The sequence below is a fragment of the Aphelocoma coerulescens genome, chromosome 1 (assembly GCF_041296385.1).
Source record: "Aphelocoma coerulescens isolate FSJ_1873_10779 chromosome 1, UR_Acoe_1.0, whole genome shotgun sequence".
In the NCBI taxonomy this organism is placed as follows: Eukaryota; Metazoa; Chordata; class Aves; order Passeriformes; family Corvidae; genus Aphelocoma; species Aphelocoma coerulescens.
The window spans coordinates 43,405,388-43,982,103 of NC_091013.1; the positions used below are offsets into that span (position 1 = coordinate 43,405,388).

The window sequence follows — 576,716 nt, forward strand, 5'->3', positions numbered from 1 at the left end:
GCCTTCACTCCTTTTTCTGGGTCATTTCCTATAGAAAGCTTCTTTTGCCATTTGTTATTGTATTATTACTACCAATGCAATCCAAAGCCAGTGGAACACTCATTAGAGATATTCCAATATTTGAACCATTTTTTTTCAAGAAATTCTCAGTTTTTTGATGCTTTTCTTAGGCCTATGGACCAAGGCAATGTAGTTCATGGGTGGTTTCATCCCATCCATCTACAAAATCTTTTAAACCTTTGAATTTCTTTTTAAGACAGTGTGTATCTTCATCATTATTAGGACACGGCTGCATAATTTACCTTTACTTTTGAAATAAACATTTCTCCAGAGTTTTGACCCTTTCTTCAGGGAAATATTCCCCTGACACCTTTCAGAGATAAATTGTCTAAATGAACTTTTTAATAACTTTTTACACAGTATCTAATTGCGGACTAGCCTAGCAGGCAGCCTCAGCAGGTGCATTTCTATCAAAATAATTTCACTGCATTTTCTATATAATTGAATTGACTGAGTTCTGCTGCATCATGATTTTTTCTCTCATTACAATGACAGCTGTGATATATTGCAAGTTAGTTCTTGAGCAGACGAAAAAAGTGAGAAGAAAAAAATATACATTTCAACCATAATTTTTCAAACCAAGCATCTAAGGGAGGAAAAAAAAATCAAGCAACAAATCCTTAACCCCAAGATAGCTAGTAAATAATCTGAATGGTAAATATTTTTGTTCCAGAAGAACCTAGATTACTTTTGGAACATTCACCATATTAAGAGTAAAAAAATTCTTTTAACATTAATATGCACCCTCAAAATAATATTCCTTGTGGTAGAAGAAAAAAAAAATACTTATACCTTAGCTTCAGTTTCTTAGTAGTGAAACTAGCTCTGAAGTTCTGCCTGGTGGTGTAAGTAAGGTTTTCTTTCACTTTTCTCACCAGGAACACCAATTTCAGAACATTCAATAAATATAAGCAGAAACTATTATATTAATAATCTGAGTGTCATATTGTAACTGCAATTTGCAGCCATTTAGAAAGTGCCCTAAGAATAAATTACTCTTTTAAAAAGGGAGCATATTCACTAAAACAAAAAAAAACTAAAATTACTCTGTGTCTACATCTGTTTTCAAAAAAGTACAAGGAGTAATTTACAGTCATTGAGAATACTGACCACAGAATTAAAAGTAGCTTTTATACTCCACTGTGATGAAGTATATTCAATTTTCTAATAGTAAGAAATAAAATTCCTTGAATATGACTTATTTTACCTCCATAATTGTGACTTGTTAGTCTGAATATTACTTTCTCTTTGCATTTCTAAGCATATGTGGCACAACACATAAAGAGTTAATAAAATTATTGGGGTGTTGAATAATTAATTACTTTCTCATTACTAGTTCTCAAAGATTTCACCTATTTCATCTGAACTGAGAAATTGCTATTGTTCAAAGCATCTTTTTAATGCTTGTTGGAAGAAGCATTTATGTTATTATCTTATACCCCCTCAAAACATGTTGCCTCTGTCAAAACCTTTTAGATACATTGAACTCCAATTTTTCACTATTCATTGCAGTACTTTTGAGAAACAGAAAGAATGATGAAATTAGATGCTTAAGGGAAAAATTCAGTTGTGGCAGAAAGACAGGCCCAAGGAAGATAAAGGTAAATTAGTTGTGCTCATCTTAGGTAATGCCTTTCACTGCACGTGGCAGAGTGTGTAGTGTGTGTGCTTCTTTTATAGTCCTTCATCTGAATAACATGCAGACCATATGTGCTTCTCAGTGGTCAACAGCCTATTCCCAGCTCTAAAGTGCTCGCCTTTGCCTCTAGTGTCAGCTAAAGGTTCAGGCATAAGATGGTAGAAGGCAAGAGAAAGCTCTCAGGAAATAAAAAATGCATACTTGTAGGAGATTGTTGCCCCAAGGGTAATTCCTCAGATTTACTGCATGTTCACTGCACAGACAGAATTTTTTCAGGGAAGATGACAGCAGGAATAGACTTCAACATTTAGCCTATAGCACTGCCTTTAGTGGCAAAGTCCATTCCAGGCTCGAGAATGGACTAAGCCCTTGATCTCCATTGCCTCAGATAAAAGTTTATAAACCTGCCTTATACCTAGACAAAAACACCTTTTGAGAAGTCAGGAGAATCCAAAACCTCCATTTGGGTTGGCACATATTGCAGAAGTCTTGTGAGAAGTCTGTGTACTTCTGGACCAGCAGAAGGAGAAGAAAACTGAATCTCAGTATGGATTAAACACCATAATTACAGCAGCTGGACCATGACAAAACTGTCTGTAGGTGAGTTAGGTCAGGAGATCCCCAGAACCCAGTTCAGCTGCCCACATGCAGACATTATATGACCTGATTAGCTTGGGACAAATGAATAAAGGCCCTACATTTAGTTACTTCATTGTGAATGACTACAATCTGGAGCTTTACTTGGGGCACAGCTCAGTTAATCACGTGACCGATCACTGATCTTTCTTTCATAAAACATGAATTCTGGCTACTCTTCCTTGGAATTTGTTGAAAAGAAAATTGGAATATTATAGAAAAGAGGAAGGAAGGAAGGAACAATAAAGGAAATACACTAAGAATAGCATTTTCAAAGATTTTAGGAATTATTTCTTCAAGTAAGTATTCATTTATTTCCAAGCATTTATGAAGTGTTTTCACAGATTTGTGGAAGGCCATTGCATAGGAAGCAGGGCACATTTTACAGGCATCATCGTTCATCTTTCACAGACATAAAAAACTTATAAAAGTTGTCAATCAATGCTTACTCTAGCATAACTTTAATGCACTCATGAACTGGAAAAATGCATTTAAGTGATAACACAAATCTGATTTAATAAAATTATGGCACAAACCTTAACATAATACCTAAAATTACTATAATCACATAAAATATAGACTAATTCAAAATCTCTATTATTTACTGCTGGACAGGTTATTAATGTAACAGCTAATTAGCTATGAGAATCTGAAGTTTTTCTGCTATGTGCTGGTATTGCTGAATTTTGTAAAGGAAAATATTGTTCTTTCTTTTTGTCCTTGTCAATAACACTCTTGCTTCTCTACTTCTAGGCTGTTGCAACACAGGAATTGTTATAATCTCAGTGAATGATCAGAAAAAATTTGGGTTCATTCATATCAATTTCTTAGCACTTCATGTTGAATAATCTCAATTAAAAAGAAATATTTATTTAAAGGTAGGCTTTTTTACTTCTAGTATCCCAGCACCTAATTTTGACACTTAGATAATAAAGACATTGTCTGAAATTTATCTGCTTGTATCAAATCATCTTGTAGCATATTACCTCCAAACCTGCTTTATCATTTACCACTTCTCCCCAAAGTATTTACATAGTAGCAGTCCTATTCCAGATAGGTCTATACCTATGTGTCATGCATTTTCCTGTTCCATATATTATGAGGACTTTGAGAGTTGAAAAATCACTGTAAAATAGCAATTCCATTTTACATGAAAATCTGACTTCACTTAAAAGTTTTGCCTGTCCTGAAAATAACTCCAGAACTAAGGAAATGAAAGGATTAAGGGAACTGATGCACCTCTAAGGGACCTAGTTATCATGACCTTAAATTGGAAAGGCGTTTATGTAAAATTAAGTGGAGTTGGGTCAAAGAGGGCACTTCTCAGATAGTATGTGGTTCATCTGATCCACAACAAAGGTGTTTAACATGCTTTTGTGCACTGCATTGGGGAGCTTTTGGATGAACAAGACTCTATTTGGTTTGCATGGCCAGCCTTTAGCAGTGGAGGGAATACAGAGGTGGTTTCTGTGAGAAGTTGCCAGAAGCTTCCTCCATGTCTGGCAGAGCCAATCCCTGGCAGCTCCAAAGACGGATGTACTGCTGACCAAGGCTGGGCCAATCAGAAATGATGGTAACACCTCTATGATACCATATTTAAGAAGAAGGAAAAAAAAATTGCACAGTCGTAATTGTGGCCTAAGAAGAATGGGATGAGAACATGTGAGAGGAACAGCTCTGCAGACACTCAGGTCAGTAGAGAAAGGGCAGGAGGTTCTCCAGGCGCCAGAGCTAAGATTCCCCTGCAGACCATTAACAGGCAGCTTTGCCTCTGCAGCCCATCGAGGTCCATGGGGATGCAGAGATCCGCCTGTAGCCCATGGAAGAGACCCACATGACAGAAGGTGGATGCCTGAGAGGAGGCTGTGACCCTGTGGGAGGCCTGTGCTGGAGCAGGGTCCTGGCACGGGGCCCACAGACCCATGGAGAGAGGAGCCCCACTGGAGCAGGTTTCTGGTGGAACTTGTGACCCTGTGGGGGACCCACACTGGAGCAGGCTGTTCCTGATTCCACCCCATGGAAGAGTGACCCACATTGCAGCAGTTTGGACAGGACTGTTGCCTGTACAATGGACTCATGTTGCAGCAGTTCACAGAGGTTGCTCCTGAGATGGACTCATGTTGGAGAAATTCACAGAGAACTGTCTCATGTGGGAGGGTTGCCACAGTGGAGCAGGGGAACAACTCCTCTCCCTGAGCAGTGGGAGAAGCCTCAGGTGATGAACTGACTGTAACCCCCATTCCCGGTGTCTCTGCGCCATTGGGGAAGGAAGTAGAGCTGGGAAGAAGGAAGGGGTGGAGGGAAGGTGTTTTCAAGGTTTATTTTACTTCTCATTATCATGCTCTGATTTTGTTAGTAATAAATTCAATTAATACCTCTAATTTTAGCCTGATTTGCCCATGATGGTTTTTGGTGAGTGACCTCTCTCTGTCCTTATCTCAGCTGATGAACCCTTCATTATATTTTATCTCCCCTGTCCAGCTGCTTAGGGGAGTGATAGAGTGGCTTTGGTGGGTATCTGGCCTCCAGCCAGGGCCAAGACACTACAAAGACAAAGAAGTCATCGTGGGAACAGAAACAAAACCATTGCTTTTCCATCTCCCATGAGAATAGTTACATTATCCAGCAGAACTACCAGGACTTCTGTTCCTTGATTTCAGTTTTGCCCCTTGCACGTGATTGCCAGCTGTGCAAAGGCAGGGCTTTAACAGAAAGACATCATGTGCCTGTGTAGTCTGTAACCTGAGAACTGTCAGACTCTCATGAGGATGGAAGTTTAAAGCCCCTCGGGACAGGAATGAAAAGCTCCAGTTATTCCAGTCCTGAAGTTCTACTTCACCACTCAGATAAAAACTTTTTGTTGAGAAAATTTTGGCATGTCAGCATACACTATAATGTCTCCTAAAATGCAAATTATGTCATAAAAAATGAGATGCTGATGAAACTCCCTGAGTGAAGATAGGAACAAGTTGATCTATGTGACCCTATCAATGTATCTTAAAAGCTGATGTGCCATTTCTTTTCACATTTTGCCACAGACCAGATGTGCTTTGATATGCAACATGTTTGAACAGCTAATTAATATTTTAAAGTGTCATTCTGGCATAATCTGTATAAACACACATTTGGAATTCACAACATCCTGTCAAATACAATTTTTAAAAATCGTATTCAGTAAAATGGTTATGAATGCCTATATGGGTTGCATATGATGCAAATATTTCTGAATTTATTGAAGAAATCACAATTTCTTTTTCTGTCATTTTTGCTATTTCTTCCTTCAGAAAATGAGATTCACCTTCAAACATTTAAATGTAGGGAAAACATATTTCCAATTAACAGCCTTTTGAAAAATATTCATTACATCTATTTTCTTTAAAGTAATAAGTTTCTTCTTCAAAGTCAGAAGACAATAAAAACTTCCTTAGAATATTTTCAATATTTTAGTTTAAATACAAATTTTAAGATTAACCCAGCTATCTCTAATTGAAGAAAAGAAATGCAGTAATTATATAGTTTTCCAAAAAAGAAAAACAAAATGATATCTTCACTTCCAAAATAGTACCTAGTTTTAAAAAGTATTTAATATTTATGTAATTATGTTTCCAGTAAACTATATCTAAATAAAGAATTTGTAAACTTACAATCCCAGTGGTACTATTTTCTTAAAAAGTGTTTGTCAGTAGTGTTCTATCTACCAATTTTATTAATATTTACTTGGCAATTAATTTCAATTTCATTTTATTTTCGTGTTGGCACAAAAATCAAACCATTTCAATGAAATATTTCAAATATTTCGTTACAGACAAAATTTCCAAATCAGAGCCTTTCAGCAGCCATACAATTCCAAATTAGCAGCCTTTAATTGTAGCTGGAGCTATAACAGTACAGAGTATGAAGGGATGGCTTCCTCTGAATGGAATGATTTCCCCTGAAGCTGATATTGTTTTTATCTGAAATTGCAATAGGGTAGGCAATGCCATATTGCTCAGTGGTTGGTTGCCTTTTCTTCGGGTTTTAACTGTTTTCCTTGAGTTTTAACAGCTCACTGAGTGGAAGAATGTGGATGTTCAAAAACTCCTTCAGTTTTATAGCCAACATCTTCAGGAGCTTTTCTGCAACACTGGGTAGGGTACAGCTACAATCAAAGAAGACCAACCATAACATTTCTTTTTTAACCAATTAGCTAACATTGAATATAAGCCACTTATGGCTTTGTATCTTTTCTCAGACAGCTATATTCAATATTTCAAAAAGCAAAATAAATGTATCTGTAAATATGTGTAATTACAAATAGCTTTTCTAGCAGCAACTAAGTTGAGAAAATTTTTTTTATCCAAATTTACCTATAAGTAATAACAGTAAATTTAAAAATCAGGATGATAAAGCATCTGCTAACTTTTCATTAAATTAGGACAGTTTGTGGAGCTGCACATGTGAAAAAGTACTTTGCAATGAAGAGATCAATGGTGTGAGAAAGAAGGGGTGATCTGACTATTTTAATCCTCAATTGATCTCTTTTATTCAGGTCATGGACCGCGGCATTATAACCAAAGGAGGCACAGCTGATTAGCTTTGTAAGCCAAATATTTTCCAAATATACAAATGGCACTGAAAAATGTAAAAGGAACAGAAAATAAATATAAATCAAAGATAAGAGTAAACAATTGTATTTTAACCTACTTATCCTAATAACTTATTCTAATAATAAAACCATAACAAAACCATACTTTTCTAGAGTATTTAATGCAATGGTGATAACACACAGCACATTTTACAAAAACACTGAACAGCAAGCAGTGGTGCTTTGCATGATGACAATTAAGAGTACAAGTAATCTGCCCCACATCATACATGTAAGAATTTTAGATCTTTGCTCCCAAGTACTGGTCTAAAACTTTGTCTTCCTCATAAGATGTTAAATATGTCAGATGAAAAATTCTCTGAAATACTTATTTATGCCTATAGGTTACAAAACAGTATAGTTAATTTAAAATACAGATGTTCTCTAGTGCAGGTAATAGCTTAGATAAATAAATTATAATCAATTTTTTCAGGTAGTGAGTCTTACCGAGTCAAACTTTCCATTTTATTTTGGTTGGAGTTAGCTTTGCAATCAGATATTTCCTAAGATCTTGAAATCAAAAATGTCCCCTCCTCAGCATGACTTCATACTTTCCAAAGCTCTACTTGAAGTTGATCACCTGGTTTATAGTTCTGTGAAGCCACTGAAAGCTATTCTGTTGTGCCCTTTTCCAAGTGTATTTTAAAATCAATTTTTTCTACACAAAATATAATCCATCTAATCAAGTTTGGGTGAATCCTATATTTAATAAAGAAGTAGTTCTGTATGGCACACAATGGTTAACGTTGATTCATTAGGAATCAAGTTATGTTACCTACATGATAAAATATCAACCACAGATATTTAATTATTAATACAGCCACAGTTTAAAAGAATTTTTTAGGATGCAGTCATAGCTGCATACCAATAATATTTTAAATTAATGGGTTTTTTTATTGTTTTTTAAAATTCACAGATTACTTTTGTAAAAAGAAGCTTCATATCCCAGATCACCAAGGGCTTATTTATATGAGCTTCATAGTCTGCATTTTGTATATTTCATGTCTTTTTCAGTGAAAGGGAAAGGAAGGGAGGAAACAGCTGACCTCAATCTATGGTTTTGGTGCTTTTTAACACAATACATCAGTTCAAAAACTTCCTACAAAAAAAAAATGAGGGCATTTTTCTCCATGTAGAGAGAAAAAATAGATATATTTTTGGTACATACACACATGGACACATCCAGCCTGAATGATAAATATATTGTTATATAGATATATGGGTATATATGGATATATAGTTATATAGATATGTACCCTAAACAGCACCAGTAAAAAAATATATTTTAAGTGGCACAAGTCTATTTTCTTAGTGGCTCTAGGAACTCCAGGTACTAACTGGCTCTAAACTATATATAAATTAAAAAAAAAAAAAGTGGAATCACACCTTTTGTAGAAAAAGAAACATGATAAAGGAAGAGATGTTGACATTCAGTAGGCTCTTTTCTCTCTGAATCTGCTGTTACAGCAATGTAAATTACAGCATTAGCTCAGGAACTGTTTCAAGAGCAGAATTTCAAAGGTGATCACTTGAGTTTATTAAGGACATTTCCACTGTTCTCAGAATATGTCATTGAAACAACTTTGTGTTTTCTGTAGTAAACAGTTATGTATTGCTGGATTGCTGTGCTGAAAAGTTTCTACCTTTCATCTTTGATGCACTTGCATTTCAGAGAAACATGAACTCTATTTATTGTATGAAGTTTCTAAAGCCCTTCCCTGTGGAAGACAGATTGTACATAATCATAAGAGGCTACATCACAAAACTGGAGAAATCTTCCTTTATTCATATTCTGTTCATATTTCTGTTCATCCTGACTCCTAATGAAGTAAATGGGAATGTTGCTGCTGACTTTTTTAGGTCTTGAATTTGACTCATCAAACTTGTTTCCTCTTACCTTCAAGAAACCCAAAGCATTCTTATCCCCTTTTCTCAGACTCCGTCTTTGCTTATAGATCCTTCCCTTACAAATTGCCCCTCAAGCAGAAAGAAAACAGTGTATCTGCAAACTCATTTTGTGTTTCCATTAAGGTCTAGACCACAAGGCACTTGGTAATGTCACTGCTTGTCTGTATCAAATGTAACTCTCAGGTTCCTTCCCTCAGTTACTTACAGCCCTCAGCTAGCATTTGAGTTAAAACCTTTTTTCTTTTTTTTATGTCTAAAGTGTTCCTTTGGCTCTCTCAATTCTGATTAAAAGCTTCCTTAAGTGGAAAATATTTTTTTTATGTCATCACTTTGAAAATGCTTAATCTGAGCAACTGTGGCCATATTACATTGTAAATATCTCTGTGATAGTTCTCTGTACAGTCCATGGACAGCAACAGATATTGCTGGAGTCCAGTTCATTCTTCAATAGACGTCTGAGCTGGGTTGCATGAGTTGAGGAGTTTGTACTAGACTAGGTAATGTAAAGGTGAGGAATCACAATATACACCAAATAGTAAAGCAAGCATGTGGTTTGCTCAGTCCTGTTGCTTTAGAGCTCCTGTAGCAGTTACTTGCAAGTCTGCAGTTTACTCTGAAGCAAAGTCTTAACTATGGTTGTGTAAGTACAAAGAGGATTCTCAAAATACCTGGCGTGTGTCACATATACTAACATGACAGCATTGCTTATCACTTTACCAAGAGATGTGCAATAGGTAGGCACAGGACAGAGCTCAGTTCTCTTTTGCATCCTTACTTATCCAATACCACTGTAGCTACCTGTATTGCAAAGTCAAGTTTCATATTAAATTTCAGTTAAGTTCTTGGCCTCTAATTTCATGTTATATAAGAAAGATGAAGATCCAGGAGATGTTAGAACTGACAATTTACTGCATATATCTGGTAACTTGGAAAAGCACCTGAGTCATAGGGGCTACACTGAAAAGGAAACCATTTGTGTTCCTCTGCCACTGGACACATGATAAATGCCTGGCTTTGGCAGTTGGATAGTGTGAAGCTGAAATGACAATTAATTCAATGAACTTTCAACTCCAAAGAACATGAACCTCTTCAGCCTCTTCCAGTATAGAAGAGATTACCTCAGTTGTAAAGCAAAGAACAAATCTCCTTTTAATTTCTTGCAGTCCATGCATTCTAACTGCATTATAATATTGTGTTTTGATTTTAGAGCAACTACTCCCAATAAGCATTCCAGTTGCTATAATAAAATCCCTATTAAAAGAAGTAATAGACAAATTGACTTTGATAAAATGCAGATTGAAAGAAGATGCTGGATAAAATATAGTCTTGATATTCTTTCTTCCATTATGCGCTTTACTGCATTTTGCAATATCAATAACCTAATAATATATGAATAAATCCCTCTCTTCAGTGTACTGTTCAACTAGATAAATAAAAAAACTTGAATTTGCTTTTAAAATACTGTAAACCAGTCCTGTGACTGTTAAAAAGAAATTAATTAGAATAATCTTTATAATTGGTGTGTATTTTAAAAAAGCCAAATTTTGAAGGATAAATTCTTTCTAAATTCTACCCATTACCCACTTATTTTCACCCCTTTATTCACTGCCACTTTTCCCTTCTAATAATCCTGTAATTTTCCATATCTTTATCCTAAATACATAAACCTTTAAATACAGATTGCAATCCTGAAATTGAACTGGCCTACCTTATTCCTCTGGCATGCTCCTATGGGCCTAAATATCCACTGGCATCTGGTAACAAGTCAGCCTGCAGCACTGGAACTGAAAACGCTATGAAATCATAGTAGTGAAGATATCATTTAATGGTGTCCATATGCACAATCCACTATGCAGGTTTGCTTGTTCTTTAAACAAAACAATCACCCTATCACAGGTGGATGGAAATATGCACCAAGATTTTTGAAGCATTTAGTCCAGCAGCCTCTTCTTTTCTGGCTTTTGTGTATTTAGGTTCTGTTTTCCAGTGGTCAAGTCCTAATACACCTCATTAATTTAACCGCAATGTGCAAAAAGATTTAGTGCCATGGAAAAGAAATTCTGCTTATTTCAACTTGCATATCATATATGTTTTATTAATAGGTGAGTGGTTATTAGAACATATATACTCACCATTTAGTCAGAACATGTAAATGTATATGAATCATGAAGGGAGGAAAGGAAATAGTTCCCATTTCCACATTTTCAATATAGATAATATTTTATCAGATTTTATAAATCTAAGCCACTCCATGTTTTATTTCTTCTCAACTGTTCATATTTTCCTTGAATTAAGCTTTTATTTATATATGAACCTCATAGCAAGTTTTGTTATCTTACAAAAATAAGGGTTGCCATATGCCTTCATAAACAGAACTTTTATTTGCTTTTATTAGCTTGCTGCATCAACACAGAGCAGATTGTTTTTGAAAGATACAGTTTCATACTGCCAAAGAAGCTCCAGAAAAGAACATATCATTTCAAAACTAAAGTCTGTTTCATGAGGAGCTCTTCTTTGAATGAAGTTTGATTACATAGGGCCAACTGCAATGTCAAGACCACAATCTAGGAAATGCTGGGGCTCCATACTATCTTTTAAATATTTTTTTCAAAAAGCAGTATAACTGGGAAAACATGTTCTTTATAGTAAAAAGCATATTGGAAATTATAGTAACAAGCATACTGAACTACCTTCTCTTTATCTGTTTCCTTTTCTGTTGGTCTACACTTTTATTTGCGATGTTTTAAATACTGAGCTCAAGTCTTTTATATCCTGGAAGTTACAGAAAGTTGCTCAACACAGTATCAAAATAGCTACAAGGATACGGATTTGGAATGGATATTTCCAGCAACTAGATTAGATTTTCAATGATCTGGCATTCAGAATGCAGCAAGTCATAAAACACAGCTTCAATTCTGTTTGGATTCATAAATATTCTCACAGGTAAATAGTGATAAACTGTTAATGTCATTCAGCATTCTGAATTGATAATTCCAATTTATTTTCCAGTATACAGGGCAGTATTTTCTTATTTTTTTTTTTCTTTATTTTTTTTTTCTTTGTACAGTGTCATTTTGGTTAATAGCAGCAAAGTAATTCAAACTTGAATGAGGAAGGTAAGATACCCCTTATTATCATTCCTCATAATACATTATTGTTTACATAAATTTCTATGTTGCTGAAAAAATAATTGATTTTTTTTTTTTTTTTAAGTAATCATAAAATTAGAGTACAGGAATTATAATGCTGAAAGCTCAGGGTTAATTATATTTGTTATGCTGGCTGCACTGGTATAGAAGTACCATGAAAAATCACAAGTAATAAGTTTTAAAGATTCTCAGCACATATGAATTAAATGGATGCAAGACAATTTAACAGACTGTTCACTAAAACATCCTTACAGAAAAGGAATATTCACATCATACCATTATCATGGAGAATAAACTATACACCAGACACTGAAAATTTTAGTGTTTCCATTTAATGAAAAGATAAGAATTAGTGTACCAAATCTTCTTTAATTAAGATGAATAAATTTAAAAATCAATAATTAAAAGTAATGTAATAAACTTGAAATGTAGTGGAAAATATCTTATTCTACCCAGAGATTTTATAAATTAACATTTTCTGAACATTTAACAGAAGAGTGTTTAGGGAGTTTAAAAATGTATGTGTAACACTAAACAAAATGCTGACCTTAGTTTAAGAAGACAAAACGTTATTTTTGACTACTGAAATTAAGTGTTAGGCATTACACTATGTCAAGATTTGGGGAATAATTCAAAATTTCCATGTGTAAAATATATCTATTTTTACTGAGCCTCTAGAAGTAATATCAAGATCAATTAGGTATATAATAAATTAATGCTAATAACAAACACTTAGCATACTATTGGCACATTTTGACTTTACTAGGAAATCAGAAATCTCTAGATATATCCTAGGTGCCCCAAAAACATAGGTTTACATTCAGTGGTAATTTGAATATCTGCCCCTTACTCTTGTCTGCTTAGCTGGGTGAAGTGCCCTGCCTTCACCTGGAAAAGCTGCGTGATTGCATTGGAGAAAAATTTATTTGAATGGTTTATTTGAATGGTCGTTGTTTCAGACAAGTCAATTTCCCAGTCTTGATTTCTGCACAGCTGCACAAATGTCCATGCCAGAACAGAACTGATACAGGGGCAGGAAGAGGTAGCTGGGGTGGGACAGAGATTCACAAGATGAGAGACACCAAAAAAAGTTAATGATGAGTCACAGCTGAAATCTCATGAAAGCCCCATTAACATTGCAATAAATTAGGGTTGTTAATTTAGATATCTAAGTGAAATACATACAGACATGTAGTGACAGCATTCCTCCCCTTTCCTTCCCAAGGTATATATTTAATGTAGGTAAATAGAGTGAAAGCCAAGAAACAATCTAAAATTCTCACTGTTTGTATGAACTAAGGATTCTACTTTTAAGAAACACTCCAGAGAAATCAAAGGAATGTTGTCAGGTGTATCTACCAGCAGGACTTAAAATAAAAAAATATTTCTTTTCTTTCTCAATACCATTTTTAGAAGTGATGCCTTTTTTTCCCCTCTTTTTCAGCCTAATGATGAATCTCGTTTTACCATTTCTTTCTACAAAGTAACAAATAAGAACACAGTAACATTTTTCTCAGTTTACTGCAATGCTGCTTGGGGAACTAACCACGAACCTTGGACTTAGACCCTCACCTCATAGTCCTAGTGTGAAAATCTTCTGTGTTTTGCATGGAGATTCTCTGTTACAGAGATGCTGTTCTCTCCATGATGTTTTGAGCTTCTCCTAAGATGCAAACAGCTATATTGCCATCTTTTTTTCTAGTCCCCGTACTAATAGAAAAAGGTACCTGTATGCCAAGCAACACAAAATACATCATTTAGGGATTCAGTTTGTATTTCCAATAAAACAATAGTAACTATGCCTAATAAACAATAAAATAAAAGGGAGAGTAGCAAGGCAAAAAAGGAACAGTGTGCTCTTTCCCAATGCCATAGGTCACACTCAGTTTGCATCCAGATATTGGGAAGCTGGAGCTTGTTTAAATCTCAGCACAGAGAAAAAAACTTAGGACAGACAGAAACTTTCTTCTGACCATCTTTCTTTGGTTTCTAGGATAGTCCTTTGGTTCAGATACTCAGATGGCAGATGTAATATTGCTGTTATATATGTGGAAGTAATGTGGTGCGTACGGCAAAACTACTCTTAAATTACACATAGGAAATGTTTATTATTTTCCTGAAGGAATAAGTGTTGAGAAATTGCTCTGAAATTCTACAGTATAAAAGCTTGCAGCACAGAGTAGTAAGCTTCTACCTTCTGAGCATTTCCACAGGATCCTAGCACATTTAAGCTCATTCAAGCATACAGAACAAAAATTAAGGTTCACTTCTATTATTTCCTAACTTCCAGGTGCTTGGCTTCGAAAATCTCAATTACATTATTTTAACTTGTTTCTATATACAGTACAGTATAAAGGAAGTAACTGGATCAGGAAGGAGCTAATAACTACATTGCAATTTGTTTGTTTCTGGGCACTCGTTACATGTAAAAGTGGAAATAGTTTAATTTAATTTTCTTTTCATTACTGCATCAGGACAGCTCACCCTATTACTGAATGAATCCCATTATTAATGAAAATTTAATTGATTAGAATGAACCCTGCTATTAATGAAAAATATAATTGATTAAATAATCATGCAAGCAAGCATTATTTTCTTTAACTTATCTTCAATATGCAAATAATATTTATTTATTTATTTTATTTAGCTCCTCCCAGTAACAGTTAGAAGCCTTATTCATCTCCCCTTTACTTTAAACAAAACATGATTTTCTTATGTATCCTCACTCAGTAGAGGGAGACTAAGAAAATTCCCAGGCTGTGTGAGATCTGAAACAGAATAAACAAGAGCAATTACTGGTCTGGTTCTCTGACAGGAATTGTAATATTCACATGACTTCTGGATAGATGCTGATCCAGCACAAGTGAACCATTGAGCAAAATAAAGTCTTCACTAGACTCACATGATCAGCATGTTGGCCTCAGTTTGCTCCCTCAAGTATGTGAGTACAAGACAGGCATGTTTTCTCACATTCCAGAGAAAACAACTCCCCCAGCTAGTGTTGTTATAATGGATATTTAAATAATATCCATTATTAAATAATGGATATTCGAAGAAGGGAACCTTCTGTCCTCACCAAGAAAGATAGTACCAATGTCTGGCTACCCTATTAGCTTCCACAAACCTGAAACTGTGACACTGGGAACACAGTAGGTCAGAAGTCAGTAGGTTTTATATCAGCCACATGTTAAGTAATTCATAATTTAAAAAATAGGTCTAATTAAAGACTTTACCTACAAATCTGTCTTTCAGATCATTCGTCATCAGTTGTAACAAAACAACACTCCAGAGGCAAGTTTCGATTGAACTGAGTCTGGATGACAGCAGTCAAGCAGGTTATTTTCTGGGCCCAAGACAAGTAATTCAGAAACACTTTTTTTTCTTTTTATTTAATCCAGTTTGATCAACAAACAAGTGGGTTAATTTTATGTCTCCATGTGTTTGGGGAAGGGCTGCAGGATCCACCTGAATTCTGGATTTCCTGGGAGACAAAGCAGGAATATGCAATAATCAATCTATGGTCAATGCCAGTTATTCTTTAAAATATGGGCTACAAGTATTTATATTTTAAAACCATATGTAATTAAATAAATTTCTTCAAAAGAACACACACTATTTAATTTAAATTGTTTAATTTAATGAAAAGCTATTTTGAAGGCCCCATGGCTGAAAAATGATGAAATGGAAAAATACAGTTCATAGTAAGGAAAAAGACAGGTAAAGCCAGCATTGCTCTGCTTTAGCACTCTCTAGAAATAAAAGCACAGGACCACCTTAAACTTACTTTTTTCAGTTCTGCAGCAAAAAATTCTTGCCAAGCTCTCTTAATTTTGTAGAATGAGAAGGCCAGATTCTGAGCTCCATTCTATAATTTATCACAGGTAGTTATGCTGTTTTTCATGGTTATTTTTAACCTTCTAACTTGCTATCCTTCCAGTCTTTCTTTTCATTCTGCTGCTTTCTCTTTCACTGATGACTTCAGTTGTTATTTGTGTGAGAAAATAATGTAGTATTTGATTCGTGGCTACTAAGGCTTTGACAAGAAAGCCTCTGAAATGAGAGATTACATTATGACGGACTAGAAATTCAAGAAAAATGAAAATTAAATAGCTATTGAAAATGAAAATACCTATTGTTTCCAAATGAGTTTCCTGTTTACGAAAACTCAAAATCTCTGCTCTCTGTTTAAAATGGAAAGAGATATTAAGTTCTTTGGGGGCATCTGGGAAAATATCTCATATTGGATTAGTGCAGAACAGGAATGCATATATTGGCAAAGTCTAATTCTGCCCACCTGTCCCCTACAGCGACAGATAAATATGAGGTATGGTCCACTTGGTGTTCTTGAAGGAAATCACTGTGGTAATTTAAAAGTAATTACACATTGTACTGAGGAAAACTAGGAGCAAGGACTCAAGCCTGAAAGAAGAAGAAAGTAGATTGTCTGGTTGTTGGAATGTTAGCAGAATTAAATGAGCATTTAACACATTTGTTTCCTCCAGAAAGCCCACTGGTGAAATAGGGTCATGACTTGAGGGTATCTTCTTCTCTGTACATCATATGATGTTCAAAAACTAGAAACTTTGCTAGAAGGTGCAATTTTGTCAATTACGTATATTTGGCTTTGAAAAGGAATATAATCAACAGATCCTCTAAAATATTCTGAATGAGTATCTTCATTTCAGAAATAGTGTGGGCAAAAAATGAGAAATGCCTCTGCAACATTCATAAAATGGGAGGCTATATCTTACCTGCCTTGTCAAATGAAGACGATGAGCATTTAATGAGTAGTAAAAGTGAGAAATGCAAGTATAATTATCTTATCTTGTCTCCTGTTCTGTTCTCCTGTTTCAAATCCAACAAGTATTCCTCTAGAAAAAAATTTGTAAGTATTTCTACTCAAGTTGGACCATGCTCTGTGTGGAGAATTAGCTTTGCACTTACATGCATATTAACAGTACACCACCAGGAAACTCGTGCTACTTTGCTGAAATTTACCACATAGATTTTAAGGGTTTTAGTGTTTCACATAGGTCAGATCTGGACGGGTTGATAATCAACACATGAACTGCTTCAAATTGTGGAAATTCTTCACAGACATTTCTGTGCAAGCAGAAAAAATTCTCTTATTTTTTCACTGTTTTGGAAATGACTGAGATAATTCTTTTTCTTTCAGATTACCACGCAGAGGAAAGTAAACCTTAATCAGAGAAGTAAGATGTTTGGCCAATCAATAAGAAGGGAAGAGCAGTGATTTTTAATAGAACTTACTACAGCACCTTGATTACCTATGACTTGCAAAAGTGAAATCTACGGAGATTTGTAAATAATCAAGGTTAATAAACAGTATTCCTCCTCTTCCCACAACACATTCTGAATTAAGAGTACACATTCAAAGTAAAATTATTTTAGAAAGTTAAAAATGGCAGTCATAACTTGTTTGTATAGGACAGATTTTTAATTTTCACTAGCACCTTTCTCTGCAAATCCTTAAAATTATTTCCATGGGATTATGGTGGATTAAATTACTTTTTAGGGTAAGACTGGCAGAATTAGGTCCTAGGAGATTTCCTGTGCTATGCTGTGATCCCTGAAGAGAAGGAGTAGGAATTACACTACTAAAATTATTAAAGTCAAATGGGATTTATTATTTAATATACACTTTAAGAAACATTTCTACATTAACATGAGGACAGACAAGATGACATGGAACTACATATTGTAATTGTGTCTAATTCAACACATTCAACTTGGTCTTTGACAAAGGTATTAGTGTTTAATTTTATTTTTAAATCTGAGAAAGTATAATTATTTCTATTTCTTGAATATATTAAAATCATCAATTTAGAAAATAAACCCATTTACAGAAAGGTTGGGTTTTTTCCCTTCTTTTTTTTATTTGGGGTTTTTGGTTCCTTTTGTTGTTGGGATGGAGGGAAAGACAGGAGAATACAAAACTATGGCCCATGGGATGGGAAAAAGTATAAACTGAGAAATCATACTGTGATTTATTTCATGAAAAGAAAATATAACTCCTCATTGTACACTGAAAATGAGACATTTGAGACACTGAACAAAGTGAATTTGCTTAATACAACACATCAATTGAGAAATACCAAATGCAATACATGATACCCCATCCACTGTAAATATTATCCTTTTATCTTATATGGTTCTGCTGTACATTTTCTTACCAAAATGTTTCAGTATTCAAAAACTATTCAAAATGCTTTTTGTAAGATTTTTTTTAGAACAAATAAAGAATAGTAAGTGTGCATCAAAAGCACTCAGGAGACCTTTGAAACTATAAATACTCTACAAAATTGTCTGTCATCCTGTGTTCATTCATATAATTAGAAGACAAAAAGGGGTACCTTGCAACCCGAGATATCTGCCAATGGCAAGTCTGTGAATCCAGGTGACCCAAAGCTCCCTTATTCTTGTCTTCTCTTACTTCTCATTTATGTTACTACTTTTGTTTCGTTTTGGGGTTTTTGTTGTTGCTCTTTAAATTAGCCTATTAGTGTTTGAGGCTCTTACAGGATTAATCTACAGTAACATGCAACACTTAATATCGGTAAGAACATAAAAGTCCACATTTAAATGTGAGATGGTGTTGAATGGCAGCATTTCTGGAACCACTGTATCACTTGGTCCTGTGGTGTGACTGGAGAAGTGGAATCTGTACCTGTGAGGAGCATGGAAACTGTCATGCTTAAGGGCATGTATTTCTTCAATAAATACAATGACAGTGAAGAAGCACGAAATTGCCTAAGTAGGAAAAGTTAACATTGTATCACTTTACTTCAATTTCCTTAATTCACTTTGGACCAGCTTGTTTTTTTAAAAAAAATGAAATCACAATATTTACATCTAACTGAAGGAGATTTGTATAATAGAAATATAGAACATAATGTATGAAGTTATTTCTGCTTGCACAAAAAGAAAGGGTTCAGAAAAGACCCAAGAGTTAGTGCATCATCCAGCGGTAATATGGGTAAAATATTGCTTCTAATCACAAGAGTATGCCACCTGTTATGTGTTCAGGACCACTGTTACTGCATGCAAATCAGTCATTATCACAAAAGCACAATCTTGAGTTTGCAATTTCCTCATCACCATGTAAAAACTAGGGTTTCAAATGGACAAAAAATTGTTTTTTCAAAATGCAGACTGGATTTTCACACCTCTTTGGATCTCTGACCTTCTTTAGACACCTGTTCTTTTCTTTTTATAGCCTTTGCATTTATTTTTTATTCTCAATACTCATCATTTATGTTCTTTCTCTAGGCCTCTGTCTCTGGTTTTAATTTTACTCTGGTTGTTTCTCTTGCTTGTTTATTTTTGCATCTCCTTTCTGAGAGCTCTGCCATCCCATGTAGTATATACTGGTTGTGCTTCCTATGTTAGCTTAAGCATTGCTCAAGGCAAGTGACATGTCACATGGCTATGACAGGTTTCAGAGGTATTAGCCAGGCCTCAGGCTGTGGGAGTTCTTTCCCCAGGCAGCTCTGTTCCCAGAAGTCATTTCACCTCCTCCTGCATCTCCAAGACATGCAATTCTCTCATTCTCTCCTGAGGAACCACTTCATCACAAAAGCCTACTCTTCTTCTCCCAAGGCTGCCCAATAGATGATTCCAACATTTTTCAGTTTCCCAGTACCAAAGTGCTGAAATGGGGCAGACACAGAGGCAATGTCTTGATTCAAGCTGTTCTACTCAAGCAAATGAGAAGGAAAAATTGGCTGTATCAAAAATCTGGTAAAAGGATTTATGAAAACCATACAAGGCTGATAATCTATGATCATAGTAGCACCAACCATTCACCAATCCACCCATGTGCTTAGCTTTTTATGCAGAAAGTGTATGACTTTTTGGACCAAAACACTTTGCTCTCCTTTCTTTGGAGAAAGACATCAAACTAGGCACAGGATTATTGTTACCTTAATCTAGCTCCATCTTGCCCCCACAAAATTATTCACATTACATGTATACATATGGTGGCCCTGATTGCATCAGTAAAAGTTTGCCACACCAGTTGAAGAGGTGTTTTCAAGTTTAATTAATCTATTTTTGAAGTAACAATAGAGAGAAGAGCTGATAGTTATGCCACTGATATGTATGTATTTACTCTGAGAAAAGCTGCCAATCTTTCTGAAATCTTTTACTATGCTTTTTCTTTTGAAATTAAGTAAAGAAATTTACACCTAAAACAGTTTTGCATAGGTTAATGAACTAAAAGAAGAGCAAAGTGGCCTAAATTGTAGTTTAACATACTAATATTTCAGTAATAAAATTAAAATCCTGGCAAAGGGAAGGATGAGTAAAGGCAAAAGATATCTTTGGAGAAATAATGTAGAATTTGTGGAGAAACATCAATTTTAAAACTTGTGAGGAGAGTGACTAATCAGATTTGAATTGGTTATATCTTATGTGTACATTTTTCTACATACTTCTGTCTTTGTGTTACTTTGATAACCTCTGTCCCTGGGACTGTACATTGAAATACATACAGAGAAACAGTAAGGAAGTATTTCTTTGTATCAATCCTGTGACTGATCATAGGCATCAAAACAAGCTAACATCATCTGCCAGCAAAGATTTTTCCCAGACCTAATGGTTTCAGGAATAAAGACATGGAAAAAAAAAAAAGGACATTACTTCTGGTTTTACTTCCAAGACTGATTAATAGGGTACCCAAAATCTCCCACCCATCATGGTTCATTTTGCTCCATTTTCCTTTTCTTCCCCAACTCAAACACCTTACTGACCACACAGTTCCCTCCAGAACTGTTCTGACACTGTTCTCATTTTTCTTTCCTCTCTAATTTTAGTTTAATTTGCCTTTAGAATAACTATTTTGGATCAGTCCAAATCGATTAATATAATAATGTTCCTTAAGTTATTCAAGTTATCATGTGTAAGTTTTTTCTTATGTCCCATAAGGCAAGAATCACAGATATACATGTTGTGGTATTCTTACCAAGCAAGCAGATGTAAAGAATTCAAAGAATTCTCATTATGTAAGATAAAAATTTACTTATGGTCAAAACATACAAGAATGTTAACAATTAGGAGAAATAATTATCAGGAAAAAATAGAAGGAAGGTCATAGTTTAAACAAAGGTATTGCTGCAGTTTACGAGAGCATTAAGTTCATAGTCTTGGTCTGCAGTCCTCTGTCTGCTACCTTTACAAATGTCTTAGAAAGTCCTTTAAAGTATTTTCAGCATGAATAAAATAACTGTTAAGTTGTTCATGCTGCTGTAGTTAACATTGCATCAGCAGTTTTACTGTAGCCCTTGGTTTCACAGGTTCATAACTCTATGGTAAACATGTTCCTCAGTCTGAAGCTCAGCATAGAAAAGAGAAATCATTAGTAATTCAACTATCAGGAAAAACGTGTTCTTTCTGTTTCAGATTTTGAAAGAAAAGGAGTTCAGATAAGTACGGTAGTCTAAAAATTATTTTACAATTTGGAAATATATAAATACATTAAGATTTAGTGTGCCTGTTTATGTTTGTCCTGGTTTTGAATGAAAATAGGTTCATCATGACAGACTGATGTTATTTCAAAATTGTCAGAAGTATTTTAAATTATCCATAGTCCTCTAAACATGCCTACAACTTTGTGTCAGCAAATAATCTGCAGTGGCATTTAGCCTTTTAAAAAATGTACAAATTTTAAAAAATACCCCTTGTCCGTATGTACAAGAGGTATTTTGTCATGGTTGACCGTAACAGCTTTAAGTCCCAATCATATCTTTTGTTCAGTTAACCATTTAAAAAGGCAATAATAACACTAAAAAAGGTAGCAATAAAGATGTAATGCTTTACAGAAGGAAAAATGGCTTTTCAGAATTAATACTATTGTTTTGCCATATTGATCCTCAGAAGCTGCTGAAGCTTCATCATACGGTAGAATAACTGTACCATATACCATAACACAGATAAGAACTCAACATAAATAAAGGGAATAATTACCTTAAAAGGAGTTAAATATGGCCTTAAAGACTCAGTGAGTCCAAGGAGTGGATGCTTTAACTTCCACTTAGAAGGCTTCCATTGGGCAGGAGGAGAAGATAAAGGATCTGGTCCTATTTTGTACTCTCCTAACTCTTCTGTTGCAAAGAACACAACTTGCCAAAGCAAAATGCACAGTAACCTCTCTGTTCTGAACAGTTGCACCAGGGAGCTTCTTTCAGAGTGATACACCTTTGTCCTCTTGTTAATATGAAAGTTCAGTGAGTCTGTGGCTTTTGCTTAAACATATGCTACCACAGACCTGTGCCTGCTGCAGCATTTCCTATCAACTCCAAGGTCTTTTTCCCACAGATTAAGTCCCATATTGTGTGTGGAGGGCACTGATTTCTGTTGGGATATCATATCACAACAACAGTCATCCTCAATGAGATTTACATTGCACTGTCCCCATAGAAATATGGGGCTTCACAATTATAAACTTGCTCCTTTCATTTTATTTATGCATTGTATAAGGGCAAAGAATATTGTAAGCACCTCACAAATATTGGAGAGGGGGCATTGCTTCGAGTAATTCTTAATTTTTGGCTATTTTATAAGTTTGCATTTGAATTACAGCATTAAACTCACTGCAAAAAAAAATCACCTAAAAGAAAGGCCACAAGACTTTCTGGTATGAATAAAGATTTTAAAAAGTCACAAAATACAAAGTTAAAAAGACACTGGAGGATAAAAGTAATATTTTTGAAGTGGATCTCATTTCCTTAGCTACTAATAACATTAGATTTATAAGACTGAGAAAGGAAAAGGTAATTTAATTTTCACCATTTGTGTTGTATATTGCCAAAGGTCAGTCCCTTCACAGCACAGTATCTACCTGCATCTGATAGTATGTAAATAAATTCACAAACAATTCCACAAAAAGAAAAATAGCATTAAAAAATAATCTAATGACACAATTTGTAAGGGATAGGAGAAATGCGGCTTTGTAAAGTACTCAGCCTTGGAGTGATACAAAGCAGTCATACTGAGCATAGGGCACATCTGCACAAGGAACCAGCAGGGCTGTGTGTTTAGTATTAACCAAATAAGAGAAATTGCCAAATATTTCCTCTCAGCAGAGCTTCTACAGTAAAAGAACTACTCCAGTAAAAGAACTCTTCCATTTTCTCACAGCAGCTGGAGGTCTTCAGACAGTTTAGAAATCCTGGATTAATGATCACCACTTCACCCTAAATTATCTTCCCTGATTACAACAAATGCATTTGGGGCTGAAAAAAATCTTATTGCTGTCTGACTACTTATTAGTGTTATACTATGTAGATGATAGTACCTAAATGCAAACAAAATACTTCACTTTTTTGCTCAGTGATTAAATAGTAACCTTGAAAAGAGCAACCAAAATCTATTATCTGACCTGTGTTGTGCCTCCGATCACTGTTGAGAAGTGTCAGGGTAATCTAACATTAAATATTCCCTTCTCTACTGAAGATTTACAGCAGTCAATACAAGTACTGGAAAGCTGACAGCACAACAAGACAGTTGTGAGAACTCTTGGCAGCAGGTGCACTTGGCTACAAAATGGAAAGAATGAACACAGAGAGAGACCAATGCTGCTGGAGTGCAGCAAGAGTACGTAAGCGAGGCACAAGTACATTGAAGTGGTTCACAATATTGTTGCAAAGCATAGCTGGGTCAAGACAGAATGAGAGGCACCAGAACAGAACTAATCCTAAAAGAAGAATACAAAAGATAATGCACTGCACTAAAGAGACAACAAGCTAAAAGTCTGGTGCTCCATATTATTTCTTCACTTTTCTACAGAGCACTCATGCTTCTAGTAATAATTATACCTACTATAGGCCGCTAGTGGAAAGCATGAAGATTTCAATTCACTTGAACAGACACTTACATTAGAATCACAGAATATCCTGAGTTGGAAGGGACTCAAAAGGGTCACTGAAGTCCAGCTCCTGGACCAGCACAGAACAGCCCCGAGATTCACACCATGTGCCTGAGAGCACATGGAGTCTGTCAGGCTGGTGCTGAGACCACTTCCCCAGGGAGCCTGTTCCAGTGCCCAGCCACCCTCTGGGTGAAGAACCTTTTTCTAATATCCAACCTAAGCCTCCCCTGACACTTCATTCCCTTGGGTCCTTTCACTAGTCACCAGAGAGAAGAGATCAGTGCCTGCCCCTCCCCTTCTCCTCACGAGGAAGCTGTAGACTGTGATGAGGGTCTCCCCTCAGTCTCCTCCATGTTGAAAAAAACAGGTGTCCTCAGCCATTCCTCTTACAGCTTCCTCTCTAGACCTGTCCCTATCTTCATAGCTCTACTTTAGATGTTGTCTAATAGCTTTATATCTCTTTTATTTTTGGTGCCCCAAATTGCAAAAAGTACTCAGGGTGAGGCCACCCTAGTGCAGAGCAGAGCAGGACAATCCCCTCCCTTGCCCAGCTGGTGATGCTGTGCCTGATGTACCCCAGGACAGGGTTGGCCCTCCTGGCTGCCAGGGCACTGCTGACTCATATTCAGCTTTCCACTGACCAGGACACCCAGGTTCTTTCCATGGCTCTCTCATCCCAATCCACAGTCTGTCCATACAACCAGGGTTGCCCCATCCCAGGTGCAGAATCCCACGCTTTCTCTTGTTAAACATCATATGGATGCTGATTGCCCAGTGCTCTAATTTTTCTCTGCAGAGCCTCTCTGTCTTCAAGTAAACAGCTCCTCCCAATTTTTTGTATCATCGGCAAACTTATTTAGCATACCTTTGGGGCCTGCATCCAAGTCATTTATGAAGATGGTGAACAGAACTGACCATAAGGTGGAGCCCTATGGAACCCCACCAGTGACAAGTCACCAGTCCGATGTCACCCCATTCACTGTAACCCTTTGTGCCAGTCCTTTGAGCCAGCTGGTCACCCATCTCATGATGTGTTTATCTACTGTGGGCTGGACATTTTGTCTGGAAGGATCCTGTGAGAGCAATGAGGGCCTTTATTCAACTGACAGGATCATTGAGAAATTGTGTGTCCAGCCACAAGGTGGAGGACTGCTGTTAAGTGCTCGGGTGTTAAAAGAGCACCTATGTCAGTACCTCACTTTAAGCCACAAAACTTGAGGAAAGTGCCAAGACTTAGAAAAATACTTGGTTTATGAAAGAGTGAGTTGCACCCATCCAAAAAGAGACAATGTAGAAAACCTTTGCAAATACAATAAAGCTTCTGTCCAAAAGACCCATTCTGATTTAAACAAAGAGGCTACTTGCTGGTTACAGAGTAAAAGCTAAAGAAATCTGACTACAGTTTAACTGATACCTAGGAATGTTCTTAGTCTCCTAATCTCATAGCATTGTCTGATATTTTCTTTTTAAATAGATATTTTAATGGGAAAGTGATTTTGAAAATGAAAAATTACATATTACTGCTTTGCAAAACCTAATGCAAACATTTTTGAGATGCTTTAAGTTCATCATATTTATGTAAGTAAAGAAATAATTTCACCAGAGGCTAAGGTTTGCATTCAACAAACATTTAGTTAAAAAATACATGAAAGTAAATTAAATACTGTGGAAAAATAAACACATTTTAAGTGTTTATTTCTTTCATAGTTCAATTAGCTCATGTTATTCATAGAAGGTATGTTTCTTTCCACTGCCTCTATTGGGCATCCTGACTCTTTAAGTACGACACAGCTGTTTTCTTTGAGGAACTGTTTTAGACAGTTAAAAGTCTGCAAATAATAAACTGGTCAAATCTGTTGGACTCCCTCAGAGGTTGTAAAACATTCTTCTACATTTGTAATATTAATGCCTAATTTATCCTTACAAAGAAGCAAAGACTGTTTCCTGCTTAAGTTGGAAATCTCTTTGCAATCAATTATGTGAGTACTTTGAGTTCTGAGCAGGGACTGGCATTGTCCAGGATAAAAAATGGAACAGACTGGATTTATTAGGTTCCTGTAATAATTGTTCTTACTGGAACAGACAGAAAACATGCAAGTTTATACTGTGAGACTAGAAATGAAAAATTATACCAAAAGTATGAAGAAAATAACACACAGCCATTATTATACTACATGAAACAGTCTCAAGATATTAACAATTTTCCAACTGTTTACTTATGTTCTTAGAAATTTCCTCATGAATGTACTTGAGATGTAGCTCTCCAGTGTTGCTAAGAAAACTTACATAAACACTGAGTTCTCGAAGGACTTCTCAGATGTTAGTAATGAAAACTTGGCCAGGATCCCCACTATCAGAGTTTAGTAAAGTAAATACAAACATAGTTTTTTTTAAAAAAAAGAAGACTGAAATGTTATTTGCATAGTTATGTAGTGAACTGCAGGCAAGTTATTAGAGTCATTATTTTTAAAAAATGAGACTTTTCTTTGGTGGAAAAGCATAGGTCATTATTAGCTGTCTTAACTGAACCAGTAGGCAGTGCTTTACAAGCAGGTAGCTTTTACCAACATCAACTTTTTTGACCAAAAGTGCCAAATCAACCAAAAACAATAAGCAAAAAGTAGTCATAGTTATTGCTATGTATTGCTAACCTCATCACATATTTGGAAATTCAAATCTCACAAGTCTTTTCTAAAAAATGCATTTCTATGTTACATATCTATAATCTGTTTATCAGTCTAACTCAGCCCTTTTGCAGGTTAAGGTTTTCTTAATGCCTTTGGTTCATCAGAAATTAAAACATATTATTTCCAGTGTTTCCTATTATTTTACTATACAGTACTTGATAATCCACATAACAGTTTTCAGAAAGAATTTTGATTCCTTTCCTGAAAAGTAAATCATAAATAGGCACATATTTATCTCTGAGCATGTAGTCTATAAGAATCCTAGCTTCCATGAAGAAAACCAAAAACTTGGGCATTTAGAAATCAAGAACAGTTTGTCTAAAATCCCTAAGATATTTTTTTGAAAATCAGGTTTATGCATGAGGCTTTAATGGGAATATATTTAGATATTCTTCAGTTTTCTGAGCAATCTAGAGTCTCTCTCTTGTCATCATAGAAAAATAGCTATATATGGGAAAAATTAATCCAGGTTTTATTAATTACATAGTTTTTGATCAAGAAAACTTTATTTGGAATTATCCAACTTTCTTGATAGAATATAAAGTGAACCTAGATTACTCTAGATTTATGAACTAAACTTTACATTGAGACAAAGCCCTCTTTAAATCACTTATATCCATTGTTTGAACAAGAAAAGAAACTTTATTTCTTTCATATTTTCTCTTCTACTTGAAATGAAGATTAATTATATACAAGCTTGCTAATAATAAAATTTGGACCCTGTAGTTCAGTTATGTATTTAAGAAAAGAATTAGTAAAAATGCTGATAAATGGAAAAAAAAATCCATTTTCTCTGAGCATGAAAACTTAGGACTCCTGATAGTATGCTGCACTTCATCTTTGGAAATTATTTTTACAACACAGAGAAAAGATCTTTATATTGTAGGCATTCATGAGGGCATAGTAACTTTCAGTGGCTACACAGAGTTAAGTTCCAGAGTGATATAGCACATGGCCTTATTTATTTAGTAAGCCAATTAAAAACTGCAAGAAAATTATCTTTTCCCTGTAGCCAAAGACACAGAATAACATAGGTAGGATCTTAAGTCACTCTTTAATAATTCAGGGTTCATCATTACAAGAAAATCATGTGATAAGAATGTGTCATGCTCATGCAGAACATGTCAGAATTTTTCTTGTGGGACAAGTGACACAGAAGCTATGTAGAAAATAAAAAGAATTAATGGAAATGTCACTGGAATGGGTTTTAGATATTCTGTAGCACTTATAACTGGTGTGTATAGGTATAATTATCTGATAGTGTATATGTGGTGGGTTGACCCCAGCAATATCCAAACACCTTCCAAGCCTCCCACTCTCCCACAGGACAGAGAGGAAATAAAGGAGGGCAAGAAGGCTCAGGGTTCAAGGCAATGACAATATATGAAACTGGTTTTTTTAAACATGTCTATCCAAGTCTACATAAGTATCTAGTCAGTAAACTGACTTTTTCTTATTTCAAGTTCTAGGCAACCCACTCGTTATCAGCAGAAATGGCAGCAACTGAAAACTGGAAAAAGCATCAGTAAGACTATTATAATACAGTGGCAACAGCCAGAAAACTGGTCTAGGAAGGGTTTATTTTTATTTAATTCAGAAATTTTTTTTTTTCATGAAAAGTAGCTTTTCAAATATATTTACATTATTTTGGTTTCTTTGCAAGTTAATGGTGCTTTAAGAGCTGTATAAATATAATAAAAAATGTAACTAGTTTGTTCAAAGACAAGGATTTAGAAAAGAATCCTGACAGAGATTAAGCAGCAAATAGAAAATTCTCTGTAATAGAATATGAGACAATTATAGTACCAGTGATTGAATAACCCATTCATTTAGCCTTTTAAAGGATCGAAAGAAAGAAAAGAATTTTACAAGCTGAGAACTTTTAGATATTAAACGTAGCATATTAAATTAAGATCCTCCCTTTCAGCCTGCAAAATGCTTTATAGCAAATGCTCCATCTCATTCATATTTAAATTATATGAGTTCATGGCAACCTTAGAAAAAGTCAGAATTAATTCAGTTTCTTTCAATGTTTGCAAAACTCAGGTTATATCAAGGTCCTCAAGTCTACCAAATCTACAGATCAGCATGGATCCAAGTGACAAGAAATCTATCTATAGCAGACTTTGCAACTGAAAATACAAAATTCTTTCACTGGCCTCAGTTTGACATATACCTCTGAGTCTGCTATTACACAGTCCTTCCTTTTGGATTAGCACCTGTAGCTAATAAGACATTATGCTACACTCAAGGCAAAATGGGAGCAAATACTAAAAAAAATTACCATTTTTAAAAAAAAACTTGCAAAATTTTTTCCTAATCTGTGCCAATAGATTTAAAAATAAATCACTGAATTATAAAGTCTTGTACAAAAAGAAGAGTATTGCTTGTCACATCAAATTTCTATGATGTAATCCCCAGCACCTTATAACAGAAGAAAAAAACCTACAAATTAAAAGATAAAAATTTCCCCATTTATGTATTTTTGTTTCTAATACACAAATAAAAATATAGTTAGATTTATGTTTATTTGTAGATTTTAATGCACTTGTTTATATATTCTACAACTTCAAATAATTTAATGATTATTTGATTTTCAGTTTTATTCTGATGCAGTTCTTATATTCAATTAAAAAAACAAAGATTGAATATATTATGCTCTTCAAGTTATTATGTATAATAGGACTATTAAGTTTGAACACAGTTTTGAAAATTAAGCATGTTTCTTTTTAAATAACCTGAGTTATTTCATACCTATATAAATTTTGTATGTCCTTTCAGACTATCCATGCTCACTTAATTGTTTCATTCTAAAAATAAGTTTTCATACTTCTTGATATGGTTGTTAACAAATATGTTTTTTATCTCTGGAACTTGGTACTTAGAAAAAAATATGGTACTGGCACTGTGTACACTGAGATTTAATTCAGGACTTCAATAACTTCATGTATTTGAAGACCTTTCTCTGAGATGTGGATAGACTTTAAAAATTCTGTAAGGATGAGACCATACTGGAATACACAAAAATAAGATAAACTCAGTTACTTCCATTTTGGAGATGTCTGTTGCCCTCAAACTGATCTGTCTAATACTCTCTAGGTTTGGTGATGGACAAGAGGACTTTACCATAATAAATATGCGTGTTCAATCTGACAATTGTTAAATATTCAAGGTATTATTCCTAAATTCTGGGACAATGAAAAAGGCTTATTTACATTCACTTAATATTTATTACCAAATACATTTTGTGGAGGGTCTTCCTATATTTTAATTATGCAGCATATAGGCAGGTACAACAATGCTCTATCTTCACTTTTCAGAAATTACAGAAGTAAAATCCTGTTACTGAAGTTTACCATATGTGTCTTTAAGAATTATAAAACTATATGAAATTTATTTTATCTAATCAAATAAATTTGAAGATAAGGTGTCTTTTAGCAGTGGTTCTATTCCTTTGGATGGTCTGATTAATTAGTAGAGGCTTACTCTTCCTTCCTATGATTCCCAAATCAACATGCTTTAGAAAAATAAAAATGTCAGAATGCCAAAAGCAGAAGAGTCACCACGAATCCAAGATAAAACAAATGGGAACAGATTCAGGAGAAGTCTTTCAATTGGATTTAAGAAAAAGGGCTGGTTTTTTAAGAGTAATCTAGAATATAGGAAAGGGTGCTACAGAAAAGGAAGATATAGGAGTAAAAGTCTGGAAAACAGACCACTATTTATTAAGGATAAGACAGAGTAAGATAAGTGATGCAAGGCTTTTAAGCATTAGGTGATTTACAGAAGTTTAAAGTAGGAAATATGATTTAATACCATGGGAGTACAAGGTTGGCATGGTTTTACTGTACTTGAAATAAAACAAAGGGGTAACACAGAAAGAAGTACATTTATTTAATTTCTAGTTTGGATGTATTCATGTGTGCGTGCACAATAGTCCCTGAAGAACCAACATCGATACTGGAATTACAGGTGAGATGGCAAGATCCATAAAGTGATTTACTAGTAGAAAAAGCCTGTATTCTGACTAGAATGTTTTTCACAACATTGAAGCACTTGTATGAGTGAGTTGTTTCACATTCTGTGTTACATAAATGGCCAGAAAAAGCCCAAACAAATAAGACAATAAATAAAACAGGAAAGGCTTAGAGACCAGATAATGAAAAGTTATTGCATTCTCTAGAAAAAGCAAAGATTCCGGCTAAAAAGCCAGAATTTCTCTTCTTTGGAACCATTCCTTATTGGTAGCAGATCCACCTGGAAGATTCCTTCTTGACTTATAAAAGATGATGTGCCAGAGGAAGGATGTTTCTGAAATTAGTCAAGTTCCAAACAAGTTATAGTGTCTTGTACTTGGGAAGAGCTTACAGCCTACTCTTAAAAAGACCTGCTAAAACTCAGATGCAAAGTGATAATATGTCAAGCTCCTAAAACTCAATTATGGCTTATAAATGTCACTAAAAGAAAAGTGTGCACTGATCTGGTTAAAAAAATTCCACCACTCACTAATTTAACATCTTCTATTTCTGCTTTTTTCCTTTGTAGACATTTTATTTCAATTATTCACCAAGGAAAGATCAGCTCTTAATTTTGTAGGCAATGAATGTTAACACTTTGGAAGGGAAAATGTGAAAATCTCTACAGATATTATCAGAAAAGATAAAAATAAACCAAAAATATATTATTCAAGACTGTATTTCTTTATGTATGTTAGACAATTTCATACCACACTGCATTTGAGAGGTTTGGTTGGGTTTGGTTTTGAATAGGAAACTCACTGACTGTTCCTGTCAGTTTTTTCTCTGAAATCACTTAGTGTGGCCATAGTACTTCCTCATATCCATTTTTACCCATTCTCATTTCTAATGATCTCATCTGAATGTAGTTTTTTCTCTGATCAGTTTTCTGCTATGCGAGAGTTTAAAAGCACATAGGTATCTTCTCTTTCAATGCTAAACTGTATACTGAGCTTTGTAAAGTCCTGTGAAGAGGTGATGGATAGTAGGCTTAATATACCTCAAGCATTTTTATTTTAAGCCCTGCATACATGCATACATACACTGATGATAAGTATGATTTTATTTTCAATTGAGAAAACTGCACTAAGCTCAAATCCATTGAAAAGATCTCTTTAATGACAACACAAAGTTACAAACCATGCATCCATACCTATCAGTCTTTGAGCTTTAAAATTAATTATATATATATACATATACATATAGTAAATAGCTGTGGAAAATAAGCAAAGATCAATATATTCACTGAGGGAGTAAATAGATAAAATTTTATACAGGTGTGTGGTCTAACCCTGGCCAGCAGACACAGCCCCACACAGATGCCAGCTCACCCCTCCCCAGTGGGACAATGGAGAGAATCAGAAGGGTAAAAGTGAGAAAACTCATGGATTGAGATATAGTTTAATAGAAAGACCAAAAGCCGTGCACACACGCAAAGCAAAACAAGGAACTTATTCAACACTTCCCATGGGCGGGCAGGTGTTCAGCCATCTACAGGAAAGCAGGATTCCATTCAACAGTGGGAAGACAAACACCATCACTCTGAATGTCCCCCCCACTTCCTCCTTCCTTCCCCCTCCACAGCTTTCCTTGCTCAGCATGGCACCATCATGGTGTGCGATATCCCTTTGGTCACTTGGTGTCAGCTGTCCCAGCTGTGGCTCCTCCCAATTTCCTGTGCCTCCTCCCAACTTCCTGTGCCTCCTCAGCCTCTGGGGTGATGGGACAGTGTGAAATGCAGGAAAGGCCTTGACGCTCGATAGCCAATACATTGCTGCGTTATTAATATTGGTTTGGTCACTAATCCAAAACACAGCACCACATAAAGTACTATGAAGAAAATTAATTCTATCCCAGCCCAAAACAGCACAATAGATAACTTAATTTGGTGCACGGGAGAGCTGTTAGAAGAAAATACGCAGTTCTAGTCTGGCCCCTCAGTAGCGTCAGTCTTACTGACATCCTTAGCCAAGCTGGATAAAGGGCATCAGAAGCACAGCTTCTCACACTTCACATGTGAGACACAATTCTTTGACCTTGGTTTGCAGAGAATTAAAAGTTACAGTGTACACACATAGTTCATCCATGGGGACAGAAAGGAAAAGCAAACATGATGTGACAGACTATGTCATGTTGCTTAAGGTTATTATTGACCCTATGATGATAACCATGATACAGGAACCTTACTAGAAGCTAGAAACATTACAAGCTTTCCTTTCAATAATCAGCTAGTGAAACAGAATAATCTTTTATCTATTTTTTTCATCATTTTCTCTTACATAGTTTCATCAGACAGCATATGGCCTTAGCTGATACACATAATTTTAGAGTACAGAGAAGGCCACTCTTGTTTTCAGTCTTTGACTGCCTTCTTTTAAAAAATAATTCCTGTTCAGTGTTGATCTAGTTCATGTAAAAAAAGCACCGTCTTACTTTTATTATAAGGCATCATACCAAGTACTTCTGTGTGTTTCACTAAGCTATATAAAGTAAAAAGGATGTATGTTGTTAGTAAATGTATGCTATTGCATATATGCTGCAAAACCACTACTATAAATAGGACATTAATTCCAATGTAAATAATAAATCCAATAAATACAGTTGATTCAATTAAATCTTTAGTAGTTTATTTATTTGTATTTTTACTGGGCCTCATAATTAAAGAATCAGAGCCTGGTACTTGAAATGAATTTAGTGAAGAAATCAGTGTTTGATATTAAATGTTCTAAAAAAGATTTGATTGCTTTTTGTAAAGAAAAGTGTACTCAGACCAAACAAGCTGTTCATTCTACATACTGTATGGCTCAGGTAAATATGCATAAAAGAAAAAATCAAGATCTGATCGTTTTTACAAAACCAGTCTCCAGCCTCTGAGCAGTTTTTCATTCTTCATTGCCTCAAATAAGTATGAAAAAAGGAGCAGAAATCCATTAGCTGTTTCTTCAGTTCTTAAACTTCTTGGGAGAAAACTGGTTTCTTGTTTATACAGGTTAAGAGAAGGAAGAGAGCAGATATCTGTGTTCTATATTCACTGAATTCAACAATATGATCAATATAAAAACTTTTTATACCAATATTTACTGAAGCTGGAGATGGAGACTTTGGCTTAGGAATGGGGTTTGTTGCCCATGTATAAATGCATGGTGATACCACACTATGTAATACTCCCTTCCTCCTTTCTTGTCCTTTCTCCCACTGATTGCAAAGGTAAACCTGAGAATAGGAATAAATAAAGTAAGGGTTATGAACAGGGCTGTATTTCTCTCTGCTCCCAAAGTCTCTAGAAAGGATTAAGGCAGCTAAAGTTGTGTCAGCTGGCTCAAATGATCAGTTTCTGGATATTTTCTGCCCTTGTAAAGGCAGAGCTTCATCAGTCATGGGGTTACAGGAAGATGTCCTGTAATATATATTTTAGCATTGCTTATTGTTGTGGAGAATTTGTAAAATTTTAAATGACAAAAACAATAAAAGTGGAATAAAAGGGAACAAAATGCATTAAAATACTCAGGAGGAAATTCAAACCTGTTCAAAATCCAATTTTTGAGCTGTTAATTTTTGCAATGTATATTCAGTGAAACCTTGTTAAAGCAGCATGAGGGACTCCTTGTGCATAACATGACAGCACTGAGATTATGTCCAGAGCAAAAGAGAGCTAGTAGCTGGCTTCAGATAGATGGGTGAAACTGAAATTTTCTGTGCCAGGAACAGTCAGAGAAGACAGTAGGAAAGCAAAGGATATGTTGAGGAAAAATACTGCTATACTTCAGAAAAAGAACCAAGGGACAGAGCACTTTGAAGACAGATGTTCTGAATTATGGACAAAACAAACAAATCTGCTATTTGCTTATTACTATACTCAGGAAAATAATGAGACATGTACTTCCATTAATTACCAAAAAAAAAAAAGGTTCTTTCAGTGTCCGTTTATATTTTTTGTGAAATTGTAAACAAACCTGAAGAAAGACTCACTAAATACATAGATCACAGTAGAAATTAATCACAGATAATATAAGGAAAATTAACATATTAATGATTGCAAGCATTTTGTGATAAAAGAAGAAAAGATTGTTATTTTATGCAAGTATAGATAATTAGAGAATATTTTTTTTTAATTTTTTTAATATGAGAATGGCCATTCTTGAGATTGAGGATTACATGACCTACTAATTGGTAAATCTTCTAGCATGCTAAGTATACTATTCAATCAAATAATTTATATTTACAATTTAAAATATTGACTTAATTACTGGATTAAAAAACTGTATACAATCTAAGAACGCACTTAGAGGATATCTTTCAATGCAAAGAAAAAGTCAAAGGAAAAATGCATTCTTGTTGAAAATTGAACCTTTTAAAACAAACAGCCAAAAAAAAAGAGAAAGATCATGGTCTTAAAAAGCAGCATGGTTCCATACATAATGCCATGAGATATTGCCTCACACAACCTTAATAAAACATGCTATATGACCATACTTCAGTCCTGTATGTAAACTACTGGTTGAGCTGATTATCAAATTCAAAGTATATGAAATGAAACACTCCCAGTCACACTGCAAAATTTAACTAAAAGTACATTCATGTTCTCTTGCTTTCTGCTTTGTATTTCTATTTTAATAAAATATTAGTATGTATTGGGTTTGCATCACACCAGGGTTTGGTAGCAGGGAGCCTACAGAGGTGGCTACTGTAAGAAGCTGCCAGAAGCTTCCCCTGCTGTCTGACAGGAACAATGTGAGCTGGTCCCAAGGCAGCCAAGGCAGAGCCCATCAGTGACAGGGGTAGCACCTCTGGGATAATGTTATTTAAGAAGGATGAAAAAACCGCACTGCAATAGCAGCCAGAGAGAAGAGGGAGAATATCTGAGAGAAACAGCCCTGCAGACACCCAGGTCAGTGCAGAAGGATGGGGAGGAGGTGCTCTGTGTGCCAGAGCAGAGATTTCCCTGCAGCCCATGGTGCAGACCCTGTGACCCTGTCTGTGCTCCTCAGCCTGTGGAAGTCCATGGTGGAACAGCAGATATCCACTGGCAGCACGTAGGACCCCACACCAGAACAGATGGATACCTAAAGGAGGTGACGGTCCTGGCAGGACCTGTGGCCCCATGGATAAAAGAGCCCCTGTTGGAGAAGGTTTACTGGCAGGACTTGTGATCCCATGGGGGATCTATGCTGGAGCAGTCTGTTCCTAAAGGAATACACCCCATGGAAGGGACCCACGCATGGAAGGGAGCAGGGGAATCCTGTGAGGAGTCCTTCCTCTGAAGAGGAAGGACAGGCAGGGACACATGATGAATTGACTGCAACCCCCATTCCTGGTCCCCCTGCATTGCTGGTGAAAGGAGAGGTAGAGAAAATAAGGAATGAAGTTGAGCCCGGGAAGAAGGGGGCGGGGGGGGGGGGGGGGGGGGGGGGGGGGACATGACTATGATGTTTTGAGAGTTGGGTTCATTTCTCATTACCCTGTTCTGATTTCATTGGTACTAAATTTTAATAGTATTCCCAAGTCAAGTCCATTTTGCCCATGATGGTAATCAGTGAGGAACCTCTCACTGTCGTTATCTCAGCCTACAAAACTTTCCTCATATTTTCTTTCTCCTGTCCTGATGAGGAGAGGAATGGTGGAGTGACTTTGGTGGGCATCCGGGCACAGTCAACTCACTATATAGAGAAATTAAATTCTTTCATAAAAAGGAATATTCAGGAATGGTCCATCAAAGTGTTTAATTTTATTACTTTCAACATTTTATCACAATATTTACCAGTGATGTTTTCCAAAACAAGATGTGGGCACAGCTGTGACTAAACGCTTCATCACAAATGACTTTGGATCCATCATCCTTTTTTATAGATAAAGATGAGTTCAGTGCAGCAAAACAGGAATAAGCAGTTTATTGTTGCAACACTGATGTGCACAGTGACATAATATTCACTGGCTGTATCACTGGTCTTCAAAAATTCTCTATTGCATACTAAATGCCTCAGCCACACTGTGCTTTGTTTCATAGGTAGTTAATATTTGGTACTTCTGAATAATGCATGTGAACAGCAGTAAACATGAAACCCACAGAAAACTATGGCAGAAAATGAGTTAGTGTTTGCTAATATCAAAATTAGATTTTATGTGGGTTCTATTTCATTTCCAAATATACCTTTATTCACAGTTATTTTTAACTGAATTTAGGGTAGAATAAATCCTATTTTCCAGATAAAATTGTTGTAATTACTGGTGAAAAGACCCTACATTTGTAACAGATGGGATACACATTTTATATACTTTACCTTCTTTGACAAAAATGCACTCTGCTGGTGCATTTAATGTGCAATTTCACTTTTTAATTATACAAATATAAGTTAAAAATATAAGTGCATGTTTTAGCCTCAACTTTAGGGTGTATGTTTAGTATTCACAAAACAAAAAGAGGCAAAGACGAGATGCTGTGGAGAAGTAACGAAGAAAGTTTTGCAATGGTACTAAGCAAAACAAAAAGTCTCCAAGTGTAATTACTATATAACATTTTACTGGTGGGTCCAGTGAGAAGACTAATGTTCAGTCCATAGGACTGACCATTTGCTATTATTAGACCAATTTCATAGGTGTATTCAAGCCATTTGATTGTTTCAGCAAAAACTTTTGATAGAAGATGTTTAATCAAAAATAATAATAGGCAGATATGTGAGTTGTTGTTTTGCCTCATAGAAATCAACAGTTCGATAATCTGACACTTGACTAAATATCCTTTCTGGTTCCTCCCTACATATTTCTTGAGAAATTTGAAAGAAAGGACAGAATGCTCAGCTAGTGTTTCATGAAGATAGGTAAGAAGGCATAAATTTCAGTGTAAAAGACAGCCCCGATTTCCCCACCACCTGATGATGCTCAATGTGCCTTTCTATTACTGTCCCTGCCCGGCTCCGTGGGGCCCCGCGTGCCCCCACAGCCGCACGGGTGGGCTCAGTAATGCACTCGGTACCAAAGAGCCGAGAAGGGCATTTCCGTGCGTTCCGCCAGGAGCATTCATTGCTGCTACGCTGGCGAAGGGTGCAGAGGCAAACACCAACATGATCCCACAGCTCACAATTTTACCTGGAGGTGGGGAAAGGGCAGGACTAGGGAATGAGGGCCAATGGGGAAGCTCTGGGGGAGTGACGAGAGGTAGAGGCTGACAGCCAACCGGGAATTCAAACATAACAGAACAATGCGTCCTGGGAAAAGCCTCTTTCTCTCACCATGACTGCTAAGTCTTTGGCACCAGAAACTGTCCTACCAAGAGCTCTCTCTGTCCTTTGTGCCACAGGCTAACTGGCCACCACGCCTTTCAAAGCCACGGCACAGAGATCAGGCTTTTATTCCTACAGTAACTTCTATGTTTTGATGATAAATTCTGTTGTTTCACTAAAGAGATGATTACTATTCTATACTTCTATTAGATGAGAAGCTATTGAGTATACTGAACAAGCTGAACAGACGTGCCGGATGTGGAAACACATCACTTATGACCAGTGGACAAAGGGAAAGCAGTAAACAAGGGTGTTTGGATTTTAGAAAAGCTTTTGATATTATCTCTCACAGCGTTTCTGTGAATAAAATGTCCAGCATACAGCAAAAGATGCACACAACCTGATGGGTGAACAACTGGCTGAAGGGTCAGGCTCCAGGACTTAAAGTAAATGAGGTAACACCTCTCTGGTGACCAGTCACTAAAAGTGACATACTCTAAAAGCTAGCTGATAAACCCGCTTGACCTCAAGACATGAGGTCTCTAAATATTAACTGAAAAAAAAGAAGATATTGATAATACATGGCATAGAATTTGCATTGTGCAATGCTTGCGAGTAATATTTTTCCCACCTTTTGTAGCAGAAGACCCTGCACAACTTAAATTTCACAACAGCATTCTTCTGGTTGTCCATTTGATGACACTCACATTTGACAGTAGATTTCAGTGTCCCATTGGAAAGCTTAAGTGCACACACACTTTGCTTGCTTTCTTATGTAGGCACCCTGAGGGCAAACAATTAATTAATAGAGAGCTTGTTCAAAGCAACTGCTTTTTAAAGTGCTTCTTCCTATTGTAATTCTTTATAGATTATCAATTTGAACCTTTTGGACCATCACAGTGTAACACAGTAACCTTCCTTCCTCTTCTCCCCTGTCACCAGCAAGTAGCATAGCTGTCAGATAAAATGTTCAAATTGTTCCTAAAATAAAATAAATCAAAATAAAATAAAGCATCCTTTTAGGTAGACCTTCTGGGGAAATATTTTCTGGCTGCCCTGTTTCTTTATCACCTAGGGAAAAACCTAGTTTCTAAAGCTAGTGATGGACTGCTCACTACAAGAATTTTTAAAGTAAAAAAAAAAAAGAAAGAAAGAAAAAAAAAGAACCATGACACTGAAGTAGACAGATGATCTCAAACCTCTCTGCGATTAACTGGATACAGAACAAAATGAAATAGCAACCTAAGAAGACTATTTTTTCAAAGTGATTTATATAGTATATTAAACAGCAGGAAAATCCTTTCTAGAAAAATCCTTTGGAAAAAGAACATGTACTCATATTAGTGTCTGGTACTCCGCTGCAGCACATAAATATCCAAGGTGGCAAATACAGGACTAGGATTGCAATTAATGAAATTATGCCATAAAATAACTATTTATTTTAATTCACAATATGTAGTTGTTTTAATTTATTTATTTAAAAAATAAATAAATGTTGCAGAATCTCATTCTCTCACTGGATTAAGACCCTGTGACTTTTAGGATACTCACAGCAATACCTTCTCAGGTGCAATCTATCAGATACTGCATCTGATAATACTCATGCCCTTGTCCCCTGTCATCAGTCTTTACTGTTTGTAAGCGAGTGCTACAGTGGCATCTTCTGGCATACAGAAGAATTAATTGCCTTCTTGCTGTGACAGAACATTGCTATTTAAAAAGGTAAGTTAAGAAACAAGACTAAAGAACTGAGATAAAAAGCACCTGCTGTTCTTCAATTATTCTGTTTAGAGCAATTGAAACAGTAATGAATGGTGAGAAATTAAAATCCACTTCTTTGCTAAGTGGCCATTTGGACACAAGATTTTATGTGTGAGGCAACTGCTTCTAAGGCTATTAGTATCCTACATAATGACTTATAATTATGTCAGTTGACATAAAATGACAAATGGTAGTTAATTAGAAAAAGGAAGGAGCAATAAAAAAGGAAGAAAAAAGGCAATTGAAAATACTAGATAGCACTAACTAGAAGAGAAATAAAATCTGATTGTTCTCTTTTTAAATCCATATCTAAACATTTTCTTTTACATTTTATGACTTACATTTCTTAGAAATTGCTACACAGTAAAATAAATTAATGTTTATGGATTTGGGGATGATAAGAGTTGTTAATGAACTGAATATTACATTTGAAATTTTACTAGAAAACTACTTTATAACTTCCTAAAAATGTTACTGAGCTCATCGTTTTTAATCACAATCTCTTTAATTATATATCATATTTCCTTCTCTATGATATATTCTATGTCATTATGCATCACAAATCTTGCTCAGTGCATTCAAATAAGAAGTGAATCTTGAGAAGCAGAAGCAGCAACCTTCTCAGTCTTCTTGTAAGAGCCTTAAAAGGCACACAGGTTCTGAACACAGGTCATGAGAAGTTAAACTTTTTTCTAGAATCTATTGAATTTTTCCCTTTTTTTGTGGAACTTGTTAACACCGGTATCAATCATGGAGCCATTTTTCACAAAGAAAAGCTACTGGGATTTTGGTAGCTGGTGACTGTCTCAAAGGACATAATCCTGAATCTATCAAAATACTTGGCACAGGAACGGGAGCAGCTGAAGTCCTCAGTGTACATAAGCAGATCTACAAGCAAACACTTGGTAAAGTAGTGCAGACAGAACTGTAGAGAAACTAACAGATTTTGCCCTCTGACTGGCCAAACCACTGCATGTGTGTGCAGCAGTAGACTCTCAGCTGAGTCCACAGGACTAGCCAGACAGCTAGCTCATGACAACAGAGAGTGATTAAGCTCTGCCTGTCCCTTGGCCCTACTTCCAAAAGTGATTCCCTCTTGGAAAAGAGGACTCACCTGTGGCATCTGACACACCAGTGCCCAGTGTGCAATTGCACTGGGTTTATGTGCCCTGGCGCTGGCAGTAGGGATGGCATCTGTGAGGAGAGACTGGGATGCCCCATGTGTGACACAGGCATTTTCAGCAGGATTCAGCAGATCCTGCATAGGGCATGGCTTAGCCCCACCAGTCAGGACTGGGGTGCCTCAGGGAAAATGTATTCAGGAAAGGGCAAAATTCTACTTATCACTGAGAAGGAGGAGGTAAGGGTGGTGGAAGTGAGAGAAACTGAGAGAAACAACCTTGTGAACACGAAGGTGAGAGAAGGAGAGGGAAGAGGTGCTCCAGACACCACAGCAGAGACTCCCCTGCAGCACCTAGAGAGGAGCTGATAACCACACAGCAGCCTGTAAAGGACTCCATATTGGAACACGTGGATGTGCCCTGAAGGAAGCTGCAGCTTTTGGAGAAGATCCACACTGGAACAGGGAAGAAAATGTGGGGAGGAAAGGCAGCAGAAAGGAACTGTTACAAACTGGCTTCAATCCCCACTCCTTGTCACCCCTGCACCACTCGCTGTCAGAAGGAGGCAAAGGAGCTTGGAATGAAGCAGTGAAGTAGATTGAAAAGAAGTGGATGATGGGGGTGAAGTTGTTTGGTTTCTACCATCTGACTCTATTTTAAGTGGAAAGAAATTAACTTTCTTAAAGTTGAGTCTTTTCATTTTTGTGAGGTTAATTGGTAAGTGATCATCCTGATTTAATCTTGACACAACAAAGCTTTTGTCTTATTGCCCTTTTTATTATAATTTGTTGAGGACAGGGAGTTAGAGAACAGCTGAGTGGCTATCTGGCAACCAACCAAATCAACCCACCCCATCTATATTAATATATAGCAGAAGCACATTCAATTTGCCCTGAAGTTTTGGTCTGTATTAAACAGCCTCATTTGTGGTTCAACTGCAGTGGCTAGAAGAAATACAGCTCCAGAGGATGGGCAAAGTGGGCAGCAGAGACCACCTTCTCAGCTAAATTAATTTACAAATGATAGTCAGTACTCTTAGTTTGCCTATATTTGAGGTGTGTCTAGGTGTCTTATATGTCTAAGTCTTGGAACTATCAGAGATAAGCAAACTGTAACCTGGAAACAAACCTATTCAAGTTCCTTATTATCTTCATTTAAAGATATGAGCAAGCATTTTCAGTTATTGAATACAAAATCCCTGATGTGCACCTTTAATTAGAAAACCCTTAACAATAAATGTTTTAATAAATCTCAAGGTCTTCTGCAAGTCCCAATGTATGATCAATATCTTTGTCTGTAACTAGCTTTTGCTGAACAATTTTATTAGGAAATAACTAATAGTCTCTTCCTTTTTTTTTTTTTTTTTGCTAATGACTGTGCTTATATATGTAAGGTAACGACACAATATGTAGTAAATTATTATTTTGCAGCTATTTAGCTCATATGTAGCTCCTTCCTTTTAGAACAACTGCCATATTCTGGTTTTGCTCCCTGGCATTTCAGTGTTTTTAACAGCTAGCTGTCTCCAGTCTAGCAACTGACATATTTTCCAAATGTCACTGTTACAATTCATAAGATTTTCTTAAGACTATTGTACTTTCTACATCACTATCCGCTATGCAAGTGCACAAACTGTGTTTCTCACATCCCAAAGCTGGTCACAGGATCTACTCTTTGGCCCTGGAGATGGAGACTTACGTGTATGAGCATTTCTATTTAAGACTATGAACATTGGGAAAAAAACTGAAAATGGTGGAAGAGACACAGTAAAGGTAGTATACAAGCACATTTCTGCATTTCTCTCTTACTTCCTTCTCTATTCAGACTTTTTCTCATTCACACATCTCAATCAAACATTTTCCTCAAAAAAATCCTCTCTTCAGTAGTTTCTTATTCTTAGACATTTTATTTCATCCTATCCCTGTTCTCAAGGCTATATTTTTGCTTCTCCAGGGTAGGTCTCAGAGACACTTTGGCCCTGAATTAAAATTACATTGATTGAATCATGTCCATCGTGCTTAGGGCATTAGTGACCACAGAATCACAGAATCATAGAATCACTATGTTGGAAGAGACCTTCAAGATCACCGAGTCCAACCCATGCCCTACCACCACCTCAACTAAACCATGGCACTGATTGCCACATCCAATCTTTTTTTAAGCACATCCAGGGACAGTGACTCCACCATCTCCCCAAGCAGACAATTCCAAAACTTTATCACTCTTTCAGTAAAAAACCTCTTCCTCTTCCTGAAATCCAACCTGAATTTCCCTTGGAGCAGCTTGAGACTGTGTCCTCTTGTTCTGTCAGTTGTTGCCTGGAGAAAGAGACCAACCCCCACCTGACTACAACCACCTTTCAGGAAGTTGTAGAGAGTGATAAGGTCATCTCTGAGTCTCCTTTTGTCCAGGCTAAACACCCCCAGCTCCCTCAGTCGTTCCTCATAGTGCTTGTGTTCCAAGCCCTTCACCAGCCTTGTTGCCCTTCTCTGAACGCGCTCAAGCGCCTCAACGTCCTTCCTGAGCTCAGGGGCCCAGAACTGGACACAGCACTCGAGGTGTGGCCTCACAAGCGCTGAGTACAGGGGAAGAATGACCTCCCTGATCCTGCTGGCCACACTGCTGCTGATACAGGCCAGGATGCCATTGGCCTTCTTGGCCACCAGGGCACACTGCTGGCTCATGTTCAGCCGGCTATCGACCGGTACCCCCAGGTCTCTTTCCACCTGGGCACTGTCCAGCCACACTGTCCCCAGCCTATAACGTTGCAGGGGATTATTGTGGCCAAAATGCAGGAGTCGGCACCTGGACTTGTTAAACTTCACCTTATTGTACTCTGCCCATCTATCCAACTATTCCAGGTCTCTCTGCAGAGCTCTCCTACTTTCCATTAGATCGACACACGCTCCCAGCTTAGTGTCATCTGCAAATTTACTGATAGTAGACTCAATTCCCTCATCCATATTGTCAATAAAAATATTGAACAAAACTGGCCCCGGGACAGACCCCTGAGGCACATCACTGGTGACTGGCCACCAGCTGGATGCAGCTCCATTCACCACCACTCTCTGGGCCTGGCCATCCAGCCAGTTCCTAACCCAGCGAAGAATGCTCCTGTCCAAGCCACGTGCTGCCAGCTTTTCCAGGAGTATGCTGTGGGAGACAGTGTCAAAGGCCTTGCTGAAGTCCAAATAGACAACATCCACAGCCCTTCCTGCATCTACCAGGGGGGTCACCTGGTCATAAAAGGAGATCAGGTTGGTGCTGGCTGGGTCTGATCCCCCGACCATCCTGCAGCTGCTGTGTGATAATAAACAAAAACAAGGGTTTTGTGCCCTTTCTAGAAATCTGACCTATCTTTCCATATGATCTCTCCATGTTTGTAACAAGCCCAAATCATATGCCTGTATGAGGAATGTAGCAGCTACTCAGGAGGCCCTTAACTTCAGCTTGTGCTGTAAAAGCAGTTGCCTGGGGATGACTGCAGGCACTGTGAACTTGAGAAAGGAATCCAAATGAGAGAAAAGATCCATGTTTCAGAAACGTAATGGACTCGACATAAAAAATGCTAGTGACTACATGGTTACACAAAGGATGCTTTGATGAAGTCTGTGTCTATTAAGCTGTGGCATAACCCTCTCTTTCTGCAACTGGGTATATCACAATGAAGTGGGAGATTTACCCTTCCTTAAGCACATCAACTGGCCTTGAGAAGTGTCTGCTTAATGGGGCTCTAAGTAAGGAAAATAACTCATGTTAAACATGTCTAACCTCACTGCTACTGGCCAATATCTGGAAAAAATTGTTCTAGTTAGCCAATATTTGAAAACTCAACAACTAGAATGTATGTCCAGATTAATTTATCTAAATATAGGTATCTAGAGTATAAAATCTGAGCTAGCTTCTGCTATAGTCACTGGAAACAGAGTTCATACAGTCAAAATAAACCAGTGAGCACATACAGAAACAGACTCCTGAAATGATCTGCTAAAATGACAGTGTGTCTAAGCAACAGTTCCACCCCTCCAATTAGGTGTCTGCTCTAGTTTTTGCCTAGCAAAAAAACTTTTCATACATTTCATTCCAGAAACTTAAAATCAGTACTTGTGCCTATTATCAGACTAATTCTAGTAACGAGTCATCACATTCCTAAATCAGATTGGAATTATACCGGTACCTAACTGCTTCCCTTCAAAAGAACAAAATAAAAGGAAAGCCCACTTGCTGCCTTCCAGATACATTATTTTACAGAATACAGGTCATAACTGAGTATTTTAGAATAGTTTCACTCTTTTTTAGGGAACTTCTGATGATTTATATAAGTGTGCATATATATAAATTTACACAAGTTTTACATATTTTAAGAACTAGATCTTTCTTAGGGTTGTATGTCACTTACATATTGTTTATTGGGAAAAAAAGAGTGCTAAGTTTCTGTAACAAACAGAAATTAAGTGATTCTCTTTTATCTAAAAGTTAGCAAATGGTTTGAGCATGAATTACTGAGAAACAGATTAGTCAAGGCATTGGAGTTGTAATCATTAATAGTGGAAGACGCAAATATGAAACTAATCTAATTTAAGTCTCTGCACATGTTGCAAAGGGAACTCTCAGGAGATCACACACACTGATTTTCTAAAAGAATATAATAAAGATTGGAGATGCATGACAGGCTGAAGAGCTACCTTTGACTATAAATCACCTTTGAGTCAATCAAAGTGTGACATTTATCATGGTTACTGTCTGTTTAAGAAATAGAAAGATAACAGTCTGATATGATTCAAAACTTTGAAAAAGGACCGATTCTTTCAGAAGTAGATTTTAAAAGTGTTTTACAGTTCCTTTTTGATTCAGTGAAATAAGTCCTTTTTTATGTAATGGCTATGAAAGTTTTGGTTTGTTGTAGTTTGACATTTATTTTTGTGGTTAAAATCCGAAAGGAGAAACAGGTCAAACAGAAACCATTTGGATAACGAAACACACCATGGGATTCAAAGACATTCCCAATTCTTTTTGCACCAGTAACCATTTTCTCCATCACAGATGATGGAAAACAGGAATGATTTCTTCTCCCAGAAAACTACACCTTTCAGACAGCATGAATTCTGTTTTACAGCTCTTATTAGCTGTATTTGCAAGTACCCATCTATTTTTTATTGTAAGAAGTCAAGAGTGACACTGACAATAAGACTGTGATGTACATTGGAAGATATTTAACCCTTATCTAAAAATAAAAATCAAAATTAAATCAGAACCAGAGTGAAAGCAAAAGGACCTAACTTAGGGAAGGAATTTTCTAACTAACTTAGATATCTGTACTTGAGCTACTGAAGCTTGTCCTTTTACAATCAGTTGAAAGAAATAAGGATTGTAGGGCAAAATTCTTCTCAACAGACATGCTTAATGTAGGCCTAATAAACTGTGCCCTCATGTGTTTACTCATTTTCAGTGATACATGTCTCTTTCTTTACAGTAACTGTAAAAGAAGTCTAAATTTTTTAGCACCTGAAGAAAAATTCTGTCTCTGTGTCTATCATTATTAAAGTAGGATTGCATTCTAAGGAAAAAAAAAAGAAATACACAGTAGGCTATAGCTGTCCTCCAACATTCATGTTTAGCTTTTGGGTGGTAACAGGCAGACCTTTTACTGGAAACTTAAAGTAGCTAATCTGACCATTTTAAGGCATTGTTACTAGAATATGATAATAGTTTCAAACTACGTAGAGGTTAGTTTTATATTTTCTCTCTCTCAAAGAAATAAAACCAGTTAATTTCTACCAAGGAAAAAAAAAGGCAACTCATTTTGAGGCTTTTTGTCAGTAGAGTACAAGTAAACTGGAAGAGCAAAAGAATCATCTAAAGTGGATAATAAAAGCTATCACAGACAGTATGGGAAATGGTACATCAAGACTGAGATGCTGCTCTTCCCCTCCCACTGCCAAAAAAAACTTAAAACATGGACAGATTTAAAAAGAAAACCTCAAAATTATGAATAATTTCCTATAGAAAGATCTCCTTGGCATAATAAAACCACTCATAAGGGAAACTGGAGATGAAAGTGACTATTCAGAAGGTCTGTTCTCTTCATATCCTTAATACATTATCAAGAAACACATTTCAAAAAACATATTAAACAATAACAAATATTTATTTATTGAATTATAATCAATGAATAATCAGAAATTATTAAAATTTAATAGTGACATTGGTTCAATGAAATATTACATAAAATAAAAGGCTCCAAATTTCTGGTAACTTCAGAACTGGTGATATTATTATAAGGTAATGCCTTTAAAAATACAATTAGAATTTTGTAACTTCAACTAAACTTATTATATGGTCTCTCTGAAAAAGACAATCTCATGTGAAGTCAGTGAAATGATGCCTACTCAGAAAGAATTCAATCAGAGCTAATTTCAAACCTAACATATTACCCTTATTATTTTCCAATTAATCATACTTTGCATTGACTAGAAGTGTATTTTTACTTGGTTTTGCATGTATCAGATGCACATGAAAAAATAAATATAACCTAATATAGAGTAGAGATTTTATTGTCTTGTATTAAAAAATACATGAAGGCACAGTTATCTTTTTTAAGAGTTGTTCCCTTGATGAAATTTTCAAAGTTCTTGTCTGTTAATGGGATGAATCATAAACCTTTAAAAGTTTCTTTGGTAAAAAAAGGCTAAAAGAGATAAATTCAGGTCAGACACAAGTGAAGTGATTATTCTGGTTTTAGTCTATATGCCAGCTGAATGGCCTTAAACACAGCTGTAGAGACTTAGCCTGATTGTTATCTTCTAGTTTTTCCTACTCTATCCAAATAACTAAACAGACTTTGCACCAGAGAGAGACAGACCTATGATGGGTAAAGGTAGGAAACAATGTACTTGGGATTGTATGCTGCTTTTTGAAGGATTAGTCTTAACCAATTTTCCACTGGCTCACTTGTGGGATTGGATTGGTAAATAACACAACTTCTGTGGTATCACATAAACCATTTGCATTTATACTCACATTTTATACTGTGTTTGTGGAATGGATATGATTAACCATTTCTTGCTTAGCTAGAACTGGGATTTAGTGATGGTGCTCGATGCATTTCATAGAATTGAATGCCGGCTTTCTTTAACCTTACAAATTTATCAAGAAACAGTTTGTATTCCCCATCTCAAAATTCTGTTTATAGCTGGTGGTTTGTCTTTGAGACATGTCTGAAAGATCCTTGTAGAGGAGGAGTGGGAAATGAGGGAACACACAAAACAATCCATCCCATTTTGAAAGAGGAATTACAGCCTTGCCTTATGTAGGGCAAAAACTTCCATGTAGAAGGTGTTTTTACTCTCCACCTTTCTTAAGAGTACCATTCAGAATTAAATCTTAGAGTCCACTGTAGGAAACTTGACATATTATTCACTGTCAGCTCAATTTGAGCAAGGACTGTCTCTGTACTTGGCTTTCTGTAACTCTGTAATTGCTTCTGTGCTTTTTGGCATAAAAGTAGGTGAAATAAGGAAATGGTGTATTAGCTCTTCATTCAGTATGTAACTTGTTGATTGAAACAGCTTAAAAGTGTTTTCATATCTGGAAGACCAATCACAAGAATTCGGGTTTTTCCCCCTCTTTCTATCCAAGGAAATAGCCTGAAGAATGTCCATGCTGGTGAAAAGTTAGAAGGAAATGCCTAAATCCATGGAGAGGTGTTATTTGGAGCCTTAGTATTCTCCAGGCTGATATATTACTCTTTTATTAATCCATTACCACATAAAGTGTTTATCTCCACCAAGATACCAACTTTATTCTGATGTACAGCATATCAGTTCAGATGATACACAACCTGCATGATACCTTGAAGACACAATGCCATATTCTGTATTTCTCCGTTTATTCCAAAAAGGAGCTCTTGAAGACCTGTGGTCTTCACAGCAGAATCTGGAGCAGAGAAGGACATGCTGGACTGTATTCTCTGCGCTCAAGTTTGGAAGGCATAAAGCAGTAGGCAGGAGGGTTTTTTGGAAGTTTTTAAAAACTAGGAAGTAATAAATCAGAATTTGTTCAACAGGCAGATCCTGTACAATAGCACTTTTGTAAGAGTGGCACTGGCTAGTCTTCATTCTACTGCTGTGGAAATAAAAAAATATTCAGGACATTCTTTATCCTGATGAACAGCTATAACACCTTTTATCTTATTCATTCTCCTCAGGAAATATAAAAGAATGGATGAGAAAGCAATAAACATTAGTACTTTGCCGGAAGTTTGTTTCTTTACTGGTAACTGTGAATGCAAATATTTATACACTCATTCAATGAAATAATACATGCAGTAAAAGGCTCCAGATTTCTGGTAACTTCAGAATTAGTGGTATTATTATAAGGTAATTTCCAGCAAAATATAACCCCATATAATTAATGCAGGTCATTTGTAATAATTGCACTGCTCTGATGTGCTGTTTTAGACCAGTGAGCGTGCTCATTAAACATTATAGGACAACTTAAAACCTTTGAAGAGCAATTGTGCTTCTTTGTTTGTGTTTCGGTAGCCTCTGTCATAAAAATCTTGATGTGGATGTAACATGTTAATACAAGGCAAAAAATACACTGTTGCAAAGTATGAAGTTTTATATTATCTGACTTTATTTCTGTCTCTGTGTAAACTCCCTCAGCAAATTTTACATAACTGTTCCCCTTATTTGTTTTTCAATTAACAATCCAACCTGACAGTACAGTTTCAATCCATTACTCAGATTAAATTCATCACTCAAGAAGTAAAAATGTTGACTTATGAGAAAACATTGTGTTAAGAGAGAGAGCTGATACTCTTTAAATAGAAAAGAACCAAAAATTGAAATATCATCTTTTATTTTTTTCCAATGCATAATATCATTATGCAGGTCACACCTTTTTGCAAAATACTGCATAAGAAAGCTGTCTTGTAACTTTTCTCAGTTTTTACAAGGCATTTTAAATGGAATTATTTTGTTTTTTCTTTCACTGCTTGTATTGGTTCTGGCTGAGCTGGAGTTCTTTTTCCCATAGCAGCCCCCACAGTGCCATGCAGTTTGTTGGCACCTGACATCTAGGCAGGGTCAAGCCACCACTGTGCTTCATATTGTTATACATCCTGCAACTTTACCTGTACAAACTTCATTGACTGGTGAAGGTCTATGCTTAGGAATCCAAAAGTGGTTTTGCAATTTTTTTTTTTTTTTTTTTTTTGTGGAAATTGCTAGAACTTGTTCATCCTTTGGCTTTCTTTATGCTTCAGTAATTTGTATCTTTATGTATTTTTGTGCCAACACTTGATCACGCACACAGAAAAATCTTTGAACTTCATATGTGTTGACAATATGTATCTTCTTGCTGAAAGAAAATACTAATTCTGGAAATGCAAATTTTTTACGGGAATGAGCTAATTGCAATAAATCTTTTTCTTCAAAAGATTTTCAGCCCCACAAAAGACAAAGATAAGAGAGAAAAGAGCTCAGATTATGACAGTCTTTAGCTGAAAAGGAAGGGTGAGATTCTTCTAGTCTTCCAATTAGCAATAGCCTATGAGAATGTTGTAGTTAAAAGTGAGTGTAATATTTAGACCAAGGGTGACATTCACAGCAAGAACTTTTATTTTGCTTATTCACTTTTAATAGAATTGAGATGTTCTGAACTGAGTGAACTATGAACAGTGAAGTCATGTAGCCCTTCCAAAGACACCTGAATAACACCTCACATTAACATTCAGAATTAGGAAGAATACTCTTGTGTGTAAATAAAACCTGAAATCCTACTCAGACATAAGGGATGTCTTTCTTTACTGAGGTAACAGAATGCAGATGAGAGTTTAAAAGAATTTAACAGATGGCAAACATCATAATGGAGATTTTATTGCCAGCTTTAAGTAGTTTTGGTCCCAGAATATGTCACCAGAATCAGATTTAACAATGAGAAAGGCAACTATACTGAAGTGGGTGAAGGAGCAGAAAGAGGAGAAATTATGTTTGAGACTTGAGAACGCACTATAATGTCACACTATACATAGACTGGTTTATTTATATAGGGATCACAACATAAAGCCTTTTCCAAGCTATTTTACCTCTACAGCATAATTTGAACAAGAAAATAATAATCTACAGATTAAGAAGCCTGATAAATAAAACATTTCAGAGACTTCTTTCTTCAAAGAGGAAGAATATTAGGTGAGATAAAAATTTTAAAAAGTTAGAGACAAGGTCTGCCCATATATATCTTAAGCACAAAGACATGTCTGCATATTTGAGCCCTGAACTAGATCTCTGGCTGCAGTAAAGAAACATGTGTGTTGCATGTTAAAATGAGCAAGGAAAGACAAACTAGTGATAGAGCACTTTTCAGAGAATCAGTGGTCTTGCTAAAAGTACTATGAGAATTTTGATAGATGGTATTGAGAACCTCAGTGGAATGATATTGGGATTAGTCCTTCCTCACAGAGCTATTTGGAAACAGATTCAAATCAATATGTAGGTGATAAGTATTTGTTGTTATTACTGCTGCATTCTGCAGAGGGTTTTGAAGAGGTAATTCATTGTGATGCATGAAATAGTCCTGTGGGAGCTCCTGGGTTAGAGGAAAATAAAACCAGCAAATGAAGTGCCAAGACTTTATACTACTGTTTATTTTATACATTTAAAGTTCACTATCCTTTCTAGTATGATTTCTTTAAATAACTGCACTGATTTACCATATTTTAAAAGTACTTATGAAAGAGCAAACCAGTCAGCACAACTGTAGCGATTGGAAACATTGAATATAATGTAATAATTGACTCTTTGATAGTAAAACTAGATTTTTTCAAAATACAACTTATATTAAACACTTTTGTAATGCAAGACTATCACTTCTGAGTTACAAATACCAAAAGATATAATTGGCTTTCTAAAGCCTAAAGGCTGTCAACACACATTTGTCTTCAGCACTAAATGAAATAAATTCTATCTCTAGCACTGAGTATGGAAACAAGTAATCTTTCACTTCACAAGCTCTGTGTACACATAAAATAGGTACAAGTTTGTTTTGGAAGAAGTACATCACCTCCCTTCCTCCCTGTTCCTTCTGGCTCTGAGTATCAGACACATGTTCAAAAGGCAAGGATATGGCATGAAAAAAGAAGGTGGATTTGTCTTTAAGCTTTATTTTTATACACAGCAACATACAAAAAAGGGCTGGTTCTATATCATACTTTAATATCTTATTAAGATCGTTAAGTTGTTGCACACAGGATCATCTCCTTGTTGAAAATGTCTGCAGAAGTTACCAAAAAATGAGCCTGGGCTATGAATAGGCTGTGACTAGACTGTACTATAGAAAAAAATATGTAGCAATCCCCCTTTCTTTCCTGGTTGGTTATGAGAGAAAGAAATGTTGTCCAGAAGTAAAAGAATCCAGAAAGTTTTCTTGATAAAGGAAAATAATACCAACTGTATGACCCATAGAGAAGCTAATGCTGAGGATCAAATAAACTGTGGTCAACTTGTAGGCTTAGCTGACAGTCAGACATATTTTCAAGGAGCTGTAAGCAACATCATCACCATGAATGTAACATTTCAGTTTAAAAATGAGGAGTTGAAAATCTGACTTAGCTTTTAATTTATAGCAGTCACCCAAAGCTAAGAAAATTACACAAAATTATATATGTTGCATAAATATATGTAAAATATATATATTAAAAATATCAGCCTAAATTCTTATTATGTTTATATTTTTTTCAGTTCTAGTTCTCACATAAAATCTTAAATCTTGAGAAGATAATTTTTTTTCTTACTAAAATATATTGGTTTTCACTTTAAATTCCCCCAGTCCTACTCATATATCACAGTGAAGCAATAGAAAAATTTTTCAAGCACCTGTTTCATTTATCTTAAACATACACTTAAACATATACTTAAAGATACAAGTGATTTCGGAAAAAAAAATATGTTCTTGACCTATATTGTAACAAAAATTCTACAAAATTGAGTATTTTAACAGTTCTGTTGGATAGTCCATATCTGAGGCCCCAGAACAAAGTAGGATTTTCTGGTATATGTTAAAGACAACTTTTAAGGTGAATTCCAAATAAGAAATGCATGCCAGCATAAATGTTCAAGATTTATGCAGAAGTCAAAATATCAAACAGTATGGATTCATATTTTTGTTCTATAATATCTTAGAAAAAGTTCAAATGAAACAGAATTACATGCAAATTTCACTATCTCTAACACAGCTTACAATTCTAGCAATTTAGAAGATGTAGTATAAAGAGAATATAAATGCTGATTATAATTTTGACATTTTGAAAAGATTACACTAAATATATCAATATGAAGAAAATTCTAATGCAGCAGAAGAGAGTGAAATAAAATATACTGTTCTTGAAATTCTTTCATCATTTAATACATCCTTAATAGCTCTAGTCACATTCTAAGACTATTTTACAGTCCTTCAATACCATAGAGTGTCATTATCAAATAGATATAATATATACAGTATTCCAAAGAACATCTGGTTTTAAATGTTTGAACTCCTAGCTTCTTTTTCCAAAGTTATACCTCCAAGGGCACTCTCAGGAAGTAAGTGTCCAAACTTTTTTGGATATTGCTCAAAATCCCATCTGGACTTCTCGTAGAACTTGAAAGTGTATAGACTGTCAGTGCAAGAAGATCCTAGGCAGATTCCAAACTGACTTGTTAAGGCATGCCCTCAGTCTCATTTTTCCACCAGTTCAAAAGGAAATGGGCAACTACAGCTTCTCTACAGACACATTTTTAAATTGCCTCTTTACTGTCAAGTCAAAAAGGACCTGGGGTTCGCATCTAAGCCTGAAAACATGCATCACCCTCAAATTCAGTGAATATACATAATGTGAAATGCAAAAATGCAGTTTAGATGAAAGAATTCATCTATTGCCACCATCTCTGCCTATATTTCTACACTGGGAAGGGAAATAAGATATGCAGACAGATGTCCTGATTCAGAGAAGTAATTAGCTTACCTTGCTCATGGTTGGAGTTCTATGCCATTCAAGTGCACAAGCATGGGTTTTTTAAATGAAAATTGTTACAGATGTGTTTCAGAGAATAAATCAAACAAAAATAAAATGCAACCAAACAAACCCCCAAACTACATAAAAACAAAACAGTAAGAAAAATAGAAAGATGTATAAGAACCAGTAGTGGCATTATTCTTGAGTGCTTTAGTACATTGGTTCCAATAGTTCTCTATGAAATGCAGTTACCAGCACTAAACCTCATGTTTTGTCATAGTTCCATTAAAAATTAGTGCAGTTTCTCTTTTTAGCTGCCAAATCTCTTATGTTAATGTAATAACTCACAGGGACATGTCACTTTACACCTATTACTTTACTAAAATACTGGTTTAAGTCTATATTATGCCAAGTATATTTTAACATGTGTTATAATGGAACTGATACTCATATTGATACCATGCTCAATTGCAGGCCTATTCCTGTAAATCTTGGAAACATTCCACAGACAACTTTTCACACCTTTTCCAAGATAATTCAGTGGTATATATTAGTGTAAAATATGCCAACTCATTGTTTAAATGCATGAAGGAAACAGAATCATGGACTTACAGTCTGTAATTTTCAGGACTCTTTTGAATTCTCCACTTCCAGATCCTCCACAACCATCTTCATCATCACAATCACCACTGATTTGTTCATCTACACCACCACCACTGCCTGTTTGTTGGAGATCCCATTTGTCATATTTTGGAAATGATTTGCCCTGTAACAGCTGAAGACAAGATATAGTATGCAAGTTAGCAGTACATATGGAGAGCTTCAGTGACTACCCAGAATTTCAGGTTTGTCCCTAGTAATTACCTGATTTGAAAAGGAAATTTCAGGATCAACATAATGAGAATTCTGATTTTTTTTTTTTTTTAATTTTTTTTTCTACTCTGGCTTACAGATAGATTTAAAAGAATGGTATTTGGAGATGTATAGTTAATTTTCAATTAAAACCCCACAAAATGTCTGTTTCTTTATCACTATAAAAGAAGATCTGGTACCAATTTCTGGCCCAGAGGCCAAGTGTAATGGATAAGTACACAGAATCATAGAATAGTTTGGGTTTGAAGGGACCTTTAAAGGCCATCTAGTCCAAATTCCCCTGCAATGAGAAGGGACATCTTCAATTAGACCAGGTTGCTCAGAGCCCCATCCAACCTGATCGTGAATATTTCCAGGGCTGGGTCATCTACCACCTCACTGGAAAACCTGTTCTAGTGTCTCACCACCCTCAATACAAAAACTTCCTCCTTAAACATGGTCTAAATCACACCTCCTTCCATTTAAAATCATTGCCTTTATTTCTACCACAACAGACCCCACTAAAATGTTTGTTACCCCCTTTCTTATAGGCCCACTTAGAGCAGACAGCATCTGTGCTACTTAACAGCAGTACCTGGATCTTTTAAAGACCCATGTGGTGTCTACTGAGACTTAAGATACATTTATTATTTTATGTGAATTTTTCAGTTTGAAATATCTGAAATAGTATGTGAGCTGTGTTGCAGCTCTATATCGGTGGACCCAAAACATACTTGTCTGCTCTGGGTGTGTCATATGGAAATCTGGTAGAAGCTGAAGAAAAAAAAAATGTGTTGGGATGATATCAACTGCTTGACCAAGGAACAGCAGACCTAACTAGTACAGTCAGAGGCAGGACTAACATGGAGAGAATTATTTCCAAAGGACATCCAGGCATTGCCTTGGAGAAATAATAAAGATGACCTAAAATAAAGCAGAAGGATAGCTGATACTGGCAGCTGCCTAAGCAGTGTAAGTGATTTGGTTCCAGTAAATAAACTGGTTCTCTGTGTCCTTTTATCACTGTAGAGATGGCCAATGATATCTGCCTGGTTTATAAGAAAACAGTAGAGATCTCAAAGTTTAATACATTTCTCCACTCTGTTGAGCAGTGCTGAGCAATCACCTGAATAATGTTAATCTCTCTCATTTATCAAATGTTCAACTGCTGTCATCCAATTTTTAAATATACGAGGTACAACTGTTATACATACACAAACAGTATGCCCTCTTCCCCATTCAGATTAATTTCAGTTTATCTGTCAGATAAATATGAACATCACAGCCTCTAAAAAACCAGGTGCTTACAAATGTTAATAATTCTTATAACCTTATCTTATCCAAAACATCAGTTTGTACAGGTTTGTGCATTACGCATGCTTAAATCTAGGAAGACTTCTTTACACTGGCCAAAACCTCACTGGCTCAGATTCTTTAATTTAATAATCAGATAGTTCTTTCTTCTTGAAATAGCTACTAATTAGTCAGAAACAGACACAGTTGTTTTATACCTTCAAAAATGTGTTTGCTTTGTTGTTTAACAAGATACTGGCTTCATATTTTCAACAAATATAATGATTTTAGTTTCAGATTATGGAGTCACTTCCCAGACTGCTTAATCTGTTAAGTGCTATACAGTGCCCAACAAAAAATATTTTAATCACCACTACAACAAGATCACTCAGATAAATCTCAATGGTTCTATAAGATCCACTTGCCACTGTGTAGAACAGGAGAATGCCACTCACCATGGAATCAACAGGACCAATTTATGCTGCACTTTTAATTCAAAAGTTTTATTAGGCATTTATATGCTACCTAAAAGACAAACTACCCAGCTAAGAGGAAAAAAAGCTCATTTTTACTGCTGCTCATCTCCCTGCTCATTGTGTAATCCATGCCATACTTCTACCATAATAGTATTTATTGAAACAAAACACAGGCAGTTTAATGAACTAGACTCATAACAGCACACTTATTTTTCACCCCAAATCATATTATGACACATTCCCAGGGCCAGTTGTATGATAAGGTACTTTTTTTCCCTGAGCTCTGTGGCATAAATGTGGCATGAACTTCCAGCAAGACAGTTTTTCAAACAAAATTTTTTGCCAAAGTTTCCACAGTATACCATATACATATACACCATATATACCACATATATATCTGGTGTGTGTATATATATACATATATATACACACACATTTTTTCAGCCTGAGAACATGCATCCTCCTCTATATCTGTTTCAGTCTTAGAAATATATAGACTTAATAAGGTTTTATATTCTGTTGCTTCTTTAAATTTCAGCACAACTTAGTTGTTTCTCTTTCCTCTCTTTCTTCTTATTATGCATTATTGACTTCTGCTTAGAAATCTAAAAACACAGGTGATCCCACTTAATTGCTTTAAAGGTAGATTCAACATTGAAAAAGTGCTCTTTAACTTTTTCCAAACTTTTCACTGTACTTGAAAAAGTAGAGATTAAATAATGAGTAAGCTCATTCATTTTTTGGACTTTGTTATTCTCTTCAGTCTCCTTAATTGTACAAGAAGAAATACTGTCTCCATATAAGTTCACAAATCTCCGTGCTGGTTCTCTACTAAGCAAGGTTTGGATCTAGTATAAATTCTTTATTAAACAGAAATCCATGTAGTTCTTCAAAGATAAATTGATTCACATTACAAAGATAAAAGTTGTTTAAAAGAATTATTCTCTTGTGCTGCACTTTTTAAAAAGCTATTATTTAAGAGGAAAATAAGTACATGTTATGACTGGAAAATTTTGTTGTATATTCTTACTGGGTCTTCCAGCTGAATAAGAAGGGTTACTAGCTGTATACTATCTGCCCCTCAAAAAAATACAATGAATGTTCTTCCCGTTGTGTCACAGTCTAAAATAATCTTTTTTCTTCTTATTTTGTCCAAAGGTTTTTCCATTCTATCAAATTTTTGTCTCAAAAACTCCAAAACCCCAAACCCCATGCTTTAATCATACATTATTGTCTTTCAATTTCAATGGAAGTAGCAGCAAATATATTGGCAACAGTGTTAATTTGAATGAGATATGGCAAGGGTTAGTTCACCAGTGTTCTGAGACTGCAGTAGATACACCAGCATTCCAGATTTGCTGGTTCTCAATGTTGATGAAATTTTATTGAACTAAGACTTTGGTATCAAAAGCATGTCCTCTGCTGGTGGCATTTTATTTTCCCAGAAAGTTTGTGCGCCACTACTAGGGTACATGTGCATGGGGGAATGATTTGGGTGTAAGTCAACTGAAAGGTCCTTTGGAGTCTTCATCTTCACAGCTTCCCTACATAGCTTTGAGAAGTTTGGCCTCCCTCAGATCTTTCAGTGCTCCATTGCCCAAATACCTCTCAGGACTTTCATTGATGGCTTAGTGGAATGCTTTCTTTTACCCAAAAGCAATTCTGAACAAGGTTATAATACCAAAAAGTACCATTAATAAATTTTGTGAAATTTCACCTTTTAGAATGAAAATATTTGCATTACAGAAATTACACTGTTGTAATAAAGTACTTCCAGGGTTCTGTAAATAATATGACTCATTGCCCTGTAACATTTCAGTAAGAAAATGAACTGCTTGCAGCAGCTACAGAGACACCTATGAGGGTACTTGAAGCTTCTCAACAAATCTCAGAGTCTAAGTATAATTAGGAAGATTGTCACTAAGGATGTATGGTTATTGTACAGTCCTATAGGGCCTAGTAAACTTTCAAGATTATTTAAGACTTTTATCGATGAATCTGGAAAGTAAAATGAAAAACAAAGTGGTAATGATAAATCTTTTACTGCCACAAGAAGTGGAGAACTACTAAACAACAAAGAGAAGTGACAAACTAAGAAAATCTCATCTGGCAAGTGAGGCAATTGAGTGAATTTTAAAACACATACTATAATAAAATACAGACAAAAGTAAATTTGCAAGTCTAAATATTGTATTACATGCATATTAAAAGAAAAAATATTCTGTTCCGTAAATTAATTGTGGGTGTCCTGGGTAGCCAGAAGAATAAGAATTACCACAAGCAATGTTCTAGCCAAAGATTTTAATGGGATATCTTTGGGGACAGAAATAGGAATACTGAATCAGATTCGGGGTGTTATATTACTCCTAAATCCCATTCTCATTGCCTTTGTTCATAAAGGATGGCACAGAAGTGAATTCTATTTCAGTGATTAGAATGGCAGCAAAAAAGTGCTTTTGTTTTAACCAAGGAGCTCATCCTTTAGTGCCCTCAAAAAAACCCCTTGATCTCAAGAATTTATTTAACCAGCCTTATGAACCTTGTAAGTGCCTATACGGCAAACACAGATTTAATAGATTCAGCAGGCCAAAGTATATGAAAATAGCAAATAAATCAATTTTTTTATTTAAACATTCAAAGTGAATCATAAAAAATCTATGCTACCAGAATAATACATTTAAAAATATTCAGGTTGGTCTATATTAAAATAATTTTTCAATAATAAACAAGAATTATCAACAGTTGTGGTAAGGGTGTTTTTTGATTTTTCTTTTTTTTTTTCTGGATCAAACAGGTTTTGGTCTTAAATCATGAATTAATTCAGAGATTCAAGGACATGCTATGTATGAGCTTGAAGTAAAAAACCAAAATGGTCCCTTCTGCCTCTCAAAAATTTATTAATTCATATAAGTAAATCTGAAATGGCAAGACTGTACTCTATTTTGGTTTTTTGAGCTTGCAGGAAGTTGCAAGTGATTTAATCTCTGTTGTTGTTTAGCTCAGCAGGAACACCAGACAGTCTCACTCCCTCTCAGTGGGATGAGGGAGAGAATCAGAAAAATGGTAAAATTCATGGGTTGGGGTAAAAGACAGTGTAGTATGACATAAAAGAAATGGAAAATAATAATAGTAATGATGATAAAAGAATGTAAAAAACAAGCAATGAACAATACCATTTCTCACCACCTAGTGACTGATGACCTGAGCAGTGAGCCACCAGTCCCTGGCCAACTCTCCCCAGTTTATATGCTGAGTGTGATTTTGTAAGTTATGGGATATCTCCTGGGTCAGTTGGGGTCAGCAGTCCCATATGTGTCCCCTCCCATCTTCTTGCACACCTCCCCCCTGCTCACTGGCAGGGCAGTAAGAGAAGATGAAAAGTCCTTGACAGAGTAAGCACTGCTCAACAACAAGTAAAACATTACTGTGTTATTAGCATTATTCTCGCCCTAAATCCAAGACACAGCATAATCCCAGCTACTAGGAAGAAAATTAAATCTATCCCTGCTGAAACAAGGACAATGTCTAATGAATGATGAACACTGAAAGGCCATAAAACTTATGTTTATACTATTGAAACTGATGTGATAAATAAAATCTAGTATTCTATTCACTTATTCTACATCATATACCTTCATGGGAAACATGGATTTTCTATAAATTTTATTGTTTTGTATTTAAATAAAAACATCTTGATGCTCTATTGCAGTTCACTGTGAATTAAGCTCAGTCATAGTATTTCCTCTCTTTCATTTATGTGCACATCATAAGTACTTCTGGAGGGAATCTCAAAGGACCCCAGCAGTGAATCCAATTTAGCTAATCAAGTCAAATCCAGACTATTTCTAGAAGTATTACTACCTTGAACTCTTTCAAATGAGAGGCGTAAACTGCTAATTTTTTTCTCTCTGCTTAGCATTGCACAGAAAATACTTAGGAATACAGCATTTCCTTTGGTGATCTCTTAAGAAAAACTACTCATACACCTGTAGGCCAGAATTTCCTGCAGGGTTTCATTTCCTCAACAAAAATGTGCATTCCAAATTAGAAGTCCAGTTTATACTGGAGACTGGTATTTAGATCACTAGAATGGCAACTCATAGTCCCTCATGATAGTGCTCTGTTGGGATTTTTTTGAATAAAAAGCTTAAAAAGCTGTAGCTTTGTGTGAAGTACATCAGCTCTTTTTTTTTTTTTAATGATATTTTCAAAAAGAGAATGAGATTTCTAATCAGATATAGCCTTTATATCCTTGAGATGATACACAAAGTGCAAGCAATACATACAGTGCTATATCAAACCCACTGTTTTCTGCCTCGATCCAGGGCTACAACTCTGTTTCAAGTTTGAAAACCCATTCTTCTCCATAAAATCACCAGTAGACTGAAATTCTGATGGAACACAATATTTCTCTCCAGTCTAAGCTAACTCAGCTGAACAAAGATATACACATTCATTCTGCTTACTGAACTGAACTGCAAAAATTAGAAAGGTGGCTAAGCACCAGCACTGCACAACACAGCTCTAACCTACCTTTTGTGCTTTCTTGATATACCTTTACTAACGCAGGATCAAATCAGCTGCTGCCTGAATAGTGGAAATAAGAATCACCCCAGCTTATTATTATACAACTACTTCAAAATCCAGACATTTCTTCTCAGTAGTTATTTATGTCTCATTCAAAATCACTTAGTAAGAGAACAAAATTTTCAAAGAAAGCTAATTGCTGAATTAGGTAGCAATGACTAGCAATTTTCATTGAAGGTACAATTCCACACAGTGAGACTATGTGTTCAAGCACAAGCACACACTGAACATATTGTTCCATCCTTAGCATGCTTCCTGGCCATCACAGAGTTGAACTGACCTAACTAGCACTCTCCACAAAAATGCTTGACCCCAATTTGAGCCTCAGCATAGTCTACAGACTGTTCTGAGTAGGCAGCCTGGATATGGTTATTCTGCTGTAGGAAATAGGACACTTGCTGTTCCTGAACATTTTTATTTAATACAGTTAACAGATGCAGTTTTTTGGGATGTCTACAGTGCCAAATAAAAGAGAACTGGGCAATAAGGTACAGTGATAGATATTGAATTTCTCAGTCTTTGTAACTTACATCTGTTCCCCAACCAGTTCTCCCTAAGATAAATCGCTTATTAAGAGGGTATTTGTAAGCACATTTGTAAGGGGATGTGGAGCAGTATGTTCTCACCCTTGATCCTCTTTTTACTTAGCAATATAGATACAGCTCCTAAATGTAATTGTCCATTCACAAATACCCTTTTCCTAATTTGTTACATATTGAAATCTTGCTTAATATTTGCATTTTACATCTAACACCACCTATTCATGTTCTCACTTGAGTTCTGTCATGAGCGATTACTTTTCTTTCCAGCTGTTACTTGTTCAGAGTGAATATAGGAGCAAAAGTTTGGCTCTTATCCCTTGGTGCAATCCCTGCTGCCACAGATATGCACACTATCAACTTGATGTGTTTAAAAATATTTAGGTATTTCCATCTGTAAAAATGCATGTCTTGCTAACATTTCACTGTAGGTTTAAATCATCCTCGGAAAATTAAGTAAATGAATTAGACATTTCTAAGGTAACAAATGAGAGCAAAATTAAACTCCAGAACAATAGCATGTACTCTTATTTCTGTCTAGTAGTTGAAATAACAGAACAAAGTCACATTATATATGATTAATGTCAGAGACTAATGTTCTTTGCCCATTTCACCCATCCATGCATGTGCTTGTATTTTTTTATGCCACTGTTCTTTTCTGTTCATCTGTTCCCTTTTATTCATTTGAATATTATTGGTTATAACCCCCTCCACTTGATATTACAAATAATTTTTCAGATAATTTGAAAATAATTTTAATTTTAATCACCCTTTACCTCATCCTCATCTGAATTTTTGGACCTTTCTACCTTGACAAGGGTTGATATAGATAGATATATATGACATATATTAGACAGTTTTCTTTGTTGGTAATAGTAGACTGAAATTCTGTTTTTCCAGAACAGAATATGTGAATCACTACTAGACAGCTTAATATCAAGTGCTTTCATGAATGATTGAGGTCTAACCAAAAATAAGAAAATGGATTGACTTAAATAACATGGCATACTGTGATCAGATAAAGCTCATTTGAACAAACATAACCAGGATTGTGGGTGAGGTTGGGCTTCAGAATCATGCACCTCAGTGTAGATGCCAAAACATTTACATGTTTTTCTGTAAGTAAAATGTCTAAGGTCCTCAGTAGTAATTTGCATGTTAGAATTTTAATTCAGTTTTGTGGACATGGTTGTCTATTGCTTTTTGATATGACCTAGAGTATCTGGAGAACTACACAGTGAGAGAGGAGTGATAGAGAATTTGCAGAAGAGCTTCTCAAGCAACAGTTGGAGGCCAAGGAACACCGAGCAGCTGGAATGGTTCCAGGCATCTGAGCACATGCAATTGAACCATAATCCTAGTTAAAGCTGGGAGTTATTCAGCTGAGCAAAGGCCAGAGTCTAAACTGAGATTTATAGAAAAGAAATAATGACAAAAGAAAGTTTTCCAAGTAAATTCCTAATTCCTTTAGCCAGGCAGTGAATTTTCTGTTTGTTTGGTAACAACACAGCTCATAGCACAACTAGGTCAACTGGACAAAAGCACAGTGGAATCTCAACCATTATCTAGATGCTATAGATATAAAATTCATTGTTTCTCTGTATGTTACTTCTCTATATAAATATACTACTAGCAAGAAAAAGATCAAATTATTTCTGAGGAAAAATGCTGATTACAACTAAAGAATTAAATTTTCTCAAAGAAAGTTTCAAACCAAACATTTTCAGTATTAACAACTACAACTTGGAAAATCATATGGAGAATTAATCATAATTAAAGCCAGTTTCAATAATCTCACGATTATCATTACACAGGACAGATTTTCAAATAAAATAAGAAACCAACACATACCAAAGAAGTTGTGAAATGGGAGAGAATTCACAAAGAGATTCCTATATAGCGACGTAAGTGCACGATCATTAACTCATTATCGGGAACTGATTTCTAGTGATAATAACATCAGTCTGTTATGAGTCTGGCTGTTACTTAAAAATAAAAATCATGACATTAGCAAAACAGTAAGTGTTCAATTTTAATTTTTTAAGAAAAAGTTTATTCCATACTTCAACATGTTTGTGTTAAATTGCTACTGAAAAATAAGCTAGGAATGGGTTCTACAGCAGATTATCTATATGACATCAGTTGTTCACCTGTGTATTTCCAGTCTGTGTCAATTCTGATCTTAGGTCTACAAAAATAGAACTTCTTTTTACTTCTTTGACACAGTTTTTTACTTAAGAGTTAATAATCTGTAAACCCTTGTTTCCTCTCATTATCAGTAGAAACAGAAGTCCAAAGTTACAGCTGAAGTGAATTAAACATCATGATAGATAATGAAAATCACAGATAGGCTATTTCAGGTTTTGATTTCTTCTTATGCTTCACAGATCTGCAAGTGAAAGGGCATAATATTAAGCCATTTAGAAGCAGGACCTTCTGGAACACTTTTCACTTTATAAGAATATGCTACTTGACATTTCTTCTGGAGGGCCATTCAGAAGGCATTATAGAAAAAGCTGCACTGCAATAATCTGTGATGCCATCATGAGCAAAATTGTGAACGTATTGTTAGAGGTACATTTCTATTGCTACCCTATTGTGAGTGGATAAATTGGTGATTTATCCAGAGAACTGATTTCAGAGAATGGAATTCAGTAGACAGGCAGTGGAGGTGACCCACCAGCAGTGCTGACTGACACACTGCTTTCCCTTATTCACCAGCAGCATGATAAAGCTACTTTCATCTTTTACTTGGTGACATTTCTAGTCCTCACATCAGTGGACTCAAGTGACTGAGAAAAAGCAACAGCTGCTGTGTAAAATTCATGAAGACTAAGCTGACAGCAAGGCCAATATTGCGTATCTTCAGGAAACTAGTACGCTCCTAGAAACATTTGAAAGCAAGTTAAATACAAAAATAAAACAGAAGGAAGCCTTTACTTTTGCATTAGCCATTGCTCTGTAGATAATGCAAGTGAAAAATGTCCCATATACTTAAAAATGGAAACATTAAAAATGCATTTCCCTCTTCAGCAGCTGCATATGTACTTTTCCCTTAAATCAGAGCATTTTAAATTGATCTAGAATATGATGTGACAGTAGACACCTGTAAAATTTAACACATAACTCAATTACTGTGAAACAAAATCCTTCAGTACTCATTTATCTCATCATGGACATAGCAATGTTGCCTACAGAACAGTTTTTGTCAGGATGGATTCTCTGTGCAAAAATAATGTCATGTCCCATGTCCCCTCCCCCCCCACCCTGCAATACAGAAGATGTTATGCAGAAGCTTAATATAACTAATAACCAGGAATCTCCTTATATTAGTGAGACCAAGTATCAATTACAAAGGCATACCTCCTTATATGTGACTTTGTTTGGCCCCATCCTATAATAAGAGATTGCCACAAAACATACCACAGCAAAAACACGTATCCAGAATCTTCTGCATTATTTATCAAGTTGTTCTTAAGGTCCAATATATCCTCTTTTCATTTTCAGAATATATCCTTCAGACAGAATGCCAGTATAAACTCTAGTACATAATTTATGCCGCACTTAAGCCTTACACTGAAAGTTTTCCAGTCCCTGAGATTGTGTGCCAGCATTCTCCAGAAGGCAAGTGATTTCTCAATAAGGTTAAAACAAAGGCTTTCCTGCCACACAATTTGCCCCTTGTCCCCATTCTTGAGTTGCCATTTATTTTCGTGATTTCTGTATAACTATATTTCTCTGGTTGTATTCGTGTAGTAAGGCTGCTTTGCATAAATTGAGACTTATCATATATGAAGGGCTGTATTTTTAAATCCTCTTTGCCTCAAAACTATTCTTAAAATAGTTCCCATTGCCTAGTCTTGTCAAAATGCATCATGCCTGTTTTTCAAAATCTTCAAGAGAATTAAGGTATCCTTGAAATGTGAAAGTGGTGGAGGAGGGGACCTGTACATTACTTGAGAACAGGTTTCTCGGTGCATAAAGAAGTGCACCATTTACAATCAAAGTCTTCTCAGAAAGATTTGATAGAACAATTCTCTAGATCCCATTGGGTCTTTGTATCTGTGATAAGATTATAACTTTTCTCAGAAAATCTAGCTTCAAGTTCAAGTAGCTGCCTATGCTATTTCTCTGCAGCATTACTTATTCAGATGCAATCAAATACCATGGAGAATATTATAAAATAGAGGAAGCCTTTTTCGAAATTCCTGAGAAAGCCTGGCTCATGCATTTTGCAGCTGTAATATGTGCGCAATGGTCTAATTATAGTAATCCTAATCTATGCAGACTATGTTATTAAACGTGACATATATTTTAATTGTTGACAGATGGCTTTGAACCATGTATAAATATTTATAAAGTCACACGTATTCCTACAGCTAGCACACACAAAAGTTCCAGGTATATTAGTCTGTCTTTTCTGAATCCTTTCATATGCACATGCAAACTCAGGATTTCCATTTTAATAACTACTTTATTGTTTAGGTTATCTGAAGACATAAAAGAACCATTTTCTTTTTAAAGTGAAATGAATATTGCATAGATTACAGAAAGTTTTGATTACTGTGGAAATCAGAGTACTTTTTCATCAGTACATTGTATTGTGTTAGCCCATGTGCTCACTGTTATTAAATAATTGCCACTGTGCTGCTTATTCATAATCACCCATCTTCTCTCATCACTACAGGGGAGATATCAATAGAAACCTTAAAATCTCCAAGAACAGTGCAGAAAAACAGGATCAATCCAGCAACACCATTCATTAACACGTGAATCTTATGTAGAACTCAGAAATCTTCATTTAAATCCTGCGTAGTGAAAAAGTTGGTTATTAACAAAACACCCAAAACAAGTAGAAAATAGGCAACATTTACAAGAACTACCATATAGGAAGCACATTATCTGAGCTTTTCAGAGATGTCCAAGGGTAGGCTTAAACTAATGAATAAGGTGAAGACTGAAGGATCACACAAGTCAGAAAATCTGCTTACACATCTTTTCAGCTGTTATGGTGCGAGTCAATTCACGTAGCTTTAGAAATCTAAACTTAGGCATCTGTCTGTGCAGAAAGAGAGGCAAGTCCAGTGGGTAATTCATCTCAGCCTAAATTTATCTGTAAGATGTTTATTGAAGTCAAAAGTCAGATTCTTTGCTGCTAATGTGGTTTTGCAAAAAAACCCAACCAACCAACCAGCCACACAAAAAACCCACAACCAAACCAAGAAAAAGAAAAACTGTGCAGGTTTACTTTTTTTTTTTTCCACTGTAGGACATTTCTATTCAACTTAAACACCTGCAGGCTATTTAAGTGGTACTAGTCACCTTTTAGAGTCACTAGATCTTTTAGAGTCAAGAAAACAAAGACCCTTGTCTTTGGAAAGAAACAAGAATCTTCAAAAGTCTGAGCTCATCCTAAAATAAATCATGCAAGGATGCACGGACATATGCATTGCTGATTTTGGAAGAGCATTATATGGTGCTACATATTCCAAAGAAGGTTAATTTTTTTCCACCGAGATTCTTGCACTAAAAGCTCATTCTGGCACAAACTACTCTCCTGCAGAAAATGGAGGGAGGAGTCAGCCATTTAAAACAACAAAGTGAAAATTAGAAAACTTGGCATTTAACTTCAAAAACTGCAGCCATGAAGTGACAGGATACTAAGTCCTTTCAAGAGGGTGTGATAATTTCTTCCTTGAAAATCTGGTGAAGGGATAAATCAGCAAGAAAGGAAAGAAAATAAATGTCAGGCATTTGATGTCAGTCTTCCTACTGCCTCAAAGGTAGAGAAAAAATATTTTTAAAGTTTTGAGAGTAAATTATAAAGCTATTTGTTATATTCATTTTCCTTACAATTAGTAGAAATTTTTATGGCAAGTTTTATACATTTTTTTTAGCACAGTGACAGTAAGATTTCAATTCTTTTCATTGCATCAGAAATATTTCACACAAAGTATGCCAATAATCAAACATCAGAAATGGATGAGTCAGCATTCTAAGGCTTTTATGAAATATAAAAACATCTTAAATTCCTTTGAGCTGAGCCAGATTTATTGTATCTTATTTTCTTTTATATAGAGTATCTAATTGGGGAAATACTGAAAACTCCTATTCAATGCAGCTATACATTTTTCATTTTATTAGAAGTATGAATTTCTACCACTAAAATCTTTCATACAAAATTAAAAAAATAAACATTGTTAAAGCCAAGCATGAATATCGTATACTCTGTGTAAGGCACTTTGGGTGTTTTTCAGTTTCTCATAATCCAATTACCTATGTGCATGTCCTTACTTCTCTGGAGATAATATATGACAGGTGGAGTCTGAATTTTGTTTCAAATGCTAGTAAAATTTATATATTGTACTTAACCTGACACAGATTTCGTTATTGCAATGTGTTCATTTCTGCATGGTTTTGTAATTTAAATTTATGTAGAAATGGGAATCATTAAGAGATCAAGTATTAATGTCAAAAAATACAGAATGCCTTTGATAAAATATGAGACAAAATACATAAAAATGTTAAGTCTGAGGTTTATTTTCTAGAGTTCAGTGTTCCCATTTCTCTTTATATCTTTGAAAAATTGAATGTGTAATAAATTACAATCCTAGAAGTTGCTCAACTCAAGACTTTTACATACAATCAACTGGATATGCATAGTATAAATGTTAGTAAAATACAGTTCTGTTTATAATAACAGAGCTTCAGTCCATCACATACAATAAAATTTGATTTTTTGTTTTACTGTAGTGCTCTTTTGCATGCAGGCCTGGGCTTTACTGCTCTATAAATTGCAAAGAAAGCAGAGCAGTTCTAATGTGAGCTGGTACACTACAGTGCAGTACTGGGGGCTGCCAGCTGTTGTGCTCCAGCCCGGGAGAAAAATTAACCCCTTAATCATAGAGTCACTGAATGGTTTAGGCTGCAAGGGACCTTACAGATCAATTAGTTCCAATCCTCCTGCCATGGGCACAGACACCTTTCACCAGAGGAGATTGCTCAGAATCCTATCCAACCTGGACCTGAACACTTCCAGGGATGGAAGTTCCCCTCCACCCCAAGAGGCAAATGTCCCCAAGAGGCAAAGATTATTCCTACAGGCAGAGCCTTAGGGAAAAAGATATGGCTCAGAAATCAAGCCATATTATCAATTATATCAAGCTCGTATAATCAAGCCTCAACCCTATCTTAAAACTCTGTCAACAGAAGAAGAGAGATCACTTATTTTCTTTCATACAATAACTTATTTATTAAGGTTTTCATACAAAAAATTAGATACCCAGGCTGAAATCCACACCCTGTCCACAGTGAATCACACTCATATTTTCTTCTATTACCCTAACTTTTATACTATAGTCTACTTTCATTAAGAAAGACATGTTCTCAAGATATTCTTACCAAAAATATATCAATGAAGAATGAATTCTTAATATTTTATGGACCCAAAGTGCTAAAGAGAAATCAGAGATTTGTAACCTCTTAGTTAAAGACCTGAAAGTTATAGTAACTGAAGAATAAAGTTCTCCCTCCTCAAAGATCCTGTAGTTTTGATTTAGAGACCTTCTCTCTGGAATAAGCTGAACTAGGATTTCTCAACTTGTACTTTAATCATCAAACTATTATTTGAGGGAAAAGAAGGAAAAAAGCAGCAGCTTCTTCTCTTAGATCAATGTTTAAAGACTGTACCATTTAGAATAAGTTATTAAATTACCATCTCCACGAATTTGAAGGAGCACACAGACAGAATGGCTGGAGGGGAAACAAAATAAGCCAGACAGAGATGAGCCCCTGTCCCAGCCATCCCATAAAAGCCTCAACTGATGGACTCTGGGTTACCTGTCTTCCAGACTCTATGGAAGGATCTCCATGGATCACTTCATATACTGAAGGAGTTACTTCCTAGGAAATGTGAGACGCTTCTAGGATGAAGGGGAAGTGCATTTTGCGATTGTACAAAGCTTAATATGGGATGCTTAGAGGCAGAACCAAAGATAAGGAAAGGTAGAGATCAAGGGGTTCTGAGGAGGAGCGAGCATGGGAAAACAGAGGGGCAAAGAGATGAAAAGGGCCAGTCGATTTCAAACAGGGTCTCATCTGTACACTTAACTGGCTGTGCTCTATGTATGACCTGCACAGCCTGCCCTGTGCTCCATTTAACTCCGAGATTTATTTGGGGTGAGAGCCTACATTTTGTGTGTATAACAGTCTGAGAGTCAGCAGCTCATGTGGGGACCATAAGTCACGCCGGTCCCTCTCTCTCTGATGGAGGCACTGGATTGCACTGATATTCTGATATGATGATGTCATATGTTAGAGTGCCATAGCTGGATTGGACTAGGTCAAGTCAGGTAAGAGGTCTGGGAGCCAGGTAGTGAAGCAAACATAGGTCTGGGCTGGATACTGGAGAGGTCAGAAGGTCTATGAGTTGACTAGTGGAGGGGTCAGAAGGCCACTGGCACATTCATGTCAGTGTGTGAGGCCACCAGCGACCAGAAGATCCAAGACTGATGGGTAGATGATGAGTGCCTAGGGGTAGTAACTGAAAGGATCCCTAGTCTGTGTGTCTGGATATACGGATGGGCAAAGGGCATCTGTCCCAGAAGGAGTCAGGTTGTGAGCCTGGGGGTGGGATGGCATGCTCAAGTGCCAGCAACTGGGGACATCAAAGTTCAGTTATTGGACAAGCTAGGTGTCCAAAGGCTAGTTATTGAAGTGATATTTTGTATGTGTGTGTGCATATATATTACATATATATATATATAAAAATACATATATATATGTGTTCATATATATATAATGCATATACATACATATATGCGCATATATATATATATATATATATATATATATATGTATTTTCCATTAACAGGGTTTCATCCTGACCAGTTAGACAAGTGAACAGAATCAGGCAATCGGTGCAGTTTGTGTCTACATGAGCACTGTGTTTTCCATCTGTGTTGACATGTTGCATATAGACCTGTTGTGTGTTCATACACATTTGCATATTGGGAATATGTGCTCAGCCTTGGTACTGACTGTACCTGGGGTACTGACATGATGCTGTAGCACTTGACAAGCCCTAACATAAGGCATTTGCATTAAAGGTTTTTTAGGACACCTCACTCTCGGTCCATGTGTGTTCAGCAATCTTTGAGAATGATTGCTAAAATGGGCTTTCCAGGACAGCTGCACAGAGAGATGTCTTATTTCTGTATCTGCAATAGCAAGACTTCGTGGTTGCCATGAAGGTCTTCAGGGTAAGACAACTTCACACATGCAGAAAGCTTCATTTTGGAAATTTTTATTTAGATTCTCACCTTCAGGTTTTTGGGTTTTTAGGGTTTGTTTTTTTTTTCAGGGTTAGAGGAGGTCTATCTACTGTTTAAGGAAGATTAACAAAATCCTGAAGAATGCCTGTGATCACAGCAGATATCCCTATCTGGTCAGAAGGCTGTGCAAGTTCCACATTCTTTTAGAGCCCTTTGTATATCAGTGAATAAAAGATGGCAGCACAAAGTCAACATAATAAAAAAATGAGTATTCCCTGTGAGCCACATGAACTTTCTCCTGGCCAGACCTTCATTCCACAGAGCAATTACTTTCAATGCTTGATCTTGAAATTCAAATTCAGACAAATTTTTCCCTTTCTTTTTTTACAAATAAGCAAAGGCTCCAGGCCTGAACCTCAAGACAACATGCATATACAAATCTGTATTTATGAAAAGTTCATGCAAACTGTTAACAATTCTGTCATGTATCAAATGGTGTATGTCAGCTAGCCCCTGATATTCTTCAGTATACTTTTATTGTTTTAAACTGGTCTTGATATAAACCATCACTCTTGCTGTAGTATAGCATAAAAGAATGCTAGAGTTTTTAAAGCTTCTTTTTATTCCTTTAGAACACACTCTCACAATTGTCTTCCTACTTCATAAGCCAAATCTAGACTATGCACTATCTGGTACATATCACGAAATCAACATAAATTAGGGTTACTATCTGGCCAAATAAGATATAGAATTAATAATTTATTTGATATATCATTTTGAGAAGACCCATTACCTAATTAATTTAAATGTAAATGTCGGCAGAGTAGATTACATATGTTACACAGGTCCCAGAGACACATTTGTGTTCCAGCCTACGTTACAGCCTTACTCATCTGAAATTAACCTTTCCATAGTTCTTTTTAACCTGAAAAAATCATAGATTGCATGGTTTGTAAATGCCAATTTCCTGATTTTCTTCCCCTGACTTGCAAAAACAGGCACAATTTGGAAGAAAGTAATATCAGTTTTGCCATTTTTACTGCATTTAAACAAAAAGCCTTTACTCTCCAATTTATACTCACAGAAGACTGTGAGTATACACATGGTAAAAACACAAACAAAACACATTCAAATATTCAGCTCCAAGAGAATAATCAGAAATGTGGCAAAGAACGCAGCTTGCAGTAGCTCACCATATTTTGAGATAAAATTTATTCTCAGCAAATAAACCCATCTGCTTTCACTCTCTTGTTACTTTTATAATTTCATTGAGCCACTGTCTCTTTTACCAGATCACTTTTCTCTGATTCACAGCTTGCAAGTAGCATTAAGTCAGGACTGTCAAAATGAGGGCCAGCTATTAGAGCAGATATATTTTCTATCAGGAGAATTCAGAGCAATATGTGATCCAAGATAACATAATTTCACCTATATAGTTTGGACACTGAGGCCTAATTTTCAATAATTCAATTATTCTGTTTAGTTATTACAGTTTTAAGTGTTTTGTGATAATCAGCATAAACTAATTAGACATAAAACTATACAACATTCATTTTTAAACAATTACATTGTAAATGCTGATATTAGCAGATTATACAGCATTTTTTTGGTTGTTTCATTAAATGATTGTGAGAGAATGCTCTAAAAGCATTAACATTTGCCCACCAATACCTTCAGAGTCCATAGCAGATGTGGACTATTGAAGGAAATACACAAATTATGTATATTTTCTGTCAAGCACACTAGATAGATAAACAACCACTACTTACATTCACAAAGTTGCAGAGTGATGTCTGTAGGAACAACAAAATGTTCCTGGACATGAATGAATTAACAGAAATGGGTCTAGCATATTACCTCAGAATTGTTAATCATCATCACCACAAAAAAAAAAAAAAAAAAAAAAAAAAAAAAAAAAAAAAAAAAAAAGCCTGAAGAGAACACTAAGCTAGCAGTAAAAAAAGATATCTTAACAGCAGCCAAATATATCAATGGAATAATTATTTCAATGGACATAGTACTTCTTCAAGGCCAAAAGCTCCAATATCTGAAAGATCATATATTTTAATTTTATTCTGTTATTTCAATGCAGTTATCTATCTTTAAAATACCACCGATTTGCTTTGGTAATATCTCTGTGGCAAATTACTATCCTGCTATTCAGATTTCTCTTCCCGTAACATGAAGATTATAAAAATTAAGCCAAACATATCAGTATGACATGCTACTGGAACAAAACATATAGAGAACCTTGTCTTAACCCTTGCAAACACTGTGTTTATTCCAGGAGTCTGATTTAGTAGCAGAAAAAGCTCTTGAGAAGAAAAACAGAATAAAAAACAGCTGGCTGCATTCCTGCCAGGCACTTTCACAGTTCATAAACTCCCAAAACACAAATGAAATACATTAACATCAAGCAATTCTTAGATTTCAACAAAAATCTTTAACTTCACAGCTGAAAAATATAGCATAATCTCATTTTTCCTGAAACCAACTCACACTCTATTGAAAGTCTTTCTGCAAAACAATCAGCATGCAGAGAGATTCAATAACAGCAACAACAAAGTACAGGAGTTATTTGCTTCTTCCAGGAAATCATGGGAAGATATTAAAGACTGCAGCTTAATCCAGAACTACTGTATTTCCTTGGCTTTGAAGGCCGGCCATGTACATAAATTATTACATTTTTATATGAGGCAAAAAGAGACAGTATAGACAATGACAACATGTATAGAATACTATGAAAAGTTAGTATCTGAACACTGATACTAAGCACTTGTATTATTTCCCTTTCTAAATATAAAAAAACCCCCACACCACATATTGACAAAGCCGAATTTTAGCTGTATATTAAGTAGTCTACACACTGAGAACTCATTTTAATGCTGGCACAGATAATAAGCAGAACACTTTCAAAGATGGCCATGGAAACTATGAAATGCATTTTGCTAAAACAAATAAAACCTGAAAAATTAGTATGGACTAACAAAAAATGCTTGGAGGACCGGAAAATATGTGTTGTCTTGATGCTTAATTAACTCTTGAGTTTAGGAATTTTCTACCAAGTCAGAGTCTTGCAAAGTTTTACTTGTGCAATTTACTTGTGTTCTGAAGACCACACAAATCCATCCATACCATTTAATAAACAAGTTGTGGCCATTACTCAGTTCCCAGCCATTAGCATCCCTACTTTTCCCAGAATGCTGCAGAATATCCTCTAGAATATCCTCTAGCCTGTATCAGCTGGCAAGGGCCATGACTTCCAAAGAAGATAAAAATTTAAACTGTAGTTCGTCTAATGTGAGCACTTGAATTCTCTCCATGCAAATTCCTAGTGTGGATGCAGCCATGCAATCTAGCAGGTTGATACTTCACATGAATCCCATATTATAAAAGCAATATTGACACAGAGGTGACTGAGATGTTCGGTAGTTATCACACAGCTGTTGAAACCCAGAATTAGACTGCCCAGTTTCCAACCTCAAATTCATAGAAAAGGGGCCATGGTAAATTTGAATAGCAACTCTACTGTAAATGTTGATACTTTTTATTGCAACACTTAGCCTCACTGAGGTTCTATTCCTAAAAAAAATTAAAAGCATAAAGCTTAATACAAAACTTTTTAAAATCAATCCGGTTACAGAGGCTTGTGAATCAAACTCCAAATGTGTGAAAGAGGTGTAATCCAACAAAGTGGAAGTTTTAAGAGAAGAGCATAATTGTTTGAAATCTATCCTCTGTAAAAGGACATGAATGATTTCCTATGCAGATCTCAGACTAGAAGTAATTGTCAGAAATAAAAATCAATAAAATGAGAAGAATCATGGAGAGACATACATTACACTAAAAACACATAACAACCTCCCCAGACAGATTTAAAAATTGAGTTATGTGAAACTTTTAATGCAAAACACAAGGAAATTCCAGAGAGTTCACTTTCAAATAAGTTTGTTTTCTCTTTCAAATTCACTGTTTGGCTCCAGGTAAGCCACAGCACAATTCAGCTTGGAATTCATGATTCATATTGTTCTCAGTGAAATACTTCCCTATCAGCCATTATTGACTATAGGCATGAAGCCAAAGAAATCAGCAGAGTAGATTGTATTTTTTATTAATTTTGATCAGTGAAGCTAATGCCAGGACCTTTAATCCATCTGCTTCATTTAAAGAAAAAGTATGGACAACTGGCGATCTTGCTACTGAAAAAATTATTTAGAGGAGAAACATATGTTCCAACAGCAATTTCCCCCGAGTGCAGAGGGAAAGAGGCAAACAACAGATAAGCTCCACAGTTACTGTTCCAGAGTTCTGTATCTTCTCAATTGCATTCCAAGATATTAAGGTTTATTTTCTACTTGTCTACTGGTGCTCAAGGGGGCACAGGGGACAGAAAAAAACCCACTGTAAGCAACCAAATTGTCTTATGATGTATGCACAGTTCAAAGTGAACACACAAGGATTCATATGAATTCATCTGATCGCTCACTTAGATTCTGGATAAACATCCCGTAAACTGACCTGGCAAAAAAAAAAAAATGGTTTAGTGCAGATAAAAATTTTAAACTTAACCTCTATCTCTGCTACTTTTACTATTTCCTCATTTATCTGCACTTTAGGAATATCCAGTCACAAGGATTGTATAAGGCCCAAGGCATTAGAAGAGGGCACAGGCTGCTTGTCACGCCTGACAGAATTGTTTTCTTGCCCCATTGAGAACTGACCCATTCTGAAGCACTGCAGTATCATACGGACAACTTGTGTGTGTATCTTGCCTTGCCAGCATCTCAGCTGCAATTATTTCCCTTCCTGCCCTGTGACTAAAAAAGACCATTTCACTTGAGCTTGTGCTGAAGCCTGTCTTTTCACAGAGCACATGAAAAAGCAAACAAAGAATCTCCCAAATGATTGAAAAATTATCTGAAAGATAGATATGTCTATGACCTTGGCAATGCTTATTAGCTGAGGACAAAGAACCAAACCTTCCTGTGAGCTTCATATTGCTTTAAGCAAGCTCTGACTCTAACATAACAATTATAACAAAAGAATAACAGTTCTTTCATGGGAGTTTTTTAACTTCTGTGTCCAGACTAGCATGAGGAGGCTGTGCCAGCCCATCAGATACGTGGGGTTTATTCATTAAAAAGCAAATACATGGGACAACTTTTCTGGTTGTGGCATGTGACTGTGTGGTGGTACCTGGTGGTATAAAGCCTGAGGTCCACAGAGATCCAAGGAGCCAAATATAGGTGAATCACAGAACTACCTAAACAAAACTCTCCCTAGAGTGAAGCAATCTTGAATAATGTATTGGAAAAAGATTAGGTTTTACATACGTAAAAAATAAATTAATGAAAATAGCATTTATGCATATATTTGCTATTTACAGTTGTCACAGACAGTATAGATTATAAATCAGTACAATGCAGTACACAGCTGAGTACAAGACCAGTCATTGAGAGGCCATCTATGTGAAAGGAAGACAGCACAAATAGTTTGTGTAGAGAACATAGCTGTTACCTCTTATTTAGCAAAACTGACCTGACATGACTGCATACTCTGTTAGGGTTTACATATGACATCAAAATTCTCTTGCAGTTTCTTGTACTCAGCAGGCATCATATGCAGTGCCTAAGGAAATACATTCTTCAGAAAAGATTTCTGAAGGAAAATGAAAATGTAGTCAGAATTCTAGTTGCAAAAATTCTTGTGAAAACTGCTAAGAAATAAGGTGTTTTCAAAATTAAATCTCTCACTACAATGAAAATTGATTGGGATTGCATACTCTTGTCTGAAATACAAAGCTAGAAACACATACCTGTAGAAGTGACAGGTGGGGGGTTCTAATGGGCAACATGACCATATCAAAAGGGACAGGCAGGAATGTGTCTTCTAAGAATTGTAATACAATCATTGTGAATGCAGGCAGAGTCCAACAGAGCACAGGTTATGACCAGAATCACATTCTCCCTAAGTGGTGTCTTCTAGTGCTACTGTAAGAGCAAGAGTACCGAACTCAATGGACCACAAATTTAAATGGAAAGGACTTTTCTGGTTTTCTTAATCATTTGGCACTGAAGAAATAGCCATTTGGGAGCTGTCAATGTAACAGAATGTCCTTTACATAAGATAAATTAATATTGTATTATTTCGTGGTGAAGAAAAGAAAAATAGAAGGAACTTTAAAAGGTAGAGGAACTGCTCTGATCTATGGCTAGAATAAACATGATGCTATATTTTAATATATTTTTATGTTTTACATTTGTCAGTATAGATAGCCTGACTAACATTACATTCTGGTTTTTAGGCTGGGAATACAAACAGACTTACTATGCTGTGTTTTTCCAAGTACATACAGCATCTGATGATATAGATATCATTGAGTATAAGCACCTTACTGAGCTTCAGACATATGAATTAGAAGCTCATGGGGACACAAATACAAGGCAAACATTTGCACAGAAGTGGCTCAGTAGGAGCATTTGTATTTGAAATAGCTTTTGAGCATTTGGATTAAGAACCAAAGCTGAGGGGGAGCATGAAGACAGATTAGACCAGACACAGATGTCTTTCAGTAATGCCTTGAGATGCATAACCACAACATTTGTGAATTTACACTGGAGATTTTACCTGTTGAGAAAACTGAAAGAAAAGAGCAGGTCTTGGGAATTACATCATTTGAATACTTTGCAATTTTCTTCATATTAATTTGTCCACCTTCAGCTTTTAAACTGAAGTTTTAAAAAATAAATAAATCTTATTTTACTACACTCACAACTGCATTATCAGAGAAATGTTTTCAAGAAAACATTATTAATTTATCCCTTCAGGCACCTACGTGACACAAAAAGTCTGAATTAAATACCAGAATTAACTGGATAAAGGTTAAGTTGCTTATAATTTTTAAAAAGAGTTAGATTCACTGATATTATTCTAACAAATTTCTGACTAGTCCTAGTAAAAAAAAAAAAATCATACTTGCACATCATGATTTAACATAATGGAAAAATGAAGAAAAAAGTTCCTGCACTCCCCTGGATTGGGAGTAATGAAGGTTCATCTACTCCTTTCTGTGAACTTCTTCTGGATGATTCTGGTATTTGGCTGCATGGCCAAGCACACTTCATCTGATCTAGTAGTATATATTCTGAGACCTATTATTCCTAAGTATAACACAATTGTGCTTCAACCAGACTAAAATCTATCAAAATGGGTCAAAATATTAAAATCCTGATTTTTGGCATTCTTTGTTTTGCCATTGGTCACATACAGTAACTAACAGAACAAAACGCCATTTTGGTATAAAAGTAAAGCAGCCAGATATAAACTGTGGTAATATCTGTAAGGGATGACCAAAAATCTTTTAAAGGTATAGGATAACCTCTGATGTTAGTTGTAATAAAAATGCAGACAGAATGTGCTACTAGCATTCAGGATGATGTACTGTTTTAAGTTCAAATAGACCTTCCAAACAAGTCTACTCCTGGGTTGTGGTGCCTGAAATGCAAGACAGGAAATATGGTTATGCTTTTGTTAAAATATGTTTGGCATTTATAAATGAAAGTACTTTCACTAACGAGTATCTTGTTAATAATGTTACAGTGGTAGTTGTCAGAGGGACTAGAAATGTGACTAATGGACAGAGAAAGAGAAAACGAGAAAGAGATGAAAAGAGAAAGAGGGTGAAAGAAAGAAGGAAAGAAAGAAAAAAAGGAAGGAAAGAAAGGAGAAAGAGAGTAAAAAAGCCCCACCTGCCTTTTCCCAAAACAACACAAATGAATGGTAATCCAAATTCCACAACCAATGTTCCATTGCCTTTAATGATGCATAATGGAGTCCTCAGTCACAGAAAGACAGCCGCATTTCTGTGTAGCACCAAGAACCCATTTACACTGATGAAAGAAATAGCCACCTAAAACTAAAAGTTTTTGTGCATAATAGCTTTTTATGAAAAAGACATATGACCCAATTTCATTTTGACAGAAACCACGCAGTGAAATGGCCATCTGAGGTAAAACGCTCCCATTAAAATTCATTTGTGTCGCGAGCTCTAATTCTTAATATAACTTGGGCCATACAGAATTTTGGTACAAATGCAGTTATTAACTCATGCAGAACTTAGCATAAAAGTTCTACTTACAGCTTGAGTCCTTCACTTAAAGGAAGAAATTGCCTACCGTGACATTTGCTGTACTTAACAACATGACTGAAAGGCAAAATCTGTCCAGGCAGAAAAGGGAACGAGTCCAGAAGAAAACAGTCACTCAGTAGGGTATTTCAAAGGGTTTGATTTTAAGCAGGCTCTCTACATGCCCTTCAATAGCAAAACACCTTTCTACATGCTTAGCTTCTTGAATATTGCCATCAAAGTCAATGAGACAATTCAAGTACTTGCAGGATGAAATAAGCATTTGAACCCTTTATACTACTGAAAAATCAGCTTGAGCAATGAATAGCCTAAACGTTTTGAACCTTATTCTTGGTGAGTGTAAATTCCTACTATCCCCTGAGTTTGTTTTAACTCCACAGACTTACAGTTGTTGATGATGTAGGGGAATACAAATTGTTTGAATGCAACTTCTCGGAAGAAATGCAACCATTTAATCATTATTTTATCTCTAACAAAGTGGAAAGATAATTTAAAAAGTTATAAGTAAGGCCTTGGTTACACAGTTATTGGTGATAATATTCTGCTCATTTATAGCATACAAGGTAAATAACCTATTAAAATTTAGCTAATAGATTTTGTAAATTTCATAATATAGTAAGATCAAGAAAAACAGTTAAGCTATTCACAAATAGTCATCTTACAGGTTTTATCAAAGACTCAAAAACATTAAATATATGAAAAATGCTAAAATATGAAAATCAAATAAAAGGGATTTGAAAATGACATTATTTAAGCATTGAAATAAATTGTGTGCAGAACCACCCTAGAGAATACAATCTATTCTGAATTTATTTCTTTCTTATTTTGTGATTAAATATACTAACTGTCCTCTATGACATTTTAAAATGCTACTTTTAGAGTCATGTCATGCTTTAAATAATTCCTCTTTGAAATAATTGATTCATGAGCAGTTTATCTGATTTACTTCACTACGAGATGGCACAGAAATGTTCTGTGTCATAAGCTGTGCTAGTGGATCTGGCTAAAAGACTTAATTACTTTATGCATTGCACCTGTAGTGGCTTTCAGTAATGAGAGCCCTCTAACTTAGCTCAATAAATGAATTTGACATTTATCTTTCAATAATCACTGATTTTTAGACAACAGGAAAAGAAAAATGTTTCTGGATTTGTGTTAGTAGTTATGGTATAACAAGTTGCCTCCTAGGTATCATGAACATACACTTTGAACAGAGTCTCATTTAGTGTGATCAAACACAGAAATGAAAGCAACACCCTCATTAATGGTTTCCACAATGGGACATGTAAACTTTGAAAATTAAAAAAGATTATGATATAATAAAAAAAAGAAAAAAAAAAGGATATGTCTGTCTCATATTCTGTATTTCAGTATTCAAATTGAAAGAAAAATTAATCTGGCATCAGTTTTTAGACCATCACAAAGTGCCATATAAAACTGTCTCTAGCAAAATCAACTTCCATTGAATAAAGTAATACTTTAAATATTAACTGCATCCAAATCTGTGAATACTTAAACTTTGTATGTTTAAGAATAGAGTTAAACTCTTTCTCTTTCCCTGTTTTCATTGCATAATGCTACATAACAATTTATGACACAAATGTAGGAAACACAGAATCAGGAACTGTAACTTAGAGAAAACACACCACTTTATCCGTTCAAAACAATAAAGAACCACTGAGCATCTTGCTGGCATCAAGGTAACACTAGAATTATGCCACCAGTGACCTAAGCAGGAAAAGGATGCTGCACCCACAGAAGACCCCTCCTGGAAACTCGTTTGCATAGTTGCTTTATTAAAACCCCCTGTTGGCATCTGCCAAAACAGAATGGCAGCAGCTTTTAAATCCAAACTCTCCCACACAGAAAATGAAAGAAAAAAACCGGACAAAGTGCTTACGCCCAGTGCTGCCACCACAGTTAGGAAAGTATTCTGTTCTTTAGAAATATGGCACTATGTAAAGTGTTAAGTGAGCTGATAGAAGGTATGCAAAAAGCTTTGAGGTAGATCCATTTGTATGAAAATTGAGTTCCATAATTACCACAAATATTATCTAGATCAGGTGTGGTTTGCATGCTGAGCTAACTGTTATGGGCTTGGGTTTGTGGGTTCGGGTTTTTTGAATTATTAATCTGAAAAAAAAGGAAAGCAGCAACTGCAAAGAAAAATATTTTTTTGTTGGCTCCTCTCCTACAAGCTGAGACCAGCAAAGGAAGTAAAAAGCTGAGACCAGGAATGAACATAAAAGATGCAAATATGGCAACATATCACTTGATGCTTCCCAAAAAGGGAACCAAGTAGCAAGCAGAAGCTGGAGGCAAAGAAAGCAACAGATGGAAGTTAGTCAGAGAGGAATTACCTTGTGAAAATCATATCAGGCATGAAGAATTGATACTTCACCTGTGAGGTTTGGAAATATCAGTCACTCTGTCTCAAATCGTGCAGGCAAATTTCCACTAAAGGGATGTACCCAGTGGTGGAGCAGCTAGAGGTCAATGTAGGGAATGGAGAGACATGTACACACCATCTTGTGATACCAGTGACCAGACAATGCAGAAGTGACACATGGGAAGCTGGGCCTGAGCAATCTTGTCAGATTCCCTGCTTGACTATTTGCTGAGGAGGAGCCCTGGATAGCTCCAGGAACCAGGGCATCTGGTGTTACCATTTTGGACAGATTGCTGAGGAGCTTTTCAGGAAGACAGAGGCAAGCTGAGGGACTGTCACTCATCCCTACACTACTGATGGAGAGCACACACTCTGACATCAAAGAATGGAGAAGCAAACTCTGTGAAATGGAAGTGTTAAGCATTGGAGAATGCTCTGAGCATGTCCTCCTCTTTAAAGGAGCAACAACTAACAAGAATAAGCAGTGATAGAAAGCACTGACAAAGTTATGATTATTGAATGACAGCTACTTAAGAAGGTATTCCAATTAGGTGTTTCAGATGCTTGTTTATATGCAAAGAGTGTAGACTTTCTACATGTCATATATGCTTGTCTTTAAGAAATGGCATGATGTGCTGTCTCAGCAGTTGAACACTGTAGATCTTTACTTTTTAATCACTTTTTTTGACCTATACTTTATCAGATAAGCAAGCTGAAGAGAACAAAGCTGTTTTATTTATGTTATCTCCTCAACACAGTCTGCTGACTTTTAGGCTATATTAAGACTACGTAATGTGGGAACATTTCTGACTTCTTGGACTCAAGCATTAACACTGGCCATACTGCCTTCTATCCTTGCAGATGAAAAGGGGTGATATGTGATGTTGACATCATGCTACAGATGAAGGAAAACCTTTTTACAGCATATAAACACAGTCATTGCTTTAATTTTATTCTGCTTTAAGACTCTGAATCAATGCAGGTGATACTGCTGCTGTTTGTGCACAATAACAATACATTCAGATGGTTTCAGTGGAGCACATTTGTGCTTACAGCCTTCCACATGCCAATACTCTAGCAAGGTATATTCAGAAATTACATTGAATATATTTTTCCTTCAACAACATACATACTTCTTCCAGATATCCTGCTTGAAACTGTATACATAGTCAATTTCAGTAGAGAATAGTTTCCATATTTCATTGGCAGATTCCAAATTTAATCTTCCTGATATGTGGATTTAGTTCAGGGATGTGCCAAGAAACCATAGGATTCAGGATTTTCTTGCCATATATTACAGTTCATTTTAAACCTCAAATAATCCCTGGGATTAAAAGACTGAATTTCTGACAATATGTCTCTGATTCTACTTTTTCCTTGGGGTTCTTCAACACTGTGAAATATGGGTCAATAAAAAGGTTCATATAATCACGTTGATCACCATTTAGAAGATCATAAAGTCTAATTCTTAAGAAATCTAAAATAATTCATTATCCAGTTGCATTACTTTTCCTGTATCAAACTAAGTAGCTTTTTCTTTCTAGATTATTATTATTTTACTACCAGTATCTTCAAAGACATGGAGGAGCAGATCTGGTCTTTTAATTCACTTTAAGTATAAAACTGCCTTGTGTAACAGATAGCACTCCTGTGAATTTTAATTGATTTAGTCTGCTGTTCTACCAGAAGACTAACACCATTATACAGATACTTTGAGCAATCAATCAGCCAGTGCTCCAAGGGAGCAGAAGCTGAGCTTTGGAACCTTTCCCCAGCAGGATCACAGTTTCTGCACTTCTAAATGAAAGAAGGTTTCTTACTGCTTCCCTTGAACAAAACTTAAAAATAAAAATAAAATACAGAATACAAAATAAAAATCAAAATCCATTCCAGCTGGAGGAAACGGAGGAGAAAAAGCCAGCAGATTATTCGGTGAGGTTCTCTCACCTATTTTTGCTCTGAACAATGTAATCAATCTCTGTATTACCATATTCACTTTACATTTTCCCATTTGACTGATTTTCAGATGGAATCACTATCACATAAGAGCACTAGACAGAATTACCATGTCTTTTCTGCTAGCTACTGCATGACATTTATAGTATAATATCTGGTGTTCATTTTCTTTTTCCTTTTTACATCCTTATTTTAACTTGCCTCTGACCAGTGCCATCCCTATTCCTAATTACACTCAAGACCTTGCACATACTTGAGGATGGATTTTCATTATTTATCAGTAGTTTATCTCCTAAATGCTCATAATGTACAAGGTAGCTGCACAGTACACTGTGTATGGGAATATGCATGTTAGGAGTATAATAACACTCTTTGAAGTCTCTGCTTCATGTTGTATTCCAAATCTAACTCCTTATGGAATCTTCACTGCATTATTCTGGATTCAGGACATGAAATAGATAGGGCTACTATTACCACAGTTTTTGAGACATTTCTCTTATTTTATGAGTAACAGTTGAAATAGTTGGGCTTAGAATGGCATTTATGAAGTAACCAGCAGCTTTTACAACCATTTGGCTTATTCTGCTTTGTTAGCAAAACTGGAAACTGCAAGGATTAAATATCACCATGTCAAAAATTTCAGATGCCAAACCATGAAGCAATCAGAAAAGCTATAAAAGCAAGGCTTACTGGATTAAATAATTCTAATGCATGTTTCCAAATTTTCCTGTATATTATGAGCCTACAGTAAACACTACAGTCTTCCTATGTAACACTGGTGCTCACAGCTCTTGGTACTGCAAAGTTCAGAGCATATGAGTCCCAGACTGGTTCCTTTTCCCACACATAAGGAAAAAACAACCTTCATGCCCTGAGCTCTCTAACTGCACTAGGACCATGAACAAGCCTCCGTTTTACTGTCCCCAGCTAGGAGTATAACACCATGTCACCACCTTTTCCTACCACCCCTTCAAACTGATACCCAGCCATCCATTTAACTTCCTGCCACATCCTTGTTACTGATAGCTGTAATCATGTCTGGGAAGGTATGTAATCCCACAGCCAGAAGTCAGCACCTCCAGACTGAGATTGCTGAGTGTCAGAGATTTAGGTTTAAGAACTCCACAGAGGCAATTGTTAATCACTGATATCTCTATTATCTAAGGGATACAGCCTCCAACTAAGGTGAGCTTCTCCATATAGGCAGTGGAATCATATGGATGTATTTCCTGTAATAACATTTCAAGGCTTACACGTACTAGGAAGTTTGTCAGGTAGCCGAAGCACTAGCTTTTATAAAAGATTTATAAATCAATGATGCCATATGTTTTTGTCATTTCCTAGAACTTCATCATCTAATCAGGATACTGTTCCTAAGAATCAGGACCTGTCCCATCCAGAATACTAAAACTAATTATTTGCAAGTGTTTTTTCAGGGAAATATATTTGCACATATCAATTTTTTCCCAAGGACTGGAGAGCTTGAATTCTTTTGTCCTGGAAGAAAAAAAGAGAGATTATGTTGTTTTGTTGGCTATCTGCCAATAAACCCCTAATAATTTTTAAATTATTGAAAAAGCATTAGTGAATTCCAGACAAATTTGATAGAGGGACTGGAGTCCAGCATTTCTGTACATATAATTCTTTGGGAATCTATGACTAACTGTGATTTCAAAAAAGAAGAAGGGAAAGCTTAGTTGTGTTTGGCCATGGTTTACTAATCAGGTGGAGAATCAGCAATCTAATGTCAGAGATGTTAGGGGAAGGATGTGGAAGTATCCAGAGTGTCTGCACTACATACTAGTAATATGCCTATGATAGTATTGGGTTAGAACTGTGACTATATTATTGATTAAAAGTTTGTCTGAACCAAATAAGAAACAATCAAAATTTCTAGCCAATATAATAAACTACTGTAGTTTATTACTTCCATACCTCTAATTTTGAATTAGAAATTACAAATGTTTACCTTTTTTGTTTGCTTTAATTTTGCCATTAAATTTAGTGTTTCATAACTGTGAAACATCTAAAAACGGTGAAGTGAAAGCAAGAGTTTTATTTGAGAATGGGGAGATCTGGTTTTACAAATCCAGATAGATTACAAGGTTTTTTAAAGAATTTTGTTACTCAAAAAACTGCTAGAGTCTAGCAGGAAGAGAAATAAAAATTATTTTGAGAAGCCACAATTCAAGCAAAATGTTTTAATTTTTTTTAATTAGCAATATGCGTTGGTACTGAAATAACATTTTATCTTAAGTGAAATACAAAAGCACTCCGACTATAAAAGGTTCACAGAGCTTTATTAGGCATTGATGCCACCTACTGGAAACCAATAAAGGCAGAAACCCCAAATTTGAGCAGTGCTCAAATACCCAAAAGAAAATGAGTGAATTGCTGTCACATATAATCACTAAACACATAAGCCTGGTGTCAAACATGTGGGCAAGCTCACTGAAAGAATTAAAATCATGATACTGTGTAGGTTAGTAACTAGAGTGCTTGTAATTGCATATACCAAAACAAAGAAATCTGTCCATTCTGAACTTTGAATTCCAAGCTAAAACCCAGAAATATTAATCTTTGCTTGCAGAATTCTCAAGTTTTTAAGAGGGTTTTTTGTACAGGGGAAAAATCATACAAAATATGTGACCATAGGAGACATTTCCCTATAGCTTTTACACAAAGATAATTTCTTTGTTGAGAGTTGAAATAGACTTTCCAATCACATTTGAATGCATAACAATGTCTTTCTAACTTAAAAAAATCATGGATGTGCCAACTGTAAAATGAAGTCACCATATTACATCAAAACCAGAATAAGGAAGGTTGCTATCCTTAAGAAGAAATTAGATCAAAAATTCAAATTACCTTGCATATTATTTATTGATTTCAATGGAAGCTAGTATAGCCACCAAAAAATCTATGTTCTAAAGCAAAAATTTTAACACTACCACTCAGACAATAAATACCCTTTGTTCTTTTTTCTTCTCAAAGATAAATTTTATTCACACACACAATTCATTCTGGGCATATATGTTTTGTGTTAGTTCAGTTTCTGGACATCAAGACATTCCAGGCATCCTCACACTATATATTATATTATGATCCTATTATCACAGCCCAGTAATCAGTGCCATTCACAACCCACCTACAAATATGAGAACAATTTTTAATGACAAAGGATAAAAGTATAAATTATAATGGAAAAAAAGATCACCGAATAAGAGAGTCATAGAATCATAGAATATGCTGAGTTGGAAGGGACACATCAGAATCAACAAGGCCAATCCTGGCCCTGCACAGGACACACCGAGAGTCATACCCTGCACCTGAAAGTGTTGTGTGAATGCTTCTTGAACTCTGTCAGGCTGGTGCTGTGACCACTTCCCTGGGGAGCCTGTTCCAGTGCCCAGCCACCCTCTGGGTGAAGAGTGTTTTCCTGATATCCAGCCTAAACCTCCTCTGACTGATCCCATTTCCTTGAATCCCTTCACTGGTCATGAGACTGAAGAAGTCAGTACCTGTCCCTCCTCTTCCCTCATGAGGAAGTTGGAGACTGCAATGAGGTCTCCCATAAGTCTCCTTCAGGCTGAACAGACCAAGTGACATCAGCCAACCCTCCTATGGCTTGCCTCAAGGCCTTCACGATCCTCGTGGCCCTCCTTTGGATGCTCTCTAATAGCTTAATGCCATTTTTATATTGTGGCACCCAAACCTGACCCCAGCACTCGAAGTGAGGTCGCTCCAATGCAGAGCAGAGCAGGACAATCCCCTTCCTTGCCCAATGTCAATGCTGTGCCTGATGCCCCCCAGGACATGGTTGTCCCTCCTGGCTGCCAGGGCACTGCTCACATTCATCTTGCCATTGACCAGGACCCTCAGGTCCATTTCCACAGTGCTGCTCCAGGCCTCTGGTTCCCTGGTCTATACACACAACCTGGGCTGTCCCAGCCCAGGTGCAGAATGCAGCACCTGCCCTTGTTAAACTTCATGCAGTTGGCAACTGCCCAGCTCTCTGATTTGTTGAGGTCTCTCTGCAGGGCCTGGAGGCAGATGACAGCTTCTCCTACTTTAGTACTACTGGGAAACTTAGTATCCCTTCAAGTCCCACATCCAAGTCATTAATAAAGATGTTAAAGAGAGCTGGGCTGAGGGTGGATCCCGGCAGAACCCCACTAGTGACCGGATGCCAGTCTGATGTTACTCCATTCCCTATAAGCCTTTGTGCCTGACCCGTCAGCCAGTTTCTCACCCACTGTGTTACACCCTTATTCAGCTGAGTTCTAGATATTTTGTCCATAAGGATACTGTGAGAGACAATATCAAAAGCTTTGCTGAAGTCCAAAATTATTAGATCCACTGGATTTCCTAGATCAAGGCCATGGGTTACCCTGTCGTAGAAGCAAATCAGGTTTGACAAGCAGGAATCTCCCCTGGTAAAGCCATGCGGATCTTGGATATTCTTAAAATAAATCAATTTGATGTCATTGCTGTTTCTAAAATAATGTTTTATGGTTTTGCATATTTTTGCATACTCTTTTCAACAAAAATAAAACTTAAAAGGTCATGTTGGTTCTTAGTGTCTCAACTACTCTAATCTCCCTAAACTGTTACAGATAACATACAAATGCAATACTCCAGACAGAAATAGAAATGGCAGAAACAAGAGAGAGATTAGATAGCGTAAACTTGCTATAATAACTCAACAGAAATATAAAATTATAAACACAAAATGTAGAAAAACATTACAAGAAGAAATCCTTCATCAGATGCTAATTAAGAGTTAAATTTGTTATAATATTGCTCTAGAAATCAAAATTAAATAAGAGTACATTCACTGTATGCCAATTCCCTTTCAACCTCATACAGAGAATTCTTTTCAGACAAGACTTTATTAATTTGATACAATATATATTTCAAGAAATAAAAACCTATCCCAAAGCGAACTCTTGTTCCCTGAGTCTCATAAAATTTCAGCATTTTTGCAGTGCCATTGACAAAGGTAGCAGTAAAATTCAGGGAAAGATTTGAAAATTGATAGTATCCTGCTAAGCTGTAAGCACATTCTAGTGGTTATTGCACAGGAAAAAAGCCTTATGAAAGCCTGTACAAGACAGATATATGCTGAACCAAAAGTGTAAAAAATGAGTAAATCTGGTCCTAAAACTATGCAGGATACACTTTACAGTTACTAACTGATCTCATATATGCAGTGACAATGCATTCCTTTCAGCATAAGAGATCATGTATCAAATTTCCATAATCTCAGCATAGTTATGGCAACTTTGAAAGGGCTTTAAAGCAAGTGCAGAGCTAAAGTCCTTTTCTCTCCAATGCTGCATGTTCTGCATCAGTTCTCACTGATCTCAGCATTTTAGAAACAAGCACAGCAAAGTCCAGCCCCATGTCTCCTTGTAATATTTTTTCAAGTAATACAGATGAGTAGAGTAAGTCTGACAAAGTACAGGTATGACTGAATGTAGAGAACTTTGAGGCAGTAAGATACCTTTAATTAGGAAATCCAAGCAGAAAAATAGATCTGCAAAAGGAAAAGGGGCAGGAAAATTCAAACAAATAAAAATATGCAACTTTTGGAGTCGAAGAAAAATTGACCACTCCTTGCCCTCTAGCTGCAGACTACTACTGCGCTCAAGCCTAGACTTCACTTTCATATCCTTGACTTTTATAAACCATACATTAGACTTAATGCTAAACTCATAACAAACCTTAGCTTCTGGAACAAAATCACTACTAACATAATAAAAACAATGAAGTTAGTCAGATTTCACTGCGGAACTTAAAAATTAAACCCTGTGATAGTTAATGAGATGGCAACTACAGTGTTTCGGTAGAATGTGGACTGAGGTTCCAGACTTCTCTGAGATGAGCAGAGCACAAACAGGAAGGTGAACAGGGGAGTCCCATGAAAAGATTTGGTTTTATTGCAGTGAAAAATGAGAGAACATTTTAATGCTGAAGATTAGCCTTGCTTATTTTTCACTAAAGTGAAGATTACTGATAGGAGCTTTCACTTTCATCTTGGACTCTTTATTATTAAATATTTCAGCTTCAGTAGGTCTCTATTTGCCATAGGACCAAAATATTTTGACTGACTTCTCCTTTTCAGTCCCCAACAACATCCACAGAGGCTTGTGTCACACAACCCTGCTTTGGTGTTACTTGTATATTATTTTCACTGAGCTATGCTGTTCTGACAGCATGCAATTTCTAAGTCTAGCCTGCTGTCATTTTTTAAGACTCCTGCTCACAAGAACTAGACATATGTTCAGTTATATTTAGAGCATAATTCAACAAAATATTTAAGTGTATGTTTAAATCTATTGCTATGAGTTATGTACTTAAAAAGCTTAGAGGATATGGGGTTTAGAGTATTTCTCAGGTTTTGTACAGATGGTATTCTTCACCTTGTATGTGAAATACATGTTTTTAAAAAAATATGTATTTATCAGATCTTGTCCTTTCAGTTAGCACTGTTGAAAAGAAGCACTGTTGTGAAGAGTAAATACTAGCTGACATACTGTCAAATCACAGCCAAAACCTGGATTTTTTAATCTCTAAGAAGCCAACACACAAACACTGAATCACGATTAGCCATAAAAAGAAAGGATCTATGAATTAATTAAGTCTTGATAACTATTAATTGTATTTTACTCACATCTATAGGCAACATGATTTATCTTTAACTTTGATACATATACCAAGGAAGGAAAGAAGCTGTGTCTGGTCTCATAATCTTAACAGTTTAAACAGATTCCTATAAAAAATAATTGGAAGCATTTTTGAATTTATAGAAAACAAAATTCTTCTCACTGGCTTAATCTGATTTTAATAGAAATGGAGCTCTGGAAAAGACATAGAGAGCCAAATTCAGCAAAGGTATCTATGCCTCCAGCAGAATCAATACCAGCGTGGGTAACAGGGCTCTCTACAGTGTTCACAATAATAATGAGGCGTCTTTGATACTAAACATGGAGATATCCATTGGTAGAAGGTGCAACTCATAGAGAAAATGTGCAGAGAAAGAAAAGGAGTGTGAAATACCATCATTTTCCCAGAACTTAAGGATTCCATCACCAGGAATCAGAACCATTGTTTTGAATAAGTAACCAAAGAACCCACTCACTTTTAGGCTGTGACTGTGATACCACATCCTGTGTGTATGGTGCTCCTCAGTTTCCTGTTGGAACTGCTTTTACTGCTCAGCAAAGAATTTAATGAACAGGGTGAGTACATGAAAAGGCCACTTTGGTAGCCTAGTAATTATGACTGAGAAGACACTTGGCATGTGCACTTGCTATGTGTACTTGCTACAAAGGCTGCGTTTTTAGGCGGTGATGTTTAAAATACGGATTAATCATTCCCGAAATAAAATGCCAAGTTGAGTTTATGTTGTGGTCCTAATGACCTGCCCACATGTTAGATTTGACACCTATAATTGCATTCCAATTCATGAATGTAGGAGAGAAATTCACCTTTATTTTTTTTTACTGCTTTCAGTATTGAGCAACCTGGTCTAATGGAAGGTGTCCCTGCCCATGGGGTTGAACTAGATGACTTTAGCATCCCTTCCAACCCAAGCCACTCTATGATTCCTTGATATCGCCACTGTCATTATTATCACTGTCTTATGAATTAAACATTACTGAATTGTCCCACTAATCATAAAACTGTGGCTAAACCTGGTATGTCACAGACTTATATCCACCTTCCCCTATGTTTCCTCTGCCTATTTTCATTGAAATAAAACAAGATCTCACCTCTATCCTATCCTCTAAAACAACCCCACGGCAATTCTTCAGTTCTCCTCTGGCAGTTCCCAATTCAACAGTAATGACAGATTTTCCCTACATCTTTATCCCCTGCTTGTCATAACTTAGCAGACTTTCATCACAAAATCCTCCCTAAAATCCCCTCAGTTTCATCTAGCAGCACATTCCTCCAGTAGTATTAGCTCCCTTTCTTCCTTCGTGGTACACAGATAAATTAAGTCAAAATCATTGCAGTGTCCCACTGCTGAGTGACATCTATCCTTTTGTTAAATGTGGCTGAAGAAGGCTAAAAGGCACAGAAGTTATCAAGAGCATTGATAAACATACCACCACTGCACTAAAACTGCTTTAGTTTCGTAGGAGGCTGAAAAGATGTTCACATCTGATTAGCAAATCCATCTTACTGGAGATATCAACATTTGGATAGTCACGTTTCTCTAGGCAAAACCTATTTTGTGTTGCAAAGGTAACTGGAATCATGGTACAAATTGATTTATTCAAAATATTTTGCTGCAGTGCTGTTGGGAAAGTGCTAATCACTTTATATTGAATTAGGTCAACGATGGGCACGTATGTGTACTGTAGTAAGAAATATCTTCCTTTTAAAAATTTTTATTCCAGCAACAATCTGGTGTTTGGAACAATATTTATGTATCTTATGTACATGAATGCATGTTGGTAATGCATACCCAGTTTCTGTACTGTAGGGATGCACACTACAGGCAATTCCGTTTTAAAGCAAAGAAATTAACAGATTGGCTTCCTCTTGAAACCAAAGTGGTACTCAGACATGTTAGTCCAGTTGGTAACGATGCCTGCTGTTGAAGTTCATCTTGCAATGTGGTTTTGTGGAATTTTAAACCATGACTTTCTCTCATTTGAATAGGCAATTTCCTTATCTAGAAATAAATTACTTTTGGAGGTATTTTAGTGAAAGAAAAAAGTTTTCAAGTATTTCTCATACATAAAATATATCAGGTCCATGTGAAATGCTCAAACAGAACACTCAGCTTGTAGCAGAGGCTTTCAATTTTACCTTTTATTCTCTGTAATAGTTACAAGCCGTTTTCTCCTTCTTTTCAGTATTTGAATGGCATATTTCATTTCACACATCCATTGCTTTCTGCCCAGCACTGTAACTCATCTAAAGGAAAAAGCTTAGTATTTGAAAATGTCAGCTGCCCAGAAGATATTTAGAAGTCTGTGAATGTTAACCTTTCTAACATTTGCTTAAAGCCATCTGAAATTAATTTTCCTCTCTGCCTTCCCATATCTGAATAAGTAGAAATAACTACTCTAAGATGCCTATTTAAGCAGAAACTGATACAAGGTGTATGATCTCTGGGGAAAACAGGCCTCCTAATATATGTAAATAACTCCCATTCGCATTACCATAACTGCAGAGGAACAGATTTTCTCCCAAGATTTTTATTCAATAAATTAAATTCATGTTCACCTCTCTAAGTTCCTCTTACTTATTCTCATAAAAATATTTTTTTCTGATGTTCTGTGCACACCTTTCTCATCAGTTCACTGTACATTAAATTAAATGAATAGAGATATACAAGTAGCTTTAAATAATCTTAATGCTCAGGGTATTTTTTTTAACCATTGATTATCAATTCATCAAGTCAAGATTACTGGCAAACACATAAATCCTGAAGAAAGCTTTGAAATTATTATCATTTCAAATAAGACTACTGCTTAACCACAGAACACAACTGAACTACAGAGTAAAATGCCTCAATTTTCTGGATCATCATTAATGTGAATGTGACATTGTCTATTATATGTTTGATTGCATCCTCTCAACACAAAGTAAAATGAAACTGCAGATCTGATTAAAAATAACACATCATCTAATCATTTCAGAGAAACACAACAGAGCTAAAATTGTTTGTAAAGAAAAAATAATGATCTTAAAATGATTTATGCTTGAAGCAAGTAACTTTTGTTATTGATACAGTTTGTTCTCTATATCACAACGAGGTTTTTAAAACTCTTGTCCCAAAAATAAATAGTATTTACTTGACATTAATAGGTCCCATTCGGACAAAACAATATGATTTTACAGAGGCAAATGTGAATTTTTTTACTTTTTTTCTTCCCTTTGTGGTCTTGAGAAAAGGAAAAGTTACACTCTTTTCTGCTGATGTGTAATCAGAGGCTCCTGCAGAAAAACTACTCTGGGCCACTGTCAGAGACTGAAAATAGTTCATGCCTCAAACACTGATATAAAGTTTTGCTCATTATGAAGAAGCTACAACTGAAGAAGCTTCCCTGAAGAGAGGGACTTTGGACTGAAAATCAAACTGTTGATTAGATAAAGGGACACATTGTTCAGTCATCTCAGGCTGAGGGAAAGGTGTGCATCCACAAAAGGCCAAAGCCACCTGCCGCAACTATCCCTGGTTGAGTTTGGGGTGGGGGGAGAGCACAGCTCACAGAAGCCAGGTTTATACAGACTCCACCCAGCTGAGGGGGGAGGAGGAGGTTTTGGGTGCATGGTGCAACCTCTGGTGAGAGGCAACAAACACCCATCCTCTGATTACACAAACTGGCCCAGCTGTGGAACCCCCAACCCCACAGGGCACATCCACGGGACTTTCCCATGAGAGGCTCGGCCCCACAGGGCTGCACGGGGTGCAACAGACCCAGAGTCTGCTGTGAGAGACTGCCCCCCACCCCAGGGGGACATGGCCAGACATGCCCACCTAGCCTGAACATGTACACCCGTGGGACTCTGTGCCTTCTGGGGGACCTTCACCACCAGGAAGACCAGCTGAAGAGGATCAATGAACATCCTTGGGATGCATGGAGTGGTGATATTTTCCTTATTCTGTCCCTGACGTCCTTTCTTTCCCCCCCCAGCTATCTTCTACATCTTTCTTCCTTTTTCTCCCTCTCTCTCTCTCTCTCTCTCATATTTACCATCAAATAAAACCCTTACTATTGTCACTGGCATATGGTCTAGTTTGCACCTTAATTCAGGCAGAGGCATTTCTAAGAACCTTAAAACTGGATCATAACAGCCACATAAATGGAAAATGACCACAGCAACCAAAACCAATATTAGATAATGTGAGGCCACAGCCAAGGCTTATATGAAGCTCTACTTTTTACTTTTGAAATACTTAGCTTACTCTTTTTCTTTTTAAAATCACATCTGACGTCCATCTAGAACCCACATCATTCATTATTCATCCACAGAATTATCTTCCCAAAACATGCTAGAGCTTGATGCCTAGCACCCACATCCACTGTTCTAACACACATCCATCTCCTTAACCCATGACAGATATATATCCCAAGCCTACCCCAAGAGACAGCAGAGTTTTCCTTTTACACAGCAGAGCACTACCCTTCCTGTCAGGAATTCCCTCTATACTTGACAGGAGATTTGGCACGACGGATGTCTGTACCTACATGTGGGATCTTGTCTTGTGCTACTGTTCTGAGAAGAACATCAGTTGCAAGGCTTTAAAGTAGGAATGGCAGCATTCAAGGTCCTTCCCTAGGACCCAATACACATTCTTCAGCATTAACATCCACTTTCCAAGAAAACCTGACAAATGAGAAAATGCTCCCCACTGTTGCAAACTGTCAGATATTTTAATTCCTAATTCAATATGAACTTGGTGGTAATCAAAGTCTAAAAATTATTCTTCATTACTCCATACTTCTGTGGTTTTCATTATCACTTCCACAGCATCAGACAGCTTTGTCCAAGCTGAACTCCTCAACTCTCGTTAGGGTACATATGGACACGATCTACAACCAGATTCAAGATGTCTGGTTTCCTTCAGCATTTAGGTCTTCCAACAGAGACTTGTCTGCTTCCATCTCCTTCAAAAAACATCAGTCTCTGTGTTACTAGACTGTGAGTGTGCACTGTAAACATTACCCTCCTGCTGTTATGGGCCATATATCCGTGTCTGGATACTTGCAATTTTCAGCCACTATTGAACCCTGTGAGGCTAAAGATAGATATATGCCTTCAGGCAACTGACTCAATGCTGAAGGACTTCTAGGGACACTTTAGAAACCTGCATCCCTAAAACCATGAGGGTTATCATGGTTTATTGCACCTTGTTTTATTTCTGAAAGAAGTCTGGAGAACCACACCATATTCACAAGTTCAAAATACCTCGTTCAACTTAATAAAGACTGGAGCAACTGCTGCCATCTCCCTAATACTCAGGAAGGGAAACAAATGAAATGTCCCATGAAATATATGAATGTTGAGCCCTGAGGGCTCACACCTTCCCAGAAGACTGCCCATCCACGTAGAGAAGTATAACTGTAGGGAAAGAGATGAGCCACACAATTTTCCAGAGAAGAAAAGACAGCACAGCACAGCACATAGTATCCAAATGCAAACTGATTGGCAATAAACCATTCTAAAAGGCTAGTGTAGCTTAAAATGAAGGCACTAATTAATCTGTTGTTGACTTGCTGCAGGATCAGCCAGTCTGACTGGGAAAAAATTAAGAAGGGAAGGGGAAAGAAGGCACAACTTGCCTATCTGCAGCAGACATGATACATCAGCCTGACTGCCAAAGTAAGGTCATAGTATCTGCATGTCTGTCTTGCCTCTGGATGTCCTGTGAAACTTCATTTATATCACAGTTGTTTACAGGCTTTGGAAGGGCTTTGGCAATGATTTTACAGTCAAAGGCCAGACAAAAGTTGATATAGCATATATACTTAGCTATCCAGGATAGCAATTTTTAGAGGTTTTATTTCCTGCCCCCCTAAATTTCCATGGATTTGAATTGGAATATCTTTTCCCTTGGACATTGGCCACCAGGGCTGAGTTTCTCAGATGCCAGAAAAAAGTCATGAAGCCTGGGGAAGCATCAGAAATCACCCTGTAGAACCCAGTGCCTTGGTCCTCCCTTGACCTCAGTACTTGTTCCCTGCCAAGGCATTGTTGAGTAAAATTCTCCTCTGTGCCCACAATGTAGAAATTAAACAGCTAGTCCAGACTGAAGCAAGGGAAGAAAACGAAATTAATTGTAGGGTGAATGACTTGAGCCCCACATCAAAAAGCAAAGCAGAAAATGATCCAACTTAGTTAATTTATCCTTAAACCTTTAGTCACTTAACCTGAAAATCTACAGAAAAGATTGGTGGATAAGCCTCAACTTCAGCTAAGTCTGACCTCACAAAGTCCCTGAGATGTAAGGACTTATCAGAAGAAAAGGAAAAAAAAAAAAAAAAAAAAAAGCATCATCTTATGGAGCTTTACCTTTCCTTCTCTGCCACATTTTTTGTTCTCTCCCAACATAGCTAGCTCTTCTGAACACATTGCTAGATTTATTTTTTTAATCGAGTTTCAAATGATGCTGTCTAGGATAAATACTGTAATTCTGTTTCTGGTTATTTGCAAAGCAAATGGTGTTTAATCATTGTCAGAGATGATTTGACATGACATTTTCAAAACTGAATTATTGCATTTTTTACACTAAAACCTGACCAGTTCTAATCTCAAATATGCAAAACCCCACGATTATGCTGGTGATTATGATCACAGAGTCTACATATTGCAGTCTACTCTGCTTTATGTAATTAGCATTTATCACCCATTTCTCAGAGAAATGACATCCTCAGAAAAGAAGTTTCTCTTCAGCAAGATCCTGTATGTAACCTGTATATATGAATTCAGTAAAAGTCTTAAACAGACACAGGATATAAAAATTCATCCTGTCAAAATTGCTGAAGCTGTAGATAGCAAGGAACTGATAAATCAATTTCTTTATTCTTTACAAAGTTTACAAAACATCTGCACTGGAACCTAAACACCATTAAGAGATGTATTTTTTGCTTGTTTACATCTAGTGGCTGTAAATATATGTAGTCAAAAATCATACAGACACTATTTCAAGATAGTACTTACAGGTATACCATCATCAGTCACCTTTGCTTGAAACAAAGACATTGGCCTTTCTATGAAATGAAAACACTGAAGTTTAAAGATAGGCCTTTAAGGGACTGCTATCTGCTCTTTATAAGAGCTCTTACTGAACTAATTATATCTCTGTTATGATTACTGAACTTTTAGAACTTATTTTAGATGGGACAGTTTTGTTCTGTACTGAGCAGCTTCAAGGTTTATTGCTGTTTTTGTACAGCACTGGATGAAGTCTACAGGTTCAATTGTGTATGTGAGACCAAGTTTATTTCTTCATTTTATAACTAGTATCAGATTTCTCTGTCCTCCAAGACTCAAAATAAAAAAGGTGCAAGATAGATCTGAGCTCATGGCTTACTCCTATTAAAGAATATTTTAAAAGCCTTGGTCCCACACTGACCCTTCCTCTCTGCTTTCAGTAGTGTGTTCTACCTTTTTGTTGATTTTGCAGCTGAGTCCCAACACAAATTGATTTGATTGTATATTCAGTAAAAATCAAGAGGAAAGAAAGTGAAATTAATACAGACCCTGTAAATCTTCGTGCTGATACCAGTATCACAAGCACTGCAATCATCATCTTGCACTGCTACTAAAAAATGTCATCTTGCCTCTGACATGTCTGTGATTTTCCCAAGTTTTTTTTCCCTCATAGAGCTTGTACAGCCAGGCAGGAAGTGGAATCTGAAAATTAACTACTGCTAAAAGAAATCTGCAAAATATGTCAAGTTTGACTTGTGTTAGTTGCCTCATCCTGCTCACCACGTGGTCATGTTAACATGCCAGTGGGCGCAAAGCAACCAGCTGTGAAGGACAGGGAAGGGGAAAAACTGTCTCTTTTAGAAGCCATTTCAGTTGATAACAACTTAAAATGTGACAGGCCAATGAAAGGTGGGATAAGAGGTGCACTAGTCACAAATTTTTAAATATTAATTAGTTAGGCTACATATCCAAGAGGTGTAGTAAAATGTGGTTAGGCATCAGCACCTCATTGCAAGCCTAAGGAAGAGCCAAATACAAGTTTCAAGTGCAAAACTCTGTTCAGTCCATTGACAATTACGTGATATTTAATCATTCTGAAATCACAGTGATACTAATAAGCTCAAATGCAGTGCTTAGTTTGTTGACTAAGTAAGTAACAGAGACTGTTATGGGCAGTGGAAAACCTCTATGCTCTACTAAAAAGATATTTGAAATGATGGTGGAAGCCAAAAAAACTTTAATCCTCATTTGACTGTTGTTGCTTGAGTTTTTGAACACTGCACTTGGACAATAACAGCAGCATCAAGATATTTAGAATACTACCATCCTTCCTGCATTTTAATGATAAAATTAGATTTTACATAAAATTAGATAACTTCACGAAATTTTTTTGTTGTAAAATGTAACCCAAAAGCTCTGAAATCCCTTGCTAAACTGATTTGTTCCAGAAATTCTTACAAAGATTTTTTTCATCCACGAAACCTACAAAAATTTCAATTTTTCATCTTTCTAAGTATATCATTTTTATGATGAAATGTCTATCCACCAGCCCTTGCCTTCAAACACCTCACACTCAGCTCTCATCTGAATTCAGTGCATGATCTGCTGGACGGACCAGTCCAATGAAACAAGTCCTTAGTTAGAAACTTCTTTGAATAAGAACTGTGTACTTGTGAAACAAATTTTAAATGGAAATATATATGATAACTGAATAACAGTTTTAATGTAGGGGAGGTTTAAAAATAAAGTCAGTTTACAGTGAAAATGCTTTAAAAACGACTGAATAAAAGAACCTGGAAGAGTGTGCAGAGCTCTTTGAAATCTATTTGAGTGGACAAACTGAAATGGTCCACACAATTTTGTTAAAATTGTTAAAATTTATGGGTTTTTTTAAAAAAAATAATAAAACTAACTAGTACAAGTTTTCACCAAAACTTGCAGTATAACATAAAGCTGTATAATTTCTAATGTTTAGTTACTGCTACGAAAGACAAGCATCAGAAGATATAAGTGTGTTTCCTGAATTAACAGAGACTTTCAGTCAATTATAAGAAACCCAGTCCACTTCCAGAGGTTAGGAAATAGATTTATTGTTTTTAATGATTTAATAGTGCTACTCTCATCAGAGTTTTTGGGAAGAAAATACTTACTTCTAATATGGTATTATGTCCCATGTAGAGTGGAATGAATGCTCTGTGAGATCTCCTAACTCAGACATCGGTTGCGTGGTTGTGGACTGAGGGCATTAGAACTCAGTGATCAACATGACACCTTTCTAGCCTATATTTTCATACAGAAATAATGATCACAGTTGTATAGTCAAAGATTGAGCAAATATCATGCAGGTAACTGAAGTTTCTGTTGGTGTCAAAAAGATGCAATTTTTGTAATTTTAGGTATCAACATGGAATAGAATGGAGTTCACATATGAAAGACCTGTAATGCTTTAGATGAGTACATACAGGAGAGATTTACTTGCAAATCAGCATGGTTTAGGAATGATTGTCCACAATTCAGTGCCCCTGCTGAGACTCCAAAACCACACGATGCTTTCTCTCCCTCCCCCGTTTTGCTCTCCCCCTTCCAACTGCAGCAGGAAGGAGTTGACAATTGGAGGCACAGAAGACAAAGATCACAGGCTGAGATAAGAACAATTTACTAGAAACCACAGTGAGATAGGAAAGCAAACAGTAGCAGCAAAAATACTAATGACAGAAGGTCAAAAAAAACCCAAGGAAACAAGCAAAAAAACCCCACCAAAAACTATTCACTTAGGGGAAAAAAACCCCTGAAAGTGGACAATACTGGACAGCTTTCTCCATCATGTTTCTTGGACTGGGAGGAACCACTCCTCCATGGAAGAGAGTTCCTTTCCCTGCCCCTGTCAGTGAAGTAGATGGTATAGAATAACCTCTGTGTCCTAACAGTGCTTCCTTGGGCTACTGAAAAAATTAACCCTGTCCTGCCTGGAACCAGGACAAAAAGAAGTAAAACATCTGTTCTGACTTTCAGTTCCTGTGTAATTGAATTGGGACCCAGAAATTTTAGAAATTTGTCAAAAGAAATTAAACCAAACATCAAGAGATTACTTCCTTCCACTTCTCACTTTTTAATTCACCTTTTACCATGACAAAGTCTTAGTGTAAAAGTTTATGAAAACATTGAACCACATATCTTGCATTATCACCTCTGGAACAGCAAAAATGAGATCATAAGAGAGTGATGTTGAATTATTTAAGTTGCAACCCAGTTTCAATCTATGTTAGTATGCAAAAATTATTTTTACCAGAGACTTTGTCATAATGAAAAAAACAGTGCACACATTTCAGTGTGAATAGGCACAGCAATTAAAATATTATAACAGAATCATTGGGGAATCACAGTCTTTCTGTTGAAATGATTGCAGGTATTCATATCAGCTAAGCTTTATTTGGAAAACACTTTAATTTGATTGTGATATATGAAAGTGCGTTACAGAAGTTAACTGATACATTTACTTACAATTAAGGTCTTTATTTAAACCCTGCTAATTTAATAGGCAGATTCTCTTGCCTTCATTGAGTCTGCACAAAAGGAAATAAAGGGATATAATTGGCATTTACAGGTGTGATTACACACCTACACTTAAAAATAGGAAAATTAGGCTAAATGGTATATAGCATTTATTTTATTACTATTAGTAATGATTTTATTATTATTGTTTTAGATAAATTCTATTTTTGTAGTGCCAAACTTCGGACTAATATTACAACTTTCTTTTCAACAAGTAGGAAAAAAGAAGAAAACCTAGGGATGTACCTAGCAACTCAGGATGTGACTTTTCAGGATGAAACCTGTTACTCATAGCATAATTTGAACTAACCTCCTATAACCCATAGCCTTCAAATCTGTTCTACAATATCAGCCTATAAATATGAAAAATGTAAAATTCCTTAATCACAAAGAAGCTAAATGCAGGATGACATTACAGAGCAGCAATTGGTTTGCTGGGGGCCAGAGAGAAATGTCACAGCTAAGCTTCTGAATTTTTACTCTTGTCTCCTTACTAATTATTTTGTAATTTCTCTACAGCTCTGTGCTTTACTCTTGCAGGCTTCTTAGTGGTTTAAAGTTCAGTTTATATTACCACATGCTGGTACTCTCAATTGCCATGGGCTTCACATATGTTTTAAGAGGGAAAATAGTCAGAGACCATCATGTAGAAGGAAGTGGAGGTAAAAGCCTGCCTGTAGGATATTTCATAGGCCAAGCAGGCTCACATTCCATGTGTAAATTGGAAGAAAAATTTCAGTTATTTCTATTGTAGAATTCTCCTGCCTAGTGTCTTGATTAAATTCTGTGTTTGGAAAATCAAAGCAACAAAAAAAACAGCCACAAAAATCTCAGTTTGCTTGTTAGGTCACAAAACATTTTTTGCTTTATTTAAATGACAGCTAACAACAAATAAATCATAACAAAACATTTCCCTTAAAAACAATTTGTGCAGTGAAGCAGTCAGCTACAACAACCCCTTAGCTAAAGACAGCTGGGACCCAGCTTCAGCAGTTTTAATGAATCAGTTAGCAAATATTGTATAAAATATATTAAAGAGATATCTCAAAATTTAAAGGATTGCATTTATTTGGAGGCAAAAGCTTCATATTTATCCTTAGCTTCTAGAGAGGATCTCTAGAGAGATTTTTCCAAGTTGGTACACTAAAGAGACTATCAAAATCTTACAACACTAAAAAATGCAAAAAATACCGTGTCCAATCCACTTGCAGGAGCTTTTTGCACAAATTAAGTCTGCTTTTAAGGAAGAAATAAACATTGCATATGGGAGCTTTCAGAATCAATATAAGAAGAGATCACCAAGTACCCCTAGCAAATTTTCAAGTACAGAGGTCTTTCCAGAATAAATAGCTCTTCAAGATATTTAATTCTGTGAACACTGAAGAAATAACTAGTCCTCACAAAGAGCATGTGCCTTCTGACTAGAGAAAAAAAAGGTACTGATGTAATGCACAAAAGAGCAGATCAAAATGTTGACAGCCACTAACTGGTTTTGCCATTTTACTCTAAAATTAGTAATTTTGACAAGTTTACAAAAATTACATATTATACAGATTTTTCCAAATCAGACTATGGGCGTTTCAGTCCCATTGAATGTCAGTGGTGTGCTTTTAGGACAATTGGATTACTTTATGGAAAATCTTCCCTTGGTGTAAGTATATATCTCCTGCTATATATATTATTTTCTGCAATTCCGGAAGAATGCTTTTGGCCATCACTCTGTTCAACATGCTGCAGCTGTGGATCACCACCAAAACTGCTCTTATCTCCATTGTTTTAAAGAAAAATTAAACCTTGATCTTATGAGTAAAGAGCAGAAGTATAGTTTTATTTTAGATTTTCATGTTTTCAATTTACTGAAATCAACTGAAATGAAACTGAGACAGAGAAATACAGAGTCTTAATAAATATAAAATAAATATTTTCAGGATTTGAACTGATTATTTTCTGCAAATGAACTAAGGCATGTTGCTTTGAAGAGACCTGAAATCACCATTATCAAATCCTGAAGGTAAACAAATCTGGTAAAGGAAGTACTCCCTTCTTTCCTTCTCCATGACCAGAGAGAACAAAGTATTTTTTTTTTTTTTAATAATATTTATACAATGTGCAAGGTCCCTTTTCTGCTCTCAAAATTGGCAACTTTATTCCTTTTGGTGCAGATTTTCTTTAATGAGTTGTTGTAGTCTCTGTTAACTCAAAGACAGAATGATACCTCTACATATCTATCTCACTGAAATGTCAGTGAATCATACCAAATCTTCTAACAATGAAAGTTTTGACTTCAGGCTATTTCAGTTTTCTAGAGAGACCTCATCTACACAGCATGTTTCTTCTAGATGCCTTGACATTTAAGTAGAATTTATAGCAGAAGCCTTCTTTTTTCCTCTTAAACACCTTTTCTTTAAAGAAAAAATGTAGTAAGTAAAAAACACACTGAAGATTTGTGCATAACTGAGTGCTGTGCTTCTTTGTATTTAAATTCCAGTCTAGTAAAAAAAAAACCACAACCAACACATAATAATTTAAAAAAACCAACAAAACAAACAAATGAACAAACAACCCCCACAGGTGCACACTTATAATTACATTGGTGCCCCTTTCAAGCAGTGGCATTACCAAGGATTATTCTACAGAATCTCACTGTGTATAATAGCTATTCTTAAGAATGATAACTTACATTCTGTGTGATAAGTTTGATGATATTTTCAGGTTCCTTTAATCACAAACTCAGCTACAAGTATAATGCAGAAACTTCAAGCTACCACTTAGCACTCAGTCATTGCAATAAATGCCAAAGGTACAATGAGATGAAACAATGTAAGTCAGATTTTAAATTCAAATTTTTTTTCAAAATATTTTTTTTAAATATCAGAACTGGAACTCTCTTATGTTACAGATACAAAAATGAAATACATATTCTGCAAAAGTCCTGTCCCAAAGAGCATAAAAGGTGTGCAGTGGAAAAAAAACCCAGGAAAAATCCTCTACCATCCACATTCCAGAAATCCTGAATTTAGACCTAATGAGATTCTGTAACCAGATAAACATTACTAGAATAGGACGTGGTGGAGTACTCCTATCAGTAAGTACATGTGAAAGATCAATCATCCTCAACTAGAGGACTGATCCATAAAAAACCTTAAGGATTGGTGTACTGAATTGCATGACTTCTTCCTCATGAGGCCTTAGACTCTCAGTATAGGGCAGAGGCAGGAAATCACCCAAAACTTTCTGTGCCATAGAAATCAGCCACAAAGAAATGTTGAAGAAAGATCTAAAGTGACATCTTTCTGTGGGGTCTAGGTTCTTAAGACATGCATGTTGCAAGGATTCCTACCAGAACAGCCTGGATTTTTGTGTTTATACTGATCTAAGTTACATTTAGGGTCTTCAGGCCTTTGTCAATGTGAATTTCAACATTGGTAATTCATGTTTCCTGAATTCCAAATAAGTAATTCAAGCATTAAACCTCAACTTTTTAGTATAAAGCCTTAGCTCTGCAGATAACAGATGCACTTGATGTTGAGTCTTTGATGCTCATGATTCCTTAAAAGCTGTATAATTTTGTTCTCTTTGTATATAAGCATATATTATTGACCAAATTACCTGCCTAGAAGACAAGTATTAGTTTAGGTTTTTTCAGGCAACTCCATCATGGAAAGTTTTAAGGAAAAAAGGCCACCCTTGTATCTTGATGAGACATCTCATCAGTTCATTAATTGAATTGGGGGAGGGAAGGAAGAGAACAAAAGATTCACAAAATGGTTACATTGGTACTCTTAGTATGACCATTAACACGTCTTTTGTAAGAATCTCAGATCTATTCGTAAAGAATCAGTCAGAGCCAAAACACAGGTCTGTAGGATCACTAAGTGAATTCAGCATGATAAACAAGCCAACTATAGAAAACTTGCAGCAGACAACATGGCAAGCACAAAAACCCACAACATCCCAAAACCAAGCACACAGTGGAAGTGGCAATATCAGGTGATGGCTTGTATTTTTTAAAAAATTACCATAAAATTATAGTTTTAACAACTGCATTGTGCTGAACATGTCTTCATTAGCAATCTTTTACTAGTGGCTGTATGTTTTCTTGCTCTCCAGGGGAAAAACGAAAGAATTTTTTTTTAAATTTGCGTAAAAATACCATTTCATAAAATAAAGCAATGTTTAGGGATTACCCAAATTACTCTGTGTGCTGTTTACCTCCTTAGTTTATCTCTTCCTCTCATACTATGCTCAAATAATAACTATATCTGAATAAACAAACAAATAAACATACATTGCCCCCCCTCCAAATTTATTATTCCATAGAATTTATTATTCTTAAATGCAATTGCTGGGAATAAGTTTCCTGTGCACTTGGAAAAAAATCAAAATAAGTATGAAGAAATTATTTAACTGTGTTGCTTTTAATTAGATAGTGGCAGATCTCATTAGCAATTTTGAACTATTATTCAACTATGAAAGGGAAAAAAAATACAACCAAGAAACAAGCAGAAAAACAGTAGTGATTAATTCTTCATATTCGGAGGCAGAGCAAGTGTGTATTGCCAAGACACCAAGATTCAGCTGATTCTCTCTTTGTACCTGGAAGATAAACTGCATTTTCCTTCTTTCAGGTACAAGGATGTCTGGGCTTTTTAAAATTCAATGTTTAATCCTAAAGAAAACAATAACCTTTCTTCAAGATTTTTTTTTTTTTAATTATGGTTAAATTATGCAACTGTTCTTTGGCTAAACATGTACAGAGACAGAAGGCCACTTAGTATTATTTAGCGTTATTATTAATGGTTAAAAATTGTCTTTCTATGTGCAAGTACATTTTCTTTTCAACAATGCATACTACAATCATAAGTTATAAAAATAATTGTTAGCAAAGTCAGAAGAACAATTCATTTTTATAAAATTTAATATAGGATTTGAAGTATGTTTCACCTTTAAAATTTGGAAATACATCAATTTTCCATTTAAAAGCACAAAGACTATTATCATCGTTTGAAAAATGTATTGAAAATTGGAGTTGGTTAATTTGATTAACATAGGAAGGATATACAACTTTTAAAGTACTGCGTGTTTAAGTATATTAAGCTAAGAAATGGTGAAATAGTAAGTATTAAAATATTCAGTAGTCACATATTTCTTCAACTCTTCGTCAGCTAGTCAAGGCCAAAACATTCACTTCAAAGAATTTCAGATGTGTTGAAGATGGTGACTGAGCAGGGGAATTAAAAGTCTAATGGAAGTGTTGAAAAATATCAAGTAATAAAATAAAAGCAAGCTGCTTTTAAGTCACGTTGGGATCTATGTTAGCTTGTAACAGATAGAAAAGTGATGGTAGAGTAATTATGGATAGACTGATTCTTGAACTGAAGAAGACGAACAGGATGATAGAATTATTAGGAAATTACTAGGAAAAAATATTGTTCAAGAATTACAGAATCATGGAATGGTTGCTATTAAAAGGGAACACTGGAGTTCAAATGGTCCATTTCCCTGCTCAGGTGGATGACCTAGAATATGTTTCCCAGGACAATGTCAAGACAAAATTTTAATACCTCTGAGGATGAGAACTCTATCACCTCCTGGGTAACCTGTGCCAGTGCTCTGTCATCCTCACAGTACAAAAGCATCGCCTGATTTTAAGAGGGAAATTCCTATTTCCCCTAGATGGTGGGGGGTAAAACTAGAGAAAACTGAGAAGTTATATTCATATCATAATGGAATTTATAATCATATGGAAATTATAGGGTAAAATACAGTTTTTCCTCCCTGGATGGAATGCAGTTGGCATGTTCCATGATGATTCCCCGTACAACCATATAATAAGCATTTGCTAAGGGGAATGGAATAGAGGGCAGAGTAGAAACACCATGGCCAAGGATCTGTTGAAGTCTTTGCAGAGATGGGAACTCAAAGGTACTTTGCATCAGAGAAACCACATAGCACCTGTCAACCAGGGGACATAGGAGATGTGTTGCTGCTGAGGCAAGAGCTGTGGAGAAGTAGTTGTCCTCAGATAAACTTGGCACATTATGGCCTAGTTTTAATATTTATGGACACCTTCATCCCAAAGTTACCCACCTCCAAGGTGTGACCACTCCTCACTTTATTATTTTTGACTCTATCTTTAAAAGCGAAGCAAGAGAATTTTACACCAATCACTAACAAAGGTATGCATGACTAGAGTCATTCAAGCTCCACCTAAAAACAAAAGAAATAATATAAAAGTGGGGGGAAAGTTAGGGGAGACTCCACCATAAGTGCTGGGATCAGTCAATGGGCTAAACCTGTCCTCTCCCCCACAGGGACACCTATTGACACCATACTCTGTGCATACTGAGTACTTTTATTGGTAATTAGAGCTTGTCTGCCTATTGCTTTGAATATGTCTTTGCAATCAGATGTCATCACCAACAATCCTCAAACCTTAACCTATCACAGTTTTATAATAATAAAGAGTGTTATTCTGTAGACTTTTAGTGTGAGTCCTTCAAGGGTGCTGGCAGTCACCGGGGTGGGTGATATACTTGAATAAAGTGGGAAGACGTGCTGAGGGGTCATGAAGTGATATGTGAGGTAGTGTGTGTCCCCAGGTCGAACAGCCCTCTGATCCTGAAGGACTGTGCAGTGAAGGAACTCTGGCAGACTGGTTGTACACAAGGCCCTTGGCTTTCCTGGAGACCTGACACACAAATTGAATACTAAGGGTCAAGGAAATTTCCCCACACTAAGGGATGAGGATATCCCCCCTTTTTCACATAACAACCCTGAATTCTTTTCCTGGCTATCTGCTTTTCATATGGCCTTCTCTCAGCATGCACTGGTGTACGGGGCTATTCCTTGCCAGGTAAAGGAATATGTCTTTCACTTTGTTAGGGCTATGTCACTCTGTTTTTCCAGACTGTTGATATCTTCCTGAATGGCAGTACAAACACAGCATAAAACCTGAGATTGTCATTTAGCTGGATAGAAAAAAATGACCAAGACAGAAAGAAAATGTGCCATTGGCATAAAGAGTATTCATTGGAGTCTACAGAGCACAAATTTTTCTGTTTATTTCTGTGGATTACAACTACTCAAATACAATAAAATTGAGTTTTGGCCTTATCATCTTGTACACATTGTGTTTGATTTTATATGATGGTTTTCTAGTGTTAATAAGTTTGGCAAATGTTAATCCTTCAGACTAAAAGTCTACAAACTGCAATCAATATTGCCAATGTAAATGATAAAAAAATGCCCAATATCAATCACAGTAAGTCTTACAAATCATCAGATATTTTAAAATTTAAATCATGAATACTTACCTGCCTTCTAATTTCCAATTTTTCTGTCAAACAGTTTTGCAGGTTCTTCACTGATAAAGAAAATGGTATACTTTGTACAACATCACACCTTCTCCTGGCCTTTCTTTAGGCTTCCTGTCTTCCCACAGCTGGGGATGTTCTCATTTCCCATTGTAAAAATGACAGCTTGGTGTGTAAGGGCAGAAAAAAGGAAGCTGGCAAGGAAAGAACATAATGTGTCTGGATCATTTTTTATAAGATGGAAAAATGGAAAAGAACCATACTGCTCCATCTCAGCACTTTGACTTCATACTTTTTGTCAAAAAACCTGCATGGTTCCTAAAAGATGAGTTTCACTCCATAGGTTATCTGCTCTTTTCTATGAAGTGAGATTAAAAAAAAAAGATGGTTCAAAGAGTGTTTACCTCTTGACAGATTAGAGGCCTTGTTCAGATTTCTAAGATCTGCTGTGATTTGATGACTGAAGTAATTTGAGGCCCTGATAATTTCTGAGTACAGACTGCCCTGAGTGAAAAGGGAGTGAGAGCATGTGTGACCTTTGTTTCACCTGATACAAGGCATCTGTTCTCAGTCCTGCACTGTTCTTGCAACCACTCAGCTGCACCTTCCTTTTCTCACACTACTGTTGTGTGAAGCAGAGACCTGCTTCCCCTCTGTAAATCTCAACTCAAAACAGGATTCCTCTCTATAACTATTCCCCTCTATTCCTTTCACTCGCTCATTAACTTTGAAATTATTTAGGGAAACTCAAGTCTTATAAGCATATGGAGAGGGCCTACCATCTATTTCTGTCTCATACGTAGCTCACTGCATGAGAGGCTAAATGTAGGCATAGAGAATGCAACGTTGTTAATCTCAGGTGGTTTCAAAGAAATGGCAATGGAGCTGGTTTTGTTTTCTTTTTCAAACATAACTATGCTGCAAAGCAACAAGTAAGGTATACAAGCAGGTGAATTTGTGCCACCTTCTTATATGTTTATTGAGGACATATATAATTTGTCTGAAAGTCTCATCCCATTCCTTGAAACAAACAGAATGTGCTTTGGAGATGTATCAAATGCTGTTTGCTATCATTTACCTCAGCTGCTGAGGACTATTATAATGTATCAAATCCAGGAAGTTGTGACAGACATTGTTAATGAGAAAGGAACACAATACTGAAAAATACTCATATGGAGGGCAGAGGGAGAGTTCATGCTAGACTTGGTTACATTAAGCTCTGAACTGTCCTGTAGAAAAAAATCACAAAAGAAGCTGCAAAAGGCTCTACATGAGATCCTTTCATCCTTTAGACCTGAGGTGAAGAAAGAGCTCAAGCACCCCTTACTCAAGAGTGGTTAGGAAACACACTGACAAATCTCCATCAGATACACAGATGTCAAGCAAAACTGGTAGGGAAACCAAATTACTTGGCACTGGGTTATTTGGCTCTGCAGGGATATAACAAAAAAACCCACTGAGCAGTGATGGTATATTTTCCTCTTTTTTAACCAAATAAGAACTTGATATTATAACAATTTGATATCATAATCTGATTATGATATCCAAAAGAAAAAAGCAGCTGTGTCTAAGGAAGGTTTGGGAACAGTAAGACTCCACGTTGTAAAGTATCCATTGAACAACGTGCAGTGATCAATCAGCAGAACATAAATTTGCTCCTAGCCTTTGATTCCTAGTATTTTGCCTCAATATACCTTCAGGTAGCATGTCATCTCTGAGAATGTGGGAAACAGGCATTGTTCAAGCCACATCTCTGACTACTTTTTTGAAAGAAAACATCACCACTGTACCTTAGCACCTAAATCCAGTGTTCGGCATGTGCAACATAATAACCTTTCCAGTAGGCAGACTAATCTCCTAAAGTATGCCAAGATCCTTTTGAAGACCGTTTTCTAAGTCAAACCCAACTCATTTTAAAAAATTCAAACCAGAAATTTAATTTTTTTCCATTTTCTATATCTGATTTCAGTATTTCAAGTCTTCGTCCAGATTCAGTATCAGGACAGTCCCCCACTGCACCTAATTTATATTTTTGAAAAGTACTGGTGCAATGTTATAAATTTACCCTCTTCTTTCAATACAAAAATATGCTTGTAATATAATTCTCTTTTTTTCCACTCACAACTTCAGGGTTCCCACCCTCATCATATTCACTACATGTTTCTGAAGGCTATCTTTAAACTCACTAACACCCATGATTTACATTAATTTCTTCTTTTTGTTCTTTTCATATATTTATACACACAATTCTGCACTTGTACTCACATATAGAGCATTTGAACTCAAACTCCAAAATGCTGTATATAATAGTCATGCCACCAGAGCACAAAACAAAATAGTAAACAATTCTCTGTCATTTTGTGGCTTGGGTGATTGCCAGTGCTATATGGCAATCCTCAAGTTCATATAGTTCATATATATTTGATCATCTTAAAAGTTTTATTTTATTTCTTATTGGCTGAATCAGATTATTTTTTTAGATGGATAAGCTTTCTTACCTGAAAACTTGTAATTTCTTGTCACATACTACAGTTTTCGTAAATTAAAATACATATATCTTTTCTTGATCAATTTTCATTTCACAACTTTGACTTGTGTTGCAGCATCTGAAGTTATAAAGCTAATCTGCGAAAGTGCTGTACTTCCATGCTGAAAATGCATCTCATGTTTTTCTGTTGATTAAAAAAGCATATGACAAATACAAAAGAAAAAAAAAAATTGTCCACGACCTTCCAACACTCAAAGAAGAAAGATGTAACTGTTTTAATCAACAGAAAAAAACCCACGCTTTTCTGGATGATTCAATGAGTGAAAGTAAACAGAGGAGATTTATTTTCACTGGAAGCAAGGGTGAGGAATGACAGCTGGGCTACGCACTCACATATATATCCACCTAACCAACATGCACCTATTTCAGACGCTGGTTGCTTTTCTCTTGGTCAGGTGTATATGCTTTTTTTTTGCAGGTGAAGGAAACCATGGGGGAGATGTTTAATTGAACTCTGGTGTGGAGAATAGACAGAGAAAGCTTCCAGCTTTCACTTACCAATTACACAAAATCCTCAGGGATCTTTAACTGGTAGACATTTGGAGGAAATTAAATGCTAATGTGCAGTTGTACTTTTTACACGCACAGACATCAAATGTATAAAGACACCAACTTCTCTTCTGTTGCAGCAAATTCATAATAAATGCACAAGGTATAAGGTTAAATCTTATGAAGTAAGGTAAGAATTCAATATGAAATCATGCACTTGCAATATAACATAAGCCTAGACATTTTCAGCCTTAAACCGTTTAAATAAATGCCAAACACTTTTTTTTTTTTTAATGTGCAAAATATGGCACTACTGTAGAATTAGAGAAGGTCCTTGTTGAATAGTGCAATGTGAAATATGCCCAGGAGAATACAGCAAATGATGTTTTGGGATGGCATTAAAGCTCTTATGCATAAGCTTTCAATACCTCTATCTAGAGAAGAAAAATGTTTTAAATGTTTCCTACTTAAGACTTCAGCAACTCAGGAAAAAGAGTATGTACAAGTAATGGCACAGGGTGAGTGCTGATCACAGTGGACTCATGAAAGCTCACGTTCTTACTCTTCTTTTTTGTAGATTATGACAAATGTGTGCATGTGTATAAAGAACAAATTAGGATATTACGTTTGTTTTGTTACTGCCCTAAACTATCAGAAAGATGGTGTCTTTAGGAGAGAGCAGTGTGTAAACACTCAACAGGAAATAATTATTTGGAAAAATGATCTGAGAAAACATTGGATGACCACATAAATGGAGTTTTAGAAACCAGTCAGCAGCTAAATATATAAAGAGTTGTTGAATTATATCAAACATATGCTTTAAAAATACGAGGGAAAACAATGGAATTTAAAAGGGAGAAGTTGATTTTGTGGGTTTAGATGTCTGCAAAGAACAAAAAATCCAGCTGTTTCCTTAGAAACCTAGTATTGGGTTCTAGCTGAACACCTTGCTGAATTGTTCCTTAAGCTTAAGGGGTACTTGAAAATGGGATTTGTGTGACCTAAATGTCATCTATACCTGAAAAAGGCTCATTTTGTAATAGCTATTGTAAAGACAACTTGGATGACTAATGTTTAAGTTTTTAATGCTAACTGGGATGAATTATGTACCAAGTTCTTACCAACACTAATGATGGACATTACTGCATTGCTTGACGCAGTCAACGTTAAGTTAGGCTTAATCAAAAGTGTTTGTGGGTGATCTTTAATTGATGCTATAAGATGTAAGAGATGACAGCAAAACAGATAGACTATAAGTTTGAGCCTAGTAGAAAAGATGGACAGAAATGGGATTTGTTTGGAACTGCAAATATATATACCACACAAAATTTATGGCAATTTTAACTAGCTAGTCTTCAACAGGTTCTCATACAGCTAGCTTCAAGTCAGTATACACAGCTATATGGTTTCACCTACAGAGCTGATTCAACAACTCCCATTCAGGGTGCATATCTTCCCTACTTACATTTCTTACCTATACATCCTGTACTTTGTAGATCTACCATCTCTAACCTGAAATTTCCAGAAGCCATATGGATAAAGGTTAGCTGTTTTGATGTTGAAGTACTTTTTGAATCAAATCTTTTGCAAGTATAAAAAAATCAAAATAGAAACTTAGAGTAGAGGCCGTGTCAGAATACTGAAACAGTCTGGTAAAATGATAATTGTGTGGAAAAAAAGTTCCAATAAATGGAACTGTAAAAGAACAAACAACCCTCAAACACAAAAAAACCTACAAAAAACTCCAAACAAACCCCCAAAATAGTAATAATGATTATAAATCTCTGCACTTGCAATGTGTGTCCATACTGGTATACAAAAACCTAAACTTTGGTTAACTTTGTCTTTTTCTTCTGATCTACAGGAATGTGAGGATCATGGTATGATTTTGCTTTAATAAAGCACAAATAGATTCGGATTCTAATACGTTTTGTATATTTTGCCTGTAATGGAGTAGAGAGAATGTATTAATTCAATCTTTCTATGTTCAGAATTCTTAAAACTATAATGAAGAGGAGCAATTCATTTCAGAAAAGCCAAAAAAATTCTGGTTTAAAACTTCAAAAAGATGGAGTAGTTTTACTTTTAAAAAATCTTCAGGTAATGTGTTTAATTTTGAAAATATTATAAATATTTTAACTTGTATCATTTGTATTTCTTAAATTATTTTTTCTTAAGATTTTGATAAAATGATCAAATATGTTGCCCAGATGAGCTTATAAAATTGTTTTTACCTCAGTAATCCCTAAAGCATATTAAACACAGAAAAATTCTTACTGTGTTTAAAGCATATTTTTCTCAGCCTCAAAGGTAACTTATCAAAGTATGCAAATACCTGATGGGGATGAGTAAAAAAGATGCTGCCAGACATTTCTTGGTACCACCCAGTGACAGATGAGGGGCAATAAGCACAAAGTGAAATTCAGTAACTTCCATCTAAGTATAAGAAAAAAAAATTTAATAGTGACAGTGATCAATGGCTGGAGGAGGTTGCCCAGAAAGGTTTGGAGTACCCATCCTTGTAGATATTTTAAATCCAACTAGACAAAGTTCTGGGCAACCTGTTCTGCTAGCTCTGTTTTGAGCAGGCATGTCAGACTAGATGATTCCAGTAACTCCTTCCAACCTCAGCTACTTGTCATTCTTTGAATAAAAAGGCAATAAAGCAATTAAAGTGTTAATGCAGATATTTAAATGAAAACAACAAACAAAACCCCAAAGCAACAAATTACAATCAAGACATATTCTACAGCTGAAAAGAGTTTCTTAACACAGATGATCAGACTAAACACTGTCTCAGTGGAGCACTTTTCATTGAATCAGAGCAGAACCAAATACAGACCCAGTTTTTCATTTCTGTGCCTACTGTGCTGTTCCGAAAGAAGACTTTATATGCATTGGAAGAATGAGGACTGTACTGACTGTGGCACACACAGAGAGAGAGAGAATTACAACACTTTTGCTAGACTGGCCAAAAATTGTCTTTGCCTTGGTGACGGCATATCTTTTATTCCAGCCTCCCACTCCTGCTGTTGCCAGGCTCAGTTTCTAGCAGTGCCTAGAAACGGCACCCTCAAGGCAGTCATTGTTCTTTTTGGTCTTGTTTACTAATAAAACATTCCATTTATGGAAGTGCTTGGGTTTTTTTTGGGAGGGGAGGGGGTGGCAGGATAGATTCAGAATTTAGTATTAAAATGCACTAGGAAAGCATTTCTTGGTGTTAGCACTATATATGTTAGCAAAAATAAAGCAATTTTTTTTTTAAATGTAGATGACATGGAAAACAGTATGCAAAAATCAAAGCACACACACTGAGAAAGCAAACTGCAAAGCACACTTTTTTTTACCTTGTATTAACACAAAGGACCATTTTCCTTACCAACTGCAATACTGAAGGGCAATGCCCCTTCACTGTCTTTCAAGTTAATACTTCTGATAATGGTTTCAATAAACCAAGTTAGTAGCAAGACTGAATGCATTTTAATGGTTTTTTTAATAATACTCTTGATGTTGTCTGCAAATTACATCTTCCTCTGCATTAGGCTAAGCTCTAACTTCCTCCTGTCAGGTAGTTTTAAAATACTAGACCGCTTTAATAAAATTAGAAGACTGACATTACTTTAATATCTAACCCTACTATGTAATGAGAATACTGCAGACTATCTTTAATGCTCTTTATGTAATTAGCTCTTCCACAATTATGAACTTGAAAAAAGTATCCATTTGAAGAACATCTGTGGGATTCCAAAAATCCAGAAGAAAAAAGAAAAGCTTGGTAAGTTTATTTGATGCCAGTGTCTTTTTGTTCACAGAAAGATACTTGCTTTCTTAAAAGTTTACAAACTTCCCTCCCTCCCCTATATACAAAATATTTAATACTTTAATTACTGTAATTCTTGAGCAGTTATTCTTGCAAAATCATGCTGAATTGTGTCTTCATGGAAGCTAAGATGCCAGCCAGATGGCTGGAAGTTATCCAAGGGCTTAGCAGAATACAGACAAGATTTATGAAAAACTATTGCCCATAGTACAATGCTCATTCTTGTGAAATGTCAGTGAGCTAACTGGTTTATATCAGAAAAGTGAAATTCTTGTTGCCAGTCATAGCATATATCAGTTATAGTTACAGCCATGTACTGACATCCATCATCATTCATTTTCTGGTCAGGTGTATATGCATTTCCTTTTGTTTAGGGATCTTACTTTCCACTGTAGAAAAGTCTAAAAAAAATAAATGCTGAGGTATCATGAATTTTTGGTAATTTATGTACAGTCTAATTACTTTCCAGGAACTTATGATACCAACTTGTTGCAAACCTAGCTGTACAGGGTACAAAGAGTATTCTCAAGACCTTCCCATTCCAGGAGTTTCTGTTTCATGAAGTACTCAAAAAAAAAAATCTAGGACTCAAGACATAGAGAAGCTTTGTGAATTATTTTTTAACTGCTAGCTCTGAAAAGAATACACACTTCTCTGGACAAAAGAATTAGTATTTATGACTGTAGAAGCACAGTCACTTTCTTGAGTTTGCATGCCAGAGTATGCAAAGATGAGTAATTCTATTGAAATGCATGTCATTCAAATGCAGATAGGCTAAACGCACCTTTTCATCTTTGCAAGTTGCAATGTGTTTGGAAACCAGAGGATTAAATAATAACTTTGCCTACATATCCCCACAGGAGACCTCCACAGAGGCTGAGTTGTCTCTTAGAAGAAAGAAATGATCATTTCTCTTTCTTGACTTGAAAGACAGGGTAAGCATTATCTCCAGGGCAAACTTACAACCCATAAATATGGTTCCCTAGGCTGTGAGAAAGACTAGACTGAAACCACAGTACTGTCAGTGTACATATTCTGCTCTAGGTAGTTTGAGGCACTTTAGTCTCTGTGCTGCATATAATAGATCTTATTCTGAAGCACCTAAGTATTCACAGGATATATATTTTGCTTAAGGTCCAATGACATAAAATTTAGGAGTTGCAGCATCAGCTCAGAATTCCCCTTCCAAGCCACAAGGAAATTAATCTTTGCTTTCAAAATCCTTGGTTTGATTCATTTGAATGGCCTGTTTCATTTGAATCAAACTCAGCATTTTCTATCTTCAGGAAAATATCCCAGTCACAAAGTCACTGAGCTCTCTTTCCTTTATGTTTTGTGTTCCCTTCCTCATCTGGAAGGGAGATGTTGATTTTCATGTTGGCTATGTAAATTATTAAACTTCTGGGTGGCAGAACTTTTTCTACCTTTCTGATCCAATGCATGTGTTTGGAATGGATATAATACATTTACTGACATAGTTGCTCATCATTCCTTGCTCTCAAAATTCCTATTGGAACAAGATCCTCAAAAAAATGAATCTAAATAAATTTATTGAGAAAATAAATTTGTATACCTAAACAAATTTATAGACTAAAAATGTCACCCTGGATCTATCTATGATAATTTTGTTAATGTATAAGTTTTGAGGACTCAAGTAACTTTGCATGCTATTAGCTGCCAATATTAGTATTAGGAAGAAAGCTATTACCAACTCTGATTTTGGGAACTAGACTATAGCTTCTTACAGGACTTTGCACAGTGCTTTGCTAACAGCTTTACGCAGAGATCTTGGAACAAAACTGCAGAGATTTGCTGTTCACTTCAGGAAAAAAAAAAATGCTCCTCTCAGTCTTTAGAACTGCAAGCAGAACTGGCTCTGACAGAAGAAGATGAACTATGGCTGAAGAAGGGATAAGGGGAAACACAGTGAGCAGATTTTACTTGTGGTGCCGACTGAGCAGAAGTATCGCAGAGAGGCTTTATTAGAGTGGCCCTGCACAGTCGTTGTGCTGTTATGACTGGGGCTAACAGTTGGAATTTATGGATATAGTTGAAGTAACCTGTGGATTCAGCAAAATATACTGACATGGAAAAAAATCCTGCACTAGCTTGTTCTGTACATATATATCTATCTATATATAAAAATAACATTTTAATTGCTTCAAATTAAAATACTGTTTCACGTTTATCTAAACTACACTAGAAGGAGTGTAAAGGATAAAAAGAATACTTCAAGGAAATTGTATTTTTCAGCATCTTGGCCAAACTAGCCATCAGCTATTATATGTCCATATCTCTCTTGTACTGGGGAGCCCAGAACTGGACACAGGACTCCAGGGGTGGCCTCACTTCTGAGTAGAGGGAAAGAATCACATCCTTTGACCTGCTGATAACACTCATCCTTATACGGCCCAGGATACTACTGGATACCAGGCTACCTGCTTTGCAATAAGGACACATTGCTGGCTTATATTCAATTTGATGTCCACCAGGACACACAGGTCCTATTCTACCAGGCTGCTTTCCACAAGTACTATGCCTGGAGTTGCTTCTCTTCAAGTGTAGATCATTGCACTTCTCCTTCCTGAACTGTATGAGATTCCTCACAGTCCATATTTCCAGCTTAATCTCTGACCTCAAGAATAAAAACAAACTGTAGTATCAATAGACATAGAGAGATAAAAAAAATGGGCAATAGGAAATTTTCCATATTGATATCTGTCTTTGGTAGCTCTGGTATCACTCATTGCAGAACATTTTGATCTCAGGTATATATATAGACCTAATGACTACCTTTGTTTTCACTAACTACAGTGAAAAATGTCTTAATTTTTTGGTCTTGTTGGCTTTCTATGTATTCTCTTTTGTAATCTTATGAAAATAAAGTTGGAAATAAAATCACATCCTTCCAATTCACTGTAAAAAAAATAGTCCTTTTTAACTGATTTATTTCTTGACACTAGTGAAGACAATATAGCACATTTCTATGACTTTCTCTCCTTGTCTAGGCTTTCACTTCTATATTTACTCTGTCCTACAGCAATCTCTGGAACTAAAGACTGTTTTGCAATTAATAAAATAATTTTTTTGCAGGTCAGTACTGTCTTGTGAACTGCTCCCAATATTCTTTCTATATAATGTGCTGGTCCATGTTCTTGATGATTTTTTTCTTGGTGTTGTTAGAATAAGTTCTTTTACAAAATATATCTAAAAAGGCATAAAACAGTAGTGTTGTTGAGTCCAGTGGTTTGAGCTCAAGTATCTAAACTAAATGTCGTGTACTACTTAAGAAGTTCCACGGTACCCAAGACATACAAATAGAGATGAAAGCTATGACATGGGAAGAAAATGCGGCTTGCAACCTATTGTAGGATGAGGAGATGGAAACCAGCAGAAAATCTCAGCTGAAACAGGATGTTTTATACTAAGTTAATCAGATCAATCCCAATGGAAGACATCACTGTGCAGAATGTAAGACTTAATTTACAAGAAAATACATCAAAAGTTATTTCCTCTCTGTTTTATACCCACTGCTATTTCTGGCCTTTCTCATTTTCCCTCTCTGCTAATGTGCTTCACATTGTCCAAAATGCAGTTGGTAATATTAAAAAAAATATTTTAAGTTCTTCACTTGTCCTGTCCATTTCCCATTTTTTTTGCTAGCCTGCCTAAAATTGCTTTGTTCTCCATCATTTATGACACAACTATGATTTAACCAGAAAAAATAACAACCTAATTCTTGCACAATATAATGCTCTCTGGTTATTGTACTAATAATATAACAAATATGCCTGGTATTTTACTTGTTAAAAATAATACAGTTAACCAAATTGCAGGAATACATCACTAATCAATGGATAAACACTCAAATACAGCTATAATAACAGCGTCTGCTGTTTTTAACAGCTAGAACTTCTGGTGATTTCTCAAACTCTCCTGCTAGGCTTCCCTGTATTTCACATTATGCACAAAGGGCTACCATGACTAGACCCTGAATTTTTTTTCTTTTACTTTTTCCTAATCAGAAATATTGGAAAATCAAATAAATTAAATTAAATCATAACTTTAAAATCTATGATACGTGTCTACTTACTACATTGACTTTAAATTTTCTTGCATATAAAAATATACGCTTGTGCATTTATACAGAATGACCTCATTGTGTTACATGACAGTTAAATCCCAAAAAATTCTTTCAATATTTTCAGAAGTTTCACATAAGAATATTTTAACAGTATTTTTCAGAAAAATGAGCAAATCAAAAACCGACAGTAAGATTATGATATGTGTTATCACAACTGAGTAGAAACCTTCTGTTTACATTTGTCCTTCTTTTTCTTATGGAGACAAGTGCTATTTGGAGTAATTCATTTTATCAACTCGCATTAAAACTGTGTGCAGACTGTTACTTGGGAATATACACATTTGTCTATATTGGAAATACAATTTATCATTGGTTATGAGATAATGATTGATTTTTGTTTATAGTTTACTATTGATGGTATACACTTTCCACAGCCACAACAATTTAAAATTTAATAAGTAATAATAACGTTTGATTTTATCTTACCTGTTTCTACAAAACTTATCAGGGCATTTAAACTGAAAAGTATAAAAATGTGGAATAATGATAGCTGAGTAGACAGGAAAAGATTAATTGCTACTGTGCTCTTTAAACACATGCTTTTTAACACTGATCCTACATCCAGCTATTCCGTAGGGTCCTTTGGCCTATGAGTTACCCATGCATTCCAATACTCTGCCTTTGTGGAAGCCTGGTAAGAGATTTCAAACTATCAATAGAAACAAATTCTTCTTCTCCAGGATTTCTGTAGGGAAAACATGACCAGAGAAATGTGCAATGAACACTCTTACAGAGGCTGCATTCTGTTCAGTCTTAATGACACCAATATATATCACCAATGGAAAAATGAAGAAGCTGACAGCCATGTGTACACATTGTCAACTGGGAAATACAAGAAATTGCTAAAGGAAACTAAACGTATTCATGAAATTTCTGAGGCCAATATTAAAGTTAATATTGTACACTACAATGGAAACAAAATATTCTAACACAAATATTTGACTTGAATTTGACACAGATGGCAAATTCATCAATCAGACATAATACAGCATGTCAAAACAGTAAAAGAATATTTCTGTGTTTGGAGCAAAGCCAGGTGAAATATCCCACTGTAAGTGAAAAGAAAATACTTTCTATCACATCAGTAAACAAAATTATTTTAGATGACATCTGATAAATATTTTAAATGTACTTTAGACCCTATTTTTAAAATAATAAAATTTGGGGTTTGAATTTTACTATGTTGCAAACTGAAAGTCTGTAGTAGACAAGACAAGAATATATATGCAAGCTAATCAAACTAACTTGCAGGGAAGAAATTGAAATTATGGATCAAAGACCAGTCTGGATGACTGGTGTTGATACTTCAATAAATAGTATAGTGTAAGGGCTGGGGAATTTGGACCAGCTAATGTTCTCCCCAGAATTTTGAAATTGAAATTGGTGGATCGAGGTAAGTATAGGTCTGTTAGTTTCACATCAATTTCATTTAAAAAAAAAACCCCAAGCAATGCACATCCAACCAAAAAAACCCAACCAAACCCAAGAAAAATGTATATGTGATAAGATCGGATGACAGTGAAATCATTGCCAATTTAGCACAGCTTATATATATATAAATATATATGTGTTTTCAGACAAGAATTATCCATATATGTATTCTAATGTCCACTCATATTTATGTGTGCATGTATGATCATTTATAAGAGCATATATATTTATATGCATAATTACCCCTCAAGGCAAAATTAGATTTCCCTAGAATAAAGCACTCCAGTTCTAGAGGTATTTATTAAAAAATGTACCTTTCATTTCAGTCTTGCATGGCATAATAATAAAAAGCTCATATTAAATCATTCTTTTGTCATCTTAAAATCTCTGAATCATCTATTCAAATAAAACAATAAGATATTAAAATTTCTTATGCGGATATCTCAGCAAGGAAACTGGTTTAGCTGTGTATTGAGAGTCAGGAAAAAATTCCTGTGTGATAGTACTGTGGTGTTTTTTTTCTTTCTTAGGGGAAAAATGTGTTTTGGGCCTCTTCTTCCTTCTTTTTCCTATTTTCTTTCATAAAAAAATAATCTTCAAACATGAAAAATCTATATTTTCACCATTTGCTGCTAGAAAAACAAAACTTTAAGAGCTTTGTATTAGCTAGACATTATTTACTTGCTAGAGAGTTAGTACTGCAGTGGTTTTGGGAATTCCTTGTCCAGGACTAAGTGAGGTAGGAACAGGAAATAAAGGTTATGCATTCAAGTGAAAACCTTCCTGATTATAATGAAGCACCTAGATAACCTAGAGTTTGGCTAGAACTACAGGGAATGTAGACAACAAAGTGTGCAGAAATAAGGAGAAAAAAGTAAGGAGAAAGGGTATCAATTCTAGAGAAATAAATATATGCTGACTATCAAGCAGTGGTTCTCTGCAGCAAAGTCTGTGCAGGAGGAAGGTTCTAATTTTCCTCTACTTAAGATTCCTCTAAATCCTAAATTAGATCTGTATCCTCATTTAGACAAATGTTTAGCTTGCTTGTTTCTCACCCTCACTACATGCCTTACTGTAACTTCATTCAGGTACATACCAAATTTCTCTTTCATTCAGAACAAGATTTGACCAAAAAAGCTTCAGGGCAAAAAGTTCAGTCTAAGTAACTTATGCAGAGATCAACTAGGTGATCTTTGCCATTATATGCTTTCTCTCAGAGTAAGTTTTGGGTTTAGTTAATTTTTTTCTTTTTTTAAAGTGAATATTTATAAATCATAAAGCATTGTTTCATATCTACAATCTGTGAATTACATGAGGACAAATGTACTGATATGACGTAAACCTGCAAAAAGCTGCTATCATGTACATTGCAAAAGGTTCTTTTATTCCTGCAGATCTCATGTAGAATACCATAATTTGTTTCACAATGAACAAGTGGTGAAGTGTCTTGCATAATGGATCAGTTTGCCTCAAAAGGAAATTGAAACTTTTTTTAAATAGAATTGAGAAACTGATCTGTGAAGGTTCTTTATGAGAATACAGTTACTCATAACAGCAGGAAAGATAATCTTTTCAATTTTCCCTTTACCACCAACAGCTATTTATAAAAGTAGAAGGGCTTGTTCATATTGTGTACCTGAAGTTGGTTTTCCTTTTTTTCCCTATTTTTAGATAAAATGTAGATACAACTTTCACAATCTTTCAGAAATAACTGGCAAAACAAGTCTACTGAGCACTATATTAACCTGTGCCGTGGTGTAATTGCCCCTCCTACAGTCCACACCTCAGTATTCTGACCAAGAAATTTGAGGGAAAAAAAAGTAAGGCATCATGGAGTGACAGAGTTCCAAGCATGTTCTCAGTCTAACATGTTGAACATTAATCGCACATAGCACATCTTTCACAACTTCATATTACTCTTAAATAGAAAACAAGTCCAGTTCTTCAACTCATTCAACACTGAAGAACAGAGTTTACATTTACAGGATAAATCTGTGTAGTCTTGTTAATATTTTTACGGTTTGTACACAACCTCGTGAAAAAAACAATTCCCTCCAGTTGAAGTATTAGGTTTAGAACTTCAGTAGTTCTTTATTAAACTCACTTATCTTAAATACTAATTTTCATTTTGGTTTTCACAGATTTTTAGCTTCTTTGGCTTTATCTGTATTTTCCTTAGAACCTCTACAGACACATCTCTTTTTTTTTGCAGCTCAGTTGTTACAGACTGTTCCTGTACTACGCATTGCTAAACTCCTCTATAAATGACTACAACTCTCCAGGAGCAGGAATGATCCTTGGCTTGATACCTTAACTACCATATAGACCTACCCATCTGCAAGCTATTCAATGCCTTTCATGTGTCCTGCACAGAATTTTCTATTCCATAAATGAAAAAAAACGTACCAATTCCTACATTTTCAGTTTTTATTTCCATGAACATAGCCTGGGGCTATCTTCAAGATCGTAGAGTTGAACTGTCAGCTTAGCATCACCATAATCACCCCTAACCATATCCCCAAGCACCACATCCAGATGCCTCTTGAACATTTCCAGAGATGATGACTCCCCCACAGACCTGAACAACTAGTTCCAATGCCTAAGAGTCTTTCACTGAAAAAAAAAATTCTAATATCCAATCAGAACTTCCCCTGGTGCAACTTCAGGACTTGTCCTCTCACCCTTTTACCTGGGTCGGGGCAGAAGAGGCCACCTCACTAAAATCTCCAAACAGGAAGTTGTAGAGAGCAGTGAGCTCCCCTCTCTGGGCTTTCTTTTCTCCGGGCTAAGCAACCCCAGCTCCCTCTACCACTCCTCACAGGACATTTTCTGACCATTCACCAGCTTTGTAGCCCTTCTTTGGACACGCTGCAGAACCTCAGTGTCCTTTTTGAATGGAGTGGCCCAAAACTGAACACAGAACTCAAGGTGAAGTCTCACATAGTCAGAGATCTCTCTCTGTCTCTCTCTGTCCTCATGTCTTTCTTGTCTCTCTGCTATGCCTGTATTTCTTTAGCATAAAGTCAAGACTACGGAAAATGGAGTTCTTTCGATATCACTCACTAGATTAAAATCACAATTGCCTCTAGGGCAACAGAGATGCATATTAAACATAGCTCACTCTGTGTCTCTTAGTTTCTAATTTGATTTTTTTGGGAACCTCTTAACTTCCTCTCTTACCCAACTTTCTTATTTTTTGTTTTCCTTTGATTTTCTCCCCCATCTTTCTCTCTTTTCACTCCAAATCTTTAGCAGAGATAAAGAAACTCCTGCTTTTGACAGACAGGATCTAGATTCCATCACCTCAAAGCCTACCCAGCTTTAAGCAGTAGTCAGCAGTAGCCAGAAGCTCAAGCAAGGTGATGTGTAAAACAAAGTTGAAGGCATTAAAAATGAATTTACAATATTTTATTCTTCACATATTAAAAAGACTATTAATTTGTCAGTTCTTTTATTGATAAAAGTGAAAAATCAGCCTAATTAAGCACTACAATATTTATGTTAAGTAATGTAATATTTTATTCACTGCACATGCTGCTCAACTACCTTATCCACTAATTATTCCCTTTTTACTTTTCAATGAATACAGTATTTTTAATAATGCAAACCTAACCTTAGTTGTTTCTCTGTAAAGCAAACAGTTACACCTTTCAACTAGACACTACTTAATCATGTCATTGCCATTTGAATGTAGGCTCACCTGACTGAGGACTATTAAAAACACTGAGGCTTTCAGTGAGTGTTAACCTGGGACTGTCTCAATTTAGGGAAATTAAAATTGATATTTTAAAAGTATCAGCCTCTTCATATAGTTTTTCTGGTTTTCACAAGATTCTTAATAAACTCCAGAAAGTCCATAAATCTAATGGATCTGAAACCATTCAAGTTCACAGGAACAGCTTACTAACCTCACTGAACTTAAACTCTGGATAAGAACAGTAAGATCGTTTCCCCAATGTTGTTTCTAAATTCAGCAACATGATAAAATTAAATAACATTTTAATTAAAACGATTCTACAAGCATATAACTATGACAATAAAATTATTTTTCTTTAAAAAACCTTACAGGAAAATAAAGGGGTTTTTTTTGATAGTGTCTCTTAAACCAATGCTTTCACTTCACTGAGCTTCAATATGCTACACTTTGTTAACAGGCAGCTAGATCTCTTCTCTGTTATAGCAAATCAATAGAAAATGTATCATTGATTTCAGGTAGAAGTGAGAAATAGCAGGGAGTCAAGTCATAAAAGGGCAAAAAAGAGACTTAAACACATTTGTTTTATTGATTACTTTTGCCTATATCTGCAAACCCATAAACAACTTGATTATAAAAGAAGGGGCCTTCACTTTCTACTTGTGTTGGACAGAAAAACAAAGAGTGTATGGAAAAGTGAGACAGTTACAGAAAGGGAAGTGAGGTGAAATGTTGATAGAACTCTCAGGAGCAGTTGATGACTATCAGTAAGTCAGTGAAACAACTCATGAGAAAATATATTTTCTTTATCAGCATTGCCTAACATACATCTGTTCTGCACTAACAATTACTAATAATATCATACTATTTCAGTAGTTTAAATAATCTAAATATTAAGGAATATACCAACTTCTCTTGGATCAGTAGAAATAAATGGTTCAAGAGACACATTGTTCCAGAGCAGAGTGTGTGCACCTAATTTAAAGTCTTCACCATAAAATACAGGGTTCTGTGTCACAAAATGAGCTGCTAAACTTAGTGGACAAGAATCTTGCTCTGTTTTTGCTTGGAAAGGTTAGACAAGAAGGCACCAAATACACTCTTACTGGCAAAATTTGGGATTGAAAACCTTATAGTTCATAAGCACTTGCTGTTGTGGTGCCCAATCACCTGTCCTAAGCACAGCCACACAGGTGTATAGCTGCATCTGCTTACATCTGAGCTGAGTCTATCCTGAACAAATGACACTAGAAAGTGTGAGAATGCAGGAGGGGTTTTAAATCCAGAACGTGCCATAGGAGTATCTAATTTTCCCTATGCTCCACAAATGACACATAACAAAACCTTAAGCACAAAAGACCAGAACTTCCAAAATACATGCACAGGAAGATACTCTGAATAATCCCCGTTTGGATCGTTCTCCTCAATAACTGAGACAACAGGCAGTATAACTTCACTTCTTTGCTACATTCTTGTCTACTGCACCCCATGTAACCTTGCTTCTATTGTGCCATGATGTAGAGAATGATATGGTGGGTACCAGGAAAGCAAATGTTACTTACTCCATTTGGCATGGCTGAGGGAATAAATAGGTATAAGGTAGGTTTATGTTCCCATAGATTCTGAGGCTACCTGAAGGCAGCTCACTCCAGCACTAACTTGAGCAGCAACAAGTATTCAGATTTACAGCACCCAATAATAATTCTCCAGACATTGTTGTAGCTGCTAGAAATTCCCAAAGCACAGAAACTGTCTATATACTTTCCTTTTCAGAGAGACAAACTGATAAGAAACAGCATCACAAAATCACTAACCTGGCCCTAAGCCCAAACACACCTATTACCATTTCAGCAGTGCTTCCAGTCATTGTGTTCTTGTGTTATTTCACATGACTTTTGCATAAAGAAAAGTTTCATCAGTCTGCCTTTATGCAATACATTGCTAATCCCTATCTGAACAGCTCTAATAGTGCCAGCACAGAAATATACTTAATGTCACATGTGAAAGGAAAGAATGAAGCCCAGTGCTGTGCACACATGATACGCACAGAGGCACCTATGGTGTATGATGAGCATAATTTTGTGACATAGGCTGAACAATGCCGCAATTACAGCAGCCATCCTGCATTTCACAATCACCACTTCAGAAAACATTCTGTATACACAGTCATGCTGTTTGGGAAAGAACTTACTCTCAGAAGAGATAAGAGCTGATTGATTGAATTCTCTACTGAGAGTATTTTAACCAAGCATGCTTTATTACAGCTTATTGCACTTTAGTTCGTGTTTATGAACATGCAATGCTGAATACGCCTTGATAGACAATGATGATGTCTCTGCCTGCATGACTGTTATGATTCTGTGACTTTATTAGCACATAAATATTATTCCATTAAAATTTTTGGATCATATTCAATTCTGAAGCAACTCAAGTGGTTGCACTAAGCAAAGAGACAAAATACAGAGTTTTGCAGTCTAGTGTGAGGTTAGTACAAAATTAAGTAAAAAAACCTTGAAAATGGGTTATTTTCTAGTGCTGAAATCAATCTACTTGTAAAATGTAACTTGAATTTAAACTTACCTTAATTATCAAATTCACTTTAAGTTAATTATATTTAAATGCACTTAATATTCTGTAATAAATGTTGTACTTGTAATAGATAGGCTCAGCGCATTAAAATGATATTTTTTTTATTAGTGAGATGGGGCCAATTTAGAAGAAAATTAAACTGTGGATGGAATAAGGATTGAATTCCAATAGTCTAATATCTCAGACACAATACACTCTTAACCAAGGGCACCTCCATCAGTATACAGCACATTATTCTACAGTACAAAATACACTGACTTGGAGAGTCTTGTATTCTATTACTATGGTCTCCAAACACTTGCTTTGGCTTTCTATAGCAAAATAACTGTCCACATTAATTGGTATTTTAACATAAAAAAACAGAAGACAAAACCAAAATCTCAAACCTCAGAAGTTCATTTTGGAAACAATGGTTCTTAATTTCAAAAAGTTCCACTAGAAAATGACAGCCAGCTGTGGGCTTCCACATAATTTATGTCCACACTTTCAAGTAAAGCTTGTGTTTTCTATTACATTTGCAGCACACAATGAACCTGAAGTTGCAATTTTGTAAGCAAAGATATTTTTAGGCTATTTTTTATGCAGTAATTGATACTTTCTTTTTTTCCTGGCAAATTTCAAGACTCTCTGAAAAAAGGCTAAAATAATTCAATGCATCATTCTTGTTAATTCATCAATTCTCTCAGTACTGGCTCCATTGCAAAGTTAAATAAATATTCCACATTTATGAAGCTGCATTTTTAATACTAGCTCTTCTCCAGAGCTAGCAGTCAGGTATTTCACCTGTTCTTAGAGTTGGTATTGTATATAAAATTATACATAACAAACCTTATTTAAATGTTACAGTTGCACAATCAAACAGAATTAAGGCTGCCATATTCATATAATTCAGTTTTTTACTGCGTATGTATTATAATTATCTAATAAAATTTAAAATGAGAGTCCATGAAATGGCCAAGTAGACATCTCCATAATACAGGATTTCTGGTCTATACTTTCAACACCAAAGAACACTATTTCTTCCCTTGAAACCCTCTCTCTCACTCACTATCACCTCTTGCTCATTTTCAGTCCTGTCTTTGAACAGTCATATTCACCGAATCTCCCAGAAGACGCTGTTTTCCTACTGATGAATTCCAGTGCAAAGACCTTAGCTAGATTTTGGTTAAGCATTTTATTTCACAGAAGAAAATATTACTTTAATTCAGAGCAAATTGGCAGCACAGGATTACTGCTTGTATGAAAGAGACTATATGGCCCATTTTTATCCTAAATCCAGAATGTAAAGGACATGAAGAACTCCAAAACATTGGAAAATGTTGAAACATATTTTTTTTATCTTACAGCTTTAAATGCACATTTCTTCTAAGAATGCTTAAATCTAATGATCAGGTCTAAGTATTTGGGGTGGAAGGGAAGGTACCTATATAATTTACATGTGAAGCTCCTCCTCCACACATTAACATACAAACAGAAATATTTACTAAGTTAGAACGAGCATGATTCTTGTCTCATACTGATTAACACACTCAAGAGAGGAGTTTTACAACAGTAATTTCTGAGTCTGTTGTTTAAAAGAGTAAAAACTAAACATTATTTTCTTGTTTCATGTGCTAATTTATTTAATGGTAAAGACTATAATGTTGCTTGTTATATGCACATAAAGTACTAACTAATTCCATCCTAATCATTCTCTTTTCCATTCCTCTTCCCTTTTAATCTTACTCATAGGTAAAGCCACCACATAGCCCACATGATGCAATTTATCTACTCACCATAAATAGAAACTTTATATCATGCATCTTAATTCCCATACAAAGGAGAGGAAATTAGGACTCATTTTGAGTTCTCTCCTCTTATATATAGCCAGTAATAGAGCTTAGTTAATAAAACATGACTACTATTAGGGCATTGGACAACTACAAATTATCCCAAAATGATTTAATTCAAGCTTTTTAGAGTCACATAATCACAGTTCTTCAAGTAGCAGCCAAATATTGTTTTGACATGCTTCTTTAGTAGTACTTACTTGGTCATTTAAAATGGGGTTGTTATAAATGTTCCCATGACAGCCAACACATGAGTATTAGGAAGAGAATCAAATTACAGAGTACAATGTTCTACCTGTTCCTCACTGGGGTTTCTGCTGCTTCTCTGACTTTCTTTTTCTTTGTTCTTACAGTCTTTAAAACGTCAACAAGAGACACATTTCTGTCTATGCCAGAACAACTGCTCTATATTAGAGAAAATGCATTATTTGAATAGCAGAAATAGAGCTAGAACACGTTTCTCCAGAATTCACTTTAAACCAAATCTTTTATGGTAGTTTATCACCAGGACTTTTCCTTATTTGATGTGTTTACGCTGTGTTTAATTAGTAACTGTGTTACAGTTTGTTAGTGCTGATATATTATAGATCACTTTTATTACTGAAGAACATTGCTGAAAAAATTGATTAATAAATAATCACAAGCTTTAGTTACATGTCAGACACCTTCTTAAAAAAAAAGGCAAACAAAGTCTTCTTATTTTCACCACTTTTACTCACACACAATTCATGTGGGTATTTTGAGGTCTATTTCTGAATTGTGGTATTTTTGCTATAGGAAAAGGCAGTGTGATTTCTGCAAAGTCATAGATCATGTCTGCATGAAAAAGAAAAGGTGAGCTGTAGTTAATGTGACTCCCTCATGCAGAGGTGATAGAGGCACCAGTATTCTAACCAGATCCCATGACTTGGGAGATTTTTTGGTTAGGGCCAAGATTAGTGAAGCCCCTTGCAGTCCCCCTGCAAGGACTATGGAAAGTTACCTCTTCCTTACCACAGGCACCAATCACACTGCCAGAAGTAACCTGGAGTATATCAAGAGCATTTACAGAGCTTCGGGGTAGAAAGATGTGGGCCTAGGTGTTGTTATCCTCAAACCTCTCACTGAGGCAGGAAAGGCTTAAGCAGATAGGCTAAACCAACTGGTCAGCACCCAACTATGTGGTCACCTAACAAGCAGAGCTTTGGCTTTTGTGACTACAGGACCATCTTTGAAGAAGAAGTGTAACTTAGCAGGGATGGGCTGGATCTAAAGGAAGGAAACAGACAAGAGGGGTGTTTCAACCTCATCCCAGGGTGAATCAAATACAGCTCAACCAGACAATCAGAAGAGGTGGTTTATCACTATCTATTCAACTTTGGTGCAGCCTCATCTGGAGTACTGTGCATGGTTCTGGGCCCCACAATTTAAGAGCGATGCTCAGGTCCTTGGATGTGTCCAGAGTAGAGCAGCAAAGCTGCTGAAAGGGCTGGAAGACATGTCTGGAAGAGCAGCTTCAGGCTTGCCTAGCTGGGAGAGAAAGAGGCTGAGGGGTGGCCTCATTGCTCTCTACAACTTCTTGAAGAGAGAAGGTAGAGAGGGTGGTGCTCAACTCTTCTCCTTGGGATCCAGTTATAGTGATAGGCAACAGGATGTGTGGGAATGGTCAAAGTTGCCTAGTTTGGATAGCTGGAGGAAGCCTCACAGTCACAGTCCTCGATACTCATGGATGACTTTCAACAGCCATGGTATCTGCTAGAAGGACAATACAACTGGGTGGAAACAATCCAGGAAGCTTCTGGAATGTATGTAAGATAATTTATTGATGCAGGAAACCAATGAGCTGAATGGGGGGGGATGTTTTTCTGGGCCTGTATACTAATTTGAAAACAAACCAGTGGGAGGCACCAAGTCAGAATAACAATTTAATGGGGAAATTAAAGAAAAGGAAAAAAACTAGAAGAAAACACTGGTTCAAATTGACAGAGTCAAGGTACAACCTGAGTCCCTGTTAGGCAGGGTGGTGGTAGCAGTCTGGTAGAATGGTGGCTGCAGTCCTCTGAAGCGGTGATCCTGTAGAAAAAAGGGTCTGTTCTTCCTCAGAAGGTCCAGTGCTGGCTGTATAGCTCCTGTCCTCTGGAAATCCAGTGGAAAGGGTTATCTCTGGTATTCAGAGTCTCAGATTATATCCACGATGGGATGCTTGGTTCCTCCCTCTGGGTGGAGCATCTCACAATGAGGTAATGAGTCATGAGGCCAAGTGTTGATTAGGCTCATTAACAGAAGATAGTCTGGAGGGAGTTATCTCTGACTCATGCAGCAGGACAATGATGGGCCATTAACAGCAAGATAGTCTGGGGGGAGGAGGCAAGGAAACACTGCCCCACCTGATTTCAACAGCTCATGAGGATGGTAATAGAATACACTGCAACCCAGGACAGCCTGATAACCCCAAACAAGGAAAACTTGATTCAAGTTATGAAGATAAAAGGGCAATCTCAGCTGTGCCAACCATGAGACTGTGGAATTTAGGATCCTGAGAGGAATGAGCAAGACAAAACAGCAGAATTACAAACCTGGACATCAAAAGAGAAGTTTGTAGCCCCTTTAGGGGCCTGTTTGGTAGAATCATTCGAGAAACTGTCCCAGAAGGCAAAAAAGCCCAGGAGAGCTTGCTAATCTTCAAGGACAACCTTATTAGAGTACAAAGCCAGTTCGTTTAACGTGTAGAGTAGGAAATTAGGATTTCACATTTATCTGGCACTTGTAAGACTACACCTAGAATGCTGTACCTGGTTTTCTACTCCCCAGAACTAGAAGGACATGTATGTACTGACTCAGCAGTCAGGTGTCCTTGGCCACCAACACGGACAGGGAACTGGATTACATGACACTTCAGGGGAGACTTCAGCTCAGAGAAAGGAAGGCACAGGGAAGACCTTACTGTTTACAGCTACCTGATTCAGAGGCAATGCAATGGGACTCTTCTTCAAGCTGCCTGGTGACAGGTCAAGAGGCTATGGACAGAAGTTGAAAAACACTAAGTTTATATTAGATACAAAGTATTAAAATTGCTCTGAGGATGTTTAAATACTGGCTCAGATTGCATGGAGAGCTTGTGCTATCTCCATCCTTTTAAGTACTCGCAACTACTGGCTGTTACTCTGAGCTATCAGGTCTGATGAAACCTGCTGTGAGAAGGAAGCTGAATGAATTGACCTCTGGAGGACCCTGCCAACCCAAGTTATGGTTATGTTTTTCAACGTGTTTACGAATACATGCCTCAAAAAGAGCATGGGAGTGAAAGATGAAGGATGGTTCATGTTATAAAGTTACTCAGAATAATAGTGTCAGGGCTCAGCTGTGACAACCTGTGGAAGTACCTTATGAGTGGTTTGCCAACAAAATAACTCATGAAATTTAATACAAACAAATGTAAATTGTTTCATACCATGGAAGAAAAAGACTCCTAACAATATCTAGGACAAAAGGGTTTGATATGATCATTACCAGTTAAGGACATTGGGCTTATGACAGTTATTTCCATCAAAGTACCAAATGAATAAATAGTATAACTCAAAAATACATACCAAATGCTAGAAATTATTGAGAATCTATTAAAAAAAAACCCAAAACCCCAAAGAGTCTTGGATAACATTGTTCACTACATCTAAACTCAAAAGTCACACTCACATTTAGACCTGTGTTCAGTTTGGCTCATTCTTATCTGAAAAAAGAAAACCACCAAAACAACTATAGATATTTGATGAGAAGTAAGCAAAGAATTTTGTACTATGAACAATTGATTAAGCAGGCATTTTAAATAAAGAGATGATATAATGTCAGGGGAGGTGATACTATAGAGATTCAAAAAATGACTGGCTTAGATATGGGGGATTGAAACAGACTATTCTTCATCTTTTCAAAAGGAAGAAACAAGAACATCAAATAAGGTCATTTGAAGCCAGTTTCATAACAAGCAAAAGAGGTACTTTGTGGAACGAGGCACAGAATTGTAAAGCTAATTGATATATAGTGCTGTGAATGCTAAAAGTTAGATGGATTTAGTAGGAAAACGTGACCAGTTAATGGAATCTATTGGTTATCGAATGTGTAAAAATGACCCTGCAGCTGAATGTATTAAGGAAACGCTCTTCTTTAGGCATTTGGTTTAGGTAATACTGGAGATGTGGGACATGGGATTTCACAGACCTTCTAGACTGACCTGGTATAGCCATACTGAGTTTTCTGCTACCGTTCATCTGCATGTCATAATTGTAGAACCATAGAATGGTTTGGGTTGGAAAGGACCTCACAGATCATCTAGCTCCAACTCCCCTGCCATGGGCAGGGACACCTTACACCATACCAGGTTGCTCAGGGCCTCATCCGGCTTGGTCTTGAACACCTCTAGAAGTGGGGCATCCACGGGTTCTTTGAGGAACCTCTTTCAGTGCCTCACCACCCTTACAGTAAAGAATTTCTTCCTTACATCCAATCTAAACCTACCCTCTTTCAGTGTAAGTCAATCCCACCTTGTTCTTACAAAGGGTCTCTCTTCAGGACCCTCTCAGGCTTTTGCACAGGTCCCCTTGAGGCACTAGAATGCTTAAACCTCCCCTAAAGCATGCTTGACCCATATGCCATGGTGGCAGTGCAGGTGACTCCAGCCACTCTGTCTCCTGAAGAGAGCTCACCACTCAGCTGTGGTGGTCAGCAACCCAAGTTTAGCACGTAACTTTCAGTCATGGTGAGAACCCATGATTCACTTGCTCTGTCTTTTGCATGTTTTCTCCCAATTGGTTAATGTTTTCCCCTCCCTGTTTTATGTATGAAGTTATGTATATTCATTTCCCTTCTTTAATACGTATTAGTTCTAGAAAGTTCTTCATTCCTCACCGCCCCATTGGATCCTTCCCTGAGTCCCTCCTATGTGTTGTTCCCATTGGTTTCCTTGCTGTCAACCCCGCCTACTTGCCCCTATCCCATTGGCTGAGATCCCTTTCCCCGCCTATTCTGTACCCAGTATAAGATCCCTGGACCCTCCTACCAATTTGCCTCTTCGTCCCTGTCATTTCAGCAGAATGAAACTGCTTGGAACACCTGGAGAGTCCCCTCTCTTTACTTCTTTGCCTTTGCCTGTGTGCCTGCTTAACAGCGACAGGAAGATCCAGCCCCTTTTGGGTGAGGAGCTTTACCCCTTTTTCATTGTGTGTTGGACACTGAGTGCTGCCTTCCAGAGGGGTTTCAGCGTTGACCTCCAGGCTTCTTTGTGTCAGTATGTGAGGGGAAAAACCCCCTTCTGCCAGCTCCCAGTGGCTGCTAACCCCTCATGCCACAAGTGAGCCTACCAGATAATATATGAAAAATGAAAGCACATCAGTCAGAAGCAATTACTGTGTTTACTTTTCTTATTATATTGCAACATATTGAATAGACAGGGAAAATTTCAGATATGTATTTTGTGCTGGATCACCGAGGGGTGTTTATGAAATCACAGTAGTTTAAAATAAAGCACTGTGGTATTCTGGTTTGATTTACTTCAAAAAAACTCTACTTATTTTACAACTGAAAATTCCCCATGCTTTTAACATGGAAGGGAATAATTTCCCTGTAATACATGCAAGGATAAATAAGAGCTGACAGATGGTATAATATACAATAAAAGTTTCTATTAGGTTCATAATACATATTACACAAACACAGTCCTTATGCTCATATATTCCCAATGGCCTTGGTCTAGGTCTTAGTGAAATCAACAAGACTATGTCCATTAAATCTGCTGTACAGCATAAGAAATTTAACTGTTTTCCAGTAATTTCATATTTTTAATAAAAATGTACAATAATTTATTGTTTTTATAAAGTATTGAGATGCATTGATTTTAATAATTTATGATCCATCCCCCTGTGTTTATGTAGTGCAGCCTGAAACCACACGATTCAGCTAACTATATACATAGTTAAGACAGCAAGAATATATAAAAGAAATGTAGTAATATCAAAAGAAAATGGTGTTTTCCTTTTAGTTTGACTCTTTGGGCATACATTCACTCCATGATGCCCAGAGGAAACTCAAAGCTGTGGATCAATAAAAGAACAAAGACATTAGGTAAAGTCAACCATGACAAAAATAATAAAGAAGACAAAAAAAAAAGTATAGTTTTAGTTTTTGGTAAATGTTCCAGCTCTAAGAATATAAATTGCCTAGAGAATTTAACCTATTAGTACCACAGATTCTATTCTTCTGGGGTTCTGTTGTAGCTAGTTAACTGTAAACTAAATTTGATTAAGCAATGAAAACTTGGAAAATTTTACGCATGACAAAAAGAGACATGACACTGTCCTTTGTCTTTCTATGTCAAAAGTAACCCTAGCCCCACTAGGACTTATTCTGGCTATAGCCCTAAAAGACAATAAAAAATGTTTCTATAAATACGTTAGCAACAAAGGGAGGGCTAAGGATAACCCCCAGCCTTTAGTGGATGTGGGGGGAAACAATGACAAAGGAGGAAAAGGCTGAGGTACTTAATGCCTTTTTTGCCTCAGTCTTTAATAGTAAGACCAATCCTTCTCTGGATACCCAGCCCTCTGAGGTGGAAGACAGGGATGAGAGCAGAATGAAGATCCCATAATCCAAAACAAAATTATCAGTGACCTGCTGCACCACTTAGGCACACAATTCTATGGGTCTGAATGGGATTATAGGAATATAGAATCATTATGGTTTGAAGAGAACAAGTCAACCATCGAACCTTTCATAAACTCGGTGTGGGTTTATGAAAGGCAAGTCTTACTTGGTCCCTTCTATGACAAAATGACCCACTTAGTGGATGAGGAAAAGGATGTGGATGTTGTCTTTCTGGACTTCAGTAAAACATGTGACACCATTTCCCACAGAATTCTCCTGAAGAAACTGGAGTGGTGAATAGAGTTACAATCACTTGGCAGACAGTCACAGGTGTTCCCCAGGGCTCAGTACTGAGGGCAGTCCTGTTTGATAGCTTTACCAACCATCTGGACAAAGGGATTGAAAGCACCTTCAGTCAGTTTGCAGACACCATCAAGCTGATCTGCTAGAGGACAGGAAAGCTCTGCAGAAGGATCTGGACATGCTGGATCTATGGGCTGAGGGCAATGGTATGAAGATCAACAAGGCCAAGTGCTGGGTCTTGCACTGGGGTCACAACGAGCCCATGTGGTGCTACAGGCTGACGGAAGAGTGGTTGGAAAGCTGCCTGGCAGAAGAGGACCTGGGAGTGCTGGTCAACAGACGCTGAACATGAGCCAGTGGGTGTGCCCAGGTGGCCAAGAAGGCCAATGGCATCCTGGCCTGTATCAGCAATAATGTGGCCAGCAGGACCAGGTCAGTAATTGTCCCCCTGTACTCAGCACTGGTGATGCTGAGGGACCTGGAGTTGTTTAGCCTGGAGAAACTGAGGTTCATGTGGGACCTCATCATCTTCTACAACTACGTGTCAGGAGGTTGTACTGAGGTGGGGGTCAGTCCCTTCTCCCAGGTAACAAGCAACAGAACGAGAAGAAATCACCTCAAACTGGGTTAGGGGAGGTTTAGATTTCATATTAAAAATAATTTCTTCATGGAAAGGGAGGTCAAGCACTGGAACAGCCTGCTCAGGGAAGTGATTGAGTTACCATCTCTGGGTGTATTTAAAAGATATGTTGATGTGGCACTTAGGGACATGGTTTAGTGGTGGACTTGGCGGTGTGGGTTAACAGTTGGACTCAGTGATCTTAAAAGTCTTTTCTAACATAAACAAATCTATGATTCTATAATTGATAGCTGTGACAGAAAAAGAAAAATTTCTTTAAGAAAAATGTTTTACTGTTGCAAACACATTTATACTGTGGTTATAGTATAATCATTCAGTTGATATGCTGAATAAATGATAAATTACAAAAAAATTGTCTTCACAAAGTATTTCAACAGATGACAGACACCATAAATACGGACTTTCCCTCTCTTTTTATTTTCCTATTTCCTTAGTTTTGTTTTTTTTTCAAAAAGCAGGAGAACCATTAGGAAGATGAAATGGGTTGATCTGAGAAGTTTAACAACATGAAACTTCTAACTCTGTATCTGAACTCAGTTATTGTTTTTGTTGTAGTGTGCAGTTAGCTGTGGATATGAAAAACCTTAATGAAAAACCGTTCCCTTGTAGTCAAACAGAATGAACTCCCAAGGGCATACCTTATGTGTCATCCACATTGTGCTTTTTTGATCTGATCAAATTGAATCTTTCATGCTTGCTGAATACACAGGTGGTGTCTTATAAAGTTGCCTGCTCCTTGAATTTTCCATAGCCATTTCTAAAATTTATGTTTTCATGTTCTCAGTGCCCCCTGGGGCAAACACAGCTACACCTACTTTAAATTATTTTTGAAACTTAAAGTTTTTTATCAGTATCTAACTCTTTTTACTTTTTTAAACTTTTTTTTTCCCCCACATTTTTCAAATCACCATTCTTGTGGATTTTATAGACTAGCAAGGTTCTCGTTGGGAGACCAGTAGTTTTGAATGACACTCCATTCTAGCCCACTTATCTGAGCATTAAGTGCAAGCTCACGTAGCACATAGAAAAGAAACTGTATGACAAGACTGTGATGCCAGAGAGAAGGGAATGTTAGAAAGGTGGGATTTGTCAAAAGTGGTGGTGGTTGAGAGTACTTTTTTCCTTTTTTTTTTCACCTCTAAACAAAATAGGTGAGTAATTACAAATACAGTATCTATGAGGTAAGGGAGGAAGGAATACTAGTTAGTTTTACAAATATTACTTGAAAGTACAAAAGATGAAACAGGAAAAATAAAAGTTTACATATTATGGTAACTATAGACAAAGCAGTACCGGACTTTGAAATTGCCACAAAGAGATTTGCTAAAAAATTTTTAGTGGTCCTGCCAATGTTTTGGAAAGTGCTGTGATAGGCTTTCAGATGGTGAAGGGTGAGGGGGCATAGGGAGGAGTGGGTTATATTTTAAATTAAGTATGATAAACAATTGTAAAAAGATCTTGGGAAGAAAATAACACCGAAAAAATTTAGACAGCTCTCCTTCTGATTCCCACTGCTTAGGCTTTTAAATTAACCTTTCAGGAGACCCTGCCTTCTTGGTTACTGCACTTAATGTAGACAGCCCCAATTCAAGAACCACAGACCTCAAAATATCTCTTAAAAATTGAGAAATCTAAACAATTTAGCAATAGGATAATGACGGTTCTTGGATAATGAGAAAACATGCTGAGAGAATTGAAGTGCAAGGAAAGGAAACTGCAGTAAAACAAAGAGAGAGCACATCTCCTTGGATGAGTTATTTCACACTGCATTTCTACATTTTTAACAACCAATAGTTATAGCAAAAAAATGCATAGCTTTGCAGTTAAAAAAAATTATTTAACCAGGCTTTTAAGAATCATCCACTTGAGCTTGGAATAAACCCACCATGGTGTGACTGAAGCATACAAGGCAGAAAGCCATTTAGTCATGACTTCCTGATCTCACAGTACGAAGAGTTAATCTTCACATTATTGCACTGGTCAACCACCTTTGCTAGTAAACATTATTTTCTCCTCAAAACGTGTCTGATGGCTTTCTCCCATCATTATTTTTCATAAATTTCAGATTAAAGCTGAATTTCCAGATTTTCCTTCTGAAAATTATTATAAACCAGGAAAAGAATTCCCAAACCATCCTCCATTTTTCTTTGCTTTAAATACCAGGCTAAATATGCTTAAGTAGCAGGTTCTAACTGAGAGTTATCTTTTCTAAACATAATAGCTTTCTCTGTATCTTCTGTATGTTTCCACACTCCTTTAAAATACTGACTTCAGCTCTGCGGTGTAGTATTGGTCTCCTCAAGGACACATTTAAATGTGAAAAATAGTGTTTCCTGTTGCTCCTGTACACACTTTTGTTTAACCTTTCAAGGATGGCAGTAAACATTCCTGCACTTATTGTAATCTCAGGCTGCTAAACATTTTCTAGGAGTACTGCTTGCAAAGGCATGGCTACCTGTTCTGTGGGTATGACCTACCTGCAAAATATAATTATATGCACTTTTTTTTTTTTTTTTTTTTTTTTTTTTTTTTTTTTTTTGCAACATAAAAGTGAGCCACTGGCTTAAATTTTTAGTTTCTTTGATAGTACTCAAACCAGTACATGTCAGTGCATGGTTTGGGGGTTTTCTACTACTAGCCATGAATGAAACAAGCTTAGCTAGTGAAAACACTGCAATTCATTTTCACTCACCAGATTATTTGCAGCAGTAATATATAAGGACATAGGTTTTAAGGCTAATGGCCTAATAACTCACCTTTTTGCAGCTGCTTAAGATTCATTTAACTCAGTTCTCTTTGGGACTGGTAGTTAGATATATGATTGCTTAGGCTGCTACCTCATTTTAAAAACAAAAAAAACCCAAAAACCCAAACCAAAAGAAAACTTAGCTGCAAGTTAATACACAACAAATTTCATTGTGTTTCCCAGGGCAAGTAAAAGGAAGGAGGAGATAGAAGCAAATATTTAACCTGCATCTTCCAGCTTCTTGCCACAGAACCATTCACATTCCCAGACCACAAATGAATTTTTTTTCAAGATGCTTAAGTAAAACAAAAAGATTTTGTGTGCCAAAAGACCTGCTTGTGCTACAGCATGGAGCAAAACATGAAGACTGATATGAGAAACCAATGTGTTCCATGGCTAAAAGAATATTCTTTTTCACTCCATTTTCTGCATGAGAAAATTCACTCTTGCAAGGATTCAGATGCAGCTGAAAATGTACGTGCCACAGGCATGTATTTATCTCTAAGATAGGAATCTAAACTATCATCACAGTCAATGAAGATCCACTAAATACAGTCAATAGAGTCTACAGAGATATTTGTGTCACTCTAAAACCAGACACTGACATTTGATCTGCTGGTTCTCTAGACACTACTGGTGTGCTGACAAGAGGCTCGATTCACTTGACCACAGGTATTGATTTAGTGTCCTCTGAGACAGGAAAGTCTATCCTGCAGGGCCTCCAGCTGTTGCTCCTACGATACCTGTGGGTCCCATGCCGTATTTGCCAGCCACATGCAGGTACCTAAGATAGGCTAAGATATTTCAAAGTGTGTGTTTGAACAACAGAATTGAGCTTCACTGTCTCAGTGGTTGAATTGCAAAGGAGGTGAATTCTGTGGCTGTCAGGACTTAAAGAATGCAGTAAAAATGTCTCAACTGATCGTCAAAGAAGGAAGTTCCTATAAGATAAACCACCACAACAGGCACAGATGGAAAACAGGAAGGCATTAATTTCAGGCCTACACAAAGGTGAAAGGTTTGGAATTAGCACGCCAGACAAAATACCACTGTGCAGACTGTGGGAAAAGCACAGATGGCAACAAAGGAAGATGGCAGGCCTGATGAGACAGCTCTAGGTAACTTATCCAGACAAAAGTTCCAGCCATGGCAAACTGTGAGAAAAGGAAACAACTGCTTACACACATGCCATCCCAAGTTACGGGAATGACACATATACCTTGTGGATACCCGGGACTTGGACTGTATAAAAGTAGAACCTCAAGTAGAACACTTGGGGAGCCCTACCACTGAGCAGACCAGGGTGAAGAAGGACCAATGGCATCCTGCAGGAACCCATGTGGTGATGATATATTTTCCTTAATCTCTCTCTTATTCATTCTTTCTCTTCTTCCCCCTCTCTTCCTATCTGTCTCTACCTCACGTTTATTTTTAAATAAAATCCGCACTATTGATGTTGGCATATGGTCTCATTTGTACCTTAATTTGGGAAGAGGCATCTTTTAATAATTCGACCTTAACGTTATTTCAGTGTATCATAATATTATTTTGGTATCAAAAGTGATACTTTACTATCATTTTGATGTCAAAAGTGGGATCAGAACAATGGCATACCCAGACTTCCCCTCACACTTCTCCCCATCCTCTACAGCAAAAGACTTGGGAACACGATGAAACTCTTTCATTATCAAGTACCATCATCAAATCAGGGCTTGGGAGGCAAGGAGAAAACCTTTTATTCAGGTTACAGTCTCAGACAATAGTCTATAGTATAAACTGTTTAACGAACACTATTTGATATAGCCTTAGACATCAAGGTCAGATATACTATTCACACTATTCACACTTAGCCTGAGAATTTTTTTAGCACATTAATATCGTATTTGTGATGCAGAAATATCCAATGCAGGTGATTAAGTAGTCACAGCCATAGACTGACATAAAATCACTACAAAAATTATGCATTTTTATTTCATCAAGTAAATCAGTTGTTTCTACTAGTTTTACACTAAATATTTTCAGTGGGATTTGGAACAGACAGAAGTGGGATTTTAGCTATTCATATTTGGGAATTATATACACACTTCATGAGGCAGCCATTAATCTTTTACAGGTGGGAAGCCTGGGTAAGTTAAGAATCAGATGATGGATATAAATTAATATGATACCAAATTTTTATTTAGAGGACTTAAAAAAGGCAGCCTTCAGTTGTAAATTTTATAACTTTAAATGACTAAGCTTTAGGTGTGCTTTGAATATTGATTTAAAAACAGAAAAACAAGATTCAGTTAGTCTTCTTCACCAAACACTCATTAAAAACCCCTCACTATTAGATTTTACGAAATGTAACATTAAAAAATAGTACAATAAGCACTTTAGATTATTAGAATTTAATTTCAGAAGCTTATTAATTTTTTTCAGTATTAATGCAATTTTTCTTTCACTTATTTATGACAATGAAACCAAACTAAGTAGCCAATTTATTTTTGGTATATTTGAATCTTTCAATTACTAGCTCTGTGTCTCACTTTAGGCTGCAAAATGGAATTAGAGTGAATAATATAAGTATTATATTAGTATTAAATAAGTATTATTATATTAAGTATATTTGGACTTTTGGGTCCAAAACAATACTTTTTTATGCAAAGGCTCTATTTATCTAAAAATTCAACAACAAAAAATTAGACCTTAATATGGTTTTTCCAATTATTTTGTAATTTGATTGCAAAAGCAAGAGCAGATTTTACAAAGGATTAAGAGATTCTTTTTTTTTTTTTTTTTCTGAATCTTAAATAGATGTCTTTCTACTCATACTAAGAAAGTTACCATTACACTGTAGTGTAATTCTAAAAGGTTGATGGATGTTTATTCAGGTAAGATTGTGGTGCTCAGCATTACCAAGATAAAAGAATTATGAATATGTTAAGAATATGTTGGAGAAAATAGGAGTTTAGCATAAAAACCCTGTTTGCAAGATATACAGACACATAAATAAATAATCACATTATTTATGTAATAATTTATTTATTTACTGTCAATTTGTGCACTGTGCACTCTTACAACAGAATTTACTGGAAAAGCATCCAAGATTTTTAGACACCTTAAGGTAGCTGCAAAACTTCATCAGTCATTCTTTATGCTGACTAAAAATGGATGATACAGTTTGTGATGCCTTAGTCACTGCTTTCTGCAGTACACATACTTGAACCACTGTCAGCAACATTTTACATATTCAAAACCAAAACTGCTTTTATTGCTTCTTAGCCTTTATGAACAAGAGGGGTTATTCTGTAAGCACCAAGGTTGCCCCTTTTACATCCCTTCTGCAATTTTATTGGGGAAGGGGGCAGCTGTTTTAGGGAGGGTTTACAGTGTGAAGTTGTCATTAAGCTCTGCTAACTGAGCAGAACTTGTAATTGCAATGATCCTGTCTCTTGTGAAATTCTCTTTAAAACATCAGCTGAATTAGTGGATTTTCAGTTCAGTGAACTGCTTATCTTAGCATTTGGATTAATGCCTACTTCCTCTACTTTACAAATTAAATGCATTACTTTTCCTTATCACAATATAAGTGGCTTCTAAATCTCCCTCTTCCATATTGACATCAGAGCTGTAACTATAACATTCTTGGGCATTAGTTTCCATCTTCTTCACTCATCACTGCATTCCTTGCTGGTTCACTTTGCAACAACAAGTTTACCACACTCTTAATGTTTTAGGGTTTTTTTGCTTCTCTTAAGACGTATGTCCACATTGAGTTAGCTGTCTACAGTTAGTAAGTCCCCATTAGTATCAGGTTACATGAGAAACTAAGACCTTCCAACTCAGGACTTCTTTTTCTAATGGTCAACATTTGGCTAGGAAACTTAAACTTATGGTTAGATCCAGAGCATATATTGAGAACATGTATGTGGACAAGATATCCTGGTCTGTTTTCTCAGGGTAAGGTCCAACACTAAAAACCTGCTTCATGGAACACAAAATTCTCATTTTATCAGTTTTGATTTTTATCAGTATAACTTACTTCAAACATTCTATATTCTTTTTCTCAAAAGTTGTGTGGTTTGGCCAAGTCCTTCTGTTCAAGACTATGAATATAACAAATTGCTGCAAACATTAAATCTTACCTATGTATTTGGTCTGACTCAATTTTTCGTCCTAAAATAAACTTCCTTGTTTACCTTCCCCTCTAGGATTTGTTCTCCCAGTGATTTCTCAGTTCTGTAAGTCCCTGACATAGATAGCCTGGTTTTCTGGTTGACATTGGTAAAACAATGAATGTCCTGAAGTGACTAGAATTTTATAACTGATGCTCCAATGAAGATTTCATCTCCAACTGTAAGTTACCTACTACAATGCTCCCAGCCAAGTTTTGATTGGACTGATTGCAGTAACTTCTCCCTCAGGCTTCATCTATCCTTGTGCAAGAGATTACCATTCCTAAATTACTGGCTATTAAAGACTGCACTGGTTGCTCAGGCATTCAAATTCACAGCCTGGCACATTAATTTCCTGTGCCACTGGTTTTACTTTAAATAAATATAGCAATCCTCAAACTGGGAGTAGCTGGCATGTACTTGTTTCTAACAACCCAGGTTTCATTTGGAGAGTGACTGTTTACATGAGCATGCAATGACAAGACGAGGGGAAATGGTTTTAAACTGAAAGACATTAGGTTTAGATTAGATATTAGGAAGAAATTCTTTACTGTGAGAGGGGTGAGGCACAGGAACAGGTTGCCCAGAATCTTGTGGGTGCCCCATCCCTGGAAGTGTTTTAAGGCCAGGTTGTATGGTCTCTAGCAAGCTAGGGTAGTGGAAGGTGTCCCTGGCCACAGAACGGGAGTTGGAGCTAGATAATCTTCAAGGTCCAAATCAAACCATTCTGTGATTCTACGACTCTATGATTTGGACAACTTCTGAAGAAAGACATAGCAGAGGAGATGAAGGAAATGTTCTAAATTGCACGAAGAATAAGTTTGTCTGGAGTTATTGCCACCTATTAGAAAAATATACAGACCTTGCTTTAATTCCTTTTGTGAGGCTTTCAGCTAACTTTAAGTCTTATTTTAAATTTTCTGGGACATATTTGAATTCTTCATACTCCATTTTCTGCTTCATTTTTGTTCAGCAAGGTAGAAGCACATGCATTGTCTCCATGGAAACTGAATCTTACAGTTCTCATCAGTACTTTCCTTTTTGACTACTTGGTTACCCAAACACTGGGGGCTGTGTGGGATCAAACAGTCCTTATGCAAACCTGTTCATTTACAAATAATAAACAATAAATCTCTTTCAGGCCACACTCGGTCCAAAAGTTTTCTTCTCTGTCTTTCTCTACATTGCAATCTTGTTGGCTTTTCTCTCCGTTTCTTCTGCCCTTCCTTTTTTATTGTCCTGCAAATCAACGCTCAAAGACAATTTTCTTCCATAACTGCCTGCCTATGTGTTTATTGTGGGAAGTGATACCAACCTGGGGTTGAGGGCAAGGCTTCTATTGTTTCAGTTAACTAGCTCTGTAGAAGGTTTTACAGCTTCTATCAAATCAGGAAAGAGGTTCATATCCAGCCTCCATGACTCTGAATCTGGCTCTTAATAGTTTCAGTAATTATGGAATCATACTGATTTCTAACTGACTTTGCATGATGACATTGCAAATGTTAAACAAAGCAAGTTTTCTTTTATCTGCCATAAAATTTATACCTTTCTTCTGACACATCTACTATTAGAAAAGCTCCTGAGTTTATGCCAGAGTAATAAAATCTTCAGTGAATGGAAACATAATAATCTTGTTCTGGTAGAGCTAAGAAACTTACTTGCTTTTCAATTATGTATTTAAAATAGGGGACAAGAAAAATTGTGAGAAATCTCCACAGCTTTTATCTAGACACAACTAGATGATCACTCTGACAGATTCCATTCTTTTGGTGGTTGGTTTTCTGTTACTGAAGTTTGTAATATCTTATTAAAATTCTCTTAGGGTATAGAGATGTTTCAAGGAGCTTATTTCTTTCCACTAATCTCTAGCTGCCTGATTATCAGTTCATTTATGCTTTCCAAGGAATCATTTATTTTTTTGAGACAGTGTAATTTTTGTGCAAGCCTGACTGTTATCTCATTTGCTTGCAAAGTGACAATTAATTCCTGATATATAGCCTCTAGTGTACAGCCCTTGTCATTTGCACAATGAAATACTCAGTCACTGATCTTGAAATCTGTAGGAAAGCATACTAAAACTTGTGTAAGGTTTAAGGGGCATTGTTTGGTTTAGTTTTTTTCTATAGAAATGAAATAAATGTTGACACATATGCACACATATTATGTGCTCTAAGGCAGTTTTTATTTACAACTACACTTCATCTGATTCTCCTCTAATTCCATTTTCTTTTGAAATTTTCCAGAAGTATGACATTTTAGACAGAAAGTCTCTCTGTGCACTTCCTTAAGATGCTTGCTATAAAAAACTAGCTGTCTAGTGAGACCATTTATTGGAGTTTGAGAATTACTTTCAAGCAAAAAATTAGACTAAGGATCTTTAAAAATGCATATGAAACTTTCCCCAACCACTTAATCACTCATTAAGAAAATTATTTAGAATGGAGCTTTCTATGTGCAGTTAACAGGACTTTTGCCTTTGACATCAGTGAAAACTTTGTTCAGAGAAATCTGGGATCTAAGAGAAAATCAGCTAACATAGCAGATGTCTTTAAATGGATGGTATGACTGATAAATTTTACAGACTGGAGTGATGTGAAGGGTACAAAATAATTTTTAACTGAGGAAGGATATTGACACAGCAGATAGAGGCAGCTTGAAGAAACTTTAGCATAGTATGCAGGGTAAAAAGTATGTGGAGATAATTGGAACATAGATTTTGATTAAACTTACACATTTGGATCAGAGGACATAGTCCAGATTTGAAAAGACAGAGGAAACGACAGAACACTGTTCTGCAAACCTGAACAGAAATTTGTTCCCATCCCCATACCTGCCTTAGCTTTTCTCCTAATATTTCCACAATGTTTAGTTTCTTTCACCTCTAAGTTAGAAAAAAGCAGCCTGCTAAGTATATATCTTTTAAAAAGTATTTTTCCATTAAGGTAAATAAAGTATTCATAGCACTAGTATAAGGGGTCCCATTCTATTCCTGCTGAAGTAGCAGTAAAATTCAAAGTGTTTTTAATTAATGCTATCAACATTAATGAATGTTTAACCAAGGTAATACATCTATCCCCTTATCTACAATAATGGGAAGTAGCAAAAGTACCAAAAAGACAAGGAAGAAAAACTATACAGTGTTAAAAGATAAGACAAGAATAAGTCCAGAGCTAACATATATTATTTACCAGTCACAGGCTGCAATCCAAAGCTTAGAGGAAGAAAGAGGAAATTTTGGTTTAGTATTGCTGAGCTTAGCATGACTGCAATACCCTCAGTAAACTACAATAGCAAAGATTCACTTGGTCCTTTATCCAAGTTTTTTTCTTTAAATCTCCTAACCAGTCCCATTTTTTACAAAGTTATGCTCCTATGGAAACTACTTGGAACTATACCTGAGGTTCAGAAATATAAAATGTCAGGACATGAAAATACCCTGATCTGTCAAAACATTTGGCAGAACAAGTTTATCTATGAGCTCTATCAGGCAATTGCATGAGGACATTCTATGAGGACAGTCTTCAAAAAGGACAAGGAGGACCCAGGGAAGTACATGCCAGTCAGCCTCATCTCTATCCACACAGATGAAAGGAGGAGAACACAGATTTCACTACAGGTAAATCATGCTTGACCAACTTAATTCCCTTCTATGATTAGAAAACTACCTGGATGGATGAGAGGAGAGCAGTGGGTATTTTCTATCTTGACTTCAGCAAGGCTTTTGACACTATCTCTCACAATATCCTCATTGATGAACTGAGGAAATGTGGACTGAATGGAAAGTGAACAGTGAGGTGGACTGAGAACTGGCTGAATGGCAGATCCCAGAGGGTCGTAATCAGTGGCACAGGGTCTGGTTGGAGGCCTGTCAAAAATCGTGTCCCTCAAGGTTCCACACTTGGTCCAGTATTGTTTCATTTATCCATCAATGACTTGGATGAAGGCACAGATGCCTCCTCAGCAAGTTGTCTGATGACACAAACCTGTGAGGAGTGGCTGATACCCCAGAGAGCTGTGCAGCCCTTCAGAGGGACCTCAACAGGCAGCAGAGATGGGCAGAGAACCATCAGAAATTCAACAAAGGCAAATGCAGGGTCCTGCACCTGGGGAGGAAAAACCCCCTGCACAGGCTGGGGGCTGACCTGCTGGAAAACAGCTCTGCAGAGAAGGACCTAGGGGTGCTTGTGGACAACAAGCTGTCCATGAGCCAGCAGTGTCCTTGAAGGACAATGATGTCCTGGGGTGCATTAGGAAAAGCTTTGCAAGCAGGTCAAGGGACTACTCAGCCCTAGTGAGGCCACATATGAAGTACTGTGTCCAGTTCTGGGTCCCTTAGAACAAGAGGGACAGGCAGATCCTGGAACAGGTCCTGTGGAGGGCAATGGAGATGGTTGCAATGGGCAATGGACCAGAGCATCTCTTTTATGAGGAAAGGCTGAGGGAGCTGGGCCTGTAAAGCCTCAAGAAGAGACATCTGAGAGGGGACCTCATCAATGTCTATAAGTATCTGAAGGGAGAGTATCAAGATGATGTTTCCAGGCTCTGCTTGGTGGTGCTGAGCAATCGGAGAGGAGGCAATGGGCGGAAACTGATGCACAGGAAGTTCCACCTGAATATGAGGAAGAACTTCTTTACTGTGTGGGTTACCGTGCACTGGAACAGATTGTCCAGAGAGATTGTGGAGTCTCCCTCACTGGAGAGACTCAAGAACAGTCTGGACACAATCTTGTGACATGTACTCTAGGATGAACCTGCTTGAGCAGGGAGATTGGACCAGATGACCCACTGTGGTGCCTTCCAACCTTACCCATTCTATAATTCTCTGACATTAAAGACTTAAACTATATACAGTCATAATTGATACCATGAAATGACTTGTACATGTATCTATACATGTAACTAGTCTGCATGTAACTAGGAAATTTCTCATCTCTAGATACATGCAGACAGAGTAACATGAACTATTTCTTTCTTGCTTTCCTTGCCTCACCTGTACAGGTCTTGTCAGCCACATTGCCTCCCTTGTTTGTTTCTTTTCTTCGTTTGTATATTCCTTTTTAAATTTCTGGGGTATATACTGTCTTCCATTTTTTCCAATGTTTTTTCTTCTTGCTTGTCTTTCTCCATTAAATATTTACTAGTATATATCTCATATTTCCTATTTTTCCCTTTAGAGCTATTGTTGCATTTTGCCACACTTTTTATGTGCCTTTCAGTGAATATTTTCCACTTCTACTCATCTTTACTCTTTTCCAGATCCTTTTTTTTTGTTTGTTTGTTTTTTGTTTCTCCTCCATTCAGCTATTTAGTTATTACTATTCAGCTTTCCATTTGTAATATTTATCTTTAGGTCACACTCTGCCTGTGTAGCTGTAAACTGCATGCAGCACACACACATAAGCATCACATTATAATTTTAGGATGTGTTTCAATGCAAAGCTTAAGTTACATTTTAATTCATTTAAATATGACAGCAATAGATGTGAGTAGGCAGAAAAAAACCCACCTGCTTCAGCATATTTGGGAGATGTAGTGAGGGGATCTATTACTTTAATAAATGATTGATTTCATTCAGTTTCAAGCTTGTTTTGAAACAAGCCCCATTGTCATTCTGTTCATACTCTGCCCAATGTAGCACTTCTTGTTGATGTTAAAGACAGTCAATAAGAACTACTGCAGCATTATACAGACCTTCTCTGTCTTTTGTTTTCTGCATAGATATCAATTTGTTAAACAATCTGAATCTTTGATGACTTACAAAACAGTTCAGCTAATGGTCCATGCTTTAATGCATCTTATCAGCAGCAAACATCTGCCTGAAAATGGCTGTGCTTTCATGAGTGTCAGACTCTAGGGAAAATGGGAAGATAGATGTCATTTTGCTGATCAGGTTTAAAACAAGGACTGAAAGATAAAAGATTCCTGGTTCTAAGCAGCTACTCCATGTAAATAATTTATAGTCCAAAAATAATATGCTATTCAACACTTAGAGGAAGGAATCTTCTTTCTGTGTCTGTTTTATAATTGTTCCTTTAGAATTCTTCCAATTAATATTCAAAGATTACCAACTTCCTATCTATAAATGAGTTACTTATTAATATTACATAAGCTGTTCTCCTTTCTTCTGATGAGGCAGAGCACAACACACTGGAAAGAGTATTGACAGGAAAATACATGGTTTGGAACTATAGTGAAGCCATTTACCATTCATGAGGTAACTTACTAATAATAGTTGCCTGCTTATGAAAATTCAAAATTTAAGGTTTTAACAGGGCACTGAGATCAAAAAGGAATAGTAATAAATAACCTAGAACTGAATTCTGTTTTATACAGCTGCATAGAATAAAGGGTTCAATTTGATTTGCATGTGCATGTGCAACATATGCAAGACTTTTAGTTTGTTGGAAAATTCAGCAGAGGAATATGACAAGTAAAAAAACGGTTTGTAAATACCTAATGGCCACGGATAACAATAAATAACAAAAAAAAAAAGGATCTTTACATGAGTGTGCCTTTGAGGAAACAGGGGAACTATTCATAAAATCAATGAATGAAAGAATATGCTGAGCTGGAAGGGACCCATCAGGATCACTGAGTTCAACTCCTGGCCCTGCACAGGACACCCCAAGAGTCACACAATGTGCCTGAGAATGTTGTCCAAACAATTCTCTAGCTCAGTGGACAAAAGCTAAGTAAAGGTTGCCTTCCACACCCAACATCAATTTATTGAAAGCATGTACAAATCAAAGACAAACCAATAACTGTAGAGCAGTGATGTACTGAATGAAACTTCATAACTACATGCTAATTATTTTGACATGTTCAGATGTTTAATATTGTGCCTGATTGCTTCTTTATGGCTGATGATTTTCTTTTGTTAAATATGACATGTCTAAATAAATTTGAACCCAAGTGAATTAAAACACTGATTCATTTACTTTGGCTAAAACCCCATATGTACAAACTAAATTCATGGTTTTGCTATTGCTAATTCAGTGGTATAAACTTATGACTATCTAAGAATTCATCTAATTGTTGCATATTCCATAATTCTACTGCACAAGCATGTATATAGATCCTGTAAGATCCAAGACACTCAGACACTATTCCTCACAGGAGGGACCAAAGCCATTATATGTCTGAGACTAATTTTTTTTTTTTTTTAATAAATAGAGAAGCCAAGACTTTGCTGGCTCTTAAAATAAATTTGAAATTTGTTTATATATAGTAAACATGGCATCATATAAAAGAACCTAGTATATTATTGACCTTAGAATAATGTTTTCTAAAGGACACAGAAGGATTGCACACAAATGAGCAGTCTGCTCAGGCAGCATCACTAAGCCATACTAAGATCTAGTTAGTATTGTAAAAACTAAAGTTAATCAGCACAGCATTCAGATGGGAAGGAAAACATATATGTGACAACATTTTGTCTACTTTAAAAATAAACCTCAGTGACTAGTTTATTTTTCTTAGGAGAATCTCTGATGTGGTCCTGCCTTTAAAAAGAACTAGTTGAAACAAATTTAATATAGTCCATCTTTATTTTTTCTTAGATTAAAAGTTTTCCACAGCAATAGGCAGGCACACAAATAGGAAATCAACATTGTTCTCTAAAGCAGCCCTGATTTTTGCACAGCTTTTTCTTACATATGTGACATACATGTTTATCACTTTATAATTTCATCATTTCACTTTCTGTATTTCCTCTACATGTTGGAAAATGCTGACTAAAAAAATATGGCAGTCATAATAAACAAGAAATTGTGAAAGACAAAAGAACTAGAGGTAAGAAATTTAGGAGGTAGAGTTTGTGTGAAAAAAAATAAGAAAAAGCATTCTTTCTTGAGTGGAAACTTAAGTTTTCAAACTTACATCAATATTTGTGTTAAGACAGTACAGTAAACAAACAAACAAACAAAAAACCAACAAAAAACACACAAAAAACCAACCAACCAAAAACCAAAATAGATGCACAAAGGAAAAAAAAAGTATAAATTATTCCTGTTTCAATTTACCAAAAAAAACACTAAGTTGCAATTCATATGGAAAATCAGCTTTTTTTTTTTTTCTCAGAATTTGTCATAGAAAAGGAGAGGATTGCAGTGTTAGTGAAGTCTCTATTTCCGGTTAATTTGTGCCTCTTAGAATCCACCAAAAGGCCAGTTGGAGTCTGATATGACTAAATTGCAATGAAATTGAATATCTGGTAGGAAGTCTTCTAGCAAGATCAGAAGAATCTTATTTTTTGAGTTTAAAAGGTAGTTTTCCAAAATAAGCATGACTAACTGCACTAAATTCTACACTTTCTATTTAAAAATAAAAACTAAAAGATCTTCAAAATGTGAGTCAAGTGCTGCCTGAGTTTCTGCTGCCTTGAATATGAATGTGAACATAGAAACATACAGTTTCCTTTCAGTGGAATAAATTTCAGTAAAATAGCTTCTGGATAGGGAAGGAAAACTGCTATCCTCACTGGAGTAACAGCAGTAGGGACATACAGGTGCAAATCTAGAACTTTAATTTCTGAACACCTACAGTAGAAGCAGCAGCCATGACCAAGTCCTGTGTAGCAGGAGAAGAACCACTTTGATGTGTGCTAAGGAGGAAGCTGAGGATGACAGCACTAATAAATCCATTCCTGAAGGGCTTGAAATTCAGCATCTGCAAGTTTGCTCCTTTTGTCACAAGAATTTACCTCACTTGCCTTGAAAGTGATTCTATCAGAATAAGAGAGAAACTGTCTACTCATAGTTGCCCTTCCCCACCCTCTTGCAATAAAAGCAGACAGATATGATTTTTTAAATTCAATATACTCCTATTATATTGATATTTTAATTTTATCTGTAATAAAATTAAATATAATAGAATTATACTGAATATATTATAGGCAAGGATGTTGGATGTGTTTATTTAAAAACAGAAAACTTGGGTTTAGCATGCTGGAAGGAACTTCACTGCCTAAGAGCTCAGCTTGTTTGCTAAATGAAAGCTGTTAGCTGATTCATAAGATGGTTCAGATACACATACACATAAGACTTTAATACTTCTCTTTTGTAAAGGAAAAACTATTTCTCAGAAAAACACTCTAATGGAAGAAAAATTTGTCATGGACAAATTTTGCAGTGAATCTTTTGGAGATATTTTGTCTTTGAAACATAATAAATGTTTGGCACACTTTTACTCACCAACTGTGTGAGAGCTCGTACTGTTCACATATACCTAAAGTAACACAGAAGGGTACTGCATCATGCATCACCTCTAGCACTGCATTTTTAAAATAACAACTTTTGACTCAAATGCTGATGTTCTACAGAAAGGTTATAAATTCTACCAAGTGACAGTGGCTATTGCAAGAAACTTCAATAAACATGAGGGTACAGAGGTAATTCTGTTTCAGAAATCTTTCTGAGCTAAGCAATTCAAAAACCAAAGCAAAAATCTTAAGATATTTTCATTTTTTGAAGTGATGAATTCCTTCTTGGCTTTCTCATAGCTCTTAAGGTAGTAATATTTTTTCTTCTTTCTTTCCATTCTCCCCTTTCTGAGGGAATGAACAGAGCTTTTAAATATTTAAAATACTTTTTTATTTTTGGGCCACACATTACCCACAACCCCTTCCTTTCAGTATGCCATAAATATTTTGCTACCACATCCTCTCTTACAACCCCTTGCAGAAGATTACTCCCTGAATCCCTCCTAATAAGGAATTTCTCCAGGCTTAGCAACATCATGCCATAAATTATTACTGATTTTCTCACTACATGAAAAAAGCAAAATTCTGTCCTTGTCTTCTTCACTTTCACCTTTTTTATTTCCTAATGTGAAAAAATTGCAAAAGCAATAATAATACTGCTAACTTTAGAAGCCTACCATACCAATGCAGGAAAGAAGTAGTCAGTAAAAAAGTATACAGATGTCTGAACAAAGCAGAGCAAAGGAGCAACTGGTGTGGGTTTCTGTCACTCTCTTGTTTAGCAGCATAATGAGATGTGTCATTAGCATCAGGTATGCTTGTTCCTATGTTACAACTTTGTTTTTACCCCACATAGCTTCTATATCCCATATATAGTCCCTTGGATGCACAAGACAACAGCTCAGAGACAAAGATGTTGCTCCTGGGTTTCAACTAAATTTCAGCATAACATGTTGATTCTCAAAAATAAAAGCATTTTCTTTTTAATTACAATTACAAGTCAGAATACCAAAGGATAGTGAAATTTACAATCTTATGAGGAGGAAGCAAACAAGTATTCTTCATATGAATTCCCTGCCTGCCCTTCTTGAAGAGTCGGTATTGATGCATTGCAGCACTCAAGTTATGGAGTTATTCCGCCAGATCTCATTTATTACAACACCAGTAATGCCACAATTCAGCATCTGCACATGGAGCTTTAGTTCTTCCTGCTGGTTTCCAAGGTTGTACGTTTGTGCCTATTTCAGGAGAGCTTTCTTTTCCCGTTTTCTTGTTCTTGGAGCATCTCTTGTTCTTGTCACCTTGCACCCTTTGCTATGCATCTCTGTCCACTGCTTCCACACTTAACTGAGCTGTAATTTCCCTCCACTACAGGATGTAGTTTAAAGCTCTCCTCACCAGGTTTGTCAGCCTGTTGGCTGCTTTTGCTCTGCAAGACAGGTAAGTTCTTCTCTTTACCCATTAATCCTCAAACTTAGACCATTTCAATGTGGCCTTATTTAAAAAACAGAATTAAAACATAGCATATGGTGCAGAAAGAATTCCCTTGAAATCATAAAGGAAATGCCCTCATGTACAGAAGCAATAAAAACACTTTCACAGAATTAACAACAAACCAGCTCTTGAAGTAAATGAAACTGGAAAATGTGGATGAAGTTGAAAATTAAAATCCACCAAAAATATTCAGGTCAAACTCCAAGATTTTACCAACTGTAACAGTTTTTGATAAATCTCCAGCCTAAGTAAATGGGAACTTTTATTTTGGTAATATATTGCATCTTAAAAATAAATTCAGTTTTTATTGATTTTGAAAGTAACACTTGCAAGTATGAAGGTAATAGCTTTTTGATTGATTCAGTCAGAATGAGTTAGGCTTTGTGAATAAAGGGGAAATTAATCAGTAAGGGTTGATTTAGGGCCTCTTTCATAATATGGATTTCCATTTTTGTGTGTCATTGTTCTGTTGTTAAAAACCTGATGGACTGTTTGCACTGAGGTGAATGATTAAATGTCTGTAACTAGGAGTGACTGAAAAGTGAAGCCATCTTAAAAGAATCAAAGCCTTCCTGAAATTAAATGCAACAATCAAACCTAATGTAAGAAATTCTGCAGGAACCTATAAAGTAAACAAGCAGAAAGGGAAACATTTTCCATTTCAGACAGAGCAGCTCAGAAAAGAGAACTATTGCAGAAATTAATTTTCAGCAAGTGAAACAATGTTTAGGAGGCAATAAAGAAATGAATTGAGGTATTTGTGACAGGCCTTCAGCAAGTGAAACACTTCCACTGTACACAGTACGAGTTTGACAAGAATGACCACATAAAGTTGTTCCCTACTGGACTTTGAGATTCTTTTTTTTTCTCCCTATAGAGATAAATGCTATCTCAGCAAGGGCCAAAACATTATTAGACTTGCTAAGTAAAGCTGTCATTGAAATGGAGGTTATTGGATAGTGAGCTGAACAAGTGTTTTTTTAGGGTTTTTTTTCTCTTATTAAAAATAATTATTCAGGAAATGTTAGACTACAGGAGTAGATAACAGTTTTGTGCCAAAAATTTCTGTAAACTAATTTACTTTCATGCCATTGGACTGGAACTATTACAGGACAGAAGCACTAATAAAATTCCAGATAATGCTCATTTCTTTTCCCTTAGAGAAAAGACAAAAGAAGCCCCTGTTATCTGCCACCTTCAAGCAGAGGACAATTCCACCATAGCTATTTATCTCTAGCCACAAAAGCAGACAGATGATATAGGATATTTCAGTGATTATGTAGAAAGATGTTTTATGTATGCATGTATGTGTTTAAGTGTATACACTTACATAATTTGCTAAAAAGAAGATGGAAAATAAGAAAACCTATACAGAAACAGATATTAACTAGATTTTTTTCAATGCTTGTATATATTGCCCTTTTCCCCATAATTATCTATGAGACAACTAGCATAATGAAAGAGACTATATCAATCATGGAATAGATTTGTATTATAAGACCTCGTTAACAATAGCACATATTGTAATAATTAATGAACTCATGGCTTACAAATTGATATTTTATCTGTTTCCTGGAGCTGACTTAACTGATGATGATCAATTAGTCCCTTTTAGAAATTAATCTTTTTAAAGACAATATAGTTTTTAAAAAATCCAGTATAATATTACTTCAAAATCTTGAGCAGTGATACTGTGACATCAGAGCACCTGAACAGAAAACTTGATCCTGGCAAACAGCCACACTCAGAAAACAACCAAAGTGTGTTAACTTTACTAAGTTCAGATACAGAGTAAAGTAAGGAAGATGAATGAATATAATAATTCAGTTGCTGTGATGAGTGCAACATGTTCTTTGCTTTTCCAGATTGCTTTATGGTTACTACAAGTTTTCTCTACTACATTCTATCAATAAGGTCATGATTAGGCTTGGGAGGAAGCCAGTTATTTATGTTGGTTTCTGTCTTCCAGATCAGCTAGACAGGTAATAGTATAGTCTAGTGAAACAAGATCAATATGCAGTCAAATTCATAAGCAAGCACAAACAATGGCATGAGACTTTTCTGGACAACTGTTCCCTGCTTCCTCTGTTTCAAAGAGGGAAAAGTCGTAAATACCAAGCACTCACTGTTGTACCATAAGAAAATTACAGAAAAAGGCAAAGAGAACCCTGTGTATTTCTTCACACCCTGGAAGTACATATTCCTGCAGGCAATCACACGATTTCAAAAATGACAACGATTCCTTTTTCCCTTGAACATGGGAGACAAATGCCAAATTTACCATAACTTGTATTTGGCACCATGGATGACCTGTTTAGAAGCAGTTTTGGGTTAAAACAAGAGAATAATTTCCAGACGCTTATAAAAGAAAATGAAAAGATATTTAGAGAGTTTACTTTTAAAAAGCTTTACTCTATCTGGGTTTTACACAGTAGCACTAAAGACACTACTGTTACAGAAGACTATGATAAATGGTAGAACATTCTTTGTTTCTAAATGCACTGGAACACACATGTATAGCCAACAATAAAATTATTGTAACTTCTTTCCCAAAAAAACCCAAGAACTCTATGAAGATCATAGCTTGCTTTATTCTACACTGCCAGTGTATTTTATAAGTCTTGTTCCAGTCAGCTAAACTAGTTGGAAAAATCTATGTATAGACTGCATGATGGATGGAAATACAAAAGTTATAGAGTCCAGATGTGTAAGTCAGAGGATTCAATTAAGGGTCTAACAAAACTCTTGCAGAGAGCAGATCTCTGCTATTTTGGCAAACTATTAGGAGACATCAGCTGAGAAAATAATCTTTCCAGGTCTAAGGGTTCTTCCAAACTTTAAATCAAATAATATGGCTGGCAAGCTGGCAAATGCTGTTTGGACAGGTGTTAATTTTCCCACCTCTCAATATTGTCTCACCTGTGTTTCCCATGACTTTATGTTGTGTATTCCACAGACAGTAGGCTTTATTGGGAACATCATGGCCTCATCCTTGCAGACTACTCTGCAAGCTGCTGCTGATGCTGATAGCTTGGTTAGATTGGATACCTCCTCAGTATTCACCATTGCTTGGTCTCCCATTAACAACTTATATAAAATGAGACACACATTTTGAGTGCTTTCCGAAATATTATCAAAAAAGCATTTAAAAAGTGATAAAAAGAATAGAAAAATGGCATGACAAGAATAAAATTCTCTTCTTTTGCTGAAATAGATGTACATTTTATGAAAATTTCTGAGCATGAAGTATTGAATTAATGATTTTTCAGATTGAATACTTTCAAAGGTCTTTTGATAATAGCTTCACTTTCTTACTTATTTTCTACTGTTCATTTTACCCTATTTTTTTCTTGCTAATACAGCAACAGACTTCTCTCTGTGGTCACTGTACTAAAGGATTTTTTAAGATAGCAATTTAATTTTATTTGGATATTTCTAGGAGAGAACTGTGCTGTAAACACTTACTAATGCATTTTTTTGCCTCTTCATGTCAGATAGCATATTGCAGAGACAACTGTTATACTAAACACTTCTGGAGGACGCTTCTCAGTATTTTCTATTACTAGTGCATTGGATATTTTTGTTTTCGTCTACTTGGGAGAGACAGGAGTGAAATGGACTGGAGAGATGGAACTGCAATTTTTATGAACAGTTAGTTTTGGAGTTTAAAGGTTGAAGAGTGACCTAGCTATTTTCCTCTCTGAAGGTACAGTATCTATATTCACTATTTCCCAAATATTTTTATATACATTTTGAATGTTACATTTTGTGTTCAAGTACATGTTATTTATTTTCCAAGTGCACAGATTCATTTCTAATAATACAGTGCAATTAAACATGCTGCCAAGACATGCCTATAGGAACTCATGATTCACAGCTATATACTGATCCAAAACATGTATCAAAGTTACAGTCATTAAAAAAACTCCAAACAAACAATAAAACCCCAAACAACAACAACAACAAAATAACCCCCCCAAAAAAACAACCCAAAAAAACCCCCAAAGAAACCCAAACCAAACCACACCAAACCAACAACAAAAAAAAAGCCAACCAAAAACCCCCAAATCAAAAACACAACAAAGATATAGCAATAGTAAAATGTAATGATTTTTGGTGAGAACATTTTATATTTAAACTGAAGGACCTAATTATAGTAATAGAGCCACACTGTCATAGGCCTGTATAATCAATGACAGTTGAAGAAGATTGAAAATTGTATGGCTGGGAATAAAAGCAAGGATCAGCGGCACAGTCTAGTTAGAGGCCAATAACTAGTGGTGTAACCCAGGGATTAGTACCAGATCCAGTCCCGCTTAACACCTTCATTAAAAATTTGTATGATGGGGCAGTGTTTGATGGGCAGGTTTGCTGATGACACCTAGTAGGGAGAAAAGACTGATATGCCAGAGGGTTTTGCTGCCATTCAGAGGGTCCTCAACAGGCTGGGGAAATGGGCTGATGGGAACCTCATGAAGTTCAGCAAAGTAAAGTGCAAAGTCCTGCACCTGGGGCAGAATAACTCCAGGCACAAATATAGGCTGCGGACCATACAGCTGGAAAGCAGCTTGGCAGAAAAGGACCTGACAGTACTGGTGGACACCAAGTAGAATATGGGCCAGTGATGTGCCTCTGTGGCAAAGACCACCAGCTGTCTTCTGGGCTACTTTACAAGTGTTGCCAGCAAGTCAGGGCAGGTGATCCTGGAGAGAATCCAGCAGTGCCACTAAGGTAATTAAGTGACTGGACTATATTTTGTGTAAGGAGAGGTTATAAGAGCTGAGGATGTTTAGCCTAAAGAAGGATCAGGAGAACTCATAAATGTGTATGAATACCTGAAGGGTATAAAGAAGAGGGAGCCTGGCTCTTTTTGATGGTGCTCAGTGGCAGGACACACTCTGAACCACATGAAGTTCCCTCTGAACATCAGGAAACATTTTTTCCTGTGAGGGTGATCACACTGGCATAGGTTGCCTGAAGTGGTTGTGGAGTCTCCATCTTGGAGGTATTCCAAAACTGTTTATAGACATGGTCCTGGGCAATTCACTCTGGGTGGCCCTGCTTGAGCAGAGGAGTTGGGCCGGACGATCGCCAGAGGTGCCATCCACCCTCAGCTGGTCTGTGATTCTGTGATAATTTGTCTTCAGGCTCCAATGCTTTCAGCCCGAGTTGCTCTTGGTTTGTGTGTATTGCTGTGCAGTTGCAACCCTTTTGGCAGGATGGCTGTGGTATGTAAGAGCCCATTTTTAGCTGCTGGTTTGTAGTTTTCATTTCTCATAACTCTTCTTGAATCTGATCTAATACTTTCTCACTAGCATCTATATGCCCACCTTAAATATATAGCAGGGGAGAAAAACCAAGGTTTATCTGATTTTTAATCAACATTGTCATGACTTCATTTACTTTATGTTAATGGAGCAATTGTTTTCCAAATTTTAATACTATCCATACCGAAATTCCCAACAGAAATTCAAACTGCAGAAACATGTAATTCACAACACAAGAAGATTTAATATCCTAAAGAGTACCTCAGAATAACAAACAAACCAAGGGAAGGAGAAAGAAGAGTTAGTATAAATAATTTTGGAGTAAACACCATATATATTTCAGGTAAATTATGGCACTTAAAGAACTAAGGTTAAATTAAAATTTATGTCAAAAGAGAGCAAAACTTAACAGACAATAAAATCTCACAATTAGGAACCCACAATTTCCCATCTTCCAGATCTTGTTAAGAAAACTGTCCTTTATTGCTTCTTTCTAACACATACATTATGTTGTCTTACTGAATACACTTCAAATCAAACTCCCATTAAAATCAGAAATTAAGGAGAAATGCTGAATTTGTTCTTATCGGTAGACAATTAATTGTTAATAAAGAAGAAAGAGTGTGCCTTTTCACAAATAATAGGTTCATAGTCAAAATTTTAAATATAACAACAATAATTATATTAATTGAATTATCTAATTATAACTGACTTGTCTTAACGTGAAATAAAAAATATTATTTCTTAAGAAAAAAATAGGATAAAGGAGGTGTGATTATGTAGATCCATCTGAAAAATTTTTATTCCAACAGAGGTCCCAATATGTGCAAGCTAATCAGCACTTAGCAAAAAAAAATTAAAGAAGAAAAAGGTTTTAATGTCTCTTCTTTTATTTTAGATCAGAGGTCTTCTTGAGAATAGTCTACAAAACCAGTCATTTTATGTTAATTCTATGTTAATTTTCCAAACCAGTATCTTAGTGATGCTTAGTGGCAAAGGGATTTCTGAATTAAGTTTCAGCATTTTTTTAAGCAAAAATTTCATCAGCAGTTTGAAAAAAACCATAAAAATACAAACACTAGAAAATATTTTTGACAAGAATAATTAACAGGTATAAAAACAGATACCTGTGTAAATCTATGCCTAAGGAAAAAATGGCCATTAATCAAAACAAAGAATACTATTAAATTTTTTTTCATTATAGTATTCATAATAATAATTGAATAAGCTTCCAAAAGTTGAGTAGCTCATAATCCAAAACTATTCTTTCAGAATTGTCATTTTAATATTTTTCTGTAAAAGTAAATTCATTAGTAGCATTACACAAGTTTAAAAAAAAAAAAATTAAACCCAGGTTTGCATTAATCATAACACATTAAAAAATAAAACAATACCTGAATGCCATATGTCATATGCCAATAATGGAATTACATGCTGTAGTTAACCCTTTTCATTATTATCAAACTTTATAAAATAGGTGAGAAAAACAAAGACCTTTGATCAAGTCTGATACAAATGAAAAAGACACAAGCGATAAATGTTTAAACATCTTTTTCAAAGCCTGTTTCTGCTTTTTCGTATCTCAAAACTGCTTAGCCAAATAATTAAGTGTTGGAAAGTACCTTTAAGAGATTTTTTTTTTCCTAAGATAGTAACTTTATTTCTACAACAACAACAAAAAGAGGATTTTTGTTTAGAAGCCTTTTTGCAGTATCCAGCTAGGAAAGAACTATATATTGGCTTACCTAGTCATGGCATAAATGCAAGATTAATTTTTTTCTTTTTCATTTTGCAAAGACTCACGTCGTTTACAAGAGTTTTACAAAAAACATGGCTCAAATTTCTCCATTTCTACAGTCTAAAATGTTCATGGCCATCAGGATAGCAAAAGCAATGAAATGTTCTCAAAACGCTTTCATGAAATGGTTTTGATTGCAATAATTTCCTATGGAAAGTTCAACATAGAAAGAAGTCCCTTATGTTTTAATTCTACCTTTTTTAATTATGTAATTGTGAAATTAGATGTAGAAATATCAGTAGAGCAGAAAATGGCTAAAATGAATCTACACAACTATTAAAGAGTCAGCAGATATTCAATGTTAATAAAAATTTTAGTATATTTTAGTGAAGTGTGTGGAGTTTGGGAATACTCTGAGCTTTTTAGTTCTACTAAGTTTACTAATAGTAGGATTATTGATCCTATAAAGGCAATAAACTCTGAAATAAAATCACTTGATCAACTGATGCACTGATGATTAGTGTATCTCAGAAGCATTCAACAGAAAGTGGAAAATACTATTACAGTAATTTTTAAAGCAGTGTTGCTTTTTCCCTATGTCCCAGCCATTATCTACTTGGTTTCATTAAAAGCTCATCACAACAACACAATCCTCATTTTCTAAAAAATACCCAACATTTTTTACATTGTTAATACTGAAAAAGAAGATAAGAGATTTTTTAATCTCTTATTTTCAAGGATCAGGCTATCATAACCAACTTTAGAACAGAACAGTTTAATATTTACAGATGGTTTGGAAATATTTAGGAATTTAAGTGAAGCAGAAAGAACTGAAAATATAAATTCTCACTACCATATTTTCCTTGTGATAATATGAAACACTAAAATTAAATATAGACTCTGAAAAGAAATTAGGAAATATAATACCATAATGCAACTGGATTAATGAAATAAACAGTTAATATATATATCCACAGGTTCTCCAATTACACTGAAATACAGTACTATATTAGTAATAACATTATTCAAGCTTTTAAAGAATAAGGTATAAAAATAAAAATCTATAGAACTAACACATAGAATTTGTAAAAAAAAAAAAATCAGATTTCATTTTTATATAGTTTGTAATTCAAGAATAAACTTGAAATAGCTTTAAAAAAGCCCAAAATAACAAAACCCAGTTATGTTCCACCCTTCCCTGGGTGGAATATGTCAATGTATTTAAATACTGTATAGAAAATTATTGGGAAGAAGATGAATGTGTGATAAGAATCTGTCTCTGGACCTACAGCTGTGAAAAAAATCAGCCTTCTATGAATCCAAATTACTGGGAAATGGCTCAAATTCATCTTTTGATCAGTTACTAGACTCAGGTGTCCTCATTTGCCTCCAGCTGATGGGTTTCAACCTCACAGAATTTCTTGATTGTAACAAGAAACCTGTCCAGCCAAAGCTCTTGTTGCACATTTTTATATTTCATTCTATTTCTATTGTTATGGCCCTTAATCATTTCTATATTACCTGACTTTTCTTCAGATTGCCAATTTTTTTATTTCCAAATTTGTAAAACACCACCTTTTTAAGCCAAGATCATTTAATACTGGCTGCAATGCCAAACTCTGAGGGGCTATTCTAGTAATCTTTCTGCAGTCTAATAACTATTCTTTAGATGGTGACACTTTTTCTATTTTTGTTCTTTTTAACTTAATTTCTTAACTACAAGCTTTATAATCCTTATTCTTCCAACTAGGTCAAACTTAATTCATATAACATTTTAGCAGCCATCTTACCGACCCACAGAAATTTTTCTACGATACTCCTTCAAGCAAAGATTCTACAACATGATGGTTTCATGGTATATTGACAAGGTATTATCCTGCTGACAGGATATCATACTGCTCTGTCACAGGCTCTCTGTAAACACATGTTGTCTCTTAGCACATTTTCTGCTTACTCCTTTCCTCCTCATTTTTCCCTAAATTGATTCATGGTTGTGTAGTCCATACACATATACCATTTTGGTATATAGAAGCATGAACTGAGAGTTAAAATTTTTTACTTGATCTCGACCATCTACATTTTATTTCCAAAACCTCATTGCCATTCACTGCCCTTTAGATTCCATAATCATCATCATCTTTTTTAGTTAAATAGATGTACTGAAGCTCAGTTCTCTCAAAGAGGCTTCTTACTTATCTTGCTGAAGATTTTTGTTACTATTTGTTTTACTCTTGCCCATGAGTTTAAGTCAGCTTGGCTTCTAGAAATTTAATGTAATCCCTACAGTTTCTAACAACATCTTTCCATGAAGTTTCTTATTTTCACTAGGACTTTATATTTTTGCTTATCCATTTTGATTTGGATCCTCACTTTGTTATATTAGTTTTCCTCTTGTTTTTTGACATTTAAACTTTAATTTCTACAATTCAGATACACCTTGTACTCGATATCATTACCTTAGCAGAGTTGATCTCATATCCCTAATTTTATACTGAAAATAGATCAGAGCTTGGTAAAAGCAATCCAAATCACCCCAAACCAGCTATATAAAACTCTGAAAAGAATAAGGAAAAGTGCACTGAGACATTTGTCAGATTGGCATTTCTGCTAAAATTTTGTGTCCTGAAAATATATCCTGACTTAATTATGGTGATTCGAATTACTCCCAATAAATTAGCTTATCAGGGGGTTTTAATGAAGTTTACATGTCCAGGGAGCTGCTAAGAGGTTCTAGAAACCTGCAGGAATATTTTGGTCCTGAAAAGCAGTCAATCTGTTCTTTAAAGACAGCTGCCTTAGGTCCACGTGAATGCAAACAGAATTCAGTGTTGCCCACAATGAAGTAAATTCTGTATCCATGGCCAAATATATCTAACAAAGGTACCTCAGTTTGGACTGTTATTCTAGAATGCCAAAATAGAAAAATGAGACATTCTAGAGTATGATTCACACCATCTCAAGCCTGAATTGCCTCTAGAGGTGTCTTTTTCCCTTTCTTACAGAAAAAGCAATCAATTTAGAGGATTTAAGATTTAAATGACTCTAGGTTTGAGCCCAGGCTACAAGTTTGCTTTCTGTGTCAAAGTAATGACAGATATTCATGTTATGCTGTGTTTTTCTAAAAATACAAACAGTACCAATATACTATTTTCCTATCCTGAAGGAACTTGCATATTTCACAGCCTGAATAATGGAACTGTCATACAAGTTAGAAAGCAATAAAGGCAAGACTCGAAAATAATCATTGTAGTGCTTGAAACTTCTTATTATTTTAAATATATTGGCAAACAAAAGAGAGAGAGTGAGAGGAAGGGGAAAAGACAAAGAAGTTGAGCAGAATAAAAAATAACAGAATTTTATAAAATGAAGTCTTCATCTGAGCTACACATTCCTGTAAAATATAGAAGTACAGAGGAAAAGAGCACAATCTTGGGGCACACAGGTGACATTCCTTGTTGATCTATAATACCAGAATTTCTTAAGGAAAATTGCCTTGAAATATCAAATGAGGGCATAGTTCTGTATATATGAGAAATAATATATATAGCAATGAAATAATTTCCTGCATTTTATGGTGCTGCTCCCTGTAAACAGACTCAATTTTTATATCCAAAAAATTGCCTAAAATATTAAACAAAAAATACAAGACAAATCCTCTAAATTTCACTACTGTGAGCAGAATCCAGAAAGTAAATACACAGTAATGAATCCTGCTTCTAAAACAGTCCTCTTCCATTTTCTCAGAGTATTCTCAGTCCTATTTAGACACAGGAAAGAAAATTAAATTATTTTGTGTGAGCAACAGCAAAATGGAATGACATGAATTGTCTGCAGTAAAAATTCTAAAGCATTTCCTCAAAATTGTTTGATGGTTTTTGCTACAAATAACATCTAAGACAACTAAAGATGAAAAATAATGTAGTCCACTTGCTCCACTTTTTATCTATTTCTTTATTTTTGCAGACCTTTTTACCCAGATACCTTTCCTCTAGGTCCTTGTAAAAACACTTATTTCCCTTTACTTCACCACTGCCCACAATTCCAAAATAATCTGAGCCAGGAGGGTGATCTGAGGCAGTTGGCCATTAGTGCCATGAGGAAAGCTGCATTTCATCCCACTGATGAAGGAATGAAGAGTAAGGGGGTTTACTAAAGATGAGACCTGTTGATGACTGGAGTACAGGCGATGTGGGATGGTTCTGAAGAACATTTCCAGGAGACAATGCTGCATTGCCATTGGAGGTAAAGCTATCCATTCTTACATTAAATTAAAGTAAAATACAAGGTGGAAGATTTTATACCTGGAGAATAAGGAGACGGGCAAACGTAACTTGCTGTATTCAGGGGCCCTAGAGAGTATGGCTAAAGGCCTGAAATGCAGACTGTGCAGTTCAGAAATCTGCAAATATTAATTGAATAGACAGAAAAATTGGCAGAACAAAGACGAGACCAATAAGCCATGAAAAGATTGAAAATATTAAGAATTCACAGAATATGAAAGAAAAGTAGAACTCAGAATTTCAAATCACTACAAGATACCATGGCAGCACATTTTGTGAATTTCATACACAACACTAATGAAGTCTCAGGATCAGATATGAGGAAAAAAAAAAAAAAAAAAAAAAAAAAAAAAAAAAAAAAAAAGAGAGAAAGAATAAAACTATTTGAAATCTTCACCAGAAATTTGATAGAAAGTTTCTGGGTTGATTCACATGGTCTTCAAATAAAAATTCTGGAATATTCAAGAAAATGCAGTCTCCTGCTATTTTGAAACTAGTAACCAAAACACAGACAAAAAAGATAATTATATTGAGATGCAATTCATTATAAGATGGGACTAAGATATGCCATTTTTTAAAATTAAAAATCTTCAATGAAGTCTTTTAAAACTGAATATGGAATCAAAAATCAAAAGGATGGCTGAGGGGAAAAAATTTTTAAGAGAAACTATTATACAAATAGCTAATAAAAGATAAAATAGAATTTAAATATTCATAGCTTCTTATTTGTTCCTATATTTCAATTATTAACACTTTCTCTTATTTTTTTGTTTCTGTTAAATCATTTATTTCTAGGGGTTTTTCCTTCATGTCAAAAAACAGTTTTAGGAAGAATTAGAAACCGAATTAAATAGGAAACATAAGAAGGAATGAAAAGTATATGAAGTTAAAATATTTTTTTCTGTTAGAAGTTTCATTTAAAACCAATACTTTTTCTCCTGTAGAACTTCCAAATAAATGTTTCCTCAAAATTCCCCCAAACTGTCATTTTTATTACTTGCTATGTTTTCATACACCATTATTTCTTGATAAAACTTCTGTTACACAAAAGTTTCTAACTAAAAAGATTTCCTCCTAGATAGGAAGATACACATCTTTTTACTGATGTATATGAAAACAATTTTCTTAAAACTGAAGTTTTATGAGTTGACCTCTACACATATAAGCTCCCAAGAGCTGACTATTTTATGAGATTTAATTTTACTTACACCAAAAATACAAGTGTCTGTTTGCAGCACCTGCAGAGTTTAACTACGAGAAACATACACGTAAATCTGACCAACCCAGTGCTCTGGATTTGCAAAAGGAGACAAATCTGTTCCTTGACTATTATGGTATATTCTAGAAAGTATCTAAATGGATATGTACACACTTCACCAGCTAAATCCCAAATTTACACTCTGATCTTAGCATATTCCTCATACAAGACTTCCTTAAAAGGGCTGAAATAAAATCAAGTGGTTTCTTGAAGGACCTGCACAGAATGCCAGTATAAGCAATAAGCACTCTCAATATTACACATAGTAACTAAAGAGATCACAGTACATTACCTGGCTATGGTGAACCCTGTGAGTTGTCTAGATAATGTAAGTAATAATTTTTGGATAAGAAAAAGTATTAAAGGTACATGTAGATTTATACAAAATCAATCAAAAAAGCTCTGAAGACAACATTTAAACTGTTAGGAAGAAAACTGAAGCCCAAGCCCTCCATGGTAACATTTACTGACACACTTTCAGAATCACACATGGCTCCAAAAACAGAAGTAGAGGAACAATATTAATCGAAAATTGAAGAAAAAGTGCAAGGAAACAAAAAATCTGATTAATTAAGAACAGTAGACATTAGAAATTAAGAGAGCTGTTACAGAAGGAACTAATTGCAGCTGAACTGTAAGGGAACCAGATGGCTGGCACTTCAAACAAGACTTCAAATAGGCTGTGAAAGAGTTCTTAAATGGAAGAATAGGGAAAAACTGACAGCTGTGATAAAATATGTACTATTGTAACATTGAATGTATGTACTATATGTAACATTGAACTGTGGCATGGAGGTCAGAAGTTTAGAGGAGGACTTCTAACGAAGGAAAAGACAGAGAACAATAGTCAAATGGAAAGTGAAAATAAAAACCAACAGATGAAATAGATTAAATTGTTACAATAAATAAAAACACTTCCCAAAGTGCTTCCATGCAACTATTGAATGCCATGCTCCATGGTTCTGATGCTATCTGATTCTTCAAAATCCTTATGAGACTTACTTGGAAAGCAGATTGTTACATTTCTGTATATGAAAAGGGTGTTAAATCAGGGGATGAAGAAATAAAGAAAGTAATGATGGATAGTTTTATGAACAGTAGTCTTGCTGTGCTACAGGTCTGGTAGAGAAGCTTGCATATTCTCACTAAAAAAGTAATGTTGTTGAATTTATTGACATATTATGCTGCAGTTTTTTGTTTGCACAGATCTGTATGCTTTGATAAATTTAGCATAGACCTGAGTAAATAGGTCTGTTGCAAGGCAGAGTTAGGGCAAAACATCCACTTTAAGAAGGAAATTACAGTTCGAGGTAACAGAATTGGAATTTTGCAGCCTCTTTCAATCTTATAACTGTATTTTTATCACAGTCATTCATTATTTGCACTTTAAAATGTCTCCCTATCTTTCATCACAATCAAGGCAAAAGTTTTCATAGAGGCTGTAATACACTTCTCTCCTGCTTTCCTGCAGGACTAGTTAGTACCTAACAGTAAGACCTTACTTCAGATACTTAAAACTAATTCTTTCAGTTATAGTCCTGACTGACTGGGAAGCAACGTTCTTGTTTTTGAGCTGGGTTGTCATTGTCCCAGACCTGCATACCAATGGGAAACATAGAAGTTCAGACACCTGTTAAATGTTGAATAGGATAGGGAAATATTTGTGGAATTAGGTGAAATTCATGTGATTATTTAAAAGAGGAAAAGGAACTGGAGAGGGTCAGAAAGCAGAAATAAGCTGAAAAGGGGAAACTGGACCTGGCAAAATAGTACTTAAAGGATTATAGAAGAAGGATAGGACAGTTCTGTATTCACTGCAAATATACATCCCATTAACAGGCAGAAAATAAAGGAAAACACTTTTTTCTAAAATTAGCTTACAGTACCTCTATCAGCAAAAGCCTTTAGTCCTCACAAAATTTTTCATCGTTTACACAGCCTGGACTATAGGCCAGTGTACCTGTGAGAAAATTTATACAGTAATCACATGTCAAGTAAACTAGGTGAGGATAGTGATTACTTTTAATGATTTTGCTCAACTGAAGTGACAAGAGAGTTACAGGAAGAGAATTTTCTAATCAAAACATAACCATACATTAAAAACTGGAGTCTATGTGTTGTGTTTAGGAATTTACAGATACAGGATTGCTTTAGGGTTCTCTTTAGAGATCCAATTAATTGTTCATTCCTTGGGGGTTTTTTGTCCTACAGCTGTTTACATCAGTGCAGTGAGACAGTCCATAGATCAAGCTGAATGACTCACTGAGAGAAAAAAGAAAAGCGCCGGGAAAAGAAGAAGCAGAGGTGTCCCACCAATGTCCCACTACCAGGAAAGCACTTGCTACAATTATCACCAGTTCCAGAGTAGGAAGAGAAAGAGGTGTCTCCATTTTCTTTACAAAGTATGACGTACAAGGACGGAACTTTGCAAACAAGTTAGGGTGGGTCTTTGGCAGCAGAATGTTTAGCTCTTCTTCAAAGCTTTCATCTGTCTGCTCTTAAACATGAAGCTTAACAGACACAGACAAGAGTTAAGAAGGCCACAACACAGCATTAAGGAAGTGGTAAGTAGGCTGGTTTTAAGCCAACAAATAAGGTAATATTACTTTTAAGATGTAAGGTTTTGAAAAGTCATTTAAAGAAATGAACGCATTAAATAATTTAAATTAGAGTGCACAATCAGTTTAATAAATTATATTAAGAATGGTTTGGTTTTTTAAAGAAAAAAATTGAAAAATATTTTTCAAAAGTAATAGCCAACCTTGTCTTGTAAAGAAATATGTAAATGTATATTTGATCAGGTTACAATCAAAGTTATTATTTGTTCTATATATAATATATCTTGATAAGTTTTCTTCTGTGAATGCATTTTTTATTATATTCTTGTTTTAGAAGGAATTCAGAATCAGCATATTTATCAGTCTTCTTTTTTTTGTTGTTTTTTAAATGTGTCAGTTAAAAACAGAGCAGTGTAATATTTCTGTACTGGAGAGAAGAAACCTACCCACAAACCTAGCACATAATCATAGTCTGCCAGAATATATTTGTATTTTTCTACATTCTGTCTTGAAACAAAAACTTTTAAAAAATGCACAGCACAGCTTGTTTCTGGCACTTCATTTTAAACCATAGTCCTGAACAGCTTTGCTGAGACTTCATGCAAATTAAATACTTCACCTTTGGTACTGATACTTCAATTGCTTGCTGACTGACTCTCTCAAGACAAAAACAGGGTTGGGGTGAGCAAAATTTGTGACCTTAAACTATATGGTACAGTTTAAAATACTGGTAGTGTTATCCACATAGATTTCAGACCCACAGGGTTTAAAAGCATTTGAATGCTCCATGCATTCTGCTGCTGCTTTCTACAATTTCCGAAACATCCAGAGAGCAGATTAGTTCTTTAGGCAACAAACAGCCCTCATAGATAACATGAGATTTCTGTTTATAAGATTTCAGAGCAACAGATTGCCTTCCAGACTGATATTTCTCATGCCTACAGAACACATTGCTTATTTTACAAACTGGCAAGGGTAACAAATTATGATGATGCTTGCAGCAAATGACTTGCTCTGTATTGCTCTCCACAGGTCACTGCCTCCGAGGATTTCCCAGGACTGAGACCAAAAGCAAATAGCCTGTCTCAAATAGGAAACATTCAACACGCTCAAAAAGGATGCATTACTTTTCAGGCCAGAAAGTCTGTGGTCAACAACTTTTTTCCCTTAACAGTTAATTATTGAAATACTTCTGTCTTTTTTTTTTTTTTTTTTTTTTTTGGTTATTTTGTGTTGTTGTGGTACCTGTTTGGTTTTAGATATCACAGTTTTGCATAATGACTGTTGCACATATTCTACCTGTTTCCTTTGTGCTTTTTTATAATTGTTGACAGCATCTTTTCATGTCCATAGCATTTATGACAGCTCTTCCCAGATGTATTACCTGCTGCTAATAGCATATGAGTTCACATGGTATAGTCATGGAGTCAATAGAATCATAGAATAGTTTCACTTGGGAGGGACCTTTAAAGATCATCTAGCCCAACCCCCAGTAGCATTCCCCTCAGCTGTGACACTAGGACTGACAAGAGACAATGCATTCCCACTGTATCCTTCAACATTTTCAGAACTGTCATTATCTTTGAACAATCTCTGCTCCTGGACACAATCCACAGCCAGCAAACCAAGGTGGGGCAGAGTGCTCAGCCAGCACCAATACACAAATGTCCACACAGTACAGCCACCCTGCTTATTCCCTTGATATCAGCCTAGTGGAACTGCTCACATCTGAATTTCCATGGTGCCTACTGTTAATGCCAGTTACTGTCCCACTCTTCTTTTTCCTTTTTAATGTATTTGCTTGAATACAAAGTATTTTGTTAATGTTACTGAGATGTTGACAGATTATATCTGTCATTAATTAGTACTAACAGGAACAGTAAGTTCCTACTCAAATTTCTGTTGATACTTTCCATCTTATGTGATATTATTCTATTTAGTTGCTGAGCCCCTACTCTGAAGAGGCTGTCAATTAAGCTAACTATGGGATGGCTTTGTGATATGTGTCAGGTTTCGTAAGTTAGAACCACTATTTGATTTTCACTTCTGACTAGAGAGTTTATATCCTGCTTTACTTAAACCTTTTAAAGCCTTATTTGATACCAGTCTACATTTCTCTTCTCTTTTTACCAAACATGTTGTTCCAAGCCTGTCAAATTTGAGAATATTCCTCTATCTGTTATTAATAAGAATATTGATTTCAGAAGTATGTATTATAATAGTGAATGGGGTGTGGTGGTCTTTATGAGGAGCATGTGGAGCTACCCTAGGCTCTACAAAATCTCAAAACTCTCCTTCCCTTAATATTGTACTTAAAAATGAGGAGGTAGAACAATGGTCCTGTATTGCTAAAAAACCCAACACAAGCAGTTTTTACCAGCTATAACATCAAACAATTTAGGTGCAGAATAGACTTTTGTAGATAGGATCTGCACCATAATGAATACTTCAGTTAGCATCACTATCCACCTAAGTAGCTAGAAAAGGCTGTTTTATTTTCTATGCTTCTGTTCTCTTCACAAAACAAATAAGAATTGACAGTATCTCCCTGCTGCATCAACAAATATGTTTTCTCACTGTGCACTGTGAAGGGCTTTATAAGAAATTCGAGACGAAAAATAGCAAAAAATCAAATATTAAGGACTTTTTAATTAGCCCATTATTAAGAATTTTATACAAATTGGAACAACAAACAATTTCAGAAAGCTCTGTGCAATGTAGAATCTTCATTTCAGCATAAATCCTATTTAAAAAGGATACCTCAAAAAACGATCATTTGTTCTAAATGAATGGGACCTTGATTAGCCCTTAATAACTTTGGTAATCCAGTTAGTGAAAAACAAAAGCTAGAGAAATTATCATTGGTGTTTTAATTAAATTACTGATCAGAAGGACTGTGTGGCTGGTGACTGTTCTTTTTAATTTATCTCCTGAGCATCCCAACAGTGGGAGATGGATCAGCTGAACTGCATACCCTCCTAATCACGTTTTTTCTCTGCCTTCTACCTGTAAACCATATGTAGGTTTGAGTTTACACATAATTTTCCAAGACATACAGTCATCTCAGAATTTTCATATAACTTTTGGTGTTTGGCTTACAAATACAGAAAGACCACCTTTTTGAGCAACAAAAAGGGTTTATACCTTTGTGGGAACTGACAGCTGCACTGAAAGTCTCAGAGATTTCAACTTGGACACAATCACTTTGTACCCATGAGAATTCAGTTTGTACCCATGAGAATTTTAGCATCAACAGAAGCAAGAAACCAAAATAATAGAAGAAGAATGCACAGCTGTTTGCAGGAGGCGGTTTTTGTTTTAGAATGGATGTTAGTTGTAGGTAACCAACAATTTGTAATGTAGTAACTTAGGAGCCAATAGATACACAGCATGGGTGCCAAGAAAGCGTATAACAGAGGCTTTGTAGAATTAAAGATGCCTTTTGCCTGGCGTTGTTGGTGTGGTTTGTGCGTGTTGCATCCATCTCAACAGCAACATTCCTTCACTATCATCACAGAACTGTGAAGAAAACCTTTTGACTCTCAAGAGATACAAAAGCATCAGCAATCCCGCACTCTTTTGTGTACTTTTGAGGCTGGAAGTTGAAGTATATTTTAAAGGGAAGAGTATGAAACTCAGAAAATAATATCCCACTTCATTTCTAACTGCTTAATATTTTTACAGGAATTCTGCCAATATTTTATATGCAATGGTAATAATCAAGTATTTAGTATATCGTTGGCACCAGCCAGCAGCCAGAGGCAGCTCAGGTCAATACCATGTGATAAACCAGCTCTCCATAGATGTGATAAAAGACTGAAACAGCTCACATAACAAATATGAAATAGACTTCTTTGTCAAGTAGGAATATCCCAATATGAGACATCACTAGTACTTCCTATCGTGCCTTGACAAAAACAGAATTTTTCCAAGAGTTTGATTTCAAAAAGACAGTAGCATTGTATTACTTCCAGAAATAAAAAAAAAAAACCAAATAAACAAAAAACCAAAACCAAAACCAAAACAAAACCAGAAGGCATGCCAACAAATCACTGGGGAAAAAAATTAACACAATCAATCTACTGAGCTCCGCTGAGCTATTCTGTACCTGCAGGTTTGTTCTAGCTTTGGATGAAATTAAAAAGTGAAAAAAAAAAAAAAAAAAAAAAATCTAAGGCAAAATTAACATTTAGATATGCATTTGTACTATGAAATACAAAACAAACTTATGAGGAAGTCTTTCCTAGTCCAACAATAGATAAATAGGCAGTTTAGGAGCAAACACAGCTGAAAGCAATTCTAATACTGGTGAATGTTGAATGGCTGCTGCATGAAGTGCACTGAAATTTTGCTTCCCATTTACCTGTTATTGAAAGCTACAAACTGCAGGTTATGCTATATCAACAAAAAACATTTAAAAAATGAAAGGGAAAGAAAAGTTTAGAAAGTGAGTCTCCAAGAGCATGCTACTGAAGAATGTATCAAACTAAGTATCTGTTTAATGCTGTACTCTTGAGAATTCTCATTCCATGAGAAAGTGTTGCATTTCAGTCATTAAAAAAGTCATCAAAATGTCTAATTTGTGACTTTTATACAGGTGTTGGAACTCTTTTAAGAGACAGAGGGGTTTTAACTATTAGCTGATTATTGTAACACTACAGTAAGTAGGCACAACTGCAAGTGCCACACCTTCTGTATGAATAATTTCAAAACATGGCTCTTTGTAAGAGCAGGTGAGGATTCAGGTAATGTATTCCATCCCCATTTCCAATCCATACTTGAACAGCTCTTACAAAAACACATATTAACTTGCCTGTGCTGTGGTACATTGATAAAAGCTTTAAAAAATGCAGATGGAAAATTTAGTTGTTAGCATGCCAAATCAGTGTCAAAACAAAATCTCATCTCACTATTTTTGCAACCTTTTTGAGACATGTAAATGGGCAAATGGCAGCATGGTGAAACAGAGTGCTCACCATGCCATAATAATGACAAGTAGTAAAGAAAAAATTAGACTGTCACCAACATTTAATGTCATACGAAGTACTGGCATTTACTTCTTTAAAGAATGTAAGCATCAATTCCATTAGGGGACAGTTTGTAGCCCTTTGTGGAGAAAGTAAATATTATTTTGTGCATATCAGCTAGCACTCTGGTGGTATAGCAGTATAAGATAGGATCTTTTCCAAATAAGTTCAGACATACCTTTTACTGCACCTAGAATATGGTAATAATTTATCCTGATAGAAGCATTTAAATTTCCAGTATCATCGCTAATGGTAGGTGCCTCTGGAGATCTCCAGGGGGAGATTTGGTCTGCCTAATTTAGACGGTCAGACATCGGAGTATCTTCTGCTATGGCAAGATTTCCTAAAATTAGGAAGACTTTACTTACACTGTAAATACAAGGTCCAAATAATGTCTATTATTTTCAAAAGCAGTATCTTTTTGAGATTGTCTTCTGAAAGAAGAAACACACTGAAATGACCAAGGTCCAATTGCCTGTAATCACAGCTCCAAAATATCATACTTCATAACCTTAGTATTTGTACTTCCAGGAATGATTAATTAATCGTGGTTTTAAATTATTGGGGATGAAAGGAAAATAATTCCCATTACTATTTATGCCATATGCAACTGACTTTGCTTATCTTGATTACCTATTAGAGTGATAGTTGCAGACTGCAGTACATAAAAGAATATGCACTTGAACCTGTAATTTGCCTGCTGTGAAGATAAATGAATGAAGAAGAGCCCATCATTTAAAACTCTCCGAAACACCAGTCTGTACAAGTAAGGAGTTTTACAGAAGATGGTGACTTTGTCAAGCCATATTCAGCACTGACTGGTTCAGCAGAGTTCATATCAATTCCTCTAATTGCACTTTGTTGTTGTGAATATGAACCTGTGGAGTCCAGGGCACAGAATACAGCCATCAGGGTCCAACAGAATCAAACAGTTCAATTGATTATTTTGTAAATCTGCTATTTACAGAAAAGGGAGGATTACTAAGAGCCTCTCACAAAGGAGAACTGCCCAGAAACCACAGCCTGCTGAAAAGAGATACTGTCACTTATGCAACCAGGGGTTGATTTCAGGGGTTTAAAGTTTTTAACAGTTAAAGTTATTAACCTGGAAAACAGAGTTTAAGCATTGTATATTTACATATTTTAAAGCTAATTCTTTGCTTGGGATTTTTATGCCTTTGTATATCCAACTGGCAAAAATAGAGGAGATACTAAGAAATTACTCTTTTTCTGTATGCAGGATAGAATGTGTTAATCTGTTTTCCTAAGCAAGCATTAAACATGAGCAGAAAGGGATCTCAAAGATATCTGCTCTTTTGCTACTTAATAATATTTAGTCATTTTTTATGGTTAATATGTGCTATCTGGTTTTCAGAGAGCTCACTGCACCCTCCCTTAAATGGGCTCTCCCTTTACACCTCAAAATACTTACTTCCTTTCTGCTTGGAATCTTGAAAGTAAGAAGGGAAATTACATGCAGTTGGTAATAAAAGTGGTCATCTGTTTTGAAGGCAAAGATAAAATAAGGTTTCAGAAAACAATGAAGCTTCCTAACAGAGTTTTTATACTCTGGATTTACTAGAAGGAATGACTTTTTCTGATTTGGAAGGACAAAATTTATTCAGGAGATGCTTTTCAATTTGTCTTAAATTACTCATTCTAAATGCAAAACTGGTCAACTTCTTGATTTTAGCACTTCCATAGTTTAATCATACTTTTTAAAAATTGCAAAACCATAAAAGAATAAAATGAAGTTTGTATATATATGTATAAATATGTTTGTATATGCTAAATATTTCTCTTTAGAAAACTATATGTGTCTAGTTTTTATATAAAAAATTATTCGAGAATAGTTTTGAAAATAGTTTGTGTGTTGAAACTGACAACCTTTTGGAAAGGGCTCAGAAACCTGACACAAGGGTGTAATCCTTCAGAACTGACACCAACAGCAGGTGCCAGTGCAGATGCCAACATGTGGATGAAGTACCCAAACTCCTTTTATATTGTACAACACTAAAGAACTACTGTTCTTCTAATCCTGATGCATGCACTTACACAGGGCCAAATGAACAGCTCTCTATGGTCTGCTGAGTTGTACTACATATAAGCAACTTAAACACTGAAATGCAGGTATCTGATTAAAGAACTGAATTCCACCTCTGCTGCAAATAAATACTATAGGTTATCACTGATTAAATTGCATTTCACCACTTTTACTATGAAAAGTACTAGAAGCAAAACTTTTGATTCTTTGTGCATGTTGATATTTGCTAAGTGGTAGAGACTGTTTAGTCCTGAAGGCCTTGGTACCATCACAGGTTGTATAAGGAAAAGAAAATCAAGCTGTACTTACCACAGACACAGAGCTCTGACAGTGGTTGAGAAGGAACGACCCTATCATGACATGATGAGACAGTAGGAAATGTTACTTTGATATCCTGAATCTTGAAATGTTTAAAAGCTGATGTGAAAAGTCAAGTAAAGCTGAATTACCACTCTCGTTTCCTCTCTCCTATTATGGAGGGCAAATGGCTATATATAAAACACAACTAAGTAATGAAAATGTACTTGTTTAGCAAGGTTAAAGCAACATGTGATTTCTATTAAAATATATATTGTTTCCTCCATAAATAGCAACCTGAAAATCAGTTTCACCTTAAAGCTGAATTAAAGTAAATAGTTTTATTAATTTCAGGAATTATTAGTTTTGAAAAACTTGACAAATACATTTTGTTCCTACTAAGTTAGCTATTCAAAATTTTGAAGTTCAGTAATAACGCTTGGATAGAGTGTTAGCTTTAAGGATGACTCTTTCTATCTCTGAGGCAACAAAACAATCCATTAAGCTCCCCTTATTTTCTGCCCATCATAAGCTTAACACGATTCATCTCTTTTCATATCACACAGGACAAAAAGGTGATCTTTTGTAATTGAATCTCTAATTTGCACTCCTCATCCTACTTTCCCAAATGGTAAATAGTAGAGAAGAAAGCTTTTTCTGCAGGTTCTCCAGCCCCCTTTTTTTTTTTTTTTTCCTGATAAAAAGCAGTTATATGTCAGGTCTCTAAGGAATTTGATGCTCTCTTTATCCCTTGACCCTATTTTCATACTCAGAGCTACAAGGAAAGAAGCTATCCCACAGAAAGATAATATATTTGGAGGCTAGTAAGAATTCAGTATGTAAATTATATGTTCTTTTCCCCAAGATCCACTCAAGTTTTTAGGGACAAGGGCAAGTAAGCTCTCAAAATTAAATACTTTATAATGGAAATACTCTATTCAACTCTTTTAGATACTCATTCAAGGAGAAAATAACACAACTCCCAGTCTCTAGAGGAAACCAACACAATAAACTCTACAGTGAAGTTTTAATATCAAAGGAGGAAGGCATTCCTGATAGATGAAAGACCTTGGAACTTACCAAGTAAGATTTGCAAAGTTTATCTTTGCACAGTATTTTGTAGTTATTAATTAAATCATGCCATCTCTTGTAGGCAAAATTGCACTGATTTTCCCGCCATTGTAGTTACCATTTTAATAAAGGAGAGAGACAAAAGCATGATGCTGAAGCTGGAGGGATACAAAAGTTATTTCTTTTAAGAAGGAAGGAATAATAATTGCCTTTGAACTTCAATTCTAATGCCAGTTCTCCCACAAAACAACACTACTGATGGAAAATAAATTTTTCTGGTTTTCTTCCTTTTTCTATATCATCACTGTTTTGTTATCAGAGAAGAGTTATTGTTCACAATCAGAGATATAAGAACCAAGAGGGTTTACTGTGAAGCTATCAGTAATATTTCAACTCCAGAAATCATGTGGGAAACTGTATTTAAAAGCTGTTAAGAAGTTGTATAAACAGAATTAGAGCAAGTCCTTAGACGGAACTAAATGCACTAGGCAAGAAGGCATTTAATATCTCTAATTCTCATGTTTGGGGAATGGGGTAGAGAAAGGAGGTGGAGACCATAAAAGTGCAAAGCTTCATGGTCTCCCTAAGTAGCCTCTCCTTTCACCAGTGTGGAGAGGATACTGGGTTAGATGGGTCATGGACAAGAAATGTCAGTAGAACCTTTCGTGTCACTGAGTCTTCAGATCAGGGCGAAAACTTACATTTTTAAACTGAAATACAGAGCTGCAAATAACTGTTGGCTTCAACAGAATGATGGTTTTGTCCTCTAATTCTGGCTATCTGTGCATATAAATGCAGCATGTAACATGAGATACCTACAATCCTGTAAACTTATTACAATATTATGATTGTACAGAACCATATTGGAATTTACTTCCCTGTAAGCCTTAAACTTAGTAACTCACAAATGTGTACATCAGGTAATGAATACCAACCCGTTTAGCAGGCATGTAATTTCATTCAAGCTTCTTTGTTTTTCTATCTGGCATCTAAAGAAAAAACCTTACAGCAATATAAGTTAAGAAAGAACCCAGACTTAGTCAAGAGGGAAGAGGGAAACTATGTTTTATTGTTATTTAAACATATGCACCCAGTTACAATCCCTAAATCACACTGTTTGTGCTTCTGTTGCTTACTGCAATGCCAAGCTGAGGTACTTGCAGGTACAGATGGCCCAGCTGCCAGGGCCTCAATTCCTACACTTATCTACCATTTTCAAGCCTTTTAACTAAATCATTTGTAATAACTGAAGTGAGACAGAGAGCAACTAGTGTTTTGCTGTGTACTCAGCAGAAACTTGAATTAACAATTAACCTTTATGATGTAGTAAATTAATACTTTCATTACTAGAGTGGTAGTTAGAACTGTACTGTATCTATAGGAAAAAGCATCTTACCTGAATAACATGCTTCAGCTTGTCAATAATTTGACTTATTACAGGATCTGTTCCCTTCACTTTTACTTCTGGATTTGCAGACTGAGCTTTGATTCCACTGCCAACCACACGGTGCGTATAGCTAGTTTAATACAGAAACACACATAAAAATGGTTTAGTAACTTACTCTACTCTCAGAGAGTCATCTTCTAGTTTGTATTATCTCTCATGGCACCAGCATACCTCTTTAATGAGATGCATTAATTTTGTGCACATATTTTTCACAAAAAAGAAATACAACAAAATATAATTACTAAATTCCATGAAGTTCTGTTATTTATTAGAGCTTTAATTTTACTGCAAACTTTAATAAGGAAGGTTATCTACATTTTGTAGCATGAAGCATTCAGCCCTGTGTATGGCTTTTTGTATGTGTGCAAAAAGACTTTCCTCCATTTTGATTTTGCTAAATACCAACTGCATGAAGATTGCTGAAATGTATGACATTTCAGATTTTTAAAACAAACTCCACATTCTACACATGCTGTATGATCAGAAATAAAACTGAAGTTTCCTAGTATCAGTGTAAGTGCACGTGCAGACAGAATATTTGTTGAAGGAAAACAGCCGAATTGTGCATAAATTATTTAGCATTACATAAATTATTTAAGTAAGAGTAGGTCAAATCATACTTGATATATAGATATATAAAAAGAAGAAATGAAAAACAGATATAAGCTGATTCAAAAAAGAACTGGTGAAGTAAAACATTGTTGCTAATACATCAAAATTCAAAATACAGTAAATATACTAACCACCAAGCAGAATTCTGTAGCTTATTAAGAAGCAGTTCTTCATTCAAGTTACCATATTATATGTAATACTCAAGTTATGCAAGAAAGACTGAGTATCTACCTTCTCATTACAGATATTGTACATTATGCAAATACTCTCCATATGCTATATTTTTTCTGCATACTCTATAAGAGGATAGCTCTATATGTCTCTGTCTCAAAAGTATTTTGCCAGCTGTTATGCTTTAAGCAAAAGAAAGGAAATAACCTTATCAGAGTAAAGAAATGTCTAATTCTTGCCTGTTAGATCCACATATAAGCATAGACAACACAGCATATTCAAATTTTGCAGAATTTCTTTTATGAAAAACATTACAGGTCCTCTTAGCTCTGCAGAAAAGCTTGTATATATGCTAAACAATGAATGCAGTTCAATAAAACAAGGTCGCCACATAACAACAATATTTTGTCCTTGATCTTTATTTAAATATCACCCTAAACGACATTTCTGATATTCATGCCTAAGGAAGTGTACACACTGAATATATGAATGACTCATATTCTTTAAAAGGTGTTATTTTGATTCACAGCAGACAGATTTTTGTGCTGTCTTGTAGCAATGGAACTGTTTGCCAGCTTGAAGTGATGGGGAAAAGCTTTGTATAGGGGTGTGTACAAAATTTGCAGCCTGGCTGCTAGTCTTGGGCCATTATTTAATGCAGCAGTTTGGGCTGGGTCAACAAATCTGGTAATTCTAAGTGTGAAAAAAGTAAAAGCAAACATAAAAACCTTAAAAAAATTTCTTTGGCAGTCATTTGTATAAAATAAAATATAAAAATAAATAAGGAATTAATTCCAGCTGAACAGTGCTGCACTCACCAGAAAAAAACAACTGGTTTAACTGAACATACTAGTTTAATGCAATATCAAAATATATTTTCATACCATAACATTATAAAAAATCTTGAAGGTTATGTCTATCCTTTCTATATAGCGGTCTTGTTCTGTTTCACAGCATGCAAAGTCTGTGTTCTCACTTTCTGTCACTCAGAATTCTTCAATTAACACCTTTTTTTCAAATGCTGCAAACCCAACTATTGCACATTTGCCTGTGAAATGCATAACTGTGAAAAAGAATACCCTTTCTCTTTTTTTAATTCAATGACACTCATTTCTCTAACCATGCAGGAAGAAATAAATCATGCAGAAGCTGAAACTTCCCTAGACTACAACTTTATTAATTTAGCTCACCTGGGAATTATTTGGCAATGACTCATTCAAGACTGAATATCATTTCTTTTTCAGCTATTTCTGCAATGAAATCAGAAGCCTTGCACAGCTGGTAGTTGCTGTAGGAATGACTCCCTTCTTTCACATGAGAGAAGGTAGCTGGGAGAGTAATGCTGTCTTGTGAGTGGACCTGATATTAGGAGTTCCAATCGTGTTCTCCAGCCTCTTCAGAGTCAACATTCTCTAAATTCCTCTTCAGCTCTTTTCAATTGAGAGTGGGGAAGGGTAAGAAGCTGGAGCAGAGGTGATGTGCATTGAAACAGTGACAAGTAGCACGCTAGTGCTTGATAACACCACATATTTAAGTCTATTGGCACTGAACAAGTATTAGATCATTAGGTACTGGTGTAAATAACCTTGGTATTTTTTGTTCTTACTTGCTCTGAGCTGTTTAGCACCTTTCTACCTTCCTTCTCACTACTGACCTTTCTCTCACCAACAGCTGGCATAATCCTTTCTGGTGCTTACAAAATGAATTTGCTATTTTCCCTGCTTCCTGCTGCCTGCAGGCCTCCTTATCCTCCACAATGTTTCCAAACAGAACAGTAAACCTTTCCACCTAAAACCTTCACAAATACCCTGACTGCCCGAAAACTCTTCACATTTCCCAGTTCTGTGAAAACTGACACATTTCATCCCATTCTCTCATCATTTTTGTCTGTTACAAGCTCCAGAAGATCCCAAATAACATACAAGACTATGTCAATAGAGAAAATACCAATCCTTATATACCAACCCTTTGGACCCAGTATTGGTATAATCACTACACATTCCAAAGTTTTCTGGTTTATCAAGTTTACTAGATATTTACCACTTTCCTACCTTGACTCTTAAAGGAGTTGATATTTCTCTCCAAAAATCCTTATACATTTGAAGTGATGTGTTATTATTCTAGCTTTGTAAAGTTTTTACTCCTCCGAGAGTTTTTAATTCTGTATTCCGAGACTTCAGTCTTGAAATTGATCCTCCAGGTTCTGGATGTGAGCTCTCCCCCAGAAACATACAGGGAGCAACCATCACATATGGAAAATGAAGAGCTGAATATCAAAAATTAAGATTAATTTAAATGGAATTCCATTTGGAAGAATATTTTGCCCAAAATGTATTTGATTTGCTTGGCAAAAGCAAAGCCCAGGGGAGGCTGCAGGAGTGGCTTCGGGAGAAGATGCTAGATGATGTCCCCATGTGTGGAAGAGCCAATGCCAGCCAGCTCCAGGGCAGACCCACTGCTGGCTGAGCGCAAGCCCATCAGTGATGGTGGTAGCACTCCTGTGACAACAGATTTAAAATGGAGGAAAAACTGCTGTGCAAGAGGAGATGGACAAGATGAATTGAGAATATGAGAGAAACAGCCCTGCAGACCCATGGAGAGAGGAGCCTGTGCTGAAGCAGGTTTGCTGGCAGGTGACCCTCTGAAGGACCCACGCCAGAGCAGCCTGTTCCTGATGTGCTGCACCCTGTGGAAAAGACCCACGCTAGAGCAGTTTGTGAAGAACTGCAGCCTGTAAGAAGGACCCACGAGAGAGAAGTTCAAGGACAACTTTCTCCCATGGGATGGATCCCATCCTGGAGCAGGGGAAGAGTGTGAGGAGGAAGGAGTGTAGAGACAGCATGTAATGCCCAAATGTGAGTACACTCAATATACTGATGTAAATTAATATATATGTTTGCATTTTTCTTGTTATTGGAAACCCTAACCCATATTAAATTTGCTCTCACTGCAAGCTGATCCAGCTTTGACCAACTGACATTAAAAGCTCTCATTTAACTTTGAGTTTGTTGTAATTATATGTTCTGAGTCATAAAGTCATAAAGCAGATTGAAAAGCTTTTTTCTTTCTTCAAGTGTATAATAAGGCATTGACAAAACCTTATGAAGTATTGCTTTATTGATTCTTATCATGAAAGCAAAATTATGGAAGTCAACATCTTTTTGTTTATCTACTCTATTTCTGCTTGAAAAGGTATCTTTTGCATTCTAAAACTATAAATTACTTATAAGTTGTTGTTTCATACTCCACATAATTGTACTTAATTAACAAATGTCTATAAATCTAACATCTGCAAATATTCTAATGTAAATGAAATGATCTGTCAAAGCTAAACAGGCTACTGGGAATCTTGAGCATGATGCACAAAACTTCATCCCTGTAGACTCACATTTACATGCAAAATATGTTTCCCTTTATTTGGGGGTGGGGGGAAATATGAAAATCTCAGACTCTTGGTTTGAAAGACTTCATTCATTTTAAAGTTTTAATATGGCATTAATCACTTTCTGTTTCTGTAACTCCTAATGTACAAGTAATGGGAAAAATATTTTAAGGATCCCCACAGAGGTAGTCTGACTTAAGCAAGTGTTGCTCAGATTTGAATCCTGGGGAAAAAAAAAGACAAATTTCTTGCTAGAGAAATAATAGACCCGCCATCTGTGCTCATTTCTGTACAAGCATGGTAATGTATCACATCCCTTTAATAGGCAGACTTGGTCCCCAAGTACTATTCATTTTCATCAGCATTAGGAAAAAAAACCCAAGAACCAACATATTTGTATTCTATAAACATGTTTTAAAGTGATGGATAACAAGGTGCCCATTTTCTGAGCTCAATATATGAATATTCATATAAATTACCTATTACCCTCTACTGTATTTATGAATAAAATTGGTAGGGTTTACTTTTGATTCTTTCAAAATTTCTGATAAAAGAGAAAATCATGCTTTATTGGCTATCACCGATTTCTTGGTACATGCAGTTGGAAAAGCTATTAGAAGTAATAAATACATCAAATTCTTGTATGATTCAGCCATTTTGCATGTGTTGCTTCAGGAAGATCTGCACATGTATATCCCTCCAGCACAAAATAATCTGTATTACCTTGTGTTGACAACTAATACATCATTTTTTTTATTATTATGATTATGGTTTTATTTTTCGAGCTACTTTTAGGGACTTTGGCCATGTTTCAAGCAGGAGATTAAAGTAACGAAAGGTGTACTAAGACAGAAAAGCTATTGTCCAGAACATTCCTAAGTGCACTGGCAGTCAAGCCTCTCCCAAGAGACCTGGTGATATTCTACACTTTAGCAAGTTTAGCTGGTCACCCCATCCCGATGTATCACCTTCTGTCACTGCCTTCCTCTGGTCACCAGTGATCTTCCCCAGGAATCAATACTGAGTTCCATCCTGTTGAACATCTTTATTGATGGTTTGGAGAAGGGGCTCAAGTGCAGCCTCAGTCAGTTCACAGATGACATCAAGTTAGGTGGGAGTGTTGATCTGCTGGAGAGGTAGGAAGGCTCTGCAGAGAGATCTGGAAAGACTTAAACAATGGGCTGAGGACAATAGCATGAGGTTCAACCAGGGCAAGGGCTGGGTCCTGCCCTTGGTTCACAGCAACCTCATGCAGCACCATAGGCTCAAGGAAGAGTGACTTCAGAGATGACCAGCAGAAAGAGACTTGGGGATGCTGGTTGATGCACAGCTGAACATGAGCCAGTGTGTGCCCAAGTGGCCAAGCAGGCCGATGGCATCCTGGGCTGTATCAAGAATAGTGTGGCCAGCAGGACCAGGGCAGTAATTGTCCCACTGTATGCTGCATTGGTGAGGCCACACCTCAAATCCTATGTTCAGTTTTGGGTGATCACTTCAAAAAGGACACTGAGGTGCTGGAACATCTCCTGAAAAGGACAACAACGCTTATGAAAGCTCTAGAAAACATCCTAAAAGGAGCTGCTGGGGAAACTGAGGTTGTTTGGAGGGAACCTCATTGCTTTCTACAACTACCTGAAAGGAGGCTGCAGTGAGAGTTTCTTCTGCCATGTCTCAAGTTAAAGAACAAGAGGAAATGGCCTTAAGTTGTGCCAAGAGAAGTTCAGATTAGATATTTAAAAAAAAAATCACTGTAGGAGTGGTTAGGCATTGGAGTAAGTTGCTCAAGGAGGTGGTGAAGTCATCACCTCTGGAAGTGTTTGAGAGGAGTCTGGATGTGTCACTGGATATGGTTTAAGGTGATCATCCTGCTAGTTTGATGGTTGGACTAGATGATCTTGAAGGTCTCTTCCAACCTTAATTCTGATTCTGTGTGATTCTTGGGCTTTTCAGTGCTTGGCTCAATTGACACCATCAAGAGCTACTCAAGAATTTCTACATTAAGTTGACAAGTTACAGGGTCGTGAAATTGAGACAACTCTTCTGGTTGTGAAGTGCTTACACCAGGGTACATTGCCTTACCCCTGAAAGGTGTGTGTCAGGTAGTCACAGAGCTGTAGGAGGTTCAGTGGGGTCATAGCTGCTGCAGATGTACAGAGACATTGCCTGACAGCTCATTTTGTTAATCACTTTGTGGCCACTAGGATTCTCATCTTCATTTCACATTTCATCTCAAATGAGATCTTACTGCATTAGAGTAATCTCCATGACAATAAACAGAAAACAACCACTAACCCCTCATCTGGTAATAATGGAGAAGTGTCTCTCCATCAACTTAATTTTCTGCATTTGAAAGCAATTTGATGTAAATGATGCAATGCTGGTTTTCATCTGACTGTTTGAAGTAAGCAGTGAAATTCTAGGGAACTACTTTTAAAGTAACTGTTTGTTTCCGCTGGGTTCTTTGGGAAGATCCAGATGATAATATAATGTTCAAGAGACCAAATAACTTTTAAAATAGTATCTTTATTTACTGTATTTACCTTCCTGTTTTCATTTCCTTTAACTGGCATTGATGCAGTAAACAAACTGCAACTTTTTCAGTAGGTTCCCTCCTTCGTGAAATGGATTTTCTTTTTTGTATCCTCTAGTTTTTAAAAGTAAGCCTTCATGTACTGGCCTTGTTAAGGGATTTGTTTTGTTCAGCTTCTCACGTTAATTGAATTCTAAATTACTTCAGAACTTAGGTTGTTGGCACTTACAAGTTTCAAGCAAGCACCTGTATTTATATAGCCTCATTGTGTTTAAGAACAGTAAAATAGCACAGTGTGCCCACTACATTTTGTTTTATTTCAGACATGGGATATAATTTTTAATAACTCCTTCTCAGCTTGCTTGTTTTACAATTGCTGATAATTACTGGTTTACACCTGCTATTGCTAGCATCTTCATCACGGCTGGGCACTTCAAAATTCTGGGTAATGTTAATTGAGAAATTAACAATTACCTGAATACTAGTGAAAAATAAACATATGCAGCCACAAATGAGTAAGAGTGTTCAGTGGTGTAAATTTTAATAAGCAAAGATGAACGAATCAAAGAATCACTGCAATAATAAAAACCACTTGGAACTTAGATGTGTTGGCTATTTTTTAGTCTTACATAATTTTTTAAGAGTAGATATTGCAAAATTAGCTTCAGAAAGTTTGTAAAAAATATCTTACACTTAGCTATCAGAGACAGTACTTGTAGTAATTCTAGGACAGATCCCATTTGCCCTAGATATTTTCAATATATTTTAATTGATAAAAAATTTCCGTAAAATAAAATAAAATGTAAAATAAAATGTATTTGAATTTTTCAATGAGAGTTTCTTTTTAGACCTGCAATTAGATATATGTTTAAGGATTTTGGGACTGAGTCTGAAGAGCTGGCCAGAGTAACAACACATGCATCGATACGATTTGAGCATCGTTCTCCGTTTATTGTTTACCTACACAAGCTTAAATCTACTTTTGCAAAGATTCACGCCCAGTCCCTCTAGACGCCCTCTGATCCGTGGGGGAGCTGACCAGTGTATTGCTTTGCCAAGGACTCTCAGGGCTGCCTGCACCCAGGTGCTTTCCAGGCTTGCCTGCAGCCAGGGGCCAGTTCAGGGGTTTTTCCTTAGCAACCCTGGGTTGTCCAATCTTTCCAGGGGTATCATATGCCCCTGTTCCACAAGGAATCCCTCTACATAGAGAAACCAGATTGCATATACACTTGTTAAACTTACAGAAAACATGAAGTGTGGAAAACAAACTGAGTAAAAGTTGTACAATTTGTGTTTCAGAAAAAAAATATGTTCCTATAATTATTCAGGCTAAAACATGGCTAATAAAAATATGTATTTAATTTTTTAGCATTGACCAGACCTGCCTTATTAAAGGAAAAAAAAAAAAAAATAGCAGATCAGCCTTCAGACTTTTCTACATTTGAAGACTAAGTAACATCTTTGAAATACTCTTTTTAAAACAGATATTTCATTTTAACATAATTTATTTGAAACTAGGTTCATGTGAATAAAACAAATAACACTAAAGTATGTAACAAAGTATTTTAGTCTTTCAGAGTATTTCTTTCAATGAATTTCCAAGTGTGGCCCAGTCCTGTTTTTTACTTTGTACAGTACAAAATCTTTTATCATCAATAATTTCCATTATGTTCTAATCCTACAAAACATTTTTTAGCTCTTCTAAAGCTCATAAACCCCCAAAATTCCATCATGATCTTTATTTGAACACTAACATTTTTGAAAGGATTCAATATGTGATTGGAAGCCAGTTGGTCATAGTTTTGATATTGGCTGTGTCATCTAAAGTTCTTAATAAGCAATAAGAAGTGCTAATGATGTCCCAAAGGCTTCCTTAGGCAGACAGGTCTCCCTCTAGAGACTTTTAAAAGCATCAACTTGTCTCCAGTTGTTATGTATGGAACATGTATTTAGAAGGATTGTTTTACTATGCATCTGAAATCTTCTACAGGATGTGTCTGTTAAGTCAGACTATCCTTTTTGCAAAAAATGTAACTTCTATCAAAAGCTAAATTTTCAGAAGAAAAAATGCTGTAGCCTACACATTGAAAATTCATTATTTAAAGATTTTTTCTACCACAACAAATAAATTCTGCTCACATTTAAAAATTGGTCAGTAGCACACTGAGACAGTTTTGAAATACACCTAATTTGCCTGAATCTGCATTAACTTGTTAAGGTAATCTATTTCAAGCTAAGGTTATATACACTGTTTTTAAAATACCATCTTTTCCTGCTGATTTTCCTTATTCCTTTTCTTGGAGATACTTTGAATGATTTAGTCCACACTAGCTGAAAGAATTCTGGAACAATTTTGACTCAATATTATAAAACCCTAAATACATTTCCCTGAAACTGCTTTTATTTCCTACTGTAAAGAAAACATCTGTATCATGTTTTCAACATCAGAGAATTATGTTCAAAATCTAATTTCTATACTGTTTCAAAAATTCCAGAACTTCTGAAGAATCCTCACTTGAAAGATGCCACGGAAATTAGTCTTCTTGTCAACTAATGGTAATTACTGTAATAGCTATCTATCTGTACCTATCCCCACAGTACGTAGCTATTTTCTGGACAGAGACACTACTCTTATATGTGATGCAAAATCAATGCCCCAAAAAGCGTGACAAAACATGTCTGTAATGCACCTTAACAAATAAATGTGTTCTAGTAATTGCAAGGTCTGTCGAAGAGAAAAGAGGAGCTTTGAGACAGATATTTCATTTAAACTAGGTGTCTTGGGCAAGTCACATGTTTAAAATTGAGAAAATAAATTCTTATTACATTAGAAAATAACTAAACAGCAGACATATGCAAGTGCACTAAATCTAGATAAATGAGGACAACAGTATCTCCTTCTTGTAGTATTCTGGAAATCTTCTAACAACTGTAATAATTCTACTGTACCTTCATTTAATGGAGCAAGGAAATGAGAGATATTAATTATCATAAGCAAGCACATAAATGTTTAGCGCAAATAGCTGGAGAAACAAAAGGAATTACCTTGGAAAAACAATTCAAGCAACTTGGAAAGACAAAGCTGTCAAGCTTAATTAGTGTAAAATTGAGAAGCCTGCTTCCCCTATAGGATACTAAAATATTTCTGCTTGGAAATGACAAAAGGGTCATGCAACTGTGGCATTATGTAGGACACCAAACCTTGAAGACAGAAGTATGACATATCATATTTTGTCCAACACAATGCTTCAGTGCAGAGACCAAAGGGTCCTCTAGGGACCTGGAATGTACCTGATAATTTTGGGACTGATACCTGACACAGTCAATACTTACCTCACAGCCCCTTAAGAAGTACACCACTACTAATGATGTCAAAAGTGCACTTTCACAATCTGTTCTTTGTTATTGACTGGTTTGGGGTTTTTTCTGAGGTAATTTATGGAAAATTAGCACAAAATGAGAGTAAAGTTCTGGTGAAGGACTATCAAGCAGATAATTTACTTGAATATGATTATTGATAAAAGAAAAAAAGGTCATTCAGCAAATAAAGGTCATATGAAGGAATCAACCTAAGTCACTGTGCAATGCTAAGAGTGAAGTGCTATCTAAGCAAATTCACTGACATGAGCCATTTGATAGATTTTTTTCCTGTTTATTCTAAAGAATTCAATCCCATGTGGTATAAAAGCTGCTTTTTAATGTCCTTCTCTGTTGTCCAAGTACACTCAGAGTTAGCAAAATATTGGTGGATTATTAATAAATCAGTGTAAGCGGCCAATCCATCCCCATGGTTTTGGACTCACTGTATCTTCCTAATTTACCTAGATGTGGATGAATGATGATGATGCAAACTAGGAGTCAGTGGCACATATACAACAGATTACTCTTTTATCTTACATGTTTTTTGAAATCTATGTGATTAATAGTAATGACGGGGAGGCATGGGAGGATGGGAGGGGGTTGGTTTGTTGGTTGTTGTTTTCTGTTTTGATTTTGTCAGCTTGGGTTTTTTTTCCCCAGATAAAACACTTAAATGTAATCTGTTCCCATTTGCAGTACTACCAAGTCTTGGAGAATATAACATTTTCCTGAGGAGACATTGGATGTAATTGCCTCTTCATTCAAACCAGTTTTACACTTACTCAAGCGTACTTACCTCATATACATCTGTGTGGAAGGAAAATCAGTCCTCTGGATTACTCCACAGTTTGGATTGGAGAAAATTGTTCTCAGCAACTAGAAGTTGGTTCAGCAGTTAACCCATAACTTTTTTTCATTTCACAGCTTTATTATTCACAGCACCTTTGCTAGAAGCATTTTCATTCCCTGATTTGCAAACTACCTGCATTTCCTGTTCTCAGAGAGCAGGGAATAGCTCATATGAAGAACAAATACAGAGTTATGTATCAGAAGTTCTACAGCATGCTGTATTTTATTAAATAATAGAACCAAGCATTACACTATAATGCCATTTATGTGCTAGTGTTACTTAATCTTTATGGGAAATTAAGCATTTTGTAGAAAGCCATATTTTAGCAATTACAGTAAAGTAACTTTTCATTTTGCACTGGTGCTTAACTAACCTTATACCAAAGACAAGTACAGTTGCCTTAACCTTTGATGCTTTTCACCCTCCATGAGAGCCATGATGAATATTTTTAAAGCATTTCAGGACAAGCCACAAAGAATATGGCTTTAAATAAAGTCATACTCAAAGACAGTGGCATATGCATGAAGAGCTTCATTTTCAGAAGCTATTAGCAGCAGAGGAATGAACTGAACTTCTATTCTGTGTAACAAACTTCTGGAGAAGGCTGAAAGATACTCTGTGAAGTCACTATGCAGTTATCTGAACTGGCCTATTAAGACTTGTGTAGTTCATTTCAAATTCTGTTATACAAAATCCTATCAGTACCACAAAAGCATGTTTTAGATGCACATCTTTAATATCTAACAAAACAGGAATAATGTAAACACTGTACACAAAGCATATCATGGCACATGCCATGGAGCATATATATATGGAGGACATAAGCAGGGATACAAACACATTCAAGGATCTTTCAGTGTTGTCCACAACATTTCAGCCCAATGGTTCTTGCATTTGTGTGCAATGTGGAGCCATCTTTTTAATGTTTCTTTAAAAAGATGAACTCGCTCTTTACCCTTTGTGGGTACACTCAATAAACATATTGAGCTAAGAAAGCTGACATAGCTAATGTTTCAGTGTTTAAAGGCAGGGAGTGTATTGGAGGCTTAAGAGCTTTAATAAACTTTTGTGTTTCCCTTTCTTTCCAACCACCCCTTCTTGTGTCTTCTTTTTACAAATTTCAATTATCACATTCAGTTATTGCTTTCTTTTAGATATGAATGAGTGGATGGAAATACTTTATTTTCTCTTCAGTGGGAAAAGGTTCACAGGGCCATAGTAGTAAAAATATTTTAACTGAATTATAGAAAGATCATATTTCTACGTCCTAATAAAAACAATTGTTTCAGTTTTGTTGTCACATGAATCACTGTAATTGTTCTTTATTTGTGACAAAATTACAATGGAAATGTGGTAGTGACTCCCATTCAATCAAATCTTAATAAAATAGAGCTTTTAGACAAATATCACACATTTTTCCCATGAGAATGACCCCCTCATAAGAAGAAGGAATATTACAAAATTATTAGCAACTGTACTCCACTTACCTATTTGAGCTATGTAAATATAAGACATCTATTTCCTAAGCATCTATTGCCTACAGAGTATGGAAAGAGAAAGAAAAAAGAAGGGCCTCCTGTGGGAAATAAAGCACTAGTGTGGGATGAAATGATGACTTGTCCTCTCCATTGGACATGCCTCCTAAACAACCAGTCTAGACACAATACAGAACTTTTAAATAACTAAATTGAAATTAGATTGCATTACCCTTGGGGTACTCATTGATGAAGTGGTAAGCTTCCTGAAGCAAGCCTATTAATCTCCTGTTTTTCAGTTTTGCACTTTAAAGTCATCAGAATTCTTCTTACTTGTATCATGAAAGACTCTATGAAAAGACAAGAGCTAAATATTATATGTCCAGCTATTTCAGTAATGGGAACTGTATACCTGAGTATCAATAAAATGTCAAAGAACTTGGCATTTTTTTCTGGAACACACAGTTCAGTGCATTCTAGAAAACAGGACAGATAATGGCAAGCTTTTATCTTCCCTTCTGTTTCTAAAGAAGCCCAAAGTAATTTACTTAAATATTCAGCAGAACCAGACAAATTGAAGGACAAAACTTATAAGAAATTTATATAGATTGTAATGAAATCCTGGAAGCAAGGAAAAGAAGGGTTCCACTTTCTTCCTTTGGGATCAAAAGGAGAGGAATTCTATCATCTATTATAAGTTTGGAAGCTCTGCGTGACTGCTTAGTATGCAGTCTGAAGAGAGAATCAATCTAGATAAGGCTATTCTTAGAGATTTGATTTTTAACTTCACTTGTGATATTGCCTTGGTTACAGAAATTAATGTCAAGTAGGCAACAAGGGGTTCAAGGATAATGTAAGTCAAGCAGGCTGTCTTCGGTACAGGAAACACTGTCAAAGGAAGACAAGAAAGTGCAGTCCAAGTGTTGCCAAAAACATTCTTCAGGAAAGCAGCACCCTACAGCAAATATTACATATCTAAAAATACTAAAAGAACCTTGTGTTGCAAAAATATATCTAAAATTCCTCTGTATAGTTATGTATTTGTATTATGTATATGTACAGACATCTCATTTCTGTTATGACCTACGTAGTAAGCCGAACTCAAGTATCCCTGTTCTGTATCATGAAATGGTCAGAATGTTTATGAAAAAATGGATGGATTTTAAAAGCATTGTAACAGTGAGGAATTTCACTGAGAGGTAAAACATGCTTCAGTATCATGGGACTTGGGAAAGTAGGGTTTCACTTGTGTCTCTAAGTATTCCTGATGTAATAGTAAACAAGCAGCTGGAAACCAGGTCTTCCACACTACAAGAGTGTTACAGTGACATTTTAGTCATAACTTTTAGGTCCTTGGCTGATGTCAGGAGAACCACAGACTAATATCTTATGCAAAATCTCTAGAGAGACAGCAGTTTTAAAAAAGGATTCACAATCACCTGCCCAATCACAGAAATTAATATGTTTCTTGAGCTAAACATCATTTCATGTTTGTCAATATACACAAATTTCAAGGCACCTTAAAAATATTTCTCTTCAATGGGTTGTATTATATTAATTTTATTGATTCTGTGGAGTTTACTTCATTGTCAGCTGATGGGATTAAACATAATGATTCAAGTGATTGATGTGCCTCAGATTTATTTCATACTGTAACACAAGAAAGAGCTGGTCACAGGAAATTCTCCTGTTAACAGAGTGTTAGTCACATCAGTAGATCATTCACCTATAGACTAACTTGATCAGAGAGAAAAGGACTGTGGTTTATTGTAAATAGTTGGGGAGGAAATGAAGAAAGATAAAAGTTCCCATATCTTTACATAAAAGTACATAGTCTTTCTTTTACAGTTCCTGGATACAATGATGAAATATGCATGACAGGAGAAACTAAGACATCTAATTCCTAGCAAACCATCCTAATCACTAGGCTAGAGGCCCATGGTCATTCCTGAAACATTTTTTTCAACTCATGAATCTCAAATTATTCCATATAACCTAAAGAAATGTAAGTGGGACAGACTAAGAACTGTGTTTTTGATGCCTGCAATGGCCTTTATCCCTGTGGATTTTGAGATGAGCAGCAGCCCTGAACCCTCAGTCATTAGAAATGAATCTACTCCCTACCCTGGTAGTATGTTTCTCACTGCTGAATTAAAGGAAGCAGAAAACTCTCTCCATTTTTTTGTTGTTTTGTTTTTTTGGTTTGGTTTGGGGCTTGCTTTTTTTAATGCATCCTAATCCATTACACATGTTCTGATAACACTTAATAAATTGCTTATTGCATATAAAACAGCTGAACCCTTCAAATTGTGAAGCCCAAAGAGGTTGATGCTTGAGCTAGAATTCAGCTCCCTTATCTCTGAAATAGGCTTTTAATAGCCAGGGATAAAAAAAAATCTTGGCAAGCAGTTTAAAGAGGAAGTGCCATATAAAGTCAAGCAATAAAGAGATGGAGCAGCATGAATAGCCATGCAAACTTCTGATGTACAGAGGGTTGTGCTTTTATTTTTTTAAATCAGTGGTACTGACAATTATCTCCCCTCTCTAGGAGCTAGAACTGTTGTATACATGGCCCGTAGTATCAACATCTTAAGGGCATTCTTCAGACTGTGGGGTTTCCTCCCCTGATTTTATATTTTCCTTAGAAGTATATAGCCTGTCAGCAAAATAACTGTTGAAACAACAGTATTATGACCATTTAAAAATATTGATTTACAAATGAAAAAATACTTCTTTTCTTTCCCTTTGAGCATCCTCCCTATAGCATAAGGCCTGATTTGACTAACTGTACAACAGATGCTTTACTATGAAGGAGATGAAAGCCTAAAACATGAGTTATTAGGGAAACTTTATCACAAGTACTGTGAAGCACTGGAATAGGTTTGGGAAAAGTCGGGGACTTCCCATTTGGGATTTGGCAATTCCATACTGCCATGAGTCTGCTGTAAACACTCTAACACAGCATGGAAACAGCAATTTCATCTGAACTGCTGAGCCCTACACACAATAAGGCAAAATCCTAATATGCCCAATATTATAATATGGTAACATGGTCTATTAGTTCAACTTTTTTGGCCACCTCCTACTTAATTTTGAGTGAGCATTAGGATGTACTTTTCATTAGGATTTAACTTTTCAACCAATGTAGAAGGAACAAAGTGAAAGTCAAGTAAAGAAAAAAGACTTGGGTCAAAATATTCAGGACACATCTCAGAAATACTCATTATTCAGGTCATTGATCTTGCTACTTTGTTTTCAGAATAGGACTGAGTCACCAAAGAGCACTGAATAATATTTTTTTTGGTTTGCAGCATTCACAGAGAGCAGTATTAATGCAATCTATATTCTCTGACTTAAGCAAGACCCAATCTTATGCTCTTCATTCAAAGGAATTTTCAATTTAAGGTCCTGAACTTTCAATGAGTCTATTCAAAGAGGTCTCTGTCCAGGCAGATAGTGAAAACGCAGACCTCAACTGCAAATAGGATTAGTTTTGTAATCTCACTGTTTTGGACACCTTAGAAAAATATTGAAACAAAAAGGTGCCATGTTTTGCTTTTTAATTTATTTGTTGGAGTGCTTTTTAAATACAACAGCAATTCTATAAACCAAAAGACAGAACAAGGACTTCCTAAACAGCCTCTGATATTATCAAATGAGTACATTGCTCAGCAAGACAGGCATGTGCATATCTTGCCCTGGGACCCCAATTTTCTTTTGTCTTAGATGAATTTTGGCAAGTGTCATCTAAATTTATGAATTCAAAACCATTGTTCAGAGTAAGAAACAGTTTCAGAGTCCTTTAGACATTCTACTACAGATCTTTGGCAAAGTTTAAAAATTAAACATACCTTTGAAAAAAGATTAATTTGAAGAAAGAGATTGAAAGAAAGCACAGAAGTGAACTTAGATTTCTCAGTTCTCAAGCTGTGACATAAACATTGGACAATTATTACACTATTTATCTGGAATTTCACTAGTTTATTAAAAAAAAAAAAGCAATTAAAACTACTTGTTAGTGCACCATGGGAATGAAGTTTAATTTTTTTTCTCTGGAGGAATGCAGTTTTGTAATTCTAAAACTCATATGAGACGACAGAAATCTGAATATCAACAGAAGCTTTTTTGTCCCTGGAGAAAAAGAGATATTAATTACATCAATTATTTACCAAATATTCAGGCAAAAATTTGATCTTCAATAAAATTTAGATTTATGGCCAAGATTTTCTTCTCAGGCATGGTTATACTAAATTTGCTTTTTCCCTTGGTTTTTAATTTTATTTTGTATATGTAAATATATATTTTTATACATAATACATAATATAATAATATATAATATAATTTATATATATATAACTGTAGATTGAGGTGGGGGGTGCCAGTTTGCTCCTAATGATAACATAATCTTAATGAATTTAACAGGTTTTTTTCTGTTAAGTTTGTGCCTCATTCTGATTAACTATTATTAACCCTACACTGTGATCAATAAATAGTACCAGGAGACATATTTCACTAAATCATCAAAATCACTTAACTCAGGAGCCTTTCATTATATTTTCTCTCCCCTGTCCAGCTGAAGAGGGGAGTGATAGAGAAGCTTTTGTGGGCATCTGGAGTACAGCCAGGAACAGCTCACCACAGACCTGTGCAAAATAAAATCAAGAAGGCACGGAAGAGTTTTGAGATGTTCTCAGTTTCTAAAGTTAACACTTACAGATTTAACTTGCAAACAGCATGGACCATAAACTCAGCTGCACACTGGGCTAGGGGTTGATTTTTTAAACAGCTGAACGCTTTCTGAAAAGCTTTTAGTTCATTTCACTTGAGTATTTCCTTTTCCTTTCACTAGAAGATTGGCAGTGTCCAGAAGGACTCTTTCTCTCCCTCAGCTATATATGTGCTATTTGAGATCCTGTCAGGTACCACAGCTGGCCAACAACTGCTGCTTCAAACCTGTGCAAATCTCCCACAGTGTGTGTACCTGCTCCAAACAGGTCATTCTGGTTACTCTGGGTATTGCAAAGAAACACATTACAAGCATCGTACCTTATTAAAAAAAATTCAGCATTATAAATTCCTGAACTGCATTGGGAAAACCTAACATGCTTAGCCATAGTTGTAAACTAACACTAATATTAATATATGCAGCAATTTCCAACATCTACATTGAATTAGACAGGTTTGTTTTATTTATTATTTAAATCATGACTGCACTTAAATAAGAATTAGACATAAATCAGATCTAAATTTAGCCCTTGGATTTCTTGCTTTGTTTTTGTTGTTGGGTTTTGGGCTTTGTTTTGTTTTTATGTATTTGTGTAACCTTCATATGAAAACTTCTCAAATTTTCAGGATTTTTCTCAAAACCTCTGGGTTTTGAGAGATTCTTTTGCCCATGCTCCGAGTTGGATAGATGCCAGCCAATCCTGATCCAAGGGATGTGAGCTCCAGCTACTTTAGTAATCCTAATGAGAGTACAGCACCGTGCTAACAAAGATGCACAGCTTTCAGATTGAATCTCACTGGCCTTTAGCCAGCTCCGAGCACAAGTAAAGTGAGTGTAGGTTTGTCTGTAAAAGGCCAGGAAGATTTGCTGTGACTTGCAGTAAGTCAGATTCCCAGCACTTCATAAAATCATCACACTTTGCACAGCCAGGTGTTGGATGGCAAAATCTCTGAAAGCATCTGTGGCTAGTGTTTGAATAAATACGTCATATATCAAGAGACCTTCGTTGGCATAATAAGACTGTGAACTACACAGAAATGCAAGAAGGAAAAATTAAGTCCCAGTGAGATCTAGGAAACTAGAAAATGTGTATTTGATATAAGAATTATACATGCAGGGGTTTTTGTACCCAGAGAGACTATGTTAACTGAGGATGAGGTACAAAGATAAAAATGCTTATTCATTAGGAAGTGTGAACCTGATATCCAGACTGTTTCACACATGGGCACTTTGGAAGGCATTTATGTTAAAATAGTCATGCACTTGTACCTGTGTAACTAATGTTAAAGCAATTCCATAATTTCATACTTACATGATTTACAAATGTTTGGAAAATGAAAATTTTGCAGGAGATAAAATATGGTATAGGTGGTTATGAGAAATTATATTTATACCATCATGACAACCCATTTTGTCAAGCCATATAACTTGAGAAAACAAGATTTTATATATAAGCATAAATAACAGAACTTGAGAAGATTTTGTCTGTTGCTGTGTACAGTTTTTTTTATGGAAGATAATAACTTCAAACAAAATAATGTTTACTCATGACTTCATATTTCTGTAATGAGAAATGTGTGACATTTTACAATAACTTTAGTGACTGAAAAAAAGATGTATGCAGCAAAAGTTTATAGTTCTAGTTAACCTAATCAGAATCAGTCAAGAACTTCATCAATATTAATACTAATGATGCTGCCACTTCCAATACATACAAAAAGAGGTCATTTTCCTGTTGTTATGCTGTTATATACTTTTGGATGGAGGGAATAAACAGCACAAGAATTTTTTTTTTCTTACATAAGCAGGAAGCAAACATTTCAAAATGCATATTTTGCACACACCACATTTTGAAATGTGGTATGAAAGAACATAATAAACAATCAACAATCTTTTTCTGTTTATTGTAACACTTGTGGATTTTATATTAACAACATCCAGTTGACTAGATTTCCTTAGGTTTGAAGCAAAATAATTTAAGTTCATACCAATCAGCTTCTTCACACTTAGCAGGCAAACAGGAAGTGCTAGCAGATTTTGACTACTGTTTAAGTGAATAATCCCAGGAAAAGTACCAAATAAAATACGCATCTATTTCAATGCAGAGAGATACAAAAATTCCCTATGCTTTTCACACACTTCTTACAGTGTAATGTAATGTCTGATGCATCTTGTGATGCATTTCTATGATATTTTCATCATCTAGCATGCACACAAATTGTTCAGCACCCACACATACAGTGAACATGTCCATACCTGGTGAATGCATATGTATATATTCATGAAAAGACATATATGTCTATCAAGCTAAAATTATGGCACTTGATCAAATCCCCAAAGTGGGATTTTACACACCATTTCTTGGGATAGCCTGCTATAATGTTAGCAGAACCAAGTGTGTAATAAAGTGGTCAGAGTGATTATAATGTAGAGGAAAAAAAGACGTTTGATCTGCTTTAAAAAAATTATTTTAGCAGCTGTTAGCTCTCCAGTGGGAGGTCATTATCTGGGGGTACACAGATTGGCCTGGGTTAGTTCTGCCTAAGGAATTGTCTAAAAGCACCAATACTGTTTGCTCAGTTGCTGAGTCCCTCTGTAGTCAGAGAGACAGGGAAAACTTCAAAGGGAAAATTATCCCATGTAAGTCTGATTCAGCTTTTTAAGAGCCTCTATCTCTCCACCTGTGACAACCAACACACCACCAAAATGGAAGACTTGGAGGAGACAGGCAAGAAAGATGAGCTCAGGGAAGCAGGTAAGGAGTGGTCACCAGTCACTGTAGAGAACACAGAATGGATTTCAGCATGGCAGGGACAGGAGGGTGACCTTTGTTGCAGATATCCATTGTACCAGTGGGTCTGCAGGCTGTAAAACAGCCTTCCCTGTGATAATTAGGAGAGAGCAATGTCTTCCTGAGCTAGCCAGACCACCATACAATGGATCAACCCAACAAAAATTATAAAAGCTTCACAGTTAATGAAAGAAACTTTGAGCAGAGAAATGGGCTTGAGTTGGCTTTCAGCCACATGCTCCTTCACGGCAATTGGGCACATATGGTGTCATGACATGTCAGTAAGGACACACGGATCAGTAACAGGAATCATGTTTGTGTTGTGGTTCAGTTGTATATTTCAATCACTATGTTATGTTTTGTTGTGATTTCAGAATATTGCTGTATTAGTTTCTTAAGTCAAAATCACACGTAATGCCAACTATCTTCACATAAGTAAATTTAATGTTAAAAATTAAGGTCTCCTTGTGTAAAATATCTAAAAAACCCGGTCAGACAGTATTGGACTCTGACAGCACTGAACACAGGAGGCAGGAGGACACAGACTCCTTGTTTAGGAGACAGGCAAGTCTTTTAATTAAGATGTGATGAATAAGGGACAAATGAGATGTTCAGGATTCAGGTCACTGGATTTCAAGTAGCATGGTGCCTAATAGGATTTCAGGGACTACACGTAGCTGGGTTTAATCAGTAAAGGACAGTCATTCAGGAAAGCATGCAGCACAATTCCATTTTGAGCATCGTTTTTCCAAATGGGTGTCTCCCTATATACACTGGCATTTCTGGGGAGCTTAGGATGTTCTGTGGGTAATTATCTGTCAGCAAAGAGAAAATAAAGAAAAATTCTAAGTAAGGAAAAAAGTCTATTTCTCATCGGGGCCTTGTCCTTTACCAAGTAATAGACATTTTCCAGATAGTTCTGTGAGCAAATGATGGCCAATGTACACCCTCTAGAATATGTAACTGTATTAATCCCATTAAAGAAAATGCAAGTGATATGTATGTTATGATAAAAAAGAGAGACAGTACCATCAGTACAGGAGCTGCACTTCAGCAATCACTTCTGGCTGTCAAAATAACTGATTCTAATAGGAAGACTCAACGGAGAAGAGAAAGTGCAACCATATATTATGCAGGGAAAAAATTCATCACAGTATCATGTAATTTACAGACCAATGAATTGATTGGCCCAGGTTCCTGAATTTTTAATTTTATCTGCTGTCAGTACAATCACTGTAGTTCATGCCAACACCATATGTTAACTCACATAAACGCCACTCTACTTCTGTGCACTTTCAGACAATGAAGCTCTAGGAGAACTCTACTCGCTTGGCTGAGTCACTTGTAAGGTTTAAAGAAACTTGGCTCTGCGTACTCATGTTTGTAAAGATTGCACTTGGTCCATGAGCAGGTGTGAGTATTAGGTAGAAAAACAGATATATAAACAAAACATTCTGGCTTAAATAAACCTTTGGAAAAAAAGGTTCAAAGAGGGAGAAGTACATGTAAAAACTTTTCTAGGTAGATTTGTGTCTCTAGATTAAAATATTCATAAAAGTAATTTGAAATTAGAATCATATAAGTAAAATACTAATGAGAGTAGAGAATAGAAGGTAATTTTATATTTTAGATTTTAATTTTAGAACAAAATCTAAAATACAAAATTTAAGAGCAATGGAAGCAAAGCTGGTATGTATAAGAACTTAAAGGCCAAAGACAGACATGAAAATGAGAACAGCTGTCATTTCTACTGGAAAGTAGTATTAAAAGACTTGAAAAAACATGGCATAATTGAAGAAAATTTTAAATATCTCTTATCCAAAATCTACAGAAAACCATCTATATCTGTGGCATTACTTCAAGTCTACAGTTATAGAAAATTAAAAAACTTCTGTAGATATGCTGATTTTACACATCTTATAGCAAGCAGTTTTCAGTGTTAAAATCACTGTCACAATGTGTTCCAGCCAAAAATTTAGAGGACCTTAAATAATTCAATGCAAACTGGATCTTTGCTCTCCTATATACAGCATAAAGCAAAAATAAAACAAGACTGATCTTTGCTTGAAGATGTGATACTAAACTATAGCAGTAAATGGGCAAAAATACTACTTTATTCCCAAACTAGAAATAGTTTGTTTTGTTTTTTTTTTTTTTTTGCAATGCTGAGCAATGGAACAATTACTTAAGAGAATTAATTAACAGAGCAAGTGAAGCTTACTACCTTTTTTAAAAATGAAACTGGCTATCATTATAATGTTAGGTGTGGATCTCATCCAGAAAGTGATAGGTGTGTTGAGAACATGCCTTCAGATAGGGCCTATAGGGGATTTAGTGAGAAGAAAGCCTAATTTAATGATCAGTACTTAGATTTGACATGAGATAATCACGTAGCTGCTCAGCTTGAAATTGCCTAAGATAATTCTGCCTATGCACAGAAGCAGAACTTTTGGTTCCCTGTTAAATTTTCTGATGACTGTTGGTGTTGAGGTAGGCATTTTGACGATCACAGCTTCTTACATGTGCACATAAATTCTGTGGACCAGAGCCAAATTTATTAACCAACCTGTGATGCAGAAAATCTCTGGCAGAGGCAGGGCATTACTTGATTCCTCGAAGCAAAGGCAGTTCATGATTATAGACCTGATCTGGAATTAAGGGAAATGGCTAGTTTAATTCCCTGCTCTGTCACAAACTTTCTGTGACCTTCACCAAGTCCTGCTGGATACATCTATTTATATGTGTAGCTATCTCCAGATTTTTTCTAAATGAATCAATGTGAACCTCTGAAGCAGCACAGTTGCATATGCACATCTGTGAAGCATGGCACTCTGGAAGCTAATTCACTCAATTTCTCTTCCAGTAATTCCTTATCAGCCAGATTCCATGACTGAAAATATCTGAAATAATTAAGTTTTAGCAGTGATGATATCCTTCTCAATGAAAAAAAAAAAAAAAAAAAAAAAAAGAAGAAAATAAAAAAGTAAGCCATTCCATTATCTATTACCTTCTTTTTTGCTCCTTTCCTGCTCAGCATGAACCAAATATTTATTTGAAGACACTAAAGACACTTCCATCACTCTGATACAGACACAATCCAGATGGTATTTCTGGTTAAATTTTACTCCTTACAGGGCTGTTACTTCCGTAGTGTATGTTTAGCAAATGGAGAAGGAAGTTTTACTGAATCATGTGTCCAGAACATTAAACTGCTCATTCCACAGATAGCCACGGTTCTCTAGACTACTGACTGAGTTTGAGCTGTAAAGTTGAAATTTGCTATTCAAACATCTTTAATTTAAAAATGATAGGATGACTAGAATTTTGTTTCGTCACTTCTTTGGTTCAAAGTAATGAAAACATTATAATAAATTCCAAAGAACAAAAAATAAAACATTTCAAAAAGGGTTAAACAAGTTTAATATGATGTTATGTATTTCCAGAGGTCAGAAGCTACTGCGAAAGTGTCCTAACCAATGGTTTCAAAATCAAAAATATGGTTAGTGTTGCATTTCTATTCCTATTGCAGCACTTGGTTTTGTTTCAGGCTCTGCAAGAGTTGGGTGACAAAGAAACTGCATAAATAAACCTGTCATTCTTTTAAGCTGTGTTTTCAGAAAAAAAAAATCTCGATAGTGAAATTGGAAGACTTAAAGAAGGCCATTCATGTTACCCAGGAGAATACAAATCAATAAAGTTCATGGCTCAGAGGTTCTCATTGATTGGAACATACTGGTAGCACAGTAATTTCAAAAACCAATGCAGGGTTTGCCAACCACACCACATTTTGTGATTGTAGACAATAAAACTCTATGACCTAGAAACAACTCTCTACGGTACAGGCCTCTGAATGACTTAATGTGCTTGACTCCAGCATGGATCAGCTAAATACTGACCACTGGAAATGCCTTTCAGAAAATTATAATACTCATATAACATAAAAGGTTTAATATAAAGAAATCCATAAAACACTGTTGCCTGAAGAGCGCAGACATTTTAAAGCATAAAAGAAAACTAATATTTCAAGGAAAATTCTCTCTTATGAAAACGTGCTTAAATGCCATGTAATGCCCTTTAAAAACCTACCAAACTAAACTCTTCTATTCATTCATTAGATGGTGAAGGCATTATTGGCTGTCACAGCCAATTCATGCATGCTGCTATGCCAGTAATTAACTTCAAGTCAGCAAGGGAGAAAAAAAACATCCACTCCTCTTGCTCAGAGACGTATCTCAGTTAAATTCTCAAGAAAAATAGCCTTCTCTATCAGTTGTTGCTGCAAAAAAATGCAGATTATGTCTGAGCTGTACAGTAGCTTATTCTGACTCATGGGGCACACTGTGAATGTCAAGTTTGCAGCTCCAAACCATGGAAACAAACATGAAACAAATTTCTACATAGTGCATTAAGTCCTGCAGAGACAAGTAGATATTCTTGAATATTTAATTGAAGTATAAACACATAATATAGATATATATATATATAATTAAAATAATATAACAATCTCCAGTTTGGATTGCTTGCTAAAGAAGCAACCCTAGATCTGAGGCAGGTTATTTGTTTGATAAAGTCTGTATGGTGCTCAGGTACTCACACCTCAATGCCTGAGTCAAAAAAAGCTGAACAACTGAAGAGCAACAACCCCAGGATTTTTATTTTTCTTCTTTTATATGTGTTTTAGTTTCAAATAAAGAAACAGGTTCTGCATGGATGGAATGCTTTGCTGACCATCAGGAGCTGTTATTCAGTGTGTCCTTAATAATTTCTGATTTCCACAGTAAAATCGGCATATTCCTGCCCATTGCTCCATCACTTGTGCCATGCCTACAGCCTATATCCACAGGAACTACTCTGTTCTGCAGCTTGTGAAGAATGTTTCCTTGCTTACCCGAGTCTAGAGAGAAGACTTTGCAAGAACCTTCTTTAGTGTCTGGGAACAGACTTGACAGGGACTGTTTCTTGTTTCTTCCTTTTTTTTTTTTTTTTAAGTATATCTTCCAGATTGCTCCAGATAGTTCATGTTCCACCTCTGTATCTAAAGTCATATACCAGGTGACAGAAATTGCTAGTGTCCAAGCAAGGATCTACTGGTGAGTGAATCTGGTTCATTTCTCACCTGCTGCCTCTGCATCCTTTGTTAGAAGCACTGGCTGCCAAGAAAGGCAGATACTTCCATGCCTTTCTATCTTAATTTGATTATTTTCTTCTTTATTACTTTCAGATAAATACTTCAGGATAGAAAACTTCACATTTTATGTGTTTGTGTATTTCTGCTTTCCAGTCTCTTTTTTTAAAATTTATTATGAGTGTAATAAATAAATTACATTTACATGTTATCTAAAGGACCATTAAATCCTATCCTCAGTGGTGTGCCAGATAATCATTTGGCTTCTGGCCATGTGAGCAAATATTCTGTCAGCCTTTTCCAGTTAGCTCAGCTGACTGCTTGCTATAGAATTTTTCTTTCAAACACCTCATATGCTTTCTCTAACATATGTGGGGTCCTGTCCTTTTTCCTTACAGAGTCCAAACAGTCTTCCTACATTTCTTCTTCTCATCTTTTTTCTCCTCCTCCTCCTAGCAGTCTCCCCCTTAGCACCTTACATTCTCCAGAAGTGGAAGGCTGTATGACACAACCAAATCTGTAAGCATAGCTGACTTTTTCTTAGGAGCGCTCAAGGACCAGCAGAGTTTGAGAAGCTCATATATCTTCATTATTCTGGAGTGCCCCTGAGGCTGCTCTGAGTGGTGTGGTTTTGTGCAGACATCTGGATGAAATTTAAATTGGGTGAAAATTAGTACAGAATGGACACAGTCTTTCATAAAGAAATAAAGGCAAAAGCAAGAGGAAAGATATCCAGTATCCAGGACATGCAGATAAATGGAGTCCATGGTCTGAGTAGTAAAATTGTGACATCAACTTCAGAGACAAAATTCTTAGAGGTTTTACCAATGCTGAGACCAAGCTCATATAAAGCCTGGACGACCTTGATGCTAAGTCCTTTTTAAAGCAGGTTCTTCCATGAGGATGACAAACCCAAGCAGAAGTGAACATCCCTGCAGCCACTTAGACACACTCTCACAGCTCTCCCAGGTAGCAGTGTCCCAAAAGCAAATGCTGAGAACACCTGTCTTCATTATGCATCAGTATACTCCATCAAGGTAGAAAGGTCTTACTACAACCTCCACCTTCTATCACATTATAGGCTTAAATACAAATGAAGTAAAACAGAGGTTAGGTTAAAAAAAGTACCTTCACATGCAAAATCAATTCTACTACCCTACAAACCCTACTGCTTTTAAGCCAAGAACAGCACATCCTACAAGCAAGGAAAACTCCTTTTACTTAATCTGCGAAAAAAATAAATAGAGATTCCTTATGCTCCAAAATTAATCATGAGTTGTTGAGACTTCTTTGCCTCAGATAATTATGACTTCTAATTACAGTAAGTTTTCATTAGCATATATCCCAACCTTACCAAGCAAAGAACAGTTAAGATATGTTGCGAAAAGATATGACTAAGAACAGGCACCCAAGAGGATCATTATAAAAATATGGTTTTGTAACACCTGTCAGTTCAAAACATTTCTACATATGGTCATGGCTTAATGCTTCCCATTGCTCTTCTCATGCTCATGTTCTCCTTTCAAGTCCCCTCTGCAATTAGTAGTGTGTTGGAGCCAGTGAGCAGGGTGTAAATCACCCCCAAACTGGTGTTTTTATGATCCCTCCTGCTGTTGTTCCTCCTCTTCCAGCTGCTTCTCCTTCTGTTATTTTGCCATTTTACAGAATAAGGGCAATAATCTGAATTTTGCAGACTCATCAGTTGACAAACAATTTTGAAAAAGAGTGCCAGCCTTTAAGAATTCTAGTTTTCATAATGCTTGTTTGGTAATTTCCATGATAATTTCCAATCTGGTAGCCAGTTTAGTACTGAATACTGTAGGGAGGCTAATTTGGCATCGGTTTTTGCCACTCTAAAGTCATACAAGTTGCCAATGAGAGTGTGGCAACACTATCTGAAGCTGAATTGCAAACAGGAAACATGGCAGAAGGAACTTTTAGGAATGGTACAGAAATTCAAAAGACTTTATTTTAAAATCTGGACTTTTTTGTCCAATTACCATAGTGTCATCCAGTAGAATTCAAAAAGTCTATGTTATCCTTTTCACTATGCAAAAGCCATACCTACTGAATGATTTTCTAGACCCACACTCAAGTTTGGAAGACTCATTTGGGAAAGACAAGTTGTCCCAGTGCACCATCTTTTCCTCATAAAGAAGCACCTTCAACAGAACAGTCATCAAGTATTCTTGGCTATTATTTCAACTAATAGAGCTATTTAAGGAGTAGATAATTGGGCACATCATGAATTCATCTGCTTTTCATTTCCAGTGCTTGGAAGATTAACAAAATTAATCCAACTGGCAATAAAATTTTTAAGAACTGAAAAAACTGTTTGGGATATTGCCAAAACTTAAGGTAGCATCTACATCTAAAAATGTCTTATTTGCAAATCAACTCTTTCTTTACTCTAATGACACTTACCACGTGCTTTCCCTTTAGAAATTCAAAAGAAATCACATGTGCTCTGTTGGTTATGCAGGTATCTGAATTTTGTCTCATCTTTTATTCTGCATTTACAGATCCAGCAGAAATCTGAAGGGCCATCTGTTTTACAGACAAGACCAGCATGAATTGTACCAGGTCAATAATGCAATTTGAAAGAAATTTTCTGGATTTACCTAAATTGAAATAAATTATCTTGAAATAAATGATTTCAAAATGATAAAACACAAAAAATGTGTTTAAAAAGAAAAACAAAGAAAGAAAAAAGAACAGGATAGGCCTATCATAAAATACATAAAATGTATTTTCCGTTGAAAAAGAGAATTTAAGAACAGTCTGTTTTTATAGGTTTTTTTTCCCTACTATTTTTACTCCAGTTAACAGTATCTTACTTAATGAAATTCCTTCATTTTTTTTGTAAATTATAACAGGTTATCTCTCTCAATGGGAATATATTTCATTTCTTACTTTCATTGCCTTTACATTCCTTTCAATACATTGAAGAGAATCTTTTATCTTTCAACACAAAAGTTTGTTATCACATCCAATTAGTCAAAACTAAATTGAATTCTCTGTACACTGGTCATATCTTTTTGATTTCTGGGTATTGAAAAAAAGACCACAGTATCATTACATTATATGAAGAAGGACAGAGACTCCTAGCTTGACATTCATATTCTCTTCATATGCATTTTAGAAAATCACAATAGATTTTGGCTTCTGCCATGTCAAATTGTAAGGTGATACATAATTAGCTAGGTAGGAAAAGAAACAGAAAAGAGAATATTTATATCCTGCAGGGTCAAATTGTGTTTTGAATTGTTCCTTAGCAAGGATTTGGAGTTTGCAATCTTATCTTTAGCAGACTTACAATTTCCCCCAGTTCTATTAATTTGAGATGCCTGCAGAGACCTTTTTCAGTCTTTACAGAACAATTGAAACTTTCCATCTTTCATCAGAAGTCTTTGATGGTGCAATGACTACAATGAGGTGCAGAATTATAAAGGCTTCTTTTGTCCTTTGACCTATTCATTACATATCAGGATCAGCCTTTGGAACTCCTTCTGAATTTCTGACCACATGGGAAAGAAATATGGTCATAGAGCACAACAGTTGCTTCCTGCCTAGATGCCCCATTTTTAACCCACTCCCTCAGGTTTTCTTTACATTCCTATTGTTATTACATGATCTCCTGAACTTGCTTTTTTCTCTATTGTATTCTTAAGCCCACATTCTGCTACTGACCATTGCTTTGCAACCCTTTTGCATTTTTCTGCTTATAAAAAATACACTTTTTTTTCAAAAATTTTCCGTCATAGTTGTATCATCATAATTTTTATATGGATGAAAATACCTTCTGTCTAAAATATAACCTTTATTCTCCTTGCAAAGAACAGTCAAAACTGAATAAACACATTTATATAGATACCTAAATTGTCATTTCAAATAGAATCCCACTCACAAGCTTCCTTATTTAGGGCCATCTGGAAGATAATAAGCATGCTACTGTGTACTAAAAAATGAACAATAGGTGACAGGAAGTTTCAAACCAAGTAATCTAATACATATCTATACATATAAATATATTTTTAATCAGTTCAACGAAGGATTCTATAGACTATTATGTTCGTGTGTAAATCTCTCATTTTCCAATTGATTACTTAAATTGTCTGTAAGTATAAATATTTCACAGCCTTGAGTAGTAACACCTTATGCATAGCTCATGCTGTTTACCTTGATGTGCCATAGCTCAACATCTCCCATTTCATCTCCCATTTGTATATCCCTCTCCATAAAATACCACAGCTACCTGGAGGCCACCTCTGTTACACTTTTAGATGAAATATAATTATACTGTTCATTAGTTCAGGGTTAAATTCTAAAGCTGTCTTAAGCTCATCATTAGAAATGTTCTGTAGGTCTAGTGCTGCCTGGCTTCTCACTAAGAGAAAAGAAGCCTGGGATTGTCCTGCAGGTTCCAGGCTCTGTTACACACAATCAGGAGAAGAAATCTCTCACCCCAGGCCCTCTGGATTACTTTTTAAAGGCCGTCAGAGGCACTTCACTTGCTGGGAAAATAAAACAGGTGAGCACAGGCTTCTAATTTAGGCAGCATTAACCACATTGCTTAAGCATCACATCTGTGTTTCAGATGCAGAATCCAAAAGCATTTGGGCAACATTAATGAATCAAATTCCATGACACGTAAAGCAAACTATAATGTATACATTGAATTTTCCACTTTAATTCTAAAGTCCTCTCTGCTAAATAGGACACATTTCTCTTTGCTTACTATACTTACTGTTGCAGAACCCCATCTTCACTTCTCCTGTTGCAAGGCATGGTTATATGTGGTTTGCATACAACTTATGACACGATTCATTGAATTCTACACTCTAATCTGTGATTTAAAAAAAACACGTATTTTCCAACCCTGCACTAAGAATCCATTTTTATTATCAGAAGTTTAGCAACAATCCTGTCAGAGAGTATCTTAATTCATCTGTTTTTTTGAGAAGCTCCATCCATATTTTGTTTCAGACTACCTTAATGGATAATTCTATATGCATAACCACATTCCACAAACAGCATTCCTCCTACATTGAAAAATTGAGATATTTTTCAGTTTTTTTGCTGGCAGATGAAGTCCTTGTTGCTCATTTTTTTCTTTGCAAAGTAGCCAGGGTACAAATAAAGTGTGTGCATTCTACTTAAAAGAAGCTTGATGTCTGCATCTACCTTAAATACCTGCAGTTTTTTAACTCACAGTTGTTGTTGCCTTTGTCTTCGAATGTTTGAAAATATTCCCACAAGACTAAAAACTGAAATAAAAAAGTGCTCATGTAAATTGACAGAAGAAAGGCTTTATTGTGAGAACCAGAAAGAAGACAAAATATGGAATGAACTTTTAATTAAAAAAATAAAATAGTCTTATATGGAATCTGACAGAAAATATTTGTGCAATGAATCTTCAGCTTTTATTTTAGATGTATGGACAGATTGATAAATAGATAGATAATTGTCAAGTAAATACTCGAAATATCATGAATTTTCTTGGCACTTCGGAGAAAAATATTGGTACTCCTGAGTATTTCTAACTACTTCACAAGACAGGCAATGCTTTAAAACACCAGGCTATTAAAATATGCATTTTAAATAATGGGAGGTCACTGGAGATTTAACACTGAACACTTTATTTTCTCTCTGTAATAAAAATTAGGATAATATTTTTACCAGTTGGGTAGTGTAAACTCTTGAAAAAAAATTATATTAATATCTTCCCTATTATGGTGAGAGTGTGGTTAAGGCCAAGACAACCAAATGGGTCTCAGTCATGGCTTTTCTCTGAAGAAGAAAAACTTCTACTTGATCAACTCTTTCAGATCCGTATCCTCAAAAAATGTCTGGTTTTTTACGTATATAATTTGGTTTAATAGAACATATTTTTTTGTCCACAAGCACAAATTTTGAATGATATTTTTACTTCTTCATCTGAGAAACTAATGATTTGTAAAATGTGGTACAGAGCACTTTGAATAACCAATTTTAAATCTTCTGAGTCACATTAAATGGAAGAGTTGGCAAAACTATAGTCTCCTAGGAAAGCCATTTAAAATTGTTATCAGTACAGTATATTCTCATTTACTTAAAGCTCTGAGAAGAATTTTAAGAAGCATTTCAGTCTGTTCTAAATTAACATATTTACTCCATTATGATGGAGTATATAGGGCCACAACTATTAACAGGAATTCTGTGATTCTTTCTATTTCACAGGCCAAGGGACACACTGCTCTTCAACTGGTGTAACAAATAAATACACTTTTTAAAAAACTTTGTCCTACACTGAAAGGGCCTCACAATGTAGTCCTCCCTTAATGACCTATAAATTCTTATCATTGAAAAAAGAAACAGAACTTTGTGATCCTTAGGACACAAGCTTGGGAAAAGCCATGTTTCAAATTAGTTTAATCTTCGCAAGAACAAAAAGATACCCTCTCTCACATTAAAATGAAACAAAAGCAACCAACCAACCAAAAAATAAAAATAACTCCTGATGGATTTCAATAACCACTTGATAGGCTACACATTAAGTTCTAACTCCATCATTACACATTAAAATGAAGTACTGTACTACTCCATTTGGCCTTCTTGGTTCCTAAATAATGTTTTCAGAGTGATGTATAGGGCTATATAATGGGGTTCCTACAAGAGAAAGACTGTCTTAAAATACTCTTTCCATAACAATGTTATAAATACTCATTCTGTAGTAATACTAAAAATCATAAATTAAGAGGGAAAGGGAAAGTGAAAAGATTTAGTTATCAGTGCAAGACAGTATTTAAAGGTTATATTTTAAATATCTTTAGTATGTGAAAGTAAAACAGCCACTGAACAATTAACAGGTTTTGTACACTTAGTTCCTCATTTACAAATAATTATTTTTAAGATTCTAAATTAAACAAAAAAAAGCAAAGCTTTTACCTCTTTATGACAAAATTCCATTGTGAGCCTGTTTCTCATTTATACTGAAGGCCATTTACATATTACTGGCAGGGTTAAGGGGACTTTCAGTGAGTGTAAATGTAATTTACGTTCCACCAAAACTGAAGAGTTGATCGCTCCCTGTTTTGCAGTTACATTCTAATGCATAATTTATGTATAACTGAAACATTAATGTCAGCTAAAATAATTAATTTTTGAAATCCTATATAAACTTAGTACCAAGCTTCATTCTTAAAAATGTTGCTAGGTGGCCTTTAATTTATGTGATGTACAGTAACCTTTTCCACTGGTAAATGTGCAGTTTGATCTGCCAATTAAATTAAAAAGCTGTTCATGCCAGGGAAGATGTTCAAAGGATGAGTGCATTTCTGATAGGAATACCATAAAGCTTTTTTTCTGTTCAAAATATAACGAGATAACTTTTCATCAGTACCTAGAATTAACACAGATTTTATTATACTTGATGCTATCCTTCAGCAAATATCATACAAGAAAAAAAACCCAACAGCTTGCTAATAGATCATACTAACCACATCGAATCCTCAATACTGCACTTGAGAAACTCGTTTGGATTATTGCTACCTCATTCTGTTTTATCAAATCAGTTCAGCCCTACATCTGAAGACTGAGAGAAAAATATAATCTATTTTTGGAAAATGGTGCCGAGTGTTAAGAATAATCACATGAACTAAAGAGGTTATATGAAAAAATGCACACATAAATAAATAAATAAACATGTGAATTGTGAAGTCAATTTTGGTTGCTGATAGATCTGAACTTTGGTCTCCTTTCTAATCACCCATCCATGTATTTGTGGATATTCCTCATTCCCTAGAGACATGATCATTGAATGAAGACAGCAGAAGCTAGAACATAAAGTTTTGTAAAAACAAAATTAAAAGCCATGCAAAACCAAGAGTGTCACACACTAACTTTTAGTTTGGAAAATGACCAGGAATGCCTAAAAGAAGCTGCTTGAAGACCTTTGAAAATTTATATAGTAGTAGACTCAGTAGCTTCTCAAGAGAAAATTTGCCAATTTAATCCACTTAGATACTTTTCCATTTTATTGCAGCTTTCAATTGGCTCAGTTTTCAAAACTGTGGAAAAGCATGAAAGAGCTGAAACATGGGCCTGAGACTGATCCAGATCTTTTTTGTCACTTCAGTCTCAAATGTTTTTTTAATGGCAACTTGAAGCAGAGGGAAAATCCATTATATAGTACGGATATTGCTGTGCAAACATGAACATGTGAAATTTTTCTTTTTACTAAATCATTGTGACACCATCTGCTCAGCCTTATTTTCATACAGCTTGACCTATTTCCATTTATCAAAGCAAAACAGTCAGAAAACAGAAAAAAATTGTCACTTGATAGTAACAGATGAAAAAATAGGATTTGTCCTGCCATTGCTATGATAAAATTTTAACCCATCCCAAAGCCTTATAGAAACAACTACTTAAACACAGAATCTATTTTCTGTATTCCAAGACAGTCTATTCACAGCTAATGACAAAGACTCAAATAGTCACACTATTTGCTTTTCAGATGCACTCATAGTTTTTATAAGCCATACACACTCACATCAGCAATACAGCAAAATGCTGGAGACAGAGCAAAAGAAAACACCCAAAATACATAGAAGTCAACATGAATCTGGAATTTAAAGCATGAGCAATGAAGACACCAACAACATTTAATGTCATTTCCCCTTGACTTCCTCACAACCAGAAAGAGAGTGGACAGCAGCAGAACTGCTACAGTTCTAAACAGTGAATGAGATGCATGGACCCTCAATCCTAATTCAAATCCTATTTGCCAATTATGCTTTATTTAAATATTTTGGTATCCTGCTGGAGTCAGCATATTCAGTTTTGCGATAAAATTGAACATCAGTGGTAATGAATACAAGTATCACTTGAGATGTGATTGAGTAAGTGGACCTGACATAAAGGTGGAAGACTGATAAAGAGTGACCAAGCCAAAGGATGGTTTAAGAAAATAATCTTTGCAGAATGAATGACTGGGGCAAAATTAGACATGGCAGTTCAGTGACCCCAGTTAGTGTAGCTACATTATTAATATTACTGGGTCACTACCAATCTGGAAGTTTGAGAGAATTTGGCTGTACTTGGGGCATTTTCTGTGATGGTATAAATCCCCATTGCCAGTTTACACCGAATGGGAACCAAGTCCAGTTACAGCAAATTCTTTTTACTTGGCTGTACAAATTCTTTCTTCTTGGCTGTGCTGGTTTAGGCTGAGGTAGTTTTCATCGCGGCTGTGTTTTGTAAAGGGCTGTGTTTTGGATTTGTGCTGAACACAGGGTTGTAGAGATGTTTTCATTATTGCTGAGCAGTGCTTACACAGAGACAACATCTTTTTGTACTGCCACACTGGCAAGGAAGTTGGGGGAGCATGAGAAGCTGGAAGGAGACACAGCTGGGACAGGTGACACAAACTGACCAAAGGGATATTCCAGACCATGTGACATCATGTTCAGTATATAAAGCGGGGGGAAGGAGAAGGAAGCGGGGGACATTTGGAATGGTGGTGTTTGTCTTCCCAAGTCACCATTAAGTAGGGTCCTGCCCTCCTGGGATGGCTGAACACCTCCCTGCCCATGGGAAGCAGTGAATTGATTCCTTGTTTTTGCTTTGCTCATGTGTGCATTTTTTGCTTTCCCCATGAAACTGTCTTTACATCAACTCATGGGTTCTCCAGCTTTTACTCTTCCTATTCTCTCCTCAATCCTGCTGGTGAGGGAGTGAGCGAGTGGCTGCGTGGGGCCTGGATGCTGGCTGGGGTTAAACGAAGTCATTAACTAACCTAGCTTGTTGTGTTGAGGGTATTCCATACTCTTTATTAGCAAAGAAAATAAAATCTATGACCTTGGCTACTTTCCTGTGAAAACAGCCCATTATCTGAGGATAGAGAGATGAAATATGTGATTTGAATAAAGCTGTTAAAGAGAAAGCTGAGAAAGCATTCCATGGCAAATGTGGATGTATTGATAAATCCCCTATGAGCTTTGCAGGCTGGCAGTGCAAACAAAGGCCCTCTTTCTCTGGAATGGTGACATTCTTAAAATCCTGTGTGTATTAAAAAAAATCAGGCTCTTGGACAACAGTATTTTGGTAGCTGTTAGCAGGTTAAGGCTGTGACAAAATGTAAAACCAGAATGGAAAAGTAATAGACACAGATTGTGCAATCTTTTTCTTCTAATACTCTGAAACTTGTGACTGGAATACTCTGATTATTTTCATTATGCTGGAGTGTGCACAGAGATCATATGGGGGATTTTCTTCTTTAAGATTGCAGCAATCTCTGTCCCCAAATTGCTTATTACAAATTTATACAACACAGATGGTATTCTGTATAAGCCACTGGGCATTTGTTGCCACTACACCGAGCAGGTGTATTTACAGTACTCAAGAGAAAGTGGTGTCGTATTTGTTTTTCAAAATTCTAAAGCATCTGCAAGGTACAATGAAAAAAAATAAAAATAAAGTCTGCACTGCCTCAACTCACTGAGCAAATGCTGACTATTTAGAATTAATTCACCTTCTACCGTACCCCTGATAGATTATAGTCATTGATGTTAACCATCAGGTGAGGGAAAAGGAAGAGCAGATTAAGGTTGCCCTGGCTATTCAGACATTTCAAAATGGTAAAAACTATATGAAAGTATAATTAGGAAAATCTGGTACAAAACAATGTTGCTCAGTCCTGTATGGAAAAAGGAATGGACACAACTCAGGTCACTCAGAACAGGTGAACCCAGTAAAGTTATGGCTTTGCTACTTGAGGGAACTATTTTAAAAATCACCACCTTAAACAGCAAAAAATGTCACTTTAACCTACTAAGAATGACTGAAGCCACATAAACTAAATTCATGTTTAGAACTAAGTGATGTTACAACATTGAGTATTTATTATTGAAAAATGATAATGAAGTCCATGTCTGCAAAGGAAATTAAATTAAAAAAAAAAAAAACAAAAACCCTAAGAAAAAGAAAGCTAAAGGCACAGGAGACAGCAAAACTCAAAAACTATCAGTGTTTCTTATCACTGAATTGTGCATCAGTAGTACTGTGTTTTTGCGTACTTTGATATGCCAAGGACATATTCCTGGAAGTAACTTGAATGAGGAAATTAAAAAAATAGCTTTTCAAGAGAGTGAAGAGATTACAAAGCCAAACTACTTGCAGCATAAAGCTTACTAAACACACAGAAGTGATTATGTGATTTTGCTTTTGATAGCAGAGCACAGCTGAGGTTCAGCAGACCTCTTCTAAGTCTACGTACTTATATCTGGCTAGTTGGGGGTTTAAGTTCCCTAAACATAAGAGTTTAGCACAATTACAGATACCTACTCTTAGAATTCATCCTAAATATGACAATAGATTTACTGAATGTCTTTAAAAGATTTAGTAACAGTATGTCCTGCTTTATGCAGCTGGGAGCATACAGGGATCCCAGTCATCTTGTCTGTCCTAGAATCATAGAAAGATTTGGGTTGGAAGGGACCTCAAAGACCACCTAGTTCTAACCCCCCTTCCATGGGCAGGGTCACCTTCCACTACACCAGGTTGCTCAAAGCCCCAGCCAATCTGGCCTTGAACACTTCCATGACAATGTGGACCCCGCTCTGAAAGTATTACAGGATTGCTGAAGACTCTCCAAATAATATAATTAATATAAAAAGGCTGATTATTTATTCCAGCGTTTTGCAGCTTCTGGCCTCTGCTTAAGAAAAACTAGTCTCTCCACCTCATAGTTTCCATACTGTGAGATTTATCTAAGATAAGCTGCACATTTGTGTATACTTTTCTAAGTCACAGTTTTATAGGTCCTGTGTTCAATGCCCTTAAGAGGTTAAGTGTCATGTTTCAGCCTACTATAAAGCTTGAAAATCTTTCTGTTGTTGTACTGCAGGTCAAAAGTGCAGATCCTGACAGGTCACTAGTTCCCACTTGATGGTAAAATATACTCTGTGCTGCAGAGGACATTTCTCAGCTGCTGCTGAAAAAGACTGATGCCTGGAACCTGCTTAGGGGCAGGCAATATAGGCTCTACTTCAGAATAATCTCTACTGTTAAAAGCTTCATTTAAAAACATTCTTCACTAATATTTCACTTGTTACAAAAAATTTTTACTTTTGGGAGGGTAGAAAGAGCACAAGCAGCTTTTCTTCTCTCCTTACATTCTATAAACATATTTACATATATTCTAGTTTAGAACATCAAGTCCACCTTCTGCTTTTGTAAATCAGAGTCCAGGAAGAATTTTCTATTATAACCCAACAGGAGAAAAATCAATAAATGTTGAACTTGAATGTCTCTCTGAGTGCCTGCTAGACAATGGTTATAAAAAATGCTGACTTCAACAATATAGAGGGAGTCCATGTTTATCTGTAATAAAAGAAAGAATGCATTGCTTTTCCTGTTAACTTGTATTCTATTTCAGAAGATTGCTATCCTAGATGTTGGAGCACTTGCTCAACTGTCCAGGTTGATTACTTGGTCACAGAAGTCAGGAAAGAAAGATTTACCATCATAATGAATTATTTTTGCCTTCCATATAGTACACTGATGCCATCTACAGACATGTGTAAAAGCATTCCTAAATGCATTTAATTCAATCTATGAAGGTTCTCTCCTGGATATTAATATGTTTATTTCACTGACTAAGGCTGGAATACTAATAGTTTAACCACTGGAGATCAGTTCCTCCATGACTGAGATCAAATAAAAGGCTCTCACCAGTTTGGCAGAAACTGAATTAGGTTTTTTTTCTTATAATATCACCATCACACCACACGCACACACATACACACCCCCTCCACACACACCACCCCTTCCTCTGCAAACTAAATTACTTCCTTGAATTTTGCTGCACAAGACAAACTGTTCCCTTGTCCCCAGATGATATATTTTGTTTGATTTGGAAAGACTGACCAAAATCTTATGAGAGGTAAACTGTTCTGCTACAGTTTTTCCTGAGAAATGCCAGGAAAATCCTAGAGGTGTAATTCATATCCTCAGGCACAGCCCTGCATTGCTTTTAGATTCACAGATCATCCAAACATTTGTGAGGTTCTTCTTCTGCTCACTTTTCTTGATTTAAGATTAAACAGATGCACTCCAATCTGATTTGGATTTTGGTTTACAGCCCTTTTTGTTTTCCCCTTTCTCTTTGCTTTCATTATACCCCCTAGGGAATTCCATTATCTCGCTTGTCACTAAAATTTTGTTCAAGATATACTTTGCACTGCAAAAACTGCAACTCTTTATTTCTGCAAATATCATCCTGTATCCAGATGTAGTCACTAGTTCACTCCCAAAAGGTATGCTTTATTTGCATTTCTAGTGGAATTGACATTGAAAATGTACTGCCTCCTGTACAAGGTCCAATGAGAGAAGGAGGTTGTAACTGAGATAACAGAAACCTGAAAGCATGAATGTAAACTGCAGTGTTCTCCCTGCTCTGAGATTGTACATTCTTAAATAAATTCATGTAAATAGACTTAACAGTCTTTATTATGCATCATGATATGCTTTCAAAGATTCTGAAGTTCATTATACTTACAGACCTTTTTTCTGAGTGGGCAGAAACAGGAGAAAGGAAGGCAGTCCTGAGAACAGACAGCACAGGTACAGGGAAGACAAATTGGGCCTGACCCTCCTGGGGTCATCACCTGTCATGGTTGCTCTGTGGGTGAGGAGAGAACAAAGGGTGCTGTACAAACTGCTTCAGCAAAGACTCTGAAATGGCCTGGCATAGGATTCTTATAGCCAAGCTGATGAGATATAGTTTGAGTAAATGGACTGTAAAGTAGTTGTAAAATTGGCTGGATCTCTCATCTCAGTGAATTGTGATCAGCAGAACAATGTTTAATTGAAAACCACTTCAATGGAGTCAAAGTTGGGGCTGATACTGTTTAATGGCTTTATTAATGACCTTAACAAATGAAGGAAACACACTTTCATCAAGTTGGTGGGTGATGTCAAATTGTGGAGGCGCAATCAATAGGCTGGAACTGGGCTGCAATTCAGAGGCTTCCCTGACTTGGAGAAATGGGACAGCAGGAATCCCTTGAAGTTCAAGGAAGGCAAATGCAAAGTCCTGCTCTTACACTTCTAGCTAGGTAACTCTACAGAACACCTCGTTTCTTGGTAGGTACTATGAGCAGACAGCCATTACTGTGAGAAGCTGTAGTGTAACAACACACGTATTAGGCAAGACTCCTGATTACTACATCAAATGCTAATACCAGGAGGCTGAAAACTAGAAGAATAAAAATATTAAAATCCTAATCATCTGGACTACCCTAATTTCATTAAATACTTTGTCCCATTCTGAGTTGTGTTTAACAGTAAAGGATACAGCTAACTCCTACTCAAAGCAGAAATCCACATATATATACTCTGATAAAATATCAGCTTTGTAGCTTACAAAGAAAGGAAAACTCTAGATAAATAATTTCAGACATTTTGCATCGCAGATACATATAAATATTTTAAAAATCCCTGTTTACCTAAATTTTTCCTTTAAGTGAAGAGAATAATAAGAGCAGTCAGGAACTGAGCCAACAGTTTGACTAGAAGATTTCTGCAGAAATTTTAGGAACATCTAAAGCCTGGATGAACTTTCCATGATGTCAGATATCTCAAACAGGTAAGAGTCAGATCCTGTGTTTGACACCACTACTTGGTGCAACCCTGGTAAGTATAAAAGCTCAGTAATTGTTTGCCTAGATGCAGAAACTATGTATTTAAACACATGTATGTGTGCTATTAGGAAGAATACTATTAACCAAAATGGAGTTAACATGAAACACAAGAGAAGCAAACCATCAGCTGTGAAGGAAGTAATAATAACGAAAAACAATAAAAAGGGAGGGAGGAAACAAAAGGAATAAAGGAGAGAAAGAAGGAAACAGGAATAGAGAACATTGAAATTGAAAATATTCCTGGATTTAAGATGTATGAAGCTGAGAATTCATCTGAAAATAAAAGAAAAACATGAATATATTAGTTGAGGACAAGAAAATTAGACAAAGGGATCCCAAAGAAAGAGAAACAAAACTGATTAGACAGGAGAAAAAAAAAGTATTATCATCTGTCTTTCTTTGGAAAAAAATTGTGTACAGTGCCAAACATCATCACCAAACTGGAAAGATGAATTCCAGTCATCAAAATGCTGGAGTACAGCTGGAGGATGGTGAAGTGAGGATTAATACCACCAGATAGAAATACACCAAGAAAGATTTCATTTTTTAAATCTCAGCAACAATCTAAGATGGAAGGAGTAAATATACTTCTGTAAACTATAACGGGTATTACAGTTCTTTCTTTAGGAAAAGAGAATTACTTAAATAGAAGGAAAAGATAAACTGAATAATGAAAAAAAAAAAGAATGTAAATGAAGGTGCTATTCACCATTAGTAAATCACAGTTAATAATAGTATTCCAAATATGAAAAACTGGAATAAGGACTAATCAACTTTAAATAGAACTTACTAAGGTTATGAAAGGACTAATAGAGCACAGCTGCTGCTGACAAAAAAAGGGTACATGATCAAAGTCACCTGTTCCCATCCTAGGTTTCTTGTGTTGGCTTCCCAAAGTGGGTCCAAAGCCAGAGCCTTTATTTACATTGTTTCTCCAAAAAGGCAGAATGGCTACCTTGACCTGGTTGAGGAGTTAGGAGCTCACTCACAGAGAGAAGGAGACCAAAATGGTGACACCATGACACTGAATCTGTCTGAGCTGTTCACCTGCTAGCCAGGGAAATCACTTTGCTTCATCTTAAGAGATCTTGAAGATCTGAACTTTAAACATAAATTTCACTTTCACCCTCTGTTTAAGTGCCACTGCAATAAAAATGCAAAAGTGTACTTGCATGGAGTCATTTATATGATATCTCAATACCACCAGGAAAATTCTTGCTGCCTCAGTGTTATGAGCAGGTAATTCCGAAGCAGACATTCCACTGTAACTGCTATCAAAACAAAAGTCACCCAAAGATTTAACTATTGAAAAGCAAAATATGGGCAGCCTCTGTCTTTTGGATTGCAAGCAAAAGACAGGGAGCAGGTTAGCAGAAATTTAAGGTATTTTGGTGTTATGTTTTGGCTGTTTCCGACTGGCTGTACCACCTGGGTTTCTTCTGTGCTGAAGACCACAACCTAGATATGGGAATAACCACTAAACAGCCAGAGGAAGGGCTAACTGTTTGGCCCCCAAAAGATAGATTAGGAGAATTACCATCCAGAGGGTGACCAATTTTTGTAACATTTGTAACATTGTTTGGAGCCATGAAACTATTACAAATGCAGATGCAGCAAAAGAAATTTCTACCTGGTTATCACTAAACTGCAGCCATCTCAGTTGGATATAGAGCTCACTGCAGCATAAAGTTTATGGGAAGTTACAAATAATCTGTCTGGTCTATTAAATATGGTGAAGAAAGGATTTAGGGAGAAAAAAACCCAAGAAACTGAAGCTGAAACCCAATATCTGATTAATGAATAGAACAAGAAATTTAAGAGTCAGCTGTGTACCTCTATTTCACAGTTTGCACTGAGCACCCATGTGTGAGCGACTGAAATGTTAAAGGTTAATGACTCAAACAATTAGCCATTCGCAAAAGCATTTGCTGAGGCCAGGTTTGAGCCTCTCAGCCAAAGGGGAGGAGAAGGGCTTCTGGGAGTGTGGTAGCAAAACCTCTGATGTGCACAAGAACAGCCCAGGTGCAGAGGAGCTGCCCTCCTGCCACCAGAGGATGATCACAGCTTCATTTAGCAACAACCCGTGTTTTTAGCAAGGTAAGGGAAAAGGATGATAAGAAGAAGACCCTTTGGAGCTGGGGTAGTGCTGTGTATATAAACACCCATCATTCAGGGTGGTTTCACTCAAATCCGCCCCAAGGGATCTATGAACAGGAACCTCAGTTACTCTCACCTTCGGGGGCAGGTCGTAACACCATGGTACACTACATCCAGGAAAGCTGAATTGCAAGGGTGCAAGCAAAGGCACCAGTTGAGGCTCAAGTATGAGAGTTAGACTGGAACTTAGTATTTAGATGGAGGGTGGAGGATTTTGTCATTGAAGAAGAGAACTGATACACCAGACACACATACACACCATACACATTCCATTAAACTCTTATTTAAATTCTAGAAATGTGTTGGCAGGTGTAGCACAGCTGTATAGTTCCAGAAGAACTTTTTCATTTCTTAATGTTTCTATTTTCCGTTTGTTGAGTGCAGCAATATTGTCTTTCTCTTACTGAAACTCTGGGAAGACAATCAGTTAATGGATAAATGACCACCTAACAATACTTGACTGACCATGCAAGCCACAAACAATTGTAAGTTCTCAAGGGCAATTTAGTATTTGTCTGAATTGCAAATGTTTACAAGGTATGACAAAAGGGCACATTGTCCATCCTCTTGCTGACTTGCTTGATCATTCCCAAAGAATGTGCAGGAAAATGCCATAGGACAGCAAACATGGCATTTTCCAGCAAAGTGCAGATGTGGATAGTTACCTTGCTTCTATATGTATAGCTCAGAAGCTGAGAGATGGGTTCAAAACTTTGGAAGGAGCTCATTATGCTAAACATACAACATCAGTTTGTCATCATGCAATTGTATTCCCTGTACCACTAATAAAAAGACAAAAAAGATTTTGAGTTTTCTAATACTGACACCACAGATGCTGTTACCACATGGTGTTGCCACATCTCAATTCAGAACCTAATTCAGAATGCATCTGTTTGATGTATTCAATTTAGGATTCACTGTAATCATTTGCTTTAATGAAAAAATGAGCAAACTAAACCCTAAACTCTCCAGCAAAGACAGTGTGAGTTTGGGAGATGGAAAATTGAAGGAAAGATAATTACTTTGAAATGGTGAGTGTCCAACACACAGAGAGCCTGAATATTTCAATTCATTCTCTGGTATATGTGATCTATCTGTATTATATTAAATTGACATCTGTGTGCTGTGAACATTTCCTGACACCAAGAAAAACAGGTGTGAAGCAGCCCTTGCCTATGCTAGTGAGATCTCCCAGCCTTCAAAACAGGGTGATTGCAGCATATTGCTTATTGGGAACAGTGCCTAGAACCTTCAAACTCCCAAATTATGCCTGGGAATTGCTTGGGGAAGTGCCAGTTGATATAAATCAAAACTCTTCCAGGGACTGTTCTAATAACCTAACAGGAGAGATGAGAATTTTCCAAAGCCCTGATACATTCCTGAGCATTAGTTATTTTATACACACATATAAAAAATAAATATGTACAGATACACATATAAAAACATATTAAAATGGTTGCTCATGTGACCAGAAGTGCTGCTTGGCCAGGCACTCCTAATTTCACAGAAACCCTAGTGCAAAACTTTAAAAAATCATTTTGCTTCATCCACTTTCTCCTGTCAGACCCCACTGGAAACCGTCAGCTGGAAAGTAGGACTTAAAGGACACCAGTGCAGCCCATTCTAATGGGGAATCTCTATTTACAGAGGTGTATTTTCTGTATAGGGAACTGACTGGTATAGCACATAACAATAATTTAAACTTAATTGTTTCTAAATTTTAAATACCAAATGAGCAATCATGGTGAATAAATAAAAAAGAAAACTATCAGCAGAAGAGGTACATGTCAGCTTCTATAAGAGTATTTAGACATAAGTTATCCAGACACTGGTCAGAGCATATAATTTTATTTTAGATCTATAAATTCACTAATATTTTGCAACTCACTTTGCAGACTGTTCTTGTCCTAAATTTAAGCAGCACTGCTATGATGAGCAATGGGTGTGAAAGAATTCCTGTATACATAAAAGAAATGGCTGCCAAGGCAGTTCACACATGTGAACTCCTTCCCTTTTAAATGATCCCTTTATTTCTGGATCTAACACACTCCATAATATTTCATAAAGGCTGTGCAGTCCATCTTCTCAAACCTACACTGGGTGGAATTTCTGTTGGGGAGAAAAAAGGGATGCAGTGGGAAATTTTTTAAGTCGGTCCACTGCTAATGAGTACCATCTGGCTGGAAGGGAAGCAAAAAGCTGCTGGCTTGATCAAGTTTGGTTTTTACCTGCTTTTACTTGTCTTTTGAAAAGGGAGATACACAAACTCTGGACTGGCAATTTTTGGGAGAGGACCTTTGTTGTAATGCTAGGTTTAGTTTAGCAAGCTGCAGCTTTCCCTGAGCGCTCAGCAGAGCTGCTTAGGGCAGTGTGACCATTGTCACCCTCCCGCAGTCCATTTCGGACAATTCCACGGTTTTGCTCTGGCAGCTCTCAGCTCTACAACACAGTGACAGTGAAGGAGGTGAGAAGGGTCTCTCCATGAGGGTTTCAGAGGACTTTTAATGGGTACATCTTGTCCCAGTGACCCCCAAGGCAGAGAGACCTCATGATCCTGGAACAGGGGGGTCTTCTCAGATTGCAGGGGGGGTACACGGGCAGAGTTGGGGTACAGGAACCAATAGGGAGGACCCGAAGGAGTGGCCAGGACTAGGGGCAGGGGAAAGTATGTGGGGAGGGAACAATGTGAAAGGCATTTAAGAAATGAATCAGTGGGAAATACAACACCACAGACCTTCTAAAATTAAAAGATAGCAAGCTTTAAAAAATACAGAATAATAAAAGTGAACTTACCAGTAATATCCTCAGGAAGAGTAATTTCCCTGCGTTCCCACTGTATATGCCATATGCAAGGCAATTATTATCAGTATCATTATTTCTTATGACATACAGATGAAGGCACTAGGGCTGCAGACATCATTCCCTCAGCTTTGCAAGAATGGACACAGCCCTCCTCCAAACAGTACTCCCGCTGAATGACAAAGTACTCTGCAGGAAATCATGTTTAATAGCAGTATGAGGAGGGTAACCTGCATGTGATGCTTTTTAGCAAATCTATCTAACATAATGCTACCACTTAGCATAACCATGGACATTCTACAGCTCGTCTATACTCAGATGACTGAGATCCTGACAGGAATTTGGTTGTAGTGGGGTTTTTTTGCAGACAGAAGCCTAACTATTCACCCCAGGTTCCTGTCAGTCCAAAGGGTCCTGAACTCCACACCACCTAGTTTTAAATCAGTTCAGTATATATACAAACATATATACTGGACAGTGAATTGCAGTCATGTCAGAGAATCACAGAAAGGTTGGATTTAGAAGGGGAGTCTGGAGATCATCTAGTTCAACCCTCCTGCTAGAGCAGGGTCACCTAGAGTGGGTTGCACGGGATAACATCCAGGCAGATTTTGATTATCTCCAGGGAAGGAAACTCAACAACCTTGATGGGCAGCTGGTTCCAGTGTTCTATCACCCTCAAAGTAAAGAAGTTTTTTGTCATGTTCAGATGCAACTTTCTGTGTTTTAGTCTATGCCTGCTGCCCCTTGTCCTGTTGCTGGGCATCACTGAAAAGAGTGTGGCCCCACACTCTTGCCTGGCCTTGAGATAGCTAAGACTGACAAGATTCCCTCTCAGTCACCTCTTCTCCAGGTGAAACAGTCCTTGCATGTAATACAGGTGTAGATGTCTATAACAATTTTGGTGTTTCTAATTCATCCATTTCAAGAAGGCATTGAATATATATCTGATTCAATGCTGCATACAGGGACCATCACCATTATTAGGCATCACTCCTTTCCTTTTCTCCTTCCCTTCACCTTTGGTTCCAACCTGCTAAAGAAGACTGCTAAATCCAGAGGGCTTTGGGTTGGGCTTTTTTCTTGGCTAACTCCATGCCAGCAGTAGGCTGAGTCCCTGCTCTACCAGAAGCCCCCGTAACCAATCAGACAGTGAAAATATATTTAAAAAATAAGGATGTTGATACCTTTGCTACATTCTGGAGCTTCACTCCCCATAATCTGGAGTCTCTGGGCTGGCAGTACAAGGTACTGCAATTGCATCACAAGACTACAGTGGCAGAAATCTTGGCATCCAGACAAAAGGTAATGACAATTTCAAAGATACAAGGCTCTTCTTGGAGCTGCAGAAAGTGACAGAGCTGTCAGTGGAATCATAATAGAAGCACCTAAGTAAAAAGATAAACACCACCAATAACAACAACAAAAAAAGAAGGCCTTATTTTCTGGAGATAACTAAAATTGAAGGTTAAAAACACTATATATGTATTTTAGGAGGAAGAAGTATTTCCCAATACTTCTAGGTTGGTTGTTTCTATTAAAGGAGGTTGTTTCTATTAAAGGAGCTAGCAGTGGAGGGAAAGTGATTTTTTTTTTTTTCCTAAGGACAGAAGAAATACGTCTCCCATTAAACATTTAAGAACCTGTCAGGACTGAAGAGGAAACATAAAAACATGGATGGCATTCTGTGTTCCTGCAGTGCAAATGCCTATTGAACTGCAAATATTTAGCTGTTCCATAGTCTGGTCTTTAAAAAGAGAGCTATATTTTCAGCCTGCAGACCCAAAGGGAATTAGATGCCACACTTGCATATGTACTATGTTGTACATTCAAAATTTCCTTGTACTGCTCTGAAAAAAATACACTAAGATAATATGAATTTCCATGTAACTGGATTGATTTGCCACGACCTTTTAAATTACTGAGAGTTTAAAATTTTTGGTATATTAACCTAACAATCAAGACAAATACGCTTAAGAAACAGTTTGTATTATATATGCTAAGTTTTGTATAGAAAAAGCTGTACTCAAACATGAGTCAAGCTTTCTGATACTAATATTGTGTATCAAAAAAGAAAATGACAAATCACAATATCAAATCCAATGCTTTCAATTCCACATATGTATGTACATTTTATACAATATTTACAAAGTTGCAGATACAAGAAGGAATCCAAGAGAGGAAAAATTCTGTCCTGAATGGCATGCTTTCATTTGCCCTAAAATGTTGCTTCAAGCACAAATCTTTTAGTAACTTCACCTGTAGTTGCATGGGCAAGGCAAGGGTTAGAGGAGAAGTGGCCAGAGGATCACTCCAAACCCTTTAGGAAATCTCCCCTTCTGATATGTGTTTTAAACAAGCAGCAGAAACCTTCCTGCAGCAGTCTCTCTGTAGCACCTGACAGTGCAGCAAGAGCTCCCCCCTTTGTTTTCACAAATTTTAAACACTATGCTCACTTCTGATTCTTGAAAAAGAAGACAGGAAAAAAAACAGGAAGAAAGTAGCTACTAGGCCCTACGAGAGAGGAAAAAACCTCAAACAAATAAACAAAAAAAGCAAAATAACCCACCCCCAAAACCAACCCCAAATTCCTAGTTCTTTATTTCAAGAGAAAATATATAACCTGAGTACTTTGGGATCTTTACAAAATCATCCACTTCAAGCCAAACTGGACTTGCTTAGACAACTAGCTGTTTTGAAGCAGTTAGCCTGGGGAGAAGTGACTTTTCAAGGCAAATACTTCAGAAAGCCTGTCTGTTAAGTCAGAATCGTTTATTCAGCCCCAGATCAAACCCCAGAACTTTCTGAAAACAAACACGTGGCATTTCCTTAAAGACAGGAATTTCTCCAAGCTTCTACCACTTCAGTCAATAATCTGGATACTGAGCCAGGGCCTCTCAGGTTGACTGGCTTCTTTACTGAAAATTTACTCAAGTGTAAATTTTTTTTAACGTTTATTGAAAGTTGTTTAAATACTCTAAGTATACCCTATGAAAATCAGTAATGCTCTGAAAAACAGTAAAGATAACAAGAAAAAGCAAACAAATATGGAAGACCACCTAAGACATTATATAGGAAAATTTACTAATGCCTCTTAAAAAATGTGACCAAATGTTTGAATAAGAACAGTAAGTGCAATTTCAGTAACTATAGCAATTAAGGCAGTCTCAATTCTCTTTCTCTGGGCATAGACTGATGGCAATAAGGAAGATTTCTTATGGTACTCCATTACTGCTTGCTTATGTTAACATGCCTTAGTTTCAAACTATAGCTTCATGAGACAGGAGAAAATTTGAAATGTATCTTATTTTTCCAGAGAATGTTTTATCTCAGTCTTGAAAAAGTAGAAGGTGTTCCTATTAGCGTATTATTTTTAAGGAAAAAAAAAAAAAGAAAATTAAAATGCACTTGCACACCCTGTGGATTAACTAATGCTTTGTCTCAATTATATATTTGCTGTTTCAGTGGACCTGGTAGGGTGCTTCAAAGTCTCTGACTCATTTAGCTGTAGCTCCACGATGTGGCCAGTGTGAGAATATAAGGAGAGAGAACTATCCAGCAGTTTTCCAGTTGCTATGTGCCTTCTTTCTTGGTTAGGTATCAACAGCTTTGTCCATAGCCTCCTCTCCCAGCAGAAAGATTACAGGCTAATGCAATCTACTAATGGGCTTGATTTAATTTTTTTTCCCAATATTAATTTCGGGAAGCTTAACACCTTTTTTTATATCCTGTAAAATGATGGCTTCCATATAAAACATCACAATGGAAAAAAAAGTAAATACAATTAATATAGCATTGACAAAGATGAAAATACATCTGCCTACTAGAACAGAATTTAATTTTTTAAGCAAATTCATGGTCTGATAAGACAGAAACACTGTCTGTTTGAAACACTGTAGACACAATTTCTTTTTCTGCTGGAACAACCTACTAAGTGAGATAAATATATTACTTTGAATTACATGTCATCGATCATTAAATTCACTTACAAACAATTATTTTCTTATGCTGAGTTATTTCTTTGAGAATCTTAAAGGTAAAACCATTCTGGTTATTTGTTGTAGTATCTATGTGCGTGTACAAGCTTGTTTAATTTAAAGCTGGACCACAGATCTAGATCTAACATTCCCTGAGGGTGACTTGAGACAATACAAATTCAATACAAGTACTTATTGAAATGAATAGAATAAATGCATTAAAAGTTCATTCAGTGTTAACTGCAAAAGTGATGACTATTCTGAGGGTTTAAGAATACAATAAATTCTGTGCTAACACTGCCAAACTGATTCATTCTAACAAGAAAGATTTTAAACTGGGAAATTACAATACAGTTAAGGTTGCCAGTTTGCATTATTTTATTCCTAGCTAAACCTTTCAGGCATTCATAAATTGACCATAAAGATTTGCTCTGCCCTGGGGCTACTGTGATACATATATTAGGCTGACAATCTGTTCCTTATTCAGCTTGCTATGTCTAGATAAGAAATATCACACGTTATCCTGAGTCTGCTTGCAAAGTCTGACAAGAGTATATGAAGTTAAGAATCCAATGACAAATTTTATCCTGTCTTTTCTCATATCAATTGACAATGCTCTGTAAAATTTTGCTCACCCAGTTTTGATTATCCTCATGATAACTAACACAGTGATGATAATTTATCAGAATACTTTAGAAGCATGATTTAATTTATGTTCATTTTACCCCCAAAAGGCAGCTCGGGAAGTGATGTTACTCTTCTGTGGGGAATCAGAGAAAGGCAAAGTGACTTGCAAAAGGCTGTACAATGATTCAATGCATACTTACAAGATTAAGACCAAGACTTTTCTAACCATATATCCTTTCTTCTAGTTTATAGTTCCTGCCACATGTATTGGTCAGCCTAGTGGAGGTGTCCCTGCCCGTGGCAGCGAGGGTTGGACCTAGATTATCTTTAATCTCCCTTCCCATCCATACCATTCTATGCTTCTGTGATTTTACAATAAAAGTCTTTGATACTAAAGATAATATTTTTACAACATATAAGTGTAAGTGCACTGGTGTTTAGAAGATACCCTTTTATTCACATTTAGTTCTGTGATTAAAATTAATTAAAAATTGGTCCTTACTTAGAGTTTCAAATGTCCCTTTTAAAGTCATGCTGGCAACATCAACACTCCTTCCAGTCATCAAGCATCTGAAGTAACTATATATGAGAGAGTGAGAAATAACATTGGTTTTCTAAGTGAGCCTGATAGTTCTGGGAAAGCTTTGGGTATTTTGGGTTTAGCAGTTATTACCAAATCTGAAAGCTGTTAAAGGAGCATTGTAACAAATTGTCATCTCTCCTTCTGCTCTTTCTATGATTACATTGTATTGAATACCCAGAAAAACACCCAAGATCTTAAAAATATTAGCTCATTAAATGTGTCCAAACCTTTTATTTTCATTTTAAAAATACCTGAGAAAATTTCAGTCTTCACAAGTATATGCTGTACAAAAATAGACTTTTCACTTCAGTTTATATGATGCCATGAAGACTTCCTCGGAGTTAAGCCTTCTTAAGAACTGTTTATCCTCTGCATTGCAGCATGGTCCTTGCTATCTGTGGTCTGACTCCCTCACTATCCTGATTTAAGGGGTGTAGTGGTCTCTCCCACCTGCCTCATTTCAAAAAAATTTGCTTGACCACTTCAGTTTTAGAAAGGTTTTTAAGAAATCTAGTATTGTTAAAAGAAAGAATTAACTATTTTTTGAAAGAGAAGAAGAATGTGAGAGAAAGATAAATAGTTTTAAAAATAAATGTATTGGACTTTTCTTTAGAAGAAGAAAGTCCTGAAAATTATGCACCAGGTTTTTGTTTGGGGTTTTTTTTGATGCAATGCTTGCCAGTATGATATGTAGCCAAGGGAACACACAGCTTTGCTGAGTTTCAAATTATTATTATCTGTGGATTAATTTATCTACAATCAGCTGCTGAAGTAATTGAAAAGAGACTCTAAAGTTCCACTGATAATTGCAGCCATATCCTTCTTAATATGCTCTCTGCTTGCATGTTTTTGAGAGTGTCTTTTAGTGGCAAAGAGTATATAGTTTCTTTTTATCTTCCATTGTCACTTCTTGCTTTCAAAGGCTGTGAATACACCCTGTATTATAGTTTGAATAATGAAATATTTTTTTTTGTCTGAAAGCATAAAATAGTATCAGTTCAGGCTTTGTTTCAATGTTTCAGAGACAAAGAAAAAAATCCAAGTAACTTTGACTGTATTATTCTAACATATAGTATAGCATGTATATATATTATTATAGGATAAAAACAGAATCAGAGAAAGGAATCACCTTTAAAGGATTTAGAAACTGTGCCCAAGAATCATATCAATTAAAATAAAGAGAGAAGACAAGGGAAAAAATAAATCCACATGGCTGAGTATTCTCATTAAACTCGAAGTCTGTCAATGAATATTTATCTTTATTCTTCTGCCCGGAAGGAAGGCTGAAGAAAGACTGAGCAAAACCACTTATTTCTGTCAATGAGGCTTAGTAATCAACTCCATCACCAGAAGTCCTCTTACTGCCAGCTGTCATTCAGATGACAGGTTATTTCAATATATCAGCAGAGGGCCAGCTGGCAGGGGGATAGAAATGACAGCCTTGCTTGAGTAGCGAAAAATATTTTCAACAGAATTAGCAAGGCTGAGATGCCTGTATATGCCTGAGGATACAACTAAGGCCAGAGGAGGGATGCATTTGAGCAAATAGGCAGACTTATTCTCCATCTTCTAGTGAATGTAAAGAAGTATTTTTTTCCAAACAGCAGAAAGTATGTGACTCAGAGGTAAATTAATGTTTGATCTGTTTGACAGGTTCCTTTTCTCCTGTGTTTATTTCCTGGTGTTATTCTCCTGTCTCATATATACAACTCTTAAAAGTTTCAGCTCAACCCTGTTTTATTGCATGACATATGGTGGTTTCTTTGGACTTCTTGTCACCTTTGTGATCTTCCTTTTCCTCCCTTTTTTTTAAACATCTTTAGGGTCTTATTTTTTAGTTACTTTGGATTCTTCTCAGTCTCTGTGATTTGTTAATCTGTTCCCTAATGTGCATTCATTTGACTTCCAACCCTCTTAGAGGTTTAACTTTAGTTGACTTTAAAATTATCTGCTAAAGGATAAAACTTGTATTTCCAGAACTTCACCACCAAATTCGGAAGGTCCCATTTGTAGTGCTGCAGTGCAACTATAAGAAACTTGCACTGACTTTACTGAGAGCTGAAGGTATCAAAAGGTGTTGAAATTCAATCTCAGATTGTGAGTACAGGCAAATGAAAACTTGACGTTTTTCTGCTACTCATTTAGTGCATTTCTTTTATTTATCTTCATGTTTCAAAGAGCCTTTTCAGTAGTTTTTTTCAATCCTGTATTTTTTCCATCATATTGTTCAAAAACTACTGAATTCTCCATGTTCATAGGCAGAATGTGGATTTAAAGTGATGGATTAGAAATTAATTTGACTTGGAATTAGCTGGTATTCTGTATCCTACTTTCTGTTTTCAATTGCAATATAGTAAATAACTATTTTCACCTTTAAAAATAATTTTGTAGACTTCAAAATGTAGGGCACAGGATATACACAGCTTCTATTTCCCTCAATTCTCTCAAAGAAAAAACATAATCAACTCTAAAATAAAACTTCTATTTTCTATACCTTAAGTCACCTGAGCTATTTTACAGTAAGTACATAGAATTTCTGTAAATCGGACAAAGGAGGGACCTTATATAAGGGCAAATCATAGTTATTTTTCATGCTGAGGATTACATTATCTACAGAAGAAAGTATGCCTAAATTAATGTTTCTTATCACATACATGCATGATTCCATCTGGTTCCTGTGAAGTAGGTATCATCCCATCAGCAGTGATCAACACAGGTTGGACTGTGAAGAAATAACATCAGTTTTTGCGCAACATCTGAGTATCAGTAACCATTTTGCTCCCGCAACAACATTTTAATATGCCATTTATAAATTTTTAGGCTGCCCCAAGGCACATTTTGCTAGTCCATTTATCTGTGCCTTGTGTAGGTACAGAAAGTACCAGAACAGCCACCCTCAACATTCCAAAGCAGTTTAACATTTTACTAAAAATACAATGAAGCGTTCTAATGTTATTTTGGTATAGATTTTTAATTTTAAGATGAGATTTCAATAACAGGAGGACATTTAAAACACAGCACCACCTTTCCATTTTGAGACTATTTAACAGACATGGGGTTTAACACACTTTTTTTTCTTTTTGCATAGGTTTGTTCTCATTGTTATTAGAATAGTGAAATCACTGCAAGAAAACAGGAAATTGCTCAGTTTTCAGGTATTTCTATAACGAGATTTCCACAAATCTCACTGATGATACCTACCTTCCTTTACTGGGATACTGACACGGAAGACTCACTGAAGGGATTTACTTGCCGTATTTCTAATGCCATGCTGCCTGATTTTAGAGGATAACAGCAAAATGCAACTTTTCTAAGAAAACTAGTGAACTCCTTTCCTGGGTAAAGGGAGGGCCTAGAAATCCCTGGTCACAGAAAGGCCAGCTGTGTCACATCTTTATCCACAAAATATTCTTTGAGAATGCCCTGACTCTACATTCTTAAACAACCTCAAGCCAGCTTGCATCCCTAAGAGCGATGCTGCTATTTTAAAAAGTGCAACGAAGCAAACCACAGACACAACCCTTCCCTGTTTCTCATGACAGAAGAAGAGATGAAAGTGTTACTTATACTGTGACCTAGCAGCATTCAATATTGTTTAGTATTTGGCTATCAGAGTGACAGGTGCCATATCAATATACAGGATTGCTTGAAGACATAATAAAAAAGAACAAGTGATCAATGGTACACCAGACTTTAAAATGCATGACTGCACTATGTTACTAATAAAGGTGCTTTGGAGGTAATGCTAGTGAAAGCACAGATGGGTTCTGAGTACCCTCTCCCAATTCTCTTGTGAATTTAGTGCATTGTAAGCAGAAAGGAAAAAGGGTGATCCCTCTGAGCTTGCACACTGGAGAATTCCACAGTGCAGCTTATGGCACAGTCGTTAGCATGCTCTTCAGATACGAAAGAAACATTACAGGATACTGTAGGGAAATGATCATAAACGAGCTACAAATCATTAAAATAATTTTTTAACTTTTGGAATGCATCCTTCCCTTTTCCCTTCTAGCATACTTTCCCTGACATCATCAAAGACTGCTTCAAATCAGAACAAACCCAGCTAAGACAGAATGTATTATTCAGGGCTGGAGTCAGACCCAGCTTCACTGGGACAGCTGCACTTCATGTTTTCAGCATCCCCATTTCCCACATCTCCCACACCTGTAATATATTACAAGAATGAATATTCACACAGGGGTACCCTTAAGGTTACAAAGTAAAAAAAAAAAAAAAAAAAAGGAAAATAATAAACCAAGCAAAAATTATGACTCTTATAAAACTCAAGAATTCATGCTTAGGAAAAGACTTCCAGAAAAGACAGACACACAAGAATTGACTATGTTGTGGAAAGAATTAGGTGTTCTACACCTTTTGAAAAAAAACCTGTCTCTGCAAATCCACAGAACAATTACATTAACCTAAGACATCTTAATTTACTGTGTGGAATGTGTCTTACTATATTTAGGTAAAATAGTCAGAACCACTAACAATGTTCTTAAAATCTTCTGACAATATATTTTTAAAAGTTGACTGAATGGTCATTTTCAATGATTCATGAAGCTCTAGGGCAAAAGTTGATGCTACCAGACAGAGCAAATAGGGACTTAAAATGCTGAGATGACTGTCAAAAGGCTACATCTGAAAGATAAAAACTGATAAGGAAATTAAAAGGACTGAGATCAGTAAGGAAAGAAACTCCCTCATTTTTCAAGGTAATGCAGAATTCTGCTTTCCCTGACCTGGCTAATAAAAAAGAGTTAATGCACCAAATGAGTGCTGAAATATATACCAGGACATTTCTTCCTATTTTTTAGGAATCTTTGAACAGGAAGAAAGAAAACAGACATTATGAAATATTATCTCATACAAATATTTAAGGAAAAAGGTAAATATTTGTTTGGCTGCACTTGTAGTTATCATTGACTGTTTAGTTAGGAAAATTGCTCAACAGTCTCTGTATTTCCTACATTTCTTTTTTCTCTGATACTCCCTAGAAAATAGTAATAGACAGCTTATGTATGTTTAAGTCCACAAGATGTTGAAGTTGAATTAATTACTCAGAGTTTTCTGTAGTTTTAAAAATATGGATGTGACCCCTGGTTTCAGATGCAGCAGGCAAGTTAAAGCCATGAAAAGATGCCACATTTTAGACAATTAAACTGATTTAAAGAACTGATGCCACTATACAATGGTCTTCAACACAGATGCTGACTTTCTGAGCTTTATTCAAGTGAATTTCCTTTCCTTTTCTTCCCCCATTCTATACAGTTAGTCCATTTGTACTTTTAATAATTTGTCTCATGGTATCTTTCATCTTTTGTCCCCCTAACTGAGCAGTAGTGAAAAATCTTCATATGCACAATTTTTCCTGCCTGCTACATGGTAATAGTCTCCAGTTCTGTTTTTTCACTAAATCCCAGCCTGTAGTTTTGCCATACAGCCTGTGTTCTGCTCCAACTCAAACTGTGCCTTTTCCTCATCACACTTCCATCCAATGACTGGAGCTAAGCTTGACCACAGCTGATTCACCAACCAGATCATCAGACACTGGGCTGCTTTAAATGGCCTGGGCTTTAATCATGGCATGGCACCCTGTTGAACACACCACCCTACTCCAAGGATTTTGGGAGCCAATCAGTGATGTTGGACCATATAGATATATATACATACATATATGTATGTATATAACCATTCTGGTTCTGCTTGGTCCATCTGATTTGTACCACTTTTTTTCGAACAAATAGTGTTTGGTAAGTTATTCAGCACAGTTATGGAGAGTTAATTAAAGGGTCTTCATGTGAGCATCATTTAGGTAAACTTAGGTGATGCCATGTCCAGCTGTACTCCATCCAAAAAACTTCAGTGAGGTGAGCCTGAAATATTGTAGGTTGATATAAAGATAACCCTTGTGACTGCTGCACAACATCGGTAGATGCACTAGGGTTTTATAACATTGCCAGGGAGGAAGGAAACACTTGATATGGGAATCTGGGAGGCATTTTTATTAACCCTTTTGCTCAATTGATGGATTTAAACCACAGTTCATACAAAAATTTATAGAACCCAGTATAGGTCCCCACTCTATATGTTTGACAGTTACAACCCTAAGCATAAATAATACATAAATAATTTACATACATGTATAAATGCGTAAGTAGCTACTGTTATGCACAAATAATTAATTTATACCCTTTGCTATTTCAGCTCTACAACAGTTTATAGTCATTCCCAATATTCATATACACTTGAAGAAAAGAACATTGTAGAGACTGATAATTTGCAGGTATTTGATTTTATTTTTTCTTTTCTGCACTTTATTGTTTGATATTATAATCAGTATTTTGGGGAAATGGTCAGGAATATTAGTATGTATTGAAATGTATTTTTATCTAGGTAAAGGAATAGATTCCATTGGCAAGATGAATGGGAGGAAGATAAGGAAAATGAGTTTAAGAACTTAATCTTATCACTCAATATTTGCTTGTCTGGCCTTTGCAATTAGTGATTGATAATACCTTCTAGAATGAAGAAAAACCTATAGCTTAAAACTGAAATAATAATAGCAAAATACAAAGAGTAATGTAGTGCACTATACCCCAAAAAGATCTTAAATTAATAAAAAATATGGACTAAACAAAGGAATATGAAAATTTCAAAACTTAAAAGATTTCAGACAAAAAAATATTTTGATAGGAATCTTTGAGCACATTTCAGATTGATTTTTTTGTGCAAAAGCTGTTGCCCACAGATTGACAAATCACCAACTTCAATATTAATATTCTCAAACATGTGATTTGGGTATAATTTTCCATTGCTAGCAATTTTTCAGGTAATACTTTACTACTCCGTAAACTTAACTCTCTCCAATTAAATAGAAAATACTCAGAACCCCTTCTAAAGTTTAATTGAATCTTCATATGAATTATTACATTTAGTATTTCTTTCCCAAGAAGACTAACATTTAAATTTCATAATTTTTTATTTCATCTGCCTTCAAAGATCCTTCGTCTTTTAATATTTTTACCAACAGTAATTCAAAAGCTCTAATTAATCATATGTATGTCATCTACTTACTAGTAAAGGTGCTGAGAAAAACTCATGTTGTTTTCTGTGACAGCAAGAGCAAAAAGGACAAGATTTTAACAAAAAGAAAGAGATATTGAGCTTCTTAAGGAAAAAAATCCTAACTTGTGGATTTATCACTTTAATCACTTTCAAGTCTCCTTCATAGCTTACAAAATTAAGGAGGACATGCTTGAAAAAAAACCCAAATCTTGATTTTAATTTTGTCAAGTGTATCAATATAATAAAAAGGAATTATTCCTCTTGTGAACCAAATGTGCATTGTAACTAAACAGCTTGTGATAAATTAATGGTATTGGAGTTCTGAAATGGATACTTAATCTAAAACAAAAAGAAGAATCTTTAAAGTGCTCTAAAACTGCTTTGACACGTAGCCAAACAGGTACATTTTAGATAAACTCAGCCAGCTCATGCCATATAAATATTATTTCATAATGGAAACATAAACATTACTTTATTGTACCCAGTTTGCCTTCATCACATGTCTGACATTTGTACCAGAGATTGACACGGGTGGTTAATATGAGTAGAGTAGCAGGAGTCAGAAATTAAGTGACAGAGCTCTATATCATTACACTTCATGCTCTTTACATTTTCCCAAGATTAGGTTTATGTACTTAACAGAAATTCTTTCCCCTATCAAGTGTACTTGATCACATAATCACAGTGAGCTACCAAATGTTGCAGCCATGAAAACAGGACCTTCGGATGCAACAGCAGAACGAACATTGGTAGGTATGAGTTAATATTTAGCTACGCTGATGCCAGGGAATGGCATCTCCATACAGCGCAGGGTGGACGTGCCAGCTCATCTAGGAACCTTCTATATTGCACTCCTTTAGCAGGGAACATATGTCCTGGAAGAGCTTCTTTAGTTTAGCAGAACTGCGCACAGGCTAAGGGAAGATGGTTGCTTCCATATGGACACACTGTCCAAAACCAGGAATGGATGTGAGGTAAATAAATGCAATTTAAAAGTCAGGTAGATGGTGGCACAAGAACAGGACACAGCCTCAACATTGTGCAAGCTGTGTAGCAATGCACGAAGCTCAACTCTGATGTATGATACTTTTAAGACCTCAAAGTAGCTTTAAACATATTTTCTACTATTCTCAAGAGCCCTGCTTAATGGGAGAGAAAGGAAGAGAGAGTAGACTTTGGTCAGTTCACAGATCTGCTTGTACAATTGTCATGGGAGATGGTTCTGGGGAAAGAAAATGTCCAAAAAAAGATGGTTCATCTCATCCAAGCTTGAGAACAGTCCATTTTCTTGTGCAGGAAATCAAGCAAAGGAGACAAGAGGCTTATACGGATAAACAAGGAGTATCTGACTACCCTCAAACACAAAAGAAAGTCTGTAGGAGGTGGAAGTAGGGTCAAGGCACCAAGGACATATACAGAGATGGGGTGCAGGGATGGAGGCAAGTCAAAACCCCCATGGAGTTACATCTGGAGAGAGTCACAAAGAATAAGAAGGGAAGTTTCAACAGGGGCAAAAGAAAGCCTAAGGAAAATGTGAGACAAAATAGAACCCTAAGAAACCAGCCCTAGGTGACCCTGCTCTGAGCTGGGACCTAGACTGTTCTCCAGAGGCCCCTGCAAGCATCCTATGACCGTGTGACAACCCCAGCATACCCATCTGCTATACAGCTGTAAAATCCCTGAGCCATAGCTGACCTCAAAGGACTTTGTGTCCTGTTCATCAGGAATCATTGACAGTGCAGGATGCTTGCTGGCTTTTTCTTTTGCAAAGGAAATATGAAGAAGTAAAAACAATTTTTATCCTAAATCAGATAAAGACTTTTCTGTCCTGTGCAAATGCCCATATAATAGTAACTGACTACCAAAATACAGAAATTTGCACCTTTACTGTTGTGCATATCAGAGAACTTAGAGAAGACTTCTGCCTGTGCAGAGAGAGAATGCCATTGCCTATTAATGCCCTTATGGAGACACTTAATTTAATGTGGAGTAAATGGGAGTGCTGCCAGAATAAATTAGATGGACCTGAGATATGTGAAGCCTCCATAGATCACCAACTTTTTTCTCAGACGTAACTATCATCATTTATCTCTGACAACCATTGTTACTTCTTTCTATATCTTTCCCACAGTAATCCTTCTCTGTTTTCTGTTTTTATAGGAACACTGGTCAGCATTATGGTGCCAATATCATAACAAAACAACACTAAAGAACTAACAACTAAACAGACCCCAAACTCTGTGAGTGAGCCACAGCCCAACACTGCTGCACAAACACTTTGTCAAACAGATCTCAGCAGGAACTTGCTCTTTCCATGCCCTGGAACTTGCTCTTTCCATGCCCTCCTTACCCTGGCTGGCCATGCTATTCTTGCTGACCCTTTCTTTGTGCTGAGAGAGTTGAAAATACACAACTGTTTGGTATCCTGTGATACATGCTTGCCTCTTTCCCAACAGCACATCTCTCTTGGAATACATTCTGACTGTGATACAGCACAGCTGCTTCACCTTTTCTTGGAGACCTGTTACCTAATCAGTTCACCCAGTAAGCACACGACATTTATTTCTGTCCACCTACTGCTCATTGCAGTTATCCCCATTAAATTTCTTTTTTTTTCAGATATCTTCCACACTATGCCAATATAATTTTAAAAATTTAGTGTTATTCTCCATTCCATGAGCCATTAGGGATCCTACACAAATACCCAAAACCCAGAAATCACCAATGCTACATCTTCCATTCTATTTCAGGATGCCATTGGTCTTCCACAGCTTAACCTGCTCTTTCTGTCAGCAGGTTAATAGTTGAATTACAGATTTAAATGAGAAAAAAACCTGGTACAAAACCTATGCTAATTTTATATTCATAATAGAAAAAACTATTACAGAAAAAATTATTATTTTATAGAAAAGATTTTCCATTTTGACAGTAATCCCAGCTCTTCCAGCCTGATTGAGTGCCTGACCTTCTTTCTTTCCCTTGAATAGCCCTTTTTATAGCTTGTTTCTAGACAGCTACAATCACGTAGGGGAGCAAAAACTGCAGTTAATCACCTTCTTCTCTAGAGATCAGAAATGGGTCAAGTGTAACTGTCCAGTATCTGAACAAGTAGTGTTAAATAAAAAGAACTAATGTCTTTATGCTTCTGCAGGTTGATGTGAAAATATAGATGAAAATTCTTTTAATAATCGGCCATATCTGTGAAACACAGCAGCATAGTTCTTTCTGTTTATCATAAGACCCTTTACACAAAAATAAAATTTGTCAGCCCTTGGTGAAAAGCACATGTGAAATATTTGAGTGACTATGCCACTTTTAAAGTCTCAGTCAGTCTTTGCAACAGCTTCAGCATAAATACATTTTTATCTAAACACAAACACGAAAAGAAATACTACAGTTATTGATTGCCAAAGTAGTGCTGTCTGGTTACTATTTATTTAACAAATAACTCTGCCAAACAGAGGGCATATTCCTCAAAAACTTCATTATCTAACACCCCAGCTTTGCAAGTACATTTTGTGTGTGGTTACACACGTAAGTAGTTCCTTTGATTTCAGCAACAATTCTCTGACTGCATTTACCTTCCAAAACGCCTTTTTCTTGTCTGAGTTAAGCAGATGATAAAGTCAAGGGAAAGGTAGCCTGCAAGAAAGATGAATCAGAGGGATTTGGGCAAGGCTTCCTATGTTATCATGGGAGAATGGTGGCTGCTTCTGCAAAAGAGCTGCTTAGAGAAGAAGCTTAACTCAGGGCTTCCCAATCACCTTCCTGCAGAGTCTGTCCAGCTCTGGCTGCTGTTTAGGAGATTAGCCTATCAAAAAGCCCAAAGTCAGATGCCTAAAGCCCAGGTTAAAACCATGCTCCATTATTCCCCGTGTTTGCAGACCAGGAACTGAAGCATATAATCCACCATGTTGTGGCAGCATTAAAATGTATTTTTTTAGTCTCTAAATCCATTTCTCTGACTAGACTAGAAATGTAAAGTAGCAAACATGAAAGCTTCATCCCCAAGATATTTTAAAAAGAAAAAGAATCAGCTTTCTTTTTCTCCCATAGGCCAGGCGTACAGAGATTCTAATTTGAGAAACATTTCCCTTCAGCAAGAAAAATATTTCATAGTCTTATATTTGTGGTGATAGTGTTAGTGTTGCCATCCAGCCCTCAAAACACTTTCTACAGTTAGGAAGTACTGAAAATCAAACTATTACGATATAAAAGTTACAATATTAGGCAATTTTAATTATTACATGTTGTAGGTCTGTCAAATTTGCTACTTGGTCTTTAATACTATGCTAAATTGACACACATGCACACATATGGGATTGACATCCATCTAATTAAGTTGTTGGTGGTGAGTATCACGTTAGGTTTCATTTACATACTATGTCACATACTAGTGATACAATCTTTTTAGTCTGCTTGGAGAATACATTAATGTCTTCAGTTTACAGAATTGTCTTCTTTCCTATCTCATGTGTCAGTACACACACAAATACAGGTACATAGTCAGGGTCATTACATCTCTACAAGAATCTAAACCTGTCATTATGCAAAAAACAGTCTTAGTAGCTGCCAATTTTATCATTACTTCTCATGGCTTAAACAGTTGTTGTAAACAACTACATATTTACGATTTTTAACCATTACATAATTTTAGCCAATTGCTCATTTGTTTTGCTGAGAAAAATGGTATAAGATAAAAACTTCGCTAACAAACAAAACATGTTTGCCCGAAAAATTTCAAAATTTCCAAGAAAATTAAAAAAGCCTTTTTGAAAATCATTCATGTCTTTGAAGACTAATAAAGACTTTAAAGGCTTTTTTTCCTATTTTCAAAATATTTTCAAATGCTGACATCTCCCCTTATAAGCATAGGCAGACTTTACAGTCTTTAAAATTTACATTTATTTTACCAGGATATTTGTACTGCACAGGTAAAAGAAAAAAAATATTAACAACAAACTATTTCATCTGGATTAATTCCATTTAAAATGTTACCTTATAAATAATGGGCTTCAGTAATCAGTTTTTAATCCAAAGAAACAAACAATAATGATGAGTGATATTTTAAATTCCTTCACGAAGCAGTATACATACTTCAAAACTGAACATATCTGCCACTTTACCTAGCCATCCATCACTTGGTGATGAAACTGAAGTGTCCCTGACTGTGTACAATTTATTCAGTGTTCCAAGACTTCAGGCAATAGGATAAAACCATCTTGGACTGTGAGGTTTTTTTCCAGCCCTGAAGTAAGCACTAGGGAGTTTAATCCACTGTCAGAGACATTTGCCCTTTCAAAAAGCAATGCAATCTCTAAGACTGCAGAAATGCAAAGCAGCTGTTTCAAAACAAGATGAAGTAAGTCTATTAGTTCACTGAATGACTGCACTTGGTAGTTTTCAGTAGTGGAAGAAAATAAAATCCAACCTACAAAGAGCATTTGGCCACCCTTCTGTGAATCCTCTACATTTCTTCATTTTCTCTGTCTAACACAGAGTACAGTAGCACAGTGTTCATTTGATTTGTCCCCTTTGGTTTATTTATTAGCTTTGGACCAGATAACCTTTTGATACTGCTTAGTGAAATGAGAGGACTGGCAAATACACTGACCTCAGATCTCCCCTTTCAAGTTCATGTTTCCTCCAAGAGTCAAAAATTTCTGTGTCATCCTGCTGAGACATCCCTTTGTCCTAGACAACCACACTGGCAGGATTTTGAAATACATCTGCTCCTTAAGTATAATAAAAACGTAATGTCGAAACCCTATAAATCAGTAAGCACCTGTAAGATTCTGAAAATTATATTATTTCATACCAATAACAACTTCAGTTAAAAACTGTAATTTTTTAACCAGTATATCAATAAAAATTGCTGTTACAGCTCCAGCTATTTCAGAAGAAATGCCTAATACATAAACGATTTTCCCTTTATGTTTAAAGGATCCATTCTGCTGCAGGCATCTTTACACCCATAATACTGAATCCACACTGAGTGAATAACTGTACCCAGGGAGCAGAACAAGCAAACCTTAATAACAGGCTCAGCAAGAGATCTCAGTCATTCTGATATCCTTCTGTGCAAGACAGGCTGAGAATGCATAAGGAGCAAAAGCCACAAGTAATTTGTAGCATTTCACAGTTACATTAACACCTCTAATTGTAACTGACAGGGCAATTAGGGCTCACAAACATCCCAATACACTGTTCTGTACGTGATGATTGTCCCACTGAAACAACAGAGCATGTACTCTGTTTGGAGGAAAAGTGTTTCACTTTATTTTCCTCCATTGAAGTAGATGTCCCAGTTCATCATGCCTCATTAGAGGTTTGTGTTGCCATAAACATGATTATTTCAAACAATCACAAGCCTTTATATCAAGCACATAATTTAACAATTCCCTTCTCAATACAAGTGTCAACAAGGTTCTTTAAAAAAAAAGAATGTTAATTGTTATATAATCCATTAAAATAATGAGTCTTAGAATAATGAACTGGCAATATAGGCTGAATACAAATATATCACACATTGACCCTCCTTTTTTTTAATGAAATCCACACAATTCACCTCATGTGCCTGTTTGCCAGGTTTTGTACACTGGTTTTCCTACTAGTCTCTCTTCCTCCCACACACGTGCACAGCTCCCTGTGGTGAGCCATAACAAGGCAAGTTGCATCCAATATCAGCAAGTAGCTAAATTATATAACCACAAATTTAAAGACTTTTTTTTCCTCAATGCTTAGGGTCCAGTATCTAGACTACAGATATCTGTAGGGAAGAGAATACTTGATTAGACCTATTTTAATCCCAAGAAACTGAATGTCCATTAGTAGTCAGGTTGTGTTAGATGTGATCTTCAGGCACATCTTACTGTTTAGTTTCATCTAAAAGGAATCCTGTTTATTTGGCCCAAGACTGTTCCACAACATGAACTGAAGTAACTGGAAATGACTGAGAGATTTATGTCAAAAGCATACTGCTGATCCAAATTAAAATGCAACTGTAGATGCATCTGTATCTGCTTCTTCAAGTAGAAAGAGAGTAACAAGTGCATAATTTAGGAGGAATGAATCCCTCTCCAGTTTCTGCATATACTCAGGATTTAAAATTAGTGGGAAATTTTTTCTCCTCTGAGAACTCTCCTAAATCTTAGCTGTTGACTGTTTAATTTCTCTATCAATCATTTGGTATATACATCTGTATATCAAACATTAATAATATCTGGCCACAATTTACACAGCTTTGATTATAGGAACATAGGAGAAAAGCAAAACAAAAAAATTAAGCCCGAATCCATCAACCTTATGCTGTATTGCAATCTTAAGGAATATATAAGAATAAAAAGAGTCTGCTGAATAATTATGTAACTAGTTCTGGAAATTATATAAAATAGAATAATAAAATGACTGATCTTAGAGAAATACTTAGATCTATGTCCAAAGCGTGTCAGAGGTCATGTTAAGGGTGAGCAGTGGATTTCAGAGTATGCTTTTGTCACCTTCCCCCAATTACACTGAAGACAGATAGAGCATTGAAGGAAAAAAAAAGAACGTAACACAAACCAAAGCCATAACTGCAAATGTCACAGCAACATATGGGCCTTTATGGGTCTGAAAAGAAAAGTGAATCCATTAAGATGCCACCAAGATGTTAAGGGAGCTGGAGAACTTGATATATAAAGAGAAGATGAATGAATTGTGTTTATTCAGCCTGGGAAAGACCAGGCTAAGGGGGGATTTCCCCACACACTTTACAAAAATACCTAAATTATAGGTACAGAGAAGGAGTGTATAATGTTTTCACAAGGATGCACAGTGACAGAACAAGAGGTAACATGTAAAAGTTACTCATGGAAAATGCTGTCTAGATATATGAAAAGAAAAAGCACCTGAACAGCTGAACATTGGAATAGGGTGCTATAAAAATTAGTGAAATATCTGCCATTGAAAATGCTACTCAGCTTGACATTGTCCTGAATATCCCAATTTATGGCCTTGACTTGTTACTGAAGTTTGTACCAATAATTCCAGAGGTCCCTTCCTAATGCAGGCTCTTCTGTGTTTCTGAGCCCTGACTAACAACAAAAGTTCTACACACAAAGAGGAAAAAATATACCTGTCTTTTTCCCATTGGACTACTGAACTGTAGCAGTTGATGCACATTTTTACTTTGAAAATGATACATAATAGCATGTTTTTTGGTTTTCTTTATTCACACTGCAAACAATGAGGAAGATACAGAGACATAGGTTTTATATCCTCCCAAGTTTCTGCCTTATCTGCTACAACTTGGTTTGATCAGTAAAAGACTGATAAAAGGAGAATGCTAATGTTGAGGGAGCTTTAAAGAAGCAGAATCCCTCACAAAAGTCTAAGCACCCTCCATGAACGTTTGAGGGCAGAATCAGTCCTGCCCTCCTCTTCTTCCCTCTCCTGATAAAAGTCTTTGGGGGAAGAAATTGAGAAATTGAGATACAAAGCAATAGACTAGATAAGGAGGCTCCTTTTCAGCTGAAAATGTAAGGGACAATTTGAAGATGTTGCATTTCTGTTGGTTTTAATCTTTCTAAAGACAGGAAGAACTCTTTGAAATTGTTTGCTCGGTAACTCGGCCTTTGTTGCAGCAATGGCCTACTACAAACTTCCAAAGAAAAAGGGTTTACCAGATTTCTTTCTCTATGTGTGTTTGGTCCCCTTTGGACGCTGTTGGGGTTGTGGACCAGGGCAAAGTGATGGCTATTGAGGGATTGCTTCTGATATGGAAGCTACTGGTCACTGTCTTCCATCCATATCTCTCTTCCTCAGAGTCATCAGCACCCTTCCTTTTTTTTCTGTACTCTAATTCAACCTTCTCTTCTGTCCTCCTCATGTTAAACACTCAAGAGTATTTCCTCATGATTCACTACTCAAATACCACTGGCTGCCAACACTTGCCTGTATTAGCTTTGTACAGCAATTGCAAACACTTAGCTGAAATAAGTACAGAATGAGTCAGAAAATTCAGTAATATGAAGTGGAAAACAGGTTCACAGTTTGGGTGGTTTGTTTTTCTTTCCTCAAAGTAGTGAGCTGCTTGTTTAAACACAGCTAAGGCCAAAAGATGTTTGTGTTAGGTTTTAACAGCACATGACATAACTTAAAGGAAGTCGAAAATATTGTAATTTTTTTTCCTACAATACAAGGCACTGTTGCAAATCACAGCTCTGACCCACTGCCATGTTGATCAGTTTTTACATTAATGTAAATGGAACTGCATTGTTGTTCCATGTTATATGGCATTAGCACACCGGCCAAGCTCAGCAAATATGTACAGAAAAGGGGCAAACACCAGAGCAACTGAAAACAACAAAAGCAGTCAATGTTTCCCCAGAAAGACCACCCCCAAGTATTTGCTTGCAGAATAAAGGGCTGCCGTCCAGCGGGTAAGAAGTGGTCACAGCACCAGCCTGACAGAGGTCAAGAAGTGTTTGAACACTCTCAGGCACATGGTGTGATTCTGGGGGTGTCCTGCACAGGGGCAGGAGTTGGACTCGATGACCCTTGTGGGTCCCTTCCAACTCAGGACAATCTATAACTCTGTGACAAGGCTTCTCATTTTCAGGAGTGTGACCAGGAGAAGTTACAGTCTTCTCCACTGGGTGGCAACGTAGGATACAATAACAGCAAGAACAGCTCTCTCCACAGGATCACCAAAACAAGGGATTTTGCTCCTGTTGCTGTTTCACTTTGCAATGCTGTGAACGTGTGTTAAAAAAAAAAAAAAAAAAAAAAAAAAAAAGGCAGCTTTGAACACAGGTGATTGATTATGGGCTAATCAGACTTGGTGCAGTTCAACAAGTATTAATACAGCCCCCCCCCCCCCCCCCCCAAATCCCATTTTTTTCTTTTTCATCATAACAGTGTCATGAAATGTAAACTAGAGTTACCATCAGATGTGCTGGAAACTAATGCTGACTTCTCATAAGTGGTTTTTCACACACATCATGGCTACAGTTCTGCAATTTTTTTATAATGAATGATTTTTAAAGTAATTTGAACTTATAGCAAGAAAATGTAAGACACAAGGTTAAAAAGGACTAAAAAGTCCCACAATGACTGTGTCTCTGATTTCCTTAAAATACAGAATGTATTTTTCTCTGACAAAATTTCCTATTATATGAGTACAGTATATATCTGTATCTCTTAATTTCCAGCAGACAGGTGAAGGTGATGGAACATTACTCTCACATCCACACAAGTTAAGTGCATAAGCTCAGAATTATTTCAAACACACATACATATGAGAAAAATTAACTTAAACACACTCCTTATTTATCAGGAGATGTTTTTCTAGGACATGAGTTGTTCTGTACCTAGAAAAAGATTTTGTTCTCTTTCTATGAAATGATAATCTATTTTATTCAAGGTCTATTTAATATTTATGGAAAAATGGGCAGTGTAAAGCCCAAATAGTTTAAACCTTTTGGGGATTGATGCAATTATTAGAGAAAATTGCTCATCTGAACAACAACTTCAGGATCTTTTTACATATGGCTTCTCTTCAGGTATTCCAGTACAATTTGTGTACACAGCTGAGACCAGAGTTTTTCTTGTCGCGAGCATCTGCTTGACTCATCGTGTGTGCTGCATCTACCACTGTGAACTGTTCCAATGGCACTGTTGAAGCATCTGCCACACAGGCTCTCTACAGAGGAATTCAGAGCCTAGAGGACTCTGACACGAAGCAGGGAACAGCAAATCAATGAGCTTTAGCTGGAGTCCAGAAAACTGGGGGTTTTTTTACCTTCTGATCTTTTTTAACATCTAAGGGTGGTGCACAGTGGTGCACTTGTAACAACAGCTCCCTGAGGCACAGGGTAGAAGTGACCCATTTCTGTACTTTCCTTCTGGTAGCCATGAAACATGCTCTGAATTGTCTCTCTATGCTTCTGGTGATTTTAACAGGGGTACAGATAATTTTCTTCACGTGGCTGGCATGAGGTTGTGTTTTGGATTTGTGCTGAACACAGGGTTGATAATATAGAGATGTTTGTTATTGCTGAGCAGGGCTTGCACAGAGGCAACACCTTTTCTGTTTTTTGTACTGCCATGATGGCAAGGAAGCTGGGGAAGTTGGGAGGAGACACAGCCAGGACAGGGGACCCAAACTGACCAAAGGGATATTCCAGACCATAGGGCATTATGCTCAGTGTATAGAGTGTGGGAGAAGAAGGAGGAAGGGGAGTGCTTGGAGTGATGAAATTCTGTCATCCCAAGTCACTGTTAGATGTGATGGGGCTGTGCTCTCCTGGAGATGGATGAACACCTGCCTGCCCGTGGGGAGCAGTTAAGTAATACCTTGTTTTGCTTTGCTTGTGTGTGGCATTTTCTTTCTCTACTAAACTGTCTTAACCCCCAAGTTTTTCTAGCTTTCACCCTTCTGATTCTCTCCCCAGTCCTGCTGTTGGGGTGATGCCTTAGGTTTTAACTTCTATATTTTTCAGATCCTGTGCTGCTTAGTATGTAACTCTGAAACTTCATATAGACTGTTAGCTACTGTCCTCTCTTTCTGGTTAGACATAAAAAACCCTCTCTGGGCCTGAACTCAAGGACACCTTGTTGTCCCAGGCCCCAAAATATGTAAACTGAAGTCTCTGGAAAGGAGGAGGAGGGGGGGGAACTTGGGGTAATTATTTAATTACCTGAAATTGTAATTGTAGAATTAACCCTGATATGCAAATGGACCAAACTTATAAAAGTGTGAAAAACCCGTGACCCAGGGTCCATCTTGGGTGGAGCCCCTTGGAGGCTTTTGACTCCCAAGGTGTACCTTTGAAGGCCCTTCAAATAAATACCTGCTTTTATTCTCTTAATCTTGTCTAGTCTCTGTTTTCAGGTAGCCACTTCAAAGCATCAGGGGCAATGAGCAAGTGGCTGCGAGGAATTCTGCTGCTGGCTGGGGTTAAACCATGACAATGTTCCCTTAGGGTGAAAAAATGCTTTACCATCAGACTTACATCCTCTTGAGGACAAGACTCAGATGATCTAAGCTATGCAACCACTCTGTGCTGCACACTTACAAGTGATTACAGTGGTCCACTAGCACTAAGCAGATGTGTCTCTCTCCATTGACTGCATAGACTCAAGAAGTCCAAATTAGATGCCTATGTTTGCATAGCTATAGATGTCAGTTGAATCTCACCCTAAAAAATAAAAGTTGTACACTCAAATTGTTGTACACTTCCTTGTACACTCAAATATGGCATTGTTAACATATGAATCTGAAAGAATTAACTATATTGACTGAAACATGAGCTAAATTAATTTTCACTTTAAATTCTTCACAGGTGTCAAAGCAAATAAACAACTTCTGGCTGTTTGATTCAACTCTTTTTCACTGCAAATATATTCCTTTACTAAGCAATTAAAATTACAGAGAGGGAGCAGAGTCCTGAAGTGAAGAGCAGAGCTCTTGAAGTGACTGGTAAAAAATTCTCGTTTGAAAAACTAATTCTCTCTATATTAAAATATTTATTTGAAATTAAATGATTACAGTGAATCTCTGTGAATCTGTGCTGTCAAAAGGCTGAAGGGCAGTCTTCCAGAACGAGCTTTTGTTGGGTTTGATCATAGTAAAATATTTCCTGTGTTGGAAATATATGTTGTCCAGGGCCAGTAATGATTTTTCTACACATTCTTGTTCAAAACCCCCTGTAATGGTTTATGCCACCTCTGTCTGTTAGCTGCTGTCTAGCACCCCTGCACCATTCAGTGCTGCTCTTCCCCCACTCAGAATCACAGTGTGTCAACTGACCATGTTTAATACTTTTCAATGGAAAATGAAACATCCTTATATCAAAAACATTGGTAGGATTTGTTAATTAGTTTTTATTTATTTTAAACATCTTCTGTACAAGGATTCAGGAGGCACTGTTAATATACTTTTCTTCCTGAAGTAGAATAGGGCAAGTTGCTTTGATGCTCACACTTAATATATTACCTGTCTGCCATGCTATCTTTGTAGGTTCCAGAAATACTTATTTAAGCAATGAAAAAATGCATTTTTAGTAGATGTAATATAGGCTTGTTACTTCATCTATAACTGTAGTACTAATGTGCGATTCAGATGTTTTAAAGACACCAGGGTATGAAAGTGAGACATACTAAAAAAAGGATTGCTGGGAACCTATTTTATACAGGAACATAAGCACCTCTCATATATTGTCATTGACATATTTGCAAAAAGGACACAAACATACCAGTTTTTATAGCACTTTCTAAGAACTGTTGTAAGAACTGTTAATAACAGTTTATAGTAATTGTTTATAAGAGCTGAACCTCACCCAGAGAGGTTGTGGAGTCTCCCTCACTGGAGATTTTCAAGAACTTTCTGGATGCAATCTTGTGAGATGTGCTCTGGGATGACCCTGTTTGAGCAGGGAGGTTGGACCAGATGTACCCCTGTGGTCCCTTCCAATCTGGCCCATTCTGTGATTCTATGACTGGAGACTTGAAACCTGGAGTTCTAGATACCAAAACATCACCTACAGTGAAAACAGGCTAAGGAAACGGAGGGAAAATTAAACGAAAAGTCAGTCTTCTTTCCATGAACACTCTAATTCTCTCCAAATCTGTTTCCAATTTTATCTAACATTTAAACTGAAACTTTGAGAAACTATGCGAAACACAAGGTTTTGCACCTTACTCAAGAACATGTTCCACCCTTGACCTAAGGTACTGAGAAAGAATTAAACTGATGCTTTGTCTTGCATGATTATTTTATACAGCTTAGCTCAGTGAGCTTAATACATCACTTTGACCAGAAGATCAGTACTAGTAAAAATAGATCAACAGTGTTATATGGTATTACTTGCAGTATATGGATCAACATGGGTACCTAGCTTTCAAGTGAAATACCTCAAACACTCAAGCATAGCTGTTCTGGATCAGTCTACCAGCTGTAATATTTAGTCTTTAGGTTTATTTTATTTTTTTTTTGTGTCAGCATAGATACTTTGTATTAGCTTGAGTTACTAGATATTTTAAACTTTGATAATGTAAATTTACCAGTACTTTCAAACTGATGCCCTTTACAAACAAGGGGGAGAAAAAAGTCCTAGGAAGTTCTATCCAACTAATTGGAAGACTAAACTAATTGCATCCTACAAGGGTCCATTTAACTCTTCACTGAAAAAGAGGCCAAGAGGCCCATTCAGACATGCATTTCTTCACAAAAATACCTGGTGTAGATATGATGAAGAATAACACAAGTTTCAACACAGCAAGCTCTTATTAACATAAGACATAAATGTGTTTAACGTGACACAGATTCACTCCTCAAACTCCTTAAGAGGAGAAGCTTCATCATATTACACAGCAGAACACTAGAGTGCAACCCCTCCATCCAAGGGATTTTCTCAAATATGCATAAAGATTGCTAACAGTTTGAAGGAAGGTCTTGCTGGTAGCAGAGAGGTCTTGTTTATTCTGAAAGAAAAACAACTAATTGTGAGATTGGACTAGGTTTTATGCTTATTTCCTTTCTCTGTCTCACAGGTATAAAGCATGTTTTTGGGAAGAATCTGCACAGTCTTCTGTTGCATGAATCTAACAATTTAGTTCAGCTGCTTTGATCTGTTCTTCATAGTAACTTCTGATATCTTCGGTGCTACCTGAACATGGAAACCTTTCAGATTTGGATGTGACTATTCACACTATTGTTGACTGGATCATGTACTAAGGCTGCAGCATGGCATACATGTGTGCACCTATGTCCTTTTCACTGGGTTTTGTTTCAGTCTTTTTTCAGAGAGAGTTGTCACAGAAATACTCATAGCAGTAGGCATTAATTGGGTTGCCTCATTAAATTTCTGTGTAACATACTACACTTTAAAAACTAAAATTCTTTCTGAATTAAAGTATCTTCAGTTTGGGTTATTTAAGGAACTAAGAAAAAAAATATGAGCTAACATTGCTGATTTCTAAATTCACAGTCTTCATTAATGCAGCTTAATTTTCCTGAGAGCCCACATGTGGACTAGTGCTAAAATCTTTGACCTTAAAAATGCAGTGTTACAACAGAAACAGAACAAAATAGTAATTTTAATGAATATAAACCAATTTATGCTTCCAATCATTCCGTTCTAAAGGAATACAAGTAGAAGCTGAGCTGCTAAAGATAAGAGACTGTAACTTCTTATTAAGAAGGACATAACGATATTTTGAAGTACATGCTCGTAGACTCACAGTCGCAAATGGCAGATTAGTTTTACTTCATTCAGAGGATCTAATGATTCTTTTGACTACAAAAGCAGTGAGAAAAATTTGGTAAAACTGGAAAGAATAATGTTTATTTCTAGAAAAAATAATGAACAAACTCATTTTTTGAATGCATTGATAAAACTGTATGAATACCAATTTTTTATCATCTGTATTATATAAATGACAGTAACAAAATCAATCTGTACACCTAAAAATCTATAGAATATTAGTCAAAATAGGGCTACATAAAGCAAATTTTTCTTATCTAAAGAAAAACTTTCTGCAAACTTTCACAATTAGACTCATAGGAAAAATTAGTGGTTTTCACATGACTCACACCCAATTTCCAGATCTTTAAAGTCACCCTGCTTGAGTATCTACGTCGTCTGTAAAAATGTAAAAAGCAAAGCCCTCAGCACAATCTAAGTTTCAATAGCATACTTTCACAGCCAGTGCAGGATGCTCAATGAAAAGCTGACCTATAGCTGTCAAAAGAAAAGCCTTCAGCAGATGTTACATAATAATACAAAGGTTGAAAGGAACATCTGTAAATGATGCAGTGCTGAACATCATTACACTGAAATTTCCTCTCTGGACTGGTAAAGTTGCAGAGTTTATAGAAAACTGCTGTGGACATTACAGTGAAAGAAGACCTCATAGACAATATTTCACAACCCAAAATACTGTTTAAATAATTCACTGAGAGCTGCTGCACCAAATTTCCGTGGCTAGAGGTGATAAATAACTTGAATTTAGAGATATAAAATGCTTCGGAGTATCAGTGTGTGAAAGAAGTCTCATTGTAAAATACCACTAAACTTACTATTTGAAAGAGAAAATCTATATCTAAGTTGAATTCACTAAGAGCATATTTCTTTTAAAAGAACTTCAATGTGGCCCAAACTTTCTGTTTAGTATAATCTACTATGATTCATAGTTAATTATTCTATGCAAGGTTTATTTTTGAATTATGCATCAAAGTCTTCTGCATGAGTTTTCCTTGGTTTTAATATAAACCCTTACAGAAAAGGAGACAATAGATTTTTATTTTTATTGCCTTCATTCTTTCATTTTACACAGTCATAGAAAAATAGGCATCACAATTTAATATTAGTGATCTATGACTCTTAAAGGTTTCCAAGTGAATTCAGGACTACTTTACCACACTTTATGATATGAAAGACCAAAACCTTCCACCATGAAGGTATGATGATGCAATAATTCAAACTTGGAATATCCTTTGTTACTGTTCTTTCTCGTGCCTACCTTTGAACAGTCTCCTGTGACTTTATAAATGCTACAATTTATTTAACATGGTGGTAATCATGTTTTTAATTTTAAAAGTCAATACAATTTGTAAATTATTACCTACCGAATAGAAATTAATTCACTCAGTGTTAGAACTTCTGCTGTGCATGACAAACAAGTGCAACGATTCTAGGGCAAACACTACAGAAAACGATATATTTGCTCAAACAAACAAAAGGAAAAGTAGAACATTTATTTGGGGTTATCAAATGCAATACATATTTTGCTGATTCTATGTAATTAAATCCATTCCATCCTGAAGCCTCATGAGATTTATCTAAGCATATACCGAGGACAGATATTAACAATATTAAAGCAGGAATGACTTTTATTGTTATAACTCATGGCGAAATAGGGAACAAACCCCACAATTATTATGAATGAAGGGAACATATGCCATTTCATGTCTTTTCTGTGTTGACACAGAAATATATATCATAAGCCCCTCTTAAATTGACTCTGCTTTGGTATCTGAAAACTTCTGGTTCTCCCGTTGTGGAAAGCTACTGGCGTGAAGACTTGAGTTCATGGGAAGATTGAATGCTCACAGTTCCGGGTCAGACATTTGCAAATTTGCATATTTTGAGGAAGTACAAACTTAAGTTGCTTTTTCTCTATGATCTGTCGCTGGCCCTTGTTGGCAGCAGCCAATTAGGCTAAGCAGTAAGAGCCATAATGGGCTGTTTCCACACTTTAAGTTACTCAGACAAATCTTTTGCATAGGTGTCAAGTGGTGCCTTTGACAACAGTTCACATTCTTCCTTATTTTAAAAAGTGATGATTAGTTCAAACAGAAGGAAATTAGAATCAATTTATTAATTTCCCCTATATCACCATTTATATTCCTTTGTTGGATAAGAACAGCATCAGGATTGTACTCGTTTCAGAATATTTAAGAATCTAAAGAGAAAATTTTCCCAGCCTAAGAGCTGTGCTACAGCTAAACGTTTATATTTGATTAGAGATGCTTATTATAATCACTTTGTAACAATTTGCTCAGCAATTAAAATCAATCATGCTGTTTAATTTCTCTTAATTTGGATACTTCAGATATGCGTTTTATATGAAACTCTTCCTTCAAAACTTGATTAGCTGTTTTTAATAATCTCCATTAGTTGTGAATCCTTCAACACACATAATTTTACTATATTTTTCACTCACATCTATTTTTATTTCAGTTAAATCGCTGGTCTCAAGAAGTACAGTACATATTATGCTCTCCTCTGTGTATTTTTAATTTATCTCTCTTCACATTCTAGCCAGGCTCTCTGGATCACCAAAGCTGTATAAATCTCAGTTAAACCTCTTTATGTTTGTGAAGTGGAACAATCTCAGTCTATTTGCACAGCTCCCATTATTTTAGCTTTAATGCTGAGATGCCACTGAAATTCCAAACATATGCTTTGATAGTGAATAACTTATTAATTTCAATACCTCTTTTTCCATTGAACCTAATGAATCCTGTAACACTAAATTCCAGTTATTTCATCATGACACTCAGCCATGCCTTTGAACTTTGAATTTCAATTTCATGCTAGGCCACTGCAGTCACACAATTGGGTAAGACAGTGGAAGGGCTGAAGACTCCTCTGAGATGTCTGGCCCCTCATGCTGCAGTGACATAGACCTCACAAGAGCGAAGAGTCGTGCTCTCGCAAGTCCTGGCCACTACTGATCTTTTCAGGCATGAATACAGGAGTGTGGGAATTCTGGTCTGAGGTTTTGATGAAAGCATGAGCCTGGACTCTGTGAAATGCTAGATCCAGAACAATTTCTAGAATTGCAGAATCAAGGGCCATATTTCCATGGTATTGTGATTTGAAAAAAAAAAATAAAGCTTAAACCAAAAATGGAACAGCTGAAGCATAAGAAATGTAAACTGTTGAGTAAGCTTTCATTTCAATAATACCCTTTTTCATTTTCTGACCTTTTCCCATCCAGGCTTGATAATCTCTTGGATAGTATTAGAGAAGGAAAAGGTTATAAGATTTAACTGATATACAATGTGATAGCTGTTAAAACCCTTGAATTGCTTCCTTTAGAAAGATGCACAAAGAGGAAAATGAAGAACTGCAAAGATTTTTTTTTTTCATTAATCTGTCTTTTGTCTCCAGGGCTTTTTGCTACTTGCAGCTTGAAACACAGACAGAGCAAGCAGTCCAAGCAATCTCTTCAGGCCCTGATACACCAGCAATACATAGTTCATTATACTGTTTTCTCATGTCAAGCCCAAACTTCCAGTCACCAGCAGTTACGGCACATGGTTTTGAAACAGAAGGCAAAAACAGATGGAAAGAATGAAGAATCTCAAAATGGATAAAATCTATTTGTCTTTAACTAATTTGAAGAATACAAACTTTTCCCCATCAGTGCCAGGAACACTGGTGAGATGCACTAATGAGTTCATCAATATCGTTATTTACTATTATACTAGTGGGAAGGCAGGATGAGGGGAGAACAAAAAAAGTAAAGTGAGTGAGTGTACAGGTTCTTCAACATTTAGAGAGAAAAGCGATGACGCCTGCTCAGGTCATTATGGCTTCTAAAATGTCACAGTATCCTGGGATCATGACAAGAGAAGTTGAGCAACACAGGATTTAGATAATCCTAGATTCAGAATCATAGGGCTTAGGGAGATTTTAAGGAGCTATCCAATTTATCTCCATATCTCTAAGAAAAATCAGCTTCTGCTGCATCATTTCTCAGTGCCTTGCCTTGCCTATTTTTAAAAATCCTTCTTCATGCAGACACTGGACAACAGAACTACTCATTTTTACCCTTGTCACTAGAAAACTCTTGCTAATGTTTAAGCAGAATATATTTCAAATGCTTGCTATGCATCCTAGCCATTATGAAAGCAGATAATAGACACTTCTCCCTAGATCATCACTTCTGTAATAATAATACTAATAGTAAAATCCCCCCGTATCTCAGTCAAACTGCAGGAAAGATTTCCCCCTTCAGTTACAAGAGAACAAACATAAACAAAATTGAATGAAGGGCATTTTGACTGAACAAGAAGGCAAAATGAAAGGATGGAAGAGGACAGATCTGAGTGCCTTCATAAATGTACTGAAACAGGAGATAATGTACCACAATGTATTTAGTGTACAATCAGAGGTCTTGAGGTGTAGGAACAAATCTGCAGGTCTCAGCTCCAGTTGATAATCTAGAGCAATTCAGAGTATCCTGCTCTTCTTGTTTTAATCATCGGTCTGTACTTCTATTCTCTACATCTCAGCTCTTTCAGGAAACTGACACTCACATTTACTGACCAAAAATATAGATATATATACACTAATATAGATACAAAGACAAAATATTTTAGTTAAGGAAATTTTTAAGTTAAACTAATACCAAAGTGGTATTCCTTACTTTTAAGATACAGTGCTTTTGTCACCCATTATATCTTTGGGTGGATCCAATAATAAATATATTGTGTGTATATATATATATATATGCACATAGATATATATATAAAAGTGCATATATATTAGCATATATATAGCCTATATATATTAGCATATATATTAAATTACTTTTAAAAAACACCATGAATTTAGAGAATGTGGAGAAAGTTTCATTTCTCTATCAGGGCTCTGGGGTCTAATCAATCAAAATCAAACAGTACAGTATAACAGTATAAACGAAATAACAGTATAATCATATAATGTAATAATGGAGACAATATAATAGTACCATACAATATAATAATGTAGGTTTGAAAATACATAATATATGAATAGTAAGTATATAAGCAGCCAAAAGTAATGGTAGAAGAACCTTGTTCTTAGGAAATCTGTAATTACAAGACCCTCACTTTATATTGTTACTGAAACACTTGGTAGGAACACTTTAAATCAACCAGGGGATGGGCAGAAAAACAAAAGCAAGGACGTGCAGTTGAGATTAAATCTCAAATACAGCTACCTAAAGAAGGAACATGGCATCTTCAGAAGATTGTTGAAATCTCTGGACAAAGGTTGCCAGTGCGACAAGGGAGTCAACCACTCACTGGACTTTGGGGCTGCCAAAGCACAGGACTGCCCAAGAAGATAAAGAAAAGTGGGCCTGTAGCTGTTTGCTAAAAAGATGTCCATTAACTTTCCTTAGGTATCAATCAATAAATGACAGCTCCTACCTAACTTTTTAGAGATACCTAAGGTGTATATTGTCCACTGCTGCCTTTACTTGGTACCAGCTATCTCCCACTTCATTAACTCACAGCCCTCTTTGATATGATCTTTGATACTACCTACAAATACACACCACATTAACATAATGATTTTTATTACAAATAATTGCAATGAACTTTTCAATATTTTGGTCTCTGTCATCAGGAAGGAAAGGATTTCCTGCTCAGAGAAATACTTGTTTTGGTCACCAAAGCAATAAAGCAAAAAACATAGTGATCAGCTCTCTGAAAATCTTTCTGCCATCCAAAAATGCTAGCGTTTTATAAGCTGTGTAATATATTGATTCCAGAGACACACATCTAGGACTGCAGTTGTTTATTATCTCTTCTTTGCCATTGCTGCTGAATGATGTCTCCCAAGCTGCTGCATATATAAAAAAATACGTGTTTCACTTTTAAAATGTTTTATCTTCATGTCTAACTTTTACCTCTCTCATGGGAAACTATATATATTAAGAGATTACTTCATACTTCACAGCCAGAGAAGGTTTTAAGCTGGAGTCTGTTACCACATGCTGCATTGAAAGGAGCATTTTATAAAGATGAAACTCAAACAAAAATCCATATCCTTTTTATCCAACTGTATTTTGTAAATGCCAGTCCAGTTTCTTTTCCAGTGTATATTTAGGTGTCGCAAATTTGAAAGAAAAATGTCTGAAGAACACTAGAATTCTTTTTGTTTTTCCTAAACAGAGATGCAGGGAGATTTTATTTACTGTATACAGGTAAAGCCTGAGAGAAGGGAACCCATGCTTATTTATTTTTCAAACCAATCTTGACACGGACACAGGGAAACACCATACCTGACTGGAACAGAAGCTGTTTTAGTGCAACACGACTTACGAAAGAAAGAAGACCAAAGTGAGTCAGAAAGGTACCTCCTTACGACATCTTCCCCGTTCCAACACGGGAGTCCATCGGCCGCTGCCAACTCATTCCCGCACAGCTGATCCGCCAGGCCGCCGTAGAAGGCTCTGTAGAGCCGGAGGTGGCTGATAAAGTCCCTGCACACAGGAACACGAGAAAGAGTTGTCAGTGTCAACCAGCAACATTGAGCCATCTTGCTGTTGTGGATTTCTACAAGATAAGGAATGTGTTTATTCCATTACTCTCCGCTGGTTCCAGTGATATTTTAAATTGATTTGTCAATAGGTGAGTTTGATACTTTTAGATACACTTCTTTGTTTACAGAGTTGATGCTCCCATTAAATTAAAAGAAAACAAACCTATTTTACCTATGCTCTGGAACAGGAACTATTTTCCTTCAACCTGAAATTTTCTTGCATAGTAGTGATACAGTTTGCAATGCTACAGTTGGACAAATAAACGAAAAATGCTCCCAAAAAAAAGCATAGCAAGTTAAAAACAAGGTGCACGTGAATAAGTCTCTTGTTTTACAAAAGTGCTAACAAGAAGTCCCTTACACATCTTTACAAATACTACAAAAAATATTAGTTAAAGTAATGCAGCAATGCAAGATTTAGGTAAAATGGCTTTAAGATGTAGATATTAAATATTTAGTAGAGATTAAAATAACTGTCTGAAATATTGTATCAGTTCTACCATGTGCTGTGCTGGCAGGTTATAAATTATGAATTTTTATTTTAAATAATTTTCAAGATGCCCAGAGGTAATGATAAGGTTTTGTACTTAATTCAAAACAAATTAATTACTTTTTAGTAGGTATGTTCTCAACAGAATTGTGATATTTAATATAAATTGTTTGTTTATGTATTGAAAATCTCTTCCTGGGAGACCCCTTTCCTACTGTGAAAAATGAAAATACTTATTCATTCTGGAATGGAACACGACACATTCCTGAGTTATCTATGACCTGCAGGCACATAGAAAAGCACCACCAAATGCTGTACTCATTGCTGTGTAACCCAGCATGCTTCACTTTATGTTAACTTCTTGTATAGTGTCTGGAGTTGTGAAAAAATGCCAGAAATAATATATATTTCCCTGTATTTAGTCACCACAGGCCTAAAATTCTATAAGGAATTTAAGTGTCAAGTATAGTTTACTTCAAATTAAAACAGGTAAAACATCAGTGAGTATATACAGTCCATCATTTAAAAAGCCATATGTTCTTTCATGTAAATAGGGCTTATCTTTTACACAAACCACAGTGGTTTTGATTTACTACGTCTATTAAAGGTGATGTGAGTGCCCTACTAATTCTGAAACTGCAGTTCTGAAAAATCTCATGTAGGGTCAATTTTGACCACGCATCATATAATTGCCTATGTGTATTAGGTTTTAAACATGATTCATCCACACTCTCCTAGCCATGAATAGCCATTATCTTTTATTTCTCCACATCCAAATCGAATCCAGTGTGCACAGTGGGTTTGCAATTTCCTTCCAAATCCCATTGAGTGGGATTGATTTTGATTTTGTCTATGCTCTGTGTTTACATTCTGGATGAAAAGTAGTGTTTAGAGAGTCCTCTCAAAGGGAACTGTTGGAATTTCTTCTGAAGAATAAATAAAAAAAATAAATAACCCGTCATATTATCCTGTCACAAACTCCATTCTAACAGAAAGGTCATTCAGTTTATTAGTAAATACATCCTGAGGCAAAGCTAAATTTAATAGAGAAGTAATAACTGATTTCAGCTCCTGTTGATGTCTGACCAAAGTAGTTAGAAGGGCAAATGTTATGAATGTCAACTTTCACATGATCTTTCTCTAGACCAGATAGCATGTAACGATAGGCAGCTGAGCACAAATGTGCAATTACAGTCAGTGGAAGCTGAAGATACTTTTTATCTGTTTATTCAGAAATGTTCTTTTTTTTGTTGCTGTTTATTTACAATTTCATTCTCTGTACTAGAAACTGTTTGAAGTTCTGGAGAAAAAAGCATTATATACTTTCTATGTTGCTATGGAAGGGTCTGCTTAGATCTTTTAAAATTCAACTACAAATTCTTTGGCATCAAAAAAATAGAGAAATTTCATTTTCTTCTTGTACCACATAGTACCAGAAAGTATCAGCTTAGATCGAACGGTAAAAATAATTCAGGAAAAGTTCAGATAGTGGCAGCCCAACATGTACTTTAAAATGTAAACTTTCATCTGGACATGCATTTGGAAAACAGAAGTACCACAGGAGGTAAATAAGGTGGAGTTGAGAAGAGCACTTCCTTAAAAGCAGGCTGCAAGCACTTGCTGAAGTCACACTTGCATGTGAGGTTCTTACAGTTGCTATGGCAATATAAAGTGAAATGTAAAGTGATTGTGACTAATAAGGAAGGAGGTGATCCAGGAGGTAGCAACTACAGATGATATAAACTAAGAAGTTGTTAAACTGAGATCTGCATCAGTGGATCTCAAACTTTCTTTCCCTTCCCCTTTTTGGTGCAGTTTGCATGCCATGAAGTGTTTCCAGAATCTCAGGTAGGTGAGAGGGAAGAGAAGGGAAAACAGTGTTGCTTTGTGTTGCCCACTGCCACTCATGCCCCCTAAGGTCGCTGAGGCAATCTCCCTGAAGTCAATCCAGTGTTCCGTGCTTTGAAACATGGAACAGTTCTGGTTTAAGTGAGATTTTAGAATATGGTATTGTGTTTGCAGAGTGTTAGCAATCAGAAAACATCAAGAACTTGCTTAGCTACATGTAACTGAGAAACGTGCAGCCATGTAATGGGTATTCCCTGAAAAACTTCTGTGCTGCCTAAAGCAGGCTTCTGGTTTGCACATCTTTCTGTTCCCACAATGTTTTGAAAAACCTGTATTTGTATTTCTGAGTGTGTTTTTTTCTTCACTGTTTAGTAACTGAAGGTCCTTACACTGAGAAGAATGGTCTGCCTTTGAAGCTCAGAGGCATTTTTTCTTCTCCAGACATCAGGAGTGAGCAGTTATTCCCTGCAATTCTCTCACTTCTGTTTCCTTGTGCACTACAAAGTGAAATGAGAGGAAAAAGAGGACAAAGAAAACTTCTCTGTATTTTAGCAAATACTATTACAGAAATGAAATTTCTGATTTTAACTTTATACTTTATTTGCATAATGAAGCTTTTAGTCTTAACTGCAAGACTCCTAATGCCTTGCAGTGCTATTACTACTAACGGTCATTGAGAAGACCTGATTAACTTGTCTAAATATAGATTGTCCTTTGAGATTCCTTCAGCTACCTAAGGTACCTGCAGAAAGCTGGAAGCCATCACAAAATCACAGAATCTGCTGATTTGGAAGGGATCCACAAGGATCGAGTCTATCTCTTAGCCCTGCACAGGACCATCCTCAAGAGTCTCACCATGTGCCTGAGAGTATTGTCCAAATACTTCTTGAATTCTGTCAGGCTTGAACTTTATGATACAATTTATGGGACACCTGCATCCTTCTTGGCAGGAGAAGATCAGGAAATTCCATGATTTCCTTAAGTGGCACTGGATGCTTGTAGATGTGCGAGCAACTAAAATGAGGTCTCCTTTCCACAGACCGTAATGACAGCTCAACTACCTAACTCATATAGTTACACAAAGTTCATACTGCAATGCTGAACCAGGTTTAAATGAAATCTCCAAGCCTCTGCAGTCACTTCAATTGGCTATATACCAGCAAAAAAGCCAAAAAAAAAAAAACCAACTCAGCAGGTCTTGCTTGAACAAGGCTTTCAAGATTTAGTCCCAAATGCTTAGTTGTCTCCTTTTTTACAGTAAAAAGGTATGTAAGAAAAATAATTCTTTTTTTTTTCTGTCTTATCAGCTTGTACAAATAATTTTCTGTAAAAAGCTACAGACACTTTTTGTCAGATTTAATAATGCCTGCTGATATGTAAAGTTAAATGTAATTTAAAAAATTACACACAGGGCTAACACACCTTCTATCAATGCTATCCACTCTCATAAATACTTTAACCACACCAAATGACTCTGGTCATATGTCCACTACTTCTGAAAACAAAATCTAGTCATGAATTTACCCTTTCCAAAATGTAACTGTGTTGCTAAAATGTTTCATTCTTTGAAGACTTTATTCTCTAGTAATAAATGCCATTGCATTGAGCATCATCTACTCTGTTGTAAAATTAATGGCTTACTTTATTCTTTCTTTCTGGCTGTAAAACTAATGTCTTACTTTCTTCTGTTGGTGAGTGTTTCTTCACTGTCTCTGGAGAACATCTTCAACCCTTGATTATCTTTGTTCTGATCAAAGGAGCAACCTGGAGACTCTTTAGGCTTCCTTACAGGAGGACCGCACATTTTATTCACCTAAAAGGAAAAAAAGCCACAAGAAGAAGGAAAGAACACATGTAAGCAACAATTCTTATGTATCTCTCAATTCAGTTTCAATACATTTTAATGAGATAGAAAGACTAAGCTAAGAAAAGCATATTTAATTATCATACTTTGTAACATTGCATCCATAATGAATGCAGCAAACACATAATTAGTCACTTTATAGCAGGAAAAATAATAATAAAAGCATTCCTTTCTAAGGGATACTAAGTGTATAAGAAAGTCACCATGTATTTTATTGATTGTGGCTTTTTTTTCCCCATAAGGGAAGTGTATTATTATGCAGACAATATCAATAACCTCAGAAGGTATGATGTGTGGTGAACAGCAGCGTATTTTCATTTTATCTGTAATATATCCCAATCACATTTTTAATATGCATTGAACTTTGTGCTTTCTTTCAGGGTTGATGTTATTATGGCATGTTCAGCCCAGTGACACAAAGCATATAGTGAACAGCATACTGGAAACTTGCATTACAACATTGCAAGATGTTAAGGTAATGACCCAAGATGTAAGTTTAATGATATTGGAGCACAGATGTTGAAAATATAAAATAATTTTACGTCCAGCTTTCTGATCTGGATGTCAATAGATAAAAATTCCCATGAGCTCTCATTTTCTTCTTTGTAAAATGTGATACTGAGTAATTTGTATGACAGAGGACATCAATTCACTTTCCTAGCTCATTGCTCTTCCTAGTCATTAAATAAAAATAATTAGGGTTATATATATATTTATTAAATAAGAGATAGTTATGCTTGTAATCACAACAGACAAGATATACTAAGCAGACTGAACAGTACGCATTTGTGTAAGCCAGCACTGGTGAAAAAACTAATACTGCATGTGATTTATGAAAACCTGGTAGTCAAAAGGTAGTTAACTTTTACAGAGAAAAAGGGAGAGAAGAGATCAATGCAGCCTCTAAGACAGGCATCCAACTTTGAAGCAGAAACATACTCAAAATGCTACCATGTGAAGGAAGGAACGTGTATGCTACAGAACAGGGATTATTGTTTCCTATTGCATTTTATATTCCCACATGTAAGAACAGAGAGAGCAAATAAATTTCATTTTCAAGCTATCATCATGCATTAAAGAGAGTAGTACAAGTCTTAGGGACCATCTTTCCAACTAAGAACTGCTGTAGAGCTAGGTAAGAAATACATTTAAAATTCAAAACAGAATAAACACATCTACTTTGATGAGTTTGTTGCCATGCATGTTGTAAGTGGTGATAATGAAAGATTCATTGAATGCACTTGCTTAGGCCAGTGAAAAGAAGAAAGAATCAGCATTATTACTACACAAGAATTAGTATTCACCTTATGATTTGAAATTGAGGGTAAAGTTAAAAGTGAGTAGTCCTTCTAGGCTGTGGTTCACATGTCACAACTCAGGCAGCCAAGTTAAACTCCCTTCAAATGACATGCATGAATTTACCTGCAAGACAATTATCTCTGGGCATGTGACTAATGTCCTTTAAGGGATCACACTTTCAACATCACTCAAAGCATTCATTTCACTGCTTATTCTTAGAGGCAGTGTCTCTTTGGACAGCACCTTACTACATTCCTTCTTGTCCTCAAATTCAGTTTCAAACATCCCTCACACTATTTCCCCCATTACATCTTCTTCAGAACACATTAAAGCATATTCCACCAGCTTAACTGGACTCCCTATTTTTCCTCTCATAAGTCTCTACACTTTTTCTATGCTTCATGCATCCTTATGTGAGTTTGCTTCTTCAGTGGCAGCCTCTGCAGCAGCTTATCCCATCAGCCACTCTATGCCATATATCTCTATAATGGAAATATACCACAGACACAAAATGTTTTCATTTGATCACATTCTTCTATGCTCACTGATGTGACACAGGGAGCATTATGCTTATGATCAGCTTTTATGACAAAGCAATTGATTGATTTGAGTTGCCTCAGTTCCAGCTTGCCATACGCTCTTGAACTACTCTTTGTCTTACCAAGAATAAAAAAAAAGGGTTTAACAGAGAGTGAGAGTGAGAGTGAGAGTGAGAGTGAGAGTGAGAGTGAGAGTGAGAGTGAGAGTGAGAGTGAGAGTGAGAGTCAGATCCAGATGTTTGGGAAGGAGGCTCTGTCTCATGACAGGCATGGGTCAGGTGTGTAGGGTGTTGCAGGTCTCAGGTGCCTGGCATATCTGAACAAGGCACCTTTGCTGTCCAGGCACTCTCAGAGCCTGACTGCAGGGTGGGAGCCTGTGGGGAGAGGAGAAACAAGGTGGAGATGACTTGCTGCCTACTGCAGCCCCTGAGCAGATGAGTACCAGTCCTTCAGGGCAAGGAAAAAAAAGAAATAAATAAAAAAACCAAAATAAATAAATTGGCTCCACCTACAGTAAACTAAAAAAAACCACTATATACATTCAAATTCACTAGGAAAACAAGATTTCCATATTTCTTGAATTTAGAGTAAAGTCTCATTATATTTTGCTCTGACTAAACTGAACAAAAAAAGAAAATCAATAATTTTTACAGTCATAGTGCCTTGGAATATGGATGATACTTGTTTTATATGTGCTGTACATAAACAGTTGTTTCAAAATACTGTCTAACAGCCTTTCTCTGGTTGTTCTCTTTGAGTCAATGTCTCAAGAAATACATTTGCAATACTAGGAAATTTGCATTCACTGATACATGTAAATGCAAACCTTAGTTTCAAATACAAAATCTTTCTTAAAAATTAATCTTGGGTAAACGTTATATATAAAAATAACATTAAATGCTAGTTAATTATCTGAAATGTCTTTTTAAGAACTTATTTTTTCCCCAGTGTTGGAAAATTATGAAAATTCTAATAAAAAGCATTTGCACAGCACCACATACACCTCTGCCATTCTCACAAAGATATGCATGACAGTAATCATACTGCTGAGAACTCAGTTCTGTAATGAGAGCAGCAGCACGAGATTAGCTCTCTAGCAGTCACTTACTTATTCAGACATAGTTTTTGAAGGATGAGCTACTTCAGCATTTACAATGGTGATGTCAGCATCTCTGTTACCTTTCTTATATCTGTGATATTTAAATCTCTGGGACCCCTGGCTTTGTGTGGTGTTGGTTCTTCTTGCTCACCTGGCTGAACCCAGCCTGGGGTTTTTTAACTGTTCAGTACTGCCTGTCACTTTTATGCCATGTTTAAACCATTAACTTTATATGCACGGCAAATTTACTTTTGCCTCCCTCACTAGCAGAGTCTTATCACCTGGTTTCTTCAGTAAACTTGTGCACATGAAAACGTCATGTACTCTTGTCTTGCCTTCAGGTGTCTGTTCTGACTGTAAGCCAAGTACTTTACAAACAAAATATGCCAGTATCTCATTTCCCAGTACAGGGCTGGTGATAATCTAAAAACCAGATAAATACAGTTTCCATAATAATGCCTGCTTTTTATTTTTTTTTATGCATTCTTTTTTTTATCTGCAGAAAGAAGTATATGTGCTAAGTGTAACACCACTCAGTTGTATTTTCTATGTTTTCTGAAGGACTACAACTATATCCATTAGCTACATTGTTTCTTAATTTTTAGTCTTTGGACTGCAAAATTAACCTTCCAAGTGAAAAATCACTCAGTGCTATTATTGCCAGTCTTGAGAGACTGGAATCATAACTTTGAGAGAAGGGCAATGGTCTCACTACCTTAACGAACTAATATATGACCATTTTGCAGCAATATCTGATCAGAATGTGTTCTTACTATCTTCCAGTTTCACTGGAATGGTATTCCCTGTTAAAGTTTCCACAAACTGAGCTTTTTTCTAGGCTTCAAAAACAAAAGGGAGAGTAGAATGACCCTCAAAGGGGATTAAAAATAGAAAAGTGAAACTGAAAAACTGTCAGAAATATAATTCAGTGAGATACATCTTGCTGAATTTTAGAAGAATTAAAGACTTCTACAAAATTTTAAAACAGGCAAGCCTCAGCAACTTGATATAATTTTTTCTTTTTTTTTTCCTTTTTTGAAATATTCTTAAATACCACACAATATTTAAGGGCACGAAAAGAAACCTCAGAAAATTACAAAACTCCTGATTTTCACAGCTCAGACAAACCTATTGTCATTGCAGTCAGCATGCTGCTATTATGCACAATTTGTGTGCCACAGTATGACGACTGAGTTAATTAAAAGCTCTTGTAATAACCACGCAGTTAAATTGCAATTAGTGCCACACATGAACTTTATGGCAGTTTGATTTTGCTTGGTGAGATTCCTTAGAATGTCTGCTTACAATTACTCACAGTTTGGAAAACTGGAGCATTACAAACCTTTGTATTTAAACAGGACTGCACAATGATGGGAGCATCACATCAATAATGGTCGGACACCTCTAAGTTCAGACGCTCACTATGAGAAATCTGTCACATTCTTTGTTTTGGTTTTGGTTTGTGGCTTTTGCTCTTTTTTCCCACTGTACAAATGGTTATTTCTGACCTCATCATTTCTACTGAAATTATTTTACATCAAATGACTAAAGCAAACTGAAAGCTTGTCCTGTGTTGCACTTCAAACTAGATTTTCCAAGTCCCAGTAGGCTCAAGTTTTAAATGCCTGCATGGACTATGGCCACACTGATGCCTCACAGGTCTGGGAGACTGGATCAATCTAGCTAACACTTGACACATACCCCATTTACAGGAAATTCTAGAAATATATACATATATGTATCAAAAAGTTACAGTGTTTGCTAAACTTACCAAAACAATCATGAAGGAGTTAAACATAAAGGAAAGAGCAATTTTCAGACTCCTGGTTCTGGCTCCCAGCTAGATCTGAGTAAAAGCTCAAGAGGTGTTGTACCCAGAGAGGTGCCTTCTCCCCTGTTCCTCTGTGCACAGCATAGTCCCAGTGACTAGCTAATCCATAATCTGATTTTATTTAATTCATGTTCTAGTTAGTGATTAGTCTGGTGGCTTTCAGTTCTAGCTGTCAGACCACAGATTTGCCATACTTCTTACAGTTAAATCTCCCCAAACACTTGTGAGCAAATGGACAGCTGAACTCTAAAACAAAGCTAGAATGAATCATCAGGCTGGTTGGAGATACAATGGTTACAAATAAAATTGTGGTTAATTTTATTTTCTTTTGTAGTAATACACGAGAGCATTCTTTCTTTTAGAAACAAATTCTTGATGAGTCACCAGCATTTCCAGCACCAGATTACTAATCAAACTACCAAAGATATTGATCAAGGAAAATAATGCATTAAACTGTTATAGTTTCCTTGGTTTGTTTTATTTCATCTACACCACGAGAGGGAGCATCAGCATTTCAGTATTCCCAAGCACTTCAGCAGCCTTCTATTGGTTTTGGGGGTTTTTTGTTTGTTTTTTTTTTTTTGGTTTGGTTTTGTTTTGTTTTTGTTTTGAAGAGTTGCTCATTTAATGTCAAACTTTCGTTTCAAAGAAAAATGCATTTTGATATATGAGATAATCTCTCCATGCACATGGCATGGGAGATTGAAGTATTCCCTATTGAGAAAAAATCCAAGGTTTTGAAAACAAGGAGATCAAGCATGAGGTACTAATATCTATTTTTCCTTCAGAAAAGGAAAAATGTTGATGTGCGGTTGTTTCAGGAGAGAGTGGTGGAATACCACCAGGGTTTGCAACCCAGGAAAACCATGAGGAAATTCTGTATTATTTTCTTTATTTTCTCTGCAAATTTTGTCTTCTTTATCTGTGACTACTTGACTCTAACAATATGTCTCAGACATACAGAAATAAGCAAGTTCTGGAGTTACAGTGGCAAATAACAAGTTTCATACCTAGGCTTAAGCATTTTACAGAATTTGCAGGAGACATCCATGACCAGTGAAGAGGATAACACTGTGAACAAAAGTCAGGAGAATTAGAGAGCAAAGACGACACTTAGAATAATGTCTGCTCAAATACTAAACAATTTATAATCCCCTGCAAGACAAATCTTAAACAGACTTGCCAGCTAATGATATTTTCAAAGAAATTTTATTCAAAATGGAAATTGAAATTTCAGATGACACATGAAAATGTGCAGTTACAATTTTCCAAGAGAGATATAGCTGGAAGCGGTTTCAAGCTCAAAAAGTACAAATCCAATTCAAAGAAAACTTGTGAAATATAAGAGTTTTTCTCACATGCAACCAGGTGGTATTGAGGAAAAATAAATGTAAACTGCAGATGTACAGAATGCACATCCACCAGCAAGGCAGTGGTACCCTCCTCAAGAAAAAAATGAAAGGATTACATATTGGAAATAAAAGTATACAGAAAATTATACTTTTATTGTATAAAAAAATACAATTTTTTGATATATAAAATACATATATCAATATATATTCTGTGATACATAAATTGAAGTACAACTTGGAGATACTGAACTAATAATTCCACTTTGTTTGGCACTATGAAGCACCACTGCCATGGGGAAATGCCCCATCCCTGGAAGTATTCAAGGCCAGGTTGGATGGGACTTTGAACATCTGGTCTGGTGGAAAGAGTCCCTGTCCATGGCAGGGGTGTGGAAATAGATGATCTTTAAAGTCCCTTGCAATGCAAACCATCCTGTGATTTTACAAAATCTTCAGTCAAGACCAAGGAAAGAGACAAAAACACAAAGAGTTTGCAAATCAGCTTTTTATAATCAGAATTTTTTCATATGGTTTTGTAAAAGACTGCTGTTCAAGCTGTTGGATTCTAGGAGCCACAGTCCCCAGCTTTCACATGATTGAGACTCATCTCCTCCTCCTACCACTACATTTATCAAAATCAGTACTCCTGTCCAAGTTCTTGAGACTGTTTTCATATCTTATCAATGTTTAATTATCTCTGCTTTCCTTCATAATTTTGCATGTTAGGATTGCAAAACGAAATCTAAGAGCCCATTAAATATGAGCTTCTTAATATACTTTTGTGTCTTCCGGTCTTTAATTACTAAAATTGTAAATGGTTTAAATTCTGCTGCTCCATTCATGAGGGACTAACAGTCAGCAAGTCTGGCAGTAAAAATAGTTTCTCCTCCTGAATGGAGCTGGGAAGGAAGGAAATGATTTTTTTTTTTTACTTTTTTTTACTTTAAATGACTTAATGTCAGGGGAAATCCTAATGTTCTCAGCCAAGTTACCCTGTAGCCAGAACACAGCACTGCCAGTTCAAACTCTTCAAAGGCAGTTCAACAAAAACTGCTTCTTATGAGAGGCTGCCAGCTCTCCTGATCCAAGTCTGCTTTAGTGGATGCCAAGGTGTTTCATTTATGTTCAGTGAAAACACTCTGTGGTTCTTTTCTGAAAAGAAATTTTATAAAACTGGCAGTAGCCCTTTCCAAAGATCAGCTGCTTGTGTGTAGGTTTGACGGATTTATTTATGCTTTCGTGTGGTTCAAATATACTTTATTACTCCTTATTTCTGTGTGCCCAGAAAGTACAACTCTGACACAGGAGGGCTAACATCTTGCTGTCTTGTAGGACACAGGCAGAACTGTTCTTTAAATCTAGGTCTAAGACTACGCAGGGTTACCTGTGTAAACAGAAAGAAATTCAGTAGAAATGTGATTGTCAATGAAGGCAGAATTGGGGCTCTATAACCTTTATCAGGCATGCAACTCACTTAAAAAGCATATTACAATTTATAATACATAAAAAATTAGTGAAAGCAAAACAAGCTGGCTGCATCAGCATGTCTGCACAATGTGTTTACACTTTATTGCAGGCTGCAATTTATGTTCCAAAATTGCCAAGAGCAGTGCAGTTTTGTTAGCAAAATTCTGTAACAAAAGTGTCTAAGTTAATAAAATCATGTCCACTTAAATTAAGTCATAATGCATTATTTCATTTAGCATAAGGCACTGTCAATAACTCTGTATAATTGGAGTGTCACCTTTTCATATTAACAAGAGTCAAAAAACATCAGAAAAAAGGAGGGAAAAATCCACTATCTAGTTAGTATTTCAGAGGACCTACGTGTTTCTTCCCCATTCCAAACTGCAGCTTATGAGATCAGTGTTTCTGCTTCCTGTATCTGTATATTAAGTGTTTCAGTGCCTCCTCACTCTCTTCTTTGAACCTGGGAAGAACAGTTTTCTTTGAAGATCTTTTGTGACATACAAGACAGTCACTTATTCATACATGTTCATATCATATCAGGGACCAAAATAGTCCAAAAAGCTCATTTGCTTCAAAATCTCTGGATTTGCCCTCAACAAAGTTTTTCTCTTTCATTACAAAGGGTTGGTAGTGATTTAAAGGCCAGCCGAGATACCAGAAGTCTGCTCAGCTCAGTACTTTTTGTGAACAGTTATTCTGTTTCACAATGAAAAACACATACACAGCACAGAAAGGATTGTTAGTGTTCTTCTTTTACACTTGTTCATGCCTTCTACTCAGCTTTGGGGAAGGAGAGAATAGTCTCCTTTCTTCTCTTTTTGCAAATATGAAGAATCATATTGCAGCATTTTCAGTCTCTTAGAGAATCATCTTTACCCTCAGTCCAAGTGCCCAGCGGGCACATTGAGACAAGCCCGCCAGTGTGCCAAAGCAGAGTTAGGTATCTACCACATCACCTAAACCCAGAACGTGATGGCAGCCCAGACTGCTTACTGCACATTTTTCAGATCTCTGAGCCCCCATGCAGTCAATTGAAAGAGAAAAACCATTTCAGATCTATGCATTTTGCCCAAATTTTGCCTAATCTTCTGTTATAAAAAAAGACAAAAAAGGGAAGGTATATTAAAGATCCTATGCTTCCCTGACATAACAGATCTCAATCTTAAAAAAGAAATGCAGCAAAATTGAAACATTTAACATAAGAATCAAGTAATTTTAAATTGTGAAGCAGGCTTGTTCAAAACACATTAAATACCAATACATAATGCATGCCATGATATATTCCTACATTATTTACTTGGCAGTCTTGACTGAACATATCTCATGTAAACCTGCACTACTCAGCATTGCTTGCCAAAGCCAGGCGTGTGTGTCGATAATTGTGGAGGGTTGGACCTGGCTAAGAGCCAAAGGCCCACCCAGCTGCTCTCTCACTTCCCCCCCTCTACAGAGTAAGGGGAGAGAAATACGAAGAAAAAGCCTGTGGGTAGAGATAAAGACAAGGCGATCACTCACCAATTAATGTCATGGCCAAAACAGCCTCAGCTTGGGGAAGACTAATTAATATATTGCCAATTAAAAAGAGATTATGATGGTGGGAAACAAAGTTCAGACTAGAAACACCTTCTTCCTATCTCCTCCCTCCTTCATCTCAAGGTAAATCTCATTCCTTCATTTCCAGCTCTTCTGTTGCCCTTCAGTCCCCTAGGTGCTGCAGGGGAGTTGGGGCCTGGGATTGTTGTCAGTCCGTAACACTCTGCCAGTGCAACTGCAGCCCATACAACAAGTAACTCCACTGTAGGAGAGACAGGGGAGGAATCTGGGCAATTTGGCAAATGAATTTTAAGAAAGCACTTTTCAGAAAAGTGTGAGACGTGAACTTGACACTGGATTTGAACATCTTCTCACCAAAGGTGAGAAATATGTCCTCTGTCATTTCCATAAATGAAAGGAAAATTGGAAAAAAAAAGAAGAGGAATAGAAAAGGATGCATCTTGAAAGTGGTACCAAAAGCTGAGACACCATATACTCAAATGCTGAGAAGCTGAGCAACATAGCAACTGATTTTGTTTAAACAGTCATGGTTTCGTGGCTTCATGTTTGCTATTATGTTTAAAAAGTTCTTGACAGAAACAAATGCTTCCAGTGTTTGCCACACATTTCCCAGTGTATCATAAACCTTGACACAGAAGACAAACAGGATATTACCAAGTGTATGTCCAGCAATGTGTATGTATTCTGTCTTTCCAAATTGCATTTGGGTACAATGCCTGGCTAAATCAAAGGAGCAGATCATACACCCATTTTTCCACAACGTGTGCATAACTATGCATGTATTGCTGCCTCTGCCAAAATTGTAGACATGATTTAAAGCCCTGCTTCTACACATTAGAAAAAAGTAGACCAACTGCAAAAGGACATCAGTTTTGAGGATAATCCAGCAACATCAGGCATACAACTGCCATTCCAACACACAAAATGCACTGAGTTGTGATTACCACAATTTTTATGTTAAATGTTGTAGCACATACCTTCTTGTTATTGGATAAACACTGATTTCAGTCACAAAAAAAACCAGCCTAGGGACTTGTACTAATATACAGTGTGTGGTATAGATGCCAGAAATAAAAGTATTACTTCAGACCTCAGTAAATGCAAGCTACTGGAATATACAGAAAGGATGGATCAAACCAAAAAAGATGGAAGAGCTGTCCAACTGTGAAGTATGTCCAGGTAGGAATAAAGCCCACTATTTAATGAAAACAACTTTTCATTAGTTAAAAACAAGCCACAAACACTTTATTTGGTGATTTTCACTTTGTTTTCAAAGTTCTCCATTCTCTTTTCTTATGAACAAAACCCAGTTTAGCTTCACAAGAAAACTTTTTGATAGATGCAAGGAGCTTTTCCATGATAAAACAATGGGGAAGTGAAATACAACACTACAAGAATCTGAATTTGATGGAGGTCATGACTGCAATAGACTTACTTCATGCAACATTAAAAAAATGACAGATGTATAAAAATGTATATGAAAAGATGTATATAAAAGATGTATATCCCATCCTGTATTACACAAGCAGTACAGTTTTTCACAGCTACAGCTGGATGCATATCTGAATGGAGAGAAAGGAAAGGTGATGGTCTTCAACTCTGTGTTAGGTTAGATATCAAGCCTTCTTTTCAAACAGATTTGTATTAGATTTTAAATCCCATTACTGTTCAGCAGTTTTCACAAATCAGTTTCTATCAATCTTGTGAAGTAATTTAAATTCATCAATGTATCAAGTAATTTAAATCCAGCAATGTAATGATGGCACAGTCATATGCCAAAAGCTTCAGGCAGAACTCCACGATTTTATTCCAAAATCTGCTTTGCTGAAAATGATAGGAGTTTGGGATTTTTTTGGTCTTTTTGTAATATATGAAAGAAATATATGGCAAATGGTTCACGTGGGGGTTGTCTTTTACAGATTGATAATGGGAACCACACACACTTGCTGAAAGTTAAAGGAGTACAAAGCTGAGTCCAGATAGATAGCTTGGTGACAGGAACAATATAATTAATTTTCCTACAACATCAAATTCAGGCAGTATCTGCGCAATCTCTAAACCAAAACTCATTTTCCCTCCTTACAGTAAAGTGTTTCCCTCCTAGCTTAACATCAATACTGCCACTTCTCTTGAGAACAGAAGTACTACTGTTGAGATACAGCTTGGCTCCCAATTCTTTTGAGAACCTCCAGGCTATCACTCCATTGGTCTCAGACTTTATCATCCTGTTGCGGGGAATTTTATCCATGCTTAGAGGTTGTATAAGGAGCAATTCATCCTTTTGCTTTGACCAAAGATCTGTCAAATAAAGAGACAGTGCATATAGGCTTGTGAAGATTCAGTTTTAGCAACATGCTTGCATGGCAATGTTCACCAGCCATGAGATGAAGCCAGTGTCCACATCTTGCACTAGAAGAACACCATGAACAGGATATGTTCCTGCCTTGTCCATGATGCCTGTATGCTGGTCCTATCCTACTGCAGCTAATGAGTCAAAGATGGCTGGCTCCTCAGTAAGAAAATCCCCCTGATGCAGCCACCTTCTAAACCATTTCACAGAATCACAGCTTTATTTCAGAGGGATTTTTTGAGGTTATATAGTCTAACATCCCTATTCAGTCAGGGTCAGATACAGCTTGTTGTCCAGGTTCATGTCTAGTTGGGTTTTGAATATTTTCAACGATAGAAACTCCACAACCTCTCTGAACAACCCATTCCATGTAATTTCATGGTTTTTGATTTCTGCCCATTGCCTCTTGTCCTGTCAGTAAACAAGGCTGAAAATAGCTTGGCTTTTTCCTCTTCACTGGCTCATAACATGTATTTATACACATTGATAAGATTCCCCCTGAGCCTCTTCTTCTCCAGGCTCAAGAATCCTATCTCTCTCAGCCTCTCCATATATCAAAGATGGTCCAGTCTCATATCCACCTTTGTGGCTGGACTTGCTTCAGTCACTCCATAACTTTCTTGTACTGGGCAGCCCAGAACCAGACAGAGCACTTCAGATGCGATCTCAGCAGTGCTGAGAAGGGAAGGATTACCTCCCTCAAACTGCTGGGAACACTTTTCCCAGAGAAATCCAGGAGGCTGTTGGCCTTCTTTACTGTGCAAATATATTTCTCATGGCCAACTTGGTGTGCTCCAGGAGCCTCACACCCTTTCTTCCAAAGCTGCTTCCCAGCCTCCAGCAGCTATTGATGCATGGGGTTATTCCTCTCCAGGTACAAGACATTTCATTTCCCTTTGTTGAACTTCATGAGATTCCCCTGAGGCCAATTCTTTAGCCTGCCAAGGTCCCTCTGAATGGCACAACCATTTGGTGTATCAGCTACTCCTCCCAGTTTTGTATTGTCCGCAAACTTGCTGAGGGTAAACTGTTCCATCACCCTGACCATTAATGAAGACATTAAAGAGTATCTGCCCCAGTATCAACCCCTGGGGGTCAGAGAACTACTGACTTGCCTCCAGCTGTACTTTGTGCTACTGATAACAATCCTCTGGGCCCACCCATCTACTTTTCTGTCTTCCTCACTGTGCATTTTGACAGTTTATATTTAAGGATGTTGTAGGAGACAGTCTCAAAGGCTTTGCTAAAGTTGAGTAGACACCATCCCTTGCTCTAACCATATCCTATCAATCTGGCTGCCCTATCAAGGGCATCAAGTAGGTTAACCATTACTCCCAATCAACTTCTTCATTTGTTTGGAATAGTTTCCAGGATTAGTTACTCCATCACCTTTCCAGGGATGGAGGTAAGGATGACTGACCTGTATTTTCCTGTGTTGTCCTTCTTACTCTCTTTGAAGACATCAATTTATTATAGCAATTCTGGTTGTTTATAGCTAGTTAATTCTAGCAAAAATAACCAGAAAGAAAAATGAAGTTCTAAACACAGTCTACTAAATTCTTTCTGCTACCATTCTATGCCACAAGAAAGATCTTGCTTTCTTTCCAGTATTAGACAGCTGATAAAAAAAAAAGAACAAGACAAAAGTCTCTTTTAATAGAATATAATTATGCCTATTTTTTAGAAGACACATAATTTAGGATTAGACTGACATGAAAGGACTTGAGAGCTTCCAGAATTTTGATATTTTTATCTACAACTGTTTGGAAACTGTTAGAACACAGTGAAGACACAGTGCTTTTGAAAATCCCATTCTGAATTTTTGTAGGCTTATAATACATACAAAAGTACATACAAGAATTTTACCACACCTGTAGCACAAATTTCTCAGAATCAAAATGAGGAAATATCTGAATTTGCGTGATCTTATTTTTTTTATGTTGTGTTTCCAATTCCCACATTTTTATATGGATATGTGTCTTTTAGTATCATGGTCACATACTTCATTTTCCTTCAGATCTCAAAATCATCAGTGCTCAGAATAGCCAATGAACAACTGATCAATATTCTTTTTCATCTCTTTTATTCAATATTAAACTCAGACACCACTGATCTTTTGGGAATCAAGAACAATACTTGTATGCAAAGTTTGCAGGGAAGATTTAACTACAAAGCCCTGTGAATTCTCCTCTCCTCTCCTCTCCTCTCCTCTCCTCTCCTCTCCTCTCCTCTCCTCTCCTCTCCTCTCCTCTCCTCTCCTCTCCTCTCCTCTCCTCTCCTCTCCTCTCCTCTCCTCTCCTCTCCTCTCCTCTCCTCTCCTCTCCTCCCCTCCCCTCCCCTCCCCTCCCCTCCCCTCCCCTCCCCTCCCCTCCCCTCCCCTCCCCTCCCCTCCCCTCCCCTCCCCTCCCCTCCCCTCCCCTCCCCTCCCTTCCCCTCCCTTCCCCTCCCCTCCCCTCCCCTCCCTTTCCCTCTCTCCTCTTCTCTCCCCTTTCCCCCTTTCCCTTCATCTCTTGCCTGACCTCAGATCCATTTCCCCTCCTCTCAGATCCTCTGTTTTTTCCACTCCAGTGAACCTCTCACCTGCAGGTTACCCAATGTGTGGCAGCACAAGCCTTCAAACACCAAAACAAAACTATGGCTAAGAGCACAGACACTCCCTCAACCAGCTTGACTTTCAGCTTCCAGGGCAGCATACACAGAGGGAAAGGGGTGGCAACAGAGAGCTGAGGAAGGTGCCAGAGCAGGACTTGGGCAATCCAGGGTGAGACTGGCTTAAACTGCTGTTGAATCACACTGTAAGTGACACAAGTCTTCCATGGCCTGGGGCGGTTCCATTAATCCATATATAAAGGGAATGGAAACATGCTCTTATCCTGGGGATGGTAGGCTCCATCCATACCAAAACTTTGTAAATCTTGCTAGAATCTCTCTTTGTCCTTCTGTCTTGACAGTGGTTTGGATAACAGCATGGAGGTGACATGAAACAATTTATTATAACTTGTAAACAAATTTCCATTTTTTTTTGTTTGTTTTTTGGTTTGTTGTGGTGTTTTGGTTTGGCGTTTTTTTACATGTATGTAAGGCTTAAGTGTCATAAAGTTCTTGTGCATTCATCAAGCTGTACAGTACCCTCCAAGGGGATTTCCTTGGCTATACACAAGCTCAGAGACCAGCATGTGGCAACTCAAGCTGAGCACAAAAGAAGCACAGGATGATTCTGCAAAGTGCTCTGTAACAACGGGTACTTTCAGCTGCTATCCAGTGTGCAAGAACTACATACCATCTTCTTCAGATTATCCTAATAATGTGCACTTTTCTTGTTTTTTATGATGCAGCTCTCTTAAACCTCTATTACATTACATCTGCACGAGTATTCTCCTGGAGATGTTTGCTAAAAAATTTCTGTTCCAGCTAAAAAGCATATGGTACAAATAGGGTGAGCAATACCAGTAGATAACGGACATATACAGACTTCAGGAACAGAAGTGGCATTAAATATATGACAATATGTGGGTGAAAATACATAAATCCATGAATAGTTGCACAACCCACACATCTCCTCTAGACTCTGCAGAATAGCATTAAATAATGCACAGGTATCGAGATGACGAACGGGTGCCGCACTTATTTTTCAGTCAGCAGAGCTGTGGGAAGCAAGAATTAAGGGTGATTTTGAAACAGGAGGAAGAAAGGGACATATGAATTCCAGATGGAGACAGAGCAGCACTGCTCTGCTGACCCAAGCAGAAAAGGGAACAAGCTGCAAATTACTAGAAAAAAAAGAGTTTTGTAAAAGAAAGCCATGCTATACAGGCATTAGTGTTCATTCCACAAAACACAGAGCTTAGAGCATGAACATACATCAGATTTAAATATTCCTGTGAAGTGTTAGAAAAAATCCTTTACATATGGTTATTTACACAAACATACCCATGAATGAAAAAAAACCCGCATAACTACGTATATCATTAAGCAGGATACACTGTAGATTCTCACATTAACACTTGCATAATTATATATGGTACTTCCAAACATTTAAATTTTTTTTTCTCTGTTCACTTCTTTAAAATTCACAAAATGTAATGGAATTCTCTTTTAAAACTGCAGAGACTGCTGCGTGCCTAAGCAAGCCATTATTTGCTTACTCATAATCATCTTTTCCCTGTCTGTTAGAGTCACTGATGCATTAATTGCTTATCAAAACTTGAAACAGTTCATGAGTCACTCCGAAGATAAATAAATATTAATGAGCCAATTTCAATGGAATTCATGTCCTCTGCCTCTTAAATCTGAAAGACTGTATTTATTATATGTCAGAATTAAGTCTTGATACCTAATAAATGGGAAAATATGAAATATACTGACTAGATCACTATGTTTCAAGGGATCATTGCATTATAGTCTTATTTGACCAAATTTGAGCTCAAAGAGAGAAAGGACTGGTCAATTGTAACAGAGAAATTAGGTGAAAGAGATGTCTAGGTCTGGTGCAGTTGGAGTCAAAAATGAAGTATGTGGGTTTTGAAATTGGGAAGTGATTTATATCAAATGATTTTAATGTAACATTGGTAAACACATGATCTTCAAACAAACACACCGGCAACAAATATAAGAAATTTTAGTATTCCTTACATTGAATGATGGAAGGGGAGTAGGAAGGCATATGTTTTCAGGAGTATCAAAAAAAAGCACTTTGTTTTGGATCAATATGGATTTTCATTAAGCAAAAACACTAAGAGTAGGGCTCTTCACACATTCAATTTTTTACTAAAATTCAGTGCAATATACTATTTTGGAGTGTAAAACTTTCATTTCGAAAACATGAGTGTGCTGAGAGATTTTTAAGTCTGGGCCAATGACAACTCACTGTTGAAAATCCAAGTCTAAAACTTTTCAAATTAAATGACGCAGGATGAAATTGGAAACACAAGTCCATCCCTTGAACCTTTACTTTCTTGTTCTAGCTTGTTCCTGAAAATGACAGGCAAAAAAGATCCCACAGAAATCAAAGGAGCAACAGGGAATATCCCTAAGAGGCAACTGTAGATCTCAAATAACTTGGGAATTAGAGAGATATCAGTGAGCCACTTTTGAGTCAAACTGTTAGTGAAAAACCCTTTTCCAAAAAAATGACAGCTTGTCCCAAGGAAGATGAGCAGCAGGATATTATGGCTCATGTAGCTGGCTGGTATAAAATGGAAAATTTGTAGGAATGAATGGTGTTACTCACTGATTACAGCAGGATGAAGAACCCATTTTATCAGACTCTGTTAGTAAGAAAATGAAGAATCCTCTATTTATTATATTAGGTCAAGCTGTTTATTGTCAGAGGTCATATCAGCTTCTTAACAGAAGACAATGCTTTAACTTCAGGTAATCACATACTGAGGCAGTCCTAGAATTATTACTGCACCTCAGCTGATGCCACAGCACAGGGACACCCTCTTCAGACCTGTGTGTACTATAAAACTAAAGGCATCTCCCCAAACCAAGCTGTCCAATCCAGCACTTAACCCAGAATATGTCAATGTCACTGAAGCCTGCATGTAAGAATACAGAGAAAAATACAATTATGAAACGTATTGTGGATTAAATATAATACAGGAAAAATTCAGATTTTAGTACTTACCTTCATAAATTAGCATATATACCAGCTTTTTTTTCCTAAAGTGTAGTTAAATAGTGTGCACTTTCCATAGCAGTATCCTAAAATTCTTCGCTTCATGCATTTAGTTAACACAGTTCTCATACAACTTGTTTTTTCTCTTAAGTGTAAGGAAGGACTTAGTTTGTGTTACAAATGAACTGTGCTGCTTCCTCTGAAATGTACAAAATTATGGAAATAATATATGCAAAGTCATAGGTTCTTTAAGGCAGGCCACTTGTATCTAAAATAAGGATTGTTTACATTTATCATTATGTGCACATAAGACAACAATGAAAAAATTTTCTTATATTCATGAAAAATATTTTTTGTGCTCATAGAAATTGCACTGTCAAATAAAGCTGAACATACAAATGTGCTCCTCACCATAAAAATGGCCAAACAAATAACAGCTATCAGTGATACTTTTCCTACCGCCATGTTAGCCCCAATTGTGGATAAAACCAGTGTCTTACCTGCTCAGATAATTCTGGCCCGTTGATCCGAGCCTGTACCAGAGCGTCATTAACAAGTGAATGGAAGTTTAGCAGCACGTGCTCAATGCTGTATGCTCCGCTCATGGCTCTTGAGAGCTCCTCCAGGGACTGGATATACCCCCGCCAATGGAGATCAACTTCTGCTACATCAGCCAGGCAGCCTCGGATGATGTTGAGGCAGTAGCCCATGCAGGGCTTGCTCAGTGTCAGACCCTGGCAGTGTGGGCAGTACTGCATTCTCAGCAAAGCTCTGCTGCAGTCTTTGGAGAAGTGCAGGTGATCTGTTGTATTGATCACTTCAATCCCCAAATTCAGAGCCTGCAAGAAAGTCCGGCTGGGTAAGAGTGCTCTTCCCATTTGTCCTATGGCCTTTTCGGGAACGTTGCCGAAGGGCCTGATATCTCTTCTTGCCACTCGGAGGCACTCCCCATATTCCAGTGAAATGTCAGTCGGACCGGGGTTCAACACATGGTTGTAGACTACTGGAAACAGGGTGTCAAAAAATCTATTCACAGATTCCTCTGTGCTAACATCTGTGCCAAATAAGAAGAGCCCAACATCTGTGAAAAACTCCTGCACAGGCACAGTAGCCTCAGCAGCCATGCTTCTATATGCATTGCAGAAAAGGGTGCTCGTGTAATTCTCAGCCAGTCTGATAAGCATTTCAAACATTTCTGCAATAAATCAATAAATCAATCAATCAATCCTTATTTTTAAGGTTTAAAAAAATAAGAAATTAGAGTAAGAAGTTAAAACAGTTACATTACGACAACTTACATATATCCCAAATGAATTTTTGCATTAGAATTTTTGAGGAGACCAACTTCTCACAAACTGTGACAACTGTCTTTTCTATGTGGGGAAACACCTTACAAGTAATGTTACAACACAATTAATAAAATCCATGTTTTCTTTGCAGGTTACATTAAACGCAGCCTAAAAAAGATACAACAGGAAATAATTGTAAGCTGAGTTACTAAATTACAAAATACAGCAAAGTCCTATTTCACCTGTTTATGTATATAAACACATTAGTTCTCTCATCTCATGACTCATTTTGCAAGTTGCAATAAAAAGCTGAATGCTCTCAGTAACTCCAAGTCATTCCTGTTACCATCCTAAACCGATGGGCAAAATTAACATTAAACAATATAAACAACTCTTCAATTCTATTAAAACTTCACTGTTAAAAGACCAGTTTTTATTTCGTGTCTTCCAGATGAAGCAGATGGACCGAACACACATGAGAACACGATTTTAAATAGTGCTGTTTGGTCTGGCAATTGGTGTGGTCAAGAATTGCATTCCTCAGGAACTGATGGATAATCCCTCCCTAAACCTCAAGAACTGCATAATGAATAAAACCTGAGTGGACAAACCTGCATTTCACGTGTTAGGTGGTAATCCTTAAATACACTGAGTAGTGTTTAATAAAGCAGTTAAAAGTATACCAGAAAAAAATCCTCTCCTGACTTGATCTATGCTTTGCAGGTAAGAAAAAATGTCAGTTTTCAAAACAAAAAATGAGTGTTTACATTGAGGAATTCCCTAGATCTGCCTGAGAAGGTTGCACTTCAGGAAAGGCAATGAAACTACATATGGATCAAAAAGAAACTTAGCTCAGAGTTGAGAATAAAAACACAGAAACACATATTACAAATATTAACCCATTTTATACACTGAATGGCTATGACTCAGTAACTTTTACTTCAAGTTTTACAAGTTTTCATGTATTTTTTTTAACATTTATTTTTAAGACTGTAAAAATAAAGTAAGGACAAGCATGAGGTACAGTTAATACCGCCTAAACAGTGATGTTAAATACAGGCAGAATCAAATAGTGTCAAACAATGTCAAGCAATTTCTGAAGCAATCTGAAGTCTGCTGGTAAGTCACTGACTGAAAGGAGTAGTAGTAACACCAGAACAAATGTAAAAAAGACAAGACTGGCTAACACATATTTAATAATATCTATGCATAAGTGCCTTATATTATGATAAAAAGTTTATTCAGTTCAGGTCAGTGAAAGGATTCTTGCTGACTTCAGTGGGTTTGAAACTGCACGCTTTGTGAAAACATCACAGAGAAAACATATTAAACTGATCTGCATATACTTCGTATTCAGTCTCTGTTTTCTCCAATAAAAACAAGATACATGCTTATAAATCAAAATCATTGCTATCTGTCTCAGTTTCGTATTTCACACCACTCTTAAAATTGAATTTGCTGTTCTCTTTTCTTAACTAGCATTCACATGAGTAAGGAAAAAAAGTGTTGACAGCTCACAAAGAGTCAGAAAGTGCTGCATCCCACTTGTCTGGCTCTTGGGGGTTTTATCGTTACGTCACATACATGTATGAACCTCTCCTTAAGAGAGTTTCACCATAGTCACTCATACATGCCAAATACCACAGTGACTCAGCAAAGGGATTAATTTGTTTCAAAAGTCAGACTCCTGAAGTCAATACCCTTCATGAAGCTATGTTCCCACCAATGGAGACCTATTCAACACAGAAAAGCCTCTGGGGTTTATCCAGTGAATTAACAAGCAGAAGTGCCAGCTGAGTACCTCTGCAGCTCCCAACATCTCCACCAGCCCCTCACGCCTCATATCTAAGCTAGATTTCTTATATAGGTATAGATATATAAACAAGAGGAGTGTGTCTTCAACCTCAGTACCTCATGTCTTGTACCCGAGACACCTGCACTGCACCCCATATCAGCAGGTGTGCATGAATGTATGGGAGACCCATTTCCTTCTGGAGCAGCAAATCAGGCACAGCAAACCAGACAGCGTAGATTAAACTGATCGAGATGCCCACTTTAAGGCACCTGAACTAAGGATGAGATCTCCACCAGCTATAGAGGCAGTTTGGACACCCAGCTCCCCTGGAGGCACAGATAAATGGGAAACTAAATTACAGCCCTAAATATCTAACTATATTACATTTCATTTTTATTGGGGGAAATAAGGAATGCAAAGAACCTGCAATCCCACTACAGAAACTTGATTTAGTTGCCTGAGAGTGTTTCATAGCATTTTTAATGGCAGATGCCATTTTTTATTTGCCTGTCCAAAAGGGCATGCATGTTCTGGAGGTCTTGTATCATATCTATAAGCTCTTTATGGACATTTTGCATTTAAAACTGTACTAGATGGCTGTGCTGAGACCACTGAACTAAATTCTAGATATCTAGCTATCACAGACTTGACAACCTTTCATATAAAATCCTGGAGCAGCCCAGAAGAGCGGAGACAAAAATTTAAGTAAAATTGATCCATGGTTTAGATGGCTTAAAAAATAAAATGTGAAGAATATTAAAGCTTTTTTATTAGTACTTTTCCTAGATGGAAACCATAAAGTCTGTGATCTAAAATGTCTGTTACAATCCATGGCTGCAGTATCCTATTACCAAGAGCAAAAATATTAGTTGAAAGAATAAATCATGCTGCACATGGATAATCAATAGATTTTACAATGTGGTCTAAACAGTAACAAATCTCCAATATTGAACTATATTGCTAGCGCCTCAGCAACCCCCAGATGAACGACTACAATAATCAACTACATAATTTACTGACTATTTCTGCCTTCTAAACAGGATATGATGATACTGGCCACTTGTGTTTACAATTCTGCATCATGTTGTTTAACCGTCATTTTATAATTTCTTACAGAATTTGTTAATCAGTTTTTTTGTACTGGCACATTTTCTACTTTATAACCGTGGCTGTTGCAGAGATTTGTTTTGCTCTCAGCAAATTTGCTGACAGACAGCAAATCAGACCTATGTTTACTTTCAATATTGAATAGGTTCTGTGAGTACCTTACGATGGCAATCTATGTCATTTACAACACATTCTGATGCTTCAGTGACAAATCAAGTTATACTGGTTCAATGCTGCAAGCTGTAGCAATGTGTTTATCTTTTAAATCTATGGGCTGACACTAACATAATCAGCATTAATTATTCAGCAACATAAAAGAAGTGATGAGTTTTCAATCACTATAAATCTAATACATATAAAATACATTTTAAGTATAACTAAGATGAGCTAGACAAGCTCTTTTTCCTCTTATCAAATGATTTTTAAATCTTCAGGGTCAGTGTCTCATCTCCATAATTTATGAGATCTTCATATTAACTGCTATACAATATCCTATAGATATTTTATGTAACCCTACTGTTAATAATGTCTAGTGTTTACCACAGATGACATGTCGATTTTGTTTTTCTTTGACAACAATTAAAATTATTGTTTGTATCCTTCTAAATCAAAATTCAGGGTTGTCAATATTTTAACCAATTGATTTTTTGAAAGAACAGTAGTATTTATCTTCCTGATTTTACTAAGAACAAAACACAAGTCTAGGAAAAAATGTACATGAGAACTTGTTTGTTTTATGTATATCATTTATTCAGCTGATACTTCATACCAGTACATCTAAACATTATTTTTTGATAATAGTGTATTTAACAAAGTGATTACAAAGTGATGTATAATAACTATTGCTAAAGATCATTGCTTTAAAAGATTTGCTCTCTTCCCTTCCTTTAACCGTTCTGCTCCTGAGAGCCATGGGTAGTTCTAAATTATAAAGAAGTTCCAAGGTAGAAATTAGTCCAGTGGATATACAGCTTTAAAATAAAACTCAAAAGTACACACATGCCTTGTTTACTAGAACAAAGAGAACAAAATCGAAATCTAGTTTTTTATTCCTGGGCATTAATCAGATTTAACAGAAATATTGCAAAGAATGAAACAGAATTTGGATTAGATTTTAAACCAGCTCTGCAACTCTCATCCTTAATAGTTTTGGCAAAGTGTCTTTATACTATAGGTACCTTAGACAATAATTTGAAATAAATTTCTATGGAACCATGCTGTTGTAAAACAACTATATTTTCTTAAGTTTACCCTTTCTTTACACAGATGAATGTTCTGCAAATCTGCTAGATAAGAAAATGCACCTAAATGCTGAACACTACCTTTTGAAAGTACATATGGTATTAATGCAGTGGTAGTGTAATAAATTAAAAATCCAGTATTTGTAGGCCAACAAATTGTGAAGTCTTATAATTTGGCAATAATTCACTAGCTTAAATTACATATTATAAATCAATTCACACTTAGGGTAACATATAGAACTCAATAAATTATAAAAAGACAGGTTAAAATCCTCCTTGATTTATGACTTTGTATTTAGCAAGACTGCCTTTCACAGTCCAGAGGAGATTCAACACTGATGAGCCTGGACTATCTTAAGGATTAGCCGATAATATACAGGAATCAATTACTAAATCCAAGCAAACCTGGAAAACCTAGCAACGTTATAAATTTATTATGATTTGAAAAATCCTATGGGAAAGTATTTCTAGCTGCCACTGATGTTTGACAATCTTGTAAGTTTTCCTTCTGTTTATTCTGTTCACCAGAATCATCACACTCCTTCTTCTAAAGATTTATAGTACGATCAAATGTATCTTGCATACACTGTCCTTCTAGAGTCACATGGAATGTCTCAGGTGCAAGTTACAGCCAAGTAAGCAAAAGGCATTCAAAAATTATGAAAAAAAATTGTGGAAAAGAAATTAATCCACACAGTATTACGTTCATACTACCTTTGTTCAAAATACACCAACCAGAGAAATATGCATAGGTGGGAAATTCAGTGTAGCTATTCCTAATTACAGAGTAGTACATAGTGACAGATATAATACAAAATCCCTGAATCATTTACCATACCAGAAAAATGAGCTGGGAGAATAATGTCTGCAAGACATATAAATGAATTATAAAGAATGAACTCATTAGGGCATTACCTGTGAAGGTTATATGGGAGAGAGATCAATAGGGTAAGTGCCAGCAGAATAGATTTGAGACTCACTAGAATTGGTCCTCATTAACACAAATTTCAAATTAATCCATTTCATATATTGCAGACTCACCACTGAAATCAGTAAGAAAACAGGTGTAACAGATTAAACCTGTAGCACAACCACCTTCGTGTTGCCAAATGATAGCAATGCACCTCAGGCTTTTATAGCTCAAAGTACCCATAACAGTCTGTAGAGTTTGTCAGGTCTTGCTTGGTCTTGAATTTATTTTAGCTGTCTTTGAAAAAAAACCACAAACATTCAAGAATCTTGAATTATAATTGGTTGACTATTGTCTAAGTTGTTCTGTGTTCAGTGGCATATTATTCATATACTTAAGGAGTTTCCTACGTATTCTGTGATTTTGAGTTTGGTTTAGTCATACTTCAATTTTTTTTAGCTGGGGTTTGTGTTGAAACTTTTTGCGGTCTTTTTAGCATCAGGACACAAGGAAGTTGGCATACAACAGCTTTAGTTGGAATATTAACAGGAATTAGCAATCATCCATAATTCAGGCTGTAAGCACTATTTACACTAAAAAGAATGATTGCACTTTGAAAAGAAATAGGAAATTGTCTCAAATCCATATGTAAGATGTGTCCTCCTTTTTTCCCCCAATGAAATTGTGAGGACTCATAAGAAACTCACTCCCAAGTTAACCAATACGTAGAATGCAGAAAGTATGTCCCAAAGCCAAGTGAGATGAATTTCATTCATTATTGTGCTACATCTTTTCACTAGTCTGAATTGATAAGTGTACTTCACATTCTTGTTTTATAATCTACATAATATCATCACTCAGTGTTAATTTTTGCTTACTAATCCTTATACAAACTCTTTTGCCATGTAGAATTTGCTTTCTAAATCAACAAATTTAGGTATGTTTTCCCTCCCTTCTCTATCTTCCCAGGTGTACATTTGAGAAAAGACCCAACAATGCAGGAGGTCTCAAATTCAGCTGATTTGACCAAATCATACAAATCTTGTAATTCGCTTGGGGGTTTTTTGTGGGCTTTTGTTTGTTTGGTTTGGTGGGGGAAGGGGGGTTTGGTTTTTGTTCGTTTGCTTGTTTGTTTTTTGTTTTGGGGGTGGTTGTTTGGCTTTTTGTTGTTGTTTTGTTTTCAAAAAAAAGTTGCAATAAATTTATTTTTTATCCAGTTCTCCGGAGTTACATTAATTTTTATGACTTAATGGAAATCATCACAATTGATTCAGAACATTATTTTTTAACTTTTCATTGAAACTTACTGCAGTTGATTTTAAAATATCCAGCCTTAGAATTTGCTATTTAACTTACCCCTAAGTCGTAACTGGAATGTAAACTATTTAATCCTACCTTGACAGATTATATTTTAATATTGAATGTCTGTCATATGAATGAAAGAATGAATGAATAATGCAAGGTTATCATTTTATCTAGTTATAAGCAGTGATTCCACTTTTCTCTCAAAACTGTTCTTCCCTTTTCTTTTCAGTCTGGTGTTATCCTTTTAATAGTGGTGACTATGGAACCATTCATCTTGTCACTTTGGAAGCATCATGAGCAGATTGTTTTGTATGGTGCCAGGAGAAGAAATAACTACCAATTAACAGAGCTCGACCAAGCCTCTTTTTTTTTTTCCTCTTGGATTCTGCTTATGCTCTCTCTGATTTTGCATTGCTCCCCAGGCAATACTTTCTCAGAGGAAAATATTTCTCAATTCTGAATATATTGCTAACTACCATGGAACGAAATATGCTTAGAGTTGCAAGCAGAGCACTCCAGGGAATCAGAGCTTTAAAACTGGTATCTTATAACAAAATTGTTTGAAAATATTTTGACGTAAAATGCTGTGCATGGTTTGCAAAAGGAAATTAAATTCATACGGATTTAAGATAACCATTTTTACACATTTGCCATAATATATAAGGACAGCAAGTCATCTCAGATGCATGAAAAGGGTATTTGAAAAGAGAAGGGTATTTGAAAAGAGAAATTCAGAATTTATAGCAAGATGATGTTGAATTAGGAGGGTCAGAAAATTAATTGATTAGAAGGATAAATTCACATAATTTCAAACTATATATATGTGAGCTAACAAGCACTTCTAAGTCATGATTCATCTGTCTGACTTTAGATGACTACTTTGTGTTGGGATTAAGTGCTTGCTGGAAGTGCTTGTTCCTCTCCAATTTACTATAAAGAACATGACAGTGAAGCCCTAAGATTTTGTAAGGAACTGATATTAAGGGAAGTGTCCTTAAATATAATTCAGTACTGCAATTTATACAAATAAAGAGCTGAAATGATAATGCTTCTATAAAGTGGTCCTAATGGTAGATAAATCACAAACTTCTTACGCATTTATGCAAATCTTTTTTCCCTCTTCACACCTGTAATGTGCTTTTCTTAGAATGAAATATGTAGTTTGTTCCAGGGAGCTGCCGGAGTATTATGTCTATACATGCTAACTTTAGAGGAAGTAATTATTAGGGAATCACAGAGAAATTGCCACTTGAAAAGAAAGAACAACCTCAGTAAGACTTCCAAAAAGCTATGATGATGACTGACATCAGACAAAGCTTTTGTCTTTCTATTTAAAAGTTTAAAACCTGACTTTTTATTTATTTTTTCCAAATTATCCCAGTTTTATGGTGACAATATGCACTCAACTTCAGTAAGCTGGGTTTTTCTTATACAAGTTAAAGTGAAATGTCAATCAGGTTCTAGCAGATGCAACACTACAGATCAACATTTCTTGCACATCAAACAAGTAAATATATTCATTTTGTATCACTGAATATTTAATCTCACAGACTTTTTCTAAGTGTTGGTTGAGGTTTGGTGAATTCCTGCATCTGATAGTCTGAGGAATTCCACACCAAAAATTATCAGAACTATCAGTCAAAGGAATTTAAGGAGATTGTTTACTTAACACATGATTACATGTAATGGGTTTCAAATATCATCCAGAGAGCTTGGTAAGGGATTAGATGCATTTATTATCTTTTAATTCACTTTGCTTAACTTCATATTTACTGAGAAAGAAAAAAAAGGTGAAAAAAACTCCCTTAAGGCTGCATTTCTTAAACAAACATCCATGTTTTTCATGGAAGATTCAGGAACAATGAATTTTATGACTGCATCTATATTGTACTGAAGTTAGTTCCATGTTCCTCTGTAACTACTGGATGGCAAGAAGAAAAACTGCATGTCCCTCTGCATAGCTCTGGTATATTAGCAATTAGTGACCTAATCACTGTTAGTGATTAGTGATACCTGTAAAATTCTTCTTAATGCAGGTGATACAAAAAGCATTTTCGTCTATGCCATGTATTTCAGAACCTATTTTGCCACATGCTATAAAAAGGAATGAAGTATGCACTTCCAAGTTTCAGACACGTAAACAAATGTAGTATTTCTCACTTGACAAGACACAAACTCAAAGGAGCTGGATAACCTGGCAGCCAAATGTGCTCTTTCACAATTACCAGCAGAAAATAGCACCTGTCAGCAATATAAAACTCCAGTTCTGCAAACTGGTTAGGAAAGGACATACAGTTTCAGTATATAAACTTACCTAAGTGAAATTCAGAAAATATTTGAAGTCTAGAGAAATCCCAGGAAAGAGCAATTGCTTCTAGAAGGACTTTTTTAATGACAAATGTACAGAATATTCTGTGTAGCTGCTTTTGATGATAACATCTTAAAATCAAATATTGATATGTATTGGAATAGTCTAGTCTACTTTGTTTCATCCTTCCTTATCCCGTATGACTCCTGATTTTAATATAATTGATTTCTACACCAACTTATGACACATTCTTTAGAAAATAAGGATTAAATAATACATGTTAAATGATTCAAAGTTGCTAGTAACTTTGGCACTTAGAATGAAAGAATCAAAGAATTTTAGGTCCCACTGAGACCCCTTCTATTCCGTCTGCTGCAGGCCATGGATCTCCATGCCCTCCCTCTGCTGAGGCAGCAGAACAAAGGATCTCCCATCTGAATTTTCAGTCCAGCTCTCTGACATCATGGCAACAAGAAGAAGTCAAACCCTGGATTTCTTTATTAAGTCTGGATTTCTTTCTATAGCCTAAACATGTTTTCAAGAAGCAGACTACTCTGTGAAATTTTTTAAAATCCTCTTGTTAAATACCAACACATTTTATTCATGGGATTATTATCTCACCTATTATTTTCTGATTTTGTTTTGCATTATGCCTTATGATTATTAATGTTTAGTCAGAGCTCACTCAATGGACCAGAGAACAACCGATGTTAGATTTAAATGCATGTCGGTTTTTTACTGTGTAATTACATAAATATGGGCTGAGTATGGGCTGAATATCATTAAATTATTCTCTTAAAACTTGTATCTTAATGCTCTTTAGACTTCACCAAGTTCTTTTCAAATATACAAAAGATAATTTGCCTTTTTAAATGCTGCTACTTTTTTTACTTTCAGAAAGATTATGAATACAATCAGTACATTATCTACTTTTACTGTACAGCTTTACTTGTTTTCACCCTGCCACTGTTTGCAGATGCTCTGCTAAGCCCTCTTCTGCAAGTGCTGCTGCAGCACTGCTGACTCACACATTCTCAAGGCATGTAATGCTTTCCAGGAAGGAGCTGGAGATATTAGCTGATGGATATTATATGTGTCTCCTCCAGACAATGACCCCACAGTAATTTCTTCCTCATCCAGTGATTTGCCCCATCATGCAATGTGACAAGGGGTACGCACTTCTTGCATCACTCGAAACTGGATCATTACCTCCCCTTTCCCTTTACAGTTATGTATCCTAGATTACATGGGACTGGAATATCTATCACTAAAGAACAAAACCACGCAGAAACACAGGGCTAGAAGGCACTTGAGATATGTTCTAACCCATCCTTTAAATCCAGGGCAGGTTCAACTAGATTTATGACCTTGTATTTTATCATCTTCATCTAAACTATTCTTAAAAAATGCACATTAGCAGACAAGCCACAACCTTCAAGAAAATAATTCCAGTGCTTCACCGTATTCTCATTTGCTTTTACCAATGAGAACAAATTATTTGCTTCTTCCTCCTGTCAGTTATTTCAGATTAGATCCTCTCCAAATGACAGCAGACATCTTGAAAGACCAAATGCATCTCCAAAGCAGATGTGTCTACATCTCAGCTAACAGTAGAGAAGATGATGGCATGATTCATCTGACCTAGTTTAGATGTCCACATAGAAATAAGATGAATCATGCTGCTTTTCTCCTCTATTTATACAGAGAAAGAGGGTGATTAGTTCAGAGAAGCTGGGAGGTGAATCTTACTCTGGAAAACTGTTAAAAATCTTTTATCTTCTTTTTATTAAAATGAACAGTCTTACTTCTCTCAGTCATAACAGGGGCACATTCTGCCCCTATGTAGTCAAACTTAATTCTAAATACTTCCAAAGCAAAGTCTAAATTGCCCAAATTATGTGCTCAAGTGGACAAGCTGTGTTTAGGAGTTCCAAATTCATCTATGCCTGACTATGTACTTCAAAAATGTTTTGTTAAACTATTTTAGAATTGCATGGCTTCTCTAAGTCATGTTTACTGTGGGAAACACTAAACTTTATACATCATTTCAACAGAAAAACTACTGAGCCAGTCCTTCTTTAGTCTTCAACTCAATCTTACCCCTACCTCAGTGCAGAATCCACTTACATCCCCGTTTTGAATCCTAGCTCTATTTTCCAGTCTAGGCATGAGCTCTTGTTGCCCTCCCTCACTTGTTGAGAGCCCATTGATTATTTCACCATTCAACACAGTAGTGAAAATGGTGTCTGTACTTGCCCAAGAACCACATCTGAAGTGTCTTTTTCTATTCTGATTGTGAACACTTACTAACCAATCAATTTGACATTTACAAAAACCTTAGTACACGTCTAATGGTAATTTAATCAAGATCATTCCCAACTTACTTGTGTGAATGCCATGTTGAAGATCATAAAGAGACTTAGGAAAGCCAGTTGACTTAGCACCTGTGCTTCTCACAGACCCACATTTTGGTTCCATTTCCCTACAGGGAAATTAGATTAGTTTAATCCAACTTGTTACCAGTAAATACAGTTTAATTGTTATTGTTTGGTATGTTCTTGTGTTTGACTCCTAAATAATTCAGCTTTTCATTCCCCATAACTGAAATTAGGCTAAGAAGTCTAAAATGCTCTAGTTTCCTCCTTTTCTGTTTAATAAAAAATAAAACATTTACCCTTTTCAGTCTTTTACTACCTCTAGAAATCCAAAGAAAAGTACTAGGGCACTTCAGAATGTGTACATTGACAAAAGAAACTAATCAACGAAAAGCACGTGGAAAACAATTTTGAAGTGAACATGCTTAACACCTTACAAATGCTGCTCCATAGCTGTACATGGGGGTCCTTTACCTGATAATAGACTGATCAATATGGGTGATAGATGGGCTTGAACAAAACTGTTTCTAGGGGAACCTGATAGGACGTGGGAACATTTTGCCCTTTCCTCCTTTTTTTAATGGCTCTGCATGAGAATCTGATTTATGTTCCTGGAGTGTCATATATTGTGATATCATCCGTTAAAACACACTTTACCTCTGTAATACAAAGTAAAAGGTTCATTATGGAGGTTTCCATTTTATATTTTCCAGTTCATATATATTTTTGGATGCATGTATGTCAATACTGATGAAAGCAGTTGATATTCACTAAATAATGACAATGCCAAACTCAAAACCAGATAAAGATAAGCAGATAAAGATCACATCTGCTCATCACACCTGTCACATAAGTATACAGGGTAGTGATTCATCTCAGCTACCACCTCAGCTAAATATCATATTCTTTTTTTCTCAACAGTAGAAACTTATGGGATGTTTAAGGTATGATTCATCTGACATATTTTAGATGTTTATGGGAAAATGAATCATGCAAAAATATTTATGTGGGCATGAATCATGCCAAAAAAGTACCTCTCTCCATTTTATATTGAGGGAGCTGATGGTGACAAGCTCAACAATCCACTCTATTATACCAATCATTATTAGTTTTGCTATTTCACATGAATATCTTGGTTATCTTAGTTACAAACTTACTTACAGCTTCCATATTATTGTCTTGGAAGAGCTGTATCTGAATTCCCACTGTAGAAAATTAGATCAAACTCTGTTTGCCCCACAGGTTTATTTGTACAAAGATTATTTTCTTTCAAGTAGATAAAATATTTTAAATTATGTATTCCTCTAACTTCCACTGCATGAATGCAATCTGTATCATAGAATAAATTTCAGGTGAAAGCAATGAACTCTTAAAGAAAATATACAACCTGTACAGACGATGGACAATATGCCTCTGTAAGTTGGACATCATGTTCCACTTCTTTTTGATGTTACTTAGTTTCATGTTGACCTAATAGTCACATGAAATAAATGTGTAGGCATCTTCTTTTATAGATGCATACTTACCACTGGACCTATAACTAATAGCTTACTCCCAGATTTGTTTCAGATCACTCCGACTAGTTCTTTCCAAGAATGCCTGCATGGTTCTACAGACAGGCTTATCTCAGGGACTACTCTGAAAAACCAGTATAGCTGAAACTGTGTAAGCTTCAGCACTCTCCACACTCTTCCAATAGTGCTCCTTAAAACTTCCCATTCCCTTTATCTTTCTGACACCCCATGGCATATAAAAAAGCACCTTGGGTTCATTTTGGTGGGTGCAATGCATCCTTCCTATTATTGCAGATGGAAAAAATGCATTTAAAAAAGAAGTAATGGAAAATCAAGTGTGCACACACAGCCAAGCAGTACATGAAAAGGATGTAGTCATCCTGCTCTAGAAAGAAGTCCTAAGCTGTGTGGACATGAGTCACACTGTATTATTTGGCCTGCAGTCTGGTATCTCTTGACACCTGTGCAGTTAGAAATGCAGTTATACAAAGCAGAAAACATGTTCAGTTCTGGGCAATCTTCCTTCTGTAATGCTGAGGGCAGTGCTGTAGTGTTTTCTTCCTCTTGTGTGACTTTCATTTCACTTCTCAATTTTATATATAGTTTCAGAACTCGTCACAGGGCTCCCTCACCCTCTACTAATAGAGATCGAACAGATAAAAGAGGTACAGGAGAGAAAAGCAATACACATCGTGTATTGCTGTCTACTGAAGACTGAAAGTAGCATCCCTATTCTCCACTCAATTTACCAAATGCCTTTTAACTCCCTGCCAAATCCAGTTTGACAAGAAGATCAAATATTAAGCTATTTTCTGAATTGGCCACTTTCCTAGCAGCGACAAAGTGGACCACAGCTCTTCTCCACACTGCCATCTATAAAGAATGGGATGGGAGAAGAAAAACCAAGAGCACTGATCTGCCATCACCATCCAAGGAAAGAAAATTTTCATTTCAGTTCCAATGGTATGTTTCTTTTAAAAGAAAGCCACGGAAATTAGTCCTACTTTAATCCTAAGGGATGAGTGATAATTCCAGCTCTAGAACCCAGACTGTTACTCTGAACACAGGACATACAAAAGACGTAAAACCTTTCTCCATAACCATGAAAATAATTTGTCTACAAAGCAATAAAATACTCCGTTCTCAAATCCCATGCACGCAGGAATGACTGTATTTCCAAATTAGCAAATAACATACTGTGAAAACAAGAGGAAGGTGAATAGCCAGGGAACTTCTCAGTCTCTTGAGACTCTTAGAAGTACCCTGCTATTTTCTTCTGTGACCAGAAGTTCATATGGGTAGTTTGTGCATATTTAATATTACGGGAATGTTCTGAGAAGTAGTTTCCTTCTTCTCTTTATTAGTGGGTCTTAGTGGGATGACACTTACAGCAGAGATACAGGATCATCCTGTTCTTTCTTAAGACTCTTACATATTGCTCTCAGTGATTCAAGAAGACCATTTTAACCAGTGTAACTGCTGATGAAGGACTCTCCTTCTCGAAGATGAGAAATTGCCTCCTGAAACTGGTCATTTGACTCAGAGCAAACAGCAAGGAAGCCATCCCTTTCTCTTCTGGCTGGCAGATAATGCAAACCACTATACTTTAACATATCTTAATGCTGCTCTAAAAGAAAGATGCAACTACTTACATGGCAGGAGGCTCTAAAACAGAGCATGTGTACAAGGAGCAGAAGTGTGCTTCTGAAGCTGCAATGAGCATTACGTATGTGAAGCTGAGTATCACATTTTTTAAACAACTGTTTCTTAGATTCTCTGACTTATTCCTATCATGAGGATTTTTCAATTTTTTTTTTTTTCACCTAGCATTTTGATGCAGGGTTTGGTTCCATGTGCATAAATTAACTGGCCTTCTGTATGGCATGAGCAATAATTATGGGTCATTTAGGAAGCATGAAAAAGAGAAGTAGCATTGTAAGAGTCATTGTGGATCAACTGAAAATATGAGGATTAGGAAACTTTCATCTACACGAGAAAAGATTACACCCATATATATTTTTTGTGGAAAAATGCACCATATCATAAATCATTCCACTGAGCAGACACAGGTCTGTGAGCATTCATATTACAGTCATATGTCTTTATAGATGGCACATACAAAAAAGGACACAGAGGAGTAATTAAAAAAGGCAAAAAAAACCTGTATAAAAGAATTTTTTTTTTCTATTTCAAGTAGAATGTTCCCTGCTTCTTGGGCTTTACTGGTTTTAGCTTTTCTAAACCCACAATAAATAATACCACAACTCTAAAACTGAAAACTTCTGGCTTTATTCTGTCTTTTATCCGTTGATGCAGTTTATGCATCATTTATAACTTGCTGCTACAATCTCACCAAATCGATAGTTTTCAATAATAAATAAGTAAATAAACAAGTATTACTGTATGGCTTAGTTTATATAGGCAGGTAAGACAAAAATACAATTGTATTCCTCCTAACAGTGTTCTGGGATGGGGGAAAAATGAAGTGCATAATATTTTCTTCTTTCTATATGTTTAAATATTGTAATTTGCAGTATCAAAAAATGAGACAATTATTGCCAAAATGTCATTTTTTCAAAGTTTAAAGCAGGATTCATTTCACCTTACTGTAGCCATACAGAAGTCAAACACTTCACCTACCTCAGCTATTTGGATAATAAGTGGATAATCAGACAGGCACCTCCTCGTATTTTATCCCTGAGGCAAATCTAAGGTTACCGATTAATTAAAAAGGTGTTTTAACTGTGCAAGCCACAGTTCCCACTCACACAGACAACTTTGCAGGGCAATTCATCCTGATTATGGCAACCATCGACCTTAGGATGGGATGAGTTGAACTCTGGAATTCCTTTTCTTTCTTCATGAACTATGCTGAGCCTGAGTGAGGCAACTGAATAGACACTCTTTTAGCCACTTTATAGGTAACTAAAATTAGAAAAAGTTAATCCCACTTTCAGAGTCTGAAAATTCAATCAGGTTTAGTTCTAGGTGAATCTAGTGCTGAGTTTACCCAGTTCATGGATCTTTAATTGCCACAGAAATAATTTAATTAATACACTGGGGCAGAGGGAAAGGAAATAAAAAAATGAACGCTATTTTACTATAAGATTCTCTACTGTTTGGGAACCTTTAGGTGTTAAATGTATTTATTTCTACCAGTAATACATTTGCTTTTAACTTCAAGAAATGTGTGTTTCTTGATATACAGGTCAGTTATCATCCATTTAAGAATTTAATAATACCCATTTCCCATTCCTACAGTAAGGATGTAGCACACTGCTATTTCAATATATTTTTTCCTAAAGAATACTCTACCAGATTGACATGATTTTTTTTTTATTCATCCCATAGAAATAGATACACTCCCATAGAATACTTCCCATAGAAAAGAAACACTGCAGTGAAAAGTCAGCACTGTGCTGACTTTAAGATACTTCTACTAGCAAACTACTATATCCACTGCAGTCCCACTTGAAACAACTTTCTGAACTAAATCTTTATGTCCAAAAATCCACCTAAAAACAGTACTCTAAATACCTGCATCTCCATACACATTAAGATTCCAGAATACTTTTTGTTCTGGGTCTGGCTGCAAGACCAGCTAATTTCCTGAATTTAGGATAAAATCCAGGTACGCAGCAACTCCCTGTTTCAGAAAATAAACTTCATTTCCTTAAGAAGGTCTATGATCAAAACATCCAGGAAAGCAAGACATGAAAGTAGGAATCCACAGATTATTAAATAAAAGCACTTCAATTTTTTAAGAATTCTTGTATACGAAGTTGAGCCAGCTCTACAGAAAGATTTCTAAGCAGCATCCAAGCATGCTGGAGGTGAATGAAAACCTTTTTGTACACCAGTATTCTCTGGTCTTTCTAACTTAGCCAGAATCTGATGAGAAATATGAGTTTTACCAACACTTGGGCCAGCAGAGACTTCTCCCTTCAGTGGAAGATGGAGAAAATAGCTCACCCAATTCTTCAAAGCATATCCTTTCCTGATAATCACTTCTATCTCACTTTAGGAAGATTATTTATTATTTAAAAACTAAAGTTCTAAAAATATTCTGAGAGTTACTTTTGAGCATCAGTTGAAAACAGCACACAATATATTGTTAATGCATAAGTGTAGCCAAGGTTGTGGCATCCATCTACATCCCAAAGTGGCTTCCAGTACAGCATGGGACAGAATAAATAGCCTAGTTCCACTAATGCTCCACAGATAATAGTTTTCAGACCAGAAGAGAAATTACCCAGTAACAGTTTCTAAATTCCACTGAGAAAAACAATGCTGTGTGGGATCACCTACTTCTGTTTTATCACATAATCATTTGCTGATGTTTGATCTCAAAGGCCAGAAGGGAGACTGAGCTTAGAATCTCATACTGGTCATAGTGATAAGAAGTCATTGTTTATTGATGTTACTGGCCCTTGATCTTTTTTGTTGTGCTGTACTACATCTGATCCTTGACTGTGAAACACACAGGAAATTCATTCATGTTGTGCATTTATGGAACTTGGTGATTACTTCTTACCAGGAAGGAAAAACCTGAGCTAGTCAGAGAGATCATGGATCAAATGCCGACAAAAAAACATACTGCATTTTCAAATAATGTGTTGTGTACGCTTATCTGAAGGAAATCAATTATTTGGCTTAATAGTGAGAACAGTTTTGTTCTATTATTTAGAAGGCAGGAAAGAAGTTGGCTTTGGAGAAGAGAGTGTGAGAAGTTTTCAAAGCTGCTTGAGTTCCAGCTAACAGTTTCATGCTGAATGTATTAAAAATTAGGAAAGAAACGTATCTAATGCCTTCAGGTAGAAAGCCAGTGCATCTGGATTTTTTATAATCTGTTTACTGTTATAGCTAGTACACAAAATAAGACTATCAGTTCCTTGTAAGCCTCCAAGAAAAGCCGGGGCTGTTACAGTTTTTTGTACTGAGACCGATTGAGTACACTCTGTGAGAACCAGGATCCAAGAGATTTTGGCAGGGGGCTCTAATTTTTGTATGCCACCACCACAGTTAAGTTAAAAGCTGAAACATTAGAAATTGATGTGTGTCTCCATATTTATGGAAGTACACTTTTTGAGCACCTTTGGGAATTTAGAAACTGCAGCACCTGCAGAGTTAAGCACCAGCGAAATGGCATGTTTTCAGATTACAGTTCTGAAGATAGGCAATGAAGTTTTCTCCAGCTTCTGGTATTTGCTATCAAAGATAAGTTTGTGAATGAGTCATCAAGACCATTACTGTTCAATAGAATTTGACTTCTTCCTGGCATCACAGGGAAGACAGTTATCTGCTGGACACACTAATCCTATTCACTCATTTGCATCAAGAATGTCTGCCAGTTTACAGGTTGATACAGAATACTGTGCTTCATCCGTCTGTCACACATCACGCTGCAATTTGTGTGTCAGATCTTAATGTGGGAACCCACTGAAGCTGGTGCTTAACTACCATGTTTGGTGTTTAATTGCTTCTTTAGACTTAGTTTCTTGATCTAATGTTTTAAAGATGATTTGCAGACTTAGAAGCTTTGCTTTCACTGAATGTCAAGTGCTAAAATCTGAACAAAAATCCTAGTTTTCTTACTGTGCAATAATAAATAATAGTGTACAAATCACTTGTCAGTGATAGAGCAATAATGAGCAATTAAATAGCACTTTGAAATGGTTTATTTAATTGAGTGAACAGGTTAGACTGCTTATGCTATTAAAAGCTATCTAATCTGAGATCAGATCTACTAGATTCTTATAGGTGTTAACAGCACAGTATTTTGTAAAAAAAACTTCAACAGCTTCTAGATCATGCAAAAATGGCTCCATTTTCAAGTAAAGGTCTACTACTGAGCCATATGTATTTCAGTAACAGAAATATTGGTAGACTCCATACAAAACTAATGGGTACTCTCATCATACATGCTTGTATGATAGAGTATTATGCAGAATCTGTTTCATAGTACTGCAATACAGTTATGCTACAGGGGGAAGCTGTCTTCTGAGATGACAGATTGAAATGTATGTTATGTTATTTAGGACTAAGAACTGAAGATGTGGAAATAGAAGTAAAATAGTATTTCCCACAGTAATGCAGGATAGTGTGGATCACTGAATAGTACTGGGAATGGTGAAGACTCAAGTTCCCATATCCCCGAAATTATGAGATGTTGACTATCTGTGAAGACTTGGGGAAGTCCTGTAATTCCCTCTATTTCATAGAGCTATAACATCATGTCTTTTGGAAGACCAGCAAGTACAATCATTAACACATTCCCCGCATGCCACATCTACATGTCTTTTAAAAACCTCCAGGGATGGTAACATACCACTTTCCTGGGCAGCCTGTTCCAGGGCTGGACAAACTTTTCAGTGAATAAATTTTTCATAATATCCAACCTGTACCTCCTCTGGCCCAACCTGAAGCCATTTTCTCTCATCCCATTCTATTCTTTTGCAATGTTAGGATAATATACTTACTTGTATAAGAAGGAGGCTATGAGGATTGTTTATTATTTGATCAGCATGCTTTATACATCAAGAGACATATATATTCTATCTACACTCATGACTAAATGAAGACAGGAAATTCGTCTGAAATATCATTAATATTACACCTTTGTTTATATATTCCAAAAGTATAGAAAAGTATATGACTTGTTATATGTGACTATCATGTTTTCTATTACTGACTGGTTGTTCTATTATCTTTTATAACAATGAGGAAAGAAAGGTGGGGGCTATTGCACTACTGACAAACCAGAAAGACTGAACAGATGATTCTTACACACATCTAAGAAATACTGCCTGAAAACTAAAATCAGAGACAATTCTGATCTCTAACTAACCAAGTATCTTTTGGGACAGTAATACAGCAAAATGCAGACTATATATCAATCTCTCTGGACGGACTGATAATAATTTGTTACACAGAAAGCAACAAGACATAGACTTTATGAAAGAAGACGGATGCACACACTGAGAAAAGTGAAGGCACAAGATGTGAAACAATTAGCAAGAAACATGCAAGGTAAACAAAGAAAAAGATCGACAGGAACATTAGCTGCAAGAGGAAGACAAAGGAAAGCTGGTCCACTACTCAACAGGGAATAAAGCTATCAAGTCATAGCACTAAGAAAACCATAATGTTTAGTGCATTTATTGCTTCAGTCTTCACTAATAGAGTTAGATGTAATCAGGCAGATAATGCAAATAACACAAACAACAATGCATTTAAGACAGAAAAAAAGGAAACAGGTTAGAGAATACACCCATTAGTTGGCTTCAAAACATTCAGAACTTATGAAATTCAGGGAATATAGAGAATTTGCTGAAGTAATTTCAGAGGCACTTCAAAAACTCATGGATGATGAACGAGATTCTGGAAGACTGTGAAAAAATCAAACAAGATACCTATCTATCTTTGAAAAACAGAAAGTAGAAAAAGCTGGACAACTATATATATCAGTCAGACTACTCCTCATTTCTAGAAAAAAACACCGGAATGTATCAGAAAACAAAAAACTGCAAGCCTCAGCAGAAGGGATGATGAGTAAGAGCGAAACAACTTTTTAAAGCCAATTTCTATGGGGGCAGAGGAGAGACTAAACCAAGATTTTACTTGTTTAATAGGAAAAAGCAAGCTTTATTGAAGCTTCTGATACTAACATAATGTTCTCTAAGTTCTCATAAGCTGACTTAAAATGGTCTAAATTAAGTTACTCTTATATGCAAAACCAGTTGGAAAGCTATATTCAGAGAGATGAAAACGGTCCCCTGTTAAACAATATACTGAGAGAGATGAAAATGGTTCCCTGATAAACAAGAATAAACTGATTTGTGACTCCTGGGAACCTACTGCTGGACTAATCAGTATTTTCCTTAATAAGCAATACTGGCATAGTTTTAATAAATGTGAAGTTACGAAATAGAAAGGTATTGCCAAGCTGGAGCTAACAGTAAGCACACTTTTGCTGACAGAACTAAAATTCAAAATGACCAGAACATATTGGATACATGTTCTGCAAAACCAGAATTAATTTCCCCAAAGAGAAGAGAAAAATACTTCACCCAGGCAGAAGTAATCAATGGCACAAATCCAGACTCTAGAATAACCGCCTGCAAGAAATGAAACATCTGGGGGCTTTCATGGATATGAAGTTGAACATGAGTCTTCTATGCCAAGTTGCAAAGGAAGAGACTATAGAATTAGTGCATTAAAAAAAAAAGAGAACATAGCCTGTAAAATATGTAAATAATCTTTCTGCTGTAGCTGGCTTTAAGACACATCTCCCTGCAACATTACATTTGCTTGTGGTACCAGAATCCCTAAAGTATGTGGATTGCCTAGAAGTAATAGAGGGCACAAGGACAAAAAAAGTCATCAGAGATGATGATTTAAATATGACTTATAATGAAACATACAAGTAATGTAAGTTAAATCCAGCCTAAACCAGGAAAGGCATGATAGAAGGTAACTACAGAGGGGAACAGAAAAAATATTCTTCATGTCCATCGTGGGTAGTGCAAGTAGTAATAAGCTTTAACTGTGGAAAGGGAGATTAATTTAGGCACAAAGAAAAGCTTACTAGAAGCAATAGCAATGGTCTGGAACAGACTGCCGTATGAGAGTGCAGAGTAAACATCAGTGAGATTTTAAAAAACAAGCTAGACAAAAGCTGTTCAGTTTTGTCCTTTGTTGTTTTCAACCTAAAACATTTTGAGAAATTCTGTCTTGACAACACAATGCTTCATTTCCCAGACTTTACAGTTTTCTGAATTCTTGAGCTGGTTAGGATACTTGGTACCATCGTGACAAATCAGGAGAGAAGTCTGGTGTTTCACAAGATCATGTTAATGTGGGAAAGGAAATGCTATGAGGAAATGCTGACTGTTGGTCACAATGGCAACAGAGATAAGAAGCTGCGGTTGACACGTGACCTAGCAAATAGCCCAGCAAATACAGAATCAAGGGTCTACCTGAGCTCAGCTGTCTGATAACAAGGATGTGTGAAAAATGAACTGTTCAGCATGGATAATCATAGGACAGGGAGGAGCTTGGAAGACAGATCAATACTAAAGAGGGAAAAAATTAGTCACAAGATCCAAAGGTCAAAGACCTGAGAGAATGTGGAAGGCCTGTAGAAAATGAGACCAGAAACAGGTTAAATCAAGAACAGTTACTGATTTTTATGATGAAAGGTCTTCTTCAATCAGTATATGCTAGTGGAATGTATGAACTGCCACTGGATCAGAATTTTCCAGTGAAACTGCTCCACCTACCAAAATACTGAAAAGCAGTTTTCTGTAATGGAATGTGACCTCACCAAGTCACGAGGGACTGTGTTAAATCTTAAAGAAAAAAAGGATTAAATACTTGTTCGGGTAACAATGAAGTGGTTAATATTTTTAAGTACAGGAGTATCAGTTAAGTGAGTGTGAGTAACATTTGAATAAAGACATGAAAAAGATCTTTTGACTGTTAATGTTTGATCTTCTTTTTTACTCATGTCATTTTTCATGTGAAGATAATTACGGGGGTGATTGGGCAGTGGCTGACCCAGATGTTTTTCTCCCTCTCCTTAGTGGTTCTCTATTTCTTACCTGTCCCAGAATTTCAGCCGGAAAAACCAAATCTGGAGATTATTTTAGTCAATGGTCACACCAATGGCGGAGTACAGCAGCTACCAGCAATACAGTGGGGCACAGACATGGATGCTGGCAGCACAAGGGTCAGGAGGAGCTGAGCAGCCCTGCTGATGGTCCTGGGGTGAGCAATCAGCACAGGCAGGGCATGCATTTGGAGAAATGGGGAAGCCCTGTGATGCGTTACGTGAATTCACAAGAAAGTAGGATAAGGTCTCAGGACAGAACATACTGCGGGACTTGGCGTGGATAAGGTTTGGGAGACTGTAGGTAGAGCTGGAGTCTCAGACAAGATAGAATTCGGAGTTGTCTGAGAGAGGGAATTATACAAGTTGTGGGGCTTTGACTTACGGAAACCTAGGCTTTAGAGCTAGCACGAGAGGGAGACTTACGTGAGAGTTAATGAACCTCTGCACTGAGAAGTCTCCAAGGTTCTAGCACAGCTGTGGCAATAATTCAATTCTGGGCAGAAGAATTATGATTGGGCACACGAAAGGCTTTGAGTCATGACAATAATGAGTTTTAAAAACTTCTTCCTCCCTCTAAACATCTATAACGTGATCTTGATATGAAGAGCGATCACACACACAGCTTGTCCTCAAGTTGGGATACTGCTGTGCATGCTTTTACCTCCTTTCCACATTATTCTTTTTTTATTATTATTCTTTTTATGTTTTTTAATAGGGAATATGATAGCTTTACCTCACACAGAATTCTGAATATCACTCTCAGAAGAATGCCTCAATTTCAAAAGCTTCTATCCTGAACTTTTAACTTGTGAAGAATATTTCTCTCCCCTTACATCGTCAGTGTAAGCATCAAGATACGAGTTAGCTGTATAGCCTTTTTATGGAGAGAAATACAGTGAAACATACTCCTGTATGAATCCACCCACTCTAAAATGTGCATTTTAAATAGATCAGCCATGACTTGCAGATGTCCATTTCTCTCCTCAACTGTAAAAATTACTACCTGATCTGTAGAAAACTATGTTGAAAACATCTATAATTAGATGAGCTGAATCACAGCCCTTTGCACTATAAAACCTCTTTTTAAAATGTTATTCAGAACCATTCATGTACATTGGTAGTCAAGCTATGTACCTAAAAAGTGGTTGAATTCATGGCAGAATTAAATAGGTTGATTTTTGTGGTTAACATAGAAGTTCATAAAAATCATAAAAATATCACTAAGATTCTTGCAGTCTGAGTGCATGGTCAAGGATCACATTTTTTTTCTTAAGCCAAATGTATTATTATCTTCCTATTTTGATGTGAACATAGAATTGGTTATTATCTATAATTGCATGCCCATGAGTGTGTCCTAGGTCTTGATTAAATATGGAAGGCAATCTTGCACAAACAAGTCACCACCTTCAGACTTGGATACCTGCACTTCCTATTACAGAGGCTGACTTGTAGAACTTTCCCGTTACTCTTTGTCACATTAATACAACTGATTTTCACTCACACAGCCAATGAATGGATCCCTGTGGGACCTCAGGAGTACAGCACAACTTCTGCAAATCACCCAGAAAAGCCAATGATAGTGAGTGCACTGCGCATCAGAAACTGTTCTGTTTTGCATTCCAACAGCAGGCAGCCAGGGCTCCATTACGCATTTGTTACTAAATACTGGATTGAAATTTCCCTCATTAACTGATAACACAATGCTGTTTGTTGTATCACTGTCATTTGGAACTACTGCTCTGCTGTGCTTTGTGGAATCAGTTGTGTATGCAAACAGTTCATCAAAGGGTGGCAACCCCTTTATGAAGTTATGATTTCTACACCTGTCCCTTGTTCGTCAGAAAACACCAAAGCAATTATCAGAATTGTTCATGAAAGCCTGCTGCAGTATTTAGTTAAATTACTTTACCAGATATATTCTATTTATTACTTACAGTGTACTAAAAACAAAACGAAACAACAAAATTATACAGTCTCTCATCTGAAATTACTGTTCTGTACCAGCCATTTTAAAAGAAACATCTTGAATTCACAAAATTGCATTTCTAGAACTTCTCTACAACAGGCAAGTCATTAAGCATAGGTGACATTTTCAAACAGAATTTTCAAAATTATATTTGGGGGGGGGCGTTTTATAGTGAAAGATCCTTAAAATATGTGTTCTCCTTTCCTCATTTCTCTGTCGTACAGTCCTGTTCTTGATGCCAAGACATAACAAGTATACTAACAATAAATATAACTCAATAAATTATTAAGAACATCACTGTCTTACTTTTTAAATGCCTCAAATACCTCAATTTGCTTCAGAAGTAATATTCAAAGCGTGACAAAATTAACTCTAAAACAACACAATTACTGAAAAAACAGTGTCTGTATTCACCTCAAACTTTTTCATATTCATGTAATTTGATAAACAGACAAAATATGCTTGAACATAAAGCCATATACTGCTAGAAGCATTTACTGTGGATGCCCATAACAAAGTATTCACAATACTTCAGTGACTTCAAAGTGCTCCTTAGGTCTTCTAAGATTGGGAGGGACATGGTTTAGTGACAGACCTGGCAATGTTAGATTAATGGTTGGACTAGACGGTCTTTGGAGGTTTCCTTGAGCCCTAACAACTCTAAGATTCTATGATCAAGGTCAAATTACTAAGAATTGGGAAAAAAAAAAACCAAACCAAAACCTGCACAATTCCTAAAGAAATTACTCATGTTCCTAGGAAGAATCATTTGAGTAAGGTTTAAATACGCTAGCTACTGAGATCAAAAGTACAGGTGGAGAGGGCTCTGTCTCCAGAGCCCATATAAATCGCTGTAATTCTGCTGACTTAAATAGACTTTGGACGAGAAAATAAAACTGCTTTTATGTTCTGTATCCACACACATACACTGAATATGCAGCATGCACATATCATATAGAGGAATACTGACAGAAGACCAAATCTGCTCCCAGGAATATATTTCAAAGTAATTTTTAAAGTGCAAAGAGCACAAAATTGTATGCATTAAACTAGTTTTTATGGTCACCAAAAGAAAAAAAGTATTATGCATATGTATGTATGTATATATGTATGTACATATATAATAGGATTTAATCCACTGGCATTTCCTTGAGCAACATTATTACTTTACAACTGGACGTATGTCCCACTGTATGAGCTGTTTATTAGGTTCTTTTACCTTTAAATTCTTGTACCACAGCTGCTTGATCAATGTCATGCTTATTCATTTCCCTGCATGGCCGGCTGCAGAGCTCAGAGTAAGTAGCCTGATAAAGAACAACTTTGAGAAAATATACATTCACTTCCTTCTTTGCTGCCCAGAGCAAATGAAAGGAACTTATTGGATGAAAAGTAATCTAGAATCTGGACATATATGATTATTTTGAAGAAATATTTTACTATATGAATCTTTTGAATGATGAGAAACTTCCATGGTTCTTGACCTTTGTTAGCAAGTGGGAATTTTTTTGACATATTTGGAAAGAAAATAGATGACTAATTTAATAGAAAAGGAAAATATAATAGATGAAAATTTCTATTTCATTTAATGTAATATAGTTATTTTACTCCCTTTCATTCCTCTTAAAAAACAGCTTTTAAGTATAACTTCTGCAACATCTGAACATATTGCTGCATAGCTTATAACACTTATACACTGAACTAATATACCACGACTGTGATGGGCATATGAAGTTTTATAATTATAAGTTTGAATTTATATATGCTGGTTATATCAAATCTTTCATTTACATGTTATAAATACTGTCCTTATGTGAAATTTGTAATGTAATTTTCTTAATGAGGTTAACATATAAGCTCACAATGCTTTTCTTCAGAATAACTCTCCTTTATCTCCAGTTAACAGATGGATTTAACATCTGTTAACATCTAACATCTGGATCCTTGAGCATTGAGAGGACAGATGGGTCTAGAAAGTGTTGCTCTGTTTGGCCTTTTAGATTATTTTGGATTTAAATCTTTCTGTATTTCTCTCCTCTGTCTCAACCAATCATTCTCTCTTTTAAATACATGTGGTGTTTTGTTTGTTTTTCTTTTTCTCTTAGTACTTAGAATTATGAACCAGTGCTTAATTCACAAAAACATTGCTTCATACAACATAGATGGATAAGCAACATGTGTCCTACTGCCCTGCTTCTGAAGTGGGCAGCCTGATGATTGCAGGCTCAGGTTAGAAATGCTGACAAGATCAGGTATAAAATTAAGCTGGTTAATTTGGCATCTCTTTGTCATCTATATTACTCTACATAATTTACATTCCATATTGTTACTGTGTATAAACACTTTAGATATCTACTCAGCATATGTTCTGGTATCTTTATGATCTGTATGAACTAAATATTTTAAGTGTCCAGCAACTACAGGCATATGACAGAAAATGTATAACCACTCTGAGCACACTTCACAACAATGTAAAAATTCAATCACTTTTTTATCTCATCTTTCCATCAAAGTTTACCACTCATGGTGGAATTAATCTAAGAAAAGACACATCTTCAAGGTAGGTGTGTATTTCAGATACAAATTCTAGATTTTGCTTTACATCCAGTACAGTTCCAGTGGAGTAAATCTGGACTATGCCTCATTTTTTCCATTGACTATAAAAGGAGTAGGAACTACTTATATTATAAACATAAAGGAAACAATGAAGAAATTCTAGATTAAGTTCCTGAACATGATTTTTTTCTATTGCTTACTGTAAGGCATATTTTCCTGTCAGCGCTGGGACACCTGCACTTTAGTGCCTCCAGATGCTGGAAGCACTGTAAAACACTTAGTGATGAAATGTGCTACTGTACACAAAGTCTAAAACCTTGCCTGAAGTTTCTTTAACTCCAACATATCCCATTTTCCAGGGGTTGTTATGTGCAGAATAAAATTATTTTAGAGGAATTATAAGTTGAATATAAGAAAATAATATAAACCAACATACTGATACATTTAAATCTGGATAAAATATATAGAAGCTCAAAAAGCAGTTTATGACAGTAAAATAAATTAATTCCTTTCAAGTGTTACACTACAGTAGGTTTCTGCCAGATGTTTCTCTTTACAAACTTTATTATGCTGCAAAGGGCAATTTGTTTTAATGAGAACATTTTTTGAGGATAATATTTATTCTGGAAAGCAGTATTTCTCCAGCTCCACATTCTAATGAGAACAATTTCCTTTGATTCATTGGTGTTACCATTCGTATGTTGACTCAGTCAAAACACCAATTAGCTCCACACATGCTGCAAGAGTGAGAAAGCAAGAAAATGCTGATTAGGGTCCCAATCCTGAAAACTCTTGATTAATACCATTAACTCAGTGGAGTTCTTTGCATGAACTGATTGCATGATTAGGAGCTTTAAAGATGAAAAATTACTAAAAAATTTGGAATAAATTCCAAGTATAGGATCAGTTTCTTTGCTTCTGCATGTGAATGTACTTCTCAAGTCCACTGGGTAGGTATCTTTTAAAGAAAAAATTTAAGTACCTCTATTGTTTAGGTGATGTCATCATTAGCTGTTTGTCTTTTCAGGCTATACTAATGTTTCAGCCCTTTTTCTTCAACATGTATTCAATATGTATTTTTCTCATATGTCTGCTACATATTACTCAGGTAGTGGTTCAGATTTAGAATCTGAATTCTGATACTGACAAAATTCAAATACACATATACAAGTGCTCTCTTTTTTTCACCTAGATCTTAGTCTTTCAAGCTGCTACCAAAAATGCAACCTAAATTATATGCTGAAAAGTTGAAACCTAAAATAAGAGATTTTGATTAAGAAAATGAAATGGTTTAAATCTGGTTTTAGCTTGCAGGGGGTTTTACATCTTCTAGCTACTTTGGCCAACAGTGATTTTCTCATGAAAAAACGAGGTCAGTGTTAGATCTAGAAAGACTCAGATGTTTAAGCAAGTAAAAGGAAGCCTAGTTTATCTTTCAGTGCACAAATGGGTCCCTCGAATTTCTATATGTTTTATGAAGTGTCTATCAGAAACTGGGATCACAGGAAACAGCACATGTATCATGCAAAAACTCAGAATTGTTCAGTTCTTGAATTAGGAAGGCAAATAAAAGGGTTTTTTTTCTCTGCAGAGCAATCTCTACAGGTAAAGTTCAGTTATAAAATTACATATTGAAAATACATTGCTTTTCAGTGAGTACAATAACTCATCATGTCAATTTTAACAATTTAACTTCTAAAGATCTGCCCGCTGATGTTGATTGCAACATTATAGCAAAATTATAGTGTCCTCTGGCCCCACATCTGAATCATAAAAAAATCTGGCAGAGAACAAATTTTAGCAAATTGCATATGAGCAAGAATTGAAGTGATACAGAATAGATTCCTCAATTTTTCATTTTAAATTACAGTAACAAGCAACAAATAAAACAAATCTCCTGACTTAATGATGTTTTTTGTACACAGTAGCTCTAAGTAATACATAGTAAGTAAGCTGTAATAAGTTAATGCAGTTTAACAGTTTTATAGTAAACTCAATAACATTATTATAAATGAGATTTTTGGTTTCACACAGAAATTGAGGAAAGCAATTAATTTGAAACCTTTATTTCTGTGGGTCATTTTAGAAAAAAAATCACTTATGTAGCTCTGAAACAATCAGCTTACTTAAAACATAAAAAATGGGGATCTATTTAGCATAAATGACATTTTAAAATTTGTTAACAGGAATATGATTAAGTTTATTAAAAAATGCTTGTTTTCAGGGACCACTGGGGTTTATGTATTTTTTATTTAGAGGAAAAGAAAAATCATAGAATCACAATTTCAGTTGGAAAGGGGCCTCAGGATCTTTGAGTCCAACCATTCACCTAGCACTGCCATGTCCCTGAGTGCCACATCTACATGTCTTCTAAATACCTACAGGGATGGTGATTCCACCTCTTCCACGGGCAATCTGTTCCACTGTTTAACAACCCTTTCAAGCAGAAATTTTTCCTGATATCCAATTTAAACCTCCCCTCATGCAATTTGAGGCTCTTTTCTCTCCTTCTATCATTTGTTACTTGGAGGAAGAGGCCAACCCCCACCTGGCTACAGCCTCCTTTCAGATAGTTGTAGAGAGTGATAAGGTCTTCCAGCTGTCTCCTTTTCCTCAGGCTGAACAAGCCAGCCTCCTTCAGCTGTTCCTCACGGGACTTGTGCTCCAGAGCCTTCACCACTTCCATTGCCCTTCTCTGGACACGCTCCAGCACCTCAATGTCTTTCCTGCAGGAGGGGCCCAGGACTGGACGCAACACTCAAGGTGTGGCCTCACCAGTGCCCAGTACAGGGGGACAATCCCTGCCCTGGCCCTGTTGGCCACACTATTGCTGACACAGGCCAGGATGCCACTGGCCTTCTTGGCCACCTGGGCACAAGCTGGCTCAAATTCAGCCACTGTTAAACAGCACCCCCAGGTCCTTTTCTGATGGGCAGCTTCTCAGCAAATCTGCCCCCAGCCCATAGCACTGCATGGGGTTGTGACCAATGTGCAGGACCTGGCACTTCACATTGTTGCACCTCAAGCCATTGGCCTCAGCCCATTTATCCATCCTATCCACATCCCTTTGCAGAGCCTTCCTACCCCCAGCAGATCAGCACTCCTGTCAAACCTGGTGTCATCTACAAACTGACTGAGGGTGCACTTGATCCCCTCATCCACATCATTGATAAAGATATTAAACAAGGTTGGCCCCAATACTGAGCCCTCGGGAATCCCACTGACAACTGTCCATCAGCTGTGTGTTACTCCACTCACCAAGACTCTCTAGGCCCAGCTACCACATAGATTTTTATTCAGTGAAAATGCACTCATTCAAGCCAAGAGCAGCCATGTTTAAAAGCAATTTTCAGTATGGACATCAATTGATATATCCCTTCTCAAGTTACTTCTCTGTGCATTTTTAATAGCTAATTATCAAATTGCAGCAGTTCAAAGAAATAAAATTATTTTAAATAAATTAAACACAATTGCTATTTATTTTCATTTCTGATGCTTTCTGTCTGTTTTGGTTTTTAATTACCATGAATGCACATTATCTTAAGGTAATGACCCTAAGCCCATGAATAAAATTCAGAAGGGACTATACATGCAGCAAACTGATAGTAATCAAGAAAGGTAATAAGACCCAAGTGCCTGAAGAGTTTTCAGTCATTTGATACATATGTATAATAGTGTACCTAGCAAATATTTCATGCTGTACTTTGGAGTGAGGTTAAGCTGGCAATATTGATGGCTTTATCAACAAGTGCACTGCTGCTGGTTTTCAAGAGCACTTCGCACAAAATGGAAAGAGAGTACCTGGACTCTGTTAAATATGAAACAACTACAGACTTGGCAATAGGTATGATTTCTACTTTTGACTTTGCAATTCAAAGATAAAACAGAGAGAAAAACCCTATCAGTCATGCTGTAGGACTGACCCATAAGTGACTCACTAGTGACTGCATCTAGTGATTTCATCACTGTATCATACACTTGGCTGCCTTAATGAGAAAACTAGCAGTGTATTCTTGTAAAACTTGGCACTGTAAGCATTTCTGGTAAATTCATACATATACTTGAATTTCCTGGATATTTATCATTCCTAGAAATACTCCTCAATATTGGTGAAATCTCCAAGAGATGTCCTTCAGCATTATTTGCTAGAAAAGTGGTGTCCATTTCAACAAATATTTTTCAGTATTAATGAAAATGTTATAGAAATAAATGTAGTTTCAAGGTTTTTAAAGCACCAAACCATCTGACATAACTGTACAGATGTTAATGCTGAAGAATAGACACAGTTCCACTGAAACTGTTCTCACTCTTGGCTGTGTTTGAGATTTTACTGTGAAGTTGTTTTATGGTTTTCTTTCTCCTTTTCTTCCCAAATTAACCTTCCTCAGACCCACTGAATTGTTTATAACCTAGCACACTCTAAACTTAAGTATTATTAAATATGTAAAATAAAAGTTGATTTAAAATAAACCCATTTGTCTTATCCTGTGCTCTTCCTTAGCTGGTGAATAGGTTATTTCTTACTTATTATTATTATTATTCTGACTGTCCCAGTCCAACTGCACAGCCTGAGAAATATTTGAAGAGGGGAAAAAACCCATAAATACATGTATTTACACATGCAGAAAAAGACAAATACTGCAAATATACAGTGCTAACTGTATATATCAACCAAAGCCAGGCATCGACCAGCTGGCCCTGCAGAGGCAGTGGTGCCTCATCAGCTGCCATTCCTCACTGCACAGCTGAGACAGTGTGCACTGGCAGATAATCATGAGCATGAGCATGATTTGAGAAGAAAAAGCAAGCCACAGGCAGGTGTGGATCTCAGCCTCCTGAGTCAATACCTGTTTTTTGCCCAGATCACACAACTGTGTCTCTCCTGAGACTTGGAATAGATCCTGATGTGCCAGCCTGCTTCTGTTTGCTCATGACCTTCGTTGTTCTTTTCTTTCTCCCCACCAAGACTGATTTTTTTTTTTTTTTAAATCACTTAGGCACTTGGCTACTTAAGAGTCATTAATCATTAATTTAAACTACCTTATTTATTAACAAGCTTACTTTCTCTCTGGTCCTCCACTTTCCCTTGATACTCTTGTAAAAATTGTATTGACTCTTAACTGCTCCAGGTGCCACTAATCTGTTCTTATGTTTTGCTATCCTTACCTTTTCCCCGAATTATAAATGACCCCGAGTCCATTCAAAGGTACCCCAAGAAACGACTTGTAAGTAAGCAAACACCACTTGGTTTCTTCTTTGCACAGTTTCCTGTTTACATGTTAAAGGGTGAAAGCTTGCACATGCAGTAATTGCTTTATTGGTCGTTATCTACTTGATGGTCTCTCAGAAAGGTACTTGCAGAATTAGCTGCGGTCTGGATGGCTGACAGTAGCAAATAGAGATGGTTGAAAAGGCCTGTGTGAAGAGACTGTGGAACGATAAAAACAGTAAGATGGCTGAAATGTGACATTGAAACTCAATCAGAGTTTCATTCAGTTTTGATTAACTTTCAGTTATTGCAGTTTCTTTTTTGAACCATTATGGATTCATTCTTCAAGCAAGCTACAAATAAATGAGCAGCACCTTCTAACAAAAAAAAATACAGAATTACAGTGATTTTTAAAAACCTACCGGTACAATAAAGTATGTAAGTGATGAAAAGCAACATGTTAAGCATCATTCTTACACAGATTTTGGAATGTTAATATACTTTGTTTCTCCTAGGAATTTAGCCTGTAAGAGGTGAGAACTACCTAAATGTATAGCACTATTCATGGATACTTCCTGGTGTGCAGAATTATTGTGCTAGGACTGTTCTACTGGGGCAGATTAGCCCCAGAGTCAGTAATGCCCTGGAGCTGCAGTGACTTTGCAAAGGCATATGGAGATGTGAGGACCCACTGTATCCTGTGTCCTCTTGCTAGGGCTTCAAAGCCGTATTTTGTCTTTTACAGTGCAAGCATTAAGGACATCTTTTTGATCATGATTTCTGACATCAAATTTATCTTTTAATTCATGTTATTTGTTTAATATTTTCTTCAAAGTCATGAAGTAATTTTAGTGGCAAGATACAGCTTAATGTCCTACATAAGAAAAAGAATACCAAAGTAACATCTCTAACCAACAAAGAGGCTGCTGTCGAAGGAGCTATAAAACTAGAACAGTGGAGCTGTGAGGCAGCAATATAGGATTGACACTGAGAGGATGCACTAAGGATGGCAATTAGACAGGATTCAAACAGGTGTGAAGATGAGACAAACCAGATAAAAATGACACATAAATAATAGCACAAGGGTCAATAGATTTTCTGTAGGTGTACAAAAGCAAAGAGAGAATTATGAATGTAGACAAGAGATGAGGTAGGTAGGTAGGAATCTTACATTACTATTACATCTGTAGAGAAAATTAGCCACACTTACACTATTCCTTCATGAAACGCAAGTGCAAAGCATCATTCTTTCTAGAAAAGTAGGTCAAATAAAACCACCTCAAAATAAGTGTTTCTAATGGTCTGAATCATTCAAAATTTGACTCAGGCTGATTTAGTCCCATGACTCCAAGCTAACGCTCTTTCCAGCCACATTCCGGCTGAGGGTTTGCCCATAACAGAGTGTGCCTGTGCCAGACTGATGGGACCAAGCACCACATCTGAGTTCAAGGAATTCACAAATGCATGTAAACTGCAGCCACCACAGATTGGTCCATGACATAGTACAGGTCTCTGGACATCACAGAATAAACTAAAACTATGACTGATAAATGGCTGATGACAAGTTAACAGCAAAATAAGGCTATTTTGTCGTACAAAATCCCAAAATGTTACCAGTAACTGAAAACTGATTCCAGTTCTCCTTCATGTTTCTATAATGAAAGCTGTACATTTTTACCTTCAGCAATTCACTTATATATTAAAAACAACTCTCTGAAAGAGCTAACAGCCAATTGTTTTCATGGTCACAGTACACTCCTCTTGTTTGTCAAATGCAAACAGCCTACAGCTGTCTAAAACAGTCAGTTAGTTACCTTACAATCTAGCTATTTACAACTGGTTTAAGAATCTTTTTTTATATATAATTTTGTAATAACCATAAATATTCTGAATTTCTACAGCTTTCCAATTTCAGAAGGTAAACATCTTCTGTCTTACAGGTGACAGGACTGGGCACTTATACAGATTACCCTGTACTGAAACATTGCTGCATTGGGATGTAAAGAACAATCTGATAATAAGCTAACTCTTTACAAGTTACTAACATCAACATTTTCAAAGACTTTTTTCTAAAAGATATAGTCACAAATCGTTACTAGAAATTCTCACCGTTAACTACAATGAGATGAGAATTTTCCTACTACCCCTGGGTATTAAACAAAAATCTTTGCTTACTCAAGGAATTCCATGCTCAACAGAAAATCTGAAGAACAAAAGAACTAAAAAAACTAGCCCAATGCAGTTCAAAAGGTGCAAAGAAATGCTTAGGGATTCTACAATATTACAAGAATGTCTTTGCTGATCTACATGAAGCATGACAGGCATAATCCAAGCTGCGACAGGAAAGATTAGTAAAAATCCTACCACAAAGACATGCAAAACACCAAACTATGCTGCTATTAAAACATCACTTTTTGATATGCATGCAACAAAATTTCAAAAGAAGTAAATGACTCAATATTGTTGGGCGAACTTTTACTGCATTTCATATTATATTGCATCATTCATTAAGAACAGGAGGAGTGGAATGGAATAACAATAATACCCTGCATATAATGAAATATGGCTAATGGACTCTAGATCAAAATTCAGAAAAAGACTGCCTTTGTTCTTTCATCTGCCAGCGATCACCTGTGGGACTTAAAGGAAATAAATTTACTACTTGTGCTTTGCTTTTCTTTCTCACTTACTTACACTGTGAACTTTTTATGAGACTTTCCTTGTTATGTCTCTGCACAGTACCAGTAGCATGGGAGACTTGCAGAAATATGTACTTCAATGTGATCCAGTAGCAATTTTAGCCATAATGAGCTCTTGCATTTATTTTCTATCACCACTTACTCTTAGAGCTTTATACACTCTTTTACATACTTCCTCACTTGTCCTGACAGCTTTCTGGATAGCCACAATTTGACATTCCCACATCCTAGGTCAGAAGTGTCCTGAGACAAGAACACAGCCAGCTGTTTCCCTCTTACACTCCTAAGCAACCTAAGGTCAAATTAAATTACATCTTCCTCCGGCCTTAAGGTCTGAAAGAACCCTCATTATTGAGTCTTCACTGCAGCTACCTACATCTCCTGCAAAGTGATGCTAGTCAGACATTATTTTGCTTTAATGCAAATATTTAACACCATTTTCCTAGCAAGTAAGACAACTCTAATCTAGACGTTCAACTTGATACAGTTTGAACACAAATACTCCATCTCAGGTGTATGTTCTTTTCCGGGTACATGCAACAACTGCCTGCTCTTTTTTAGAGTATCTGGCCAAAGAACTCATAAAGACATGAACAACACATAGTAAAGGTGGTCATGGAACAAACTGTGTCAGTGGCATAACTAATAAGGATATGTGGAGTGCGAGAAATCTTTATTTTTCCAGTTGGAAGGATAAGGAAAGGAAGGGAGACAAAACACAGAGAGACATAAATCCAGGCCAATTAGCATTAGCAAACAATAATCAGAAACAAATGTGGTCAGTCACACTAATGGACGGGCTATCAAAGACCTGTACTTTTCAACAGATGAGGATGCAAAAACCTGGGGTTCCTGCATTTTGGAAGGGTTTGGTGGGACTGTGTCAAATGGTGAGGCAATGAGCAAGGGAAGGGGGAGCAGGAGGAAGCAGATAAGAGGGGTAGGCAGGAGGGGTATAAAACAAGATAATTGCATTGTTAATCAGTGTTGGACAGAGGAAGTGCGGGTTATCCTACAGCCACTGTGAATGGTGTATGTGTAAAATTAAGCTTGAGGTACTGGGGTGAGTGAGGGGCTCAGAGCTAATGGCTGAAGTGGAGTTTGGGTCACAGCCCGTGTGCCTGGTGTTCACTGCTGGGGTAGTGTGAGTGTTTGTGAAGGGGCCACAGGTCCCAGCAGAGGTCTCAGACAGGCAGAGAGTCTGTGCTGGTATTTAGCGTGGAGCATCTGTGGGAGGAGTGTGTGAGTGCTGCATGTTTGCAGTGAGCACCCAGCTGCACCAGCTGGCGAGCTGCGGACCTGTGGGGCAGATGAGAGGGCTTGGGATCCAGGCAGAGGTGCCAGTTGTGTAAAGGGGCCATGCTGGTACCCCAGAGATTTCACAAATGTCCATTTGCTTGTGAATCTGGAGAGTGTTGTGTGTGTGCTCTGCTGGTGACCTCCTGAGGCAGCCTGTGTGATCAGCCGTGTTGGTGTCCTCAGTGAGTGCCTGTGTCCCCACATCCGTGTGTCCCTGCGACACATGCTCAGAGATTCACTAGTGGTTGAACCCACAAACCTAACAACCCTAACACACATCAAACTGCTTCAGACAATCCAGCAGCAGTCCCTTTGTCATTGGAGACAAAGGCAGAACTGCAACAATCCTTGTTCCAACAGAGAGCATGGAAAAGGAAACTTGACATAATTTGTCACAAGGACACTAAGCTGAAAGGGAGAAAACTAAAACTCTCCTTTACTTTCTTTCCAGAGATTCATGTAAAATGTCCAAGCACTCAAGAGATAGAAACTGATGTCTGTCTCTAGTCTCATGACTTCTTTTCTGAATGCTTGACAAAAAAGCATTTTTCAGGTTATCAACACAATAACCTTTTCCATCCAGACTGGAATGAAATCTATCATCCACATGTAGAATGTTCTTGCTCTTTTTCTTTTTTTGACAGTGTAAAATTTTGAATGTTGCAATTATTTGCAGTTTACATTTATAGTGTATTATGTTAATGATTGGTCATGAAAATGATAAAAAGAATTTAGTAAACAAATGCCATTTTAAGTTAAAAGTTACAATATACATGAAGTAGATTTCTACCTGCTTATGATTTGCTGCGAGAGGAAGGGAGAGTAGACATTTATCTTTTTAGCATAAATTAAATAAATCAAATCATACATACATGCAAAATAAGGTTTCTAATTCAGGTAAATATGTATGATGATCAGCTTCTGAACTTCCAGATACTTCAAAATTATCAAGAAAAAAAACATGTAAAATAGTGTCTAACAATATATTTTTAGAACATCACTATGATGACAAGCTTCTGAACTTCCAGATACTTCAAAATTATCAAGAGCAAAACCACGTAAAATAGTGTCTAACAATATATTTTTAAAACATTAACATCTTTTTCAGCTTGTATAAGGGATGTGAAAGTACATGTTATGTATTGTATATTGCCATAAGCCAATTAAGGAAGGTACACTCATCTTAGACTTAAAAATTCTAATATGAAAGTATAAAATAAATGTTTTTCTTCACAATCTTTAACTATGCTTTTCTCAGTTCCTTCAAAGAGACAACGCTTTACAAAAGAAAAATGGGGGTTTCTTCATTTCAGCCTCAGGAAAGAAATCACTGAAACTGTACCATTTATCATTCTGGAAGGTACTGTTTGTATTTCAGATAACTGTGAAAATACCATGTTTTGTTCGATAATGCAGTAATTTTTAATTTGGTGTACTCTGCTTAAGATGATGACTTGGATAAAGTCAAATAAAGGAACAGAGAAACAAAAAGAGAACTGAATAAGATATATCATCCTAGAACAGCCCAGGCTGGAAGGGATCTTGATAGATCAACTGGTTCAACCTTCTGTGGAAAAGGGAGCCTAGATCAGATTATCAGACACCCTGTCCAACTGAATCTTGAAACCCTCCAGTGATGGGGACTCATCTGTAAAAAGTGCATTTACTCACTGTAAAATCTTTATTTCTTATATTGAGATGAAACGTCCCCAAATGCTGCTTGGAGCCATTGCCTCATCTCACCTCCATGTGGCTTTTTATGGAGAGAGAGCCTCTGTCCTCTTTGTAGCTGCTGTTTTAAGTACTGCTATGCTGGACTTCGGCTGGTGTTACTAGCCCGCCCATTTGATTGACAATAGATACAAAAATCAGTCCTCTTACTTCATTTTTCTTGAACAATTTCTCTAAAAAATTATTGAGAGATCCCAGAAAAAGGGACTCCAACCATCCTTGCAGTCCTTGTGGAGGGTTGAACACTGCCAACATTACAAACTGCACCTGGAAACCTCCAGCAACTCTGTTCAGGTGCATTAGTTTTACTACCTGTCTTGCTTCCATTAACTCTTATGTTAGACTGCTAAGTTCATTGACTTGGCAGAATTAAAATTCCAACACAACAGAGCATTTAAATATCCTCTCATGTATATTGCCGCTTTGGAATGGATTTAAGGACACAGTTAAATGCTTGGTGTGCCAAGCCATAATCTTTGCAAACCCCAAATATTATGTCATTTCTGTTCCACAAGCTCTTCTAAACACTTTCAAAGTCATTTAAGATAATACATACTCCCTCATTATCTCTAGCTGTTTAGCTGTTGCAACTGACATATAATAAAATATATATAGAGATATAATTCTTTGAAGAATTTTAACTAAGTGTGAGACTAGAGACCCCTACCAGGAAATCCTCCAAATTTGCAGCTCTCAACTCATGTCACTCTCCTTTTACAGTTTAGACATCCACAAGACTGAGTCTGAAGAGATTCCAACATACAGTCATAAATCCACAGTATCACTGTTGATCTCTTTAAAGTTTGGTCATTTGATTCTTTTTTTTGTTACTATTACTTAATACAAAGAAATGCCTAAAAAAAGTCACACAAATGCTCCCAAACTAGCAACAAATGTAACACCTCCATTTACCTAGGGAAATTAGAAATTAAATTTATTATTTAACCTCTTGCCAAAATTTTTGCTGTCACATTAAATACAACTCATGAGAAACATAATCCAGATGTTAGAGGACAGAACTGGGTTTGCATCTTTGCTCTTTGAATTCATGTGCTCTGAAAATAATATAATTCCTAGGAACGGAACCTTACACCTCCCTTTCCAAACAAAATTTTGCATGCACGCTGAAAACAGTTTTTTACTTACCTATACTAGATCAGGTCCCATATAAAACAGCCAGGTGGAAACAAAAAAGAAAAACTTATTAAAAGTACTTATCTTCAGTATAAGACAGACCAGGGATGAGAGACCTCTTCTAGGATATAAAGAAAATAAATTGAAACAGTATAGTCTTGGCTACAATTAACTTCTCTGTTTTTCTGGTTGGAATTGAAAGAATTCATATGTCTCTGCCTCAAGCTGGAGAAACAGGAAGTAATGGTGGGACACTTAGTTAAAAACTGCCTGTTATATCACAGAACATTCGAGGTTGGAAGGGACCTCTAGAGTTCAGCAGTCCTGATCCCCCTGCTCAAGCAGGGGCAGCCAGAGACAACTGTCCAAGACCATGTCCAGATGACTTTCATACTCTCCAAGGATGGACACTCCGCAACCTCTCTGGGCAGCCTGTGGCAATGTTTGGCCACCCAACACGACAAGTGCTTCCTTATTTTCAGAGGGAACCTTCTGTATTTCAGTTTGTGCCCATTGCCTCTTTTCCTGTCACTGGACACCACTGGAAAGAGCCTGATCCCCTCATCTTTGCACTCTCCCTCTGGGTATTTACAGACATTGGTAAGATCCCCCTGAGCCTTCTATTTCCAAGCTGAATAGCCTCAGCTCTCTCAGCCTTTCCTCATATGAAAAATGCTCTGAGTCTCTTAATTGTCCTTGTGGAATTTTGCTGGAGTCTCTCCAATATATCCATGTCTCTCTTGTACTAATGAGCCCCAACTGGACAGAGTACTCACGGTTTGGCTTCATCTATGCTGAGAGGAGCAGCCAAAACAAGACACTGGTCTTACTAGTAAAGAATGAGGAGAAGAAGAAATTGAATATCTCAGCATACTCCATGTCCTTTGTCACCACGACCACTGCCCATTCAGCAGCAGGTACAGTGTGTACTGGTACCGGGTGTACTGGTTTGGCACAGCCTGGTTTTTGGTAGCAGGGGGGCCACAGAGGTGGCTCTTGTGAGAAGCTCCTGGAAGCTTCCACAATGTCCAGCAGAGCCAATCTCTGATGGCTCTGAAAGATGGATATGCTGCTGGCCAAAACTGAGCCAATGAGAGAGGTTGGTAGCACCTCTGTGATGACATATTTAAGAAGAAAATCAAAACAAAGTCACAGTTTTTTGCTTCTAGTCAGAGAAGAGGAGGAGGTGAGAACATGTGAGGGAAAATAACATGGAGACACCAAGGTCAGTGGAGAAGGAGGGGGAGGAGGTGCTCCAGGTACCGGAGCCAAGATTCCTCTGCGGGCCATGGTGCAGACCATGGTGAAGCCGCTGTGCCCCTGCAGCCCATGGGGATCCACGGGGGATGCAGAGATCCACCCGCAGCCCGTGGGAGAGGTGCCCGTGCCGGAGTGCGTGGATGCCTGGAAGAGGCTGTAATCCAGTGGAAGACCCAGTGGAGAGAGAAGGCCCTGCTTCCAGGCTGGAGCAGCCTGTCCTTGGAGGACTGCACCCTGTGGAAAGAGAGAGCCACGGCACAGCAGTTTTGGGAGGACTGTGCCCCCATGGGAGGGGCTCACACTGCAGCAGGTGCGGTGTGGCTGCTGCTCGTGAGGGTGGACCCATGTCGGAAAGGTTCACAGAGAACTGTCTCCCATGGGAGGGACCCCATGGTCTCACAGGGGAAGGACTCTCTCCCGGAGCAGTGGAAGAGAATCTCAGTGATGAACTGACCACAAACCCCCACCCCATGCCTGTCTCCCTGCACTGTTGGTGGGAAGGAGGGAGGGGCTGAGGAGGGGGGACGGTGTTTTAAGGATTTATTTTACTTCTCATTATCCTCCTCTGATACTGTTAGCAGTAAATTCACTTTGCAACCTTAAGTTGAGCCTGTTTTGCCCTTGAAGTGTTTTCTCCCGGTTCTTATCTCACTTATGGAGCCTTCATTAACTTTTTTTTCTTTCTCTCCTCTTCCTGTGGCAGGGGAGGGTAAGTGAGCAACTCTTGTGGGTGCCTGGCACTGAATCAGTGTCAAACCACAACACATAGTTAGCATTTAGCTGTTTATATATTCATAGTCTCCTTTATTGTTGCCCTTCTCTTTCTTCCATAGTTTCAACTTCAAGTGGGCTTTGCCTTTGCTAACTTCATCCCTGTAAGACTGGACAGCAATTCTGTGCTCCTCATGAGTTATGTGTCCCTGATTTCACCTTCTGGATACTTCCTTCTTAAATTTGACTTTTGCCAGCAACTATTCTCAGTGTCTTTTTCCTATCTTCCTAACAAGTGGAATGAACACCTCTTAAACTTGATGTTTAAATATCAACTAGCTTTCTTGGCTCCTCTGCCCTCTGGGACCTTATCCCACTGGACTCTTTCAAGAAGACCCTTGAAGAGGTCAAAGTCTCCTCTCCTGAAGTCCAGACTTGTGATCTTGCCTTTTGCCCTGCTCCCTCCTCTTGCAATCTTGAACTCCATTATCTCATGGTCACTGCAGCCAAGGCTGCCTTGTGTTCCCATCCCCAATGAGCTCTTTCTCATTCCTGAATATGAGGTCTAGTTATGCACTTTTCTATCACTTGTGTCAGGAATTGGTTCTCTTCACGAACCTTCTAGATTTCCTATGTCCTGCGGCATTGTCTCTCCAGCAGATACTGGGATGGATGAAATTCCCCATGAGGAGTAGGGCCTGCATGTGGGAGGTTGCTTCAGTCTGTCTGCAAAACTCCTCATCTGTGGAGTAAGGCAGGTGCTTTCTTTTTCCTAGAATAGGCACTTCTTCAGTTACAGACTAAATTTGAACTAACAAGTGAGTCCCAGCCAAAATCTGAAGTGCCTAATGAATTTGTCAAGACACAGAATGTTGGAAGAGAGACAGACTGAACTGTTGACTAGGATTTGGGAACACTGCAGATGCCCAAGACCCAAATAAACAATGTTCAGGTGGCCTGGAATTATGAATTTTGAGGAATGTTGTATTTCAGACTCCTACTAGTAAATGTTATTAAAAAAAAAAACCCTGATATAATAGAACTTTCTGTATTGTAGCAGATTAATCTGTGTATTTAAAGCAACTTCAAGCATTTACACCAATGCAATCTCTCTCTGCCTCATTAGCACATTGTATTTTAAAGTCACTATTCTATTATATTTTTATCATAATCTGGGTTTTTGCCATTTTGAAAACAAATGTTAAGACTGATTTTCTGTAAACTGTAAATAATTATGTACCTTTTGTTTGTTGAATGATAGGAGAAAATGAGAAAGTACTCCTTACTGTGAAATGAATGATCATGACAATATTATAGAATGTGCATCGGTAAAATTATTATACTGTAATAACTGAGAAACCAACTACAGTGTCATCCATTTTATTTTGTTCTGCTGCCATTAAGTTAGCACGAAAGAGAATTAAATAAGGTATAATACTTTTAAAGAACAGTTGATGTACGAAGAGATATATGAATGTAATGGAAAAGTGCCTGACTTCTTTAACTTTTGACTTACTTTTTTCTTATTAAACCAATGATACCTGCACCATCTAAATCCTTCTGAAATGATTTCCCACTGGCTGAAGCAAAAGCCACTGCAGGGAGCAAAATCAGCCAATTTTTTAAAAGCTGCCTTCATTGAAAACCTACACAACATGCTACAGAATTCAAGCAGATGTTTTCAGGTTCTAAGATTAAGGAAACTTTGTATTAATGTCTTCCAGTGGTATTATTCACAAAACCTGACACCCTTTAGCTTCACTGGAGCCTGAGGTCAGCAAGAATGTGATACAAAATTATTACAGCTATTAATCACCAACAAGTAAAATCTATGAGCTTGTAGCAAACTCTGAGAATCGGATTTGTATTGCAGTCTAATCCATTATTTTTTACGATGCAGCAAATTGAAAGGCTTTTGTCTTCATGGACTTTTGAAGTGTACTTTCTGTAACACAAAAAAAATAAATACTGTGTAATCACATGTTACATACTGAAAAATAAAAAGTGAGTAGTGTTACTAAACAATATGTGGATCTGATTGAATATAGCAAGAATTATCATCAAAATCTTTTAGAAGTATACATCTGAAAGCCTGCAAGGAACTGAAATTCTTTACAAAGATCCTCATAATATAAGCACGGCTTTTTCTCTTACACTCAGCTTTAGCAATAAACTGCCGATCAGTCTGAGTAACAAAAAAAGAAAATTGTAGCTTATTCTCATTACGAAACATTTTTTCATCAGTTCTCTTGGTAATGAAATTTATTGTTTGTTTCCAGGTGCATTTTCAGTATTTGGAAAATAAAGGAAATGGGAAGAAAAAGAAAAGGAAAGGCAGGAGAAAGAGTGTGAGGGATGTTGTTTTCTATGGTACAGTTGTCTGTGGAAACTAAGAAGTTGTTACTTACTAAAAGGATGGCCATGAATACTAACTATCGCTCACAGTAGCCAAGTGGCCAGTCCTGAAATGGATCATTTACTTTTTAAATGAACTTACTTGTTTGACTTTATCATAGAAAATGAATATGGGAACTAGTTTATGTAAATCCTTTTTATGTTTTTACAGGATTACCAAAAATAATTCAGAACATAATACATTCCCCTGCTTTCTGAGTCTGCCTAACTTTGTGAGTGTCTATTCATGCAGCATCCTCTTTGCTCTGGAGGCTCTTTTACCATTTAATTACAATCCACTGCATTTGCTTATTTCTGAGAATTTTACACTTTCCTTCTTCCTAGAATGGCATTTCAATAGATGTTTAGGTAGACAGGCATCCAAATCCCACCTAAGACCCCTAGGGAAGCCCCAGAAACTTGCATCATCTGCAGCAGGATGGGTAACAGGTATTACCCAAATTTTCTATAATACTTAATTTTGATATCAGAAATAGGTATAAAATCCTAGGCAAACCAAAGGAAAATTAATCTTTCTGGAACTGGAACAGACAGACCGTGATTTTTCAGCTGAAGAGAGAATCTAATTTACACAGATTTAACTGTTTCTTAAAAAGTGAATAGAACATCTTCCACACATCTGAATCAATCCCTATTCACTCATAATGATCTCAAAAAAATCAGGGAAATATCTTAGAAATTTTGATTTTTCCCCAAGTTTAGCAAAACAGCATGTTTATCCTGAAGATAAAAAAACTCCGTAACAAACTAATACTATCCCAAGTTAATCACTTAAACTAATAAAAAAGACCACTATATTAACAAATTATTATTTTTAACTAAACAAAGTTTAAATTCATGCTTGAAATCATCATATTCATAAATAATTTCTCCAAAGCCAAATAAGATATCAAAATTCAGACCAATGTATGTATTATCTTGAGCATTAAGGAAATTTTGAAGATACAGCCTAATTAAAAATCACACATATACAGTGGCTTTACTACCCAGTTAAGATTAAGTATTTGTACAGCCACTGAAAGTTTTGAGGATCAAAATAATGAAGCACATTTAAACTAATTTCAACCATATGTTTCCACCAAATAAGGATTACATCTCCCTCTTTCCAAGCTGTAATATTTTGCTACTTTGGGTTGAAGCCTTTCTTGTTTCACTTACTTTTTTTCAGCAATCACAATGTATAAAGCAATGAGTAGGATAAAAAAGAGAGATTCCTAGGGGTTTTTTTCCTCATTTTAGTCATCTGCTATATGCACAGCTTTTGTTTTATTTGAATTTCCTAAAACCCCCCTCGCAAAAATCAGAAACCATCTGAAACAAAGAAAAAGCTCAGGGGAAGGAAACGAGAGCACTAATATTTGTGTGCCATTCAGTGCTCCTAACTCTCTTTGGATTTTTTTTTGAAAGTGGATCAAAGACCTTCCCAGATATTTTTTACAATAAATTCTTCTAACATCAAAGTAATATAAGATGTCACTATTTTCCTCTACAAGAAAAATCTCATTGGTTTCAAAGTTTGTTTTTGCTACTCAAGAAGGAATTGTAGCTAGGTAAGTGTGACATGAAATAGCACAAATTCCCTTAATTATTTGATTTTTAATTCATTTGACAAGTTTTCTACAGGTTAAATCCTTGCATTTGTTTCATTTCATAATGAACTGAAAAACCTTAATTTATGACACAAATAAGACCACCAACATGAACTAAAAAAATAACTTTGTTGAATAATTCTTGCCAAGTGAGAAGTAATCTCAATGTTATCGTCCGCATACATAAGCTTCTTAATGCAAGTTGTTTTTCTAGAGAACTTCATGAGCCAAGTCCTAGGCCAAAGTTTTACTGCCATTACTGCTTTTAAAGAGCTGCCACATGAAGACAGAGTCCTTAATGTTCCTTAAGATAATGTGTATGCAGCAGAGGTCTCTTTAACACCAAGAAGTACAAGATCAGGCATATACAGTAAATCTTTTCCCTGAGCTTCCAGTTGAGAGCAATTACCTTTGTCAGTAACTGACAGCAATTGATTTACTGTGATCTCAACACTAATTATGCCTAAGGGAGTCACTGTTCTGATAAATTACTATTTACCTTCTTATGTGGTGCCTAAATAATGTGACCACAGTTTTCTCAATAGCACTGACTTTTCATAACAATGTCATGCATCTGTTTGAAAGTATAAAGATAAGACCACTTACTAGTGTCCTTATCTATTTCTCTATTTAAAGACCTGTTAGTGATGGACTTTGGAAAACATGAACAGAAGAGCCACACAATGATATAAGAGGTGATGACTTTTCATTCTTCAAGTTATCTGCTGAAAAGCTAACCATATGCTATTGCTACACAGTATTTATTAAGATGATTAAATGAAGCTGCAGCTGCCTGAACTGTGAATTTTGGATTGCTTTAATGATTTCTTAAACTTTCAACTCTAATCTTAATTGACTCCAAAGAGTAAGATTTAAATTCTGGGAGGGCAAATCTGCTTGAGGGAAGATGCTCAAGAGCAAGCAAACTAAGTTACACTGTAACTGATGCTTCAACAATTTGCAGTAAGATGACCTCACCTTCAAAATGTCAATCTTTACCTAAAAAACAGAGCATGAACTATTGAAAACTGCGGATTCTTTGACCTCGTACCATAAAAATCTAGAAATTATAAGCAACTTCCATAAGATGCAAAAATCAGTACAAGTTACTGTACACTCCATTTTGTTTCTTTAAATCTGGATAGAGAATCATAGATCACTGAAAGGTTAGGGCTGGAAGGGACCTTAAAGATCATCTAGTTCCATACTCCCTACCATGTGCAGGAATGCCATTTGCAAGTCACTCAGGGCCACATCCAGCCTGGCCCTGAACACTTTCAGGGTGTGTAAAAAAGTAGAGTACCCACAACTTCTCTGGGCAACCTGTTTCAGTGCTGCACCACCCTCTGAATAAAGAATTTTTTTCCTAAATCTAATTTAAAAGTGCCCTCTTTTAATTTAAGACCATTGCCCCTTGTCCTGTCCATTGCAGTCAACATATCTCAAGTCTGAATTAAGAAAAATAGTGAGCTGAATAGCACTTAAGCACACAATGGTCAAATTTCACGACTACTGCATACTCCTGTTGGGTTGTTCATATTTTCCCTCCTCACACCATAATACAGGATCTTTCCAAAGTTCTTAAAAGAGGTGAAAATTTACATCTTATATAGTAACAGATTTTGAACATGCCAACCTCTGCCTTTACTTTATTTTAGTTGGATTTGATTCTGTCCTGGGGAATGGAAAATGGATCTCTAATAAAGCAGCCCAAGAGGTTATGCTCAGTTGTCTAAAGCAGAGTGACAACAGAAGCTGTTTTAGGAGTGAATTCCACGTGAGACTGGCAGGTGTGACACGAGCCTGTAAGGCCCTGTCTGAGGGCACAGTTAATGGTCAGACAGGGTATTGTAGAGACCTCTAAAATGGCACTTTCTATATTTTGCTAGCAAATCTTATGCAATATCTGCTAAATCTTCTGACTCAGTGTCTTTTCACATATTGCTGGATGTGTGAAACTGTGGTTCTCCTCTCTGTGGCAAACATGTAATTATCTTTCAACCAAGCAGATCAAAGTTACTTATACAGCTATTTGCAACGATGTTCTGACAGCTTCTGCCCTTTCTGATGACTGTTTTTGAGTATTTTAAAGCAAGAAGAGTGTAAGAAAAAGTATCTGATTACAGGAAAAAGCAGTCTTCTAGCTTAACTATTAGCAAGGAGAATGGTATCCCTTGCAGCTCCATAACATGAACTACAGTAGCAACATGTTGTTAAATTACTTTTCTTCATTCAGATACCTCTGGATCTTGGTATCTTAGTGTTGTGTGCCACATTTTACCACTAGACTAATTTTACTTGAACAGAGTTGAATGCTTAGGTTCTCATTCAAGAACCACTTTCATAGCAGGCACTTGATTTAGCTCTGTCTTAAGCAAAAAATACACAAACGGTGTCCATCCTTCATGGAAATTAGCCACACAGGATGAGTTGTTCATCTCACCAAGTTTAATACCGCTGTTTTAAAAAAACCTGTTTTAATTTAAATCAATTCTACACATTCACTTCACAAGAAATAAAGAGATAGATCCAGAAGACAATTCACTCCATTCTTAAACAGGTTATGTGGATTGACCACTGCTAAGTTCTCATGGTTCCAGAGGTCCAAGAAGAGCCTCTCCCTGTATATATGCATGCAAACTGTGAAACACATTAAAATTCATCTGTCCTGATGTAAATATTTGCATCTGAACTAATCCTACTAGTCTATACTTGTAGAATCAATATGGACAACTTAGATGTTTAAAGCACCATTCATCTGCTCCTGAAGTAGGAATGTGTTGCTGTGTGTCTCTCTCCAGTGACTTTAAATGGTACCTGGGCACCTAGCTCAGATACAGACCTCCAAAGCTTTGATACCTAAATCTGGACAAAGTTCCAATTCCCCACAAAATACAAAATAACTCAGACCTGTTGTGAGAGGCTAACCTCCCTGTGAGAACAACACCAAACTGGTTTACAATCACAAGTTAAAGACAAGTATTAACAGCCTTCAAGAAAACTGGTAGGCAAAAGACAATTCTGTTACAGAAATAGTAACTGAAAAAGACATTTTATTCTGCATGATAACTACAATGACAAGAAAGTATTCAATTTTATTAAATGAACAAAACAACAGTGTTCATCCAAGGCTATTACAAATTACCTCTGGAATAAGTAATTTGAATCTTTAAAAAAATATTTGGATCTTTCAAAAATAGTTGACTGCAGAATTTCTGAAAGATTCAAAAACATGTATATTGTAATAATAATTATTTTTAAAATAAAGATAAAGAGCTCATTAATGTTATATATGCTAACTGGATATTGTTTAGCTAACCTGATACTGATTACAGGCAAAATAGTATTTTTCTGGGAAAACAAAATGTTCTTAAGTAAGAGTAAGATCATAATTAGTTCCAAGAAGTGTGACTTTGTGGAAGATAGGTCTTCTTGGCAAGACTGCTATTTTATAATAAGATCCCAAGATCTTTCAGTTCACAAAGATAAATGAGATGAGAACCTAAAACCTTTGAATTAATAATTAAGACAAGAACAAGCACTTGAAGTAAAAATGAAGCAAAGACCCCTCTTGGATGACTAAAATGAACTAGATTCTCTAAGATCCTGTGGTGTGACTAACTGCATTTAATAGAACAAAAGATAAAATCTTTGCTGATACAATTTGATGACATAAAATTGGCGAGAATACAAATAACAGTGTGGTGAGGCCAATCATACAGCTAAATCTGGATCTTTTGCTAATATGCAGTTATTTGCACAGAGATGAAATATAGCTGCCAAATGCAGAGTCAGAGGAATATAAGACAGGTAATGCAATATCTTTAAATAAACTGATGCTGAGGGACCTAGAAATATTGGCATACAGAGAGCTGAGTTCAAATTGCTTTTATGACAGTGCATTTATAAAGGATAACTCAGTCCTTGGGATCATATCAAGTCAGAACTGATGCACCCATACATAAACCCAGTGAAAGTAGTACTAAAATAACATGCCATCTTTTTAAGAAGAAAGCAAAAAACTTAGAAACAATTCAGAAAACAATCACAACATCAAATCAATTCTATAACCTACACTTCATAGTAAGACATTTAAGAAGTTCAGCCCAAACTAAGAAGTCAATAGATGACATGATAATGAGTAATACATTTCCGTAGGGTTTTCCGTATTTTTACAGCTTTAACTGCACATGAATAGTGACTGCTATGACTTCTGAAATCCTCAGATACAAGGCTTCTGGTCGCAGGACATTTGCACTAAGTTGTCATGGTAACTTATTACAGACCAAGCACACTCATCACCAGTGCAGTAACAACAGTTTATTTCCTCATGTATATACACATGTAACAAATGCCAAACCCCTGAAAATGGTGGTAAAATACAGAATCTTCAAGAGCGTCTGCAAAAATTTTCCAGGCGAAATATCTTACCCTGACCTGCATGGGTAAGAGATGTTTGACAGTAAGTGACTGAAAACAAGACTGAGTGAAGAAAGCTCACACTAGGCTACATTATAAGAGAAATAAAGTACACCTTTTTCAAGACTGAGAACATTAATTACTGAAGTAACATACCTAAAAAATACCACAATCCTTTATGATTTGAAGCTTTTCATTCAAGAACAGAAATCTCTTTATAAGATATGGTAAAGATCAAAAAAAACATGTCAATGCAAAAATTGCTAGGTGAAATTTGATGCCAAATAAATTGAAGTTATTAACACTAGATTACCACTGGCTTTTAAAAGCTCCCTGTATATATTATTTAGATTAATAGATCCTTTAGTAATATCAAAATGTTTGCAAAACCTTTTACATATGTCTGAACACTTATATACTGTTCAAAGGAATTGTATCTCAGTGCTCTCAAAAACAGACAGATGTCTGCCTGTGTTTTGTATTTTTTATGCTTCTTGTTTTTTGGTATAATTTGGCATAAGATTGCAATAAAAATTTGGAATTTCCTAAAAATTATATGAATGAGGCCATAACATGAACTGAAACTATATTTCTTCCAGGTCAAGACTGTGTGGTGTGTAACCCAAAATGTTACCGTATTCCAGCCAGTGCCTTGGGCCAGGTCACGCTGTGTCGGTGCCGACAGACCATTTTTGTCCCAGACCCAACACGTGCAGCATGGAGCACATCAGCACCGGCACCGGCAGAGTCCGGCAGGCAGCAGGAGGAGGCAGCAGGCAGCGACGCTGACCCCACACATGCCGGCCCTTCTCATCTGCCACTAGAACTGCTCCGTAATCTCCCACATTCCCAAGAGAGTTTGCCACCATCCTTTCCCTTTGTCTCCCATTTACAGTCACCTGCAAAGGTCGCCAGGGGGGAGGGGGGAGGGTCTGACACCATTTTCCCTGTCTCCCCGCACATGGCTGCCTGTGGTGGACACCATCTTGGAAAAGCGTATTTCCGCCATTTTGGGTGTCTCTTTCATCTTGGGGAGATGTGGGATTTAGGAATTTTGTATCTAGGGATAATTTACTGTTATTTTTTCCCCCTGCAGTTTCACTTTTTAGTAAATTGTTATTTGTTTGCTTGTATCTACTTGTATTTAGTTTCTCCTCATTGGTGGAAAGAGACTGGTTAAAACAAAGGGGGAGAACTCATTTTTGAGTATTCCCCTTTAAAATGTCTTAAACCAAGACAGAGAGAAATGATTCTTTGCAAGAAGAGCATAGGACAGGGGAAAAAACCCACTACCAACACAAACAGAAAAAAACCAACCAACCAACCAACAAATCACTACAACAAGCAACATGTGACTGACAAAATAACTTCAGAAGTAATCTGTCAGAAATTGCATTTAATATTGATAACCTATGAGAGATTTTACGTGCATATACAAGAATAAATGGGTTTTGATGAAATATATATAAATAGGTAACCTCAAACATCAATTCCAGAAAATTAACTGACAATACAAGAAATCACATGTATCTTATATTGGCTGTGTCCAAATTTTGATACTAATCACAAAGCTGACAAATAAATTCGGGGTTCAAGGTCAAGAAGTGAAACATATAATTCAAGTACGTAATAGTCTCTCCTGACAAGTTCCAAGTTTTCTCTGCAGAGTTTAACAGTGACAGAAACCTCTGCTTCAACCATTTTCAAAGACATACAGAAATAAGACAACAGATCAATCGGGTAGAGATTACTCCGTGCAGATGACAGTAACACATTGTTTCAGTATCTCAAGTACAAAGAAAACAAGCAAGATATTTTAAGTCATCGCTCCTTCTGCATGTCATATTGATAGGCAGTTAAGGACTAGGTCACAGTACCCGATTAAACTAATTTTGATCATATTTTTTTCCTTCAAATCTCATTTTAAGTTAAAAAAGCAATTTTATTTTACTTATTTTCATCATTGGCAAAATCTTACTTGCTTTATCAGCCGAGTTGGTTCTTTTTATCAGTGTGAACATATCTCATTAAAATAATCTTTATGAAAATCTCCTTGTCATTTTTTATTAACTGAGATAATTAAGATCAATTTTTGAGTATAAATATTGCTTTATGAACCTCATTCTATTTGGTTACCTTTATGCTAGTTGGCTAGACTGTATTTTCTGAGTATTATGTTTCAATATTAATTGTGAATTATACAGAAATATTAAAATAACTGAGTTCTGATAAAATATTGGGATGCTACAATTATGCAATATTTATATATCCACAACAATGTTATGAAGACGCTAAGAAACAGAAAAGCCATATTATGAAAATCTTACAGGCTATAAAAGTACATAATTATTTTTAAAAAGACCTAAAGTATATGTTCTTGCTACTGTATACCTGGAGAATCTATTAACATTCCCTCAAGTGAGCGCAAATACTTTCAGTTCCATGCTTTTCTTTATTCTCATTCAGAGATCACATCCTTTAAATATAAATAAAATGTGTAACTTTATCCTACTTGAGTCATGTCCAGTGGGTCAGCTAACTTCAATGGAGAATATGCACAAAAGAAAACATTACAGATCCTATACATAGTAAAGTTTAGAAGACTCTCGACACGCTGCTACTTGCTTTCTTATTATACACATCGTAGAGGTGATGGAAAACCAAAGTACTTCTCATATCTCTTTCTCCTCACTCTCAGTGCAATGCAAGGTTTTTATTCTTCTAGCTCTTTGGCACAGTCTGCAGGGTAAATTTACCATTACACAGATCCTAGACTTGTAAGAGCCTCAAGAATCACCTAAGTCATCATTTCGTACTGACAAATAATTAGATCATTATAAATAGTTTAATATTTAAATATAAGTTAACTGAATAAATAGAATATACCAGACTTCCAAGAACTTACCAGAAAAAACAAGTTGATTGTTCTCCTACTTTTCTCAGCCATAACTGATTCTTCACTTCTGAAGCAGATATAAAGTAGTGCCATTGCTAATGAACTACTTTTTCATTAGGATTAAGTTTAAGGCTTAATCACTTTTATGGTAGGATTCCACTGAAATTACTGAAACTCTGAGCTATGGTTTATCACATGCTATTTCCCTAATCTTTTCTGAACAATGTCAGGCTCACCTTTGGATTGCGGATTGTTTTAAAAGCCTTTATGAAATACAAAGCATATGACTCCTATACTTCAGCAGTGATTCCTTCAAACAATAATGAACTGCTCTGCGAGCAGTTTGCTATTAAATGGCTTTGTGAAACCTTCACATTTGCTCAGCACATTCTTTTGCAAAGTCTAGGAGACTTATTCAATTGACCAACATGTTGCTTGGTAGCAGCTTGATCATTTGATTCTTACTGGGAAGATTAAAACTAGAGCATTTCATCATTGTACTCAATTTCTACCATGGCGAGTCAAGAGAGCAAAGGCAAAAAAGAAAAGACCTAATCTTAAATTCGCATTAACACAATTCCTAATCAGATGCAGCTTCTGATAAAAATCCCACATAAAAGCTCTTTCCTTTAGATATCACAGACAAGAAGAAAGCTCACTTCAGCACAATATTAAAATACAGCTTCAAAACTTCTGTGGTTAAAAAAAAAGAAACCAACAATCCCAAATGCCAATATTAGTAGCTAAACTTTCCAAGAATTCTAATTGTTATGTGCTGGTATAATATTGTTTTATTAAAAGCAGACTATACACAGATTGATCGAAGAGGCAAAAACATAATTTTGAGAACTTCAAGACTGCAGATATCTGTAACACTTAAGCTTCATCTTTACTAATGAATTAAACATGAATGTGCACTTTGTCATGAAGACAATTTGCGTGGAATGACCCACATCCACTCTGAACCAGCATGCTGGCTTCCAGCAGTAGGTGTTCTTGAACCATAATAACTGCAGAAGTATACACAGGAAGTTTTTGATACTGTGCTGGAGGACTAACAAGCAATTATGTTCTGACATAGTTGTCAATCATAGGGATGGTCAATTCCAGAACACAGGCATTTGCCTGAATACTCTGCTACTGATTAATTAGTAAAAACACAGCTTGTATTTTCATAGACTTAAAGTTCTTAGCTGGAGCTTGACCCTTCCACAGGTCAATAGACAAGTGGAAAGCCATTAAAAAACATACAGTGCTGATGAGTGCAGAGAAAATGCTTTAGCATCTTTAACTTGAACCAGAAAACATTTAGAAGTTAGGTCCCTGACTTTGGAAAGGTGATTCACAGGAATGGTAGTAAGTGAATAAAACCCCACACAAATGGGGCTAGGTGTAAACCTCTGAGCTGCACAATGATTTATTAAATATTGATTTAATATTTTAGTAAGGCTGGTTAGATAAGCTCTGCTGCTGTTCAACCAGAGAGATTTAACTTATATTTAGTAAATGCTGGAAAATGCTGAACACAAAAATATTTTGGAGTTCCAATCTTCTGTGGAGCTTCTTTGCCTTAGTCAGAATTCTCTATTAAGTATGTCTACTTGCCATAAATGTTTGCCACTTAACTCTCCATAACCAAAAACTAGATATTGAAATTTGGAATTAAACTTATTAAGCTCTAAAATGCGACTAGTGGTGGCTGTAGCAGTGTACAAAACCTCCACCTTGTTCAGGGAAGAAGCAGTGTAGCATTAACTCCCTGCGCTCAAGAAAGTAAGAAACTTTAGATATTCAAATTCTTAGATTTACTTTTCAAGGAAAATCTTAGTTTTTAATGTATAAAGACATAAAAGTTGTGGTGTCTGATCATTTTTTATTTTGGAGACAGTGCATTATATTTTCTAATTCTCATTTCAGATAAATATACAGCTTAAAACATGGGGCTAACCTTAAATAAAATAACAAAAATACACCAAAAGGAAACAGGTCATTACTGACCACTAAGAGAAAAAAAGTACATGTGTACCCTACCCAAGAAAATTATCATAGGACACACACAGGATATAGTCAGTAGGATGAAACATAATTCCTTTAGTGAATAATACATAAGGAAATAAGGACAAATATATCAAAGCATGAGATTAGAAATCCAAATGCATTCTAATGGGCCATCTTAAGCTTTTTTCCATTAATAAGCATCTACTGACCTGGGACATAATAAAAAGAGAAGTCATGGTTTGACAAATTTTGTTACCAGACAGAATTTTGTTAGTTCACAATAATATCTGGCTTAACAGTGATGAGCACCTACAACACTGCAAATCAGCATACAAATGCAAGAGAATGTCTCATTCACCACAACAATCCTTTGAAGGTTTTTAAACATACTTCAAAGTACATAAGTTAAAAAATATATTGATATAGGATGTTCTTTGTAAACATGCCACACAATTCTTGCAAATCAAAAGAACCTTTGTAATATGATCTATCACTACCATGTTCTGGTTTTACAATCTTTAGCAAAACATATGAAATGTAAGTTTTGGTAGGTGTACACAGGATTAACTTCCACGTGAATCAATGAAATGATTCTTTGGTCAATACAGAAAGTTTAAAGAAGAGAAATTTAATTATAAATTTCTAAAATTCCTTCAAAAACTACATAAATTGTAAAATCATAAATATTCACCTTATTACCTCCTGTTTTAAACATAGTTCTATTTTAAGTTACACTGAACTCTTCCAATTAGCAAATAGCAAACGTAATCACATGTGAACAGAAAGAAAATGAAATTCGCTTTTCAGTATAGTTCTCACAAGTGTGAAACTTACAGGAAAATATTAATACTTGCTCCCAGAGTAACATAAATGGCAACTTGATTTCATTTCATTTTGTAACAGCATGGCTGGCTCCTGTCTTTTTCTAACTGAAAGGGCTGTTGACAATCTAATGTACTAAAGAAAAGGAACACTTCTGTCTTTCTTTCCTTTTTTGCTCATTTGCTGATAAAATGTTTTTTTATCTCAAGATGCTCATATAAAGATGTTGGTGGAGAGTCTCTCGACTCTGCTTTATGCTCTGGAAAGTGTTTTTTAACAGAGGGGGAAAAAACCCCAAACCTTTGTTTAAATGCTTCCCTCGTTGGTGGCATAGAGGCTGAATAGCATAATTAGACTCTGCTGCTTTGCCACCGGAAGGATTTTATGAGCTTTAAAGGATATTGCTCAGATCACCAAGATGTGCAAGGTCAGTATGTGGCATGTGATCCTTCCCATAAAGCTCTGCTGACAAAACTGATCTGCCACCTTAGAATAAACAATCTTTCCCAGTAACAAACTACTGGGGTTCTTCATTTATTATGTTCTGTTTTGCAAGAAAAATACATAACAAAAGGGCAGACAACATGTTCGTATATGAACCCTTCATATAAGGGTTCATACATAAAATTTTACAACAATTCAAAGACATGTATTCTTCTTCTATTTATTTGTAAAAAGCCACAACTGAAAAAAAAAAAAAAAATGAAAACCAACAAAAAGAAGCAAACTAAAATCCAAGCATCTAGGGAAGCAATAAAATATTAAAATGTAGAGGCACAGTGCTAGTATGTGCTACTCACTGTAGTAGCACAACATTAGGCATTTCTATAAAAATATCCAGGATTCTCTTTACACCTTGATGTGTACTGTTTGTTTCTTGAAAGTGTTCTGCATTGTGCTGATAACTCCCTAAACTGTTTGATGAGAGGCTGGTTACATTGAGTTGTCCTTAATGAATTCCCTCAGGGCATCTATAACCTATGCTCCCATATTAAAAGAACAGATTAACTTCTTTTCAAACTAGAAGGCTGAAATCACAAATCAATCTATAAATAAAATGGTATTTTACACTCAGAAACGTAGGACATTTGAAATTTCAATGTTTTCACCGTCTTTTTATATTAACAGACTTTCAGTTGTAGGTTTCTCAGAAAAATCCCGGTAGTTGAGTCAACACAAAGGTATGGAAAACTGTTTCTCACATACTATTTTATGTGGTTCTAGAACACACATTAGTACTTGATCACACTTTCATTAACTGGTAATAGCAGCCAGCTTTACAGAACAGGAGTATCCTGTAAATCACTGAAAACTATTGCAGTGGATTTCCAACAGAAGACAAGTGTGTTTAGGACTGAACAGAGAAATCAACAACAGTTTGCAGTTCTGGATTGATTTCTTTGTAGGTCTCCAAACTCTTGATTAAAAAGAAAACAAAGTTCTCCTTTATTCTGATTCAACACCTGAAAGTCCTCATATTTTTTATCAAATTACATATTATTTACAGCTACAATCTGCCACGTTCACACCATCCTCATTTCTCTGCAGTTTTTCTGGAAAGCTACACTACTTCTCTCTCATTTTAAAAGCCATTTGGTCACACTATTACCAGCTTCAGAAATCTTCTCTCACAGTATAGATTCATTCTCACAGCCACTGGAAAATATTGTAATAAATGTAACTTCTCACACCTCACTGAGCACATTTTCATTAACATACAGCACCAGTTCTATCTTCTGTTATATATAGGAACATGCATAGTATATTTTCTAATGCCTATTAACCTAAAAAAGATAGGAGAATCTTTGATGAATTTTGAGGTAACAAGCTAAGTCCCAATTGCCACTATCAGTTCATCTTCAAGCACTACTTTCTTTGACCATGAAAACTTGACTATCATCTCAGGAAAAAATGTTTTTAAAAAATATAATGAAGAATTTGAAAATGGTTTAATTAGTCCTCTGTGAAAACAATTAACATGGTCCCTAAACAATAAAATTTTGAGCTAACACATACTTGGTTTAATCATTATGGGTTGAACAGAACTGAAAACAGAAGTCTGCTGAAACACTGACAGGTCTATCTTAAAGGGAAAATCTAAGGTAAAGAGTTGGGATTTGTGTGTATGATAGTAAGAAAACTTTATCAACTGCCAACACTGTGCAGTCAAAGTCAACAAAATACATACACACAGGATATATGGGTACCAAAGTCTAACATTCAATTACTCTTTCCTCCTGAATGGCTTTAATAATTATTAGCTATTCTCTGAAATTTCTGTTAACTGAAAAATGAAATGAATCTCCACAGACAGCCAAATCACGGTCCCTTTTAGCATATGTAATATTTCAGAAGAAAGAAAAAGATGCCAAATGCCAGAAAAACTTTTTTTTTTTTTAGTTATTAACTAGTGTTCATTAACCTTTGTAAAGATAAATAGTCTATGGTTACAAATACTTCAAGAATTCTCTCCACTCATGCAAAGGAAAAAAACATACATACACAATTTAAGGTATCATCCCTACAAAACTCTTTTTTTAAATGTTAATAGGACTCCTGGGGTAAAAGCAATTAGGTTACTATAAATAATCTAATAAATTAAAATAAATTTTAAAACCCAATATACATGCAAAAAAACCCCCTAAACAACTGTGTTACAAGAGATACCAATTAGCTTACGATCCAAATTGTTTCTAAATCATCCTGCATATGACAAACAAATACAGAATATCAAAAATTCCAGAAGGAAATGACCATGAGAATGTTTAAAAGGCAAATATGACTTTGTTTATACAATATTCTCCTTGGAGATTTAAGCAGACAGAAGATAAAGGGATCTAGCAAGACTGTAATGAAAATAAAAGATCATATTTTCCCAAAGGAATTAGAATAGCTTTGTAAATTAATAAATAGAAGACATTAATATGGCTCTACAAAAGAAAGGCTTCTTAATTTACTATGATGTATGCATAAATGCCTTTTATTCACACTGTTAAAAGGAAGATGAGCAATAGTTAAGGGCAAAGGCTACACTTTCATTTCAATAAAAAAAGCATAAATGAATGGGAATTAGATTAATATATCAGATGCAGATAGAATACATTCTTTGAAGAAAAACTTGTAATAGGGATCTAAAAAGGAGTGGTTTTGGCATTATCATGCAAGACCAACAGATGCATAATTGTTCATAGACGCAGACATCTTCCAGCCATTGAGTACATCAGAATTCAGTGTCCTAAATAATCAATAAAAAGGCTGCAAACATTAAAAGGATTTGTGAGAAAAAAAGATTAAACACAGGATGCTTCCCTGATCCAGTCCTCCTCGACATAAAAGTTTGACTTATGGTATGGTCAGGACCAGGGGTTCAGTCTACTGTACTCCCCTCTCTGCTGTGACCTGACAGGTCTGTCTGACAGGTGCTCTTGGCCACCATCCATGACATGGCTTGAATAGCATCTTATCCCTTCTGTCATACCTTTGCTCTCCTTTTCACCACTCTTGGGTCTCCCTTTCTCCACCCAGTCTCCTCTCACACCTCTCTAGCTTTTCCCCTTTGATGCCTGTTTTGCCACACTCACACTCAAATTCCGAACACCTGATACCATTACCCAAGTAGTTGTAACTGGTATGTACTGCCAGCCTGGCAAGACTCTGCTCCTCTAACAATCTTCAGCGCTCCCCTCCCATCATCTGTGACATTCAGCCATTTCTCCCATAACTCCTGCTTACCTACCTAAGAAATCCAGCCATTTCTTATTTGCAATTTCTGTCAGCTTCACACACTGTCATTCATCACAAACATCTATATCTCATGTCATATCCCTAAGTTTCTAACATCCTGTTTGATTATTCCAAGCTCAGAACAGAGACAGTCATGTTCCCACAGCCCTAAGGGCCCATTCTACTTCTCTCCCTGGACTGAACAAGTAAGGCCACTGTGTTTAACCTCGCAAGTTACATGACTAGAACTGGAAGGAACAAATCTGAGTGGAAGGATATGTCCGCTCAGGACTGTAAGTGAGCTAAGCCCGCAGTGATCTAAGCCTGCTTTGCCTACAGATTTAAGCCCACATACATACCACATGACCAGGCTTCTATCTAAAAGCTGTTCAGCTACCTGTGTAGCCTCTCACCAGGGCAGCCTTTCCTTGCACTCCATATTTGTCCATATTTTCAAATTCTTGACTTCCATCTTGATTTCTTCCTCAACTGTATACTCCTCCATTGCCCACATGAAAAGTAAAAACCCAACAGTGTTTCTTAGCTATCTCTCAGCTAACACTTTTGCTGAAAATTCCAGGAATATGGACACCAAAATTTCTTTTATACACCAGATGTGCCAGAATTTGTTGTTAAATATTTTCAGCCTAAGAAATCTTGAAGATTCTCTGTGTTCTTCTCTTCACCTGACATGGGACATGGAGACCTTCCTCTTTTCTCACATACACTAAGAAAAAAAAAAAGAATGTGGGCCCCATTTTTCTGCTAATTCTTTTTCCAAGATGTTGGAAATGCTGGGAAAAAAACCCCACGAAATTCTCCTCATCCTCTTGACACTGGAAGATGATGGCTGGATTGCAAGAGCACTTCATTTCTCATGTCAGGAAGGGACGATGGGAAATACTGCCCCTATTGGCAGTAAAAGGATTATCATCCTGTCATTCCATCTTGCATTCATCCTGAATGCACAAGGCTTACAACCAAGTCTTTCCTAAACCCACCAATTTCTCTGTATTTTCAGGGGGCTTAATGCTTCTTGGTTATAGAAAAAAAACCCAGTTTATTGGATTTAACGATAATTTCCTTTGCCTGTAACTAAACTGGGTTGGATTTTCAACTTTCCATCTTTCACTTTTTATTAGTATTAGCACTACTTTGTATATTTTTAGGATCAGAGTAGAGTAACTTTATCTGTACACTACAGGTATTGCTCCTTACAAGTTCTCCAAAAGCTCCACTGAGCAGCAGGTGAAAGCTTTAAGTCTTTAGGACAAAAACACCATAGATGACACTGTGGAGGAAGAAGTGCAGTCACCCCTCATCGCAGTCAGCTAATCATGGAAGGAAAAGCTGCAATGTAAGATCTGGTAACAAATATCACGGGCAGGTTCAGAAAAAATCCCAATACAAATATGTATTATTAAGAATGCAGAAGAAGTATGGAGAAATTTAACTTCTGTATACAGTGCTATGGTGATTTGTATACATAATTGATACATAATTTCCATCAGTAAAACTATTTTGCAATTAGTAATGTTTTACAGTTTTGTACTGTTAAAAATGTTCTACAGTAAAGTACTTAGTGGGTTGATTAGCTTACTGAAACAATTGTTGAGGATGATATGATTGCATTCATATGGAGAAAATACTGGATATTAAAGGGCTCTTTAACAGCAAAGATGTTCATTTGCTGTGTGATTACCTACTGAATAAAATTATCAAAGAAAACAATGGCTCCATATCTCCCTCCTTACAGCTTCAAAACAAAATTGGATACCTCTCTGGAAAATAGTTTTAGCTAAATTTTACTTATTAAACTCAATACAGATGTAAAAACATAATGTTTGACTAAGTGATCTACTGACACATATTAGTGAGATATTTTGTCACAGTATGGACAGGGCTTCAACTGTCAAAAACCAGAAATAAGGAACTATACGAACAGATCTGTGGAAGAATACGCTTTTTTTCACATGCAGCAGGTGAAGATGATGGTGACTCTCCCAAACTTATCCCTGGTAATCAAAAAGTACAAACCAGCCACACATCACAGAGTTATGCATTTGTACTGCTGTGGGGCAAGGCACCCAAGCTGACACAGGAAATAGTGTCACGTGTCTTAAAGCATTCTGTATTTCCGTAGAAACAGTAGTGGGCACAAGAGGAATACCTCAGTCTTGCAGGCTTGACCTCATTTAGAAAATACATCCTTTCCAGTTCACAGTCCAGAACCTGTATCTTAACACTACAACTGAATCAACCCTTGCAGGTATCACAATACAAAATGGAAACTTGCTTCCTTAAGCTTATTACATTTAATCCATCACATAATATTTTTTAATGTTGCTTTTTTCTTATGTTCATTCATTTGCTAGGTATGTATTTTAATCTACACAGTTTTAAAAAAAGCAAAAAGATTCTATTTATGTATAACTACTATGGGAATAATTCATGATTTGAAGGGCAGCTATAAAATCAATTTCGGCACTGTGAGTGAATTTGCACACTACACAGACAAGAAAGGTTAGTGTTCTGGATTCCACATTTTTAATGTGCATTACTACAAGTCAGCTAACTGACTACGGAAAAAAAACTTTAACAGACAAAAACAACAGAATGCATTTGTTTAGGTGTGATGGTGAGTATGCAGTAACTGCAAGAAACCAGATCGTTCTGACCTAACACAAAAATATTTAAGGGAGTACTTTAAAATATGTCAGCCATAAAATGCAGTAAGATAAAAGAAGTGGGTCGTGCTCTCTATCTATCATACTCATTGCCATAGTGTATAAGTGATTCTAAGAAAATTATATTCATGGCAAGATACTTTTTCCTCTTCAGCTGATACCTCAAGTACAGACCTCTACAGAGAACCAGAAAGCTCTTATACATGTTAGACATGAAAAATGTACTAGTATAACTCAATCTTCCACTTTTTATATACTCTGAAAGCCCTTCAAAAAACTCAGCATGTTCAGATATAAAAAACTCAGAGATGTTCTCATATTAAATTGGCGTTGGGTGCCTAAATGAAAACCAAAGCCACTTCAGACTCTGTACCAATAGGAGAGGCATCCTGGAGATCAGGTAAGCTTTGGGTGGCCTGTACAGCCTTTGAAGCACAGGTTCTGCCCACCAAGTAGCTGGTGAACCTTATGCCATCAGCATCAAATTTTCATTTCCTTTTTCATTTCAGTTCAAAAGTGTCTGAGGTGTGTCACAGTCAGTTGCAGCACCCTTCCATAGCATAGAACAGAACATAATGTGTCGTGACAATAATGTCTGAGGTCCACGCAGGGTAAATACAGCCAAACTTACCACAGTCTCATCCAATGGCCTTTAGGGATTTGTGATGAACATTTTAGCAAGCACAACACGGCACAAGTCAAACATTATCTGGGAAAACACTAATGCTTGGGCAACACAAATGAGTAATAGTTTCAATCTTCCTCCCAGGCAACGTGTTATTTATCAGTACAGATGCAGCTCAAATTTAAGCTACAAAATATGAATATCAGCCTAAGATCATAGTATTGTCAGCCTGAGTGAGAGTAACTAGGTGCTGAAGGCATGGCCATGGTGTGATGTCCCACCTCTGCAACCATATATGAGCGTGTGCGAGTTCCACCTCTGCCACATAAATCTAACCCTACTAGATAAATCTACCCCACTAGATAAATTATGCTCCTTTTTGTTCAAAAGCTTGCTGATTTCCCATTGTATTCCTTCGCTACACTTTGTTTGTAAATCGCTGAGAGGTGATGTATCTGCAAGCAGCAGAGGCTTGGTTAGGAACAACAGACTTCCAGAAGGACCTGCGACATCTCGATCAAAAAGAATGTTTATGACAGCATTTAATACAAACATGTGCCTCTTTTTCTCCTTCACTTCTAAAATCTCTACACCACATTTTTGTAATACTGCTCCCAAGAAAAAAAAGACATATTTCACACTCCTCATTGATAAGAAACACAACCTTTTGAAATCAATTACACTAAAACCTAGCAGAGTCAGAGTGCCACATCACTAAGGACTATTACAAATCTGCTGAGAGTCCCACTTGACTAAGAACAACAGTTGTACACTTATTTACTGATAAAATGAAAATACAAGCACTCTTTTGTATCACAATGCAAAAAGTGAAGATACTTAACATGGATCAGTTCCAAGTTTATTCTCTGCAAGTCCCCAGCAAATGTCTGGCATACATGTGAAGCAAGAGTTGGATGGGAGAGACTTGGAAAAAAAAAAGAAAAAAGAGAAAGAATTGATGGTATTTAAGCTAATTTCTAAATAAGTATTACTTATAGATTAATTCCCACTTCTCAGCTTTTGCTGGTCAGATACAAGAGTAAGGAAACATATTCCTTCTTCTTTTGATTCACAACTGCCTTCTGAACTATTAATTATCACCTTAAATATGAATATTTATTTTGGATAGACCACATCTCCATTTTAAGCTGAGACAGATGCTAAACTTCAAAACTCTATTTTCCTCAGAGGGATGCAACTTAACAGGATAGAAGAAATATTTTAAATTAAATATTTATATCTTCTATTGCTGTAACTTCAATGCACCTTAACATTTATTCCCAGATTAAGTTCTGCTGGATTTCAGAGCTGAATTCGGAAATTCTATAGTAACTTACAGATCTAATTTGTGTTGTTGTCACATTTTATGCTAGAATTGTTTCTGTCAATTGTCTTGAGAGAAGTTTGTATATTAATTAAATACCTCTATATTTTTAGTCTGCACTGTACAAAACTCATGCAAAAAATTTGCAAACAGATCTGTATGAAGTAGAATACAGTTCTGATGCATTTACTTGATTATAAATATCCAGGAGGAATTATACTATACTATGGACAAACTATGTCAACCTTTTAATTAAATAATACATTTTAGCATTAATTATACAAAGCACTGAAAGTTACAAGACTGCCCTATTGCTTCCCTTCCCTGAACCTAAAGCAGCCCATTTGATTTTCAGTAAAACAGACGGGGTTAATAACTACATTGGGATGAATGTGAGTACCTACTCTAATAAGAATGACAACAGAAACAGAAGTTATGGCAGACATGTAATCATAGCTGCCTTTTATAAGCACTGGAGGTAGCTCAAAAGCACCATGACTTAGGCTATGGTTTCACAAGTCTCTGGCTGCAGTACCAGACAGACACACTACTGTTTGTGCAGCTGCTCCATGAAGCAGATCAGGGAAAGTATCCAACTTAAATATAATACAGCAGGAAAAATTATCCAGTGTTAGTTTCCCACTGTATTTCACTAAGAAGCCACAAAAGTGGTTGGGATATTACAAAGAGCAGAGGACAGCACATACTGTCAAAAAGTCAGCAAGGAAGGAACATGAATAACTTAAAAGTTCATATTAATGCTAAAAGCAAATAAAGAGAAAACTAGAAAGAGCTTAAGGAATACCCATGATCAAAACTGGCACTTAAATGAAAAATTGTCAGACAAAGGTATCCCATTCTGTTTGAACAGAATACTATTCTTTGGCATAAATGTTTCTGATACAAATCAATGAAAATGACGTGGAATAAGTCAAACAAGGCAAAACAAACTACTCTTGTTAAAAGAGATTTCAAATACACAGTTGGTTGACAAGCCTTGGAATGAATTTTATCCTTCCAGTACCCCAGATACTCAAAAAGTAAGGAGGTATGCAAGTGTGGAAGACGAAAATATTCAATTTCAAGCCATGCTTCAAAAACTCACACTGACTTTAATTCAAGAACCTATGTTAAATAAGGAAATCAGGATTACAGGGCACCCCACAAATCCAACAAAGAGAAGTATGTTCTTAACTGAATCTGCTGAACCTCTATTTGCCCAAGGAGCTTGAACACAGATGTTAGAAAACAAAATACTTAAAGACAATGAATATGTCTTTTAATACTCAAATTCATAATGGCGACCCAATTCTTACTGAAATTGATGTGACTTGATACCTCAATTGACACTGTCTAACTTCAGGGAACAATTGAGGCACTGAGGTGGGAGATGAAGAAGCCAGCTAATTTTTCCTCTGCAAGTACTTCTCTCTCACTGTTGACTAAAAAATAACTCAGGAAAGCTAGGCTCCTAACTTAGGTGTCCAAATTACATGGGAGGAAGATAGGTTTTGATATCTTTGTGGATATCTTTAACTGAGCAGCTCAAATGCACTCCACTTAAGTACAGACAGCAAGGAGTCTCATGGCTCTGGGTTTTTTCTGTTGTTAATAGAGAAAGATACCTCCAGGAGTCATGACTGGTGCACCTCAGTCCTTTCTCTCCACAGCCTACACAGAGGGCTAAACTGCCTACTTTAGGACAGAACTACTTTCAGCAAAATTACTAACACTTATCATCACTAAGTATGAGTGAACAACAGTAAGAAATAGGTACCTTTCAATCACAAATTCAGATGCCGTGTCTCAGCAAAGTGTTTCAGCACATCCTCAACAGATGAATTAATTATCTCAGTGATTCCATCACTCAGCTGTCTTGAGTAACTCAATGCCAAATCACCATGCTATGAAACTAATCTCAATGAGTTGTACTTTTCATTTGACACCTCTCAGGTGAAAAATATAAATCCTGGACTTCAAGATCTTCACATGTTCAAAGTATGAATAGGAGGGTGGGAAAAATACCTATCCTTTCTTTAAGAATCGGTAAAAAAAGAAAAAAAGTGTATTACACAACAGCATATGTTTTAAAACCTCCTGCTTTTACTGTACCAGAAGAGACAACATAAATTGAAAATTGATGGATTACTGTGCTAGTAGGTTCTGAGCTACAGTACAGAAAACTGTTTAGCTATAAAACATTTCTTTAAACTACTTTCCTTCAGACTGATACTGCAGACATTCAACACAAAGAATTTTAACTTTTGAAGCAAATGTAACCTCAATGGTTTTCTTTATTCTTCTTGAATGGTCTTCTTTATTCTTCTTCTTGAAAGAGAAGTATTAGAGTAACTATATTTATAAACCATTATATGCAATCCTTCATGGTTATTCTTAAGAGAGCTTTAAGTGAAAAATTTATAAAGAACAGAGAATACTGGTTTTCACTTTCATGTATTTGTAAGTGTGAAGGAAAGGGTCAAAGGCAAGAGTAGAATTTCTCACAATACTTTCCTTGTGAATAACAGCTGAGAAGTCTGGAAAGCAAACTAATTGCTTAACTTTCACAGTATCAACAAAGCTGTCTTTGGAAAGTGCAGTTAAAATCTCCGTCATCTGTTATGTTTGATCAAGTTAGTTTTGACTGAAATACTCACACTGTCTAAAAAGAGAGCTCTTTATTTTTTTAAAGAGTTTCAGGGACACCTAAGAAAATGCTGTTTCTTTTGACTTCTAAGCCTTTATGGGAAAAGATGGAGTAACCATAAGTACTGTCATTAGAAGAATCTAAATGATGAAACAAATGGTGTCTAGTTAGAAAAAAAGTACATTGAAACAATGAATGTTATAAGGTTAGAGTTTCTGATATCTTAACACTAAACATTGAAAGAATCACAGAATCAATTAGGTTGGAAAGGACCTCTGAAATCATCGAGTCCAACTTTTGACTAAACATGACCTTGTCAACTAGACTATACATCCAGTCATTTCTTGAATACCTCTAGGGATGGTGACTCCACCACATTCCTGGGCAGTCCATTCTGACATTTAATAATCCTTTCAGATAAGAAATTCCTCCTGATTAATTCCTCTTGATGTCCAACTTGAACCTCCCCAGCTGCAGCTTGAGGCCATTTCCTCTTGTCCAGTTACTGATTGCCTGGGAGAAAAGGCTGACCCCCATCTTGCTACAGCCTCCTCCCAGGTAGCTGCAGAAAGTAGTAAGGTCACTCCTGAGCCTTCTTTTCTCCAGGCTGAATATCCCCAGCTCCCTCAGCAACAGCCCCAGCTTCCACACAAAAGAGGGAGCATATGATTCTATCTCTACATATGGCATATCAAACAGATTGAATGTTTCAAGTCTTGATCCACATCATTGTCCAACATTCCCCCAACAGGATTTGAATCTGGCTCCTAGATATTTCAATGAGCCATTACCTGAAACAGAAAAAGGAAATTTTCAAAAAATATATGACCAGATATTAGCCTCTCTCTGCCATTCTAGCGCTGACATCCAATCTCTCCTTGGAGGAATCAAGATGTTTCCCAGTCATTATGGGGCTGCTGACAGCTTAACACGGCAAAACAACTGTATAACTTCAGCAAAGACCCTAAGAGGATGCATCTATATCATGTACCTTGTTCTTCCTTGGAAAGCCAGATTTCTGCAGGCATCCCAGCAAACTATAGATATATACTAAGCTTTCCATGCTTCCTGAGTAAAAAATAGCTTATTCTCCCTGCCTCATTACATTCAGCCAATTCCTAAACAGCAGTGTTAAAAATGCTGTTGTCCAGCAGTTCAACAGCCGTCAACAGTAATATCAATAAAATCTGCTTAAAAGCAACTTGAATGGGTTAATGCTACTTAACCCTAAATATACAATGCAACAGAAGGAGCCCCAGACTATCTGTGATAAGAAGACATGGATTCACAGGAGACCTGTGCTTCTCCAGAAGAACACCTGACACCAGGTAAGAGGTTTCAGGCCATTTAATATAGTATCAATGTTTGTGCCTAGGAAACCAAACCAAAAAAAATGCTTTTTTTGTGTAATACACAGGAACAGAACAACTTTTCTTTTAGTATTACTGATTGTAATCTCAGAGTCAAATGAAAGCACTAAAAATAACCAAAGTAAAAACATATAAAGAAAGTAAAGTTATGAGCATAAGGAGGAACATCAGATAAATCAGACAAGCAATGCACACGGATGAGCAAGAGAATGGATGCATGCAAATTTGATATAAAGAAAGAAAAGTACATTAAAAAAGACCCAGGACCCTTCATGCTCTGTGAGCTGGCTAAGAATTGCTATCTTTCTATGACTGAATATGTTTTTGTTTCTTCACTTTATTCTGCTGCAGAACTTGGTGTATCTAGAAAGACATTATCAAGGAATCTAACATGAGACTGACTACCACCTGTGTTTCCTTGGCAAAATAATGGAGTTTATTTTTGCAATAGCTTAATTTTGTGAAATTGGTCTAAAGATCATATAGAAAGACCCCAATCTCTTTTAAAGAAAAACAAAACAACAAAACCAAAACCAAACCAAACAACAACCCACCCCCCAACACACACAGAGAAAAAAAACCCCAAGTTATCCATAGACACAAAGGAAAATTGTTAAAATAAAAGGTCTGTACACATACTGCAGCATTCTTCTGAAGTTAGATATGCTAGAGTTTCCTAGCACTGTGTTTGGGAGTAAAGTTTAATCTTCTTCCCTGAAGAACACATTTCTCCCTCCAGCTTCAAAACAAGCCTTTCAATCACTTTTTAGCTCATTGTTCAAGCTCCTCTGTATTTTAGGCTCTGGCTGTGTCCTTAGCCAAGCCAGTTGTTTGTGGCCTCCTCAGGCAAGGAAGAATATGATATCTGTGCTGTACACAAACAGGAAAAAAAAAGCAGCAACAGAACAGATCTGGATGTCCATGGTGTTAAAATAGCTAACACCTAAAACATTGACGGTTCTCTTTGAGATGCATTAAAACCTGACAGAAGTGGATTAACTCTTTGTACACATCACGCAGAGGAAAAGCAACTAGATGACTGAAGTACAAATACATAAATATTGATCTAAAAAAAACCCCAAACAACAACCCAAACATTTTTCCAAACCTCAAATTATTTTCTTTAAGTCTGGAAAGAGAGAGATGAGGTTTGTTGTTGGGATTATCCTTGGGATTAACAAACTGTGTGGAAGCAAGCACCTTTCACTACTGTGAAAGGTCAGCTAGCCATCCTCTGCCCTGGGATGTAAAATTCTCAGGGTGGGAAGGAGAGCAGGTAAAAATCTTGCCCTAGCATTATCATCAAAAATTCATAGATAAAGGCAGAAAGAACTAGGAGTTTAGCCCCTGCTTTGAAGACACAGAACAAGGATGTCTTGTCAGTGTTTGAAGCATTCTGTGTTTTGAGTCCACTGTCTGTTTAGAAACCAACACATAAATATAAAAGAGAACAAAGTCCAAGTCCCCCTGCTGTCCATTTCTAGGTAGGCACCTGAACAGAAAGGGAGGGAAACAAACACAAAGTTTTGCAGAAAAATTAGCATAATTAAAGTGTTAGAAAAGATTCCTATTGTGCTGCCATGACGTAAATACTTGGAAGCAGCTACTACATCTAAGTTTTGAAAACTCATTGAAGTGACAAGAGAAAAACATAAATCACAAGTAAAAATATTTTCACTTAATGCTTTTCTCGAAGGTCCTCCGAGGCATAACTTTACTAGGGTAGTAACAAGGAGGCAGAACAGGACTTGATGCTCAAAGGGCAACTAGATACTGGTGCTGGAACAGATCTGGGAGCAGACAAGAGAAAAAACTCTTTCAAAGAAAAATTCCTGAAGTAGAACTTATTTGAGACAGCATGGAGTACAAGAATTTTCTCTTTAGATTAATTTTCTTACATCTAAAGTAGGCTATGTACTACTGTACTGTTCTTATAAAACTGATGACCTAACTACACAGATAAGAGTAGGATTTGTAGATATGGGTAGTAACTTTTTATGAGTTCAAAAAACATAGCTGAAAGTTTATCCACTCAGTACAGATCATAAAAGAAGTTATCCCCATCCACAAACTTCTGCCTAACTTATTTTATATTAAAAAATCCAGTAAAAAATAAGTGAAAATACTTAATGATAAATTATACAATACAAAAGTCCTGGGGTTTTTTCCTACCATTTTTTAGTTCCTTCAGCTAGGAAGGAACAATCCTATATACTTACTATAGCAACAAAGTAATGAATCAAAAAAGATAATTGAAAGCAAACCCAAAAAATAGTTCAGAAAACATTCACTAGAGAATCACAGTAGAAATAACCTGGTTTCACTTAATAAGGCATGTTAAGCTTTAGCCTGCTACAGAATGGAGGCAAAATATTACTTAGGTAAGGTATAGACTCATTTAGTAATTAATAATACATCATGGAAGATTGCTCCCAATGTCGTTCTTTCCCTTCATAGTGCTACAGATTTCTTTTGATAACCTGAAGATGACTTGGGGCAGGAACAGGCAGGAATTGTTTCTTCATGGTGAAATAGCAGTGTTATAAGATGTCAAGATGCTCAAAGTATCTCAGTTTTGTAAAAAATACAGTAGTTGTCATGCATAACCTTTCTCCATCTGTGATCAAGTAATAAAATGTTTGACAAAACCTTTAAAGTTCTGTTTTGTTGTAAAATGTGATAGTTTGAAGTCTCATCAATGGATCTCAGGTTTTACTACTTTCTTAAAAGCCTGAGACAAATTCAGTTAGACAGTATGAATCATGGAGAAGAATGCAAAAAAAAAAAAAAAAAAAAGGAAGACATTTTGGCCATTATCTGTTTTTTAAAAAACCCTTAATGAATAACTGTACAAAAACTGACTGCACAGAGCAATAAAGTCAGTGGTGTACAAGTCTGTGATGTTAAAAGAAATGTGTGACTTCAGCACTTCAACAGATAACGTGACTTGATAACCCTAACCCTAGCCATCCAGAAAGTATTCATTCAGGATACAAATATGCATGGATCCTAAGGTCCTTAAAATTTATAAAGCATGCAAAGAGTATCCAAATCAACCATAAACACTTGATGTGGTATTTGTACTTGAAAGGAATTTTGTGAGGCATGCAATACTAAATCCCACTTAGTTACAAGGCTGCTTGGAGAGATTGAATAACTTAGTGGTCTTTCCTTAAATCTCTGTCTGCATGAGAAAGAAACCTGGGGGGAAGTGTGTGGAATAGATTTCATTCAGTTTTCTGATTAAATCAACACTATACATCTTTCAAAGAATCATTCTAGTGCCAGACTGTACTATGATGAATGCTTTCCTACATTCACACTCACCATTTTTAAGACTGGAGCAGGATTGTAGATCTAACTGCTGTAACACACCTTGGGCCTGCAAAATAATTCTTTACAAAATAGGGCACTGGCTGGCATTTGATTGCAGTGCATCTTCAAAAGCTGATGGATGCTAAACCTGAACTGAAGGACTTGAGATGGGGTTGATATTCCATCATCTCCAAACAGCCTGTTCCAGTGGCTAACCACCCTGACTACTAAAATGTATGGCTTATTTCTCACCTGGGTCCATCTGGCCCATGTGTATTAACCAAATGGGGATGCACTGGCCTAGATACTGCTTATGCCTGGATATTGGAAATGCATCTCAGCCGGCTGCGTACCTCCTTGTGGCCAGAGATCACCCTGCCTAGAAGATGCATTCACCACAGTAGATTTGCTTAGTAGCTCACCAGGGTCATATGCTGAGTATTTACTTTGTCATTGTGGATACAAAGGGACAGCAAAAGAATGATACTAACACTGCATTTCCATATTAAACAGATAGTGTCAGCTTCTGAAGGCTACATAGTAAAGGAAAAATAGAAAATAGGAAAATAGAGCTGTAGAACAAACCAGTACATTTTTCCCAGAATTTGTCCATGCTCTAAAGCTTTGAGTCAAGAGCAACCAATAGCACCTTTTCCTATATTATTATGGGAACAGAAGCAAGTAAGAAGGTTTTTTGAGAAACTACTTAAACTTTGAATTAAATTTGACATGCTCTCTTTAGAATATTTTCCTTGCTTCATTTTCCTAGAACATCAAAGAGAGTTTTCTTTAAAATTCTTAAGAATTTTCATTGTTAAGTTTTTGGGAAAATGCTGTAATTTCGTTCTCACACTGTATGAGGTTTTACATTTTCAGGTGAGGTAAGTTAAAAACTATCACTTGTTCTGAATTCTCAACATGTGCAGTGAGAAGATGCCAAGGCTGGACTTCTTTCAGAGTCACAGAAGATACTTTCATGTAAATGAGCCGGATTGGAGAACTACTCCTACTACAGCTGCAGCTTCTAGCTGTACTGTGTTTCACTGAAATTTAAAACTAGATAAAGCAGAGAAGAAAGGAGTCAATCTCCTAAACACAACCCAAAGTTTTTTTCTTTAGATTCCATAAAGAGAATAGTGTCCTCATTTGAGAAGCAGAAAGGAAACTTGCTGGATTCTCTGCAAAAACACTTGATTAATTCTTAATACTGCCTTTGATTTTCACCTTCCTTTCTCATACTTAACTGTCATTTTAGATTGTGATCTTCTCAAGAAAGAATTGTTGGTTTTAATTCTACACTGGGCAGGTGAGGGAACTGAAATTGTAAAGTTCTGGAGAAATGAAGAAATTAAAAAGACACACCTATTTTGTCCCTTTCTCTTCTTTCTGCTTAATGTCCTTATTTTATACTTCTCTTATTGCTTCTCTAAAGATTGGCTTTTTAGCATTTATTCATTTCAGACTTGTTTTTCTGGTTTCTTTAATCCCCTCCTGTGATGAGTGCACAGACATAAGCTAATACTCAGATATTTTTTAAAGATCTTTAATTGATATTGATATTTTTAATTATTCATGTTACTAGTATTAGATCCCTTGATTGGTTTTACAAGAGGTGTTAAGTTTTAAGAAAATATGCAAAAAGCTTGTACTTTTGTGCATCTTCCCAAACCTTTTTGACTGAATGTTCCTGTTCCAGTTGCATTAGGAACCATAGCAACTGCAGGAAGGGAAGCCAAGTATCAAAGAACTATTTCAGCTAGTGAAGCAAATCTGTAGTTAGAAGCAAGAACAAACCTATGATCGTGTTTTTTTTTTCACCCTACTACCTTGTCCGTTCTGTATCTTAACTCAAGAACTGGGATGTTCCTGAAAAGCAGCAATTTGAACTGCAATTTTTTTTAATCTCTTTTCCCCTAGGCTCCAGCGACTGTTCTGCAGGAGTAATGTTGTCTAGGGTTTCAATATAACTTAGCCCCTTACTTTCAGAATATGCATACACACTATATACAGTTCATATAAATAAAAAGGGGTAATCATTGGAGTTATTTGACTCCATTTAAAACAGATATATTTGATCTCATTTCCTTTGAACATTATGGGACTAAATGCCCCTACCTCTCATGTAGACACTGCAGTGTTGACTTCTACATTCTGAAAGAGTAAACTTGAATCTTTTGCCCAGAATACAGTGTCATTTGTTTTTCTCAAGGTTTTGCAGGATATCCTCTGTGGGATCAGCACCTTGGTGTAGAGTTAGGCCTGGAGGACAGAAAGGACACCCTGTGACAGATAAAACAGCACTAGATAGATGCCTGTTGTGCAGCTGAATCAAGCCCTGAATCTCATCTGAATGATCTACTGTTAACGCCTTTGTCTCAGGGAGGGTCACACTGAACTATGTCATTAACCCATTTTGTTCTTAGACAGTTACCTTTTCTTTACATGGTGCCCTTCTAACTTCTCACTATTTCATATTCCATGTTCTTGGCTTGTTTGTACCACAGTAACACAGCACAGAAAGAGGGAGCAAAATCAAAGTTCTTTAAACCCAAGGGGTCATTAATCTGCCTCACAGTAAGGACTAAGTGCAGTGAGTGGAGGAAGAGCTATCTTTAAACCCTAAATTATAATAAGTACTCAAAAAAGCATTATCTTTAAAAGAAAACAGCAGGTTTATGATCCTCAGATGCAAAAGAAAGAAAAAAAAAGCCAGCTTAGTAAATCATTAAATATAAAATGGAAATATTAAATGAAGAACTAAATCTTTCTCAAGGGAGTAATCACGACGAAATTTCCTTAAATATTAGCTTCTACCTAATAACACAATAAAGAAAAAGACTTTGCATAAAACAAATTACAGATTTTTTAATCCTCTACTCTGAAGGAAACCCTTAAATTAGATGGCTATTTCAATTTATTTCAAAACAACAAGAATAAGTCATGAAGAATCAAGTCCCTCATGGGACTGATCAAAATTGAATTTGCAGTTTCCTGTACTATGCTGACAATCATTTACAATAAAATCGGAATGAGAAAGGGAAATTGTCTATGGGACCACTGAGCCAGGTAATAGCTTCAGTATAACACAGTCACACAGCCGAAATCAAATTAAAATGTACATAGAATTTTAATATGGTTGAACCAGGCCTTACTTTGCTTATAGGATTCTGTCTTGCAACTTTCAGGTAACAGATCAGGAGTGAAAAAAACTACTCATTGGTGATAATCAGGCAATTTATGTTACCAGCAATTTGTTTAAAATAACATGACATTAAAATTGTGTTTGACAAAACAAAGAAAATTAGTTTGAAAACTATTTTAGTTTAAAACTGTCATGACATAACAGAAGCACAAAGGAAAGCCATGCTATAACTTCAAATTTTTAGTCCTTCTCTGTACATCTACAAACCTTGTAAATTATAACTAAATTATTCCATCTTACAAAACTCAAAAGACCTCATAGGCACAACATAAAGAACAAGGAATATTTCAAATATTTCATTATTTTCAGATACCTAACAATAAGTAAATATACTTACATATCCATAATGTGTTTTACACAAATAAGGAACAAAGACTTAGTATACTTCAGTTTAAAAATAAGACATCAACTTGATTTGAAAGAAACCTTCTCAGCCACATAATATATAAGCCTGTACCTGCAGGACATCTTTGCTGTACTTTGCACAAGTTCATTTTCACAAGCAGCCAGCCCATGGCTATTGCAGCGGTAGCAGTGGAGAGAAATGTCCACTGGAATTTAGATACATTTCTCTTCATTCTTAAGAGAACTTAAGTTAATTGTCTCCCATTCAGCAAATAATTCCTTTTTTTAAAGGTCTGGTGACCTTAGAGGATTCACTGAAAAGGGCAACAAAATTGATGAGATCTGGACACTAGAAGTATGTCCAGCTCAGAGCTCCTACGTATCTTGAAAAACACTTGTTCTACAGTGATTCAGGCCTGTGAGCGCAGACTGTATTTATAAATTATACAATTAATTAAAAATACTCACTGGAGCAGCACCCTTCCTTTGTGGCACACAAGTACCCTAACCACCAAACTACAGAGCTAATTTTTCACTTTGCTCCTGTCACAGTGGATATTAAGAAGCTATACAGACAACGACAGCTGCAACAGGGAAGAGTCACACACTGCAAAGTAGATAACCCAGAAAACAGCTCACTCTCCTCAGTAAATTCTGCTGTATTTTTAGACACTATCCAAAACCCCTACATAAATGGCTACTGTACAAGTGCTGAATGGCTGTGCAGCTGATGGACAGCAAATCTGTAGCACGCTGTATTGTGACCTGCAATGCATATGCATTTCAAACGCACTGAAATAGTGAATACAAAATGTTCTCTTCCAGAACTCAAGGATCAGCAGATCTCTATCATGGCACTCCTCTAGTCTGCACAGACCTAAGTTCAAGCCTTTAATGCAAGATGAGATTTGTAGATTAATAAAAATGGATATTACTTGTCTCAGTAGCTCTTTTAAGAATCAAAGTACAGCTACTTACACTTGCTCATGACCTGTTTTATATTAGTAAGTTTGTTTCATTACCACTGTTAAAATCACTGTCACCTACCTCATTATATGTCATACATACCCTCCTGCTTAATTCAAGAAGAACAGAACGAAAAGTAGATAATCACTTCTTATTTTGCATGTAAGCAAACTGCCACATGATAAGCAAAGGTGTGAACAATAGATTTGATAGTATGTTTACACAACCTTCTTGCACATTTCCACCTCTCCAGCAGGAGGGACGCTCTAACAAGTAAGTCAGCTTTCATTTACTTCAGGATAAAAGCAATCACCTCCAACTAGTTGATAGGCTGGAAACTTGTGTGAGCTTACTGCTCAAAACCTTGCTTTTGTTCCCAAACCTTACTCACACCCTTGAGCTGTCAGCTAGGGTGGCTGTAAGGTTTCAGAGAGTAGGGAACTTCTGAGGGCTCTTACTTTGGTGGGTAGAATAGACTCACTGGGGCACAGCTTAGACACACCTCAGGGTAGGTATCTAAATACGTGAAATTTAGCTAAGTGTCCGAGCTGTCATTACAGGCAAGGGTGACACTGGGTTCAGCTCAGTTGTCTAACCATAGGTTTCCAGTGACATTTGGAAAGTCCTGAGGTCCTTAAGAGATAACCTTGGGTTTTTGTCTCCACAGGAACAAAATTCTCCTCCCAGGTTTATGTGTACAGTACAGTTCTTTTTTGGATATTACCTGGCTTAATTCTCTCTTTACTATATTTCATCCACTTCAAGAACAGGTATAGTTATTTACAGGAAAAGTCAGTGCTTGGTTTTCTAAATTCTGCAATAATGTATTTTAATGACTGATTATATCCAATTTGATGCAATTCTACCCTCCCTCACTTTTCTGTTTTGCTGTTTTGACAAGATGGTTTTCTAATTTAAAAAGTCACTTAAAATAAAATCAGATTTATCCACTCTAGATGCAAACATACCTATCTTTAAAAATTCCATGTAAGACCAGATAACATTAGGTTTACTTCTGTTGGGAAAGAAAACTGGTTTTACCTCTCACAAAGCCTTTGAAAATGCAGTACATGATTCCACTTCTAAGCAGTGTGTCAGGTTCACCGAGATGCAAATTGTAAAAAAAAAAAAGGTTAAAACGAAGACTGTCTATACTGCAAAAACTGCAACATTCTTAGAATTTCTCATGTAGAATATGTAGTTCATAATAGCATAAGTATCTGTTGAAATGACAGGGTACAGATCTATTAGCTCTATACATAATAGTTCCACTGTAGGACTAACAATGCAAAAAAATCATGTACCGAGATATGAACAAATTCATGTTCTTTTAATACTGATATATAATATTCTAAATTTAAACCCATTCTGCAAGAGTCTTTATGACTGAAGCAACCCATCCCATTATGTTATAGTAAAGAACTGTGTAATCTTCTTGGAGACAGATTAATGAACAAACCCTTTTTGCTAGAGCATAACACCCACAGATTAATCTTAAAACTAGTTAAAACATTCAAATCACTTAGCTTTTCTTCATTAATCACATTTTAAACCTAAGGCCAAGAAAAGTCTGTTGAGCAGTCCAGTCTAACCCCTGGCCCACAAGCAGAATTAATCTTATTTACAAAGTAATTCTTGGCAACTGTTTTCTTGTCCAGCTTGTTTCTAAGACATAGAATCCCCAAAATTTTTAACCAAAAGCATTTTAATGTTGTCTTTGTAAAATATTTGCTAATATTGAGCCTATATTTTCTTTGCTCCAGTATGACACCACTGGTTTTTATCTACCATAAAGGAGTACAGATAAGTACTTTCTTATATGTAGTTTCTCCTGCGTATATTTCAGAGCATATTTTGTCTCTCTTCTTTCCAGTTGGTCCATGTCTTTCAATTACACTACCCAAAACTGAACAATATTCTCCAGTTTCCAAATGCAAAACAGAGGTTTCAATTCACAGATCTCTGCTGTCTTTCTGTTTAGATACTTACAGATATTTATGCTACTATGAACTAGATATTCTGCCTGACAACAGTATGGAACTGCTGACTTTTGTCATCTTTTGATCTGTCATTACTCCCAGAACTTCTCCTACAGAACAAATCCATTGCAAGATATCCCCTATACGTCTTCCACTGTACCTCCCCAACTAAATGGAGCACCTTGCATTTGTTCCTATTGAACAACAATTTTTTCACACTTTGTCTCTATCGTGTCAGCACTATTTTGAGTTCTGAGTTCTGTCTTTCAACAAGACTTGACTTGCTAACCTTTTGGTTTTTTTCTTTTTCTTAACACAGAATAAAAATAGTAAGTGAAAACTTCCATGTGTATTTGAAAATCTTGGAAATCTAAAAGGCTGCAGGCAATTCCATCTCTGAAACAAGACCGAACATTCATTCAAAACCAGCAGCTTTATACTGCATTCTCTGCTGGAGTTCAGTCTTCTTTCAAACTCCTGCATTTTGCCAGCTATTAGTTTCCCAAAGTTCTCAGAAGAAGCAGGAAGCAGGCATCCATGAAAATGCAAATTTTCTATGGCCACTTCTCCCAAGGGAACTTAAATTTGTACTTCACTTTTTTTTTCTAATGCATAAGAACAACATAAAGCATAAAAAAATCTAAATTAGCATATGTCTACACTGATCACTGTGCTACAGAAACATAAACCAAAGTAGTAGTGAGCTGGGTACTAACAAAAATATGAAAAAAAATCTTAGTACTCACCAAGTACGAGACTCAACACTGCACCAACATCAGCTTAATTGTAACTCAGACATTATTGTAACTAGGAGAAATAATTGATGGTAAACAAACAGGCTGAGACTGGAATCCAGGAGCACAAGTGCACACTTGAAAACTACAATTTAAGAAAAGACTGATGTGGTGAAAACTGTTACAAAAGTCCATTAAATCTCTGTGCATATATAGATATATATACACATACCCCAGGAGTGCCTACAGGCACAGCACACATGGAGGCAAATAAGTATCTAAAGATAAGAATGAGATAGAGTGGAAGCAAATCCCTTCAGAATGATAATACTTGCTTGCAATAAAAATCAAAGAAATAAAATTCAGGGTTAATAATGGAATTTTAGGTATTAATCTAAATCTCCAGATTTCTGCACTTACAGCAGCCCTTTAATGCTGTGTTTTATGTATATATAGACATACTGGGTCCAAATCTAAGTTACATTAGCATATGGTTTATCCTGCTTTTTTATTATAAAGGACTCAAAATACAATATGAATAGATGATTTCTGAAGTTAATAAAGTTTGTATAACAGCTTTGTCCTTTAGACCAATCACTGGGTATAATCATTCTTCTGCATTATTAAAATTGCTTACTTCCTCAGTCCAGAGGGGAGCATGATCATAGCTGTGGGGAAGGGCTGCAGAACAACAGAGAAAGAGGAACATAACTCTGGTGAATCACAAATATTATTGAGACCCTCATCCCTCAATATAACAGAATGACAAATGGAGTCTCTTAACCTGTCCACATTTTTGTCTTTTAGTAGAATCCTTACGGGTCATTTAATTAAAAGAAGTTGGGATTCACCAGTATTTAGATTTAGGCTTATTTCTATCACACTTAAAATATAAAGGATTATGGAGATGAGAAAGAAGAAAATGTTGGAACATCAAAGCCGTTCATTTTGCAAATGATCTGAAGGGCAACATACCATTTGAAACCATGAGAGTTACAGCAGCTCTAGCTGGACGTTTTCTGATCTTCAAATCATCTCAGAAAACTTCACAAGAGGAAAGCAATTGAATCAGTGCCAGGGCACATTTAGTTTTACAAAGATGAACAGAAATTCCATTATTTCTTATGGCTTACCAGAGAAATCAGCTCAGAAGATTTCAACACATTTTCTAGTTCATACAATTTACTTTAGCTACTGACTAAAACGTTCTCCTATTTAAATGTAATAATTGTACTGTGATCTCAAACAATACGATGTAACAATTTGACTTCATTTAATTCTGCTCTAGGATAAAGTGGAAATTGATCTATTGTGTAGCAATAATTTCAAAGAAAAAAACATGAAACTGCATCAAGAAAGTCTGATTCAATATACTTCAGAATCTACATGGCAAAGGCATTAAATTTTTCCTACACAGTAGGAATTGTCAGGTAATGCTCTATTGAGGAGTGCAGTTTATTACCTATTGCATACAGACCCACACTTGCCAAGTCCACTGTTTCAGCGACAGGCAGCCCCATTCAGAAATGATTGATGCTTCCATATTTATAAAAAGCATGCCACAGCACTAGAGTTGCCAAATATAGTAGCACAAAGGAAAGTCCATTTTCTTTGCACTCCACAACTAAATTCTTATCTCTAAATTTCCCTTTCAACCAGACTAGCTGTTATCTTGTTCTATGTAATACGTGGCCGCTTTTTAAAGGGTTATGAGCTCTCTTGTGGAAAAATAGTTAAGTGACACAAGATCTGCTATTCTGTTGCACAGCACTCCATCCTACTGCAGATCACCAGATGCTTAGATGCCTATTCAATTCCTCTCTAAATTTTAGAAATTATAGGGATTTCTTTTTTCTCTACACAAAAACCAGCACTGCATTGTGACTAGAGTGTAACCCTGATGGCACTTGTTAATCTTTTGATTAGAGATATAGACAAGGGTCAATGTGAACTTTGAGTAACATCTAAGAACCCTACAAAAGAAGTGTGTGTGTGTACAGAAAGAGAGAGGTCTATAGCATGTAATGTAAGGTTTAAAAAGGATTTGGGTTTATGGTTACTGGAATGGAGATGTTATAGCAATCCCTGTACGGTCGTCACAATCTCTTCCTCAAATATTAAGACAAGAAATACTAGAAATCAGAAATGTGCAAGAATGTTATCCTATCAAATGACTGTCTTGAAACACAGTTATCGTACAGCTTAAGTTCTCTAGTCACCTTTCCCAAGGGAAAAATGATTACTTGCTCTCCATAATGTATCTCCCACTTACTAGATTAATATCATATTTAACTTCATTATCACCTATCCTTCTGTCCCTTTATCATTCCTCAAAGGTATTAAAAAGAAACAGATTCACAATGAAAAAGAAAACATGCATTCTGAAACACCCTGAAACATAAGGAAAAAACTGAAAGAGTACTCAGTAGGAAGCAGTATACAAGTGGAACACTTTGACCACATAGCTTGACATGTCCTAAGAGACATGGAATTTTTGCAGTATTTGAAAATTGCCAATAGTTACTGTCAGGAGGCAGCACTTAACACAATACAGAACCACGGAATTTTGACAAACATTAGAAGGTAGCAAAGATATGTCAATATATACAGATGAATTTACTGTCATAAAAAGACACATGCACACACAGACAGATGGGCAGACAGCTGCCTCATTCCACCATTACAGTCACCCTAAAGTCTCTGGTAGTTAGTCATCCTAACGACTCAGCATCTTTAGACTGTATTTAAAGCTGAATGAAAACACATCTCTGAAGACCTCCAGAGTTAGATACAGATCACTTATTTTAACTGCCTCCTTCTCTCTACTGAATATGTAAGAAACTGAGACAAAACATGAGCTATTTGTTCTGTTGGGATCCAGTCCACCCCTTTAAAGCTAAGGCATCCAACCTCAATATACTTTGAAAAGAGGCAGGTGACAGCAGTGGCAAAGTCCATGTCATCTGCTCCCTTCTCTACACACCCCAACAATCCCCTTCATGCCTTCTGTGTGACCCCTGAGATACCTGTCCAGTTGCCAAAGTAGCAGAAGATGTAATCACACTCCTAGCTGCCCAGCCAAGCCTCATCTGAACATAAAGGGAATCCCTGAACATTTGGTGGTGAGATAGGCACCCTGTCATACTATAATTCAGATTGGAAAGGACCTTAAGGAAGTCTCCAGTCAAAGTCCTGCTCAAAGCAGGGTCAAAACTGAATTCAAGTCAGATATAATGTCTTCCTATGTTCCTAGAATTCCAAGCTGAAAAAACATCAGCAGCATCTGATTATTCTGAATCTGAAATAATTCAGCTTTAATTTTAGTTAGTAATGGTTGCAATTCTTCAAAAATGAGTGGTATGTTCAATAGCATGTTTTTCCACAAATAATTACTTCAAGGTTAAACACAGTTTTAAATCTAAATAATACCAGAATCCATGCAACATTCTCTCTCAGTTATACTTCTTTACATAAAAGGAAAATAAAGACAGAACTACTAAAGACTAAAGCATGTACTTCAAAAATATGTGAAGTGTATAAGGTATATAAAATAGGTACAACTTTTAAGTATATGCTTCAAAAAGTATTTGTTTAAATGCAAATGATGGACCAAAGACAGTGGGAGAAGCAAGTAGTGTTAGACTACATGTTTGGCAAGCAAGGCTTGCTCGCCTGCAACAAGAACTGCTTACAAGTGTTTCACAAAAAATTAAAACCTAATTGTCAAGCAGTCCTGAACCCATCCCTCTAGAGGGAGGATATATAGTCACTAGGCTACAAAGGCAGGCTCCTTTCTTTACATCACTGCTTCTTGAATTCCCTTCTACGCTGTAAATTAGCACTGCTTGGAGAATTAAAAGTGCACATATCTCACTTTAGCCTCTGACATGGTGTTTATGGCTTCTCCTTGGGCTATCAGGCTCACAGTTTGATTGTGTACTAGCTGAGAAGGGCCTAAAACCTAAAACCCTGAGTAACTGCTCAGACTGTTAAGACAGAACCGCAATTATTTCTCCTCAAAGGCCTTTGTGTCCTTGTCTTTTAGGCAGAATTCACCTAAGAATGAGATATATCCTGCACACACTATGCAAATACACCACTGACTAAGCCCCACAGGACATAAAAGCAACAGAAATACAGGTTTTGGGTCCTGATTTCACTTAATTTCATTTAGCTGTCATTTAAATCCCAATCTTGTGAAGACTGAAATTCTTGGGATTGCACAAGTATATTATCTAGGTAACTGAAGTTTAGGTTTGCATGTTGGTTTTTCTCTTGGGTTGGGAGAAAGGAGGAGACAATAAAACACCCCTCACTTAAGTAAAGCACAGTTGGTTACTGAGCTCTGCAGAGTCTACAGCCCCAGGTCAGCAAAGCAATACAACATATTATAATATGTACCAAACTCTTGGTTAACTCTTACAGTACCAAGAAAAAGCTAATACACAGAAATTGAAAGGAAGAACAAAGGCAGAAGAGAGATGGAGGCATTTCTTTGTGCATTTTACCAACGATCCCGATTGTAACACCCTCTGACAGCTGCATTAGGCAGGCTAAATGGCAAAACTCCCAAAAGGCAGAAAGCAACCCTAGCTTGTTTATAGCATTAGACAGCCTAAATTTTAAAAAAGGGAAGGCTTTAGGACTCCAAAGTCAACTTTGCTGCCCATTTCAGGACCCCATTCTGCTAATTTTTTCAGCATCACAGGTTAAAAACAAAAGAGTTGCCAGAAGGACCACTTCCCAAGCCTTTATGAAGTTACCACATTATCCTTTCGAATCAAGTGGTCATAAAGGTTACTAAGTACACATTAACAGACAAATGACAAGACTTTAGGGCTTTGTCCTCAACACATGTGAACTCCCTATCTCTTTCTATCACATACAACCTCATATCTCCAGTATTTTCACATCTTCTCAGCTCCTAACCAATTTCTGCATTAACCTATGCCTATTTAAGTCAAAAAGAAATTAATAGTATATGAAGGGTAATTGCAAAAAAAAAAAACCCACCACCAGTCCAAATAACTATTATTTATCAGGCAACTTCCTGTTGTTTATTAAAACAACTATTGCCAAACCTACAATTTTTTTTCAATTATATTTAGAAATTCAAAAGTCTGCAAAACTAGATCCCAAAAATGAACCTCAAATCTCAAAAACAAACTACCCAAGTATGCCTACTAGAAAAAGACAAAAAATATAGTGGATGGAAATAGTGGTATAACAAAAATCTCTCTTTTGTAGCACTCCAGGCGTTAATTTTGCATTTTAGTATGGTCCAATTTAAAGAAGTTAAAGAGGAACATCACGTTACAGGTTTACAATCAAAATCAAAGCATCTTACTAAAATGATGTCTTACTTTTTCTTAAATATAATTTTTTAAAAGTCACAAATTCCAAAAGCAATGCAGTTTCTAATCACCTGCATGATTTAATACTCCTTATTTGAAAGCATAAAAGCTTAGGGAGAAGCTAAAAATTAATAGCTAACTTTTATTACATCATAAAATAACCAAAGATGAAAATCAAGAAAAGTATGAACAAGTTTGGAAACAAAAAGCAGAAAGCTTTACCTTGAAAAGCAGCTGCATTATGAGATATTAAAAATTTTAATGTAGCACTTGATGTTTGAAGCACTTGCTGTATATCTTGCTTTGCTGCAGTCTGATACCTTTCTTCCATCTTTTTGGTACAGCATGTTGGATTTTTGGAAGTACAAACCTGGAGATCAACACCTAAGGAAAAGGCAATTACATTGATTAATAAAAAACAGTATTATGCAAAACACAAACACCTAGAAAACAGCTAGCTTTTTTTTTTTTTAAATGGGTATTGACACATTGAAAAAATACCCAAAGCTTTAAAACATTTGGTCTTGTAAACAGAAGGGGGTACTAATTAGAATTCTGTGAGAAGAATACACTTATTACAGTTAATTAATGTCATACAATGTAATTTCCCTGGCACTGTAATCTTTTTCCAGCTGTGAATAGTGCTAACTAATGTTGGTAAAATATGTTGAATATGAATATGCATTGTACATCACGATACAGGTGGTAGATGTCCCATCCCTGGAAACACTCAAGATCTGGTTAGATGGGGCTCTTGGCAACCTCATCTAGTTGATGTCCCTGCTCATTGCAGCCCAGATGACCTTCAGAGATCCTTTCCAACACGAACTGTTCTGTGATTCTATGATCCTCTAGAATACTGAACTGCTGGAACAGCTCATGGCTGGCACTCTTGGGCTTCTTTAAATCTTGACTAGAAAAAGCCAACTACTTCTAAACACTAGAAACACACCAGTGGAAAGCCCATTTGTGACAGGCTCATAATGAAAACACTTGTATTAAATTCTACATGGAGCAGTCCTAACTTCCAGTCTAATCTCCCTGTGTCTTTCTCTAATGTCAAACATTCCCATGAATCCATGACACTGACTCCCTACTTCCCTACTAGGTTGGGAGACATTGCTAGAAGGGAGTATTTTTCAAAATTTTGGGCACACCGAAATCCCAGAGGGGCAATTCAGTTCTTTTATAACTTTACAGCTGGATCATAGTCAAGCACAAAAAGCATTATTCACCTTCTTTGTTATCATGTGGTATTCAAAATCTTTTTTTCTTTTAATACTATTATCTAAACAATGCTTTCTAATACAAGGAACAAACATATGATGAAAGAAAATATATGAGAATTTGAATTATATTAATACAACATTTAACACTCCAATACAAATTCTGTTCTCAAGTATGTTGTTTCACAGACAGATATGACAAGATTTCTAGGAAACATAGTGAGAAACTTTTTTTAATCTGCCCTGTGGACTAAATTCTAATCCTGCAGTTGTGTGTATAAACATCACTCTTTCTTCATAATAGGTAAAATAGGAAGACTATGGGAAAAAACAGTAAGCAACTAAAAAGTCAACTTACATCCATATTGCCTATGATTGTAGCACATTTAGCTCTTACACCACCTCTTAGTACTTAAACTTTAATTTTTCTACCACTAAATCTACAAGATTTAACATTCCTTTAAAATAATCTTTCCTATTTTTTCCTCTGATAAATCATTCTAAGTATGAATATAGTTATGGGGAAAGGGAGGGTTTACACATTTTGTAGCCTAAATATTAATTGTCTTATGTAAATTAGGTGTTTTAAATAATGTATTTCAGAAAGTTAAGAAGAAAAATGTTAAGCTACTAATGGCTGGATTGGAGCATTCTGGAAGAATGGTGAAATATCAAACATATGATACATCATATCAAACTCATATCCCACTTATCCATGTGTTGGTTGAAGCACTTCAGCTGCACAGTGTGAAAAAGTGTTATTATTTACATACAGCAATCCCAATCCTAAAGCAGAAACCCACTGCGCATATTTAGACAGGTAGAAAAGATACAGAAGATTCCTTAGAAATCACATTTAGAAAAGCATGAGACCAGAATGAAATATGAAATTTATATGGGCTATTAAGAAAAATGGAGTTATCAGAATCCTAGATGAACACTTGTCTTTAAAATATTACACAGAGGTAATCTGATTCCCATTACAAATAAACAAATTTCCCTTGCTAATTGCAGATAATATGGTCTTTGATTTGCTGAATAATTCCTTCTAACATCACTGGTTTCAATCTTCACAATTCCTGGTCCTTCCATCATGAAGCAGGTGTGGAAAGGAGGATATATTTGAACCTTCAGTATTAAAGACTACAGAATTTCTCTCAATTTTTAAAGGATCTTTTCTGCTTCATGCTTTAGGTCATATGATGTTTCCAAGCAAAAATAATTCATTTTAGTGAGGAGTGCTACTTGGGAGTTTATATAATTTTATATTTATGAAGACAAAAGTTTGACTCTATACACAAGAACCGTTTACTGCCCATGATACAAATGTATGCCTTGAAGTAAATCCATTTTGCCAACATTAGCAGCAGTATCATTATGATAAAGGAAAAGCAGTAGGTACTTTAAGAATACAACACAGAATTTACAAGTCTGACATTGCCTTCATGGTGGCGTGCAAAATTAAAAATTTAACCTCCAGATGTGGAAATTAACTAAAGCAAGTGAAATCCCTCTGAAGTGGTTTCCAATAGCAGTTTAACACACAGGGACTGGTACACCTACAAGCCACGGTGCAGGAAGCTGAACACCTCCACTTCCCAATGGAAAGTTAAAACTCTAATGCAGGGATGAATCACTGAAATTCTGAGAGTAAGAAACTCTCTTTTTTAAGTGCTATATTATTGCTACAATGTATCTTATTTTCCTCATATAGGTTAATGCTTTTGAAGGCTATTTATCCTCATAATTTATTTTAAAATATAATTTCTATGTTCTTCAGTATGCACATTTTTACAGTTTACAAAGTAATTCATCTATCTGGCTGCTTTTACAAATCTTCTGCCATGTGAAAACCTTGATATTTCATCCTCTGATATTCCAATTCAAGCAAAGAGTGAAAATAAAGCCGCAAAAAACAAGCCATTAAATTATCTATTAATTAGCTACTCTAGTGTTTACATCATGCATGCGAAATAAGGTGCTTTGTGTCAGAGTCAGCCTTTAATAAAGTTTCTGCCTCTAAGAAACAGGAGGTAATGAGCATCTTATAATGATTTTCTTTATGAATATTAAAAATCCTGTTCACCACTGCTCTGTCTCAGAATCCATGTGACTGCCTGTATAGAGTCACCCTCATTGCTATCTGCACCGCATGCCTCACATTTCCCCAGTCCAGATTTCAATCCTTTGACCCAACTGACTCCAACCTCCCAGCTCTCCACACTGAGGCACTTGCACTGTAGACCATCCCTACTGCATTCCTGCATTCCCACATTTCCAGTTCTAGACATAATGTCCCTACTCCCAAAGCAGTCAAGACTCCTCTCATCCCACTCTTCCTCACAAAACAATGGCATGCCCCACAATATTTTGAATCACAGACCAGGATATAAATCAAAGCAGATGTAGAAACTGTAGCATCACCCAAGAGCAATGTAATGCAGATTAGCTGCTTTTGGGTACAGGACTGTCTGCAGAGGGCAATTACTGCAATGCAGCTAAAACTCCACAAAAAGCAGGGAAGGAGCAGTGGCAGGAAAGAACTGAGTCATGGCACCCCCGAGCAACCACTTCAGATGCTTGTGCAAAAAGGTGGCCATATCTAGGATCCAGGATCTAGAACAGGCAAAGCTGGCAACTGAACTACAGGAAAGTTTGTTTTCTGCAACCTGCATCTGCAGCTCTTATGACACTGGTTTAAAAGTTAAATCTTATTATCAGGGAAGTGATGATGACTTCAGCACACTTTGGTTCTGGGAAGAGACAGCAGGTTACTCAGGGGAAGGGGTCAAGAGAAGAGGTTAGTAGTGCATGGCTCAAATCAAGAAATATAAGGATTAAATCTGTGTTACTACTTCATGTTCCATGGATGAGTTATGCTACATGTTTATAAAACATATAACTTCAACTGTGGTAACTCCAATGCAAAACTTAGGTCTAAGTTGACACTGTTTAAGGAAATAAAACATAGCAGATTTCCATTAATCCTTTTAAATCTTCTCACTCATAATTAGATAAATTTTCTGATCTAGTGAATACTAATTAATTTAAAAATTAGATACAGTAAATGGGAATTGTAAAATAGCAAACTGTTAAAACAACAAGAAGCAAACTGGACTACTATACCACCCACCTATAAAAAAATTGAAGGAATGATAAATGAGCCTGCAGCACATTTACTCAGAATACCAGAATACTAATTAATTTAAAAATTAAATACAGTAATGGGAATTGTAAAATAGCAAACTGTTAAAACAACAAGAAGCAAACTGGACTAATATACCACCTACCTATAAAAAAATTAAAGGAATGATAAATAAGCCTGCAGCAACCTTTACTCAGAATACCAGGAAGGTCTAGCCACAGGTACAAAACACAGTTTTCTCTCTGCGTTTTTTCATTTTTCCCAAAGAGTTTATCACACAAAAAATATCACAGTACAAGACAAGCCAAGGTATAGCCTGTAGCTTGCCAACAGTGATACACCTGACAAACATCAAGAGGAAAAATGTTTATAGAACTGATAGAAATGTTCACAGAACATGTTCACAGAATTGCATTACAACAGCCTTTTTTCCTATTTGGTTACACAATATTATCTTCTGCATGTAACACAAAGCAACTAACTACCGTTGAAAAAAGACAGCCAGCTATCTAGTCACATAACAGACACTGAAGAGAGAGGATAGTAAAAGAGCTATTAAGTTGTTTTGGACACATTTCAGTGCCACACCAGTTTCAAAGACTTACTATATTCTCTATTCCCTTGTACAAGTTCTTTAGGATGTCTTCTAAAAAAAAAAGAAAATGTTTAATTTATGCCTGCTTATTTAAAAATAGATTCCCTCTTCAACTTTAAAAAAGTTATTTGTGCATATCATTTCTTTTTCCTAACTTTCAAACAAATCAGCAGAGAACTCAAAAAGAAAGAATTAGTCATATAACCCAATCCATAAGAGTTTTTCAATTGGTATTAGAGTTTGTTTATTGGTCTCACATTGACAAACCAAGCAATTTCACAATTCTTTGCAGCACTTTTTTTATTAAAACTCACAATTTTCTCTTCCAGTAAAGTCTTTTATCTTCATAAAGAAACCAGCATGACTTAGGAAGAAAGACTGTTGGGGAAAGAAGGTCACTTGTAATACTGGAAATCTAAGATGAGGGGTTTTTTTTAACTCACACACATGAATTTTGAGGCATCTGTTACATCATTATTAATACAGCTGCTCAAACTTATGTTTCATAACTAATGTATCATTAATTTAGGTACATCCAATTTGGGACTCTGCAGTGGGAATACCCTGTTAAGAGAGTATTTTATGCTATCAGATGACCTCAACAAACAAACTGAACAGTTAGGCACAAATTCATAATTTCAACAACTCATGTAATCAAACTAACATTTGGATTAAATTGTTAACTCTTATGTTGCTGAAACTCAAGGGCTATTAGAAATTTTACTAGATGTCAAATTCATGCCTGACCCTGCCCAACACAAATCTTTCTAAAGAAACATGATTAGCACCTACTGAAGAAACTGACATAAACAGTAACTCAGAACAACCCTGAATGTGACTTTCCCTCAAAGCTGCATACATTTTACAGAGACAAAAATCACTAAATAGATGATTTAATTTCCAGATATCCAGGAAATAACCACTGATCCTACATTACTTTTAAAAGAGCTCTCTACTCTTCCTTCAATGTGCTCTTTCAGTTTACAATTACTGCTGAGATTCCTCAGGATCACTTTGGCTTCCAAATCCTTTTATTCTGCCAGACACTGGGAACAAATATTCTCAACATATTCCTCTCGCTTCCAATTTCCCAAGGCATCCTGAGAACACTGATCCACTCATCCTAGGCACCTCTCTTTTATAAATATTAAACATAATTATATATTTGCGCATTTATAAATATTTATTTTCTAGCACAATTCTTAGCAATTTTCTTATTTCTTGATTTCATATTTTTGAAGCTTAATATGCTTAAATAGCCTTACTTTCTTCTTAACCTCAGAAAATTTTAAGTATGATTATAAGAGCCCAATAAATCTGTCAGAATAAGAAACACAGCAGTAGCCTGAACTAGAAGGAAATGACAAAGAGAAAGAGAAATTAATCTAGATTAATTAAGTATTATCTACAGTAAGACTTTCTTCTGCTTTTTTTCACGAGCTGAAAACATAATATGAAGGAAACAGAACTATGCAGTGTCTCAATGAAGATTCATGCACTCATTTCACAACTTGCTTCTCTGCAGTTGAAAAGGGGGCTCCTGAATTTTAACCTGTCAGTAGCACAGTGGTGGATGACTGCTTGTAATTAGGATAGGGAGGGGGTGTTTTCACTAGTGAATTTCACTACTGAACTCTCAGAGTGCATCCAGATATGTTTCAGCTCCCAGGAAGAATTTCTGAGAGCAGCACCTGCTGTATTCAACAATTCCTGTAACAACCTTAACACTGGAAAACAAACAGGCAAAGCTGGAACTCTGCACATGCCCAGAAAAACCAGATACAGCTGGAATAACTGAGACATGATGAAACAACTTGAGGGGCCACTGTGCATCAATGGATAGATATTAACTTGTCAGTAAAGATGAGGAGAAAAGAAAGAACCTTGCTCTTCATGTTAAGAAAACCACTGAAGGTATGGAATGGACAAGCTGGTTTATGACATAAGGTGACCCGGGACCAAAGAAGATCCCAGTGAGGATGACACTGTGGTAGAATTTGATACCATGAAAAGTCAGGAAAAGGAAGTGGACTGAGTCTTCTTTAAAGCAAGACCCTGGTTCTTACAAGAGATTTTAAACCTCACAGAAGGATTCAAGCAAGATTTTTGGCAAGGACTGGGGAAAAGTTCTTATCACAGGAGCTAGACAGATCAACCAAGCCTGGCACTCCTCTGGATTGAAACTAACAGAGAAGGATCTAGTCACACGGAAGGTTATGAACAGCAGCTTTGGCAGAGTGCCCATGAAATAATGTAGATCAAGATCCCTCTATTCAAAAATAGCAAGTCTAAGAGGTCATCTTTCCTCATTGGCTGAGTACTTGTGATGAGACGTATCTCCTACAATCTGCAAGAATTTCCAAGACGTGCTTATCACAGCAGCACGATATTCCCAAATATTTTCAGGTCTCTGAATGTTGAAATGTCCCGTAAGGACAAGGATTACCCATTGTGAAATTTCTTTTAATTGCCTATAGTGTCACTCATCAGTGCTTACACCTGGCTGGGTGGTCAGTAGCAAGACCCCCACTACATCTCCCTTGTTTTACATTCCCCTAATCCTCACCCAGAGGCTTTCAACCCCATCATCACTAACTGTAAGGGGTTCACACTACTCCAGACAATAACACAGTGGATGAGTACCAAGCTCTTCAATAAACTTACTACATAAAATGAAAATCTCTGGAAAGGCTGAAAAAAAGAAAACTACCGAGCAGATATATTCTGCTTCCCTTACATCACTATGGACTTACAGTTTTATGATGAGTGATTTATTATAAAGACATTACACAATTTTGTACAGTACAGAAGTCTCCACAATACAACAGCTCCATTTTCAAACTTCAATACAGCTTACATATGAGACCATATACCAGTCTCCAAATAAGGAGACTTACAACTATTTCAAATTAAGAATATAGCTGGGGTGGATTTGGGAAGGGTTTTGCTTTGTTTTACCAATTATTTAAAAACTAGGAAAATACCCCACCCCACTGCCATCTATATAAGATGACCTACCTCACCCTCTAAATCTTAGCAGATAATAATTACATATGAATGTCCTCCCTCTGCTTGGAACTGAAAATGTAAGAAAACTTGACTAAGTGTTATTATCACATTGCCTCAAACACAAATAACATTGTGTTGCATACAGCAACATTTTAGACAATGGCATCGTTATACAACAAACCACAATTTCATAACGAAAAGTGTGTTGCTGAATTGTCAAACCAAGCAAAAATTAGAACTTGTGAGTGCTATTCCTTATTCTCGTACTAACTTGACATGTTTTTTTCACAAGAATAACTTCATTTTTCAGAGGCAATGTTCTCCTGTTTCCCTATGAGCTTCAGTAAAGTGGATCTTCCACAAACCCACTGCGCCATTTTTCCAATATACATGACCTTTCAACTTCTACATTTTAGTTACTAACTAATAATATATGGGGTAACTGCTCACATGCAGTTTCCTGTGTACACAGGCACAGACATGCATAATACTTGTCCAATATTAAAATGAAATAAGCTAAAGATTAACTCTATTACCCAAACTCTTAGTATTTTAAACAATTGTTAGGCACTGCTTAGCTTTTAAATCAAGCATTTTGTAAAGCAGAAGCTAATCTGAAATTTTATCTAGGTTTTATGGACTTTAGTATAGCTTCAAGAAGACACACACACTTTCAGCAAAACCCTAAAATAATACTGAATATTTGTATATGGTTTCAGATGACTCTTCAGTATTATTTTATTCCCTTGATTTTATGAAAAGCATTTTTTTAAGCAGCGTCTTTTGAACGTGGATCTCTTTCCCAACCCTAAGGGAATTTTGTTTTATACTTTTAACTTTACGTGCTAATCACGTACATATACAGTATATTTTATTGACCTACTTTTGATCCAGCTCATTAAACACAGCTGCTTTCAATGACCAGGAAAAAGTAACCAAATACAACATGCAAAGAACCCAAATGACTAAAAATTAAATTGTCGCTCAAAACCCATAGAGTGGTTTTGTAGTTGTTTCTTTAGAGATCTAGAGAACAAGGAACAGCTTACAAATGTTTCAGAAGAAGATACATAAACCAAAAAGTGAAACAGGTCCTTCCATTTCAGTACAACCAATACTAAAAAACCCACACAATTATTTTCTGAGTTTTCCGATCTAAAAAACTTTCCATCTTCCATAAGAATTATTTTGTCAATAACCAATTTTGAAATAGAGGGACAAAACACCTTCTACTCCAAAAAGGCATATTGGCTCTTTTCAGTACCAAATTCTGATGGCTCTACACTGTGATATACTTTGAGACAAGATCACAAGACAGCTAGAAGTGAAATAAGTGAGCGTGTAACAAAAATATATTGATGTAAACAGTTATGGCAAAGGAAAGGTTTTAGAACTGAAAACAATCTAGATGAGTCTATGCAAGACAGTTTGGGAAGAAAAACATAATTATTCTGAGGTGTAAGCTTACCTATCTGGAACTGATTTCAAACTTTCAATCATGGTCTCAGCTGTACAAATCCTTATTTTCAGTACCTTGATATAAACAAATGCTGACAGGATGAGGACGTTAACTGCCAGGAAGAGAAAATGCCAGATGTGTGGTAAATTTCTGCCTGTCTACTTAGACTTCCAAGAGATCAAATCCAAAGTCTGAAAAATCCCAGAACATAGGATTGTCATGACAAACAGTCTTTCAAAAGCCAGCACAGAAATGCCATATGGCTTGGAAGCAATTGTCAAATCAGTGATTTATTTCAAAATGGATTTGGAATCTGTATCAGACGTGAGTCCTTCTCATGCTTATCCTTTAATACTTATTAACTTACTTTTGTTACAAGCACCACTCCAGTTAAGCATTACTTGCTATCGTTATGATTGTTGCAAAGCACTTCAGTTTTGCACAGTAAAACAGATGGGGATCAGCCTCAAGCACCTGGCCCTGACTGTTGACACTGTTGAACTACCACCTCACTTCTTTCTGTGGCTCCGTTCAGAAGGCACCAGTATTTCTCTCACCTGCACTTCAAGAGATGGTGCATTCTATACGCTGCCTTCAAAGGACACTCCGGACAACTGTAGTACAAGTTTGGCTCCTTCCTTATATAGTCCAAGGTCATCTTCCTGCCTACTAGGAGGCACCCCAGCAAGGTGATGCCATCCCTCCATACACCCATGCTACAGCTCACAGAGCAAAACATTTCATCCTGTCCAAAAGCCTTCCCATTTTGCTTGAATTTCAGGGCAGGGGAACCTACAGTGTCTTGGTGTTACAAAAGTATCATATTGGTTCTCAAGAAGATTCAAGAGCAAATCCCATTGAGTGAGGAAAGTCCATTCCTTCTACAGGACACCAGCCTTTAGCAATGTAGACATGAACCTGTCTATTCCACTCACCATGAGAGTCAGGAGTCAGTCCTCTATCTTCCATTGAGCAGCACCACCTTTCAGGTCAACCCAGTCAGATCAAGTCCTAAGACTACTGAGCACTGATGACTTCCTAGAGAAACTGAAAGATTGGAGATAGAGATAGAGGAACTGCTACATAGTTTAGCCAATTTTTTTGTTGATTTTAATCTCAAAACATTGTCATGTTTTTTTAACAGTGATCATTTTGTGGATTCAGAGGTGAAATGTTCACACATACAAAATTATGTTGTTGGCAGAGGTCCTTACAAAAACAGATGTGATATAATGAACATCAGTAACTGATTTGAAAGAGAAATTCACTTTCTGTCTCTGACTAAATCCTTTTCCAGAGCTCTGAATGTCTGTTAAACAAATAGAGTAAGTAGAAGTGTCCCTGCTTGCACACACCAAACAGAAAAAAAACCAAACTAATTTGACTTGAGGTAGAACCAAAATACAAATTACCCAAAAGTAGATTATATTAGAAACCCAAATTAAAATTCAAATATGATCTTGGAATTGCATTAAACTAACCGGCTAGATTTAAACCGACTTCTATTGTTACTTTAACGGGAATTAGCAAGAATATATTTTGATTTAACAATAGCACCACAGACCAACTTTTTCTGACATTATCTCATCCTTCTAACATAGTTTTTCTCATTTACTCAATTTCATATTCATAATGGTTCTCTATCAAAAAGCCTTTGCATTAAAATGTATATTAATCACAGTCTTCACTCTTTTACTTTTCTTGTTCTCATAATTGCACATGTGATCTCCCAATGTTTGCTGACAGGAAGCCTAGATTGAGTCCTGAAAAAAAAAACAAAAAACCTCAAAACCAAAAAAGCAAACACACAGAAACCAACCAACCAAACTGCTGAGAAAAAAATATCTTCAGCACTTTTTTCCCCCACTTCGCTGGGAATTGTTTGATTCTACAGTGACAGCAAATGTAACATTTTTCAATAAGCCACAGAATTCAGCTTTTTGGCGCAAACAGAAGCCTGGAAGCTTGTTCACTGACATACATACCAGAGGCTCTCTGTCAAGAAGGCAAGAGTGAATGGTTTACCAGCCATCCTATTCTGCTGGTGCTAGAATTGTACCATAAAATGGTTTGGGTTGGAAGGGACCTTACAGAACATCTAGTTCCAGCCCTCTGCCATGGGCAGGGACACCTTTCACTAGACCAGGTTGTTCAAAGCCCCATCCAGCCTGGCCTTGAACACTTCCAGAGATTGGGGATCCACAACTTCTCTGTGCTACGTATTCTGAGAGAAGGAAACCAGAGAAGAAATATTATTTGCAATCAAGATAACAAGAAGAGTTCAGCGCTCCCATTTAATCTGTCTGAAAAAAAATGAGCTGCTGAAATCAGCTAAAAGCTCTAGATTTACTAGCATATATGAGGTGAAAGAGCATAAGTTTTCAAGGAAGTTGCTTAGGTTACAATACCATAATGGATATATAATACCTTGAACATAGGAAATAAAAATATTTTAAAGAGTATTTTGCAGACAATTTTTTTTCAAATAATCCAAATCACATTGATCCACAGAAATAAAATAAAAACCTCCAAACCTAACCTAAGTCCTTTTTATATTTATTTCATGCTTTGCATATTTCATACAGCATTCTTCATACAGCAAGAAAGTGTCTTTTAGGATTTTTAATTACTGAGGTTATTCTGTACAATCCCACCAAAAATGTACTTGTAGCACAGAACCAGACAGGAAAAAACCAAAGTATTTTTGCAACTAACATTTAAAACCAGTAAGAAAGTGATAAATGTTCCAACAGAGCATGTGATGGCGCTGAGCACAAGTCTGTACTGTAGTTCCCAAATCTCTTTTACAAAAGACTGAGAACAGTTAGTCAAATGTCTTGATTTCTAGGGGTAGCAATAAGTATCTTGGGATTGGTAAATATATTAATTTATCTTGATTATTAGTTACCATTTTCAACATGATATGATATCCTGTGCTATGTGAATGACAACACAAACTCGAATTAGTAGTCCCCATATCCTTCAACGTCACCTTCGTGTGTATATATATATATATATATACACATATATGTGTGTGTGTGTGTGTGTGTGTGTCATTTTTGCAGAGGATGACACAGGTATTTTTTTCTCCCTTAAAGATACACAACTTTTATACAATAGCTGCAAAACTAATTATATAAAATAATGCGTAGTTTTTTTAGCTAACATATATTCAATATACAGACACATGGCAATCTCCAGAACTAGAATTTGCATGATTTACTGATATAAGGCTGCTTAGTTTTTATTCCTACTAAGAAGAGAAGAAATGTAAATGGTACAGCCTTTTTTTCAAGACATGGAATGAAAACAACGCAAATATAAGCCCTATCATTTTATTGACTTCCACTGTATACAAATCCGTACATCAACCAGCATTCCTACTATTCTTCAGCTGGTGATCCTACTCCACCCCAAAGATTCAGATTAAGACATTTAAATGAAAGTGTTCTTAAACAAGTTATGTCTAAGGTATCATTAAAATAAAGACACAGAGGCAGTGCAGTGGAGGCATTTATGCAACTTGTTCTGAAGACACCACCAACATTTGACAATGGAGTAGCTCCAAGATTCCACAAGCTGCATTGGCTGTGCATTGTGGCTGCCCAAAAGGAGCCCCTGAGATGCCAGAGGTATCCCACCCACCACACACTGCACTACCAGAAAGACTAAGTTTCCCAGAGTTATTGTATCTCTCAGCCCCACTGGGAATGTTACGGAAACCCTAAGAAAATTAAAATGCTGCCAGATGCCCACATTTCAGCACCCAAATTAAACCTTATAAAGGCAGCTTAGACACCTACAAAAAACGTGTGTTGTATGGGTGCGTGTGTGTGTCTTGTATACAAACACACTTCTAAGTGCCATCAGAAAAGGTTTTAAAATATTTTTACATCTTGCCTCAAAAGAAGGCTTAATATAGAAGATCAGTAGCAAAAAGTGACATTTCTTTTCACATTATGCTTTCAGCCTAGTAATACCTTTAATCGCACCTAAACCTTCTAAAATGCTCATTTAATCCCTATTTTCTTGTCATTGCCAATTCTGGATAGATTTTATTGTTTGCAATTATTTGTTTCATGATATCTGAGGTCAATGCTATTCAGAGCAAGAACTCTGGCTGCCCAAAGAAATGTAATTCCTTCAAAGAGTGAAAGGCTGCGGACCATGCAGCTGTACCACACCTCCTGCTGCCCACTGTTTGCAAGGGCAGCAGCAGAGAAAGGAATTCTTTTATATTCTTACAATTCAAACACAGCTTTCCCTTCGAACAGGAAATGCAGAAAAATCAAAATCAAAAGAAGAAAGTGAGTGGTGGTATAAAAGATATTATAGGGGAAAGGAGGAAATCAGAGGAGCAGAACAAAAGAAACATACATAAGGTACTATAGTTCTTTTCTCTTGAGTCAACATATTTCCTCCCTATCCCTAGCACACACATAAATGGTATAGTAATCAAAAATACATGACAATGACAGAGAAAGCATAATAATTACACTAGGCTACGGAATGAGAAGAACATAAAGTGATACCATATCATTCATACTGATACTATTCACACAAACAATCAGCACAAAAAAAACCTAATCACTTTAACTCGGATTTCACTTTCCAGACACCTTCATTTGTACAGTACCTGTCTCATCAGGCTTCCAACTGAATTGTTAATTTTCTTTCTTATCAAAGACAACTATAAAAATCTTTAGGTTAAGACAATGCAGGAAGACAACAATGCATGTTGATAAATTTACTAGTAACCTAAATACAGTACTCTATATACTCTAAATACAGTAAACTATACACTACAATATTGACTGTGTTAAGAATTCTGTCATATTTAACATTGGAGGGATTCCTTTAAAATAAAACTAGTATGCCTTATCTCAACTTGCAGAGTTAATAAAAACTAAACAGATTAAAAAAAGTATGAGGGTAGCTATTGATATTTTAGTGAGGGGGACATTAATTCAGCTTTTGTTGCATTTTCTGCCAAAAAAAGCACTCACATTTACTAGTTAACTTGTTCATCCAAACATGAACACGCTTTACAGATGTGTAAAAAAAAAGTTATTTTCTCATCTTATATCGCTGATCACAAAAATACTTGCATTTTAATTCCCTGAGTTCAACTGAGGTTTTCACAAACCTGAAAACAAAACCTCAAATCTAAAAACGTATACCTTATTATTTGCGTGCTTTGCAACGTCATTCAGTAACTGCTTAAAAAAAAAAAATCATCTCATTGTTGATACCAATGCTAGATATACTCAAATTGCCATAAAGACTCTACTTTCCCAGGAATTTTATTCCATTACAGCGACAGGCAGATATCCAGTACAGAAAATGCGCAGCCCGACCACTTGCAGCGGTGTAAGTCATTCTCATTTCACAGCAGAGTAACTCCAGCAGCCCCAGACGCAGTTCGGTGGCTCTCCCCAGCCTCCAGGCTTCGCGCTGGCACCGATGGACCTGTGCCTGCCCACGGCCGCCCGGAATCAGGATGACCCCAGCTGAAGCGGGCTCGCTCTGCTGTGCGCGATACGGAGTGGAAGTGGCGGGGCACAAGGGGGTTTTAGGCAGGTGTCGGGGTGCTCCAGTGCCCACAGCCCGAGAAGAGCGCTTTCTCTCTTGAGTGAGGGGCCAGGGAGCCCCCCTTCACCCAGCCCCGATGTCGCTACGGAGCCGGCGGAGGGCCCGAGGTGCCCGCGGGGCCCAGCCCCGCCGCCAGCACCACCCACCCATCGCCGCCGGCGGCACCAAATTCAAACCTGCCGGCCCCGCCGCTGCCGGTGCCTCTTGCCCCGCCAGCTCTGCCTTACCTGCCCGCGGGAACTCCGGGACGCCGCCGAGCGGGCCGAGCCGCCGCAGCTGGAAAACTTTCCGGACCGCCTCGCAGCTCGGCGGCGGCTCCGCACCCTCCGAGGCGGCGGCCAGGAGCAGGACGGCGAGGGTCAGGAAGCCGAGGCGGAGACTCTTCCCCCCCATGGCCCGCGCCCGCCACCAGCTGCCGCAGGGAGCGCGGCCGAGGCGCCCCGAGCCGCCGCCGCGGGGGGAGGCACCGCCCGCCGCCCCCGCCGGGACCCTCCCCCGGCCCGGCCCCCGCCCGAGGAGGGGCCCCCACGCCCGGGGCGGCAGCGGGAGGGCGCTGTCCAGCGCCTGTGTTGGGGCTGAGGCTGGGCACGGGCTGTTTGGGGAGGAGATTCCCCCCCCCCCCGTACACCCGGGGTGCTGGGAGTGCCGGCTGCATAAGAGAAACCCACAGGCACAGGAAGCGATGGCATGGTAAAGGAGCAATTTCGACCCATAAACACGCAAAAAAAAAAGGGCAAAAAATAAATTTCTAGCGCTTTAGGGAACTACTAGCAACACGCTTCACACTGTCAGTAAGGTACGCTATTCAGTTTGGCTTGAACTTTTGTTTTTCTGACAAAAGTTTCCAAGAATTCGGCAGTCTTCAAGGCATCTTCAGAAGTTTCAGTTTCCCGATGCGAAAGTGACACGGGACCAATTTACAAAACCCTGTCCTGTCTACAAGCTGAAGTCCGATGGGAACTGTTAGAGCAGCCAAGGAAGCAGCTGGGACGCATCAGGTTATCTTTGGAACAGCTTCCTTGATCCAAAATCAAGAATCCTCTCCATGCACAAATTTTTAAATGTCACACTTTGCCCCTTATAGCCAGAATTTTTTCTTAGTGCGTTTTGAAGCTGCCAGTGGTCATTCAGCACTGTAAAACATAAAGCTTTCAATTTAAAAGAAAACTTTAATCCATGCCAGCAATTTCTACACAAGACTGCAAATCCAGTTCTAAGTGTGACTATTCCACACATTCATTTGAATACAGTTAACAAACTGGAACATAAGTTATTAAAATTTGCACTAGAGATCAACCACTTCACTACTGAGCAAAGCAATAAAACAATGTCATTATCCAGTCTACTGAATGACAGTTCATAAGAGGGGGAGAGGACTAGTATTTCTGAATCATTGCACTCCTGGGCTTGGCAACTTCCCTCTGTCAGCAAGCTCCAACATACATTATATGAAATGTCCTTTAACAGAATTTGTTCTACTGTTCTTATACTTTGATGTATAAAGAGTGAACACTGATGACAGGTTACAACCTTCTCAATAAAGCAAACTACAGCAAAAGACACTTTAGGCCTCCCATGAAGAAAAAGGAGGGAGGGGAAGGGGAGGGGGGGTAGAGAAAACAGTGAGTCCTACTGCAAATAAAAAGATTTGGTTTAGATTTAAAAAAAAGAATAAAAAAATTGCAATGTCTTGTGCGGAAGCTGATAGTAGGCAGTAAACTTCTTGTCAGTCAGTAAAATACTCTTTCTTAAACAAAACACTTCTTTAAAATATTGATACATACCACTGAGGAAAACAACCTGGACACGAGAGCCAGAGAACATAGGATTTTATTCAGCAACTTAAAGATGGTAAAGCAAATTCTAGGAATGATGAAATGCCATCCTCAACACCTAATACAAGATGTGCAGCACTCACAGTAAACATAGGAAAAGAAAGTATTCAGGGAGAAATTCTTGCAAGTTAAGAAATACAGATAAGTATTCCTACTTACAGATATCTTCTTTACCTCGCAACCACATGGAAGTTTGCCTACAGCAACAGATGATGTTGGGAAATCTCTAGAACCCCATTGCTTCAATTTGAACCAGTACTTTCTCACATCTTCCACTAACAGCAATTCAGAGAAACCTCTATCCTCCAACTCTGCAGGCTAAGGGAAAAGGGAGGTTTTTGGTAAGATATTGAATGCACATGTTTTAGCTAGCTCTTACACAATGAGTAAGATTCTAGTTTAGCCCAAAAGGTGAAATGGGTTTTTGTTTGTTTGGGGATTTGGAGAGCTGATTTTTCGATTTTTTTTGTTAATAACTTTAGCATAGGAAGTGTGAAGGAAATAATTATTTTTGCCTTAATTAGGAGATTGAATTTAATTTCAGGTTTTATGCTTCAAAGCTTCCCTGATTTTAGTCTTAAAATGTGCATTTTACTAACAAGTTTCATGAATTAATTATTCTGGGATATACTAAATTGAATTTATATTTGCTAGTGCTGTTTAGCTAGTAATGAGCAGGGTCACGCACTTGCCATGGGACTCACTTTTGTGACTGTATTTTGAGTCCAGTGCTTTTTAGTGGGCATATTTTGCTTTTGCTGCTTGCTGTAGTGGTGTATTGCTTATCATCTTACTGTATTGTGCCTGGGAATGCTTTGATAACAGCCATGCAGATGTACCTCCATGGGATGGCAGGTGGCCCAAGTGTGGTTGCTGTTCCTGTCCTGTTGTACCGGCCAGGCTGAACTTCAGTCTGAACTTGAGTTGAAAGGACTGTGCTGTTAGCACAAGATGACTTAAGAATAGCCCTTCCACTAGTTCTCCCTTTGCCTCTTTTCCCTAATCACAAACAGTACCACTCTACTACCTGAAACACTGGTGCAATACCAGAGGAGGATCTTAAATTTATCTAAATCACAGCAAGCTAAAATGAAGCCTTCCATTATTTTTGGCACACAGCTAAGTTTCCTCCTCATCTACACAAATGACATTCTCCTTTGGACTGTCATCTTGTAACTACTGAAAACACTTCATAGGGCTGTGCCATCTTTCCTGCTTTCCCTTCAGAGAACTACTGCAAAAATAATCGTTTCCAACCTGTTGCTTTGACCACATTCACTTTTCTCACATTCCTTATTGTATCAAACACAAGTTGCTTGGCTTTGATTGTATATCCTTCTAAGTGGTCCCATCTCAGGATGCAAAGAGGAGTTTCCACTTCCAAAGGACTACAGCATCTGTCTCCAAGTTCTGGAATGATCAAATACTTTTATGCTATATTCCATTTTGTCTCATGTATCTGAAAGTAGTTCAAACATCTACTAAACTGCCTCATAGTAAAAAAAGATTCGAAGTGTGATTTAGAAGAATAAGTGTTTTGACCATTATTTTTATGCATACCACAGTAGTTAAGGAAGTTGTCTACTGATTAAGAACACAGACTAGTGTCTGTGTTGACTAGTATGTTCACATCATCTTCCAGTGCCAAATTCAATTTCTGGTCTAATATATGCTCTGTAAATTCTTGGTTCTGATACTATCCTTTTAATTTTTACATAGCTTTGAGCAGAGCAGGGATCCTAGCACTGAAATGGAACCTCTTGAAGTTACAGCAACAGAATGGGGAGGAACAACAACAAAACAAAAACCACAAAACAAATCACCGACTTCTTCTTCAGTTATGCAGAACTATTATAATGATTCTATAGATAGTAAGCAAAAAACAAAAACCAAGAACAAACAAACAAAAAAAAAAAACCACAACCAAAAAGAAAAAAAGCAAAAACCCCTGAACAGTTCTTATTTTAGGTTGGGACAATTAAGCTAGTAAAGTAGGACTAAAAGCTACACAGCATTTGCATTCGTAACAATGCCACACTTACCAACGATCCCATAAACTTAGTGAGGTCAGTAAAATTTCACTCACGCCTCTTAAGTCTAATTCATCTAATGGTTCATTAAAAATAGAGCTGAAAGAGTTGATACTAGTCTTGCAAAAGTTTTACCTGATTTTGAGATAAATTCTCAAAAATGTTGGTTGGGATCTCTTGATTTTTTTTAAAAGAAGGGAAAAAATATGAATTTTAACAAAATCTTTCTGAAATCTTAATGAGAAAACTGCATTATTATTTCATGCTTGCAACAACAAAGACTTGTCAGCTGAGAACTCAGGTAGGGGCAGATGAGATAGAGAACACTGGGGAAGCAGATGCAGACCAAAGAGGAGTACATTACAATCATAGTTAAGTTTGGGTTGGAAGGGACCTTCAAAAGTCCTCTAGTTCAATTCCCCTGTGATGAGCAGGGACATCTTCAGGAATCACAGAACCAGCATTGCTCCGCCTGCTCCCAAGCACGCAGCAAATGCTATTCTTCCATTAACTTTTATTCCGATCTAAACTCCAGTTGAGGCTTCCCCCGCGCATTACGGTCCCATCATTCCTTCTGTCCCAGCTCCCAGCTTCTCCATAACTCTCCACACGCTCTTCATCTTCCCAGTGAAATCAGCCAGCCGCCGTCACCCAGGAAAAGCCGCTGGCAGGCAGACCCGAGAAGTGCTGTGACTGCTGGCTGCCGCTGCTCCCGAGGAGTGCCCGACCGCCCCCGGCTCCGCAGGTGCACCCTCGGCTTGGGGACATGGGGTGGGGGAAAGGTCCTCTCCCCGTCATACACCACCATCACCCCCCCACCCCCGAGCTCTGCAGTACTGCCTTTTCCCTTAAAGTAAGAGGGAAAAGCGTGCAGAAGTGCACCTGGGATCCTGCCGGAGCACGCACAGCTTCTGTTCTTCACAGTAATTCCAAATTCCAGTACTAAGTTCAGAGTACTGTATCCAGAAGATAATTGCACATCTATTTTCAAAAAGGTTCTATTCATTTAATAATTTATACTTCAAACATAACACAGCAGTCAGCCATTTACTTTCAAAAGTACTTCTCCTTACTGCTAGGTACACTGTTTCCATGGAGACTTCCTTAGATATTCTGGGGGGAACACTCTTAATCTCTTATTTTCTTTTCATTTTAAAAATCAGCACAGACCTAGGCACTCCTGAAAGTCAGTAAAGGTTTAAGTTTCCATTAGTAACAATTCCCAGGCATTTATTTTTAGATTACTAGCAGCTACATGTTGTCAGTGTTGAACAGGTGACCTACCTCACCGCTAGGTCCCCTCTGAATTAACACACTAAGTTAAAGAATTCCTACCAGATCTCCAATTCAGACCATAACACAGTAATTCTGTTACACCTGATGTGACTAAGTATCAAAGAAAATTAATGCAGTCACCTTCATTTTCTTTAATACCATTCACACATTCAAGATTCAAGTGACTGGTTGTCTCTGTCTGCTTGACACAGATCCAAACTTTCCCACCTCTGCCAAGTGAACATGTGAGATATTAATGTATTTTTAAGTGGCAAGGCTATGCAATGAAGTCTCTGATGTTATCTTAACATGCACTGTAGTAGTTGTAGCAGCTGGTCGGGGGAAAACCAGAACACCAGTCTACCAAGTGGGATACCCTTTCTACACATGACCAATAATTTAATATAAAAACACTAGCACGAATCTTTTCCTGAATTATAAATACACAAAATACAGCCACAGCTTTGTATTCAAAGGCTGTTGAACCTCCTCCTGAACCATATCATGTGCTCTTTTTATGGATCAGTCTATATTTGTCAGGACACAATTTCCATCAGCACACTTTAAAAACTTTATTAACTTGATAATGAGATTCACAATATGAAGTCAATTTCCAATCTTATATTTCATTTTTAAAAAATAAAAATCACACTGTGTAATGACATTAATGCCTATGTGCCTAATGCCTACAGTTATTTGTTAATAGGTATTTCTCTGCTGTTATGAGATATCCAAAATGCCTTAGTTATAGGAAAAATCTTCAAGTGGAAATCATGTGAATACCAAAGCCATTCACTACACAAGGTTTCATGAATACTGCTATCCCTGAACTACTTCTGAAGCATACTTCAAGTTTATTTCTCATTTTGTATTAAACAGCAAAATGAGACCAATATCTGGAAAAAGTAAGACCAAGGTCCTCATTAAAGAAAAAAAAAATTGTGTGCTTAAGGAGATACATAGATACAACAAATTTTCCTACTACATCTTATTACCACACAAAAGACTTGACTTTTTTTCCTACATAGACACAACATCTTTCACAAACTGAAACCAAACTGATCCCCATGAATGAGCTGACTAGTCCTGGATGAAGGTCTCAGAGTGGTTTGTTTTTCCTGTCTTGCCAATAGCATGAACATATATTTCATGGAAGCTATACATTACATGTGCCCAACTTAGGAGTCCACTGTAGGAACACGAATTAGTCAGTGCAGCATGTAAATACTTTAAGATGTTAGTCTCCTGTTATCCACTGGCTGTTCTGGTGTACTGTGTAGATAATACAAGCATGTAAATTTAATCTTGGTACTACCTGGTTTCAGTAAAATTTATCAACAATTAATGTTAAAATAATAGAAATATTATTTAAAATAGTGAAAAGTGATCACAGAACATACTTGGAAAGAATTTTACAGGCTTAGAAGAAAAGCTAAGGGGGTTCTCCAGTAAATATTTTATCTCTAACTATATACCAGCCTTGTCTTCAAGTGCAGGTCTTAGATGACTTTAATATAAGGAAATTAGTTCCAAAATCTTAATTTAATAAGAAAAAAGTGAGGGTAGGTATTGAACTGATACTTTTTTTTTGCTTCACTTTGCTAGTATATGTTGTTTGATGAAATATTGCTAAGACAATACAATGCTATTCAGCAACCAAAACTGACAAAGAATTCTGATCAGTAGGGCTATTTTTGTTCCTTTGTCTCCTCCAGGAGACAGAAGGAAATAAAAATGAAGGGTCTTAATAAGTTTGCACATTATAAAAACTCTTCAAATCCTTTTCTTCCTTTTTTCAGCCCCAAACAGAACTTCATCAGCATGTAACAAACATTCAACTGTACAGAAACAAAATGCTACACCCAGACTGCACTTGCATGTAACTTTGGGTCACTGTATGATTTCATTGACTGTGTCTTCTCAAACTGCTCTTTACCTCATTCTGATTTGGAGGCCAAGCTGTACTGCAAGGCTGCATTCCCTGTGATTGTCCTGCAGTGCTGTTTCCACCATAAACTACAGAAGTTTCAAGAACAAAGCATGGTAATAACAATCCAGATGAAAAACAAGCCAGGAAAGAAAACAGGAACAGAGTACCCATACTAGTTCAGGAGGGCATAATACAAATATTTCATCAAAAATAGACAAACTGTCGTTTTCCAACACTGGACAACAAAAATAAATTCTACATTTCCCTTTTCTCTAGAACATGAAAAACCTGTGGAGTAATGTTCCATCTCTCCAGTCATATTTTTGTGGGTCAAAAAGCTGGAAAAAGTCATCACCAGGAGTTTCTGGTCTCACGTCTACACATTTATCTTTACACTTTCTCCGACTTCTAGGACTAACACTTTTCACAAACTTTTTCATCCTGTTCAAGTGTTGTGTTTATTAAGTGTTCCTGCAAGGACTGAAAAGACAGCTAAAAGTAGCACCTGCTCTTCTGTTAAGAAGTTATCTTGCTTTACCAAGCTCCAGTACCCACTAAATCCTTTATTTCCACACCCAAACAAAAGCACTTCCCTTTTTATGTACATAACCACTTGGGTAAGTCTCAGTTTAAAGACTGTCTACATGCTCACCTCTGCCTCTTTTCAAGAAACAGATTGACTATTCTCTCCCTCCTTTTTCTTGGTCAGGATAGCTATCATCTCTCCTAACTGTATAATCCTGCAATATGGAGCAGGGATGCTGTCAGCTATGCTGTTTTAAATAATATTGCTACTGATTCTGAACTAGCACTTTGTAAAGGAGCCTCTTTATAATTTTTCTTAAGCTAGACAGCAATAGTGGAGTTTATGCTTATCTAAAAACTAAAAAAAGGGGTATTTACCTAGTGCCTTAAAATGCAAGTTGCAAGTGCTTGGCTGTTTACTAAGTAAGTTCCTGATTCCAATTTTCCTTTTATACTCCTAACTAGTTCGGTACAGCTAGAATTGAGCTAACTTGTTTCAGCAGTATGTATTGTGATAGCTGCAAAGCATTGGAGCCACCAACTGTTCAAACACAGCAACAGCTACCTTACTTCTGTTCCAGAGTAAATACATAACATATCATGCTAAGTTCTGGGACCACTGAGTTTCCTTCATTACTTAAGACACAAAATCATATTTATCTCATTAGAATTATGAAAACTTTCTACTTCATAAAAAGGATATCTATCTTGAATCATTATATTGCTACCTCTAAAGATATGACATTTACCTAATACCCAAGCTCTTCCAGTTCTCCTTTCAATTAGACACTCAAATGACAGTTACATATGACCACGCAGCAGATGTAGGTCCTCACACACTAGTTCATAAAAAGTTCACACAAGCCCTTCATAAAGGATTCTATACATTTGTTACTGAGAACAATTATATCCAGAATTTTTAAATACTCAAAGGTAATTAATATATTAATGAGCAAAATGAAAACAGAATTACTTCAGAGCACACTCTTAAAACACCTACATGTTCTGCTAAAAGAACACCTTGACGTTTTTGAAGTTTATCTTGAACTTTTGTCTTCAAATCCAAGTATGTTTTAATTCCCTCTATTTCATTTCCTTACAGTACCTACTTTAACCATAAATTTCTGTCATTGATCTCTACTAACTCAGTTAAGGCAGCCAAGTGTCTCAGTTGTCTCAAGCTCTGACATTCTGTGGAATTGAAAACACCATTTGCAAGTTTGCTGATAACACCAAACTGGAGGTGCTGTTGACTCTCTAGAGCAAGAGACCTTGCAGAGGGATCTAGATATATTGGAGCATTGAGTAATAATCGATGGGGTGAAATTTAACAAGTCCAAATACCAAATTCTGCATCCAGGACAAACTGGGAGAGGAGTGCCTGGAGAGCAGCCCTGCAGAAAGGGGTCTGGGGATGCTCATTGGCAGCAGGATCAGTGTGAGTCAGCCACGTGTCCTGGCATCCAAGAAGTCAAACCACATCCTGGGGTGCATCAAACACAGCATCACCAGCCTGTCAAGAGAGATTATTCCTCTGTATTCAGCATTGATGTGGCCTCACCTTGACTGTTGTGTGCAGTGCTGGGTCCACAATTTAAGAAGGATACTGAGGTCCTTGTATGTGTCCAGAGGAGGGCAACCAAGCTGGTGGAAGGGCAGGAAGGGATGTTCTATGAGGAGTGACTGAGAAATTTGATGTTCTTTAGTTTGGAAGGAAGGAGACTGAGGAACAACCACATTGTTCTCTACAGCTTCCTGAGGAGAAGTGAAGAGAGAGGTGTATCTCTTCTGAGATCAGCAATAGGACACATGGGAACAGTTCAGAACTGCACCACAGGAGGTTCAGACTGGACATTAGGAAGCATTTCTTTACTGAGAAGGTGGTCAAACTCTGAAACAGGCTTCCTAAAGAGGTGGTTAATGCTTTGAGCCTCTCAATGTTTAAGAGGCACTGCGACAATGCCCTGGGGAACACGCTTTAATTTTTTTGAAGTGGCCAAGGCAGTTGGATTAGATCATTGTTGTAGGTCCCTTCCAACTGAACTATTCTATTTTTACCTGAATTCAATCAGCACAAGAGAAGGAACACCTAAAAAATGAGCACATTAAAGTTAGAGAATTTTAACCAGTAGGCAACAGTATATAGTGCTAATTTCAGTTTGCAAAGCATCTTGGAACAAGAAGAGTTTATGCTACAGCACTGCAGTCTTCAGGTAGAAGACAGAACAAGAAAGCTACAAGGTTAAGTCAACCACACAGTTCAGCTATGAGAAACCCAGAATTTAGATCAGGTTTAATTTATCTTACGCAATGTTGCACTCACTACTCTAAAATAATAGTTCAAGCATCCAAGAAATTATGTATACTGAAGCAGACTCCACAGGAAGAACTATCTTATTAAATCAACTACAAGAAGTTTCATGACACAAAACTTTTTTTAGATATTCATGCGATCCCAGCTCTGTTAATATTGCATAACCACCCAATTCCTTCATGGAGAAAGACTCCTGCATGAGTGTAAGAAGGACTGTGGCAAGGTACAACTGTTCACTCAATATCCCAGCTGTAATAGCAGATCCCCAGGAAAAAATGTTTTCCCTTCATGTGCTTCCAACCACCTGTGACTTCAGGACTACTTGAAGAACTGCTCACACTTTCTTTCATCATCCCTTAAGGGATTCCATCCACGTCCTCCCCCTGTTTTGTCCAATTGCACCCCCTACCATTGCCACAGTATTTGGGCATCTTCCCATGTTTGCAGTCTAGGCATGGCAGAAAACCTCACCCTGCCAGTATTTCAGGATTTCAGAAAGAGGAGGAAGCCAAACCAACCAGCCAACCAAACCCCACCAAACTTTCTTCCTCTTCCAAACAAAAATTTCCAGGAAGAACTTAAGTTTCACAGATACCACTAGTGAGAATGAGGAAAATACACATGCAATGCTGATGTCGTGTCAAACTAGTGATTCCTTCTCCATTTCCTGATCATTTTTAGTAGATATTAGGCAGCAAACAATTTTACTTACTCTTTGCCTTATATTTTGTGGACGTAAATATATATTAGCTTTTGTTTATTAGTAGCATTTCCACACATGTATTTATATGCACAATAAATATATGTACCTATAGGGAAACACATACATATATTGTAAAAGAGAAGAAATATAGACTAGGGAAACAAGAAGCAGCTGTGAAGAAAGAACAATTCCTGAAGCTTGAAGAAAGTAAAAAAGCTCCTGGTTTGTCTATAACGCATTTCTCAGCCCCCTCAAGGACAAAGAAGAAACGTCATTTGGGAGCATAGTTTCTTTTTTTGACCTTGTATGCTTAGGGAAAGGCTAGCTCTGAAATCAAGTCCAGGGAAATCAGAGAAATAGCAACTATCTGTAGTTTTACTAAAAGCTTCCCCAAAACATTCCCTGGAAGTTCCAGTAGTTATTAAAATTCTGACTAAAATACAGCAAGTTTAAACTAATATTGTAATATTCCTAAGAAATGCTATAAAAGGTTAATTATCTCTATACAAAGAGCAGACTAGAAAATGTTTAAAGTTTAGTAAGACTGATACAAATGCTGCACTTTCAGATTTGTTGGCAGATCTAAAAAACAGAACCTGAGAACTCTTAGCAAAAGACAAACATAACCCTGATACTAGAACAAACCAATCAGATGAATCAAGATTATAAATGTCTATATCCTTACCATGTACATGCAAACCTCTCACCTATCACACCAGAGACCCAGACACCAGGGAAGTTCTGATTTTGTTGGGTCCATAAAAAGCCAAGAGATGAGAATGCTCCCATTGAGTAAAATAGAGATAAATCTCTAGTTAGTGAAGAGACTAGTGGAGCAGAGAGCTGCGGCTCTGACAGGGTGTACAAATCATACGGGAGATTCAGTTACTGATTAATGCACCAGTTCTACAAGTTACAGCTACCACATGAAAGACCACCACTTGCCCCGTTTTGCCAGTCAAAGACAGTGGTGTTGCTGCCCTATGGAATGGCACTCTGGTATCTTGAGCACACTGCACACCAGCTCAAGTTCTGGCATCATATAATTATCAAGTGCTGATAAGGAAACTTCCCACTCTGACCATTCACGGTGCTCCCTGGCAGTCACATTCCCAAGGCCAGACCTTCACTGCTGGGACCGAAGCCCCTTCCCAACAGGCGGCTCCAGTGACCTGACAGGAACCCTGCTTGGCTCCCTGCTCACCCCACTCACACAGCCACACCAGGTTTCTTTACCGGTTCGGCTCCAGGTCTCCCACAGGAGAGTCTCGGAGGTCTCGTTCTATAAAGCCATTTATTCCCAGCGCAGTACCACAGAAACAGCCCAAGCTGGTGCCTCCGAGGAGGGACCTCTAACTAAGGAACCCCCACCCCCTTCCAGCTTTTATCCCCTCAGTCTCCCCATGCTCCTGCCCCCTCTCCGTGTCCATCCACCTTGCTGGCATCACCGGTCTTCATCTCCTTTGTTATCCAAACAGTCGGTAATTCCCAGCTCCTGCTCTCAGTGTCCATTCACCTGGCTGGCACCACCAGTCTTCATGCCCTTTGTTATCCCAAAGGCTGGCAGCTCCCGGCCTCTTTTCTCAGGCTCCCACTTGGGAGTTCAACCCAATGTGCAGCTTTCAAGCCCAGCTACCTTCACCACATGTATTCCTCAGCAGTGCTGTCACACCAAAACCAGACATCCATAAACAAGAAATTCAAACCCCTTAGGAGAGCAGGAGACTTTAAAAAGCCATGTGTTCAAGCAGGAGCTGGTTTTATCACACCACCAAGGACCACCTAATTCCAAGGAATGCTCCTGCATAGCCATAAAGGGAAGAAATACGCATATTTTTATACAATAATGATCTAGGTTTTGTTCCACTGTGCTTTATTAGAACTCTCCAGAAGATGATTAGTAAATCAATTTTACCCATTTGCTGTTTAGATTTTTTGGCCAAAGCGCCCTTCCAGTTAACTTTTATAAGGGAGAGGGAAGGGGCAGATTTTTCAAGCACTGTCAGGCTATGGAGAGAAGGCTCAGTTTATCACTAGCAGAACTCTGCAATACATAGTTCATATGTATTATGAATATACCACATCCTTTAAATTTTTATTGAATGCTAGACAGTTCTTTTGCTTCTGCTATGTCTGTAAAAACATGATTACATTCCTGTTGGCTCCCCACACTTCTTACAAAAGAATGTAAGGTAGAATGTAACCTAATTTTAATATTCTAGAAATCAGATTTCTAGAAGTAGGTGATCCCTGACATCCTGTATCTTTCCTATCCCCAAAGGGAACAGGCCTACAGATCCATACATTTTAGACCAAGCTCTTAACTTAGTACTAGAGAAGCACTTAGCAAGTGGAACTACACATGTACACATGGAACAAATAATTTTCAAGCTTTACTCCACATGGCTGCAGATACCCAGCTGTCAATACTGAACACCTCAGTCCATACAATGCTGCTGGCAGCTCCCATGAGCTATTTTTCCAGGTAACCACTTGTATGTCAGAGCATGAAGTGTCTTTCAAGACCAGTGATGCTGCTTAAGTTTGCATGGGAATTTTCTCAGGAGATCAAGAACAGAGCTGAAATTCCAGGTTGAGTCCAGACATGCTGTTTTGACAACTGCTACATCAAAGTAACCCAGAGAAACATCCACTCAGTGCAAGAAGGCTTACTTTTTGATATACTAGGGTATGTTGCCAGGAAATAACTTCATGATTTGGTGAGGAAGAGAAAGTAGTGTTAATACCAGAGTATCATCATCTTCAGTTGGAATCCAGGACAGTCTTTGAATACATCATCATAAAATACTGCAGAAAGGATTCTCCAAAGCTGTGATTCCTTTTTTTACCACTCTTCATACTCACAGTGAAAAGTTATTAAAAGTTTTCGATTTTTATGAAAAGAAAAAAAAATTGAGAACCACCAATTTGAAGTAGCAACCTATAAAGATTCTGTTCTCTGTAACCAAGAAACTCAATGGTACAAGGAAGGGGAACTCTTCACTTGCCCTATTAATGGTATAGTTCAAAACTCTTAACACTCCCATATTTTCTCTTATAAATGCCAAAAAAAAAAACCCTTCTGCCCAAAACCACTCAGCCTCCCTATGTAAAGTACATCACCAGAGCAGAATGGGCTACCTCAGAAAAGTCGAAGTACTCCTAGGCACACTCAGGTGCCATGTTAGAACTAAGACAAGTTAAGAATTAAGAACAGTCTAGTCTTTGTCCAGCAGACAAAGTCTGCGGCTTTTTTTCACCTCTCTTACTTCTCTGGAAAACAAACCAGCCTGCCCATCCCTCCAATAAAACCCCAAAAAACCAAACCAAACCCACCAAACAAAGAGCACAAAAATTTATTTCACTCTTAGAATGAAAGCACGTTTGCGATAAATACAACTACAGCAGTATTACAAACCCAAGAAAGGCAAAACGCTATCACAACCAAGCAGTTACCTAGACTTTCTAAGCTTTCTTGGAGAGATCACAGTTCTAATCTCCCCATCATACAGGGTTCTCTTCCAGGAATTATTTTTCTCCCCTTTCCTCCCCTACTCTACCCTTTTTAACTACATCTATCGACATACTACTTTAACCTACATCTACCTCAACCTCCTATATAGAAACACATCAGTAAGACAAAACTATGGTATGTGCTTCCAGATTCCAAGTGCAGTACATACTTGAATGCATCTTTCTACTGACTGTGTGTTTAATTACAGTCTGAATTTAATAAACAAACCTTAAAAAGGGACAAAAATAACCTTGAATAGTAGATGCCAACAAGTGAACATCTGTTGTCAAAGTGATCTGTACAATCCTCAGACATGAGTTGCTAGGAAATAAAGGTAAAAAGAATCATCCTCATTCAAAATACAGCTTCAAACAGGAGCTGACTCAGACCTGGCCAGACAAAGAACATGCTCACTTTTGTTTGCACTGATCTCCACGGATAACCCATATTCCAGACTGCTCAAGCAATCTCCCTGAGCAAAACCTCCTTTCGCTACACTGCTAGAGCAGCTTCTCAAATGCCTGCCAGGATCATTCGTAAGTCAACCATTTGGATTTAACGTGGGATCAGTGAGTTTGCAAATCGAGACACGTGAACGGGGAGAACTGGAAAGAACAACTCCCTTGAATACTTCTACAGGCACCCAGTTATTAAAGGACAGAGACTGAGCCCCTTTTTTTTAGCACATCTAAGTTCCAGTTTTCCCCAAAGTCTGAGGTGTTCAAGCTTCTCGGCTGACCACTGAAAACACTCCAAGAACCTCTGGTAGGATTGTTAATCATAATCTACATCTGTTCTCATAATTATGTCAATAAGCATATTTGGGCTGTCCAACACCTAATCAGTTCTTACAGCATACCCACCTGCACACAAATCCAGTCCAATACTTCTAGAAGCACCAGATATTTGTTAATTCAAGATCAGAGCTAAAGCTCTACCAGAAGATGCTGACAAATAGAGCATGGTTTGGTGACATACAAAAGAACATTAAAAACCAGCTGTAGGACCTTCAGACTGGAACTATATTATGAACTGAGCAGTTCAGAGGGCACAACTTGTTCATGGAAGTTAAGCACCCTGTGCAGTATTATACTGCAAAATTTCCTTGCGATGGCTGAAAGGGAACACATCTTAACACAAAATCCTCCACAAGCCTTGGGAATGTAAGTATAATGTAATTTCAAAAAGATTCGTGACTTCCAGTGCAGCAGTTGTTTTGATAGACACACAGATATACAATGATTTGTTTTTATGCTTCATCTGGTAACACTGATGCACAAAACTACATCCCAGAACTGTAGTATCTCACTCATTAAATTATGTTCTATCAAGAATGATTTAATCTAGCACAACCATACACCTTCACCCCAGAGTAATTCCAATCATAAAATTTAGGTATCAATTACTGTTCAATCAACCTGTGTTTCAAAAGCTTTTGCTAAGTAAGTTTTAAGATTTAGCCTAAATTAAAACCCTCTTAGCAGAGCTTATCACACACATTGACACTCTTTTCTGCAGTTAAGAAAGTTGTCCCTAAGCCATTCTTATTTCATTATGAAACTTTTCATGTCAATGTAAAAGTCATCAGCCACCTAGTACTGCCAAGTTCTCAAGTTTGACTGTGGAAAATGAGATACATAAAAGAAGTTCTTCAAAACACATTTTTTGGTATTTTGAAAACTACTAGGAAAGCTAAAAAAAAAAAAAAATCCAACTTTAACTCACAGTTTTACAGGATTTAACACACACATCTTTTATTTCCAACTATTACAGTAATATTCAGGAACTACAGTGTTATTTCCCACATAACACACAGGCCTTTGTTAAAGTAGTATGGGATGAGAAAATAAAATGATACACACATATCAAAACAACTAAATAGTGACTCAGTACTTCCTAAGTGTTTATATTTTACATCTCTGCAGAGAGGACAGTTCTAAAAGAATTAGAGAAATGACTAGAAAAATGCCAGTCCTCTGCAACAGTAGAAGCAGCCTTCTCTCTGCATCAAGTACAATAACCAGGAACTAGTTAATTTGTTCTGTAGCAGGAAAAAGGACTCCCATAAATACACTTAAAAGATGTATCTGGAATCTTTCAGAGATTCTATAACATGTCACCCAAGGGATTCCTTATTGTTGTGCATCTTATCCGTTGTTAAAATTCCTGATCATTTCTGTTCCAACTGCTGACATGCCCCACAGCAGGACAGTTGCTCTAACATTCTTGTCAGTCACAGCAGCATACAGGGCACACAAAATAGAGATTAAGTAACCCAAGTTATGCTAGTCTTCTGACTTAACTGAGCTTTCTACTCTTTTACCATCCATTCAGTTTTTTCATTTTCCCTACCTTTACTTGCATTTGTGATCCACTTCCACCTCCAGGGAGTATCACACTATTTCCAAGACAAAATAGGCCTAAATTTTTCTGCTAAAAGTGGGACATGACCTAAGCTACCACTTACCTGTAGGCCAGATTCCCCCAAACACTCTTCTAAATCAACTAAAATCACTAGAGATGTATTTTGCACTGACTACAATATAGACTATTTGTATAGCACTTAAGCATTCATCACAGACTGGATTTTTTTCTTTCCAAACATTGCCCCATCAATTCAAGCTATACATGGATAGCTAGCATTAACTGGCTGGGCCAGCTGATAGTAACCAAAACCAGCCTGAATCCCAGATACTACCAAAACACCAATGACCCAAGTAATCATTTCTTCAGTTCAAAGTCTCAGCCGGGTGTTTACAAAACTTGTGGAAAGACTGTTCCATGCAAAGCACGTTGGCCACACGTTAAACCCATTTTTTTCCTTTAATTAACTAGGGAGATTGCCTCCCTCAGCTAAAGTGGATGTCTGAACCCCGTACAAATTTGTAATGCTCAAAGGAATCAGTCCTTCAAGTGCTAATCTCCTTGAGTCATAAAATGCCATCGAAGGCTATCTAAGTCACAACTATTTGCATATACAGCTCTTGCCTGTAGTTTGTTATCAATGTAAAGAACCTGACCCACTCTCACAGAGCCTGAAATAATTTTTTAATATTAAAATTTTTTAAACAAGCATTCTGTGTTTGGGCATTTAAGACTAGAATTACATGTCATGTCATCCTAGCAAGTTAAATGTAATGAAAAAACCCTAACACCCCCACCCCAAGGAATGAAAACACCCAAAACCCCAACACAAGAGCCCAAAATTCACAGAATTGCTCACACATTTGAAAGGGGAACTAGGCAAAATTAAGTTTTGTTAAACAGTTAAGAATGAAACGCTATAATGGCTTTGGTAGTTTTGTCTTCCTTACAACAGTGAAAAATCCAGAATAACCAAGATTCATTTTACAACTCAGTCTCTACCTACTAGTCAGCTTTCCTCCCACCAGGAACTCAACTAGCTGTAGTATTTAACAGCCTTGTATTACTCTATTGGAATTAACGTATGCAATGTTTTTTGTTTGTCCTGCTCCACACTGCATTCTGAGTTTCAGAACCTGTGGCACGCAGCAATGGCAGGGTGTGAATGCATGCAGTCTCACATATTCCAGACAATTCTCATGCACCACATTAACAGGTACCAGCTTCAACACTCCTATTGCTATCAACAGACAGATGCTACACAGATACAAGACACACAACACCAGCAGATACCCATTAGAAAAACAGGATGTAGTAAATGGAGAATTTGAACAGCACTTGTGTTTCCCTGCACTTTATTTCCCTCCAGTATCTTTTCCTTTAGACAATCTAAAAATGGGAACAGGAAAGGAAATTACCAGAAACTGGCTCTTCAGAGAAATGCAGATTTCATAGCAAGGCTTCAGTGAAGAGTCACAGCATGATGCAGTCCACTGCTTTATGCTCTAGATCCATGACGCTTCTGTGTTTCATATACTGAACACTATCAGCCTATGCATATGAAGCTACCAGAACCAAACAGAGAAGAGGCATCAGGGAATGAATTCTACGATTAAGGGAGGATATGGAAGAGAAAAGTGGTACGGAAACAAATTCCAATAATCCCAGACTTAAAGAAAGCTGTGAGCCTTTACAAAGACTTCATACACAAGACCACTTATGAACTACACAAATAAAAGTGATGTACTGCAGAAGATGAAGCATTGCATTTATTTTTCTATGGTAGAAAGTCAGCTGTGCCAAAGAAACCCAACTCCATGCCACTACGGCAGGGGAGACTCCCTTCTAGTCCTGTTCATTTAATGCCTATGAAACAAGCTATTACTCAAAATGTCTGTGCCTGACAGTCATCTCACTAGTCCATTTTGATATTCAAAAGTCAGCATAGGCAAGTAAATTCTGAAGAACTGACCTGGTTTTTTTCAGTATCATCCAGGGACGAATTCGTGAAAAAATGTTTAATTTCCCAGCATGCTTTCATATACTGAGTATACTGAATTTTCTCTGGTTAACAGACACGCTTTCTCTTATAAGGCTTACTTGTGCTATACTAGAACTCCAGGGAAGTGTTAATACCGCTTGGAATTTTTAACTTTGTGTTTAGCAGACAGACTAAGCTGTGGTCTCCCTGCATAATACACTTTAAAAAAATAATTTCATTTTAGACAATTCCTAAAAATCCATTCAGGTTTATCTTCATTAAAACTAATCTCCCAGAAGTTCATATGGCTCAAACTAATTCACAGCAGTTCACTGTAAAAATGAATACCTGTATCAAAGCCAGTAGAAATACACTTCCCATACATGTGACATTTTTAACAGATAAGCTGAATACATCTGCAGAAAATGCCTCTTTGTATTTCTCCAGGATTTTAAAACTGGCACTTGTTTCAGCCATCTAACTTCTTCTCTCTAGTCACATTTTCTGCATGAAGATCAGAGACAAGGCTCAACAAAGTAAAACCAGTTGAACTTAGCAGCATTACTTCTCTCCCTACAGTCTGCTGTCAACTAGTTCAGTGTCTCAGCTACACTGAAACCGATGTACAGAGTTAATGATTATTTATGAGGAAACATTAAAATGACTGAAAAAGCCCAGTTTACACAGAACTTGATGTAAGACAGGACTGGATTTACTTATTACATTTAATGAGAACACTACTGATGCATCAAGTATAAGCTGAAGTGTAAAAGTATAAACAGAATATTAAAATATTACACTTTTTCCAAAAAGAGCATGAGTAACTTGAAACTTCTAAGTTCTACAACCAATAAGCCAATGTTGTATTGAAAGCATACAAGTAAGACTAGTATTAGAAAGGCAGTGCCATAGTTGCTTCTTGACTAAAGAGAGCTTACTACGTCTTTAAGACTCTGTGTAAGCTACAAAATAATTTCTCATACCTGCACCACGTAGAAGGTATTTTTTTGGAGTCCAGGCATAGAAAGATTTTATGATGGAAACACAAACAAATGCCACAGTTTCCACAAAAAGGTATTAAAACTAGGTACACTGCAGCACACTTGATGGACAAGGCTCAACCGGCATAAAAACTGCTTGTGCAAGCACTTGATTTTTAAAAGCTTCATTGTCTAACAGTAATATATATCTTCAGGCATTTCAAAATTTGATACTTACATGGCAGTATAATTATGATCACATATTAAAACATCTTCTGCATTTGAACTTTTGAGAATACTGCTTTTACACTCGAAAGAGTTAAATCTGCTATCACCAGCAGATTACTGAAGAAACTGAGCACCCAGGAATCGGGACAAGACACACACCTTCATCTGCTGACTCCACAGACACAAGCTTCCTCTAATCAGCAAGACTAAGAAGAAACTTTTAAGCTTGGGAATTGAGTATTTGGGGCAAGAAACCTATTTGAGCAATACTTTCTGAATAGATAAGAGACAGAAAAAGGGGTAGAAACCAAGCAGCATGTACAAATCCAACATGGCTTGCTTACTTCAGAAAGAAGTAAGGATGCCAAAGCCATCTATGTATTTTCAGCTTCTTGCCAGAGGACAGATAATAAGCCAAGGTAGCATTGCAATACACAGTGTTCAACACACTTTATGAATGACCCATTTAGCTTGATATTCCATTTTAATGTGAAGTAGGAAGAGCAAGGGCAGCATTGACCCAAATTTTCCCACCACAAAGGAACTCTATTCTACTTTAAAATACTATATAAGGTCTGGCAGCTTCAAGCAGCAAGTGAGTAATTTGAATTTATAGCATTAGTCCTCTGGAAGCCTGTTTTAGAACTAAACCCATTAACGTTTGAGCTATGAGTGTAGTTTACTACTGTGCATCTTGTTCAACAATGCAAGATGTGTTGAATGCTTTCCTTTCAGATTTCAGTGACTATTCCTTATAGAGCTGGTTAGCACATCTTCCCTAAACAACCCATCTCAGCTTCTTTGAAGCAGTTATTTGGATGACTTTTCCTTCAGATAAGTTCTTCAGCAAGCTCAAGAGATGTTGTATTTCATTGCTATGTGTCACATGCTAAGAGTTATAAGCTGACCACTGTTACACATCATGAATGTAGATACTCCACAATAAGTGGACACTTATTACAGATTCCACAGCTGATGAAATGATTAAGGCTCTGCCTGTAACCTCATTTGTTACTCTTCAATTTGACAAATTCTGGATGGAAGAACTAAGGCTAAAAATGCATCCCATTACCATTTAAAAAATGCAGTTACAATATAGTAAGAAGCATTACAAAAGGAAGCTGCTGAATCCTTCGTGTAATTTGAATTTGCAAAGCAACCTTCTACTAAAGAAGTTTGGACTTTCATCCAGATTTTTTGGTACTTTAGATCCATTTCTTCCCAACAAATTCATGAAGAAACTGTAAACAGGCATCCACCTCAGTTTAATAGAAAATTATATAACCTTTAAAAAAAAAAAAATCCACTCAAGAATTTCAGTGAATACATACTGTCCAGCAACAAATCCAATACATACAAACAAGAAGCCAAATACAAAACAACCAAAGCCTGATTACACAGAGAATTACATGACATTTTTTCAAAAAGAAACTTAGAAATTAAAAGTTTCATGGATCAGTGAAGGAGAAATTCCTTAAAGCTACAAGGGTGTTTCAGCCTCTATCCCCACCAACCTCAACAGGCCGGGACAAGTGCAATACCACAGACACACACAGCATTGCAACTGATCCCAACCTGTGTAGAAAGGGGTATAATTTTTCCACACTCACTGACTGATTTGTCACTGCCACAGTCAGTTTTGCATGGATTTGCACAGCAGAGTATCATACAGCTGGATGCAAACCTGCAAAACTAACCAGAGAACAGTGTTCAATTAAACAACAAATAAATTTTAAGACACACTTAATATGTAGTTCTACAGCTAGCAGTACTTTAAGTGCTTATAATGCAGTAGATTAGTGAACACTACCTGCACTATAAGCACTTTAGTGCTACAAGAGCTGTCATTCACTAGACTGCTGTTAAGATAAGGAAGGCCACAAAATATCCCATAACCATCAGAAAGCATTCAGAGTCCTTGATGTAGATTATAACAGGCCACCATCAGCTTTGCATAGATTTGCACAACCACTCTCTTCTTGTAGTGCAACTATGCAAAACTAACAGAAGTCTGCAAAGCAGAAAACTACTGGAACATCTACAGTCTTAACCTGAGTGACTGGATGAAGACATAACTTCTTATGCCAGAAGGAGCACTTAGGGCAGTAGATGCTAATCTACTTCACTATCTGCACTAGATGCACCTTAGTACAAAAAGCACTTGACACCACCACACTGTACCTTTCCATTCTCTGAAGTCCTGCAAGATCTCCTGAGGCAGTTGTCAACATAATGCTACAAGTGCCTTCACTGCAGTAGGTTCTATATATCACTACCTGCACTGTAAGCACTTTGACATTACTCTGACGCAAACAGCATTTTTTTAGTAATTCAAGATACGTTGTCTACCTTGTACCTGCTGAAAGAAAAGAACAAAGTGAGTATTTGATCAGGTTTTGAATTGCAAGCTCTGGAACAAATATTCACATTTCTGGGCTGAAGACCTCCTTCAGAGTAAACTGAAGCAGCCCCTCAGCCCAATTCAGCACACTCATATGCAATACTAAGGAGTATCAAAATCAATGCTAATTCACAGTAGAAGACCCAAATGAGAAAATTAAATAAATGCTTCTCCTACACAATTCTCAGAATGCCACAACTTGAAAAGTTAAAAATAACTGAGTTTTCCAAGAGAAACCTAAAATTGGTTAACGGAGCTCTCACCTAATCTCTTCCATTAAATAAAAAAATAAGGCAAATAAGTATTAAACCAAAGTTTACGCCCAATTCCAGAACACCAGGAATTTTAAAATTAGATTGAACACATCCTACCATCAGCTTTCTGAAGTCAGAAAGCACCTTATGACGTGGCAGATACCTAAATTTTCCAATTACTTGCTTTGCTGTCCAGTTAGAATATTTGCTGCAACTGCCACAGATACCCTGTCTCAAATTACAATTCCTACCAAGGCATTTATATTGGTCTATATAGCAACAAAAAGCAGGTTCTAATGGTGGCTGTAAAATAAACTACCACAACCAAATTACACCCACCTATACTGAACCTATGAACTGAGGTTCAGTAAAGCAGGACAGTGCTATATTCAAAATCTGCAAGCATATTTTATTCCTTCTTTAATAGGAACATAAGACTTGAAGTAACACGTAAACATAAAGTCTCCCTTACCTGATACTTACAGCCAGTTTAATATCATACTTTAGAACTACGATAAAACTAGCTTCTGCTAGACTGACTAAAAAAAGGAGCTTTGTTTAAAGAAAAATCCAAAATATCAACTTTAAACATTTTTAAAACTTTCTCACTGTCCAGCTGCTTTAGTAAAAAAAATGATTGGTTGGGAAACTCATACTATTCTCCTCTAAATGAGAAATTGTGGACTGCTATGCATGCTTCCAATGCCAAGGAACTATTTCGAGTTTAGTGGTCCTAACTAAAGTCTAAGCCTAAGCCTCAAAAGAACTGCTTCTACCCCTGTATTTAAAACAACAAAAAATTATTAAAAATAAAAACTTACCATCATCCATTGAAACCAACTTCCTTCGCAAACACACTGCTGCAACATCCACAGAAAGCTTCATTATGTCCAGCTGCACGTGTGGATACTGCGAAAAAAATCACCGAGTTATTTGCTTTCTGTTGCTGAGGCGTGAACAAAGTCTCCGAGGAAGCTCCCAAACCCAGCGCTCCCCATCCCCACTCCACCCCTCCGTGGAGCCCGCGAAACGCTCCGTACCCCCTCGGGCGGCCATGAACCGCCCCGTGCGACACCCCGCACGCGGGCTCACCCTTTTTTCCCGGTAAGTCTTTCCCCCCGCGCCTCGGCAGGATCCCTCCCACGCTGCCGGGTGCGTGCCGTGCGGCCGGGCCGGGCGGGGGGCGCCGGGGCCGCCGCCGGGGCCGGGCCCGCTCCCCGCACCGCGCAGCACGTGCTCGCCGAGAACACAGGGCCGGCCGCCAGGGGGCGCCGCCGCCGGCAGCGCGGAGGTCACAGCCCGGCTACGGCGTGATGCCCCCCCCGCGCGCCCGCCCGGGGCCCGCAGCCCGGGCGGACGCGAAAGGGTCGGGCCCGCCCGCGCCCGGGGGCCGCCCGGACCGGGAAGGAGCCGCGGCGGGGGAAGGGGAAGCGGCTCCCCGGGCCGCCGCTGCCCACACGCGGCTCCGGGCCTAACAGGGAACAATCGGCCTCAGCACGCAGCCGCCGCCATGTCCCCCGCCTCCTCCCCCTTCTCAGCAACATGGCGCCGCCGAGGGCCCGCAGCTGCCGCCGCCGCGCCGATTTCGTAATGAAGCTCGCGGCTCCCGAGCGGCGGCGCGGGGCCCGCCCGCTGACCCCCGTCCGCCTGCCCGGGAGAGGCGGGAGGTCCCGCAGCTCGGCGGAGAAGTGTGTGTAGGGGGGGGGAGGGGGAAGAGAAGGGCCCGCCGCCCCCGCCCCTCCTGTGAACAAAAGCCCATGCGGAGGGGCCCGGGACGCGCTCGCAGCCCGCGGCGCTGCCCCCTCCCCGGGGCCCCGCGCCCCCTCCCCCGGGGGGCAACGGAGCACAAAGCGCCTCCGCCGGGAACTCCCCGAGAGCCCCCCCGACCCGCGCCCTCCCCCCCCCCCCCGTCCCTCCCCGCCCGCCGCCTCTTTTACCGCCGCTGCCGTTCCCGAGCTGGGCGTGGGCGGCGAGCAGAGCCCCCGCGCCGCCGCCGCGGCCTCTGCCCCACGTGCGGCTTTGTTCTGGCGCCGCCAGCTCCCCCCCGCAGCCGCGCCGGGCACGGCGCAAACTTTCCCGGACGGGCCTTCCCCCCGCGGGCCGTGAGGGCAGAACCCCCGCCCGCGCCCACCCCCGGCCGCCGCTGCCATTGTGCCGCGCACGCCGCCCTGCCCTACCCGTCCCGGGGGCTCGGCCGCTCCCCGCGCCACCCTGGCCCGGCGAGGCGCCCCGGGCCCAGAGCGCGGCGGGAGGAGGGGGGGCGGGAAGGGGGCGGCGGGACTCACTGCAGCGGCGAGCGGCGCGCACGCTTTTTCAAATCTCCCTCATTCCAGCCCCTCCCGCCCCGTGTGCGAGCTCGGGAGGCGCCGCGCCATGCGCCCTTCTCCTGGCTCCCCCCGCCGCCCACCCACACCCCCTCCTACCGCCCCGGCCACTCGCAGCGGCCCCACCAGCTACCGTCGCCGCCGCCTCCAAGCCGCCCGCCCGGCCCCCGCCGCCGCCGCGCTGCCTCCCCGGGCTCGCCCCCCGCGCCGGGTGGCCGCCGCCGCCTCACAACAGGTTTCCTATCAGCGACACGCGCGCGGCAGCGACACTCACCAGCCAGCGGCCGCCGCCACCATCTTCCCTCCTCCTCCTCCTTCTCTCGCGGCCCCGGCGCGGCGTGGCCGGCCCGGTCGAGGGGAGCCGCTCCGCGCCGCTCCCCGGCGGGGCGGATAAGGGGGGGGGGGGAGGAGACCGGAGGGGGGTGGGGGGGAGGGAAGTGGCGCGAAGGCAGGTCCCGGCGGCAGCAGCGGCCGGGCTCGGGGACCATGTGGGTGAATGAAGGGCGGCGGCTCCCGCCTCAACGTAAATATCCACAAGCCCCGCTCCGCCCTCATTAGAATAGAAAACAAAGTGCTTCCGAGCGCCGCGCCGCCCAATCGCCGGCCGCGGCCCCCGCCCCCGCCCGCCGCCGCCTGCTGCGATTCATCCACGCACCAGGCATGCACCGAGCCCGCCGCCCGCCCCGCCTGCCCCGCGCTGTACGGGCACCGCCGCCGCCGCCGCAAACTTTGTCTCCGCGGTTCCGCTGGGGCCGGGCCGCGGCGGGGGAGCGGGGTGCCCGCCCCACCGCACCGCACCGCGCAGGGCTCCCGCCGGAGGATGGCGGTGCCGCGCGCATCCTGCCTGCGCAGGCGGTGGGGAAGGGGAGGGAAGGAGGGAGGGAGGAAGGCACGGGGTGGGAGATGCACATGGTGGCCCCGCGCTCACGGGAGGGCCGGGGAAGGCCTGGCCACGGGGGGCGGGCAGGACTGGGCTGGGCTGGGCCCGCCCGCTGCCACCGCCCTGCGAAGTTGCGCGCGGTTGGGAAAGCGGGGACGCCGCGCCCGTCCCGCCCCGGCTGCGTCCGCGGCCCCACGCGGAGCTCTGGGATGGAGGGGGTGGTGCCGCATGTGGCTGCACTTGTCAGGGGGAAACTCCTGCGCTTGGATCTGGTGGAAAGGCAGGCTAGGAAACCCGAGTCGCGAGGGTGCGAGTGGGAGAGGTGTGGGAAGGCGACCAGCAGCAGCAGCATCCCGGGCCGCCGGTTTCGGATGGGGATCCCACCCGAGACCGACGGACCCCAGGTGGGAATCCCGGAGGCTTACGCTTGGCTCTGGCCGATGGCACCCGCCGTCTTGGGCTGGCTCTCTACGGGCGGGCCCCGGGAGCTGAGTCCCGCCCGGAGCCGCCATCGGCTGCGGCTGCCCCGAGGGCTGGCGGGGACCCGCGGCCGGGGCCGGCAGAAAGTGGCAGGACCTGTGGGACGGATGGGTGTTCATTGTCACAAGGCTGCGTAGATGAGGAGGCAAAGTGGTTAAGTGAAGTGTGTGACTAGGTTTTCCTATGGCCCTGCTTTTTGCCTCAGTTTTCTGGACTCTAATAGAAAATGATACTGGGACACCAACATACGTTTCCATTACAAAGATGCTTATTTTACAAACTAGATCAATCCTGTATTTTCAAAGGTGAACGTGCCTTTAGTTACTGATATTATATTTGAAATTATATTATTTTGCACAACAGTGATATTTTATATATCAACATTTACTGATCTACGGTTCTTTATGTCATTATAAACAGAAAAGTCACTTTGCCTTCTGAATAAAACACCAGAAAAACTGTAGCCTGAATTTGCCCTTTCTAGCGCACTTTGAGGGTTTGTTTGGTGTCCTTTTATGTTCTTGTCCAGTGATTTCTGCAGACAGTAGCATATTTGTTTTTATAAATTATTCTAGTTTTCTTCAGCACATAGCGGAAAAAGTTCGCCTGTTCTCAGTTTGTCTTGATTTCAGAATAGGACACCAGTAGTTCCAAAGCTCGTAAATACATTTCATTAAAGCTACAACAGTATCTTTTAGGTGGCTTCGCTGTGTTTGAACCTTTGGAATATAATAAACCAGAGTTGTGTTTGGGGTTTTTTTTAGTATTTGTATACGATGTCAAATGTCACTGAAGTAGACTGTTAAGTTTTTTCTCATCCACACCTTGTAGTTTGGGTTTGGTTTTTTTCCTCTTAAATATATATTTACTGATGTACACAAAAAATATTTTACAATTCTGTGTTTGATAAATGACCTTTTCAGAACCATAGCTGTTTTTTAATACCACAGTAACGGGAAATGCAATTGGTTTTGCATTTTGATTTAGTAGTTTTGAAGTTGTTCTTCCTTGCACCTGAGGCCCTTTCTTGCACCTTTAATCCTGTTAACCTGCCCCCCCAACCCCCAAAAACATTTCTATAATTTAAAATTCTTTTTTCTTTTTTTTTTTCCTGTAATCCTCTAACTTTTGGAAAAAAAGGCCCACAAAAGATAGTAAGATGCAAATAGAAGGATATTTTTGTTCTTGCTGCTTTGAATGGACTCCATGCCTTGCCAAAGTTAGTGGCAATAGTCCCACTGATTGAATAGGTAAAGTTTCAACCCTTGTCTTATATCCAAAGATTCCAAATGGCTTTTGCAAAGCTGGGCAGGTATCCTCCTCAGAATCTAGAGTAAATGAAGTGATAGGGAAAGTAACATCACAGCATACCAAACTTTCCACTGGCTGAGGAGCCAACAAAAGCATAAGCAAGGAAGAAGACTAGACTGATGGGGTTTTTTTCAGTGACTTTATTCAGAGGGGATACTGCATTCAGGACCTAAGTGTCTTGTGTTCTTCTCCCACACCTAGAATAAACAGGCTATTGATGAAGAAAAATGTGTTATTTCACTGATTCGAACGGTTGTGCTCATAGAATCCAATCCATCTTCTACTGAAACCAGTGGAATGGTCTTTCTAAAGTCATTGTGTGCACTGGTCATCCACAAGCACACGTTGCTGTATTTCATGTCTCATAGCTCTACAGGTAACTTCACTTGAATGTAACTGGAGTAAAATCCACTAAATTAAAAACAGCTTTCTGAAAGAGGAAAAAGTGGCACAACTCTAAATTCCCTTAAAGGAAAAATTTTAAAACAGTACATACTGTTCTGGATCTTGAAAAAAAACACTCAGAAATTAAGGCCCTAAGGTCACTGTCCTTTAACATGTATGAACTTACCTGTTTGTCCTTTATAGAACACTGCTGATATTATTTTTCTTTACTACAATAGGTGAGACCATCACATCATAATATTTACCTTCACAATAGTGTGACATGGCAATTACTATTCCCATGTAACAGATTAGGAATCTGATGTAATAAGGTACAGAAATTAGCATGTTCAAAGCCAAGACTGGCACCTTAAAAAAGGCCAGTTTGTTCTGTTTAAATTGATAAAAAGAATATAGAATAAATCAGTATCCTTTGTACATCACTCCAGATCACAGGTAATGTGTATGTTACGCAGTACACACTACTAAGAATTCTTAGGAATTAGCTACTTTATTGAGCTACCACTAAAAAGAAAAGAAAAAAATATTATCTGAAGGAAAAATAAAACTTTTATAAGTTTGCTAAACATCTATATCTAGTGAGATGTACAGTAGTGATGTCAGCCCCTTGTCTTTTTGCAGTTACTCAATTAGAGTGAGATTTATTAAAAAGAATTTGCAGCATTCTTTTTGGTGCTTTTAGGGTCTTTTATTTCTAAAAAAAATAAATGAGTAGTGACAGACCAACAGAAAGTACTCTAGTTTGGTATTTTACTCCCAACTTTAAAAATTTCCATTTAAAAAAAAACGTGCTATTCTTTCAAACGGTTTATCTGTAACAGGGTGACAGATTTAGTAGATTTCAGTCAGAAAAAAACAGGATGAAAAATTTCCAAATATCTTTTTATATTTACTTGCCACTGCTAATGCATGAATGAGTTAAAATTTTAAAAATTAACTCATCTAAAGTAAAACATTTTAGAATTACTGATTTTTTCAGAGATAGTTCTTACTATTCCACTTACAGTTTCAAAAACACTACACAAAATTGGCCAAACAGTAAACATAATGGTGCAAAAAGGCTTCTTTGGTTTTAGGATTAGATTATCCTTTTCAGTCATACAATTTTTTTTTAAATCAAGCCTTTAAAATTCCTGCTCATTTTATCATGCTCAAATACACATGAATCATAATTTCAAATATTTATATTTAGAAGGAGGCATGTACTCTGTAGGGAGGTGAGATACAGGAGTCCTCAGTCACAGGCAGTTAAGCATCTATATCTGATTATTATTCTTGGGAGCATAGTACTGCTATCATTCAACCATTAATTTTATTTCCCAGTGTTTATGATGTTATCCTATCTGGAGATCAGTGTTTGCACAGACTCTAGCTATTCATTTCACTTGTAAAAATGTTCCCCTTTATATGTTAGTTTCATTTGAGGTATGGAAGTCTCTAATTAGTGGGTATTTTTCAGCAACTGCGGAGAGATGAAAATTTAAGAGCTGAAGCAGCATGAAAAGAAAGAAGCCTCTGTCCTTTGCAGCTCAATTTTTGTGCACTCTGAGGCTGGAGTGCTGGGTACAGGCAGGAGGACCCTTACATCCCTCTCTCAAGCTGGCCAAAAGCCTCTGCTGCTTTTGATTTTTACACAGCCAAGTTTTGCTGCAAGATGTGCCTTAGGTTTCTTGAGAATGCTAGTAAGAAACTGGAAATATTCCCCAATAGGATTTTGGGCTACTATGAAGTAGTTTGGAGAGATGTTGCTGTTACTGTGATCCAGACTCAGCTATAGGAAGCAAACATTACTGGGGAGAGCAAGACTGAAGATATGCTTCTTCATGTTCAACTGTTCTGTCCTCTGTCTCACCATCTTACTTTCTTGGCTGTTGAAACTCTCTTTCTTGCTTACTGTTTCAGCGTGTTCACTGCCTTTCCTTTTCACAATTCCTAAGAGAAAAGTACCTTACCTGTGTTCTCTTAAATACACCGTCTAGAGGGAGGTAGCATGAAAAACACCAAACAGCTGGAAAATAGGAGAAGCCACAGGATTTGCTTCAGACCAAACTGGATCTAAAAATATTGTTGGGGGAGGGGGAAAGCACGGGTTGAGAGTGGTAAGAAGGGATTTGGAAAGTAAGAAGAAGATGTTTAAAATCAGATGCTGAAAAGAGGGGTAAAGGTTGAGAGCCACTGGGACAGAATCTCTCCAGGATGAAGTTGTGCTCTGACATGGTTTTTATAAATGTTTGATAAATCAGTCCATAATTCAGCCTTTCTAGGTACTGATAGATGTAATTCTTGCCTTCTGTTCCCTTGGCATCCATGCAAAAAGCAGATACTTTTTGTTTTGCTTTGCAAACATTGAGAATTACTAAGAGCATGGTTTAAAGCCTCACAGTGCTTTATTGAGGCTAAATAAATGAACATGCCAGGAGAGATAAAGCAAAGTGGCTGCTGTACCCTGCCCCAAAATTCCCTCTCCACACTCAATAGGAGTGATTTTCAACTGTTGTGTAGGAATCAATCTGGCACATAAATGCAAATAATTATGGGATATACCTTCACCGATGTGTAAGAGCAATTAGTGAAATACATGTGGTTATAGAGACATGGTTATCTTTTAGGGATTCCTGTACCTGGGCTAGCTAACTCACATGCTTAATACAGCCACCTGTCTCCTAGATTAATTAGAGAATGAAGATTAACAGTGAAGGAGTGGAAAAGGATGACTATGGTAGATGGAAGGGCTGGGGCAACATAATGTACTGTAGGGATTTGGGAATATGGCGATTAATAGACTCAGAGAGAGAGAGAATTAGTGTGGAAGAGGGAATTATTGTGTAATAAAGAGAAAATCATGAGTGGTAAAAAACCTGTGAATTTGAGAGACTTTCTATGTTCATGTGAGAGCATGAGCTGAATACCAAGGCTCAGTGGGACCTTTTGAATGTTACAGTAACACCTGTAGATATTATTATAGATGTTTTTCAGAGTAGTATCTGTAAGCTTGTGATATTTGTACTTAAGAAATTTACACCTCTGACTGTCCCCAGAATCTGCAGTACTGATGTTAAATTTTACTTACGGTGTTCTGCTCCATTAGGGCATTGACTCTGAAATAAGTCAGTGCATAAAGGACCACCCTGGCACCAGGATCAAAGTACTACCTCAAAGGAGCTGGTGCTAATTTTTTTTGAAGGATTTGGCGGCTTTGTTGACCAAACATAACCCTGCTGTCCAGTCATAGTCCTGAATATTTGGGATGCATGATGGACTGAGATGCTTGAGAAATAAGTGCTTATGGACAATGTGCAGTAATAAATGTTGTACTTCCAATTGCTATCAGCATCTGTATTAACAATGACTGTTACACATAAACATCCTTTAGACAACCTTTAACAACCTTTAACAACCCCTCGTAAGGAGTGTATCTGCATCTGGGTAGACCCAGCGTGTCCTCATCCCAATGGAGAATGAAGCTCTTCAGCCTCTGTGAACTGCCTGCTCTCCATCATGGCACCCCTGCCTTTATTTAGCACTTGTGCAAACATCTGGTCCTTCTTTTCCTTTCCAGTGGCATCCTCAGCTCTTACGAAGCTCTGTGAAGCAAGCATCTTTTCTTCTGAGGTGAGGAACTGTGAAAAAAGCATAGATGAAAAGGATATACATACTCTTCTCATTTTAAATAATTTTAGGACATAAGGTAGGAACAAACTGCAGGTGTTTATTTTCTCTCATTTTAATGTAAGTTTAGCTCAAACCACTTATCACAAGAAAATATATTAGGTTCATTTTTTCCCAACATTATTGGGGCAGGTAGGCTAGCTGTGTGTAGACTTTTGAAAAGCATTCTTTCTCAATAGTGAGAAAAGTCACTGAATTCAAGTATATGGCTGTTCATATGCATATAGTGAAGAGCACAGTGACTCTACCCTTCATTGTGAGACTGTGCTGAAAATACTATACCAAAATAAAGATATGTGTGGATGCATGTATCTACCAATAAAAGTGGTAATGATGTCATAAGCATTCAACCTGCCCTAATGTCCTGTAGAATATTTGGCCAAGATTTTAGCTTTCTCAGTAGCTTTGTGTCAGTGAGACTAGTGGTTCTTGGTGACATCAATGTGCACATTGATTAAAATCCTTTGTCAGGTCAGCAACTTGTGAGAATTTTCAACAGTTGCAAGCTGGGTTGAATACACTGGTTCTAGAAAGATGATAGGACATTTCTTTAGAGGAAATTCTGAATTGCTTACCTCCCATTTTAGATGTCTGCAAGCAATGAACAAAAATATTTCCATTATTCTAATGGTGATTTTTGCTAGATGTTACTAGCAAGAAGATGTCTGTATCAGTCAGTTCACCTGACTTAAGGAGAGTGCTCTGTTGCTTGGAAGGTATTTCTGCCTAGCCCATAGTGCTCAGTAAGTGTAGAGTAGACAACACTTAGCTGAATTTTGTGATTATTCATTATGTTCTCTTCTTTTCTCCTACTCAAAGTGGTAGGGAGGCTACTGAGGTTTAGAAGTGAGATAACATAATAGATGCTGCCACTGCACTGACAGCAAAACCTGCCATTCTCTGTGTCTCCTATTCTACAATTCATATTGCATCAGTAGGAAAGAAAATTCAATTTCTTCCAGAAATGGAGGCTTAGACAAGAGTGATCTGGTCAGTAGCAGTGTAGTAACAGAGCGGGAAAAAGAAGAAAAAAGGTGTCAGCACCTTTGATTAATTAGTTTGACCACCATCTGTGACACATACTTTAGGCATGTAGTCTACTTGTGTAGATAGGTACGTACATATCACATGCAAATAAAGATGTGTTTTCAACTAGATTTAGACAAATTTCATCACCTTTTTGTCAGCTTCTTAAATCTTTTCCAGTTGTGCATATCCCAGCTATGTTTTTGCAGTACTGTCTGCAACTACTTTGAAGCTAATCTAAATTCTCTCATGAACAGAGATTTATCTTAACTGAATATAGTGTGTTCAAGAGCTGGGCTGAAATGTAGCATGGAACTTAACATATTGAACTACAGCAAAACAAATGTCAGTGAGCTTTCATGTACTACAAGTCACTTTCATGCCCTTTACAGACAGTGTTTATTAGCAGAGTAAATTCGAAAAAAAAATTAACCTGGATCTTACTGGTTTTTCAAAACAAAATAAATCCACACTTTAAAAAAATTCATATGCTTATCTGAAGATAGCAAAATACAGAAACAATAAATATGAATGTAATGAGTGAATGAAAATATAGATATAAAAAAGTAATGAACAAATGCTATTCTGGAGGATCTGACAAATACTATTTGAAAATTAAAAATACAGAAATCATAACTTTCTTATTCAGAGGACCGATAACTTTTTATTAAGTTACAATAGGAATTAATTTTAAAAATAACTTTGTTTATTCAAATGTACTGACTGTTTTGTATTAAGAGACTCCTTCAAATTCTCTGGGAAGTAATATCTTTTTAACATAACTTAACTTTTGCTTTTAAATGTTATGCACATCTGTAAACACAATGAGAGAGTCCCCAGTTTTTTCTAATGAAATAAATTCAGTTACGTTTTTCTTGTTACAATAGGATTGAAGTTGACTGTGTTTTTATAGTGTGAAGTATGCCTGTAGAAATAGACTCTGCTTATTCAGTGGATCTGCTCCTTGCATATAATCCGTGTCATATCTAGTCTACTGATTAAAAAAATCTGCTTGATGTAGTCCTTATTCATTAAACCTAAGGGAAAAAAAGGGTGTTTGTGAGATATTGTGATATACTTTTCTCAATTTTATTTCCGTCATCAACTGAGCTGTTAAATGAGTTTGATTTGTAAAAGCTCCTTATTTCTTCAGGGACATAAACAAAGAGCACAGTTTCATACTATTTCAATGTTCAGAAGTCGCTACATTAGGATTAAAAAAAAACCAACCAAAAAACAAATCAATTGCATTTGCTATGTTCATTTTTTTATTTAGGATAAATTAAGTACATATATTTTAAGTGATGACTTTCCTTAAATGAAAGAAAGCATGTGAATGAAGTTACATATTGTACAAATTCGTAATTTTAGTTTGCTTATGCTACACAAGAGTTTGAGTGTTAAGTTAGAGACTTGAACAACAATGTATTACAACTCTTAACTGTCAAGTTAAAAATTGAAGCCTGTAATGTTGAATTGTCAGTGTTGTACATGTGTGTGTGTAAAAATAAAGATCTAATAGTTTTGAAAATTAACAAGCTATTGCAGTTTCAGTTGATTGGTCATTTTTACAATGAAAAAAATCTGGCAGTAATGTTAAGTTCAATCAGTGGAGTATGACCTCAGATTTATTAAAATTAAAAAAATATATAGACATTGAACAGTGAAGAAACTGGATTTTTTGGCATGGAATAACACAATAAAAATTAAAAATATGCTAAATAATTTGGCTGATAAGCCAAATAATTTGTAATACTTTGACCTAACATTATGATTGGAATGGAATAAATACAAGACAAATGAAGAGGTAAAACAGAAATTTTATTAAGAGAAACAAATAAAAATATCCCATTCTTCTCTAAGAATTTTTTGTAATCATTAAGAAACACAACAGTTATGATGGTTAGATATATGTTTAAAAATGTTTTGTAGAATTACACATTAATTAAGCTTAGTCATGTTCCTTTTGGAGCAATGGTAAAGCTATTTTTGACCTCAGCTGTACCATTTCCCTACATGAGCAAACAATATTACAATCTCTATTTTTAGCTCTGATGAAATGCTGATTGTCCAAAAAATATCTTAGCCTACTTCTTTTTTTTAAAGGAAAAAAAATTAATCAAAACGAGCAAATCTTGTTCCACCTTGTAAGATAAAGTGTTTTAATGAAAACATATTTAAGAAAAGCCTCAAATGTATACTTTCTCTACTTATCTTCAAAATATTTTCTTGTTTTATTCCATCATCTCTCTTTCCATCTGCATCATTCTCTAGGTTTTTCTCTCAAAAAGACTCCTCAGCCTATAATTAGCCCAAGCATAATGCACATGTTTCTGGTACACAAATAAAGCTACTGTAGGTATCACAGCACCACGCTGCAGCGTAGTAGCCTGTGGATGCACTCGCAAAGCGCTTTTTTTGTTTTCCCCAAAACTGCTGAGCACCAGTAACTTGCAAGATGCTAAATGCCCTGATTGCTCCTGATGGGGTTTTAATACACTCATTGCCTCCCTATGTGCTCAAATAAGAACAAATCAGAAATCGGAGTGCCACATTTTGACCATGGCATTTTACTTCGTTATTAAGAATTTCAGAAATGTGCTTACAATATTTATTGTATAGCTCTATTTGCAAACTGATATTATCAGCATGCTTTATTGTCTTTCAGTCTCTTAGACTGAAAATTATATTTTGATGTAATGTCAAAACAAAAAAACCATACAAATTTATTTTCATAATGCACATATGCATATGTTATTGGTAAAATGATATTCATGACAAAAAAATCTGCAGTGATAATTGTGGTTAGACAGATGAATATTTCCTTAGATATTGTATCATTTTTCTCTGATGAATGCAGAACAGGAAATTACCCATACCTTTTATTTTTACAAAACAGTTTCAGCTTTGGTCAGTTACACCAGCCAACTTTCCTCCAATAAGCTTATCTGGTCAGCAGACAAGCCATATTAATAGCTTAAAAGAAATCTGAACTTAAACTCTTGCATTTTATATAGGATGAATTGGATATTTTGAGTGTTGCAATGTGCCTATGCAATTATGGCAGCTACAAAAAGGTTTACTGTTTATCACAATGGGGAAGAAGTTTTCTAGAACCTCTAAACTGAGAACATCAGCTCAAACTCTTGTGAATAAGAAGCATAAGCGATGTGAAATAATGAGCTTGTACAATATGTACAAGTGATTAATTTTTTTTCAATTTGTAATCTAAACTATTTTGAGATAGTGCTTTACCAAAAGGAAAAAAAAAGTTGCACTACTCTGCTCTACTCTGTCTTTTTCTGCAGCCCAGTATCTAAGCAAAATATTTAACGTAACATTGACTCTTCTCAATAGCTTTTTCTGGCCAGTAAACATGAGACAGATTTATCAGTAACATAATTTTAGTAGACTTTTGACACCTTATGGTAGCTAGCAACTTGATCCAACAAATGAAAGACTGAAGATAAAAACAAATTCCTTGCAGAATAGAAGAGGGTGTAGTCAAACTGATACTGACAATATAAAGTGAATTACAACCCAAGACCTTATGCTCTATCAAACTGAGGAATCAACTTTCATAGGCAACAGAAGAGAATAAGAATGTTGTAGATGTAATCATAATAATAAGGGGAAATAGAACAATGGGAGAAATGTGATGATATTTAATCATACTTTCAAAAAATACAAAGGTGTTCAGTTCATTCATCTTTAATATCTTTGTCTTTATTCTGATTTCAAAGATTATGGATAACGTAAGATGTGAATTCTCCTGTTTCTTTCCATATGTTCCTAGAGCAAAAATAGTTTCCCCTCTTCATATGGATTTCTCCAAATAAGGAATGAAGGAGCTGTAAATTAACTCCTCATTACTACAGTACAAATGCATACTTCCAATATGCTGATTTGAGGGGAGAGGAGAAACGAGGAGACAGCTCTTTGGAAAACTCTGTTGAAATCTGTCTTCCAGAAATTTCCCACTTAATTACAGAATTTTTTAAAACAGCATTTAATTATTTGTGTTTATACATATGAAAGCAACAAAGAAAACAACAATAACCCCCAAGCACCAAAAACCCAGCCCAAAACTTAATTAACTGGACTTAGTGGTGAGTTTCATTACATTTGTAAATCCTTGATTCTGGTAAGAAGGTAGTACAAAAATGAGATAGGATGATCCTGTCAAAAATGCCCCACTACAGGACAACATGATTCAAACAGCGGAGGTGACCAGAAACAAAACCAAGATGAAAATGTCAGGCCAGAATTGAGCAACAGAGCTGCTGTAAAGACATCCACAACAGAGAGCTAAATGTTTTTATTGGCATGTGCTGTTGTTCAGACCTGTCGATCTCAAGAAGTTATCTTTGGGAAAGGTGGATTCTGCCTTCTCTTTCTGTTTTATGTTTTTTTCAGTGCCTCTTCTACTTTAAAGTAAATACAACATCTGTTACAAGATGTAATAACATCTGTTGTCAACTAACACAGTCAAACAGACTGAGCTAGATGCATCATATGATCCAGAATGACAGCATTTATGGATCTATAACACAAATAGACACAATAAAAATTAACAACAAACATAGACTTTTGCATCCACTCGGACATTAATCTCTACTGCTCTTCACTGGAAAAAAAAAATGCTGGATTTTTCTCAAATGATCATGCTGTAGCTTTATGGCAAACAAAGCCCAAAGTATAGTATATTTGGGAAATTATGTATGTGAGTATGTACATATATGCTTAGATTTAAAGACATCAGGCATCATATTATGATAGTGTTCTATTTAATATCATTATAGCCTAGGAAGTGCTAATGTTTTTTTCTTTTCACATATATACATTTTTGTAATGAATTTAATATTCAAATAGTTAAATGTATTTTTGTCTTGTTAATTCAAATGGTTTGACTTTTAGACACAGCCCTTTTTTTCACATTCTGGCTTGATACTCTGCTTGAGTTCAAAGCCAGCATCTGCTTCCCCATTGTTTTATAAGAAGTCTTCTGCAGAACAAATAAGTGATACAATTCATTGCAAGCATGGAGGTTAAAAACAAGTTCCTGACCTTAAAAATCAGTAAACAGCACTATCTATTATAGTCCTTTTACTTTTGTCATCTTTCCTTACATTAACAAAATATCCATTATCTCAACACCTTTAGTCCGTCTTGTTGATGCCACTGCCTTTCCTGATATCTTGATCTTGTTTATTTTGAAATCCTTAAATATTTTATTGTAAACAAATCTGTACTTCTCAAGGTTTTCAAGGCTAAATTTTCAAATATATCTATTTTAATTTCCCACATGCAAAATTTGCTTGTTCCTACACCTTTCACACAATAATCTCTGATTTACCTACTTTCTTGAAATGTATGAAAGTTCCTGTATGAGCTTACTTAAGGCTTTTCTCCAAATTCACTGTATTTTCAGTTCATCATTTTGAAAATTAACTGTTCACCAGTTATGAATTGTTGCTAAGTAGAGTTGAATTTCAAACTTGTATAGTGTGCTATCTCATTATTTGATTCCATGTCTTACGAAATACAGACAATTTTTGTGGTATTTTTTTTTTAGGTCCCTCTTCAATCACATGATAGTTCAACCTTCTTTTTAAAAAAGTTTTCATCTTCCTGGGTGTAGAATAAAACTTGAAGCCCTGGATGCTGTAAAAGTGAATGTAAATAAGAAAATAACATTATTTCATATTACTTTGAATCAGTGTTTTGGTTTGGTTCAGTGAGGCTGTATTTTGATTCTGTGTTTTGATTTTTTTTTTAAATTGGGTTTTCAGTACAATTTTAGGTTTTGACTGATGTTTCATCTTTGTGAATTTTTATCTTTTATTTGCTATTGATATCTCATTTTTTATAAATGATTATTTAATAGATAGATAGATATGCATATCCAATTTGGTAATAGTTGAAAACTTTTAAATCCAGAAAATGGAAAAAATAGGAGGAGGCTGCTGCTTGTAATATGGCAGACTGCCATTAAGGACCAAGTTTCCCAGACATGCTGGACACCCTGCTTGAATACTCTGTCTTTATACATACATTCCTAGCTGGAAATGGATAGAGAATAAAAAAATATCTCAAGTATTGGATACCATTAGATACTGGGTGCTGCATATAAAACCTTGAAATGCTACCCTATGCCACAAAATTAGTTCTAGCAGTATAGGTATCCTGACTGGCACCCAGATACCGTTTCTGTGCAAAGATATCCAGTGAAAATGAAAGGCAAATAGCAAGATTCACATATTCAGCTAGGAAAATCTGAGAAACTGAAGGCATAACTTGGATGCTTAAATACTGATATGATATGAAAATGTGTGCAGTTCTCTAAGTTGCTGTTGGATGACTCCAGGAATGTTTAGAAATGGTTTCATTTTTGTATGGATGAAATAGAACACACAGTTTATGCATCAATATTAACAACACCTGAGGATCAGCAAGCTCAAATAGAAAGGAAATTCAGTTTTTATGTTATGCCTGTAACTGCTTCTCTTTCTTTATTTATGGAGGGGCATGTGCTATTAACTGACATTAATCAGAAAATAATTACTACCATTGGCAAAGAAGATCTAGCAAATACTTTGCTATACCCTGAGAATATGGAGTTTATTTTTTCATAGTTATAAATACAGAATATAAAGGCCACATAAAAGTGAAATGAAGTGAAAGAATCTATGTAGATGACAGGGGAAAATGCTCTCAGAGCATAAATGTTTCTATGTTTCTTAAAATATAATAGAAATCTGACTTTTGTTTGTTCTAGACTTTCTCATTTTCAAACAGTAGCTCAACTAGAAACTAAATAGGTGATTGCATGTTTCTTCTGCTTTTATAGGTGCTTGACACTGTTTGATTGTGATTTAATGAATTTTCTTTGTTTGATTTGAAATATAAGTTTAGATATGCAAGCATGGGTCTACATTTATCTTATCTAATACAATGGGATCATTATTAAAGTACTTAGCAAAAAATTATGGCAAACCAGATTCTAGTCCATATTTAACATTCAGTTTGTGGAACAGCACTTAGAAAGCTTGTTTTGTCTTGCTTTGATATTTATTCAACAGAAACTGAAAGGAAAAGTGCTGGAATCATCTCTACCTATGGATGAGTAAGTGGGAGAATGAAATAAATTAGGCCTTAAAGCTTCAGAGCGTGTGGGACTGCACAGCCTCAGTACATCAGGGCTTAACCTGTCCAGGTTACAGCAAGTCTGTAATTCTGGAGGGCTCTTTATAATGACCACTTTCCTGCAGTGTTAGCATGGTTCGTGTCCAGTTGGTTATAGTATGTGTATCATGTACTATGTTATTGTTAGCTTTTGGCATGTTACGCTTTAGTTTGGTACAAAAGACAATGTGGGGCCTCTCAGGGCCAAGCTTCACAGAAAGGATATCCTGTCTTTATCGGGTTGGAACAGGACATAGTAAAATAGAGTTGTTGCAAGCACCATCAGAGATAAAGGTGAAATGCAAAAATGCATCTTCATTTTTTGCTGCCAGATGTACTCTTGTTGCTGAAGTTCTGCCACCTGAAAATACTGAAATCTTCAGTCACCCATCATGTCTACAGCCATTTGAGATTCAAAGTGTCTCTACAGCTACATGCCAGAAGAACACTTACATGGAGGGATGACATTACATTTAACAGCAGTAATTACAAGCATGACTTCTATTATTCTGTGTTGGTGCTGGGTCCTGCCTTTTGCTACTGCTAAGTTACTACACCACTAGTCAGTGGTGAGAGACTAGACAGAGTGAGAGACTTGTGTTCTCAAGTTTAATAAGAATCTAATCCTCAGCTTTCTGGAGAGAAAAAAAACTGAAAAAGAAAGGAAAAAGAAAAGAGCTATCACATAACGTAATGGTGCTGGTATATGACACCTCCACTTCTCTTGTCAAAATGTCCCCTCAGTGTAGAAGATAGTTTAATTCATTCATAGGACTGTAGGTCAAACTGATCAACACCAAGACAGCCCGGCTTAGTACATTCAAAATTGCTTCACACATTTATTAGTTAGACAGGAGGACATTAAGTTTTGCCCCATAAAGTTACTTTTTGGTTGTGGATCTTGAATACTTAATGAATTCTATTCTGCCCATTTTTTATCCTACTGCACAAATTGGGAAGCAGTATAGTCTGTGTTTTTTACAGAATGGTTCCTTTGGTTGTTTCTTTTATTATAAATGCCAGTATTTTTGTCCTGATGTTTTTCCACCCAATGTAAAACTTACCAAGTTTTCTCTAAAATCTGTTGGGTTTATCTCTACCTTCTAATATTCTTATGAATTTAATTTATGTGAACATGCCGAATATGTTGGTTTTTATATAGGGACTATCTACCCATGTTCATACCACAAACTAGATTAAAAAAAAAGAACAAATAAAAAAGCTACGGCAAAACAAAAACTCTATTACATGTTTCCTGAACCAAAAAAAAGCCAAAGACTTAATGTGAATTCCAACTGATTTCCTTGCCAGTCACTAACTGAGAAATAATTTCAGTATTTAGTTATTGAGGTGTGGTCAGCCAGTATAAGTCAAGACCTTTTTTGACCATAGGTGAAGTCAAGTCCAACAATGTTGCTAGTAAATGCAAATAGTTGCCTAGTAAATACACAGATGTAAACTGTAGGACTTTACACTTGATGTAGTCCTCTGGGCTTCCTTTTCACACTATAGAGCACAGTTCCTTCTAGAGTGGACTTTTTACATACTGAAGTCCATAATAAATTCCTAAAAGTGCCTTTTCTTTCCTCTACATATAAATGAAGTCTATCCTGACTAGCTCAAGTTTAGGTATTGCGGATACCTAAAACTACATGAGTTGTATTTACTATGTGCTGGCAGATGTTTCATTCTGTTTTCCACTCAAAATAGCATGCCTTCATATATCTGCAGATCACCCACCAAGATCTAATCCAAAAAAGTAGCTTTCAGCCTTGCAACTCACAAATACCTTTGATCATACTTTCTTCCCCCAAAGGTTAACACTGCATGTGACATTCACAATCACTGATATATCATGGATCATCAAACTCCTCCCAGACACCTCTTGAACAACAGGCTTCTATGCTTTGGCATATACACACTATTTTTGATCTAAACTCTGTTTAAACTTCCAAGTTCTTTAGTGTCTATATTCCCATCTCACTGAATCTTTGGGTTTCATGTCTCTAGAGTTTGGAACAAGAGGATTATTAGTTTGAAACAAAAGGGTTATTACTGCTATATTGGTGTATTTATTGTTTTCAAATAGAAGAATTTTGAAGAGCTTCAAACTGAGGTGAGAAAATAGTATAACTTTCAAAGTTCAACGAAGAGTATTGAATTGTGTCAAATTATACCTCTACAGTTTCAGTCTGGGACTACTCAGACAGCATGTTTCTCTAGAAAGAAGATAAAGAGGTTCAAGGTATGTTTCTAGAAACAGAGCACAGGCAGAAATACTGACCTTCTGGTGCCTTACAATTGTTTGTTTTATTATCAGTTGTGGAGAACTTTGATGTGAGCAAAGAACTACACTTAAAGCAATGAAATACGTTGCTTTGTAACTTGAATGATTGTGAAGATGTGATAAGACATAACTTGATAGAAATTGTTCTGAAAAAATGGCAGTGGTTTGGAACCCAATTTTCATAAAAAGAAGATTTTTTTTCTTTATAATTATCATGGAGCATATTATGAAATATTTGGCTTGTTACTAACCTGCAATCTTAATATCAGATGAGGGTAGCTGTAGTACCGAGTTTGTGCTTTCACTCACAGTTCTACTTCCTTTCAGTTTTTGCTTTTAGCTATGCTAGTGTGGCTAGCAAAAGCAAAATGTATTTTAAGATTATTTTGAAACTGAAGAGAACAACAGTGCCTTAATGGAGAGAACAGCAATATTTATATAGAGCAACAGTATTTATGTTAATATTTAAGAGTATGCATCTAAGTCCTTAGCAAACAACAAATTATGAGAAAAGTGTGATTAAACATACTATTATCTTAAGCTTCTTGAATAATGGAACAGCCTCTTGTCAGCATAGCAGTTGCTCTATCATTGCTCCCACTTTAGTCAGTTTCTGCATAGTGATGAAATATGCTTTCCTAACTCAGTAAGAGATACATGAGTTCTGAAGTTACTTGATAAAGCAAGCCTCCTTTGTAACTTCATTGTAACTTGAAATCCCTTCCCGTTACATTTTTTCCCAAGGTTTGTAGAAGTTGTCTTGAATAGTTAGCCTTTCCTCCACTGGATCTGAAGCAGAACATCCTTTTAACATCGCAGATGCATTAGAATTATAAGCTAGTTCCCTTTATGGGCAATGATTCATGGTCTTTCAAATGAATGACTCCTGTCTGCTAAGGACAACTGGCATGCACCATTCTTACATTTCTGTTTTTCTACATTAAGAAGCCTAGATGAAAAGATTAGGCCAGCTATGATTTACACAGCTACAGTCAGATCTCAAACTGATCCTCCTGTTAATTATCCCTCTCAACCCCCTTTCCCTACAGAAATATTTTGATTAGATGGAAGGCAAATCAAATTTCATATGTCCTTGTATTGTATTTTTGGAGAAAGACAACAAGTATTTTTTTGTTCCAAAGTTTCTACCATTGGTATGACTGTGCCACTGGGGACTAGTTTGACCTTGTGAAGAACATCCAGACGAGGTTTGGCCACTGGATAATCACTCCAGTGATTGTTTAATGAATATGAAGCACAGCAGCAGAAGTGAATGGATGTCTTGACAATGTTGCCAGAAGTCAGACATGCCAATGAGATAGGAGACATGCAAGGAAAGAAAGAAATGAAGAATGGAAAGCAAAGAGATTGAGGAGAATCACAAAAAAAAACCCATAAAAGGCTGCTTCTAGAAGATCTCTAATGTGACTATGAAATGAATGGGCAAGAAATAGATTTTTCACGGGATGTGCTTAAGAGAGTATGCAGTTAGAAGAGGGAAACCTCAGAAATACAAACATCTGTGGTTTTGTTTCTGCATAATCATGGACTACAAAATATGCAAGCAATATCTTGGAAAGGAAGAACTAGCAAATGAGCCACAAACTGGCAAACCATTAGCAACACAGACTTCATTCTGTCTTTAATTAGGGCTCTGAAACAAGAGCAGATGCAATATAATAATGCTTATAAAAGGCCCTAGTTATTACATTGGATAAAACCCTGAGGCTTTACCCTATATCTGATGCTTACACGTAACTGACCAGTCTAGTGAACTGTATACCCACTTTTCTGAATGAGTTGAGTTTAAACAGAAGTGAAGAGAAAGGAGATTTTATTTCCTCAGTAAGTAAAAAATATTAGTGTTGAATACAAAGACAGTGGATTCAATGTACCATATGACAGGCCAAATTTGCCACGCCACCTGATTAGTCAACCTGATTATAGTCTCCAGGCAGCTTGCACATGTGACTTAAAATAGCATCTCTAATGTCTTTGTAGTAACAGACCATGCCAGGAAGAAATTCCATTGGTTGTTTGTATGCAAATGACAGATTTGTAGCCCACAATTCATAACATCCTAAATTTAGGGAGGTGATCCACCCTCCCTAAAGATCGCAAGCATCATGATGTACTCACCATGACACAATCAAATGAAAGGCAGCAATAATGTTACAGTTCAGATGAGTCAATTAGAAATGCCATCTTGCTAGAGGGCACCTTTCACCACAATCTGCATTGCTCAGAAAGCAGTTCAATTAGACAGATAATGCAGTCCAAACAGAAAATTTTAAAGACCAAGTTTAAAATTGGTGTGCATCTTATTTTAAATTTGATTATAACATGGATTTCTGCCAAAAGGAATAAAAGGTTGTTTTACAGAAATATTTTAGTGATACATTTTATTCAAGACTTAAAGGACAGCATAGAAGAAACCATGAAATTGAAGGTAACAGAATTTAAAATGAATTGGTTTAGACAGAAATTTTATGGGAAGGAGAGGAAACAAAAAAAGTTATTTTTCTTTTTGTTTATGTAAGGGTATTGCTGCTTCCAGCTGGTTACAACATTTTTGGCCTTTGGTCTTATGAAATGGTATAAATGACACTAGCTGAAGTTGAAAGGTCTCAAAGAGAGTCAGTAACCTCACAGCATGATAAGCTAAGAGAAAAGCACATTTCAGAGCTTGTGTGTGTTTAGTGATACATGAAACAACTATACTTATGAAACTTTCATTTTGCTCTAACTCTTGGGAGAAATATACTGCTGTTCAAGTCTATTATCACCCTGTTGGGCTCTCACTTGTCATAGTTTGCAGTCAGCCTAAGAGAATGTATGTAGAAAACCTTCAGAATGACCAGTCCTGTGACTCTAAGGGCGGAGGTGGATGGTGACAATTTTTGGAAAAATTTATTATTTTATGTCTGATGCCTTTCTGTATGCTTAACATGCTTTATTATTCCAATATTTTTTCTTATTAAATTATTTCCTAATAAATCTGGTTTATAAAAATACTGATATAAGCAAGCTACCCTGACACGCAATGATAAATTATTATCAGACCAACTGTGCATGCATTCTCATAAAAGCTGAAGACCTACTGAAAGAACACTTATTTTTTAACAAATATCTCAAATTCTTGTCCCAAACCAGGGACAAGACATTACACTGTCATTGCCTTTAGTGATCCTTAGTAAAACATCTTCAGATGATCCCCTAAGACAACAAGACTCCTGTGGCAACACTCACTGTGTGGGTATGGTATGTATATGCTACTAACATAATTTCAGTCACTTTCTGCTTGATCAGTTACTTCTGACAGAGAGCTGGAAGTACCAGAGGTATGTAAGCTCTTAGAGTTTTCATAAAAATTGGTACTTGGGAAGAGAAGACCCTATTAATATACATAAAAGAAAATCTTCAGCATGAATTCAGCCCATCATAAAGGCCAGGGACTGCAGAGGGGAAAGAGCTGTAAAAACAAATCAAACCAAATAAGCAGCTTAGGTAGGGCTAGCAATTCACTGCCCGCTACAAACTTGTCAGTACAAGAATTCAACTTACCTGACTTGGATATCTTGTTCCCACTTACACCTTAGATAAGAGTTACCTCACCAACACTGGACATCTGAGAGTTATTTACCCAGACTAGTCATATTGGCTATGTCTGTAGTGTTGAGGGAAACATGGCTAAGGACTAGCCCTGACTAATAGCACTGTTCACTCTCCAGGACACTTAGGTACTTTTTTGAGAAGGTCTGCTTCTACGAACACATGAAACCCAGGTGTAAGGTATCTGATAAAGATAGACAGAGTTCAGCTTCAGAATTTAATTGATTCTGGTGCTCACTTAACAATTTTAATGTCAATAGTTGCTTCCACGACTTATACAGTGGCTTTGGCTAGGAGAAAATAAGTTTTAAACCTGAGGCACTTCCAGACAGTAAAGAATTAAGTATTTTAAGTATGTATCCGGTGTTTGAACTCATTCTCTGATGATTTTTTTATTACACAATATGGTATCCATGGTCAGTGGAACTAACAGACATTTCCAGAGGATGAGATGAATTGTCCAAGAAACGACTTAACCTTTGCTGTTGATGACAGTTGAAATGCATGCAATAAGCTTAGACTAGACAATCTGCTTTTAAACAGTTTAAATTAGGTATGATTAATCCCATCCTGGAAGCTACTGAACTGTTCTCACAATACCTGGTAGTCAATGACAAAGGCTAGGTTTTTTTGAAGATACCATAAAGAAATCCAATTAGCTTAACTTTGCTTGTTAAACAAGGCAGAATCACCCTCTTGTGAAAAAAAGTCTGACTATTGAACATACAGGAAATGTAACCACTTGCTTTATAAAGGTAGCTTCAACAAACACCTAGCATTTAGGTGTCTAATAAAGATGAGCAGATTTCTTTTTTAAAATTTCATTAGTTCTTGTGCTCATTGAAAAATCTTAACATTAGAGTTATTAAATTTTAGTATTTAGTATTAAAATAATATTCATACTGTCATTTTTATTATCTGTTACCACAATAGCAGAAGATAACAAAAAAATTACAAAACATATGCAGGAGAAGGCAAAACATGACCGATTCTAACATGTCTCATTTTTCATGTATACGGTTAATATAATTTGTATTATTAAGAACTTGTCTAAATCGACGAACCTAGGAACATTTTCCATCTAGTGGATCCAGGTGTATGATCCAGCTGCTTTCTAGTTGGATGACAGCAATTATAGCTCTTTGGATGAGCAGAGAAGAAACTGTGGTGTAATCATTAAGACCCCTTGCTTGTCACATCATCATCTTCTTAGTTTATGCTGTGAAGATTTAAACAGAAGTTTAGGAATGGGAATTTTTGTGGGGGGTGTGTGTATATACACGTACATATACCACACATATATAAAAATACTTCTTTAAGAATATCCATAAAACATTATATGAGTTTTTCAAACAGTTTGTTAACTAGAAGATCACTTAAGGTAGAAGAAACATGCAAATAACTGATACAGAAGGAATCAAACAAGCTACCTGAAAGAAAAATGAGGTCTACTTGATGGAATTGCTCTGAACAGCAGATATGTCAGACTGAGAATAATAGCAGAAGACAAAGAAAAAAAAAGGAAGAAAAGAGGATGCGTTTGTACCAGACGGAAATAAAATTGCTCAAGGCTGCAGCACTGTGGAGGCTTGGGAGAAATGGTAGTGTTTTCCTGTCCTGGGAAAGCTTGGAACTGATTCCAAAAGGCAGTACTCTGGGCTGTAGCTGAATTGTTTCCTCAGTGTCTATGGCTAACATACACACTAGGAAATCCTTATGATCAACCATGAGCAGACTTTAGGGAGTTATTTAAAGGCATATTCTAAATCCCCCTTTGACTTTTTAATGCCTTTCCTAACTTTTTAATTCTTTTTTCCAATTCTTTCACTGAGCAGTTTATCCTCCTTTGCTAGGACAATCTCATTTCCTCCTTTAGGCTTTTCTGCAAACTTTAGCAGAATCACAGATAACAAACAGATCATAAGCCCATTAAACCAATGGCACTCCCATTAAAGCAATGATCTTTTATTTGGTTATCATCTGGCTGCCAATGACCTAGAGCAAACCCTGAGGCTACAGCTATATGAATAAATGAAAGGGATAAGGGCTGGTCTACTGGTCCTGATGGCAGCAGCAAATCTACCCACAAAGATAAAATAATTTCTAATTTCCACACAGGATCACCTCTTGCTTACTGCCCAGCAGACAACAGTCTCTGTCCAGTGGTATTTCCTAGACAGCATCTAAACATTGTCTGACAGAGCCTCCTGAAGGACCAAAAGCAGAGAAGCTTGTGTGCTAGCAAATCGCTTTATACAGGAGATCATTTGCTAGTGGTGCTTGAGCATATATCCCCTCATCCTGTTTTTTAGTACTACGAACGTCACAGAAGGGTCCAGGCATGACTGAGGGGATAGCATTTTTAACAATTCTGTTTCCTTAATTATCTTAGGTTATTACAGAATTTGTGTCTGGTCATATAATAGAAGTTGTCCATACTAGGAGTTGAGAAGTAGAGCTAAAAAGAAAGAAAAATATCAATACCATTCACTTCCCCCCTGTATATTTTAGGCTTCCTTCCAAGCCTGTTTTTTTCTCCATCTCCTTCCTCCAAAGGCTTGCTAGAAGAAAATAGAGGGAAACAGCAATCTTTAGTATAGAGTCACTATTTCCAATATAAAACCAAAACCAACCTCCAAAAAAAGAACAGAAGTGCAGTTATGTAGAAAGTCCTACTTAAAACATATAAAAAAAGACCTCCTCTGTTAAGTATTAAGGAAAACCCTACATATTAAACACATTGCATTACAGAAAGCTATGTTCTTAACATATTCAGAATAATTAATCACCGGTTAATGGCATGCAACATATCAGTAGCCTTAGCTATTGTATGTCACAGAATACCTAGAATATTTTTAAATATTCACAAGTGGCTGCATTCATAAAATTCTGTACTTTAGGAAAAAAGTAATGAAACACACAGAGAAACAGACATGCTGGAAAGTGGATCTCTGTTTTTAACACAATTATTTCAGTAGTGCAGCTTTTCAGTTTTGTCTGGAAACCAAGAATCAAGAGGTTTAGCTCATCATGGACTTCTAAAGAATGGTTCAGAGGGGCTGCCACTGTCAGTGCTGTTTGAAGGCTGAGATTCTAACTCACAAAACACGATTTTATCTGTCTCAACATTTATATAAGGCTTCAATAGATTTTCAGTCTATAATAGCTGGGATCATTCTTTTACACATTGGAAAGGAAAAGCTAACAAATAATTCAACCAAAATTTGGTTTTAGTTGGCAAAGTTTTGTCTGTAATGTACTATACACAATATTTTCTCTAATGAGTTCAAGCATCCTTCGCAGATAAACATGATATTAGGCTGTCAATTCCTCAGCCAAAGCTATTTACTAGTGCCACTGTGCAAATTCCAAGGAGTCTGAAGTAGAGTAAAACTGAGCCATGTAGTCTTTGGTTTCTGGAGAACCGTTTGTTTAAGATAGACAGAAATTTTAGGGTAAGTGAAGTAAGTGGGTGCAAAGTCAGCCAAAATGAAATTACTTTTCCAAACAGACATAGCAACAGTTACTGCACACACTTTGTCAGTTCTATAATTTTGCTTTCTAAAAATAGGAAAGCTAGTAAGTTAAATAATAGTTTTTGGAAGTTTCTCTTAGCAGTATTTTGATAAAGATGTCACTTGAAGATGACAGTGCTACTGAAAATTTTAGAGCTGCAAGGATGGGAAATTAAAGGTTCAGCCTGGAGAAGAGATATATATTTATCTATTAAAATATTAATTATGTTTTAATAATTGTTTCAAATTGACATCTGATGCATCACTCCACATCTGCTTTAACTACCTCTATAATAGATTCCAGTCTATAATCACCCAATATTGCAGGATTTTCCACCAGGGAAAATATTAACAGAATGGATGTATTGTAAAACAAAGACTGAAACAGCTTCTCATTCTGATTAGGAGACTGATCAGCTGAACCTGATTAGCATGTCTCCTAAAAATCTGAAGGACCAGAGAAAATCATTCAAAAGATGAAGGCTTATCGCTCCCTGAAAGCCTGGGCTTGAGATTTTGTTGAAATAATTCTGATATAAAATGGATAAAACAGAAGAGCAGACCATGACAGTGCAGCTAGAACCTCAGATATGGAAACAGTTGTGAGGAGACAGTAGGAAAGGGAATAATGTGAGAATAGAATCCAGTCCAATTGGAAGGGACCTATAATGATCACCTAGTCCAATTCCCCCTGAGAGTTTCCTCATCCATCAGGGATGAATGTTTAATTTGTAAAGTTAGATTTACTTTGTTGATGATTTCTCTCTTCCTAGTGCTGTAAAAACATGGAAGTACTCCTAAACAATCTATTTAAAACTAGTTGCATTAGAAAGTCAGGTGACATTAACCACTGCATTTTTCTGTTACTACGGCAATGAGTGCTTTACTAGGGGTTTTGCAGTTTTTAGGTTTTGGTGAAGTAGATGCCATAATACAACTTCACATTTACACAAAATAAAATCTTCTGTTACATTTTAAATTTTCAGTCTTCTTCTTTTTTTTTTTTTTTCCCCATTTCTTCAGGCTTCTGCAAGGAATTGTTATTTCCCTGATACATACCAGTTGGTGCAGACTGTTCACATCAGCTCTTATAAATATATATAACCATTTTTTACTTTATCAATCTGAGATAGTTTTGCTCGTATTTTTTAGCTTTGCTGACAAGGTAAAGTTATGAGGTAAAATTCTGTAAATTGATATATCTGTCAGTGATTCAAATGAGATATATCTTAATATTACAGACTGTGAGTGCTGTACTGGGTTTTTATGTATGTTTTTGAGATAGTGATAACATCTACCATGCAGAAGAGCCCCAGGTAAATGCAGCTTTGGAACATGCTCTTGTTACACTATGTTCTTCCCAAACTCAATATTTAGTACAACACACTCTCAAATGCTTGTTCATATAGCAAAGTTCCAGCTACATACAGGGATCTTCCTGTTCAGCAGTTTTTGTATAAATTTTGGTTTTCATGTATATATTTGTTCTTTTGGAGTGATGAAGATTTCAATTTGAGACACCCACAGAAACAACTTTACAGTATTTATAAATATTTCAAAACAACTATTGAAAATCATGGAAAGAAAAACCCAAACAAGTCAAGTAGAAAAAGAAAGGCTAATACTCAGTAATCCAAGATACTGTAGATAAAACTTATTCTGGTGTATTTTCATGGCTATTCTGGCTTCGAGAAATCAAAATGATGTTGAAACAGTTACATGTCAAAATATATAATCCAATAAATCTAGCTTTTTAGGAATGGAGGGAGAATCTACTCTGTTGATTATATTTAAATACAAGGCAAAGCTCTAAAGGACAGCTGGTGGCAAAGGGTAGGATGTATGCCAGTCCTTTCCTTTGCAGTCAGTGGAAAGAAGCAGGTAATTCTTTGGTGTAATTTAACACATATTAAGCTGGCCAGATGAACTGTATGCCAAAAGTTCTCTCCAAGGAGAGCCTACCATGACTAGCTCAGATGCACTTGTTTGCATGACTGATGTCTACAATCTGCTGAGAGGAATTTTACCCTAAAAATCACTATGGAACAAAGGTTCATTGCTTTCGTATACCTGAAAGTTTTAAGTGTAAAAAATTTGACATATTTAGGAAGGTTTAAAATAAAACCTGAATTTGTTAATGTAGATATTGATATCACATGTAAAGTAACCTATTCATAGAAAGAATAGTTTGTCTTCCAGTTTTAATTTTAAAAAGCACTGTGAGCTGGTACTCTTTCCAGCTGTTTTCAAAGTAACGCATTCAAATATATGGAGTATAATCATGTTCTCAATGCAGCTGGGGTAAAGTGGGAGTATTAACTCTGTTTTATTTACATAGATACCAGTGCAATGTTAAATTTAGCTGAAATAATTTGTCCAAATATGTCTTTTTCTAAAATTCCTTTCTTAATTACCATTTTGTCCACATAATGAATAAGGACTGTTAAGGTAATTTTCAGAAACACCATTTTCATGCCTTAAAACTTAACACAGTATTTAAAAATATTTCTACCATTTAAAAATTATTTTTATTCTTTTTATATTCTGAAGAAATCTAAAATTATACTTGAATTAAAGCTAATTTCTTCCATTTTTATATATGTATTGTTTATACATTATTATTTATATTGTCTTTTAATAAACCAATAAGGTGGTAATTGTTTAACTAATTTCTTAAGCTTTAAACATAAGGCCTTTGGCACATTCTGAAATATGAAGAATAACCCTTTGATTATCATGAAGCTGTTCAAAGTTTAATGTATGGTTGGATGTTGCAATTATTAAGCAACCACTGAAGCATTTCTAAAATAAAACCCCTCTGTTATGGCCTTTCCTCAAAAACACATCCTCATAGAAAAAAATGTAGACTCCAACATTATTAATAGCAAGAATTGCCATTTGGTGTAACTGGGAAAGTGCTCTCTGTCCAAGTGTCATTAAAAGCACCAGTCTAATTCCAGAAGTGCCCAACTCCATTATAATTCCATTATAAAAATTATGTGTAGACTTTATCATTCATGTTTCCCTACCATTTTGAAAAGCTGAAAAAATCCCCAATCCATATAAACAATTAAACATGATTTAAATTTGGTTTTGGATGCTTGTGTAAATCTCAAATTAAATTTCAACAGATACACCTGCTTCTGTATGAAATGGCATTCCTCCCCAGTTTACTTCTGAGCCCCCATCTCTTTATCATTCACACTATATAAGCATTAACTCATTTATGGTCTTTTTTCTGGACAAAAAAACCCAAACAAAGAAGCCCAGTTTCTTCTGCAACAAAGCCAGATACAGCTTTGGGGACAGTTCACTCTACAGGGAGTTCTCATATTGTTTAGGTGTAACACTACATTGCTCTTAGCAGAAACCTTTGCAGTCTACTTGTGCATGCATGCAAATACATATCCACACCAGCAGTTTGATAAAACAAATCTGTACAATGCAAAAACTAGTTATTGTTCTAGTTATTCTATTATCAGTATTTATTATCACAACACTAAAAATACTCGAGAACTTGCAGCTTTTTTTAAGTTGGAAAACATAAAATTTGGCCTTTTATCTTTTAAAAGATTTGATAACATTTTCCTATGCTCCCTTTTTCATGTTTAGCTCGAGCTGCTGTATGCCTGCCTCTGTGTGGTGGAAACAGCCAGCGAAATCCTAGTGGAGGACAGCACACACCCACTCTGGTGTTCACATCTGGTTCCTGTGTGTTGCAGTGCCAGGCTTGTTGCTGGCACGTGCACTGTCTACACAGCACGAGAGAGAGGTAATATTAACGATGTTTTTACCAAGGCATCCAAAGGTTTGAGTGGAATGGGATCCCACCATCTGCAAAGGATGAACCACCCCAGCTCACTGCAGAGGGTGTGTGGATAGGACTAACACCCTTCTACTCTGTGTCTCTGAGGCTATTCTGTGCTCTCAGATATTTTCATGTATCTCCATTCATGTTGCTGGTGTGAAAGGTTTGTTTTTTCCTCAAAAACAAACAAACAACCACCACCACCTTTAACACCACCAACGGAGCTTGAATAAAATTCAACAAAGGCAAATGCAGTGTCCTGCACCTGGGGAAGAACAAGCTCAGGCACTAGCACAGGCTGGGGACCAACCTGCTGGAAAGTAGCTCTGTGGAGAAGGACTGCGAATCCTGGTGGAAAACAACCTGTCCGGTTCAGCCTCCACAAGAGACATCTGAGAGGGGACCTCTTCAATGTCTTGAGCGGGGAGGTTGAACTCCATGACCTCCAGTGGTCCCTTCCAACCTCAACCATTCCGTGAGTATGTGAAAACCTTCATGCATTTTTTTGTGCTTTGCTACAGGCTGTAGAACAATACTGAGGTCATTAGGGTGAAGAAAAATGTCATTCAGACATACCTCTTTTATTCTATTACCACTTTGCCTTCAGAGAGGATTGAGAACATCCCTGGGAAAGGAATACCCTGAGGCCATTCTTCACCTCTGAGAAGGGTGTTAGTACTTGTTTCTTGCTTCGTTATCTTACATTTTGAAAAGGGAGCTCATGCAAGTAGTATCTACTTCCAAAGGAAAACTTGATATTCATGGTTTTCTGTGGATGAAGTTAACTGCCTGAGCCACAGCACTCCTGACAGAAGCCAGCTGAGGGCTCAGAGCATAGATAAGATGTAGAATGCAACAATAAATATTATTTAGTGTGAGATCCAGTGTGAGTTCATTTTTAATTCCAGTCATCCCAACTGTCACAGAGTCACTAACCCTGAAAAAACATTTCAGCAGGTATTTTGTTGAAGAAACAAATACTGTGAACTGTGTTAGGTCACTTATGTAAATGAGATGTTTGAAGAATGAGAAAAAAGATACAGACTTGGAGATTTAATTATAAGGTTTTTTTTATTAATACATTGAAATGTATTTTTAGTCTATGACTGCTGAACCATAAAGAAATAACTTTCCAGATCAAATCTCACACTTCTGGATGCTACAAAACAGTATCTTTTTTCTTGGCTAAAATGCAGGGAAGCTGGGATGGTCTTTTAATGTATTGAAATGCATTGATTACTTATAAATCAGTAAAATGGTAAAACCACCCAAATTTCTTAGCTATCACTGTTAAACACTGTTTGCAAAAATGTAAGAAAATTTCAGCTGCTTAGTCTTTTCTTCCTTGTTAAATAGTGCAGTTGGGTATTCTCATTGTAGGTGCCGACATTAATGCTTCAAATTTCTACTTTTGACTACAGTTAAAAGTTTCTGTGGAAACTAAAAGTCAATTTTGCTTCAAAAAAAAAAAAAGAAAAGCATGAAAAACCACACATGTTGGGACTACACTGGAATTTGCTAGATTAAATTTTTGTTGTTCAAGACTCATGTCTGCTTCTGGAGGAGGCCACTTGAATATAGTGAAGAGTATTATCAAAATTCAATTAATTTTGTTTATACAGTATCTTGATAAATTAGGCTCTGTACTCAGGAGTTAAAAGTTCTTCTTGTTAATGCTGCTCCTTTGTGGTACTGAGGTAAAAAATTCACTGTTGTTTAGATTCAGATTTATCATTTGATTACTCCTAGTATCTATCCATAGATGTACATGCACCCAGGAAGCATAATGTAACACCTGCTTCACTTCAGAGATCCAAAATGGGTCAACTAATTTATTTCATAAGTAGTTGAAGGACAGGGATGTCTATAAGCCAAAAATTCCTGCATTAAGGTACCGTAGTTTAACCAAGTGGTTTAAACCAGGACATAAGGTTTGTCCCAAAGGAATTTTCTTCCAACATAGAAAAAATGAATGCTTAATCCCATTCACCTATCTATGAAAGTATTTACAGATGCTGGGATATACAGAAATAATGTGCAAAAATAATGAACTATGTGTGGTACTGTACCCTTTGTACAACATAAATACAAAACTTTATTGGTACGTTACACTACTTTTTTTTCCTTTTATGTATATTCCTCATTTGTGTAGAGACAGAGATGTCAAACTTGACAAGCATACAAATAATGCAGTCACTAAAAAACGGTTGGAAGGTTTCTGGAGGTTATAAGAGTCCAATCTTCTACATGAAGGAGGACTGTTACCCCACTCTAAAGTCAGCTGTAATGTGACTGGCTGAATAGAGGAATTCCTGATTACAGAACTACTGATAGTAGTGCTGTTTGGTCAAGAAAAGTTAGCTACCTACATAGACAGTTCAGCTCTCACAGTGAAATGTAGCATCACCTCTGGGGCTAAACTCTTTGAAAATGTTAATTACCCCCTCACGTATTTCACGCTCTAGGTATTCACAGTCTTGAACAATCCTGCTGACTGAACCTCCCAAGACTGCACATGTAGCACTTTTGCTACATCATCTGGCACTACCGCCACCTTCATAGTAGTCCTACAAGTAGTTAGAAGCAATCACCAGGCCCCTCCTCTTCCCAGGACCACCACAGCCCAGCACCCCCGCCCCGTCTTTTTTGTAGGGTGTGTTTTAGGCACGGACCTGTTTAGACACCCATTACCGGACCAGTTTCTCCTGGGGGTCTCACCACTGCCTGTCACCTGCCAGCTCCCAGAGTGCAATAGAGGGGCACTGTAATTTTCCTCAGTCTCTTGGCCACCCTTCTCGTACGCGATCGGCCAGTGACGGGATACTCTGGGCCCGCGCCACGGTCTCTGCCCGGTGCTTTCCTTGGGGCCAGCCCCGAGCCCACTGCCCGGGGAGCAGTTTGACGCCATAGCGAGTGCGGGCCTTGGTCCTTCCCCGCAGAGGTGTCTGCCAGCCCCGCCACTCCTGGGACCTTTTTGGCCATGACCCAACCCGGGACAAGGCGTTTCTGCAGCCGCAGTGGCGGCCGGGACACCTCTGAGAGCCGGTAAGGGGCCCTTTGTTCCCGGCACAGCAGCGCGGCGTCGGGGCGAGCGGGCAGCGGGCACAGCACCGGCAGCGGGGCCGCTTCCCGACCAGGCAGGTGTGGGTCTCGCTCTCGGCCTCCCCTGGCTGCCACTTGCCGCGGAACGGGAGCCGGGAATCGCCGCCCGGCTGCCGCTCCCCGCAGCTCCCCTCCTCCCGGGACATCCCCCGCCCCTCGGCCCTGACGGGAGCCGCCGGCACCGACCGAGCCCCTCCCGCTGCCGCCGCCGCCGAGCGCCCTGGTGCCCCCCAGCGGCCGCGGGACGGGCCCGCGGAGCCCCGGGAGCCGGCAGCGGGCCGGGAGAGGGCCGGGAGAGGGCCGGGACACCCGGCCGGCTTCTCCCCAGGGCGGTGAGGGGCACCCGGCGGGACGGCCCTGCCCTGCCCTGCCCTGCACGGGTGCGGTGAGGAGCGGCTCCCGATCCCGCTGAGGGACAGGCTGCGAGGGCGCCGGGCTTTCCGCAGGAGAACGGGCTCCAAGGAAGTCAGGGGAATCAGATGAAATCAAACGAATTAAGCTGGGAGGGAGTTTTGCCTGCAAATTGTGAGTGTCAATAATCCAGGCTCACACTGCTGACAGCAGATTGGTAACCCATAGCGGGTTTATATCTGAATTGGTTGGCACTCCCCATACCCCCAGCTCTGCTCATTCCGTTTGTTTCAGGAAGAGGGTTCCCCGTTACTTAAGGAAGGGAGTGATCCATTGTATGCTGCCTCTTTAAGATGCTATATGTAAAGTTTGGTTGCTGGGTCCCTTTTTTTTTTTTTTTTTAAATGGATACCAGATGTCGGGAGAAAAAAGCAGTTTATGTTCCAACAAGCCTACAGAGTGGATGTACATTTCTAGCTGTTAGCAAAACACTTGCTAATTACAATGCTTCCTTCTCTTTAAAGCACGGATAACTTGCAGAGTCCTTTTTGCTAAACTGTGACTGAACGTTATGGTACCAGTGCTAATTTTTTTTTTTTTTTCCCCAAATAAAGGGTTCAGTAAATGTTGCAAATTCAACTAAATTCACTAAATACCTTAACTGAGATTGGGAAGAGCTAGTTTTGTTTTTTGTTTTCCCTATTTGAAAGCTAGAGAAAGTGACATCCGAGTCGCGAACAGATGGCATCAATCAGTCAGCACAAATCCTGCCTAACGTCGGTGTTACAGTATAGTACTCTACTCAAATGAACATTAATTTTGGAAACCAAAATGATTTTTAAGGAAGTGTGTTGGACTAATTTTGTCCTTGTGGTATATTGCTTCAGTTATTACAAATTTTTATTTTTGGAGTGGCTGGATAAACAAGTATTTTTTAACTCATTTATAATTCTTGAATAAATTGAAGGGTTTTTATTTTATTGAAGAAACTCAAGTTTTAAGTAAAGCTTCTGATAACTGTCTGATAAGAAATATCCAATGGATCACTTCTGTTCTTCCTCTTATTCACTAGACAGACTGGTCTGTCTTTACTTCTGGGCTAATAGTGTTTTTTTCAGTCCTATTTAGTCTATTTTGCCTTTTCAGTAGCGTATCAATCAGTCTTTCTCCTATTTTTTCCACTTGCCAGCCCACCCTCTGCCCACATGCATGGGAAAGGGGAAAATTGCCTCACGTATTCTTCTTCTTCCAGCCGGCGAGTAGGAGGTGTTTTATGATACCTTATTCCTCTGTAATAGGGAAGTCACAGAATTGCTCTACTACATACAGTTATTTAAATCTCTTTTTAATCCAGAAGTCTATGTATGCAGTTCAGGGCAAAAAGGTAGTTTTCAAGAAAGTAAACAAGATTTATAACTTTGTTCAGAATCTAGTTTGTGTATGCGTACTGATTAGGGTTATGGTTCCCCCTTTTTTGATAAACCCTTGAGAACAACTGGAGTAAAGACTCTTCATGAATTGTTTAATCCCCATACAAGCTGATGATGTGGTGTGAAAGAGCTTACAGATCTTTCTCAAGCTTTGGGATAGGGAAGGAAAAGCTTTCACTGTCTGTGGGGGCACAGCTTCTCTTATCATCCTTTTGCTGTGGGAAGCAATACTCCATCACCACCTGGGAGCTCAGGGATGCCAAAACTCACCCTCTACTCCAACCCCTGGAGCTGTGTAACAACCACCACAATCTGCTCTATGCTCCCTGGTCCCCCTGGCTCACATTTCTCATGCCACCTAGCATCACTGCCACTTACCCTGTTTTTATTACCAGTCACAACCTACTTGCTCCTTTCAGTTATTGTGAGCAGACCCCAGGGCTTCCACTTTCCCACAGAGATTGGAGAACAAAGCTGCCTCTTCTCCAGCTTTCTCTTTTGAGTTCATGATACTGTTTCTTGTGGGGTGACCCAGCAGCCTTGCCATACTTGCTCTTAAGGCGCCTTCCAGGAAAACAGAGTTACTGGGTGAAATCCCCTCTGAAGGGTACTGGCCAGCATCTCAGGCCCCTCATTTCCCAGGTGAGTCCTCTAACCATGAGCATCTCCTCCACCAATGCTCTTGCTTTTCCCAGACTGCACCCTGGGAAGAGGATTTTGCCTTCTGAACAAAAAGAAGTGCTGTGAAGCCTGGGGGTCAGGACCTATTTTGGTCACTCTTCTCTCCCAGCATCACCTGCTGAACTTCTTTGGGGAGACTCACTGTGAGGTGTCTCCATCCTTCTGCAGAGACATCTAGGCTTACAGTAAGCAGAGAGAGACTGTCTCCTAATGAAGGCACTGAATTACCCTTTGTAGGATCTCAGAGATGGCTTAGGAGGAAGCTGTAGAGTTTTCTTCATTATAGACTCGTAAAGAGTTAGAATTAATGTTTTTAACTCTGATGACTGTATCCTGTAACAGCAGGTAGAAGGAAAACATTTGGGAAAAATGGTTTGTGAGGAAAGGAGAAAGATGTCTCAGTCATCCCAGCTTCTGATGTTAGCAAACCACACATATTTCGTTACAGTGGGTGATAAATTTCCACCAAAGCCTCTTCAAGAAACAGTTGTGTTAGTTTTTTATGACTGATTATATTCAGAATACAGGCTTCTAATTCATGTGCTAAGAATCAGGTTGCTAGGTTTAGCTGACTGCCCTTCTTCTCCTGCAAAAGTGAAAATTCAGAGCCTAGTCTGGACAGTTTGAACATGATCCAGAGGCAGCTACCTGCCAGAGAACAACCTGTTCAGATCCTCTCATGGCTCAATATTCTTAACTCAGTCAGCTTTTCCCATATCAGCTATAGGAACCACCTGTTATGCACCTTAGAAAGAATCAACTGCAAAGGTAGTTTACAGAACAGCCTCATCTCATGAATTGCACTTGAGGTTCACATGCATGGAATATGAATTTCAGAATACTATAATAAATCGCAAAAGAAAAAATGGTTCCTTCTCACACTGTGCTTGTTAATGTGGACTCAGACTAATGTAAAATGAGAAGAAGGATTGTGATTGCAATGGGTTTGTCTGCTTTAGGGGAAGGTAGCATTTGAAGTAGGAGACCAAGTTTAAAAAGGGTTGTATTTTTCCCCTTGGATGAATACTCTGGAAGGGAAGCAAAATCATAGCTGTTGAAGGAATGATAAAAAAATGATTTTGAGTGCTCAGCTGTAACCAAACAGGAGGCGGTATGTTTTTTACTTTAGGCTCCAAATGTTACTGCATTTCTAAATCCCACGTTCCTGATCACTGAGGAAATACATAGTAATGCTTTTTCCCTAAAAAGTACTACTTATCTCCTTTTGAAATTATTTTCAACCAGTCATGAAGCTTGAGTATTTTATTTCACAGCATTCTATAGCAAATTACTTCACTTTAATTTGAGACCAGTAAAAAAAGCTCCATGTATGATGATATTCAAAGAAGATACTAAAGCAAAAAAAGAAAAACAACCAAGACCAAACCCAAAGAACCAACCAAACCAACCAACCAATACCCGTCCTTCCCCCCCACTTCCAAAAAAGCAAGGAAAGGTATAATACAGAAATCTTTTCCTACAGTTATTAAAGTGTCAATGTTAAATATGTTCTCATTTGTATAATATATGTGTGTATTTGTGCATGGGTGTGTGCTTGCAGATGGATGCTTTAGCTGTCAAAAATGAGAGATGTATTTCCCATTATGCTGGGAAACAAAAAATACTGTTTTTTCAGTTGTTGATCATTTTAGACCTCTGTGTTATAAACTGAAGAATGTGGAATTATCGAGATTATGTTAGAACAGAACAGTCTTGAAGGAAATGTAACCATCTTACTTGAAAAGCTGTGTAGCAAGCAAAAGATTACAAATGCATGTTTTGTTTGTCTTAAAACTAATACTTTTATCTTCCAGAAAAATTTATAATATAGTAAATACAGTGGAAATGAGAGCAATTTCCTATGGATATTAGCAATCTCCCCACATTTCTATGGTTCTATAGTAAGGTGAAAAAAAATCCTCAGAAGAAGGAAGCTTTAACCTGTTCTAGTTAAAAACTTTGAGGAAAGATGTTTTAAATATTTTGAGAAGGATCAAATATTTTATCATCAACTTACTTTTTCATCAATCACTCCAAATTTAATTTGTCAAACCCAGGAGAGATTCCTGGAACTTCAAGAATCTGAACATGATCTAGGTAGAACAGACATATTCTTACCTCCTTTCCTAAGAAGTAACAGTCACTTTGACAATAATCTTCAGGTAGCAAAGTAATTCAAAACCAATGTTCGCAATTTTGACACAATTTTAAGGCAAGAGTCACAACTTAGCTCTTTATTGAAGGCACAAAGTGAAATGGAAGAAGAAATATACAGCTGCAGCAACAATAACAGGAAACGAGAAGAAAAAAGGGGGTGGGTTCTGCTTCTTCATCTGAACACGCTCAAGTTAATAGTAAGTGGTAATACTTTGGTAAGTAGTTGCATAATGGATGTCCTGCCATTTGGAACATCCTACACACACAGGGACACACACCCCAGGTATATAACAGTGAGAACTTGGCGTCTTTATCTCTTTGGTAATTTTGGAAGAAGATTCTTAATTTTTCAGACAGACCTGGAGTGATTTGAGATCCTGAGTAAAAGGACGTTTAAGTTTGACTCAGGAAGGAAGAATGCCCAGGCACCATGGGCATTAGGTGTTTCACTTTGGAAACAGCTCTCCTTCTGCTTCTTCTCTCCTAGATTTTCATTAAACTTAACATTTGTAAAAGTTTGTGTTATTGCTCTTAGGAATGATAAAAAAATGTTAGAAAGGTAGATTATTTTCCAAAGTGGAAATATTCTGTTACAAATTGGGATCTTTATAATTTCTCTGAACCTTTCCAATTTGATTCGGAACTGTAACTGCTGCAGCAGTCTTACAGGATGAAAGCTACCTCCAAACTCTAGCACTTCATCAGTTTAAAAGTTGACTTTGGTTTTGCTCATTTCTCTTAGGCAAAAAAATATTAGTGTTTTTTGAAGAATATGTAGGAAATGTATAGAATAAGAGAGATCTATATCCTCCGCTCTATTATGGGTACACTAAAAGTTCTTTAGATTACCTGTTCTTTTTAAGCTGTGCATGCTGTGCAGTATGTACAAATGTGTAAAATATTAATACTCCTAAAACTTCAGAATTCCGACAAGCTGGAATCTACCTGAAGAACACTAAACCCCTGATGACAGAGCACTTCTTTATTTCCATCCATAAATCTGTATAAATTACACCGATACGCAGAACTGCAATAATGAAGGACTGTGTCTCTCCACACCTGCAGAGTGCAAACAAGGAGCTCGTTCTGGCGTGTCCTGATTTCAGCCTTGACCAAAGAAGAGTAAGGACAGAAGCTACTGAAATGTGCTCACCAACACTTGCCCAGCAAAGGGAATCTGGGCACTGGAGAAAAATCTGTGATGGCTTTTGTTTATATAAAATTTACAGGATAGTATTTTTCAGCGGTTTTGGCTATCTTAACACTAAAAGAAATATAAATCATTTAATTTACTGTACCATTTCCTGATTTTTCCTTGGAAATATGGTCAGATACTCAGATACTGTAGCTATGGCCAAAGAAGACATGATTCGATTTAATTGTTACAAGTGTCAATTTAGATTTTTTTTTTAAGGAGTAAAGAGCTTCCATGAAGTGTTCAAACTTAATTGAAAATATTAACTGATGTTTCTGACATGGTCTCTTTAATCTGATATTTTTTATATGTGACAATTAAAGACAGATAATTCAGTCCTAAGTTCTCTTTCACTCAAGGTGATCTCAGTCACCTGCAGTTCTCATGGTGCACAGAAATGTCAATTAACTTGGAAGTAACAATAAGGGTGAGCTCAGTTCTAGTATTGAAACCAGCTTGTCCTTGTTCATTTAAATACTGCAATTAAAATAATACAGTATTAAGTAAAATACCAATAAAAATAAGCAATAATTTTTAATATATTTGTCTCTAGAAGATACTGCTCTTTCGCCCTTCCATGTTGAATATGAAATTCAGAGGATTGTTTTCTGAAGAGATCAATACTTATGCTTGTAATGACAACAGGTGGCAAAATACTAAAATGTAGCTGGAAAATGGGCTTCAGTGTTACCTCCCATGAGTAATATGGCTTTGGGATTTGGGTTTGTTTTAAACACGATTGCAGTATCAGAGGAAGTCGCAGGATCTCTCCTGTGTGCCTTTACTAGAGCAGATACTTCTGCAGTGTCTTCAATTGAACTAAAATAAGGTTTCAGATTAAACTGAAGCCTTTTTTTCTTTTCCAAATTCAAAGGAGAAGGAAATTGGTTTTCTACTAGGAAAAATGACTACAATGGTCAATTGATTCCAGTAAGTTTGAAGCAGACAGTCCCTAATTGCTGATGCATGGTGAGGGCTGCAGTGCAGGTGGAATTTTACAGCTAATATAGCAGCAGAGGAAGAGTGCCAGTGCAAAAGGGAGGTGGCACACACATTATAGAAAGATACAGAAAAGAAGCCAAGGAACAAAATATAGGTTGCCATGAAGCACTTTAAAGAAAATTGTGCAGGGACAGCCGCAAGGGGAAAATTGCTTGTAGTGAAATATAAGCCTATGAGGGAATAAGACCTCATGAGTTATTTGGGACTCTTGGAAAGAAAGTTTTTCTTAGAAAAATATTGGATGTTCCTGGCTTTCACTTCTTTCACTGGCACCCTCTCTGATAGCTAGTTATTCATTATCAAATGACTAATTACTATGATAGTCAGCATTAACTTAAATCAAACCAAAACAGATTACCTCCACGGTGTTCTAGATTTGGTAGGACAAAAGAAGAAATGTATGGAATATAATGAGTTTGCTTTTTAAAAATACATATATAAAGCATGCTAGCTCTCCGATTTTTTCCAAATCCCTAAAATAACTGATGAGGAAGTAAGAAGTGCCTTTGGAGACTTTGTGAAGTGATGCCAGTTCAGAGATGAGGTTTGAACTTGCACTTATTCTCAATGTGCTTCTGTCACAGGCTATATACACCTACATACATCTTTGCTTTCAGGAATTTACACGTTGTCTACATACTAGCTTATCAAGCCTTGTACTTATCCTCATCTACTCCATATATGTGATTGCTTGCCTGTAGACAGGGCCCTGATTTTCAGAATTAATTCTTTATCTATTTTAGTTAGATCCTGTTACAGCATCTCAGTTTCAGGACTGAACAGCCACATCACTACAACCAAAAGTAACTTCTGAAAGCCTTGGGTTTGACTGTCAGAATATGCTTTGTAAGCAAGGATTATTTAAACTTGGCAAAGTGATGCTTTTAATGGCTGTGGTTTGTTTTTTATAACAAAACAGTAGTATTAAAGCAATGGATATTACCAAGACTAACCAATCTTTGATATTTAGATTCACTCAGTGTTGAAATGTAAATAATTTTTTTTTATATTTCTCTGTACAAATATTTCTGTGTACAAATTACAGCAATCAAAACAAATTTTGTGGTTTTTTAACAAATCTCAGTGTATCAATGGTAGATGCAGTAGGAACTGACTGTACATCACCCTAATTTCTAAAAAGGGTGACAACATTCTGGAAAAAAAAAAATCTGTCAATTCTAGTATTTTCAAACCTGCTGTCAGGGCATGTTTAAGCTGGCTCCCAGCAATGCCAAAGCATATGTAGGCAAGATAACAAACCATTATCAAGCATTAATAAAAGTTTACTTTCTTGTCTTCTAGTTTAGGCAGGTGCTGTGGTCATTTGTGTCCATAGATTTTAACAGAAAGTGTATTTAATATATCTAAATATATACAAAATTTGACAATTAGAATAATTGATTTCAGAGAAATTGCACCTTTTGTTAGTCTCATGCTGGTTTGTATTAAAATGGATATTTATCACCAACCAATAGCTCTCTGCTTATGGTCTAAAAAACTAGTTTTCCAGTTTCATTTGTCATTTTCTTTATGACATTTTCTTGCAGTCTATTATTTACTAGCTATACTATTAGCTTCAATTTTTGTTCAGTGAAAACTCCCACTAAATGTCATGTTTGCTATATTTTTAGATAACTAAACATGAGATTTGATTTACTTGACTCTCAAAAGTGAAAACAGAATAAAATTAGAGTATTAATACTATTTTTTTTTTTATTTTGCTAACATTAATGTATAATACAGACAGACACTGACAAGCTTAATGAAGTCTTTGTTGCAGGTACTGTTGTTACATTATTATCTAAGTTGCTACTGATTATCTTACAAAAGTAACAGCTTTAAGAAAAGCAAACAAAACACAACTGGAATAATTTGATGTCCAGAGGTCATCCAAATTCCAAATGCAGCACTCACGCCAACAAAGGGAAGTTTTTATTTTTCTTTATTTTGAAAATGTGTAAGTTCACTTAGTCTCCTGCTAAAATAGCCAGACCCACACTTCTTTGTGGCCTGGTTTTTAATTTTCAAGTCAGTTTCAAATGCAAGGAAGCAATCTATAGGAAGACATCAGTTCTTACCACTTTGTGTTTTTCAGGAGAAAAATTACCTCCAATGAAACTACTTGCTGTGAATTCATGATTTTCTCTATTTTCTGACGAAATATAAAGTTATATGCTTGTATTGCTTTGGTTCAGTGAAAAAAAATTAGTAAATATAGAATGCATAAGTATAGGGTATGTCTCAGAAAGAAACCAGAAGTGAAAATTAGTGAATTCTTCACTTCCATTTCCTCTGAGGGACATATGAAGACAATAGCAAAGTAGTAGTGGAGGATGGGGTTCCCCCCACTGTCTGCACTGGTTGTCAGTATATATAGTTTTCCCATCTTGATGTGTCTGAATACCAGCAATATGTATTCATATTCACAGAATGGTTGAGGTTGGACAGAACCTCTGGATACCAGCTGGTCCAACCTGTTTGTTCAAACAGTGTCACCTATGGCAAGCTTATTAGGCGTGTGCCCAGATTGGCTTCTTAAAATATCTCTAAGGATGGAGACTCCACAGCTTCTCTGGGCAATCTGTGCCAGTCCTTGGTCATTCTCACAGTGAAGAAGTATTTCATGATGTTCAGAGGGAAACTCCTGTGTTCCAGTTAGCACACGTTGCCTCTGGTCCTGTCACTGGGAATAACTGAAAAGAGCCTGGCTCTGTTTTCTTTGCCCCCATCCTTCAGGTATTTGTACACACTGATGAGTTACTCCCTGAGACCTCTCCACACCAAACAGTCCCAGCTCTCTCAGTCTTTCCTAATGAGAAAGATTCTCTAGTCCATCACCAGCTTTGTGGCCATTTGTTGGACTCAGTCCAGCATGTCCATGTGTCTCTTGTACTGAGGAGTGAGGAGTCCAGAACTGGATGTGGTACTCCAGGTGTGTCCTCACCAGTGCTGAGTGGAGGGGCAGAACCACCTCCCTTGACCTGCTGGAAGTGCTACCCTTAAAGCATCCCTGCACACCAATAATCCTCTTTGCCACAGCAGCACAGCTCTGCCTTATGTTCAGTTTGGTGCCCAGCAGGACACTCAGGTCTTTTCCATCTGCGTGACCCCCAGCCTGTCCTTGGTGCCTAGGGTTGTTCCTTCTCAGGTGTAGGACTTTGCACTTCCCCTTGTGGAACCTCAAATGCCATTGTCTGCATTTTTTTTTTTCTTGTATACAAGGAGTTCACATTCTTGCTTCTTTGAGCTAGTTAATATTCATATTTTTTGCCACATTTTGGAAAAATTAAGGTCACTGCTTGGCATGTACAACTCTGTATTTATCGGCACTTGAGGAGTCTGAGATAAGGAGTACCTGCAATGGAATTTGCTATATGTGAGTTGCACTAATTTAACTCATACTGGGTTAGAGGGTTTTATACACCATTTTCCATTTCCCTCACTTGTATATTTGAGTGTATTTCTTTTTTACTATTTTAATGTTTGAAACACAGCTAAAAACCTTTAATACAAAAGAACTGTACATGTAACAAAATAGTTTTTTATCATTAGTTCATATTTAAAATATCCGTAGTCATATTTAAGAATGACAGGTGAAAATAGAGGTCTTGATTCAGCAAAGTATTTAGTGCCTAATTTACAGTCCTGACAGTCCTAATCAATTCAATATCCAAACTGCTTCAGTAACATATACTGTATATTTTTATTATATATTACATGAGAGAACTCAGACCTAATACCTCAGTTATTTGTATTAGACTCATTTATCCCATTTATTTCTAGGTACAATCAACTGCATAGCTACAGAGCTACCCCGCAGTGCATCTCAATTATTTCTATTCATCTAATCAGTAAATTTAATATTTTTGGTGCCACTATCTGAAAAGAGTGCTACTTAATCTTAATTAGCAATTCAGTTACAGGTTTGGGATGCACAAAGTGAATTATTTAGAAACTGTTTTATTTGTTGCAACAGACTGAAATTCCCAATAATATTTGTTTGGTTTATATACAGATACCTATATATATAAATGTGTGTGTGTGATTGGATCACATACAGTATTCAACAACTGCATACTTATGTCTTATTGTATGTTTTGTGCTTATGCGTTTATATCCATCTGATTTTGTGAATATGGCACATCAGTTTGCCTAGAAAACAGTGTGTGTTTTCCACACTAAAATGTTGGAATTATAAATAGCACCTAAACCCTCATATTTATTTTGTACCAACATACATTTTTTCCTCTAGATGGCAATATATTGCAAGAAATATTGTCAATCTGTTTGCAGTACTTTTAAACATTGAATTTGGCAGTCTCCAGAAGGTATTTAAAGTGAAATTACTCACTCTTTTCACTTGAATTTTTTTGAGGGTTGATAAGTGTAACATAATATATAATTTAGGAAATCCTATCAAATTGGAAGAAGTAAATTTGTTAAAAAATAATCAGTTATAATACATTCAGTGCATAAATACTTGCCTATAATCAATGATCACATGGGCTTTTACATCAAGAAAACCTGTAAAAGGATTTCCCAAATAAATTAGTATTTTTCACATAAATTACTGTAGGAAATGTGACTTTTACTTTTCCATTTTAAGACTTTGAAATTCCATATTGACTCATTACATTTTCTGGTTTGATCACAAATTAAAATACAATATAGCAAAAATAATTTTCCAAAACAATGAGCAATACTAATATGGAAAATTATGTATAATATGTTCGAGGTAGAGATGCTGTTGTAGAAGTGATGATTGAAAATACAGGAAGAACTTATCTGTCAGGATAGGTAGTATCTTTCATACACCAACTGATATAAGCAGGGTGTTAAAATAGACATTTTCCAGGCATCTCAGTCAAAAACTTGTATTTTCCCCTGTTCATACATTTTAAACCTGGTTTAATCTTTTTCTGTTCTAGTATACTATAATAAAAAGATAGACTGTATTTTCTTGAAAACATTAAATAGAAACTCAGGGGTTTTATGCACATCTGGTGCTTATATATTTTTATATACCATTTTAGAAAATACTGTGTGCAGCTACTGAAAAATATATGAATTGAGACACTATTTCAGCCATATAACACACTTGAGATATCCTTGTTTCTATACATGAGTTTGACTTTTTTCTCTATAAAAAGAAATACTGATACTTTATTGGAAGGCTTTAACCTTCATTTGTTTCAGCAGAATCTGACAGATTGGTAAATCAGCCTAGGAGGTTTATTCATAGTATCTTCCCCTGAAACTTCCACTGTGGATTCCTGAGGAATTACTCAAAAGAAATAGTTTCTCCCTCACTTTTGTTAAATGAAGAGATGATCTGGTGATATGATCCTGAGTATGCTGAGGATAAGCTCTGCAGCTGGGGAGCTCAACCAGCTGTGAAGTGTGGCCATAAGAAAAAATGGGAGGGGGCAGTGAAAGGGACGGAAGTGGCAGTTTATGGCAACGCGTCTGCAAATGTTTTTAAGTTAGTCATACACTTTGCCTCAGGATAACTCTGTGGGTTCAGGGATAGATTTCTCAGCACTGTATATTTGCCCTCTTAAAAAGGAAGTGTTGAACTTGTATTTTTGGCCTTCTGGATCTGATTAGGAGAAATGCGGGGGAACCTGATGCTAATAAATACAGAAAGGGAAGGCAGAGATCAAGACATCTGGGCTTTGGTGAACACTGATAGTGGAAAAGCTGTGGGCATTCCTTTGAAATGGCGAAAGGATGAAGATGAGCTCACTGTTGACTAGAGATTTTAAGATGACTCAAGCAAGGAAGACGGTAGAAAAAATGCTACCTGATTTCACTGTAGCAAACAGATAAAAGCTGCAGATATGTAGATATGTGAGAGTTAAGAGTGCAGTAGAGGAGTTTGCTAGCTGGCTTCTTTGAGATAAAAACCTGAAGGTTAAAAGACTAGTGGAGGGGCTGAGCTCTAAAGTATAAATAGCATAAGGAGGTCTGTAGATCTTTCTTTTGAAAAAATACTTATGAGGCAAAGAAACTAGTGCAGGAAGAATGGAAAAAGACAGAACTCCAGATGCCTCTTAGCTATTTGGAATGCAAAATTCCCAATTTGAACGGTGGCAGTTTCAGAAATTGTTATATATCACACTACTGTGGTGTGCTCAGACTTCTGGAGCCTGCTTGTAGTGTCCAGCCACAAACAAGTGCAAGCAACACTGGAGCTGAGCTATGTGGCAAAATCCTGGATGTGTTATGGAAAGAGACAGGGTGTGATGTTGCAGTGCTGCATCTTCTGCAGAAGGTGTTGGTGTTTGGTCAGCAGTCCGAATATGCTTCATGCAATACCTCTTTATTAAACTCCTTAAATGTTTACTGTAATGCATTAGGAATGCGATATTTGCCTTTAGGACTCAGTCAACCAGCTTTTGTAGGAACAAGAAGTAGGTAGGAAGTTAACATCACAGTACTCCTTAATAAAACCTTGCACTTGACACTGAGGATGCATATTTAAGGTGGAGCACTTTGGTGATCTCTAGCTGCTAGATGAGCCCTGTAGGATAACTTACCAGTTTCAGTCTTCTCCTATCAGTACTGAGACCTTGTCACCCGGAATTAGTGAGGTGTGTAACAAAAGCATCAGACTGTCTTTACCACCACCATTTTTGTCATTTATATTGCTTAGATCAGGGAATTATGCCAAAAACTGTTAATTGGGAAGTATAAAAATATGTACTATGTAAAATGTAACTACAGATCAAAGGTGGCTGTATAGGAGTGATGGTTGGAATTCATCTGGCTACACTAGATTTCTAAGAGTTAGTCATCCATTATTGAAACTGTCACCTCAGACTTCCTCGATCCTTTCCTGTGAAAAAACAGGCAGATTCAAAAAGTAATTAATTTCATCCTAAAGTAAGCATTTAGGACAGGTTCAGCCAGAAAGCATCTCTTTCTCTCTATTGACTAGTTTTAGACACTAAATTTATGTAAAGTGAATCTCACTCAATATCTGCCCTAGCCTGACTTGGTATGTGTTCTGAAAAAAAAAAAGCTCTCTCTACACATGAGGACTTTTTTTATTGCTGAAATGAAGCTGCAAGAGTTAGAGCAGTTTCAGTTGAGGAAGATCTGGCCTGCAATGTTGTTGTAATGTCTCCCACATTAAATGAAGTCACCTTATTTTACTTAGAATGGTACTGGTACCTTATATATGTTTGCTAACCTATTTTAAACTGGGGTTTGCACTAAGACAACTAAATTTGTTAGATACTCCATAAGCAAATTTCTATGATGAATACAAACCCTTAGATGCTGTGAAAATAGTACTGTACAGTCTTGAATCTTTTAAACTTTTTTCCACCTGTGCTAACTTTGAATGTAAAATGCTGTAAAACAGAAGTGTTTACTCACTTAGTACTTGTTTTAAAGAAGGGTAGTAAGTAAGATAAAAGGCAAGGAAGATAACAGTGATATTACTTTGCTGCAGAGGGTCATAAAAATTGAATTGATTAATAAAGAATTGATTCTTTACTCCATATTCAGAGGAGAAATTACTTCTGTAAACTATTCCTTAAGAAATCTGATTGTTTATGTTAGTGCTAGAATAGTCGTGACACACTGAGAAACATGTTTTTCCCCTTGACAAAATCCTTTGTGATTATTTCATCCTGTAGATTCCCTCTGAAGAACTTGTTCTTGTGTCATCTTTGACATAACAGGGAATCTTGAAATACACATTGTCTTATCCGTATTTTAAAGATCTCATGTAGTATCTATACTTATTTAGGAGTTTTTTCAATTTTTTAGAGTATATGGAACATTTTCAATTCATTTAAGAATTACGTAGGATGGGTGCTGGAGCATTATGCACAGTACTAGCATATGGAAGCACAATTTCCACCACTTTGCTTTCAGTGGTATGAGTGTTTGCAAGACCATTGCCAAATCAGGGAACTACTCTGGCAGAGACCTCACACTACATGGAATGAGCCTGTGTTGGCCCCAGAGCTGTCTCAATGCCTGAATCCTTGTGTACTCATAAGGAAGACAGTTGGAGTAAGGGAAGGATGACCTTCTCATCAGGAAAGTCAATTTAGTTTAGATTAAGCTCAGTCCTTAGTCTGTACCAGCACAGTTCAAACTTTCACAGACAGTGTGTTCGTCTCACCCTATTACTAAAACTTGCTGTGAGGGAAAAAAAAAAAAAAAAGATGTTAAAACTTTCAGAATAATGTCTTTTTGCACATTTAAGGGGAAGATAAATCAGTCAAACATTCTGACAGCATATTTCTAATTTAAAGAAGAAAACCCCAAACCCATTGGGTCAGACAGAAACTTCTTCCTCTGTTTCACTATTTGGGCTTTCATTTCTCTATTGATGTTGATTAATAATCAGCTCACTTTTCTAGGTTAATTATATATGACAGATGATTAGGATTGCCTAGAAGGAGTGATGGAAAATGTTATAACTTAGGATATTTTTAAAGACAGAGTTTGCCAAGGGATTCTGTTTCCAGTAGTAAGAGCCAGATAATAACTTACAAATTATTCTGACATAAGACAGTAAATAAAATGTATTGGAATAATTCAGTTTCTTTTCATTGAGTTGCTATCAGTTGCTGCTTTTTTGCTTACTGGAGGGACGAAAAATCTGATGACTCTAAGTCCCCTATTTTAATAGTCAGAACACTTGAATATGTTTCTTAAGGTTTTTTTTGTAATGATCTGGGCTTGAGTTTCTTCAGCTGTAAAACAGGATTAATTTTTCACAGAGGTTTAAAGAGACACAGTTAACTAATATTTAGGAAATACTTTGAAATCCACAGCTGTAACTTTAAAAAAGTTCTACATGAATTGTGTTCCAGAGATCTGCGTGTGTTACTCAGAAAATATTCTGCCAAAATATTCTGCCAAATATATAAGTATCAATCAATCTGTAAGAGTGAAAACAAATTTAGGATTGCTAAAACTCAGTACATCATGGAAATTAATTAAATTAACCAAAAATGGAATAGCATGCTCCTGATATGGAACAGAAGCTACCTGATATGATTATTTTGAAGCAAACTTCATCTTCCATATGTCAAGAATGAGTTTTTCTATACAGGCAGACCATAATGGGACAAGATCTGGACACATAATTGTAAAAAAAAGGTTTTTACTTTGATTAACAAAGGAACAGGCAAAGACATATTTTGTCTCTAACAGTGACAAAAATACAGACTGACCCAGCTAACTTTGAGAGAAGTGCCCAGTTAAGAGTGCAGTTGTTCAAAGCTCCCTGAATATCCACTTGAGAGAAGTATATATCTCTCAGGACTAGAGTAATTGTAAATGTGTTGAATCACACTTTAAATCTGCCTGTTTTACTGTACTTTGTGAATAGGGAACTTTTATTCCTGCTATGTTTGACTGTAGTCCTACCATGGTGCCTCTGTTGCTAAATTTATGTAATGAAAGATACCACCCATTAAATGAGAAGTGGGCTGTGCTAGTAGCAAGTCCACCTATTTTTCCTTCTTTAAATAAATGGAAAAAAAGGAAAACAAAATACAGAATGTTGAACAACAACAACAAAACCCCAAGACAAATGCTGGCTTTCTGAATATTGAGAGCTACTTTGTTTTTATAGTGTTACTCTGTTCATGACAAGGTAAATCAGTAAAAGCACTAAAAGAACCAGACACAGTATAAGCAATGGATGAATGTGCCAAAATTCTATTTGTGTTTCATACATAATGGCATAACAGCAGACAGCTCAAAAGCATGCAGATGAACCCTCAGTTTATCAGGAGTTCAGGGAACAAAAAAGCAGCCTGCAGCTAGCTTTCTCCACCTATGCCTGGCACAAATACATTAGCTAAATGCTGTATTTTATTGCTAAATAGAAAGAAACAAACAGTGAAATTTTAGCATCAAACAAGAGCTAAAGCTGGCAGAAGAAGAAAAACAATAGCATTCAAAGAAAATAACAACAGCAAGGAGGGAATAATATGGTCCAAAAATGAATAAAAGACAAGGGAACACATCCAAACTCAGAATAGGTTGTAAAACATGGTCAGAGATAAAATATTCCCAGTGGAAGTAAGTGGGAGAGATGCTATATCTCATATTGTGGTCAAGTAGAGAATTCTGCAAATCATCCTTTATACTGCCACCAAATACCATTTTGTGTCGGCGCTGTTATCTATTTTTTGGCATCGCATGTTTCTTTCCATGCTTTTTAGGGCTTACTATTTTAATCCCTTTTTTGTTGGTGGTGGGCTGTTATCAACAAAAATATGTAGCATGTGCCTACTGTTGGCCTCATCAGTCAGAGCACAGCAAATTTTGGATATATTAATATGCTCTGAATGAGGCATGTGAAGCCTTTGGCCTTCATTTAAAAGTGTAATTTTAATTCAAAGGACATTTTAGAATACCTTATAATCACCTCCCAATAATAAAACAAAAAGAGTTCAGAGCTCAAACATACATGCATGTCAGCACCCCAAATGGATACAAGTGTGAGGTTATCTGACAGAAATGTAAATAAAGTAGGGTGTAGAGCTTGTGAAACTTGTTCTAATGAAATGCTGCATGTGTAGATACACATCAGCAAAATAGCTAATGCAATATCCAACTGCCACCTAAGTGGTGAGATGGTTCTGCTTCTCCTATGCCCATCCCAGTGGTCCCTCTCTGCACCCACTAGCACTTTGCAGACATGCTGAACAGACTGTTTGATAAATTAACAGAAAATTTACATGATAAAGAAAAGTGTAGTTTTCAGCTCTCTCAGAGGCTGAAATCAATCAAAAGGGCATTTCCAGGAAAAGCCAGAGACATACAAGAGGAATGTGACCTGCACAGTTGGGTATGCAGGCAGAAAATGAGGAGAAGGGCTGGGTGTCCACAGTTACCTCCTGTAGTAACAACTGGCTCTTATCTGTCACTGAATTACACCTTCAGAGAGAGAAAATTCCCAAGAGCAGAAGGAAGTAACAAAGCATGCCATAACCTCTGTGATAAATGTATCTGTCATTGAGTAAAAACTGAAGTAAGTGAGCATTTATGTGGAATGCTAATAGTTCCAACTTTGCAGCTCTAGGGAGGATTACTGTGTACACCCCTTAAAAGAAAAAAATAAAATTACACCAAATAAGTGACTGATTCATCAGTTTCTTTTCTGAATGGAAACAGTTTATGTTTTGTTATTTTTTATGGCTATTTATCTCAAGAAGGGACAGAAATTTTGTCACTGATGGGAGGAGTGCTTTTAACAAAATGGAAGCAAATTCTGCTGAACCAAAGTGAATTAGTGATTCAGGGAAAATGCCTGGGGAAATATAAAATGGGAAAAACTACCTAGATACCAAAATGAAGGCAAAATAAAATTAAAGACAATCTGACACTGCCTTCCTCCCCATTAAAAAAATAAAATCCAGAACCGGGATGTATGTTTCATGCTGTGTCCAAGAAATTTCTGTAGGTGTCCAAAAGAGCCAGAATGCTTGTTTGCCTTGTCCAGGTGGAGCAGATTGTGCCAAGATTAATTCCAAGGTAGTGTGCCAGGGAGCACCATCCCAAAATGCCACTCAACAGCTTGGGGTAGGCTTGAGTGGGAAACTTTCACTGTATAGTCTTATGGCAGAGAGGAGTGAAAGAAAACACATAGAGGTGATCCCTAAAGCAGAACAGATGAATTGCCATGAATTGCCAGACTCAAGACAGTGACCAAGAGGAGGCTTTTTTTCTAGCCCTTAAGACTAGAATGAAGTGTGTATGTTTTTTTGCAACCGAGAAAACCCACTGAAATTTGCTAAATGGAGAGCAAGACTGGAAAGATGTTGTAAGCAAAACTATTTTCTACACTGTATCCCATCTGTCCAGTTGGATGGGTTCTGCATTTTCATGAAGTATCTTGTTCTACTTGGTTTTACAGTAAGATCAGAGATGTATTTTCTTTAAGAAAAGAAAATTCTGGCCCACTGTAAGGATTTTCTCTAGTTGTCTAGGGAAGCACAACTGAAAAGATTCCAGAGTAAAACAGGCAGATAGAATAGGTGGCCAGCTAACTACTTGTCATTTAGAAAAGGTGTCCTCCAAAGAAAACTTTGGTCAAATTGCTGACAAAGATGAGCTGTGGGAAAGTCTGACAGACCTGAAAAATCAGTCATAGATCTCCAGGAAAAAAGAGCTTGCTTTTCTATTTGGACCGCACAAAGAATTCACATAGGATTTGGGTATTTTTGCAACTGTTATCTAGTTTTTGTAAACTGAGACCTAGCTGTAACAGGTTCAATTTGCAGTGAATCAATTTTAAATATTTAGGTAGAACTGTAATTGCACTTGAAATTGCTTGAAAATAAGATTAGGTCCCTCTGAGTTCTGAAATTTGCAAAGCTACAAACCTTAGTAGTACAGCCCTCTGACAGAAAATGATTTTGGCTTTTGAGTGAATAGAGAAATCATGTTAAATCCAATTTGTGGAACAAGGGAGTATAGCAGTAATGGGTACATAATATCTGAGAGTTGATAAGTGATGACATCATTTAAAAAATGAAGACAGGTTGATGTGTAGGAGATACCACGTGGATGTTGCTGTGACTAAAATATTAAGAGCATGTGTCTATGTTTTGGGTTCCACCCCCCAGTAGTTATACTTGTGCACGCCTTTTGTGATGCAACAAAACAAAATAGAGTGTGTGTGTTGTCTTTGGTGAGTATGTGACATACATTCTTTTCTCTAAATTTCTTGTTTGGTCACAATATTTTTTGGTTGCCTACAGAAGGAGTTTCTCATTATTCAGCTTGTAGAAAACAGTAAATGTCACCATGATATTTATCTGTGTATATTTTTCAATCACATAATCTTATTACTTTCCTAGATCTATATTTTTCTTCCTCATATAAAAACTGCCTTCTTTTTGTATGCAATCCCTTTGACTACAGTGGAACCAGTTATGATCAACATTACTATTCAGAGTGAGGAAGGGTGTTGCAATCTTGTCCTTAATGTGTATCTTTTCCACAATTTATTAATAAAATGATCTTTTGGATTTTTTTTCCTACCTTGGGAAAAATGATCAGAAGAACAATTTTTCAATTGTTTATAATAAATTCTTTATGATATAGTTAAGGAGAGGGGAAATTTTCTTACATCATTGTTTCTTGATAGGTATGGTATACACAGAATTTCACTGTTTCATTGATTTTTTTTTTTAAAGAAGTTCTTTATTCTAACATATTTGGTTGATATAGTAGTTATTAAAACCCAAAATTAGTGAAAATGTTAATGTTTCCTAAACAACTATCCAGGGAAAATGCAATGTCACAAATTAGTGAAAATGTTAATGTTTCCTAAACAACTATCCAGGGAAAATGCAATGTCCATTACTGTTAAAGCTCCTGCATTGGCAGAAAGGATGACAGATAAACTGGAATGTGTCAGTACTTTAATTCAGTTACATTGAAATGTAAAGACTCCGAAAGAATGTTTGTTAGGTTTTCAAAAAGCTAGCACTTGGATTCCTACCCAGCTGCAATGGCACAGTGCAGTACTGTCTGTGACTGGTGCCAGTTTCAACACCATTGCGCAAAAAAGTTACTGAATATCCCTAACATCTTTTGGGCTGCAAAATGAGCCCCTCACTCAAATGAGCATGTCTTCTCTTCTTGCTATGAAGACAGTACACTGAGAGCATTTGCTAATTCATTCTCATTCTGTTGTGTTTAATTATCACTTTCATCCCTTTTTCTTTTGTACTTAACTCTTTTTCTATTTTCCCTCCATTTTATACCTGAAACATAATAAGGTTCAGTGTGATTAAATTAATGTTTATAGACATTATATTCCAATTACACACTCCACACACCAAAACTTAACTTGATAGATTTCTGCTTTGGTCATTGAAAAGAAGGTTAATCTGTATATTATGGTTTTATAAAAGAAGGCTCTATGCAAGAGAATCAGACTGGGAGAGATTTAATTTGATTTCTAGGGACTTAGTTATAACAGCTAGGATAGTAGCTCAAATGTGTGCATGGATTTAGGTGAGTTGGGTCTAATCCAAATTTGTTTTTTCCCCCTAAAGCCTACCTTCTGTGCTAAGCAGAACTTCACTGGTACCTGAGCAGGTGCAGTTTATAGTCAAATGTGTAAAACGTAACACACCCATTTTCAGTTCAAGTTCTGAATTACATATGCTGGGTGTCCTGGGTTGCAGTGTAGTCTATTACCATCTTCATGAGCTGTTGAAACCAGGGGTGGCAGTGTTCCCTTGCCTCCTTCCTCCAGACTATCTTCTGATTAATGAGCCCATCAACGCCTGGCCTCATGACTCATCATCCCATTGTGAGATGCTCCACCCAGAGGGAGGAACCAAGCATTCCATCCTGGATATAATCTGAGATTCCGAACACCAGAGACAACCCTTTCCACTGGATTCCCAGAGGACAAGAGCTACATAACCACTACTGGACCTTCTGAGAGGAGCAGCCCCTTTCTACAGGATCACTGTTTCCACAGAACCACACCCAGCACTTCAGGAGGACTGCAGCCACCATTTTATCAGACTGTTACCACCACCCTGACTAACAGGGTGTCAGGTTGTATCCTGACTCTGTCAGTTTGAACCAGTGTTTTCTGCCTTTTTTTTTTTTTTTAATTTCCCTATTAAATTGTTATTCTGACTTGGTGCCTCCCACTGGTTTGTTTTCAAACTAGTACACTGAGGGTGCTCTATTCACCCATATTGCTTCCCCTCTGAGGTGAGCATAGCTAGAAACAGGTCATCTACTGCTATTCCTCCCTGTTCCAAATGGTGCTGTGCCAGCAAAGAGCAATTTTGAGTTGCAATTGGATCTCATTGATTTCAGTGAAACCTCATTTGTCATAAAACTGGGAAATTCAGTTGCAAATCAAACTCCATATATTCTGTCACAGAAAAGTTCAGACTTGTCCTGCTGTTACAAAGCAATGAAAGGTGTGGAAAAGCAAACTCTAGAGTTCATAGGGTGGTATAGCAAAGTTCTTCAAATGCTTGAAGAGCAATTGCATAACTTCTAATGTAAATCAGTCTCAGTATGTCAGTCTACTTCAGACAGAAGGAAAATACAGCTCTGCAGCAGGATTTTAAAGTCAAATCAGGTGCAGTAGTGTAACCTTATCTGGAATATGAGCAAAAGAGCAGTTGCCAAGAATTGATGAATGATCTGCATAGATGGCTGACAGTAATGGAAAGGTAGTTTTCACGTGTTTGGTACCTTCTTTCACCTGTTTGGTACTTTCTTTGGCACCAGTATTCCCATTGTAAATTGGAGCATGTTAATGATTTAAAAAACAAAATCAAACCAACTGTTGCTAAAAAACCAGTAGATTATCTTAAAGGTAAATCTTAATCAAGTTCTCTGGAACATTTTTATGGGAAGCCTGGGGTATGCATGAACTACAGTGTGAACAAGTCCTAGATTGTAAGTTTTTGGGAACACGTAGGTTTCAGCTGTCAGGCAAGAAGGGATGTATGTGCTTCTTTCTGCTAGGATATATTATAATGTTATAGTCAATGTCCTTGTCTTACACATGTGGTTTTAAAAACAAAAACAATCAACCAGTGTTGTTGATAAAACTGTAAATATGCAAAATTACGAAGTTATGAGGCATGCTCTTATTCTGGCATCTGGGGAATGGGGCTGTGCCATGTATTTTCTCTTGTATTTATTGAATACTGTGAACACTGGGACCCTGATCTTCTGTAGCTACTCACATAAGCAATTGTATTTATTTAAATAAGAACAGTAAATATTTATGACCTTTGTATTTTGGGTTTCATGATACAAATTCCCAGTTCATATTTACATTCGCACCATTACATAACAAGAGCACTGAAAATCTACTTTTCTGTATATTAATTTACACACCTAGAATAAAATGTGGGTTTGTATTTTGAACACATTTCTCCTATTGTTACATCTAAACTATGTAATTTTAGTTGTTAATTTTGCTTATAGATGATCTGCTAAGAGTTTAAGTGGAACAGTTGCTCATTAGTGTGTGACGAGGGTGAACAGGTTGACTAAAAAAAGTAGTCAAAGAAGGCAGCTAAATCAATATGTTTTCAATGCTTCTCTGTAGTTTGGACATATTACTATCCAAAAAAATACATAAATTAAGTTGGATTAAATGCTGATTTCCTCGGAAAGGTTGCATCTATCTCAAAAAGGATTGATTTAATATGCTGCAACAAAAATCTTGTCAGTTTCAGTGTTTTTTAGGAAAGTTCCTATAGTAAGCATCTAAAAAATGGTATGATTTATTTTTTCATAACACTAGCTCCATCCCCAAAGTGACACAAGTGGGAAATCCCATCTGTGAATATCATCTGCTGCCTGTTACATTACTCAAATTGGGTTTGGTTATATCAATCAACCTCAAGCTTAATGGAATTCCTGAGGAGGTGGTTAACCTTAGTGTCAGTTACTGGCAGGAGTTTAAATTACTATTTTTTCACAGGGTACTGGGACATACTATTTTATAGGAACATATTAGGTTTCCTCTAGTTAAACTAAATACTGAAATATAGGTTCAAACCCACAGATTTGTGAAGGAACAAGTTCAGTTCAGGCACAGTGGAGTGATAAGACAATATTCTCTGCATTTAGAACAAGACAGAAATACTTGAAAGTATTAATGTAAAACTAATATTTTGAGTATTTAAAAATGTGTTTAGTAACTTTAATTTGCTGAACTAAAGTATGAGAACAGGTCTCTCACTACCCACAGAAAGGATATAATAGTTTTTAAGCAAGGAGCAGTTTACTGGTGAACCTTTCAAGATTTGACCAACAATGACCAGAGGCAGCTGCTAATCAGCTGATAGAATCTCCTTGTATCCTCTGAAGTTGAATAAGCTCCTTCTGGATAACCCAAAACTGGACTTCATGACAGGCCCTAATTTCTAAAACTGGATCAAGCTGACCAGCTGAAATGTATTAATTTATTAGCTGCTATCAAATCAGAAACTGGAACCTTCTCACACCACTAAGGCTCCAAAGAGCTGGCAGTGACACAGTCCTATGTCTGTACTATGTTTCAGGTAGCCGCCTATTTTTATTATCTTTTCAGATTGCAGTCTGATTGTAACCATTAAGGCAAAAGGGAAATTAACATAAATCAATCCTTTTACTTCCTGATGATCTTTTTCCAACTTGTTGAAAGGATCATATGAAAGAATTTGTTTGCTTTTCCAATATGTGTACTAAAAAATAATAATAAAAAAAAAAGAATCCATTTAACCAGTGACATCTGAAGTCATAATGCCAGATTATGAGGAGGCAGTAGTGGTGCCAAATAATAAAAAGCAAAACAGTCAAGCACAAAATCAATGACCAAAGTTATTTAAAATACAACAAACACAAAAAAGAAAAATTGTTCTGTGTATTGTTCTGACTAAAGGATGACTGGAAGATTGATTTACAGAAGATCATATTGAATATGTGTATAAATTTTTGGCTATTATTTTCAGATTGAGAGAAATAAAATATGAAATAGCAATTCATTCCAGTTGACTGGACTTCTTATCCAAAGCACTCTCAACATATATTAAATATAATACACTAGAAAAAACACTGTAATGAAGTTTATGGAAAAAAAACTGCATACAATTTGATTAAAAAAAAAAGAAAAAGTAAACATTTATATCAAGCTACATACTGTTCTGGAAGGAAGTTAAACAGCGTTGAGTCTCACGCAAAGGGATGTCAGAGATGTAATCTGACACATGCTAAGAGGGCTCTCTCTGCAGAGGCCTTTGAAAGAAAATGTGTTTCATTCTCTCAAGATTATACAATATTTAGAAACAGTCAGTAGTTCCAACTTTAGTACTTCCAGTTGGTCCCTGATGTAGGTTATGTACATGTAGTCATGTATCATTTAAAACTTGCAGTGCTAGAATACCAAACTCTGAAGCTATTTTTCAGGATAAAAAAATAACTAATTTAGGCTTGAGAATGAATGTAGACAGAACTGTACATAAGAAACTGGTAATACTCAGAATTAGTCTTTCACTTCATGACAGCTAAATTTATTAGACTGTGGAATGGTCTCTCAGGGAAAGCAGTGAAAATACAAGTATTTGATATTTTAAAAATAGGTTTGTCAAATGCATAGTAGATGTACGAGAGCAAACAATTACTTTGGCAAGCAGAAAGACTGTAGCTGTCACCAAAACTATCTCATAATCCTGATGGGTTCAGTTTCTTTAACACTGGCCCCAGCATGTGTCTTTTGCTCAACTAAGCAATTGCTCAGTAATGCAATTTTGAGACCATACCAATGAATTTTGTAGTTTTTATATAATATGGATAAAATGGACCAAATCAAATGGAGCAGCACTTTTTGCACATGCAAAAAAAGTATGCAGAATCTGAAAACTCTGTTTCTTTCACTCTCTCTGGGTCATAGAAGACTTTTTGTTTGTTTTCCTAGATCAACAAAGCTTCAGGTTTCCTTCTCTTCTCCTGAGTTTGTGATGCTTTGGGAAATTGTTTATAAAACATATATATATATATATGATTTCTAGAGGTTCCTTTCAACCCTAAGAATTTTGTGATTCTCAAACATGCTTTTCCAAAAAATGACCTTTGGCATTCCTGTAGTCAGGACCTAGGAATTTTTTGGCCTTACGGCATAGTGGGAAAGCAGTGGGATTAATCACTGGCACAGTCTTCTCTGTGACCTTTCCTGAGCATGTCAAATGAATTTGGCAATAGAGGTAAGTGGAATATTTGGTTAAAATAGTTCATTTTAGGGGTGATTGAGGCTGTCACTATTTCTCTTCAGTAAGGCTTCCTGACAAAGAGATCAGAGCCATCAGTTTCTTTCGCCTGACACCAAGACCCAGTTTTGGTCACACACTACCATAGAAATGTATTAACAGCTTCCTGTAAGGAGCTGAACTGTCAGGTTGTGTCAGTTAGCCAAGACTTCTGAAATTATTTGACACACTCAGCAAACTCCCCATTTATAAACTACCCCATATCTCAGTTGCATCTTTAACCATTTTACACCTGTTTTTTCTTAGTCATCTCCAGATCTCCTCTCTTACAGTTCAGATGGGATTGAAGCTTCCTTACAGAAGCTTTAGCAACTGGCAATCAGCATGGAGTTCTTTAACACACTGGTAACACAAGATGCAACTTTTCATAGACCAAAGCAGTACTGATTAGCCTCTGCAAACTGTCACAGTTCCTAATCGTAAAAAAATCTGACAGAGGCTTTGTCTCTGATAAGGAGAACATAGCTGCTACTGTCTTACTTAATGCTTTCAACTGAAACTGACATCATCAACAAAAATTAACAATTTTAATGTCTTATCTATACATTGGCATACTACAAGCAGCCTTAGGAGCCATAGTCAGCAAATCAAGCAGTCAGTTGTACTTACAAAAGATGTGACATGTAGGTAGAGGCAATATCTTTTCTTAGGATAGCCTGTATAGTTGGAAATAGAACATACAATCCCTTCTTAAGTCTGTCATAGAAGCAACAGACTTCGAAGCTAAATATGAGTTGACAACGCCTGCTCAGTTTAATTTGTTTTGATTTCTCTTTACATTTGTGCCAAATTACTGGCTAGCAGTAGCAGAAAAAGAAAAAAGGAAATTTTTTAAAAGTACCTTTTTATCAGCTCACTTGATTCATTTTTTGTTTGCTTCCTTCCTGTACTTGTTCCTGCTATCAGCTGAATTATTTACTCCTGCCTGGTACTGGTTTTAACATTCTGTATCTTTAACCTGGCTAAGGTCTCCATGCAGCCCTTGTTGGCTTTGGGTTTTTTTTCTTTTCTGCAAAGTTAGGGAGGGTTTTTTTTGCCATTTTAATGAGGTGAATCAGTTTATCTTGTGATCAAATTATCACAAACACTTGTTTTAAGTAAGCTCTAGGAGTGTGGGCTAGTGCAGATGGAAGTGAAAAGCAAAAGTTTCTCCTTTGATAAAGAAAAAGCTTTCAGTCCCTGCTGTACTTCAGAAGCCTACCCTGAAATACGGGCAACTGGATGTTTTCTCCCAGGGACAATGGAAGTGTTTCTGAAGCTTATGGACATTACCTTGCCATATATCCAGGATAGATGTGAGAGGTAAATACACTGGTTTGTGGAATAGATAACTGAAAAAATAGGAGTCAGCATTCAAAACACAGGGCAGCTTCCAAAGTTAGTGGAAGTAAAAGTGGAAGTAAATTTTGTTGTTGGAAGGGATTTCCTTAAGATAGAAATTTAGATGGAGCACTGTGCTCTATGGAAGGTAGAGAGAAGAGAAAGACCCACAGAAAGAATAGAGCATGGTACTAATAAGATCAAGGTTGTGGGTTCAATCCCCATACACATTTACTTAAGGGTTGATAATTTACTTCTGGATTCCTTCCAACTCAGAATATTCTGTGAATCTGTGAATATAAGCCCTTATCTTGTAACATACTGCTTTAGCCACAAGAGACTAGAGTGCTAGCAAAAATGAGATTTGGGATTCTAAGCACCAATGGTTGTTTTAATTTGTTGACATTTAGAGGAAAGAAAGTATTATTTATATAATATGTCACAAAAATATTTACCTAATAGAAAAAAACCCCTCATAAAACTTTAGATTGCTTGGGTAAAATAAAGGATGAATTTTATTTATGGATGAAACTATAGACAAAAATATTGGTAATACATGCTTGTCTTCCTTAAAAAGCTTTAAAAAAAAAAGCTTTGATATTTCAGAATTTGTTTATTTGATCCCTCTCTTCATATGATTAAGAAATTTCATATGGAGAAAAGCACATAAAGGGACACATGAACCTGTTTTGTTTGGCTTTGTTGGTTTTTTCCTCTAACTCTTCCAATTGATGGGTATTAAAGCAGTTCTATGTGTTCCTTCAGATATGTATCTCCTGATCAACTGCAAAGATAAATGGTATTGGAGAGTAGCTGTATAAACTTAGTGAGAGAGCTAAATTCCACTAAAATATTCTAGTCAACACTTTGACCTTGAATTCATTTTCGCTTTCAATGGTAAAAGAAAGAAAGGCTTTTGAAGCAGAGATATATACTTATTTTCAAAATCATAACTTCTTTTTAGGATTTCAGGGCTTGTCTTTCTACTGATTCCCTGTTTCTCATCATTGTTTATCTCAGAGAAGAAGCTATGTTTATGGAAAAAAGCAACCAGAGGCAAAGTGAAGATTTTAAATGTTCTTTCCATGCTTTTACCTCCCTTTCTTCTGGAAAATTGACTAAAAACATTTCTTTCAAATCCCACTTTTACCTTCCACTTCTTATTCTTATCCTGTCTTTCATTTCTCTTTGAGCATTAAACTTCTTTTAATTTTCAGTGGGGAAGAAGGAAGAGAGTAAATAAGGGGTTTGATCCTGTTCTCCAATTTCTCTATAATTTTTTTTTAAGTGAAAGGGAACATGGAAGGAAAAAAATGCCCTTTGAAGCATTATTGTTTCTAAATTAGAAAAATTCCAAAGAATTAAAAATCATAACCCTTTGCAAATTCATTTTGCATAAGTATTTAGCCATTTTATTTTGTAATCTAAACCCAATAAATTACTGTTCTCTTAGCTTTTTTCCATGTTTAGTGGAATCTGGTAGTTTAGGATCTCTTATTATTGCATATGCACAGCACCCAGCACAGTGGAATTTGAATGATATTCAAACCTTAGATATGCCAGAAGCAAACTGTTTGTAAGTGAAGTGGCAGTAGGAAATAGAATCTTTGATTGTTTTACAGTGGATAAATTTGGTAGAAATTAAAATGTGGAAGTTACCAATTGAAAATCTATGTAATTATCTATGGAAAAAGTTCTTTTTAAATTGAGATAAATTAAAATTGGTACCTGGTGTTACTTAAATTCTGAGAAATTAGTATTTCAAACCACTAGATATTCATACCAGAATGTACGTCATTAATTTGGATTTATTATGCTAATTAAAGTGAACTAAAGAATCGTATGGAACTGATTATTTTAAAATAAAATGAGCATTCTCAAAATATTAATATACAATTGGTCCTGGGAAATGCACAAACTGAATACCCTGTTCAACAAAGTACCATGTGAGGTGAGAAATTGTTCTTAATGTAGTAAAAGACTCAAAAACATTTGCATCCATTTTTACTTCAGTATTATTGTAATTTAAGCTTAATGAAATATTAGTAAGTGCTTTAGGGTGATACTCAAATTCTGCTGCATTCTGTTGCCCCTCAAACCCGTGCTGCTCTGCCCCCTGCCCCGTCCTGTTCCATCAACAACGAGCTCGTTTTTTCTCCGCAAAGCAGCTTCCTGCTTTTCGTGAAAGCACTTCTTTCAGCTACCACCTTAATATTCCTTTTTCTCAAATTTGTATAGAGTGTGGAGTTCCTTTGAACAGCAGAGAGAAGCCATACAGAGAGCAGGACTGGGAGAAGAACAGAGATAGCTACCATCTGCCACTTTAGCTGAACTGAAGCAAATTGAAAAGGCTCTTCAGCACAAGTTCTTCTTTCTATTTATTTGTTTAAGCCTATCTCATGGACTAGGGAACAAAACCCCTTCAGTTAAAAACACACACTTTTTCTGACATTATATCTTTCTTTTGCTGGTTGAACAGGGATATTTTAGAAAATCAGGGTGTATGACACCAAATTTGGTTGGAACTGGGAGAAAAAGATGTAATCTAAAGCCCATTGGCAGAATTTAGAGGTTTAGAGTGTATGCAAACAAACCTAAACACTCCATATTTTCAAGCTGAATGCTACAATAATGAAGAGGAAAAGTGTGGTGGCCGGTGAACATACATTACAAGGGACAGTGTTTTCAGTAAGACAAGTCCCTAGTACCACGAGAACAACTTTAAGTTAAGGTGACCAGAAAGGCTTCGCCCACGATGCCATGTTCTGTTATGTGAATCTACCCCAGTTTGAATTCCCCAGTTGGCTGTCAGCCTCTACCTCTCGTCACTCCCCCAGAGCTTCCCCATTGGTCCCTGTTCCCTAGTCCTGCCCTTTCCCCGCCCCTGGATAAAACTGTGAGCTGCGGGATCATGTTGGTGTTTGCCTCTGCACCCTTCGCCGGTGTACCAGCACTGAATGCTCCTGGCGGAGCGCACGGAAATGCCCTTCTCGGCTCTTTGGTACCGAGTGCATCACTGAGCCCACCCGTGCGGCTGTGGGGGCACGCGGGGCCCCACGGAGCCGGGCAGGGACAGTGTTAGAAAAGTAGTCCTGTAAAAGAAGGGAATATGCTGTTTGGGTTAATGCAATGAGAGAGAGCTAAGAAACTTCAAATTCTAACATTACCCTACATGAGCAGTCCCTATTGTCCTTATTATCCTTAGAGCAAGTAGGAACACAGAACATGTTTATGTCTGTTGGAGAACACAATGTGTTTGGGACTTCGATCAGTCACTAGCTGTAGTCATTGTGCGAGTCCTTTGTCTCTCTGAGCCACAAAAGACTGAAATCACTGAGGGCAAGGCTCAGCCTCATTCCATACAGTTCTGGAAGATTTGTAGTTTTTCTGTTACTATCCTTTTGAAATCTGTACTTGAGATCTGAAGAAAATTAAGGGCAAATCTTGGCCAAATTTATAGGTCCAGCATAATAAAGTAATGAAATGCAAAGAAGTAATAATGACTTCCAGGAAAATGCCTAAGCAGCATTCTTTATGCTGTATGCACGATCAATTTAAAGTCCATAGAAGCATCTGGATAAACTTGTGCATGCAACAAATAATTAGCAGTAGCTGTGACAGTTATGAAGATGAATGGGAAAGTTTTAAAATTGGAAGTCCATTATTTAGCTTGTGAAATTTACCTATTTAGATGATAAACTGTTTAATGGAATATAGAGTCTTTTAGGTAATACTTAAACATATTTCCTTTCTGAAACTTTCTCTTATTTTGTGACAATGATATCTGTAAAAATGTAGTAAGTCTTAAAACTTTATTTCCAACCGGAAGGTCAAGCATTAAATAGAATATGAGATGAAAAAACATAATAAGAAACTGGACGATATTAACTCTGCAGTTATGTATTATAGTGTGACATTAGAACTTTGGCTACCTCTAGAAATCCCAGGAGTGATAGAAACAATCTTTATCTGGAAAACAATAATTTAACTCACTATTTATTGATTACAAGATGTTCCAGCTGATAAGTCTCTAGGTATCTTGAGAAGGCTAAGAAGAAGGAAAATTGTAAGTATCAGAGTGTTGGTGGTTTATAGAATGCTTCTTAATCTGTCGACTTCTTTGGTTATATATGGTTTTAATATTTTTGATACACAGTCATCAAGGAGAAATGTAATATATGCTGTATCTTCAATGTTCTGAAATTAGTAAAAGGGTTTTTTTTGTAGTTTTTTTTTTTTTTGTTTGGTGTTTTTCCCCCTTCTTTTTCTTATTTTGTTTCCTAGTGTGGTTGCTTTGTTATGGAGCCAAGAAGGCTCCAAGGTTTCTCTTAGGAACATTCTCTTTTCTTCCAATTTAAATATATATGTCATCCTATTTTGGAGACAGAGCAATAAGTAAAATTTGTATTTTGAAAACACTACAATTTAAATAAAGAATAACCCTAGAAGTTTAGAAAAGTTTATATAGCATGAGAATGTATATTGACTAAGTGGGGAAAACAGATTTGTGTTTGTTAAGAGATTTTATAGTTATGGAGAGATGTTAAAACAATTAAAGAGGGAAAGAGGGAAAAATTTAAATTAAACCAAATAGTTAATAGCCAACATTTACTTAGACTATACTTTTGCAAAATGTGAATGAGTACAAAGCACACAATCAAATAGATATCTTTCATTCTATATCAGTACCTGTGGATAAGTTCCTTTAATTAATTGTGTCGCAGATCTTACCAGGACAACTTATGCAGATAAAGTGTTTGTATTTGATTGATACCATGTTCACCAAAAAAAGAATTCCAGCTGATTCTACAGACCTTTGAAGTCAAGTCATTCAACACCATTTGTGGAGAATATAAAGTAAAATTTTATGGTATATTGAAGTTATGAGTCTGACAGGTTTTTTAGTAAAAGGTATCAGTAATCTGACAGGAGAAAAGTCTGAAAAGCTAGTCATTGTGGGCTCAATATGACTTGAAACTGAAACACATGGAGAAACATTAGTCACAGAACACAGGCATTGGCAAAGAGCAGAGATATGAGATTTTTCCTTTTTACTGTGAAATCGCTGAAGTGAAAATTAGTTAAAACTTTTCAACCCAAATTATAAGTGTCATTTCTGTGAAGTAATTGCTATCTGTTTTACTCAAGTGGTAGAAGAGACTTGCACACACAGAGCTGAATTTGACAAGGGCTCCTAGTTTTGATCTAACTTGTTTTTCATGGTCAATTTAGGTCAACATGGTTTTGTAATTAATTTTCAAAAACAACACATGTAAGCCATAGCTTAAGGCCTTTAAATATGTATATATACACACACTCAGAAATTTTGATGTGCTGACTAGAGTTTTCAAAGTACTCTCTGAGCATGAGCTCCAGAAGGAAATGGTGGGTGGTAGAGATCAGAGATTCCCTCCTGTAGGATATGGAGGCACCCATCTGCCAGCCAGACATGATTTCATGTGAGTTTTGTCGTTCTGCAACATCTGGAATATTTTATATTCATATATTACTCAATGATAATTGAAAGGTTGTGGAGACTGGGAAAAGTGTCCAATGAAGGGAAAAGGTAACTGTGGCCCTATCTTCTAAAAGAGGAAAGAGGACAGTATCTGGCAAGCTAGAAGGTGCTCATGTGACAAAAGGACTTTCCTTACTTTGGTCTCTGGGAAAATCAGAGATCTCTGGCACTGATAGGTGTCTAAACAGATGTGAGCAGAGTGACCGGGAGTGACTGTAGCCAGAAGGCTGAATATTGCCCTTAGTCTTCCATTTTTCAGGCCACATACAGACTACTGCATACAGTTGTTCACTCAAAACAAGAAAGACATCATCAGGCTGGGGCAAACCTAAAGGATGGTCACCAGACTGGTTGGAAGTGGATTACTTGCCCTGTGAGGAGAGGCTGTATCTCAGAATATAACTGCAGTAAAAGTGTCTGTAATAATGAACAACCACTTAAGTAGTACACCAAAAGTTTTTTAACTAATCCAAACTGATGAAACTTCTCTATCCATTAAGAATGGTTACAAAAAATATTTAGTCAATATTTAGCTGATGCTAAAATCTGTTGAAGAGGTTTACAGGGTTGTTGTTGGTCCCTTGAGTCAATCAGACTCAGGATGTCCCTCACATCAAAGGTAATCCACCCAGACTGGATTACAGTACAGACATGGGATCATATAGACCAAATGCTATATAGACTACACAAGGATATGTATCTGGAAAGCCCTTTCATGTAGGTGAACAGCAGCTGTTTTGCATTGCATTAATGGTAAAATTGAGCTATTTAGAGTCTAGGAACCTACTGAGTATTTGCTATTGCTCAAACAAAGCTTTATTTTATAATAACAACATGTCTCACAATATAAGGTTTAGAAATGTCTTTTCCTGGTACTGAAAAGCCATTTTGATTCTAAAAGAAATGGAATGGCAGCCTTGGAAGAACTAATACACAAAATTTTTATATGAATTACCAGAAATGTTCTTATCAATTTACATTTAATTAGTTTTCATGCAGAAATTAAGAGATAGATTGTACATTTCACACATAGGTCAAGAACTCATTTTAGCAGTTAAAATGAATTGCCTAAGTCAAGCATTTCAGCCTGAAAGGTTAAAGTGGCAAAAACCAGAAAGGCTTTTCTTTTCTGTTCCTTCAATAATTTCTAGTTAAATCCTGAACAGCTATAGATCATTGCACATGATTGTGTCACTTTGCATGTAATTAAGAAGATATTTATGAATTGTGGTAAAAACATTCCATGTAGGGCTAACACACATCCTGAAAGTGTCATAGGTAGTTCCTCTTAATAATTTATGATGGCCACTAACAGTGGGGCACATTGACCTGTGGTTTGCATTGAACACCAACTGCCATCTGCACTGATGTATTATCTGCCAACATCATTGCCTCCAGATACCAAAACACATTTAGTAGAGAGTGGCAAGGCATTTCCTGTTTGTGATATTCCAGGTTAAGGAAACTTGCAAAATGATTAGAGGAAATAGCAGGCAGTTAAGTGGAACTGAATTCTTCCAGGGCTGTGAATTTCAATGAGAATAAAGAAAGCAAAAGATCTGAAAAATACTTTCATTTCTCTTTCACAAATTGTAGATTTCTTGGTTTCAACTGGAAAACTAAATGTCAGAGTAAAATGAGAGTTTCACAGTTATGGTATTTCAGATTTAACAGAAAAAATAAGCCTTTTCTTACAAGTGTAATAAGACTTCAAGAAGACTTCAGTCTAAAGATTTGATTTTATTATTTTATTTAGGCACTCTCTAATGGTTGTAGATTTACTTGTTCTTCATTAATTAATAATTAGTTAACATGAAAGCAATGAAAGCAGTGCACTGTGAAGCAAAAGATACCACTGATCAAGCCAGAGACACCAAAGAAAGCTTTGTTTATCCTGAGGCCAAAACCAGAAGTGCTGGGAACATGGACCAGAGACAACTGATATTATTTCCTTATTTTTTCCTTATTTTTTCCTGATTTTATTCATGAATGGCATGATACATATATCAATCCATGTGATTAAGTTTTACCATCTTAAGTTATGCTCAGATTTTAGAGGGCATAAGAGGTGTGTCGTAGTTTATGAAATAGGAGTCAGGAATTGGTACTGAGGTTTGTCCCTGAATTGACATAATTTGTTAGATTTTGATTTGCATGTGTGCAACACTGCTTGGCATAGGCTAAGACAGAATGTGTCCTGTGAGAACTCCCAGATGGAAATAGTGCTGAACGCTTTATAAAATCATGTCCAAGAAATCGTGATGTCACGGATGGCATTAGCTCAATGTGTGGTACCGTGTATGCAGTACACAGAGGCTTCTCTTCATGACTGGTAAACTCATATTGGAAAAGCTGAGCTTCCAGTGCATGGGCAGGCAACCTGTGCACTACACCAACAACAAAAAAAAAATCCGGGGAGCATCAGAGTCTAACTCTGCAACCTACTCACCGTGGAAGCATGTATCTAGTTTGAACATTTGGGTATGCCATATATTGGTGCAGCTACTGTGCATTACCTGTAATTTATCTCAAAATTTATTCTAAATATTTTTGGGTTTAAGTGGGAGAAATACATGCATTTTAAAAGGCAGACTTGAAGTAATAAAGAAGAAAAACCCAAATATTTTGTGAGCTGAGACCTTAGAAAACTATTTGCATGCTTTGCTGTGGTAAAACACCTTTAAGTACAGTTTTCGTTTTCCTTTTAGGTTAAATGGGGGGTGGTGGAGAGAAAGTGCAGTAGAAAATGATATTGTAGGCTATTTGCATTGTAAACCTAAAATAAAGATAAATGGAGAATGCAAGTTAAGTTTTCTATAGCAATAGTAGTTTGCCAGTATTATGTATCTGAAGCTTTGCAACTGTTTACTGGACTACTGTGTACTTTGCTGAATAGTTTGTGCATTTATGAGTCAATGACTCTATGGAAACCTTTAGCTGTTATGTTTATGGACTACGATGGAATAAATCAGCTAATTTCCAATTCGGTATTGCTGTTCATCAATTTTCATAGCTTTTTAAAAGTTCCTATTCATTAAAGAATTAGAGCTTCAGATTTTTTTTACTATAGTTCACTCTTAGTTTCTGACATGTTTACTTGCCAGCAAGATCTGGGTGTACTCCTCTTCATGTCCTTGGAGACCTTTATCTCTTTCCTCCCTGCCCCCATGCCTAATTATTGTAACTAGAACTAGTTGAAAACAACGATTGGTTGTTCTCTATTGTCCTTAATAAATTAGAGCTAAGTACACTTAATTGGTCTTGTGGAGCATGTTCTCTCCATTGGTACCACAATGATCATTAGATTGCTTTTGAACTATCTATAATTGTATGTCTATATATTTAGGTATATTTACATACTCAGAAACATTTTGACCCTGTTAATCCTGAAGATGTTAACAAATCTCAGCCTTAGTTAGCTGGGTATCTAACTAGCTTAGTTAGCCCCTCCAGCTAAACCAACTAAACACAAAGGAAGACTGTTGCTTTAATTTCATAATTGAACCCTCAAAACCAAATGATTTTATAACCTGGAAAGATTAAAGGATGTGGTGAGAGGCATGTCAATCACAGCCAGAAGATCATTGTTACCACCGGATCTGATTAGTGCTGGCCATTGTCTCCAGGAGAACAGGGGCTTTCAGTTCAACTATATTACAGACAACTAACATCTCATTGAATCAGGAGCAAAACTCTTACTAACTCTGAATAGACATTTAGGCATTGAATAAAAATTTAATACAGTAGTAGAGATGAAAATGAGAATCTGGGCTTTTTAACTTGCTGCTGAGCATATCATGGCAGCAGCAACTATAGTTTGATTTTTAATGCTGAAGGAACTGAGGCATGGACAATTACCTGGACTCACAGAAAGGACTTTCCAGAGATATTCTCGAAGAAGCTGCATGGATATTAAAGAATCATGATTCTCTTTTCCTGTTTTATGAAGATCTTAGTTTACTACTGCACAGCTCCAAACCACTGCTGGTATATATATGCAGACCTTTGATTACTCTGGAGAAAATGAATACGTTGTATCAGCTACAGGCTAGTCATTTGCATTTATATGTCCTATAGACAAACAAAAGTAATTTATATTTCAAAGTGTTGAAACGTGGGAGAATATCATAAATCTAATTTATTTTTTTAAAAAGTGGAGAAAGGAGTTTAAGAGGGGTTTTCGTTTGTTTGTTTTTCATAAATAAGCTAGTTAACGATGATATGGGGACTGTGGGTGGTATCCAGTACTGCACTCCTGTTGCATCCTGTGTTGTATGTTCAGAATTAGATAATGGTGAATAAACAAGATTTTTCTACAGATATATTAGACAAAAACAAATCATGACTTCCTCCTATTAAAGAAAACAAAAATGTTGTGTATTGACATTCTTTGAACAAGCACTTTAATTTTTTGTCCAGTTGAAATATTTTTCTGTAAATCTCAGGATTTATAACAAAAATATTTTATTTCAAAGTACCTTAAAAATGTAGGATTTCACTATTAGTTTGGCAAAGAAAAAATAAAAGAAAATCTAACAAGCAAAATTCAGAAAAATTTAGAAATTTGTTTAAATTTTTCCCTTCTGTTGACAAGTCCTCAGTGGTACATAGAGCAATGCATTCACAACAAATGAAAAGAATGGTTTCTTGTACTAGTCTCCAGAGTGGGCTGTCCACAATTAACTAGATAGCAGCTCTTAACAACTGTGTGGTTTATTAACTGTGCATAAAAAGACTGCATAAGCTTGTCCTGCATTGCTCATTGCTTTCAATAGTCAGTAACTCACATCCTGTATATTTAGCTAATAGGAAAGGAAGAAACAGCATATTTAGTTAACTTGTACAGCTTGGATAATGGGCATTCTAGATGCATATAGCATCCAACAGTTAGAGTAACTACATTAATGGGTATTTTTCAACAGAACATGAAAACACTATAAATTACTGGTCTCAGTTCATGAAAAGTAGCTGAATTTATTAAAAACAAGCTCAACAAGTACATTGTAAAGACACTGAGAAATCAGCATGTGATGCTGGACTTTTTGACTACTTTGTGTCATAAATAACATCCTGTTATTTATACAGGGACACATTATATATATATACATATATATATAACTCCACATGTCAGTAGATGCCTGATGATAGCAACTTAAAGACCTCATTTACATAGGATATTTTTACTGTATGTAAAAGTAATTTCACTTATTTTACTAGAATCTATGATTTTCAAGTCATGTTTAAAGTAGAGAAGTAGCCCTAATTCCCAGTACCATGTGGGATTAAAAGGTATTCATTCTCTCATTTTACAGAATGAAAAATGAGCCTTTCTTTATGTATACATATAATGATGTATGCAAAGACAGAGTAAATAATTTATATATATGTATGTATGAATGTATGTGTGTAGAGTTAGAATATATTACTTTGGGCATTAAGCTGACGGTATGGAATAAGAGGTGGAATGTCCTGGGGGGACTGAATGATACTGTATTCCCTATCATCTGCCCTATGCCAGACATGAGTCCTGTGCCTTCCTGTGTCTTTAAGCTGCTTCTCAGGAGAGGGGGGAGAGAAGCCAGGTGAATTTTTCAGAGTGGTTTGTGTTCAAGGACACACACACTCCCCTGCGTTCCTGTGGTGGAGCGGAGGAAGCACCTTCCTGCTTTTAGCCAGCTCTCGGCTTCTGCAGCAGGGAAGAGAGTTACATTCCTTCTGCTTTTTAGCTAGCTTCTTGTTTGTTAGCTAAAGCAAGGACTTTCCTGGGGCTTTGACTTCTTCTCTTCTGGACTGTTCAGCAACACCAGAAGGGACCAGGAGGGCTTACACTGTGGCCCGGAGGGGCCCACACCAAACCCCAGCTCCAGAGAGGAGAGAGCCACACCCACAAAGGACTTTGAAAATCTTCCCAGGTCTTTTCCACAGCGAGAAGTTTATTATTTAACATTATTCATTCTTTTTTGTCTCGTGCCTGCGTGCACTTTGCTTGTTAAATAAATAGGTTTTTTCACTTTCCTCCGAGGAATTTCTTTCCGAACCTGGTGGGGGAGAGGCTGCTGAAATCTCCCTTCTATGAGAAGACATTCATTTCAGACGTTTCCCCAGTTTGTCTCAAACCAAGACACATGGCAAGAGACATACTGGGATAGTCTTAATCATAATGTTATCTATACGGCAATTCCAGTTCCCAAATAAGGGAAGAATTTAATTTTTCATCATTGACAGTTGGATTAAATGATGGTATGTTTGCACACCAAAATTTTCTGTACTGATGCAACAATCTTTAGTGACTTAAATGCTATGCTTGTTATAGATTCAGTATTGACTGCTAGATATTCTGCTAAATAACTATTTATATCTTTTAATCTGACTGGCGTTGTCCCATTTTCTGTGAACTTTCTTGTCCTCCAACAACAGTGCCTGTTTGTGAAAGAGGGGAAAAATATATTTTAAGTAACAATGTGAAGTAAAAGTAAATTAAAAATAAATAGTGTAGTGGGAACTTTCAGATAAGAACAGTCAAAAAGATGTGCATTTCAGAGGAACTCCATCAGGAAAATGGTATTTGAAAAACAGGCTGATGCCTTAATGTGAAGGGTTTCATTGACCTTCACAGTAATCTAGCAGCTATTTTAAGTTCTCAGAATTTAATGACAAAGCTTCTTTGAAGGATACAAATTGTGCTCGTCTTCCCTCCGATTTTCCTAAAAGTGTAGTATGATAGATAATATAAAAACATCAGCTGTGGTCAGAAAATGAAAGATGTTTATTGCTAAGAATTCGTCTTCCAGTAAAGAAATGCTCTTGCCACTTGATATAGCAAAGGTGTTTTGGCTGATCCCATCACTGACAGGATGGAGAACTTGCCTTTCCAAAACTTCTGAAGCCCAGGGTGTCCCAGGAAATACAGTAATACCTGTACGTAGGTTATGAAAGTGAGAATGGAAAATCAATACAGCATCACATGCAAGATACATGCATCACAGCAAGACTCAAGGGCATTAAAACTTGCTGATTACCACCTCTTTCTTCATTACTTGCTAATTATCTGCTTCTTTTTTATTTCACTGTCAAGCTGCTGCTTCTAAACACAAAGAAATTCTCATCTATGTCCTCTAATCCATTTTTCAGAGTTCTCAGGTGTAGAGCAATAGAACAAGCAGAACTAAAGTCTGAAACAAGGTCATGAAAGTGGCTTTCGTAGACATGCCAAAGAGGAGAGATGAACATGTGAAGATGGATATAAAAAAATTAAATATGTCTGCTGCTCTCTCATTCCTGACTTATGTATTCTTAACAGAATAGTTCAGAATAATTTTTATATTCATTTTTAAAAATTGATTTCTAAAGAATTACTTGTTGTAAATATTTTTCTGGTCATCTCCCCTACCCCTACCACTATAGGAGTTTTAGTATTTAGAAGGGAGATTTTTTTGGGAAGGTAGTTTATATTTGAGTTTATATTTAAGTTAGGTTAATCTACAAGATTGCTTGAAAACTCAAATACTTTCAGATCCTTTGATGTTGAATCAAAACCAGTATCAAAATAGAGGGCTAGGCCTAGAACATTGGCAAGGAAGTAGTTTAATTCTGTATCCAAGACTGAGCATTGCTAAGACAATAGAAAAATAAAATAGGCCCTAAAAAGTAAATGGCCCTATGCTATACTCAACTATGCAAGTAATAGCTTTGGCACTCTAGTTACCAGTATTTTTTTTATTATTATTGTAGTTTCGTTTGTTTGTTTCAACTCTGATAGCAGTAATTTACCTTTTCCCCCTTGATGATCCATGTCTCATTCTATTCCAATCTACAGCTCAGGGGATTATTCCATAGAGAGTCATCCTTCCTCAGAAGGCATAAACGTTTAAATGACATTGTAAAGACAGCTCCAGCAGAGCTGTTCTAAGAGAAGCATCCTGAAGTCAGCTCATATGCCTGGCATTAAAGGCAAATGACTCCTGTGCTGGTACATGGACGTAAGAGTAGGACAGAGACAAAACCATCACAGCAGCATATGAAAAAAACTGAGGAAAACAAGGACAGGACAGGTGAGGTGTGCCCCAGATTGTGTCCAGTTTAGGCATGCATACACATCACCTTAGCAAATGACTAATTCTCCATAAAAGATGAAGACACCAGGTGAGAGCTAAATAATATAACAAACTCCTTCTGACCTGAAATCATGATGTTAAAACTTGCTGCTGCCAGGCTCATGCAGAGAATAACTTTTTAATTTCTGTCTTATTCAAACTGTTTGAGGGCGCGGGTAAGTGGCTTTTTTAATTTGTGCCTGAAGTGTTAGGACACTTGTGCCCAGTCATAGGTCAGCATTGAACATTAGCTGGCCCAAGTAATTGGATATACTTTGCATAAATGGAGATGATCACTACTGTATTTGAATTAAAATGAACAAAGCAATGCATGTGCATACACATCCAGAGCCATGTGTAAGTATATATACACATTTTATATAAACAACTCTACAGTGAGGGAAACAGTGGGAGCATTGCTGCAGGAGGAAGCCAAGAGAGAGAAAAGGAGAGCTCATTTTAGTCTCAGAGCTGACCAAAAGCCAGACTTGGATTAATGAATAAAGAGGTAGCCTCCTCTTGTTTATTCTCTTTGAAGAAAGGAGAATATGTAATCTTCCTTTGCAAATAGGCTGAGTTATATTAAAGAGATAACTGAAAAAAGATTTTTTGTTCCTCTTGTGGTTTTTTTGGTTGTTTGGTTTATTTTTGTTTTGGTTTTGTGGCTTTTTTGTTTGTTTTTGTTTGTTTGTTTTTGTTGGTTTTTGTTTTGTTTTTCTTTGTTTGTTTTGGGGGTCTTTTATTTGTTTTTCTTTTTTTTTGTGGGTTTTTTTTTTTTTTTTGTCTGTTGGAAACACTCTGAAACTGATTCATTTCCAGCAGAAGCAACAGCTTATCTGGAAAGTTATCTTTGTAAATATCTTTGCATATCTTGACATTATCTACTTACTTTTGGGTTATGATGCTAATGAGCACTTTTCAAGACTATAACTTGAAAATAGTTTATATTAAACAATACAAGCCTAATTACTGCACTTTGAACCAAAGCATGTTCTTGAATGCTATTGGAAGAGTGTCCAATTCCTTTGAATAAGAAATCTTTTCTCTCCGTGCCTCTTTTTTTTCCACTCTTCTACAGATTATGTTTCTTTAAAGAGATATGCATTGTTCTTTGGGGGGAAATAAGCCTGTCAGCCCAGCTCATGTGATGGTGTTACAAAGATTTACATGGACAGATGCCACACAGTAAAAGACTATCACCTCTGCTGAGCCATGCAAGGGGTATTGCTCCTGGCCTTGGGAGGAGGGATTGCTGACTCTTCCATGCCTGCAGAAAATGAGAAGATCAGAGATACAATTGTGTACTAGAACAAGGGATACATACAAACATGTACAATAAGTGTATTAACCTAAAAGTTCTGGTAAAAACGTGATTTCTTGAAGGCAGAGCTACTTGTAGGTGATGGAGTAGTTTGTCTCCTCTGCTTGTGTGTCTAGAGGCACACAGGTATCACGCAAAACTGTTCTTCCTGGGATAAAATAAAAAGATCAAGTAAAAACTGACAGATTGTTAACAATATGGGGGTTTAGTCTACTCCTAGTCATGTAGCTTGGCTGCAGAAAGTATAGTACAAGGTATATGAAGATTTTTAGGTAATGCCCTGTATAACTAAGAGGAGATTCCCCATGTGGATAGAGCTCCTTGGCTGAGGCTGGTAGGACTTAAACAAACAGGGTCAGGCGCCTCTCTTACTGATAATGCTAAAAATCTCCGCTCTCAGTGGAGTTTAACAATTTTAAAATAGGCAACAGGAAACATCCATGGCCATAAATCTTAGTATTTTTCCAAACTGAGAAATAAGCTATTTCTCGTGGTAATTTTGCTTTTTTACAGCATTTATAGATTCAGTGTAAATTAAAATATTTAACATCATGAAAAAAAAAGAGAAAAGATGATGGAAACACAGAATCATGTCAAGCAGACAAACTGAGATCTGCTTTATGCATCACTAGTGCTTCTCTGTTTAAATTGTGCTTGCTATTAGCTACCACAGTGCTAAGTGCTTTAGATAATGTACTTTTCAAGGAAATGAAAAAAAAACCATCAAAAAATATCCAGAGAGTGTGTAGGAAGCTTCCATTAGCAGTAATGGGATTTTGGACACAGTCACAACTTACAAAATCCTTAGTTTAAAGCCTGTTATCAGATACTTGTTGCAGGCTGGGAGTGGGAGCACTGGAGCACTGAATTAACACACCACCTTCCCAGACCCACAGTCTTTGCAAAAGCTAATTTGTTAATATTTTTTTCTTTTTTCTTTTTTTTTTTTCTTTTTTAAGTTCAGAGTGTGGTTTCTTCTCAAGAATTATTTAGCCTGAATAAGATTTTAAAAATTGGTATAGGAATAGGAAAAAAAAGTTTTGCTATTTTTTTTCCAGCTAAGAGAGTAGCCACAGTATTCTTTCAGTGTCGTTTAAGGCCAGTCTGTCTACATATGAGCTTGAAAGCCCTTAACGAAGTGCTGAAAGTACATTTACTTATTTTAAGGGTAAGACTGACTATGTTGTGTGAGATGTAGTACAGACTGTGTCTTTAGCACAGGATATGTGAAGTGGACACATGCCAGAAATCCACCAGATGTAATAAATTGTCTTGGGAAGTTACTCTCTTAAATAATTGACAGTAACCTGAGGCTGAGTATTCATGAATTTGTTCAGCTTAAGTGGATGTCTTAAAAAATCGTTTACATTTTGGTATTTAACAATATTTTATGTAACAATGAAAGTCCGTTCTGAGCCTGTAAAGGATGATCCTTACAAACCAGCGCCTCTTGAGGCTGCCACCTACCGGGACAGAGGGAAAACACACGGAGGCCAGCAGGGCAATCCAGTGCATCAGCCAGTGGTGCAACTTCAGGGCTTATGCCATTTCGAGAGAGTTTAGGTGGATTCCCCCACACCCCTTCTGCGCCCCCCCAACATTAAATTTAGGAAAATATTCTGGATTAACACGTGAAAAATCAGTTTTTCAGACCAAGACTCTAGGTTATTTGAGAAGTATTTGCAAATACATTTTTTTTCTTAGTATTTACAAATGCCTGTGCAAGATCACATTTTCAAAATTGTTGAGTTGTGTGTCCATGAAGGCACATGTATTCAACACATCTGAAATCATCCTTGGCAGCTACAACTACAGTTCAGGCACTAGACACAGAGCCTCAGCTGTGGCATCTCAGGGTTAGGTTGAGATAGTAGTAGAGATACTAGTTTTGATAGGTAACTGAGCAGTACTCACAACTGAATGGTTTAGAGAGATATTAACTCTCCTGTTATTATGTGGATAATAAATATGACTAGTGCTTCTGGATAGATTTGATTATTTACATGTGATAAAAAAAATCCAAGAAGTGGAGTAGAGAAGATATAAAAATTTGGTTAAAGAAAAAAACATGAAATAGAGTGATTCCAGGATTCAATTTAAATAGAATTGGGGAAAAAAAAAAAAAAAAAAGTTGAAGTTAAATTTTTTAGCAATTAAGAAGCCCCTAATTATCAGAATAAGTGAAAATAATTTCTTGGGTAGATGTTGAAACAGCTGCTTGGAATTTGCATCTCTTCTATACTCTTTTTCATGTTCTTCTGACTTGTCAGAGTTTTTCCAACTCACAATTTTTAACAAAGCATAATTTGCATATTCTTTTAAAAAGCAAAATTGTACCCTTAATATTTATTTAGAGTACAATAAAAAAGCCCAAACAGAGGTGCTATTTTGGTTTGCAGAGATTTATCAGTGTACAAATACTTTTCTTGGAAACATCATTTTCGTAGTGTATCACACAGAAGATAATGGACCAAACAGTTACCTTAAAGTCAGAGCTGATGCTGGCAGTGTGGCACAAAGTCTTTATTATCTTGCAGACATGTAAAATGTGAATTTCTCCTGAAACTCAACATCACAGTGACAGAATTTGGTCCACATGCTTATTATCTCTGCATCAGGACTTTACAGAGATCAAGAAGGATACACAGTTTGACTTCTGTCACTTTGCTTCCACTGGACTTCTTAATTGCAGTAGCTGTTACTTGTCTCCACTGTTGTGGAGGTCGTAGAACAATTTCCATGATATCCTGGTGTTCTCACAACTTTCTGACACATTTCTCTTTGGAGCTGAAGTGTTCTGTGCTTGGTCTCTGTACCAAGAGCAAAGTCCCTGTGGTTGGTTTAAAGTCCTGAGAGAGTTAAAAGGGACACACGTTCTTTTTAAGTTGTCCTTTTTTAACTGCAGACCAGGGAAGTTACACTATTAAGAGCTACTGAAACAATGGTCCAGGCTTCCATGGAGTAAATGACATGAGACAAACTGTGAAGTTTTTATTAATTTGGCCATGTCTGCTCTAAGCTGGCACTTTGTGTTAATAGTGCTGAGATAACTGAATTGTATTTTATTCCGAAGTCTTCACTTCATAAAACTCCTAGTTAAAACAAAAAAAGATAGATTTTTTGCACTGGAGCCTAAAATATTAGTTGATCCCTCTACTGATTCATTTTCATGTTCTATCTGAGAGGACATTAAAATCCCATTTTCATATGTGGAAGGCCGATATAATAATTTAATTGTTAAATTTGAGAGTTGTAGTTGATTGTGTTAAACATATTTTCCAGCTGTTCCAAGTTGTAAATAAGAACTGAGAAGAAGCTGAGAAAAGCAAGTATTTTCTCTTTTCCCAACCAAGTGCCAAATAAGTCCACCCAAGTTGCTTCTAATCATGTAAACTCATGGCCCATATTTTTTGATCAGCCATAACTTGTATCTGTTTCTAGCTATGAAATTTTTAGGCAGGGTAACATGGACAAGAGAGGAGATCAAAGAGGAATTTTCTTTGAATTTAGCTCCAATCTCCTATGAAATATAACTGTAACTGACTGACTTGATCCGGAGTTTATTTTGTTTTCTCCTTTTCCTTTTCCTTTTCTTTTTCCAACACTTACCTACCATTAAGTGTTGCAGTGGGGATACTGCAACACGCCTATATCAAACCAGGAGTCCCGTGGAAAAGAAACAAATATATACGGACGGATTCTTGCTAGATGTTTCAGAGATGTTTATTTCCCCAGCCGCGTGGCCGGGCTCTGCTGAGGGACCGCTACAGTCGGACCCGAGCTGCTTTGCCCGCGCAGGGGAACACAAACCAACCAATGGGGAACGAGGCTGACCAGGGACAGGGAAACCCCGTGCCTCCCTCAGGGCTACAGGGAACGGGGGAGGGACCCCAACATCTCACCCGTTTTATTTTAATAAAAGGAGAATGAAGACAATTGGATAAACATAACAAGAACAGTTTCAAAACAAAACAAGCCACCCTCCTGAGTCTTTAAATGTCCAAACAAATTCTGTGGAACATCTCAGGGCTGACAGAAGGGAGACAGAACTCTCTGGACATGCCTGTGGGGAAACTGAGGCAGGAGAGGGTTTAATTTCTTTCCTCCCCCTTTTCATCCCCCCATCGGCATCGGAAAGGGATTTTTGGGGAAACAATTGGCAAAGGCAGGGGTTTGTGAGGGAAACCATGGATGAAAAAACAGATTGGGAATACACTGGGGGTAATAGGACATAGGGTAAAAGGGAAAGGTGGGATTAGGAAAGGGAGACTGTAGGGGGGGTTTACAATGGAGATATTGTCTAACATGACTACGATTTTTTGCATATATACTGCCTTTTACAGGAACACCATCAGGCCCAGTGACCTGCGACGCTTGTAACCCTTTTCTACCTTGTATGATTTTGAATTCCACCACCTCCCCATCTCCCAAGCTTGGGATGCATTTTTCAGGGTTATTCTTTTTAATAGCAGTTCTATGCACGAATATGTCTTGCTGGTTATCACATCTTGTTATAAAACCATAATTTTGTTTAACATTATACCATTTCACTGTCCCTAAGATCTTAGCTACCATGGTCTTTTCCTTTTTCCGAGTGGCTGCTGTTTTCTGTCTCGCTGTGTCTTTGCTCTCTCTTTCGGTCGCTCCCGTGTTGGAATTATCGGCGCCCTTTTCCCAGGGTCGCGTTCGGGGCCGCGCGGGCCGGGCCGGGCCGGGCCGCTCCGTTCTCCGTGCGTCGCCTCCTCTGCTCTCAGCTGCGTTGCCACTGCCAGGCGCTGCATCTCGGCCAGGCCCCCAAGCGATGACCCCCCCATGCCCCGCTCCAGCGCGCGTCTCGACTGGGCACGGCTCCACTCTGCCGCCAGCCGCCGCCCGCGCGCCGCCCCTCTCGTTCGGGCGCTCTCGGGGCTCGCTCCACCACGCGCTGCGCGGGGCCGGGCGGGCACTGCCGGGCCGCGCCGCTCCTGCCGCGCCTCGCTCCGCCACCGACACTGCGGCCCGCGTGGCTCCGCCCGCGCACGGGAACCATCTCGCTGCTGCTCGCAGAGCGCTCGGTGCATGTGGCCGAGGCCGCACGGTCTCTGAGCCAGGCTTCTCTTCGCCAGGACACAGCTGACATTGCTCAACAGTCTCGGTTATTAAATAATATTCACGAAAATATTCTTCCATCGGCATATATTTTGACTCAAATATTAACTGGGTCCAAACGGTCTTCCAAAAGCTCTTGGTAAGAATTAGATCCCAAGAAACATAGAAAAAGTTCTTAAACAACCATGCCAGGAAGTGTTTCAGTTCTTTCTGAGCTTGAATCAAGCTAAAATTTACAAATCGTTGTTCAAGAATCATTTTAAGTTTAAGATAAATGTCCATATGCGGCTCTGAAAGCCAAGAGTCTTCCCACGGTTCCTCCATAGTTTAGATATGGAATAGCAAAACAAAACCAAGAAGAAGAATCCAAAGTTTCCAGGGTTTACTCACACAAAGTCACTTAGGGATCGGGGATCGTTCTGCCCTCAATTCTCCACCATTATGTTGCAGTGGGGATACTGCAACACGCCTATATCAAACCAGGAGTCCCGTGGAAAAGAAATATATATATACGGACGGATTCTTGCTAGATGTTTCAGAGATGTTTATTTCCCCAGCCACATGGCCGGGCTCTGCTGAGGGACCCTGCAGTCAGGACCCGAGCTGCTTTGCCCGCGCAGGGGAACACAAACCAACCAATGGGGAACGAGGCTGAGCAGGGGCAGGGAAACCCCGTGCCTCCCTCAGGGCTACAGGGCGCGGGGGAGGGACCCCAACAATTAAGATTTGGGATGATCGTGCAAAAGCAACAAAATAATGATGGAAGTTAAATAAGACATCACATTTTACATCAAAGAGAGTTTTATTAATTAGCATAATACCCAAAAGTAAAGTAGGTGTGGGAGAACTTCCAGGATCCAAGATATTATCAATAGCTTTAGGAGTCAGTTAAGAACATTGAAATGTAAGTTCCTAGGTGGTTTTTTTTATTCTTATACAAATAATTTATTCTTTAATAATTTAATTACAAGATAAAAGTTGAGGGTTTTTTCCCTAAATTTCTTCTGATTAATCAGCAAATACTTTATGGTAAAGAAAATGTCCATACTCAGAATTTTTTCTATTTTTCTTAAAAATCTCAAAAACCTACTGACCTCTTAGACCAGGAAATATGGAGAAATGTTCATATGAATCCATTTGGGTTGGTATCAGAAGCAGAATTGGTCCTTGGGTTCTTTGGAACTAAGGAGCTGCTGATTTTAGAAAATTTTAAAAGAGCATTACTAGTCCTGTATGATGCATTCTGCTCTCCCACAAGTGTTCTTTTTAAAAAAACACACATCATTCATTTAATGAATGCAAGGAATAAAATTGCTGGGTTTTTAAAAAAAAAAAAAAAAATGAGGCCGTTGTTAACTAGACAACTTAGGAGAAGATAATTAAATATTTTCATTTATGACTTTCATATATTAGATCAACTCCTCAGCTGACATAAACAAGCACTTTGTTACTGATCTCAGAGGAATTACATGCCTGGGTCACTTTGATTATGGAGATATACTGCTCTACAACAGTACCACAGTATCTCACAAGAACATGCTATATTTTGGCAGCTGAGCTCTTAGGTACATTGATACTATATCAGAAACTCTTTTTTTTTTTTTCAAAAATAATAAAAAATTGGTGCTTAAGATTTTTTGTTTGTTTGTTTCAGATGTCATATTCTACTCGGATGCATGTTTGTCTTGGGGTGACTTTATGATGCTATGCCCAGATATGAATCCTGTGGCTTTCTGTACCTTTTGGGGAGGGGTTGGGAGGCAGTGAAATTCTTTTGGTGGCTTGTGTTCAAAAAATAGACATAACTCACTGCCTCTTCTCCTCAGCTCTCAGCTGCTGCAGCAGGGAAGAGAGTTACATTCCTGTTGCTTTTTAGCTAGCTTCTTGTTTGTTAGCTAAAGCAAGGACTTTCCTGAGGCTTTGACTTCTTCTTCTCTTCTGGACTGTTCAGCAACACCAGAAGGGACCAGGAGGGCTTACACTGTGGCCCGGAGGGGCCCACACCAAACCCCAGCTCCAGAGAGGAGAGAGCCACACCCACAAAGGACTTTGAAAATCTTCCCAGGTCTTTTCCACAGCGAGAAGTTTATTATTTAACATTATTCATTCTTTTTTTTTTCTTGTGCCTGCGTGCACTTTGCTTGTTAAATAAATAGGTTTTTTCACTTTCCTCCGAGGAATTTCTTTCCAAACCTGGTGGGGGAGAGGCTGCTGAAATCTGCCTTTTCTCAGAGGGATGTTAATTTCAGGCGTTTTCCTCCAAATTTGTCTCAAACCAAGACAGTGTCATATCTTGTATCTGTGTAAAGCAGTATATCTTAATTCAGTTCATTTAATAAAAGGCAATAAGTTTTTTGAAGTTCAGGGAGTATCATTTTGAGGATAGCTGTCTTATTTATTAGGTTGTGGGATTTTATTCAATTAAATGTATCACAGGTGACTTGGGTAGTCACTGTGTTCACAAAACCATTACTTCTCTTTCTGAGCTTCATTGGACATTACAAGAAATTAACTTACGAAAATAAATTGCCTAAAGCAAATTCATATGCTACTCAAGGTAGAAAAGAAGGTGGCAGAAAATCTGGCTTTGCTGGCCCCCAAAAAATCCTGGAACAGATAATGGAGATATATGTACTTAATCACTTTTATCTACAAGAGTATGTAGTTGTATATGCTGATTTCACAGTGATAATTGTGATTATTTTGTTTTGTATTAAATTCAGAAAAAGAAACCCAACGAGAAATGAGAATTTCCATGACCTACATACTATATGCTATAAAAAGGGACAATTATTAGTTATGCATAGTTCTTAGAATATTAACTGACTATATTATTCAGTGTCATTTTATTATTCATCTCAGAATTGATTAAACAACTGTTAAGAGCAGAGGAAAGTTGTCACTTACATGCTTGTCTGTCAACCCACAGCCTTTAACATTGTTGTTTATGTACAAGTAACAAAAGAAAGTTAAAATAATTTGTAATCACAGCTACCAACACAGAAAATTGTTCATCCCTTTGCAATCTCTGTGCAAAAGAAGGAAAATATAAAATTCATAGTCTGTAGGTAATGGACTTTTAAGGACAGAATGTTTCTATAAATGAAGTTAATTGGCAGTATTCATTCTTGCTCATCATAGTGTTTTGCAGCATTTCAGAGCCCTACACAGTGAATGGTGAAGGCTGTTGATTTTTTATGATACTTCAGGATGCCAAGTGGTAAACAAAAATTATAAAAGGCATAATGCGGTCCCAAAGTGCATGCAGAGCTACATTCGTTGCTTTGGATTTGCTGATTCACAGAAACTGATTCCAGTTGTATTCTCATGATGATAGCTTATGATGATAAAAGGACTCCCAAAATAATTTCAGTCCTTGCATTCATTCTGGAGCTAATTTTTTTTTTTTTTTGACTTCTGTTAATTGCTTCTAGCATGTGCAGCTCTTACTAAAATATGCATTAAATAAATGGCTCAGACCACAGCTGTTCTGAGTTCTTTCTTTATCTTTATCACAGACAGAGTGGCTTTCATTTTCTCCTGAGTCCGTGGTGTCTGGGGCATGTGGACACCACATACAGCCTGTGTTTTAACATGTATTTTAGAAAGATAGATCAAGATTCATCTTGCTTGCTGTGTTTTAGAAGTCCATTTCTCAGCTAATCATTCAGTATGAGCTTCTGCGATGCCATTTAACTGATGCTGCAGCACAAATTTGTGATAAGGCAGATAAACGGTGCCTGTAAATCCCACTTCTCTCCTGTTGACTCTGAAGGTAGCCTTAGGTGACTAGTGAGAGATCTGCAGTCTGAATGCGTGATATTAGTTGATATAATTAGACACTTACACTGTGATTGAACTCATGGTAGGCACAGCTGAAGAGTGAAAGCCCCAAGATCCAGTAGTGCAGTGTAAAAAATAGCTTTATAGAAAACTGCAACTAGTTTTAAAGTGGTGCTGGGTGGAATGATCACTCAGGGATCATTCCATTGGGCCAAAACCACTTGCCTTTTACTTCCTGAATTCTCTCCTCACTGGAAGAAAGGAAAGCAGAATAGACAGAATATATCTGGTTTTAATCACAAGAAATGCTACTCACTTAAGGTCTCATTGTTCACTTTTCTCCCAGTAGGAGAAGTAAAGTTCCATTAATTATATCCTTTCTCAGCCTTTGTTTCACTAAACTATGCAAGCCTGGTCTTTGGGGCTTCTTTCCTTTTCCTCTTAAGCCCATGTGATCTCCTCTATGTCTATTTGAAATTTTGTTTAATGAACAACCCCTTTCTTCAACAGGTCCACTGGAATTATGCACAGTTCCTCAAATTGTCAGCAGGACAACAGAACAGTTTCTTAACTGGAAAGGATTATATTTGCTTTGGTTGTACTACAGTGACAACTCATAGGATCAGGGGAAACACAATTGGTTTTCATCCTCTTTCATTTTAAGGCTTCTGAATTTTCAGTTCAGAGTATCAGTGTTCTTGTTTGGGTCTCTGAATGTGATCTAACATTTTTTACGTCTATACTTCCCATTCCACTAATCCAGCCTTTAATACTGGTTCCAGTATTGAACATCCCCATTACACCATGTTCAAAATCCATCTACAGCTCCTGGCTTTTAGTGTGACGCTCCTACAACCAAAATGTTATATAAAACCAGTTTTAAGAATGATCTGGAATAATCTGTTTTCCCCCTGTTTTCCATCTGGATGGTGAAACTTCCCTTTCTGCATAACTTGTAGAAGTTCACTTCACTTTGTCCAGACCCTCAGTTCATTTAGGAAGTAATTTACTATGCTCAACTAATTTACTAATTCATCTACTAATCTCAGTATCCTTGTGTAAATAATAAACTTCTCAATATGGCATGTTTTTTACTAGATTTTTTAGAGTTGAGATCTTTTTCACCACTTTCATCCAGTCCTCTGTTTGAGCCTGTAACAATTTTCTCATTTGGCAGCTCACTCTCATCACTGTGAACAAAATGGTAGAGTTAAGCATAGATGTGGTCATTTCCCCATCCCCTTTTCTGTGAACTGCTCCTAATGCTAGTTTTATTTTGATGGTTATCAAGAAGGAAGAAATAAAACATTGTATCTGAAAGAAAGCCTAGTTATTAAATGCACTGAACTATTTTACCCTTGTTATTTTTTGGAGCTGCTTAGCACAGTGATAATGATTCACAGTATTGTGACTAGGTATAAAAATATCTAAAATAGGCTTTTAGCTAAGTTAAAGCATTGTGTGATTCTATAAAGCAATTCCATTTACTTTACAGAAGTGTATGAAAACAAGGCTTTGAGAAAAGAGATCCCCTTTCCATTCCAGGGTTATGAATTAGGGAAGATGACTTTTTGATGACAAGTAGCTGCACTGGCAATGTCTATGTTGTTTACTAATACAGCTGTTGGAGTAAAGATTGAATTTCTAGGGAAGTTGTCATGGAAATATAGGAGGAAGACCAATAATATTCTTAGTGATGAGTAGGTTTTGGAATGAACAAATTACAAGCTCTTTAGAATGATAATGAATAGATTCTGCTCAAGTTTTCATATTCATTCAGAGTTGTAATTTTTTTATTATCTTTCAGCCAGTTCATGCCCAAGAAGTTTAGCACTTCCATCCCTCTGCAGTCCCTCAAACTATCTGCCCGCCATCCCATGCACTGACACAAAACACTTGCAGGCAGTGCAAGACTGGTTGGTAGGCAAATGCTCTTAATCTATGCCACAGTCTTTCTCAGATGAAAAAAATCTAGCAGGGATTCTGATGGAGGAAGGCATATCAAGTTTTAGGACTCAGTCCTCTTAAAGCTAACATTTAACTACCTGTAAAATTAATGGAGAAAAGCAGATGCCATTAAAAGACTCCTGAGAGAGATTTGTTCAGTATTCTAACTTTGAGTGTAGACAAAAATGAAGTTATCCTGCGAGAAAAGGAATTTGATTCATGAATTGTTAAAGCAGATTTCTTACCCTGAAAATGCTGGAACACTCATGCTTTAGATTTATTCTAAAATAAAATGATATCCTTGCAATTATTTTATAGCTTTTGAGATAGGTCTGGTCTTCATCCCCTGAAGTCAATGGTACTTATCTGTCTGTAATTTTATTACTTTTCACAGATTATAAGAAAAAATCCTTTGTCGTATAAACTGATGATGGGAGATATTTGAGAAAATGAAATATATACAAATCATTTGAATAAACATTTTTATTCCTGTTAAATAACAAATTGTTGATTTATTTTATTTTTTGTTTTGTCTTTATATATTCTTTTATGGGAGAAAACCCCCAAAATATTTCTAGTAAGTGCACTATTTGGCACAAAATCTAAATTCATCACATGAAACTAGAATGTAATGTCAAATGACAGTTTCGGAGCTATCTCCTTACACACTTCACTGGATGTCTGCTCTGAAGTAATTGAGTCAATGAAAGAGCTAAATGGGTCTTAAGTAGGTCAGGGGTTTTAATTTCTCGGACGGCCGCGAGATGGCAGCATTAATCAAGGTACAGCTTCACTTCAGGGAGTTCCAGCAAGGGCGAGACAGCCCCGGAGAATCGTGTGAAGCATTTAGTTTTATTGTCCTATTTTGAACAAGATTTCACATTAAATATTTATTGCAAACTTATGCAATTTCCAGGGCTTATGACTTCATAAAATCTGTTTGTGTGAATGGTACAGGAAAGGGCAAATAATGCTTTTGGAACAGGGATTAATTAAAACCCTGGGAGAATAAAGAGACGGAAGTGGAAAAAGTCTTGATATAGAACTGATACAGGTGGAAGGGATAAAGGATGCATACGTTTCAAAGTGAGGAGTAAAGGTTGGAGAGGTCACAGGGAATGCCAGAAAAAGCAGTGGAGATTAGTGGAAAAGCATGGGGGATCACAAGATTTTGAGTAAAGGATGTGGGCATCAAACCAACAGATTTTGCTTCTTACGTATCAGAATTACTGATCATTTAACTGACTCACATTCAGTGACCTACTACTATTTAAAAAGAAATTTTGAATTCACTCTTTGTATTTTCTCAATAATTGACAAGGATGAAATCATAAGCTATGCAGTCGTTTCCCAGTGCCTGGGTTTTCAAAATGAGTCATTACAGTTTATTTGCTTGACTCATGAGATTATGATGGCAGAACGACTCACCCACCTGAGTCACTCCCAAATCTTAGCAACTACTCTTGCTTCAGGACAGCTTTTTACCTTGAAATCCATCTGCCTACATACCTGTCACAGAACTGCTGGTCAGAGTAATTCCCAAGAGGATGCTAAAACTGCCTGCCAAGCCATCACCTCTGTGCAGCTGGTGCCTGATAAATTGGTCAAAATTCTGTAAACTCCTGTCTGCAAACTACGGTGACCTCTGTCTTTGTGATTATAACCCTCTTGTTCAGTGGAGAGAAAAGAAGAAATGCCCTATTCAGCCTAACAAGTCTCTTTAGCTTGTTTTTTCTGCTCAGCAGAAAAAGCAAGTGGTGGTGATGAATCAAAATTTTATTATGGTGATGAAATTACCATGAAGTTCGCGCACAACAGGGTGACAAAGCCATAGACAAAAAAAGAGGTTTTGGTTACTTCTGGTCAAAGTGGGAATTAGTTTTAGGTGGGTGTCGTGTGTTGACCCTGGCTGGATGCCGGGCACCCACCAACACTGCTCTGTCACTCCCCTCTGCAGCTGGACAAGGGAAAGAAAATATAAGGACAGGTTCATGAGTTGAGATAAGGACAGAGAGACATCACTCTCTGATTACTGTCATGCGCAAAACAGGCTAGAATTAGACACATGATCTGAATTTCAAACTAACAAAATCAGAGCAGGATATTGAGAAGTAAAATAAGCCCTTAAAAAACACCTTCCCCCCACATCTCCTTCCTTCCCAGCCCTACCTCCTCCCCCAGCAGTGCAGTGAGACAGGGAATGGGGGTTATGGTCAGTTCATCACACATTGTTTTTCCCATTGCTCAGGGAGAGGAGTCCTTCCCCTGCTCCAGTGTGGGGTCCTTCCCACAGGAGACAGTTCTCCTTGAACTTCTCCAATGTGAGTCCATCTCACGAACAACAGCTCTCTGCTAACTGCTCCAATGTGGGTCACTCTTCCACAGGGTGCAGTCCTTCAAGGACAGGCTGCTCCAAGTGTGGATCCCCCATGTGTTCACAAGCCATGCCAGGGAAACTGCTCCAGTGGGGGCTCCTCTCTCCATGCGTCTGCGGGCCTGTGCCAGGACCCTGCTCCAGCACAGGCCTCCCACAGGGTCACAGCCTCCTCTCAGGCATCCACCTGCGCTGGTGTGGGTCTCCTCCATGGGCTGCAGGTGGATCTCTGAATTCCTGTGATCCTCCTGGGCTGCAGGGACACAGCCGCTTCAACATGGTCTGCACCATGGGCTGCAGGGGACCCTCAGCTCCAGTGCCTGGAGCACCTCCTGCCCCTTCTCCACTGACCTGAGTGTCTGCAGAGTTGTTCCTCTTGCATATTCTCACTCCATTCCTCTTTGACCACAATTACATCTGCACAGTAACTTTTTATTCTCTTCTTAACTATGTTATCATGGAAATGTTATCACAATTTCTGATTGGCCCAGCCTTGTCCAGCATCACGTCCACCTTTGGAACTGCCAGGGACTGGCTCTGCTGGAGATGGAGGAAGGTTCTGGCAGCTTTGCATAGAAGTCACTCCTTTAGCCCCCTGCTACCAAAGCTTGGCCATACAAACCTCAAACAATGGGATTGAAAGTGACGGTGTCTGGGGCCGTGGCTGCCCTTCCTGTTCCCCAGGAGCTGGGCTGGCAGCCTGCAGTGGCCAGCTCTGATACTCCTTGGGTCTGTGGCCTTGAACCCAACTGCTGAGGAAGTATGGGAGGAGAAAGAGCTTGGAGAAATTAGGGAGAAGTGGGGATGCTCCCGCTTCCCACCCTTAGGAACTGCTCAGGCCTGAGCTATCATGTCTCTGACTGGCCTCATTCCTGCTGATCCTGACCCTATCTTGCTGACCTGATGTCCTGTCCTGGTCTCAGCCTATCTCCATCCCCATCCTGATCCCATCCTTAGGGAGCTGCCCAGTGCCAGGGGCTGGGGCTGTCCCAGTGTCCCCCCCCTTGTCCTGCTCCCGGCAGGGGGCTGTAATGATCTCTGGCTGGCCAGCCCCTGTCCCACTGCCTGGTGGAGAACCCTCAATCTGAGGAAAACCTGGATAGGCAACAGTACTGGAGAAAGTAATTTTTAAATCATGCTTGAACACAAAACTGAGTCATCCATGCTGTGTGCCACTAAACACTCAATTCCCACTCTGAAGTGCATTAGCAGCAACACTGCACATGAACCATGGGGAGGAATTCATTGTCACACTCTGACCAGAACAGGAGAGGCCTCACACAGAGTACCCGTTCCACTTTCAGCACCTGGCATTAAAGAAGACATAAATGGTTTAGACAGAATTCACAGGATAGAAATAAAATATACTGAAAGGTTTGGAAAGCATGAAGCAGGCAGGGGGAAAGCCTGCTCTGCACTGTTTTATCTTGAAGATTGTTAAGATGTAATTTTTAGGAAATGATCAGTTACACAGAGAAAAAGTGTATGACACTAGTTTAATTGGAAGAAAAAAAATCTTTATTTTTCGTATGAGAAATGTTATTCTAAGTTTGAGAGTGGTGCAACACTGTGAGACTGTGGTGTGTGGTTCACTGCGTTTTTGCACAGTAAGTATAGAGAATGGTCTGCCTCCATAATTTCTGGTCTCTTGAAATATCTTCCAGACCCTCATTTTTATGGCATGGCAGATATGAACCACTTCCAATTTTTTTTTTTGTTTTTGTTTTAATATGTATATATTTTTTCTTATTTCTCTAACATTAGTGGCATTGTAAGGAGAGCAGAGGTTTAGTGGAAATGTCCTTTAGTGGAAACGTTATGATGGAATTTTGTACTAGAATCCATGCACAGCTCAAGACCTCAAGAGCAAGGTCATCCTTAATTACGCTTCATTAACTGCTGTTAAGATTCCTTGAGATATTGCAACATAGGTATCCGTAGCATCAAGTACACATCATTACTAGATATTCTGCATTACCTGAACTGCACAGGTTATAGCTTGGAATTTTATTAATTAGAAGCTCAGTGATATCTCATAGGGTCTGGAAATGTTTCTATTTGGTGAGTAGGATAAAGACAGCTAGCTTATTTTGTGGCTGAAGGTTGTGTTTACAGCTTAATAAAACATGGCCTGTAGCTTTATTACAGCAATCATCCTTGTGGGGTATTTTTTGTGACTACAGTTGTTTTTTTTTCTTTTCCCCTGCAGAAAAAAAATACTGTATGGTTTAAGAGTATGTTGTCATCCCTACAGACTTTTACAGGATTCTGTGACAGGAATACTGGATTCATAGGAAGCTTCTTGTTCTATTAATTATCAGCCATCTTAGTGCAAGAGAGACATATTCCTTTTGTAGAATTCTTGCTGTGTATAAAGGTTATTTTTCAACATTCAATTCCATGAAGGTCACTACACTACACTGAAAATACTGCTGCATAGCCAAAATCAGCTTGAAGTAAAATCATGAAGTAAAAACACCCCTATATGTATTTTATTATTAAAGGAAGATAGAATAAGAAGCTAGAGATCAAAAGGACTAGAGAAGTAAGAGTTCTTCAGTTCTTGTGGTTCAGTTTTTACATTTAGCTAAGAATGGCATAAAACTCTAATTCAGAGATTTCTCCCTGTTTTTCTACTTTTATTTTCCATTCTGAAATTTTATTTCTTGATTCCTAGGTAAAAAAATATTTTAATTTAAAGTATCAAAAGAGATTTTTATTTTTATGATTTCAATACTGAAATGGTTGCAGTTTCTTTTAAAACAAATGTCTGTGTGATTGTTACATGTTGAAATCAACTCTAAATGTTATATATTAAAGTAAGAACAGTGTCAAGCACAATAAAAATAATATAAACATGTAATTTCTCCAAATTAGGACAATGCAGTATTCTACCAAGAAATATTTTGTTAGTGTTCCTAATGCTGCTTAGATATTTACTCTGCCACAACACGGGAATGCTGGTAAATTGTTCTGCCTACTAAACTCAAAAAAACCATTAGATGGCAATGTTTACATGGCAGTACCTTTGCAGCGCTGCTGGAAACTTAAAGTCATTGTGTATTTCTATACATTCGTTTATTTCTTATACTAAGCATTAGTGTTTTATCACTTTTCTATGTTTTTTTTTTTTCTTCTTCTTTCTTTTTCCTTTTAATACAAGGCTAAAAGAAACCACACTTAAAAAAAACCCCTGAGGTTCTCTTCCTGTAATGTCATACACTGCAGGACTGCTTCAGAGCCGTAGCTTAGTCTTTATTATGACAGTTTCCCCAATAAAACTTAATTTAAGTAATCAGGTCAAGGCCAGGTAGAGCATCAAGTAGTGCAGACTTATGCACACTTTAGCTGTGTAATGAGGCATGAGGAAAAAACCCATCACCACCTCATCTGTTTTTTTATAATGCAAACAAAATAACCATTAAAAAAACCCCTAAAAGCTGGAATTTTAATGTTTAGAGCTCAATGTGATTGAGCTTTAATATCCTCAGATTTTAAAAAATATTTTGAAAATATCATAACAAATTGCTGGTAAACGAATTCCTGTTTATCTCTGAAGTTCTTTGATTGCAATTAATTTTGTTCTAATATGCTATTATTATTATTTATTATTATTATTATTATTATTATTATTATTATTATTATTAATCGGTCAGGCCTTTATTTTAAATTTTAAACCAAAAAGTTTCTGTATTGGACTTGTATGTTGCTTCTTTCTGCCTTATACAGTCTGTAAAGTCCAAAAATATTATAATGCTGATAGGAGGATTCACACTGTCTTCTCTACCAGTTATTACAGTGGGACTTCTGGAGAGATGAGTGGTCATGTTAAGCTACTTGTCTGGGTTTTGTCTAAGGCTCAGCTTGTGAGGGTCAAAGAAGGGACCAGATCATCCACTGATATGCAGAACAAATGAGTATTTTGGAAGAAAATGTTGGAGTATTCTGGTGATCAGAAGGGAATTGTATGAAAAGATCACATTTTGGAAACATTCAGAAGGCAAATCCTCTAGAGCTAGGAAAAGGTAGTACATTGCAAAACATAAACTGCTAGAACGGCTGTCCATTGCATATGCCAAAAATTCCAGTAAATTTTTCTCTGTTAAATATGTTAATAGGTCTGAAGGATAAAGCAGAAATGAATACTTGCAGAATATATGAAGTAAATTTTGTTTTAAGAAGTATGGTCACTTCAGCACGTGTCTAGGTGTAGTGTCCCCATTGTGCATGACTGTGCTATTAAACTTAGAATTCTTAAAGAATAAGTGGAGAGAAGATTGATGAAGGGACTGGAGCACCTCACAGTGACAAAAGGCAGAGAGAGTTGGGGCTGTTTACCCTGGAGAAGAGAAAACACAGGGGAATCTCATCAAAGTGTATATAAACACCTTCAGAGCAGGTGTGTAGAGAACAGAGCCAGGATCTGCTTGGTGGTGCCCGCTGACAGGACCAGAGGCAATGGGCACAAACTGAAACACAGGAGGTTCCCTCTCAACATTAGGGAGTGGCTTTTTTTTTTTTTTTTTTTTTTCTTTGAGGGTAACTAAGCAATGCCACAGGCTGCACAGGGAGGTTGTGGAGTCTCTGTCCTTGGAGACATGAAAAATTATCTGGACATGGTCCTGGACAGGAGACTCTCTGTGGCCTTACTTGAGCAGGGGGTTTGACAAGCTGAGCACCAGATGTCCCTTCCAACCTCAGTCATTCTGTGATTCTTTGAAAGTTTTCAAGTTCTGTTTAAGTGACCCATTTTAAATGGCTAATTTAGAATCAGTCAAATCTACAAAATAGTTTTACTTTAAAAAATCACTGCTTTTATGTCTAAATTCTAAAATTTAAAATTCAGTGTTAAGACTTTAATGAAATTTGATTATTCTAGGAAGAGGAAGACAACCTATTTCATTGTTTGCATTGTATATCTGTATTTAACCTCTGACTAAGAAAAAGGTAGAATAATGTACGGTGAAAGAAAAAAGTAAGTATCAAGGTCCTTCCTTTCTGTTACAATAGTCTGTTACAGACTCCCCTATTTTATAGTTTTAAATTCTTCCCTTCTTGTAGGCAGGCTAAGGGTACTCCAACATATGTTATCTGTAAAAATTCTATTAAAAAGTCCCTGCTCTTCAGACTTAGCTTTTTTCCTGTCTTTTCTTTTCCTTTAAGAAAAGCAGTATCTTGGTTAGGGGAGTGCCATTGGCCTTCTGCTAGTGAAAATGAAGTACTTCACATTTTTTTTTCTCAGGATATTTCACTTGTCAGAATAGAAATATTCTTCTGCACTAAATACAGTAAAATGAACCTTCTAAATCAAGAAATAAAGAAGGAACTAGCTGCACCCTTTTATTTTCTAAATTAACAAAATAATTTCATCAGAAAAATTATTTAGTAGTTAAAGCCTAAAAAACTGTGTTGGAGACATACCATGTAGATTTGAATCTGTGTAGGATCCTTAAGGTACTCTTCCATAAGGACTGTTCAAATTGTTCATAGAGAGAGGCAAAACTATGTTTAGAAATTTAAGGAAATACAGGGTTCATCCATGTTACCAAGGAATTTTTAGAGAAAGACAGCATGTTTCTTTGAAGCAACTCTTCAGCTGTTATGAATACACCTTTTTTTGTTGTTTACTCTGTGACAGTTTGCCTGGATGGAACCTTTGCATTAAATTTCAAATGCTGTCTATAAAGATTTCCCATTGTTATCACTAGCACTTTGACATGGAGAAATCAAATGTGGATGGCAATGATCACCACAGAAGAAATAGGTAAGGTCTGGTAGTTTGCCTCAGATATGAAAATACATGCTTTCCAGAAAATGAATGCCAGAAAATGGCTTTTTTTCACTTGTTTGTTTCTTCTTGTTTGTTTTGTTTTGTTATAGTACACCTCTGTCTTAAGTGTAAAGCTATGTCAGAAAAGGTTTTTGTGATCCCCTTTGTGTATGTTTAGACTGTGTTTACCAACCACAGCTTTTTTGCTCACCTCAGTTTGAAGTGCCTGTGAGACTCTGTCGCTAGAAAGTAGTTTTGAAAAAGACAGTCTAAAACCTTTCTAACTTCTTAACAGATGCTTTCCCTTGCTGTAGTGGTCCTAGGATTTCAAAAGAAAGTCTCAGACAAGTAAGATAGATGTGAATTGTGCTCTGGACCTTGTTTTCACTTCACACCGATATGGAACGAGATGGTGGAATCCAGAGGGGCTAAAACCAAAACATGGTCAAAATCGCTGTTTTCCACCCAGAGCCACACACCTCATGCTGGGGTTTAACCTCAGCTGGCAACTAAACCCCATGCACCTGTTTGCTCGCTCCCCCTGGCCCAGAGGGATGGAGGGGAGAACAGAAAGGGTAAACATGAGAAAACTTGTGGGCTGAAATAAAGACAGTTTAATAGGTAAAGCAGAAGCTGTGTGCACAGGCAAAGCAAAGCTCATTCCCCTTAGTTTATTCACCGAGCCGTGTGCTGTGCTCCCTTTGCTCAGTTGTGGTCAGCTGTCACAGCCGTGTCCCCTCACAAATCCTTGTGCCCTCCAGCCTGGTGGAGTGGGCTGAGAGGCAGAAAAGGCCAGGAAACTGTGCAAGCATTGCTTAGAAATAACAAAAACCTCCTTGAGTTATCAACACTGTGTTCAGCATGAAATCAAAACACAGCCCCATACCAGCTACTGTGAAGAAAATTAACTCTATCCCAGCCAAACCCAACACAATTCTTTACACTACCAAGCAAAATTCACCTGAGGTTATTAGCTTAGTTTCCACAGCTGCTTTTTCAGGAAATTATGGGAAAAAATCCCCAAAAGCCTTGGCTCTCTTTCACCATCATTTTCATAAATATATTAAGGAAAAAAAAGTTTATATATAACATATATTTTACATTTCTTTGTTTTGTAAAGCTTATTTTTATTTTGAAATGGATTATTTTAGTGAACCCATGATAGCTATAAATGAATAACCTATTCAATATGACTTGCCATTTTTATAGAGTTGTTTTTTTTTTTTTTTTATGAAGGCACAACATCATGATAAGAATTCTTTAAGTTTTCTGAAATGAATGAGGGGAACAAATACAGTATCTTAGGACTCTATCACAGCTGTTTTTTTGAAACTGTTAATATGCTCATGGCAAAAAAGACGGGCAGAGGCTTTTTAATATTGCTGAGAAAATGTTGTTTGGGTGAAATCTGTTTCTCTATTTTCAATTATTTGTGAGCATTTTAATTTTTTTTTGGTCTTTTTCAATTTATGTAATTTGGTTCCTGAAGAGCAAATGGGTATTTAAAAATATTTCCAGGAAAGGGAAATATAAGTCTTGAAGAAAAAATATTTCTCATAACTCCTCTGTGATTGGAGGGACTGGAACATTTTGTTTCAGAAAGAAATGGCAAAAACCTAACTTGAGGAACAGTTTTTCTCAACTTATCTACACAGCGGACACTGAAAACTGATCTACTTCATGCTAGGTCACGCTGGTGATCAATGGAGAGAAAAATGTCACCTCTAAAAGCAGTACATCTCTCATACATCTGTCTTAAAATCACAGGTATCACCTCCTGAAAATGCTTACTTCTCTCATTTGGTAAAAGGAGCACACATGATGAATGGACACACAGAAGTTTTACTTTCAAAGTTTCACATTAGAGCAAGTTACTTATACTTTGCTAATTGGGTCTTCTGTACTATTCTAAGATCAAGTTGTCTTTCAAGATGCCTTTACTTCAGGTCAGAAGCAATGTCATTTTTTAAGGGTTTGGCAGCTGAAAAAATGTAGCAAATGTATTTTTATGGTGCAATTATTAATTTCTCTCTATACTGCTGTTGGCTCACTTATGATTCAGATTAATGCCTCTCACTCTGGGGGTCTCTACAGTGTGAACCTCTCAAACTGATTTGAAAACAGTATTTGCAATGGTGGCTGCATTTTAAAATTTTCCATTTGGGGGAGCAAAGACAAAAAAGGATGGCTTCCTTGGGTGTCCCATCCCCTGCTTATCCCTGCATGGTAGAGAGGTCCCAGGGCCAAGAGAATCCCCAAATATGCTGTTTATCCTCTGGCACTCCCTCCACAGATGAGCTATACATTTCCATTTGTTTTCCATATAGCGTTCTGCCCAGTTAGAGATGTGAATTATGCTCTTAATATTTTCTAAAGGAGAATTCTAAAAGCAAAAACATATTATTAATGAGTTTAGATAGAATGTATTTCCATTCTTTAATTCTTATTTTTATTAATGCTGCCTCTTCTGAATTACATTAATGTTAGTATCAATCTCTTTGCTTTACATTTATGAATACAAAAGGTACCATACTGGTGCTTAATTTCCAGGCACAAAGAAAACCATCTCTTTTCTTAGATAAAACAGTTTCAAATCTACTTTAAGATAACCTCCCCTGCCCTCTGTACGTTTTTTTTTTTCCCTGCGAGAAATATAGACTTTTTAAGAAATTCACTGTAAGTAGTAAAACTCTTCAAGTTTTTCAGCAAATCAGGCTTTTTAAATCACTGTCATTTCATAATGCATGCTAGTAGGGTTTACCATTTTTCACTTTGTTAGTTTGCTGTAGGGCTGCCCTTAATAAAAAACAAGGTTAAAGGCAGTGTAGTGGCTTGTCACATCATGAGTTTTTATTGTGGGTTGTTACAAAGGTAACAGAAAACTTAACTCCAGTTAATGACAATTAATTCAAATTAAAAACTTAAAATGAGTTCAAATACTGTCACACAGATCTATTCACGGGTCATTAAGGTAAATAAAGAGCTTTCCTGACATGTCAGTATGTATTCCATTTTATAAAATAGATGCATTGTCTGAAAGTAATGAATTTACACATTATCCTAACAATTTTGTATAATTTTTGATAATTCTACCTCTTCCTTAAGTACCATCCTAATGTATCCTCAAGGAAAATAAAATGAAACTACATTTTGATACAGAAAACAGATCAAGATCCTATTACTGCAGGCCTGGTTCCTACGGTATATCACTGTGTCCTGCAGCCATAGGGAGGAGGAGGAGAGAAGATCCAGCAGGCAGGAATTGTGCAGCAAGATTGATTAATTTAATTATTTTACAAACCCTTTTATAGACTTTTTTCTTCATAGTCTAATTGGACAAAGGACCAGCCACTCCTTGGGGGTGATTGGCTACAATCCTAAAACATCCATTGTCAAAATATTTTTCTACTATACCATAAACAAGACTTTTCAAGGTTGCAGGTGTCTGGGTTGTTTACATTCCCTGCTACCTCTTCTGTGAGAGAGAAAAGTCTCTCATGAAGACTAGAAAATAGCAGGAAAATCCTTGCTAACAGCATTTTTGTACCTACAAAGATCCCTTTTTTTCACTCCACTAAGAAAACTTATGCCCAAACCTGTTGGTCCTGAAAAGCAAAAAAATTCTTGGAAATCAGGCTAGTTTTCTCTGGGAAGGTGGGTAGGGCCAGGCCCACTAACAGAACAAAAGACACAACAATCAAATGATAGCAGGTATAGAGCAAAGGCCATTTTGCTGCCTTCACCGCAGGAGAGGCCTGGCTCCCTGCTGCTTTCTTTGTGCTTTTCAGTTTCAAAGGCTGACCCTGCAGCAGGGTGTTTGACCTCTCCAGAGCTGCTCTGATCACAAGACACCCCGAATGTAGCCTTGTATTCAGTGGAATAGCCCAAGTGAGGATGCTCAGCACCAGGACATGAGCACACCCACAATTTCATTGAGCTAAATTAGGTTCCTCCGCTTCTGTTAACCCTTGGAGACACTGCATTGCTGGTGCTGGAAGTAGCCCACGCACTCAGGCACAGCTTTACCTTCTATTACTGGTGATAGTAGACTTGCAGCAGTGCTGACCACAGATACTGTGCTTGGCACTGTTCACCCAGGCACACGAAAGAAGATAGCCCATAGTCTGCAATTTTGTGTTGTAGATAACTGGGAAAATCCAAAGGAAAGGATGAGCAGAAGATTTTCATAGTAGGAGTAGAGGAATTCTAGAATGAACTTCCAAGGCAGTGATATAATGAAGGCAGATTATTAAGACTGGAAGTAAGTAGATGAAAACTAGTGATCTACAGTTAAGGAAAGATCAAAGCTCTGTCCAGTCATTACCTGTGGACTGAAAATCCATGAAACTCATCAAACCCATTTCTGGTTATTCAAAATGTTTAAAGTCCATTGAAATATTCAGATAAATGGAATTAAGGGTAGACTATCACAAGAATAATGAGCAAGCAAAAGCATGCTGCAAGGAGTAAGCCTAGATTTAAATAATTGGTCACGTATGAACTATTTTTGCCACTGCTTCTCTCTGGAAAATCAGAAGTCTGCATTCCCAGACTACATACACTCTAGTTTTGAAGAATTTCTCCAAAATAATGCTATTTTATGTATATTGGAAGTATATGGTCCATCTTGAAAATCAGCATAACCTACTCCTCTGTAGATTCTGTTTTGCATTAATTTAAATGAAAAAACCCCCCTCAATCTAAATGAAATCTGCATGTAACTTTTACAGCCTTCTTAAAAATCATGGGCTTTATCTATTCCTGTGAATCTGAGAGGTTTTCAGTTTATCTAAGTAAAATCCTAGAGCTAAGTAAAAAATCCAAAGGAAGTAAAATGTTATTATCATGTTTTATTACTGTGTTCTATGACACTGTCTAATCACATACAGAAAATTAGGAGATATAATTAATATCAAGTAATCTGAGATGTTATACTGGTTTTTCCTGAGAAAGAGGATATATTATTTAGTGACTATTTTCTTGTACTATTCAGGAAAGGTCTCAAGTAATCTGGAAAAGATCATATAAAGAAGTAACTCATAGTATTATCATTTTGTTTTTGATGAATTTTAAATACTTAATGTGAAAATGTGTCCTACTGAAATGGTCAGTGAAAACAAAGTTTTCATCTGCCTTAAACTCAATATAACCATTGCACTTTAGGACTTCCAAGTAACCAAAAAATTCACATTTGTCTGTTAACATCAGCAGTATCTCTTTTAAGTCCAGCGTGAAATAAAAAATGTTATCCAAGGCTAAAATTGGTTAAAGAGGAAAAGTTCAACAGGACAGGTGGAGGTGATGATCTCTGGTGACATTCATTTGTGTTTCCTTAGGTATCCTTCCCTGGATGATTTCTTCTGTCCTTTGTGATGTATTATATTCAGTGCCTCATTTTTTGATAGTAGTTTCCTGGATCACAGGTAACATTTCAGCAGTGGGTTATTTCTTTGTGGGGAGAAAATGATTGGCATGCCTCAGGATAATTTAGCTCAGCTGGTGTAATTCTGCTAAGTGCATAGTTCCTCTTACTATATTTTCAACAGAGTTAATAAGGTAAGACAAGTGGATTAAAGATTATTGATTCAATCTTTGCAGTAGAAAGTTCTCTGGAATGGTGACTGTATTTTGTTTTAAATTTGACTGCTCCTGACACAATGGACTCATTCTTTCGTAACCGCTTAGAGAGACTTTAGACACTACAGTATTACAAATTATTATTATATACTCAGAAGCATAATTATTAGAAAATTTGTAAGATTATAAAAATACTGACTCTGCTTCATTTCCCTGTGTTTTTTTTTTTTTAAATTTATTTTATTTTTTAATTTTTTAAAATTATTTTGTTTGTTTTTGTTTTGGTTTGGTTTTTTTCTGGATGGTTTAACTGATACTGTACAAATCCTTATTCATACATGACCATCCCTGGACACTTGAGAGCTGCAAATTCCTTATATGAAATAGGCCAGCATTTACCTTGCTAGCCAGGATAAAAGCTCTTTTTGTTCCCCAAAGATATTGAAAATTATTCTTCATATGAATGAAGTTTATGTCATTCATCTGGTGCTTCTGGGCATCAAAAAGTCTTAATATGAAGCCTTAAACCATCTGTGCTACTGACTGTTTATCTGCATCACTCTTCCTTTGGCAATAGACTTGTCAAACTCAGCTCAGTACTGGAATGAAGGAGTCACATATCTATAACTCTCTAGATTTCCATATCCACCCATATGGAAACAATTGACCAGTTTTTCCTTTAAAATTGTGAAAGCCACTAGGAGGTATAGTAATGATTACCTAAACAGGTACTTCTGAGCTTTGCATTGTTAGCTTCCTGTGTGTGGGGTTGTCTCTACAGCATCACGGCAGAATTATTGCACTGGTATTTTTAATTAATAGTTGTCTCTGATATTGAAGTGTATCAGTAGAATATTATCAAATAAATGCAATTACTCTTCTGTAGAAAACCCTGCCTGAAAGCCTCACAACTATAGTTTTCTGTCCATAGTAAGAATGCATATATTTTCTTTCCTATTTTTTTTGTTTGCACATACATAAGTAGTCTAAACTGTTCATATCCAAAAGTAAAAATTGGAAGGTATCTCAGAATAAATAAATAACAAAGAACTTCACATTTAACTCTCATGGAAATAGACATTAAAAATGTCAGTTTTCCTTCAACTTCTGGAAATAATGAGAAATATTTTTAGAGTAGTATTTAAAAAAAAAAGTATCTGTAGTTAAAGATAGGTTCAAGAAACCACAGCAATAGTCACTAAAAGAAGCCAGAATTAATCTTGTGAGAAATCCTACACAGACAAATCCCAAAGAGTTTACTTCTAGAAGACTTGCTGCTGAATCAGTTTTGTTGAACACAGAAGGTAATGACAGTAAGAGATATCTAAAAAGAACTGCACATGAAGCTTTTCTGTAAATGAGAGACCTTTTTTCAAGTGTACTAAAGAATAAGTTCTTAGAGTTCTAACACTTTTTAGAAACAGAGAAAAAATAAGACATTTTTTTCAGTTCTTGTAATGACTTATATAAGGAAAGCTTATTGTATGAACTCTCCGTAGTTCCCCTGAACCCTACCTCCAAGTTTCAAATCTTCTCCTGTACATTTTGTAGATGAGTTGAATCTGGATCACATCTCTGCAAACCCAATAATTTTGCTCTTCTGCCAGGGTTAAATAGAAAGAATGCAAGATATCATTGCCCTCCTCCATCTTCTCACATAATGCCATATTCTGCCTATTAATGATAATTATCATCTTTGAGACAGCTCTTTCCTGATTCCTGTGAGCTGATTAAAACTGATTCAGATTAGTTAATTCTAAATGGATGCACCCAAAGGAGTACAGCCAGTGAGATGGGGCTATACCCACAGTGTACACATCTCAGAGATGTTTGCCCTAATAGTAAAACCCAAATAAGGAATTTTCACCATTTTCATCTCTTAAGGTTTCTTGAGCCTCTGGGTTTTTCTGTCTGATGTGATTTATTTCTGGCTTGTTTCTTTTTGTACAACTCCTTTCAGTCAAATCACAATTTTTCAAACAGATAAATTTTCAAGTAACACAGATCACTCATTTTCTGTGATGTTGTCAAATATATAAAAATGATCAAAGAGATAGACTTTGGCATCTTGTTACTTTTAATGCTATATTTATAAAAATATTTTAAGATACCATGGATTTTGGAAGGGTATCTTTATAATGTTGTTTGAAATATACAGTGATACACTGAAAACATAGAGTTTGGGACTACTCTATGTAGAAAGAACAAAAAAAAGTCTAAATCACAGAATATCACAGGGAGATTATGAATTCCTGTGTGGAGGCAAGAAGACCCATGGATGCTTGCAGGATTATGGGACTGTCCGTGAGTTGGTTTTGGGGTTTTTGGTGTGTTTTTTATTTTCCATAGAAGACAGTACATCATCTCTTCTACAGCATGATCCTAGAGGATTCCTGCAAGAAAATCTTGGCCTGTCATTGATTTTTCTGTTTTAGGTTATAAGGGGATGACTCAAGCATATCTCATGACATAAAGTATCTACTCACTCCTGCATTTCCAAATTTTAAACATATGGCAGAAGTAGAAAACCTTAACTATCAAACTATTGTTTTCAAGGATGCATCCCTGCAAATTGTTTCCTTTGTCCTTTGACCAGATCTTCCTATGTGCTCATGGTGGTAAATATGATGCTTGACTCCATCTTCTAACTTTTTGCTAGAGTCTGACTTTTTCCATAAGGGCTCCTAACTAAGGAGAATTTAGTCATTACTGGAGGAGAATAGATATCACACTTTCTCCTTTGCTTTGAGCATCTTTTAGGGCCATGTTTGGTGATAAGCTTATTGAATGAGTGGTGCAGATAGTGAAAAAAAATCAGAAGTTTACAAGGAAAAAAAATGGAACAAAGGACTGAGAACAGAGAAAAATAGAAATTATAGTTTGTTTTATTTATTAGTTCATGGGGCAGATTCTGATTTAAAAACATCTGAGTTCAAAAGCATTTCCATTTAAAACAACTTTGCCACTCAAATTAGAACATCTGCCATCTTCATTTTACTAGTGCTTTGTTTTTTAATGCAATATTTGGTATTCTTAATCTTTCTGGCAAAGGGGAAAGGACTGTGGAGGAATGTATGGATCCTGTATATTGAACTGGTTGTGCAGCTGGTGATGGTAATTGTAAAGGTAAGGGATTTTCCTGTGGTTATCTGATCCCATGAGATTTTAAATATTGTTTTCTCTCCATCTGGCTGAGGAGGAGTGAGAGGGGCTTGGTTAGAACCTGGGAGACAATGTAGGTTAACTCACCACACTGAGCATTACTGAAATTCATCGCACTCCATTTAAGCATAAGAAAAATTTTTCACTGTGAGGATCATGAAACCCTGGAGCAGATTGCTCATAAAGTCTGTGGAGGCTCCATCCTTGGAGATATTAAAAACTCAACTTAGTCATAGTCATAGTCCTGGGCAGCTCTAGCTGCCCTGAATTGAGCAAGAGGATTAGACTGGATGACCTTCAGAGGTCCTGTTCAAGCTCAACCATGGAGTGATTCTGAGATAGAAGTGAAGATTAGTCTTTACTCACATGAACTGTGGGAAATCTAAACAATATATGTTGACAAGCATGAGGAATGGAATAAGGGCTTCACAGGATCTGGACACTTTGAAATTAAAAAAAAAGAAAAAAAATACTATATCTTCGCTGAAGTACTAAGAATTAAATAAATGAATTATTTTGAACTTACCTGAATGAACTTATTTAAAAACTTTTGACATTTTATAAATTTTATCCTATTTTGTACTAGTCACAGTTTAATAAATCAAAAAAGACAGATGAAATGAGACAGTAAAAAATCAACAGATTAATTACTCAAGTCAGTCATAATATTGGCAAAATGTGGAATGCATTTTTAATCTTGAATTTAATTCAAACTTGACAATAAAAAATGATGAAATCTCAGTTTGAAATTGTAGAAGGTGTGAATAAAATGGTTTGTACCTCTTCTGGGGAAAGTCTCTGGGGAAAACTCTGATTATCTGTTTGTTTTCCAAGTGAATGTGGAAATAATTCAGGAACGACTGAATCTGTTGTTTCCCTCATCCAGGGATCATGCAAATAGGTCTTCCAAAAACCCAACCCATCACTAGAGCTGTATGTGGCCATTTACAAGTTGAACAGGCTCAAAAACCTTTCTGAATTATACTGGGAACTGCAATAATTCTCATTTGCTTGGACAGATATGTATTTGTTTTGTGCCTTCCCTCTTCATAATGACTAATCCTTCAAGGTTTGAAGCATTACTCATGACATAACTGTGTATAGCTTGAGCTGGCAGTTTATACATATTCATCAATACTGATAGTCAGCCTACAACTGAATGGAAAACCAGACTCTAAATGGTTCAAGTCTTAGCAAAAGCTAACAGTAAGAGCAGACCCTTTCCATCTTAATGACTGACATAACTATGACATGGTAATATAATCTTTGGAATGCCCATGATTTTACATCAAGTTTTAGTGATTTGAGGATGCATAACCTTTTTCATTCCAGAAAAGGTAGTATACAATGACTGTAGATACAAGATATAAACAGAGGTTTTCTTTACTCTTGAGGCCTCTATATTAAGTTGAATGAGTTGAATTAGGGCCTGAAAGTATCAAAATCAAAACTATAGGCCAGAATTTTCAGTTGCTCACTTCATTCTGATGGTTTTCTCTGTGAGACTCTTCTACATTTGGCCTTAGAAAAGCCATCCTGCCTCTGTGTCTCATATGCATCTCAGCATTGTTTCCATGAGATTCTGCTCTATGATCTTCCCAGGCAGAGATGTGATGCTAACTGGTTTGTAGTTACTTGTACCTTCCTTTATCACCTTTTTAAGAATAGGGGTGATGTTTCCCTTGTTGGCCCCTTCCTTGGTCTTCAATCTTTTGTAATAAAAATCATTATTCAAATAATCTTAAAAAAATCAAACCCATGAAAATGTCAGGGAAATGCTTATGGAACTCAGTTAGTAGGGATTTTGTTATTTTTCTTTTTGTACAAAAAGAGATGGAAATAAAGGAGGAACAAAAGCATCAATATACTTTTTAGACTTTTTAGAGCAGTACTTTTATTTTTGTTTCATCCTTAAAATTATGTTCCTTTCTGAATTCATAAAGTGAAATATTTTTCTCATTTTCTTTTTATTTAACAAATACCAAATTTTATAAGGTTTTGATTACATTTGTGATACACAAAATTATTGCTCCTGCTCTAATAGGCATTACTAGTTGAGGTGAAATATTTTTGCAAGTGATTTCAGTGAAGTGCAGTTCTATACAGAAGTTTTGGATACCTCACATAGCTGATAAGCATCCAAATTTATTACCTCTATTGAGTGCTCCCATGCAACTTTCTTTATTCCATTTTTTTCCTTTACATCCATCAAGGTAAAAAGCTCCAAGGTTATGGTTAAACACAATATAAAAAAAAAAAATCAGTGCAATTGTCAACAAAATGTACTCAAAATGTAAAGTACAGCCCTGGTAAATAAAACATAGAAAAAAACTTGTCAGCTTCATTCTAGCTCTGTGCTGTAATTTATAATTTTGTGGAATAACCATGAGCAACAGAATTAGTAATGATCTTTCCTCTCTTCAGAGTGCAGCACTAGTCTCCCACTGGATCTGGAAAGTTCCTTTTAAATAATTAGCAATTTCTTACTGTAAACCAAGAAGTGACCTTTTATTTATTCGACAGATGAGTTTATAAATGCAATTTAGTTTTGGGAGACATGACATTGACAAGCTTTCCAGCATCTGAACTGGACAAAGTTTCATTAATTGGAATATTTTTTAATCTATAAACATGAAAGTCCCAGAAAGGTTGAACTCTGCAGAAACCCAGACCACCTTAATATTTTTCTTTAAATGACTAACAGTGTTTTTCTTATACATATATAAGCCCTCTAATTATAGACTTTGGGATCATATTCAGCTTTTATTTCCTCCATTTTACACTCTTGTTTGAAATAAGTACAAGTTTTGTTGAAGTAACAATACAATAAAACACAATCTGTTAAATTGAAAGCTTTTTAAAAGCTGCATAGGAAAATTTTTTGTAACTTAATTTCCCTATTCAGAGCAGAAGCATGCTTGGAATAAATGAACTAACAAAGAGCTAATTCTACTTGTGTTGATTGCTTTTCAGTAAGTTCCATAGTGTGAAGTTTCCCATTTCAAGATCCTGCTGTCTTGTGCCAATATAAATGAATAATTATAAAAGATACAATTGAAAATCAGACATAGAAAGGTCTTGGAGTATCAGTTGATTCCATATAACTCTTCAGTTGAAAAATAAGTCTTTTTCACTATGAAGTGCAAGAAAAAAAGCACATTTTATATATATAAATATATATATGTACCTAACAAAATGAATATGTATATCTTAATATGTGTGTGTGTATATATATAAATTTGAAATTACAGCATGTCAGAGCTTAGTTACAGGTCACTAACACAGGTTCAAGATGCAGCTGGATTTCTCTCACTGCAATATCCTTTTTTTTTTGCATTACAAATAAAAGAATTCTTTAAGCTGTCCCTCAAAGTTACAGCACGCATTTCCTCATTTGTTCTTAACGGTGATTTTATTACCCGTGTAATGTTTTTGAAGGACCATTTTTCTAGTAATCCTGGCCAAGAGGGTGAGATGAAATAATATTTTTTATGCTACCTGTGAAACTGATTTAGTGATTTTCTTCCATTTCTGCGAGAGCCGTAATTGCAGTTTATAGGTCAGTGGAATAAATACTGCTGGTTAAAACTGCTGACATCTAAAATTCTTTCTGATGTTAAGAAATACCTTAGTAAATATTTATTTTTTATATTCCCTTAGTTAATTAAGGTGTTACATAAAATATAAATATACATATAAAATAACAAAAAGAAGGGCTTTCTTCACTCTTCACTGTATTCCTTTTCATATTTAAAAACTCTAGGAAGTCTGTGACCTCTTGTCATTTTTCCCGAAGAAGGTATATTACATATAACAAAGACCAAGGTTTATGATCGGTACAGATAAATGAGAGATATTTTGTGGTCCTAGACAAGATTTAAGACCTTAGATGTTTTGGTGGGTTGACCTTGGCTGGATGCTGGGTGCCCAAGCTGCTCTATCATTCCCCTTCCCAGCTGGACAGGGAGAGAAAATAAGGTGGAAAATGTCTCATAGGTTGAGATAAAGCAGTTTACAAAAGCAAAAGTTTGCACCCTCACAAGAAGAGAAAATAAAAGTTTATTCTCTGTTTCCTGTGGAATACTCACAGCTTTTTACCGGCTAAACTCGTAGTTCAATGCTTTAGAAAGCCTCAGGCAGCCTAGAGAGGTAGCACGGGCAATCCAGCATTTCAGTAGCTCTAAAAGCGGCAAATAGTAGCTGAAAAGCTGATATCACCAGCAGAAGCGAAGAGGGAGAATTACAGTCTTTGGTTTGCCTAATTCCTGCAATTAGAAGCTTTCAGAGACAGACACACACATGTTCGCAGAAGGATTGCAGAGCCAAAGAGCGTGGGCCCCCTCTCAGGCCCTTTCTTTTATTGGGAGAAGGGGAAAGGGGAGGACTGGGGGCAGACCCGGGGTGAGCGGCCAATCAGACACTGCTAAAGAGTCTGAGTTACATTTGGTTTTGCCCGCACTTGGAACAAAGGAGCTCAGAGCACATGGCAGAGGCAGGTCCTGGCTTGTCTTGGGGAGGGGGAAGGGAAGCTCAGAGAAGGCAGCAACAGTTTCCTATCAGCAAGTGATGTTCAGCCACTTCCAAGGAAGCAGGACTTCAACACCTGTAGCGGCTTCTCCGAAAGGCAAGCATTGTAAATAATAAATGCCCCCATCACTTCCTCCTCCTTTCCTTAGATTTTATATCTGAGCTTCCAAGGAGATTTTATTTATGTAGCTTGCTTGTTTGCAACATGTTTCACATTCATGAATGACCTCTTTGATAGCCTCCATGATCAGGTCTATCCCTCAGTCACAAGTCCACCTGTATGTTGCATCTCTTCCTAGGTGTCCTGATATTTCATGGGCCCATGGGGCTATAAATAGCTCACTCTTCCACTCCCAGTCTAAGTCCACCTGAGCTATTGCAATTTTGACAGCCTTATCTACCTGTTCATTGTTTTGATGTTTTTCAGTGACACTACTTCTGGGCATGTGGATATCAGAGTTTGGGTATGTGAACATACCTTCAGAGTCAAGTTTTCTACCTGTGCAGTGATGTCCTGCCAAAATGCAGCAGCCCAGAGAGGTCTACCCCTGCCTTGCCAATTGCTCTTCCATTGCTGCAACCACCCCCACAAGGCATTAGCCACCATCCAGGAGTCAGTGTAGAGATAAAGGCCAATTTGGTAATTTAGCAATCTCTAGGGCTAGTTGGATGGCTTTCCCTTCAGCACCCTCAAAGACTCATTGTGTGGGACTCCACACAGCAGCTTTTCACCTCCAATGGCTTCCTATCACTCAGCAGGGTCCATCAGTAGATAGAGCATAGCCTTTTTCACTTTCTGATAACTCGTTATTTGGTGGGGCTTCTTGGGCAAGAGTCACCTTCTCATGCAGTACTCCAAAATCTCTTCCTTCTAGTTAGTCCATAATCTCTTCCTGTGGAACTGGGTTTTCCAATTTGGGCTTGTTGTGTAATCAATGCTACCCAGTGTAGCACTGGTTGCGATGTGTCGAGGGGATGTTTCCTTTGAACATCCAGTGTAGCACGGCAATCATGGCGCCAAGAGGAGACATGCTTCTGTCCCAACAACTTCTGAGGGAGCTCAAATCTCCTCATAGGATGCTAATATCTTTTTTTCAGTTGGAGTATAGAGGGTTTCTGACCCTGGCTACAAAACTGTAATGGTCAGCCTTGGATTTCTCCTGATATCCTTTGTCAGAAGCAAAAATAAACTAAAAGCTTCTGGCCTTACTTACTTTGAGTTCTGGACTCAAAACCATCAGTGTTCTTGACCATGACTGAATTTCTTTATAGATCTGTACACTGTCTCTGAAGGTACAACCATGGTATATGAACTACAGAAAAATGTGCTGGCTTACTTTTCAACTCTATTGGTTCCTAACCTTTCATGAGCACTTAATTCCTCACATGGTAGGAAACAATCACACTGTAGAAGCCTGTGGACCATGAAAGGTAATTGGATAAGATCTTTTGAAAGATTTACAAGCCTGCCAAGGATTGTGCCAGCTTAAAACTGTTTGATTCAGTGTGAAAAGATCTGAACAATTCAGACCTAAAGGTTTAAAGAGAGACCTTTCCTGTGAGAGTGTAATTTAGAGCCTGTAATAAAAGTGTATTGAAAAACACCACAAGGAAGAAAACAGCCATAAATTTTAGAGCTTAATATTACATTACAGGACATTTTTCAGTGATGTATCCTCTTGTCTTGCAACATACCTCCTTTGCCTCAAACTGGTTTTAATTGTTTCTTCTAAGGGTTACGATGGTAGCTCATCCATAAAAGGATAATAAGAAAGCCATTTGTTTAATACATCTGAGAATGTGGACTTGCTTTCTCTCTCTGTATAGGGAAACATACACGAAATAAGACCAGGTCTTTGAACAGTATCACAAGTAAGAAATAAGGGGAAGAATCACAAAGAAAATTAGGCAATTTATGTGCAAAAGGTAGGTTCTCAAACTTCTTGTTTAATATCTAGGCTACCTTGAATACCCAGCGGTATTGAATATGCACACAGTGGTAACATTCTCTGTGCTTATTCATTTCTATTCCTGTGCAGCTCACTGTGGGCTAGTGCAGTGCCCAAAACACTGTAGAAGACAGAAAGAGGATACTTTCTCCATTCTTCTCACCTGCAAGGTCCAGCTGAGTCAGCCCATGGCTCAGATAAATGTGAAGTAAGGCGACTTCCTCCTCTGGTCTAGAGCACAAGTCCTACGAGGAGTGGCTGAGGGAGCTGGGGTCGCTTAGCCTGTAGAAAAGATGGCTCAGAAGGAACCATATGGTTCTCTACAACTACCTATTGAGGTGGGGTCAGTGTCTTCAGCCAGATAACAAGTGACAGGATGAGGAAATGCCCTCAAGCTGTGCTAGGGGAGGTTTAGATTGGACATTAGCAAAAATTTCTTCACTGAAAGGGTTGTTGAGTGTCGCTGTTGAGATGGACACGACATACACACACCAACAGCTCCAAGCAAAAAACCCCCTTTAATACTACACAGCTTCTTTTATACAGTTTCTTAGCATTTGTATTACATGTTCATTGGGTATTAGCTTACTACAGTACAATATTATTGGTTGCCTATAGTGTGCACACACTCTTGCTACATATCAGCCAGTATCCTCCCTTCTGCAGCTGCCACATCCTCTTTCTGTTGTTTTTGCTTCTTGCTTCTGTTGATGTTGCAATTCTCAAGGGTACAAACTGATTGTGTCAAGGTCAATGCCTGTGATGCCTTCAGGCCAGCTGTTGGTTCCCACATGTCCCTTTCCCACAGTCCTTCTCTACTAACTGAAGTAATAGGCCTGAACCATGATTTTAAAAAGGCAACAAGGCCTTCATTTTATAAGGCTTTACCTATATGCAACAGTTGAGCATTGGAACAGGCTGCCTAGAGATGTGGTGGAGTCACAATCCCTGGAAGTATCTAAAAGATATGTAGATGTGGCACTTAGGGATGTGGATTGGTGGTGGACTTAAAAGTGATCAGTTGATTGTTGGACTTCATGACCTTAGAGGCCATTTCTGACCTCAGTTGTTCAGTGGTTCTGTTTCATGACTCAAAGGTTCCCGGTGGTAGAGCAGTAACAAATCATGCAAAAGTTTCACTCAAAATTCTTGCGTGGCACATAAGCATCAAGCCCTGCAAAGAGGCATTTTACTTATCTTTGATTACAAAAACTTTACACATAAATTAAAAACCTTTGGAACAGAGCTGTATTGCACACAACGAGAAATACAATATAAATTGTCTCTGGAATTTCTTGGAAATATGGTTGTGTAAACTGTTATAAGCATATCTGTATAGTAAAGATCTCTGCATTTCCACCAGTTCTTTATATACTATTTGAATAGTTTTAAAAGCAAATCACACATAGTTGTCATCAGTTTTAATGAAGGGGACTAATTCTCTCTTTCTTTTGAGACGTGATTAAGTCGCTCCTGGACTTAAAGTGTATGTATAGGGCCAGTGTCTCTGAGAGCCATGTGCACTGCTTTGCAGTGCTCAGACACACAATACCATTGCTTTCAGTGAAGTCTTTCAATTTTTCTTCCACAGTTTTCTTACTGACCTTCAGATAAGCTTTCCTGTCTTCCCCCATACTTTCTGATCACAGGTCTATCAGGTTTGTTATTCTTGTGTTCTAACTTTATGGTTTGTGCCCATGAGCAGAGAGTTTTGGAGGCATGTGACATGAATATAGGAACAAGTAATAACTTTATTCAGACTCAAAATTACTGAATTTTAAACTAAGATTTGCCCTTAGGCTCCTGTTTGAATTGCAGTGGTGTGAATAACATGCCTCTAGGACAGCCAAGAACAATCTCTGTGTGGATACTGGAGGGGAGTGTATCCAGACATAATCACAGCATGAACCTGCAGCACCAGCTGAGGAGGTATTCTTGTGAGGGAAAGATCAAAGGGCAACCATGAGATAAAGGGAAAATCTCTGGGGCACTTCCAAATTGTAAAAAAAGCATCAGATACTCTACCACAAACAAGAGCTAGAGAAGCCCAGGGACAGAGACAGTGAATCTGCTTGAAGAGGATAGACTGAAATAATATATTTGAAAAGTTAGAGTTTGAGGTAAGGGGATGGGAATTTCACAGAGTACCTAATTTGCTGTTGGCTGAGGGGTTTGGGTTTTTTTTGCCTGGTTGTTTGGTTTTTTGGGGGTGTGTGTTTGGTTTTGTTTCCTCCGATGAAACTGAGAAAGATGGACTTCATTCTGGCCAGATGTATGCAGATGTATACTTTAATTCCATTAAAAGCACTACAGTTCCAGAGGTGCCAAAATACAGGAAAGCAGATTGGAATCTGACCACAGGGTTAAAAATTAGGAGTTTATTTTTTTCCTGAAGTACATATATCTTCTATCTATATATCTACCTATAAATTCATAAGCATAATTTTCTAAACTAACTGTAGCTTGGTAAGTATGAAAGAAATTAGGATTAGCTCCGTAACAGTTCAGATCACCTTCCTGTTTTCACATTCTGACAAAATTTAGACAAAATGGCACGTGGTAAAGATGACAGCTGAGCATAATTTTTTTGATATTTCATTTTCAGTGGATAAGCCTTCAGAGTGAAAGATTACCACAGACAAATTAGAGAAACACTGTCATGAAAATAATTAGAGTTTGACATTTTGCAGGTACTCTGTGACATGATGATTGCTGCTTTAGGAATATTTCAATGTGCAATTAAATTGCATCTCTTACCAACAGACTATAAATCATTATTTGTAGTTCAGTGGGGTATCTTCAGACCATACATTTTAGAGGATTTATTGTAGTTTATCATATTGTGTACCTGTAGGGAGTCTTAATCTTTAAATAATTGCAGTAATAGTTGGGAGGAGACCTGCATTAGATGTGCTCAATGAACCAGGTTATTGACACTCTAAATCAAAGGAATTCTGTTGTACTGTTTACACAATATTTAGGTAAATTTGTGGTGACAAAAATACATTCTATACAATATTATGCAAGATAGTATTTATTTATTTATCATCTTTGCTTTCTTAATCATCTTTTTATCACCTTTGCTTTCTTAGACATTTCTTTATGGTTAAGTAAATTATGTATTAGGGCATCAAAGTTAAACATTTTATGCTCCATGAATCACAAAAATAGATTAATGTCATGCAAGCATGCATCTGCTCTTCCAAATGGAAGATTTCCTTAATAAACACTATTTACCCTTGTGCTCCCTTTGCACTATTATGCTCTACTCTATCCCATTTTAAACAATATAGAGAAAATCTAGCTTTGAAGGCAGACCTCATCTAATCATTGTCTTTTCAAAATTATGTTGAATGTTACCACTAGACTCAATTATTTATGGAGAATTGTAGACAGTGAAAAACCCCATTGAGAATATAATGAGGAGAAGTGCTAAGGCTGCTCTAAAAACAAACATGGCAGTTGAAAAAGTGGAGGAGGCAGCAGAGTGACGGGTTGACAACCAATTTCTCTGCAGTCTCAGTGTTGTGCATAAAAGAGATTGGGGTAGGAAGGACTGAGTCATGCCTACCATGTTGAACAACTGTGGTAGGCTGACCTTGGATAAGGGCTACACTCCCACCCAGAAACTCCAGTGCTTTCTTCAGTGGGGCAATGGAAGAAAATGGGACAAGAAAGCTCATGGGTCGAAGGTAAAGACAGGGAGAACATTTGCCAATGACTATTGTGGGCAAAAAATTATTACTTCTCATTAGATTAGATTCAGGGAGTGAGAAACAAAGACAAACATTAAACCAACAATTTTCCTCCACTCTGTCTTCCCAAGCTCAACTTCATCCCAAACTTCTCCCTTTCTTCCAGAGGAGATCAGCAGGGCTGGCAAATGGAGTTGTGGTGCTCCTTCTCCTTCATCACACTTTCCTCAGTTCCTGTATGGGCTCTCCTCATGGTCTATACCTTCCTTCAGGGATATCCATCCACCTGCTCCAGAATGAGATCCTCAGCTGGCTGCAGAGAATTACCTGCTCCAGCAAGGGTCCTTCATGGCTGCAGGGGAGTTTCTGCTCCTGTGCCTGCAGGACCTCCTCCTTCTTCTGTGTTTTTGCCCTTTCTTAAATATGTTGTCACAAAGGCACCACAGGCTTGGCTGATGAGCTCAACAGCGTCATGTGGGGGGTCCATTTTGCAGCCAGCTGTTCTGGCATTGGTCAGTCCCTGCTCTCATTTCAGAGAGGCCAACCCTGTGGCCCCTCACTGCCAAAACCTTGACATCTACACATAAAATAACTACATATGCACTCTCTGTTCCCTTTGCTTGGATAAAAACCTGGCAAATACCTCAGAATTCTGCAGGAGAGGTAAAAATCAGATGATACTAGCTATAATATTTGTAAATAATAAACTTCTTAGAGTTTTGTTATAGGGATGATCTGGGACTTCTATTAGATTTTCTTCTCTTCTGTATTTCTAGTTGAAGTGCAAGTGTAAGCAATCCAATAGGGTCTCCTGTTGAGCAGAAAACAACTGAAAGAGCACAGAGAAGGCAAGAAACACTAAAAGATTCAGAGGATGAACTTAATTTAGGACTAGTGGGCAGAGAGCAGCTTGCTAAGCAAAAAAAGTGATTGTTCACATTTTACTCATTTTTGGATTTTTTTTAATAGGCAAAAAACCCACACATGGATAAACAGAACAAGTCAAGTGAGGTTTTCATGCCATACCCTTGGAAACCAGTCAGCCTGCATCCATCACAGGGGTACCAGACCTCATGGCTGCAGGATACATGGCCTGGCACTTAACTGTTTTTCTGTTCCGTACCTCCAGCACACTGATCTAATTTCTCATCTTCCGTCTGTGGCAACATCTCACCTGACAGGCATTTGACACAGGATAATAATTTTAACAGTGTAGGAATCCAAAAGTTGGGATGGGGAAATCAGTCGTTGCCCAGGATCAAGAGGAATATGTTTGTATTTTTGCAAAAAAAATAGCAAAGCCATTTAAAACTTGATAGTTTGGTGGTTCTGGGTAGTCACTTCTTTGGTTCAGCCGTCATTAATTGACCATGAAGACCAGATGCTGATATATATAGATGAGCTATCAATCTCAAAGCCCTCTAAAAATATCCTCTAAAGACAGTTGGGGAACATAAGGAAACTTTGCCAGCTAAAATACTGATTTCTTCAGATGAAGCAGAAAGAAGCACCTTAGGAAATTATAAGAATAAAGGGATTTGAATGCTTTGTTATCACTCTGATCATACTTCCCAGACTTCTTTTAGGACTTCCACGTTTGTACTTAAAATTTTAGCCTTGTTGTCACTAATTTATTTTTTCTTTTCTTTTTTTTTTTTTGTCTTAACAATTGTTCCTGACATTGCAATGTTATTGGATTTTCTAGCTCTGTCAAAGAAAATAATATATTCACTCACAGTCATATGTGTTCCATTACAGATCTACACTCTGATGACTGCTCATCTTAAGAAAACACAGAGAGCCTTGTATTTAGCCATTTCCCAAAGACTGATGTTTTTCTTGTTCATTTCCTGAAGACTCTACTAACTGAAAAATGTGCTTATTAAATACTCTCTCTCGGGCTATGACTTTCTTAGTAATTATTAATGCTACACCAAAGCACAGAACAGGAATTATAGTCATGACTGGGGAATGGTTTTAAAATGTACATTTGACTTCCTGTATATTTCAAAATGTGGAGATTGCATTATAGTCTCTCCTTCTGCACAGCCTCTAACTATAGCACATTTAAGTAGAAGTTTCTTTTCTAATTTTCCTACTTTCAACTGTTCAACTAATGAGTTTCAGACACTTCTAGTTATTTCCATTTATTTTCTTCATGTATTTGCACCCATTATTTTCCCTTATGGCCTGCAGAATTCTTTCATCTTAACAAAAGTAAGTCTGCAGCTGCGAGATTGTACTACCTCTGCAGATGTATGGATTACTCTCAATATTGATGTGTTTTGCCCCACTCACTTTTTCACAATTATGGGAGATTCACAACTAGGAGTTATATATTCAACCAGACCTTTATTTCTGTCTTACATGTGGCTCCTGGTTATATGCCCTTCTTCCAGTTAAATCATTATAACTTCCTATAAGTACTGTTCTAATTCAGCAGGTTTCTAATTGTGAATTTTTTTACATTTGCATTTGATGAGGGAAGATGCTTTACAGTTAGTCTCTCTATTAGCTAATGGTTGCTAAAGTATTCTCTAGGCAGAAACAAAAATAGTTAAAAGTAGACAATGATGATATGGCCTTTTAGGACATCCTTGTTATTCTGCAGCATGAAGTGTGACACAGTGTACAGAGGGCAGGTGTAAGGCAGATGTGAGTTCAGTGACAGTAAAGGGGTATTCTGAGATGATTACAAAAACCTGACATCAACGAGGCTGGCATCACACCCAAAGAGGCTGGGTTTATAAAGTTACAGCTAATACAGACTTCAGGACTGGAGCTGACCCACCTCTTCTCTGAAAACTGAGAAGAATAACTGCAGATCTGCTCAGAGCTCAGGCAGCACTGCCTCAGCAAAGTGTGGTGTGTGGATAGGTTATCACCTGCCACAGGGGATATATCTGTGGATTTACTGATGACATTGTGATGTGACTGTTCCCTGGCCCTCTGCTCCCTAGAGTCTGTAAAGCAATGGCTCTTTAAGATACACTAAGGACTTTTTGCTGTTTTGGATTTCTGGTGAACATGTCTGGATATATTTTGGGCTTGTACAGGGTTTGACTCATGACATCTGAGAGTATTCTTACTGAAGGAAAGAAAAGCTGCGATCAAAACAATTCTGACCTCTGTGCCATACATGATGTCTCAAATGTATCCTGATAAGAAGAATCCTAGAAATAATAAATTCCAAGGCCAGCTAGCCTGACCTTGCAAAGAGCAGGCCATAAGATTTTATTCTGCAGCTCTTTCAAAAACTGTAAAATTACATTGGTGCTGAACTCTTATGTGAAAGTTTAACTCTTTTGAATTCACTGTCACAATTACGCATTTTCCAGGTGAAGTTAACACTACTGACAGGGAAGGAGAGGATGTGAACTTAGACCACTGGATGCGATAGGGCTGAGGTAGGAGTGGGGAATAACTTTACTGTAGCACAACATGAAGAGTAGCAAAGCAAAAGACTGTCATTATGCTGGTATCTGATTTTACAGTCTTTTTTTTTTTGTTTCTACCTAGCACGCATCGTATGTAATTAAAAAATTTTTGACTGCTGTCCTGAATAGGTCAGTTGCTTTGTTGGAGCTACTATTCTCAAATGCTTTATTTTGTAAAATTGAAAGGCTTACACTTTCTTTCTCTTTCTTTTTTAGCATATCAATCCTGTTGCCTCATCCTGTACTAAATAATACGCATAAATGGATTCCAAACCAGTAGAAAAACATGAATACAGAGAGTGCTTGCTTTTCTTAAATATGAAAAATGTCCAGGTTTATTTAATGGGCAGCTCATTTCTCAGTACAGGCCAAAAGCAAGCAGGAATAAAATATGAATATGTTAAACCATGTAGGAGACAGGCAAGACTGAGAAGTAAACTAAATTATAGGCAAAGAGACATTGAATCTTCTAAGGTTTTGCACTATCCACTTTCAAAACCTTAAAATTCAAACTGTAGAAAGTATAAATCAAGTTTTGAAGTACTTTTCTCAAAACAAGTTCTCCTTCATTTAACACATTTGGTAAATTCCTTTTTCATTGGTGAACAGAGTGGCATACACGAACTGTTTTTTAATTGAGTGTATTTAATTAAGATTTTAATCCTAATGTTATATAACAATAATACAGGTAATTTATCAGCTACTGTTGCAAACTTGATTATATTCTTAACTGTCTCAATCAACATAATTTCAGGAAATTGGAAAGGAGTCACAAGCCAATTAAAAATGCACGTTGTTCTTATTATACTGCTGAATTAAAAATCTGTCGGCCTGAAGGTCAAATTTCCCTTTGTGACTGTTTTCCACAGAATTTTTTTCATTTCTTACTGTCTTCTCTTTGGTTGTCTCTAAATCCAAGAGGTTGTGCACTTGTAGTTACACTTCCACAACTGTAAATACTTAAACACCTGATGCTATCGAAGTATAAAATTAATAAATAAATAGAGTGATTTATGACTTTGATGACAGTTTGGGAGTATTTTAGATCTGCCTCAGTTTTATTGCGAACTTCTGCCCTATTAACATAACTAAGTAGGTCACAGTGCATGTGGATGCAGAGGCATACATATCCTTTTTAATCTCCCTTCAGTATTCTTTTAATTTTTACTTGTTAGCATGAAAACGAAGGCTATAATCAGAATTTTTTTTAGATTTCCTATGAGGAAGAAAAACAGTGCACTACTGGTACAATTGACATACATCTCTTAAAGTAAAAGAAGTAAAAGTATGAAGCAGGAGGAGTAAGCAAAACTAGTTTTGTACTTCCACTGCTATAAAATTGGTCTAATTCTGTGCCTTTGAGAGAACACAGCTTCTTTGTATTTCCTTGAAATCACTGAAGAACATTTTAAAGAAAAATAGTTTTCCTTTATAGTTTACTTACCGGAGACATTTACTTCTCATATATTATCTTGCATAATAGGATTACCAGTTGTAGCTCTCTACTTTCAGAATTTGGCATCATAAATAATAACTAAATGGAGCAGAAAGTCTAAACCTCTTCAATAGAGCAAATCAGCTTTAATACTCAGTTCTCTTTCCAATGAAATTCATTATGCAAGTGCTTCACAGGAAAAAGAAAAAAGATGTGGGTATTCTCATGCCTCCTCTCCTGGATTCTATGAGTAAATTCTCTCCTTCTGTCCTACTGATGCAACTACGTTGTTTTTAGTTCTAGACCCCAATATATCTTTGTCTTCAGAACACATCAAATCTGCAGTTAGAAGTAAGGTTTTTTTCCTTGCTCTTACCATATTTCTCCTTGCCATCTCTTCCAATATCTGACTCTCTTTTTAGCTAGGCATCTACATCCTTTATTAGATCTAAATATATGCTCTTCCAAAAACTGAGATAGAAGCCTGTATTTGATAAAGACACTGAGATGCTTTATTTTTATAAATTTCTGCCTACTTGGTAACAATACTATGGAAAGATATAAAGGAGCAGTATAGTGACATTGCTGCAACAGTTTGGCAGGGCAACCGACACTGTTGTGTAAATCCAAATGGGGAAAAATTTACCCAGAGTATTTCCAGTGCTCGGTGTAGTTAGTCATGGAAATGTGTTGAATTGCTGCAAGCAGTTATCTGCCATTGGAAGGGTCAGAGATACACGTGTCTGTAAGCATGCATAGGGAAAATCACATTCTGAGCATGATTTTAGCAGGGGTCATTATATTGAGAAGGAGGATGTACGAGTTAATCAACAGAAAATATTAAAGAGGAGAACAGTTTCCTCAGGCTTTTCCACAATGAAGCAGCACAATGGGATTCAAGATGGCCACATCTGAAATTCAGAAAATGGCTTTTAAGCCTTTATTTTGACTGATTTGGAGTAGGTTCTGGAATTCCAACTCCAGCCTTCTAAAACTGCTGTCTATTTGCCAGGCAATGGGGTTTTTTGAGGAATCTTATTCCTACTGCAGCTCCTTGGATGAATTAATTCCACTTCATACAAAATATGTGGTATCTGGGGAATATGATTTAAACTCATCTGTGTTTCAGCTGATCTTTGTCCACTCAAGGGCAGACTACAATACTGAAAAATCAGGGTTTTTTCCTGTTTGTTTTTCTTGTATGACTTTCCCCCCACTACTTTCAGAAAGGAATTTCTGCCTTAAAATATGTTGTATTTGTAGGCTGAGGGTGTTCTACACCTCAGGTTTAGCTGAGAATTAAACCTCTGAATGCTATCATAGGATGATATAGTCCCAGCTGTCTTCCCCTGGCTGCATTTTGGTGGAAGCTCAGTGCAATGGAAAGGGTTTCACTGTCTGTTCTCAGAGATTATTGAGTCAAAACTTGACCCCTGGCCTTTCAAGATGGGTAATGCTGATTTCCTGCAGGCCAGCGAGCACTAGCCCTCTATGTTGCAGATTCATCTTTAGGGAAGTGAATTGGGATGGTACAAAACATGTTCAGGGAGTAAATGCAGGGGCAGTTTCTATGCTCAAGGGCTCAGTGTTTGAGCTGGCTCCCTCGTCCTTGTGTGCCACGTAGCACAGATGTCCCTTCGGTGCCTCTCTCTTTGTGCCTCCCAGCTGCTTGAGGAAGAGCAGGTAGGATGGTGTGTTGTTTGTAACTCCCTGTAGGACACAGCTGTGAAATACTCTTGATGGCCCTAAACAGGATGTTGCCTGGGGTTTTGTGGGCATGTCTGGAAGCAGAGGCTCAGCTGCCAGCCTACCTGCTTTGCAGAAGCTGTTTGCATAAGTAATGCAGGAGCCCTGAGGATGCCTGGCAGCTGAGGCAGGCTCCTGAGGACCTACTTTTCAGACCTAGGCAACTACTGACATAAATGGCACTTAGGTGGTTTTATGAGTCCCAGAAAACATTTCAAGTTATTGAGGTCTGAGGCTGGTAAGGTTTTCAAAGAATCTTAAATGGCATTTAAGCCAATATTAGGAAATACCAAGAGCTGCCAAAATATTTTGAATATAAGCTACCTTGGATTTTTTTAAAAATGTCAAGTTAGTGTGAATTGTTATTAGCAACGAAGAAATAATTTTATGACCCTATTGTAAATCACGCATATTTGTTTGTTCTCTGTAAGAGCAAAAACTCAGGAAAAAAATGTTTTTCTGCTTCACACACAACTCTGAGGCTGAAGTGGGTGCAAGGTATCCATTTGAGTCTAATTACCCAACTAGGTTGAGCACAGCCAGTCCAACAAAAACCCAGCTGTAGTTTTTAATTGCCTTAAATGAGCTCCTAAATAACTATGCGGAGTTAAACCAGAGCACAGAGAACACAATATAAGTGCATAGAAACTCTGAACACCCAGGGCTCTAGAGTGCTCAGAAGTGCTCAATTAAAGTTTCCTTGATTATTCAATATAACAGAAGTGTGCAAATTAAAGGCTTTCATGCTACAGCAGGCTACGACCTCATTCTCAAGTTTCAATATTGCAATGTAACTTAATTAAGATATTCCCCACACAAAGCATAACCCTAGAGGTAAGTTTTGTTCCAAATACCTCTTATAGGTATCTCTCCTGCTGTTAAGTGAATGGGTCATGGTGAAGAAAAATAAATATTGTTCTGGCATAGACTCACTTTTTTTGTATTCACTGAGAACAGAGAAAGGAACAGTATGAAATCATTAAAACATTTAACTCACCATGCTGAAATACAGTTGCTAAAAGGCCTCATTCTCATTGCATTCAGACTGTAAAGTGCCTTAAAATAGTTCGGGAAGAACCCACACTAGTACGTGGTTTTGTTATAGATACTCATTTGAATAGGAACAAATTGTATGGAAACTTGCAAGTGTAAAATTTTTGGCCCGTTTAGGTCAGTGGTACAAAACCAGTAAAATCAATACTCAGTAGAAAGAACAGCTTCATCTCAGGATGTTTGTTGGTTCATATGATATCATGAAATGTGGGGGGGTTTTAATAACTGTGAAGTACATTAAAGTCACCGCACGAAAGGCCTTTTAAATTCAATGAGGTATTAATTATATGGACAGAATGCCAAACACATGGGAAATGGTCATGTAAATATGTTGGGTTTGTCCTTTATATTTAGTTTAGAACCACTGAAATGTATTAATCACTTTAAATTGCCCTATTAAAATGGAAATCTTAGACAACAGATTAATTTAATCTCGGTGCCAAGTTACTTTTCACACCAAAAATCTTTTTATGCAGTTGAAACAATTTGTGCCCTTCTAAATGTTTAAATTAAGTGCCAAATTACACTGCTAATAATGATGTAAACAGTACTGTTGCTTTGCTTTGAACAGGTTTTTTCTCCAAATAATTATTAGTGAATTCAATTACTAAAAGCAAAAATACATCTAAATTTTATTATGCAGTTTGTTTGACCATGTTCATCTAAGCAGACTGAGAAAGCCATGTCACTTTATAGTTTTTCAGTTATTAGACAAATTTTTCTGTTGCTTTATATTATTCACACTTTTCTTTGACATTTCCCTGTCTTCCATTATCTTATAATTGCCTTTTATCTGCCCTTCAAAAGGCGGCATTAGAAGCTGGTGGTTTGATACCATTCTTTGACTGCACATCAGTTGGTTCTGTTTTTTTTCAGAATGAAACTTTCAATCCCATTTCAGGAAATTAAAAACCAAGAGTTCAACACTGACACAGGAATAATTTCCTTTGTCCCAATATTTTCTTCATGTGGTATATAAGACTTAATCATCCCCGAGGCATCTAAAAGCTATGCTTTGTAATCTCTGAATTTTAGGCAAATACAAACTGTATTATGTCTTAGTAACAACAGCGAAGACAGAAATCTCAGTTTAGCTTAAATACAGTTCAGGCTGACTCAATATGGGCATTTTACTTCTGAACATGTATGTTTATTATATTTTCTAAAAAGATTAGTATTTTTTCCTGCAAATTAGTTCATGTACAATAACTTCCAACTGCATAAAAATAGATAAATTACAGATTGAGATAAAGTTTTCTCATAATTCTTTTAAATTTGTGAACAACGTTGGGTTGTGAGCATTGTGAAAATTATGTACTTTTGGCAATGCCAGCTCATAGCAAACTCAATAAATGGTTGTTATGGTCCCACCTGGAACACTTTGGAGCAACCAATAGAGTCAACAGCTGATGTCTGTACTTTCTCACTTAATATTTGGGTGTTAGATCATGTTATCACAGAACTGCACAGGCCTTTTCTCAGTCTGTGCAGTCCTGGCAGTCAGTTCACGTGCTTTTTAAAAGCTGACTAGGCAGTGACACTGAAGGCAGAGGAGAATTAGATTAGGAAAAGGGGAAAAATAAAGGAAATAAATTTGCATCAGGTACAGATGAGTTTGAGGTAAATATTTTATTTCATGTGTATTTTTCATAATTATATTTCACATATTTTTTAAAGTGGGTTTTGACTTATCTCTGTGACCTATAATACATTATCTACAGTATAACTTCCGGATATAGGCATAAATCTACAGAATTGGGAAATCTTTCTCTTCAGCTTGCTGTAAGATCCTTTGGTGGTAGGGTATTCAAGCAAGAATATAAAAATTATATATATATAAATGCCTCTTCACTCAAGCTGTGTGTAAAATGACATTTACAAAAATAAAAAGTTAAATCTAAAAAATCTAACCTTATATCTCTTATATGTTTGTATGTATGTAATGCTAGCATTGGTCATTAGACAATCTCTCTCAAGCTACCCAGACAAAAATGTGAATCATCCTTATGAATTTAGTATTATGAAATGCTAGAGTGCAAATATAATTCTCCTTAATATTTCACCAATTGGAAAATAAATAATGTAAAATACCTGGTCATTAAAATGTCTTCTGGAAAGAGACTAATATTAAGTGAGATATTGTATCATTAGGACTTGCTAGGATCAGAAAGATTGAGGGAGGAAAGCACATTCATTTCATCAACAGATGATTCTCCAGAAGAATTTTTGGGTTGTTTTCTCCACCATCTGATGGGTTTTTTAGAAATTGTAGTTGAGGAACATTATTTATGTTCAGTAAGTCCAGCAAATAACTATGCAATAGCCACCTAACTGATGTGTAAAACCAGTGCACAATTATTTTTATTGTTCAATTTTATAGTATTATGAAACTTGTAATGAAAGTATTATCACTGGCTTCCATTTTTTTAACGAGTTAACAGTAGTGTAATATTTTCAGGGAAGCAAGTGAAAATCAAACATTCTTTGTTAGAATTAATATGGAAGTACTATTGAGGAACATCTGTTCTCTTACCATTGTCAGCTGCCCCAGTTACAACGATCATCCTTTTTAATTGCTAAACACCTGTCTTTCATTATATTTGATGGCAATTCTAAATTTCATTTAATTTCCAGTCTCTTATCTGATTTTGAAAATGTTTTACTTCTATAATGCCCATTTACATGGTTTATTACCTTAATTCTTCTACTTAGTCTTGAGAACCCTAAAAATGATCATGGGATTAATTGTGCAGGGAAGTAATATTTCTCCCTTTTAGTATAAACCAGATACCTGCTCTCCATTCTCTCTGGAAAAAAAGAAAAAAAAAGAGAAAAAAGAAAAAAGGAAAAAAAAAAGAAAAGAAGAGAAAAGGGAAGAGGGAAGAGGGAAAAGATAAGAGAAAAGGGGAAAGGGGAAAGGGGAAAGGAGAAAGGGGAAAGGGGAAAGGAGAAAGGGGAAAGGGGAAAGGGAAGGGAAAGGGAAAAGGAAAGGGAAAGGGAAAGGAGAAAGGAAAAAGGAAAAAGGAAAGAGAAAAGTGTCCTGAGAATTAATAGCTTCTATTGCCAAACATAGATTAGGGTGAAGATACAGTCCTGCTTCTCAAGCTGACTGCTACTGTCACTGACTATTTATTGTTGAGCTCATTGAATGTCTGAGTATTGCAAATACAAGTAAGAAATAAAATTGAGCTAAGGAGACCCTCTCTTTCAATAAAGAGTAACAGGGAAACAGTATGTGTAACACACTGTTCTCACTTGCTCATAGCATCTTATTCCCACTTTCTGGTCACATACTAACCCATGAAGTAATTTTTGGCTTCTGTGTCAAAACCCATGACACAGGACACAAATTTGGTATTCCAAATGAGGTTATTTGACAAGACTCTACTGCAAATAATTGCTCTTTGGTATGTGCGAAACAAAAGCTGATAAGTTACTTCCTCAAAACCACCAATATTTAGATCTTCCTTAGTCATACATGGGATCAGGATCATAGAAAGTGTCATACTGAGTGTCATAGTCATTATTAGAATCATAGAATAGTTTGAGTTGGAAGAGGACCTTTTAAATGCCATCTAGTCCACCCATGCTTGTACTTGATGAAGCCATGCTGCATGTCTGGAATCACCTCCCTGTTCTCCATATGCCTTACCACAGCTTCTAGGAGGGTCTGCTCCATGATCTTCCCAGACACAGAGGTGAGGCTGACAGGTCAGTAGCTACCAAGGTGAGCCTTTCTACCCTTTTTAAATATGGGTACAAGTCTGGCTCCATCCCAGATACTTCCCACAGGAAATCTTTCATTCAGCAGGTGCAATGTGTTTTTCTTCTAATCTCATTATTATTACATGCCCTGAAGAATGAAAATCAGTTTCTATTTTATAGCTCCTGTTTTGGTTTTTTTTAAAATGGATTTTGGTACTGTAACAAGATTGTCTCTACAGGGTGTGCATACATCCATGTATTTATATATGGAAGAAGTCTACAGAAACAGAAGTAGCAGAGTTTTTTATTTCACATCAGTAGCCATGCAATGATTAAATGTGAAGATTCACACATCAAAAATTTGAAGAAAAATACTGCGTTCAGACTTAAAATTTTGCTAATTAAAAAAGGTTACATATTAATATCTCTATTCAGGTGAAAGACTGTCACATCTCCCATTATCATTTTCATGACTGTTGAAATTTAAGGCATTCAATAAGAAAGGCTCCCTGGCTACAATTGCAAACATGCTGCTTTTAGTGCTGTGTGCCTTCTAAGTTCTTATTGATGCCTCTGACATTCATGCATGTAAACAACCTGCATAACATGATTATGTATTTCTATGGTTGTTTGCATTTTTTGATCTCAGTGTTTTATTAAAGGATGGCAGAATTTTCATATTATGCATGCTAAAGGTAAGGTAAAGGAATGTTAGCATTTTTGCACTCTCAGCTAAGACAAGTGGAAAAACTGGCAGAAGAGTTGCCTCTCAAAGCTGAGTCCTTTGCAGTTCTCATTGCGATTATGAATCTTCCAGTGCCAGCTCTAAGCATAACCACAGAAAACACTGGCTGAGAGCAGCAAATTCTGGGAATGGCCTGGGTGAGCCTATGTCAAGGTACCTGGACACACATCTGTGCCACCCCACAATGGACACTGTAGGGCTGCACCCGTGGTTATAAGCCATGAAAACCATAGATCATACAGGGCCCTGCCCCTGGATCTGTACTAGACAAAGCTGCTCAGGTGTAGTCACAGAATGAAATCAGGAGTCCACCTACTTAAGTTCAGTATCATGACTGAATTTATTGATATTCTACTTCCCTGAATTTCCAAAAAAATATACAGAGTGTTTGTGCCTTTTCTACCACTGTTTTTGACAGTTTTTTTGACAATCTGTTTTTGAGCTGCACATTTTCTTCATTGCTGCTGTTTTTGTTCAGTTACAGACTTAATTAATCAAGCCCAAACTCAAAAGCTGAGCTTCATTAACTGAAAGTTCAGTCTCAATGTTTCCAATAAAAAGCTTGACATCAAATCTAATGATCTTCAGAAGTGTTTAATTCCTTCCAGAGGTACATTTATCCTCTTCTTGTGTGTTTCTGTTTCAGATGTTAATGGCAGTTTCATTATTAATAACAAGGAAATCGGAAGTCTTTAATGTGATAGTTATGCAAGGCAGTTTGAGATTTTATCACAGGTAACATTGGCAAATCTTAGCTCTAATAGCCTGTGGGTGCCTCTGAAAATACTTTGATTTGTTTGTTTCTCTCTCTTTTTGTGGCTTTTACTGTTATCTAACTGCCAGTGGTCTGAATGAGAGTTAGCCACAGATAAAGATTGCTAGAGCCAGATTACTTATTATCTTTATTATTCTGCTTTAAAACAGTGACAAATTCAGATTTTCAGATGTTTTCACTTTTTTAGATATTACAATGTGATTACTATGTGGTTCAACACTTTAGTTTGCCAAGTGCTTACTCATTTGAACATACTAATGAACTTCCAAAGAATACTAAATTGGTCTGTTACGATGAACAAGGTGCTGAATAAGCCTCCAAAATACTGAGTACTATGTCAGTTATCTTACCTTGTGAAATATGGGGTTTTGTTCTGAAAAAAATTAATTGTCCAGCTTCAGAAATGCCTAAATATATAAGTATGTTTAGTTATCTTAAAATTGTCAGTAAATCATATTAGATTTTTCATCATTTCTATCAACCTAGTTCCATTTAATTAAGGACTTGTGGAATTTTATATATGATTCTTTCCAGGAAGAAGAGGAGGGGAAGGGTGAGATGGGAATTAGGAGGAGAGATGAGTAGGAGGTGGGAAATGGAATAACAAAAAATTTCTCTTGATACATTTTCTCACTCCTACTTCTGACTAATACAGTTTGGCTTTGAAAAAGTATACTTTGAAAAAGTGCACAATGTTAACTGTGATTAATGCTCACCAGTAGGTCTAGCTAACTTTTTTGGGACTGAAAAAAATGGAGAAATCTAGTGAAAAATTGATGCTGTTGATAAGTGTACCTGTGACTCAGAAATGTGGTATAACAGGTTGACTTAAGATAATTGAGAAATTAATTTTACCCTCTGCTGTGTTCTAAGTAAAAAGGCTTCCAAAAGCTTGCTACCTGCTGTCTTTTAATATAGTAATTATGTCTGGACAGGTTTTTTTCTGCTGTTAATCTATGCCTTGAAAAGCCTGATGCCAGTATGTAAATATTAAATTTTCAAACTGGGTGTCAGATAATTTAACTATTTCACCTGGGGAAAGACTGTGAAAGGTAGTACTTGTTTCAGCAGATAAGAATATTGAGTCTGTTTTTACATAATCAGGTAACAGCTAGCTGAAGGCGACTTCTTCCCGATCTTAGAGTTGACTATGCATTTCCCCAGGTTGCATATGATTTTCCATTCCTAAAGGTTGTGGCACAAATGTTTTCAGAAGGGAGAGGAGGATGAATGCTGGTGGCAATAAACTGTCCCTCTTATGTTATGAGGAAATGGTATAATGTAGGAACCCAGAGTGCCAAGAATACTTCTCTGCCTGTTTTTAAGGGTTCTTACCCCCCTGAACAACACTGTTTTAGCTTCAAACCTTGGAAAAAATTACCAACGATCAGACAAGAACTAGAAAATGCAGTGGTGTGAATTAGGTGATAGACTACTATGTAAGATTGTCACAGGGTGAAAAATTTAGAGGTTTTGGGCTTCTCTTTGTAGTAAATAAATAAGAGTAAAAAATATCAAAATGGAGGATTGTTGTTGTTCTCTAAACCTGCTTCTCCTTCTTCTACTACTCCATATTCTGCAGTAAAAGTAGTTTGGAATTATTGGATAGAAAATTCCACAGTTCCTAGTCGGGTTACTGAGTAACTGGTAGGAAAGCGAAAATAATATATGTTTTTAGTAACTATTGGTTAAAATATCTTTAAAACGCTGTGTAAATCTTGATAGAGAGCCTTCACTCCTGCTTTTCTGTGCTCTATGCTGTACCTGGGTCATGCTAGTGGCTCTGTTCCTCTGATAAGACTTAATAAACAACTATCTGGAAGCATTGAAACTCAAGGAAAAGTCTCAGTTTATCTTTGAAACTCCTTGCAAGGACTTTCAGCAAATTCTCACCCATCTGGAGGGATTTGATTTATGGCACGGTTCAGTGTCAGTGTAAGTTTTTTTCTATGAAATATTTAAATGTGTATTGGTGTAGGATCTTTAGTTTAGCCTGATAGCACAAGATTGTGACAAACTCACTGCTAATTTTCCACTGATTGAAAAACTTCAGGCATGCAGAAGCATGGGAGCCTCACACTAGATAGATCTCTAGCCATTAAATTCATAGAGACAACTTCTGTGAAGCTATTTTTTTTTCTTTCTCCAACCAAACCCTGTAAGTTGTTGTGGACAATGAAAACAGCGGTGTGTATTATATTGTCAGAGTTTTAAACATCAATGGACTGAAAATATCCTCTTGTGTACAATAAAACCTCATGCAGCTTAAAATCATTGTCATGATTTTGATTTAATCAGATTGCATTTGGTTTGCATGGCCTGGTTTTTGGTAGTGGGAGGACTACAGGGGTGGATCCTGTGAGAAACTGCCAGAAGCTTCCTCAGTGTCCAGCAGAGCCAGTCCCTGGTGGCTCCAAAGATGGATGTGCCTCTGGGCTAGGCTGGGCCAATTAGAAATGGTGGTAATGCTTGTGTGACCCATGCAATTTTGGGAGGACTGTTGCCCATGCGAGGGACCCACTTTCAGCAGGTTGAAGGGAGCTGCTGCACGTGAGATGGAGCCACGTCAGAGATGTTCGTGGAGAACTGTCTCCTGTGGGAGGGAGCAGTGGAGCAGGGGAATGACTCCTCTCCCTGAGCAGCAGGAGAAGCCTAGGGTGATGAATTGACCCGCATTCACTGTCTCCCTGCGTGTCTGGGGTTGGAGGTAGAGCTGGGAAGTAGGGAGGGGTGGGGGGAGGGTGTTTTTGAGGGCTTATTTTACTTCTCATTATTCTGCTCTGATTTTGTTAGTAAGAAATTCCCTTCATATCTCTAACCTGAGGCTGCTTTGCCCATGATGGTATTTGATGAGCGATCTCTCCTGGTCCTTATCTCAACCCATGAACCCGTTGTTAAATTTTCTTTCCTCTGCCCAGCTGCAGAGGGGAGTCAGTGAACAACTTTTGTGGGTGCCGGGCTTCTGGCCAGCATCAACCCATGACACAAATTTATAGTGTTTAAAACAGCAAGAAAAAGGATGCCTTAAGGTCACTAGAAAACGGGATTTGGAATCCATTGCAACTGTTCTCCTTATCCAAATGGTGTATACCAATCAATGTCATATACCAAGCAATATAACATCTTCTGATCCAGAAGTGTAGTGGAGATCCTGCAGTTCTGCATGTGTAGCACATCTGGTGGCCTTCCAGGCTCTGCTCCACTGGCAGGACTGTGAATGGTGTACTCAGGTATGCAGCGACTTCTCTTCATCAAGGAAAAGCAGTGGGCTTTTCCTCAGGTTCTGAGCTAAAATAAAAACTAGCTTTTATTGGGCATGTCTGGGTTGACCTCAGCACTGGAATTTCACTATTCTTTGATCCTTTTTTTAGCCTTCTTTTAAATTTTAAGAAATATATAATGAAGCTATGCATTGTATTGCAAGAGCAAGTAGTGGTTCCAGTTGACAATAGCTCATTTGTATCTTACAAGAAAGAGTGGCGAAAGACTGAACTAAAACCCACTCTTTTTGCCTAGATCCTTTATATCTTGAGACCAAATAAAGTCAACTAGAATATCATAGAATGCTGTTTCTCTGATTTTTTTAAAATCCTATTCAGTACTTACCTACTCTTAAGAAGAAATTAGTAGTCCTATTTACACAAGGATAATGTGCTGAAACAAAATTATGAAAAGATGTGGGTAGCCTTTCATTTAAATGCCACCAACATTTTCTTAAAGCTCCAAACAGTCTTCTCATCTTTGGAATGGCTTATAAAGTGTATAACTAACTTCAGAAGTTCCAAATTTAATTGACCTATAAGGATAATGATAACTTTCAAATCTCACTGAGTGGCCCTCTCCAAAAATCAGCTCTTTACCATTATGGTGCCATTTTTATTTTATTGTGCCAACTGCTTTCTGACTTATTCTTTGGAGACTCTGTAAAAAGGTTATATTAGAAACGAAAAAAATCAAACCCCAGAAATACAATACCAAAGCCCTGAAAGCACTTGAATAATATGAAAAATGAGTTATTAAGTAAAGATACAGTAAAGAGAATTATTGCTTGATGGAGTGTAATTCAATAGAAGAGAAATAAAATTATATTTGAATTACAATTTACTAAAACTTTCCTTTTATTTTACATGTGAATTATAGTTTCAGAGTAGGAAATTATAGAATTTGATAAGGAAAAGATTTAATGAATAATTAAATATATTATGAATCTGTTTTGAGTAAAAGTTGGATGCTTTCTCTCTTCAGTTGCTTTAAATACATGTTATGTTGCTGTTTTCTGTCAGGAATGCACTGTATAGGTCTGTAGAGACTTCTTTGATCCTCTATTTGGGAAACGGTTGCCACACAGAATTTTTGTTATTTCTTAGCTGTTGAAGTAGTATTTTGCAGCAATGTTTAGTTCAAGATATTCAAGTAGTAGCCAGGGGAGGCTGATTGCATGACAGAAAGTTCCTTCTTTGCTCCTACCTGTTTAAGATTAAAATCTTTGCTTCACACAGTCTCCTTAAATATTTATTTATTTATTTTTAATAGATTGCTGCCTTTTCCATGTAAAAGTAAGTTATGTGGGACAAAAATCTTGTCTTGTACAGCCTCAGGGGCTATTAAACTAGAGCATGTTGAAAAAGGAGTGCTTCATCATTACCTTGTTGCTTATGAAGTCATTTGCATGAGTGCAAAGGAGGCAGAAAATGCTACTGTTTTGTTATGAGTAATACGGAGAAATAAATAGGTGCAGCTGCAGCTGTGCTATTAATGGTAAGGAATTGTGCTTCTCCATGACCACTATTATACTGAGTAATTAGAAGCTGGTATATTGAGTTGATCAGTCACGTTATCTGAGTTATTCTGCTCTTGATTTATAGTTTGCAAGTAGTGAAGAATCAGCCGTAAGGCATCAGGGCAACACAGGATGATGGATTTGAAACAGTTAGAAGTTTAACTATTTAATGAACTAAAGTTTGTGTTTTATTCCTGGAGATAAGTATTATTTGTTCAATGAAGCTGGCAACATGAGAAAAATCAATATTTTTCAGATAATAATAAATTCTTGTACCTTAATATTTTTTAAAAATGAATGATTAATTTCTTGGGTATGTGCTTTACAGGTTATTAAAAATGGACAGAAAGAAAAGGTGATAGTCTGTTGATGTGACTTCTATATGTACACAACTGAGCTGTAATTTATCCATGACTAGCAGAAGTCCTGGAGACCTTGTGATAGTTCTCTGACAGCATCAATTCAATGATCAATGGCTCAAAATGCAGAGCAGTGTTAGGAAATTGGGAAAGGACCTCACTGGGAAAGGACATCATTGTGCTATGGTGCATCCACTACATACAATGTATATATGTTATTTTATATATATATTTAAAACAACATACAATCACCCACATCTTGATTAATGTATGCAGTAAAGTCCACAGGATTTAAGTAAGACAAGAAAGGCCCACAACAAAATTAGGGAAGATAAGAAACATAAGGCAATGTGGGTCGAGATATGGAAGAGTTTCAGAGAGAAGGAGCTTTGTAGAAAAAGTCTCCTTACTGAAAAGAAATTCAAGGTGTCCCCCAATGAAATAATTGCACAGTAGATTTTAAAATGGCAGGAAGTTTGGGGTTTTTTTCTCTACAGAGACAAAACATTAAGTTATAGGACTCATCTGTGACAAGGCATTCTGGAAATAGAAAGTGTGTGTTAGTCCAAATAATAGTACTGAACAAAATCATCTATCAAGCACAGTGTTCTGGAGTCAACATTTGAACCTGGAAATCCTAAACCAGAGGATTTCTAGAATTTGGAAAGATGTACCTGTGGAACCTTTCCATACACATTTCACCTTAACATCTGCTACTGGCAAATGTGAGGATTATAGGATAGGAGGATGCAATGACTGCTTCTCTACTGCTAAATAAAACATGGTAAGGAACTTTCCTCTGGCCTTGAGGCCAAATGTTACATCTTGGCTGAAACCAAACTTCACTTGGCTCTGGATCTCTTCTGGGCTTCATGCCATGCTTTTTTGTTCCTAGAAAATAGTTATAATTTTGTGGGTGTTTTGTTTGTTTGGTTTGTTGTTGTTGTTGTTGTTGTTGTTGTTGTTGTTTTTGTTTTGGTTTTTTTTTGTTTGTTTGTTTGTTTGTTTGTTTGTTTTCTTTTTGTTTTCCAGTTCAGAGTGTTTGAAACAACATGAGGACAGTTCACTGGGTTGGTATTTTCGTACCACAAGTCTGAGAATACCTTTTACAAGGTCTGGGATGTGTCACAAGGGTCAGCAGGGACACTTCAGTCTCTGCAAGTCCTGTTGAGATACAGTGTGTGAAGGGAGCCAAGCCTGATGCAGTTTAATTCAGACTACATATTAGGAATGGCAGACAGCATGTGATGTCTACTGATCTTTGCCTAGGCACTGCCCCAGGGGATGCTACTTGGCACAGCTTAAACCTCACCTCTGTAGCTAAGGGTTAAGCAGTTCAGGTGATGGAAGCACCACTGCTCAAGCTTCTTGCCTTGAGTGTTTAGCAGTGTTTCGGATGCACAGACTGATGCCTTGCTTTCCCAGTGACGTTATAGCATAGCTTCTGTTTGAGTTTCTGGGGAAGGTAACTTGAAAATATGATGTGTTTACTTTTTATCCGAAGGGAAATCCTGGCATAAGTTTTTGTGGTGGGGTCAAACATGGTTGAATATTATATTATTCATAAAGACATGTTTATTCTTTGAAGCTGTTTCAAGTTAGGGCAAGCTAGCCATCAAGTTCCTTATCCCTAGATTTTTAAATCCTTGTATGGAGTTCCCCCTAGCACCTTCTTTGCTTTTTCTGTAGAATATATAACTTTTATTAGTCTACTGTTCCAGAAAAACCCTTGAAAAATGATTTAATATGGTCTGTCCTTCTTTTTTGTGTCTTGGAGATGTGTCATGTACAGGCCAGAGTACCTTACAGTTTGTCTAAAACATCATAGGAAAACAGAAATTGTGTGTAACTTGTCAGTGAGTTTCACTATGGTCTGTATTTCTACTCCAGTGCATTTTCAACAGTTATTTTATTCAGTGGAATACAGATTTCAGTCAACAGATACAGTTAAGTTTTATGCAGAACTAGGGTTTTACCAGGACAAAGAACTGAGAAGTTTAGCAGTGTATGTAAGTGAAGCTGTGGACAAAATAAATTGTTTATCTGATCTAGCAGAAAAAATACCTATGTTGGGATATGGTTGAGGCAGTTTAAAACAAGGACACAGTAAAGTAGGATTTTTGAGCTTTCCCAAAAATTAGTTGGGAAATAGTTATTTTTATTTGGTTGAGAGCCTTAAATTGATGCTGAATGCAGCTGCAGGGACATTGGAGATGGCAATGACTACATGAAGAAAGGGACACTCTCCTCTCTAAGGCCAGGCCAGATGAGCATCCTTGGCTCATGAAGGGTACTGGCCTTCGCAAGCAAGATGTGTCACTTGTGACAGTAGCAAGTCTTGTGTCTTGAATGTCTTGAGAGTCAGAAGTTGCCCAGGAGCCAGAGACTTTCCACCCTTGCATTACAAGAAAGGTGGACTGCAAAAGAAGCAGAAATTTCAGACTACAGAAAAAAAACTGGAAAGCAAACCAGAATGCTGACCCCAATTTTCACTTGTGCCACGCAGCAAAAATGAACACACAAAAAATGAAGAAAGCATTGGACACTGCAGAAAGAAGGTAAACTGGAAAGAGACTTATTTACAAGGTAGAAAAGAGATGGATATATACACTGAAAAAAAACCCAACCCAGCAGCTGAAAAAACAAACAAATAACCCCCCTGATGTTAAAATTTAATCCAGGATACTTCATGTTTCATTTAATTTTGAAAAGCTTAAGTGTAAGTGTTAGAGAGAAGAGCACTACACAAAACAGTATCTCTCGCTTCTCAACAATATGTAGTCTCTGTGGCAGCTCCCTTGAAATCCCTCAGTTCGCCCCATGAAACGAATGCTGCATTGTTCTTGGAGCACATTAGTTGTCTGCAGGCTCCAGCTCAGCTATTCTTTGAATTCAGCAAGGCACTGAAGTACTACTCCAGGTATTTGCCTGGTGATTCAGGACTACAGCAAGTGTAATTAAGCTTGGGCATGCTGATAGGAAACCCAGGACTGCTCTTACAGTATGTGTGCACTGTAAATGAAGCTCCTGTTGTTATAAAAGAGTCTGTTTTCAGTATCCTGCAATTCCTATTGCAGCACAGGACTGCTGTGCAGCAGGGAATCCTTTTAGGTAACGGCAATGAGAACTGACTATGATGGGTCGCTTGATATGTGTCTGCAGGACCTGGGTAAGGAGTTCAAACAGTAAGATTACAGATTTTTGAAGCCATGAATACCTAAGTTAACTCTTTGATGCTTACAGTTAGGATTTTCTGATACTTAAATAGCACCAAAATAATTCATGTTAACAGTGGGATTGTTACTATTCCAAAAAAAATTTACAGAGATTATATGTGAACTCCTGGACTGTACAAGGGTGCTATGTCAGAGTGCATGGTGCGTTGTCAGAGGAACTTGCTTGGTATTGAGGTTTTGTCTGAGGAAAGCCCTAGTGTCATTTGTCTGTAGATGTGTGTCTAAATTGCAACTGCCCTAATTTAAATAAGTAACTGTTTCTGGTAAAGTTAAATCTGACTGATATGCATACAGATATGACTGTGCAGTACATTAAAACTAAAATCTCCTTACATGCCTCTTTAAGAATATAGATTGTTGCAAATTTAATTTTCCTCATGAAAATTCAATGGATGGATTTTGCTATCCTTAGAGCAAAACTCCAATTCCAGAATTTTTAGAAGAGCTATAAAAGTCCACTTATACTCAGGATGCAACACCCACTAAACTGATCTTAGGGAGAGCAGAGTATTTGCCTTCTTCAAAGCCAGTTCTATAAGAACATATAGTAAGCATGGTATATTCAGTTGCATAATGGCCTTTTATTCATTTAGGTCTCAGTTCACCAGGGTACTGAAGGAGATATATTGCTTCAAATGCTCAAGTAGTCCCCATGAAATTAAAGAAGGTGTGCCTGAAGTTAACTACCTGTTAAAATTCCCTAATGAATAAAATCTTAGAATATGAGCTGCTTTTTCAGAGACTTTATATATAATTAACCTCTTTTATGCAACTGTGCAGCTTTAGAATACTACTGAAATGCAGAATTAGAATCATGCAGCCTGAGAAAATAATTTGATTGCCATATGGGATGTGCCCATATCAGCAAGAACTCTGACAGGATCTCTCTTCTCAGAACTAGACCAAAACTCCTCTATCCTCTGCATACTCAAAGTCATGAACATAGGAGCATTAAAAGTGAAATACTGTATGCAAAGAGACATATTTTCTGTGTAGTTAAAAACACTGTGAATGACTTTATGGCTAGATTACATATAGAGTGCATCAGTGTTAGTGTTTGCTCTTAGATAAGTGTTGTTTTCCTTGATGTTATCATAAAAAACCAGTCCTGCAACTATAGGCCACTGCTATTGGAACAGTTTATTAGGCAGGAATAAACTGTTTGAAATTAAATAAACTTCTAAAGCCAATAGAACAACAACAAAAAAAAGAAGCAGTCAGCAAGTGATACAAGATGCTGCTTGCTATTCCATTCCCTTCAGAGAATCTCTACTTGAAAATGGGAATGTCTGGATGTCTCAGGTAAATTTAACAAACAAAACCAATGAAATTCAACATTAACATCAAATATAACTTCTGGTCCTTAAAAAACCCCTTGAAAATAGAACACAGCTCTTATATTTTGCAATCAGAGGAACAGATATAATTCCTTCACCCACTCTGACACTGCTGCGATTCAGTCTGAGTTCAAAATGACCATTAGAATCCCCAAATCCCAGACTTTTTTCATTTGTTATCTCTCCATCACTTTTGTGATTAAGGTAGTTTGCTAAAATAGTGGCTGAAATGTTCTGAGTCTCACAATAGCAGGTAAATTGAACCTTAATGTGCTGGTTGCAGAGGGGTAATGACAGTACAAATTGTGACCAGATTTGTAATCTTTCTCTACAGCTGTATCAGGAAATGAGCCAGTTTGGAGCAAAATTCTAGTCAGCAGCTCTTTGATGAAGCATGAAGACAGCTTTAGAGTGTAGGTCAGTTTTGGAGATCATACTGGTTTATCAGTTTTTTTATTTCTTTACTTTTGGTTTTGGGACAAATTTGCTCACTGAATTTAGAATACTTTAACTAAAAATAAGACAGGCACTATGGACAAAAAATCCCCCCAAAGCCAGCTTTCCTAATGAGTAGAGCAGTGAGCCATGAGCATTGTGATAGTTTGCCAGTGCTTCAGCTTCTGGTCTTTGCCTGCCTGGTGTGTGGGGACAGTGGGCCCTCTCGAAGCAGACAGAGTGGGTGGGGTTCATTTCCCAAATGCAGACTTCTACGTGTGCTCTAATTGCCCCGGGCCCCTTTCTAGGGTGCAGCTCATCTTATCCTAATTTGCAGGTCTGAAATAAATGGCAAGGATTGTGCTGTAGAATTGCCTATTTGTCTCCCTGATTTTCACAGCATCTGCAGTGAGCAGCTCATGCTGTTGGCATCCCAGGTTAGGTGAGACAAACCGTGTCCTTTGCAACAACAGAGCATCATGCACACAAGGGACAGCTCTTAGGGCAGGGGGAGGCTGGATGGTTGCAGGGCTGTACAATGAATATTACTTCCTTTGAGATAGCTAGACATTGCTGTAGGCTGCGTGTGGTTTACCCCCTTGCTGATTTGCTCTACGTGTAAGCATTTGCACAGAAAATAAAATAAAACAGTAATGTAAATAATATCTTCTTTTGTGTTGAGTTTTGCATCTGTGCTCAGTGGCCACAGTCTTTGTCAGTGTTCTGTCATTGACTTTTAATCAGTAATGACAAATTTTAGGCTTTTAGAAATACTCATTCTGAGGCAGAAGGGTTTGCACAACATTTCCTGTCAAGGGACATCATCTTTCTGCTCATTTTTTCTACTACTAGTAATGTTTCATGCCATAATCCTTATCTTTGAGGAAGAAACACCTAGGTTTTAATACATGTAAGGGACTGTGCAGGACGAGCTATCTCTTTTTAATACACCATTACAAAGTGGGCTCATTTATGTGGCAGATTTACAGATCTACTGTGGAATCCATCACCTCTAGTCTACATTTTCATTGAATGAAGCACATGCCAGAGCAGAATGCCTGACATGAAGTTGCACACTTACCATAACCGTGCACAGAGCAGACAAGACTATTAGAAGGAACTAATTACTTTTCAGAACTGATTTTAATAACTTCTTCAGTGCTTTCCCTAAAAAATAAAAATGCCGACAAATTTCCTGTGCTCTATTTGACTGTCCCTTACTCATCCTGCCCCCTCTGCTGGCTGATAAGTGCAGAATCACTTTTCACATGGCCTTGGTAGGTAGCACCTGAAGACCATATTCTATGGATGAGAGTGCTATGAAATACACGGGATTCAGGAGCAGCTGTCCTACACTATGTAAAATGATTTTTTTTTTTTCCTATGCTGAGAATTTTCTAGGTAATTTTCTCAGTTAAAAGCTAGGCAGACCTTTTGTAACACAGATAGCAAAGCACAGATGATGAGTTTAGAAGATTTTGAAGTGTTGCTTTCTCCTTGAGAGTCTTCATGTTCTAAAATATGGGTGTGTAATCAGTTGGGTACTCCCTGTAGTGCCATCCTCAACAGAAAAGGGGGTGCTTTTGCAGTCTAGGAATAATTGCAGTAGGTGTGTGCCATCTATGCAGTTCCTGTGGAAGGCAGGATTCCAAAGGAGAAAGGATTCACCGACTTAATAATTAATTTTCTCCACAAGAGTGGTGCAAAGCAGATCCCTTTCCTTTCCTTTCCTTTCCTTTCCTTTCCTTTCCTTTCCTTTCCTTTCCTTTCCTTTCCTTTCCTTTCCTTTCCTTTCCTTTCCTTTCCTTTCCTTTCCTTTCCTTTCCTTTCCTTTCCTTTCCTTTCCTTTCCTTTCCTTTCCTTTCCTTTCCTTTCCTTTCCTTTCCTTTCCTTTCCTTTCCTTTCCTTTCCTTTCCTTCCCTTCCCTTCCCTTCCCTTCCCTTCCCTTCCCTTCCCTTCCCTTCCCTTCCCTTCCCTTCCCTTCCCTTCCCTTCCCTTCCCTTCCCTTCCCTTCCCTTCCCTTCCCTTCCCTTCCCTTCCCTTCCCTTCCCTTCCCTTCCCTTCCCTTCCCTTCCCTTCCCTTCCCTTCCCTTCCCTTCCCTTCCCTTCCCTTCCCTTCCCTTCCCTTCCCTTCCCTTCCCTTCCCTTCCCTTCCCTTCCCTTCCCTTCCCTTCCCTTCCCTTCCCTTCCCTTCCCTTCCCTTCCCTTCCCTTCCCTTCCCTTCCCTTCCCTTCCCTCTTTTCTTCTTTCTTTTTCAGTGGGAAACCATGATTCATATTTGTGTTTTGTTTGGGATAATCAATTTAATCTAAAATCTGATAAAATACACATAGAGATTCTAAAGAATCCTGAGAAAGTAGCTATGCAGGTTGTTTTAACAATAGATATTGAAAATAGATTGAAAATCCAGCTATTGACCTTTTTTTTTTCTTATAGCCTCATAGTACAAAATAAGGTGAATGATTCTGCTATACTGCCCTTGTAACTAGAAGCAATAAATTTCACTGACCAGGGATTAAAGAGAGTGGAGGGAATTAGTCCACTCTTTGGGACTGTAACAATTGACATTTTTATTTTCAAAGGATCTCTGGCTTTGCTGCAGTCTCCAGTGGTAACCCTGAGACCTGATAATTTGTTAGCAAAGAGTCCTTTTATAACGTAGTCCTGTCTTTTTGACACCAAGATACTCAGCAGGTTGCTCCTTTTCTCATGGTTTCCTCAGCTGTAGTTTAATTTAAGTGACATATTTAAATCAAAGCCAGCTTGGGATGGAGTCTTCAGAAATATACATATTTTTAATATAATTTATTTATATTTTTGTCTTGCACTACCAACTTGTTTTATGTTCAATTTTGAAGAAAGGCCCCAAAGACAGAGGTGTCTAGAAGGTCGCCAGCTATGCTATAAGTCATCTGCTATAATTTGCAGCAAATTACTGGGCCAAATTTAGCCCTTTTTTGGACAAGAATAGGTCTCAGTGGCAAAACCAGTAGTAAGGTTTATACATGCACACAGCACACAAATTTGAGTTCTGTGTCAGAAATAGAGCCGGCAAGCCTTGGATCAATATTTGGAAGATAAAAACCAGTGCAACTTTCCTCTCTACCACACTGCTTTTAATGAGGAATAATCCACTTGTTCCTGCTTTTTGTGCTTGACTTCAATTATTAAGAAAATTAGCAGTGGGCTGAGCAAGCTACTGCAAGCTACTTTTTTGCCTGAGGGAGATACTGCAACTGTATTATAGAAAGGGTGTTTGTGTGCTCACTATGTGGACTGAAAAAATAAAAAAAAAACAAATGGTAGGTGGCATCCAGACCAATATGTGCTATAAGAGTCCTTCATAGTGGTAAATGAAAAAAAAATTTTACTTTATCTAGTCTTAAAATCTTAAATATTTTTTGGGAATTATTGTTTGAGGAAAAAAAGGGATACATAGTGTTTTCAGTTACTTAAAGTAAGAGAGACTTACTTTAAATTGACAAATGTCTTTTCAGTTTCTGTGTGAAGGAAGAGTTAGAAAAGTTTGGTCATATGTAGTTTCTCCCATGTGCACTCTTCACTTGAAATGTGAACAGAACAAGGCACTCCCCCACCATGACCCTGAACATTTCAACTGCATTCAGCCATGATTTCAGAGCAATCCTCTCCACAAGTACTGAAGTTCCAATGCCAGCTGGTGTCACACAGTGTTTAAGGAAGGGCTCTTCTGAAATGGAAAGAGCAGATAGAAAAGGCATAGATAGAAATTCTCCTAATAAGGAAAACCTAATAAGGAAAAAATAAGAAAATTAAAGGTTATTTCTTAGATGACACGTCTTCTGCTGGAGTAGGAGTAGTTTTCTGTTGAAATTAGTGTCTAGTACCTGAAACACACAGGTGGTTAACAGTGTGGCATTGAGATGACTGATGCTATCTGCAATTCAAATCCCCTTTCTGCAGAGGGAGGGGAGTAGGGTCAGAGAAAGAAATTCCTCTTAATGCAAACTTGGATAGAAGCCTTATATGCAGTTATACAGGTCACTGCCTTCTGCACTTTTATAGTAGCAAATCTCTAAACCATGCTGTACTTGCTCTGCTGTTCAGAAATATACAGTAAATCCCCTAGAGACTATACTGAATTTCTAGGACAGGTATGTCTATTGCAAAATGTGATTGGATTTTGAATATTCTCAACATCTTCTAATGTGCTTTTATTAACACTGAGCCTTCTTGAACTTGTCAGTATATTCTATGATGTTAAATGAGGCATTGTATTTGCATAAACTAGTCCATGCATTTCCCCGACTTACCTCAGCTGGAACCCTCATTATTCGGGTAATGTAGCTTCCTGTCATGTTTGGGAGGGATTCTTGTCAAAAAGAATTAATTCAGACACTCTGTTCATATTGGATCTTTCAGCAAAAGATAGGCCTTTTTCCATTAGTAGGCTCTCTTTTTTTTTCCCTTCATATATATTTTTTTTTTCAGCAGAACTGAATGCAGCAGTACACAAGAGAGCTCGAGTTTTACAGCGAGTACCCAAGAAGAAGCAGCAAGTGGGACCGAAATGAGCTGCCTGGCCTGAGACTACATTTTGAATCCAGGTGATGTGTGATGTATCCTCTACTCACCTATTCCCCAGTCTCCATGAAAGAGAAGAAGATGGTTATCTGAGCCAGGAATGAATGGCAGCATCTCCCTGATCCAGGAGTGGAAAACAAGCATCTTGAAGGATGAAACACCCATCTGAAAACAGCCAATCGCATTGGCCTGTCTTGTTGCCAACAGTGTTAGCAAAAAAAAAAATCCCCTGTGTCTTTTTCCTTCCCAGGAAAACATAAGTAAATAATGAAAGTAACTTTGCCCATTCTGGTATTTTAGTGAAAGAGACCAGCATGATAATTGGACTTGGAGGGCGAGAACTGAGAGTTAACCAAGAGCAGAAGAGAAAAAGAACAGACTAAATTTTACTTGATATAATTCCCCCAAATGGTACATTGTATGTTCACATTTCAAAAGCATTTCTGAGCAATAAAAAAAAAAATAACATGAACTTCAATGCTTATATAAAAATATATGTAGTCTACATATATTCTTGAAACAGTTGACATTTTTCAAATGAAACACATTCTGTAAAAGTTCCTCTTTCTCAATATCATTGTCTTTTTCAAGGTAGAGGTCTCATTCATGAGACATCCTTGTACACAAAGAATAATATAAAAATTATACTTATTGTGTGCATAAGAATTGTTGAATAAATTAGATTTATACCTTGAAAATGAAAAATATTATCTTCCCTGGTTGAAATAGATTAGAAGGATATTTTGTGATTAAAAAAAAAAGAATTTTCACATCCTCAATGTGGCTTAAGGTTTATTCAGTTCACAGATGGTCTTCAGGCATTAATCTGTTAAAGGGTAGCACTCAAGTCTCTGTTGTATGGTAAGATGAAGATGTCTACCTTTGAATGTTGCAAAGGAGAAACACTGAAGTAACAATGCCTCTGTGAGGGCTTGTCACAGTCTTATTCCAAGTTGACTTGATTTTGTTTTAATGCTCTTCTTCATACAGGATTCTAAAAAATGTTCTTTGAAGCCTAAGGAAGCCATCCTGGTTTTCCCCAAAGCTGATGAGAAATCATAAGGAGGAGCTGAATTAAGTGTTGGATTTGATGATCCCTTCTAACTCAGAACATTCTGTGAATCTGTGAACAACTGAAGAAGCTTCTTCACTGTTCAGGATCTGGGTCTGTTGATGGGTGCGCAATGAGGAATGTGGCCAAATCTGCCCAAGCAAACGCTAAATTTTTGCCTGTGCTCTAAAGAAAGCTCCACGAATACAGCACTAGTATCTCTTTGACACCACCTCTTTTCCCAGATGATGTTATTACTGGCCTGATTAGGTGAAAGAATCTGATGACTGTGTGCCACTGCAGTCAGTTCATGCAAATTTGGTCTCTGCTGATAAATAGGACAGTCAGAAAAAGATTCATGGCCTCAAAGCCTATAGACATGCATATATACAGTTGGACTAGTTCAGCACAGGTCCACACAGAGAAAGTTGAAAAATAGTACAGATGATAGGGAAATCAGTGTTTGAATGTGGACATATCTATAAGGGCTGCCCAACAACAAAATCACACCACAACTCAGAGTCTTTTTTTTTTACACTATTTCTGGATACATTAATGAGATTTTAAAGATGGAATTATATTTATATATTAAGAGAAGTATGCAAGCACTAAAGAAAGTCCAACAGTTCATACCTTTGCTATGATGCTTATAATTGTTATTCATATGCAATCTCCCAGTGGTGCCAAACACTCTAAAATTATAGGCTCAATTTCTTCATGCTGTTTGAATTCCCATTTTTAAAATTACAGCAAGTAAAAAATATATTTTCCAATCTATAGATCTATATATTTTTATAGTACATCTATGAATTCATCCCTTTTTTATTGGTAATCCTTTTTTTTTTTTAAATCTTTAGTCTTAATTTTTGAATTTAGTTTATTTAGTTGCCTTTTTTTTTTTTTTAATCTAAAGACAATCTAATCTTTCTATTTTGGTTCAAGTAGGAGGCCAGCAGTATTTTTTTCTTACAGTAGGTGGCAGATGCAGACTACATTTTCTTTGTAATTTTGTAAATATCTAAACTAGAGGATTATTCTATTTTCTAAAAATCTGTATTAATGTTTAGGAGCACCTGCATGTTAAAAACGTTATTCCCTCCTAATATTTTTTTTAAAGTACTGCTGAACTCTCACAATTCCTTAAATATTCATAATAATAATTAAATCATGGGTTAGAAAGAGAATGGATTGGAATTAAATGATTTCTGCTGCATTAACCTTGAAGTCAAACTTGTTCATTTCTCATGTTTTGATTTTCCTGGAGTTAAGAGTGAGCAAAAATGTTTCTGTAAAAGAACAGTTGTTTTCATATATATAACAAGTACTACACTAGATCTCATAAGCAATATGTTGTCTGAAGCTGTTTTAATCTCTTTTAGTGCCTTTATGCAACAATACAGAGACTCTTCTGATTAGAATAGATTTACAATTGTAGAATTTTAAGGAAAAAATTAAAGTATTACGCAGGTATTTCACTTCATGGCACAGCTGTTGAATGCATGGCAGACACTGTATGTGTCTTGTTGAGCCACAGATGACCTCAGAGAGGCACATAATACTTAAGTACTCCGAAGGACCAAAGGAAAATCAATCAGTCTGAAAAGCGATATGGGTTAGTGCTAATATGAATGATAGAAAAGAAGCAGGGACATAGGTTTTTAAAATCTATTAAAGAACATTTTTCTAGTGGAGTTATTAATTCTTGCTTGCTGCTCCAGCTTTTAATTTATTCCAGCTTTGTCAGACTCTTGCAGTGTGGGTTGTTCTATTATTTTTTATATGTGCTCTTACACTGTGCTTATCGTCATTATACCTGAGTGTCTTATGGTAAGTGCATTGAATAATTAACATCCACTGCATATTTGTGCTGTCAGCTTCTCCCAAGGAGACAAGTGTGTGTGAGATAGGGTTTTATTTCAGGCAATTAAAGCAATGCACAGGCGCGCAGTGATGTGGGTTAGAAAGGGCACACTCTGAGAAATATGGCTTGCAATTAGAGCGATCTGATGATTCTTTAGTTCCTGTGGTGGGGGTTTTAGTTTTTGTTAGCTGTATTTTCTGTACATTTGAGTGTTTTGCAAAAGGGTGAAGCACCATTGTCTCATGAGAGCATATTTATAGAAATTTTAGCTTGTGTGTGTTAATGCAGAAATGATGGATGCTTATTTAACAGACTTGCAATGAAATCAGTAGAATTACAATGGGAACTTGAAGGAAATCCTATACTGTTCTCTATACAATTTATATTTCATAAATTGTTGCAGTCTTACTGTGCCAGTATTCCTCAAATGATTATTTAAAGTTCTTCTGTAGGAAGCAAGTATATTATCTTGAAATGCATCCCATTTTCTCTCTCCCTTTTTTTTTCTCCTTCTTTCATTGTTCCTTCTATTCTTGCTAATCAGATGGTTGTATTGACAGATTAGCCAAGGGTGATACATGTTTTCATGATTGCTGTTTCTGGGCATTAAGCTATTTACTGGAACGTGTGCACGATAAATTCTTCTATAGGTAACCACCTGAGCAATTTGTATAACAACTGCCACTGTGGATGGAATAGATGAGAACCCTTGCCATCGAGAATGAAATCTGTTTAAGTAGTGATGTTGGATCCTATCCAAACCTGTTCTGGATTTTACTCTAATTACATTAAAAATAAAGAGCAGATTATCCCTTTCTTTATAAATTTCACTCTTCACCACACCTTCTTCCTACTGACATTACAGATGATTCCATTTGATCTGATCCTTGATAATAGTTAATAGTAGTCAAATGCACTTGTATACAGCTACCAATGTTTTGCAATACCAAGTAGAGAGAAATAGCAAATTCTGTGATCATTTGTGTGCCTTATTCCCCCATTAGACTGCCGTTCAGAGTCTGGAATCTCAGTCTAATTGTTTTTCTTCAGCTAATGAACAGAGATGCAAAACTCTTGTTTACCCCTCATAAGAAAAGTAGAATAACTGAATCAGATTTTTTATTTTCTGTTTTTCTTACAGTTAATTGTTTGTATTATCATATAATCTAAGAATCACAGTCCCAGTATTTCTGTTATGTGCAGTACTGTAAAAACAAACCAAAAATTCTTGGAGCCTACATGAGTGTATAAAATAAGGAAGAAGAAGTGAATTTGTATAAAGAAAAATAAGATTTCCATTTTGAATTCAGAAATCCTGGCTTTTCATTCATCCGTAGAATGGGAAAAAAAAAACCCAAAACACCAAAAACCACACAATGAAGAAGATGTCTATAATAATGCTAAACCTTCCTTCATGGGATACTTAGGCTGAGCTGTTGTCTCTCATCTCTGTTTATGGCTTTGCTGCCTACTTACTGGGATGCTGGGGTCTTCACAGCGTAAACATTGCCATGAACAATAATGAAGTAGCTGGATCCTTTCTTATAAACCATGAAATGGCCTTAAGAAGAAATGAAAATAATAAATAAGAATTGTTGTCTAGATTTCCATCTCAGCATCATTTGTGAGGCTTGTAGGATGCTGATTTTAGATTTGTCATAAGAAAAGGTAGAAGAAACACCTTATTTCTTTTTGAATTATGAATTCTATCTTTCATTAAACCTCGAACATAATCCAGTTTGTTACTAAGCTAACAGAATGTAGTCCTCAGCCATTAGTAATTTATAGTAATGATGAATCAAAATATGGGCCATTTTAAAAAAAGCCTGCTGATTTTGGTTGCCTCACAGACATAAAATTTCTGACAGTCAACCAAATCAAATACAAATGCATTAACATTGTCCCCAAAGAGAAAGAATTTGACCTAGCCCTTGGAGTGTATTTTTTCTTAATTAAATACATTTTAATATTCTGGTGCTTTATTCAAATTGTGGTGCATTATTCAAATCTGCATTCTGCTTTTTTGCTTTGGATTGCTGTGCAATGGTTTCTCTTTATTTTCTTTTTTTTTTTTTTATTTGTCTGACTCCATTTAGGCCCTATATTTAACTGTGTCTCCATTTGTACTAATGTATAAAATTGCTACTGCCTGGACTAACTTGAGATTGTGAAAATAAATTGGAATTATGCAGTTTATTTCAAATTAAACACAGATTCCTGTAGATCTAGTCCATCTGCTTTGATGCTTTCATTAGCAGAGTCAGGCTAATTAAATTCTGCACACTGTATTTAAATTCTTGAATGTATTTTGTTCATGGTCATCCTTCAAGCAAGAAGATAATTATCTGGTGAATCTGAAAACATCATGAACTATTATTCTGAGTTTGGTCTTGGAAAGTGCTTCAGACATTTACATAGGTTTTTTGGTTTTGTTTTACTTTGTTTTGGTTGTTTTTTTTTCTTTTTTTGTAAGGCATATTATGCACTGCTGTTCTGCTAGGTAGGACAATTACACTGAGTGGATGGCTACTGAGTACAGTCAATTCAGCAGACAGTGTTTGTGTCTAAACTGCATCTGGAAATGATCCTTGATTTATATTTAAGGGGAGGGTGAGCCCAAATTGCCCAACTCCTTCTTTCCTCTTCAGTTCACAGCAGACTGTCAGCTTGCTCTTACATGTGCAAATGTCAAATTAATTCAATAGTAGACATGACCTAAAAGGCACATGTAATTCAAGTCCCAGGACCTCACCATGAGCCTGAATGATCCTTGTTGCTTGTGCATTTGCAGAAGGACACACTACTTTTTAATATCATAATGAAAACCAAAATATGCTTATCCAGAAGTTGTTTAAGAAAATGAAAGACGGTTATGCTAACAAAAATGGAAAACTAAGATTGGCTTTATAGGTACCTCTTTCCAGTACTGTGGGGACTATTGGGAAGAAGAGGAGATAAGACAGGAAAGAGTTTCAGAATTGCCAAGAGAAAGTTGCTGTTCTGAAAACTGAGTAGTGGATGTAGTGACTGGTTGGCTTCTCACATTTTTCAGGCTGTCATAGAAAATGTAAGGTACTGCAAGGATGAGATGGGGATTTTTTTTTTTCCTGTCCTAGTGGAAGCTGTTCCAGTGACAGAAATAAAATATGGGCAATGATCCACTGAGAGGGAATGCAAAAAAGGCTGTGGTCTTGAAGTTAGACAAAGATGAGACAAAGCCCCAGCCCTGGTATTGCTCTGGGATCATTCTGTACATTTTGAGTTAAAGAGATAGTGGCAGGAAAGGAAACAGGAATGCAGAATCTGGCCTAGAAAAAGGTTATATCCCTTTTGTCACCAGTTACCATTGACTGGCCTTACTTTCTGATTTTTTTCAATGGCTTCAGAAATCAGGCCTTGATTATCAAAATCACACTTTAGATTCACAAAGAATTTAGGGGGATAGTGTTTAAAAATATGTTTGGATTTATTTGCCTGTATATACATTTTCAATTCTGAATACCTATTTATTTAAAAGTAGGCATACTAAAGCTTTAGTTCAATAAACTATATTCACTAAAACCCAAATTTGCCCTACCTAAATAAGAGAAATAATAAGAAATATAATAATAAGAAATACACAAGAAAAGTCCAAGAAGGGAAAGAAGGGAAGCAACTAATATTTTTAGGATCATTTCTTAACTGATGCATTGACACCAAACTCATCATCACTACCACAGAAGCAAAAATCATAGTATTATGGACTGGTTTGGGTTGGAAGGGACCTTAAAGATCATCTAGTTCCAAACACCTTATTGTGAGCAAGGACACCTTCCACTAGACCAGGTTGCCAGGGCTCCATTCAACCTGGCTTTAAACCCTTTCAATGCTGGGACATTCACAACTTGTCAGAAGCATCACTGTCTCTAGGAACTAAAAGTCTTTCTGGGCTTTAGGCAGGTATATAAAGCCAGAATTTCAATATGGTTGTTCTAAATTATGGGTTTTATTCAAGAAGGAAGGAAATCCCAGTACAGGAGAGAAGCTGCCTCCACTTTCGTTTGGCACAAGATGAAATTGGTTGTAAAATTCAAGTCAGAAGAGATACATGTAGATGCCTGCAGAGTATTCTCCGAGTTTGGAATTCTGTAATGATGTTTTATAGGGGTCTTTAGGTGACAGCTTATTTCCCTCAGTTGCCATGTGAATTATGATATTAGTGTTAAGGAGACCCTTAAACTCTTGGTATTTAATTTTAAGCAGCTGTTGAAGACTTTAGCACACACAAATCTTCTTAAGCATCAGGTCCAACTCCTTGACATTTAAAGAGTTTTATTTTAGGTTTCAGAAAATGTTATTTATAGAGCTTCTATAAGTGTGGCATCAAGAGATACCATTTTGGTTACTATTACAATTAGTTATTAATATTATTATTATTAGTTATAATTTTCCTTGTTAGAATTGTAATTATAAATTATAAGAATGTTTTGTAATGCTTTACTGAGTTCTTACATGTATAGAGATCCCACTGGCATCAATTATTCACTGTTATTGTTATCAATTATTATGATCAATGATATGTTGAAAAATATTTCAAGAACATTTGGAGTCCCCAGCTGAGCTCACAGCCTCATTTTGCCAGGCTTTATAAAAATACACAGCAACAGATTATGCCTCTCTTTCAGTATAAACAGATGTAAAACATAAGATGCTGTTGGCCTAATTTGATTAGGAGAGGAATACTTTTAGGTAGTACAAGATTAATTCTTATTTTAGTTGAGTAACGCCATGATTTCAAAAATGCAAATCATTCTGGCTTTGGTAGAGCTTTAGTTCTGTCTTTTTGGTGTTGTGCCAGAATATAGAGGATAATTGTTAATGTGTTTTCTATTTAACTCACTTTAAAATACATTAATTCAGTAATTTGACTTTAATTTGACTAGCTATGAAAATCCATTGGTACAATCTAACAGTTTTCAGCAGTTAAACTATCAATCACAGGATAGAAAAAACCCAAGAAATATTGGCAACCCCCTCCCCCCCATTGAAAAGTTCTTATCATATACTCAAGTGATACAATATGAATTCATTGGAACTCAGTGAGCCTGTGGAGAATCTAACTCAGTGTGGTTATTTGGCAAGTTAGTGGCTTTTGTTGGACCTTTCGTGTTCTCAAAGAATATGGAAAAAGTGATTTAACATTGAATACTAATATCTTTACAGGAACATATTCAGAAGCAGAGTATGGAACAGCAATAACTTAGGATTTTAGATATAAATCATGCCTAATGAAAGCACGATCCCTCATCACGGACTGATCATAGAAGATGATAAGTTGTCTTTCCGGTCCTCATAATATAAGAGAGGAAATGGAACCACATCCTACAAAACATAAATCAAGAAGTATTTCCTTTCTCAGTTTCATGGAAATTCCTCTCAGAAGGTTTAAAGAAACTTCAAGTTTGATCTGTTTATTTGCTTCTTTTACAATGTCTGTCTCTGTTTTTTCCCTTTTCATTTCCACCATGCCCCTGAAAACAAACAATTGCAGGTTTTAGTTATTATTTTTACATCAGGTTAGAAATAATCTATTATTCTCAAGACTGAATTAAAATTTTCTGGACTCTGGTGAAGTATGAGTTGCCCTAATTTCACTTCCTTATTCAGCATGCTCTGGGAATGTTACAGGTTGAGAGACACCTCATGTTTCAAAAGCCAAATGTTGCAGTCTGTATCAGATGGGTAAGGCTTGTACAGTGGCCTCCTGCAGGATACACATCTCAGCTCAGCACTGAAAATGTTTCATTTGCATAGATATTCACCTTATTGATTGCAACAGAAAAGACAACAGATAATAAATGTGATAAAAGTCAGTGCTGCTCAAATGAGTACTTGCTTTTAGCCTGCATGAAAGCTCAGCTGGAGCTTCTGTGATAGGGCTAGTCTCTGAAAACATTTGTCTCATAAGCATTTTTAGAAAATCTGCATTAAGTGATATAGAAAACCAGAGGAAGTCACAGCTTTATGCTCATGACAGTGAGACAGCACTGTAATTTAAAAATGCTTCCAATAAAATAGGAATGAATGTACTTTCCTTGATCTGACATCTTCAAAACATTTTTTGGCTACTGTTCTTTACAGATATGCTGTGGCATGCCACATGCATTTTTTGCATGTATGACAGTTGCAACAACTTTACATTTCCTGCAGGTTTGCAGCATTCAGGTAGATATAATGCCTTTCCCTATTCCTTGCTGTCTTTTATTACCTTATCTGGTAGTTGAAAAGGACGTCTGGTGTCTGCATATATAGCAGGCTTCAAATCTCACATTCACATAAGAAATCTTGAAAGATATTGGACAAAGTGTTTTTCCTTCAATGGATGATAACCCATGTCTTTAAGATTGTTAACGGCAGGAAACTGAGGTGTTTCTATTGTAACAATTCACAGTGACAATTAAACCCACAGACAAATGGGCTTGGCTTCATCTGTCCTCAGTTAAACATCTGAAAGTCAGATGTTGAAATCTGATCTAGTCAGCCTAGGCTCCCTTGTCAGCCAAGTAAGAGAGTTATGTACCTCCTAAGGGTGATTCATTCCTAAGGTGCCTTTAAGATAAGTCCCTTGAATTGTCTAGGAGTGTGTCTTCTCCAAATAAAGGAGCCTCTGGCTTCAGATGTGAACACAAATTTTTCAAGTCTGAAGTTAATTATGCTTAAACCTGTCCTTGAGTGCTTCTAGATTTTGATACCTAAAGACAACATAAGCTTCAGATGGTTCAAGGGATCATGTGAACAATCCTTACCCAAATCATGTCAAGTGTAGTACAGTTTAAATAGCTGATAAAGATAATTTTATTCTGTGATTATTTCTTTTTAATTGGAATGAAATACCTCTCACAGAGAGTTCTCACTCCTGCTGTTTTATAGCTGGCAACTGCAATTGGGTGCCTGAAAGAGGCAGTGACTCAAGTGCTTTTGATCTAGTGGGTATCTCAAAAAACCATTTCATGGTAGGTGTGTGTGTGTGTGCCTGTGCATGCCTGCATATAAGACACTTGAAATTTAAGAGAACAATATTATACAAAACAAGAACAGTATAAATTACTTAAGTTATCATAACAGTACTAACTCAAGGAGGATATTTAAAGGGTCTATGTTGTAACACCCCAAAATGATCCTGATCAAGGTTAAAGGGCATTGATGCTTTCTATTTTTCCTTCCTTTTCATTCTCAGCCTATGCAGCCACAGGCCTGTTTCTGTGAACTTTGAGACAGCCAGCACTTGGCAACACTGAGTTCTACAGCACAGGTGCATGAAAGTATGGGGACTCACCAGTGCTGTAACTGAACTTGTTTTTTCAGCACCAAACTTCTGTCTTTCAATTTCATAATGCAAAGGAGGGTCAAGGCAGACAGTTACAGAAGAAAGTCTCACAAATCACTTCATGCATGAAATCACAGGTGAAAAGGGGTAGTAGGACCAACCAGCTTGCTGCTTTTCATGTCACAACCTACCCACCTCTGTGGCTTTGGGGGTAGCCAGGGGAGTCCCAGCTGTGGTCTGTGCTCCCTGTGCCACTGTGCACTTCCTCTTGTGATGTATCATGGTGCTGGCATTGGTGCTGGCATGGTGTCATCTGCCCTTAGTTGCAGAGGAAAATGAAACTGAACAAGTTTTTACAGGGAGCTTGCAACATCTAAGGGGGATTGATCCCATTACACCCAAGGCAAGAGATAACTACTAAGATAATAAACTCTTTGGCTGGCAGAAGCTTTTTTGAGCTGCACCTGGTTCCAGCAGATTGATTTGAGCACAGCTTTATCCTGTACAAACCTGTGAAAGATACATTACCTGCAAAAAAAGGTAAAAAGAAGATTTGCAAGTTTAAAGGGTCAGGGAAAGCACAGATCTCTCAGCTGGAATGTGAAGGAACTGATCCAGGGCCAATTCTTGAGATAGCAGTAAAATTCAGTGTAGATCAGATGACGATAAAATTAACAAGTATGTGAGTAGAGAGGAGTTCTGAATTCAGAAATTAAAACTGGGTTTTCAAAATTTCAGCCTCATTTCTAAAACCCTCAGACTTATTTTTCCTTTCTGATTAAACATCTGAAAGCCCATTTTAGTGTTACCTATAAGAAAAGCTGGTAACTTTTTATACTTTTCTGCTATAAAGAAGCTGTGAACACAGTTGATATTTCACGCTTATGTTCTGAAGATGTTTTATCCTTGAATATGTGGCTGCTTTACGGTAAAGTAAGATATTAAATAACACATGATCAAGGTTTTCAGTATTTGTTCTGCATCAGGGAAGAATGCTATACCAACATAAAAAGTAAACTTCATTTTTATACGTCTGTCTATCTTACTGTTCTGCTTATGCGACAGACTGTTGAAATGGAAATAACACCAAGTCTAATGTTCAAAAGCCAAACTAAAGAAAAGGGAAATTTTTTTAATGATTTTTGTTAAGACCTAGTAGCCTCCAAAGAGATATTATGGGGTTTTTTTTGTAAGTGTTTTACAGATTTCTCATTTTTTCCCTCTTGTTTGGGTTTTAGAAATTCCAGGCTGAGGACATTCGAAAATCTTCAGTTCTGTTTATATGTCTCTTCTTAAATCACTGTAAAAATGCTTGGCTTTAGGTGTCACAGTAATGAATAAATTAATTATGGATTGTTATAAAGTGTGAGAGCTATTACAACTGATTAGAATGTGATAAAAATCTTTTTTCTCCCTTTCAAACAGAAAATACAGATGTATTATAACTTCAATAGCAAGTGAGTATATTTAATATTGAGCTTCCTTGAGATTACTCCAGTGTTATCTTTTTTTGACATTAAGCACCATTGTTAGTCCAAAAATAGTTTTCTTTAGAAGTAATATGTTAGTATTTGTGTTACCATTAGCATGTTAAAATGAAGGGCATTTAGATTTATCATTAGTAAACAAAAATACTGCTAAATTCACATTAATATTATTCTTAGAACCTTCTATATTTTAAATATTCTGTAACATAATTATATAAGGAAATTCAGTTTTAATAGGTCAGATAGTTTTATCATCTTACAGGCAGCCCTCCAAAGTTAATAATGTCAGGAAATATGAAGTGGTTTTGACTATAAGATTAGACTTTTTATTTGGGAAAAGGGCTTTAATTTTCATTTCAAAAGCAGATTTCATGCCCCATGAAATTTAAACGGTGACATTTAGAGAAAGTTCACTTTATTCCAATGTAGTGAAAAATTATAGTGTACATGCTTCTTGCTCAATCCATCAGGCAGGACTGACTCTGGAAAGACCAGGAATCTTTTTGCAGGTAGAAAAAATGTGAAATTCACTGACTAATCAGTTTCACCAATTGTTCATCCTCAGGAGACATATAGCTGCGCAGAATTATTTACTTTCTTAATTGTGTTCACTGGAGTTTGAAAACAAAACCTAAAATGTATTCAGAGCTTTTTTTATATTTAATGACACTTCTTTACTGAAAAAGTTTAACTTCCACAGAGAAATTCCAAAAATACCTTCAAAAATTAAACAGATGATGCTGGTAAACTCTTTATTAAACTTGACTAAGTAACGCTGTGATCCCAGATGAAGATCCCACTTTCCAGGAAGTGGGAATCGCCTTATGCAAGAAAGATTTGTACTTACGCTTCTTCATAAGAATGTTAGTGGAGAAGAGTCACTTGCCTTTGAAAATATGCCAGTGAAGCCTTCTAGACCAGTGCTCAGAATCTCTACAGGCATGTCTTGATGTTTTTCATTTCATAAGAAAAAGAGGTAAACACTAGAAATACTGAAATAGAAGTGTTTTAGTTAAGTGCACTGCCATAGGGCATCTCTGCAAAAGTGGAGAGCTACCCCCAGAAAAATTATGGCCAGTTCTCTGTGCAGACAGAGACCAGAAAAGAGAAGCAGGAAATCAGCTCAGTGGGTGTGCTAATGTTGTCTGGGGTAGAGTAAATTTCCTTCACAGCAACTAGTATGGAGATGTGTTCTGGATTTGTGCTGAAAAACGTGTTGATAACACAGGAGTGTTTTGGTTACTGCTGAGCAGTGCTTACACAGTGTCAAGGCCTTTTATGTTTCAATTACATCCCACCAAAGAGTTGGGGGGAACACAGCTGGGACATCTAACTGCAGCTTGACTAAAGGGATGTCCCAAAATTTATGGCATCATATTCAGAATATAAAGCCTGGAGAAGAAGGAAGAAGGGGACATTCAGAGTGATGGCATTTGTCTTCTCAAGTAGCTGTCACACATGATGGACCTCAGCTTTCCTGGAGATGGCTGAACACCTGCCTGCCATGGGAAATGGTGAATGAATTTCCTGTTTTGCTTTGCTTGCATGTGTGAGTTTTGCTTTCCCTATTAAACTGTCTTTATCTCAGCCCACAAGTTTTTTCCCTTTTACTCTTCTGATCCTTTCCCCAGTCCTGTTAGTGGAGGAGTGAGTGAGCGGTTCCATGGTGCTCAGTTGCCAGCTGGGATTAAACCACAACAGCAGGCTATCTTCAAGTACCATTGATAAAAAAAGATTTGTTGTGATGAGGAAACAGGCCAATTTTCTGCCCTTCAAGTGCCCTGGCTGTTCTTCAAAAAGAGGTGGGTAGTAAAAAGCAGCCATCCCTTACATTCCCCAGTTGCCCTGTTAACAATACATTTTTGTTAAGCATGTAGTAGCAATGCAGCTGTGACTTGTGATTCATTAGTTTTGTAGCGGGATAGATATATATGAATCCTACTGCTTCAGTTACTATCAGCCAGCAACTGACCATTAATTTCATCAATCAACGACTGTGCCTCATGGACTGGTTACAATTAGTGTTAACTAAATGGTGTATAACAGCATGTATAAGCCCTGGCAGATGTTGTGATTCTCACTGGGCTTTGCTTTTTTTTTAGAGAAACTGCTTATGCCTCAAAGAACTTTTTGATATAAATGAGAAAAAAAAAAGAAGGTGAAAGAATGAGTATCTTCATATTGAAGCAAAAGTTCAAACCCAGAGCCAGTAAAGAACATATTCAGCTGCACCCTTCCCAAACCTTTGGTAGAAGTGTTATAAAAAGAGATTGCTATAGAATCATAGAATGGCCTGGTTTGGAAGGGACCTAAAAGACCACCTAATTCCAGCTTCCCTGGCATGGGCATAGACACCTTGCACCAGACCAGGCTGATCAGATTTCCATCCAACATCACCTTGAACACTTCCAGGAATGGGCCATCTGCAACTTCTCTGGGAAATCTCTTCCAGTACCTCGCAGTAAGGAATTTCTTCCTAATGTTCAATCTAAACCTAGATGAGAGAAAAAAAGCAGGTGGAAATGAGGAACAAGAAATGAATTCACTGAATAAAATACAGAAACAGTAATGTAGTGGACTGTCTGGATGTGGAAACTGCAGATCAAATAGGGGGAAATTGCTATGTTGGCTTCTCTTGCTAGTTTAGGAAGAAGCTTTAGCATTATTTAAGAATTTGCAATTGATTTACTCTCTGTAAACCATCATGTAATTTTGAGAGAATCAGTTTAATGAAGTATGGTTGCTTACCAAGTTCCCAAAGAAGGAAGGAATGTCCTGAAAACTTTCTGCAGTTTTTTTCAGATTGTGAAGACAGTTTTTTGATCAAGTGAAAGAAATAAATCAGAGGTCTGAAAAAAGGGATACAATTTACAGGCATAAAACTTTATCCAAGGAATAAGGTCATACAAAATTAAAGTGACTTTTAATTCCTAGATACAGAGAAGCAGAAAAGTTGCCAGTCTAATGTACGAAATAGGGGGTAAACGGGAAGACTTTAGTGGTAGATGTAAATCATGTCTTTGTATTGATTACCTGCTTCACCTCTGGTGTCAATATTTAAGGACCCAAATTTTCCATACACTTAGTAATTAAACAAGGTTGCTGAAGAAGAATGCAATCTTATACATTTGTCTGGACACAAGTTGTACCCAGTGAGCCCCACAGGTTAAGACTTTCAGTGATCTAGTGTGCTTAAAAAGCTTTATTGAGAATAATCCTGATGTTATTGAATAATTGATGACAAGATAAGATTTAGAAGTGCTAAAACTCTTTGCCAATCTCTACAGTTTGTTCAAAAGGAAGTTAGCTTCCTATCCTCTGGATTTAACTTTCTTATACTGTATCCTTCTCAAGTTATAGAATGTTTTGAGAGGATCTATTTCTCTGGATATGAAATGCCATAATATTTATTACAGGACATAGTGGCCACTGCAGGAACTACCCTGCATATTTGATTTTTGCGTCTCAATCGAACCAGAGCAGTGGAGTGGTCTGAGAGCAGGCAGTGCTGTGCAGTGCAGATGATCCAGCTTTCCAGGGGTCTGTCCATCACTGTTTTTCATTGTCTCTGACTCTGGTAACTGAGTTAAGGTGGTGAACATCTTTTTTTTGTGTAAAGGACCCTCTCTTTTTATACTTTTGTTATTAATATTGTTGCTGTTACTGAGCCTGATTCCATTGCATTTCAGTAAATAGTTATCCCAACCCACAGTCTCTGCCTCTGTCCCTCTCTTGCTGGAGGGGGTGGGGGGGATGTGAAATGGCTTATTTGAAGTTTAATTCCCAGCTGGTGTTAAACCACTACAATACTTTATCTGCAGAGGCAAAGAGATAAAATATCTCTCCATTAGAATTATTAACAATAGCCTTATTAATGTAATTGAGTATTTATTTGCTTTCCCCTGATAAATGCATTTCGTTTCTGTTAAGAATCAATATTTTAGTTGTACATTGTTCCCATGGTATGACCTAAAATTTTCAACAGATTTTTCTGACATCCTAAAAACTTGTCCCTGTGGACTTCCTATGGACTTCTCACCTACTACAGAAGAATCCAGCTAAAGCATAGAGCACAAGAGGAATTTCAAGTCTCTCAGCTTCTTTTCTTTAAAATAAGAAGCATTTTACCAAGTATTCTGTGTACAGAATACTTGTACAGAACAATAAAGATGGTCTCTATGTGTTCTACACAATGATTTGTATATAAACAGAAAAAAGAGATTAATCACAACAGATATAAAAAATTCAGCCCCTATCCCACAGATACTCTTAACTGAGTTTTCTGTTCAAGAAAGCTGCTTTGCAACCAAAGAAATGTTGTTGGGTTTTTTTTGGCAATATGTGTTTTCTCTCTCATTTTATTATGTTTTCACTCTTGATAGAAAACTATCACCGTTCTTATCACTTTAGGAAATGAATTCTTTTTAAGCACAGATTAATACAATATTGATAAAAGCCATTGTTATGTATATATGTCTGGAGTGAACAAAAGTAATTTTGTTCCTCTATACTTTTTAAACCTGCAGCATTATTGGCTGTCTAAGTCTCATTGATTTTCTTCATGTAAGCATATGGAGCTTTTTGTAAGTAATGAAATGCTAGGGTTCAGTGTGGTGCATCTTTCATTAAATCTGCAGTGATGAAATCTCTTTAATAATGTGTGTGACTTTTTTGTCCCCTCCCCCACCTTTCATTTGGGATGGAGATGTAATTGAATTGCTTTTCTTTCATATTTTATATGGACAGGTAGTTAAATCCATGATATTTTTAAGACATTGGGAAATTCAACTTTCTTGTCAAGTTAGAACCTTGCTTTTATATACATATATATATACATCATGAGGAAATAGAAAACAGATCAGAAAATATACCTGTTCAACCACCAGATTAGTAGCCAGAACAAAACAAAGAGTAAAACAAAAAGAGAAGAAAAGTCATTGTCAAAAAACCAGACTCCATCCTCAATCCCAAAAATACTTATAGATATTTTTATATAAAAAATAATCTATTTGAAGATCACGGGATGATTGTTGTAAACAAAATTGAAGCTTTTCTTGCAATTAAATGAATAAATGTGGCTAAATGAATAAATGTGGCTAAAGATTCAGTTATATCTCATGAAAAAGAAATAATTCTCTAAGCTTTTATTGTTTTAAAAATGGTCAATAATTCATCTTTTTTTTGTTATTTTTATTATTAGTGCTTGGAATATAAACAACATTATGTTAAAATATCCAAGTTGAATTTATAAAGCAAGATTCTGAGTCTTTGTCAATACTTTAGATCATTAATCGTGTGATCTAGAGAACTGGAACTGAAAAGAATGGAGGCAACTCTCCTTTGCACTGCATGGAGAAATATGTATTCGTTCAGAAAAAATGTTTTGTTGGGTAAAATACTTGAGCTTGAATTACAGCTGTGTCAATGATATTGATGAATTACAGATAAAATTTAAAAAGCCTTTTTCTATGAATAAATAAATAAATAAACTATCTCTTTAAATATTGATCAGATCGACTTTTTAAGCTTGACACTCTCTTTACAGTGTAGCCCACTTTATTTCTTCAGATAAGGATGCTCTACTTGAAGATTGCTTCAGTGCTTCAGTGTTAGAACTTTTGTGTCCATTTTAAATTCCAGATGAAGCTCATAAAACAAAGCCTGTTTCTACACTTTCCGTCCTTCTTTCAGATAGGTCAGAGTTCTGTATTTCAGCTACACATTGACACCTGAATTTTTCAAAGCCACTAATTCTATACCATAGCATAACTTACTACCCAGCTCTGATGGATGTAGTGTAGGGATCCAGTTAGTTCTTCATCTTCTAGTTTGAATCAACTTATTGTTTTAGTATCTTCAAATATAAATCTCCTTTTATGTCTCCTTTTATGTTAGTTACAAATTCTTTGAAGTGGCACAGGTCTGAAAACAATGGACTTGTAAACTGTTGTATATTGCAATGAAGGAAAAGCACAGGGTTTGTTCCTAGGAAAAGGAGCTGTTGTGGAACTATGATTTTAAGAGGAGAGAACGACACTGTGATACAGCACCGCTGAACCATTAAAGAGGTTGTTTACAAGTGTCCTTCAGTTACATGAAATGTTATAAAGCAAGTGGTTTGCCCTCGACAGAGTATGTGTGTGTTACTAGATAAGAAGTGGTCAAGGACTGGAGCCATGCCTGCTTTCACCACCTAAATGTCAGTTTGCTCCCTGGATTTGGGCTGGGCTGGGTCTCTCCAAGATAAAACTTGCCTACAGGGATCTAAATCTTAGCAATATGGGTACAAATCAGCTGAAGTCACTTTGCTTAGGACCATGCCTTGCTCTTTTACTACTTATCATGTAGATAGTCGGTATGTCCTCACGTGCATGAAATGCACCTTCTTATAAATCTGAGATTGTTGGAGACATTTCCAGTTGAAAACTTGTGTGACTTTCTTTCTCAGCATTGGCAGGATGGTATAGGACAAACCAGTAGGTATTAATAAGTGGAGGACATAAGCATGGACATTCCCATGTCTGTCTTCTTCAAATAGTGACAGGTGTATGGGGAGATGGTAATTAGTCACACTCCTTCTTCCTTATTTTGCGTGCTTGAGGCTTGAGATCAAAGTAGTCAACGAATGAGTGTAATCTAGGGACCAATAGTCTGTATCCTCTCTAAGATATCACATCCCTGTTACCCACAAAATGGCAACTATTTTTTAAAGGGGACCCCTAGGAATGTGATGCATCTGAAGGTAGGAGCATGCATTTTGTATGTCTCTATAGATTATAATCTTGTTTTACATCTTTGTGATAGCATATAGTCAGCATAGACGTGTGTTCAAAAATGAGTCTAAACACTTTGTAACATTTCATAATACTTCAGAAGTCTTCTCTGTAACTTTCTGGTGGTGGTTCATAATAGCCCTGATTAAGGTTTAGAGTAATTTCGGCTGTTTTCAGAATTTTGCCACCACTAGAGTAGGCCAACCTCACATTTTTTTTCCTATGCAGACTTTTCTCTTAACCACCTGAACAGTTATTATAACAGCCTGAGTTCTTATATTACCCTCTGTGTTCTCTCCTGTTACTTTGCCTTTCCTGTAAGCTCTATTCAGAGATAAATACAAATATGAATAGCACTTATAATTCAGTCTCTTCTAAAAGAACATTTCATTAATTTCTCTTTATTTCTATCTACTCATGACATTTATGTACTCTACTATTGTGCACTCTTCTCTTGTTTGCTTTATTACTCCTCTGAACTGCAGGCTTTGGAGATTTCTTCTATTTCTTGTGTGATGGAAGGCCACTTAGTATGCATTCCCTTTCCTTGTCCTCGTTTTTTTTTCTTTAATCCTGCTCTTTTTTTCCACATATAAGCCACTTATCTGAAAAGACTGAATGTATTTTTCCTGAACAGAATAAAATGTATCTTCCTTGTACTCTGAAGAAACACTGAAACAAAGCAATCTGGTTAAAAAAGGAAAGAAAAAAACCCAGTCTATCTCTATGTATAGAAGAAACAGTATCACTAAAATAGTCTTAAAAAAGTAAAATCACAATTCTGTTTTTTTAAATGGAAACCATTTTATTGGAATCAAAAAGAAAAGACCCATTACTAAAGCATTTAAAGTTGTGCAGCTTTTATTGTTTTATTTTACAGACTTTGTAGGAATGACACAGAAATTATCAGCATTTACACATATCCCAGGTTATGTTTTTCTAACTATGAATCTAAATTATTACTCATTTCCAGTTTAGGCAAAATTTGATTGGAAAGATAGAAGAGGAACCAGCTGGAGGAGCAACGTCTCTTATAAATGCTTTTAAAAAAATCACATTAGTGATATTATATTGATTACAGTTCTGAACTCTTATCCTCTTCCACGCTAGCATTAGTTTAAATGCCTTCTGCTGCAGTTGTCTTAGAATGTACCAGAGTTGAACAACATATTTTGGAAACTTTCTGGGAAATCCCACTGGTATTGACTGGACTGGATGGATAAGAGTCCAAATTCCCATAAAGCGTAGAAATAGATTTTGGAAGAATCCAGTCACTTTAAGAAAGCTTTCCAATACAGAGACCTCTTGTAATAAGCCCTTCATGTGCTGACCGGTAACCTCACTCAAAAGCTAAAAATTCTGTCTCACCAGTTATTTGTCAACAGAGAGGAAAGCAGGTTATAATCCATCTCTACTTGAAAAATTTATTGTGCAATATTGTTGCTTTGGAGGTACAGACCCCTCAGTTTCTTGTCATCTGGTTCCATCTAGACCATTGTCTTCCACTGATTTTTCTTTTCTTTAAGACAATTTTTTTTCTTTTTAATATAGTCAAATCACAGAGACCTGTAGTCAAAATCGGGTATATCACAGAATCATAGAATAGCTGAAGTTGGAAGGGACCTCAGGAATTAATTTCAACCCTCCTGCTCAAGCAGGACCACTAATCCATGAAGTTGGATTTCAACTTTTCGATGAAATGTGTGGAAATAAGAAACATGAATAGACCTGAGTCAAATATAGGTCAAATCCCTGTCTTCCAGATCCCGGGTTTAGCTCTCTATATTGTGCTTCCCTACACTGCATTTAGGTGTCATTTGGATTAGGAAAAGAATTGCTCCTTAATCTAAACCTTGGAGATCAATGGAGAAAAGAGTGGCACAAGAAGGAAGAAACAACAAAAGAATATTCCTAGATAAAGGGAAAGTTTTCACACTCTTGCAGCTAAGTAGAAGAGCAGTTGTGAAATTCACAAATTCACTGCTGTTTTGGTGGGGGGGGAGGGAGGAGTTTATTCGTGCAGTGTTAAGAAGTCACTTCTATCGATAGACAGGAAAGATGGATAGAACAAATGTGACCAGATCAGGGTTCAGCATCTTCATGAAGAGCCTGGGATGGTAAAGAATTAAGAAGGTGAGGTGTAGGGATGTTTTGAAAGAGAGTATGTATGGTTTCTGTGAAAAAACACAGCTCACGTCAGCATTTATCAAATGGAAGTGACTTTTTTTGACTTTTGGGACACTTGATATACTTCTAAGCATTTAGCTATTGGTAAGGACAGTAGGAGTGCTGGGAAGTGTAATAGTTTCATCTTCTTTGAGGCAAAAATAGCAGAAAAGGTGGAAGGCCAAATAGAATTATAGAATCTTTACATTTGGAGAAGACCTCCAGGGTCATCAACTCAAAACTTTGTTCAAACACCCTCATATCAACTAAACCATAGCACTGTATACCAAGTCTGGTGATTTCTCGGAACTTTTCCGGGGATGGTGACTCCTCCAACTCCCTGGCCAGCCTGTTCCAATGCCTAACCATGCTTTCAGTGGAAAACCTAAACCTCCTCTGATTCAGCTTCAGACCATTTCCTCTTTTGTCCTGTCATTTGTTGCTTGGGAGAAGAGGTCAACTCCCATCTTGCTGCAGGCTCTGTTCAGGTAGTTGTAGAGAGTGACAAAGTTTCCCCCACACCCTCCTTTTCTCCAGGCTTAACAACATAAAATGCCTTAGCTGCTCTTCATATGCCTTGGTCTCTAGACCCTAAAACATTTTATTCTAAAATGTTAAAAGTCTGATTTAATATAAGTGGTCTCAAGCAATGGAACAGATGACCTGCATATGCAGTACTAGTTGCCCTTGTAGTCTATTCCTCTGGTTTAACTGAGCAATTCCTGTCCTTTGGCAAAGCAGCTTGGCTGATTGTAATTAATTGTTGCTGTAAGCTAGTGCTTTAAATGCCAACAGTAGTTATGCTTAATGAAATAAGTGAAAATGAAATTGAAATGGATAGTTCCTTGTCAGAGGAGGAAAAAAGACTTAATTTTTCAAATTTCAAGGACAGTTACTGCAGAAGGAAAGCATTTGGTGATAGAGAAAGACCTGATTAGTCATAAAGAATGTTTTTAGAATCCCCAGAAGCTGTACATTAAGATTTAAAATACAAGGATGAACTCGTAAGGGAGGTAGAAAACTAGCGCTGTTTATCTACATATCTCGCATTTTCCAAAATACCTAACAGGAGAGCTAAAATCAAAGGTCATTTCTACTGCAGCTGTCAGCTTAGCATGTAATGAATCAACATATATTGGAGCTTTATTTGAAGAGCTTTATTTGAATTTGTTGTGCCAGTCCTTAAAACTCAGACGATCTATTGTCTTTTCAAACATTGCACATTGAACCTGGAAAAGAGATGCTTTCAGCTCTGTTTATTTGGTTTGTAGTGGGGGGCATATCCACTTAATCCCCACAGGTACCCTAAATTCAGATGGAATTTAAAGTCTCCCTGAAAAACTTTTGCACCTTACTTTTGTTTCACTGCTGCAAGGATTTTTCTGGCTAAATTTACCACAACTATAGAAGGTACGATTGAGTCTGTGATTCAGACCAAACTTATCACACACAGAGCGCACAAAAAAAGAGTGCAAGGTTGAGGGTACCATGAAGAGAGGGACGGGAAGAGAATACCTTAGGCCTGTGGGACCTCTTTGTGTTGAAACAACTATGGACTTACACACTATGAGAGAAGGCCAGCACATTGATGCTTGCAGTAGCTGCCTCTATGTATCCAATCTCTTCTTTTGACTGTGTCTGGTGAGTAGTACTGAGTCTCTGGCTTAGCTTGAAAGCTTTACTAGATCAGCAAGAATTGCATTTTCTTTGGCATAAGAACTCTATTTGCCTTCCTAGTTGAAATAGGACAGCTGTCATCAGTTTTTTTGTTGTGATTTCAACTAAACCTTTGCTGACTATGTCTGTGTTAAGAAAAACCAAAGCAAAACATGAACAAACAGAAGGAACACCATCACAAAAAAATATCCCCAAGGGATAGTCTTCTGCACCAACTTGTGATTGTTTTGGCTACTGAATTCTTAGTGTCATCACTGTTACAGTTTTGGCTGTGCCAAAGTGTTCACTCAAATTTTGTCTGAACACAAACTGACAAGAGAAGATGCCAAGAAGCACTCCCAAAAGGCATTACGGACAGCACTGCTCCACATTTGGGTCTCTTTGGTCTGTTTAATTCCCTAGCACTATCCCAGCAGGCTTGGAATCCTCAAACTCCTCCACATATTTTTTTATGATACACTGCAGATCTTCAGTGTATGTGTCATGTAATCTCAGAGTGAGCTGTAGATTTTTCTTCAGAGATTTTGAACTGGTAAAAATAGATAAAAATAACTACCAGGTCTCCTTGCCAGAAATGTATGACATAAAGCCTGAAAAAGACGTAGCCAAGTGCTACGCTGTTCCATGCCACTTTCCCTCAGGGACAGAGAATGGTTCCTTGTTCAGATAAGTTTACTAAAATCCATGTGCCAATGTCTGCTTGGTCTGCTGGACACCTAAAAGAACGTTTGCTGTATGACAACTCTCTGAAGCAGCAAAAAAAACCATTCAGCAAGATCCTAGCTCTTACTGAAAAACAGAGGCATCTTGTGTTGTCCCTTTTTTATTTTCCTTTCTGGCACCTATAAGACTTCACTGCAGTTTCTGGCACTGTGAAAGATAATTTTTCCTGCCAAACACCTTATCTTCCTTTCTGATATTGTTTAATATCAAACATAAATAATTGATGTTTTTATTATAAAAACATTTATCTTAAGCTGTAACAGAGCAAGTGTGCATTCTGAAACATCCAATAAACTGTCATCACAGAGGGCTCCATCTTTTCCGGAGCCTCTAAGGCCTCTGTTTAGTAAGAGGGACCTTATGAATTCTCCATTCCTAAGCACTTCACAGACTCCATCAACAAGTCTTGGGAAAGGGGGCAGAAATCTAGGTGCAGTTTTCCACACAGGTGCATAGCCCATACTCTCAGTGAAAGGAGCAGTCTTGTACTTCATTACAGCCACCTTTTAGCTTAATAAATAATCACTTGTACACAAAAGGAATGTCCTGGTTTAACCTCAGCTGGCAACTAAGCCTGACACAGCCACTCACTCACTGCTTGTGGTGGGATGGGGAAGACAATTGGAAGAGTAAAAGAAAAAATCATGATTTGAGATATAGACAATTTAATAAGTAAAGCAAAAACCATGCACACAAGCAAAGCAAAGTAAGAAAACTACCACTTCCCATGGGCAGGCAGGTGTTCAGGCAGCCCCAGGAAAGCAGGGATCCATCACACATAATGGGTACTTTGGAAGACAAATGCCATTACTTCTCCCTTCCTTCTTCATCTGCCTTTATATGCTGAACATGATGTCGTGGGATATCCCTTGGATCAACTGGTGTCAGGTGTCCCATATGTGCAGTGCTGTCAGTCAGGCATTCCACTAATCTTGAATGCCTGACAGCTGTGGCAAACTCCTAGGAAATGGGAGACTAAAACATCAGTTCTTTGAAGTGGTAAAGCATTTTAAACACTGTGTACAGCAGGATGGATTCAACAGAATCCCTTCCAGACTGAGCTTCTCAGGGAAATCTAGAAGTAGACTCAATTTGTGGTGAACAACAGCTCTTACAAAAGAGATATATGTGAAGACTGTGGATTTGCAGAGGAAAAAAGACTGGATGGGTCAGGGCAGCTTTTAATATAGAATTAGGTGCCTGAAGATTTTGTTAGCAGTTTGAGGGTTTAAATTACACTATGATCACATTATAACTTTTTTTCTGAATTCTGGTTGAGGGTCTAAACCTAACAAACCATTTAAGTTTCAAAATTAATCTATAGGCATGAACAATAAAATGAGAGGCTAAAAGGGTATTCAAGGAGAAAGGCAGAGGCAGCCTCTATTGTTCTTTCACACTGAAAAACATGAAGAATATGAAAATTATCTAGATAATACTTGTGGAGCATTTGTCTTAGGCTAAAATTCAGTAATGCATGCTGAACTTGCAGAACTGCACTCGTATTTATGGGTTAAGAAGAATGAACTAGACTGGCAAGGCATTTTCATGGAAAAAATTTTAAAAATCAGAAGCTCTTCAGGAGAGAGAGGGAGTTTAAATTTTTGTATACTGCTAGAAGTAAGCCATGGAGCAACTACTATGAAATTAGCATTTATCAGTAGCAAAGTTGTTCAGGACAACTAGTTAATATGGAAATAAAAGTGTATGTGATGAAGAAATAGTGGCCCAGATTCTCTGAGCCAAATATCAAATCACAATGGAAAACTTAAATGCCAAAGTGCTTTCTGTCTTTCTTTTATGCCCTTGCTCATGTCTGTGTGTGCTACACTCTATCATTTTACTTCTTTAGTAGAAGTGCTGATTGGAGAGATTAAACAAATGCTGGAAAGTTAATGCACGTAAAAGGATTATATAATTTTCTTTTGAGAATTCACTGTTTGAGCTACCCAAATCTTGAACAGTAAATAGATTATCTAGCAGAATGATATTTCTACAGTATAATAGGAAATGCACTAGAGGATGAAAGTTAATTGAATTAAATATTGTTTAAGATATTATACATCTAAGAGAGATTTGTTCATATCAAGCTCATACTGTTCGTAGGTAATAACTAGTTTAGAAGGATCATAATTTTGCACCTTATTTTTGTGTTCCTAGATTTTGAATAGTATATTTATCTCATGTGTCTAATTATAAGAACATATTTTATTTATGGAATAATAATAGGAAAAAAACCCACTATCACCACTTTTAACTTGTTTTTAAGTTGTAAAATGCCAAGACTCTGATATCCTTATAAGAAACTGCATCTTATTTTGTGGGTACTTCCCCTGGATTCAAAAATGAATGAAGCAAAGTAGATTTCATGCATTTATGAAAATCTGAGTCCTGGGTACCAGCATGTTATCAATATTATAAGTACCAAAGGCTTATTAAATTTTATTCCAAAGTCTCAGAAGACAATGGAAAAATTGCTATAGCTTTCAGAGACAGCTGGATTATGTCTCAAAATAAGAAGGCAGGATTGTGCATATAAATTTTTTTTCCTCTTTTTCTTGTGTCAGTGTGTAATCCATTGGACTCACAGTGATTTCCATTTCCTTGCTTGCAGATCTACTTGGCTGAGGTTTGTAAAGTGTAACATTGTGTGGAAACAGATGACAAAAATTGAAAAACCACATAATAATATATTGTTCTTTGGAGATCATTTTCTCAGCACACAGTTTAATACAGACCCCCAAAGTTTTGAGTATTAGATGGTTTTTGATTATTAGATGGTATTTGAAAAATTTCTGAAAAGTTAAATGCTTATGGAAAGCTTTAAACAGTTTCATAGGATCAACTCTATTAGACTAATATGAGTAAAGAGAATTTTTGATCCAATGCCACAAGGCAGAAAAAATGCCCTTTGACAATTTTTTAAAGCTACCAAGGGGGAAAAAAAAAAACTTCTAAAAATTTTTCCTATTTCAAAACCAAATTATAGTTTGAAAAAAAAAAAGAGAGCGAGAAAATTTTGGAAAAAGTCAACCAGATTTTGAATTGTTTCTGAAAAGTTCCTTTCTAGATTACCTGGGTAGGTTTTTTCTGTTGATTTTAAAGTATATGCTGGGAACAGAAATGATTAAACAGGTTTTGTTGTTATTATGAGGCATCTACAACTTCCCTGGGCAACCTGTTCCAGTGCCTCATCACCCTAAAGTAAATAATTTTTTTCCTAATATCTAACCTAAACCTAACCACTCCCAGTTTAAGGACCTTCCCTCTTGTCCTACAACATGCCCTTGTAAAGAACCCCTCTCTATCTTTCTTGTAAGGTTCCTTCAGGAACTGAAGACCATTAGGTCTCATTCTCATTGCCAACAAACAAACATTTTTTTCTCCCTAATGAATGTGTGGATATAGTTTTATAATTGTGTTGTGAACGTTCTCATAGCAATAGCCCCTAGAAGCTGTATCCATAATCTGTGCAACACTCCGTGTTTATCAGTGCGCACTGTAGGCAGAGCTGCAGGGGATGTGTAGGATGACAATGGAAGTTCTGTACATTCTTCTCCCAGAACATGTCAGCTGGAGTCAGTTACAGGCTCCCAGACCCCTCAGTGATTAATTTGCAGTTTGTATGTTCCACTTTTCTATGTAATCTTTTAGATTAGAAGATTGATGTTCCTTGAATTTGATGAATACCTAAACAAAAATACTGCAACTACTATTGCACCATGCATATGTTTCCTTCCATATATTCTATATAGATAAACAGAAGATGTTTCTTAACCCATGCTCTACCCTTTATTTATTTTCTTTTTGAACCTGAAAAATCAATGTATGACTAATAAGAAATGCAAAAATAAAATTCAAACCGCACTGTAAATAAAACATAATGACTTGAGAGGTAGCTGCTCTCAGCCAGTGGCAGATCACCATAATCTATCAGCTGGCTTGTTCAGGATGAGTATGCTCCAGTCTGAAAGAGATGGATCTGCTGGCAGGCACTTTTTATAACGTTTTAGGAAAGTGAGAGGGGATATTAAGGTGTAATATAGTAAAGCTGGATGAAATCTTCTGTTTCAGTAGTGCAAAGAAGTTGTAGGTGTGCATGAGTAGCAATTCAGTAAGTATCCTGGTTCAGTCTCTATTAGTGTTACCTCCTTGAATTATTTTGTTGGCTTAAAAATATGTTGTAAAGTGGCAGCAAATTCTGTACATTGGTGGAAAACCTTTGGAACATTTTTCCAGATGAGGTTGTTTCCCTCCAGTCTCACCTTTAACTTCACTGAGAGAATAGATTTACAAAAATTTACATAAATTTGCAAAACCAGGGCATATGTGTAAACTTCTATATGTGCTCATTGCACAATTTTACCTGTATCTTAGCAGACACTCTGAATTTGAGCTGGAGACTTCTAGAGGCAGTAGTATTGTTTTCTGTGATAAAAAATATACCATGTTCCTGGACACAGATCTGTAGCCATACTCTATGAAAAGCTACTTAGAAAGGAACAAATCAAAATTCTATACCTACAATCTAAAAAAAAAAAAAAAACAACAAAAAAACCTACCTAAAAATGTGCTTGAGTGAAGGCTCCAAGTATGGGGTTCAGCTACAACCTTTAAATACCTGACTGTGTCTGTCTCAGACTGGAGATGAAATGTATCCCAGACTGGACTTTCTGACCAAGAATTTAAAAAGCTAAAATTTGCACCTATGTTTGTGCTCCTATTCTGACACTGGTATCTATGATATGACTCTTTTTTGTGTAGATTTTACCATTTCTCAGTGTTATAGCTGTTTTAAACAATATTTTTTCATGTATTTTTCATTTAAAAAGCATCCACGAATCATCTGTTTTAAGTAAAATTAAAAATCATCAATTTGTTTTTCTTTTTTTTTCATGTTTTTTTTCTGATTGTTTTGGAACATTTTTGAGAATTTTTTAAAGCTTTATATTTTTTGTATCCTGTCAACAGATAAATTATTTCGTTTATGCCATATGAATATTTTGAAAATCATCTGTGTCTTACAAGAAGTTGGAACTTGTCATGAAAAGCATTCTTCAGATTTCACAGAAGAGAAATTCAAAGATTAGTTTCTAAAAGATCCAAAAGACTTGTTTTTAAAACTATTGTGAAGCTAGCATCATTGTAATCTAGACATTAGAAATTGCTTACTCAGTACAAGTACTATATCTACCTTGAAATCTTAATTTCCTTTTCTTCAAACCTTTTAGAAATGTACCGAATGATTGGATGATGTTCATTAGTGAAAAGAAATTACCTGAGATAGAGACGTTTAATGGGCTTTTGCTGTCGATAAGGGCTTTGCAAAGCCCTGCATTTGAAAGAGGTTTGCTTTAACATGGAGCAGTATTCTAAGATTACCTCCCACAGAGAGCTGAATAACTCATTTCACTGCACATGATGATTTATCATCATCTCTTTAGTCAATTGGATAAGTTTTGCTCCATTTGCATGGAGAGCATTTCATACTTAAAATGTATAGAATCATAAGTCATTGCCTTTCTGTTCCAGTAGGTACACCAAAATAATTTAATTAAGTAAAAAACCTATGGAATTTTAGGAATGCACATACCTGTGCAATAACACATTAAGCAGTGATAATGCAAAAGAAAAAATAACATAATTTCTGACAAATATCTTGTAGCAGAATTTTTGTGGTTCCTTGAACTTGGCGTTTTTCATGTTCATATTGTGGCACATCTATCCATAAATATTCCTACAGGGGACTTCAAAGCTATACCTATTACTAAGCTGAAAACTTATAGCCATGGTTCTCTCAATGGCATAAACTCAATTGCAGAGGGAACATTTCCAGTTCTAGTTACATGACATATTCAAGAAGTTTTTCCTGCAAGACTACACAAAATGTAATGAATATTGTAAGATATAATGTAAATGGATAGGAAAATTTTTTTTTTGAATGCAGACAAATGGTGGCAGACTACAACATACATTAACTCTGCAGTGGTGTTGATATTTCTGAAAGCACTGAAAACTATTGGAGGCAGAAGATCATGAGGAAACATCAAAGAGAATGTGCTGAACCTGAAAATACTGTCAGCTATCTTTATTGTGGTGCACAAGAAGAAACCTGTTAGCATGATTTAGTTCACAACCAGACTAAGCAATTTGGTGTTAAGCCAGGTGTTGGCTGTTTGCTGCTGACTAGGAAATTTCATTTTGAATGAAGAAAACCCCAAACTTTAGGGAAATGTTGTGAGTGCTGGCAGAATTCGAAAGATTTATTGTGCTCAATGATTTTTTCAACACTATCCATTCACATTTCTGTGGTGGTAAAGCCAACATAGTTATGTTAAAATACAGTTTGGTAAAAAGGTTTATTGCTACAAGAGAAAAAAAAAATCTGTAAAAAAGAATGACAGTGTTATGTATCAGACAACTAGTCCACTTTAATATCATATACTATAATAAGTTGCCCAAACTGACAGTTTAAAAGAAAAGAAAGAAATTCCCAGAAATACTGTTTTTCTTTAAGAAAACATTAAAAAATCTGGTTGATTCTCACTCGGTTTACAAATTCCCTGGGAGACCTTGATGTTTAGGCATATTCTGCAGTGTCCAGAAATACATTTAAAAACCTGTGTTTAAGATCAAGCAGTGGCAAAGGTCTGTTTGAGAGCATTGTGCTACATTGCCTCTGCACAAAGTGGTCCATGCTGATTAAGAGAAACAGAATGACATTCAATAATTACTGGGATACTGTGCCCTGAAAAGATGGTTTGCAACCTGTTTTCTAAGGTTTTTATTATCTACATTAAGGAATGGAAGGTATAATTTTTTTTTGCTATTTTTAGTCTGAAATTACTCTTTGCATCAAACTTGAGTAGAAATTAAGCAATATTTTGTTCTATGCTTGGTGCACCAAGAGTTTAGAATTAAGTTCATAGCTACCTGTATCTTATATGAGCTCCTTAAAACTGCTACCTCATCTGTATTATAACCAAAAAACCCAAAAAAGCCCAAACAAACAAAAAAAACCCCAAAACCCCAAAACCACAAAAAAACCCCAAACCAAACAACAAAAAACCTAAATTATTTGTCTTATGTACTGTTTTGCTGAATAAGATCTGGATTTGAAAATTCATGTAATGTGGTATACACAGATTAAAAATTCCTTTCTACAGATTTTCATGGCTAAACCTGAATATATGCTCTGGCAGCTTTCTTGAAAGATTAGTCACTGCCACTTCTTATCTTTCAGAAGTGACATTATCACTCCACTGTAAATGTCAGTTAGCCTTTTGTAAGTAGGTCTAGCTCCCAATCTGATCACAGATAAAAACTGCTGTTAATAGTCCTGGTAATTGACCAAATTTCTAATATAATGTGAATACTGTGTATCATTAAGGTGTGAAAGAGAAGACTGCTTTTCATATTAGCATGCTTTGTGTACTGAAATCTATAAATGGATTATATTAAGTAGTTACCAGATATAGAAAACATTAGTTTAAATGTCTTCTTAGATGTTGGCCAAGACAAGAGATAATTGCCAAACTATTTTTGTGACAGTGAGTTTCAGATCTACAACACCCATCTGCCTTTTGAGAGACCCTCATATCTCTAAAATGTCATCACTGCTCTCACCTGGAAGTATGTAAATGAAAAAGTGCTGAAAGAAATATATTTAAAATCCTGTAAAACTGGGCAAATAACTAAATTATTGATTTTTTTCTCTATTAGCTTACGGAAGAGAAGCCAGGTCAGAACAAGATCTCTGATAAGCTCCACCCAGATTTCAAGAATCAATTCCAGAGGTCAGATTCAAGGTATCATTGTAAAATTTATCCACACTTTTATTGGAAAAGGGAGGAAAAAAAAAAGCTTTAGATGTTTTGATATCTGGAAGAATTTTGAATTTCATTGTTTCTGTGCTAGTATCTTGTATCTATGCCACACCACACCCCACCCATCCCACTCACAGTTGTTCTAGTGTGAAACTGTAGAAAGTGCTACTAAAAATGACACACTATACTGTCCAGCTGAATGTTTTCTTTGTAAGGTTTCACTCATCATATGTTTGGGGCTCAAGTTGATGAGAAATCTCATATGGCTAGATATGAAAGAAATCCCATTCTGTTCTGTAATGTCTTTTCACATACCATTATTAGCAACCAGAGTGCAAATGACAGGAAAAATACTAATTGACATGCTGATCAATGCTAGTGCCATAAAAGGATTTACAGACAGGCAGAAGTGAGAGTTAAATCATTTCAGTGAAGTAGCTTTTACAGTTTGCAGACCTTAACCTCAGGACAGAGACTTAGAAGAGTGAGTTTAAGCAGATCAAGGAAGGCTTTGTCAGAAAGGTGATAGACTCTGAACTTCTCCTCCCAGGTAAACTTCATGCTGTTTCTGGGAAGAATTTTTCTAGGGTATAAAAATCTATCACTTGGCAACTTGATAAAGTCATGAGACTATACTCAAGTTGATGAAAGACACAGGAGGAAGGTAAGGAAAAATACTTACAATACGAAATCTCTATAGCACACCCAAGGTCTGGAAGACTAAGTTGTTGCTTTATTTATTCTTCCTTTTTACAAAAACATGAGATTTATTACTTTAACATTAATTTTAGGAAAAAATAGAGGTTATATTTGATGGATTTCACTGAAATTAAGAGTTAATATATGAAAGAGCACATTCTAATTGAGTCTAATAACCACATATTAAGACCCCCCAGACTTGTCCTCACTTGGACAAAAACTGGAGTTCAGTTAGAACAATTCTTTGAAATAATTTTTAACTCATTGAATAAGTCCTAAAGAAAGCACTATAGCTGTATTTTTCAAAAGCCCATTCCTGCAAGCACATATAATCTTACATATTTATGAACCCGTGCATTTTTAACAGATCAACATAAGAGAAAGCTCTAAGGCAAAATACCATTCACTTCCCTTGCTATCCCTGAGAAGAGACTGTTCTCTTGCTGTGACACAATAACAGAAATACACAGTGCTTCAGAAATACATAGTGCTTCTGCCAAAATGACAAGTTCTTTTTTTCATTGAGTAGACATTTCTTATTATAAGTTCTTCAAGTTCTGCTTTCTGAGACTTTGAGAGGTCAGAATGCCTTCAAATAACATAAAGGAGTAATAGTGAATAAAAAGGAAAAAAAAAGTATTTCACGTACAGTCATATCCACTTAAGGTGTACCAGAACTAGTAGAAAAAATGCACTACAGATTAATAGACACTGTATGAACACAACCAGAAAAAGGACAGAAAATGTTCAATTTTAAAATTTACACTAATATTTTACAAAATGAAAGTTGTAGTGCTGCAGCTAGAAATAAGCTCCTATAATAGTTCATATTGCAGTCAATATTTCCAAAGTTTGAATTTATGAAGTAAGGTTTTTCAGTTTTGTTTTTGTCTAGCTAGCAACTAACTCACTACTGCCATGATAAGGCTGGGCATGAAAAGAGTTATAATTTTTAATGGTACCTTTTTTTGGGCTGTGACAAACACTTCTCCATGTACACACCGAAAGGTAAAAGAAATGTTAAGTTGTAACTCATAGAATCATAGATGATCCTGAGTTAGAAGGGAAACACAAGGATCGTTGAAGTCCAACTCTTGGCTCTGCACAGAACCATCCCTGAGAGTCACACCATGTGCCTGAGAGCATTTTCCAAATGCTTCTTGAACTCAGGCTTGGTGCTGTGAGCACTTCCCTGGGGAGCCTGTTCCAGTGTCCAACCACTTTCTGGGTGAAGAACCTTTTTTCTAATATCCATCTAAACCTTCCCTGACACAACTTCAGGCCATTCCCTCAGGTCCTGGCACTGGTCACCACAGAGAAAAGATCGGTGTCTGTCTCTCCTTTTCTCCTCATGAGGAAATTGTAGACTGCAATGATGTCTCCCCTCGATCTCCTCCCGGCTGAACAGAGCAAGTGGCCTCAGGCACCCCTCATACAGTTTTCCCTCGAGGTCCTTCACCATTTTTTTGCTCTCCTTAGGATGTTGCCTAATATCTTAATGTCTTATTTTATTGTGGTGCCCCAAACTGCACAAAATACTTGAGGTGAAGCCACCCCAGTGCAGAGCAGAGTGGGACAATCCCCTCCCTGGCCCAGCTGGCGATGCTGCGCCTGATGCACCCCAGGACATGGTTGCCCCTCCTGGTTGTCCAGGCACTGCTGACTCACATTCAACTCATCAATGCCCAGGACCTCCAGGCTGCTCTTTGTGGCACTGTTCTCCAGAGCCCAGTTCCCCAGTCTGTTCGTACATCCAGTGGTGCACTGACCATGCTCTGTCCCAGGTGCAGTATGTGGCAATTTCCTTTCTTACACTTCACACGGTTGATGATTGCCCAGTCGTCTAATTTGTCTTCATCTTTCTGCAGGACTTCTTTGTCTTCAAGGGAGTTGACAACTCTTCACAATTTAGTGCCGTCAGCAAACTTACTTAGTGTTTGTCCCAATCCTGTATCCAAGTCATTTATGAATATGTTGAAGAAGTGGAACTCCACTAGTGACAGGTCCCCAGTCTGATGGCACCCCATTCACTGTAATTCTTTGTGTCCAACTCGTGATCCAGTTTCTCACCCAGCGCATGATGCATTTATGCAGCTGTTTCCTGGACATTTTGCCTGGAAGAATACTGTGAGAGACAGTATCAAAAGCTTTACTTAAATCCAAAAAGATTACACTGAGTCCCTTCCCTTGATCAGCTAGGTGGGTTATCTTATCGTGAAAGTAAATTAAGTTCAACAAGCAGGATTTTCCCATCATGAAGGCGCTCTGTAATGGATGACTGTGTTTTTCTTCAGGCATTTTTCAATAACTCTCAGAATAATCATCTCCATAATTTTACCAGCCACTGAAGTGAAACTGACAGGCCTATGTTTTCCAACGTCATCCTTCTTGCCATTCTTGAAAATCAGGACAATGTTAGCCAGCTTCCAGTCAACTGGGACTTCTTCAGATTCCCAACACTTTTCCGAAATCAAAGAGAGGCCTCACAAAGACATCAGCCAGTTCTTTGGGTATACTCTTGGACGAATCCTATCAGGACCCTTAACTTACAGGGATCCAGCTGGAGCAGCAGTTCCTGCAGAACTTCAGGGTCCACTGGGAGTTTATCATTCTGGTCCTCCAGCTGAGGGCACTGAGACCCTCTTAGTCCATCATAAGTGTTGGAAACCAAAACAAAGAAGGTATTATGCTTCTCTGCCTTGTCTGTCTTGTCTGTCTTGTTTGTGAGGTGGCCATCCTCATCAAGTAACACACCAGTGTTATTTCTGGACTGCCTTTCACTATTGACATATGTAAAAAAGCTATTTTTATTGTCCCCCTTCTCCTGAGGAACTCAAGCAGTTTGAAATTAATGAATGAAGAATAAAAAATGACTTTATCTCAGACAGTCAGTACTTGCACAAGTTACACAAATTGTTAAGCCATATGCTAGCACTTAAGTGTTGAATCTAGAATTAAGTGAATCCCTTCATGTGTGTTTCAGAAATTGCTTCTACATCTTTTCAAATTAATTCGATGTATTCTCTAAACCGTAAATTATCTTCAGATCTGCACAGTGGGTATTTCAGTAATATTTGCAATTCACTGCTTCCTGCTAAACTCTGCCTTGCCTGTGGGTACCTGAACAAAAATTATTTTTTGGCTGTAACGTAATAACTTTTTCAGCACCTAAAGGATGTGTTAAGAATTCGAATAATGTTTTAATGCAAAACTATTAACACTGTGGATCTGTCATTGTGTAAGATACTGATTAATATAACAGAGCTTCCTGGCAGATTTGTCTGGAATACACTTTTTGGTCCCTCTGAATGTTTTTAGTTATTTTAATACTTTTGAAAAATAAATATGTAGGAAGTTTTGGCTACATGCATCTTAAAATCTTATTATCTGAGTCTAGGCATGTGTAAATTTACTTCAGCAAATCTCTTTGACTTTCCATTGATCAGTAGATGTGAGAATCTCTTATGTTGATATGAGTATCATATAGATGTTTTCTAGATTTTTGTCCAAATCACTCCCTCCTGGGGCCATCACCCCCTGCCCCAGTGATGCTGGAGAAGGGCTGGCCTCCAGTTCAGCCCTGCCCTTCCTGGCTGTGGGCACCGCTGACCTGTGCCCACCTGCAGGCATCAGTTTCCTACAGGTCTGTCTTGGGGTGACGTTATGATATGTATCCCATATCGCTGCCTATGCCCAGAAATTAATTTTTGTGCCTTTCTGTGCCTCTAAACTGAGCCTGAGAGGGAGAAGAAAAAACTGAGCAAAACTTTCTCAAAGCAGTTTGCAGCTTGTTCAAGGTCACATAAAGATAGGAGGTTTTTTTTTCCCTTCCCAGCCGCGGCGGGGGAGCGAGGAAGCACCCGGCTTGCTGTGTTCCAGTCAGCTTTTGGCCAGTTGTTTCAGTTTCTGGTTCTCCGGAGAGAGACTGAGAGTTGGACT

The 576,716-nt window shown here is 36.9% G+C and overlaps 1 protein-coding gene and 1 long non-coding RNA gene across 3 annotated transcripts; one reads left to right on the top strand and one right to left on the bottom strand.

The window, feature by feature from the left end:
• Positions 1 to 52,826: 52,826 nt before the first annotated feature.
• GPC5 (glypican 5) lies at positions 52,827 to 378,332 on the bottom strand. Its single transcript, XM_069027549.1, has 8 exons — positions 378,164 to 378,332; positions 363,133 to 363,294; positions 278,979 to 279,673; positions 261,180 to 261,313; positions 256,978 to 257,103; positions 178,389 to 178,509; positions 54,312 to 54,474; positions 52,827 to 52,882 (listed from the first exon to the last, which is right to left on the bottom strand). The coding sequence occupies exons 1-8, from the start codon at positions 378,327 to 378,329 to the stop codon at positions 52,827 to 52,829; spliced, it is 1,623 nt and encodes a 540-aa protein (XP_068883650.1). The 5' UTR covers positions 378,330 to 378,332.
• On the top strand, positions 233,907 to 238,544 carry LOC138107190 (uncharacterized). Of its 2 annotated transcripts, none has more exons than XR_011149303.1 (4): positions 233,907 to 234,158; positions 234,496 to 234,574; positions 236,019 to 236,105; positions 237,517 to 238,544. It is a non-coding gene; the product is annotated as an uncharacterized lncRNA (long non-coding RNA). The 2 variants fall into 2 exon arrangements; XR_011149298.1 differs by having other exon boundaries at positions 233,907 to 234,041.
• Positions 378,333 to 576,716: the final 198,384 nt, after the last annotated feature.

Bases quoted from the DNA above. Each gene is read 5' to 3' on its own strand.
- GPC5 (XM_069027549.1), bottom strand. From the start codon at position 378,329: ATGGGGGGGAAGAGTCTCCGCCTCGGCTTCCTGACCCTCGCCGTCCTG. The intron at 261,314-278,978 runs GTAAGACACTGG...TTTTCCTTTTAG, and splicing joins GGCCAGAATTATCTGAGCAG to GTGAATAAAATGTGCGGTCC. The intron at 257,104-261,179 runs GTAAGACATTAG...TCCTGTGTGCAG, and splicing joins ACACTCACCAACAGAAGAAA to GGACTTTATCAGCCACCTCC.